A 576,716-nucleotide genomic window follows, 5' to 3' on the forward strand; every position below is an offset into this window, starting at 1 on the left:
TGTAAATTCTAATGTGATACAACAACTTAGCCACAACTTCTAATTTCACAAAGATATAAATTTGAATGACACTGTAAAAGATGTATTCATTTAACAGTGTGTTTATTATTGAGACTATAGTTGGCAGTGGTTATATTAAAATGTGGTTTAATAACTGGCATCAACAGGTTACCAACCAGAGACATTTGGTCGTCTAAGCAGAAGAGCACAGGTGTGACTAATTTCTCTGGATCTGGGCTCAGTTCCATTCAGCTTCCCTTCCAGTAACGCATCATTCATTATTACTGTTATTCATTTTCAGCTGCATATTTTGATTCACATTTCCACATTTATTCAAACATCAAAATAGTCAGTTCAATTTGCTCTCTCATTTATAACTTTGAGAGCTGAAAATTACTATTTTACATTTAGGTTCATTTTCACAATATTGTGAAATTTGATCTCCACATACTACTATTGTGTTCTACTCAACCATGACTCAGCACTTTTAGACAGCTGCCTAAATATATACATCAGTTTCTGGTCATTTCTGATTTTTGGGACCTCTGTCTCCACATACTACTTTTGTGTTTTATCACCACTTCTACTCAACCATGATTTGGCACTTTGCCAATTACTTCAGTTTTATCTTACTCTTTAAGCCACCATTGCAGTGTAGCGCCAGCTCTTAAGCCACCATTGCAGTCAAATCAAATGTAATTTTTGCCTTTCCTTTTCTCTCAATCAACTCCTAAGAGAAATATCTTAAGCTGCTAAATGCACCACTAGTTCACCATCTAGTTGCTAACGTGGCTTATCGTCTATTTGTTTCTGGGTGGAGAGGATTTTTTGCTGAAAACAGCCAGTGCTGGAAAAGGTACTGGTATTGTTTGTACTGTTTTGCAGTTAATAAAAAAGCTGAGAGCTGGAACATCAAAATATGAGCTAAAAGCACCACAGAGCTGAGGAGATATGACATATGTTATTATAAAATATAGCTTAGTGCAGCTTTAAAGAGAAGGTTCATAGCCAAAGAGGGTTTTTATTAAGTCATATTATTTAGGTGTTCATGTGGGTAATCAAAATCAACGTGAGAATCAAAAATGAGAGCTTGAGGTCTTGTGGCTCTGTGTATGGCTGAGTTCTGGAGCCTTCTTGTTTGCTCATATGTGCATTAAAAAGGGCTCTTTATTGGAGAGGAAATTCTGGTTTTGGTAGCTCCGTACATCATAAAATAGAATTTTCTTACCACCCCCAAACTATTATTGGTCCATGGACAGTGCAGGAACAGTGATAACAGTTTCCTTCTTATCTTTGTGGGAATTCTAAGAATTTCCATTGGGATGTGTTTTGAAAGTTAATCCCTCATCCCTGCTGGCTTTGCAACACATTTCTGAGCCACATGGACATTAAAAAATAGCATTCAAAGGCTAATGACAGCCAGTGGGATTCATCAACCAATCTTGGTCCAATATTAGAAGCAAACAGATGACAGATAATGACAGCATCCTAATGTCCTCCCCCACAGTCTACTTCCTCTCTACCTCCTCTCACTCTATACACACAAGATCCAGCATACTGTACTGTGAGCACTGCTAAGTGGTTGATACGTAGTCAGGTGTCTTACTCTGAAATTACACTTAATTTCACCCCATTATGTGTATTTAAGGTATCACCACTCAGTGCTGCTTGTACAGTACGTACAATACACTGTGTTGTATCAAAACAAGTTAAAAGAATGTGCCAAGATTTTAAAAGTCTATCTGCTCAATGTCCTTTTCTAGAAGGAGAAGTCTGACGTAATTATCTGTCAAAACTTTGACAAGCTTTGTTCCTGCTGAAGACATAAATCTTTCAAAATGGCTCACAAACATGGAGGGAATCAATCAAACAAAGTGTTCTGGTACACTGTACTTAAGAGTTGTTTATTCTATCTCTGCCAGCTCCTGGATACAAGTACAAAGGAGAAGGAGAAACACATGCAGTGCTTCACCAAACAAAACCTTCCCTGATGCTTTAAGGACCAGACCAGTGGTAAGTAGAAGGTTTCAAATGTCTTCAAATCAAGTCTAATGAAATATGAAGACGTCACTCGCTGTCCAAAAACTACAGCTCTGCAGGTATTTTGTCTGAAATTACTGGACAAGTTTTGGCCCTAACAATGGCACAAGATTAAAAGTTAAGGGGTATTCAAAGTTATTAATATTCTTCATAAAGGGGGCATGTGTATAAAAAAACATAGCAATTCATTTGTTGATAAGGCATTTCACTCAAAAACTAAAATGTGAACATCTTGGTTGTGCTACATGAAAAGTCAGGGATTGAAAAATGTCTTAATAATAAATTATTAATTATTAATAATTAATCATTTATAATGGTCTGGGCACCATGAATGTTTTTACAGAATTTCATGCCAATCTATCCGGCAGATGTTGAGGTATTTCACTGGATATGTGAAAGCTATGGAAACATCGACAAAGTTTAGGATTAGGGTTCATCCTCTGAAGACCATGACAACAGTTGTTGAGATATTTCAGTGGTCGACAAACAAATGCATAGCTAACATGGCTGAAAATTAATAATATAGTTTCTGTAATGGAGAAAAAGTAATTGTTAGACTGATTTGAAGACTGCTACAGAGCAACATATTCTGTTTCACTTTGAATATTCTTGGAGCTACACCTTCATCCTGTTGCAGAGTCACTCATTCAGGGGCTGCCACTGGGACAGATGGGTTTTGGGTCTCAAGGGCTATTTTGACCTTTGTTGATCAAGGTCTGCAGTGGTCAGGCCTGCTTGGTAATTCTGCCCTGCTGCCATCCGCCCTTTGAATCTCAATGTTAATGCATCTCAATGATAAACAGTCCAATGTGTGAAAAACTTCCATCATTTCTTCCAACCACAACCAACCAACACATCCTATGTGACTTAGCTTGAGGACCAATGAGCTTCATAAGAGTTTCAGTTTTTAAATTCAGCAATTTAAAATTCATAAATGTCAGAATCAAACTATGGGTTGGCTCTGGGATATTCTTTGTTTCTTTATCTTCAACAAATCTCATGAAAAGACCAAAATCCACAATGTAATGCCTGTTCAGCCAAACCACGACATAATGTTTCTCTATGCAAACACTCCCAGAATTCTTATGGTTTCTTAAAATAAATAAACACTGCAAAACTATATGGCTCTACTCCAAATACATTTTAGTCAAGAATTCTTAAAAGTTTCTTGAATATTTTTTCCCTCGAATGGATTAATATTTGTACTGATGATCACTTAAGAAGCTCTACTGACAATTTACAACATGTATTCATGTGAAATTAGTTTTTGTTCAATATTTCATGGCAATCAAATTATAACAATATATATTTACCTGAATGAATAATCTTTCATTTTCAAAAATGTATTAATGAATGAACTGGGAGATCCTAGATGAGTAAATACTCTAAATCTCTTTGTGCCACAGAACTCCTTTATTGTCCAAACACTATTATAAACACATCAATGAGGCACATTGTTGCACGAGCCGACATGTTCCTATATTATGATCTCCACAAGAAGAATTGTAATTCTAATTTGTTTTGAATCAAACCACATACACACACCTATTAATTAAACTGCAGTACCAAACGACTTTAGGAAGTCATTCAGCAATTCTTAAAAAATGAAGTTATAGATCTGTGAGCTGTTTTTAGATTTAAATCAGTGAGGTTGCTGAGAGCCACAAACAGGCTGGAATAACACATTGTTGGTTTTGGTCTTTGTGCCAACAACAAATATAAAATATAACCAGTCTGATTCTGTAACACCTACATAGACAGCTCTACTTCCAGCATTTAATATTACCATGGCATTTCACTTTCAGTACCAGCAAATTAGTTCAATTAATTTCCACTGGCAGACCATTAATCTCCCTGTGGAAACGGTGACGGGCGGCGGAGAGAAGGAGGGCCAGAGACAAAGTGATGTTGAACTTTAGAGACAGTTTATTTAAACTTGAATTAATTTACAGCAGTTCCACTGGAGAGGAAAAGGGTTTGAATGACATTCTAGCCACATTAAACCTATGGTCCTATCTACTGTATGTACAGGGAGGAGGATGCAGCTCGATAGTGCAGAAGGCACAGAGTTGGCTTAATACTTGCCTATAAGCGCTGCAAACATGACAGAAAGGATAACAAGGTGAAATGGCAGCCTTATAGTGGACACTTGTGTGTTTTGCTTAAAGTCAAGCTGAGGACACTGTGAGATGATGCAACTAAGGAGAATATGGCTCCTGTTTTTACTCCGATCCTTAGAGATATAGTGGAGTAGTTAAAAAACTACAACAGCAAGCATCTGCTCCTTTTTAAAATCCATTTATCTAAATGGACACTTAACAAGCACAGTAATGTGAGCCTCGTGTAGCTCAGAAGTGATAAAATCAGCATTGTGTTCGGATTTATTTTTGTAAAGCTGGTGTGGTTTACAATATGCGATATGTGTGACAAAGAAAACTTAAATGAAGCTGTACAATGTTAAGGCATTTTGCAATTATAGAGATGCAATTCTAACCAAATATGAAAACAGTAAATGACACAAGGAGGGATAAGAAGCAGGTAAATGCAGGTCACCGACGTTAATTGCGATGGTTTGGCAATAATATGGCATGCTTCATTCACATCTTCCACTTCCCTTCACTGACGTACACCGTGCCAAACCCCACCTTTCCTGTCCAATACTCACAATTTTCAACCATCCAATAAGAGCTGCAAGATCTTCCCAAAAAGAAAGCACGAGTCCCACCGTGAAAGCACAGGAGATGATGATGGTAGTAAAAGCAGCAGATTCATGCTCAAATATGATACACATCAGAATTAGGAAGACTTGTCCTAGCATCATTCAATATGGAAAAAAAAGGTATCATCATAACCCAACACCTTCCACTCATTCACCAACATACACTCAAAAAATAATCAAACAATAAATGTACAAAGTGATACAATAATGTGACAGGAGATTCATTTCCGCCACTAACGGATAAACCTTATAATATATGAATACCACTCGAACAAAAACACATTCAAGTAAAGCCTTTGAAACTGGAAAAAAAAAAAAAAAAAAAATCAAACTACATCAGTTTAAAATCACTTGGAATTGTTGCATCTCAGATTTAGATTATGCTGCTTATAAAAAATACATTCAACAGGTACATCAATTATGGAACAAAATTATAACAGAGGTAAGTAAAATGTATCAGTAATTGCTATTGAAAAAAGTTGTACATAACAAATATTAAAGGCGGACTTAGACTGTTATTTATTCTCTAGTTTTCCCTTAAGAAAGTAGGAAGAGGGGCGAGCCCTGGTTCGAATCCGGCTCTGGGCCCTTTCCCGCATGTCTTCCCCGTTGTCTCCCCCCTTCACCCTGTCTCTCACTATCAATAATGCCTTGAATATGGCCCAAAAAATATCTAAAAAAAAAAGAAAGAAGGAAGAAAGACGTTCAAATTTTGATAACATATTTTACATCTGTGCCAAGACAGCACAGTGGAGAGTGGTGGGTGCTCAAGATTTTATCGTTAACAACAGTCTTAGTCTTAATAATTTGTTTTTTATCTTTCCTTTGTTGCCAATCTTTTATGCATTCAGTACATTTAGAATAAATGATTGTCAGTCAGCTGTGCTCTCAAAAATGAATAATATAACCATTGGAAGAGCATGAAGTTCATCCTTAAAGCTACAGTTAGTTTGAGCACAACACTATGAGTCACAACATTTCACATGAAAATGTACTATATCAGGGGAAGTGCGCTTTCTTAAAAAATTTCAAGTTAGACTTGTGCACTAAAGAATTTCTTTTACACCAAAGGTATCTTTTCAATATGAGACACTTTCAGAGAACCAGTCTAAAGCCGCCTTTGTTTATCTAAACATTTCCCAAACTCACTGACACACATGCGCACACCAAGTGAGTTTTTGCACATTTTTTGTTGTACTACAAAATAATAAAAATTAAATGATTTAATCATAAATATATATACCAATATATAATTATATTTATTTTTATAAGAAGTCCAAATTGATAACATGTAACCTTGGACAAAAAACAAAAATAATAAATAAAAAAAATTCAAACCCCCGCCCAAAAAACAAATAACAGAAAATGTGCAAAAAATCTGAAGGTGCACTAACTATGAAAACACTTGAACACGTGCAACTGACAATGATTTGCTTAAAACAAAAGTACAAGTAATTTGAAAGCATCCTAAAATATAATAACTCAATTGCCATTTGACATTTACAATAATAGGACAAAGATCACAAGTTCGATTTCAAACCACAGGCTCGTCATACTGGAAGAAACAAAAAGAGATGGATGGCTGTGGAAGAAGGGACTGGCAAGTTAATGTCGGAAAGAGAGATGATCTCCCCCATCTGTTTTCAAGCAAGCAAGTCTGCCGCAGGTAAGGCAAGATAATGTTTTGCTTCATCCAGGTGCAACAAAGAAGACTGCATTGAAAATTAAGTCTCGAAGAGTGACAGGCAGTAAATAAAAGACAAGAGGCAGGTGAGCGATGAAGCCACAGAGGAAGGAAAACAAAAGGCAGAAAATCATAATCAAGAATGTCTGACATCTACTTGTCTCAAAGTAAAAAACAAAAATATTTTTCAACACAGACCACAGGAAGTTCTGCAGCTTATTTTAACTGCCATTAAAATAGACTTACTGATAATCCTACTCGGATATACAAAGGGGCTCATTAACTTTACTGTTGGCGTTGTATTCTGGTCATATATTAATGTGCACAGTGCAGTAATCTAAATATTTCACTCCTTGTTTACTGACATTGCAGGCACAAAGGGAAACATAATTATTAACCAGGTGAACACCTAATATAATTGAGAGTTCAATTATAAACTAAGAGCTACTTTTTAATAGACCTTATGCAATGTCCAAAATCTTTTTAATTCTTTTGATGACATTGTTGGGTCTGGTGCAGAGAAAAGTGCTATATTATTTCTCTCTTCCCTATTGAAGCCACAATGACAAGTTTATACTAAAGATTGAATCATCAATGTGTCACAAGCATCTCATTCTAAAGCAATTATCCCAACCTGAGTATTTAAGCATATTTAGTTCACTTAAACATATTTCAAGTGACTAAACATCATGCTTTCTCATCATGGGAGATAAAAATACTTTGTTTCCAGATGGTTTTGAGATATCCAAACATTTACAGCGAAAACTCATAACTGTGATAAAAGCCAATGTTTCCTTTAACCTTCACTTTTAAAAAAAAATCTTGCTTGGTAAATGAGACCGAATGACTGGCTGTGTAGTTATAAGGTCTGGCCTTCTGCTTTGTTTATGTACTGCATGTTCGGACATGGCACAAGGGGACTCAGGCAAAATAATAATAATAAACAAAAAGAAAAAGGTTTTGCACAGAATATCAGAGTTCCTACAAATATTTACACGACAGATACAGGCACTTGTATATCTTTGGTTGGAAAAACCCAACATTGCAAGAGTAATGCATTCACAGAGCTTTTGTGCCCCTTATTGTATTTCCAAGGTTCACTAGGCAACTGGTATGTTTATTTATATTTCTTCTGTTTCTTTGAGTTTGTCCATGTTACAGGTAAGTTCTGACATGGCTCTCTGTCTTTTTAACCCTCTGACAACGCCACCTGCAACAAAAGAAATAGGTTTCAGTGCAGCTTAGAAAGTCATGACAGGCATGCAGAAAAACAACCTTACAATCCTTTAGAGGAACAACACAAATCATGTAACACATACAGTCATGGAAAAAAATATTAGACAACCCTTTTTCTTCAATTTCTTGCTCATTTAGTGCCTGGTACAACTAAAGGTACATTTGTTTGGACAAATATAATGATAACAACAAAAATAGCTCATGTTTTTTTCCCATGGTTTTCTTGATAATAACCAAAATCATTAAATGAACAATAAATTGAAGAAAAGAAAAGTGGTCTAATATTTTTTCCATGACTGTATCTCCACAGAAACTGGTTATATCGACAGGAGCAGTGAAATTACAAGAAGAGAAATTGACAGAAAAGATTGATTCAGTTTGATCAGATTTCCTAGGGTAATTTTGACCAAAGTTATTACTGTGTATATAGCAGCATGTATTCCTGCTATTCTTGATATTACTATTGGAAAAAAATTAAATCCTATAAATTGTGGTTTTAAGAATGATGCACATAAGAAGATCAGATCTGTTGAGTAAGCAGTCAAGAAGCCACAGCTGTATCAAAATGACTATAATGACTGATACGATATCCAATTTAGCCTTGGAATTGTTCCTTCAGGTCAAGAAGAACCTGCTATGTTTTCCAGTACCTGATCGAATTGGATCTGAATCTGCTTAATCTGGTAGTTCGAGAAAGGAGAGCTTAATTTGTTGAGATATTCTTTATTACAAACAGATCTAAACAACAAGAAACTGGCACATTATGCATTATGTGGGCAGCGGATATCGGGGAAGAAATAGCCTGAGAAAGCCCAGACGACCAAAGTGAGCTCTTAGAGGAAGAACTGCAGAATTTAGCTTGGCCCAATCCACCTGTACTGATAACGTTATAATTTGCTCTGTTTTTCCGGCAGTACGGCACTCAAAACTACCTGTTTGGCCTGACTCAGACAATGAGTCACAGCTTTCTATCATATCTTAAAATTGTTACTTTCTTGACTGGTGTGAGCTGTTTCCTCATACGTAGGCTGTGATAAAAGATTTGTACAAAAGGTACAAAGAGGACAATCTTCCATCAACTCTGGGAGTAAGCTGCGAATATGCATGCCACAGCTGGGTACCAAATAACAATGCACTGCCAGATTGAATGGCTTTTGTGTGGAGATACCAACAACACATCTCCTCCTATATTCATAATTAGCAATATGCTTATGCTAACACAGCAGTCTTAATATGAGCAACATTTCTAAAGCAATAGGGAATTCATGTGTCAAAAACAAAAATTAAATATAGATGATATATATTATATTGCATCCATGTATTTCGGACAATTATCAGAGAATCAGCAGTGTGATTGGATCATGTATTAACCAATCACTGTTCAATTGATGCTTTGCTGGAGCTACCTGTTTTCGTCATATAGCACTGCTGGTGTCTGATGTACCTTCTCAGGGCAGAAGTCGGGGTTGGTTTGTCGTACTTTGCCAGGTCGCCCCTTGATGACTGCATAGCAGAACATAGTGATGACCATGACAAACAGGAAGTAGCTTGTGTGCATCAAGTGCAGGTTGATGAGGGAACGGTCATCCTGGTATGAAAGAGGAAAAATGACTTAAATACCACAGAGTAACTGCAGGTTTTATTATAATCAAAAGGGCAATATGCAGGATTTTTACTGGCTCTCTACACAAAATGCCCATATTATTGAACATTCTTCAAAATCACAAACCTGTTCCGTCATCGTTTGATCTAGCCTTTGTATTTTTTCATGTAAATGCTTATTACTGCTGTTTAATATCATCTGGCATAAAGCTCTATAAAGACTTGTAAAAGGTGTTTTTAATGCCAAATTACAGGAAACACACATTTTAGTGTTGGTGCAATTCATTTTAAGTGCAGTATGTGCAATAAAAAAAGTAAAGAAATCTGTAAACCTAGATAAAATGAAAGCTTAGATTCCCTAAATGTAGGAATGCAACAGGAACACCAAGTGTCAATTCATGTCTCTGTTATTTTGTTGACAGTGGTGGAAAAGGCTTTCTCAAGCACCATTTTGTGATCCTCTGTGTGTTCAAGCGGGCTTAGATCAGGTAACTGTGCAGGCACAGCATATATTTTCAAATTGTTTTCAGGCTCACTGGACCATTCAGAGCCCAGTTGAGGCCTGTCAATGGGATCATTGTAATCCTGGAACAATCTACCTCCATCAGTATAGAACTACGCCTAAATGGCTTTCAGACTGTGTTCAGTCACATTTAGCTTGTCTTATAAGAGGGTGAGTGAGGGATCCTATACCCTGCCACCATCTGAAGAGTTCCAGTATACAATCATGCTGTCATGTTTGGCTTTTCCTGTATTTTTATGCCTCAAAGCCAGCAATGTCTGTGGCTGTATTTTCAGGCTGTCTATCCATCCACCCCATTCTCATAAACTGTGATATCGCAGGAACGCCTTGAGAGAATTTCTTTAAATTTGGCACAAACCATCCATTTGGACACCAGATTGAACTGATTAGATTTTAGTGGTCAAAGGTCAATGTCACCATAAAGATGTTCTGTGTTGCTGGGTTAAAGATATCTGTGAAGCGTCCTCATTTTAGAATGTGTAGCTTCTTAGCAGCAACATTCACATTTATAGTTTTGTCTTCTGTCATTGCTACATATGAGACGCTTTTTAGTGAACTGCAACTTGACTTGTTTACCGAGGCACACCACCGCAAGATGGGAACTGTAGTTTTTTTTATTGTGTTGTGCTGCAGGGAATAAAATATTCTATAAAAGAAAATGTATGTGACATATCATATGAACATTATCAAAAATGTCAGCACACAATCATCCTATCCGTTTAGAGCATCACAGCATTACAGACACTTCAGGAATCTGAAGTCTGTAATTAAGTAACTTAAGAAAATGTGCAAAAAAATAAAAATGACAACTTGAGATTGATTTAAGTTGAAGAATACAAGACGAAAGAGTGACCGATTTATCATTAAAAACTTGACATGTCCACTTCCACACTGTTTTAATACAGTGCCTGAAAACTGTATTCACATCTGCCCCAAATCTCATTAATTGGTTTACTGTAGAGGCATTTACAGTGCATAGAAAATATAACATTAAACAGAAAAAAGGAGGTGGCGACTCACATCAGGAACGATGACAGTAAGCTTTGGGTTGAGTGCGTGGTACACCTTGCCGATGGCTCCTTTGTAACACCAGAAGGGGTTGTAGTCCTGACTGTACTTGGTATCTGAGTCGCGGACTGTGGTGAACACCTTGTACCAAGATGTGGCATTGGTGTACGTTTCTGGCACGCAGTGTGGTGGCTGCCTGCAAACCAAAACAAAAATGAATGTTTGACTGGTGTCGTGAAACAGATTACACTACATTGGTTTATGGCAGTGACAGCAGAAAATATTTTTTTGGATTCTTTGTTTTTTATCCTCTTTATTTACTCCTAATTTATCCATTCATTCAATGATTATTTCTTAATAACGTCTTATTTAATTCGGGCCATTTTGCAGTTCCATTTAGAACATTACCTATCCATTGAAAGAACAAAAAATGTGTTGATATATCAAGAAAACAAACTGGAATCAATTTTTTATACTTTTATGATCTGTATTTTCACATTGTGCAGTTTATCTTTAGGCTCCATGGGGAATCCCAAGTAGTATCTATCCCATACCCCATAATGATTGCCATTTAAGTGGGATTCAGTGTGAGATATAGTGTGAGACTCAAAGTGGTTCACTCTGCAACCAAAGACAAACGGCCAGTAACTAAGTCACGTCTGATGTGATGAAGCTAAATATATCTGATGGACTCTAAATGACACTGCTGAAAGCTCTCAGTCTCTACTTTGGCTTCATGGCTAACGTTATAGCTTCACAGACTGACAGGACATGCTACTGCTCATCCATTAAGGCTCTAGTCACCCATTTCACAAAATTTGATGAGTTCACAGTTTGCTAGCTGCAGGTGAATGCAAGGAACCCCAACTAGGACCTTTGCTTGCAATCCCACTCTTCGTTCCAATATAAGACGGTCCCAAATGCAGCTACCTAGCTAGCTGCTAACAAAGCTAGAGACCCAGATATAGTTATAGAAACCAGCTAGCAGAGCAAGCTTAACATTACCAGACACCAACAGAAAGTTCAATTCTGTGAATTGGTCAACTGATAAAATTAACATTTATTATATACAACTGTACAGTATCTGCTGGGAATCTTTGTCATTCCAGCTGAATGTTGCCAGCTTAAAAAAGGAAGCCCGGAAATGCAACCATCTTTGGTTTTATCACACTCAACAACAAGCACCAAGAAATATAACACTGCAATTCATCATGCTATGAAAGAAAGCTGATCAATTCATTAATGTATGTGCCAACAAATATAGCAATGAGACTGCGTAGTGCTGAAATAGGAAGTCCAATCAGGGGTTCTCAGTCTAAACCATTAACAAATAAAATATAAAATAAAATAAAATATAAAATACACACAAAAGCAGTTATACCCAAACTATTGTCAGAAAGTACATGAGGCTATTGACGCAAAGAACCCTTGGACAGCATAATTTATTTTTTCAGTGTCGCCCAGCTCTAGGCAGAGATATAAAGTGTGTCCCTATGAGTCAGGGAGGCAGTCCAACTCACACTGTGACTGGGAAGATATTGCTGGCCGCTGTGATGGTCATGCAAGTGCTGAACACCACCTGCTCGCAGTGGCCGTGCAGCACACACTCATCTGAGTTCCAGGATACAGGCAGGGTGAAAGTGATGTTTATTTCTTCATGGGCTTCCCGGCCTACAAACAGAAAAGTGACAATACAATGAAAACATTTCAGATTAACACGATAATCAGCTTTAATTTCACTTTCCATCAACACTGTGTTGTTTTAAGGCAGCTGTCTATTTCAGTAAAACACACCAATGGACCATCATTCGTAGGCCTCTTACTGGCATATCCACATTCCCTTCATTGTTATGCTGACATGGAAACTCCTTGCTTCCAGACATGAGTCAGGTTAAAACAAGCAACAGGCCAAGAGTGAGGCGCCTCTTAGCTCTGAGGCAATTAATAAAAGCTAAGAACAGGCTAAACAGCATGCACACAACTCCCACCGCAGGAAACCAGGGAGAGCCACAGGAGCAGTATTTGATGTGAAACCAAGCAAATCCCCTGATAACGAATGACAGGCTGATTTTGTAGGCTTATGCAATATTTATCAAACTGCAAAGGGGATTAGAAGATTATCAGTCAAAGGGAGTGGACTCCTGGGTGTGAGTAAGGGTAGATGTGGTTGTGTCAACATAAATGTGTATCCAAAGGGGAACAACCATGGACAAATAGGTCTCCAATTTCTCATAAGCAAAGTCAAACAACTTAAAAGGACGTGAAATATTTTGTCATTGTGTACCTGATGTAAATTATTTTCTCACCAAACATGCTGTAAAATAAGAATTATTTCAAAAATAGAAATGTTAACAAAATGCAAAGTGAGTGACCAGAAGAAAAATCTAAATAAAATCAATATTTGGTGTGATCACCCTTTGCCTTCTAACCAGCATTAACTGCCTAACCCTTTTCCACAGTATTCTGTATAATTCAATTTTTTTGCAATAGGCACTATGATTGAAAGAGAACTGCAAGGCTCCTTTAAATGTGGAAGTCAACATTTCCAAGGTATACTCTACTCATCTCTTGTACAGTGTAAGCCCTGCTCAGACAGGACTATTTGCTTAGAGTAATAAAACATTTGCACAGCATGTTATTGACTTTGCCTATCAAGTCTAGTAGCTTTAAATGTAGACGATCATTAGCAAACAGCTAAGTCTGTAACAACAATAGCACCATAAAGTGATAGACAAACTGGAGCCTGAAACATGACAAAGATTATTTTGCAAATTCAGTACATAAAGTATAAAGTAAATGCATCAAGATATCAATTTGCAAAGGGGTGAGATTATCAGCGCACACCAGAGTTAATCTAAATAGAGCAGGCGTTTGGGGCTAGTATGCCCTCAAAGGAAGGAGGCTACAACCACAGATCAAGCCAATCTCTGAGGGATTAATATCAGAGTGTAATGTAAAAAGTTAAATCATCTGACTTTACCTGAATAATCTAATCCTGTCTGGATAGAGATGCTGCATTTTCATTTCGTTCTGTTGCTAAGTAGTGCACCTATTTTATTTATCCTCTTAACAATATTTGTATTAGAAAACCCTCATGCCCACTTAAACAGAGCAGAAAGCACAGTCTAAAGTTTAGTCTACTTGGTTTATCCAATGCTAAATGTTTGACAACTTTAATTTCCTCCAAAGATAACATCTCATTTGAGTATGAAATTAAATTTCAACTGCTTAAATTAGATGAAGAACTTTGACATTTGGTTAATTTAAGCCTGAAAGACATAAATCTGAGAAGGTTTAATGTTGCAGTAATTTCTTTTATCGTTCATTATTCTTTCTGTGGAGCTTTCAGAGCTGACATTCAGTGGAGGTGAGGGAGCACGAAGAACACACATGGTTAAATTGGACAAAAGTAAAACTCCACAGACGCATCCATAAACATGCAGACACGATGTATTTAAAAGTTCAAAGGAAAAAAATGGTATTCAATTTTAACTTTGCTCCAGTGCATGAAACCTTTAAGTCTGAAACCTATAGGAGGACTTAATGGGTAAGCTTTATGTTACACAACGCTGCCACTGTTTGCTCACCATGTCGTGGTAAAGTCACCACACAAAGAGGTAAGTTAAAACCCATTAAAAGGACAAACTCCCACCCTCAAAGGGAGTGAATTACCTCCGTACAGTAACCACATAAAAACAGTCCAGGTCTGTAACATACAGACACTATAGACTGCAAATAATTCTCATGTGGCAATAACAATGTTTTTGTGACAATAATGAATTATAATCAACAGCTAAATAGAAGTTTACTGCAGAATTACAACTTCAAGCCAATCTGAGAAATTGGTATAAGTGCTGAGCAATGCTTACACTAAGTGATCACCATTTAAAATATTAAACAAAATATTTTTTTTATCCTTTCTTTATTTTAGCCTACTCTACTCTGTCTGTGTCAGCTGTTAGGTAAGGGTGGTATATTCACTATCTGTGGCAGCAAGGCATGGCTTTTGAAAAGTTATGAGGGCTTTAAACATTTTATGATACAATGGCATGTTTTACAACACCCATTCCAAAAAAATTTGGGACAGTGTGTAGAATCTAAATAAAAACAGATTATACAGAGGTTATATATTTACAAGAGTATCAGTTTGAATATTAAATATTTAGTCTTTATACTGTATTGAACTGAATCTAGGTTGATTAATGTGGATTGGAAAATCATTGCATTCTCTTTGTATTGCAATTTTCACAGTGCCACAACTTTTCTTGGACAGTTTGATTGAGATTTCTGGCTATGTGGCACATGGTGGAGTGGTGACATTTTCTTTCAAGTGGAAATCCTTCCAGGAAGTGAAATGGTGAAATTATACTGGAGAGAGGGTGAATCACAAACAGGTGTGTACACAAACATGGATACACATGGCAAAGAAGCATGTTAATTACTGGATTTTTTCCACCCAAACAAATTTCACATTCATTAATATCTTCAAATAGGACTTGATTTGGCTGTAGCTTTGACTCTTGAATTGATTTTCCAATATTTTTTGATAATCTTAATAACCATTAGCTGGTTTCCTGTAAACTGTTTTTATCTAAGCACTGCCAAGGGGTTAAATTTAAACTAATAGTGATGGCAAAGAGAACCTACCAGATAGGCCGACTTGTTGTCCCAGCACGGTGGCATACAGGTGTGTGATATTGCGAGAGTACCCTCCAAACGGGCGCTGGGGGTCCAGCGTGAGGGTGATGGGGACTGAGATGTTGATGGGACCAGAGTCCTCCAGCAGGAGGGGAACCTGGGTGCTGGAACGAGCTTGGCCGCTGGTCACAACCATGCTCTCTGGCGTGGTAGACTCGTTCAGACCATGCTTTATCGTTTCATTCTCTGACACACAAAAGTCCAGCTCATTGAAGCGCAGCAGAAAGGTGTTCCAATCCTGAAAGAGAAAATGTGTTGTGATTAACCAAGCATCTATTACCTGATTTACACATCAGTTTACCAAGTGTCAGTGAAATCATATTTAAGTGTCATGCAAATAACTCAGTGTGGTAGTTAGGTGTTGGCTGTCAATATAGCTACTTACTTATTCCATATCCTCTGGTATCTTTAAAGCCCATTCAAGTATAGTACTCCCTGCAACCTTTTTATTTGCATATGCTTCCTTTATGCTTCCTATTCACGTCCACATGCAAAGGTTTATTTCCACGTATTGTGAACTGGAAGCACTCGGACTGGTTTTGATTTGACTTTCTGTGTCCTACACTATTTACAGTCATGTGTATATTGGAAGAGTGCAAATGAGGTAAAATTAACTTTTTCGTATATAAAGAATGAATTTCCTAATTATTGTAGTATATTCATCTTTTTTCAGTGTTATGGACTCAACTGGGTGTGAGTATAAAAGGCTAAATAGGTCATAGGTCAAAATTTGGGGCTAATGTATCCTTGTGGTATAAAGCAGACCGAAAGGTCATGAACTGACCTTTAGCATCATCATTGACCATATTTTACTGATATCTGAGATTCTTAATGGAGCAGATCATATATTTTTTTATCTTTTAAAAAAGCATTTGGGTATGACTCACCTCTGTCAACTCTGGAGACTTTATCTCCTTGATCTTGAAGAAGTAACCGATGGTCAGGAAGGCGATGGCCACTGCACTGACACTGATCATAAAAATGACCAGCGGTGGACGGTTGTTGATGTAGCTTCTCAGGTTCTCTATAGGATTTAACAGGTACACCTGCATATGGACAAATAAAAAAATGTGCCAAGCCAACATTTAAGCATTAATCTCATGTATCACAGGGGTTCATAACAGCAGTGGTAAACAATAAGCCTTGACACCGACACTTTTCAGACAATTATTTTAAATGATCTGTATTTGTATGTTCATTAGAAATTAGATTACTCTGTATTGGGTGAAATTAAAATATTTAAAGTGATGCATTCATAAATGGGGCTGGAATTGCCATAAGAGGTGTGTAGCACTCCAGCAAATAGAAGATTTATTTTAGATTTAGAAATAAAATTAAAGCAAATAGTGTATTATTGACCATGCCTGATTAAGGTTGCTTAAATGTAATGTAATATGAATATTATACTTCTCAGGGTTGATGAAGTACTGAAGATTGTAAATCAATCTGGACATATTTATTATAATTAAAAATCCCAGTCAATCAATTACAAATGGACCCCACCTCAAAAGTTTAATTTAGAACGGCAAAAAGATTACCCCTTAGGACAAAATTATTTATCTATCATGAAAAAAATTCAACATATTATAAGCAGGTAAGCCATACTTGATCGAGCTTGCTCCCAGAACAGAACTCCAATATGCAAAATATCGTTCATTATAATAATCCACTGCACACTAAATATAGAGTACTTCTGGTGGGCGCCATATGTTATATAAAGGAAAGGTGGGATTGTCAATCTCACTTCAACTGTTTTACAAACCACTTTTAAGTTTGTTAAAACTCTCTGTCCCCCGTTTTAGACAGTTTGGCATGTGTTTTTACAATGACATAGAAGTAATACAACTGTTTAAAAACCTGTGGAGTCTTGAAAGACGTATTGTAGTCATACTTCACTCAGCCCTTTGGCCACAATCTCAAAGTTAACATACTGTAAACCAGAAGGCAAGGCTGGTTTCCCAAGTTCTAATATATGAAGACTGGCTGCAGCGCTCTGTTAGGGTTAAAAAGTTGACATTTTATTTGGTTAAAACAAATGTATTATTATTATTATTATTATTATTGTTGTTGTTGTTGTTGTATTTCGGGCTCCGTAATTATTCCATAGAGGTTGTAATTCACACCCTACAAAGTAAGGATATTTTGTAATAAACAAGATAACTAGACATTGAAACTGTATGCAATGAAGCGCTTTGTTTGGCTCTCTCTATCCACCGCAGCCAGGTGACAGGAGCTGTCAACCTTGTAGCAAGACGAGCTGGCTACCTGGCCCTCTGACACACTGTTCCAAGAGGTGACACATGTGACATATTAAGGATCAAATTATGACATTGCTGAAATAGTCGGCTAAATCTGAGGAAACAACACATTCGCAGTGCTCACCATTTTTTCTTTCTGTGCATGCGACGGATGCTAGCTGGGAGGTTTCGTTGCGGGCCACAATAAAGCAGCAGTTTTGCTAGCAAGCTAGCTTCGCTGCGAAGCTAGCCTGTACTGCTTGCGTGCTAGCTTGCTTGCTGTCCCGAAGCTAGTCCCTCCTGAAAATACAGCTGAAAAGCAAAAGTCGGTGTTCAGTGGAGACAGCCAGACTTTCAGCGTAAGAAGCACCACGTATACTCCTTCCCATTCTTTGCTCTATAGTTCACTGCAGCTCTGATGAGAAATATCTCTTGCGTACAGCCTAGAATAACGTCAATACTCTATCTGGGTCCTCCCCGCCGACATCTCCTCCGCGTACCCGCACTGCGTAGTAAAGGCGTCGCAGCGCCGCCTTCTCGTTATTCCCGTAGAATTTGCGCCCGAAATCGGTCGTCCATAGTTTGGATGATGTTTACGATTACGTTATTTACGTAGACGACAGGAGAGCGTAGCGCGTGTTTACGAATGTTGAGTGCTTTTGCTACATTAAGGTACCGTCGGAAATATAAGTAGCAAAGGGGATTTGCGCAACTGACGTTTAGATTTGCTTTGTTTATAATTTGGTGTTTTTATTTCCCTCTATGGCATCACTTACATAGTTTTTGTTTTGCAATTTACTGTTCATTTCTCAAAGCATATACTCTCCTTGGAAACAAGATGAAGATGACAATGCAAGAATGAGCAACTAAAACTAGCAAGAACATGGTGTTTTCCGACCAAGAGTGTGTGTGTGATGTTAGTGATGTTGATTGAAGTCTATTTGATCTTTCCGGGAGTCATGAAATGCCGCAGTATTAGTACCAACTTCTACATTGTTGATCTATTCATCTGACTTACCAACTAACTACAACTATGTGTATTTAGCAAAGAAAAGTTATAGCCAGTGTTTGGTAGTATGCTGGATAAATGTATTTATATTTACATTTTTATAAAATTATAATATTTTGTTATTGGTAGTATTGAAAGAAATTGTAGTATTACCATCACTAATTTAGTGATCTGTGTTTTGGTATTTAAACAATCGTAAAAATATTTTTTTGTCTGCGTCTGAATACCCGTCTCATCGTCTACGTGATTGCGTCACATACTGTATATACAGACTGTGCCCAGTCAGTACTTTGCCCAGGCTTGTTCGATGGACAGGGAACAAGCGTAAGGTGGGTGAAACTTATATTTTTTCGTCAAGTATAGCAAAAAGGCAAACAGTTTGTAGCGTTGATCGACTTTTTGATAGACTGTAGAGCCTTTTTCCATTTTACTTTTTTTGTTAAATGTTCATTTAGATCTGTTCTTTTGATCGGTCATTTTACAGATGACTGTAACTCTTTAACTAAATGAAATTAATAAAGGCGTTATACATAATTCTATTGAATCAATCTAAGCAGGATTCTTGCTTATTTCCCTGACAATATATATATATATATATATATATATATATATATTTCTTCAAATATTTGCAGTTATGCAGATGGTTATACTAAAGAATGTATCCATTGTGTGGTAATCTTTATTTTGGCATTATCTTAATTAGTTGGCTGTAAATACTGTTCAGCAGATGGCAGTATAGCACCTGCTACTCGTTTAAAGGTCTCTATGAACCCCAACCAGCATTGTGAGGCTACTACAACACATGCGGTACCCCTTTGGCTTTAGCTATGGCTAGTTGCGTCAAGGTAAAACAAATTACCAGAGAGATACCGGAAGTGTGATGTGTATCCTTCGAAATAAAGCAAAATGTCAGCCTTAAAAACGAATAGTTTGTCTCGCATTGTACACGATGTGGAGCAAAAGTGTGCCATGTATATTTTCGTTTTGCTATGCTAGTCGAATATACCCATAAATCGCCACACTGTTAAAATAATCGCCTAAGTCATTTTTGGTCAAAATTGTTTTGTTATTTTGCCTAGATTTTACCCATTTAAGATCATCACTTCTTTGACAATTTGCCACATTCATGGGCATCAGATAAGAACCCAGCAAAGAAGAGCTAGAGGGAGATTGTTTAGTTATCAGTTTAGTTTATGAGTGTTTTATTGTTGACACTAATATTGGTAACACTTTACTCTAAGGTCTACATAAGAGTGACATGAGCGTGTCATAAACATGACATGGGATGTGTCCTGAACATTAATGACACTTTGAAGTAATATTAATGCTCATGATACTTGTCATGTCATGTTTCTGACAGGCTTGTGTGACTCTTATATAGACACCTTCAAAATAAAGTGTCACCATATCTTGCTGAAGTCACAAAGGCATGTTCAATAAATTGCCTAAGTCATTTATCTCTCTTAAGTTACATAATTTACACACAGTGTTATTACTATATATTACTACCAATAGCCATCCTTTGCTACATCCTTATTGAGGGAAATGATCAATAAATGTCATATGTTACACTTTTGGTGAAGTTGTGTTTCCTGCAAAACTTGAAGAAATGAGTTAGGCGATTATTTTAACAGGGTGACGAAATGTAATGAATATAACTTTCAAGGTAATATAACTTTTGTTTTCTAGACCTAACCCGGAAGTGTATCGTATCTTTATGATGTAGTTGACGTTAACTTGACACTGGTGAGCTGTTGGCTAACAACAATGAATGCTAGCAATTTAAACTGTGCTTTCATATTTTGCTAAGCTTCTACAAGGTACAGTAACGTTAGCTAAATACGTGCAGAAATATCATCGATAAGATATTTTGATAGTTGGTTTGCGATATATTTACTTCCAGCTGTCTTATGTGTTACGTTAAGTGACGTTAGAACACAGAGTATGGCTAATGCTAATCATGTAGTTAGCCAAACAAATGCCAGCGTGTCGTCTATGGTAAACTTGTAACGTTAACCTTTGCAGTGATATAAAACCTTACAACGATGGATAGAGACACAGTCTTTTAACGTGCAGAAAAAATTCCAGAAAGTCTTGTACAACTTAACTATTGAAATGTTGAAGAGGCACATTTAGCGCTTTGTTTCTTACGTTACGCAAAACCGAAGTTTACAACATTTTGTTCTTAACGTAAACAAAAATAAGTTGCATGTAAAGTTAACTGAGTACAGTTTAACTCGGGACGCAAGCATAATTGTATGGCAAGCAATGCATCATGGTTAGTTAAAGCTGGATTATCAGAAATTGTATATAGCAAGTAATTACACTATCCTCTTCTTTATCACACACAACTACAGTGCTTTCCCCACTGTGGTTGAGCCTTCAAAACCTAGACGTTCACAAAAATTGGATCGCTAATTAGATTTGCACAATTTAAGTTACTACGAACCACCATCTAAATACTCTTTAAACTATACTATGTTAATTTAGCTTGCAGTTCGTATGTAGATGACTACTGTCGTATATAGAGAGTGCATATGAACGATGAGTCAAGGGATCTTTGTCCTCTTACATTTGGGTTGATAACACATTTACTGGGTCATGGTGGCCTGGACTATTTCTGTGTTGATCAGTAAATCACCTGGGACTCAGCTAATAGGGTTTACTTCGACTGTTTAATGTGTATTGGAAACCAGTGCAGTGTAAATTAGCTGAAATGTGCTGATATTTTGCAATGCAGTTGATTGCCATCAATGCAACTATGGGAATAAGGCCAAGCTGAGTGATTTACCTTGGTTTAAAAACCTTTCCTCAATTTGATGGTTCTGGCAATGTTTGATTTGTCAAAGCAGCCTTTATATAGGGCACAAATGAATTACACTGTCAACCAATTTCTCCCTTTGCTTTCATAGGTTGTAACCTGCCTCACAACTGGATGCAGAGATCGCTTTTTTTTTTAGCTCGCAAGACTGTATGTGTTGGCATACTGCCTCCTGGAAGACCTTTCAGGTGTCATCAACTCTGGAACGTTTTTAGAGCCGTTTCTGTCTCTTCATGCTGTAAACATCTATCTCCAACTGTTCATGTGTTAAATTTTTCCCGGCAAACCCATCATCTTTCCTGGCTTTCCTTACATCAGTGTTTCTCCAACCAGCCAGATATGGCAGAACAGAGGTTTATCGTTGAATATGCCAAACGTGGTACAGCAGGATGTAAGAAATGCAAGGACAAAATCCAAAAGGGCATTGTACGCATAGGGAAAGTTGTGCCAAACCCCTTCAGCGAGTCTGCAGGGGAGATGAAAGAGTGGTATCATGTGAAGTGCATATTTGAGAAGTTGGAAAGGGCAAGAGCCACCACAAAGAAGATTGAGGACATCACAGATCTGGAGGGCTGGGAGGAGCTGCAGGATGAAGACAAGGAGCTCATTAATAAACATGTTTCCGGTACAACAATCACACACTCACTCAAATTACTTTTTCTTCAAAAGACATACAGTTGTTGCTCTTGTTGTCTTCTGTGCATGCATAGCATTTTATTGTGGATTCTAGGCAGGTTTAACACTGCTGTGTCATGGCACTGATATTTGATCTTCAAGGCAACACACATTAATATTGATGTCTCTGAAACAAGTCATCCTGCTATTATTTGTATTTGTACACTTAATATCCTGAGATTTGGCATCTCTGGGTTAACTCCAAATTAATGTACTTTACTCAACACAATGCTAGGCGTGTCTCACATTATTGCACTTAATGTTAGCTAACCTGTTTGACCAGTATAACTAATTAGATGCCTTAATCCTGGATTAAGGCATCATAAATGGGAACAGGTTCACAGGGTGTGCTCAGTATGCTGGTACTGTACCGTGTTGTATGGCCGTACCTGGGCTGGTGTTGAAGCTAACTCGTAGCTTCTCATATCAGGTAAGTCAGGTTGAAATAAACAATTTAATTAAGAAATCAGATTCAGGATTTAAACAACAGATCAGGTAAAATGAGTAGTTCCATGTATGTGTCCACTCAAAACTAATTTAAAGTTCACATGTTTGTTTCTGATTTAGCCACTGTTTCACTTTTGCCATTTGCCTTCTCTTGTAGACCTGATGGCCAAAGTCAATGCAAGCCCAAAGAAGAAGGTGCAGTCAAAGATGAACACTAGTGGCCAGCTCATGGCTCCTCCTGCTGACCCATCTGTCAACGCTCCACGCAAGTTTTCAGGCTTCACTGGTAAGATATTAAATCTCAGGTTAAGTGGTTTGTTATTTGCCCTGGTGCTTTTCAAAAAAGCTAAAACGATACAGGCAGACTGGTCAGTATTGCAACAAAAAGTAATTAAATTTAAGAACTATCTATAAAAAATTAGATCAGAAAGTGTCCAAAAAAATACTCCACTCCTGTCTGATTATTCTCCACCCAACTAATCATTGACTTGACTTTTTGTTCCACTGGGAATGTAGCAGAAGTACTCGCTTTGTCAAATTGGTCTCATTGCATGCACTGTTTCACTTTACTGTCCTGTCAGCTGCGAAAGCTGGCAGCTCCAGCAGCCCGGGACCGTCCTCTTCCCCTGCAAGTGTCAGCCAAGGCAGTGCCCTGTCTACCCAGCTTTGTGACCGCCAGCACAAGGACTGCCTCTTCAGAGAGTTTCGCAAGCTCTGTGCCATGGTGGCAGAACACAACAGCTACAACACCAAGACACAGATTATTGAAAAGTTCCTCAAGAAGGGCTCAGGGGGAGGTTGGTGTGTTCATCCACATTTTTTATTGTCTTTTTGGGCTTTAGCAGATTTCAGCATGGGACAGAACCCTTGGCCAGCATTTCTACAGCTAAATCTTTGATGTGATCTCCCCCCCCCCCCCCCCCATACTAGATAAGTTCCATGGAGATCTTTACCTGACAGTGAAACTGCTCCTGCCAGGCGTTGTAAAAAGTGTCTACAACCTTAACGACAAGCAGATTGTAAAACTCTTCAGCCGCATATTCAGATGCAACCAGGATGATATGGTGCGCGATCTGGAGCAGGTCAGTGATCCATATGCTCGCACGCATGAACTCTTATGCTTTGCAAATGGTTAAATATGAACCACATAAGCTGAATGTTTTATTTTAGAACAAAAAAAAATGCCAGCAATTCTTCAAAGATGTTTCATTGATATTCTGGGATTGAAAATACATTTCTCAGGGGATTCATTTTGAGGCAATTATATTCTCTTGACATTGTGTTTTGAAAATGATCACAGAGGAACTCAATGTCAAAAATGACGCTTAAAAAAAAAGAAGAAAAATACAGTGGGTGTTTTCTTTTTTCTGTAGGGTGATGTGTCTGAGACAGTAAGGATGTTCTTCGATGAGAGTAAATCATTTCCCGCGGCTTCCAAGAGCCTCCTGACCATCCAGGAAGTGGATGCCTCACTGACCCGCCTTGCCCAACTGACCAAGGAGGATGAGCAGCAGACTGAGCTGGAGGAGATTGCCAAAAAGTAATGCACCTGCCAACTTTCTAAAAACAGGAACAATCATGTGGCACGGTTCAGTCTAGATTTGTTAAGTGACTTGTCTGTTTGTTTTTTGTTGTTGTTTTTGTTAAACTACAAAAATGTGTAAATGTCAAAGAGACAGATTATGAGAATTTCTTTTTTTAGAGTATTTGTAAATGTGGCTTTTGTCTGTTTCCACTTGTTTTGTGTGCACAGTTTTTAAAAAATATATTTTTGATTTTGTTTTTTGTTCAGATTTCCCTTTCTTTTTGTTTGTCTTCCTAAGGGCATGTCTAATACACACATACTTGACATCCATATTTGACATTTTACCCTCCACAGTAGCAGATGCCAGAGTGGGACTATGTTTATTTGTCATAAATAACATCTTGCCAGCTGTAAACAGACAGAAGCAATATTTTGTGCTGTACAGAATAAAATGTCTACATGTGTTATTGACATTGCAGGGAAAGTCACATGAATTGAAGCTGTGTTCATATCTCACATTTGTGCCAGATAACAGACAAGCTTTTTTGTTTCTGAATTGCAATGTTTCTGTTAATACAAAGTTGTTTTATGTGTTTTTAGAACATTTTTGCTAATACCCAGCTAGACTTCATGAAATGCTGTAGAACCTCTCCTTCACAAATTTACCCCAATGATAATCTGCATTCTCTTTTCATCATAGATGCACCAGTAATGACCTGAAATGCATCATTCGGCTAATTAAACACGACTTGAAGATGAACTCTGGAGCAAAACATGTGTAAGTGTCTTCGTCCTCTGCCTACAAGATAAAATACAGTATGTTCCTTCACCACTTCTAATAAAAAAAAAAATCTATTTTTAAACCAATCTGTAACTCTTTCATTATTTTCCGTTTTGCAGCTTGGATGCCTTGGATCCAAATGCTTATGACGCCTTCAAGGCCTCGCGTAATCTGGGTGATGTGGTTGAACGGGTGTTGAGGAATCAGCAGGAGGCATCTAACGGCTCAGGACCCAGGAAACTCCTCACTATTGAGGCCTCGCTCATGACCCCTGTTCAGCCCATGTTGGTGAGTACCACCACTAAAATGTAACAAATGTATATGCTTACTTTTTTTCAGCAGTTCTCCCTGATTTAACTATTTGTCTTTATGTCTTAAATGCAAGGCTGACTTGTATAAACCACCGTGATTTCAGGAAGTCACATTACCAAACAGTGTGAGGGAATTTCACTTGGATAAGGAAAGGGGATGTTTTCATACACATAAAGTCAAAAATGCATTTTTAAAATTACTTCTAGACAAAACGCATAGCTACAAACATTTCATTTTGACAACTACTATTTATACTACAAATTTGAATACAAATGACATCTGTCCTTAGCATGAGTTTCTTGAGGCATACAAAATAATTCTAATGAACATGATGTGTCCTCATGTCCTCTTTGATTTGCTGATTAATTCCACATTATATCCTCAGCAGTAGGCCAATACTAAAATGATATATATTTTTTGCTTCAGGGCAAGGTATGTAGGTTAACTGTGAAAATATAAATGGACTTAATTAGAAATAGATTTGCAATAAAAGACAGTAATCTTTGCTTTCATACCTTTTGGTTTGCAAAAGAAAAAAGGTTAGAAGTAAGACATGACCTTCTGAATTGTTGAACAAATTTAATTGGATGTCTTTGTCCGCATACCAAAGTCCCTGTTGGACCTCATTATGAATGTAAGCTGTGAGGCTTCAGGTTGATTTTACACTAATTAATGTAAAAAAAAAAAAAAAAAAAAAAAATTTAGATAAAACAAATTTACATCTTTTTAGTCACTTTACAAAAACAAAAATACACTTTTGTTCAGTTAAGATTAAGATTGCCACACATTTAATCAAAACATAACAAACATGCCTCCACACACACTTAATAAGAGAGGAGAGACTAACTAATCATTCAGACTGTTACCAGCCTGCCAGAAGATTGAACGGTCCCCAGACTTCTTCACATTAGGGGAAAACTCCACAAGATGAAGAGAACATGATGTTCACACTGTTACCAGCTGATGGCTCATCACTAGACAGCCAAACAGCAGCAGCTGGACCTTACAGATAGCTCCCTACTCTAAACACAACTGTCCCAAATCCCATGTTAGAAATGCAACTATTAATGATTATTAGGGCCCGAGCAGGCAACGACCTGCAAGGTCCCTATTGTATTTCAAATTATTATTTTTATTTTTTATTTTTATTACTCTCGTGCGCGCATAAAAGATGCGCGGGTCCCAGCGACCCACGCATCTTTTATGTGAAATCTCGACCTGAAAAGTAAAAAAAAAAAAAGTAAAGAAGTAAAAAGGACAGTGGTGGAAGAAGTATTCAGATCCTTTACTTCAGTAAAAGTACTAATACCACACTGTGAAATGACTCCACTCCGGTCATTTTAACTACCTAATAAACTTTTAAGTGGTTTAATTTATAAAAATGGGTAATCATTTTAAATGTATCATGTTTTTCATTTTAAATCTTGACCTGAAAAGTAATTAAAGCTGTCAGCTAAATGTAGCTGACAGCGAGTAAAAAGTACAATATTTGCCTCAAAATGTAGTGGAGTAGAAGTATAAAGTTACATAAAATGTACATAAAAGTACCTCAAAATTGTACTTTAAGTCCAGTACTTGAGTAAATGTACATAGTTACTTTCCACCATTGCTACCTGCCTCTTCTAACTTATACATATCAGTTAAGAGTCCTCCTTCAGACACTGTATGAGGATTAAAGGGATAGTTTGTGCATTATTATACAAAACTTGGTACAATTATTGTCAATGCCCTCCTGAGGATAACCCTTTAAGGTTTTATTGATCGGCCCTAAGTGGCACTGTGGTGGCAGTCTAGTTTCATATTTGATACCATGGCCACACTATAACACTATAAGGCAATGAAATTCATAGGGGTGGTATAGACTGGCCCCTGTAACGCACACACCCCGACGGCAGCATGCCCCGACACGCGTGTACTGTGGGGGCCGGTCAGTACTGCTTGCAGTCCTAGTTTAGGCTTGAAATGCAGTTGGTGCACTAAGAGCAGCAGGTGAATGCTTAGTCACATTTCCAGCTTAATCATATCAATTAGTGTAACAGTGAAATACTTTCAGAATAAACAGGTATTTAGAAGAGAAAATTAATGTTTTTGGTTATTATTGAGACAAATACATTTCCTCCCAAAAATTGAGTTCATGATGCAGTACAGTGCAGTGTTTTTTTTTCAACCGGAAACTGCTTCTCCCCTGCTGCCTATAATATTATTGCTCTCTCCTTTATTTAAAAACAACAACTCGATGCTTATTTTTTAGTTTCTATTGGTTATTATAACACTGTACTTAAAGCAATTGCTGGGATATGGGTATGGCTGAACAATACACTGATTTTTAATGTAATTTTGATGTCAATTTAAAGTTGTCAGAGTTGAGTCAGTGAAAAGAGAGTGAGTTGAAAACTTCACTTAAAATGTAACCACTATTCTCTCTTTTTTTTACTGGTACCTTCTGTGATTTCTTCAGGATTTAATAAAAAATGTTGGAAATAACAACAACAACTTTGTGAATACAGTGTTCTTAGAACTGGTGGGAATAATGGCCATAAGTACAAAAATAAAATGCAAATGATAAACTAAACAGAAATATGTCTTAAAGCTATGTAAAAGTTGAATGTCATTTTGCAAAGTCTGAAAGACTGGCTCACTTTTGCCACTGGAGCAACTCAGGGAAACTTTTAATGAAAAGTCTTTATAAGCTATTTTGGTTCCGTGCTGAGAGCTTGTTGTTTGCTTTATGATTTCAGGCTGAAGCATGTAAATCCATCGAGTACGCCATGAAGAAATGCCCCAACGGGATGTACTCCGAGATCAAGTATGATGGAGAACGTGTGCAAGTCCATAAGAACGGAGACAACTTCAGCTACTTCAGCCGCAGCCTAAAGCCAGTGTTGCCGCACAAAGTCAGTCCTATAATACACACACACGCACAGTACAAATGCACACATGCAGAGCCTGTGAGGCTGTGTCTCAATTAGTATGATGATGCATGTCAGAATAGAATATCCTCAGGTTTGCCCCTGCAGGATTAGGAACTTAAAGGTATTTTCTCAGCATGAAATACAGATTTCCCACAGTGATTTTCCAGCATTTGCTCTCTCAGCGTGAGGCCAAGAGCTTTAAACATGAAGGGATAAATAGCTCCACATCATGTAATGAACCACTAGAGGAGGCTGGTGTGCACACTCTACACATCCTATAAATGTGAGGATAAGAAATGTGCCTATTTTGTGGAGGCTTCTCTGCTTCTTTTGTCTTGGTTTACTCCTCATTCTATAGGATTTTAAGGCTAAAAGTCTCCTTTGCCAAGCTTTTACTTGAGCTCCATGTATTAGTATTGATGATGATATATGAAGCAACAACCTTCAGATACACTGTGCTGCTTCTTAAATAGCTGATGCAGAAGCTAGGCCTACTATCTCTCTCTCTCTCTCCTGGGACTTGTTTCTCTTATAGTATGAGCCAGTTTTAGCATTTTGTCCTGGTTGGCTGCAGACACATTGCCCTGTGTGTGTGACTGCCCTGCCCATGCAACCCATTAGCCAAATGGGTGATTATAGACCCACAGCCATTGTAATTAGGCAATTTATGTTAATGTTAGGTTAACATTCTGTGGGGGTGGGAATGACGTCTAATTACAATTGTCCAAGTTCCCTAATGTTGTTTTATTCTGATAAATGATAACATTGTGGGACAGTTCAGATCATAAAACCTTGGTAATAGGTACAAGCCCAAATGATACACCTTTTGTGTAATTTCTACTCGTTAAAAAGTTTTTTTTGAATCTAAAACAGGTTAATGCATCTTATTATTAGGCTGTTTGTTGTTACTTTGTCCAGCCTATTAAAAATATGGGGTGGTGCCAATATTTTAAGTCGTGTTGTAATAGTTGTTTAACATGCGTCTTGTTTCCACTCAGTAAGCCCTGTATGTCCATGTCGATGTTTCAGGTGGCCCATTTCAAGGAATACATCCCACAGGCTTTCCCTGGAGGCCACAGTATGATATTGGATGCTGAAGTCCTTCTAATTGATACAAACACCAGTAAACCCCTGCCCTTTGGGACTTTGGGTGTACACAAGGTGAGAACACCATAGCAATTTGCTTCTTTCCTCTTTCCTCTCTTTTTTTTTTTTTTTTTTCAGGAATTACACCAGTCATTATTGCCTAACTCTATACTTTCCTCCCCTTCAGAAAGCAGCCTTTCAAGATGCCAAAGTGTGCCTTTTTGTTTTTGACTGTATCTACTTCAATGGCGTGAGTCTCATGGAGAGGTAATGTGTTGTCATTCCATTCATGCTCTTAAAACGTCTTTGCATTCCACACACTTTCACAAACACTTGTCGCATTTGCTCTGCCTTTGGGTCGTGCCCCTTCAGTGTTATTTATTATGTTTGGATTATGGTTTTATGTGAAGATCCCATTTTTATTTCAATTTCAGTTTATTGAAAGTCAGTTTTCCCTACTGAAAGTTTGTTTTTTCTCATGGGTTTGGTAGTTTTACTTCACATTTTCTGTGCTTTCAGCACTAGTCCTAGTATGTGTGGTAGGAGAAGCATCTTTGAAGGATTAATGAAAGAAATTGAGGACAAGTCTTCAGCTTTGTTGTATATAAAATACATACAACTTTTAAATTCATTGGCAGTTTAGCAACAACAGTAACTTGATTATTTAGCCATTTATGTAAATACAATAAGACAATACATTTTTTATTTTATATTTTAATTGTATCACAGAATCAGTTACATTAATAACTGTGGACATTATAAACAATTACAAGCTGTCTTACCACTTACCATTTATCCACTGTCCTCATATTCTCCAGGCCTCTTAGTGAACGCAGGAAGTTCCTGCATGACAACATGGTTGAAGTCACCAACAGGATCCTGTTCTCAGAGATGAAGCATGTCACTGTAAGTAAAAATTTAGCTTCCTGTTGTATGTATACATCTATAGGAGCTCATGATATCATATGTGTGTTTGTGCTTGACAGAGGGCAGGAGATCTGGCTGAAATGATAACTCGTGTCATCAGAGAGGGACTTGAAGGACTGGTGCTGAAAGACGTAAAGGTTAGTTGCTTTTTACCTCCAAAATCAGAAGAAACAGATGGACATAATTAGTATTGTACATAAGAGTGGAAACCCGATAAGCAAGTCTACTTTGGTTTTAGCTTTATGATTATCAAACTCTGTATATCTTTATGTCTCAGGGCACCTATGAACCTGGGAAGCGCCACTGGCTGAAGGTGAAGAAAGACTATTTGAACGAAGGGGCGATGGCAGACACAGCTGACCTGGTGGTGCTGGGGGCCTTCTATGGAAAAGGCTCAAACGGTCTGTAAAGCCCTAACCACTTTACTAATTTAACCCACTTTATTAATTTATTTATGCATTGCAGCGGCTACAGTCCTTTCCACTTCTTGATGTTCTCATTTGTTCTGATAGTTTAATGCATGGCAACTTCCTGTAAAATAAGCAATGGTACTCTAGGGATACCAAAATTAGCCAGCTAAGACAGTTTTACTATTACTCTTAATTTTTTATAATGCTGTGAAAGCTCTTTTAATGATCAGGTGGACCATTTTGCAAACTCTTTGCGTTTTAGCAGTGCATATTCTGTGTCTTGGTAATTACATGAAGAGAAAGCTTTTTTATTTACTCTTAGAGAGGAGCAACAGAGGATCTGCAGGGGGAGATAGCAGGTCAGCAGTAGAAGCCACATATAAGTAGTATACATTGTCGGAAAGCTGGGAATCTGAAGATTAATTTGAGATGCGGCTCAGCACAAAGTCAAGTTTTTTTTTTTCTAGTAATACACCTGTAATACTAAGATTTATAAGATAAGCCTATTCAATGTACAATAGTGTTCAAAATAATAGCAGTCCAATGTGACTAACCAGATTAATCCAGATTTTTAGTATATTTTTTATTGCTACATGGCAAACAAGGTACCAGTAGGTGCAGTAGATTCTCAGAAAACCAACAAGACTCAGCATTCATGATATGCACGCTCTTAAGGCTGTGCAATTGGGCAATTAGTTGAAAGGGGTGTGTTAAAAAAAATAGCAGCAAACACACTAGTAAAGGAGCAAAATCTTGGTTCCAAACCAACAACATTGATGTTATGGAGTGGCCAGCCCAATCCCTGGACCTTAATCCAGTTGAGAACTTGTGGGGTGACATCAGAAATGCTGTTTCTGAAGCAAAACCAAGAAATGTAAATGAATTGTGGAATGTTGTTAAAGAATCTTGGAGTGGAATAACAGCTGAAAGGTGCCACAAGTTGGTTGACTCCATGACACACACAGATGTGAAGCAGTTATAAAAGACTGTGGCCATACAACTAAATATTAGTTTAGTGATTCACAGGATTGCTAAATCCTAGAAACAAAAAGGTTTGTACAAAATAGTTTTCAGTTTGTAAAGTCAATAGCAGACACTGCTATTTTTTTTAACACACCCCTTTCCACTAATTGCCCAGTTGCACAGCCTTAAGAGCGTGCATATCATGAATGCTGGGTCTTGTTGGTTTTCTGAGAATCTACTGCACCTACTGGTACCTTGTTTGCCATGTAGCAATCCAAAAAACATAAAAACCTGGATAAATCTGGTTAGTCACATTCGACAGCTATTATTTTGAACACTACTGTATAAGGGGTTACAACATTGTGGTTTGGGTGTATGAAGTATGAAGATTCCCATACTCAATTATGACTCACATCGTGTTTGCGTTGATACCATTTGTTACACAGATTTTGTACTAAGTTTAAAAAAAAATACTGATAATCGTGGTCCAAAATATTACTTTGAGACTGTTCCGGAAACCTCTGAGAAATCTCATTTTTTATGTCAACAGATCTAGGAAAGCCATCCTGTGAATGCTCTAGGTCTCTAGTTCATGGTTTTAAAGTTTCATGAGGCTGTGATTATGAAATGACTACTATGGGGGTTAACATCACACATTAATAAAATAAAGCTCAAATACACCATTTTTAGAATAGGCAAAATTTGTTGCAATATATCTCACCAAACTGCATGGGATAAACATAAAGTGGGCTGTGAAGGGGAGACTTGTGGGTACCCATAGAACCCATTTTCAATCAGACATCTTGAGGTCAGCGTTCCCACTGAAAGTGGGAAAATGGGTAAAGCATACAAGAAGACAAGCTATGGGAGCCATTCAGGAGGCTGGATAATGAGCATATAATACAATGGAAGCATAACAAATGCAAAACCAAAGGTACAAATCTCAAAAGCATGGCTAATGAAGACAGCTCATGCAGTGTAGAGACAATCTAATAGGGCAAAAACAACAAATCAGATGAAAACACTTGTCATATAATGTGAGAGAGGAGCAGGAAGTAGAAAACAACTGAATGTATACGCCTACATGGTATACTTTCCCTGAACCTCAAATCCACTTGTCTTTTTCTCAAAGTCTGTGGAGGGACTAAAAAATAGGTTTGCAGAGTCTCCACCAGCAGCACTTCACTTAATTTCCTTCCTAAGGCCATGTGTGTTCTTGTACTCACTAGGGGGCATTATGTCCAGTTTTCTGATGGGCTGTTATGACCCACACTCCAAGAAATGGTGCACAGTCACCAAGTGCTCCGGAGGCTACGATGACGCCACCTTGGCCAGGCTCCAGAAAGAGCTGGATGTGATCAAAATCAGCAAGGTCAGAGAAGATCCACTTGGAGGCCTGCCTGGAATATTGAGCTGATGTAATAAAATAGAAGATTATTAATTGTGTGTGTGTGTGTGTGTGTGTCTGTGTGTAGGACCCAAGCAAAATCCCAGGCTGGATGAAAATCATTAAGAACTATTATCCAGATTTCATTATACGTGATCCTCAGGTGAGATTTCTCTATTCAGCACATTTTTATTTCTCAGTGGATGTGTTCATACACAGCCAGCTGTATGTCTGGTTACTTCAGACCTTTTAAATGAAGTGATGAGTAAAAACCATCTTTTGCATATGTCTTCTGCAGGAATATCTCCAAATAAATTACTCTCAGTCGTATTGAGATAATGACCACCCACACTGCAGAGCTGGGAGATGTTTTCAACCTAAAAGTAGTTTCCATGAAAACACTTTCACTTCAGAGATTGAAAACATTTGATTGAAATGACCCTTTCTGGCTTTCAAGTCTGAAAATAGAACTCTGTAATGAAATCCACAAACTTTTTTCCTTGAACAGTAATAGTCATGGCTTTCTCCCTGAATTTGAACAGAAGGTAGAATTGCTTACCCCCCCCTTTTTTTTTTATGGAAAAGCCGTCATTGCCTTGTCATTTATGTTTCACCTGCTGTTGTGTTTTCTCCCCTGCAGCAAGCTCCTGTCTGGGAGATCACAGGTGCAGAGTTTTCCAAATCAGAAATGCACACCGCTGATGGCATCTCTATCCGCTTTCCCCGCATGACGCGGATCCGTGATGACAAGGACTGGAAGACTGCTACCAACTTGCCCCAGCTTAAAGTACGTTGTCACCATAATGATTTAAGTACACAAACCACAGTCTGATGCATTACAGTTAATAATTTAGAGTCCTCAGTGCAGTGTGATGAAAAGCAATTTTAACACAATTTTTTTTTTTTTTTTTTTACAAATTTCACTGTGAACGATTTTTTACTTTAATTAATTTACTGTTTACCAACAATGATGACATATTTTGTGGCCAGAGCCTAACTGGTGGCAGAAACTAACAGTTGGTCCAGTCCGTCTGTTTAATGGCTTGCAACCATAAACGTCCGGTTTAGCTTCAAAGGACGTCTTTTACGAAAATAATCGATATGAATGAACACCAATTCTTTTTTACTTTTTCTTTTCTGACATCCAACAGCACAGCAAGACCTGTGTTGATGTTTTCCTCTGTTCCTCCTTATTGTTTTTATAGAACGCAACTGTTTTCCTCCGGGTTTTTTTGCCACCCGTCTGCCCACGCCACTGCCAGTGACATAGAGTCCAAATTGGTCTATGGTATGCCTTTTGAGAGGGTCATTTTGGACATCCCATACCATTGTGTTTTTTTCTATATTTTTGGACAAAGTATAATACCACATGTATCAACAGACTATAATTGAAGAATTTTAAGCATTTTTAGGCATTTTGAAATTTGACCATTTTTGACAAAAATCGACATGGTATGCCTTTTTTGTGAGATGGTCATTTTTGGACATCCCATGATGTGTTTTTCTGTCATTTCTTGCCATGTTAGGTTCTAATACAGTAGTGTTCAAAATAATAGCAGTTCAATGTGACTAACCAGATTAATCCAGGTTTTTAGTATATTTTTTATTGCTACATGGCAATCAAGGTACCAGTAGGTGCAGTAGATTCTCAGAAAACCAACAAGACCCAGCATTCGTGATATGCACACTCTTAAGGCTGTGCAATTGGGCAATTAATTGAAAGAGGTGTGTTCAAAAAAAAATAGCAGTATGGCATTCAATCAGTGAGGTCATCAATTTTGTGAAAAAACAGGAGTGAATCTGGTGGCCTCTATTTAAGGATGAAGCCAGCACTTGTTGAATATGCATTTCTCTTTGAAAGCCTGAGGAAAATGGGTTGTTCAAGACATTGTTCAGAAGAACAGCGTGCTTTGATTAAAAACAACAGACTATAATTGACTCATTTTTAGGCATTTTAAAAATGTTTTGCTTTTTTTACAAAAATCAACATACTTTTTTTTAAGGGGGTCATTTTTGGGCATCCCATAATATGGTGTTTTTTCACTCTTTGTGGACAAACTATACGACAAGGTTGGTTAACAGGTCTTTGTTCAGCTTTTGGACATCACATAATATGGTGTCTTTTTTGTTATTTCTGGAGAAGCCACCTTACTATGTGTCAACAGACTATAATAAGACCATTTGGGCCTTTTAATAATTTAATGACTTTCACAAAAAAATTTCAACATGCTATAGTATGACTTTTTTTTTTCCATTTTTGGACATCTCAAAATATGGTGTTTTTATGTATTTTTGAAAAGATTATACCATAACATGTATCAACAGCCTCTAATTAGGCAATTTTGTGAACTTAAAATTTTATGACCCTTTTTTTCTGAATTTTTTTTAGCCATACGACAGTATGGTGTCTTTGTTTTTCCCCCAATTTTTGGACATCCTGTAGTGGTTTACTGTAATTTTTACATTACACTATAACATCTATCAATAGCAATACTTTTTTTTCCCCTTTTTGGACATGCTATATGATGGTGCTTTTCAAATATTTTGGGGAAAAGTCTACTATGACCATGATCAATGTGATCTACAGCGTTTTATGGCATTTTTGGACCTTAACTTTCCCCCTCCTTTGTTAGCTACAGCCTCAGCAATTAGAAGGACTTTTAGTGGTGTGATTATTGAAAATGTTTTCTTAAATGTAATTAATTGAAGGCACCATGGAAAATATTTAACTACTGACATCTAATGATTAGGTCTCCATTAGATGGCAAACACAGAATTCCCAAAGTGCATGTCTCGGGATTGTTTGTTATTGGGCAGGGTAAGACATTTCACTCCTCCCATCAAAAACAATGCACCCATTGAACTGCATAAGTAAAGTTTGATTTCAATGTCAAGGACCAAATTCGCAGTGAGACTTCCTGCAAACATTGACAAATGAGCTTAAATATTGGCTAAGGCAGTTAAACGCCTGAGTTTAATTATTTGGATGCAACAAGAAGTCTTCAATCACTTGTGACACAAAACATTACATCTCTTGGCTCAAGCCCATGTGGTTATTTCATCACGCTGTTTAGGAGCTCTACCGCATATCAAAGGAGAATTGTGACTTTAAAGTGACAGCTGGACCATCGTCATCCAACGACGACAAGGGATCCTCAGGAGGGGACAGCGGAGGAAGCTCCCCATCACCTTCGTCCCATGGAAGAGCTCCACCCAAGAAGACCAGTAAGTAGACAAAGTACCAACACTAACTGTGTAGCACCAATTTCACTGTTTTCATACCATTTTTTTTTATTGTAAAAAAAAAAAAAAAAGACATTTGTAAAAATACATGATTTTTATAATGAGGTATCTTACCTCATTACAGAAATATTTTGCTGTTTAATGGTAAGGTCAAATATAATATATATAAATACTCACAAGTGAGAGACCAGTAAACATTTACCATTTTTGCTTGAAAATAAACAATTATCAAAAATGTTGCTGTGAAAGCTTTGATCAATTAATATCAGCTCTAATAAAGATTGAAAAAGCAAAAAAAATGTATCTCGATATTTAACACATTTGACCTTTTTTGCAGTTCATGTTTATTTGCTCCAGTACAACGTTCTTGTTGCTACTTTAATTTGACCAGTTAAGCAAAGAGACAATCAGTTGATTCACCTTTGAGAAGGCAAAATGTCATTGCTTTAGATAGTACTTTATTTGATACAGCATTAATAATGTGCGCACTCTTCACAGACCTTAGCAGCACACCCAAACCAAAGGTGGTGAAATCCCAGCCTCGCACCCCTGACTCAGAAGCACCCAGCGCTAAGAAGGTATTTACTGCAAGCACAATATACTCACCTGACAGATTCATCATTACAGTCATCCTGTCAGTCATTTCAAACTACATTGTACCTGTCTGACTTATCAGGTGAAGAAGAGTGAAAGTGTTAACGGCAACGGTCAAACCAAACCAACCTCTCAACTACTAGAGCCAAGAAATGACAAGGTTGGTAAACAGGTCTTTCTCTTTATTTAACTATAAACAAAGACAAGTGCTGAGCCACTGACCACACATTCAAACTATGGTTCTTTATATTACTGAGGAGTAATATAACCAGTGCAATGTTCTCAAAACAGATGGTCAGTGATACAGAAATAAAAAATAAAAAAAAACTGTTTCAGTCATGTTAAATATATTTTTTATTTAATTTATTTATTGCAGGACTTTTTGTTCTAGCAATACAAGGTGACTATTTTAAGTTGTGTAATGTTGTAGTGAATTATGAACTGAATGCTATACAGCTTTACCACCACTTAAAAATGAAAGCTTTTTGGAAAAGTTCCTCAGCTGACTATATGTTTCATGTAGACACTGCTGGATATCTTCAGCGGAGTGAAGCTTTTCCTGCCAGTCTCTGTGCAAGACTTTGACAAACTGAGACGGTACTTTGTGGCATACGACGGAGACCTCGTACCGGACTATGATGCTGCCTCAGCCACACATACACTGGCAGAACCCGAAGAGGACAGCAAGGCCCAGAAAGTCTCCCCCAGCTGGATCTGGGAATGTATCCGCAAGAGGCGTGTTGTACCCCCCTGTTAACAATAAAAAAAAAAAACACTTTTTATACACTGTGCTAAACTTTCTACAAACTACTGCACGTCAGTGTCATTTTCAATCCATGTTAATCCAGATGGACATGGTAATCTCTATGGTTTGAGGAGATTGCTTTGACACTAGACACTGTGTCCATGGGTTCAATTACAGACTGCTCTCAGGTCACTTATTTATTCCATGCCCTTTTGACTTTGTACCATCTGAGGGCACAGACTACAGATTGGTAGTTTTGATGTTTTAGTTTTCACCATTTTCATGTAATTGGAGGATTTTTTAATAATGTTGATAGACACAGCAAATTCACTGGGGACATTTTGTCCTGAAATGGTGTTTGAGCAAATAGAAATTTACTGTAGATGTAGAAGACACGTGAAGTGCATTTTAGAAACGTATCATGTAACAGATCAAAGTATAAATGACATGAATATACAGCATCTTGGATTATTTTTACTGCCTGACGAGAACATTTTGCAGGGTGTTAAAAACTAGTGCATGACTTGAACAACCAAATGTGTCTGCCATAGGAATTAACAAAATCCTGATGATAATAAAATGTCTCTAACATATTCTACTGCTGTTTATTTTCTATGAATTGCTCCTTGAATTTCTGAAGCACCATTACAGTATTTATCAACATCATATGCAGATAATGTATGGGAGGCCAGGAGTTAAAATTTTGTAGAATAACACATTGGTCATAAACTCCTCCAAAAAAGTTTGGAAACGTTATTTTGGTCAATTATTTCTTCCCTTTAATAATACCGATTGGTGTTGTATTATATATTGTTGAATAGCCTGATTAGTCACTTTTACAACAAAACGAGATACAACTTGTAAGGACCGTGCTTCTATGAATGAGCAACAGAGCTAACAATGGGTAGTGCCCAAAAAAAGTGTGCCAAAATCCCCTTGTTTAAAAATTTCAGACCAAGGTCATATTAGATATGAGAGCATAATATGGACAGAAAAACACCATATTAGGCGATGTCCACAAACTAAAATTTTAAAATGCTAGAAATTGTCCAATTATACTCTATTGATACATGTGGTACAGTTTGTATAGTCTGTCCAAAAATAGCCAAAAAACAACATGGGATGTCACCACACGACAACTCTACTCCTTAAAGAATTGTCACTAGCACTAATTAATTAAAGCTGCACTATAAGGCGCACCTAAAAGCCTTTAATTTTTTTTTTAAACCGACAGTGCGCCTTATAATCCGATGCGCCTTATAATCCGATGCGCCTTATAGTGCGGAAAATACAGTAAATGTCCAAAAATGACCCTCTCGAGAAAAAAGTCATACTATAGTATGTTGATTTTTGTCAAAAATGGACAAATTTTAAAATGCCTAAAAAGGTTTCAGTCAATTATTCAGTCAAGGAGTCAATTATAGTCTGTTGAAAATATATTAGACAATATGGCCAGAAATTACAGGAAAAACACCATATTAGGCGATGTCCACAAACTGAAAAAAAAAGTCATACTATGTCGATTTTTGTCAAAAATTGTCAAATTTTAAAATGCCCAATTATATTCTTTTGATACATGTGGTAGTATAGATTGTTTGAAAAAAGTGTGGGGGGGGGAAACCCCGTCATATTAGGGGATGTCCAAAAATGACCCCCTCAAATCATACTATGTCGATTCTTGTCAAAAATGCCTAAAATGCTTAAAATTGGTCAATTCTAGTTTGTACTAAGTAGGCTTTAAAGTCTCAGTACTGAATGGCCTCAAAAATCACAAAATTATGTCAGTATAGTAAGCCATAAAGATATCACGAAAAATGTTTCATAGTATGTCAAAAAATCCTAAAAATATCTTGTTATAATATGATATAAACATATAAAAATATCTTAGTATAGTATGACATAAACACATATCATAAAAGTCATAGCCTCAAAATAATGCTTGTATAGTAAGTCATAAAGATATCATGAAAAATGTTTTAGTATTACATTAAAATATATTTTAAAAAGTCAAAGTAAGGTTTGACAAAAAAAAAGTCACAGTGTAGTATGCATAATAAAATCTTAAGTCATAGCATGATATTCCATAAAAGTTTCAAAATGTCATGAGATAGTATGTTTTACAAAACAAAAAGTTTTTTGTTTAAATGGAATAAGGTTCATATATGATTAAAATATTTTCATCCTGCTGTGTAGTATCAGGGCGAAAGAAGGAAACTTTCTTGCATATTTGTTCCACAAACACTGACGTACCTTTGGTCAGAGAATAGTTGGATCTCATCAGGAATCAGTCTCAGCCAGCTTTCTCTTTCCTGATGATCCTTCTTCAGAGCGACTCCACCACTGCAAGTCAAACTCTTCTTTGATGTGACAAGGCTAAGAAGTAGAGCAGATAACAGTGTTGATTTAGTAATAATAAAACACACACAGATATGCACACAACTGAGCTGCAATATAAAACATTTATTGTGGATATGCTCATTCTGAATGTGCTTTGTCAAATCGCGTCTTTGTATCATCTGACGGACCTCTTTTATAACTCCAGAACAGAAAATATATAATTAATGCCTTTGTGGACAGTTATTTATGAGAGAAGGAAAAAGAAACAAAAAGATTGTAGAATGGTTTTCAGCAAAAATAGCAATTTTGTCCCGTTTTCATTAATACGCACAAAAAGTCCACTATTGAATGAATCTATCTATCTATACATCTATTCATCCATCCATCTGCAGAAAATTCTACTGTGTGTTCTACTTCAGGTTGCCTTTCCTTTCAGAAGATGACTGTTTGGAAATATAAACTTCAGTAACAAGAAATTCTGTTAGTGATTCTAAAGTTTTATAGAGGTCAAGCTCAGTCCTGGTTTTGCATTTTGTTACATCTTGTAGATGGACATGTGTCCATACTAAAATTGCTTTTGTTTAAACAGCAGAGTGTCACGGATCTAAATCAACAGAATGAGGTTGTCACATTCTGTCTTTGTGAATTAGAATGATAAGACTGGTTCACTTTCTTGCAACAATCTCTCTGGAAGCTGCTTTTAAATGGAATTAAAGAGTTTCTTTATTAAACCAGACCAGATTTACAAGAGCAGACACAACTTTAAAGTGTCCATTTTAACAAGACTTTTTGGCATTTGCCTCTGAGTGAAACCCCTTTGAAAGAATCAATACTGAGCTAGATGATGTGCACTTCAATGCTTCTTGTAGTACCTGTCGAGAAGACTTGATCAGTGTTGCAGAGCGCACACTTGAGTGGCTGACGGTTGAAGCCCTCTCTAGTCGTTCCAGCAGGATCCTGGTTCTTGGGATGTGACTCCACGACACACCGAGACCTGGCTGCAGCTCCCCGCTGCCACTTCCTGTGACATGGTTTGTAACCTGCAGGCCCAGACACCACCATGTTTAGTCTTTTGTTTTTTGTCTCCTGTCAGGAGATTACTACATTGTTTCTTCATTCTAATTTATGGTTTAGCAAAAGTGCCGAGAGATGGTACAAGATTTAGAAGAAGAAAAAAAGTCAGACTGTCCCGCTTTTAATCAAAGGGAACCATCAAACAGCCTATCCAATTAACTTTATCTCACTTCAAATAACACATTTTCTTTGGTTCATCCTTTTGTAATGTGATTAGTTCATATTTTACATAATTAGAACCACCTGAACTAACAATCAATGATAAAAAACAAAGGTTAAAATTCTATTTTATTTCTCTCTCCCCATCAAAGGTGGGAAAAAAAATCATTTCAGGTTTGAAAGCAATAACAAGAGGAAGTGTGAAAGGGTCGGAGAAGAAATTGATTGACACTTGCAATGCACCTTGCATTCAGAGTAGCACACGTCAAGGGCTGTGTCATCCTTACCAAAGCAGCAACATTGAAGTCCTTCGCCATTGTCTTCAGAACTCCGGCCACTTGTATCATCAAGGACATGCCTGGAGGCGCAGGAAGTTGTAGATGTGTGTTCGTGTAGAGAATATGCAATGTCTTTCCATGGTCCATTCTAAGCAATTCCATAGAAGTAACTAAGGCTAAGCTACAGATATATTTGTTGTGACATTTACAGTCTTTAATATTCTTATGCTTGAGTCATTTTGTGGCAGTTGAGCTCTAGGGATGGCAATGTGGATAAGTCCACGACACTGGTCCAGGGCTTAACAATAACTTTTAAAAGTGGTTGCCGGGGTGGTTGACCAAACTAAAAACAAGGTGAGTTTTTAGTCACCATATACTTTAAGTAATTAAACAAAGATATTTAAGATCATTTAAAACTGTCTGGTGGACATAGCTATACCAAATCAAACAAAACAGCCTGCTGAAGTACAAGAAATCTTACACTGTTTATTTAGTACTTTTTTTCAGGCCAACTTGTGTTGCGTGTCAGGTTCATCTGGTTCTTTGCCAGTTGACTCAATTTGCATATTTGTTTGATGAGGGGTTAGTCGAACTTTCCACTCCACAGTCAAACAACTAAATTTGCTTTGCCACCGTCTCTAAAACAAATGCTTTCATTCATGAAAGTAAACTCTTAGGCACATGTGCAGCGTTGTCTGGTAACAGCAATATTTAAATATAACTAGTGCAAATATATGAAAAGGGGGTGCTCGTTTTGCTGTTCGTATTATTTTTACATTAAAAGTGGTTGCCAATGGCACTGTGACCACTCATACTGTCAATCTCTGGAAAATATATGAGAGATTGCCATGAAATTTGGTGCTTTGGTGATACCTTAAAGGCTTTAAACTACTTACCTATTTTCCTAATAGGCTTTTTACTATGAGTGATGGGGTCCTGGTTTCACACGATTTCTGCTCAAGTTTGAATAGGTTTTTGTTATTTCACATCAACATTCACCAGCCATTAGTTAATTCTCTTTCTCTTTGATAACGTCCAGTGGGAGAAAAACAGTCTGTAGTGCTATTGTTACAATATTATATTGGCTTGTTTTTGTGGGTTTTCTATTTGGCCAGACCTGCTCAGATGTGGAGAATAAGAAACTGCTTCAAAGAAATTTACTACGTCTTTCTTATAACAAATCTCCCAATGCTCCAGCTTAAGTTTGTCAGGTTGTAATTTATTCTTGAATGAATTGGTGTACAAAAAACAGTTGTGTTCATTTAAAGTCTCTATAGATTTTAACAAAATACTTAATGAAAAAGTTATTTTTGTATTTAAAAAAAAAAAAGTTGGCTTTAAAACTTAAAGGTTATTACTCTATATTTATAACTGATATTGGAAATTTGAGCTTCTTCTCTAAATGTTCTTGTTTGTACATGTCAGGTTTTACAATATTTATTGTACAGACATTTAGAATGTACAGGCTCTGGTGTGAACATAGCCCCAGGTATAATGCACTATGAGTGACTCGCAGAAAGAGATATCACCTTCATTTTGTTTGCCTCCCAGTAGAGGAGAGATAACTGCTGACACAGAGTCGACGATCACTGCCTTGACAGAGCCACCGCCAACTGATGCCTAATACAAAATGTGACAATATTAGATTGCTGAAAGTTTGATCTGTCTTTCTGAAAGAGTTTCCCAGGTACAGATGAATACTTGGTGTATATTTTAAGAAAAAAGGGAAAAAATTAACTGCAAACAAACCTGTTGAAGCCCACCACTGCGAAGACTGTACAGACAGTCAAGTAAAGAGTAAACGTTAAACACACGGAATACGTGGATCCTCTGAAGAGCCTCCATCTGTAAAATGACAGTTTGTTTCAAAATGTCTTATAATACACATCATGTAATATTAGTTTCAATCCCTGTTAACTCACCTGCTCTTCTGTGTTACTTGTTTCAGCTTGTAGCATTTGAAGCAACCGGCTGGCAGTGAGCCCTCCTGTTGTATCAATAAATATTACACTCTGTTTCAGCTGGTAAGTAATTTGCACTGCGACGCCGAAACACACCTAGAAGACATGACAAGCACGCAGAGAATAGTTAAAGATAGCATGGATAATTTGTGTTGGCTAAACGATTACTCTGAAATGTATTATTTCAGCCATAGTACAATTTCTTATTCTATAGGAGGATGGGGAATTCTGAAAAGAGGGAATTTATGAGGCTGAAATTATCAGTGATGGAGGGGGTAGGTAGGAAATGTTCACCTGAGATTTGCCACTTCCCGGGCCTCCTGACAGCTCTGTTATCTCTCCAGTATACAAGCCTGAATCCAGCAGTTTATCTAGGCTGCAAGAAACAAGGTGCAATTCATTACTCACAACTGCCATCAAATATAATAAACCATTAAATCCACGTACATCCGTAGAGCCAATAAAAACTGCAGTTGTGTGAACATATAATACAAACAGAGCTTGCATTAGGTTCCAAACTATTCTTAAGATGTTTGGCCAATTCCTAATTTCAGTTGCTGTTTCATTGCTTCTTATCAAGCTAAGCCACTGGCTGCGTCTTTCAAATTGAATCTATCAAAAACAGTTGGCCAACCATTAATCTTTGTGTGTGTGTGTGTGTGTGTGTGTGTGTGTGCTTGTATATCTATCTTTGTGAGAACCAATTAGAGTTTTCAGCCCTTGAGAGTGAGGACATTTTTAAAAGTTACGACATTACGGCCGTTCCATGCTTTCAGACAGCCTTTCAAAGGCCTGTTTGAGCGTTCAGACTTTGTTTAAAGGTTCACGTTAGAATTAGGTTAAAGTTAGGGTAAGACATTTAGTTGTGATGTTGTGTTACGTAAATACATTTACTTACAAGTATAGAAAAGGTGTGTTTTTTTTTTAGTTACAATTCTAATATAGATGTAACCACTTAAGATATATAGTGCCATTTCCAATAATAGAATGATACCGATTCCAAAACAGTTGGGATGCTGTGTAAAACATAAAAAAAAAAACTGAATGCAAATTCACTATGCAAAAACGAAACAAAAGTTTATCAGTTTGAACATTAAATATATTTTGATTCATACTGATACTTATAGGTCAAATAGATTGATTATATGAGAGGATTTACAAACACTTGTATTCTAAACTTCCTTATCTTTTTATGGGTTTTTTGTCGCAGCATAGGTAAATCTTCTGTTCACTCCACATTTATACACTCCACATCGTATATATGTGACCTCTTCCACCTCAGTGTATCTGATCTTTTTATGTGTTCTCACTGCAAGACACTTCAACAATAAATCAGCAGAGGTCCATTAATTTCCTATTGAGCTGAGCAAACAACCAACAGCATTCCAAATGCCACCTTAACCATTCTTTACTGATCTGATTCAATTTCGTGTAAGAACCATAGTTGTGCTAAGCAAGTACAAAATGGGTGTCAAGATTGTTTACAGCCTGCCCAGTGTTCCCAGCTGTCAACAACTTTAGCCTGAAATACGACAGGATAAATGCTTAAGCATCTAAGCTTGGAGAGCTGCTGTACCCATCTTTTAAGTCAATGAAATACCGTAGAAGCAAAAACGACATAATGCCTGTTCAAACCATCGCAGCTGTGGATTATTACATAGTTTAGAGTTTTTTTTACACTGTCTGATGTTAAAGCATGGTAAGATTTTCCTCACAATGAGATACGTCTTCTCTCCAAATGTCTCCTTTTCAGCTGCTGGATGTGTTTTTGGGCCGATTCTTGGTTGGGTTTGCTTGTTTCTCTTCCACAACAGTTTAAGAGGTGAAAGGGGTAATTTATGATGTCCACGGTTCCAGAAGAAACAGTCCTGTCATTTTCTGCATAGACAATGCAATGTGACTGGCAGTTGGGGGGGGGGGGGGGCACTTTAAAAGCTTGGATGGGCATGAAACTCAAACCTACAAAAGATGAGCAGTTGCATCATCTTGTTATTTGATAAGAAATCTAAGGTATAAACTTATCCTTATAACTTATACTTGTTATCCTGATTTAAGTGAAAATTCAATTAGTTTAATTCTGCATTTTATTTCAGAATGGTGCATTAGAAAGTTTTACATTTATTTGACCAAACTGCAGGTATATCCACTGGCACTAGATCTAAATTAATGAGTGTCTATTGCACTTAGAATTTGACTATAAACAGGTGAGTGTTTGTTGCCATAATGCTTCAACCATCTGTTCTTTTAGCACTTGAATGTTTTTATGTGTCTATGTTGACGCTCAGTGATCTGTGTAGTTTGTGGAACCTCATAATCTTCGCCTGCATGTGTGATGATGAATGTGACAGCAACGCAGTTACAGTAAATCTACATAGTCAAGGTCCTTCAGCCTGAAGGTTAAGCATCACTGGAAGCCTGCGGTTGGTTAATAGTGGTTCTTATCTCCCACAGCATGATTGTGAAGAGGAGAATTGGTGGGGACGGACATATTTGCATTATTCCAGCCGTCTCTGACAATGGAGTGAAGAGGGCTGCACTGTTGATGAAACACCAGGTTGTGTTCTTCTAAGGCCCCAGAAGGATCAAAGTGATTGTCCTTGACAAGCCGGATTCAGAATTTCAAGTGGGCTGCACTCATCAGCGAGATCAGAATACTGTGCAGTCATTGGACCAAAAAGGTCTTTTACCTGGTGTTAGACTGGAGTGAAAGCACTTAAGAGGCTGAGATTTTATTGCTAAGTCTAGTTCTGTTTCGATGGAAAGCTCTTTTTAAAGAGTTTTTGGACACATATTTCCTTCCTGTGGCAATACCCAGCACCTTGATAGTAGGGTTGCCACGATACTAAAAGTTTCAGCTCGATACCGATACTCAAGAAAATATTCGATACTCGATACCATTTTCAATACCACAAGGATAAAAACAAAGACCCCAAAATTTAATATTTTTATTAACAAGAAAAACGCAACATGTAAAAATTAACAGAACCACAGGTTAAATATTTATTAGAAAAATCTGGTTGTGCAAAAAGAAACTGCAACTATGATAACAAGCTTCAGGTGTAAGGTAGTGCAAAAAATAAATAAATACAATAAACAATAACAATAACAATAAGAACAATATTTTGATGTTGTATGGTTTAGCTGCTTAATAAGTTGTTGGATCGATACTTTTGAAAATGAGTATCGTATCCGGATACAACGTTTTAGTATCGATACTTTTTTGAGTATCGATACTTCTGACAACCCTACTTAATAGTAATTCAAACAAATACTGGGAATTAAAAGCATCATACTTGTGTTTTTGCAGCTTCATTGTGAGTCTGGCTTTGCGCTGTTGAGTATCACAAACGCTGAACACCAAAGAAAAGGCTTTGATGGAAGAGAATCTTTGCCATTATCAATGAGGTTTTTAGTGACTGAGGCGAAATCTTATCACTCGATCACACCCAAACATTTCTACAGTAGCCTATACTTGGCATTATAATATTGTATGAAGCTTTGACAATACATTATGAAAGCTACATGATTCAGAAGCTGATGAAAGCTATAAACCCCTATCAGCTGTTATCATTCATCCTGTTAGTATGACAAATCACCACAGCAGCCGGAAAATCTGATAAGGTTTGTTTAGTTCCTGCTTTCTTTCTATTTGTCTTTGTACATTCTCTCTGTGGTTAAAAATAAATGAGTTCCATTTATTATTTATCATTAATGATTGTACTACTTTTGTTTATAAGAATTTGAGCTGTGATGGAGGTGGATGAAGTTACATTAGTGTGTTTTGGGTGTTTTTGTGCTGCCAAAGACAAATGCTTTTTGACAATATGAGCTAAATAATGAAAGTATGGTTAAACTACAGTTAAGAACATTACAACCTGAGAGTCCATGAAAGGCTACCAATGTCACAGTGGAGTTTCAAAGGTATTATTGCCAAAACCAGATAGAGAACTGAGTATTAAGTTTCAACAACACATTTGGTTATTTTATTATGTTATAGTAGGACATATCTCTTTGGGCTCTTTTTATTTCTGACATTTCTACTAGTTGGTTTTAAATTAGACCGAAAACTGAAAAAGTCTGTCCATCACATTCTTTTTTTTTATCCCTCACTGGCCTCAAGACTCTCATTCCCTGTGCATATATCAAACACCTGGAAGAAGAAAAGGAAACGCACATCAAAATATATGCCAAAAGGTGTCCAGGAGCAGACATGATTGAAAGCTGAAGAGTCCCAACAGTGCTTACAGCCTTCAGGTAGGTAGTCTGAGTATGGCTGTCTTCACTGAGAATGATGAAGAACATTTTAATACTGAAATATTTGCATCATTTTATTTAGGTATGTTCTCCCACACAAAGCTGTAAAATAGTGTTGGAAAAAACATCACATTATGTGCTGTTATAACGAGGATCTTCTCTTCTGTCTATGCAGCCAATCAGATGGAAAAAATGTTTCTCACTCAGCATTAGCTAGTAAGCAAAGCAGGAAATATGATTCTGCACATCGACAGATTTCAGTTTCTCAGATACTCTACAAAATCCTTTGCCTATTATACACTCAGTTGTCAGTTTATTTGGTGCACATAGCTAAAACTAATGCAGTCTCATAAAAAAGCCAATAAATGTTTCCTTCCTGACAGTTCTAATGTTCAGATTTGTTGAAACTGTTAATTCTACTTCCAGGTGATGTCGGAGGCTACATTTTATGGTGCGGTTTAACTATATTGCATTATTCTGAGAGGCGTTTTTAATAGTTAGTATCCTCATTGATATAAATAGGGTGGACAAAATAATAGAAAAACCTTGCAGTTGGAGTGTACCGGTACACAAAAAGTCCTGCTTCACTTATCTCATTACTCTGCAGTGTCTCTGCACAAACCACAGATCATACTGATTGTCCAAAAACAACAAGGAGCATCATTCATCAGTTCATCTTGTAACCAGTAGAGTGCAGTCAAGACACACAAATCACACTGCCTTCACTCACAAGGCTGATTCAGTTTCATATCACTAATCCTAAGCACTAACTAATTTATGAAAACCACTTAAAAGGAGCCACGAAGAGAGAAAAAAAACACCTGTGGTCATTAATTATGCTGAAACAGTGAGTTTAACTGTAGAAAAAGGTACCATCCTATAAATTATGCCAAGCTGGCCCATTTCACAGATTTGTCCAGGGCAGTCTGTGTCCTGGCTGAAGAATATTTCCCTTCTAAAAGTGGAGAATTTATGTGCTATGCTTTGTGCTGTGACTGCATACAGATAGCTGAATCTTGTGATGCCAGCACTCATCTCTGTGCTGACTTTCATGGAATAATGTCTCACTTTTGCAAATGAATTCTACCTTGTGCTGTAATACAATGCCATGGTGGTCGCAGTGGGAATTTTTGGTTTCTTTCAAGTCATTACATTTTTATTTTCTGATGTACCAAGAAATGTTTAAAAGGACTTGTCAAGTTTTTTTTTTTTTTTTGAAAGTAGTCAAGCTACTGGCCACGTTAATGCAGCCGATATATCAGGAGCCACTTTAGGCTGCATTCACGAGCCAAATGGAACGGCAAGCGAAGAAGTCAGCTCCAGCTGCTGAGATGTAGCACAACAGGCCATTTCTAAAATGCTCTATTGCTCTGCTGTATTTTTAACTGAAGCTACCGTACGCCAAATGCATATTCTACCAGCACAGTTCGATGCAAATTCGATTTGGACAACATTGAAAACATTTTAGTCTGATAAAATGGATCAATGTAGAGGAATCGGGGTTATGAAACATCTTGTAACGCACAATACTATTGATTTTACATGTTATCCTGTGATTGTGGACAGCCTGTGCTGGTCTGCAAAGCTCACAACAAAAAATGCAAACATAATTAAACCGTCAAAAAAATACTTTTATATGCATGGTATGGCCACTTAAGTACAAATTAGTTAGATGAAGCGTGTAAAATGTTTTGCCAGAATCAACCATCTTGTCATTTGACTTTCAAAACACTCAAAAAACAGCTATGACTAGCACTAAACAAATCACAGACTTTAAGCTGAAATATCATTTGGCATTGATGAAGAAGCAACTACATGCCAAAACATGCATCACCTGAAAATCACTTGCCTCTAAAACTGAAGACTGGAAATGCCTTTTAATGCAATATGTGGGGAACTGTTCTTAGGAATGCTTATTTGATTTTGAAGCGAACCTTCCTTTAAGCTCTTGTGGCTGTGAGCCTTCCATTAAATCCCCCAGTCCTCAGAAGACAAAGCAGTGTGCTCTGCTGTGTGTGCAGAATTGTCTTTACCTGGGATTTCCAGTGGAAAGGATGGCTGTTGAGCTCAATAGTTCTTCATACAGATCAGCGCCTGACACGGGGAATGCTGTGTGTTGGGCCAACAGCACTCGGCGGATGGCAAACAGAGCCTGAAATACAAAAAAAATTACAGCATATGAGGCTCACACAACTGCTGCAAGGACGAGCCACAACACAACACGTACTGATCTACCTCAGCCAGCGCTGCCAGATTGGGTTGTTGTCTGCCCAATTGGGCCATTGTGATTATAATCCAAAGCACAAGGTAAAATGTTGGCTTGTTTTGCTGTAATTAGGAGGATTTTTGAAATAATGTTACCATGTCCCTATGCCTACTCATATCATAATTTGTTTGATATGTGATTATTGAAGCTATAGTTGGTAACATTTAAAGCAGGTCATTTACAAATATGTAAACACTAAAAACTGAGGTTCAGTCTCATACTTAACCATACACATCTTTGAGTTCTGCCCCAGTCTTTACATATTAGGTAACCCTAAACCCATGGCCCATATTGTAAAACCCTTAACCAATTGGATTCAGACAAGTATAATGATTGGTAAACAGCTGATAATGAGAAAGTGGAAAGATGCAGAGGGCCCAGTATTTCAAGACTGGCTTACAGAGTTAGGCAAAGTAGCTGCTTTTGAAAGGATATCCTATAGTATAACAAATTATATTGATAAATATGAGAAATGGGGAATGTTTTAAGACTATATTCTTTACAGGGTAGCTAAAATGTATCTGCATACACTGATCATTATGAGCTGTTCTTGGGGGACTGGCATGGAAATGAAGGTGGAGTCAGACTGGGTTCATTACAGGGAAATGTTTACCGAGACTACCTGTAGACCGTGAATTTCACATGGGACAATGAATAGACATGCAATAGTGTGGTGGCTGTCTCCTGTAAAGACAGTTCAACAAATTGAGCATGGATTCATTTTACCTGTCTTGGACTTCTTATGTACTTACAGTAGTGTTCAAAATAATAGCAGTCCAATGTGACTAACCAGATTAATCCAGGTTTTAAGTATATTTTTTATTGCTACATGGCACACAAGGTACCAGTAGGTGCAGTAGATTCTCAGAAAACCAACAAGACTCAGCATTCATGATATGCACGCTCTTAAGGCTGTGCAATTGGGCAATTAGTTGAAAGGGGTGTGTTAAAAAAATAGCAGTGTCTGTCATTGACTTTACAAACTCAAAACTATTTTGTACAAACTTTTTTGTTTCTAGGATTTATCAATCCTGTGATCACTAAACTAATATTTAGTTGTATGGCCACAGTTTTTTTATAACTGCTTCTCATCTGTGTGTCATGGAGTCAACCAACTTGTGGCACCTTTCAGCTGTTATTCCACTCCAAGATTCTTTAACAACATTCCACAATTAATTTACATTTCTTGGTTTTGCTTTAGAAACAGCATTTTTGATGTCACCCCACAAGTTCTCAACTGGATTAAGGTCCGGGGATTGGGCTGGCCACTCCATAACATCAATGTTGTAGGTTTGGAACCAATATTTTGCTCGTTTCCTAGTGTGTTTGGAGTCATTGTCTTGTTGAAACACCCATTTCAAGGGCATGTCCTCTTCAGCATAAGGCAACATGACCTCTTCAAGTATTTTGACATATGCAAACTGATCCATGATCCCTGGTATGAGATAAATAGGCCCAACACCATAGTAGGAGAAACATGCCCATATCATGATGCTTCACTGTCTTCACTGTGTACTGTGGCTTGAATTCAGAGTTTGGGGGTCGTCTAATAAACTGTCTGCGGCCCTTGGACCCAAAGAGAACAATTTTACTCTCATCAGTCCATCAGTTTTTTCACAAAAATTGATGATCTCACTGATTGAATGCCACACTGCTATTTTTTTTAACACACCCCTTTCAACTAATTGCCCAATTGCACAGCCTTAAGAGTGTGCATATCACGAATGCTGGGTCTTGTTGGTTTTCAGAGAATCTACTGCACCTACTGGTACCTTGTTTGCCATGTAACAAAAAAAAATATACTAAAAACCTGGATTAATCTGGTTAGCCACATTGGACTGCTATTATTTTGAACACTACTGTATACCCCTTTTTTCTTTTTTTTCTTCCTAATTGGTTGTTAGTTTGGTCTTGTAAAAAATGTAAAAACTCAATAAAAGTTGAATCTTAAAAACAAAACAAAAAAAAACATACATATCAAGAGCCTAGGAGAAATGGTGGTCCATTGGTGTGGTTTGTTCACAGTTTATGACAACATCAATGTTGTGTTTTCTGTATCACTGTTGTTCCAATAATATAATAGAAATAAAAATTGAAAAACAACAGACCCATCAAGTTCACAGAAGACAAGATGGTATCTTTAAATATTCCAGGCACCAGTCAAAAAACAAAATGTTCTCAGTTATACAATACAAAAAAGGGGGAAAAAGCAACAGATCCTCACATTTCCACAAGCTGGAACAAGCGCATGTTTTGGCACTTTTACTTGATAACTTAAAAGCTTGCTTTGATTTCGGTAGGCACTTTGAAAACATAAGGAGAGAAACAGTCAAATATGTGAGTCTGAAGTGTTGGTATTTTATTGAGATGGGGCCAGCTGCCAAACAAAGGCTTTCTCCAGTATCAGAATACTTTGATTTGATATCCCCCAAATATGCATATTGCTTATCTTGGTATTTTAATTGCAAAATAAGTAAACTCACCACTCTACGATAGCATTTTAACTGTTGCATTTGTTGCCCAGAACAACAAACACTTTCTTTACTTAAATTTCAGTAAAATATTCACACCAATGTATATATGAACAGGCACATACACATCATTCAGTTAGTTAATGGAGTCAATATAATGTTGCATCAGTACTCATTGAGTTTACATTGATCTTGACAGGGATTAAATCACATCCCATCCGAGACTATAAAGGAGAAAGCAATGATATTTCTACAACAGGACTGAACTCATCAATTTCTTCTGAAAATTTTGGCCCCTTGTGAAGCACTGAATTATAGAGAAATTAACATTCATTCCACACAGCTGGCTGGAAAATCTCATTGCTTTAACAAAAGCATCCTCTCACCGTTGCTACCTAGAACTGCATGAGCACTACTCTCCAGCAAATGAATACAGAAGTTTTGAACCAAATCACATACTTCCTGCATTTTTATTCATAACAGAGATAAATCCAAAATATCTCAGCCCACCATAAGCACTAGATCCCAAAAGGTGATGGCACAGAAGAACAGTAGTCATTACAAAATTGGATTTTCACTGGTCAGCTGGCATACTGATGATGATACAAGAGCCTGTGAAGCAGAATTTTTTAACTTAAAAATTGAGTGAAATAAGAAAAACATTTTTTCTGTTTAAAGTCTGTGTTCCTTTGTTAATTATTTTGCAATCTTTTGGTATCTTACCAATCATTTCTGAGTATCTAAGTGTAAAAATCCCACTCTTTTTTTTCCTCCTGTAGAATGTTAATATGTATTTTGATGATTCATATTACACTCGAGGGCACATACATAAATTTATCAAATGAAATGTAATATGGGGCATCCAGCCAACCCCTCACATCATATAAAACTGCGCTTGACTGTTAGTTTGTGGGTTACAGAGGCTATTGGAGCGATATTATGGGTCAAAAATTGTGCCCTTTGCCTCTAAATCCAATAGTGGGTGGGTGGCATTGCACTTCGAGTTGCTTTGGTTCTCCATACACAGCACACGTCGAGGTTGCCAGAAACCACCACCACCTCCTGCACTCGGCCGTCTGTGGGCAGATTAATCAGGCTGTCAATTCAAGAGTCTATTGTCGCTAAATCACGCCCACTTATGAGCGATATAATCCCAACACAATTTGATCATATCCCTCTGATAATTATACCATGCCCACAAACTCACTTTAAATGGGAAACACTTCACATTACAAAATGAATATGCTCTACTTGCCATTTTCACTTGGAATTGGTTACTGAATTCTTGAGGAAAATGTTTTGCTTCCACAGTGAACGGAGAATTTTAAAAAATGGACTAGTAAATGCTCAATGAATTGGAGTAAATGAAAGCCAGGTTTAACAACAGGCAAACTAAATAACATCTGTTTCAAAATCACACATGGATTTTTGGTGAAATCTTACTATTCAAGCCCTTAGCATTCTTCCTTGATGTCTTTTTTCTCCACAGGCTGTAGTGGGCTGTGTTTAAAGCTACTGGTAAGATACTGGTATCATATGAAACTAGAAGATACAAGGATTACTTTGGTTCCAACCATCATGTCATAATATCTTGTGGAGAACTACCGCTTTAAAGTTAGGAAAAAGTTTAGCGAGAGGAAAACTGACATGACCATTTTCCAAAGGGGTTCTTTGACCTCTGACCTCAAATGATCTGAATACAAATCTTTCTATGGGTACCAACAAGACATGTCAACTTAATACTAATCCCATGCAGTTTTCCTCATGCAGTACAAGTAATTTATTTTTAACTATTGCCATTGAATAGAGGGATTTCTGAACATTTTAGGAAAAAATGCACCAAACCTTTATAACAAATAGTATCAACCCAAAAAATTATGTAACAACTTACAAGACATAATTGTTCTCAACCCTTGTACCATCATCTATTTTATTTAATTGATTTTTTTTTTTTTTTAAATCTTGGAACAGATTATATGATTTTGTTGTTGCTAAACATGGCCTCTATTTACTTCAGTTCATTGGGGATTTGTTACATTTTCAGATTTCTCATGGAGTAAAATGGAGTGATTAATTGATTAACTGGTAATTTTAAGAATAAAGTATTCTTTTAAGGGTGCATTAAGGTAGTCATAATGGTTTAAAAATATAGGGACAATTCTCTGCATTTCAAATCTGTATAGGAAGTAGAGAATTGAGCATGACCACAGGGAGCATGACCGCATGAGAGACTTTACATCCCCCGCTCTACTAACATGATGCCCTAGATGGGTTGTTACACAGAACCATCTGAAAAGCCCTCATTGGAGACTGTTTGGAAAAGGGCAGGCACTTTGGGAAATACTTGGCAGGTGATTGGATGAGCCATCTGTCTATCACTGCCATGGCAAAGCGAAATTATCTTTTCCATGGAGAAAATCCTTCAGTGCTGCACTTTGCTATTCTTTCATTGAAGAAATACTCACCAGTTTTGATATAAGGGATGTATACACATAATGTTGGGTAAATATTTTATATAGTCCCTGGGCCTGTATGGTTGTTTCTGTTGTTCTACATTTTAACTTTGTTCACTATGGTTATTATTTACTCTGCTGTAAGGCTGAGAAGTATCGAGAAAATCAAACAAATATATTCTGGACAAAATAACTCAATATTGATTGACTGTGACTGAGAGGGTAAAGGCAAATGACAGAAGAGCTAGAGTACTCTAGTAAGTTCAGGAAATCACATTTGGAACCAGGAACCAGGAAAAGACAATACTTATGCCATATTAAGATAAAAAATCTGATATCACAATATATTTATAATAACACTATATTGCCAAGCCCTATCCCTGCTGTACCACATATGCCTCTTTGGATACATTAAAGTTCTCCAAGTCTAAGTTATGTGTTAAATGAAAGACCAGTTAGGTCATGACTATTGCCCATCAGATGATTGGATTTCAGGTTTTAAGAAATTAAGGAAATGGAACTATGGAATTAATTTGCTGAAGTGCAATGTGCATCTTATTTGATGCACCACACTACAGTAGAACAAGATCCCACAGGATCCTACAACAAGACATGAGTTTACTGCATGAAAACAAGTTGTTCAATAAACGTGGTTGTGATGCTTCTTATGAAAACAGATCAGAAGGAAAAAACATAACATTTTCAGTCCGGCTTTCTGTAGAAAGAGCACTTACTGCTGTTTAGCAGGCTTACATTCTCATAAGTCTCTTTTTCTGGGCAGAGGATTTTCTGCCAGGGCTCATGTCTAACAGCAGAAATGTATTTAGGGAAAATAACACAAATCTGTTGGGTCTCAATTAGTGGGAATGTTGGCGCCTCAATTTGGGATTTGGGCTCATAAGATGGGTATGTTTTTACATAGAAACCCTGCCTTGAGCAGCCTTAATTGCTGCTTTAGTCATATGAACGTGCTGATGAAGATGACCGAGCATTGACCTCATTGCTGTTGTAATGTGTGTGCACAACAATGGTTCAAGTCAACAGCAGGAGTCTGTTGGACCAGAGGGATGCTGGTTATCAGCTCAGGGGATGCCTGCAGGCTGAACAAGCTGGTCAGGAAGTCTAGCTCGGCCACTTGGATGAACCTGAACCTGCTGCAGGCAGTGATGGAAAAAAGAATATTCCAAAAATGTAATGTGTCATGGAGGGGAAAAATCTTCCATTCATTCTGTGATGACATAATTTAACACTTTCACCTCAAATCACCTCAATCAAGTTGGTACTTAAGTCCAACAACTCCAGTATGTAAATCAAGGGCCGTTCTACAATCACATATACTTTAAATTACATGTAAACATGAGACAATGCAGTATTTTTCACACTTTTCTCTTGTGTAACAAAATTATTGTTCTATACATGGTCAGACTGCATATGCAGACAGTCTGAGAGGTTACAGACTGATGACTCTCTCTCATCTTTTCACTAAGAAAGCTTGGGTCGACTTCTGTGCCCTTTCCCCACAAACAATTATTCAAGGATACACTTTTATCTAGAAGGCCCGTCTGGGTTTCTTGCCTTATTATTTGCACTCTTATATCTCTGAAAAAGTTCTGCAAAAACCACTGATCTTAAAAAAATAGTTTCCTGTTATCTGCACATAAGGTCTGAACTGAGTTAGGCAGAAATTCTTTCATGATCTCTGCTCTGTCTTCATGTTCTCACTGCAAAATGATTTAAGACTGAAAAAGTTGGCCTCTCTTCTTGGGTTCAAACTGATAATGAAGGAGTTTGGGGCAGACCCAATGAGGATTTTTTGGTTTTGCTTTCCAGATGGCTAAAACATTTTGTTGTTTTTTGCTTAGAATACAGACACAACTCCATTAAAAATACTACTTCTATTTCTTGTTGACAATGCCACATATACAGGAAACACTGTAGTCTAGTTGTAATTGTGAGTGGGAAAAATGCAAATAAGCACACAGAAAAGAATAGGAAGCAAATGTGATCTTCAACCTTGATTTGAACCCGTGCTGTGAAACAATTTTGCCTGGCTTGTTAACCAGAGGATCTGCCTTGCCATGGGTGTACACAACAAGCCAAGTGGGAGTTCTGCTTACATTAAGGATAACTTTTGTTTAATTGTAGCTAACCTAATATAACCGACTTACGCAATAAGAAACTCATGCATGCATGTGGGTGAAAGTGTGAAGGATCAACATGATATTGGTCATCTCCCACGCTACAGTGTTTATGCCAACATATAACGTGTGGGTGTCTTTTGTTTTTATTTCAATTCTATCTAGCACTGACTTTGATTCATAATAGGAAGACAATGCAATGTTAAGTTTGTCTTCAGTGATGAGCTGTTATACAAGGGCATCACTTTGTGCTGAACAGGGCTCAGATGAAAAAACATTTTTTTAAGAACTCTACCACATACTGTGTTATTTAAGGCGATATAATGGGAGGGACTGTAGATAATATTAGTAGATAATCGTGGGTTGGGAAAAAAATATGCAGACCGGTGCATCGAAGGTCAGAGTCAACAATATGAAAAAAAGGCAGACTCTGTATAAAACAGACAATAATATTGATCGCAAAAGTAACAGTCATCCCTACAAGGGCACAGTTTTCATTTCAACATTGGTGGGGGAATTCAAGGGGGTCTATATACCAATTTGTGCCTTTTTGGCATCAATTCATGGTGGAAATGTTTTTATTTATGTAAAAGGAAAATACAAAATATAGGTGCAAGGTGAAATGAAAACATAAATATATAATGAAATATAATGCATTAAGGCTCCCAGGTATTTTCTTTTATTTCTTTCAAGTATTTATTATCCTGTAGATTAACATTACTCATTTAATGTTAAATCTGCTCTGCTGAGGAGGCACACAGGTAAGAGACAGGATTTACTCTTCGGTCCTGTTTCTGTTTCGTGTCTTTTGTTTGTGTGGGTAACCACCTAAATGTGCAGGTGGCCCTTAATCAAAGAAACCTTCACTCACTTTAATTAATTTAAGGATCTCTGGGCTTTGACAGCTCAGATGTGCTTTAGCAAGATTTCTCCTCATGTTCAAAACTTTCTGCACATTCAAAACATATCCTGCATATCATGTGATAGGGGCTTCAGTGCATGATTCTTGTACACCTCCTGGATTTGGTGGGTGTAATACGTGATTTAAAAAGGACTTAACTGGAAACAGACAATTGAATCTGGCAAGGCTAATTCCCAGGGTGTTTAATCACTTACATACATAGCTTTACCTCTGCGACCTCAGTGAAAGAGCCACATATATAATTAATGTATGGTATAAATACCTTATATGACACAGAGCACTTCTGAGCAAGTTCCTCAACGTCAGACGAGACCAAGTCTTCCACTGCGAAAAAGAAACAATGCTTGTTATTGCTAGTCTGTTTTTTTTTTTTAATGGAGATGAATAGAATAGAATAAAACAGAATAGAATAGAATGCCTTTATTGTCCCTATATGCATGTACACTGACATTAAAAGCTGACTCCAAAAAGCAGTGTAACAGTAAAATAAATATGTAGAAAATAAAAAAAAATATACAATATAAACATAGGCAGGTAAATGTAAAAAAAATACAATGTAATACAAACATGGGCAAGGACGGGATGTGAGGTGCACAGTCTTCATTTGCCAAAGCAGATATAATGCTATATACAGTATTACCCATATAATGCACATTATAGGGACAAATATTGCATGTTGCCAAGTGTTTCAGTGGTGTATCAGTAGTGTATGGGGAGAGTCCATGTGTCCATGTGTGAAATCAGTGCATATCGTCACACTGTTAATATAATCGCCTAAGTCTTTTTTTGACTCATGACGCCGGCCACCTATGGTAAAATCGCCCACATCCTCAGTAGATCAGATCATGTGATTTTACCCCTTTAAGATAATGGCCTATGTCAAGTGTGTGACTTAAGTGGATTTATTATGCCTAAGTCAAAATAAAATGTGACTTAGGCAATTTTTTGAACATGCCTTTGTGAATTAAGATATGGTAACAATTTATTTTGAAGGTGTCTACATAAGAGTGGCACAAGCGTGTCATAAACACGACATGGGATGTGTCATGAACATTAATGACACTTTGAAGTAACATTAATGCTCATGATACTTGTCGTGTCATGTTTCTGACAGGCTTGTGAACTCTTATGTAGACACCTTCAAAATAAAGTGTCACCATATCTTGCGTAAGTCACAAAGGCATGTTCAAAAAATTGCCTAAGTCATTTACTTCTCTTATGTTACATAATTTACACACAGTGTTATTAATATGCCAATAGCCATTCTTTGTTACATCATTTTTGAGTGAAATGATCAATAAATGTCATATGTTACACTTTTGGTGAAGTTTTTTGTGTTTCCTGCAAAACTTGGAAAAATGAATTAGGCGATTATTTTCTCAGGATGACGTTATAAGAAGCATCTTCAAAACACACTCACCTGTTTTAATATCGACAGCTCGCAGGTCACGCACTAAATCTTCATCCAGTCCAGGACACATTCCTTCTCTCAAGACTACCATGGTCTTGCATTGTTAACTGCTAGCTCGTGTGTAACTCTGATGTTAAGAGAAAACACACAGCTTCAATTTGTGCTTAAAAGTAAAAACTAAGTTAGCTAACTAGCTTCACAGATGCCGCTAGCTACCGTTGTTTTTAGCGTTGAGGCTAAATTAACTACTTTGCAAGCCTTTCTGACGGAGTCGTCGTTGAAGACAGTATGAATGACTGTCACCAAAGTTTCAAGGCGGTAAAATAGACCCTGACACTATTTGTGACAACCTAACGCTTTTACAAACTTTTTCGACAGCAGCATGGTATCCTACGTCAAAATCAATACGCGAAGGCTTCAACTTCCTCTTCCTGCTTTCCGTAGTAAAACGCACTCGCATTGTTTTTAGGGTAATGTAGTATACTGCTCCAAAGTTGTTGGTTGGTTGTGTGTATCTTTATTTCCATTTCTGTTTTTTTTTTCATTAACAAAAACTTTAAAAAGTGTTAAAACTATAACAGAAGAACATCACAAATTACTTTTAGTCAGATTTACAATTGTTACATTGTCTATGTTCAGGCCATCCTACTCAGAGGGGTTTCTAGATGGATGTGCATAATAATTTCCACATCGAATCAAGTCATTCAGTATGTTCTTTGTTTCATACTCAGAAATCTGTGATTGCGTTTTCATATTCATAGACTCCCTGGAATAGATTTTGGTCCCTTGATGCATTATTGGCATTCTCATAAAATCAGCCATAAAAAGGATTTTTGGTCCACCTCATCCCCTCTGCAAAAATCAGTGCTATAGCAAGTGTGGAAGTGGTCTGGCACTTTGGATCTCTACTTATATCAATCTACTTTTATTGTTTTAATATAACTAATAGTTTTTATAATCTCCTATTCACAGATGGCTGTATTGCTCCTGCTGTTAAAGATATTTTATACAATTTCTGCTTTATAAATAGCACTGGATTTATCAGATATCCAGTATCTTTGATTAGATGACCCGTGGAAGGGATACAAGATAAAATATGATTTTCTCAGGGATCAATAAAGAGTCATGTGATAACCATTAATAAGCTAATATAATTCAATCCAAATTAATCATATTAGAGTTATGGATAAAGAGCTGACTAATGTTAATTATTTCACTATATCTGCATGTATGAGGAACTGTACTTTGGGATAATGGGGTTTTTAACAAAATACTGCTGTTTGGTACCTTCCATAATTGAAGGCTTATTTTAAGAATATATCAAGATATAAATATAAAGTATTTCTACACACTATATAATGTAAAAATACCGAAAATGATGTGCATGTAAAAATTGATTATTGAAACAGATCTCAATTTTTTTGACAGCAGGATTGGGGCAGGGGCTGTTGGGCTCCTTTATTGACTTATACTTACATAGTATCATAATTTGTGCTGTGATGCAAACCAAAAAGGAAAAAAAATGCAGCGATTCAACGTTTTGAACATAATTTTGGGCCAGTTTCCCTCCCCCTTAGTTTTGTGTTTCCTGTTATGTCCCCTTCCTCCGTTTGGTGTAGCAGAGAAATTGGGTTAGGCTTAGGGTCAGGTTGGTGTCAAGATGAGCATTTCACAAGACAACTGGATGGGTTATTGATAAGTTTGGGAACAGGTTAATGTAAAGGGAAATAGACTTTTAAAGAACAGCAACCCAAACAGTGCTCACTTATCTAATGCCCACATAAACATGAATGATAGCGAATAAGTACATCAGCAAAATATTGCTCTCTTTCCAATAACTGCTTACTTACCTGCATATTTACCCATAATAGCCTTCCTAAAAATATGTATCTGTAACATTTCTCTGTAAAATGCAACGGAAACACAGCGAAAAAACCCAGGTTACAGATTTTTGTTAAACTTACTTTTGTTACATTTAGAAAGACATTCTTAGACATTAAGTGGTTATGGTCAGATGGAAGTTTGTGGGAAATGTGGCAACAGTTTCTTTCACCTAAAAAATGCACTTCTTCAGCAGGTGAAGTGGTTAAAAATGGACATAGATCACAGGGAGTGATCTTCATGGCAGTGGAGAAAACAAGGCTCAGGTGAGTCATCCCTTTCAGCCTGTTTTCAACAAGCTAATTAAGGAAACATGAACACGCCATAGCAGGTCAAATCAGGTCTGTTGACATGGCTACTGGCAGAATGAAAGTTCTTTGTGCAGGCTGTTTTGTGAAATCTATTTTCGTGGTATTGCTGTGTTGCTGTTACTAACTTTGGGGGAACTGTCAGTCACACAAAGTGTTACTGAGTGCTGGAAGTGCAAATTACATGGCAAAGAGTTCCTGCTTTGATTAAAGTAAAACTTTCTTAGTCACATCTTCTGTTTGATAAGACAGCAATGGAAACACTGTCAAAGCTTAAATTTTAGGGGAAGCCAGAAAGAAAGAGTTCTGAAGATGCATGGCATGCACGAAAATGATTGACCTCAACTAGAGCGCTCACAAATGCCTGGCCACAAAAAGGCTTCAGGTCAATAACATATTGAGAAAAGTGAAGAGGCAGCACTATCTCTGCTCTACCTTCACCATCTCGAGTGGGTAGAGATTAATAATGCATACTGCAGAAAAAACTTCAAATGGCCTCATAATTTGATGTGGAAACACTGCTCAAAAAAGATCCATGATTCGTCAACACATGAACCCTGTAGAGAAAACAACGTCTCAGTCCCATTTTTACCAAATGGAAGTATTGTTGCCAAAGCCAGCCTTACTCACACAGAGCTTGTCTTTCACAAACATACACCACAGCCTTTCCAGTCATCGCATTTCAACCCAATTTCACACATATGGCTGAGCCCAGATTGGTGTATGAGACAGTGTCAGCTACCATCAGCGGAAAACCTCTAAATGAGGGAATTTTGGGGGAGGGAACGGTGTCAAATCTCTCTAGTAGAACACCAGACAGTTATCTATGCCAAGACTCTGCCAAGCCAAGTTGCCAAATTTATTTTTTAATTTTTTTTATTTTGGCAAGTTGCACTCCTAGAAATTGGAAGTCTTTATAAAACTTTTTAAACTTGTCTTTTTAAGAAAAACACTTTTGGCCTGATTAAAATTTGACTGAAGTTACACTTTGAACCCTCTCTGGGAGATTCCCCTATATATACTGCTTAATAAATCAAATTGTAAGTATAATAGTATAATAACTTGTTACCTTTGAGCTCAAAGACAGTGTTCAAGGAAGACTCCTTATGTACATTATATACAGTTTCAATAAGTATAATTATGTCTTGGGGACCATTTCATGGAGGGGCACAATATGCCTGTTGTATTCTTAAAGTATTCAAGATAGGTGCCTATGAGGAGCAATATTTCTTGTTTTCAAAATGATATAGCAAATGCCAATAACATAGGGGCATAAGGGGGTGTAGTGGTTAGCACTCTTGCTTCACAGCAAGAGGGTTGCTGGTTTGACTTCGGCCTGCAGCTCTTCTGTGTGGAGTTTGCATGTTCTCCCCGTGTCAGTGTGGGTTCTCACCAGGTGCTCCAATGTCCTCCCACAGTCCAAAAACATGCACTTAGGTTTAACTGGTGAATCTAAATTGCCCATAGGTGTGAATGAGAGCATGAATGGTTGTCTGTCTCTATGTGTCAGCACTGCAATAATCTGGTGACCTGTCCAGGGCGTATCCCGCCTCTCGCCCAATGTCAACTGAGATCGGCTCCGACCACCCCACAACCCGAGTAATCGAGTAAGGATAATGGATGGATAGATGGATGAGGAAAAAATAAATAAATAAATAAATAAATATGTATGTATGTATGTATGTATGTATGTATGTATATATATATATATATATATATATATATATATATATATATATATATATATATATACACTACTATATATACATATATCAGGAAATATAAAACAAAAATGCCACCAAAAACAGTAACTTTAGTAAACTGCCATGCTTTGAGCCCTTTGAGCTTGTAATGGTTATTGTTAAGAAAACCAAACTGTCAGAAAGACAAACCAAACGACTATTAGTATGGCACTAGATGAAGATTCAGGATCTCCAGAACTCGCTAGTTAAATGCTGCATAAATTTGGGCAACTGGGGAAAAGTTTGTATTCAATTATAGGTTTGTTTTGCATGTAATGCAAATCATACCAATCACAGTGTCATTGCACCTGCTTTGCATTGGGTGTAAGATAGGGCTCCATGAATGTCTGCACCAAATGACATCACAATCTATTCAACAGTTGTCAAGAAAACATTTCACTGGGAACTACAAATGTCAACGGGTAGTCGGTGCTAGAGGTAACAAAGTCATAATCAATAATACCATCTTTACCATAATTTATTTAGGTCCATCTATATTTCATTGGATAAGTGGAAACATTGACCTGCTGGTCAGATGTGAGTGGCCTCTTTGATCCTCTAGCCACCCACTGGCTTCAGGTCCATGATTTTGACCTTTTCCCAGTAAATGCTGTGACTTGTTGATGTGGTGTTCACAGAGAGCAGTCTGCTTCTAGTGTTGATTCAGTCTGAAGCCAGTTCTTGAAAAAGACACAGGGGTTGCCATCCCCTCCCCATATACAACCACCTGCTATAACATGACGAAGACAGAGAGATAAACTGAAAGCGTTGAAAACCTTGTAAGTTTGAGCTTGGATCATTTTTGACACCTATGCTTAAAAGAGATGCTGTGGCAGGAAGTTCCAAGCTTCTATGAAAGCGAGCCCTTTAGCAGATTGCGGACCTCAACGGATGTGCTAATTTGCCGCTCTGCCTGCTAGCTTTGTAGATGAGGTTGGAGAGGTTAAAATCCAGATGTTTTCGGAAGCTTTCTGCATGATACAGTGTTGAGACTGTTCTTGTTAGAGTGTGTGCGATTTTATAGAGACAGATGTTTTTATTATGACCAATGACAAAGAATGCGGAGAGATTTCTTAAATATAAAAAAACAACATTAAAACAGCAGTCTATCTGCTTTTCAGGTTTGGTACATCAGTTTCTCCTCACTTGGTGACTTTATAAAGCCTCCTGTAGTAGTAAAGACTGAGAGAAAACTAAGGTTAGTGGCTACACAGGGGACTAAAGAAAGGGAAATAGCTTAACATGCAGTACTGTAATAGTTGTTGGGTTTTTTTGCTGCATCACTATAACATAATAAATGTAAACAGCATGCCCTCCATCTACTATAAAAAGTATATTGGTCCTGGTAGGATAAATGAGTAATTGTGACAATAAAATCAATGACTAATCTGTTTATGTCTGGCCGGTGGGGAATCTCACATCAGGTTATGTTGCACATTCAGTGAAGCTGAAATGACTTGAAACTTACGGTAATTAACAAAATTAAATTCCAACACTTTTTGAGAGCTAACTTTTTTCCACATTTCACATTGATCGATACCTCTGTTTTTAGCAGGGTACATCGCCATGGTAACTAAACTGCACATCGGTCCCAGAAGGCTGTATTCAGGCTATTAAGCCTTAATGTGTAAAAAAGAAAAAAAGCCTCAGCACTGGCCCCTGTGGTCATTCTAAAATAACCACCTTTATTGCAACAATTTCATCTCCAAAACCCGATTACCTGTCTCATTGCAAACAAATGAAAGAAGTAATAAAAAGACCTGCTCTGTGGGCTAGTAATGAATTAACAGATATGAAGAACTGTTCTCAGGGCAGTTCTATTCACAGAGCAGCGTAGCCACTTCCCCTTCTGTGATGATTTATTACATCAAACATATAATGAATGTTTGTAGCATTTCCAGGCCATTTGCCCACTAAAGATGGTCTCTTTAACTAGCAGGTAGCTTGCACCATTTGATGATAGTTATCAATAATGAATTAAATTTACTACTGCATATTAAGAGTGCTGAAATTATTCATTGGATTCCCCAGAGTGATTGATGTAGTACAATGCACCAGTAGTCCATCACCCCAGCATGAGCCTGACACTTTTAGTGTGGGGACACAGTGTTGTCTCAGTGAAAAGAAGGCCTACATGGTGATCAATTTAGATTTGATATCTGCCGCAGCAGGAGAAACAATGTTAATTTTCTAATGTTTATGTCCTGCTCATTGAGTTAGCTTGTTGTTTTAAGAAAGGAACATGTGTTAGTTATGTAATCTACTTCCCTAATCTAGCTACTCCCATCTAGCTACTGTATGTGGAGTAATTATAAATTGCTGGTTTAAAAACCCCCATCCATTTACAAGTTGATGATTTACACATTTTTTTGTATAAAACTCAAGATTACATGCTGTGGCTTAAGAGGATTCTTTTTTCCTGTCACTCTGAAAAACATTTTTTTTTTTCAAACGCAGCTAGATTCACTCAAAAATGGATAATCAACAAGCTTATTTTTTAGTTTCTGAAAAGCAGACATTTGCAGGGTTTTCTTATGACTGCACTTCCATAATTATTTCACATTTGTTTCTTTCCTTTTGGTATTGAGAATATTGTGTTACATTCAACATTATGATCATATGACCTTTTTTTTTTTTAACATTGCAACAACCTCATTTCCCTCACAGTAATCAATACTTTAGTCATAGCCAGTAAACATCTCATCTAGATTTGCCCATGTTGCATGAAATTGGCTCTTTGCTACAAACAGTGCATGTTATCTCTGAACCTGATTACATCCTGATAATATCCCTGTTTGTGTTTGTCCCATCAATTATTTGACAGAAATGTATAAAACATCCTATGGACATATAGTGGGGATGTTCTAAAACACATCAAAACTAGTGTGCTGGGAGACAGTTTTCAATTCAGTTTGATCCTGACATGTCCTTCTATAGTTACAGATAAATCATGTATGAAGTATAAATTATAAAATATCTTTGATAGTCATGTAACATGATGGGTTCACTCAGTATGTACAGCAGCTCGTGGTGCTCTGACCTACATGCCCTTGTTTCTTTAACCCCTCTCCCTGGAATGTAATATTATAAATCACATTTTTCCTCATTTTATTAATAATTTATCTTCTTGTACACATTCATGGATTCCTACAGAACAAGTTCTCCCTTAAGCAGTTCTTTAAATGCAAAGGTTGTGAATTTTTTCAGAGAGAAAAACTTTGATTAACAATAGTGCATAACCTATAGATGTATGCTCTTGTCCTACTTTATGTTGCTTTTCAGAGACAGGCCCATAGTGTATCAATTACATATGATTATCTATACTGTACCTCATTAGCCTTTGTGTGGTTGAACAAAAAAAATAATTTCCTCAGGATAAAAAAAAAGTCTTAATCATATAGTTCTAAAACATTCATAGAGCACAGTTTTGCTGTAAACCTTCTTTGAGGTCTCTTAATGAAATAAATGGATGTCCAACTGTTCTGATAATTCAAAATAGCTCCATTGCACCACCAAGCTGCTAATCATTTTCAAAAACAACTATGTAGTAAATAGAAGTGAGTTGTATGTACAATAAAATGCAAAGAAAGAAGATTAAAAGAATCTCTTTTTATCACATAAAGGCATCCTCCAATATTCACCATTTTGCTTTGTCACATCAGACTTGTCGTGTTAACTATACAAATATACGGTTTGTTTGTTGTGGATGAGAGTATATTTGCTTTCTTTGCATTCCCTCTTCTAGGTCAGACTCTTACTGATGATTAAGTTGGACATGTTGGCTGAGAAAAAGGCTTGGGGTTATCACCCTCTTGCAGAGGGTTTGCTGCCGATGGACCCTGACAAGATGTTGACTCCCACAGAGGCTGTAAACCCTCCCTTTCTTAGCCATTTAAGGGAGGCTGCCAACACTTCCTATTAAGTCTGTCAGTGTGTGTGTGTGCTTGCTTCTACCATCTGTGTAAAGCATTTCTCTCATGGAAATGTGGGAGATGTCCATAATGAAGGGTGTCCAAATCAGGCTGAAAACAATTTGAATTATAACATTATCAATTTGTGTTCTGTTTTCCCAAAGATGTTGCTATGATTGATGCAGAGCTGACATAATATCACAGAAAGCATTTACCTGAGTGCAACTTCAGTTCACTAACATTTTATATTCATGACTTCAAAGTCAACCTACAGCAGACACTGCTTTACATAAATAAAATTAATTACATACAGATGATCAAAACAGATGACTTTTAGCATCATGTATGCCCAACTGGTGGATTCAGTGCCACATTTGCTGCTTGTGATAACACTTCCACAATTCATGACACTTAAGTGGGAGACGCTGTAGCCTACGCAAACTTCCAACATGACATGAACGCATCATGAGCCCAGCTCCAACATCAAAGCGGGCTGAGCTTCCCAGGCCTGCTGTGAAGGTGGCAATGGACTAAAAACACATTTCCACCGTCTGAGAGACACATTTGCATGTCATTACACGGAGATCGCTGCGTGGGCCAATCAGAAATTAGTTTTAAAAGCTGGGTTTTTCCAGCACCCTACGTGAAGTGAAGTATGGCCAGCCACTAGCAGCAAGAGCACCAGTGACAGCGAGACACAGCAGCCCTGCATGGGGTTGAAAAACAGTCACCTGTTTCTGGTGTTTCCAGTGAAATCACACAGGAGATCTGACAGGAAAACAAAGAGACTTCATACAGCAAAGTTTGCTGTTGCTGGGTCACCTCCTCTCAGAGGGCCCACATACATACAGGTGAGTTGTGGTCTAGAAACACACAACCTCACACTCATCACACCAGGTGTCAGTCTGTGGCCAAAAGCTATATTCTTAAGCTCTGACTTTTGTTTCCTGAGCACCGTGGCAGGAGCCAAGCAGACTCCCACACACACACTCATGCAATCGCTCGCTGGGATCGCTCTGAAACACCCTCTGACTGAACGACTCTGGATGGATGTCAGGATGTGATGACATGAGTTGTCAGCACTGTTGTTGCTGTGCATACACTAAACACAAATAAATAATAACTGCACCATGTCCTCCAAGTTATTATTTCAGGCCTTATAGGACAGGACAAGATGACAATTTTGTGTTTGGGAGAGAAAAGTTGAATTTTTCATGGGCACTTGTGTTCATAAAACATGTATGATTATTTGGTGTGTTGTATAGTTGCTGTCTGCAAGTCCACACCGTACTTTCAACACATAGAGACCATCAAAAACAGTAAAAGTTGTTAACACAAGGGCTTGAAAAACATATCTATGATTCCTTTTGTGTCTGTCTTCTATGATTTTTTAATCTTTGTGGGCATATACAGCTTCACACACTAGACAACCTTGAAACTATAATTATCAAGAAACAACCCTTCGAAAGGCTAGCTTGCCTTCCATTCAATTTTCTAGGCTTTCATTGGCCAAGGTTGAAGGAAGACATGCTTACAAAGGCACACCTTGAGCCCCCATAAAACTTTAAACTGCTGTCTTGCCCACCATGATGAATAATGGCTTTGTTGTCCTTGGTTGCAAAAACCATCTTGCCTTAGAAAACAGAAAACCATCCGGATAGATTTTTTTTTTAAAGCCACCAGGACTCAGTCTGCACAGCCAGTCACTCTGATAAAACAGGAAATACATGCTAGAATTATGTAAGTTGAGCGGTGGGAGGACACATTGCCTTGGTGAGCACTCGCCAAATGCTCTATAGCAGCTACTGATTACACAGCATTTAAAGCGGTGAATAATAAGGACTGGATAGAAAAGCCGCTGGCACTGCACATCGACCCTGGCTACAAGATGTCAACATGTGTCAGTGAATGCAGCTTGTTTAGATGCTGCCCCTTTATTGGCAACCTGTCTCTGGGTTTGAGCATTACCCCAACAAACAACACTGCTGTGTCAAAGCTGCAGAAAAGATATAATTGTACTATACACAGGATTCCTATACCACACAATCAATACAAGTTTTAAGTAAGTATGATAGTCTCTTGTTATGAGCTAAAAGCTGACTTTATGTAGTTAGGGTTATACTTTATCTAAGACCATCAAAAAATCCTCTAAAGCTCTCTAAATAATGTCTGGTTCATAGACTTTATGATTAGTTTAGTTTGAGTTCTCTGCATGACTGGTCTTTTGGTAAAATGCTAATGTTATTAAATCTACATAGATTTTTTCATTTTTTAGCCTTTTAATAATCTTAAATGAGGGAACTCACAAACACTGCTGTGTGTTGTGTTGGACATGCAGGTGAGGACAAAAAATTCACATTAGCATGAGCAAAAAGGTCAAGTGAACTGACCCTTTAATGTTAACAGTACTTTGTCAGAATTAAAATAGGATCTAGATACACAAATAGTTTGGGTTCAGTGTTATTTGCCTGAGACCACAGCAGACATTTAAACGTGTCATAGCAGGGAAACCACAAGACTGATGAATAACATTAACGAAGACTTTACTCTACAGTGAGCCAGCATACATGATTACCAGGACCCTGACTTACCTAAATGGGATGCAGCCATTACTTAAACCTGTGCTTTTCCTACTATGACTAAAGTGACTGCCCAGGTTTTAAGATATATGTATCTGAGATTTCTGCCCCTACCTCAGGAGAATGGGATTTTGTTTTTGGTGCTCACCATTGAAAAACACTGAAGAAATACAACATCATCATCCCTTTCCAGAAAATAATATCCGGGGACCTGGTCAATCCACAAAACTCACAGTAAACTACTTTTTTATTGGGACTAGTTTATTCTGGAGAAATGGCTTCTATGAAAACTGCTTACCCAGAATAATGGGGACTTGGAAGACATGATAATACTAAACAGTCTGGTGATAGTTTTTACATTTCTCTAAATGTCAACAAATCAAATGAAAAGACCAAAACCAACAATAAACAGATCCATCTAACAGGTAATTGTCTATGTTTCTTCATTTCCATGAACATGGCAACAAATGTGTATTAATCCACAGCTGAAGTAGTCCCTCACAAATTTACCTTTTACTTAACTAAAAAGTGTCTAGCTGTTTATAGGTGCAATGAACAAATGATTAAAAACAAATTATGAACATTATGGAATGTAAAAAAGTGGCAGTGTTGACATTATGTCAAATAAGTTACAGATATCTACTAGCCCACACCTGTCCTGTATGGAGATACCACTCGTGCGTTAACCCTCCTGTTATGTTGCGGGTCAAATTGACCTGTATGTTTTTGTATGTTTTGTATGTCTTGTATTTTTTTGGGATGAAACTTCTTCTGCTTGGCTTAATGAGTGTAATCAACATATACAATAAAAATGGTTAATTTCTCATATTTGCATGTTTATAATACATAGATACTGTTCAATGGTCAATCTGACCCTGAACAGTACAGGTGACCTGTGTAAATGTTTCAACTCACTCAATAAAAGAAACATTTTTAAAATGTAAAATAAAATTTTCAATAACTCGATGTCATGTGAAACTATTATATATTATATGTAGGTATTTTCAATGTACATAAAAAAAAGTGGAGACCATCGAAACGGCAAATAGCCACCTTCTCCAGACCTTTGACGTGACTGGTGGCTCGTGAATGATGGTTTGGTTCACCAAAAGTCCATACAAAGTAGAGCATATTAAGATCATAATTCATATACAATAACTTCTACTTCAACTTCTTAATGTATTGAATTGCCCATTTAAGACCATTATTAGGACTTTTTTTTTTTAAAGAAGCAATCTCCTGAGGGGCTGAGAGCCACAGGGTAAGGAAGTTGGACGACTAACAGACTGTTAGTTTGGGTCAATTCATTGGATTTGCTGACAAGAACAGCAATGTTCAATATTGCCTTCCATACTTCCATATTTCCATTTTTACCATGCTGTGACCACACACAAAAATCCATTCAAGTCCATTGTATTGGGGGCAGAAACCTTTTAGAGATTTTGTATGTCACATCACCATTGATCATCAGTATTGATCATGAATGTAACTTTGATCGTCATGACTCAAGAAGTTCTGAAGTGTACTTTTTGTCATATCAACTTTCCCTCAACTTCTATTTCTGGTAGCGACTTCTTACCTTATCTCTCCAGAGAAGAACTTACAGGGATATATAAGGACAAATAAATATACACAACACAGCAAGAGAGCTTTACCAGTCTCGTGAAGAGTTGTAGCCCTCACCTGAAGAGCAACATGTCTTGTCTCAGCATTGCATTCTGGTCTATGGAGGCAGCTGTCAGTGTGCAGCTGTTATCTCTGCCTCTCCTATGATAGATTTCTCCCCGTATGATTGCTGAATGCCTGAAAAAAGTCTAGAAAGGAAGCCTGTCTCTTTGATTCGGAGAGGCTGACACCGAAACCTGACATTTATGGTTGATGTTTTATATAGTTTAAGATATTTCTGCTGTCTGGCTTCATTGCAGCTGCTCTGGAAATATCTTGACATGAGATCACAGTCTCCATGACTGCCCTGTTATCCACAGGAATAAAAAAAAATCTTGCAAAACATAAAAATGGGACAAGAAATGTAAGCTATATCACCACCAGCTGCGTTGAGTGTATTTTCCTCTTTTGGTTTAAGCATTTCATGGATAAAATGTATAAAAATGTCATTTTATTCAGCCAAGAAATTCAGGAACTGAATCTGGGCACATTGTCTTGACACATACAGGTTTTCTCAAGCAGTGGGGCTCCTACTCAGCAGCGGCTTTATGTGAATACTGGTTTAGAGGAGCCCCACTGCAAAAATGAACCTTTATTACGGGTTAGATAAGGCATAAATGGCTGGTATGCTCACAGAGGGCCTGCACATTGATTCACTTGGAGTCACCTCTGCACTCCGTATTGAAGCAAATTACCACTGAGCTGAATCCATTCCAGTGCTGAAATGCCACTGACATAGTGCATCAGAAAAATAATATGTTTAACCAGAAAAAAATCCTGCTATTACCAGAGCTGCTCTCATACTGTTTGTCTGAAGATCAGATGTGTAATTAAGCGGATCAGGTGAGATGAATGGCCACAAAATGACACGAAGGAATACTCAAAGTACTGTACATTATTCCATAAGAGGGAAACACAGTCACAGCCGATGGTGTGGCTCCAGTTGAGTGCTGCATTAAGACTCTAAATGAAGGACCAGAAGCACAGTGAAAGGTGTTTATTGCCTTAAAGTTAATGTAATTATACTAAAAAAAAGCTATAACAGCTTGTGTAATGAAGCAAACTTGCCACTCATGTGCAATGCATCCTGGTACAGCAGAAAAACTCGGCTTTCTCTGTCTATATATCATGCATTGAGGAATCTATTGCTATAGTGGATTACAATTACTATCAACACTGATAACACATCCACACCCTGTGATGCGTTGAACCATTTTGGTTTGGACCCAAATAAGTTTTTCTTTTTTTTTTGTTTATTTCAAACACGTTATTACCTAGACTATGATGTTGTTTTAACCACACATATACCAGTTTGGATGTAATTGTCCTAAATCTGGCCACAGAAGAAGCAGCAGGTTTGTGATTTCTGTCATTAGATAAATATTGTTTTTCCAGAAATAACTATGGGTTTGATGATCTTTCCAAAATGTAGTGTTACACCACTGTGTGCTACTGGCGATCAGATGTAAGATTCTCTCTCGTCAGTCCCATAAACCCACCCTCTCTCTACTAATGACCTGTGTGCCTTACCTGAGTTCAAAAGACTTTGATCTCTGCTGCCCAAATCAAGTGAACTTAAGGAGTAAACACTCCAGACTTCAAGTAAACAGCTCCAAGTATGGATTCTGTGGACGAGAGATGCTGTATGAGGAGATGAGCTGTACAGTAGGTTGTTGCACCCATCTCTCAGCTGGATCTGTATCCAGCCTGGGCTCAGCAAGGGGTGAACGGCAGTGATCCATGGACTTCAAACACTCTAGGAGTCATGCCAGGATCTGATCCAACGTAGCGACACATGCATAAGCAAAGGTGTCAGATGTCAGCTACATACTGTATAGTGCAATAAAAAATAAAAACAAAAACCTCATGTAATTAACCTCCTTTCTTGTCTTGACTTCTGTGTTGCTAAATTTGTTTAATTTAAAAAAAAAAACTTTTGTTGTTTATATATCTGAAAAGTCACCATTAATTACATTTTAAATGTTAAATTTTTTTTTAATTTCATATACTCTATAAATCAGACATGTTTGTGTGTGTGTTTTTTAAAACCAATCTTAAAGCGCATAATAAGCCATACTCTTTCAACGATGGATATATGGAGCGACTTCGTCTGAATTATTAAAAAAAAATCCTTGCTGACATACAGACATTAAATGAAACACAAAATAATGGCTGAAAAAAACTCATAAAACTCTTTTTTAGACTTCAACACTGGCAGGTGAAGTAAAAATGACACAATGTCATTTGTGTATTGCATTTTCTTTAGTACTTTACATATGACGGGAAAATACAACGGTTTATTTTCAAGAGAATACAGGAAATTTAACAGTGCTCTGTACATTAACATATAATTGTGAGTGTCGTGGTTACTTGGCACAGCTGACTGAGCCGTGCACATCGTGCACACTTTGCCATGGGGAGGGGGGGCAGAAAGGTACAGTTCAAGATGTTCAATTACATGTCGTAAAAAGACTAAGTTTCTATTAGCAGCTTGAAGAAAATACAAAATGAGCAACATGTGCACCGTCACCAAAGCAGCATTACAAAAAAAAAACTTAAAATGCACAAAGGAAGGGGAAGTAGGATGTAAAAATTCTGTTAAAAATAAAATGTATTTGAGACTTATCATGTAATGGGCAACATATTTACATACTGTGTGAGTAAATCAACAGGGAAGTCCCTATGGGAAGTGCGTAAAGCTGCTATTAGATACTTAATCTGTTATAGTAATGTCATCAGATTGGGCTGACCACATTAACACTAAACAGCCAGGTTTAGTTAATACTCCTACATTCATCCTGAGAAACCATCATTTAAGGTTAAGACTGAAACACTGCCAGCTGGCTAGTGCTTCTCTTAATTTCATGGCAAATCATGTTGATGCTGTGGCTGAAGGACGGGCTTGGACTGTCAGAAATAATGTCTCAGCTTCTCTTTAGATGTTAACACAGATTGAATATTATCAAACAGTAGAATCAGGTCATTATTCATTTCAACCACATGGAACATAGAGGGCATGCAGTAAACCAAATCCTTAAAGTCCCAATCCAGGATCAAATGCGGATCTATATACATGTAGAGTATTAAATGTAGGTATGGTTTACTGATGGAAAATAATCTCATTGCAACTTTCGGTAATCGAAAAATTAAAGCCTGTTTTGCTCCAGTATTTACAATGTTGCTCTAAGCAAACAATTACCATCTTCAGATCACATTTAACACTTGTGTTTAGCCGTCACAACATATGGCCACTTAATGAACAAGGAGCTCAGGAAAGAAATCTTCAAAATAAATATAAAATATGTCTTTAATTCAATGTTTTTGTGCTGTTTTTTTGTATAACAGCGCTGCCTCGAGGAGAGCAATTCTGGATTGGGTCTTTAACAAGGGTGTGTGGGCTGAAAAGCAGTTAGAATGGCAATAAAAAATGTTGCACATTTTGAGTGACAGTTTTGAGTGACATGTAGAGCTTAGGCTCATTATCACCACAGAGGGAGTCAGTTAACATAAAAGAAAAAAAAAATCCAAGCCCTTAGATGCAGTACGGAATTAAAGGAAAGTGACACGGAAACACATTTTCATCACATGGTTGCTTCATTAGTCCTGAAAATAACTTGTTTTATGTGAGATCAGAGCTGAATAACATCAACCTTCAAAAGTCATCTCCAATCATCCACTCTACCACTAAAAAGCATACGCTACGCTAACAGGGAAACTGCAATTAAAAATACTATTAGCTCTGCTGTCATCATGCTCTTAGTTATTTTGTGGCTGCCTCGCAATATTTTGGTTGAAATCTCACTTGAGATATTTCATGCTCTTTGTAAACTTGTCAGATCTTTTCCTTTTCTGCTGTAGCGTAGTTTTAAAACACACGTCAGTAAACCTTTAAACGCTCAACACAGCAATTAACACTTGGTGCACAACAAAACCTGCAGATGACACCCACTGGCTGTGCTGTTTTAATCACTTTGATTTGTCAATGAAGCCAATCAGCATCCTGAGATACTTTTACCCGCCCACGGCATCCACACAGCTTATCCGCCAGGAGCAACACAACTGTTTTCTTTGCTACTGTTCTCTCGCCACATCCATTTAGTTCAAACAAAGCAAATTTGTGACATCCAGATGTGAGTTCACAGGAATAGATGAAACAAAACAGGGACTACATACACAGTAGAGTGTGTTTTTAAAAAACAGCATGACAACATGAGATGGCCATGATTTAAATGATGGAGCAAAATCAATAATTTATTATCTCATAATTCATCAATCTTTTTCTCGGGTGAATGGCGTTTCCTGGACAGATCCTAGAGGATCTTGTGTTCAGTGTTTCCAACTAGTACATTAAAATATTTTTATTTTCCTAAAGGCTAGAGGGCAGCCGAACTTGAGGAGGACAAATAAATCATCAAAAGATTAGATCTGTTACAATTCTGATGCATAGCAAATCCCCATGTTCAACAGTCAAAATGTGATACCACTTTGTTAAAAAGCTACAGTTCTGCCATGACGTCATCGAGGGGAACCTTCTACTCACCACAAGACTATAAAATTTTTCAAGACTTCAACTGGCCTCACACTCATCTAGCTCTGAGTAAGTAATTTGTTGAATGTTCGTGTGGGAGGCGACTCTCGCTCCATACGGTATATATACATATACTAGAGAGGAATGTCTGCATGTATGTAGGCCTGACATGGCATGCGTGTAATGCATGATAACATATTTACTTTAGTAATGTGTATGAATGATTATATAATTACAATACAAACATTTACAAATTTGGAAAAAGTAGCTGATTGTGCCTCAAGATCCCCCTTCCATGCAAAGAACATTAGAGATCCTCACATTACACAATCTCTTTTCTTATTTAACCTTATGCTCGAGATCAGTAGTACTTTACATCCTACTACACTGTCTCTAGCCGTAGTGTGAAAACAGGGTGTCCGCGCTGATATAAGAAGTGAACTGTGACCATTTTTGTAAGGCATTAGATTTGTTCAGGACCAGGAGGACTAGTTTTAGGGCACTGCTTTTGACTACCTATGAAATGTAGAAAAATGTAAGGAATGAATATGAGTACAAATCATGAGTGTGCTGCACCAAGAACAACAATGAAGAAAGTTTCGCCATTAAAAGAATATTTTTCCTACTTTGGCAAAAACAAAATGAATTCCTTAACATAGCTTTCATGAGAGTCTTTGACAGTTTTTTGTTCATCAAAGGCATCTTTGTTTGGAGTAGGTACAGTACTGCAGAGTCCCACTGAGCCAGCAAAAACACAGCCAATACCAAACGTCTTCTACATTCCTGTCCACATCAGGCTTTCGCTAGAATCAAATCCTGAAAATAAGAAAGCTGGAGCAGCTCTCACTTCTGGCCATGGCTCAGCTTCCCAGTGAAACATGTTTCCTAGAGCCAAGATTTACAGATTCCTCTAGTGATTGAGATCCTCTGGTCAAGTCTTTGGCTTCCTTGCGTTCTCTTCTGTGTGAGCGTGTATGAGATTACAGCACTGTGCAAACTAAATGGAACACACCCTAACCAAAACAACAGTTGGCCTTTTAGTCTGTGAAAAATGATCTTTCACTTAGGTGAAAAAGAGAAAAATAGAAAGGAACGTTTCTTTAGAAAGCTGAGAGCTGTGCTTCACACCGCACCTCTTATCTCAGGCTATTTCTTTTATTCTGCGCATGTAATCATGCAGTTCCTCTGGGTCTTGAAAGCCCATATCCTGGCAGACCCACTGAATGTCCTCTTCATCAGCTATGGGGATGGAGTTGTAGGGCAGCTCCTCTGTGGGAAGGGTGGTAAAGGTGGTAAACTTGACTCTCTTGCGCTTGGAAGTCGGTGAACTGGCCTCCTCGCCATTCTCCTTCGTAGAGCCCCCAGAGCTGCCGTCACCCCGCCCATGTACCTGGCTTTGAACGCTAGTCTGGGAACTGCCACTGCTGTGGTGGTCCCCATGGCAGCAAGTCTGTACGCCCTCCAAAGGGTTACTTGGACTTTCTACCTGCTGCGGTGACAAATCACACTGGGCCCTCAGTGGCTGGCCGTTTCCCAGGAACACCCAGTGGTGGGAGTGGTCCATGTTGGCTTGACCCTCCGGCGGGATCCGCTTATGGCGGTATTTAAGCACGAAGACGATGCAGTTGATGAGAAAAACTAAGATAGCCAGACAGAAGACTCCCAGAAGCGCATACATGCCAATCTCAAGGTCAGTCATGTTACGAGGAGAATGCACAAAGTCATCTTCCTCCTCTTCATCACTCTCAGTCGGTCGCTCCTGGTTGCTAATGGTAGGGAAATTGGTGTAATCAATGGGAACACTGGCAGGCTGCTCATTAGATGTCTCATAAATTCTTCCGCTGATGTTCGGATCAATAATTGGACGCCTGGTGACGGGCGTCAGCTCTATCTCGCCTTCGGTTGTTGCCTCTTCCTCAGAATCTTCCTCTGGGCCGAAGCGGACCTTGACATAAACTGCAGCAGATGCGATGACGCTTTTGCGTTTGGTCTTCTGGCAGGCTTCGCAGATGGTCATCTCTAACCGCACCATCTCACCAGATCCTTCCCCTTCTGCCACCACCACAGGCCAGCGTTGCTGAGGCTCCTGAGATACCGACACAACTCTGTCATCCAGTGTGGTGGCATTGAGGTTGTAGTCTTTAGGATCAAAGTAAGTCAGACTGGCGGCTGTGTTGTCGCTGAAAAGCATCCACATCGACAAACTGGCCTCCTGTCAGACAAAAGAGAGAGAAAAAACAGTTCAGATTGGTTATTTCTGAAAGAACTTTCGTTTACTTCAAAAGAAAAAGATAACAAAATGAAAAAATAAAGTGTTGCAGGTATTGTGAATGTTTGTTGTAATCTTGTTGTAAAATTGTTTTGTTGGTCACTGATTATTAGGCTGAAAACAGAATAATGTAAGATATCACTGATGTAGGAGGCTTTGTGATTGCCACAACAGAAAAGTCATTATTTCAGGTCTCAATTTATTGAAAAGTAACGATGAATATCTTTAAATAGGATGATGAAAAATTATCTTTGACCTTTCTAAACAACTTTCAGTGGGTTGATTACTTTATTCATAGATTTAAATGATGAACGTCTATGATTTTGTAGAGCCTAAATTGCTTCTCTAGATTTGAAAATAACAGAAAATCCAATTAATGTGTGCGCTAAATTTTGTGTGCCAAATTTATGCATGCTCACAGTCAGGACATACAAGTTCAACATGTCTTCAAACTTAATTGTAGAGCTTCAGAGGTATAACGGTAATGATACAGCTCTGGTGTACTCTAAACAGGCTTATAACAGTGTTTAACTTACAAATGTTGAGTGAAATGAGTGAAGGAAAGGTATCGGAGGTGGAAACATTTCAATTCCTCCCACAAACAGAAAGTAAACAACATGCTGTGCTAATATCAAAGCCATACAAAAGAGTCAAAAAGCTTTGTCTCCACCTTGTGTTTATATCTCTCCAAAGAATATTTCAGCGGTTCAGATCCCATTCTTTCATGGCATTGACCGTGATTTGAATATCTGTTCCCAACTGAGCCTTTGAAGTTCTGGACTTGCTCCAATCCCTAAATCTCCAGAGCGTTTGTGAACATCCGCAGTACCCTGTGCTCAGTACAAGCCTTGACACGCACACAGACGGCCTGCCTCTGATGTGCACACCAGCAAACCACTTTCAAGCACAGAGGAGGAAGGGGTGGCAGGAGTGACTGCGTTGTCCTGAAGGCTACAACACAGCTCCGCTCTGCAGCACGGACAGATAAGGCGCACACAGGAGCAGCATGTGCTTCGAATGATGAACTCTCGTCCAATCTCTTTGTGTTTGTTGCGTGTGATCTTCGTATTTTGTATTTTCTATCACTTTTCACTGTCTATACCCCCCTATGGAGAAACCAGATAAAAGAATTCCCGCATGGTGGTTACCTGACAACATTCATCTGCCGCAGTATAAACCGCAACACTGGTGTCCGTGTAATCAAGGCTGCATTTTACAGTCCCCTTTGTTCACAGCTTGCTTGAACATCAGCATCCAACCATTAGGAGAGCTGACAGAAAAGGGAATTTTTCTTTCTAAAACAGAGTCTGACAGTCATGTTGCACAGGGCGGATACACACCCAGCCTTTTTCAGGAAAAAGAATCCCTCCGGTCCAGTTTGGGAGAAGACTACGATGTTGTGACGATATCCCACCGAGAGCCAAAACTCTATCATCTCAGCATGGCGGCATGGAGACAGCCTTTGATATGGATGATTTCAATAATACATTGAATATGGCATAACTGTTTTTATGAGCTGACTCCACTACGAAAGAGCTGATATAGGGCAAAAAAGGCAACGTGTGGGTGTTTTGACACTGACAGAACAATTGGCACATGTTTTTTTATGCTGATACAATGCAGAAAAGTTATGCATGTAGAGGAGATGATTTTATTTAGTCTGAGGCAAAGAATTCCAATAAAAAAAAGCTTTTTCATCTGAAAAAAAGACGACCGGGGCATCAAAGACCCGATGAGACCCAGAGGGATTTCTGCACTGTGCAGATATTATTTTATGCATCTGGCTTACCAAACAATCAGCACACAATTTCCACAATTAATGTAATCTATGCATTTCCAAAAAGTACTGTGTATTAGGATGAAGTCTCCATTCTTTGATTTCCCTATTTTCTCTGATTTGTGCTTTATGGCATCCAGGAATATACATGTGGATGTAAAATGAACATAAACAGCTTGGATTATAAAATATGCAAAAGCAGGAAAACACTCCCCTGGTCTGGAAATACTACTCTACATCAATATGAGACATAATATTACCATCCAGATTCATAAATACCTTATTAGAAGCTGATTTAAAAAGTAACAGTGAGTAAGTCATAGCAACAGCAAATGGTCCATGTTGAGCCATCAAGTACTGAAGCCTTTCACTTCTAAAGACTTGAACTCTGTCAAGTGGAAAAGAGAATAATGCAAAGAGACCTTGATTGTCCAACTCTTCCCATCCATAGTTTATGTGTTTCATTCATTTCTAGAGTAATAGAGGACATTTAGAAAGTTTTCCTGTGAAACAGAATCAAATGGCTTGAAATAGCTCCAGTACTCCTCTGAGAGCTTTGCCGGCAGAGGAATTGGCTGCCTTTTATGGCCCGGCCTTGGAGAGCACTTAGGACAATACATTACAATAATTAAATTTCAAGGTGGCCAAGAAGCGGAAAGCAAGAAAAATTGGAATTTAATGCTCGCTTCTCTCTCGCTGATGCTTGATGTCGTTGTCGTTGCATTTTTAGCAACTTGCAGGCCAATGAAAGGGCAAAGCAGGACTCAGACACACACACACACACACACACACACACACACACACACACACACACACACACACACACACACACACACACACACACACACACACACACACACACACACACACACACACACACTCCTCCCTAGGTGAAGCAGGGTTGCCAATTAATTCCTTGCAGAGAATTGCAGAGATCCTTACTCCTGTGTGAAGAGACAGTGGCAAAGAAAAAGCACACTTTCTGCTTTTTTCCCCCTGTCTCACCCAGACGTCGTCTCGCTTCTCACTTGAGCAATAAAATCAATTTTGGGAAATGCATTTGGACGTATCAGAAGTATTTTTGCCAGGCTAGGCTAATATGAAGGTTGTAATAAAACAGCACCAAGGATACTTATTAGTTCACTGCTGCTGCCTTTATCTGGCGTCCTTGCTAACAATGCTGGCTGGAGCTTAAAAGATTTAGCTCAGAAATAATTTTATTACTTAGAAGTGAAACTAGTGCCTGCTTGTTGATATAGAGCCAATGAGGGGATTTGCAAATAAAGTTCATCTTACCTCTCTGGAGACAGAAATGAAGGAACGCACTGGGTACTAAGAGTAAGCAAGGCATAAGGAAACACAATACTAGATGAAAATGCTACTGTATTTGATAACTGGTTCATTGCCATATTTAAAGTGAAAACAGACAACATTTCGATCTTGACACAAAACAATATAGATACATTTTGTAACACATTGTGATTCGACAGAGGTTTAATATACTTGCAATTTCTTATTTATCCAGCTGACATTCAAAAAGTTTGAAGAATAGATCCAGAACACTATGTATACTGCCAGAACAACAGTAGTAAACATGGGCAGTGACACACTGGCTAACTGTTAAACTGGTCCCCAATTAGGATGAATTTTAAGTGAAATGGGGGAGAAGCGTCTTTCTAAATTTGTGCTTTGGAAGTAGCACAACGATTGTTATTTACCCCAGACAGACTGCTGGTAACTTTACCATTAGAGCACGAGCAGCCTTCATAAATATTTAGCAAGGCTTGTGTTTCCACCTGCATATATTTTTATGATACTGTTGTGTGTTTTGTAGACTGAAATGCACTGTAAATATTTCAGGCAGTTTTAGATATGGTAGAGTGTGACATTTCTTTTTAGTGTGGGAATTTGCAGAAGAATGGCACGCATGAAAGCTTTTGTTGTTTAGGAGGACATTGCAATGACACACAGACACAGACAGGCACACACGCACACACACACACAGGGAGCACTTGACAAAAAATTCACTCAGACATGTGGTTGTGTACAAATTTAGCTGGACTTGCATCAGTTCATCTCTACAGCAGTAATATGAGATGTGATAAGTGTGATAAGTTACCTGCTTGGGAGCAGTAAGCGTCTGGATGCCGGTTGCCTTGGCCACCATGGTGTGGCTGTTGCCGGGGCTGGGCTGCAGTGATAGGGTCAGGCCTGAGATAGCGTGGACACGCATCTCCATGATGGAAACCTTGTCGTCTGTGACTGAGAACGCAGACTCTCCTAATACTGCATCCACTGCCAGCGGAGACTCCACCTGCAGAGAAAAGATGCTCTTTTATTGTTTCTCCACATGACGGAGGGACATCGTTTAAGTCCAGAATAGACAACAGCTTTATTGTTTTTCTGAAGCTCATAAAGCCCATGACAAGCCAATTTTGGATTAAAGTGCTTTGTGCTGTTGTTTGTTCCAGTACGTCTTGGATCCCTGCGTCAATGCCTCTCTGTCTATCATAGTGAGAAAACAAACAAAAAACCCCACTCGAGATGGAATCCATCAGCAACCAGACAACAGGGTACAAAAGCAGCCACCACACGCTTTCAAAGTGACGGTTAGAAGAAACACTTGTGCCCATCTAAGTGTCACCACATGAAATACCAAAACGATTTAAAGCCGGTCTCGTCTCTTCGGGTAATCCCAGTCTTTTGACAGGCCTCTGCACCCGGTACTTTGAGCACTTTTAAAAGATCATCATTTCACTTTGCAATTGCAACCAAAGGTCATGAGGGACTTGAACAAAGTAAAGAGCCATTCAGTGAAGCAGTGGCCTTGTTCTAAGAGTCAGAGGGGGAAATCTTTTCCACCTTCAGCTCAAGCATTTTCCAACTCTTGCAGGTGTCATATGAAGCATGCAATGCTAGGGCAGTGAAGGGTTTGGTGCTCTGACAAGCTCCTCCAATCACCGTCAGCTGAAACCTTAAAACAGCGAGTCGACTACGTCAACTACACACAAGTTCTGCTGCCAAACGACATTACTTAGGAACCTTGAAGTTCCCCTCCACACATGTTTTAAATGTAAAACTACTCTGCTATGATTCATATTTTGTTTAACATAGATTTCAGGTAGAAAAAGATTACTCTAAACTTTGTTTTTACGGCTTTTGATTGACGTAAATAATCTAGCTTGCCCAGTATACATATCTTTGAACATCAGATTGTAGAGAAGTGCAAAAACATCTCCCTCTTCAGTAGACAAATCTGAAACCCCCTCTCTAGTGCCACATTTTGCACAAGTACAAGTCAGGATATAGACAGTTTAGACATTCTAGGGGACATAACCAGAAAAAAAAAACATTTCCGAATGGAGGGGTACTATATATTTCATGTGACATGATGTTCATGTTTTGACGATCTGAATTCAAACAGGCAGGAAGGATATAAATAAAATTGTAAATAAAATGACATGGCTCTTTACTCGAAGCCTTTCATGTCTTTATACAGTATATGGAGCCCCGCTGTGACAGAAACCCAGCAGCTATGACTGCTTCTCACATTGCATGACTTCTACATTAGATGTCATCCAGTGTTTTTTTCTTCTTCGTTTGGCTCAGGTCTAAGTGTCACATAATTTAGTGCAAATTTTTTTTTGTGTTATTTGCTGCAATGTAATTTGTTATGTAAAGCCAAAGTATCTGCTGGAACAGATGCATCTGCAGGTGCCTGGTTTTATTAATTTGGTTTCAATACCTAATGACTTTTAATTCCTACACACACACAAACAATCCACACACACAGTGCAGCGGCCTGCCAATCTCTAATATTACAGCCCCTGTGGCTGGAACTCATGCTCTATGCTGTTTACATGACAGGGAGATAAACTACTTTTGGTAACAGAAGAAATTAAATTAAATTGACCTGCAACAGACCTCTGTGGAGCATATAATGTGTGGTTATTGTTGTGTATTTTTGTGCAGCTCTGAGGTATTTCTGTAAGCTCTTGTTGTTAAGCAGATATTTTACTAAATTTGACAAAATAATATAATTTTCTTTTTTCCCCCCAGAGCCTTCAATAGCATCTCACCATCCTTATCGGCAATAGAGTTCGCTCCTCCGAACTTTTTTGCCAAACACTAAAATATTAAATATTAAATAATAAAATATTCTAAACTCAAGGCTCACTTACTAGCTTTTTCTGGAGCTTTTGACCACATCTTGTCCTGGGAGCTCTATAAAAACTGTCCTCACCTTCAGTGACACCTTAATTTGTGTTATGTCATTTGTTACAACATGATGGCTCATACTAATTAGATTGCTTGATGACTGTTGTCAACCTTTGTGTTGCACAGCTACAAGAATGGTATAATGCTCCTTGCTAATGTCCTCTTAGCCTTCAGAGGTTAATGGTTGGAAACAATTAAGTAGTGCATGTCGGCTGTGTGAAAGCCTCTCTGCAGCCACGTGTGAATGTGTTTCCCCTGCAGCACCTCCACTTCCCTGCCCTTGATATTTTACTTTAAATATCTCTGCAGCACACACTGTGTGCGTGTGTATCGCCGTGTCTACGTGCTGCATTAAAATCAGAGCTAAGTGTTATGAAGTTACAAAAGTATTGATGAAAATTTTATAAAGGATTAGAAAGTAATCCTCCGTACTGGTAAACGCTTAAGGGCTAAAAATAGGGGAACAAACTTTTGCGCAGCAACAAAATTCTGCAGTCAGGTTCCACTTTTATATGCATATTGTTTGGATGTGATGGATTAATGTGCCAGAAAGGAGAGTTATGGTTCACTGGGCGCCACACAAACATGTCCACATGCAACCACACACACTTCCTGTACAAGTTTGCAAGCAAAAGCCTAAGGCATGATAGTAAATGGATGCATAAATAAACTTTTTAAGTTTTCATGAGGACAACTCCATGTTGCATGATGATGGATCACTCTTAAAGTACAGCGGGAGACTTTTCTGCTACGACTTTTGCATTTGCTCGATTGTGGAACTTCTTGTTTCTAGGGATAGATTCAGCTTAAGAGGAGAGATAATCGAGGTGAAGCCTTTTTTTATGAACAGTGACAAAGAGGTGGAAGATGGGTCCTGAACAATAATAGGTCAGTTTCAGTTTAAGAACATGTCGAAACATAAATCCTACTGAGGTCTGACCGAGTGCAACTCCACCAGTGAAAACAGTTTGCTTACAATTGATTTTCTGCTACGTTATTATCCATTCCTATGTGGCCCATATTTTCACAGGCCAATTAAAGTGACTAAAAAGAAAAACTAATAGGATTAAAATCAATATTGGGGACTATGTACAAATGTCAAAACATGATTCAAAAATACACCATATTGTCCACATTGATTGTCTAAAATAAAACAATGTAATCACAGAAACTAATCTTGTTTAGGGTCATGATCCTTGATGGAAATGTATACTGTGTAGGCATTTATTCCTGAGCTGTCATGTATCCAATTTCAAGAATATTTAAGAAAAATCTCTTTGTTGCCATAGACTGGGTGCTGCAGTCAAAAGTTTGATATCAGTGTTTGAACCTCCCCCAGTCTCTGCTATTTTTGTTGCTATGCGTTGGCACACAGACCCTCAAACATCACATAAATCTGTTTCATGCATGCTATAGTTGTCTAAAGTTTCTTTAACCCAAAACTACTACTTTCATTTTTTGAATAAAACAGACAACAATTGAGAAACATTCTAGAAACATATATAAATAATTAAAAACACATACTCTATTTTAAAATGAGCAGTGAAGCACATATTTTGGGACAAAAGCGTTACCCAGTGATATTTATAGATATAATGGCTTGTAGCAGTTGCCACCCACAGTAACCAAAATACAAAAAGAGGCTTGAATGTGGAGGAAAAACAGAGAAATATCATGAAGCATTCCTCCAGATTCTGTGTAAGTTATAGAATGCACATTCAAACTGAAACCACCAAGAATTCTTGTTTTATTAATGAACATATTTGCAAAACTATGTACAACTGTATTATATTTTTAACTCTGCACACACTGGACAAGAATAGAAGTTTTCTGTTAGGTGCAGCTAGTCCGTAATACGGAAAGGGATCGTGAAGCGGTTCCAGTACAGTACTGGTTTCAAATTGTCAGAAATATGTGAAGCCAACTCGTAAATCAAACCATACCTCATATGCCATTTGTTTCTACTCTCGGTGGCAGGATAAAACACATCTTCCTACCTAAACCTAATGGTTGCCCTTCCTCCCTGTGAAACGGCCACAGTTTTGTAGGATTCAAAACTACTTCCCTAAGATTAGGGCAAAAAAGTACATGGTAAACCAACATCACTTCCGCCTCAGCATCCTTCATAATTACTACGGCCACTAGAGGGTGCCATTGAACACACTTAAATAGGGGTCAATAGAGAGCAAATTAAATGATTTATTTTTGAGGTCCAACCCGGAAGTTAGCAAAGCCATGGGGTCTATTGAGAATTAGCCTATGGATTGTTGCATTGGATGTTAGATCCTTGCAGAAAATAAGCATGTTTCTGATGCTTATGTGTTTTGTTCAGTAGGATCATCTTCAAAAATGAATACCACTCTTATGATGTTAGAAGCGTTAATGCAACCGATGGAAGTAAAAAGCTAACGTTATGCTTTAGTGAGCTACTCCATGGTTGCATGACTTGAACATCGCTACCGTTAGCTTCAGACGGTCTCTGACAAGCTAACCAGCTTATTTGAGAAGCAAGTGAAAATGTAGCCTAACAAATTGTTTATTAACTTAATCTACAATCTACAAGAGTTTGCAAGAGCACTGAAAAACATGACTAGAGGCTGTAAGGCAGACTAGTGAGAGAGATACCGTCCGTAGAGGTATTTACCAACGTATTTTATGTTGTACAACAAAATGCAAAATCTCTTTAGCTTGAGTTGACCACAGAACTTATTTCAGGCATCTAACCAGCAACACATTCAAAATCCCTAGGTGAGTTTGAAAAGTTAGAACCCAGGGCGCTAAAATGCTAACTTACTTCCTGGTTTCAGAACTAATTCCTGTGGCACCATAAGGTGCTGTTCAAATGGCACATGAGATCATATTTTAGAGGACAGTCTTTCCAAGCCTATGCCTCAGAACTTATCAATTGTTTTACTTCAATATATGCATGTTTTTCTTCATTTCACAAAGAAAGTTGATGAAGCTGAAACATCTTTCTATGCAATATGGGCTTAAATGTTCGGAATGCTACTTGACACTTTACATAGGAGAGCCATTGCTGTCCAACAGAGCAGCACTTCCATTGCCCAGGGCAAATATCCTCTTATAATAACTTTATCACCAAGGCAGGCTTTTCTTTGACAAAGAAAACCTAAATGAAAATGAATGCTGAACAAATATCCTCTCATTTCATCTACAACGTGTCAGACTCAGAGATAATAAAGCCATTTCGTTGGTGTAGGCCTCCTTTCTTTCAGACCGATAAGCAAAATCAATAACAGCATTGGTATCAGTAACATTTTATCATTTCCCATCACGAGTCTGGAGTCTTCTCAAAATTCTAACTTTTGTTGAGGGCGAGTTAAGCCAACGTGAGGAGAGAGTTACAGAATTCAGTTACAAATACTTTTTTTTTCCTGATGATTATACTGAAAATTTGGCTTTTTATTTAGCTTTAAACTTTTAATAATGGGCACAAATATGAGTTGCAATCACTTCAGTCCGGCGCACAGAAAGATTGGTCAGTGACAGAGTCTACAATATCTTTTTAACAAGTACTGGTCACAGATGATCATTTATTCTATTGGCACTGATGCAGTCTTCTGTTTAAAAAAAAATACTGTGGGGAGAGAACTGCTGGCGCTTGCAGAAAGAAATTAAGCTTCAAACCAGCTTTTGTCACATTAAAAATAAAAACCCAGGAGGAAAGATTTTCTCCAGGACTGTTATCAATTTGTGATGTTTGTGATGTATTCCAGGATGCATTTGCTGATGAAGTGCTGCAATTTGTTTTTTCGTTTTCCCTCAAATTGCCTCATTTTCTTTTACCACAGTTACTGATTTCCTAATTTTCCCCTCAATGTCTGTAGAAAGCCCCCACAGAACATGTTGCAGCCAGTGTGTGTAGGTGGAGATGGTATTCTTGACTGTGAGAACACCAGCAGTCACTGGACAAAAAGCAGGCGATCAGAAGTCTGTCCCAAGTCACAGTTTGGACATTCTTGATTCCTGTCCTCGCCTACTCTTCTCGTAAGGAAGAGACAAGGACAGATGAGCCGAGACAACGGGCATTTAACAAATCATACATCCTGTCCTTGGAGCTGTCATTTTAAAGCTACATCAATTGAATATGACATGGGTCCGTTGTAACGCCTCTTTTATACCGTTTGCTCTTAAAAATTTAACTTCACAAATCCACATTCTTATGCAAAAAGCAAAACTTTTGTCCATATAAAGCAATAACTTTCCTATAAAAGTGTCCAACAAAAACAGTGTAAACCCGTAACCACTGTCTTTTTACAACAAATGTATCCAACTCTTTTATTACAACTTTTCCCTGGCGTGTTTATAATTGTAGATTAAAGTTGTATACGTTCTTAAAATCAGATTAATAACTGTCCCAATACATTAAAATGTACAGTAGAAACATTATATTATTATTTGTTTTATTGAGTTATATTTCCAATTTACCACATGCATCACACACTGCAAACTTTAGGAGATGATAGTGCAGAGAGATGATCCCTCACCAGCTTCCTTCTCATCTTTTAATTACCTGAAAAACTCACTGATGCGTTTTTATAAATATTTTACATTTTCCTGCTTTACTGTGCTTTCCGTTCAACAAAATGATTTCATTAACAATTTGAATCTTGTGACAGGGTTTATTTAAAATCCTAATTGGGACAGGGACAAAGCTGGTGAGAGAATAATATATTCTTGAACTCAGTTTGTCCCTTTTACTCTGCCTCTGATGGTGCGAGATAATTAACATATGAAAAGCCGGCACCTCCCGGCTGAAAGTAAACAGAGCTATTTTGACAAAAAAATGTAACAATGTGGGATGAATATTGATTCGCAGCTACACCCAGTGATGAATGATGAATGTGTTCCATGTCTGCATTTGTGTCTGCCAGCAAGGAGAGGTCAGCTGTAGCTGTGTAGCTCCTTCCAGCCCAGCTCCCAGCTGAGTTTGTCATCGCTGCTTCAGGCAGGGGAGGTGAAGTGAAGCAAGAAGTAGTTACACTTTACATGTTCTTCAACTAGGAGCTCCTCTATCAGTCACTGTTGAGTGCCCGGCTGTGTGTAGCTGTGTGTGGTGTCGTGTAGGTGGCCTTCACAGGAAGCTGCGGTGCTACTTCACTGATGCTTAAGGCAAACAGAAGATCAATGATGAGTCCGAGCAGCACACTGACACTGACCAGCAGAGCTCCTTCACTAAACATGGCTAAGCGATCGCTCATGCTACTGCATATTACTTGCATCACACTACATTATCGTCTCCCTACTGCACTCTACACCTCTCTTCCCAAACCTTGCATTCAATAAATCATATTTTTGCTGTGCAGCGCAACAGAATGTGAGTGTAAGATTTATTCATGCAAGCTGTAGATTTTTTGCACTGTTTGCTTTAGCAGAAACACACCTGAGGAGTCACCTTCTCACACGTGTACAGAAAAAAATGATTTCTTTGAATTAAACAGTTCTGTGAAGGGATCATTAACACTTATTATTTTACTTAAAGAAACTCTGGTTAAAAGTTAACTGTATGTATTTAAATGACAAAGTTGAGCAGCGTAAGTCATTCCCACTAATTGGGAGACTGCTGGGAGATGTTATCAAACAGTTTGTGATGTTATACGCTATGAACCCAGCATATTGAAAGCACTTCACATTTTTTTCTTGCTGCCACTTGGGACAGCCAAAGTGCAAAGGCACAGAGTTTTATCTTTGTTTTTAAGAAATATACACACAGCTTCATCCAGCTGGAATTCTCTTGGTGTGCAAATAAGAAAATAGAAAAAAAATAACACACTGCTAGTATTTTTTGTTGCACGTAGTAAAGTCAAATGTGTTCCTTGTGCATTCTGAAAAAATACATATTTTTCTATATTTATTGTTCTACAAATAAAGGCCTACGGTATATTTGGAGCAGAATCATATAATACTATATAATTTATTTAAAGCAGCTACAAGGGACATGTTTGGCGTTGTACTAAAGTGAGAGTTTCCATGAGTACCAGACTGCCATGATAAAACTTCTAATTTTACTTCAGCAGGGGCTGAATGTCTGCTCCACTCAGTCCTGATTTTAGTTATTCTGTGCCTCCCTTCACTCTAGTGGGCCAAGCAAAACAGTGTGGACCTCCAGCAGCGTGGTGTTGGTGCTGGCTCCCAGGAATAAGGTGGAGCAGTGGGTGAAGCTCTGTTCCTGGCTGGGGGAGAAGCCACTGCTGAGCAGGAGAGCTCCCTACCTCCCACCAGAGCTCCGACACCTCCAACACGGACAGATCTGGGTCTGAGGCCCCACTGGAGTCTGAGCTAAAGGAGGCTCTGGAAGATCTGCTAACTTTATCTGATTTTGTCAGAATTGGACCCGATGGTACCTGGAATAACTATAAAGAAATAGGCAATATTCTCACTGATGGTCTTGTGTGCTTATGTAGGTCACATAGAGGCATCAGTATTAAATGAGAGTTTAAAAAAACATAAAACTAGTCATAATTCCTTGTTGTTGCTTCAATATACTATATCAAATTCAAACATGTAAAAACAGTTCACCTTGACGGCTTTGCCCCTGGTTATTGTATAACCTTTTGTTGTTTGCTTTGTATTTAATATTGAGCAGACATAATGGATGTAACAGGCAGCCTTGGTTAACAACATCAGACTTTCTGTGGAAAACGACAATAAAGAAAATGACCAACAAATTAAAATGTCCTATTCAGAACAAGTGCTTTAGCATACTAAAACGTCCAATTTTGTGGACTTAAGTGAAAGATCCGCTTAGCCTGTTTACACTTTGACTTCTACAAGCTCGAGCCTTCATCTTGTAGGAAATGATGACCATTTCTCATTAAACCTTCCATCAGTGTAATTAACATTGATGAGCACCGAGATGTTTCGTGCCTCTTTATGCTTGTTTGCACAAAACACAAAGTGCTTCCCTTCCAAGAGGATGAACTGATGAAATACAAATGTAATACCACTCGAAACGTAGTGAAAAATGAAAACATGACCCCTGCTTTCAACTTTTACCATCCTGTAAACTTTCAGGCAATTACACAGCTTACCACATTGCAAAGTAAGTGGGTGCAACAGCTGCAAAATAAACCCCTGCACCCCCCCCACAAGGCAAGGGTTCCCTCGGCAGCTACAGAGCCTCGCAACAGAACAGCCTGCCCAGCAGTCACTCTGATAAAACAAGGACTTTCTTAGGGGACATATTCAACTTTATTAGGTAGTTCAAAGTATGGCAAGACAAAGAGAGGGGGAATGACACGAGACAAATGTCCTGGATCATAAGACATGCTCTAGTGCATGAGACATCTTGAGATAGAAGCTGTGGCGTAGGAGTTTGTTTGGACATTTCATTGCATTTCTTATCTATTCACCTATTGGGCTTCATACTTCTATTTAAAAAAGCTGAAGAGTCTGACCATGATATATAATTAAGATAGGCCAAACTTGTGGGTGGAAGTCCATATCCACTCAATAAATCTCCAGCTCACGTTTATTTTTATGTATAAGTGACAGCATTTCTGAAGTGAAGTTAACATTGAAAATGGAATCACATTGTTGAGATCCATACTATACTGTATATACAACAAAGTAAATATTGAACTATAATTTTATGGTGGGATTAAAGATTCTGAAGATTAGACTCAAAGCTATTTCTGTTCCGCTGTGTGCCTGTGGACGAGTGGTTGGTGTTTGCAGATATTAATTAAATAATCTCTGATCAGAGGACGAACAGTGAATTCTGTCCAAGTCTGGCTTTTCACTTTGAGAAGCAGCTATTGTTCAGTAATCTTTTGGATTAAACCCACAGCTCCCAGCAGGTTTGGTGGATTCTTAGCAAGTCATCCTTCTGTGATGTAATCAGAGGACATGCCCTTTACAGGAAAACTAAGATTTACCTCGAAAACTCCCATAGTTTCTCTTTTGTGCCCTCAGTTAAACAGACCTGCCAGATCTAACATACAAATCCTCAATCATCCTTCCAAAAAGAGAGAAACCAAATGAGAATATTGCACTAAGTGAACAAAAGCTGCTGGTTCTCTCTATTTGTTCATATTCATGAGCGGGTGGACAATTTGAATCAGACTCCTGAAACTCAAAGACTAATTCAAATCCTCTGAAAGACAGCATGTTTCCGTAAGAGGACCATTGTCGGGATCTATATACTGTTCATTTTCAGAAAATCTGCAGACTTATTTCACTGTTCTTTGAAAAAAGGGCTCTGCAAACTGGAGATCTTTTACTATGACTTCTTTGTAATTTGGGTTTTTTATAAGCCACCATGCCTTCATTCAACAGAGCTCCAATTTCGGTTTCCTTTATAGTGTTTTAACATGATTGCGCAGTTCATTCATTCATATACTCACACAGACAGACACTGGAAACTTTTGATTATGATAAAGTAAGAAAAAAATAAATAAATAATAATAATAATAATAATAACAATAATGATAAATATTTTTTATTTACTAATCCAGCAACTATTGAATGGATGATATGAAATTTTGTACTTACACTCATGATGAATTGTACTGGTTTTTTTTTGGTTGATTTTACTTCGAGCACCATCAGCAGGTTGACATCTTTGGCTTTTTATCTGATGTTTTGACTAATATTTGCTAGATTGCCATGTTATCTTATACAGATTTTCATGGTGCCCAGAAAGTTAATCACGATAATGTTAATTATCTGTTGACTTTTCATCTAGTGCAACCAGGAGGTCAAAGTTTTCACCTATCCAGTAAAATATCTTAACCTCTGCCAGACAGATTAGCACAATATTTTGTACTTTTTATGGTTCAATGATGATGAATCCCATGAATCTCCTGACCTTTCCATGAGGTTCACAATGTGAATACATCTGTGAAATATCTCAACAGCTATTGGACTGATTGCCATGAAATTGGGACAAACATTCATGTCCGCCTCAGGATGAATTGTAAATATTTTGGTGATCCCTTAACAGACCCATTCAGCCTGTTCTCCTGTCAAAAACGTTAATATAGGTTGTGTGTACAGGCAGCGAACAATAAGCTATATTTACGAATTTCACCATCCGCTGTAATGTGTCCGCTACCATCTTGCTTACGTAATAGTGATTGACAGCCAAGCGAAGTTTAAAACGGTTGGTTGGAAATTGGGGTGTTGGATGGGTCAAACATGCGGTGGACTTTCATCTGGGAGAGCGGGGTTCATGTCCTGTGTCAAAATAAAAAGTAAACAATTTTTTACTCAAGTTACATTCTTTACGTAAGTTACGTAACTTGCGGCAGTCACGTGACCCTTGTAACTACTTCATTTCCAGCATTTATTTACTGTTGAAACTGTCTTTTATAACGCCTTAGCAGAAGTTTTTTGCCCTAAACGGTGTGTGCTATTTTTAGAGCGTGACAATGTTCCGCGAGCCAGCGAGCCGCACTACAATACATTAATATGTGCCCTGAAGCGCTAGCCCGATACATGCCTACGTTCCGTAATTTGTAGTACTGACACACGTCCTCTTCTGCCATTTATGTTGGACAACTTGTTGACCCATCACAATAGTCTGGCTGAAAATTGCAAATAAATTTCAGCCCATCCTAAAAATTTGGTTTATGAGCATTTAAACCTCGCATACCTTGTACATACCACAGATTACTACCATATGAATTAATTTGTGTAATTTGTTAGTTTGAAATAATCTAATCCAGACTAGCATTCGCATGTTTTTCTGGATCAATACATAATATTCAAAGTTGTTTCAGGTATGAAACAATTTTGGAACACCTTATCTATGTAGTCACTTATTTATTTACAATCACTATGAGTCACTGTGGCAAATTACGTCTGGTGGTAAATTGATGTCTAATTATTCATACCCTTCAACAGATTACAAATGATACATTGCACATTCAGAATGATGGATTGGTGACTTATATCTTTCCTCTCTATTTCGCCATCATCGGACGCATCCATCAGACAACCATTCTTTCTCCTGACAGGCTGAAACTGTGATCTTTCATGGTGATCAAAACTCTCACCAACCGTTACTTCTCTCTGTCCCCCATAAATGACCAGTGAAGCATCAGTAAATCACTGCCCCGGAGTCATAACTTGTGTCGCTTCCTTTTTTAAGGACTTCTGAACCTGTCTGGGCTGATGCATTTATATGCACTTTACGTCAGGGAGCTCTTTTACTTGAAGTGGACATCAACAGCAGCATACACTTACAGAGACAGAGAGGTTTTTGTTTTATAACAGACACAGGCAAAGGTGAAAAAGGAAAGTGAAAGGGATAAAAGTACTGTATAAACTTTGAGGGAAAATGTCTTTCATTACAACTTTAGTTTTATGTCCATAATTAAGGCTATTAATCCAAATGATAATTAAAACATTGTACTCTTCAAGTTAATTTTTAAGACATGGAAACATCGAAACCAAAAATGTATACAGTAATAAGTACAAAAAAAATACTTTGGTGAGTATTATGTCATCATAACTAATCAAAATAGTGACCAAAACTACAATAAAAAGACACCGCCTGGTTTGGACGTTATCATGTTAGTGAATGGCGTTATGATGAAAAATGGACATGCTCCACCTAGTAGGTTTAGAAGGCCATTAGTAGCCCATTAAATGGGTATCTATACTAATCTTTATCAGCCTGTGAGAGATAAGTGTGAGAGTAAAATTATGAATTATCAGTACAGCTGCTGTAAACTCAGAAAGACTAACAAGCTCTGATTCTAAAATCTCTTTAACTCAGCCTTCATTTTGTGTGTGGTAACTGTGGTGGATGCATTCAAGGAACACTACACACCACTTTCACGCTTCTCACTCAGACGCGTCATTTGTCATTACAAGACGCTTAATTTTTCACTGCTTATTAATGTGATTTCTCAGCACTGAGGCGTTAAAGGCAGATTGTTTACCTTCAGCACAGTGGATCCCAGCTCCAGACCCACCAACACCGTCCTGTCCACCAGCTCAGCTATCCTGGGGTCGGCCACCTTCAGGGAGTCCTGGACCAGGTCCGTGACGTCCACCTGCCAGTCGGGCCCCAGCATGGTGATGACCTGGTCGGTGCCCTCTGTAGAGGTGGTGTGGAACTGGGTCAGCACCTTGACCACGGCCCGCTGGTACTGCAGGGTGCATCCTCGACTCACGCGGCGCTCGTCGTCTTCATCGTCTGCATCGCTGTCTCTGGTGCTCCTTGGATGGAAAAAAAGGGGGGAAATAATTGATATAGGGAATGAAAATGCACTAAAGCTTCCTCTTTCCTCTACATAATGTCGAGAATGAACCAAATAAAGCAGTGCTATCCTAAACCACCCATGAACATTGTGCCAATTTTAGGCAGCTGTGATCAAAAGTGATGAAAAGACAACTGAAGCTCAGTGCCTAAAAATCGGTCAAATATGTCCAGAATTGTTCACCAAAAAGATTGAGAACCCTTCATAAAACATTAAAAACTTAAAACCATCATCAATCATTACTAGTCACCTTTTTAAACGGAGCAGCTGCTGCTAAATTATGCTCAGCGCTTTGGTACGATGCTACGTCTCATGTGTGCCTTCTGTTCTTAAGGGTCTCTACTCTCTTTATAATTTGACATCATAACAGTGATGAGAAACTCGGCACCACTCCACACAAATCCATCACATTATCTGTTCTGATGTAAGGGCGATGAGGAAAACAATCCTCCCAGCCAGCAGGGAGGGAATGATAGGCACCAAAAAGCAGAGTTTTGGACTGATGCCCTTCTTATTTCACAGGGGCCCTGGGCAGCGGGGTTAAACATGCCAGGTGCATCCCCCACCGAGCACAATCTGCTCTACAACAAGATGTATGAGTTAGCCAACTTCGCTCAGCAGGCCTGACAGTCTGCCAGTTTCTCCTTAAAAAGCATCCTTCTGCTTAATCTTAGCTTTGACTTAAGTATCTGAACGACTTGAGATTCAGGAGAGGCAGCGGGGCTGTCAGCCACTGACAAAGTATATATCCCACCCATTGATTCAAGGAGCAGGTCCGATTATTAGGCTAAACACTTCTGTCCCGGGGTCTCATAAACACTTAGAATACACTCCCTGCACAGCAAAATGTATTGTTGCGTGCCTCTCTTCACCTGTCCCACCTACTGGCTTTGATTATTAATTCATCCTAGCATGCTAGCGCTCTACACTTCATCATTTCCCCCAATACTTCAGCACTCTGCTCTGCTTATAACTTTGCACTGGCAGGCTATATGATGTATAACAGGAATAAAAAAGTCCTCCCCATAAGGCTTTAATGGATTACTGAAGGTACCTGCATGTTCATTTAAGCAACTTTAACTTCACCTCATGAACCTCTTTTGCTCCGATTAAGCTTGGGTCGTAGACTTATCACTTCTGTGTCTATGGTTGGCTGAATGTGTTACTTTGAAGTTAATAAAATATGCAAAGCTCTTTCACAGTCACTGTGTGATTTTGTAGCAATGTGGCAAAGTCACTATGAATTCAATACTATGGAAATTATTGCTCTGACAGGTAAAAAGCTACAGACGTTACATTAGTCAGTGCAATGATGCGTGACTTTCGTACAAACTGCATCTATGCTGTCAGAAGAACAATAACAATACAAACAGCATAATAAAAATAACATACAGCTGCAACAACATGGTTTTACTGTAGCAAGTTAAGCATTTGGGGGTTAAATAATCTTGCAGTGTCTTCTGTCTTAAATAGTGAATGTGTACAAGCCTATAAAAGTTGCACACCTATAGCTTGCATGGACATTAATGAGATTTTATTATTATTTTCAAATCAGATGGTGGTTTAAAGGTGGAGTCAGTGATTCTAGGTAAAGACTGAGATTTAAACTCAACACCCAAACAAGTACATCCCTCCCACTCAGCCCGAGCCACTTTCTTTGTTTCCCATTTACAGAGCTAGGGCTGATCATGATAACCAGATTTTTTTTTCAGTGCAGGGAGATTTGGAATAGAATTGCGGACTCCAACTTTAAGAAAAACTTAAGAAGAATTGTCAACACAGTTTAGCATGCATCTTTCTGGTTGAGACTGGGCCATTTTTTAATGGAAAGCCAATTTAAAGTATAAAAAAGAAAAAAAAGAAAGAACATTCTATCACAAAATCTGTGGGTCAAATTAAATTTTTTTTACCTACAATGTTGAAATGTGATGGTGAAAATATTAATTAATATAATGAACAGCAGCACATCAAAACAGTAAGGCTGGGCATTTTGTGGATTGTTGCACGTTTCCTTTGTTGGAGGTTTTTTTTTTATGTCAAAAGACATAAATAGCAGAAAGAATTGGTCTGTCACCACAAATTGGGGATCAGAGAAAAGAAGAACAGCTGGACACATACAGTAGCAGGGACTTAAATCAGAATATCCAGTCATCTGCTACATAATTAATGTGTCCACCTAAAGCATATCTAAATTGTGAGAGCCCAAATAACCCAATAGGAGCAAACCTCATCAAAGCACTTGCCTGATGTTATTAATCACCTTAAACAGTAATGTACTACAAGAAGACAATGAACAGGGAAACTGGGACCTAAAAGTGATCTTAGGTGCATTTGTCTCTCTGGCCTGGATGTCATCCGGACTTCTTCCTGTGGCCCTCTGTGTGTTGGAGACTGACAGTGTAGCTCCAGGTCATGTAGCTGTTGTTGTACTAAGGTAAGTGAGTTAACTCCACAGCAGACGCTGAGACTGCACACTCAGTTACTCATTCAGTTAAAGGTAGAGAAAAACCCAATGAGACAGTAAGACTCTCTCTGTCTCTGTCAAGGAGTTTCACAACTCTTGGCTCAGGTCAGTGAAAGTTTACCTTCCTGAGTCTGTACCTGAAAATAAGGTTGATATTTTTCCTCCCCTAGAAGAATATTGTCTGTTCTTATTAGAGTCTCTGATACAACCGTACAAGCTGAAGCTTCAGTGCACACAGGCTGCCCGCCCGATTACACTTTCTTTCCTTTTTTAGAGCATGTTGCTGGATAATGCAGCCAGTGAGCAATTCTGCAGCACTGTAGCAAAGGCCCACTGCAGGCCAAGAGACCTTGCTGCGCATGAAGGTTCAGAATGTGTCACGTTGCAGAAGTGAGGGGATGTAGGATGGAAAGACTGCAACGAAAAGGAAAATAAAAGAGCTAAGGAGGCGAGGGAATGAGTGTGGGAGGTTAGAGGTTGTGTAAAGGAGTCAGAGCGTTTGTGAGAGGAGGAAAATAGGCAAGCAGGACTCAGCGATGGGAGGATTGAGAGGAGTTAATGAAAATACAATAATTCAGTCGCAAAATGAAGCAGCTTTAGCAAAGTCTGCTGCAGATAAACATCATGATTACGTTGAACTGGAGTGTGTTTGAGATGACTAACGAGCTACATTATATCATATCAGAGTTTCTACTTTGAGGCATTATTTACAGTGCTTTGTGAGGCCTGTGCAAACATCATCTAATTCATTATCACAGCACTCCTTAATGACTGTAAACAAACAACACCAAGGTCAAGACTGATCCTGCTGTCTCATGCCAGTGTGACTGTAAGTGCAGAATTAAGATGATTCCTCGTAAATCCTCTTGCTGTCTGTCCTTTCTCTGCCTGCCTGCCACCTCGCTACAGTAGAGCGTGCCAGTCTTGGTGCCAGTTGTTGGCAGGAGTCTTGTTTTGTTAATGGCACACGTTCAGGTTGTTGTTCTGCAAGACACATAGAAGTCTCAAGCCTTGACTCTATGGCTGCTCCATTATGGCAAAAAACATCTTGTTCTGATTGATTTGGTTGGTTAAAACTAGGTTTAACATATTCCAGCCAAAGCTCACCGCTGCACAAGACTGGTCTCACTTCAAAAACGACCCCATAGGTCGTAGTAGTAATTGTGAATGATGGCAGTGTGTGGTATAAATGATGGAAGTTGCACTCAGGGAGGGAGTTGTGTTGGATGGGTTGAACAAATATCGGCCCTTCACCCAGCAGAACAAGGTTTGTGTCCCATGTGAAAACAAAAGTAAATTATTTTAAACATCACCTTTTTAAGTAACTCTGTCACTTCTGGAAGTCACGTCACCCTCGTAACTACTTCACTTCTGGTGCACACATATAATTATTTACTTTTAAGCTGTCTTTTATAACACTTTACCAAGAAGTTTGATTTGAAGTCTGATTTGACATATCATGTCAAAGTATTCAGTATTCATTCTTTAAAATGCTTCATAAAAGCCAAAATACGTCACTAAAGTTTATTTGATGTACTTTACTAGGAAAAATAGAACCATCAGAACAGTTTTGTTTGTTTTTTGTCATGTAAACAATTGTGATGTTAGTTAGATTGCTCAATTCAGCACTATGGAATATTAAATCTTAGCCTTATTCTTTAGGTGTGCAAAAAATACAGATTATGAACTTGTTTTTAAGATACAAAAATCACTTTTTCTATCAGTATCGACACAAGGAGCAGGTAATTATAAAAAAAAAAAAAAAGAAAAATCCATATCATGCACCCCTGCATGTGGATGCCAGCCTATTGTGATGCTGCTACAGCTACGGATCAAGCAACAGAACAACATGTATTCTATATCACATGCATCAAAAGATATGTCCAAAACCACCAGCAGAAATATCAGTGAAAACACAAAGAGTCCTGTGGGGAGGCCGGTGCAGTCAGTATCAGCAGCTTCAGTAGTCTGCATGTGGCACCATTGAGAATGATGGGAGACGTCTTTGTCTGCAGTTGCCTGATGCCACAAAGAACTACAGGGAAAAGTAAAGAACATTACATCCCCTCAGTAAATTCAAATGACAGCATGCAGGAGAGAAATGCTTCACCTGCAGTGAAATGAATTCTCTGGCCTGGCTGTGTGACAATCACAGCAACCTAAAATAGCTCACAAGGGGTCTTTGATTATTGTTTTCATGAAGGCATCAAGGGAAGTTATATGCATAGAAAATGGGTTGGACGAATTGTAGAGATACAAACTTTAGGAAAGACACACTTTAAAACGCACCAATTTGCTTTAAACAACCAGTACAGCTATTGATATTCAGGGAACGTTGAATAACAAAGAAAATATCGTAATACAAAACTTATACCAAGTGAAACTGCAGGCAAACCCTGGGGCCTGGTAAACCCTGGACAAACGGCAAACACCATTCAAAATAACGGCGTCTGAATCTCACAACTCTGATAAAAGGACATATATGGTTCCTTATCTGCAGCTGCATTATGCTTTAATAGGCTGGGCCTTCTGCAGAAAATGAGTGAATGGTGCTGAAGTGGGGATTTAAGACACATTTTACATGTCAAAATAACATAGCAACTATTGCACATTATAGTCCACTGGAGATCATTGAAGAATAAGGCTATGCAAGATGTTTTCCAAGCACTAGAGGACATTTGAAATAACTTAATTCTTCAAACAACTCCTTAAACACGCCATTTGTATTCAGGTTGGGTTGGAATGGATTTGGTCTATGAGATGTACTCCAGCAACGACGGCAGCAGCCACCCGCATGAGTGTTAATGCTCCCATTAAACATCCCCTAAATGAAGGGTTGTGGGCCTGTTTGTTACTGCTCCATGCATGACAAGAATGCAGGGATATTTTAATGAGCCCAGGTTCCTTAACCTGAGACCACATTCTTCATCAGGGTCCTGGCTCGAACAACCTTAATCTCCCACCGGTGCCGTCTTTTTCCACATCTAAAGGTGTTATATTTCTAACAGCTCATTCATTTTTTATTGCCTGCTGGATTCCTTCTATCGACAAAATCTTCCACTGTATAATACTGACATGAAAGCCAAGATGTCTGGTTCCTTACAATAAACAGAACACAACAATAGTTGCCAAGTATGCATCATAAAGATGTATATTCACCATAAACCATAAAACCAAGAGACATTTAGTCTATATGCTTAACCTACAGTGTCCTAATAAAGCAAGACACAGGATAAAAGTATTCTTAAACTGTATTTGAATGGGATACAGGAAATGTGTTACTTCTAATTAATAGAAAAAGGAAACAACTACATTTTCATATAATATTTAAAAGTCTGCACATGTGCTTTTAAATGTACCTTTAGTGTATATTTGATGGACTGAAACTATTTAAGACAAAAAAAACCCCAATCATTATCTTAAATGGCCAAAAAACTGTTCCTCTAAAAAATATTATGTAACTTTTGTAACTGAGTTTCCCCATGTATTGTTGTCCATTTATTCATGTTTTATATAGTATGTATCTTTTTTGTTTTATTTATATTGACATGCACACACCAAAGGCACACACACACACACACACACACACACACACACACACACACACACACACACACACACACACACACACACACACACACACACACACACACACACACACACACACACACACACACACACACACACACACACACACACACACACCTAACACTTAAATTTTCTGTTCCTGTAGTTTTTTTTTTTTAATTTGTCATTTTAAATTGTACAAAATAAAAAACTAGAACTAAACAATGGCAACAGAAATAAAAAAATACTACCAATGAATTGCATTAAAATGTTTTTTTTTTTTTCCAAATGGGCAGATATTCTATCAAATGTTTATGTCCTATGCTTCATGTTTGAATTAAATGTTCAAAATGTTTTTATTGGTTTCTTCAGGTTTTGAAACTATAGCATTTTAACAATATGCCAACACCTTGATGCGGCTGGTTGGCACAAATGTACAGCATGACTTTAATCACAAATCACATAAACTGATACCTTAATCTTTCATTTGCTGCTGGTTAGAATATTCCAACAAAATTATACCAGAGGAATAAGGCAGAGAGTGAAAAGTTGGCCAGCATTACCTCTGCATGACCGTATTACTACATCAACAGTGTGGCAGCTTCGTGGAAGCGCAGCTACAACAACTCTGACCATCATTTTGAATCCACAGTAACACCCTAAATTACCTGCTTGTTAGTCCAAAAACATCATTATCTATCCAAAAGTACAACCAATATTCACTCTAAGAAAGCTTTCTGTGTACAAAGTCAAATTAAGTCTGTGTTTTGGACTTGTAGTATAAAATGGGTTCAGATGGTTATGACACAAAACATGACAACCTCGTAGATCAATTTGCACTTATGAGCGTCATTTTGCAGGCAAAATTTCTGTACTGCTTGCCAAACCTGGGAATCTAATTGGAGCAAAACAAGCAAGTATACATGTAATCATGGATAACAGAGAGAAGGCTGTGCTGCTTTTTAGCTTCTAATGTTTAAGACCGCAGGTCCATGCTCTTTGGATAATGAGCCCTCTGGTAATCATGTACAAAAATAACAAGGAAAGAAAATCTACTGCACATAATGCATTCTGGCTCAGTTGGCTTTTAGTATAGCATATATTTAAGAAAAAGTAAGCTTCCTTGAAATACACTTTTTATTTCAATACTGCTTGCTTGTTTTTTTGTAGTTCATATGTCAGGTTAATTGTCCTGTTGAGTGACAGGGCAATGTGTGCACAATTATAGTTATTATAGTCCACAGCCTGCACTTTTAGTTCCCCGGCTACATTAAAAGCATCCTAACTGTATCTCCGTTTGGATGTGAGCCTCACCTTCGGTCGGGCAGAATGGGAACCCTCCAGCCTTTGATGAAGCTGAGATTGTTGTCAGAAAGTTCCACTTGCAGGGGAAGTTTGGGCACCCAGACGGTCAGCTCCAGCGGCGCGCTCAGGTGCTCGTAGCTGAAGATCACCCTGGCGTTCATGGATCCCCGTGTCTCCTTCCCATTGACGAACACATAGTCGCAATTCATGGACACCTAGGACAGATCAGGGTCAGAAGTCAGAGACCATCTATATGGTAATGGTCACGTCAGTGGCAGAGGATCTAAGTGATATGTGATGATATACAGCACAGTATGGATGCAGCTGTCAGCGCCACAATTCATCACAGAGCATTTCAAGGTTGACACTTTGAGCAGAGCAAATATACAGCAAGGATCTTTCTGGTGTTTTTAATGTGATGTGAAAGTTCAGGGATCATAAACCACCTCTGCCAACACTTTCGTTTTGTCTTGAAGCTCTGTTTCACCCAATTCAAATGATAAACAAAATAAGATTTCTGTCTCTGATATGGGTAAAACTGAACAGCAAGCTGGCTTTCCAGAAACAATATCGCAATTACTCAGGATCAGTGGAGGAAGACGTATTCAGATCCCCTACTTTAGTAAAATTACAAACACCACACCGCAGAATGATTCCACTACAAGTAATGGTAAAGTCCTGCTTCAAAACTTACTTTTTTTTTTTTTTTTTTTTTTTTTTGGGGCATTTTTGTAGCTTTATTTACAGGACAGATATTGAGAGTGAAAGGGGGAGACAGAGGGGGAAGACATGCAGGAAAGGGCTCCGAGCCGGATTCGAACCCGGGCCGCCCGCTTACGAGGACTGGGCCTCTGTGGTATGCGATCTACCAGGTGTGCCACCGGGAACGCCCCCTCAAAACTTACTTAAGTAAAAGTACAAAAGTATCAGCATCATAATGTACTTAAAGTATTAAAGGTAAAAGTACTCATTATGTAGAAGGGACCTGCTCAAATAGTTTTATATATACAAAATATATTATTGGATTATTATTATTGATGCAATCATGTAAGCACTGATGTCAAGGTAGGGCTAAATTAACCACTAAATATACTTTTACATGGTTCAATTCATAACCATAACCATTGTTTTAAATGAATTACGTTTTTTATGATAAATCTTGAACCGGAAAAGTAAAAGTTGACAGCTTAATGTAGTGGAGTAAATAGTACAATATTTACCCTTAAAATGTAGTGAAGTAGAAGTATAAAGTATAAAAGTATAAAAGAACCTCAAAATTGTGCAATACTTGTGTACTGCTCAGGATAATCCAGAAATTACTTTCTTGTCAATAAATAGTCACAATTTCTCTCATAACATACGCACATAAAACCAAAACTATCTGCATGACTACATACCACTGGACATTATTTTTGCAATCTGGGTGAAACAACATTAAAAATTAGTCTATATGTTAATAATTAGCACACTGTGGAGCGGTGCTTCCCAGCCATGTGTCACTGACTCTGCAGTTTTTCATTTCAAACAAACACTACAGCAGCTGATTTTGGCAGCCTCGACCACAGACATGGAACGAATCAGTGAAAATCAGCTGCTGCTGTGTTTGGTCAGAATAAAAAACCCAAAGAGCTTTAACGGCACAACGCTGATAAAGACTGCTGTAAACAATACTTACTGGCTGTGGGCTGTTCTCTAATCTAATTTGCATCTTTTATGCAGTCAAATGAATGCTTCTTAGTGACCCAGTGTTTGATAAGCATGTACAGTGAAAATTAGGCATGCGAACCACGTCCTAACCCCACCACCTCTCCTGCCCATTCTCAGAATAATGATCTATGAACAATTACACAGACATGTATGCCAACAAAAGCTTTTAGGCAAACACATAATTCATATAATATGAAGGCTGACAGCAGTGTGACATTTCACATGAACTTCAGATCATAACACCTACATGGCACATTAATAAACATATTCATACATTTCACCTTTCACAAGACATTTGTGTAATGTGATATCATTTGTGACACAGAAATGACACAGAGTATTAATTCAATATATGGACATTTCTATATTTAAGTCCTCGCAAGTGCCATTTTTAACTTAAAACCATTCTTTAGCTTTCCCATCTAGTCAAAAATCTCCAGCTCCATTTGAATTATCATAAATACTTGTCCCCCTCTAACACTAAATTATTAACTGCAATGGATCTGGAGGGCTTTGCTTTTGGGCTCCCATCGAAGATTTATCTAGTGGTGGGAGGTAGCTGGCATTGTAATCAGAGGATCTAATCTCCCGCAAATGGAGGTCGGGCTGGCCAGTCTTCTCAGGGCTGGGGATTCATCATAACTGGGAGGGGGTCTGGGTAATATAATTCCCCCTCCATGCAGACAGGCCGGAGAGGGGGAAGAGGGTGGGTGGATGGACTTCTTAAGATGACAGTCTTTCCCTCTAGTTCAGTTAATGCAATTTTGCAAGGTTTGACCTTATGGTCGACCACAGTATCCAGGTTTTGTGTGTTATTGTTCTGTCTGCTCGTGTGCAGTCTTATCTGTGCGAAGTGAGTTACAAAAGGCCGAAGAAGAAGAAGTAACTCAACACAACGAACCCAGCCACCTTGATTAATCACAGCATGGCTGGCTGTATGCAGAGTCGAGAACATCTGCCTGACATGCACTCCCTTCTACCCTAAAGTCACACACACACTCACACTCACACACACACACACACACACACACACACACACACACACACACACACTGAAAAGGTGCCCTAGCTGCAGTGCCGCTTCAGCTCCTGCGGCTATTGCTGCTGATAAACTTGGCCGGCTAATTGCAAGTCAAAAGCTGTTAGTAACTCTGGGTATCAGTGGCCCTGTGGGGGCTTGCTGAGGAGGGCTTTCACACACTGAGCCGCCACATGCCGTCACACTGCTGCTAATGCGCTGTGGCATCTTCCCTGGTGCCAGCAGATTGCCTGGGTGGAGACAGATCGTCAGGACAAGTGCAAGTGCTTCCCGCATCCGTTGGCGTACTGGTCACATGCACAGAGTGAAGGACTGGCTCGGTTAATAAAGGTGAAGACACCTAAGAAGCTGTCACACATTTATTCCATAACATTAAGTGAATTAAGTCCCAGACGGCTCCAGCGAAGGCAGCAGCTTCTGTCCTTTAAACAAGTAATGCTTTAATGGCATTTTATTATAATGTGACCATCCGCTGCTCATTCACATTCTGCAGTGATGGCAGTTAAACACATTTGTTCGCATAATCCAGTGTGGAACTTGAGCCATTATTTTTTTCCATCTTGAGCAGTCAGGCTGCTTAAACAGATTTACTGCCATTACATCATCGGCTCATTATTTACACTTGACCCCGAGGAGGGGCACTTCAGAATAAAGTTCCAAAAGTTAGGGGCCAAGATGGAATCAAAAAAGAAAAACACTTGATCCTACACTTTCTGTAATACAACTCCATGACATATTTCATTACACCCTCTCTGCCTAATGACCAGTGGTGGGTAAAGTATTCAGCTCCCTTACTTAAGTAAAAATACAAATACCAGAATTTGAAATGACTCCACTACAAGTAAAAGTCCTGCATTCAAAAAGTAAAAGTACAAAAGTATCAGCATCAAAATGTACTTAAAGTATGAAAAATAAAATAAAAAAACTTATTCAGAATGGACCCACTCTGATCTGATCTGATCTGACTCTGGACCCACTTATGTAAGCAGTGTTTTAGTTATATAAAGATAGGGTTCATTTTAACTACATAATATACTGTTATGAGGTTTAATAATTTAAAAAAGTCTCATCACTTTAAATTGATCATGTTTTGTATGTAAAATCTTGACCTGAAAGTAACTAAATGAAGCTAAATGAAGTGGATAAAAAAGTTATATTAAGCTATAAAATTACATAAAATGGAAATACTCAAATAAAGTACCTCAAGATTGTAGTTAAGTACAGTACTTGAGTGAATGTACTTCATTACATTCCACTGCTAATGACCACCCACACTTTTTCAGCTACATCACAGCCCCAGTTTGTAGCAAAGACTTTGTGTAATCTTATGACTTCTTTACTATTATTTTTATCAGATTTGTCAAAGCTCCTCCAAAGCACCTGGAGAGCTAAAGTACTCTTCAATTGTTCCCTTTGACAGCAAACCCATTAATGAGTGAAAGAGCCTCGAGTAACTAGAGTGAACAGAAAGTGAGGACTGACCGGTACGGACATAACCACACTGACCTAAACTGACATAAAGTATGAAGTCTACAATTCATAATTCACAATCGTATTAATAAACCTCAATTTAAAAAAAAGGTGGGGGAAAAAAATTATGTGAGAAACAGTGTGTAAATTACAATGACAGTCAAAACAATCTCTAGTTTTAGTAGTGGGACGAAGGTGGGTGGATATTCTGACAGCAAAGTATATTTTTCTAAACTTAGAGGCTATGTCAGAGGTTTATCATTTATTAGACAGCATGAAAGGTCATGATGACACGCTTCATATTGGACTGGAACCCCAGTTGCAAGGGTTACATGGTATATGTGTCGCAGATTTAGAAGCAGCTTGGTCACCGCAAAACATAATATGGTCTTTTATAATAAAATGGAAAAAGAAAGAAATACACAAAGCCAGATGCAGACAAAATATTCCAAATATTTTCTATGTTAGAGTTGCAATTATCCCTGAGGCGGTGAGAAATGATCACTCAGCTGGGCTGCTTGAAAGCTAAAATACACCGGGTGATTTCACAAACAAGGCTTTTGTTCCAGGGTCGCTCCTACACTTTGATTTCCTTTAAGTGTATCAAACAAAGTATGGAAGACAAGTGGTTTTCTCACCCACGTTTCAATGTCAAAGACGCCACATAACAAAGAATAAATCTGTGCAGCAGAAAAAAAGGGAGGCATCTTGATGGCATTCATATATTCATACTGGCTGGCATGTGTCTCCAAACAGAAACCGCAATCATTCTGGGTTTTATTTTCAAATTTAAATATCCACTAAATTAATTGCCACAATACTCTGCCAAATGGGTTTTCTATTTAGGGATAACATATGTATTAAATGAACACTGAATGGAAGCTGACATATGGCTAGCATTACTGGGATTGTGTCTTGGATGAAGCTTTTCTTTATGTGATGGATGTGTGCTGGCTTCAAGAGCAGTGCAACCATTGAGTTCATTTAGCTCTGTTAGCTAAATGAGCCAGCCCCCATTAGCCTGTTGTTGGTAGTATTAATGATCTTCAGGCTGAGAATGATGTGTTGTTCTGGAAAGCTGGTTCTTTGGAGCCTTTTGGAAACAGTTTGGATGCAAATATTTCATTTATTTCATATTGCAAAGCAGTGATCTGAATACTTTAAAGGGTTGTTCATCCAAATGATGTATTAAAAAATGTACCTCTGCTGGTATCGACACATTCAGGTACTTACAATCACCTTCATTGTAGAACGAAGGTGCAAAGTGCCCTGTCAACTGTCAATGCTTTTTTTCAGACTGATGCAGTTGAATTTTTTTAAATCCAGCACCCACGTTGTGTAAGTTGTGAAAGCGCCCATCTGTGCACCCATGGGTGTGATGGTTGTCATCCAAGTTTTTGGCACATTACTGTCCAGGCAGCAGAAAGTACCTGGGCCCCTACTCATCATTATTCCCCCATGTAACTGTATCTAGTTTAAAAACAGTGGGCGTTAATATGCTGCTATCAAAGCCTCTGATCTTGTGAAAAAGCTTTCTGCAATAAAAAGAATGTGGATCACATATAATCGCAATATAATGTATATACAGTACTGCTCATTTTAAAATTAAAATAACAGACATACAGTCTAGACATTGTTAATGTGTTAAATGAGTATTAAAGATTGAAACGGCTGATTTTTCTTATGAACTATCTATTAAATATTGTCAGCAACCATCACTCATGTGTTCCAGTGGTACATTGTGTTAATCCATATTTATAGTGTTGAAAGGCTGGTTGATCATTAAAACACCTGTGCATTATTTTAGCACAGCTGAAAACTGTTTTGTGCTGCTTTGAGAAGCAATAAAACGATCCTTCCTCAGGCTAGTTGAGTATTTTGAGGTAAAGTTGGAGATTTGTATTATTATTTCTGCCCATATCAATGTCTTTACTATATTTTCAATTCATTTTGTAACTTATTTCATGAATTAAACAGTTTGTTCGGTGACCCCAAACTTTTGAGCGCTAGTGTATATATTATACTGTATATATTTTGTTATTTGGATTAATTCATCCTTTACATTTAGGGTTTTGAATTCACTACAAGAAATTCAAGAATGACATCAATTTCTAGATGTCATGAGTGACATCAGACTGGACTCCCCACAAAAACGTCAATGTAAGGCGTTTGTAGATGCAGCAAAATACAACTCATATCTTACAACAAGTTTTTGACTGTCCTTCGTCCCGATGTTACAGACGTAGTAGCAATGATTGATTGAGTTTAAAAGGTAGAAGGAGCGGAGGTGGAAGGGTCGAACAAACGGCAAACTTTCACCCAGGAGAATGGGGTACGTGTCTCGTGTGAAAACAAAAGTAAATTGGTCTTTCCATGGCTCACGTCACCCTTGCAACTACTTCACTTCTGGCAATTACGTACATTTATGTACAAGTTTTTTGCCCTAAGCCTAGGTCAATGGTTTTGTGGCCTGTATTCACAGAAACTGCAGCCTTTTTAACAACCTGGAACAGCATGTGTATGTATAATGATGTGTGTGCTATTTTTAGAACGATACGAATAACGGTCTGTTCTATCGTTGAGGTTGTCATCTTTCGGTGACATACATGCATCTTCTCCTGCACGATTATTGCTGCAAATTCTTTTGAAGCGCTAGGGCCGAGCTGATATGGAATTTGTGGTATGCTGGCGAAGTAGTCCTACACCTTACTGCCTGTTTGCTGTCACTCCTTTAGCCAGGTGATAAGAGGAGAGCTCTGCTGAATAAACTATGAGCTGATGACATCACTTCTATATCACTGTACACATTATTTTCTGCACGTCAAAAAAAGGTTTCAGATCGGTGCATGTTGGAAAACAATATTGATAGATACTGATATATTTATGATATAATTTTATGATACAATATTGGCTGATAACATCAGCTGATGTGTTAGTCTTGCTTTATTAAGCACAATGCAAATCAAAAGCTGTCCCGAACATTATCAGCTCATTTCTTGTCTTTTAGATGCTTAATTTCGAGTTGCACTGAAGGTAAATGTGTTTAATATGCAAGTGTGGCCTTCACTGAGGTACAGTATGTGAGCAGGATGACCACAGGCGTGAGATGTAATGTGCAGACACAAGGCCTTTACCTTCAGATGGGTTCTATGAGTCACAATGCCAGGGGGAGAGGAAGATGAGTGGGGGTTGGTCTCTGTTGCTTATGATGGCTGGCAAGTCCCCCCACCCTCTGACACACTCACAGCCTTTTTTTTTTCTTGATCCTTTCCTAGCTTGTACAACTAATAAAGTCTCCTGCACACACACACACACACACACACACACACACACACACACACACACACACACACACACACACACACACACACACACACACACACACACACACACACACACACACACACACACACACACACACACACACACACACACACACACACACACACACACACACACACACACACACACACACACACAACTGTGCAAATGCAGAATTGGCTTATCTGTTAAAGGCTCTTGATGCACGCTGCAGCTTATTTTTTTCCAAAGACGAAAGAACTAAATAAATAAATTAAAGTTACAGTAAAGAAAAAATGACAGCCTCTCACCTATTTTTACTCTCAAAGTTGGAAATAAATATATAACAGCCTGTGGGTTGGCAAATATCCAAATGAGAAAAACACTGGGATGAAAAGAAAGTCTTGAATATAAGTTTTGTTTAAATGCATTTAGCACTGCAGTCTTCAGTCATGAGGCTAGAAGGAAATATGACAAGGTACTGGAAAGCTTTGTGGTTTATGTATTTTGCAACACAAACACTCAGAAAACCCCCCAGCATGCTGGAAGTGAAACAAGACAATCTGATTAGAATAGATTCAAGTGACTTTTGGCATGACAGTAATGTGAGTGCTATAAAAAACAAAGTAATGGAGAGTTCCACCTTTTGTCTGTCTCACTGTGAATCTTTTATTTCTGCGTTACGGGTGGTGTTTTATTGAACTGTCATGACTCGTGTATTTCCTGGGCCTGAAGGGCTCATTTTAAATTAGCCCCGAATGTTCAATGGCAGGGCCACTGAAGCAAGCCCACTCAATATCACATGGTCCAGCGCCTTGTCTTTAATGGATAATGAAAAATGATAAACGACGTGCTGAGGCCAATGTAACACCTGTTCTTTTCTATTGACAACACAACACACACACACACAACACACAACACACACAACACACACACACACACACACACACACACACACACACACACTCTAAATAAACATGTCTTTACAGGAAACTCATTGATCTGAGCTCTGCTTTGAGTTTCATTTATACTTTCATTTGTTCTCCCTCATGTATCAGAATCTATTTATTCAGACCAATTTGTTTAGAAGATAACATTGGCAGTGTGAGGCAGCGGACATTAAGGTTAGCCCAGTATATCACAGTGAGGATATATTGGACAGATACTAGTCTTTTAATAAGAACAGATACTGGTCAGACACAACCAATGTGACTTGAGTCAGTGTCTGATTCAGCTTTATGGCTTCATGCCTCACTCTGTAAAATCTACAATCAAACCTGCCTCACCTGACCTTGAGGAGCTGCTAAGCCACCAAAATGGATTTAATTAGCCTGACATATAACATAATAGTTTTACTATTCAGCGAATACAAAGCTTTTTTGACAAAGACTGGTTTGGTATTCTTCAAGTATTAGAAATACATTTGTTGAATTTTAAGATTTCTGTTATTGGGAGCCTGACAAGTTAAAGTTGATCGGTCCTCAGAGACCTGAGTGTACTTTAACCTGCAGCTGTTACTGTATTCAGAGTTTTTCAATAGCCCTGCAACATTTAGAGGAGAAAGAGATGAGAGAAATGTGATGAAGTATAAACTGGTTAAAGAAAAATACTTCTATCATTTGCCACAATACATGGTTAAACCCATTTTTTTTGGACAGAGAGGTCAGTTAAAACCTGTTAGTGTTCCAACTGACCTTTTGCCATTTGTTTCCCTAAATTTCAAGAATATACTACAGTTCCTGGTATCATATAAAACTAAAAGATCTAAGGATTCCATTGGTACCAAGCGTGTCTAGAAGTTGATGAAATAAGGCTGCAAAGTTAGGCAATTTCTTTATTTAGCATGGTGGTCATGTAACCTCTGATGTCATGATATCTGAATGAAAATGGGCTTTATGGATTCCTACAAGTCTTCTCTTTACAGACATGTCTTTATGCTGATAAAATGCAGTTTAAGGCAAAAACCATAGTTTTTCTCATACATTAAAATGTGCTGTTGTTGACCTGCTATCTCCCCCTAAAAACCCACCGCCCACAACCCCCAATTCGGTTGATGGCTATGAGGTTAATGCTCCAGCAGGCGTTCTGATGATGAGATGGCTCACACTTTGCTACTGGCAGAATGTATTTGTTCACAAACTACACTCTTGGACAGTTAGCATCAACCTCCTAGTAATTACAAAGTGGGTGTAAGACAGCAGAGACAATGCATAATCAACGTCCTCTTTCATCATGCTGCCATTGTCACCCTGTGTGCAACAAACACGGGTGCTCAACACTCATTGAAAGTTATAGAAATTGAAATAATGAAAACTTGTTTGGAAGTATGTAAGACACCTTTTGTTGTCCTTCTCACGAAACCAAAAAACAAAAAGAAATTACTCAAAGCAAAACTTACTGTACCCTCTTTTGTAACTTCAAAAATACATATCTCCACTTACCTGTAGCACTGTTAATCAATTTATATTGTTTGGTGTGAGCTGCTGAGATGTCTGCCTTCTCTTTAATGTTATGTAAAACTAGATGGCACTTTACTAGGGATGCTCAAAGAAAAAACACCAAAAAAGAATTTGTCTGTCTCTTTTCAGAAATCCCGATCTGTTTAGTCAAGATACTCCACAGAAGTTATTATGAGCAGTTTCACATTTGTTTCTAGTATATATCAAATATATATAGTTTCCCGTTCCATTATATTCGAGAGGCGGCAGACATCTCTATGGCCGACAATCTCCAACAATTTCAGTTTTTGTTAATTACATTTCCTCCCATGATCATGAAAACCTACATTCTGCAAAGCGTTCATTATACCTCTCTTTTTATGTGATCCCCTTCTTGTAACCCGTTTTTATAAAGTCTGCTTTTGGAAATTGCTTTACAGTGAAAGGCTATTGTATTAGTTTTATTATAGGTTGCATGAGAGAAAAAGGCCATCTGTACTGTGTTGTATGACATACACTGTTTATGTCATCTACAGTCATGGAACAAATTATTAGACCACCTTTTTTCTTCAATTTCTTGTTCAATATAAATGCACCATTGCAGCCATTTTCCATGGTTTTCTTGATAATAACCAAAATCATTATCAAGAAAACCACTGAAAATGGCTTCATATCATCTCTTAAATTAAACTCTTATGAGCTATTTTTGTTGTTATCATTATATTTGTCCGAACAAATGTACCTTTAGTTGTAACAGACATTAAAATGAACAATACATTGAAGAAAACAAGGGTGGTCTTATAATTTTTTCCATGACTGTTAAATCACATCTCCCTTTACCGAATCAATTTGAATATGATCAACAGTGCCAAACGACACCACAACACTTCACTGTACTGCCTATATAATTATGCAGCTGCCTATAGTGTAATCTATTATGATTGTAATTGACCGGAGAAAATAATAACGGCGTAATCACAGCCTCTAATGTGCTCTGCAAGTTGTTGTGATCCCACTTTAATTTATTTAATCAACCACCGAGACTTGATATTGTTCTCTCAGCTTGGATTCCCTGTGAGTGTGAGCGCTGATTGTTCCCAGGAACCTGGGATACCGGTGTTATCGCCGGCTGCATCGCACGTAAATGAGCAACGTGAGATGCTGGGCTTTGCATTACGGCACATCAGGAGAGCAGAACTCTGTGGACTAGGTGTCTCTTTGAAAAGCAGTAGGTGTGGGGCTTCAAAACGCATAAAATGGAGCTTTTACTTCTCCCGTGTAGCCATATTGATTTATATGTAGACTTTTATGAAGATCCATTGATTTTATCTGAGGCATAGGGGAATAATCAAATCATGAGTACATATGGAGCAGTTTTATGCTTTCCTGATGTTGTGTGACTGTGATGCTGGGCCACTCTGCAGTATTAGTGGAAGTAAAGGGATTATATTTTCTAAATTGACATCTTCTCCCAGATACAGAAGATGAAATCAGGGTTACCGTACCTTAACAATGTCTTCATTGGAGGACTTGCACTGCACAAAGGCTGAGACGTCAGTGACTGCTCCATTCATCTCTATGGAGACCATTTTGACAGGAATGGCCACGGTGCGTCCGGTCAGAATGGCTGTGTTGATAATTTCGGTGTCCTACAGCAAGAAAAAAACAGACATGAAATTCATGAAACAGTGAGAGGTAGACAGCGATTTTCCGTGCTATTTCATCACTTTTACTGATGTCCACATTTTAAACCATTACCATAAGGACTGTTGTGCCTCACAGGTGAAACTCTTAGACCAGAACTCATTTTACTGAGACATCTTTCAGTGGATTTCATCAACTGACATTTTCATTTCAAGAGAGCATCTGGAAGTTACTGAAAAAGGGGATGAAAAGGACATAATTTGAAGAAAAGTAATAAACTTTACCTTGATCATTCTCAGAAAAACATTTTTAACATGGTCCTATACTACATAAATCAGCACAGCATCAACCTTCAAGTTCAGGCTACATAAAAGACATGGCATTTACTGTACCACTTTGAGGTAACTATCCATTGTGCTACTTTAAGTTGAGCACATAAGTGGGTATTTGCCTTGGATGTTAGCAGAGATGGATTTTTGTCACAACAGGAAATCTTACTAGGGATGGATGCCTCTTGTGAAAAATGGAGCAATAAAATGGCAAATGGAGCATGATGTGTAAGAGCAAAGTCTTTAATAAGAGGAAGTATGAGTTATACAAATGTTAGAATTTACTCATAATTTCAGCTATTTCTGTTTCCACCATCTATGCTTAGCACACCTTATGCACATTTTTGCTTTGCACTCTACTCAGGAAACTGTATTATAATTTTAGTTTAAACCATTTTCCCATGTGTTGAGAAGAATAATTTTGGTTTTAATTGGGTCATTTAAGCACAGAAATTAATTGGAAAATGTTTCTATTTTTCTAACAGTTTGGGGATTGGTAATCCATTTGTTCATATATAACCAATATTTGAAGATTATCTTGAATGGGGGAAAACTATGCATGACAGAGAAGCCTCTAGTTTCTCCCTTTTTTAAATTATGTCTCTGCAAGCTTACACTTCCATATGGTATATATTCAGAATATTAAGAGGGATCAAATGGTGATGAATCGAGCTACTTGTACGCACTGATAAATGTAACCCTTGAATTCTAATAAACAAGACCAACACTGTCAACCCATCTGCATTTTTTTTTTGCACCAAAATGCAAACAGCCAATTAAAATACACACCAGGCCTTCAGTTGAAGTATGAATCAATTCATTATTTTTTTCTTGCACATCATGTAAGCTGCAAGAGGGTAACACGTTTTCTCATTTGTGGTGCACGAGTAGCCCAGGAGAGAGACCATGTAAATTTCCTGAAATCAAAAATAGAATATTTAAATTTCTGCCTGACACTTAGGTCTTAATAAGGGTGTAGAGCGTGAAATATGGGACTATCTTTTCCCACTAGTTTGTCATGGGTTCCCACTCAACTGCAAGGCATAGGATTGTTTATTCATAGAGGGGATATTATACACAGACTCAGCATTAAGTTTTGTCGTGGCAGCAAATAACAAAAGTAGTCAGAGCTGAAGCGTCCTTAGGCATGACACTTTACCTCGAACAGTGACAAGCTGTGGAGAGCATCTAAAGATACAATCTGAAATATTTTCTTTTAATTTATTTGACCAGCTATGCTTAAAGTCAATCTCCTCTTTAACATTGGAGGGGAAAAAAAAAAGAATGAGCAGGAAAGCGTAGAGCAAATACATATACCAACTGAACCCCTATGTGAAGCAAAATCTATACCAATATAACTGGTAATAACTGAGGCAATTACCAGTAGAGTCATTTACCATGGACTTCACAATAGTTCTTAATTGCATTCTTTTTCTACAAGCTTTTTGAAATGGTTGGAGCTGAAAGCATTAAAGATTTCTGTCCCATCTGAGCAGAACAACTTCCAATATCAGATAGTGGCTGAAAATAACTCTTTATGATATCCATTCTACCATTCTACAATATCATTCAGCAGACCCTTTTATCCAAAGCGACAAACAATTGCAATTACAATCCATAAAGTTGAGCTGAACCAGTGTTCAAGTGACATGTTTTGTCTGTCTGGATGTCGATGTCCTCCGCTCGAGTTCAGCAGTATGGACAGCGTCCACACCCAAAACAACACTACTTTCAATTCAGAAAAGACAGCTTAGGGATAATTGCATGTATTTTAGACAATCATTTTGTTGCTTTTGCTATCTGTCGCAGCTAGGCAAGAATCCTTGGCTTTTTTTAAACTTTTTATTCTGTTATTTCCTTTTTAACTCTTACTCTGTTTTTAAATTGAGTTTTTATTACTATTTGTTTTTTATTGTTTTCATTGTTTTTATTTATTATTATATTTGTGTATGATTTTTACTGCATTTGTACTGTTCAGCTCAGCACGTTGGTCAACTGAGGTTGTTTTTAAATGTGCTCTATAAATAAACCCTGACTTGATCTGTCTATTATATATGTATATATATATATATATATATATATATATATATATATATTATAAATAATGAGCAAGACTTGACCAGTCAAATTTGATGATGTAAATTATTGAATAAATTTTACTTAATTTTTGATTGGGTGGGGTCGGGGGAAATTACCAATGTTTAACTCAGCATTCATGTTTTTGTTGTTCAATAAAATAATTCAAACTTGAGAAAAAAAAATAAAGCTGTTGAAATCCCTTTTTTTTAAAATTTTGAATATTTCCAAAATTCCCCAGTTAACTTCCCAAGGAAAGTTTCTAAAAATTCACTGGAAATTTTCCACCCATTTGCAACCCTATTCCTGAATTGGTCCATGTTAAAAATATATTCTGTGAAAAAGTGAAATGTGCAGCTGCTTTCAGATATAAAGAATCCAAATTGCCAGTTGGTTAAAATAATTCAACAGAACGGAATCTGTCTTTAAACATGCCCACCATACTGCATGTTTTGGAATACAAAAATAATAATGAAGCTTTCTTAACCTCTATCATAACTTAAACAGAGCTTCTTTTAGTTTTAAGTCCAATTGGAGTATCACACGGCCCCATTTAGTGTTTCTGATAATAATCTATACTTTGTAATCCTTTGAAAATGGTATGAAACATCAGTGTGTTTGATGCTGATCACATCACCCTGAATTGTTTTTCTTGTCAAAGTAGCAAATTAATTTATTCTGACTGAACCCCGTGATCAAACCTATCTTTTATTTGTAATCATAAAGAAAAATCTGTTGAACAAATTCCAGCACTCCAGTTAAATTAGTCTTTGTTACTAAAGATAGGCAGAGCAGAGCTTTGTTTTTTTTTCATTATTTGTTTTTTTGGGGGGGTGTTTATGAAATGTGGCCAATTTATGGGAAGCATAGCACAGCAGACCTCTGTGGATAATTGACTGGACTCTGGGGCGAAATCCTAATTGAAAGACATCATCCCTGAGCTCTACTTGCTGTTTTGGCATCTGGTAAGCATAACACCACACAAGACACTTTACAATTACAATTGTGCTACTTTGGGAGCACTAATTATGCTTACCTGAATTCAGATTGGAACAAAAATTAGCCAACGCTGCACAGAGCTATCATTTCACTTAATTACTATGTTCTCCACGAAGCAAAACAGTTATTAGATTACCTTTTTTAATGGTTATACAAAAATGTTGTCATTCACGCTACACTAAATTAGTTTACTTTGGCTGCACTGGGTATATTTTTCCACTAGTGTATAAAATAAAGCACTTGTTAATTATCTCTAAGCAGTAGCTCCAATAAGGAGAGCGCCTAATTTAGAGAATGGGACAAATTTCCACCATAAGATTTAAACTGATGTTTTGAGTGAATATTTTAACACTTTTAATGTAGGTATATAATTGTTTTTATTTTCTCTGTTAGACCCTTTCAGTGTTTGACAAAAGATTCTTCTCATTTGTCAAGACATGAAATTCAACCATCATTTTTAAAATTCCTGTATTTGCAGATTTTTCTGCTCCTACCGTATTTGTTTGTTTGTGTGTGTGTGTGTGTGTGTGTGTGTGTGTGTGTGTGTGTGTGTGTCTCAGTGGTGGAATGTAACTAAGTACATTTACTCATGTACTGTATTTAAGTATAATTTTGAGGTACTTGCATTTACTGTATTTCCATTTTATGTGCCTTTATACATCTATTCCACTACATTTTAGAGGCAAATATTGTATTTTTTACTCCCCTACATTTAGATGCAGCTTTAGTTACTTTTCAGGTCAAGACTTATAACATAAAAAACATGATCAATTTAAAGTGATTAGACATTTACACCTCAAAACAGTATATTAAGTGGTTAAATTTAGCCCTATCTTGAGAAAATTCCAACACTGCTTACATAAATGCATCAAAATTAATAAACCAATAATATACATGGTTGCTCATAAAGTTGGAATAAAATATTTTTTTTACCACTTTCCATGAAATGATTGTGACCATGTGATTTATTCTTGACAGATGTAGTGTATATCTTCTCAAAACTTTATCAATCAATCTCTTCCAAACATATCACAATGAAAATTAAACCAAAAGGATTGTGTCTGAAAACAAAATAATTCCAACTTTATGGGCGACCGTGTATTTGGAATACGGTATAAAACAATCTGAGTGGGTCCATTCTGCATAACTTTTAATTTAGATACTTTTGTACTTTTACTTAAGTAAGTTTTGAATGCAGGACTTCTATTTGTAGTGGAATAATTTCACAGTATGGTATTTACTTTTACTTGAGTAAGGGACCTGAATACTTTTTCCACCACTGGTGTGTGTGTGTGTGTGTGTGTGTGTGTTTGTGTGTAATCTCAGTTAATCTGTCTTCACAGGGTTTATTAGACAAAAAATTCAAAACTGCGGTCACCGTTTACAGATAGTAATATGCATGTGGCCATTGTCTTCCCACTAATGTAATACATTACTGTGATGCCTGGTTGGAATCACGGTCTTGGTTCAATAAGCACTGAGGCGAGGTTACTTAGCGTGTGTGATTTAAATGCTCAGTTGAACTTCAAGCATTTCCACTTGCTTTCTGAATAATGTAAACAATACATTTTGCCAGATGTGTATATTTATGAATGCGCAAAAGATACACATGTACAAATGTGATGCGTGACTTCAAGCTGTGGGGCTTGTGCAACACAAAACATCATTTTTTATTTAACATCTGCTACTGTGGCACGGAGCAGCTAATGGAGTTGGGGAAATCTGGCATTACCGCTACCCCATGACCTGCATCATCCTTCCTGTTTTCTTGCTTCTCCGGCTCTGAAAGTAAGAAGAATGTCCGAGGAAAGAGCAGCTTTGTGTTACAAGTGACCTCAACTGTGTGACAAGCCTCAGAGATGATTTAACCTTCCCATCCTGGAATTGTTTCTGCTGTCACGTTGTGAATTCACAATTTACTGGTACTTTTAGCCCCCTGGTACACTGTCTGTGGTCTGCAAACTATAAAAAAAAATATTTTATCTTTGCACCAGTTTTTTTTTCTCAACAAGATCTCATAATCTCCATAACGACCCATATTGTCAAAATGAGCCTTATGAGTGATTCATGACTCAAAATAGTGCACACGCCATTATACATACATGTACGGTTCGGTTGTAAAAAAGAAGGTGAATTTAGGTTACAAAACCACTGATCTAGGTTTAGGGCAAAAAACTTCCTGGCAAGACGTTAACAAGTATCAGTTTAAACAGTAAATTAATGTACATAAGCCGGAAGTAAAGTAGTTACAAGGGTGACGTGACGGAAGTGACATACACTGTAAAAAATGTTTGTAGAAATTACAGTAAAACACTGTGAAATCACATCAGAAATAGGGCGTGAAATTAAAAATTGTATATAACCGTAGTAGACTTTTACTAGACTTTTAGACTTTTAATTACCGTAAATCAAATAATAGCACAAAACTTTAACTTTCACTGTCATAAACTGTAGGAAACACACAGTTATAATTATAATTAAATAATGGGAATATTCAGTCTAAATTACAGTTTTTGCTGATATTTTCATTTAAATTTACAGTAGAAAACCCACTCACTGTATTTTTTTACACTGAAGTTTTGCTGCCGGTATTTTACCGTGAGACAGATTATTTTTTAACAGTGTAGTTACGGAAAAATGTGATTCGCAAAGCATGAGCTATGGAAGTTCTGTGATGTTTAAATCACATAATTTACTTTTGTTGTCCTATGGAACACAAATCCAGTTTTCCTGAGTGAAAGTCCAGGGTTTTTCGACCCATCCACCACCCAGAGTGTGAATTCCACCATTTAAACTCTGCATCGCTGTCAATCATTACTACTACGCCTGATGGAGGGTGGCGGAGGACAGTCTAAAACCTAAATATGAGTCGTATTTTGCTGCCTATTATATTGTTGTTATTTTCCTTTCCTGTTGTCTAACCTTCTTTGCACCTTCCTGAGTCAAAAGTTACTCCAGCAGTCCACCCTAGACCTTCATCTCTACAATAAATGCATCCTGTTTATATTTTGGAGACAGAACCACCTCCCACCTCTTGATATCAGCAGTTTGTGAAAGTGCTGATCTGTTCTACAAGCTCTCAGTGGGTGTCGGCACCATCTGAAAAGTGGCTGGATGGTTTGCATCCACTGCTAACCTTAAAATAACAGCTACTCCACAGCAAGAGAAGTCGAAGGATCAGCAACTTGAGAGGCGGTCTTTTGTTCCACTGTTCTTTTCCCTCGGCTTCCTTTCCTTTTACCCAATTCATTCCTGATTTATCCATCTGACCTCAGCAGCTCTGACATGCTCATAAAAAGCCCTTGAGACAGATTGGTTGATTTGTGAAAACACAGTGGCCATGTTCTCCTTATTAATTACAATACGTTCTTATTTTAAACATGAAAACTTCAGTTATGAACTTCAGAGCTGTATTGTATTCTTATTAAAGGAACAGAGATAAGTGCCTGCTACGGGGTCGAATCCACACTGGCAACTCAGCTTTCATTGCCGCAACGGCAGTTATTACCGTTCTTCCATTTAACTTTCAATCATAGTCACTAGATTATTCACATCACACTGAAATAGCCTCGAGGGCTGTTCAAAGCACAATATGCAGGAGAGGTTAAACAGACCTGCAACAACTGTATCTCAGGAAAGCACAAAAGCAACACTGTCAGCATTCATTCTTCCCCTCAGTTTGTTTATCACACACTGTTAAATCACAAGTCCCCAAACAGCCCATGGCATCACCCTGTCACTCAGAAGATGACCACTCCCCCACTGTGTCTCTTTTAGCCAGGTGACTCATACTGTTTAAATATAAGGAAAAGCCTTTATTCAATATTTAACATTGGTGAAAAATTTGTGAATCTACAAGAAGCTGTGTTTAGAAATGTTATGCTATATGGCAGGTATACTCAATCTGCATTGCCCTAAGGCCATTTCTGCAAAAATAACAGGAGGCCCTGGGCCAGTGAATGAACAAACATGAATAATCAGTGCTGCACATAAAATTATTTGATTTTTTTGGGCTGATATTGCATATCAGCTCTTTTTAAAAAAAAAAATAAACAAGCTCTATTTAGATATATTTATGCAGTCTGGCAACTTAAAGAACAAAAGATCATTCCTATTTTATTTTGCCATAACTTGGAAAAAATGTATGTTTAATCATTTTTAATCATTTTTATTTTGTAATTCTATTTTTTATAATTTATTTTATTTTATTTGTGTATCATGATTTTTGTCACACTAAGTTAATTTCTATGTATGTATAAATTAATATGTCATTTTGTGAATATGTATTGATTAAACTGCAATGTTACAATTGGGGAGCAGAAACATGATGTGGGATATACAGTCATGGAAAAAATTATTATACCACCTTTTTTTTTCTTCTTCAATTTCTTGTTCACTTTAATTCCTGGTACAACTAAAGGTACATTTGTTTGGACAAACATAATGATAACAACAAAAATATCTCATGAGAGTTTAATTTAAGAGCTGATATCTAGCCATTTTCCATGGTTTTCTTGATAATGGTTAAACCCTATGAGCTATTTTTGTTGTTATCATTATATTTGACCATACAAATGTACCTTTAGTTGTACCAGAAATTAAAATGAAAAAGAAATTGAAGAAAACAATGGTATGATTTTTTTTCCATGTCTGTATGTTAGCTCTATCCGTACATGTAACTGTGATTTATTGCTTTTAATATGGCTTTAAAAATCAAGAAAATACAAGAAAAAAGAAAGAAATTAATTCATGTATTTTTCTCAACATGATCCCGACTTAAATCACTGTGATATTGCTCAGTATGATTATACGTTACTATGATTCAAAGTGATCTTAGGAGGTGAGTGGTGTCATTTCTTAACTTTCTGATTGTACATCACACCACCTCGCCACTACACACCATCCCATTAAGCTTCTCAACAACCTGCCATAATGATAAAGTTGGTCTGTTCCGTTTGCTCTGATAAGGCCAACTCTTTTCACTTCATCAATCATGTATAATGGCCTGTTACCATTGTTTAACTGTGTTGCTTCTCATGGAATGTCCACTTCTTGTTTTGAAATAATTTACAATCCAATTAGTCTCCACAGCTGAAATGATGGATTAGACCATATCTTTCCTGGTGACTACTGGTGACCGACATGCAGGACTCCCACCAATTTAAATCACTAAACGCTGCCTGATGAGTAGCTTTAAGTGTCCGACTTGGAATCCCTCTCTGTTTTGCCTTTCACTGCGCCTTCTGACAATTTAGAGAGAGTAATGAGCAGGCTGAGCTGATCTGAGATGAGCTCAAATTTGGTTTTGAAGTGAATTGTTGCTATTTATATCATTGAACAATGTCAGTGGCCCATGATAGAATAATTGGAAGCACTCAGAGGATTCCCATGGTGTGAAAACTTTAAGAATTGATCAAGCCTGACGGGGCTTAGCCTTTTCCTTTCTTTCTGTTTCAAAACAAATGCAGCCAGTTCTTCTTTTCACTGCGACAAGGAAGATGTCCTTGAAAATCCCTATTAACTAAAAATATTGGAGACTGTGACAATAGCAGATCCCTTTTAATGTCCTGTCTAGTATTAACATAACTCCTGTGCTCGGGGACTGCAGCTAAAAAGAATTTAAATCATACAGCTACATAACCCTTTAACCATAGATTTGGCTACCATGTAATATAGAGTGCAGAGGTGGCAGGCAGTTACAGGAAAAGCCCCAACAGTTCCTGCCATCTTGCTTCAGAATGTAAATTTTACAAGGCAAAGTCACACAGGCAGAAATCTAATTTTGCAACGCAGCTAAACACATCTGGGTCCAGGATGCATGCTAATCCAAAATTTCAAGGGGACCAGAGAAATGAAGTGAACCTTATGTTCCAACAGATGTGCAGTGAACACAAAGTCATAACTGCTGCTTGACTATATTTAATTAACTTTAGTAATCGTGCAGCTGACCAAACGCCTCGCGGTTCCTGAAGAGTCCTGTCCTCGCTCTCATTCATGCAACTGCTGGACATCTACTCCTACACGCCACCTGCATCCAGTCTTTTATATTATTTAATATGCACAGTAAAATTAAAACTTTTTGCACTGACTTTCGCTCTAACAGGTGAAGCAAGATCACAAGAGAAGAAGAAGTCAGGGGAGGCATATAGCCGGAGGTACTCAGCATCTCTTGCTTGATTAATTCCCCTTTGTTCCCATAATCTGTTTACTACACTCTCTAATTGCACCTTTCACACGGCAAGGAGAAGAGACCCAATTAAAAGAGTAATAGATACCTAAGTGCTCCAGGATTGGTTGACTTTCTAAACAATCAACATGCCATTGTAGGCAGTGTAGATGTTGATTAAATTGACTTGTAGAGACAATCTGTCTTCATTGCGTCTGATGTTCTCTACATATTATTTACTTATATACAAATAAATAAAGATATTAAAGCTGTAGTTTTAGTTCGGATGAAGTGGCCCTGATAGGATTCCTCTTGATTCAACACATAGAAGCATCATTACTGTGACCGAATAACAGAAAGCTGTAACAGATCTCTGATTTTGAGAGATACAGTTTGCAACACAGAAACAGTTGGCTAAAAAAATCCTGCACAAACTGACTGCTTTTTGGGTCTGTTTGGATGTTCTGAGCTAATTCAAAGGATCAGGATACAGCCTGATAAATGCAGGCTTTCAAGGAGCCAGTAACAGATGTATATTGTTTGCTGTGCAACACGCTCCAGTCTTTATTTTACAGTGCGTCAAACTTTTTGTTGCTCCCACTGTGTTATGTTTGACTGTGATTTTAAATTTTAAATGTGGGACTATGCTTTAAAATTGTTTTAAAGCATCTTCCAGTACTCTGAAAAGCGCCCTATAAGTATAAAGTGTTGTTATTATTATTATTATAATTATTATTATTATTACTATTAATAAAGTTACTTTAGGAATGTACACTGTGCAGCTGTGGAAGAGAACATTATGTTTGTAGGAAAAACTCTTGTATAAGTAATAATGTGTTAACCAACAGACTAACATTTCACAAGACGTTCTCCCAAAAACGACACCATAGGTCCATTCGTATAATTATGACCCGCAACCTAAATATCTCATTTAAAATGTTGCTTAACAACTGCAGGCTATTTACACAGAGCGGAGAGGAAAGGACAAAAAAGGTTGTAAGTAGAATTGTTTTTTTCTTTTTTCCTTGATAATTTTTGGCGTTATATTTGTGTTATATGGCACAAGCTATGATTGTGCTGTTCCAAAAAACTGTGAGTAAGATGTGGCAAGGGAAAAAAAACGGCATGAAACCTCCTGTGGTTCAGAGGGTTCAGCTTTAAAAGCACGCATCGGTCTGCTTGGGTAGTTTAGTATTTCACAAGGATCAAGGCTTATACAAGATCAGACTCACTGATGGCCTATGCCATTATACATTCAGCTCATTCATCATCTATCTTGCATTTTTCATCGAGTTTGAGGCAAAAATGTAAATGGAAAAATTGTCTTTAAAACAAGTCAGTTCTGGTTTATTTAACAAAGCTCAGTGTGATTAAGGACCTGAGTTAGTCAGATAACTTTAAATGATGATAATGAATCATTCCGACTTTAATAATAATCATATCCATATGAATGTGGCTATACACTCACCATGGCCAGAGGGATGATGGCCTGAATGTCTCGCTGCACCACCGTCAACTCCGTCACAACTTTCTCTGAATCTGGAGGCGGGTTCTGCCCCTTGTAGTCGATGTTCCAGTTGATCCTCCTGGTCACCGAGAGGCTGGTGAAGTTCTCCATCTCAAAATCCAACTGCATCACCTCCACATTGCCTAATACATCCCTGCCAGATCACAGAAACACAGAATTAACATAAATCCCCAAAGTCACGTAAAGCAACATATTCATCGAAAACGTAGAGTAACAAAAAGCATTCGTTTTCTGGTAATGGAATCTTTCACTGGATAGTTTTTAATTATTAAACATACCATTTAGTCAGCTGTCGACACAATGCTCTGCAGTTATTTTTATACTTTTCCTTAAGTTACTTAGTAGAAAAAAGACAATGTATTCATTAAGGTTTCAACATGTGAAACACAGTATCCGAAAGCTCTAGAGCCAGGTAGATACTAGTCGGATGATGTATTATCTGCATATCTGGAGCCATTTTTTATTGTGGAAATGACATACAAACACAAAGGCATATATACTGTTTGAGAAAATAACATAATAGCTTTACTTGCACTGAAATGAAAAGCCGAGTGCACTTTTCACATAGTTTTAAAATCGATCACAGCATTCTGCTTTAATCGATGGATCAAAAGTCTAAGACTGTCCAGACAAGATTTCAGAATAAAAGCCAGTAGCTGGGTCTTGACTTCTAATGGAACAATGTTCTGCATTTACTAAAGCTTCCATAAGATGTCAGCCACATTCATTGATTAAATGAACATCAAAATATTTCATTCAGTCCAAACAGCACCCTCAGTTTGATCAGTAGATCTCAGACTGACAGATACAAGGCAGTTAACATTGCAAGAGGATCTAAAAAGGTCAAAGTGTGCAGTTAATAACTTCAAACTTCACAACTGGATGACCGACTTCCCTTTTGAAATGTTAACATTCTTTAGTAACATACATTTTATGACTCAATGAGAAAAATAAGCAGCAAAAGCAACTGTTTGATGTTCAGGTTTTGATCTAAACACACATACTTTAAAGAGACAACCCACCTTTTGGTGGTTTGGTTAATATCATTTTGTTGCCCAGCCATTATGATAAGTGGTTTTATGTTCACACCATTCTTGATTAAATGAAGTCAAGGTGAAGAAGCTGAAACTCTGCGAAAGCATATTACAATATGAATCATTCTGTCATGCTGCAATTTAATCCTTTAGTGCCATAATCTCTTTATAAACTGTTTTTCTTGTCTGGTCACAAACCCTGAATACAAAACATTCCTTCTGTAAAACTAACAGGGTTTTTAGACACCTGGACTTAGCCTGAATCTAATAATGTATGCATCACGATAATATATCCCATCATCTTATTTTGCACAGCTGAGAACAAAGTTACATCCATATCGGGCTCTCAGGCTCAGGAACCTTCATCTGTAAGCACTGAACACGAATAATTAAAACCTCAAATGGAGCAAAAATAACCCACCTATGGTCAACTGATTTCCTCAAACCCTTAAAAATATGTTCACGTGCAAAGAAATAACAAATGTGTATTGTTGAAAATGAAATTCCAACCAGCAGAAATAAGTTAATTCTTTGTACTGAACATGTAAACAAATTCAATCTTACATTCTAGCAAACAACTAAAAGTAAGATGATTTTGTAATTGGGTTTATCATACCATTTTCTTTCACTGTGCGTCAAGTGTTAAATGTTGATACTGGAGCTTTCACTTTCAATTTATTTGTAATTTGTTGTCTTACAACAAATTTTCCCAGCATTTCAAGTATGATTAAGGATTTTCTGGTTCCGTTTACCATTACACACACCCAAATGTGTGTGTGTGTGTGTGTGTGTGTGTGTGTGTGTGTGTGTTCGCTAATTTCAGAGAAATATACTAAACATTTAAAAAGTCAAGATTTATAAAACATTTAACCAACATTTCCCAAGTGTTTTACAACATGTTGGAAGCAGTATGTGGTTTAAAAGTCCTGTACTTTGCATGCTGGACCATCCATCGATCACATTTCAGTAAAAAAAAAAATTTTGGCAAAGCTAATTAGTCATTTCCAAATGTATTTGTAGGAAACTGTGTTGGATTGTTTTAATGATGCAACAGATAAAGCCACATGTCATCCATCTTCCATTATTATTTATTTATTTGTGCATTATTGAGAAATCAAATCTGACGTTGGTCTTATTTATTTTTCTAACTGTGTTTCCACTTATACATGGGGCTGTTGTTAAGTGAGAGGCTAAACCTCATGAGAAGTGACAGTTTTCTAATGGCACTCCTGCTTACATAGATGCACTGATCATATGTGATGAATTAATCAGCGATCGTCTCTGAATGAAAGCAGCGTGAAGCTCTTGTCAATAAACAATCACTGCTCCCTAATCTGGATAGCTAGTTTTCTTCTTCAATCTTGAAGCCAGAGTGAAGAGCTTCAGCGAGGGGATTACTAATTTGGTTCTGCTTCTTTCTTTCATTCAAACGTAATGGCAGTGGCTGCAGATCTAATCTGACCAATCAATAGCTTTTGGTAGGTAACCTGATTTCTCTGATGGCAAAAAAATATTTGTGTACTCTCTCTTTTTTGCTCCTCTCTGCAGTGTAAAGATACCACAGACTTCGGCTCCGTTTTACTATAGCAAACATGCCAGTGATGTAGACGTGATAACAGCCCTCCTGTTATGAAAATCCAGCTTCTTGGGTTTGTAATCCTCAAGTTCAACAAGTCGAACATGAAAGTGTCTCACTGGTGGCGAAGGGGCAAATTAAATCTCCCTTCACCCGTGACGGGAAGCATCCCGCCCAAAGCTCACCTTTAGCCAAGAGTAAAGCGCTCTTTGCTTGTCCTTCACAAAAGCAGAGACCCATCCCACCATTCAGTCTGAGAGCCTTTTAATGAAAGCTGGATCAAACTATCTGTACGAGCCTCCGCCCACAAAAGGTTCCTCTCAGGAACATCGTGATGAGATCTCAGCCTATTTGTCTCGACATCGCTCACTGAAAACAAACACCCCCGTCTGTCTGTGACACACTAAAGCTGTCATCAATATGGCTCACTGGAGTGAGTACATGTACAGCCGCTCAATATAGTGTCGACTGGCTCCACACCGGAGGGAAGGAAAATGATGTTCACAATGCACTGATGTGGCTGAGAGGGAGTGGAGAGTAAATTGTAAAAGTGTAAGTAAAAACTCATAAAAAAGTGGCATTTCTCCTTCACATTTCAGAGAATGAGACACAGTTACTCTTGACATTTTGACATGTTTTTTAAGATCTGTCTTAGAAGAAGAGATTTTTAGGAAATATCACATCACTGTCTGTCTGCAGGAGCCCTGATGAGAACTGATTTCTTTTTCAGGGTTTCTATCTCTTTACAATGCCTAACAACAGTGCCAAAGATAGTTAACACTCATCCTACCAATATACAAGGACGAGAATAAACTAAAAGCAACCATCAAAACAAATGTTAACTTATTTCTTCTCAAATATTCTTCTTTTGTGAATAAATGAAATACAGACTATTCTTATTCTAGGAAAGTTACAGTTCATTTGCATATTCTGTGAAACGAAAATAGACAGAGCACACGAGGAAATCCATGTCCCTGCTTCTGTTTCTGTCTCCTTCAAGAGTGCCCCTGCCCCCGACAACAAGATCTCTGACCTAAATGTCATTTATCAATACCACCCATAATGACAGATATGAGTTTGTTAAAGCATTTGGTACAGAGCGGAGCAGATCATTCTAAAAATAGTGCACATGTCATTATACATACTTATGGCTACAAAACCGCTGCTCTAGGTTTAAGGCAAAATATTAAAATAGGGACCTATGGGGTCATTTTTGAGATGAGACTAGTCTGCCCCTGAAAGTGTGTGATCTATTCTATGGCAGTCTGTGGCTCAGTTGGTAGAGCGGTCGCCCACTGATCAGAAGGTTGGTGGTTCAATCTGACCTGACCATGGCAGCCTACGATGCTGTGTTCATTGGTGTGGGAACAAATTCCTGATGGTGGCAGATGGCACCGTTTAGGCCACCAGTGTCAATGGATGAATGAGTGCCATCTGTATCGGTTTGAGTCGTTTCTAAGACTAGAAAAGAACTAAGTGCAGTCCATTTAGCATTAATCTTTTAACACTGCATAGGTGGAAATGGGTGGTTTGGCTTGGATCCCAATATATCAGCATTTTTAAATTCAACAGAAACAGAAAACATATTAAAAATGAATAATATGATTGACATGCTCAAGAAAAAAATAGCTCCTGTTGGATATAAAAAAAAGTATTCATATGGAGTTTATAGGTACTCCAGTTTGAATGTTATCTCCCAATTGACTGGGAGTTATCAGAACCTACCAGTCGCTCCAGAAAGCTGTTATGCCATTAAATGTCCTGCTGTACTGACCTTTATCGTTTGGTGTCGACCTCTAGTGGCTTTAGTAATTATGACATAGCTATCCTGGAAAATAAATGCACTGAGTTTCATAGGTTCAAGTGCATCTCAATAAATTAGAATATCATAGAAAAGTTTATTTATATCAGTAATTCAATTCAAAAAGTGGAAATGACATTATATAGATTATAGATATTATTTAATTTCTTAAAATTAGAATGATTATGGCTTAAATTTAATGAAGACCTAATATTCAGTGTCCCAAAAAATTTGAATATTACAAAAGACCAATTTTTAATATCATCATTCAATATGAAAATGTTGGCCTTTTGAAACGTATGTCAATCTATAAGCACTCAATACTTGGTTGGGACTATTTGACTTGAACTACCTGAAATGGACTTTTCCGTGATATTTATAATTATGATAATTTATTGAGATGCACCTGTATTCCACAAAATTTGGTCAGTTTATGTCGGATACAGACCCACATGCATTAAGGTAAAGCAACAAAACCACTTGTTTAAGGTTGGAACAAAGTAACAGGGTGTAGCTTCATATCACTGAAATAACGGGTGCTGTACATCAGTGACTGACAACAAGAGTAAAGAGTAAAGGTTTTCAAAAGGACCCTAACACAGGCCTCCTGGGTTGAAGCCCTGAGTTTGTGTGTCCGCCCCTCCTTCCACCGCCCTTAAGAGTAGTTCTGCACAACATTGCCAACATGTTTGAAGCAGCAGCCGTTATTTTGTAGGGTAACATACAAACCACTTTGCAAAGGTTTTTGTAAAAAATCATACAAACCGATTTTAAGAGACTGAAGTGCTAAGGAACTTTGTAAGTCATTCACCATGACACCATAAACCTTACCACATAGTTTTGGCAATTTTTGGCAAAACTGCAACAGGGCATTTAACGGGCTGATAACTGCTCATACTAGAACATGTTGCAGGACCCTTCTCACCCACATGTATGAGGCCGATAACATCATCAGCACCATTCTTAAAATGGTCTGAACACTCAAATCAGGCGCCCAGTTGGTGGGATGAAGGTTAAAGTTGTAAGCGTTTTCCTCTCCACTGCTCTAGTAGCTGCTGTGTTACAGTATGTCTTATTACATTTCTTAAGGGTGAGTAAATGGGATTATAGAGTGACCTTTTCATCAAAACACTAAATTATGTATGTGTTAGCTAATTAATGTCACTTGAGTCCAGTTCCTGAGGTTTCAGAGGAAAGAAGGAATTATTGCTCAAAAGGATATGCTTTGGTTTGCTTTCCTGTTCTCTGTTCTCCATTATTAAAATGAACAAATTAAATATTTCATGTCCACATTTAAGATTTGATAGCAACTAATGTATTTTTTTGAAAGATGTTGATAAAGCTCATTATAAAGGTACATTTAAGAAGTAGTGGGCAGTTAAAACTTAAAGAGTGTTTTCATATGTGAGGAGGAGAGGAAGGAAGTAAACATGAATTGAGAAAGTCCAGTCTTGTTTCTATTAAGTTAATGATGTACTGTCTGCATTGCACAAAGTATATATTTTAAAAGCTGTAGCTTGGGGCTTTTTTTTGGAGCTCAGAGGGATTTCATTCTTTGATCAGAGGTCTGTTTGAACTGATTAACAGGGAGAGTTCATTGGATCAAAGCACTGCAAGGCAGAGTTACAACAGCAGAAGAACAGAGATGGTGAACAGAGGGCTCAGAACGGCCCCTGTAACATAAAACTGGAGCATTTGAGTCCGTAACACTGATTTTTAAAAGCATTAAAGCAAAGCAAATAATGGAGACATTTTATTCTTCTAAATTAGGAATTTAAATGAATCAGTTCAATAGTTTTGGGAATATTTTGTTTCTTCCTGAGAGTTGGATCAATATCAGTTCTTTGTCGAAAGCATCAAGCTTAAGCTAATTAGCTTAGCTTAGCATAAAGACTGGAGACAAAGGGGAAGCAGCTACTCTGACTCAGTCTAACGTAAAAAAAAAAAAAAAAAACCCATCTCTGAATATGCATCTGTGTTCAATTGTCATCATTTTTTAAAGAGAGGACGTCTACGAGCAGAATGATTCGTAAGTAGCCAGTTTACCTAAGGTGCCTATAGGCTGAAGCTAAATCCTTGTCAGACAATAGCTGATTGATTCCAAGATTACATCGGCCAATATGTTCCACCTCTTTTGCTCTTCACACGGACTGTTCACCTGCATGCAACCAAAACCTGCTCAAACGTGTTTGGTCAGAAAAGCTTAAAGGTGCTTTACACAACACTCAGAGCATATCTATGGCTCAGAGCCTGAGCAGTAATTGCCTACACACGGCTCTCATCCCCAACTCCTCAAGTATGGAGGTTTACGGATGCCTAGCTCTTAGCATAATTTTTTTTTGTATATAGTTAAATATTTTTCCTAGAGTGCGGAAGCAATTGATGTAAAGAGTCCCGAGAGAATCTATCTATTGCTCAAACAAGAAAAAAAGAAGAAAACATTTTCTTTTTAATGCAGCTTCAAAACGGGCAAACATCAGTGATGAAGGCGCAGCCTGAAAACAAGATGACAGAACTGAAAAAGTACTTGCCAGTCTATGTCTGTCCTGCAGAGATTTTTCTTAGGAGTCAATATTGTCACTTAAGAATGTGCTCTGAATGTTTTGTCTTGTTTCCTCCCTTGTTTAACAATGGATTACTCAGAGCAGACTCATTTTATAAATGATCAGTTATTTATTTTGGCCTGAGTGCGACAGTGGTAATGCTGCAGCTTTTTCAAGAACATTATTCATTTGAAAGCCATTGACCGCGATCAATAATGCATCGGTTCATGTGGTGTTATCAGTGAGCCGCTGTTAGAATGGGTCTGTTCCAGATGGAGGGTTACAGAAGAATAAATACGCTGAATAATTCCAGCGCTGACTAAAGAGTGATCGGCTGATGAGAAAAAAAAGATAAGACAGGAATAATAAAGAGAGGAGAGTGATAAAGAGATCAACAATACGCGCCAGAGGGAAAACACTGTCACCTCATTTCCTCAGTTTCAGGTAATTTTGAGTAAACAAAACCAGATGTTCAAACAAAATTGGTACTCAGATGTATTCACCAATGAGATGCAAAATGATGCTGGTGTGTGTATATTTGTCTTTTTTGGGGGAGAAGGGAGCGTATGAGTGTGAGGAGGGTTAGCTTTAAATAGTAAGCAGTTACTTGTTTGCTGATTAAATCGTGCACAAAAAGACACATGAATGAGAACAATTATTGAACTTAGAAAACATATTAGGATTCTGCTTAGTACCGCGATGAATTGGATAATTAGGAGAAGAATTGTCTTGAGAATTCATGTATTTTTAGGCTCATTACTGTTTGAATGTCGGAGTCTTAGGCTGCTGCAAATTTTAGCCCTGCAGTATAAGCTAATCCACTCAAATAATAAATTAAGAAAAAGAGTTAGATGTAAAAGAAAGTAGGTGCTGAGAGTGACATAAACAACAGGAACTCCCTAAATTCATTAGAAACCATGAAAGTACATATAACATGACTTGCAAGTTAATATCTGTCAGTTCATATGTGACAAATTAAAGAAACAATGCAAATGATTCACCTTTTTGTGATTCCTTTAAATCATGCAATGCATTCTTATACAACGGTTGATATAATATCTTATGAGATATGAGCGTTCTGTTTAACGTTGTGTTAACAGTTGCACGATCGCTGTTTTAAACATGTTGTTAACATGGTGAAACAGAACTACTTGGTTAAGTTGACAATAAAGATCATTGTTTGTGTAAAAATAACTTCTTCCGTACCTAACTACTGGACGTAGTTACATAGGAAATGTTGAACATGAAGTATCTACGTACGGAAGTTTTCTTTATCTTTAAATAATGTTGACTTTTGGTTTCTCCTGGGAAATGAACATCTGTCTCCTGGGTTACAGCCCTGATTTTGTTTGCCCACTTGTTGCAAACGCTCTTTATCACTCTTTCTACTACGTTATCTTACTTCCTCCTTTTCTCTCATCGTCAATTACTAAAGCAACTAGAGAGGTTAGAACAAAGTCAATATAGGACTGAATAAGCTATGCTTACCAGCTCTGGGGCGTATGGATTATTTACAAATTACAGTGCATTAGTTTTCCAAGGTGTAAGTACAAACAATGCAATAAAATTGTAAGGAAATCCATTTAGCTGGGATATTCAAGACTGAGATATCTATAGTCTCAAAGTTAGGTGGAAATTTAGGAAAGACTGCCCACAGGCAACAAGTGTTCGTACCTAAACAACAAAATAAGTAACATGTAATTGACGTCCAAAATGATTGTAATAATCTGGTTAAAGCCAAATTGTGTAGGATTAGAACATTTGGTGCCTAACAGTGGTAGTATCAGAAGAAACCCATTGGCAGAATGCAATACAATGCATGAATACATAAAAAGGAACATCTTGACTGCCCAGATTTTCACAAGTACTGACTTATTCCTCTATAAATACCAAGTCATAATTTTGATGATGCAATAATAGCATAGCTTCATGATTGTTATAATACAGTCAGTTCCCTCAACATGAAAATCATTCCAATGTTTTGCCAATGACAAAAAAACACACCACAAATAAAGGATTATGGCATGACATTTTTGGGAATTTGTCACATACAAACAACCTTGAAATTCTGCTCCACTTTGATACGGATAAAGACCCCATGCAGACCCTCAAACAACCTAAAATATGAGTAATGGAAACCAATTTCCACAAGAAAATCTCCAGTGGCATGAGTGCTTTTTTTATCTAAAAAGATTTTGCACTCATGTCCAATCTATTTGATGTGAATGAACCATCAACGAATGAATTCTTCCGTGACTCAACTCTTTATACCTCTGGTTGTCCATTGTTTGGCTTTAGGTGGTCACAGAATTGACTCAGTTTTTGACAAAATTCAGCATGACACGCTGTTTCTCTATCCATGCTTGACCCCCTACTGGACATTTCACACATGGTGACAGGGTGGCAAAGATTACATGACATGGGTCACTAAATATAGCAAGAAAGGCTGCCACAAAGGTGATAAGAAGTAAACAAGAGAGGAATGGTGGATTTCTTTTTCAGGCAAGGCTACTCTGTCGTCTTGCTCACGTTTATCTTTCTTCCCAGCCATGAGGGAGTCCACAGTGATGCCAATACTGAGTCCAGCAGTTGCTAATGTGTCCAAGGCTTGGTGATAACTATCCTAACTCCCAGTGCATCAGTTCTTAATGAATCGAACGCATCACATATTGAGATTTATGGTTGTAAAGTTTTAGCTGCTTTATTTTCAGTGGAAGTTGCTCAAAGGCAGGCCCAACTGCACCCATAAAAAAAAATCATGAACAAAATGTAATTGATGTTCACTGTGTTAATGTGCAAGCAGCTGTTTAAAGGCTCAGGCCTAGCAAAAACAAAAACAGAAAGCTACCCATAGTGCTACCCATGCGGACTGTTTTGTTATTATTTGCAGACTGAGATTTCTGCCACCACTTCAATATAACTGAGGTGAATGGTTCAGTTCTAGAAACTTTGCTTTGAAGATAGTTTTTATTGGAATGCTTTCTACCAAATAATAACAAACTATGGAAGGAGACTCAGGAAATGTTGCTGTTGTGCTTAATCTTTCACTACTGTGGACAACAAAAGTTTACATCCTACTTTCAACTGTATTGGAGTGGAGACATATATGATTAAACAGTATATCAAGGTATGATTATTGTTAAAAAAAAAATCAATCTGATTTCTATTTTATACAATAGCTGTCATGTGAATGACAGCATTCAGTTGCATAAATGCCACCACAACATTATTTTTATCACACGCCACAGGTGCGTAGTATAGTTTCAATCATTGTGGTGAAATCTCAGCATGCTGAACTGCCAACTCCGTCATTATACCACACTTTACATTTTTTTTTTACACATTTCACCCCACCATAGAAGGTATGGGTTGTATAAAACAACAAGTCACATTGAATTGAAGAACACTTGGAGTGATTGTCTGTGAGGAGACCCAAACAAATAGCCTTTAGTTCTAGTGAAAAAAAGTTACCAAATGCAGATATCACTTTACTAGAGTTGCTTTACTTGGTGCAATGTCATTTTGGTAATACCCAGCCCTAGTATAAATGAAACCAAGATATCACCCTGACTTTTGTCATGATTCTGTTATGTAATTCAGTATAAATTTACCCTCTTAACTGCCTGTATTTACTGGTCAGATCATTAGGCTGTTTTCCTAAAAGCAGACTAACAAATGCATTAATAGGCTGTACACCATTTAGACTACATTAAGCTTGCAAATTACTTAGCAACTCTTTTTACTATTACCATAAAGTTGCATTTCCCGTAGAATCTGTCCAGACGAAGTCCATTACAGTCCCGTCAGACACTACAGGACTGTGATTAGGTGTTTTTACTCCTTTGAGGAACTTGGTATAATTACTGCTCTTAGACAAGATCTCATCACAAAGGTATTTTAATGCCCGCAGTCAAAATCGTCTACCTCATCACTCCACGTAGACTGAATTAACAGCAGATGTAGTGAGACTAAGCAGATAACATCTCCATTCATTTAACTTTGTGCTATAAAGCGGAGGGTGCTTTAGTCACTGCTGTGGGCCAGAGCTGTATTTTGTCTTCTGTGGCATTTACACAGAATGGTGTATGGTTTTAAAAGCTGCCTTTAATCAGAGAGTGAACTATGAATGGTACACACTAGGAAACCTTTTTGGAGACCTTTTGTCCATTGTTAAGAAAGACAAATATCGTTGTCTGCGTGTGGCAGCAGCGAGGGCAGGAATCAACCGCTGCAGTTTCTGCAGTTGGTTAGAGAGACGTGGTGTGTTTAGGCCTGGGGCTGTTGACTTACCCCTGTTTGACTGCTTTGTTCTTGTTCACATCGATGGTGGTGATGGAGTGCTTGGCGCCAGACTGCACCTCCCAGTCCACCTTCCACTGGGCGTTCTTGGACTTGGTCTCAAGCAGGTTCACCCCTTTCTTGGCTTTGACCCTGCAGGAAATGGGCAAGGGAGAAAGAAAGGGACCAGTCAATTTTATTAGAGGTGATGATTTATGTGCGAGGTCAGAGGTGAGCGCCCTCTGTGTGCAGCAGTCCTCCTCCTTGTATTGCGTCATGGCAAAAGCAATTCCACAGATTAATCAATAACAGAGATGAATGAAGATGACAGTGCAATGATACATGAGACTAGAAGGCTGGGACTACTTCAGGTCACAGTGTCCACTAACACTTTCTGTAAAATCAAATCTAGCATGCTTTACTCTGCACCCACTGGGCATTTATACACTGTTATTAACCACTGACATCTGAGAGCTTCCACATCCAGTCCACATGCTTTGTGAAAACAAGTAGATACACAACTAATGAGGCATTTGATTTCATAGAAATAACATTAAATGATCTTAGATTTCCTAAAGGCACAATATCAGAACGCCTTATTGATTCTGATGTGAAATCCTCCTCCAGCCCTCCTCAGGGAGGGCATAGTGCACAAGCAGGTCAGAGCAAACTACAGAACAGGAGCCCTGAAGCTGGTAGGGGTTTAAATGTTTTGCCCAAGGACACTTCGGCAGTGAGGATGTGTGAACCTTGGAACCAAGCATACTCCCTGCAGCCTCTTAATATTTTAGAATTTTACAATAAGTAGCTAACAAACGGAATACACTGGTTGGAAAATGATGAGAGCTGCGACGTCTTGTTGCTGCGTGTATGTCTTAAAAATGTATTCATTACATCAAAATAATAATAATATTTACATTATTTTATCAATTTCCCCATTTATAAATATGCATGATTCACATGTAGTTGCACAACCCATTACTTGATATATACTGCAGATATGAATATTCATTCATTCATAATCCTTAACCGCTTATCTGCCCTCGGTTCGTGGTGGGCTGGAGCCGATCCCAGCTGACATTGGCGAAGGCGGGGTACACCCTGGACAAGTCTATCACAGAGCAGACACATAGAGACAGACAATCACGCTCTCATTCACACCAACGGGCAATTTGGAGTCACCAATTAAACCTAGGCTGCATGTTTTTGTACTGTGGGAGGAAGCTGGAGTACCCAGAGAACCCACGCTGCCATGGGGAGAACATGCAAACTCCACACAGAAGAGCCGCAGGCCGGAGTCACACCTACGACCATCTTGCTGTGAGGCAAGAATGCTAACCACTACACCACCGTGCAGCCCAGATATGAATACATCCTACATTAAATACAAATCAAGCCTTCTCTAATAGCCTATCTAGGGAGTACATAGCAACAGTGAGTCTAATACATATGTGTAATGTTCCAAACACGTACATTCTCGCTCACCAACTTGAATACATACCTAAAAAGTCTACAAATGCACACATTCATATGTATATCCATAACTTTGCAGTGCCTGCAGAGATTTTGCATATTGCATACTGAACATGCATGTGTGTTTACGGTGCAAACAAAAACAAATGGATACATACATTTTTCAATATCTGCACGTATGTGTTCCAAACACACACACACAAATAAATGTGTCCATGTTCCCAAACCCTGAGAGAAGAGAAACACTGAAGCTAAATAGAGAAAAAAACATGAATAAATAGGTTTGATAGAAGAAGAATATTAAAGAGGACAAAATGATGAAGTCCTGAGTATAATGCCGTTGGGACTTTCTGCTATGCTATAGATTGGCTGCTTCTATATGCAGCAAGTGCTTCGCCATTTCTTAAATAATGGTCAGGTCTTGATTTATAATGTTCCTATATAAGATATTAAGCTGAACCTGAAACATCACGATGTTAATATTAATAAGATGTTAAAACCGAAGAGGGTTTTCTGGTGAGAAATGGATACCTCCGGTTCATAAATGTTAAAACCATTTGTGAGGAAACCTTTGGGTCTGTATGATGTGCTTTGATGACAGTGCTGGTTTCCACCTTTAACCAAGAGGCTGTTCAAGTCAGTGAGGGATAATTTGGTAATTTCTGTCAGCTGGGTAACAAACGAGTTCTGGCAGCTGTCCTTTGTGACTTTACCTAGACGTGCTATTAAGCTGTCCACTGACAGAATACGAAACAGCAGAGAAGAAAACACAAAAACAAAAGCACTCTCTTCCCAGTTATTATTGTGATTCTGGTTATTTGACCACAGAGCCACGCCCGACTCCTGCACTGATGCACAATGGAGACGAGCGACCCACACACAGACATGCAGGGCCAATGGAGATTATTGATCTGATGGATTCATTTTCATGAAATACAAGACGGAGATGAATTATTAACATATTTTGCTTTTGTTTGTCTGCCTTGTGTCTTCAAGACAATTCATTATAAACCAGACGAGTTGGAAGTTAGGCCATACACTGTGGTCATAGGCTGAATGAAAAGGTTTTCAATCCTGTATTACAAACTAAATGATAGTGATATGGGCGGTACCAGACACTGCTCCAAAAGGTTGTCACATTGGTCTTAGAAATGAGTGCCAATTTGTGCTTTCCTGCAGGGAAAACTCTGGGGATCTTAATGATTTTTCCTTGTTTACAAGAAAACAGTGTCGTTTTTCTCTTCCCGCCATGAGATCACTGCATTTCCACTCCGACAAACAACAGCTTCCTTGGACAAACTCACTGAAAGCATTACCTAAATCATATTCTTCTCTCAAGTGTCTCATTTACATTCGACTGAAAGTTTGAGGCCCCTGCGACATCTTCCAGATCGTTCCATTTATTTCTTTGACAGATAAAAAATTCTGAAGTCCCGCTGAGGTGTTTCCATTTGCTACGCTAACCTGCGCCCAGTGCATCGACCACTCATCCATGATTTGTGAAAGCAATTGACTTTCAGCTGAAGCTGTCTCTCCTTCTTCAGCCAGAATATCACACAGCTCAAACACAATCTGTATTTTAATGTAATCACCAGCCTTCTCAGTTTGCTGATGCTGTATAGATAATAATAGAAACTATGCAAGATAACCATTAGCATGCCATTAGCCACTGAGCTAAAAGCTTTTAACATCATAAATACTCTGACGCTATGGGTCTCTCAGTCAAAACAATTAAACATTGAAACAAAATATATTGTTCGGAAAGCTTTTATCAAGAGCTGTATCCACAGAGGTACTCAAAAAACACTCAATAAAGCAGTTTGACCTCAAAAATCTGACACTGTGTGGCACTAAGGCAGGGGGAGTGAGCTGCTGCTAACGTTTCCTCAGCTTGTTTCTCTGACAACTAAAGACCATGAACTTTAGGAGGTTTTTACTGGGAGCCAAATTATCTGCAGAGGTCTCCTCCTCTTTGAATCAAATAGACCCACAGAATAAAACCAGTAAACAAACAGAAAGAAGCCGTTTCATGTTAAAAATCAGTGTTTCTTCTATGTTGTTCAGCAACAACGAAAGGGGACCTGACGCCATTGACAGGCAATGGATATGTATCTTTTCCTTGATTCAATTTACAGATTTCTCTGGTAGATTTCTCTCCTTAATGTGCCATGTCTGTTAACAAATCCTCACATCAAAAAACATGTATTTCACTTTTCCGATTTGTTTGACATAAACAGAGGAAGCTGTTCTCGCAGGTTGCAGCTTCTAAAGCATTGTTTCCTGTTATTGCAGCTCTTGTTGTCTTCTTTCATCAAATCCCAGACATTAGAGAAAATACAGTAATTATCTGATACAGCGCCGTCAAGGGGAGATGAAACAGAAATATGTAATGTTTAAGAAATCACCCTGATCAAGCGTGTTGCCTTTGATGTGAGTTGAAAAGGGGAAACATAATACCCTCAGACTCTCACTAAATGAGGTGACCCAGTTGCTACTTGATCACTGTATCTTGTAAAAAAAAAAAAAATACTGATCGTAGGAGATGATAATTATACATTATTGCAGGGCACAACCATTCCCAGTGCAGTAAGGATGCAACCCTGGTGAGTAATACTTGCATACATTCATTACCTGCACTCACCAGAAGCTTATAAAAGCCACTACATATTCATCATAATCTCTTTTGGAGAGCCTGCATATTGCACAGAAATAAACCAATGTTTTTAATCAGATGGTCCTTTCACAGACTCTGGTTCATTTTTTCTACACAAATGAGAGAGGATGAAGCATTACCCATGGGAGCACCACATGAATCGGGCTTCCATTGAACAGTGTTAATGCTGATTAATGAAAGAGCATTGCAAATGGAAAAGCTGTACAGCAGTAACCAGCAATAATACACGCCCAAATTCTCAGAATCTCTGTGAGCCCTGCTGCTGCTGCACAGGAAAAGTGGAGAGGCAGTGTGAGCCACTTCAGCTAAGACAGAGCTATTACTTACTCATTCCACACAGATGCCTTCTGCCATGGCAACACCTATTAGACTCTGAGTTGGCTGACGGACTGCTAAACAGGGGAGCTTTTGGTCAACACATTTCAGGCCAGATTTGTGAGCTGCCTGTTTCTGAGCTCCCCGGGGTTATCAAATTTAGTCTTGCATTTCGTGCTTAAATAAGCACTGTCCGACAGCATGAAATGACCAAAACAAAGTGAGATCAATCGGTGATCAATACCGAATTTACTTCAACAGCTGCTGGGATTTTGTAGTTTAATATCATTAATTCAGCCAGTGCAAAGTTTTGGAAGAAAAATACTTAGAATGCTGGAGATGTGAGATCATTTTAAACATCTATCTGTTCAATAAAATGCATTTTTAACTGCATAGCACGCGTTAAGGACATCATATATACTATTGTATTCAACAAAATGTTATTAAACTTATCTTTATCATTTTATATGCTCCAATTACAGCTTCCTTGTCTCTTCTTTGCAGAACATCTCTCTATGGCGTGCTTGTACTCGAGAGTTTAAATTGTTCTCCACTGGGCACAGAGGCCCATGTCCTCATGTCCTCATGCCCCATGTATGACATTTGCTGGCAGAAATCATGTCAACTGCCACGCCACACACTGTAATTTAACCTTAATGTCGGCTGTTCATAAATAAAATATGCAAAACCAGGAATAAATTAAATCATAGCTCCAAAGTCTTTAATTTTTTCCTTAATGGCCCTTTAAAGAGTATTTATTGAACACATTTGAACAGAATGTCCCCACAGGCAGAGCAGTCACAAAACTGGAATTTCTCCACAACCTATTAACACTGACTATAAAAATGCGTTTTTAGGCTTTATTCACTTTAAATCTTGACAGTGAAATAAAATGTTAATTGTCTAGGCTAGATTTGAAGGGTTCTTCAAAAAAAAAAAAAAACAGATCAGAATTATTATTTTTCTAATATATTTTTAATGCAGTGTAGGGAATTCAATTTATTTTAACAATATGATATGATAAATTATATATATATATATATATATATATATATATTTTCAAAGTAAGTTGGCTAGTTTTTATTGTGCACTCCGGGGGAAATCTATCACACTGGTGTTGGTGTTTATTCATTCCAAAAGTTTTATCTGCTTTTACAAATTATCTCTCCATATGCGTATACCTTGTAGGATTAATCTGAATGTTTATTAAAAAAGGGTCATGTGACAAGCCGGCGGTAGACGTCAGGGTACAGTAGCTGAGATGTACCAATTCGGGAGCAAACATGATAAAAGATGCCGCTTTTCGGAGTTGCATGGATGCTGGGATATAGGACGGTGCCTTATCCTGACACATAATGATGCACATTGATGGATGACGTGTTTCAAGACTGTCTGCAAGCTTTCCTGTTTTGATGTGCTTTTACACCACCAGGGTGACATATGCCTTAATAATGTCACAGAACTGACTTGAAGTCTCTGGAGAAATGCCAACTGTTGAGGGCTTCAACAACCCCCTTGTGCCCAGCAATATGTTGGGTATCATTCACTTCCTTTTAAAGAAAAGCGCATTGACCCAAATACATTTTTAGATTAGGATGTTTAGTGAGGGTCTGAGGCAATGTTAGAAAATCATGCTGGATGTGAAATCATTGAAAGCAACAAATTCAGTGTTTGCTTTCCTTGTTTACCAGTGATCTTTTGATCTTTATTGCTCTGCATTAGCAACGATTAGTGTCACTTTTGTATTCTCCAAATTGATAATTGGCCAATCTGAAACAAAAAGGGAACCTGGATGTTATGAATGAACTGAATCGGCCTATAGGAGAACTGGACCTGGACGTTCCTCAGTAAGTTTATCTTCTAAGATTATCTGCTATAGGGCCTTTCATCTACCTTGTTCTTCCTAAAAAAAACACGTCACTAACCACTTACAAATGTCCCTGGCACTGTAATGGTTTCCCAGCAATAGTCGACATCTCTTGAGTGACAAACATGGCCTCACCCTAAGATCACAAGCAGCAATCTTATCAATCGTCTCCAGCACTTTGATATCTATGGTGTTTATCTTCACAAGTAATCAGCTTTGAGGTTTTCTCGACAGCAGCAGGAGAAGTACAGCTGGAAAGCCAGACGGGAGGGTGAACCTGCCAGGGACAGACTTTTTAATGGGAGGCTCTGAAAATTAGAATATGAGAAGCTGGGGAAATATCACAGAACAGATTACAAATCTGAAACTGCAGCTGCTGGTTTGCACATGCTGAAATGATTTATATCTTGCCGGTGAGAATGAGCAATGCAGTCCAGTGATAAATATGTCTTGTACGAAGCATGGCATGGTTAACAACAGCACATTCCTAGATATTAACACCGGAAATTTCTTTACAAAACAACTAGACTAAGTGCCAACTATAGCTGTGTGGTTTTAAAGTCACATCAGCAGCACTTTGTTCCAGCTTACAGTGCTCTGTAATTAATACGAACAATAAAGTCACATTTCAACAGAAGCGATGAGTAAGCCAGATAATTATAGCAGCGATCCACCAAAAACATCTAATGCTGAGGTAAGATATTACCATGCTAAACACTGTAATTATAAAACTTCTTCTTTTTCTGTAGACTGATGCTTTTTACCCTGAAAGTTGGAAGTGTTTATGATGGCAGTGGCTCCTGGGTAGCTCTGTCTTCTTCTTTTTTAATGTGAAAATGTTTGTGGGTGACGGTTTTGCTTGAAGGGAATGAGGAGGCCTAAACTTTTAAAATTCTGCTCATTGTCTTTGTTCCAGAACAAGAAAATGAAACCGTTTTAAAGGGTAAGGCTGAAGATGCGCCACATTTTCCACATTGGTTCTTATTAAAGATGTAAATCTTAAAAAATAGCCCGCAAATATACATGTTTCATTTTCTCAGTAATGTCTTGAAACAGCTATACACTGTAGTTTTTATCAAACATTACTCAATCAGGACAAAAAATAGAGGATTTGTCAGGTACTATTTTCAGCTGTGGATTAATAGACATTTGGTGCTCTATTGAGTTAGATTTTCAGCAGCAGGGTGATATGTGTGTGGGACTGACTCAGAATGAACTCCAGTGCCCATGTTCATAGACATGAAGGAACATGTCATCCCCTTTTACCAGTGTGGTGCATGCTGAAAAGTGAAGCCAATGTGGAATTGCCAAAAACTGCAATACCTCAACTGGCCACTTGAGGCTGGTTCCAAAAGGGAGTCAATCCCCATAGACTCCCATGTTAAAATTCCAGGCTTTAAAGCAAAAAAAAAAAAAAAAACAACAAAAAACAAACACGTTTACAGCCTGGTACAAAAAAAAAAATATATATATATATTTATATATATATATATATATATATATTTTTTTTTTTATAAAACAAACTTTTGAATTATATTAAGACTTACAGTTAAGCATAATTAAAGGTGTGGATGGAGTTGCTGAATTTAGCTTGCCTCTCATCAAAACTGCTCCACAGCTGAAGTCACCCACACCCTTATTTTAGGCTCTTTGTAAAACCTATGACGGAGACTATATCCATATTTTACACTGTCTATGTTTATTATAATATTGTAAGAGTGTAGTTCTATGGCACAGAAGGAAAAGCTACTGGCTCTGACTACAAAAGCAAGATGTGTTTATTGGATCGATTCAGTGATATAAAAATATATAATATCACCAGGGTTATATTTTCATCTGATGAAGTCATCCTTGAATCACTGGTATTGATCAATTAACCCATAAAAGCCACCAGATGCTATATAGAAGATATAGAGAAGCATTCAACAGCTGATTCTATGGCTCTTATGGTTTGCTGAGAGTGAATATCTTCATAGGGCCTGAGGGAGCACAAGCAGAAAATTAAATATATTGTGATGTTACATGCCTGAACACGGGCATTATCTTTCCGTTTCTTCATCACATTCAAAGGCTGCCCAAACACGTGTGACAGAAATGCACTGGGGGAGGACTTTTTTTCCACTGGATTAACCACCGGCTGGTTCTCAGACATTTCCTTTGAACTACAGAGATGCGCCCACCGCTGTCACCTTATAAAGCTCAGGCCTTCATACTCTAAGGACCTAAACATGATGAATTGCTGCAGTGCCTAAACTAGGTCTTATCAACACTTATCTCCTCTCCACTTTTCTATGAACAAAAAACACACAAATAAAAACAGGTCATTAGTGTGATATTGTCATTTCTCAGAATAGCGATTCCGAGTATATTTCCTCAAAAAAAAGAAGGAATTTTTATAGCAAGCTCAAAAGACTCAAAAGACTTGTTCACTCTTGCATTAGCTTTGTGAATAACTTAACCATGTTCAAGTGTTTGCTGAATAACAAAGATAAAAGCAGTGCTTTTTAACCCCCGTCTGTAATGCTTTTATCCTACCAAATTAAAAACCATTACTGAAAATGATTGCGAGATCTTTTCAAAAATGTCATGCCTGATTATGACATATTATGCCTAATGGATAGGGCTTTTTTTGATTTCTTATGTTGCTGATATTTTGTACAAACTGTAACTGAAAGTTAAAGTGAACTCTTCACCATGTGATGTTGTGGTGCTCCGTTAAAGGACACCTTTGGTTTATCACAACCTGGGTCTTATTTTTGCAGTTTGGGCCATCATTCCTATATGTAATGATAAATGGTTATGGCTGAATGAAGGATTACCACATTTTGGGTGTAAATTTAGTTTAAAGTCATGTTTCTTGCCAGGTCTGACTTTATTATAACAATGTCTCAAATCCCAGCACTCATTTTGTTGAGTACTTAAATATTATGGCCAAAACTACAAAAAATAATACTCGAAATGTAATAAACAGTTCTGTCATAAATTCTCACCACTGCTGGCAAACAGTATAATATAACTTAAAAAATTAAAGTGTTTTTTGTCATTGTTGCCAATTCATTTTGAACATTTTTAGAAGTTTATACAACAGACCAAATGCCAGAATCATTAAAAGTCCTTCCCTTTGGAGTGAATATCAGTTACTAATTGTAACCCTTTTCCTCCAGGTACCATGAACGGTCAAACTAAATCTAGGACTTTGTCAGCACCACTAACACAAGTGAATTTGATGAGAACTTGATTTTTTTTTGCCTGACCACTCCTTCATTGCCTTTCTCCTCTGTGAGCTTCACCGAACACAACTCCCCTCTCTGGTTTATACATTTCATCAGGGCCCGACTACAATCCCCTTGTGAAATTATCAAATGAAACGACCAAGACCTTCCTCTCCGTCTGCCAGCCACAGACAGATTGGTCTCCGGTATTTGGCATTCACAAGTGGCATGTTATGCTGCCGAGTGGGACGTCGTAAACAAACATTTGATCGCGGATGGCGGTGACAACAGCCCACAGAACACTTGTAGTGCCACCATTGGTGAGCGAAGCCCTGATAGATGGAGTCGAGCTTCACGGTTGTCCCTTTAGCAATGCACAGATGAAGGCAGGAAAGTAAATAAACAACTAAAATGTCAGCACTTGAATGTCTCAGATGCATTAGCTGCACTCCCTTTTGCATTACAGCAGAAACGGGGCCTCACCCCAACAGCTAAATTTGTCCAGCAATGCCTTTTTTCCCCACTCATCTGAAGGCAGAAGCTCCATTAGTTCCTCTGAGGGGGCACTTTACAGACAACTTTGCCACTTGAGCTATTGCAAACACAACAAATCCCATTCCATGAAGATATGTATAATTCAAAATAAGTGCACATTTTTATTTGTCCTTGGCCAGTTGTGGACACGGGGCTTTTATGTGTCCAATGACATGTGATTCAATTACTAGGGCCACTTTAAAAACTGTTTGCTGTTTGACGGTTTTCAGAACCTCACTGAACCATTCAATCGACCTTCAAAACAAATACATGTTTTTCAACCTCCATCATCCAATCATCAATGTAGTTTAATCACCCCAAATGTATAACCGCAATTCAGTTTCACAGTAAGTGTTACTTGTGTTACAACATCTTCTCTTTAATTTATTCATTTTTTTGCTATTATTTATTATTCTATTTCTATATGTAGATATATTTTATAATGCTTTACTTTTTAATTAGTATTTTTTATTATTATTATTTTCATCTTTTTTATCTAGCTTCATTACTTATTATTATTATTATTATTATTTACTTTTGTTTTTATTTTATTTTATCTTACCTTACTTTATTTTTATCTAATTCATTTCTAACCTGCCTCCAGTGTTTCCTCACTGCTCGACGTTGAGATGGCGCTTCCTCAGTTTGTGTTTTGTTTATAATGGGTTGGGTTGGGTCAATGGTGAAGAATTGGGGTTGGTCTGTGGGTGTTGGGGTGGAGGGTTGGGGTTGGGCGGAGCATGTATACTTGTTTTTATGTTTTATTATTATTTTTTTAATTTTATTTTATTTTATGTGAAGCACTTTGTGTTACATTTCTTACGTATGAAATGTGCTATTCAAATAAAGTTTGATTGATTGATTGATTATTTCTTATTGACCATTTCTGGTTTTACTGAATAATTGTAAAGATTCAATAACAGATGTACTAAACCTGTAACACAGTAGTATCTGACTCATCTCAATGACTTTGGTGCTGCCTCATCAGCCAATCAGAGAATGGCGCTGAACTTGTAATCGGTATTGTGTTTCCTGTTCTGCCAGTCAAACATTTCTGTGATGTGTGTGTGTGTGTGTGGCTTTGGGGGTAGTAGTAGTAGTAGTTAGCATGAAAATAGTATTATGGCTCAGCATACCCCAAAGTGCTGTATGGAAGCAAAAGTTCAATTGAAAATGCAAAAAAAAAAAAGGAAAAAAAAGGATGTCACAGTAATTGCCACAGTGTTGTGACATTTTGACAAGTTTGACAGATGACAGGGAAATGCAGTGCAGACACACTGCTGTAATGAGCGCTTAGCACAAATAACAGACAAAAGTTGATGCTGAACACAAAAAAAGTTTTGTTTTTGTTTTACTGTAAACCTCCGCAATGCCATCTCCACTGTGTGTGTATGATGACAATCCCAGCACCTCGTGGGTCCTTAAGATCCCATAAGCCTCAGTAATGCTTGGCATCAGCACGAAAGAAAAAAAAAAATCATGCAATGTGCTCATCATTATGGCCCTGAGACAAGAGAGGTGTCAATGTCAATACGTGGGCTGCACAACATTGTCAGTCATGAAGAACTGGAGCAGCTATCACCACAGATGTTCACTTGGCAGAATGATGCAAAAAGACCCAATTCTCATTATGAGAGTCAGACGAAAGAACGCCCATCTGACAGTAAACAGAGCGGCCAGGCCATGCGAGAGGGCTTGGGCAAACGGGGACATTATCAGGAGACCCAGTAATTCAGTCATTTCTGACTGAAATAAAAACGGCAACAATGTGCACCACAGTATGGCCCAGCAGTCAGGATTTGGCCTAATCTGACAATTCAGTGGAGGAGAAAAAAGGAGTGGAAAGCAGGAAAATAATTTAGTTGTTTTGATGAGAGGCTTTTCTGAGCTGCATGGATAGATACTTATAACCACTGATCTAATAAAGCAACATTCAGAATTTTTTATTTATGCAGTGATAGCAACACAGTCAGGAAAAGCCAATGTTTGAGAATAAAAAAAAAGGAAAATCTGAATCCTTTTTTTAAGGCGAAACAAATATTTGCAGCCATGGGAATGATCTCTCAGTACTGAGTCCAGTGATGTCTGTTGCTATGGAAAAGATTCAGACAATATAATTACAGTGTACAGGAAAGGGTTTAAAGAGGCTCAGCGTTTTCTTCTTAAGTTTAGGTATCTTAGAAGTCTAAATGTCAGTTGTGTTCCTACTTGCATTGACTGGATTCTGGCTTCTTACGGCAAAACTCAATTACAGGCCTTAAAAAAGAGGCTGTTTGTCTCTGCAGCAGATGAAAAGGGTCTTGTGGGTGTTGTGGTGGGGTTTAGGTTAAAAGGGTTCAGGGGTTTACTAAGTCTCCCTCGGGCCATTCCAAGCTGCTGTGTGCAATCTGTGCATATGTACTATAGACTGTGTCGGCAATCATTTGCAACATTTGTCACCACAGATTTTGAACATCTGATGTGGTAAGAAATGTGGATTCTTTTTCCTCAAATAGGTAAAGGGAATGAGAAAGGCACACAAAAGCACTACAAGCTGCTGCGCATCCAAGGCCACAGAATCAGCAAGACACCTCAGCTATAAAATATTTTTCATTAAAAAAAAGACATTAAATACAGAGAACATCTTTTTCTGCCCCAGAGACAGAAAGATGTTTGTTTGGACTGGTCACAACCTGTCAGATTCAGGATTTTTTCTTCTCTATTCAAGAGACATTGACTTTTCTACTATTGAACATGTGGGTTTTCATGCGAAGTAGCAGAACAGATGGAAATGCACGACCTGCTGTATGTGACCTGATATCACAACATGGCTAAACTGTTACAATGCAGCCACATCTTCCTGCAATTGGCCAACATGTTGCTTCGAGCACTGTGATAACACTGATGTTCATGTTGTGATTAGAGGTGACCTTGGCAAACATCCTGTCTATGGTGCTCAGACTGTCTTGGAGAAAAACACATTAGGCTTTAACCATGTTTAATTTAACTCTGGGGGGATGTGTCTAAAGGGAAAATGCTGTTGGAAAAAAGCCTTAGAACTGCATAATGCAATTTAGCTAATAACCGGCTTCTATTGCATTGTAAAGACCTTTGATATTTGCTTCTAGTTATATCACAACGGAGATAGACTACATACAGTATGTCAGAGCAGCGACTAAGGATTATTTTCTTTATTGCTGGATGTGTTGGACTATTTTTTGACATAATTTGCTCCATAAAACGTCAGAATATTTATGAAAATTGTCCACAAAGTTTAAGATGATGTCTTAATATTGCTTGTAATATCTAACCATCAGTTCAAAACCTAAAGTGCAATTAAATAAATCAGAGCAAAGAAACAAATTGTCACATTATGTGAATTAATAACCTGCATACATTGCAGGCTTTCTGTTAAAAGAGTCAGCTGTGCTTTGAGCGAAAAGCTAAGGTTGGCAGGCTAACATGCTGCAGGCATGTTTACCATGTTAGCATTTTTGTTAATTAGCAGTTAACGCAAAGTAGATTTAGGGCCGATGGGATTATCTTTAGTTTTGCAGGCATTTGGTCCTACGATAAAGTGTTGGACAAAAAAAAGACATTGACCTGATGATGGTGTAAGAGGAAAAGTCAAAGGATCTACAAAGTTATGACAATTAATCAGCAGGAGGACATAAAATCCAATAACATCACAACTCATGAAGTAGTTGTGGAGGTTTTTCACTTTCTGTACAAAATGGCTGGACCATCCAACCAGTAGTTGTAGAGAAAATTCAGACCGGATTCAGAACGTGTTTCACCCTTCTTGCAGTCAGCGCAGTGTAGGCAAAAATATTGCACAATTGCGGTTTGTGCCACCGTGTGCAATAGATCTGATCACAAGCTGTGTACCGGCAAGAGGTAACAACATATGCACAGATTGCATTGCAGTGATTGGCTGGATCCAGAAGTAAGACTACAAATGGAGAGCTCTGTTCATGGAGCCGCTCTGACCACAATCAGTATGAACAACCAGACCTTCGTGGAGACCGTGTGTGCCATTTGCACCTTGCTGACTGTACTGATCACATGAAGCATGAAACAGGAAGGAGTCGTCCACTGAGCCATGCTGAGATAATCCAGTTGACAATACTAGGATTATGAAAGCTCCTGCCAGAGCCACAGAAGACATTATGGGACTACTTTGTCAGTCTAGGTGACGCTCCCCTCAATGAATAATCTGATCTTTATGTCTAAATGAGTACACTTTGCGGTGTGGGGCAGTACAGTAGATAACAGCAAAGCAGATCTTCAGATTTACTTGCATCATTGGAGCAGTTATGTTTAAAATATAAAGTCATAAACACTCTGATGGCTAATGAACTGATCACCAGATACCGATTTACTGCAGATAACATCAATGGATTGTTGTCAAAAGGCATCTTTTTATACATGTTGCATGAACTTCTCCACAGTCCCTTCATTTACAACTTCTAATGTATTTATCAAAGTGAAGACAATTACATTTAGTTACTGCTATCAAGGCAAAAAGGTGTTTTGCATGCTGCACGACAAATAAATCTAACATGGCCTTTCAGTGTTCCAATAACAAGGCAGTGCCAGGAGTTAACACGTTGAAGACAAATCCTGACACATAACCTGAGAAGTAGCATGCCCTCCCTTTGTGTGCTTTTCCCTCTCACACACACGGGATGCACATGCAGCAGCATGGAGGCGACAGCATTGGCCGGGAAGGCGTCCTTTCGGAGGACAATTATTCTAAGTAGTTTTCCCATCAGCCAAAGCCATGAGCAGAAGACCCTCGGGTGAGCCAGAACCTTTCTGAGGAGGCAATCGGGGAAATAGCCACTGTCCAATTTATTTGATAAGGCGAGTAGAGCTCAGACCTGCCAACAGATGCAGAGGGGAAGGAAATTGGGGCCGTGCTGTAACCTAGTTGCTGACATTTTCAGAGTTCAAATCACTATGCATACATAGTGATTATAATAATATTTCAGCTAGTGTTCGGGGTAAATAGTCAAAGTTCAGGGAGCAATGCATGACTGTTAGCTGTTAGTATACTGCACCGACTAAGGGATCAAGCAAAAGTATGGGTTACTACTAGTTATCGGAGCACGGGATAAGGAGGCTGCCGCTTGTGAGCAGCAGTGATTACAACATAGTGAAAGTGGACAACTGAGCCTCCCTTCAAGGTACCGACAATAGCAGATTAAATTCAAAGATCTTTTCAAGCAGGGGGTGGTGTCAGCGCTCCTGATGTTCTCAACTTTTCCCCCGAGGAAATTCTATTTCAAATTGGACAGCTTCGAGTAAAACTAGCTCTCTCTGGGGATCCTCACCCACACAGAAGCTAGTGTAAAAGAAATGCTATCCTTCTCTGGGGAAACACACACACACCAACACACACACACACACACACACACACACACACCAACACACACCCCAACACACACCCCAACACACACACACACACACACACACACACACACACACACACACACACACACACATAAACCAATCACTAGAGAGCATAAAATACTCCCTTATAAAGATTTGAAATGATCTTACTGTACATGGACTTTTAAATAAATACAAATGCATGTGTTACGGGTTGTCACATTAAGCCATGAAAAGATTATTAATGCATTATCAGAGAAAAATGCTTCAATTTTAGCAATCAATTGACTCTGTGCTAAGTCCCGCCCACGAACGCAGACTGGCCAATCATATCGTATCATTGGTCTCTAATCAAAAAGAGTTTATTAGTGGCAAAAGAAAGCACTTTGAGTGGACATAGTTGACTAAATAGTTATTAAAGTTGCCCTAAACACTGTGACATTCAATTACATAAATTCTAAAACTTCCTGCAGATACACACCTTAAAAAATGGACATGGGGACATGTCAGTTTGATACAAAACAGAAAAAGGATGCTAATCTTTAAAGTCACTTGAAGAGATTTGGCATTTCTGACTTTGGTGCCAATTGGAGCTGGAAATAAATAAACAACCCTGTAACATACTGCATTAGAGGCTACAACCCTGCTAAATGTGTCATTCTTAACAAATATGATGTTATGCAGCTGCAAAAAAATGAGAAATTAAAGATATATATATATATATATATATATATATATATATATATATATATATAATATGATATATCATTAAAAATCTACACAAAAAGCCATGAATCGATAATACCTTGGTTAAGAGAGAGAGCCAAGAGACCCGCTCATCTCTCATTTGTATGTACAGAAGATCAAACAGTCTCTTAAAAATGACATGAGGCATCTCAAGGGGTGTATTTTGTAATGAAAGTTGTTAAAATTGTCATGCTTCCTTTTGCCTTTTTAAAATTTTATTATTCAGGCAAACTGTGCAAAGAATACACATTAAAAGTTTGCAATTCTTGACAGTTATGGATGTTAAAGTCACACTGAAGGACATCCAGAAACAAAAGTTAACTACCTGTGATTTGGGGCCAACTTAGGCCATACAAAAATATAAAATATCTCTTGAACTGAAGACATTAGGATTGTATTTGGACATGATGAAAAATGGACTACATTCTCAATGAGTATAATATCTGAGAGGTGTTCTGGACTCTAGCGGTCATGCATTATCAGTCGTTGAAAGAGATTTCTCTTCCTGAAAACTACTCAAAACAGTCCAGGCCATCTCTAAAGTATCAGTTGATACTATGTACAGTAAATGTACAACACACATATTTTCAAAGGAGCCCGGGAAGAAAAGCTCCTCAGAAGCTGAGGATTCAAATAAACCAAGAAACAAACTTAGATGATGTGGCTGTTGTGGCTCACAGGGTGCTGTAAACCAACTGTTGAGTGTTTCTTTAAAGTTTCTTCACACTCTATGGCACTCTTTCAAGTGATGAATCTCAGAGAAAGCTAACTCTGTTAGATGATCAATGTCCCAGACAGGTCATGTTGCAGACAGGATAAAAAGCAGACAGAGCAAAAAGAACCCCCGCAGATTCTGAGTGGACTTCCAGCTCAACCTACAGCCAAGAAGAAAAAAACATCCATCTCTGATTCACACAGCAACATGCAGCCAGCTTTCTTGTGCCTCTACTACAATCGATTTTCAAAACATCTTCGGTAATCCGAGGCAAACAGAACTCCTCCGACACAGCGCTGGCAGCAGCCTTCTGAATGATGTCAATTATCCTGCAACAAATGACAGCAATACACCTGAGAACAGCTCCGAGCTATCTGACATACCCTTACCTTGCACATCTTGCTCTTTCAAATGCAAATACGCCTTTATTTCCCCTAGGCACAGGAATTCCTCCCTGTAAATCTACTGTATATCAAATTGGTAGAGAGAGAGAGAAATCATTCAAGAAAGAAGCATGGGTATACATTGTAAAGTAGCCAATAATCTGCCCAAGGTGGAAAAAATCTCCACCTGAACGTCATTGAGATGCCTATGAGCTTATGCGGAGCTGCCTGCATTCTGCACAGAACTGAAGATGGGATGCTGTAGGAGAGGAGTGAAACCTTCTAGGAGTCCCTCAACGTGGAGTTTAAAATGAAAATGGGAGACACCTGGAAGAGCTATTTGAAGAAAGATGACATTACAAAGAAATCACATGGCCATAAAGCTGTCATTATCTGCCAAAAGTATATGCTGGCCTGCGTCCCGGTAGACAGCTAGTCTGTGGAAGTAGTTTCTTGGCAGAGAAAACAACTGCGTCTGTTGATTTCTTTTAAAGCCTTGTAAATTTCTCATCTCTTCCATAACATCCCACTGACTGCATAAAGGTCTTGCACCTTTTCAACTCTGCCTGTCCTCTTTGCTCTTGACAACTCCACCAAGGGTTTATCCAGTCCCAAGCACTGACTTTCTTCTAGCCCCTTACTGAATGAACATCTCTCGATTTCTTATTACTTTAGTATTGCCATGGGGCTGAGATGTCATTCAGTTTGCCCACTGCACTAACAGGACTACATTCCTAATCCTGGATATAACTCCTTATTCTATCTTAAAGAAACAAAATAAAAGATAGATAGAACATATTTGTATGGTTTTCTACTTCTGTAGCCAACCAAATGAACAAAGAGTTTTAAGGTAAAAAAGTTTCATAAAAGTTCACTTACAGTTACTTACAGTTAATATAAGCCTTTTTGATTTTTTAAAAATATATATTATTGAGCCATGTGAAGAGAATCCAGGACATGTTTGTAATTTCACTGTCTGACCTTCACAGAAAATCCACAGGTTTTTGGTATATTTTCATTCTCTCGTCAAAGCTACCAGTCATTGGCACAAAAAATTTACTTCTGATCAGGCAGTTTAATCAGGCCTGCCATTTATTCAGATGCCTAAAATACCACAAAGCTTTGGGAAACTGATTGAGGTAAATGTAAGGTGAGGTGGAATGGATGAGAACTACCCTGCGGCATTTTAGAGAGATGATTCAGAATACCTAAAAAATCAAAAGAGAGAAAAAAATGAAGCAAACAACTGACAACAGTGTGTAACAACGTTTCATCCCACACTGCCTTCTTGACATGCAGTTCCACTACATCATTAGTAAACAGCCAGCATGTACTCTTTACAGACTGCTGTCTGAACTATCTTCACTCTTTATCATCAGGAAATGTGCAAACTTTAAACAGAAAAAAAAAATGCTTCAAAAGATTGTATCCAAACATTCCACACCTTCAATAAATACACTGTTAGCTGACACTAGACTGTAGAGGGCAGTGTCCTGTGGATCACAAGATAAATAAAAGAGAAATAACAGAACTGGAACAGACAGGGCTGACATGGACTGCAGCAATTAATTGAAAAACTTGAAAACATACAACCTCATCACCCAACTATCCATCCAACCCAAAAACTGAATCCCTGTTTGCTACGATAAGGCGGCGAAAGGCTGTGTGACAGTTGTAATTGCCTCTCACACGGCCACTAGGAAATAGCTGTTAAACCAAGAAGACACCCTCCATATTTCATTCATGCGTGCAAGCAATCGGCCTGGCACAGCCGAGTGAAACACTGTAATTCTGATGCTTTATTGACGTTGCCTGTGTCTAGACCTCTGAATCCATCGACTTCACAGAGTTGACTGATTCGTCTGGCATCATGATATGAATCAGCGGCTTTCTCAGTCAAAAAAGTTAATGCAACCAACATCAGTGTCAACCTGTGCATTCACATAAACGCTATCAGTATTGCTCGACATCGTAGTTTGTTTTCACTTTGCTTGAGCGGTGAACTGGCCTTCTGGCATACAGATCATAGGCTCCACTGTAGCCCTGCTGTTGTGGCTGTGAAAAGGATAGATTATTTTAAACATCACAATGCCCATTAAAATACTTATTTAACGATCCGAATTGAATAATTCGGCCAAATAACATTGGGAAAGAACTGCAGGATTTAATTTTATCCAAATTCAAGTTAGAGCTAAACTGGAAGTGGAGGTCTCTGTTGAGTGGTTATTAAAAATGGTATCCCCTCCTCCCCACAGATATTGATTTAAATTTGTGAAAAGTCAGACAGATGATGGTAACGAAGTGCAATCATTCACAAATTCTGTCTAATATTGGACAATTATTGATACCCGGGACGCTAAGCCACCATGCTCGAATGAATCATCCATTGTTTCATACAACCATGGTGGTACCATGTACTGTTCAATGAATACATGGTAATTGAATCGGCACTGGTGCTAGTGACATTAAAGGTCTGTGAGATGAAGCAATGTAACCTAATAATGTCCAATAATAAGACTGTCCTAGTGTTCAGTTCACACATTAACACAACATTAGGCATTATACCCATTTAATAGCCTAAGACCAGCCCATTCATCCCTCCTGTTGTGCCTTTATAAGCCACCAACTCTGTTTGCTCTACCTCTAATGACTCAGTAAAATTAGCTAATATTTAAACTGTGTTGTATTTAAATGCACCTAAACTGTTTGCTAATCAGCTGGATGAAAATTACCTTTCTTAATTATGGTGTATTCAAAATGTTGACTTCATGAACTTACTTACTTATAAATACTGATACAGACTTCTACAAATTGGATAATAAAGTTGGAGGAACAGATTGTACACTTACTAAATATCCTTAGTAAATTTAAAAGTGCTACAGCCACAATTGAGCACTTGGATGAAGCGTGGCAGTTCAAAACCAGCTCTACATCTGCTGCCGGGACATCACTTTCTTGTGTTGTTGGAAGGTTAGCAGTGAAACATAACTTCTAACTTCTAAAGTCAATTTGGGACAAAGCAGTCCACAGATACAGTACACAGGCCACTTCGGATGACTCCCTATGGGCATCTCATTAAAATGCAAATAGTGTGATTGTGTACTGCTATCTCTAAAAACCTTTCCATCCCTTTCCTCTCCTCTCCCTATGCATTTCGTTATCAGGAAACATGCATAATGATAAAATTATCTAGATTCTAGCCAGATCCCTGCCATAAAGATACGCGGAAGATTTATGCTGAAAAGGCCTTTAGGTCTTTAACAGACACACCTTGAAACTAATCTATTTCTGGCTGTTTTATGGTAAATTAAGTCAGATCACACTTCCTGTACATTCACACGAGCAGTGGCTCGGTACAAATAGCCCTCCACTGCTCGCCGCGAGCATCTTCACAGTATAACCATAGTTGAGTCTTTATCCTTTGCTCAAGGGCAACTCAGCTCATTCATTTGGACACTGCTACAAGATCTACACTAATGTTGTTCAGACAAAAAAATATACTATATTTATCTTGAATTACTTTTTTGTGCCTAAGAAGCTTGATAATAAAGAAAATGTATACATACATTATATTAAGGATGCCACAAGCTACAACTTGATATGGATTTTTTAAAAAGCATGCTAGTACTGCTTTATAAATGAATAAAAAATATATAAAATATTATTTTACAATGTTAATATGAAAAAAAGCTGTTCCTTAATATTCCATCTCCATTTTCATAAAACTCTGCTCCTTCCCTTCAGAGACACTCACTCTCCCTCTTTGCCTTTATTGCCCTGAAGCTTTCTCTTTGTCTTTACTGAAGATGCTAAATGTTGGAAGTGGTTTCTCCATTGGCCTTTTGCTCTTCAGACCTCCTGGTGTTGTGAAAAACGGATAAATTTAGCTCAGTTCGCAGTGAAAGAACAGCATCACTTTCCTCAGTGCCTTGAATCAATCTCTTTCTCTCTCTCACACACACACACTTTAAAAGCAATCCAGCAGACAAATGTCTCAACCTAAATATTGCTATTGATTTATTGATGTTAAAATCCTATATGTAGCATAAGTACCAGCATTTCTTCCTAAAGGGATCAGTGCATCAATTTTCTACGATATGGACAGCTTTCTGAGCTTCCACTAAATCTGGATGTTCCATCTCGCTATCTCATATACCTATCTTAACTGAGTGAAATAATTCTCTAGCTGCTGTTGACAGCCAAGGACATGAGGGGGTTGCTTCCCTGTGGCAGTTAGCGCTGATGAAAATTGTATTATTTTTGTGCAGTTTATATAACTTCTCCATCCATCTTTGTGTGCACTCTCATTCCTCTGCCCTTTCACCAAAGAGCAGAAACAATGATGCCGGATTTATTTCAAGAAGATATTAATGTCAGGTTGAGCACTTTTGAAAATCAATGAAATATCAGATTCTGTCCTCTGCATACTGAATATGGCAAGTATGAAAAATAGCAAAAGAGTGACAACAAGAAAACCAGTGAAAGAAACAATCTTTGTCACATTTTTGACCGCATCTGTAAGAAGTTTAATGTATTCTTGCTGGCATTCATCTTGGTATTTGCACACAAAAATACATATTCAATGGAGCATATAATGGAGTTATAAAAGACTATTCTGTTTTAGTCAAAGCACAGACTCACTTTTACTCTCCATTTACCTTTTCGCTTCAGTACACATTCCATCCCAACATGCAACAGTGTTAAATTTGCACCTTTACCTGATACAGCTGAAGGCTTCTCCATGTAATCAACACATGGTTGGAATAGTTAGTACAACCACCAGGCTGCTAAAACATGGCCTTTGGAGTAAATGTCGCATGAAATGGCAATGCTATTTGGCCACAGCTTGTACAGACTGGCTCCTACAATATTAATGTTTCATACAAACTGCATGGAAATTAAGGTCATCTTTCTAAAAGGGGCACTTTCATTTCATCTTTATCTTTTTTATTTATTTAGTTCGACTTGTGTTCGTTAGCATATGGTACCGTTACTGTAATGTAGGACTTAAGAACCATTCACACCAAGAACAATAATGATAACAACAACAATGTGAGTGTCCTCAATAAGAATAATGTTCTGTAAACAGCGAAACCAGACCACCACCAATTAGCTTCCATAAAAGGGTAGTTAGAACGGTCAGATACTCTTCCACTTAATTTAGAATGATTTTTAAAGCAGTGTATACCTGTATGTACAGACCATTAAGTCAGGGTAAGAGTCCAAGGTCTAAGAACAAAACACAGTGAACATACTGTAGCTTTTTCAAGGCAACAGGCATGCAAGGGGTGTAAGTGGTGAAATGGTGTATTTCTAATCTTTCTTTTAACATTTTCTTTTTTGTTTACAGTGTGTTTTTTTCTTTTTTGGAATGAGAGACAAAACGCACAAAATACGATTGGTGGAAAGATTGTCTGTAACCTTAAATACAAAACAAAGCAACAACAGAAAGAACCAGGAATGACTTATGAGCCACTGGACTGTGTTGATATCAAGATTTCATTTGTATTGTCAATACCAGTATATCACCACACCCCTACTCAGGAGGTATCGTCAAGATGGCAATACACTTGATTACCAAACATCAGACCAAAAAAAATTAGGACCTTCAATTTGGTGGCGACTTGATCTGGTGTTCCAATTCCTGCTAGGAATGGAAATAAAGTGCCAGTTCTGAAATGGTTCCAAATTGTCAAATCCATGGGTCTCATTATGTCTCCAACCTTCTCAGTTCCTTTTATAAATGCTGCCATGTTTGACAGTTGTGCATTGCAAAACAATGAAGTCAAACTTGTGCATGTACGCTACGAGGAAGAAACGTTCCAAAGTGTGGCTTCCTTGAGTATTTTGTAGCAGACTGTCTGACCAGTATGACTGATAAGAATGAAAAAAAAAAAGACCTTGGCAATGGTACATACAGGCTAAGAGCAGTGTGATGGTTTTTGAAAGGACATAGCTTAACCAGAAGTGGACACACTGCCAATATAATGGCAACACAACAGACACAGAAATTCATTTCCAAAGTGTTCCTGGTATAAAAGCACAGGAGGAATTATTATCAAAGGAACAAGTCACCTACTGTCACAGCAAGGTCAGCCAGTGGGGCATCTCCCAAAGAGAGGCTATTGAAAATATCGTGGAAGAGGAAATATATGCATGGTTTATTATTTTACCACCAAAGCACAACCTTTATCATTGTAAAGTCTCTCTTACTTGATCATTATCAGTAATATTTCAACTTTCTTTGGCAACATATGCCAAATGGCCTCCTAATAAACCCCATTAAAGTGAAGCAAACACAAAAGGCCAGGAGTGAAGTGAATCATCTCACGTCACACTGAGCATGTAATCATTACAGCCCTAGTACTTTCACCTCTTCACGCCTGGCTCTAATACTCGCCGACCTGTCCTCATGTCAACCCCACCTTAATGTACTTCCCCAGGCTCCATTTAAATCACTCCGCTCCAGTTCCCTCCATCCTCCAGACTCTTCCCCCCACTCCGCTTTGTCTTCTTCTTGTTCTCTCACTCTTCCTTTTCTGTCTCCTCACCCGGCCACTCTAATTGCCTTGCTTTGCCAAATGAGCCAACCAATTGTGCCTCCAGTTAAAAGCTGATGAGGAGTCTGCCCTATCCAACCCTCCAACTCGTTGGGCTTGGGAAGCTAAATAAAGAGAGAGAGGGGGGAGTGAATGAAAGTCGCTGGTGAATGCAGATGCCATCTCATCTGTCTGTGATGACAGCCATTGCCTGCGACAGGCAGCATGCAATCGTATTCCAACATCCCACGAGAGTCAGATTTCTGGCACCCACATCTTTGCAGTTTGGAACCTCATGTCAGTGTTGTTTTCATGGATCAACTGATGTGCATACTGGGTTACTGATACCTAGGGGGAAAAAGAAGCTCTTTCTTTTTCTGCCTTTTACACAAGTCAAAGATTTACAATAAATGCAACTGTCTCAAACGGTATTGAAAACTTTGCTGAAGGGTAAACAGTGAAAAAGGATTTGAAAAGCAGAGAAAACAGTTTGACAATGTTTAAGGCGCCTAATTGAAATGCATGAATAACCTATGTGATAAACAACCCTGTGCCCCTATCATCTCTCAGGGTCAAAAGCTGCCTAACTCTGAAAGTAGAAAAGTTCTTGAGATGACATTTCACACATTCAGTTATATCTGGCAGGAAGTTATAATAAAAAACTGTTGAATGCAGACCATTAATTTACAGCTGCTTTATCATCAGAGAGCTGCTTGTTTTCGCTGCAGCAGAATGAAAAGGTAAAATTTTCCTCTTGTTATCTTACAAATGGAAAGTCATCCTTACTTTTACCAGTTGGCTGACTTGGTCTCTGCTGTCGCCCATTTGCTGTGCTGCCTAAGTGTCACTTAGTCTCCATCCCAGAAAAAATAACATCAGTTCATGTGCACTTAAAAATGTGGAAAGAGGTGCTAATTAACTCAATTTGACATTCTTTCTGTGTCATGGCTACTGTTGTTGCAAACATAAGAAGAAATGAGCTAATGATACTTTCATCACCCAACATTATGTCAGCAAAGGGATATTTATACAGACAGGGAGCGGTGGGTGAACTTTGATTTCCAGTCAATTGTCATTATGTGACTAACAATCATCTTCAGGAAAGCGTTCATTTATGAAGTGATGCAGAACAAAAAGCACTGCCTGATAAACCAATGTCATCTTCGTAAAGGTTTCTTAAAGGGACAGTTTAGAAATTTGCTTCCACAAAGTTGGTGGATTTGAAAACCACAAATGTATAATAAAAATTGAAGCAGAAGAGGCTGAGATAGGCTGAGACTGTTAGTCTCCAAAAGCCATAACCAATTACCCTTAATGCAATTTGATAGCCTCTTCTTTGGACCCTCTCTTGTAAATCTGCTACACTGAAAAAGGCTCAGTAGTGCTCAGTTAACTGACTTTGACATGTAAAATTGGTGGAGTTTCTTGTTAACTGCAATGACAAGAAATCTATGTTGTCATATCATATTAAAAGTATCTCTTTGGTAATCTTACAGACACAAACAAAACAAATTTTTGCCATTCAAGACAATACATCAATCTGTAATTTACTGTCACTGACTTCAGGATTGATGAGTATACATCCTGCAATTACCAAGCTGGGATATATATATATATATATATATAATTTTCATGGTCTAGTTTGTGTGCACACGAGCTGCAGCAGTAGCTGTGCTGTACACCCACCTGACCCTGCAGAGGCGACCTCCTTTATGGAGTCATGCTGGTGGCAGCCCAAAAGCTCCTGAGTAGCTACTGCGCAGGTGTCTACTCAACACAGATTTTTAAGATGACTCTATTAAAGAGAAAAGGAGGAAACCTCAACAGTATGTTTTGATCAACTTACACAAAGACAAAGCTTCACCCAGTATTTCTCAAGGCTTTTTGTTGAGACTGATCCCACTCTCAAATGAAAGTTTAGAGATCCTCCTACATAGATACGTTAACATTGCATTAATATAAGGGATGTTTCATGGATACCTGATATAAACTGTACACCAACCCCTTTCTCTGCATTAACTGATGGCAAAGATTCAACATACTGTTGCCTCTGAAACCACAAAAAATACAATAATGGATCAAAAAACAAAGATACATGGCATGACTTCCATCATATACAGCTGCATCTCAATACATTAGAATATCATGGATATGTCAATTTCCAGTAGTTCAAGTCAAACAGCCCCAACCAAGTATTGAGTGCATATAGATGGACATACTTTCCAGAGACCAACATTTCCATATTAAACATACTTTTTAAAATTGGTCTTTTGTAATATTAAATTTTTTTGAGACACTGATTTTTAGGTCTTCATTCAATGTAAGCCATAATTATTATAATTAGAAGAAATGAAATACATTAAGACATGAAATGTTTCATTCTATGTGTAATGGATGTATATAATGTGTTATTTCCACTTTTTGAATTGAATTAGTAACATAAATAAACTTTTTTATGATATTCTAATGTATTGAGATGCACCTGTACATGTATTCAGGGTTGGGGAGTAATATAATACAAGTAATGGGAGAATTCAAAATGCAAAATATTGGTATCTATATATTGGTAAATGGTAAATAGACTACTTGTATAGTGCTTTTCTAGTCAGTGTGACCACTTAAAGCTCTTTTTACACTAGAGATCAACATTCACCTGTTCGTGCACACATTCATACACTGGAGGCCGAGGCTACAAGGTGCCACCTGCACATCAGCAACTAACCACACTCACTCATTCATTCACTGATGATGCAGCATTGAGAGCAATTTGGAGCAATTTTAGTATCGTACTCAAGGACACTTAGACTGAACGTAACCAACCACCAACCTTCCAATCACCATCTGAGCCAGCTGTTGTTACAATTTAATTAATTAATTAAATTAATTAAATTAATTCAGTATTCTGACTACAGTTAAATATAGATTACTTTATAACCTCCCCTTCAGCTATCCAAACTATCTATTTTGCAGGGGCCCTCCCTACATCCGGGCCTTACACATTTGCAAGACAACTGTGATTGGTTTAAAGAAACAACCAAACTTTTCCCCCCCTAATCTGGAATGATAAAGAAATCGGGTTGGCTGAGTCAGTGATCTCTTTTAAGTCTCTTCTTAAAATACACTTTTGTTGGAGAGCCTTTCCTGATTTTATTTGAACTTTTAATTGCACAGAATGTTGTCATTTTCTTATTGGACAGCCTAAGTATTACTACACTAACATTACTTTTATCTGTTGTATAATGTCAGTTTAACATGTCTTTGAAAAGCACTTTGTAACATGTGTTTTGCAAAGTGCTCCATAAATAAAGATATTTATCATTATTATCATAAAAGGTGCAGTCAGACCTATCTCTCCAGCACTGGGAGATAGGTCTGACTATATAGGATATTGTATTCTATATACAGAGTATTTAGAATACAATACTTAATTTGAGTAATGGAATACGTAGCACAATGAGAGATGCTCTTAAACAGGCTGTGTGCTGGCAGTGAAAATGGCTGTGAAACCACCTGGGGGAGGTGAGCACAACAGGAAGCCTTTAAAAGAGGAAACCAATTGAATGTACTGTCTTACTCCTCTTGTGGTTTAAAAAAAGAGCAAGTCTCCTGTCTCTTGCAACTCCATCACACAGAGTTGAAATTGATATTGATCTTTACGTCTTACTCAACAACGAAATAAATGTTGGATTGTTCCTTTAAAAGTAGCTGTTGCTTCTACTATGCTTCTACTATAAGTCTTGGTTACAGGTATATCAGTGATGTACTTCAAAAATGTGCTATAATATCTGAGGATGTAAATGTGTTTAAACTTCATTCAGTTGTACAAGAGTAGTGCCATTATAGCTGAACTTGGGTCCTATGCTGGACTTTATTTATGGATGCGCTGTTTTTTTTAACTTTTATTTATTCATTTATTTTTTTTATGGATGTGCTGTGTTACAGAGGTCTATCAAGGCCACCCTGGGTAATGTGTGCATCCTCATGCTGTGTGTGTGAGAGTGTGTTTATGTATGCGGTTGTGTGCATGAGGCTCGTGGAGTAAATTATACAAAGTAAAGTGTTTCTACAACCCCGAGCTTGGCTTTCGCAGCAGGGAAACAGGGCCAGCCAGGGCTAACTCATTATTCATGTCCCCCGGTGTCTGCCCAAACCAAATTAACATGAATGTGTTGGAATGCTGCTGCTAAAGGAAATGATTTGTCAGTCCGGCTCTGGTGTCAAAATAACTGTAGTGTGTTTTCTGCCATGTGGAGAGGAGAGGAGGCGATTACTGGATAGATTACAGAAGAGGAGAAGAGATAGCAGAGATAATAGAGGTGAAGACGAGTGAAAAACAGATACGGCGAAGGTGAGACAGGTAAGGAGTGATGAGCAGGAAGATAATACATCAAAAAACCTTTTTAGTTTTGGACAGTCCTTTCTACTGGAAGAGTTTAAGCAATTTGGGCTGATAAATGTGTGTGTGTGTGTGTGTGTGTGTGTGTGTGTGTGTGTGTGTGTGTCTGTGTCTGTGTCTGTGTCTGTGTTTGTGTTTGTGTTTGTGTTTGTGTGTGTGTGTGTGTGTGTGTGTGTGTGTGTGTGTGTGGATTAAAGAGAGTGACAGAGACAGAGGTAGCGTGGTAGCCACAAGCTTACCAGAAGAATACTTTCCAGAATGTTCCTTAAAAAATATATTCAATTACACTCAACAGCACGTTCAAGATGAATTTGTTCGTTTACTGAAATCCACCTACACTGGCTGCTTTTCCCCAATTTGGTGCTGACTTTAGGCTAAGTAGGAAACTGTTAATTATCCACATACAGCCATGGCCACTGAAGGCTCAAACATGAAAATGGAGTCATTAAATAGAGAGAGAACCATGTATTCCAGGGCTGGTAACTGATTAAAATACTTAATCAGGATTAAATGCATGATTGTCCATAGTACATGTTTTTATCTGTTCAAAATGTACCTCAAAGGGAGATTTCTCAAATATAGTATAATACACAGGAGTGGAAATACATGCTTTCTTCATGCAAATGTATGTAGATCTATTATTGGAATCCAATTAACGACACAGTAGTTAGAGGGCTATGAGCATAATCATAGAACTAGAGTTACACCCACTGCTAGTCAGAGTGATTTGCTGTCAACCGATGATCACTTTTCTGTTTACTTGTTAAATAAAGATAAATATTTAACCAAAGGGAATTGCATTATCATTAGAACATGAACATGAACTACAGATGTACTATTCTAATTATATGGAAACTAGGATAACTGTGATTGCTGCGTGAAGTCCAATAGTCTCCAGTGAGTTCAACCAAGTGCAAGTAGCTTTGGTCTTGTCAACAGACCCATCTCGCAGGGCTTTGTAGCTGAACTGGCCTTTTCAAAACACCTTTTTCTCTATCCGTCGATGCTAATTGCCATCCAACTTTGGACAAAGGGTTATCATAACACAACCTGCATTGATGCGGTAAAATAATTAGTGCCGTTACAATAAATTTGAGAGGACATTTAATTACTTTGACAGGCCTAGTGTTGACATAAATGCACTGTTTAATTCATGGATGTTGGTGATTTGGGACCTTTTGATATTCCACAGCTGATGCTGCTGTTTAGTTCAAACTGTAAATATCATCCAGTCTCCAGTCTGAGTGCTTCCTTTACAATTTCAAAGCCAAAACTAGAGAGCTAATAAACAAGCACAGCAGTTGGGTGAAATGTCCAGGGGGCTCAAATATCTGGATTTTAATCTTTTTTTTAAATAATTTCTAATCTATAGTCATAGCACATTTAGTGCACTCTGGAATTCTAAACCAAAAAGGATCCCAGAGGCAGCAAACTAAGTTGCATTTGCTTGAGCAGAGGCAAAGTGGATGTAATTGTAACTGACCCTGATGATGGGAGCGATTGCTGGTCATTAAACCGTAAAATACCAGCCAGGGTAGGAGATAATAAATCTCAGACAGGAACGTGAAACTCAGCAAAATCAGCCAAGGCCAGGACTGTAACGGCTGGGGGTGTTAGTGAAGAGTTGGGTCTGAATCTCGATTGTATCTCTCCCAAAACCTTTAATAGATACACATGTACACTCTCGAAATCGCTTGAGTATGAACACACAAGCACGCACGCACTCATATACAGCAGACATGTTCCTTGTTGAATTATGTGTTCATAAAGCATGTCGATATTAGCAGTGACAGTGACATTAACAGCCAGCCTCCTCACCCCCTTCAAAAGCATGAAAACACGAGAGCAGTGAGCTGAAAGAACATCTAAAAAACATCACCCATCATCGCAGTCACTGCCAGGACAATTTGAGGTCTATGTACCATCAGGCACTCACCAACCAGCTTATGAGGCTCTGCAGCTAGTGGCCCGACATTTACTTCTCACACAACAAGCTGTATTTTTGGCATTCAGAGGTAGGGTGCAAAAATAGAACATCATATTCTTTTGTGTACCAAGACCTCTATCAAAGTCAAGTTCACATCTCCTTTTCCTCTCACGCCTACAAGCACAGCTGAGGTGAAGGCAGCTAAAGATAAAATTGGATGTGTAGTTTCCTGGCTGGGAGCCACGCTCTGCATATGGCACAAATATGGATGCATTCATTGTTCACCTGGACACTTATGTCTGAGGTGTTCTGCACTGTGAATGATGGTACAGTAATGCAACACACTGCTACAGGCATTTTAGCGCATGAAAGGGCTGTGACGGTATGCTGCTTTCCCCGGCTGCGTGATAAGGTGGTGTAGCACTAAAAAGCACTAAAAAGGTAAGACTTAACAGAGCAAACACACACATTAGATGTGCAGGTTTCCCAGCCATCCATTTAGCTTTATGAATTACAATGAGCCGAATGTCTGTTCAGTTAGTTTGATTTGGTGGCCGCTGAGAATTGAACTTTTCTGCGGAACTACTGTGTGAAGCAGTGCATCAATGTTAAATAAATGTTGATTAACTGAACGGGAGACACATTTGGGAATGCTCAGTGCTGTGCATCAGGAGGAGCAGTTTGTGTCACTTTAATGTGCTGTGCAGTTATTATAATAACCTAAAAATAAAGCTTTACATTTGTGCATTTGCAGCGTGCTATAAAACCTCCCCAGCAATGACAGAAATCAAGAATACGACTTTAAAGATTAACTACACTCAGGCACAACCCTGTCTCCTAAAAATTACATTCCTATACATCAAAACTGCACTCTCAATTACATTTTGAAGGGAACATATTTTCTCCTGGATTACCATCAAATTTTAAACACATGGTTGATGTTGTGATTTGAAAAAAAACTACGGGTTGAAATTGGGAATAGTATAATAAAACTGTCACAGTTTGATTTAGGCAACACAACTACTTGGTTATGTTTAGTTAAAGATCATAGTTTGGCTTAAAAGTGGTATCTTTATTATGTTAATAACTCAAAATTGATATTTGGTTTCACACAAGAGGCAAACAGTAGTACCCTGGTCTTTGTTTCGAAAAGTTATTGCCAATGCAGTTTAATCGGATGGGAAACTCATTTTTAGGACACCTGCCAGGCAACTTTCAAATGACTGAATGGGCATTCTCAGTGGTTATCATTTTCATAACGTGTGGTAAGGCGTTATAAAAGACTGTTTAAACAATAAATAAATGTATGTTAATGCTGGAAATTAGGTAGTTAGAAGGGTCAGGTGATGGCCGCAGCTTATGTTTGCCACTGATACCAAAACACAACAACTTTTTTATGAAACTCTAAGAAACATAAACATTACATTTTTAACTGAACAAAAACAAAAAAAGTTGTTAAATGATAAATGTTGTGTAAACACAAGCAGCCATACAAGAAGCAAAGCAATTATGCCAGAGTTTACATGCAACGGTTTGTGACTAATTCGGCTTGCTTCTAAACACACAAGTGTTTATGTTAGAGCGCCAAATCAGATGTGTTTTCACCAAGTCAATGATAGTTGCTGTTAGTATAGCAGGCGAGCTAACAAGCTGGATTTAATTAGACACAAAATCAATGTGATGGATCAGTGTTAAAGCGATCAATACTAAGTCAAATAATAAAACGGTACATTTAGAGGAATTTGTAGGGAATAAATGTTTGTCTTTCTTCTGTCCCACTCACTGAGGGGTGTATATTTGCATTAAAATGTTGCCCAGTGAAGCTCTCACATTGTAAAACATGATAGGTGGCATACACACTGGGCCCAGGTGTTTGAGCTCTGTAAACACAAACTATTCCCCTCGCCTTCCTCCACACTAGATAACGCCGGCCCCCCCGAGGGAGGCCACACACAACAGCCGCGACACCAAGAGGTGGGCAGAAAAGGTGTTGGGGACCTGTTGTCAGTTCCAATTGGCTTGCTCTCCCACACTGAACTCTCTGAAGTCCACTAGCATAGCCCAGTCGAGCGCCTGCTTGGGTGAGGACAGATAGGAAGGGAAACTGAAAGTGAGAGACAGGGAAAAAAATAACAAAAAAACAGACTGTTTGAGGGCTGAGCAGCTTCCACATCCTCAGCCACCTCGGTCTGCTGGTTTCATTAGGCTTCAATTAACTGCAGCACATGATAAGAGGGGCATTGATGCTGCTTAACAAGTTAATGCACATGCTGTGTACTTAAGAGGCCTCAGTTAGAGTTACAGATGATGCTGCGTTTTCACTTTGTCTCTCCACGGATGCAGCACTAAGTTGTTATTCCGCCTACAGTATTTTAAATCACAGGACACTTCTGTGTTACAGATCATGTTTTTCAATACTCAGTTGTGACAGTAGATGAGCACCAAAATGGCATTTTGCTGCACAAAGGGACCCTGTGATGTTCTGGGCAGTGAGAGCTGAATTACTACACGAGCCATTCACTGCGGCTGTGAGAGAACATGAGCTGAAGCCAAACAATCCTCTGCCACTCACTATGAATTCAATTTCAATGCCTGTGTCTATCTCAGGATTCAGCAGGAGAGAATAATTAACCCCCTTTCTGGTGACATGTAGCAATTTCCTTAAGTAAATGAAGTGCTAATATTCTGAGCAAATGCATTCAGGCACCTTGCTCGGCTTAGGCTTGTTGCCTGGTAACAGTGTTTTATAAAAGAATAGTAAATCCTGATTTGATCCGAAGGCGATATGTTTTTGAATTATAATCCCCTATCATCTGATATGAGGAAAGCAAAAATTGCCCCACTCTTTGTGCAATCCTATGTTAAATGTAATTATTAGACTTGTTTAATGGTATTTTATACATATGATGGGAACATGTAAAAAAATACTACATTCTGATTATTGGTTGTTAACATAGGTACTATAGGCCTATAATTACTGTACAATGAGGAGCAGCAATTAAAGTATTCCCAACTACCAATTGTGTGTTCATTATTTTGATTAACATTTTTACCTTTAGCTCTTCCTAAAAAAGGAAATGAAAATAAAGAATAACACTAAATGCACATACGGATCAGAGCTGAATAACATAACACACAGCAGAGAATACAGTTAAAACATTAATGTGTACAACTGTGTACAATCAATAAAGTGTTGTTGCTTAATCCGCACGTGATTCCTGCAGTTGTTGTATTCAAACACTCCACCTTTGCACGTTTGCATGCACGTTACTACATACCTCTATATGTTTCTAAAGTTAAAAACTGCTGATGCGTTTCTGCTGTGCGCTGTAACACTCAGCTGTTTCACTCTCTCGATCAAACTGTCTGACTAACACAGCCGACCTCGCTAAAAATACTTTTACTGAAGTAGGAGTATCAGTCGCTCTTTTGCCAAATGGATGATTTTCTTGTCAAAATGATTTTGCACCGCAATAAATACGACTCTGTCTGTCTTCAAGCCTGGATCTCTCGGGATTAAAGGGGTTGATTCAAATGGGGTTAGGCTATCAGCTTTCCACGGCGGTGGCAGGTATTGTGTAAGTGAATGACAAATCACATGTCAGGTTGGCGTGTGAGGGGGTTGGAGTAGAGGCAGGAGCGGTGGCAGGGGATCATGACAAAGGGGTGTTTCCCTGGAGGGATTTACGCTATATCACATATCATACTGCCATTACACAGATTTTTATAGCAATTATTTAATGTTAAAGATTAATACTGGGAGTCAAAGGACAGGTGCTCTACATGTAATTAGCACATGTCGGCAGGATAAAAGCTCCGCTCACAGGAAACAGTGAAAGAGAGAATGGCTTATGAAGTCCTTCAATACTCAATATAATATATTGATACGCTACTGAGAATTCTGGATTCTTATTGGCTGACACGTTTCCAATAATTTCGTGTAGCCAGACGCTGATAATGCAGGTGTTTCTCTGTTATATTGACGCACTTAATGAACTTTAATGAAAGCAACAGTTTATGAACCAGCGGTTTAGCTAAAGAGCCTGGAGTTTGTGTTGTTTAGTTTGTGGGACCATTAAAAATGAGATAAGTAGCTTAATGCGAACCACATTAAATTGATCTCAAAGGGGGAAAAAATGCTAATGGGGAGAACAGACAAGACTTAAAAGACAAAACATCAGCTTTGCTGAAGCTTCTTGCCTGTAAATTTGAGAAACAGCTGCAAGGAAAATTCAAGTGCATACGTGGTGAAAACTGCATCGAAAATGAAGAGACAAAACTCACTTTTGTTGGGTTTTATCTATTAGGTTAAAGTAACGCATGATAAGGAATTCAGATATACAAAAATTATGGACAAGGAAAATGTACTTATTCTGCTGAGTCCTGTATTACACTAATAGCACCAACAAAGTAATAAGGAGACTTCTTACATTACCATTATCTCTTTATGTTTGTGTAGTCGGTTTAACTCTTAATTTTCCATTAAGAGTTAACTGGTAATGAAGCATGAAACCACAACTGTCAGTTTTTTAATATGTATCAGATTGAGTAATGTTTAAACGGTTGACTGATCAAATATACAATATAATTAATGTGTCCCCAGACATGACTTGACAACAGGCAGCCAATCACAAGCAGGTATTTCCCTTTGCCATTGGATAACAGTGTAACCTGATGCACCAGATGGATTGTTCCACAAAACTGTTTGGAAAAGGAAAAGCACTCCCAAAAAATACTTTGCAGGTGATTGGATGAACCATCCATCTATCACAGACCAATCAGCATCCTTCCCATTTTTATCACTACCAGTGAAGCCGGTTGGTAAATTAAATGCTTGCTGAAGCGAGACGAGAGAAAATCAACATCCTTTCCTATTGCGGCATCTACGCTGACCTGTTTAGGAGCCGTTGTTGTTTTGAATGGAAATTGGCTTCTCAGTGTCAACGCACACGTCTAAACCACACCTGTATCTGCGCGTAGCTCCTGGGTTCAGATACAAATGTATTACTTGATGTCTGACAAGATGGATTTTTGTGCTATCTGACAATTCATGCGTGAAGACATGAATCCAGCTGCTGTGTAAAGTAAATAATAATGATCTTGGAATATAGCTACTCAGAATATAGGACAAAAAATCTATACAACAAGTAATCACACATACAAAAGCACCTGGCCCACTCTATCTGACTGTATCATGCAGGATATTAATGATACCAAGCAGAAAGGGAGTATTTAAGCACTCTGATAATTATACCCTTATTTATTTCAGAACAGTCATATTCAGATGAAATACTACTGCGTAGATTGCTTTAAATATGCAAAAACAGTCAAAGTCATAAATCTTTGGAAGGTGTCAAATTCATTTCAAATAACCTCCAGTCTGTGGGCAGCACTACTCAGTGATTATTGTAGTCCTTAAGTGTTGCTTTGTGGGTGGGTGGAGAGCTAATGGAGGCTATCTTGATGGACAAGTAATTAACTGCAGTCAATACAAATACTAAGTAGTTAAAACCTTCTCCAGCAACTTTCTTACATAGCACTCATTGCTAATGAGGGAAGAAAATAATGATGTAAATGGTCTGTAGGGTGAAAGATCTCAATTAAAAGGAACATTCAGTTTTTTTTCCAACCTGTGTTCTATTTCTTGTTTTTCCATTATTTTTTAAATATTTTTAGCAGTTAATTGCTCATATGGGGAACAGCACTACACACAGACTCGACAAGCAACACACCTCTACTTGGAGGAGAAACAAAAACACAAATGTCAGATATATCCACATAGAAAAACTCAATGTGCTACTGTAATAATTTAAATCTCGACCAAAAGGTCAGTTCGCAAAATAATTTTCCTGACCACATCCTCATACCTAAACGACATAACAGGATATTTGCCAGTGACTCCTAAAAAGACATGTATGACTGTTCTATTTGACAGTTTAACAATAGTTTTAAACATGTGGTTTATGTTGTGAAGATCAACTTGATAATAATTAGGAAAAGGCCATGTTAAGGGTTAAAAAAACAACTAATCTTTAAGAAGAAAACTCAATGTTAACCTTTGGTTTCACACAAGGCTTAAGCAGTAGTCTCCTGGGTCAAAGACCAGTCTTCTTTCCCATGTGGACTTTGTTGCTCATTATACTATGTCACCTTGATTCCTAATTTCCCTCCCGTCGTAATTACCACAGCCACTAGAGGTCGTCACCTATCAATAAACGTAAACTGTTGTAATAAGTGCTTACACAGATGACCGCATGGCCTTTATTTGGTGAGGATGGTCTAATTCTCTGTCCAGATCTAATCAATGTTTTGTGAAACAAAAACAAATTTTTTCCGTTAAGGGCAAAAAATAAAATTAGAGAGGATCCTTCAAGCCTGAGCCTGAAATAACAAGTGTTCTCTGTCTCTTCTGGTCCCTCTGCTGCAGGATGCTTTCTGGTGCGACAACAAGAAGAATTGCTTTCTTAAACAAAACACTTCCCACAGAGGAGTAAACAAAGCCAACCACAAAAACCTAACCACCAAGGAGAACTGTGTTTCTTGGATAGGGTTACCAATTCTCTTCATGCAGATTACTTGAAAATGAATGTATGTCCATTTTAACTGGGAGGTTCAATGCGGCCAACGCTATCAAATGCTTTGAGGACGCACCAACCACTCTCCTTTAAATGTAAAAAAAAAAAAAAAAAGAAAAACACGTGTGAGAGTTCATGACTCGGTGCATAGCTGAATGACGCTGGAGTGCTAAACAGCCATTAAAGAGCATGGGGAGGGCATAGCAAATGGCTATAACAAATCTGTCCTAGTTTGCTGGGAGGCGTCAATTTTGAGGAGTGTGCTCAAAATTATTATAATTTAAATCAGCCTAACATAACATCCTTCGAGCAGCAGAAACCTCCACTCTGGAGCCCACTCCTCCCCCGAGAAGAACAAAGAAATAAGATGAAAGAAAAAAGCTTTCACACGTGTGTTATAAGTAGCTGGTCTTCACTGTGCAGGGGGGAGGAAGCAGGTAGGTGGGTGGCGGAGCTGCATTCAGTCTGCGAAGCTATCAAACTGCTGTTGCAGATAATACTGACCACATATCAGTGCAGTTTGCAGCTGTTAGACATCATCCTATGCTGTTAAAGAGACACAGAAGCAATAGCCGGTGGCCAAGAACACCTCACTATGGAACTGTCTTTGAACTCCCTTTCACTCCCACTATGGCATACATGTTTACAAAAGCAATGGCCCCCACAGGAAAAAAGCCCACATTGCACTGCTAACCTTGTGATTGCACGGTATGTAAATGCGGTCAGAAAGCATTTGTAAAGCCTGGTATATTAATATATGCCTCAATTCAAGAATATGTTTGAAAATGAAAAACCTCTCTGAAAATTATTCTTTTGAAAAATATATATTCAAGTCAACCTCTCTAATGCAGAAGCATTTACACTTAAACATGAGTTTCAGTATTGTTATTAGCTTCTATTGATTATTTTTGCTTGAAAAATGTTAATTTAAAAAAGTAGCAGTAGTGTTATTTCAATTGAGGTTCCACAATTGTTTAACCTTAACAACCAATCATTTGATATCTAAAGTAATGAGCAAACAGTATAAACATGAACTCATGTTGGCAAATTGTTTAGTTCCATCTCGTTCTCTATGCATCTTTCAGTATTGATCTGTGTTCAAGTCATAATATCAATCAGTAAACGAGAAAAAGCTAGACTAAACATGCATGGAAGGAAGTATGATAATATAACTGGAGCCAAGCAGCCTGCAGCTCCTGCAGCCCAGCAGAGGAGTGATATTTACTGATGGCTGGCATTCTCGGAAACAGCAACCTGGCCTATCTCATAGCTGCGGGTTAGTCCACCTGGGAAATATTGTAAAGTGATGGTTGGAGTCCAGATTTGTCTTGGCCAGACAAAGGTTGTCTTACTGTGGACCTTCATTTTAAATTCCCCCTTAAAAAGACCCAGTGTGGATCAAAGTTACAGTCTACATGCCAACTGGACTTGGAGGTTTCTGGGCTGAAACACAATTTGACGTCAAATTCCACCAGGCAAAAAAAGCAAATGTGACTGTTTCAATTTTGTGACACAAAAGTGAAAACAAGCTATTCAGTGTGTCCTTCAGTGTGATGGAAAATTGAATGAAAACTTTCAGGCGATAGGAGCGTCTATGTGATTGTTTGGCAAAACACTTGAACAATATGCTACATTGCCAGGCAGGACGTGTCGTGCATCGAGTTTGAAGCTCTCTGCCGCTGGAGTACATCACTGCAGAAGCTAGAATTAATGTTGCTGTGTTTCAAATGAAAACGTGATGAGAGTTAAAATGTGACGGGGGCATATCATGCGGATTGTGCAACCAGAGGGAAGTGGAAAAACCAATTCATGCGTTTACAGTCATTAGATTAGCAGTCCTGGATGGCTGCCATTTTTTATGAATATGCATTAACTCAATCATGTCTTTATCATTTCTGCCATTGAGATTGGCTACTTTCCCATGTGCTCGCAATGCATTATCTTAACCATTTTTCATTTACCATTACTCCCATTATGCTGCGTAAAAGGCGAAGAAATGCTGCCAAAGTGCATTAAACTGGTGTGGAATGGCACGGCTCTGCTTTCAATAGTTTATCATGAACAGAGCCTCATGACTGAGTCCTGTTTCACTCCTCCCTCTCAGCTCTGTTGTGACTTCAAGCATCCGTGTTTACAGTGTATACAAGTCTGTGACTACATGTGGAATTTCAAACGCTCCATCTGAAACATAAAAGCCGCTTTTGTTCCTTCCAGATCAATACACTGTAAAAGCTGAAAGTCGTTTCTTCTTGTCAAATAAGCCACAATTACCCAAGAGGTCCCAAGAATTGAATGCAACTGTATACGACCTAAAGATCCCCTCTCTCAGGACAGAAGTCAAGACTGCATCTCTTGATCTTTGTGTACCAGATTTGAAGTTCATTTTGCAAATAACAGCTGTGAAGAACACTCACTCTCAAGCAGAGAGTACATCATTAAAATCAAAAGTTAGTTGTGGTGGGGAAGATGCAACTTCTCCACACCACTGCTTCCTTTGAAACTGTAGCCTACTGGGCAGTACAATCCTTCACGCTGGGTAGAGCCGTGTCTATTACTACAGATTGGTTCGGCAAATCTGTTGGCAGGCATCATAAAAAAGCAGAAAGAAGGAGGGAGGGAGGGAGAGATAGTAATAAAACCTAGCCAATTTCTGTGTGACAACATGAAAGAGGGTGGGACAGGTAAATGGAGGCTGACTGCAGTGGAAAATATGGCTTATCTTAGTCTTGTCCCCTAAACCCCTAAAGGTTTTGAAGATAACCACATAAGGCTGTGTGTGTTGGAGGAGAGCTGCTTTGTGCAGGTAGAAAATGATCTATTGGAGGAGGAAGGGGGACAGAAATGTGATGCTGACGGAGAAATATGATAACCTCACAGGGTAGATGCCTCACTACCTGCCTATCAACCTACACATATTCCCTTGGTCTGATTTTCCACATTATTGCATCTCCCTCACTGAATGTCATCCAATCATGAACGGAAATCTGCTATGTGATAAAAAAGCACCAGAGAGTGAACAAATTCTGTCACTCATTTATTTATTGAGCAAAAGTTATGCAACACTCATTCAGCGGTGTTAAAAAAGCAACACTTCCTTAAACTCAATCACTGATTAGAGCACATTTAGCAGCAGTGTCTGCAGCCAAACGCTTGCTGATGAATTAATCAGTCTCGCCCAGACGCGAAGGGTAATTTGATTCACTGTTAATGCACAACTGCTGTTAATCAGGGTTTTTGAGAATTAACAGCTCATTTTGGTTTTTAAAAAGTTAATTGTCCGTCTTATCTGTCCATAGAGAGTCAATCCAGATGTGCTTTATGGTACCGTTGACATGAGGACACAATTTACTTCACAATTAGAAAATAACATTACGATCATCCTGGAATTTCGATCCACTCAGGTCAGGTTAAATTAACCTTCTGATAACATGAAGATATTCAAAAACCATTTTAACTTTTTATGACCAGTAGTAAGTAGCTATCAAAAAAACTTAACACTTTTTATGTTTTCTATTTCTTTGGCCATTATCAACCCAACAAAGATGCAAACTTTATTTTGAAATCACAAATTAGAATTAAGAGGATAAGGAGACTAATTTGTCTAATTTTATTATTATGCAAACATATCTTACAGACAAAGATGTCAAAGACTACACAGACCAAATTATGAACATAAATATAATTTGTTGGGAGACTGCAGAAAAGAGGCGGCAAATTAAATCGTCTCTGCATTCCTGCAGAGACGAAGCGGCAGCACGACACATTTTCTGGGAGGCTAAGACTGAGTATAAAGCTGTCCGCATGAAAACTAAGAAATGTGTTTGGATAGAGAACAAACACATTTGGTGATGGAAAGATTTGCAGTTTCATTTGGAGCGCAGGAAAATGAATTTACAAAGATAAAACAGTTAACGTAAGCCTGTGCAGTCAAATGAAAAACACATTTTTTCCTTTATATACCTGAGGAACTGCTTGTTTGATTACCTTGGAAATGAGGAGCTCTGAGCTTTTGTCAATTTGTCTCTCAGGCTCCTTCTATAAACCACCACAGTCTGCAGGAGGATTTGGCAATATTCAAATATGCTTTGGAAAAAGCGGAAAAGTACAGAAAATCCCCAGGTCTGTCTGTGTTTATCCATCTGTCAGACAAACAGACATTTGATCAACCATCTTTCCCAAGCATAAGACCGATATGAGCATGCGACTTGAATGTTTAAGCAAAGAAGTTAATGTAATGAAACAGAATATGAAAGGAAGATTTGCACGTGTCACCAATCACTACCACAAACATTCAGCTGCTCAAAAATTACATTTCTGCAGAGGCAGAGCTTTCACTGCCAATCTGTAGATTAACTTTTGATGGAAGTGTTCAAAAGCCAAACCAATGTGACAGAACTGAGCAGAAAGCTTCAATGAACGGCACTTGGAAGTATTTTACATTATATTAATTAAAAAAAGATTAATGAAAGCCATTTAGACTACAAAAAGGCTTGCACACTGATACTTAGCAATGGGAATAGATGATTGGGATGAAACTGTCCAATTTCCTCACCGAACATACGGTTTGAAATTGTGAAAAATGTGTGCGAGATGATTTTCCCACAAAGCCTGAGCACATCACAAAAGTCCAGCACAATTAGCGATGTCGGAAAGGAGTTCATTCAAGTTTGATTAAGTGGTTAATGGGGAAAATGGATGCTGATTATACCTTCTTCTGCAGTAGTTGGATCATTCCAGATGTCATTCTTGCACATTTTTATGCCATTTTATTTGGCTGCTTTGGAAACTGAGAACGTTACAGTCTGTGTCTCTGAACAATGTTTGTCTCCACAACATGTTTAATGAGCTCACCGGCAGGTCCAGTAAGGTTGAAGAGGTTAATGAATAAGAGCTGAAGCCACTGGTCATGGTAATAGTGCACAAATCTGTGGTCTCCGATGAAAATGGGATCCATCTGCTGATTAAACTGAGGCTGGCTATGTTGTGAATATGAACAGGCTGCAGGGAAAAAATAGGAATATACTGATATTGTATGTGTAAAAAACCTAATGAGTTTACAGTGGCATACTTAACACGGGTGAACTTTGTGGGTTTGAGTTGAGTCAGATAGAACGTCTGATTTAATTGGTTGTGCTCTGGTTTGTTTGTCTCAAAACCAGAGCAACATTCAGCGACATGCTGAGCATACTAAAAGAGCCCTCAATAGATATGGGTCTAAAATAAGAATCTCTCAAGCGTATAAACTAGAATTACCTGAACAAAGTTACTCAGCTCGTCCATTCAAGGTTAGAAAAGGGCTGAATTACTTTAGTGGTAGCCAAGCAGTGGAATAAACCTGCATAAATATCTGCATTTCGCCTGGTGGAGAAAGCTGACACACGCAACTTTCTTTAAGCATTAAAAAACTAACTCGAGCTCAAAACAGCCCATTTCATTAAAATCTTGGCACATACACTTTATCCCCCTTTTGTGACTTGTGCCAACAGCCTTTAAGAGGGGATCCACACACATTAAAGTTCACAATGGTAAATACTTTCCCCCCTGCTGCTCGACCTCAAATAACTTGTTAGGAATGAAGGACAGGGAGAAATGAAGGAAAGAAGAAAGGAAAGTTTAGGGGAAGTAGCCTTGGTGGTGCAGATCAATATGGCCTAATAGAGTGGCTTCATTTCATTTCTTCTTGTTGAAAGTGGAAGCACTTTGAGGCGAGCGAGACTCTCCTGACCCCCCGTTCTTTTATCAGAGATGAGTGCTGATAAACATCGGTTCTCCATGTCACCCGATGTGTCGTGACAACATGGCCCACGGCAGCGGCATCACTTCCAGAGTCATATGATCTGAATGTGCGCACGCTCAACGGTGAGAGGTGCTGACATCTCCCATCAAGGCATTGGGAAAAAGATGAGCCGACACTGACATCGGCGATGAGACGTGGGACGCCGAGCGGAGCGGAGACCGCAGAGCTGGCAGGAAGCAGAGGCTGAGGTCAGGAAGTTGCTGTGTTCCCTATGAGGCGCAAGCAAACCATCTAGCTGCCGGGGATGAAGCCACTACTGCTGAATGTGGGTCACTCTCCCTGGCTTCCACTGCGCTTTCTCTCCTCCAGCCTTTATTTGGAGCCAGGGCATTTGAATACTGCATGTTGTACCCAGGGCTCTGGAGTACTGCACTGTTTCCAGGAGCCATGAACCGTGCACATACATGAAGAATAATATGAATATGGTTCATGTGTGTGTATAGCAACAAGGCTGTTTACTTCAGTCAAAATGTCAGTGAGTCACCAGAAAACCAAATTGACAGCTCATCATTGACTGCTTTTACATGCATGCAGTGACCCAGCTGCTGTTTAAAGTCAGATTCAGGTTAAGCTACTTCCATGACCCTTTGATATCCTGCAACCAAGTCTCCATATGAATAGACCAATAATCACATTATGCCTGGCTGTCTAACAGCTGCAGCTCTTTGGCAAAGTAAGGTTGTTTTTCGTACAGTGATCTTTTTATTATCAATAGCAACAGTTAATGCTTGCCTTTGTGCTTGTGCTGAATTATAAATGTAGCTATGAGTGTTCACAGATGGCAAACAGATACAAGCTCATGTTGTGACACATGGAATGATGACATATATGCTTCAAATGTTTCAATGATCCGTCAGATTGTAAAGCAGACACACAGGAGTGTTGACTTGACAATTACCCTGAATTTTTTTTTTTTGGGCAGGCAATTTTCAAAGTGGTCATGTGATCTCTGGTGTCATGATATCTGGATGAAAATGGAATCTACATGTATTTTTCTGTGTTGTTCCAAAGATCTTGGTGTATTGATGTGATATTCTTGAAGGGTTTTTGACCATTTTTTATCCATTCTTGATATTAAAGAAATTACCTTATTCAGCACCAAATGTGTGTAACAATCCATTTCCATGCCCTATCAACCCAACTTATGGGCATGCAAATTGACTTCAGAAAGAAAAATATGAATCTTTTGAACCCTTTTACACCTTAATAGGTTTATTAATTAATTGATTGATTATATAAGTAATTTTTTATGAGATATTTTTGACCAGACAGCTTTCGGATGATGTCCACCACTTATGTGTGACATTTATTGTTGACCTGCTATCTCCCCCTTCAATAGCCAACAACGCCAATTCTCAATAAAATGTGGACGAATAATGATGGGTTAAAAAAAATGACCTACTGTGTCAATTGTGCCACTACAATTTCAATTTTACCAATGCATAGGGAGAACTGATAAAATACTATAAAGACATCACAAGGCATTAGAATGATTCATTGGCCAAAGCTTTGTATTTAGTGGGGAAATTGCTTATGTGTCCTTGAAGCTGTGACAGATAGTCCCATGAGCCAAGAGTGACAGCAGAGTAAGAAGCCACGCTTATGTTTTAAATATTCACTGAGTTTTTTTATGTCAAAAACATCTGTCTGCTGCAGGTGGAAATAAAGAGCTGCATTTGTGGGTGGGAAAAGCCAAATGAGATAAAGGGGGCTAATTGGTAATTCTCTGTGGGTCCATCACTATAAGAGACACATTTTATATTATACTGAATTATTATTAATATAAAAAAAACTGATTGGCGGGGCTTTACAAAACCACTAGTAAACTGCTATCTAAAGCTGCTTTTAATGATAGTATTCCCTGAGTAACTCTAACCCCTGACCGTGATTTTAATCATATGATATTTATTATATACATACATCATCTGGCTTCTGTGCTGTTAATACAATTCTGTCAATAGAGCTCATAAGCCAGACGAGTGAGTGAAATAAAATAAACACAGCAAAGACTTTAAGCCATTTGCCACCAAAGCTTACAGCTCAGTTTAAGTGGCACCCTGTGAGATCGTTGATATTTTACCAGCTTTTTGCTGTTAGCCTTGGTGCTAAAAAGTGTCTGCTTCTGTCTGCTGCACTTCTCTGATATCACTTCTCATTAAACGAGTGTATTCACTGGTGTGGCATTGAAATCCTCTGCCCAATTCGGAATTCTCTATTAACTCCAAACAAACGAAAATTGCACTATAAAAAATATAACTTTCTGTATAATATAATAACAATTTTCGGTAAAAGACATGCATAATAATGAGTGAAGCACCTTTCATGAGCTGTGTATTGATGCAGACACTGTTGTGGTAATCTGTGATGGTGGGTAGAAAATACAGCAATATTAAAAATATCATTTTTTAAAATGACATTTACAATGCAAATAGAAGCCCATCCGTAAAAGCAATATCATTCTGCACCATGACGAGCACAGCATGCTGGATAACATTAAATCTAGCAATGCATATTATTATTGCACATTGCCATAGTAACCAAATTTGACCGCACAGCTACTCCCCATCTGACTATATGACATGTACTCATGCAGGCACACACAATGCACACTTTTGACAGCTGCTGTGGCTGTGGGGAAATTAGAGTAGATTCCACAAGTGGCCAGGCCTTGCCCTCTGTCTGCCTGACACGCCATCATCTGCAATAACAAGTCAAAGATCTTCAAAGCTGGATGACTGAAAAGGAGGGAAATTGATAGAGGCAAAGGGAGAGTCAGAGGATGAGGAGGAGGCCTTCTAATTCATCTTTTAAGACGCTTCTTATTGCATCTTTAATCGTCTTCCTCGATGCGCAGGGACGACTCGACGGTCGGCTTCCAGAACTATTGAATTCACACCCTATTGAGTCGAGTCACTCAGGAGGCTTGAACCAGGCTTTCTTCTCCCTGCCCCATCTCTTTTTAACTCCAATGTTTTATCACTCCTCATTTCCATCCCTGCGAGGGGCTCAGAGCAGCAGCCCGCCTAAGAACTGCAGTGGTGTACGGATGCTAACATGGTCAGCTAAATGTTTCAAGAGGCAGGGGATATGACAAAGCCTTCAGCTTGTACTACAAAGCCTCACTGTAACTTTGTCACACCACGTCTGACTGACAGATTCCCACAGCAACTCTTTTCGCTCATTTAATGTAATATTTTGTAATCTAGATCTCACATGAAGGCCTACATGAGTGAAAGTGAAGAACAGTGTCAGACAGAGGCTGTTATGCAGCGTTGTTAGAACAGAATATTATGACTGACACTGGATCATACATTTTACAGAGGGGGAGTCTTAAGGAGTGTAAATGTTGCTCTGACGGTGTGAAGACAAATGCTTGGGATTCCTGGGGGTGGGGACTTGAGACAATGAATGGGGAGCACTCTAGTCTGACTACAAGAAGAAGGACAGTGAAAATCTTTAAAGGTGCTGTACACGGCATTCAGAACATTAACTAAACAATGATTTGCTATGTAAAGATATAGTGGAGTAATGGCGTCCTGAGTAGAAAATGAAGTTTCATTCTATTCTTTGTCAACCCTGTTGGCCTTGTACTTTTCTGCAAACCACAGATAACATTGAATCTTCACATTTCTGATCCAAAACTATGTTAAATATGAATGTTTCTGAACCTGATCTCGATGTGAAACGTGACTACCGGTTTCTATAACATGCTGCAAACACGTGACAACTACGACATGTTGTTAACAAGTGATGGTCACTGCTTTAAACACTGAAAAAGACAAAAACACTTTGATTAAGGTTTGGACATAACTTCCATCAATGGGGCATACACACTGGTCTCCACTTTAAAGGTCCTAGGTTTGTTGGACCCTATGCATCTCTAATCCTGCCCAATGGTGGACCTACATGGGTTTTAATATCATATTGCTTGGTCACCTGACAAAAATAAAAAGAGTTGGTGATAAACTGGTACGTACAAAGCCTACATTTTTTTTGTAGGCAAAGACCCTGCAGATCAGCGTTTCTGTAATTTGCAGAAATGTACAATGCCAACACTTCTGGCTGTTTGTCTTTTTGTGGTAGCTGATCCAGACACATGCATGCGAGTACCTAGTGTGTAAAAAAAACGACCAAGGGGTCATGACCAAATGTCCATAGGTGCTGAGTTAGGAATAAGAAGTAGAGCGATTAGGAGCCAATCATGGTTCAGCCTTTGAACCATAGATCAAATCAAGAGCCAGTGGAACTGTCCATCATTTGAAGTATAATGTATTCTGAGTTTTTTTTATTTTATTTGCAAATAATAAATGTAATCACTTCAGTTGAGGAGTCTGCTTCATTTTGTTGATTATTCATGAAATTACACAGAAGTGCCTTCTATCAAAAGAGTCTGCAAGTTAAAAAAAAACCTAATCAATGTTTTGCCTGTTCACAACAGCGTTTGTTGGAAAAAACACTGCAGGCTTCTCACCAGACAAAAGCAATGAAATCGCAAAAAGGAAAAGTGAAAAATTGCACTTATTGCTTCTAGATTAAACATGTTGGCATTGATCTTTGAGAGCTCCTGTACCTCCAAAAGGATGAAAATAATAAATATTTCAGGTAAAAAGGAAGCTAATACACAAACTGTTTCGCCGCTCAGATTGGAGGTTTAGGTTTATTAATAGTGATTCCTCTAACTCAAAAGTGAAGAATCACTATAAATAAACCATTTCTACTGGTTTTCCCTTGGAGCTTATTGATTTATTGATGCTTAATTAATACCCCTCTAATTTCTGAATTTCAGTCTGTAAGAGGTTCAGTTACAACAATCATATTTACAGTGTGTTTCATCATCATTGCTGAGTTAGTCGGTAATATTGGGTTCCTTGTGTTTCTCTTCTTCTGGCTGCCTTCACGCCTATAAGCACAGAAAAACTTATTTCCTCAAGCTTTGTCAAGTGCAAATAATCATTTATTCTCTAACCCTGAATGCCGTGTTGGCAAACGAGCAGAGGAAAGAATTGCAGGGACGGAGAGATGAGCTGAGCCTCAGGCTCCCTGAGCACCAGAGGGTCAAACTCAGAAGTTTAACATCGGCAGATATTATTTACTGTAACAGCCATTATAGTCCTTCTGAAACACAATAATGGCAGAAAATAGAAAAAAATGAATATTGACGCTCTGTGGGAAATATTTTAAAGCTGAGATGACTAAGCTGAAGAAGGAGTGAGAGAGAAAACAGAAAATACATCAGCAAGCAAACTGAAAGCCAATATTGGTCTTTTTTTTAAACCCATATATTACATTGTGCATTTTCTAACTATCACCCAACTTTACAGTGAATTTAAGCTCATTAATTATCAGTCCAGTTCACAACTATGTTTTTGGTCCACTATTACAGCTCTCATAGTATCGTTTACAGCCACAGCAGGCAGCTGTTTACAGCAAAAATACATTTTGAAAAATGGTACACCACTGTAGACTACCTACTCAGCACCAAATCAACACAGTTAGAGACCAACTGGTGGAGCATTTAGCAGCTAAACAGCTAAATATTCCCCTCAGGTATTAGCAGGGACCAAAAACAGAGCTAAAAGAGAGAGTTCACCATATCAACTTAAAATGTGATGATAGTGGTAAGGGGTGAGATTGGGGTTAATGGGGGGTCAAACAGGGCCCACGGCTCATTTTTGCCCTCGAGGTGCCCTAGCAGGTTCATCCAACCCTGATGAATCTCCAGCATACAGATCTACAGTATGCATCCAACTTACAATATATTAATTCAACATGAATGTAAGCTTGCGATTTTTGCTGGATGTGCAGTATGTCCCTGGAACAGTTGGGTTCTATCTAAAGTTATATTATTTTAGTTTGATTGACTTTTGCTATTTATATGCTAATAAAATGAAGACATTTTGAATAGATTTTCAATATGAAAACAAATTGCATACATTTAAATTAAATTATTCCAGCACCCTAGAAGTCAACTGCATTAAATGCTCATTTAGTAGTATTTCATAGTTAATCATAGCTAATGGTAGAAGTTATTAAATCATTTAATGTTGAGATAGAGTTTATTGCTTTCACTACTGCTGACATTCGCATTACTTATATTTAAACATGGAAAATATTCACCTGGCTTGTTAAATATTTGGCTAACAAACTGTGTGAATGTTTTTCTTGAGAGTTATTGTTGTGAAGAGGAAACATGCAGTTAGTGTTGTTAGATTAACACAGCACATGTAGAATATATGTTTAAAAATTCAATGATAATATTGGTGCCCATATTGTGGATTTAATGTGTTCTCTGCTAGAAGACTCCATGACAGAGCATGGAGTACCACAGGGCACTGTAGCAAAGCATTTCAATATGTGATCCACAGCCATTACCTGGTCAAACAGTGCATGCTTTGGGCTTTTAACCACAAACTGCTTTGAGTAGCAGTTGACTGCAAATTATTCATTCGATCCTGTGAGAAAAAAACTAAATCTCTCGATGTTAAGCCACCACTTCAAAAGGTGAACTGTACAGTGCTGCTACACTTTAACCCTGTCTCCTGCTTTTTTTTATCTTACCTGACTTTAATTACTGCTGGCACATTGCTGGGCTCAGTGAAGGAGAAATTAATGAGAAGGATGAAATATGTGATTACATGCTCATTTGGCTCTTTAGACCTAAAATGAACATAAATGGCATCGCAACCCATGTGCTGGAAAGCTCGAGACTGAGAATATTGCATGAATTGGTATTACATAATGTTGGCAACAGGATGATCATATGCTATAGTAAAATGCCGCAATTAATTTTGAGGTTATTTGAAAACCTTTATCTAATTATGCTCCTTTGAATGAGGCTGATAATCAAGACTGTAATGAAGACATCCCGTGCTGTGATAATTGTTCCATTAATGGAGGGCTATTTGGACATGTAAATCCTTTTTTTCTAATAAGCCTGTCCACTGGGGACCTCACAAGATGCTGCTTTTACACTGCATAGCTTTGTTTACACGCAGTCCTACAGCCTTAAGGCTAAGCCTTGAACAAATTGCAGACGATTATGTGTTAGCGCAATTATAAAGGGAGATATAAGACGGTAGTTCATGACAGGAGGAAAATTATTAATGTTAGATGAGGTCTACCAGGAACCAGGCAAATAATTTATTCATCAATAACTCCTGTGTACATGATTGCATGGAAACAGGAAATTTCTCATCATGACCTTCTGCTTGATCACACTTTTTTTTTTCCAAAGGGTGAATGTGTGAATATAAACACATTAAATGTGACATTCAGGATGCAACTGAATGAACCTGGAAGCAGCCAGAGCACACACTGTACGTCATCAGCACACATTATAGCAGACTTACTTGAGGGTGAACTGCTCTACAGTGGAGTTGGGCATCAAGTAGAGGAAGATTTTGAGGGTTTCTCCAGGCTTCAGGGGCTTCTCAGGCAGCCTGAGGAACATGTTCTTGTCTAACTGCTTGTCCACCAGCAGCTGCTCCTGACTGGCCTGGTACAGGCTGATGCTCCCAATGCGCAGCAGGGGGTGCTGTGACAGAGGTTCTCCCCTGGAAATACCACCACCCCTGTGACCAGAGCCCTCACTGCACTCCCCATCCAGATTGGGCCCGTGGAGCGTGTAGTAGAGCTCAGCCTGAAGGGTCTCACTGGTGAGCCCATCCAACAGCCCGTCACTGGAGCCTTTCCTCCGACCCAGCGGTGCTACATTGGTGTTAAACCAGGACGGGGGCAGCTCCAGTTGGGCCAAGCACTGTGCCAGGTTGCCTTTCATGCGACAGGAGGTTTTAATTTCACGGACATCCCGGAAGGCGTGCAGACGGACGCAGGGCAGCTTATCCTGAGCCTTGAAGTCGTCCCAGTCGCGGCCAGCAATGTAGAAAAACACCTGGACTGTGGGGTTGTTTGAGAAGACCCGTGCCTGGACAATGAAGGCCCGCACCTTCCAGTTGACTGTCAGCTGGCCCGGAATATCCAGTGGACTGGCTGGCTGGAGCAGCTCCTTGGACAGGGCCTGGTCCCGGGCGAAAGGCCCAAAGCTTATGTTGATGGCAGGGAGGTCTTTTGTCTGGAAAACCACAAAACTCTCAGAGCGCTGCAGCGGGTGTCCAGTGCTGGGGCTACTGCTGCTCCTGCTGCTGCCGCCAACTGTTTGTCCTGTGATCTGAGCCTCCCGTAAGAAGAAAGCCAGTTGTGCATTGGACATCTTGAAGTTGGCGGGAAGGTAGATATTGGGTGGCGAAGGGCTGGCTGTCATTGCTGAGGAGCTGAGGAGGGCATCTGAGCTGGTTGGAGATATTTTACCTGCAAGAGCTGTAAAGAGAGGAAGGAGAAGAGAGAGGTTAAACATTTAAATACAACCTGTTTTAAACAGTAAAGTAAAGTAAAGAACATGAGAGGAGGGAAAAAAAGAGAAACAAGGAGGAGGAGTCAATGAATCAGAATGATGAATGAGGTAGAAGCAGGAAGTCACAGAGGTCTACTCAGTCAGCCGTGCAAAGGAAAAAGGGAGAAGGTCAACACACACTAATCAGATGATAACTGGTCAATACATGTAAAACAGCCATGGCACAGGCTTTATGGTGAAACATGTCGCTCACATTGTCAAGGTGCATGACACGTGATGTTTAGCACATTCAATCAGTGTTTGGCTATCCAACCATTTGAACAGGAAGGCACACAAAACTCTTTTAAATCTTAAAACAATGACAAAGATACAAACTCTCAAGGGACATGGATGTAAACTTAAGCGACAGAATAAAACAAGAAACTCGTGTTTGAATAGTGCACACACTGTTATCCATCATATTGCATTGCACTTGTTGAGAAAAAAAAGTCAACATAGCTTAACACCTAAGTTACAGCAGTGAAATCAAAGTAGGGCAAAATCACGGTAGAACAAACAGAATAAATGTGACATACTTATCAGAATTACCCAGAGCTGAGCACACAAACATAGTTGCCTGTCCCCATGGTCCAAATCATAGATTAAAAGTCCCATATTCCAAATGGTTGTATCATTGAAATCGCATCCTTTAAATGTGAAAAAAAATCAAGAGGATCTTTTTAAATTCCCCAAAAGGAAAGCCTCTTCAAAAGGTTTGTTACTCAGCGGGCACTCCACAGAAGTTTGCCTTCTTTTTTGCTCTCTCTTCAGAAAATCTTTGTCATGAGTTGCAAAAGAAGAATAAATGAGGGTGGAAAAAAAAGAAAAACAGCAATGCTCTGGCAGATCTTCACTTGCTTATGTTCTTCTATCTGGCTACAAAGGTTCCATCGAGCTTCTTGAACTTGTGCTTGTCTAATTCCCCGTGGCGTCGGTCTTGGTTTAAGAGTGGTTCAGCCCCACGCAGCAGCTCTTTCAATCCCAGACTGTGCATGGCTCCGGGACAGACTGTGATAGACAGGCAGAGCCTCCTCCCGGTTGGTGGGCTGTACGGGAACTATAGACAAAGCCTTTGACGCCGCCCCATCTTGCCACACCTAGTCTCTAGTCTATAATCACCATTTTAGCTCCCGGTCAGAGCTGAGGCACACAGCCCTCAGAGGACTCGACCTACACCACACACACACACACAGACACACACACACACACATATGGAGGCGAAAGAAATAACACTCTCCAGCTCGATTCATCCTCTCCCTCTGGACGTGTTCAGGCAGACTCTTATGTGTGTGCATGCAATAGTGTGTCTAAGGGCTGTGTGTGTGTGTGTGTGTGTGTGTGTGTGTGTGTGTGTGTGTGTGTGTGTGTGTGTTGGGGCGGGGGATGGATGTATTGCTTGAATGCCTCCAGGCAGAGAGAGAGAGAGTAAGTGAGTGAGAAGGAGAAGGAGAAGGGGAGAGGGAGGGATTAGGTAAAGATTATTGATGAATTAGCCTAGCTCTCCTTCCCTTCTCCTCCTCCTTCTCCTTCTTTCCCTCCTCCTTTGCCTCCCCCTCTCTTTTCGTCTGCTTTAGCCCCATGAGAAATCCATGAGAATGAGGGGATACCGGCCGGAGGGGGGGAGGGGTATTTGGGCTGCCTCCCTGCTTCACTCACATGTGCCTGGAATTCCCATAATAAAAGAGAGAGGGATCCATGGATGTGTGTGCACTTGTGTGTGTGTGTGTGTGTGTGTTTGTGTGTGTGGGCCCCATAAACTGAATAGCAAACAGTGGGGGCAACAAAAGATGAAGCCACAGCCGGGGAAACATCCCGCACTTACAAATGAGCAATCGTAGCCATAGAGAAGGCTGGAGGAACTATAATGATGAGAGAAGCTACTTAGAGGCTGTCTAGTCTTTATCGACCAAAAGCTCTCTACCTCGCAAGAATGTGTGTGTGTGTGTGTGTGTGTGTTTGGAAAGCAGAGCTGCTCTTGCCTTGATCAACATTAAAAGCGACAAATATGCACAGCACTCCACAAACTTCCTTAAGGGCTGCTCTACCAGAGCGCCATCTGCTTCGTTCTCCCGAGTCCAAACTCAGAATCTCCCACCGTTACTGTATATTTAACCAGTCACATGACAACATAACAAAACTGCCAGGCTCTACTACCAATCCCCGCCTCAGGAAAAGATAGAATATGGGCCTCACGCAGAAGGATATACACCTCGATTGCCCACCAATGTTAATGTCGAAGCTCTTTATGATTTTATCGCTGCATTTAAAAAGTAAGACGAAATCGGAGCAGCATTACAGACCACTTTGCTCCATCTCTCTCACTATGTCTTGAGGCAGCTGTAGCCTAGAGCGCAGAGAAACCTTGAATCTCCTGCAGGGACTTTATAAAGCGAACGTGTAACGTTTTCCCCGGCTTCCGAAACTACTGTCGAAGTGTCCTTGAGCAAGGCTCTTAAAGAAATGTGTCTCCATGTGTTCCACAAGCACCTGCTGCTGGCCAAACAGCCCAAAACAAAATGGTTTCCAGCTTGCTGCTGTTTTTTTTTTTAAATGGTAATTTAGTTTTTAAAGCAATTTGCCTCTGACTCGGTACTGCTTCTCTCTCCTGCATCTGCTCATTTAAACACAGTGAGGCTGTAGGGCCACATCAAGGAACTTAAGGTAAAACTGTGACTCTGAAACAGCTTGCTCACATTATTTGAGTGTGTGCAAGACAATAACAACACAATATGTGGCTGTTTGCATCATCAGTGATGTGCAATATAATCTAGCCGTTGGATCAACTCTAACAGGGTGCAGCAGGAGCGGAAAGTAAGTGAAGTGTGAGACGCATTTTGGCAATGTGAAGCAATTACCCTAGGAAATTGGAAAAATACACAAAAATGATTCAAATTTAAAGGGACAAGATCTGTTTCCATAGAAGACTGAGTGAATAGTCTTTCTGTACACTTATTCTGGCCTGATGCAACATATTATAGTATTTATTGAAATAAGATGAAAATCTTTGTTTGTCTCACATTTGGACAAAGTCCCTGAAGACGAAAAGTCTTTTTTTCCCTTTATGTCCCCAACTTCTACCATGATAACTGTGTATTAAACAGCATGTAGCTGTTGTCCATAAATTTGCTCTATTTATTCTGTTTCTATACAAATGATTATGACCTTAAACTGTATTCTGTCAAAAAACGATGATTTGTCACTTATCGTCCCAGCCATACTTATGATGATATGGACAAAATCTTGGTAATGATATATACATCGGTATGATATAAGTTAAGATATATGTTTTCTGGTAATTCAACAAATAAACAGTCTATATCTCCAGTTCTACTCATGTGCAAGGATCATCACATACATATTATTTTTTTTAAATGAAGATATTTGTCTAATGCCATACTGCCACCATTTTTTTCACATTGCGAATAAAAAACAAAATATAATGCCTATATATGTATTGTACCAGGCATTAAAATGAACAAGAAATTGAAGAAAACAAGGGTAGTCTAATAATTTTTTCCATGACTGAATATATATATATATATACATATATATAGGCATAGCTATATATACTATACGTTTTATATACCGTTTTGCAATTATATATATTGTCAAATCATCATAATGGATGTGGATGTAGATGGAAACAAGCAGAAGTATATTGAGTGCATTGTTCTTAAAAGCACAATGGTCTGTAGCCTGCCTCAACATCCTGGGGACTGTGAACCAACAGTGACACAGATACTTTCATGTTACGCCTGAAGGTCAGCTGACTAAGGCCCAGGAGTCTCCTAATCCCGTTTAAAGGCAATGAAACTGTACAGTGACAATACATGCAGTGAATGCCATCAAACAAAACAAACCTTTGCCCCTTTCCTCTGAACCCCGAGGCCTTATGGTGTCATTTGAGAAGGTGATTACAGCCTACGATGCATCAGGGTGCTCTTGTCTCATTTCAGACTAACAACATCACTGGGTAGGTGGGTTTGAAGGGGAGCATGGACACAGATGGGCTTCCAGTGTGAAACCCTATCGCCTTCCTCTTCCACTTGATGTCCTATTAGACCTCGGGCCAAATTGAATTGAATTCTCTTCCTGTTGTGCTCCCATTACGTGAAACATCTGCTGTGTGTGTGTATGTGTGTGGCAGGGGAACGAGTGGGCGTCTAGTCTAAGGGCACTTTGTATTCATCAGATTACTTTGTCTGATGTCAATTAATGAAAGTATCGGGCCACTTTGAGGCTGAGGCCAATTCTACTGTGATGCCAATAACAATCTGTAAAGACAGACGCTTTAGATAAGGAAAAAAAAACAAATGTTTCCAACCACAATACTGTGGAATTTATTTCAGTGGAGAATTTAATCATTAATCCACTTATTGGAGTTTTTTTGTGTTTTAGAACTAGATTAACTTTGATACACGTCCACAACAAGCTCTCTTTTATCCGAAGCTAATGCAGTAAAGCTTTTGTGAGACACATTTGCTTTCAGTCCCACAAAAAGCAGGAGGTTAACACTTGAGGTTAACTTGTTTTGAAACTAAATTCAGTGGGTCTAAACACAGATATAAGCCCAACAACCAGTTTATTTGCAAAAACAGATACAAGCAATTTATAAGAAATAATAGCCCATTATCAATTTAAATTATATTCCTTTGAGTGCAAAACAAATACACTAATAAAACATGAATTATAATTATTTTTAAAGATAACACAATAATCTAACATCAGTTCAACTTGTATTTCCTGGCTTCGGCCAAAATTAAATCAATAAAAATAAATCAATAAAACAAACAAAGGTATCTGCTTTTGCAAATTTATATATTCCTCGAATAATATACAGTCATGGAAAAAAATTGTTAGACCACTCTTATTATCTTCAATTTCTTGTTCATTTTAATGCCTGGTACAACTAAAGCTACATTTGTTTGGACAAATATAAAAATAATGATGATTTTGGTGATTATCAAGGAAAACATGGAAAATGACTAGATATCAGCTCTTAAATTAAACTCTTATGAGCTATTTTTTGTTGTTATCATTATATTTGTCCAAACAAATGTACCTTTAGTTGTACCAGGCATTAAAATGAACAAGAAATTGAAGAAAAGGGGTGGTCTAATATTTTTTTCCATGACTATATATCCACCTAAACACAAACATTTTCTTCAGTTCAACCAGGTATAATGCAACGCACAAATTCTTCACATTCAAATTTAGAAGCATCTGAAGTATCTGTTGTGTTGTTGTTTAATCTCTTCGAAAGTATAAGCAGACTGAGGCTAAAAGCCTTGTTCCATACTAAAATGAAATACTTCACTGTACGTCTTGCTGCCCATACAAAGGCTGTCAAACATAAAAGCCGGCTGCCAAGTCAAGGGGAAATATATAGAGAGGATATTATGAGGAGGGCAGACATTTGATCTTGAGGAAGAGAAGTGCATAAATGTCTCTTCAAGTAAAAGGTCAGGAAAAATTGTTGAGAGGCTTTAGAGAGAGACGGAGCATCCTTACAGCATTACTAATGTTGCAGTGCCAAGGGTTTCCCTATCGATCTCTATTCTACTCTTGATTCCCTCCCTTCTTTTACTCTCCTTTGAGCATCACTACATTGCCATTACATTTGAAATAATACCTTTCAATTCACTCGACAAAATACGATCTTCTCACACTATATCACATGTACAGCTGATAAACAAAGTCAAAGCCATTTTTCTTGTCAGCTTTTAATTTCAGTTTTCTTTATTCAGATTCCTCTCACGCTGATACGTATGCAAAGACCCATAATCTAAATTGGTTCACATTACCATTCAATTAGCTATGAATGCAACACAAAGTGCAGATGAAAAGACATGTTAGCCTGGGGATGAAGGCTGTATTAGCACTTGAAACACTGGTGGAGTTAGTCCTTTTTTTGCCCCTGTGAGGAATATCTATTTCCATATCAGTCAGACCTGGATTACTTTTACAAATGGACTTCAGCTGGATTATCTCAAACTGTGTGTGGCTTTATATTTCATCTATATGAAGAAAGAAATTACATTCAAGGTTCAATCACACTGGGGTGGCTTTGTCCAGTCCATGTATTTGCATGAAATCAGATCACTTTGGCGATTTAAGTAGAATAAATCAGTCATTCCACAGGCCTCTTGTCATATATTTCGCCTTGTTATACGTCCCCTGAGGCGAACACACATCTAACACATTCCCATCAGATTAAACAGATCTTACATGTGAATCTGCACGTCAGTAATCACATCATGTGCAACTGACATCTCAATGAAGCAGAAACTCAGTTTCAAAAGCTTGTTAAGGCGGTCGTCCACAGCTGCAGCATGTGTCGTGTCTGGCTCTGTGGCGGTCATTTCATGAAATGTCCACCAGCAGCGTTAACAATGTAGACACAACATAGAGAAGCACAGCCTGAAGTTTATTTTTCTCATTTATCACATTTATGGGGAGCAATGCATCAACTCGGACATGTATTAGTTTGTATATAACTAAACTGGTCTCCAATTGGTCTTTTCAGTTTATGTATAGCCGGAGATTTGACAAGACCAATAAACAACAGAGCTGCCAAACCTACAAAATAAAAGCCAGATGCAGCTTTCATTCATTCATTCACTGATTTCAGCCAGAGAATGCATTAAAAAGTTGTATCTCTTGGACATTGACCTGTAAACAGCACAAAGAAACATTGCAGGTCGCTGACTTCACCGTTGTTCCCAACACATCATCAACATTGATACCTCCTTAAAAGACACAGCCAAATAAAAAAAATACTAATAATCAGGCTTGGGCGGTATAGTGTTACGATATATCAGGGTACTTAAATCCCAAAAACACTGTTTTTAATTTCAATAGTGTCAAAACTACAGATGCTACTCTTTTAGTCCACATATTAAACTGACAGAGTTGTAACTTATATTGTTTTTATAATTTGTAGTGCATTGGGAGTATTTTGGTCCTGATGAGAAAGGTGAGTCAGTCAACACGGACCAAGCTGTTTTGCTTCAATTTTTGCAAATTTAATGGACTACCTACGAAGAAGGACAGCAAGCCGCTGTGGCATCGTACAGCAGATCAGCTGGCAACCGGATCATGGGAGAGAGAGCCAGCGGGAGAAGAACAGCAGGACTAACTTCTGTTAAATAAAGTGCATTAAGCTAGTCTCAGTTCAGTGAAAGACGCAAACTTTAAAAAGGTGTACAGTTAGTAGTTAGTTAGTCAGTATGTTTTTGTTTAGTGAGAAAAAGTACAAGAGACTTTGCAGAGACTATTCTGTATGTTCAAATTTATGTTTTCACCTGTCGCCCGCCCCCATCTCGCTGACGTAGAAGTGGTGATGGACGGTGATGCAGAGTTTCACCCAACAGAAAGGGTTTGTGTCTTGTGTGAAAACAAAACTTTTTACTAAGTTACGTTTTTAACGTTACTTCTATGGTCACCCTCGTAACTACTTCACTTCTGACATTTATGTTCATTACGTTAATTAACGTTAATTAACATTCATTTAAGTAAAACTTAGGTCAGTGGTTTTGTAGCTAAATTCACTGAAACTACAGCCTTTTTTTCTTACAACAGCAGCCTATTTTAACAAATGCAATTATATTTAACGACACGCACTATTTTTGCAACTGCACTGCGACCCGGGCAATTTTGACAAAGCTCATATGTTTCGTTATGAGTGATACTGTTCTACTCTGTCATTTAGGTTGGAGATCTGGTTGCCTTTGCAATGTGTGAAACTCAGTTGGAGCACATTTCTGATCTGGAACAACGGCAGAGGCGTTGGTGGTGGTGGGTTGGTAGCAATTTGTGTCCCATGCAAATTGGGGCAGTGCTTGGTCAGTTTGGGCACAAACTTTCTTAAATTACTGCTAAGCAACACACCAAAATGTGTTTCTGAAAACATCTGAAGTCAGAAAGAGGCAACACATTAACAGAATCTTGATTCATATTTTATCAGCATTTGACAGTTTGATCTGAGTTTTGTGAGTTGCACTGAACGCCATTTGCACAAAACCCACCAAATATTAGTTGAACAGTTGTGATTGGCCGGTCATAATAAAACATGAGCTGGGCAGATTCATCTGGTTTCTAGGTGAACCACATTCCCTTTCCTTCTACATAACAGAAAGTAGTTTATCTTGGAATTACTAAGGTTGATTTGCAATCAGTACAAAGCCTCTGATTGCCATTTATTTTTTAAAGATGTGTCTGTCACTGAGCGTTACCTACATTTATCATTAATACATGCTTTGGAAATATCAGTATTAAGCAAAAGCCTTGTTAAAATGTGTTTTCCATTCATGTCTCTCCCCGATAAATAACCTGTCTCCATAGACTTCACAAACTTCTATCTGTTGTTCACCTAATAATCCTCTTAGTCACCTTGGTTTTACAAACAAATCCCTTCTGGAAATCTCTTATTAATATTCTGCCCCCATCTATCCATAAACACTGCTTGACCTTTACAACTAATTGGCATTCAATGTTTCCTTCCTCATGTAGAATACAGTAAGTACATGTGATTATATGCATGTTTATGTAGATTCTGTTGCAAAATAACAGCTGGTCTCTTGCTCTCATGGGAAAAGGGTTTTTGGAATAAAATCGTGAAATTAACGACTACCTGGAAGAGAAACTTTAACTGATCTGAAGGTCTTCATAGAAACAAGCTTGGCTGCTCTGTGATGATGATAAAATAGGATAACAAAGGAAAGGGAAGGGTTAATGGTCTCAGACTGGTTAGTCCAACTTCCTCTGAAGAAGCATTCCCTCTGAGGGGTTTAGGAGACAGGTTGAAATTCGACCTCGATTTTCGATCAATCACTTCCTGTGGACAAGAAATGTCTGACACAGGGATGTAATTTGGAGAATCTACGGGGTCTCAATTAGTGGAGATGGAATGTTTCCTCTGTTAAAGTCTCACTTTGAAAATTAAGCTGATAAGAGTGGTGTATTTCACATTAAATTCATAGTGCAGCTTTAATGAGGCATAATTTGCAGATTAAAGAGGAAGAATATATAACCAGTGTGACACCATCAGTGGGAAATGGAACATTTCATCATTGATCCTTTATATGCACCCATAAAATCATCCATAATTTATATTATCAGACGCCCTTATCTGGTCCAGCAGAGGCCGTTTGAACAAAGCAACAACTGAGGCAAGATGTAATGTGATGGTACTGTGATTAAAGACCTGCTAAGAATCTATCATTTAGTTATGTCGCTCTTCCCGATGCACAGATAAGATACCAACACAACTGTTTGACATCAAATATTTACCAACCAATTAGTCAAAAGCTGAGCTTTGAAAGGAAGCATCGCAGTGAGAAGATGATGCATGTTTCAAGAACTCTTTGAAGAGCTACAAAACACCATCACCCACACTTTTTCTTTCTTTCTTCCTTCTTCCTTGTTTTGATCATGAGAGCTACTGTGCGTTGTACGAGGCCAATGTCAATGTCTGTCGATGAAACAATAATGTGCAAACACTGAACCTTCTGACTAATGATTTGAGGCTTGACAGCAGTATTTCTCAAAAAGGTTTTCCAGAGAACGTATACTTTAAAAGTAATGCACGACACTTTGATACAAACAAATGTCCATCTCCCTACTCCCAATCATCAATGATTTTTCTTTAATCTCCTCATGAAAGCTTCAATATTCAATCAATTTCATATTTAAATCATATTATATGGTTGTGATCTGACTTAAGTTTAATCCCAAAAGACCAGTGTGGTTAAATATTTCAGCTCCTTTTCTACAAATGAAATGCATGCTCTACAGTTGGACATATTTTTTCCTGCTTTTCCAGGTAGCCATCCTAATCAGTTATTGACACAGTATGGTTGTGCGATAATGCAGTTTTAAGTACAGACCGATTTAAAACATCTGCACTGTATGACCTCATAACAATAATTTAATACTGGCTAACATAATAATGCAGACATTAATTCTATAATTCACATTTAAAGCACCTTTAAATAGTTGTTAATAGATTTTCATATTGTACAAAAATGAATAAGTGGGAGAACAAGCACACATACAAATCCTTTAGTTTTTATTGTTACATAAAAGGCCCCAACCTCAGCATGGACTTTTATTCATTTTATGATTTTTGCATTTGATGTTATTTCAATCTCATAATGCCAAAAGGACAGCAATGTGCAGGTTAAAATAACATAGTCTGATGTCTTGTTTTCTCTTTACTTGTTTTGTTTCTGTGTTTGCTTTCTGTTTTTCTTCATCACTGCTGGAAGACTCACATGAAGGCCTTATGTCGTAACATCGTTTTCTGAATACATTTGCAAGCTGTGAGGAGGTCAACAAAGGAGCTTTTTGATTCAAATTCAGTTAGCATGGGATTCAGCAGCAACCTCAACAAGTAGCAGCGAGCTGAACCTCTACGTGTGAAGTTGAGAGGAACACAGAGTCTGGGAGAGAAGGGGTGCCCTGCAACTATAATCACGCACTGGGGCTGACCTATGAAGTTGCGGATGCTTAGTATGTCTAGTTAGTGTGCGCCTCAGCTTCCAACATGGCCCCTGCCTTCTGTTTCTTTGCTACCAAATGGAGGCTTGTAGGCACAGCCACTGCATGCATGAGTAGTGTATTGATGAAAGGATGCAAATGCCTCGAGGCAGCATGATCTGTGTCTCAATACGATCTGAGGCTGACGCAATCTATAGGGCTCTAGACAACAGGACTTCCCATAGGGGATACTCTGTGTGAGGTAAACTTAGCCTCACAATACTAGAAAGCCGCTGTAACAAAGGATTTCCTATACAAAAGGATTGTACAAAAGGATTTACTGTATTATTCGATGCATTAAACTCTAAATTCCCTTCTTGTTTTTATGTTTTTATTCATTCGTTAATCTGCATGGTGTCTGTGTGTTTTACTATGTCTGGAGGTTCTTTGTATCATATCGATATGTCAAATTTGTCACAAGTGTGCTATCCGTGTAATTAAACCATTTATAGTCCTGTTTTCATTAGCTTTACTGTTTTGCTGTTTGTTTTAGATTCAATTTTCAATCCTTTAACTCAACTTCCCTGCTAAACCCCATTACTTTTACAGATGCGAAGACCTAATTTCCCCATGGCGATCAATAAAGCCACACATCCATGAACCAAAGATAGGGGAAAAGGACCCTAAATGATTTGAATGAAAGAAAATATATCAAGTTACACCCATAAAAATGAGAGACCGTCTTGCATTACAGTCAATTTACCTCCATTTTATACCATCATTTAGACCGATCCGTCAATGGCTTTACCCTGAGGAGTGCAAGGACAACGCTGATGCATGCAATTCTCGGAGACAAGATAGCTCTCACATTATTTGGCATATCATTCACAGACTGAAGTTAACTGCATGTGGAAGGATCGTCATTTCAAAAAGTCTCAGCTTTGTCGCTCTAGTGTGGCTTTACTCCCTGGCAAAGTCTGCTTTCCCGACTTTTATTGTAATCACTGTGAGTCTAAGTAATGCTAAATTATGCTGATTTGTAGGTTATACATTGGCAGTCTCTCATTGTATTTGACCAGATTCAGCAGCACAGCTCTAATTGCAGCCCTTTGGGGATAATAAAGCTCTGCCGAACACTGTAACAGGATACAACACTGGACAAAGCTTCTTTTTATTACCATATATGTTTTCAGCCCTCTGGTGTTAGCCATTAATATGTCTCGGAAAGATTAAAAGCAAGCTTTGTTATTGGAAAAATGGCAGGCAAGACAATGCGGGGAAAAGTACAATCAGATATGAAGAGGTTTTTTTGACCCGAGAGAAAGACTGAAGTACAGGGAAGTTAACTACAAGCTCATTGTTAAAACCTCTTAACAAGCTGACAGCCCACCGGCAGGCCGAACACAGATTCTACTTTCAGAGTTGTATCTTGTCAGCATGGGGGCTGAATAGCGCTAGAATACATTTTGGTGAGGGAAAAACTTACATGACCTCAAGATATTTGAATGAAAACGATTCCATGTTTACCCAGGAATCTCCTCTTAACAGACATGCTTACGTGCATGTCCCCCAACCGAAAGGTTGGTGGTTCGATCCCTGACCGTCGCAGCCTACATGCCGAAGTATCCTTGAGCAAGATACTCCCGATGCTGCGTTCATCGGTGTGTGAATGAATTCCCAATGGTGGCACGTGGCTGTATGAATGTGTGTGAGTGGTCGCAATGCGACTAGAAAAGCACTATATAAGTGCATCTACCAATTTACCATTTACATTATGCAGTTTGGAGCAAAACAATACGTGATGATGTTAGTCTCGATAGCAGCCATTTCATCGTAGTGAGCCTGTTTTTTCCAAACTTGACCTTAATGAATAGAATGACCTCTACAATAATCACAGCCTCATGAAACTTTACAACGACAATCTAGAGACCTAGGGCATTCAGAGGGTGTATGGATTCTCTTGGTATAATAATAAAAAGGGTTTTTTGAGCAGTTTCTAGAACAGAAGTGCTCGTATATTTCTATTATGTTCCTCAAGGTCTCTGTGTCTTAGAATGTTTTTTTTTAGAACCCCGATTTACAATCCCAATTCTGTAAAAGTTGGGACATTGTATCAACTGAAATATAACATATAACAACCACTCAAATTATTTTTTCTGGTCAGGAATGCAAGTAAATAACTATAATTTGACATCTTCATCAAGAAATAATAATGTGCTTTACAATTTTTTTTTCATTTATTTTGTAAAACATTAAATTTGAAAAATCATGGAAAACAATAATAATTATATTTTAGCATTATAAATATAATTTTGGTTAAAGAGCTTATGCATACTGGTATATTAACCATTACAGAAACATTTTGGTATTACTAATACTGTTCATTTAGAACCGCTGTGACAACCTAATAAGTTTGTTAAGCACTGTATGTTGTAAAAAAATTTTAAAAGTTTTATGTAGACATCCACACTTTTTAAGAGGGGCTGAATGGTGAAGGGTTAAAGGAGAATTTTAGAAGCTTCTTTACAGTCAGATGGTGTATGTTGGAATGGCTAGAAATAAACTACAGTGCTTTTGCTTATCATAATAAATACACTGGAGTATCTGCCATACAAATATCACATCCTGAGAGAAAAAAAATCAAATTCTTTTAACTTTATTCCAGGGTAATTCTACAGACTCCTCAGGAAGGTTAAACATCTAAATTCTTACAACAGGTTTTACTATGCAGAGAGCATCTTGTTTGTAACACTGGCTGACACCATGGTAACAATATCAGTGATCTGCTGGAATTATTATCCAGGTTGTTAAACTAATTTACTATGAAGGACAACTCAGTGGCCCCTTCCTCCGTCTCACACACACCCAACAGGTTTCTCTCGAAACACAAAAGACTCTTTCAAGGCTGTTTAATCATCAGCGGGAAAAATAAAAAGTGCTGACCACATCCCTGAGACTGACGGCTCCATGTAGCTCTATATGAGGAAATTAAGCTTTTAATCTTTTTTATTAGTTGAAGCAGAAATAATAGTCATGCAGTGTTCATTAAAAATATAATGAAAAGTAAAACAAACAAACAAACAATGTTATTAGATGAACAAACAAACCAGTTGGACCCTGGAGGAGGCATTTGATAACTAGATATCAGACACATTTTAGATTTCAACATGATGGAGAAATTAGTGCTTTCAAATAGCATTTCTTCTTCAGATCCTGGAACTAATGATCAGCTATATCTCCATACGACTTCAATAACACTTTATGCCGGACTGAGTTTCAGCCAGAACATTGGCGTGACAATAAAATGATTCTTTGTACTACAAGTGTTACAGGGCTTTTGACCTCCTACACCTTGGAAGTAGATAAAGTTGTTACAGAAATCCCTTCTCCACGACTATGAATATTATCTCTTTTTTTTCATATGGCAAAGTGAAAATGAGACCTCATTTTGGCTCCTGGGGAAAAACTGGGATGAGGAAATAAGATTGGTCTGTAGACACACATGTTATTTGCCCAGGGGCTGGAGGCGGCAGGGGTGGATATTTCCTCTCTGCTTTTGATTTTCCTCCCTCTGATCATTAAATTTCATTGCCCGTGGGGATACTCTTCATCCCCTCGCTGGTATGCATTTCATTTAGTCATGGTATTAACATTTTTGTAACCTTTGTTTGTTCAAGAAAACTATTAGTGGGCCTGAATGCTTTGAGCCACATGCTGCTTTACACCTGAGAGCCACCCGGTGTGACCACAATCATCTTCTTCTTGTTGACCACTGAGCAGTGGGGGCATCGGTTCTTTGCTCGAGGCACCAGTGGTTACTTTGAGAGGGAGTGTAAGAGTCCACACACAGGGGATATATATAGGGAGCTTCCAGCTTGATTCTCTGTGTTAAATTGTACAGTGTTGTTTTTGGAAAAGACTTGTAAGGGTATGTATCCCTGTGGATTGGAGCAACAAGCAATTAACAAATGGTTTCAGACCAAAAGGACTGTCTGACGAAGACCTTGATGGTAAAGGATTATGTTAGATTACAGATCGAATATAGCCTGGCATCACCAGACCAATTTGTGCATGTGTATTAGTCAGTTAATTACTGATTTCCAAAGATTCCTTTCCAACCAATCAGAGCAACGGAATCCCCAACAAATCAGCAATGAAGTGTTATACTGACACATAAAAGACAACTTATTTCATTTGGTTTACTAAAATACCCGCTTGTAGCAGCTAAACTGCGAATAAACCTTTTAATGATTATGTTTAAGCATTTACATCAGTAAAATGAGTTAAGATCATGATCCTGGTTAAATGCTGAAAAGATCAAAAGTGACATAAACCCTTTTTCATGCATTTAAGAGAAACCACTGTCTTTCACTAATGTTAACCAGACTGCTTCACTCTCAAGGATCCCTAAATTGATCCACCTTACATACCCCCGTTGGGAAAGATTTCACTTCAGGGACCTCCATCTGAAAAGATTTTAGTTGTTGGCCATCATTTAGACCAGGATTCTATAGAAGTCAACTACTGTTGAGGAGATAACAGTGAAGGACGGGAAACCTATAATCACAATTGTCACTTTTATTGCCCACATTTGGCTCACTTCTACAGGGAATTAAATACTGGAATAAACTTTTTTCCATTTACTGTGGACTGCTACCAGAGGGTCCCTGGATCCTGGTTCAGAATCACTGACCGAGACCTAACCCCACACACGACTCAGGATGCAAACCCCTCCAGTATCATAGCTTCATGCTTATACGCTAGAAAGTGGTTTTCCACAGCAAAACATGATGGAGGAAAGTGTCACTAGTGAAGTACATTTCATATCATTGGGCTGCTGGTTCCTTTGAGGCTCTCACCACACACAAACTGCTCCAGTTTCTTTGAAGCTCCTTTTCAGGTACTCATGGCAGTCTGAATGACAGTGTTCACACCATGCATGCTGGGTGCGACCACAGCATTATCTCCCTGGTAGACATTTTTCATTTTATTTCAGATGCCACTGCCTCTTTGTTCTCTAATGATAAAAATGTTATCTATCAGAAAAGAAAAGTAAGGATTAGCCCTGTTGGACTATGCAAATGTGGGGAGACAGTGGCATTGTGATGGCTGATCGGATATTAAATCAGCAATACACAAAGGATCAGTGAAGACCACAATCCCATGTTATCATGCCATTGCTCTGTGCCATAATAAGTCCCTCTGCTCCTGCTAATGAGACACACTCTCTTGTAGCAAGATGACCACTGACTTCTGTAAAAAGAAGACACGTTGATCTTTTCTAACCACCCCAGCAACAAAAATCCCTAAATCTGAAATTTTCTTATGTGGGTGATCCACCTATGCACACCATAAACTAGATATACAGAATTTACTCAGTCTATATCTTTGTCCAGCAAAGGTTAGACAGACACTTCACTATCCACTCTTGTAACACTAGGGTAAAATACTTTCGCATGACATCATACACCCTTGATTTTCGGGTCAAGAGGCTCTGGCTAAACCAACATTCCTATTTTCCTCTCGTGGGACCCACGTGACATTTTGGTTTCACAGCTTATCCACTGCTTGTGATGCTTTTTCAAGTAAAAACAGCAACAGCAGCCTTTGGTCCATTGTGGTGGAGGTCTATTGTACGCCAACCCTTCATAGTGTCATGGCCACCGCACAGTGTGGAGCTCTCTGAGTGGAATGCCTCAGTGCTCTCAGGAAAGAGAAAAGGATATCTTTGTTTCAGATTTTCTTCATATCACTGTCACACAAACACACAGCTTTAAGTTGTTTTGTTCCCATGGTGACGGGTTACACAACTCGCTGCCAAATCACCATAACAACAAGCAAAAAGGGGGTGTCAGGAAAAGCACTTGCTTTCGGACAAGTAGAGGTTTAGAGTGCAAGATCTTGATTCAAGCACAGTAACACAGTGTCTTTTCTCCAGTGGCAGATTAAAGAGACATAGAATCAAATATCGTGTCATTGAGCAGAGAGACTAGAAGCAACAAAGACTGAATGAACTCAAGTCATTGCTCCAACCTCAATAAGACACTGGCAAACAGTGGGAACGTGAGGAGTCTTTAACATGTAAAATGATAGTCGTAAACAGGCAGTAAGAACGAGAGGCCTCTCGGACTTTAGTCAGTAAGACAAAACTGTCTTAAGCTAAACTATTTTTGTAACTGCACTTGCAGACCTTGAACAGACATATATGTAGTTTAATGTACAATATTAGTTTTTTACATGGCTTTAAGGAGGAACTAGAAGGGCACAGACCTCCACCAAGTCAAATGCTAGAGCCCTATGCAAGACTCTTATTGATCCCACTCCCACCCACAGCTGCAAACACTCTGACCATGCATACACGCCCGGCCCTGCACAATATAGTTCATCATGGGAATATGACTTTAATTTCTCTCACGTTGGTTTTCGTGAAATTTGTGTTTTGGTGAAACAGCGACCCGCCTCTGGCAGAGAGTGGCGGTGCAACACTGGAAACAATTCCAAATAAAACCGACCAAAATGTTATTAAATTCAGAGTTCTCTGAGAGGTTAATGAAGAAAAGCTGCTGAAATCACTCTCGTCAGACACAAATACACATGATGTTTGGTGGAATATATGTTTGCTGAGTTACACAAGACGGTAAACAGATTCAGAAAAGATGGTGAATCTAATTGGTGCAGTTGGTCCTCAGTTGGATCAAATGTTACTTCCCTATTTCTGCTGATACAGACTCCAGCTCAGAGTGGGACTGTGCAGCCAGTGACCTGTTTTAATATTTTCAAGTGTTGACTCTATCCTTCTAGTTATAATCTACCACTACCTACATTCTGGGACCCGCAGGATAGCTTTTGACCATCTGCTCCCACTCACATGTTAAGAGAAGTAAAAAATAGTTCTGTACCCACCCCATAATTCTGATCCACTTCAATATTGAATAGGTTCTTCCTTGGCCTGTGGTACACTCTCCCACCAAGTTTCAATAAAATCAGGCCTGTAGTTTTTCAATAATCCTGCTCACAGACAGACAAATCAATTTGAATACATAACTTTTAATGTAGATAATAATAATTACCAGCAAACCAGTCTTCATTGAGCATCACCATTATACAGTATCTGTATCTGCACTTGTCCCCTGCATGGCCTAACTCTCCAAACATCCATATTGCTCTGGGAATCACTGTAACTGTCATATTCCTTCAACTGAACTGGTCCAAAATTGCTGTCAGAAAAGTGAACATTATTGGCCATCATAATGTCTAAACCATGGAATCACTGCCTGGGGATGTTTCTTCTACAAAGTGTTTCTCCATAATACTGTATAAACCAGTAATGCTCCATTATAATATTGCTAACCCTTCTGCAAATTGACATTTGCACATAACAGCTCACTAATATTGCTCCGCGAGATTAATTCCCATAAAAGTCTTATTTCCCAGAATAAACTGCCTTCTTGGTGAACACAGTTGATTCTGGGAGTTTCTGCTTTTTCGCTCTTGATGGGTTCTTTTCAAAAATATTTTCTTTGTCCAGGAAGAAGACATCTGATCATGCCACTATGAGGTGTCCACAGGATACAGGACAGAGGTAGTCAATGGGTAAAATAAATTTTACTTTTAATTTGGACTATTTTCTCTGTAGAAAGTAATTACTGTGAAAAGAGGTTATAGTGAGGACTGGTGGAAATTCCCAGAATATCCAAAATATACCAAAACCTGAACAAATAAACCCTACATTATTTGCATGGTCAGATATGTAGAAGTTTTTCCTACCAATATATGTTTCAGAATAGAGTCTCTCCTTCACAAGTATGTAAAAGAGTATTGCACTTCACTTCAGCAGGCACTCAATCAACTATTACACATGAGGCGGCTTAAGATCAGGGCATTGAGTTTTCTTAGGTAGGGCATTTGTGCAGCACACAATAGTAATTCTAAGGATTTTATTTGAGCAAGACACATTCAAGAAAGACGATATTATTATTTTACAACACTTTGACTTTATCTAAACGTAGCTTTATACTGCAATTTCTCATTTCGTTTTAAAAGGCTTAAAGGGGCATTCACTGAAGACAAAGCTGATTTATTATGTGCATAATATCACACACACTCCAAATCTGTAAACTGTTTTGAATTCATTTGTTGTGGCACTCTGAATGAGCCCAGCAAAGATGTAATCTGGAGGCCGTTTATTCCGTGTTGTGTTAAATATACCTCAGTAATAATGACGGAAACAACTAACAGCATAGCCTGAAGCTCCACAGAAGGGAAACAGTGGGTCAGTTTTTTTTTACTTGGATCAAAAAAAAGGTTGTATCCACAAAATGGGTGTTGATAGACAATATAAACATTGTGCAGTTTGCATTTTAAGGCCTTTTCATTCCCACATTGGTATCTGTTTCAGGCATTTTTAACAAAATTACAGTGTAACTGGATAACTTCATGGGATCAGTCAGACAAATCATGACCAAACAAAGAGAGGCCACATGCTGATTTATGCAGACTGAATATTTAATATAATAATGTGCACAAATATAAAGACAACAATATTCATTTAGGACAAATGACAAACTCAAATTCAGTGGCTTAATTAACAGTGAATGGCATATTCTTTGACTTAATCTGTTTTCCATTAGTCAGAGTGAAAACAAAGGGGGGTCATAACAATGTGCAGGTGGTGGAATGTGCAAGGTTTAAATGCAGTTAATTACTGAGAATTAAGTTCCCATCAATAAGGTCCAGACAAGGCACAGCCCACAGGAGTGTGAGGGTGGTGGACAGTAAGAGTTCTAATGTGCCCAAAGGGTCAATGTCAGGCTTTATTATAGGGCTGATGTGATGCCAAGGGAATGTCAACACAAAGAGAAACCATGAAGGAAATCTTTAGTGCAGTAAACAGATCTTATTACAGACTCTGAGGGTATATGTGCTATACAGTGTACAATATCATAAATACTGTTTTTAGTGGAATTATTGATGCATTTGCACTTCAGAAAACAAACTGAAGACTTTTGCACAGTTAGGTGTAAAAGAAAAAACATTTTTATAGAGTGTAATGTAAGTCTGATTTCTGAAAAGACACCGACCTTGCTAAGCCAACACTAATTCAATATTTGCAATTTTATGAGTTCTGCTGGAAACCTAAGTAATATTATAATGGATGACTGTAAATATTGGAGGGGAAGCCAGCTTTAGAACACATGGAAATCTATGTACCTAATGCACCTTGTCTGCAATAGTTCATATTGCGTAGAAACAGTTTATTTTTCCTCACCTTAGATTAAAATTGAAGAAAAAAACTTGCTGGTGGCTGAACTGAGGTTAGATAATACATTTCTGCTGCCTGCATTTCTTCATTTTATCTCTGCTCTTTAGTCCCTTTATACGTTTAGAGAATGGGAGAACGTAGGCTGACAATTGGCATAAAGGTGGGGATTTCTGCACAATGACATTCAAACTGTCAGCAGGACTGATGCATTTGCTAAACAGAACAATAAATGTACAAAAATGCACTTTGTATTGTACCTTTGGAAGAGAATATTTTCACTCCTATTCAAATAACAAAGGCAATTTAATCTGATATCAATCCACCCACATATCATCTACAACTAATGTTGTATCTGGGAAAAGGAAACACATTTTACTTGCTCCTTGAAAAGTCTAAATCAAAAGCTTTTGCTCTCCTTACTTTTACTTGTTCTTTGTGTTTGTTTTATCTTCACTGTTGTTAAAGCCAACAGCATGTTTCTTTGGAAACCTTCACATGAAAGTTGTTGTAAAATTGTACAAACTTTCCCAGTGACACTAAATTGGACAGGGGGCATAACTGAAATACAGTCATGGAAAAAATTAGTAGACCACCCTTGTTTTCTTCAATTTCTTGTTCCTTTTAATGCCTGGTACAACTAAAGCTACATTTGTTTGGACTAATATAATGATAACAACAAAAATAGCTCATAAGAGTTTAATTTAAGAGCTGATATCTAGCCATTTTCCATGGTTTTCTTGATAATGATTTTGGTTACTAACAACAAAATCATAGAAAATGACTAGATATCAGCTCTTAAATTAAACTCTTATGAGCTATTTTTGTTGTTATCATTATATTTGTCCAAACAAATGTACCTTTAGTTGTACCAGGCATTAAATGAACAAGAAATTGAAGAAAAAGGGTGGTCTAATAATTGTTTCCCTGACAGTATATTAATATCTCATAAACACAATTATCTACCAATGAGATGTGAACCATGGCATACAGTAGGAATGTGATCACATGACGTCACTGATGGAAACCTCAGACGGGGCGGTATGTGAGAATGGATGCAACAGACATGAAAGAACAACACCTTCAACAGGGGTTTTCCAATCCCTTTGTGGTTCTAACTTTACTGTTTTCTTGCTTCAAATGGGGCGTATAAAAGGAAACAATTCAAAGGCAGTGACGAGGAAGGATTTCATGATCTTTCTTTAGTGATTTGGCAGATGAAAGGAAACAAGAGGTGAGATTAAATATTCACGAAACCCCGACATGTGGAGGCATATGTTTTATTGATTGAGAGCAGAGAACAATAAAGTCTCAGTTTTTATTTTTACTTTAAAAGGACTTGGAGAGTAAATCGAACTTTTTACGCACTGAAGAACCAGGAAAAGTGACGGAGTCCTCCCTCCAGAGCCATTTTGCCGCTACGCTACAAAGGCTAAGGTTAACACTCTACTCGAGAGGCTAATGGAATGCATTGGAGCTCTCCACTTAGAAGCATATACGGGGTAGCGCTCACCGTCTGGGGAGATATTATGGCTTTGGGTTTGAAAAATGAATAGGAGGGCAAGGAGACTGTTTGTTTAGGAATCAAACAGCCAAGACACAAGAATAGGCGGATGACAAAGAGCCTTGCCAGCATGGACGCTGGTTAAGTGGATGTCGTGAATGTCAGATTGAGCATTGTTCTCTAATGGACCTTGCGAGGGAAGAAGTCTAGGCTTTCGTTTTCAGACCATTAAACGGAACATAGGCCTACCTGAGCGGTTTCACAAGAGACTGCAAAGATACTAATGGTTACTTTTCAGGGGGAAAATCCACAAGGGGAATTTCTCAGCATGGGGAATTTCAACCGTTTTGCGATAAGCTTTTTGATCTCCACTGTGTTCTAATCCAGGAAAAAAACACCTGTAATAAAATAATGAAATTTTTCTCTTGGGTTTCAACTAGAGCTAGGCATCAACTAAAATATAAGAGTGTACTGAGTAACAAATATGGCATTGAAACATATTTACGGAGATATTTCCCGAAGCCAAACATAAAACACACTTGATTTAGGCACAGTAGGGAAAAAATGACATCATAGTCGTTATCTGAACCTCAGTATGGGACAATGGATCAAGACGTTTCAAGTCAAGTTGACAGCACTCTGCCAAACACCAATACATCATTGTACAAGTCAGGGCTGGAAAAAAAAAGTCAAGGCTGCTGTTCACAGAAATGTGTCCAGGTTGCCAGTGTGTGCTTCCTATTCGAGATATGAAGCCTCTCCTCTGTGCTGCAGTCAAAGGCGTTGAATAAACAGTGCTTGCAATTTTGTCAAAAGGATTACTCAGCCTGGGGAGTGCTCTATCACAACTCCCTCTCTGTCATGGTGATAAAACATGGGAATGGGAGATTAGCGGTGGCAGTGTTACTTGTCCTCGGCCTTCTAAAAGAGCTGGGCGAAAGAAATGGAGAGGAACAGAATGGCCAGACACAGTAAACACATCAAAGAGTTTGTGAATTGTTAAAGTGAGAAGCATGGAGGTCAGAGCTCCCCCTCTGTTCATTTAACAGTGGCCTCAGACCTCTGTCCATTTTACAGCTTGCACTGAAATGCCAAAATGCAAATGTAGCCTAACTATAGCAACATAGGGAGGCGAGTGCCATAACTATGGGTGGCAATGCCAGTGTGCCTGACTTTCCGCCACTTCAGTCCAGAGTAAAAATCTAAACAACTCTTAGATAAATTGGTGGAAAAACCGAGAGCTTTTGTCTGACTTTGGACGGTGGATATGACTATTTCCTGGACGCAGTACACACCAATGCCAACCTGACAAGTAATAATCAGTAGAAATTGCTCTACATATTTTGGCAAGCAGTACGATGTATGAGAAGTTTCTCTTTTTCCCCACTGTCACCTGATCTGTTTGAGTTTCTTGTCAACTTAACTAAAACTAACTTATATCTAGTCAACAGTCAGTCAATATTTTGTACATTTTTTTATTAAATGTAACATAGCAATGTGTCATTTCTCAGTATTTTTAGTGGCAAAGTAAAATGGTTGCATAAACATGAGACATGCAAAACAGGGCTATTATATTTGTTGTTTCCTGCACCCACATAAGATTTGTCATAAAATATGCAGGACTGATTTATGACACAAATAATTCAATCCAAACTGGAAGTAGACATGTTCAGTTTTGTTCATAGTGCATAGAAAAATTCCAGATCTCACACAGACTAAAGCCTGAAGCAACAACTGCTGCAGTAGATGACACAGCCCTGGTATAATTAGGAGTGCCACCAGGTCAATTATCATTCATTGTGTTGCCAAAAAGAACACATTCAATTAATTGTATTCCTGCTGCCATAACACACAATATTGTCTTATTTGGCAAAGTCTTTTGTCCACATTGAAAAAAAATTAATAGATTAAATCCCAAAGTAATTTTCTCACACAGATCAATTAGCTGCTCTAGCTGCATACTCACACACTATATCTGAGACTGTACCAGAGGGCGAGTGAGTAATACCCAGCACAAGGTCAGAGTGCTGTTGCCTTAGCACTTTGCAAACAATAATTCTACTCCTGTTATGCAAAAAAGTGCTTTGCAAGCTTAATCTACTTGGTCATGGAAAGATTAGCCTCTGCTGTTTCCTCTGCCCATGATAATGAAAACGGTAACACCAGGCAAGCGAGCAGCATTGAATATAAGATGAGACAGCACTGTGTGTCTGTCGGACCCAAAATGTGTCCCTGCATGACCTAGTCTGGTGCACAGTAAACAGTGAGGACCTTTACTGTACATCAACACTAATACCCCTGTTGTTTTGCTGTTTTAAATGTAGTCATATCATTGGTGCAAACCTGATTATTCACAAACTCTGTGTTTACATGATGCTAACAGTACCTAGTATTCTGATGGTGGGTGTTAGTGAAGGTGCACATACAGCATTGCTGTACTGATTAAGTTACTATAATTTGCGGATCAACCCATGTGTTTTTGGTAGCCATTTTTCTGTATTTAGCTTCTTCAGCGACGGCAGACAATTTAATCGGTGACCCCCACTGCGAGACATCATTCCTGTATGTATCATCATCATTTATCACAATTATCTCAATAGCTTGAGTTGAAATTTGGTACACCTGCAGGGCAAATCGTGATCAGAAACCTGGACGAGGTGATTGTGTTTGGATTCAGTCCAAATTGCATATTCACCTTTCTCGACCCCACAATAAGAGCTTCTCCAGCCACAGAAATGTTAAAGTAAGTGATTAATAGTACAATAGTACATTTTTTAAATGGTTTTATCACTGTATTATTTTTTTCTTTTATTTGGGAAAATCACCTTCTGAGTTTAAGAACTATAGTTCCCATATTAGTTTGGGCAATACAAGTAGGTAGAATATTTTGTAATATTTTATTAGCTACAAGCAGCTCCTGTAATGGATATAACTTCTTTTGATATAATTACATCAGAAAACGTCCAATTTTGATGATTTCCAAGCAGACTGGGCATTAAGGGGCATAATGAAAGTCATGCTAATTTTAATGGGATTTAATGGTAAATGGTAAATGGACCAGCACTTTTATAGTGCTTTTCTAGTTGCTTTGCAACCACTCAAAGTGCTTTACATTACAATCTGCACTCATTCACCGAACACGAGCAAACATCGGTCAAATCTCTGGTTAAAATTAAACAAAAGTCCAAAAATAATTCAATTTATTATAGTGTAAGGTGAAGAAAAGCAGTGAATTCTCCCATTTGAGAACATGGAGCTCACTGATAGGTATAATCGGTTCACAAAAAAAGTCAAAAACAACATTTTTGACTCACTGAATCATTGCTGCAGCTCTACATTTAACAGTGTTTATGAAGTCTTTGTGTTCAGAACTTGAGTTATGACTCTTTTAAAAGAAGGGGTGCAATTTTTGGCATTAATTGTGTCAGACAGGTTCAAAGGGTTACAATTCCAAACACATAAACAGGAAATCCTTAAAACCCTGATTATATCTGGGATACTAGTGTGTGTGTGTGTGTGTGTGTAAACACACTGAGTGTCGAAGGACTCATTAAGGTTTTAATTTGTATAGTATAAAGACAGAACCAGACGTTCCCATCTCACTGGATGATGGCGCCAGCTGTGGCTGCTACATGATCCACTATAATGTCTCTATTGCCATTAATTCTAGAGGAAATGTACATAAGCCTCTATTGTCTCATCCATTGTAGAACTAATTGCCTTTTTCCTGGTACTCACCTCCATTTAATCGTCGAAATTTACCTCCTTCTATAAAGCCATATGCAATTGACACAACAATTACAGCCCTCCACCTTTCACAGTTAAACAGCTGTTGGATTGTCTCAGGAGAAAAAAATCTTCAATTTGTCCCTGTCTTTCAGAACTTTATCTCCATATTGATTCTTTTGTGGGACAGAAAACTAGTCGCAGCAGCGACTAATAGAGGAAGGCAGTATAAAGCCATCAGCTGCCTGACATTAATACTACCGTGAGGAAACAGTATCGATGGTGCTCCAGGTGGGACAGGTACAGACGGTACAGCTGGAGGTGTCTGCTCCAGTCTGTCCTCACCTCAACATGACTGAGGCCCACGCCGCCGAGCCTTTACACAGAGCAGATGGGAACAAAAGAGGTAGCTGTTTGTTGGAATTACAGGGGAGCACTCATTGATAATCTCCTAGGATGAAGAAGTTGGAGGCAGGGCTGAAGGAGGCCGGGTGCATCAATAATTTATGAAAACAGCATCAAACGGGCACAGAAGCGAATGCATTTTTGGAGTGTCTGTGAGCATTTGCAGACGGCGTTTGGCTGTGACTTTAGATCTAAAAGCGTCATCAAAATTCTAAATTTAATCAGAGCGATAATATATTTTAAAAAGCATACAATCATGCTACAGTTGTACTCTCATAGACAATTACCAGGAGGTAAGTCATGATCAGTCGACATCTTGCTGCTGGCTCAGCTAGATGCAAATCACTGCTGCTCTGATCACTTTTTACAAAGAAGTCTGTTGCTCAATTATGGAGCACAAGCAAGGATATCAGGCTTGAGCACAGTCTCACCTCTTGTCAGTCTTGTTTTCAACACAGTAGATGCTAATCGCCTTAAAACTATGGTAAAATAATTGTACCAGCCACATCACTTTTTCTTTCAAACTAGGTGCGAGCACAAGTACAGGCTTAAGTCATAAGCCCTCGTGGGTACGGCCAATTAATTTTTGTGACTGGAGCCACAAGCATAACCCTGACACAGCATAGAATAATATGGAAAAGTGGCTGGAGCAGGATGAATACACATGAGTAGAAGGAATACAATATCACCAGGTGGACTCAGGGCAAGCTTTCAAATGGACAATCACATGAGCTGTTCTCATCCCATTTAAAAGCAGCAGACAGTTGCCAAACAAGCCGGCAAAAGACCACAGGCTACTTCTCAAAAAAAGCTGGTCATCAAGAGGTGTAGAGTCCCAGAGAGCAATTATAAATGCAGCATCCTCAATACCATTAGGAACTCCAATTTACAGCATAGCAAATATGTATTAAGAAAGGGCCAATAGTGCCACCATGTCCGTCCTGATTAAAAAAGACAGAATTGGTTGTAATAAAATGAAGTTTCCCCGACAAGAGAAAATAGTGACTGAACTCTCTGATTAGCAAAAGCAGAGTATGTGAGTGTCACGACTTCAAAACAAACCAGTTTTTGTTCTGTCTCCCACCGATACACAGCCTCAGATTCTTTTAACAATCACTATGAATTTTCACAATTTTCCTTGTACAGTATGCAACAATGTGAATATTTTAATTTTCCTAGACAATGATAATAATTGGATTTTGAGTACTACTTTTTAAAGTTTTTAAATAAACTTTGACAGTGATTGATAATCTAAGCTGCAAACTGCAAATACAGCAGTAAAATGAAATGTGTTTCCATTATTGTTTTCTGTTGCCTTTGGCTTCTGTTATTTAAAATGAAAAGAAAAAATGAACTGACTTAGTACTATTGTAGTACATTTTCATTTGCACAGTGAAGTTATGTATTTATGGCCTATTTACACCAACATAAACTGACAGTTCCCAACAAAACTCAAATTGTGTATTATTTTTATCATCCAGTAAAAAAATTGGCATTTGGCAAAAGTTACCAGATCTTTAATTAACAGCATAAAAGAGCCTGTTTTCTAAAATGGAAGCTGAAACCTCACTGCAGCACCTGATCTGCATAATTAATACCTCAGCTACACAGCGATGCCCATTTGGCCTGAAGTGGGTTTGTTTGATGCCACAAAACTGGCCAACTTCGCAGCCACATGAAAAAAGCTTGAAGTAGTGCAACACATTCATTTTTTCCAACTCATTGAGAGGAATAACTGGAAAGTTTTGGTTCATGCATTTTATCAACATGCTACCATTGCATGAAGCCAGCTCTGGACACTTAAACAAAAGTCTTGGTCATTTGGTTTGGCTATGCATGTTGAGTTTCCCCCTAAAATGCCATTTTTTAAGACTCCAATATTTTCAAAAGCACCAACTGCCTCCTCAGTGCTCTTCTGTGGAGCAGAAGAGGACATCCAAGGACCAGATCAAAACCTTCCTGCAAAGATCTGCCACTCCATCTGTCAGTGTGGAAGACAGAGTCACAGATTATTCTGCCTGGCAGCATGTTTGTCAGTCCAACACTTGAGTAAAGACAGAAGCAGGAAGTGAGCAACGCCAACAAACCATTTCAAAATTTATGGACTTCTTCCTGATAGCTTTCACTTCATCCCTTCATTGTTCGCTTCATCAGTGAATCACAAATTCACTTTGCAGTGTACTTTCAATATGTAACATTTGGAAAGTGGAAATGATCTTCAGATATGAGGGACTTCAATCAGTAAGATATGGGTGAGTGTGACGGAGGAAGATGGTTCATAGCTGCTTCATGTCAGTCTATAACTGTGAAGAGGCTAGAGAATATGAGCAATCTGCTGCATTAATTTAAGTCCATATGCACATGATCTGTTTAGCCTCTCTGCAAGTTCTGGACTATCGTTACAATATGGTTATTAATATATCTTTTATTCATACATTCAGTGTGAAAGTAATGTGCTCCAGATGTGGGATTAGCAGAAGAGCACACTATAGCAGGAATTAACGGATCAGAAATGTATTTGAGAATATGTATCTCCTTCTATTTGATGCTCAATATGCATGCATATATTAACACATACTCCCACTGACACATTCTTCTGAGGAAGTGACACAGATGCATCCGATGGCCACCCACTGCTCCACTGATCATTCACATGGCTGTGTCTCATTAAAATTACTGACAGATGCAAATATGTGCATACATCCCTCTCCTGCTCACTGTTTGTGTGCTATAATGCCAACATATTGAGATCCCTGTTAATTAACTGTAGGACTGTTGCCACTTCTCACTGATTTTTACATGTTTCCAAACAGCTTGCTGGTGTGAGTGCTGATTATGGACAGTATGGCGGCCTTGTGTAACTGCATGTATACCAGTGAAAAAAGTAATTAGTCTTCAGGCACACGGCTCTGCATTTACTGATATACTTGGGTTTAAGGAATGTATGAATTTAAAGGCTAAGTGGAATTAATGTTAATACTTGTAGAGGCATCAGTAATTCAAGTATTACTGACTCTAATCTTTATTCAGGCTATGCCATTTCAATGCTGTCACTGTGGATTTACAAATTATTAAGGTGTTCATATTAATGTCCATATTAATCGGAATAAAATTTATTTAAATTAAATGGATGTGGTTTTTACACAGAATATTACTATTCAAACTGCTGTTAGGATTTGGCTGTGTTTGCATCATGAAAGACACATTTTAATCAGGAGTTTGGCAGCTTGCAGGTCTAGACACTCAAGCTTAAAATTATTTGTCCAAAAGGGCAAGTGCTCCTGCTTTAAACTGAGAATAATGCCCATTTTTAAATCAAGCTGTTTTAGGACCATATGCACATCTTTCTGGATTGTTTAATTTTCAAATGGATGGTGAGCCATCAGGTTAAGTGAAAATCTTTCTGTAAAAATGCTTGGCTGTAAAAAGGAAACATGCAGTACTTAATATATATATATATATATATATATATATATATTTTTTTTTTTTTTTTTTTTTTTTTTTTTTAAGTATTGCATGTTTCCTTTTTATACAAAGATATTTTGTCACCATGGCCTGTACTCCTTATGTCTGTGAAAACAGTTGCATACTTTCCTCTGTGGCCTATTTCCTCCATTGTAGTTTGATTAAAAAAATCTTAAGTGAAGGTCCACACTGGGAGCTGAAATCAATGACAACTGGGCCATCACCGTGACAACTTAATCTTCATCTGCTGATGAAGATAGAGAGATGTGATTTAAAGCCCCAGAAGAAAGTTAGTATAATTGGATCTTGAGTTAAGGATTTATTCCTAAATCCTTATGATGTCACAAGACTACTAATTTTTAAAAGAAAGCCACATCAAAAAGTGGGGGCGTAGGCGTTCACCAGGCTGGAAAGTGTCTTACAAAGGAAACTGTTGAGTTGCATTATGATAAAAGTAGGATACAGTGTTTTTGGAGCTTGGCTAATATGAGTACTAAAAGTTCAACGCATCACTTCTGCTTCAACTTTGACCGATCTGTAAATTTGCAACTAAAACTTTAAGAAAGTGCAGTGATACATTGCTGGGGTACTCTTTGAACATATAACCAGAAACAAGCTTTATATTGTGTTAAGAATGTATTTCACAAGGAACCTGATCAGATGATGTGGTGAGCATTCTGCTCTTTGGATGTTTTTTGGTAGAAAACAGATGGCATGTTTACTTAACAACACACAGTTTCCCCCTGCTTCACAACCTGCTAATTTTCAACTTGACACTAACTTGCTTGTCCAACATCTATTATTATTTTTCAAGGGCTGTTAGTGGCTCTCATGCTTCCAGCTCTCCAAAACAAATGTGATCCCATGGAGGGTACAAGAGATACTTTTGCAGCTGCAGCAAGGGTTTATGGGAAATATGATCCCAATTTTTAGAGAAAAACAAAATTCTTCAGGGACGGCTGTGGCTCTGTTAGTGGAGCAATCAACTACTGATGGTAAGGTCGGTGGGTTGATCCCTGACCATGGCAGCCTACATGTCAAAGTATGCTTGGGCAAGATACTGAACCCCAAATGGCTCCCGATGCTGCGTTCATCGGTGTGTGAATGAACTCCCAATGGTGGCATGTGGCACCACTGTGCCCTGGTAGCCTCGGCCACCAGTATGAATGTGTGTGTGAACGGGTGAATGAGCGCAGTCTGTAGTGTAAATCGCTTTGGATAAAAGCGATTTATAATTGCAATCCATTTACCATTCTTGCATCTGTCATTTTCAGAATACACCGCTGGATGTTGTTCACAGCTGACATAATGCTTGTGAAATTGCTGGAATTCAAACTGTTTAATATGTTGATGATGACTCATAAAGTTGAGTGTGAAGGAAGGAATAGATGGAGAAAAAAGAAAACACACTATGTGTTTTACAAAATTGTTGTTCTTTACCAGGTAATGTAAGACTTAAGGCGGCAAAGACCTTTACTGTTGCAAAGTTGTTGTTTTTAACGTAAAATGATTTTCATTATGCAATATTTTTTCCTTTCGTAATGGTTGATCAAATCAACTGCCAAGTGCAATAACATATTTATTAGTTCTATATGCACAGTCAACAACAGTAATGTGTTTATATGTTAATGTGTATATAGATCCTGGTGAAGGTGCGAGAGCCGCATTATCCACAGTCACAGTAAAGAATGCCCTGTTGGATATTAATGCTAAAATATGAAAATTGAGTGTGCTGCCCTCTGGACAACCAATATGCACCTAAAAAATTGAAACATGACTGAGTTTGGCTTTCACACTTAAAAGGTTTTGCATACATATGCAACACTCTTTGTAACTACCTTGCGGCGTTCCACCACTTCAATTTGGGATTCTGGAGAGCTCAGCTGGAGAAAGACAACACTTAAGAGGAGCTGGAAATTAACTTCTATATTAATTAAGATCTTACATTATTACTTAGCTTTATAGATCTGATTGTCAGGGTTCCCCCAAAAAAGATAAGCCAAAAGAAGGACAACAAATACTAAGAGGTCTTGAGCTTTGTTATGTGAATGTTTTCTTTTCTAAAATAAAAAACAACATTTTTGAATCATTCTTGCAACAGTTTATAGACAGCTTTGAATTGGCAATAAAAGACTTTGTTCTCAAATGAGCCCGAGACAATTTTCTTTCCACTACAGTGCTCATACTATAAAAGTATAATACCTGATGGCAATCTACAGTATAACCATGCTATGGATTGTGAATATGATTATAGCAGTGATTCGGATGATAAAACAGTGCCACAGCAGCACAATAGTCATGTTAAACAAGGATCTTACACCTTTTATACAACACCCACCAGTGCTAGGAAGGTCGCGCTGTTGTAAATACACATTGTTTGTGTTTAAAATACTGTGTTCATGAAAATAGTACAGAATAAGTCGGATCAGTAAACCTGGATTGTGATGAAAGAATGCCAGAAGGTACTGTGACTAAACTTAATGATCTTAAAAAAGAACAATTATCTTTCTATGATAAGAAATACCTCTTAACATTCAAAGTAGACACATTCTGACCCAAAGATGCTTTTAAATGTCAGCGTTTGGTGAATTAGTTCATCATACGGGTCTGGCAATCCACGTGCATCCTGTTCACATGTTCGAATGCACCATATTGCAGAAAGCAGCGAAGAAGCCAATACTTTCCTTCCACAGACAAGGTGGACTCAGATGTGTTGCTCTTGTGTTGCCAAGGACAACAACAACCTGGGAAAAACTGTCAGGAAAGTGCCAGAAAATCACGGGCAGCCACCAAACATAATGTATCTGTGCTGTGCACTGATGATGGAGGAAAACAAGGCAGATCATGGAGGATAGGATCCGTCCTCTCCACGGAAAAGTCTGTATATACAGCGGAAGGGGAGCTGCCGGCTCACTCAGACAACTTGTATGAAGGAACTCCCAGCAGCCACGAGACTGTATGACAGGTTGAACTCACACACTTTACCTCTGCTGGAGGAGTTTTACAGAACAAACTTTGTGTCTTTGTATGTAATTCTGAAATATGTATTGAGCTCCCATCTGGCAAATGATAAAAAATAACTGGCTACACTGTAAAACATTTCAGTGTAGATTTACATTAATAACTGGCAGCAGCTACATCTGCAAAGTACTTTTTTAATTTTAATTTTAAAGTTTCTTACTGTATCTTAGAAATACAGTGTATTACTAAATAGATTTGTAGTATATTACTATATTCTTGTAAATTACTGTACTCAAATACTGTTCAGTTTTGTCTGTAAAAATTACAGTATGTTGCTGTAAATAAGTGTTGCAATTACATTTGTTTTTTTATCCCTGATTGCATTGTAATATACAGCATGAGACTGTATAACATTGATACAGTTGAATACTGTTCAGATGTTCAGTGTAAATTTACATCTAAGGTTTACAGTCTCATTACCATTTGAGGAAAAATAAAATTAAAAGCTAAACCTTGCACAGTGTAACAATGATTGAAGCACTGAAAAGCTTCTCAAGTGTCTTTTCATCACATCCTATTATAAGAAGCTTTTGAATGGAAAATACATACCTATCAGACCCTTACCAGAAGTGGGGGTAAAATAAGGTTTTTCCATAAAAATGTGATATTTGATATGCACAGGTGGACACTTTGGCCTGAGATTGATGCTAGAGAAAATGCTCAGGGGGTCAACACTAACTTTTCCATTTTCTGGGTAAGTTGTTATCCTTAGGCCCAACCTCTAGCACCACAGAAAACACAAAAACAGCTTCTCCTGACAAGAAGCTCTTGTGGTGAAGAGAGTAATGATTGTTGGAGGTGGATGTAGAATGATGCTTCTCTAGCAGCACAATATGTCTGAAGGAGGCAAAGAGTCTCACTTTGACACTGAACACTGTTGTGTTCATCCTGTTTCCAACAGTCAACAATGGTTTCTTTAAACCACCAACAGGAAGTCGTTTTAGTAAGTTAAACCGAACCAAACCTGACAGCACATTAAAACATGGGATAGCTCACGCTGGAGAGCATGCTGTTTTTCCAATGGAAGCTAGTTCTATGCAGCAATTTCAAGACCCTATCAGGAGACAAAACATTATCTTTCACCCTGTCACCCTTTGTGTTTCAACCCCACAGCAAAAAGTACCAAGTAGATCCTGCGAAGTGTCTCTTGTGCGAATGCATAAAGACCACTGAGCTTTTCCATGCCCTTGTAGAGAAAAAATATGTTGGTGCAGCAAATCCAGCTCCCATCTGAGCTGACAGCTGAACACCTGACAGACTGTCTCGAGGAGCAGCGAAGGAAATCTCTTTGGGAACAATGAGAGGTACTAGACACTAGGGTCTATCGCTACATCTTACAATAACTCTGGCCATGTCACACCAGTCTGTTTCTAATGAGTGTGGAAAGGAAAAACAGAAAAGATACCCCAAGTTTTCTTTTTTCTCTAGAGGGTCATGATGTAATCATCTCCCAGCCTTTTGCCATGCCAGACAGACCATAAAACTGCAAGGAGTCAATCCGAAAAGTGTGATCACATGATTGCTTTTGGTTTTCTTTAACAGCAAATTCCAGTTTTTTACATGTTGGATCTTTTTGAGACTGTTCTCACCTCAAAAAATCCCTCATAGGTCATTTGTACAGGCAGCAAAATACGACCCACATTTGACTGTTCTCCGGCTCGTTCTAGTGGTCATAATAATAATGAATGACGGTGATTCAGGTCGGACTTTCCCCCAGAAGAACAGGGTTCGTGTCATGGAACTTCAGTGCCTCTACTTTGTGCATAGCGTTTTTACGTAACTATGTCATTTCTGGTAATCATGTCGCCTTCATAATATAATCCGGCATGTACGTGCGTTTATTTAATTTTTAAACTGTCTTATAACACCTTGACCGAAACTTTGTGACTCCAAACCTACATCAGTGGTTTTATAGACTAAATTCAACCAAACTGCAGCCTTTTTTTTTTTACAAACACAAAGCGTAGGTGTATGTATAATGACGTGTGCAATCTTTTTAGAATGATCCGCTTTTTACCGCAAAACCCTCATATAGGTGGTTATCGGTGGTACTGAAACAACATATTCAGTTGTTGAGGTTGGAGATGTTGTTAGTCTTTTTTCTTGTAATTATGGTCATTGGTCAATTTCTAACAGTTCTGCTCAAAGAAATTGCTGAAATCTGGGAAAATGATGGCAAGAAATACAAGATCTACAAGCATAAAGTCCAGATGATCCAATCCACTGTATTTGGAGGCAAAACTGACTTTAATTCACCTGAAACATGGTTAATAATTACTGTGTTCCCAGAGCATATCAATCAACCTGAGACCAATTGTGTTTTCATTGGTGGAAAACTACAAAATGTCAGTAAGACTCAAGTTGTAAAAAGAACTGTATTGTTCTGAAAGACTGTGCGCTAGAGAGCACCTCGGATCAGCCTGGCTGACGAGGCCACCGGCGCCTGATAAGGAAGCATCAGGAAGACCAGATTGTTCCCAGAGTGCCGCAGGGGTCCCTTGAGCCTGTCTCTCTTGACACCCTCGGTGCAGCTCAGTGTCAGGGCTCTTTGGCTCCAAAAAAGCAGTTTTGGACAGATGCTCTGGCAGCCATGGCCCATTAGGCCACTTTCGCCTGCTTCACCTGCGATGGGACAGTGCATTTCATCGAGGCGAAGGTCAGAGAACATGTCATGGTGTTGGAGCTGAAATGCTCCCGCAAAAGTTTACGTCACAGTAGAGGATATGTATGTGAGCCTCAAAATACACAGAAAAGTCCTGAAAATCAAAGATGACACTTAGACGCAGGATTAGAAAAAAAGAAAGATTAATGCTCTATTCTGGGTTTCTCACTGCCAATTCTTGAATGCTAGACTGCAGAAAAGTTGCAAAAACATTAATGAATCAATTTCGGGAAAGTAAACTTTGACTAAGAAGCTGTCTAATGAACCCATCTGCTCCATGTATACTCACTCTAAAAACAAAACTATATATCTATCAAAACTATCTTCTGCTTCTTTGTTCTGTCATCATGACTTTCCTTTTTACTTTATGATTGTCATTTTGGTTTTCATAAGACCACTTTCCTTGTTGGGTTTGGTTCCTTTTTTTTTGTCTTTTTCTGTCATTCTGATTGATTTTTATTTTATTTATTCCTTTTGAGGTTTGAATCATTAAGAAATACGGGCCTTGTCTTATTTCTCTACTACACATCCAATTTGTCTCTGTTTTACCTGCTTTAATCTTTGTTGTTCCGTACATATAAATTAATAGATATTATGCACTAAACTAGTAAAAACATTTTCCAATTTTAATGTGTTTGCTCTTTAGCTGGTTACAGACATAAATCCCGCCCAGAATCCTACTAGTCCTGCCAGTTCACTTTGCATTTTAAGCATAAGAAGCTTCCTCTAAATGCTGCAGACTCTCTTTGCATTTTTGATAGAAATATGTACTTTGGATGTCTTAGATGTGGGAGTTAGCAGCCCTGCTCTGGGCTCGGGTAATATGTTGTCTCCTTACTCTCCCCTTGTGCCAGCTGCCAAACTGCACTGTTGCATCTTTTAAGAGAGCAAAGTGTTTGGAGAACAGCCAAATCTGAGACTGACGTCGCTATTTAAACTGAGAAAAATGATGGTAAAGAAACTCCAAAGGCAACTTAAGCCTTAAGAAAGTCTCATCAGACCCATATATATCAAACATCTGAGAGTCACTGCTTGGATTTGCATTGAATGTTTGACGGAAATTGGGAAGTTCTCTTCTGAAAATGAATGGCACCACAGCTTCATAAAATGAATGATAACTTTATGCACTCACATTGATTTTACTGCTATATATGCAAAGTTTCTTAAAAATATTTATTTGTTTTGTTTGTTAATTTCAATCTTAATCTTCCTGTTATGTTTTGGGGTCAAATTGACCCATTTCAAAGTATAAAAATATTTTTTCACAAAAAAAATAAAAATAAATAAAAAGGTAAAATAAAATTAAAAACATGCATTTGTTTTTAATGAAAAACGAGTGAATTGTCCTCATTGAACCATTATCTGAGAGAGGTAAAAAAAAAAAAAAAAAACACCATTGCACTAAATATTGACTCTTTAGAGTCAGCAATTAAACTTTAGCTGCATGTTTTTGGGCTGTGGGAGGAAGCCGGAAGACCCGCAGAGAAACCCTACACCACTCATCAACAGAGATTTAAAAAGAAATCAAATTAATTTATAAACCAAAAGTATGTGTCAAATTAATAATTATTTAAGTAAGTAGCCATGTAGAAAGTGTCGTGGCATTGCTTAATATGCCAGTGAGACAATGACAGTTGTGAAGACCCTAATCAACACTATAGCTCTGTTTGTTTGTATACTCATTAAACATTCGTCGCATGTCACAGTCTTGTAAGAAGGAGAGGTTTCATTCCAAACAACAATGTTTAATTATGTTAATCTTAGCATGAGTAAGTTGTTTTTTTAAAGCAAAAAAAATCTCCATTTTATATTTACACACCTGTGTGTGATTAGTCACCACCTGCAGGGATCACTAAACAGGCTCTGACAGCTCTAAAGCTCTAATAATTCTTCAAAGTGACAGCAGATTAAGATGGTTGATAAACTACTTTCCCTCCCAAGTCTTAAAATGAAACCTAATATGTGTCACACACTTACAGTAGGAGTTCCTAAACTGATTATTGAGCTATGGCTGGATTTGATAAAGTTTACATACAGTTATCAGATCTTGACATTTTGATTTAAATACACATCTTTCTTTGTGCACACATGCATGGCAACTGATATTGATATAAAACTATTTAACTTTCATTTTTCTACAGCATGGAATTCCTCTTTAAAGAACACTTTGATGGAAATGAATTGGTCTTCAGGCCATCTCACTGGGTCACAGAAGCTGTCCAGAGAGAACGCCCATATTATACTGTTAGTTCATTAGGCCGTTAGATATTTAAAGGTATGGCTCCCTGTACTTTCTTTTTGCAAGATAGAGGGGACATGATTGGATTAACCTGCTCGGGGCCTCGGGGCAGCACAGCTCGACTCATTCCTCCCCCTCTCTCTGCATTCTGTACAGTATTCCTCTGCTGGAATATTACAAGGCCCCAGGTTTGCCGCTCGGTAATATAATTAAACACAATTAATTTAGGAATGCCCCTTGAATATAAGCACAATATAAGCTGACATAATGAAGATCTTGGAGCAAGATTTGGAAATGAAGCCCTTCTTCAAGACGACGCCTCAAGATGAGGTAATAAACTAGAAACCACCTTTAGGCCCTTATCACATCAGCTGATATTGTGCTCTAGTGGTGCATATTCCCATATTCCCAAGCCAAACAGCAGTTAATCATATTAGCATAAACTAATTGCCACACAGTGAACCTAGGGCATCTGGGGGCCCATGGGGGTCTGGGGCCACAAGGCAATTGTCTGCTTGACATAGTTGGTGGTCCAGCATTGGGAGTGGGCCAGTATGAAGATAGATGTGATATTGTCACAGTTTATATATATAAGACACACACACACACACACACACACACACATACACATACACACATATATATATATATATATACACACACACACACATACAGTGTTCCACTTCAATGATATACATATACAATGAAATACAATTGTGCATGCAACATGAGACTTCATTTTAATATTGTTCGTAACACCATCTGGAATACTGATGAAGTAGCATTCTCTAAATAGGTCATCTTAAAAGTCACAATAACGTACAATACACTTTTGTCAGCAAAACCATACAGCATCTCCACGTTAGCCCTGAAAACATGTTTTAAAATAGAACTGATGAGGCTAAGCTTTGTGTGAATCCCATGGCTTTACAACCTCCGGCTGCAGCGCACAGTGTCTAAGAAGTCACCTACTGAGACTTCACATCGGGGATATTTTTGTCTTTTTGATACGGACACTTTTGTATCACAAACATCACTACGGTACAGTAATAACAGCATTATTTGTTATTAGTAAAACATTTGTAAAGGGGGTATATTTTTTATTGTAGTCTTTTAGTTTGATGTTAATAATGAATGATTATTTTCAAATCTTCACCCTTTTTTCTTGTTTGGATCAATATTTCCTTCAAATTGGTGCTTCAGTAAAGTATTACCTAACTGAGATTCCCATTGAACAGTAATTGTCTTCTCATACCTGAAGAGGTTTTTTGATTATATTGTGCAGGTGGAATAAGGACACGTTGGGTTATATAGGCGATCTCAAACCTTGTTGCTTAGATAACCATAGCTATTGTCAACTCTTCTCAGCTTGACTCCAGCATGCCTCTTGCAATTCTGAATTTAGTCAGTGAACTATGTCAGATGATAATGGCTCCCTTGCTGCTGTAGCTACTTGCTCTTGCCAGACTCAAGAACAAAAGTGGGGGAAAATTGTACTGACTGCTGTCAAACTGCATAAAAAAGCTTGACAGAAAGTCTTTAACAACTCTTATTTTTCTCCTTTTTTTAACAACTGTTAAAGGCCCAGCTGCCCAGCACACACCACAACACAAAAAATTACTTGGAATTGGAGGAGTGATGGAACAAGCCTGTGCAAAAAACCCACACCAAACAACCAAAAACCTGTGGATTTAATATCAAAATGAATTATCGAAATGGTCGAAGAAGAAAAACAAATCTTGTGCAACATGGATGAAAACAAGTGACTGTACATGGTACATTTGAATGCAATGTCAATATGAGTGGACACAAACAACAATCTTCACTGGGCATTGCAAATTAAGACACATTCAGGTGAGATGAAAATTCAACCAAAAATGTGTATTTTGAGATAAAGAAGATTGAGATGAGATTTGAGGGGAAATAACTCTGTAGTTCCTGGTTAATTTTGATATTGACAAATCTGATCCGTAGATTACATGAGGAAACAATGACTATGGCTTAACATGCAGTCCACTTGCCTCAACAACAAACATGTCACTGTCCAACACAGAAATTATTCAAATGCACATTTTTTCGATCTACCATCTCTATTAGGGCAAATAAAACCTCTAGGCTCAGGTGAGGAAAAGATGGTAGTTGTGGCTAAAAGAAACTAATGTGGACTGCTGTAAAAGACAGGATCAAAACGGCGGTCTTTAGTGTCAAATCCAGACACTTTGTCGGCCCAACCATCCACCTCAACCTCCTCCCTAAAAGGCTTTTGCGGCACAACAAACACGTCATATTACATCTGCCTTTGCTACCGGGAGACAACGGCCATTCTTTTCCCATCGCCTGTCAGGAAAACGTAAAAATAGGCTTGTTTAAGCGAATGAACAAACTACTGATGCTGTTGTTTTTCTGTGGAGGACAGTCTCCCTGAAGGGCTGATGGAGCCACATGAATGCACCCGAAGAGAATGCCACGGCCTGTGACAGGCAGACACGGGACGACACACTCTGTTGCAGCAAGCCCCTTCAAATGTATAATGTAACAGAACATATGGTTGGACTTTAAATGGTGGTGTTTAAACAATGCACTGGACTGTGCCTCGTGGAAAGCAGATGGAAAAGGGGAATGTGAATTTTTCAAAGCAGATGATTTTGTTCATTTTTTCCAGAGCAGCATGGCATCACCTTGCCTGTCCCCCAAAAATGAGACTTGGTATTACATATTACATCACTGACATTCAGCATATTTTCATATAAATTAGATTTCTACCCATTCATGATGTAACAGGACTAAAAGTCACAAGCCCTGGTCGCAGCCCTGCAGGGCTGGACTGGCAGACACACTATCAACACCATTCATAAGCCCTGCTGCCCGGATTGAACTCTACCACACAACATAAAGACACTAATTGGATTCATCTATTTATATTATTTGTCTGTGAGTCCGCATGGCAACATTTTCATAATTATGTCCAATAAGTGGCATAAAAATGTTGGCATGTTTGCATGTAACATTATTATGCATTCCACCAACAACAATCAAACCCAATAATGTACATTTCTCACTACATTTCTGATAAAGAATAAATGCAACAGAGTGACCTTTGAGGTTGAGAAAACAGAAACCACTGTCTATGAGTAAATAGATACATCTCAATACATTAGAATATCATGGAGAAGTCAATTTTCAGTAGTTCAAGTCAAATAGTCCCAACCAAGTATTGAGTGCATATAGATGGACATACTTTTCAGAGGCCAACATTTCCATATTAAACATACTTTTTCAAATTTGTCTTTTGTAATATTATTATATTATACTTTTTTGAGACACTGAATTTTAGGTCTTAATTAATGTAAGCCATAATCATTATAATTTGAAGAAATTAAATAAATTAAGACATGAAATGTTTCATTCTGTGTGTAATGGATCTATATAATGTGTTATCTCCACTTTTTGAATTGAATTACTGACATAAATAAACTTTTCTATGATATTCTAATAAATTGAGATGTATCTGTATACATGGCAAAATACTGTGAAGAAGCTGCTTTTAAACTTACACAGACAACTGCTTGAAGTTGTCACAAAGTCACGAGCAGATTCTTTCTGAATATGAAAATACTGTTTTTCACAAAAAAGGCAAATTAAACAATATTCAGTTAATGTATCAAGTGATTTCCAGCATCAAACATGTCTGTGTCATCTTAGGCTCAACTTTGCACTCCTTTGTAATTCAACCTTAAAAAGTCTTAAGTTGATTTGAAAACACTAGACTCTCGATGCTGCTAAGGTCGTGGATAATAAATCATCATCACTGAAATAAACTTCCCAGATATGGTCTCCTTCGCTGGGAGAGTTCTATGAAATATCACAAGAATGTTTGTTTTGTAATATTTGCCTGCTTTTTGTCCTACTTTGCATGATGCTGTCTTAGTCCTCTAAGCTTTTTATCCTGTTCAGCTGTTAATGTTTTGCTTTCTGTGGTTCTGATTTTACATGCTGTTTGTTTTAATATAACATCACACCAATAGAAAACAGCTAAAATGAACCTTTTGGCTAACACTGGCACATTTACAGTGATGTTGACCAATTTGCATTGTCTGTGAGAATAAATTAATGAATAAATTGATTAATAAATGAATAAATGGATGCATGAAGGAAGGAAGAAAGGTGGTGGGAGTACAAACCAACAGATCCAGATGCTCTTTTTTTTATTGAGGGCTGGACATTTAGTTCAGAGGTCTGTGCCTTTTTTACCATCACATTTCATTCACAATGATATGCTATAATTCCTAAGTAATATTATGTGACATTTTAAAAATGTCTTTAAATAAAGCTTGTAAATAGACTTCTTAGTAGCTGTTGCCCAGTGACATGTGCCAATATCTTTTACTTTAAATGCCATCTGATTCTGATTCGTCCAACATCTGCCAAAGCCTTTTCTCCCACGCGGGTGACATTATTGATCATGTCTTGATATGCTCACTGCATCCCATTAGCCTCCATATATATACATTTGCCTTCCTGCCTTGTGGTTAATACTGTATGTTAAAAGTAAACTTGGGATCATTTCACAAGAAAAATCGCAGCAATTTCATTTATGGTTATTTGTAACAAGAGAAGATAACCAAGGGAATAGGTGTATCATCTATTGGGTGACTATAGAGCATTATAGTGACACATGATGTGTTTTGTACCCAAACTGCTATCAAAAAAGTTGTCCTAAACGTGACACACTTGCAATTTTAAAAGCCCATAGGCCATCAGCTATTAGTCTTCAGGCTACTGCAGAGAAGAGACATTCAGGGCTCCTGATGGAAAACTGACAAAATGTTTGTTTCTTATTTTAAATTAGATCTTCCAAGTGCGATCAATGAGTTTTGAAAGGGCCACAAGGGTGTAAACTCGAGCCTGTCCTTAAGAAATTATAAATACACTTGTAAAATGTATGAACATATCAAACCGTCAGAAAAAAAAAACATTTTGTTCTGGAGTCTCTGGACATTTGTTAGTGAAATGATAAGTAATTCAGACACGTTCCTTTCCTCAACTCAATTTTAATGAGATGAACCATTCAATCATAAGAACAGACCGAGACAATATTATTTTACTGACTAGTATTATTGTCCTATGTCCTGGTCTCCAATTACAGTAGCCACTTCGCACCCTTTGCGATTTTAATTGCCATCTTAACCTAGAAATAAACAACATGTAGGAGCACTTACAGGTGCATCTCAATACATTAGAATATCATGGAAAAGTCCATTTCAAGTAGTTCAAGTCAAATAGCCCCAACCAACTATTGTGTGCATATAGATGTAGATACTTTTCAGAGGCCAACATTTCCATATTAGACACACTTTTTAAAATTGGTCTTTTGTAATATATTTTTTTCTTTTTTTGAGACACTGAATTTTAGGTCTTCATTAAATGCAAGCCATAATCATTATAATTAGAAGAAATTAAATAAATTAAGACATGGAATGTTTCATTCTGTGTGTAATGGATCTAAATAATGTGTTATTTTCACTTTTTGAATTGAATTACTGACATAAATAAACTTTTCTGTGATATTCTAATTTATTGAGATGCACCTGTACATGAAAAAAAAATGTTTGTAGCATTGTCAAGACGGGGCCTCAATATCAGGTAATACATCATTATAACAGTTGATATTGTGCTTTACTGTTGCATATTTCAAAACAAATCTATTAAATTATATATCTGTATTTCACATCCAACTTGTTCTTTGTTAATTGTTTGTTTATCACAAACTAAGACTATGACAAAGACTAAGATTATCTGATCTATCGGCAACACTTCACCTCCATGCAAATAAGAGAAAAGAGTTTGAGGAGTATACTCTGTCCATTCTTTTTTTACAGCCCCATTTTCATTAGCCATCCATTTTTATCAAGGTTAAAGGTGTTGGTTAGACTGCACGGGAGGCCTCATTAATCAGTCAAATAGATAATGTCAAATCCCTTGCCATTTGTCGTCGTTACTGTATGACTAAGCATATTACATGGTCGACTCGATAGATAGAAGCTGTCGCACGCGTTGAGACTTGTATGGAAGCTAAGGCAAGAAAATTTTCATTCAAAGAATTTCATTTAAATAAAACATGATGGTCTGTTTCTCCACTGTGCCTGTAAACCTGTATTTCCCCTCCAATGAACCCGGCTAAAAAAATCTGGACATTTAGAAATGCCCCCGTGGGAAATGTAGGCATAATAACATTAACAATGGCTGCATTGCATTTAGGTGAGCCTGTATCCAGAGCCCAGATATTGTACATGCTGACTCACTGGCATACCTCACAGAGGCGTTGAAAGCAATAGAGCCATTAGTAATGTTATTAGTTACACCTGTGCTTTTCCTGCTTATATGACAAGTCAAAAGGTTTGCCACTGCTGATGCACCTCTTGTGCATGTCCCATGGATATGTTTACCACAACTCAAATGTGGTGACTTAAAAGGAAAAAAAGGGGCAAAAAAAAATTTGAAAACAACACGCCTGCCTCCTCGCCGCAGTCCTTCTGTCTCCTTGTGCCTCATCCTCCACTTTCATCCTCCCCCTGCTGTCAGGATGAGTGTCGGGCTCTTTGCTCTCCCAGATGTTAGCTTGCAGGAAGAGGCTGCATGTCTGTCATCAGTCAGGACAAGTGACAGCCACGTCGGCGGCCTGTCACAGCTGCCGCTCCTCAGGTCACTGGAGGTGTCGCCTTCGAGCCTCCACGCCCGGGCGGACGTCACAATCCCGCGGACTGAACGGGGCTAGAGGAGCTTATTATGAAATGTTTGCAGTGAAGCGGAAAGGACGATGAGGTTGCAAATATGTCTTATTTAAAGAGCTATGTTGCAAAGAAAACAAATGAAACAATGTATTTGCCATATTTGGAATTATTACGAGTTGTTGTCAAATTCTGAATAATTGTACTCACATTATCTGCTCAGAGTTGTCGCAGCATGTTAAAGCCACGGGATGTGCAGTTCCTCTGAAGCACACACAATGCACAACAGATTAAATGTAATCCTCGAATGCCACGCAAAACCAAAGGATGAGGCCCTTTCCATGTTTATGTAAAGACTACTCAGACATGATAAGCGTCTATTTCTAGGTCTCCAGCTACACACCTATGTAAATTCACGCCCACACACTGACCTGTATAAATGTACTATACAGTGAGCCACCAAATGTGAAAGTCTGATCCTGCAGGGAATTGGTTTAACCATTATTCCAAATGGGGCTAATACATCAGTGGTAAAATGTTGTGACCCATTTTGACTGCAAACAAATCATGAACAATGAAAGTATGATGAAAAAAATATTTGAATACCTTGTACTTCTCAAACTGTTCCCAACCCATTTCAGATGACCGACCCAGACTTTGGGCCAAACTGACTTTCTGATTACGGGCAGAGAATACCTCGGGGCTGGGTCACTGTAAACGTCATTATTTTCTGTTATGTGCAGCACTAAAATAAAACTGATGAAATGGGAACAACTTGACAAACTGCACCACATCGACTCAATTCTCCTGTCTGAGTCTTTCAATTGACTGAAATTCCACCAACTGCAATCAGTTTGAACACAACTTCAATATTAAGCTACAGTAGCACGGATTTGGCAGCGTATAGTGTCACAAAGAGTGTGTTAAAAGATAACACCGTCCAATGTAATTGCTACCACCTTGTAACCGAGTACAAAACCAATTTTTACTGTGTGATTTATTTCAGGAAACATCAGTTAGCACTGGGACATGACCAGATATGCAGCAGACCATTCCACATGATGACATGTCTCACAGAGTCTCCTGAAACTTCAAGCAACAATTGCATAACCTTTAAAATGCATTCTTGCATAGCCAGACTTATCTTCACAGCACTGGAGAAAGGTTGTATTTCTTTAAACCAATCACAATCGCCTTGGGCGGCGCTAAACCCAGGATACAGCAACGGGGCTCCTTTAAAATAATAATGGAGATAGCAGAAGGGGAGGAAAATGCAAAATAAAATAGGCAGCAAATGACAGGCTTATCCCAACAGGGTGCCTCAGTGGAGTCAGACTTTTCAAAGTGTGACTTGGGGATAGTTAAGCTTTAAAAAAATAAGGAAAGTCCTGCACACTTGTTCTCACTTTATTAACACAATTTCAGTCCCAAGAGCGCAAAAAGTATCAGTGATCAAAAGTGCACTCGCCTTTTGGATTTTCCTTTTTTTTTTTTTTTACAGGCAAGAGTCTTTGATCCTACTGTCAATAAGACTCTATATGCAAGAATGTTGTTGTAATTGTTACCTGGGGAGGTAGTTCAGCAGAAATGTGATGTTTCCAGAAAAACTATGGCCATGAAAACAAGGAGAGCTCGGTCTGGCAAGGTTTCCACCTTGCTTTAAATTACTGAGGATGCAGGTAAAAAATACATTGGCTCTTGTTACTGTGTGGCTGTTCTTCTCTATGGCCTAGAAAATAAAATGTCTGAAAGTATGTCTGTATTCCCTAAAGACGATGAAAGGCGCCATACATGGATCAATGCACTGACTCAGAGGTCAGAAGTCAAAGGCAGATGAACAACAAAGTCAGCTTTGACTTTCATTGACTCCTCACTGCTACTTTAATATCCCACCTATTGGAAGACAAAGACTATTACTGCACTTTGTATTCTTTTTATTTCCTACAATACCAGTTAGATAATATGAAAAACATACAAAAACAAAGTGTACCGAAAATAGTATGACGAGATTTTTACTTGTGTAATACCTGGTAGTTATATAATACACGACCCATGAAAAATACTTGATAGAACTTGCACATGCTGGAGCACACACCTCCACACTGTGAACGTGATTAAAGCCAAGAAAAACAAAATCAAAGTGCAGACTCTCCACAACTTCACGTCTTATTTTCTTACCAAATACTAATAACTCTGTGTTGAGCTAAACTGAAGTAGAAATGCAACAATTACATTGCTGATTTTGCTATAACTGTATGGTATCCAAGGCAGAAAAGTCACCCAGAGAGTTAGCATAAAAGAAGACCTCAAAAAAATGACCAAAAAGTAAACTTTGTGAACAAATGAAAAACTATTGTCAGGGTTTTCCATTTTCAATACTACGCTTTTATGACATTCTACAATGGTTTTCATTGGTGGTAAAAGGTTGCCTGCTCATGAAACTTTGTAAGCACACAATAAACCATGAACCTTTCAATCAGAGAAAAAAAAAAATCTGAAATTGGCACTGAAATGTTTTCCCAAGACAGCAGGAAAAAGCAAATGGGAGATCTGAAAGCGAAGCCAGCGGTGTCAACACTAAAAACCGTCCATACTAATTACTTCCCACAGGGAGTTTCCACTTTATTCCCTCTCTGTTGTCAGCATAGTCACAGATTCAACTGCAGGAGAGCGCTCTCACTTCCACTCCTTGGGAATGCTCAGCATCCCATTTCCATTTTGATTTGCAGTCAAAGTATAATACCGCCTTTGTCTTCTATTTAAATGCAAAACATGACACTATTCAAAGTGTGTACTGTATGTATAGAGCTGCTACACAGATGCGGTCCATGGACGCTAATCAGAAGCACTGTGATGGTAGGTCGACATCCTGCCTAAAACAATCCGATTATACTGATGTATTTATTTATTGAATGTGCTCAGGGTTATCATAACTCATCTGTGTCATGCCCACACCTCCAGCATGCTTTATCTGCACTCCCATTTTCTCCCCTTTTGCTTTTAACCCCACCTTCTGCCTTTTCCTCCCCTTTTTTCAGCAGTTTTCCCCCCTCTCTGTTCATTCCAGCCTTCATCAGTCATGCACTCGTTGCTGTTCTCTTTGTCTTTCCTATCTCTTCTCACCCTCCTCCTTCCCTCTCTTCGCCTCCCCTCCTTTCCATTCAGATCACTCTCCTTCATTTCACCACCCCTCCTCCCTCTGGATCCCTTCACGTCTTCTCTTCCTCCCTCTATCCTTTCCTCCCTGTCCTTCCATCCTTCCATCCCTCCCTCCTAAAAAAGCGATGGACCAAGGACGTGATGGGCTGATAGCGGTGCAATGTGCATTTGCCGGGCTTCGTGCCACCCAACTCTCTTCTGTCAGACTTGTAATAAACGGCCTCTGCTTCTACTGATACATGGCTAATACCTCTAAAAAGTCAAATACATCACATTAACTATCACGGTGCAGTAAGAAGGGTAGCAGTGTGTGGTGGGACTACTGATGCTAGCTACTGGCTGCTGTCTCAGCAGATTGACATCTGGGTAATGAAGTCCTGATGATCTTTCAGGACGATGATCTTTTGTGTGGTTTTGCTTCATACAGACGCATGCTGCCGTAACTTTACACGGTTCTTCCAGTGAAGGACTCACTCATGATGGCTGCTCATTTACCTGCAGGCTTGTTAGTACTGTTCCTGTCACTTTCAGGTTAAAGGCGCATCTGTTACAGATACAGTATGGATGCAACACTAAGGGGGCCCACGGGGACACTTTAACCCACTTTCAAACTGGTATCGACATACCACATAGATGATCACATCGTCATAGCCAGGAGGCACTGAAGATTTGCGCCCTGTACTATAATGCATGTTTAACATACCCAGGTTCTACTTTCATTGTCTGAATTAACTGAACAAATCAGACTCAAAAACAACTCCAGGTCGTTTGGACAGGCAGCAAAATACGAAGTCAGAAGTTGCAGGGTCTGCGGGAGGGGTGATGGATGAGTAGGACTTTCACCCAGGAGAAGGTGGTTTGTGCCCTATGTGGAAACAAAAGTAAATGATGTGATTTAAATATCACTGAACTTCTGTGCCTCACATTTTGTGCATCACATTTTTACATAACTATGTCACTTCTGGTAGTCACGTCACCCTTGTTACTACTTCACTTAATTTCCGCCATTTAATTACATTAGTTTTTAACTTGGTAACCCATAGTTCACAAAACATCTACATGAAAGTGCATGACAGATGATAACATCAAAGTGTGTGGTAATTAAATTAAATATAGCATTATCTAGTGTCTGCACTATTTTTTCCATCATATAATATCTCTGCTCCATAGGGCCCTGTCATATCTGACTGTGATTACATTTGTGTATTCCATTAAATTACTCTGTTGCCTAGATGAATTATTATTGTCTGTATGACAACTTTATTCAGCTGAAACACCAGCGGGGTGAAACGGACTTGAGAGCAAATAAAAAGAATAAATCTAAAAACATAATTCAATGTGGTAATGAGGCTTTCTTTCATATCTATTAAGTACAGCAAGTACACGGCTTTAGTGCTTCAATCAGTCTCTGCTGTAGGAGGGTATGGGTATAAGAACAAAATGACATTCACTCTGCAGAAGCATAAGTGCATGTGTCCGAGGCGTTGCCATGGAAGCTCAAGATAACATAGCATTGAATGGTCAGTAGGGGTTTTGCTTTTGTCTGTGTTGAGCTCTTATATGGAACATAACCTCCTCCAGAGCTAATTAGATTTAAATATAAGTTAACTTGTATAATATAGAACCACCTCAGTAGGACAGAAAATCAAAAGTTAACCCTGAAGTTACCTTACTAACCACAAATCCTGCTTCATAGTCCAGGGCACATTTACATTTACAGCAAGGAGGATTTCAGCTGTCAACCCAAACAAAGTGAAAACTTTAAAACACTGTTATACTTGGTTTAGGTTAGGCAACAAAAACATTTAATTCAAGGTTAAAAATAGCAGGGTTAGCCTTAAAAAACACGACTTCTGGACATAACTTCTAACAACTGGACAGGAAAACCATTCCTCCGGTTTAAAGTCTTGAGTTGGTCAAAATGAGAGTTTCACAGCTCACTATACCGCGGAGCGTTCTATAAAAAAGCACACACTTCATTTTACATACATGTACGGTTCATGTTTGTAATAAAAGCTACAGTTTCAGTGAATTTAGGCTACAAAACCACTGATCCAGGTTGAGGGCAAAAAACTTCCTGGTAAGGTGTGAGGGTGACTTGAAGTTACATAAAAACATGAATTACATAAAAAAAACGTAAGTTAAAAAAACAACAACGTAATTTACAAACTATGAGCCACGGAATTTAGGTTAAAAAAATGTACATTACATACAAGTGGTTTACTTTTGTTTTCACACGGAACACGAACCCATACACCTCCCCTCCCTCCATGCGCTCCCTGAGTGTGATATCCGACATTCAAACTCTGCATTATTGTCAATCATCACAACTACAACCGTGAGATGGCGGCGGAGGAAAAGTTAAAAACGTAAATGTGAGGCGTATTTTGCTGCTTGTACAAACGCCTTCTTGTTTTTGAAGGGAGACCAGTCTAAAAGTAACCTATTAAGCCCATGCATTTAGACTGATCCTGCTTTAATGTGGTCTGTTGCACCAGTAACTACACCTGACTGTGAGAAGAGGAACTAGTCACAGACTACATGTAGCCAGAAGCAAGTTTATTTGCCTGTGTGGATTAGAGTTTTCTTACAATGGTTCTCTTCTCTTTTGTTTTTTCAATGAAAAACACAGGTACACATTATAAAAGAATAACTGGTTCAGCTGTGGTAATAATGCTAAATAAAGTGGCAATGACAGAATAACATTAACACATGAGGATTGTGCTCCTGACCCACAGAGTACTGTATTCATTGGGGTATAGGTACATGATTACCTTCTGCAACACTGATCAGATGTGCAGTTTATCAGCTGTGTCAGATCAGAGCCATGTTTTCAACCACAGATGCAGTAAATGAGATAAGACTGAAAAGGCTCTTTTGTTTTTGTGAATGTAATAAACAGTGTTCATATGTTTTGCCAGCACAGGCTGAGTCGCTGCACTCATATTCCTCATATTCAGATACACGGTGTCCATCAGACCTTGTACGGCTCCACCTGCTCTGTTGCTTCCTGTCTCCCCTCACCCTCTCTGTGGATATGAATGATGCGTGTCCCCTTGAACCAGCTGACTTGTTTTCCCACTGCTGATGTATACAGTACATCATATAGCAGCTGGAGCATAATTTGACTTGTCCAAGCTCTCTAAATGGTTCTTTATTGTTTGAGTTGGTCTGCCTCAGTGTGTATCAGCGTGTGAGGCTATTCTGGGTCTTATTTTTTTTACTTTTCTTCCTCCACACTCAATTTCACTTGTTTCGCCATTTCTGATGGAGTAAATCAATGTGACAAGAGCACTCTCTCTCTTTCCTAGGTGGAACATTTTACATTGCCAGAGCAGAATTTTTTGTTCTCCTCCCAAATAAAGGAAAAGTGGTTGCCAATGGGGGCAAAGCGGCCACATGAAATGTTGACAATCGAACCTCCCCTGTGGAGACCTCGCTCATCCTATTTGTGCCTCCTCTGCCTGTCTGTGCTTGAAACACATCAGCGAAGTTTATGTGTTTTCCCTGAGCCATGCGAGACAGCGGTCCATCTGGCGACCTCAAGCTTAAAGGTGATTTGGGGGCAACTGCATGGCATGAAATTGCCGCTCACTACTTTTACATTCTCCTGTCCCCTCTACTTTCCAGTCTTTGGACTCTACTCAGGACTGTGGTAAATGCTGTCAGTCAGCATCACAAAACTACTTCCAAGAATTTTATTATCCAACTCTGACTTGACATGGCAGAGCAGGAAAACAACTGCACAATAGCTCACTTATTTCTGAAACGTCTAATACAATATTGAACATCAAAATCACAAACTAAAATGGTGACGTACAGATAAAAAAAAAAGATCCAGACAAAAGTAGACTTACTAAGCTTTATAGAATGTCCTCAAGCAACCCCACTTGTGGATCAAACCATTGTGCTGACCACAATGACAGACATGAAGAAAAATAGTTGCAATTTTGAATAACATTAAAATCAGGAGGCTCTGAGTTTTTCCCTCTAGCCTGAAATTTGTCTTGTGCTTTTGTCTTAGAAAGTTAATAACATCTTGTAAGTCTTTTGCAGTAGCTCTACTTTGTTCCAAGAACTTGAGTGGTGATAATTGGAAAGTTTTGAGGGAGGAACTTTACGGTTTAAAATGTTTTACCATGACTACTTCCATTTTCACTCTAAACCAAGGTAGTGGGATTGCAACGATGTTCCCCACAGGATGGGAAGGCAGCCGAGCCTTTAAAAGCACTGATTGTTGAATGGAGTGCTGCAGGGCATCGGTTATATATGACGTCTAGACGACCATTACTCACAATTCAATCAAACCGCACTTGATGCTTCTCCAGCCTCACTCCAATCAATCAATTTTCCATAAGCGTGTTATGCTCCAGTAGGCCCAGAGGATCCTACAAATCATGGCACTGTCATTAGAAGATACCTGAGCTGAGGTTCACATATGTCCAGACATATACACGTGGGTGCATGTGCTAAGAGTTCATAACCAGAAGCAATGGGGACTCCATTCAGAGTGATGAGAAGTTATCATAGTGGCAATATGTAATCATGAAATTTATCAGATAACTGTTCATACTAAGAATACAGAAAAGCTTAAATTAGGCTAATAAAATAGAGCTTCTCGGCCAGGTGTAAACTCATCAGTCAGTTACAAAAAGGTGAAAAAAACAATTTGAACTTAAAGCACAGCAGGTAGCAATGTAGCACTGCAGTTAGGGTAGGCATCATAACCCTGCACACGAAAATAACAACTTAAATCAGTGCAAAGTGATTCTGCTGTTGATGATGAGTAGACATCCTCAGGGTGTCAGTGGTGGTTATGGAGTCGTGCCGCTTTTTTTCATAATGAGATACAGCCATTTGTTACAGAAGTGGAAGAAATAGCATCTCCAACAGAATCACAAGGCAGCTATACCTGTTTTCAAACCCATTTCAATGTGTGAGCCAACACAACAGTTGCTAATGTTCTCTCACTGTGGCCGGCAGCTCACTTTACCTCCACCATCTGGTGACACACTTCAACGTCAATGAGTTTCTTGTTTTCAAAGGTAGGCACCACAGCCAGCAAAGCTTTCCAAGCTCGAATGGTCCACTATTAAACACCAGTAGCACAGTCTGTACGGAAACATTGGCTCTGTGACACACGATAAAGTTTCGGTGGCCTCTGCAGGCCATTATAGGACAGACTGGATGTTTACAAAGTACGCTTCTAAATTTTCATTTAAAACCCAATTATTCCACGATGTGATGTTCTAATGTGTTCTTCTGAATGAGTGCGAGTAAATACTGTGAAGTTTGGAGGATACTCACTGCCTTTATATTGTAATGAAGTGGCCAACTAATTGCTGTAAATCGGGAAGGTCATTCACCATCTGGAAGCCATTTTTTCCGTACTGCTTTATTTGCCAGCTTTTTATTTGTTGCAAAAACAGCAATCATCATCATCCAACACAACTTTACACACTGGCTCTGAATAACCAACACAACACCGCTGGATAATGAGTTAACGGAGGAGTCGTGTCTTACAGTGGGATTAACACGTTGCCTACAGCTCATGAAGCTACAAAATGCTACATGTAGCATTTACCTTTGCTGCCTTATACTTTTTATATATATGAGAACACTGAGTGTAATTATAATTATTAATATTGTTCTTTTAGTTACTATTGTGTATGTCATACACAATATTTCTTCTGGAGACATTTGCAAATTGTGTTTTGTTGGGGACAATAAATTGCACTCCCCAAATATTGCGCATTTAATCTTTTTCCTGAATTTACATTTACATGGATAGAATATATGGACCGCATGAATAATTCATAGCGTTGCTTAAAAGTCCCGGTGCCATTTACAGCCGCATTACAAATGTGGGCTCAGGTGCCAGGCACCATCTTCAATATTAGCCGATGCACTAGTTGACATTCATGTGGGCCACTGCTAAACCGAGGGCATGCAGCTTTTAAATCACTGTCAGAGCTTGACAAGGACCTGCACACCTAACTTCTAACTCGACTTGGGATGATCCAGGCTCGAGTTAGACAAATAACTCCCCGTCACTCCTTCATGACCCCCAATAAGCTTCGGGCTGCTTTTGTCAATATCCGGTTCTTCTGTTCCCAGTACTCAGTACGTCCCTCCATCCTGCTCAGCGCTTATCTCTCTTTGTCCTTCACTGCACCCCTCAGCTGATTGCTGTTGGTGGGATTGAGGAGTGTCGCTGTGACTGATGTGCTATCGACAAGCTATCAGTCTCAGTAGAGTGTGCAGTGTACTGCGTTGCTTTTGATCAAAATCCAATTCTTTTTATTGTGTCATTTGGGGCAAAGAGAGGGATCATGCTCCCTTTTTACCTGAGTGGCCTAGCCTCTGGCACTGCTTTGAGAAAACCCACTTGACTGTATATAATCAACAAAAGCAGTGGCGTTGGAAATGATCTCGACAAAGAGCTGACCTACCCACCAAATTGACCACTGCTGTCTATCAGCTGCTTCCACCCCGTATCAGGCCGACACACACACACAGAAACACACAGCCACTGAAGCACTTACATGTCAGCATAATGAAATTAGACAGCGTAGTTTGTGATGCTGCATTGTCCTTGTTCATTTGTGGCACCATTCCCACCCCACGCGGCCTCTTCACCCTTTCCAGAGCTGAGCGACCAGGATATTGCTAATCGCTCACAATAGACGGATTAGCAGGCGAGGACAATGGGGGTCTAAATGTCAGAGCCCAGCACCTGCCTAAAGCCCCCTCTGTCGGACAACAGTCAATGGGCAGCAGGCGGCTGGCAAACTGCAAAACTCTGTTGTTGATAACTGCACGGAGGGGGGCAGGCCAAGCTGGAAGGCCTCCAGAGAGTACTAATACATAAATAATCAATCATTAAGTCCATCCAAGCACAGTCTACTTTTTAATTAGGACATGGAACTGAAGCTTATCATCCTACAGCAATGAAAAGTTGCTACTTTCTTTTGTCATGGTTTGTAAAAGTTTAGGCATTAGAGGCAACACTGAAGTAAGGAATGTATATGCATTATTCAACAGCACAGTAAAAGAGAATCCTCATACACATTTGAGATTAACCAAGCCATAAGTGTAAAGCCTTCCTAGTGACCCTGAGAGGCAGTCGTCTTCATGAGACACAAGAAACAGTTCCAGAAAAGACTCAAATAAAACAACCAGCAGCACAATGCTATAGCAGTTAACTAGCAGATATTTAATTATTCTGCACTTTACAGTTCATAATTCTTGTTTCATCTCAACATGCTTTTCTGATCTAATGACTGGATAATGCCTCACAAAATCAAGTAAGACTAATGCTGGGCTTACACCAAAAGATTTCAACAGTCCCAGATTAAAACTGAAAGTCTTTAGTAAATCTAGGAGTTTTACTGGAGTAACAGCACACTCTCGTCATCTCGATTGCTAAGTTTAAGGTAGTAATCTTCACTGTTTCATATCAGTCTTTTCCTAGTCTTGGGTTTGCGATCATATGAAATGTGTTTGATATTATCGCAAGTCGCAGTGATGTAACACAACCAACAAACAATAGATGAGTGGGGGAAAGGTCCCCGGTTCCAAACCGGGCAGTAAAACCACTTCCACAGGAAAAAGTAACATCACAATAAAGCCAGTAAGCTCAGTCCTAGATAAAAATATAGTGATGTCATATATTTAGGGCCACAAGCGGGATTTTTGGGGGGGCTGTTTCTTAGTAAAGAGAAGAGTAAGATTAAATTTAAAAATAAGTGTATACATAAGTTATAAATAATTGATGATTAATGTAAGATTAACTAAATGAAAGTTGATAGAGCTGATAAATATAACTATTCAATTAGCACGTTATAATTAAATAGGACACACATGTATATCATGAATTCATTTCTAAACTTTCCTTTCCTTTATTCTTTCTTATATCTATTTTTACTGTAAAATAGTCAACTTTTCATGTCAGAAAAACAGCCCTTTATCAGCTTTGTGAGGGGGCATTTTGTGGCATCTTCTCCTCTTCTTTTCTTTCAAACCACTGCACACACTAGAGCAGCTGTAGCCAAAAGCTGCTTCTCCTCCATAGTTACCAAGCAAGACTGTCTAAAATCTCAGTCTGAGACTAGGCTGGGACTAAAAACAGGTGTGAGCCTATAGTTTTGCGGGAGTCTTTTCCAAATCTTTTCAAAGTCTTCTGATGTATAGGTAACATAAGACTAAATATAATTTGGATCCAGCCACAATTCAGATTACATGCCTCATCAACCAGAACCAACTGAAGATTATGAAGACCTTTATTAAAAGGGACAAAATCACATTTATTCTGAAGGCTGTACTAAAATCTCAGGATGAAGAGACTTTCTCTGGAGTGTCTAGACTTCTGTTTCATATTGTACCGGTTTATAGTGAGGTGTTTTTGTCTTCTCATGGTCTTAGTTTTGCTTTCTTCAGTAGCTGCTGCTCCATTAATTTGTAGCCTAGCCTCCAGCCAAACAAAACGCCTTATTACAGGTCCAATTTAACCGGGAAGGTGCAAGACTTGAGAGCAAATCTTACTTGGTGTCACTGGTATAAAAATCATTGTCTCATAATAGCTGACTCTCAGGAGAAAGCTGCATTCTTCAGCGAAGGGCAAAACTGTTCCAATAAATATTGAATTTAGTTTTTTTCATGCTTTACAAACCTGCAGCAAAGGATGAGGACTTCACTTTGAAGAAGTCACACTTCTGTTTCTCTCTTCTCATTTTCCTGCATAAATTGTTGAAAGGCGACCAAAATTGGCCCTGGCACATGATGGTAATTTTCTTACCAGTGCCATTCACGGCACTCCAAATTCATCCTACTTGCTGCTTCACTCATGGTGCAAGTGGCTCTTCCCGCTCTGCAATGCTTGTCCTAATCTTATCAGTGCATACTGCTCTCAGCCAGCCAGGAAACCTCAATGCCTGCTCTCACCTTATGATCAATGGAGCTCACTTCATGAGGAAAAATAGAAAAATCCACCAAAGTCTTATCAAGAGAAGGTGATACAAAGAAGGGTTGAGAGGTAGAGTTTCTTTAACATTCTTGACAAATGGGACTGTTTGCCTTTAGAAGGCCAGTCATATGGAGGAATTGGCAAAAATCTGAAATGTAATCCAAAAAAGGTCATCTGTGTGAATCGTCAAGATCTGATTAGTTTTGAGAGTGGAAGATGAGTTTAATATTAGCAGCAGTAGCATTGCGTTATAAAAACATTAGCTAATGTACTTGTTATTTCAAATTCCACTGGTTCAGCTGCATTGTGGGACTGCTTGTATATAGTTACTAATGTAACCATTTTGCCGAACTATTTGGTTTCCATTGTATTCCATTTGATTTGTCACTTGTTGTGATTCTATTTTTTTAAGTGCCTCGAACAATTCTAAGGTGAGTTTCTCCCTATATCCTAATCCTAAAATCAAATATAAATCCACCTTTTAAAGATATTTTCAAAAAATGTCTTCCCGGGGGAGCATGCCCCTGGACCACCCAATGGCATTTGCTTCTTAGTCATTTTTTTCACCCCTCATGAGCTTGTATTCCTGTTGATTTTATTTCTAACAATCCACGCACAAAATTTGAGCAGAAATTCCATGATTTGACACGAGAGTTTTTATTGATCAAAAGTTATGTTAAAGGTAAAAGCAAACCTACTGACTGCTTCAGGTGGTGATCATTACACCACATATTATAAAAGTTTTATATGAAAGAAGCATCTCACAGACTCTTTAACAGAATGACATCAGATTTTGTTGCAGCAAGCACATATTGTGCCATGGCACTATGTAAAATGCCAATCTGCAGACATATTTTGACATTTCTTGCAACCAATAGAGTTGACTGCTAATGTGGAATGGCTGATGGCAACGAGAGGCTAAGACATTGTCATACATCTTCTGAAACATCTAAAAATAATTGCATGGAATTCTGCAGACTGTATTATATTTTTGTCATGGATCAAAGTGTTTAAAGGGAAAGTGTTCACACAATGCTGAGACGATCATGAATATCTATTAATTTTCTTGCCATTCTGCCCTGCTGTCAAGATCTCTTTCTCAGGACCTGCTTTTGTCTAGGCAAACATATCAGACATGTTTCTATAAATAAATTACCCAGGCATGAGCTTAAATCATATACAATATATTTGTGGATTGTAAGGCTGAAAAGGTACCCAAATCAATGTTCTGTGGAATGTTTTAATTCACCTGTAAGCCGAAGACCTTTCCTCAAAACACGCACAGGCCTTGTAGTCCAAAAAAAGATGACTGAAGGGATCGACTTGTTGCCCTCACATTTTTGCCCCTCTGCTCATGTCTACCAGAAGAAAATTACCTCATGAATTTCATGAATTCATATAAATGAATTCATTAAGTGATGAGGGGAGCGTATTAGGAGGCACACCGCTGATGACCCCAGGACAACTTGAACTATTTTATCCTGCATCACAGTGATGATAATTTGGGAATGTCACAGCCAACACTTTATTTATTTATTTATTTATTTATTTATTATCTTGACAAATAAAAAGGAGTTTCTTGTTAAAGACCTTGCAGCCTCAAAGTCTCCTTGTTTTATTTTCTTCAACTACAAGCACCTTTTTCTTGAAAAGCAATGTTCAGTGCCGTAATACAAAAATAAATTAAATGTCAGACTACCACAAACATAGCAGCCTCAGGCTTGTAAAACCCATTGTAGATGTGCAGGAAAAATGTCTTATACAGTAGCATTAAGACTAGATGAGGCCAGGCAAACATCTGACCCATTTTAGACTATGTAGCAGAGCCTGTAAATAACCCTCATTGACTATTTTTGGCACAAAAAGATAGAAGTTTGATTTAAAATGTCATTTTTCAGAGTAGGGCGGTGTCATTGACACTCATCACTTTTTAATTACCCGGAGAGGTAAGTGAAGTTGACACCTTCATAATAAGCCCATGTGTCTTGGGAGCTCATTTGACACAGTGATAATGTGTCTGGATAATATGATTAGCTGTCTAAACAGTCACCTGTCTGTCAATCACACTGATTTGCATCCAAGTATCCTCCCGGGATTGTTTGAAAGAAGAACTAATGCTTATATGCAAATTATGATTGTAACATCTATTACTAGAGTTAACGGAGAGCAATCATCTTCAGTTTGCATCTGCAAAAAAGACTTGGGGTTAAAAACAGGTGACTAACCTTCAAGAGCCAACCACTGCGGAGGAAGACAAGAAACCTCAGAAGACTCAATTTAAATATTCACATAAGAAAGCGAGCGGAGGATCAAGTTGTATCTACACATCAAAAATAACACAAAACAGATGGAGCAAAGGATTATGGGAGGTTTTTGGGGAAATAAAGTCAACAAAACAAAACAAACCGCAAAACAAGAACATCCCTCTTCTATTCTGAGATAAAACAACTACACTGTTGATCACCCACTTTCTGTGTAAAGGAGGCAACCTATCAAGGGCCCTAAAGCATTTGTCTGAAAAAAAAAACCTGACGTGGCTGACAGAGAGAAAGAGAGGGACGGGGGAGAGAAGGAAAGGCTGACTGATGGGTTATGTGTGCCCCCCCACTGGCTCCCTGCATGTACTTAGGAGCTGCCAAACCTTGTGTGATATTAATGTCATCTGCCTTTTGTAATTTGACTTGGGAGTTCAAATCTTGTCTCAGCTTTGCCTCTCTCATGTCTGCAGGGTCTTACATATCCCGCACAGAAAAAAAGGAGGAGGGAGATGTGTTGGGCTTCAGTTTCAAGCAGATGTCAGATGCACCTCACTTCCTGCTATAAACTGGGATGAGTCTGCTTCTTGCAGGAGGAGAAAAAAAAAAAAAAGGTCATTTGGCAGAGCTCTCGGCATTTCACGGCAATATTTCTTGCGTATGAAGTGGTAAATGGGAGCCTTAACTCACAGATGGCACGCACTTTGGTGAGAGTCATAAACCGACTGCTCCCTCTGAGGGATTTGTTTGTGTCAAGCACCTGATACACGTCCAGGATGTCTTTGATAAATACTGACAGCGGCCAGCAAACACAAAGTGCTCATGCATGATAGTAAGTTAGATGTGTGTGCAAACATGCCAACCAGCTCATGGTCATTTATCTCAGATAAGAACAACACATAATACATCAGTATTGACAGTGCATTTATTAGCTGTTAGGAAAGAAAAATGTATCCTATTATCTGCATTGTACTATCAGAGAATTACACAATGCAGGCTTTGACTTTGTAAATGTCTTTGCATTACTTTACGTCTGTTTTCTGCCCACCAGGAGGGCTGTATCACAGTATTACAGTAGTGAATAAGTCATTGTAGAGAATAAAACAAATGCTCTAACAAGTTTAACTGTAATGCATTTTCTTGCTTTGGTTACAATTCCTATACACCTGAAAATATGTTATTTATTTAAAGGCAACAGGCAATAACTATTTGTTATCTATCTATCTATCTATCTATCTATCTATCTATCTATCTATCTATCTATCTATCTATCTATCTGATACGATATATTAAATACAATCAGCACTGGTAGCAGAGGTTCTACTTGTTGTGCTAGTGGAACTACACAGAAGCATGATTAGCATTAAGGACATTTGAGAAAGCAGATTTTTTTAAGTTTACAGTGTGAATGTAGCATAGGGTCAAATTCAGTTATTCTCATTAAGTAACAGTTGGAGGTACTTGCACTTTACCTGAGTATTTCCATTTTATGTAACTGTATACTTCTACTCCACAACATTTTGAGGCAAATATTGTTATTTTTACTCCTCTTTACTCCCCTACAGTTAGCTGGCAGCTTTAGTTAGTTTTCAGAAGAAGGAAAAACATGATCAATTTAAAGTGATTACACAAATTAAACCTCATAACAGTATATTAAGTAGTAAAAGTGAGCCCTATCTCTACAAAATTAAACGCTGCTTACATAAATACATCAATAAAAATAATCTAATAATATATATATATATATATATATACACAATCTGAGTGCGTCCATTCTGCATAACGAGTACTTTTCTTTTTGTTACTTTAAATGCACTTTGATGCTGATACTTTTGTACATTTACTTGCGTAAGTTTTGAATGTAGAATTTTTCATTGCAGTGGAGTCATTTCAGGTTGTAGTATTACGAGGTTTACTTAAGTATGAGATCTGAATATGTTTTCCACCACTTGTCAAAAGGATTGCAACTACATGCTGAATGCACATCGAAAAACCTTGAGCAACAAAACACCAGAAATGGCTATGTCAATACAGGCTAACTGGAAACTGATATTTTTTTGACTGCACCTTGACTTGTTGCAACCTGCTTTTACTGTTGCTTTGGCAACTGAGAAGCAGAAGCTTACATTACTGCTACTACCTATACCATTACTATGATGACTGCTAGCAGCAGCTCTGGCCTGTTGCTCAAAGAAGCGATCAATCACCAGGATAAGTCAGGTTCTTGCCCTCCCTGCCGGTTCCACTGAGGCTGACCCTGACCTCTGACATCACTGTGGAGGACGGCGTCTGTTGCAAAACCACGCCACATCATTAATGGATCACATTTCATACCTTATATTTGCTCCAGCTTCACCGTTTTCTCTTCCCCTTTTTTCTTTTTCGAAATCAGCCAGCCCTACCTCAACAATTAAACCTGTTCAGGTTTAAGGTCCAAGAGCCTGCACTTCACGCTTGATTTCTATATTCTGATTCATGTTTTGGCAGTCCTCAAATGAGATAGCGTGCCCACACAAAGGCTTAGGAACATCAAAAGAGCCCAGCTTCCGCTTTCAGATAAATATCTTAGGCCATGAGGTAGGGGGGTGAGGAACACCAGAGCAAATAACACAAAAGAAGATGAGCCAGAAGCCACAGGGTGAAATCCTGAATTTATGCAGGCTGCCGGTGTGGAGGTGAGCTCCTGTTCAGACCAGAGAAATGCAAAATAAAGAAGAGGAGCCTCAGTTAATGGCTGGAGCCAGTGGATTGAATTTCAGAGAATAGTGGCACCAGCTATCAATTTTGGCCCAAATAATCAATACGAAATATGACCTCCATGCTGCTACTCTGAGTGGGGTTTCCTGCGCTGTGTAATGTCAGACAGGCACAACACTACATCAACACTGCTTTAATATGGCCACACTTACAAATAAGCCTTAAAAAACACCGACTGTGAAAGGCTTTTTCTCCCAGCAATCTGAGCGCCTCTCTTGCAGTACTCAGGGGTTAAACACAAGGGCATCACTGCAGGATGTTAAGGAAAGTAGAGGAATACTTATTTTATACATAAATGAAACGTCAGTATGTAATTTAATACTTGCAATATATAGAAAATCCTGATTAAATGAATTATCTTTTTATTATGACAGGTCTTAGACTCTTTTATACCGACCAGGGCAACACATTATCAAAGTCCCATGACCTTGGCTTTGATAGTAAGAATAATGTTTAATTTTCTTGGAGGAGATAGAAAATATTTCTAGGTCAGTTTTTTGCTGAATGCAAGCCAATCAAGTAATTTCATTTTTATCTGTACGACCTTAAGTCTTAAGGTGACTACCATAAAATGATTTAGATCTAATATCTCGACCTTTTGAAAGGCTTTCATAAAAAGGTCAGATTTTACTGGGCAAATATTCTCATTAATGAAAAGGTTGTCTTATTAGAGCAGGTAGAATTGACCTAGAGTTTTCAGATTCCTTTAAATAAAAGGGCAAATCATTTCAACCGTGTTATCTGTGTATTTAAAGGAGATGCTGAATCTTAATTACAAATGTATGCTCCTATTCCTGACTAGAGTCCATGCAGCACATGTCTGACGAGTAACTTTTCAGGCAACTCTGAATGAACTGATTCTCAGAAGATGAGACAAGTAGGCTAAGTAAACGGTGTTTGTGTCTCCGTGCAGCTGGTGCCTTTATTTACAATTTTACAGCTGAATGGCCATGTGTTCCAGCTTGTGGGACAGGAACACAAAGAGAAAAGTAATTCTGCAGGTTCTTAACAAGGAAGTCTACCTGTGATTTGGATATTTTGAGGTACGAGTTTAACATACCAGTATTTTTAAGGGGGCAGAAATGTCCCTATCGATATTTGCAATATATTTCGAGCAAAAAGTCTCCAAGCATCTTGCATTTGATTGGCTGAAAAGGGTTGGCCACATGCAAATATTGCACTTTGGGCCCAAACATCAGACTCCCCACGTTATATGGGATGGGTGACACATACAGTCAAAAAATATTAGACCACCCTTTTTCTTCAATTTCTTGTTCATTTTAATGCCTGTTACAACTAAATGTACACTCGTTTGGACAAATATAATGGTAACAAAAATAAACTCATAAGAGTTTAATTTAGGAGCTGATATCTAGCCATTTTCCATGGTTTTCTTGATAAAAACCAAAATCATTATCAAGAAAGCCATGGAAAATGTCTAGATATCTCTTAAATTAAACTCTCATGAGCTATTTTTGTTGTTATCAATATATTGTCCAAACAAATGTACCTTTAGTTGTACCAGACATTAAAATGAACAATAAAGTGAAGAAAAAAATGGTCGTCTAATATTACTTTCCATGACTGTATAAGATAGTGCTTGTAGTCATTGAATGACATGCTATAGTTTCAGCTTCATGCACTGTGTTATAGAACATCCATGCCATGCATAAATTGTGAAATGGCAGTTCTCTCTTGTTGGAAAGTGGAGAGATATATCAAAAAAAGTGACTGTTGGAAAACAGATTTTCTTCCATCATAATGATACTTGAGAACATCAGTTGGTGCTTGATGATGTTTTTGCTCACATCTGTCAAATTCACGTCATAAATATGCAATTCACATGCAATTCTCTGCAACAGATTAAAGTTGTTTAATTAATTAATTAAGCAGCCATTTGTTTTCCTGTGTAATAACGTGTCAACAGCAGCCAGAGAAAAAAGGGATTTTATCTTTTTTGCAATATGTCACATAATCCTACCAGCAAACTGCAAAAGTGTGTTTGTGTTTCTAGTGTTTTTCTAGCTCACGGAGCAACAAGTGATACTGGATTTTTTTTTTCTGAGGCCAATGACAGTTTAGCTGGGTTTTTTTAATTTATTTTTTTACCTAAAACCAAACAAACATTTCTTTGAAGAATCCCTTAAAGTTGGTTTTTAACCAAGATGTGTACTTAGCTAGACATTTAACTGTTGAAATATAAAAAATAAGAGTGCATTTAAAACTTAAATCCAAAAAAGTATATAAACAACTTCAACTGTAACAACTGTTGAAAAACAAAACAAATACATAAAGCAGGGATAAGGACATCGCTCTGTTTTGAAAAACCTTGTGACAGAACAGTTTCTTCTGTCCAACACAGTCCATCAGTGAGTTTTATTTTTAGACGCCTTAAATGGAGTGAAAAAGATTGAAAAGTAGCACTAAAGGTGAAGGGGGACCGTGCAAGAGGGACTGTGCAAGCATCAGTCCCTAATGGCTCTTATGTGGTATTTGAAAGAAGGGAGAGCAGGAGGCCGAAGCCTCCGGGGGGACTGGCTGCAGGGTAAACACTCTGCAGGTAATGGCACTGCAACAACTCAATGCCTTCAATATCATCGCTGCTCTCTGCTGATGCATTGGCATACAGGATAATGGCAGTGACAGCTGCTGTAAAGCTGTCATGTTAATGATGAGGTCGTTGGTCGCTGAGGAACAGAATCCCCAACTCAACATCTAAATTAAATTCTCAGAGTATTCCTGAGCTGCTTTTTATTACAGTAATGCTATCTCGTTTTTCATTTTTTTGTGTCCGTTACTGTTCAGAGGACAAGAAAAGCACAGTTTTCTTCAAGAATTCTTTCAAATGAACATTTTCTCTCTCTCTAGTAGTTTGTGGTGTAAGTGGCATCTGTATTGTGCACTGTGTCCTGCCATGGTATGGAGGGGCCGATACGTTCTATGCTTTTCTAGAAAATGGAAATAAATAAGTCAACAGAACAAATGTTGTTTTGATGAAGTGACTTACATACAGTCTCGTCTTCGCCTGAGCTCTTATTTCGCATGACAAGACTTTGCTGACTTTCTCAAGAAACAGTGACATTTTAAAAGCTTTGACCCCATGTTGGTTGAAGTACTGTTCCTTGTGCATAAAAAAAAGACAAGGACCCTTCTCTCTCAGTATGGATACAATGGTTCACATTGCATCAAGCAATTTAGCTCCTTTTCTACAGATGTGAGAAGGTTCAAAGCTTCGAAAAAAAAACTAGATTTCAGCCGTTCTAACTGCCAATTCTGTGCAGGAAAAACTGTTTTTTTAGTCCGTTATGATCCAGATATGACTGGCAAATGTTTAAGAGATTGGTAAGAACATATTAGATTTCATTATGGCAGGGTTTATTTATGGTCCACAAACAGCTATTGCTAAAATAACTTTAGTTTCACAGCTTTGGAATAACTGGCACCTTGTTATCATTCCTACCTAACAGAAAATCAAATTAAAAAAAAAAAAGATTAAATATAGCTATGAGCAGCCATTAGCAGTGTTTAAGCCCACGGGGCAAATTATTTGACAGTGAGAGGATGTGCTACATTCACAAGTTTGAGAAAGTTCTATATCTCAAAGTTACAACATTTAAGGAAAAGCCCTGCAACTGCAAGTAACCTGGAACTGGAGGTAGTGCCATATATATATATTTTTTTTAATTTTTTATTGCCAATTTGACCTAATAGTGGATTCAGAGTGATCAAATGGGTTCTGACACCTTGTGGTACGATGCAAACTGGGGCTGGAAGATGGTGGCATGTAATTTAAAAGCTATGCATATTTGTATGTATGCCTGTTTAACCTTGTGAAAGTGGAAAACATCTTTCAGTCCTGAGACAATATGTGCAAAACATGTGCTACATAATGCAACCCGATCTCGGAATAAACTTCACAACGGTAATATTCTCCACAAGGCCGATACATTATTCTGCAGAGGCATGCACTACATTGATTATAAGAATTATCTTTGCAGCATATTGTTGCATATTAGAAGTATTTGACACAGAAGACCTGCTAGTACTTGCATAAATGTGTCCATAAGAAGATGCCTGCTCAGTGTGGCTCAGAGTTCAGCTATTTCTTTTACTTTGTAGCAGTCAGCAGAGAGCATTTAGTCACAAGGGCAACAGCCTTTTTGCTTCTCTTCTGGATATGAAAAATCAAGACACTACCTTCTTTCACTTTAAACACTTTAATAAAAAATGTGTTTAATAAAAAATCTCTCTCTATATCTCTCTAAAGCAGGATACGTGGAGAGTTTATATCTCTCCTTAAGATGGCTAAGTCAATGTTTTTCTCATCCAAGGATTTACAAACCATTCATTTAGATTATATACAAGTATTTTCAATTTAACTGCTTATATAACATCAAATTAAACACAATGTAAAGACCAATTAAATCATGAGGATTCTGCTGGAGTATTTGCAGCTGAAGGTGTTCAACACTCCTGTTAAGACACAATATCAGCATTTTATAGAATGTCTCCAAAAAAACAGCTTGTTTGTGTGATAATTATAGAATACTGCAAAAACCCGCCGTCTACAAATTATCATTTATTTGCAGAAAGAGCATTAGTGTCTCACAGTACTCTTTTTGTATTGACCATTTATTGTATTGTTGACAATACAGTCAGGCAGTACCGCTGGCAGACTTTGTTAATTGTGAGGAATAAATGCAGCTTATTGTTATGGCTGCAATAGTACGGTCTTCCTTTTTCATATTAAAAATAATAAAAATAGCATATTCTACATCATCACTCCCAGAGTGTCCTCCTCCTAGCATGGAATTGTCTTTTTAATAACTACGGGGAATATTTTGGAGAGTGAAAGCTTTTTCTGTGGGTGAGACCAGGTGATGCTTCCGGCCTGAAGTTTCTGCAACAAAGATGGAGGAAAGCAATAAAAATGAAACAAAGCTCCACATTCAGCACTCAAGATCTGGTCATTAACATGGGAAGCATCGATGTTTATCTTTGAGTTTATTTTTTTATTGCAGATTAGCTGTGGTTTTAGTCTCCTTCAGCTACTGTGATAGCTTTATGGATTGTGCAGAGCTCAGCCCCCGGCTATGCACAGTTTCAAGGTAGACAGCTAATCAAGATGAGTGTCGGGGCAGGACCGGGATGAACTGAGTGGGAGGTGGCGCAGACAATACACTTCCTGTCTGAGGGAAAGAAGGATGCGTGTTTTCTTTGTTAAGGGCCAGTTCATAGAAAGAAACCTGGCTTTTTCAGCCAAGCAGTGTCACAATGTAATGGATCTCTGATCTAAGTGAACGGTTTCAATGTTAAGCTTAGTCTCCGGTCCTGTATATGTTTGATTTTTTTTTTTTTTTTATATGCCATGTATGTGCTTCACAAATGTTCCAGAAACAGTGAGTCTGGATATGATCAGCTGGTCTGAAGAGAATAGACTCTCTGAATGCTCAGTGGCAGAGCCATTATCCCTGTGACCAAGGTATCTCTCCTCTCCACTGAGCTTAACAAGGCCACATATTACAGCCAGGGCAAGCAGCCAGATGCCACATTTCAGCAGAGTGAACGTAGTCCAAGCATTAAACTGCATCTTTTTTATTGAAAGAAAAAAAAAATACATTTGAAAAATTTAAAGCGTCACCAAACAGAGAAATAAAGTAGCTCTGGTGAAACATTATTAATGCTGAATGTTGTTAGAGCAGCTAATCAGGAGCGAGTCAAGTAGTGATTTGTACTTTTTAAGACTTTGACGTCTGATTACAAAGTACCTTTATTAAGAAAAGAAAAAAACTTAAAAGAGACAGTTCACCCAAAAATAAACATTTTCCCCTCTAACCTAAAGTGCTATTTATCAATCTAGATTGTTTTGGTGTAAGTTGCTGAGTGTGTGAGATATGAGCCATAGATATGTCTGCCTTCTCTCAAATATAATTGATCTATATGGCATTTGCTTGTGAAAGAGCCCAAAAATACCTATGCTACCATACTGTTGGGTACGTGATGAAATTATTTACTATATCCCAATACCTACAGTCATGGAAAAAATGATTAGACCAACCTTGTTTTCTCTAATTTCTTGTTCATTTTAATGCCTGGTACAACTAAAGGCACATTTGTTTGGACAAATATAATGATAACAACAAAAATGGCTCATACGAGTGTAATGGAAGAGCTGATATCCAGCCATTTTCCATGGTATTCTTGATAATGATTTTTAGTTATTATCAAGAAAACCATGGAAAATGACTAGATATAAACTCTTAAATTAAACTCTCAGGCATTAACATGAACAAAAAATTGAAGAAAAAGGGTGGTCTCATATTTTTTTCCATGACTGTATGTATATAGAATACTCATGTAAAAGGCAGAATGCAAAAAATACAAGGATGTATTTAATCTGGTTGCATTATGCATTATGCATTATGCAAGCCACTATGCTTCTCTGGCTATTTTGACCCAAATTCCTCTGCAGGATATACGTCACATTGTCTGAGCAGCTGAGAGAGCACAGACACATGACAGTTCATTAACAGAAGTTGCAACGGATATATGAGCAAACAGGTCAAGGTTCAAGGTGTAATGTTCTGCGCTATGTTCATGCATACTGCATGCAACAGTAAGTACTTTTTAAGGGCAGCTGTTGTTTAAGTAGCAGCAACTGTTTCTAAATTACTTCAAATATAGTTTTTTATTGCTCTCTTTATCTTTGAAGGGGCTTTTCAAGCATTAGGTTTCTCTTTAACACCAATGGCACAATGTCAATTTCTTATTAAATGCACTTGCACCTGCTCTTTATGCAACAATTCAAGTTCATCCTCATCTGAAATAAAAGGACACCTGCAATATCGTTAAGTTGTTGGTAATGTTTTTAGCGTCTGGTTTTGATTTCAGGGCCCAGATCTGAATCAAATCTCCGAGGTTTAAAAATCATCACTTTCTCTCCAAAAGATAAGTGCCAAAACAAGCTGTACTTTCTTTAAGCAACGTGCTGTATTCTGTGCTCGAGTGTTCCTGCTTACGCTCTAATGTCTTATTATTATCATGCACTATGAGAGATCCAACATCCCTTTGTGTGAGAGAGGCAGAGCTTGAATGAATGTATAAAGGGTATATTGCTAAATTGAGTCTAAAGATGCTTGTGCTTTTCTATTTTCATATATTCATAGATTTTTGTCAGATATACTCCAAGATTTGAATTTATTCTTTCATAGACTCAAAAGCTCCGACTATAAACTGATCAGAAATTCATTTTCCAACAAGTAAAAACTATTTTTTTGAGAAGCTGTGTGTGGGAAGAATATTGGATAGTTTTTTGAGTGCTTGCATCATCCTCTATTTCACCCACCTGAACTGAAAACATGCTCCCCTGCTGATGTGATTCTGTCTCATAAACTCATCTTTCACTGTGTCAGCGACTTCTTTACAGGCTGGGGAGTAAAAATGCACAGACTATCCAGGGGGACTTGTTTTGTGGCATAAACAGAACAATGACTGAAACACTTCCATGTTTTGTTTACGGGGCACATTTACAGTCTTGTTTTTCTTTGAAAAACACACCAAGGTTTTAGCTTTGATGGAATATTTCGCCATCTGCATTAAAATCTGTTCACTGCGAACTACAGTAGGCTGCTATACAGCACACAGGTTGAGGGTTTTACAGCCAAGTTATTGTAAAAAAATAATGAGAGGGCGTTATCACAGTCATTACTTAACAATAATTTATGAAAAGAGCTTTTGAACAATTTTTGTTTTGCTCAGTTTGTAATTTTAATCAATATGCTCAAATAGCAAAGAGAAACTTGATAGCGCTGATTAATTATTCAAGTGAAAATTTTCATCATCAATTGCAAAAACCTCAAAGACTTTAAAGTAAGCAATAAAGACAAAAACAATTTTTTTTTCCCAGTCATGATCTCCAAAGTACCAGCAACACTTCTTTTTTTACACAACAATTTTTTTAACCTTTTCATATATTTTAAGACTGCTACACGCCTTTTAACTGGCACAAGAAAGTACGAGCACATTTGTCCTATTTTAGCTTAACTGCACTGGATGCTAGTCCATTTTAGGATTCATTTTTTAAATTATTTTATTTGCTTTTAAAGCCTTGAATGGCCGTGCCCCACCTTACCTCTCTGAGCTGCTACACCCCTAGATTCCTAACTGGTCTCTCAGGTCAGCTGACCAGCTGCTCCTGACAAGAGCTAGGCTTAAGCTCAGAGGGGATCGAGCGTTTGCCATTGCAGCTCCAAAACTTTGGAACAAATTGCCGCCACACATTAGACAGGCCTCCTCACTGTCTCATTTTAAATCTCTTCTTAAAACCCACCTCTTTTCTTTGGCTTTTGACACCACGTAGAGTGTTTATGATTTTATGATTTTATCTGTATACATGCATATTTCATTTTGTGCGGGCAGTGCATTTAATTTATTTTATTATATTTTTATTTTATTTTATCATATCTTATTGTATTTTATCGTTCTATCTTATCTTATTTATTGTGCTTATATTGTGTTATATATTTATTGTATTTATCTTTTTGTGCAGCACTTTGAAAACCTTGTGTTTGCTAAAAATTGTGCTATATAAATAAAGTGGATTGGATTTGATTGAAGACATTTAAGTTTCATGAAGTGATGTTTGCAATACTCTAATGTAAAAAAGCTGCCCAGCACAGCTCAATGCAACTTTCAGCTCGTTGTGTTAATTGGCTGTTCAGTAGATTTCTATATTGCCTATATTTGCCTATATTTATATTATTATATAGCATACATGTGCTATGTTTCAGTAAGGAAAAGTATGAGCAAAACAGTGATTAGTACACAATTAAGTTAAAAATGAAAATAGATTTCTCATTAAAATAAATAAATCATTGTAAAGTCAACACTGTGAAAATTCACAAACCCATCTCCCTCATCTATTAATATTCCAAAATCTTCTCTAAATCACTTCGTTTAGCCCTTTGTCCCTGCAACTAAAGTATGCATTCAAACATTTTTTTTTATTTTAGTTGCATTAAAGAAAATGTGAATTAGTGACGTTTCTATCAACTGGGAGCGAATAAACAAAGCTGCATAAACGTGCTTTCGTCAGAAGATGGCAGTGTAATGTATTGCTGTAGGCCAATCAGTCAGTAAACAGTAGAAGAAGAAGATAGAGAAAGTCTTTAGGAATCAATTTAATTTGGGCACCTTATAATTGTTCTTTCATGTCAGCTCGTCTTGACCAGCAGAGTGGAAACTGCTGATCAGTCATGTGAGTTAAATGTTTGCTACATCAGAATTTATCCGTAAAAAGCGTTTTTTCATCTCCTGTTTAGCGCATTTACTATTTTTCGAAAAAAGGCAAAAACTGCCTCAAGCGAGCGTAAAAACTTTTATGCACATTTTTCCGAAGTTTTATCAAATTTTGGTGTTTCCAACAAACTTTTCAAATGTGTATCTTTAAAGTGTGCATTGAAATGTGTTGATGGAAACACAAGTAATGTCAAGACTGTTACAGTCGCAAGGAGAGAGGAAAGACTAAAGCTCATTCCTCATTGACTATCAGTACCTTGCATTTCCAACACCAACGTCTCTGAAGAAACCGAATGGATCAACACTCGTAAATGGATTATGAACTGCAACATCAGAGGACTTCACGAGGACCAGTGGTGGTTGACGGTGTATTGATGTGAACAAGGCTTGGTGCGCTGCTAAAATCACTAGAAGTCACTTTGGTGCTTCACTTCTTATGATCTATCCGAGCTCTTTACCTGCTGCTTACTTGGTGAACATCATTATACCAATTCATACGAGTTTAATCTTCCAAATAAAACTTTGCGTCATGAGTTTAGAAGAAGAAGAAGAAGAAGATTACTTGATTAATCCCACAATGTGGAAATGCAACCTCTGCATTTAACCCATCCTTTTTAACACACAAGTGAACACACCATGCAAGGAGCAGTGGGCAGCACATTACTGCACCCGGGGAGCTGTGCAGGGGGGTTAGGTGCCTTGCTCAAGGGCACTTGAGCCGGCAACTCTCCAGTTGCAAGCCCGATTCCTAACCTCTAGGCCACAGACTGCCCTTTAGTCCCACTTTAGCAAGTGGACTAGAACAACCCTACTAATTGAACCACTCTGACTAAATCTAATAAGGCTAAACATTTCTGAAAGTCTTTTAGCCTTTAGTTAGGCCCGCTCCACCTCACCAGCCTCTTGGTAGTTTATCATGATGAACACTGTACTGTTCCCTAAATGGTCTTTCTGGAAGATCACCAGGTAAATGACAGGAATAAGAACAGAAAACAGCCCTCCATACCCTGTACGCAATCAAATAACACCAATGACTGACCGGTTTTCATATTGCTATTTTTGTTTTTATTCCATTATGAAGAGAGAGAAAGTACCTTCAGGTTATTACGAGTGCACTTCAGTTGCCATTATTGTGCAGGTTTTCTCTATCTGAAGGTTCGCTTGCTGGGTATCGTGTTGCATGAGCGGTCTTCATTATCAGATAACAATTGCTGGTAAATGGTAACAAATAGAGAGCCCGGTGAGTGGAGATGAGGTTAGATAAGATATAATAAAGTTATACAGGTCTTGTGCATTCACGACTGATTCAATTACAGTCTAATGTTCTAGATTACCCAGTCTGTGATCAAATAAAAAGAAGAACCACTTTCCAATGACAGTACACCTAGTCCTGTCTGTAATTGCAATGCATTCACTGTGTCACTGTAATTAAGCCTACATAGTTAAATGAACTGGTGTACAATGAGCATCCTATATCCTCAACAGCAGTGTAATGACAGTTCCACAGTGTAAGGCATTCTTTTGTTCGATCAATGTATGAGAGCAGAAATGAGATCTTGCCAATTTCCTAGACATTGTTCATGCAGCACGTGTCGAGCATCGCCTCACGCAGCCTTCAGTTCTGTAAATTCCATGAGATTGATGTGTGTGTGTGTGTCTGTGTGTGTGTGTGTGTGTGTGTGTGTGTGTGTGCAGATGACAATGTGAGTGAATTGTCGAGTGTGCGAGGGAGTGCATCAAACCGTAGCGTCGTCTACAGAGTACAGAATCCATAGATGGCTGCCGACGCTGATACAGGATTATCCTCTGGTGGATTTCCACATTATACATCTCATCTCCTCCTGCAGAAGCCATATTGCACAATAGCAAGCTCAAGCTAAACAAACTGATTGCTCGAGCAGGGATCCCATAGGCTGGATAACCATCTCTTTATCTTGGATAAAACCAGCAGAGATGTATTGGCTTTGAGCCATTCTGACATTCTCAGCTATTGTGTCTTTCGTCATTAATTTGGCATCCTTAAAAAAAGTATTTCAATTATAGCCACAGATGGTAAAGGAGTATTCCAATCCTTTACTTAAGTAGCAGGAAGCCAATCCATAAAAAGTACAAGTAAATTTGCCACAGTACGGAGCTGTGCAATTACTGCATGCATCATGTTGTGTTGGTGATGCAGAACATCTGAACAAGAATAGTGGTTATACAGATTGTAAGGTTGTTCTTGCTCTTAGTGAGCTACTGAATAGGTTTGCATTGTTCTCTTGACATTTACTCATGCTGGCTCTAAAAGAAGCCTTTTACAGAACCGCAGGCAGCATGTATTAATAGTTCACTATATTATTAATGTGATAATGTCTACATACAATACAAAAAATTCATTGTTAGGAATAAAACTGAGATTTTGTATCTCTATAACTATATAATATAGATCTAAACTTTACCTAAGTACAATTAAGTAAGGTATACATTTGCACAGAGTATAATAAAGTAAAAGCTGCTTGTTGTTCAAGTAGAAAATAATGGATTGTTTCCCAACAGCAATGTTAAATAAAATCCCACTTAATTTAGACATAGTGTACAAACTTATTCTCATTTTATTATCTTGATTGCTATAGTTGTGACAGGAACGATGAACCGCTACTAACAAAATCAACTCTAAAGCTTTAATAATTGAATAGTTAAGCGCTACAGTGCCGCGCTTCATTAGATGGTGCAGTAACTTCACACCGTGTCGCCATGCAGCGCTGTGGGATCTCTGCGATTGCTGGCTTATAAACACGCTTTCTACTTGAAGGGACTTTTCCTCTTGGAAAATCTGACTCACAGCTTTCAATTTCCACATGCCTTGACTTTTCTGACACCTTTGATTAAGCAGGCTGGAAGTCAAGTTTACTGAGCATTTGCTTCTAGGACACAGTCACACATGAATCCTTTCCCCAGAAGGCACTGGGAAGAGTGCAAGATACAGACAGGTAGGCAGTCCGACAGAGGGCTATTATAAACACATTGACGGGTGCAGACAATTTAGAATTAGCTAATGCTTACTCATAATCATCTCTGGCAGTGAATTAATATTTATGAACGCCATTTCAAGAAACACCACCATGTACACAGCTGATCCTGAACATGCTGGCTATATATATATATATATATATATATATATATATATATATATAGTACTGTATCTGTTAAAAAAATCACCAAAACTATTTTTCCACCATTTTTTCCACACATGCCTTAAACTTTTTCACAGTACTGTAATTTTTTCAAATAAAATGTATTTATTGAATACACTATTTTTCTCAAAAGTGCAATATCTTAAAAATACAAAATGCTCTTTAGTGAAAAACAAACAAACAAACAAAAAAACAAAAAAAAATCCATATGCAATATAATAAATGCAAAATAGGAGCAATGAAAGTATTTATGTATTTAAGGTGTATATCATTTATGTATATTATGTTTGTATAATTCTTATTTTGGGCTATACTGTGGTGTAGTGGTTAGCACTGATTTGACTCTGTGTCTCTTCTTTATGGAGTTTGCATGTTCTCCCCGTGTCAGCGTGGGTTCTCTCCTGGTACTCCAGCTTCCTCCCACAATCCAAATACATGCACTTAGGTTTAATTGGTGACTCTAAATTGCCCATAGGTGTGAATGAGAGTGTGATTGTCTGTCTCTATGTGTCAGTCCTGTGATAGTCTGGCGACCTGTCCAGGGTGTACCCCGCCTCTCTCCCAATGTCAGCTGGGATCAGCTCCAGCCCACCACGACCCAAGTTCAGATGAGCGGTTAATGATAATGAATGAATGAACCTCTTATTTTTTATATCTTTATAAACTCCAGTCTGTATCTTGAGCTGCCGTGATGACAACATTTCCCCACTGCAGGATAAATAGAATCTCATCTTATCTTATCACTATATGTTTTGTACACAACTGAGCCAGAATCAAATCAAATTACTACAAAACAAATTTTTTGAGAATTTTTTGCATACTTTTTAAATTTCTATTGGAAAACTTAAATCATTATAACTGGCACTATTACTGAAATCTTGTATCAGCATATCCTAAACATAATCTCCAGATCACCAGACTTTCACAAGCATACCTTAAGAACATGCAAACTCCCCACAGAAAGAGGCGGGAATCAAACCTTAATCTCAAACTAAATATTATGTTCATACGCAGCCACATAATGCAGCTACATACAGACTATATATGTCATATAGGGGCACTATATCTCTGCCACTGTGCATGCTATGACGTGATGGGAATCATGAGACTGCTGGAATGCAACACTAATTTGTGTCTTTCAAAATAAATGTCTTTGCAAAGACACCTGCTTAGATGCTGCTATTTGATAAAACGTGTCTTTGGGAAGAAATAAGCATATTGTGTTTTGTTGGGAGACCATAAATTATTCTCCTGGGAAAAGGCTAAAAGTATTCATCACTTTTTATTAGTTAGAGATAGAGATGTGAAATAAGTAAATGAATGACTTGGGACATAACTCAAGGTGCATTAGCAGGAATTGTAAACTTTACAAAGTGAATTCACTAAGTGTGAAATATAGCAGGATGCTCAAATAATGCACCACTTTATCCAAACCCATACCTAACTATGTGCATTAACTGTAACTGCAAAAGCAGAAAGACTCCAGAATGGAGAGAAAATGCACAGCAGCTAGCAAATTAGCACTGGCCATAAAAAGCCTACATTATATCCATAACAGCATGCAGCAAATCTGTCAAATCTGACAGACAGAATATCAGCTGCTGGAAGAGGGGAATAATGATGGTGCATGGTGTTATGCCTCAACTGCTTTCCCTGTTAGCCGGTGCCTATTCTCTGAATGCCTCGTTGGCTGTTTGCAATGATGGCAAACACTGGAAGATGGGAGACAGTAGATAACTTCAATCTGTCCATGTGAATGCATTTTTGGGATCAATATTTCAAAAGAATTCCATTAAATACATGAATAAAAATAGTCACCAGGTCGAGGGACGCAGGTTATTTACAGTTACTCTAGATGTGAATTGAGTTAACTAGTAACTAGTCTCAGATCTTTATCTCTTTTACATGTAGTTGACGAGAACCACAGAAAATAAACATGCATTTCGGAAACTAAATCTAATGAATTATACAGAGATACTGCTTAAAGCTAATTTTAATCTCCAGTCCTCGGGAGGGGATCAATAATACAAAAAGAACATAGATTATGCACTCACTGGCCACTTATTAGATACACTTTATTAGATACACTTAGATACAAATATCTAATCAGCCAATCACATGGAAGCAACTCAGTTGAGGCATGTAGACATGATGAAGACTCCCTGCTGAAGTTGAAAGTGAGCATGAGAATGGGGAAGAAAGATGAGTGAAGTGACTTGAACGTGGCATGGATGTTGGTGCCAGACGGGCTGGTCTGAGTATTTCACAAACTGCTGATTTACTGGGATTTTCACACAAACATCTCTAGGGTTTACAGAGAATGGTCAGAAAAAGAGAAAACATCCAGTGAGCCATAATGCCTTGTTGATGCCAGAGGTCAGAGAAAGATTGCCAGACTGATGATAGAAAGGCAACAGCAACTCAAATAACCACTCGATACAACCAAGGTATGCAGAAGACCATCTCTGAACACATAACACGTACAACCTTGAAGCAGATGGGCTACAGCAGCAGAAGACCACACTCTGTGCCACTTTATTAGGTACACACTTCACCTAATAAAATGGCTGATGAGTGTATACAACAAGCATTCTAAAAATACTACTCATGATGTTCATTTCGGGTGTGACGATATGCTTTTCTCCAGACTGGATACTATCGGGATATTTGGGTGATATTCGATTTGTATTGTGATTTTACAAACAAAATATTGTGATTCGATATTGCAATTTATTGCAATTTTACCAGTGAAAAAAATCATAAATGTCAACTGAGGCATAAACAATTCTCATCACATCAGTCAGTCCTTTTGACCTTTACGTCAGCAGCATCATACACAAACTACTTAAATGCATAACAGAATGAATAAAATTAAATGTTCCAACTGAACACTAACAGAGAATATTTAATAGTTTTCTTTTGTTTTTTATCACTTCACGGAGGGCAGTCAACTTTAAGACAAAGATTGTAATGACTCTAGGCAATTCAATGGACTGCAGTGTAGAATAACAGAAAGACGGAGAAAAGAAAGAGGATCTCAGAGCTTACAAGGTAGCTTTTAGCCTTCTCTTTTTTCTTCAAGTTTGTGTCTATGATACTCTACGGCCCTGTCAACTTTGCCAGAAGAAAAATAAAAACAATGAAAACACGAAAAGGTCAGTGGGCTCCCATTCTGTTTGAAACATGTAATACAATAATAAATAACAGAGATTTCCATCGTTAACTTGGGAAAAAGCATCATATTACATCTTTACTTCAATTCGGTTTGAGGTCAAAGAGCACCACCTCATTATCCTTTTAGATTTATGAGTAGAGTAAAATAAAGAAAGCACTCATTGAGTGGAGCTGGAAGAGGAGATGAAGAAGGCATGTTCACACTGCCCACACCCACGTTGTATCATCAATATTTTGTACCTGCCCACAAAGCTCAGCGCCTGTCGGTAAACAAGGCTGCCTCCTCATCCTCTCCGGAGGCTCATTAAAATTTGAGTACCGGCTCCTCTTGTCAAACAGTGAGTGCTTTGCTTTTGGGGCCTAACAATCCAATAAATATGATGAACCTCGGCTTGAGGGACCTGTGCAATGTAGCAAATGACTTCATGAAAAGTGAAATAGGGGGAGAGGGAAAATTAGACGACTGGCATGTCTTTGTGGGCCATCTTTCAACTTTAAAGCCTGCTCTTTATTAAAGAGAAAGTTCATCGCCCATCACATCCTTTCACCCTTCATTAAGCAAAAAGTAAAAGGAGATATTGTATAATTGAATTAATTTCGATGCCTTGCACATTCTCTTTTTGATGCATTGCTATCTATTCTATAATCTACGACAACATACGAATAATGATTTGCTTCATATGGCTCAAATTTAAGTGGATTATTATTAGGCCTAATCGCAGACTGGGCTCCCCTCAAAATACAACCCATTTATGATTGAGACTGTCCTCCCCTGCCCTCTAGTGGCCGCAATATTATTGAATGGAGGCGACACAGAGCTTTAACGGCGGAAGTCACGCTTGAGTCGGGTGGGAGTTGTGATAAAGGCGTCGAACAAACCTCGGACTTTCATCCAGGAGAACAAGGTCTGTGTCCCATATGAAAACAAACGTAAAGGATGTGATTTAATCATAACGGAAGTTCCATGCCTCACATTATTACATAACCATGTCACCCTCGTAACTTCCAGCATTTAAGTACATTTATATACTTTTTAAGCTGTCTTTTATAATGCCTTACCAGGAAGTGATCAGTAGTTCTGTGGCCTAAATTCAATGAAACTGCAGCATTTTTTTTGCAACAGCAAACTACGTGTATGTATAATGACGTGTGCACTATTTTTAGAACGCTCCACTCTGTACACCGAACAGCAAAAACGCTCATATGGGTTGTTATGACAAATGAACTATTCTGTCATTTAGGTTGGAGATCTTATCGCCTAATTGCAAAAAATGGTATAAGATCTGAGTGTAAGTCACTTAATTTCTCAGGCGTCTACCATGAATGATGACACAGACAGATGATGACATACATAGACCACATTTTTCCAACACTGAATGGATTGTGAAGAATTATCTCTCCTCCTGTCTCTCCAGATTCTGATGATGAATATGAAACGTGACCTGTGGTTCGCGAAGACGCAATATGAGAGCTGTGACCTGACCCCCTGTGCGTTTCTGAGCTTTCCTTAGTCATAGCCCTGCCATTAAACACACCGCCACTGATTAAACATGTTCCAGCAAAACAACCCTTTCACTGCCTCCACTGATTGCATGGGCATGGCTCTATGTAATTCATCTCAGCTTTTCTACAACCTACATCCTTCAGGTCATTCTCCGTCAAGGTTATACCACACTGTGTGTGTGTGTGTGTGCGCGTAAATATATATATATATATATATATAAACCTCACTATAGAGGTCATCCATTCCATTATGGATCTCATGAAGACATTTCAAACATGTGAGCAGTAGTCTGAAAATGATTGCATTATATGACTTACCTATATGCAGAGGGCGCCATTAATAACATCAGGTCGACAGCATATGGAGAAGGGAAGGAAAAGAAAAAAGTTAGTAATGTCTATAAAAAACAAAAGCCTCACAAACAGGGAACAGAATCGCACTCCTAAGGAGCAAAATATTGTCATCTTGAGAGTGGCAATGATCACACTCTCCTCCTCCATCATCCACTCTGTGACTCACTGGAAAAGAAACCTCTCAACCTCCCAAACACAGCCGGTCTACTTGGAGTGCACCTCTCCCTAACCATTCATTTGTGACCAAAGACATTTCCAGCTTTAATCACCCACAGTAGCTCCGTGTGAGCAATTATTTTAGCAGTTGTTATAATTATGAAAGGCCTTTCAGTTCTTTGTTTTCTCTCTGCTTCGACAAATAACACGTTTATTTTGAGCTCCAATTTTCTTAAGCCATATTTAATATTTGAAATCATGATATATTGAAATTTAAAATGTCATGTGATGATACTTATTATTATAAGCCACCAGATACAGGATTTTCAAGGCATAATTTTATTCTAAAGAAATTGTGATACATTGGTAAATAGCACTTTTCTTTAAAAAAAACTTATATTTTTTCTTAAGCTGTGAACATCAGCCCTTCAGATCGCTCTGATGGCCACAATCTTCACCTTAAGAGGCTGTGTGTGTGTGTGTGTGTGTGTGTGTGTGTGTGTGTGTGTGTGTGTGTGTGTGCGTGTGCGTGTGTGTGTGTGTGTTTGAGAAAGTGTGTTTATGTTAATGCCAATTGGCTAAAAGAGGGTGTGGCAATGGGAGTCGCATATGGCAAAAAGGTGTATAATTTCTAAATGTATTTACAGACTTGCACATGATTTTGTGGAAAGGTCGTTCTAAGTCAAAGGAGAGCTTATTAGCTGTTCATGCAAACTGGCAGAAAGGGGGTGTGGCAATGGGAGTGGCCTATAAAAAATGGCGCATGACTTCTAAACCGATAAACGTACCATGGTCACTCATGAACCTTTCGTCGTAGCCTTTTGTGCACTCAGCCCCACACCCACACACTTTAGCCACGCCCCTTCTGTAGCACATTGTCATACACAGCCTTGTTCGAGGTGTCCCTGGACCCAGTATAGATTAATCTGCGATCGGTTAGTTGGTCAGTTGGATGGTCAACAAATATTTTGCCATCCTTTGACTGCTTCTGTTTTTCCCTAGGGTGTTAAACATCAAGTGTTTGTGAGGTTGTTTGTATGTAAATTAATAAATACAAGGAATGGAATACATGGATGCATGGAGGATGTGGTCATAGGTTTTAAAATGTTCTGTACTTGAATTTCTTTTAATTTATCATCCGCACACATCTTATATAACCATATATTTTGGCTCCCAAGTTGTTGCTTTTCTACCAAGAACCAGTTTTAATAAATTATTCTTCTTGACAAGGATAAATAAGCATCAGAAATATTAAACAAATTGGCTGCAGGAGTTTGCAAAGAATAAATGACTGTATAGGATTTTGTGCATAAAACATTAAAGATTATTATTTTTGGACTGGACTTTTGTAGTGCTGTATGTACTTCATACACAATACCTCTTATACATTGACACTAAGTTATAAATGTGTATTAGGCTGCAATTTAACCCTCCCACTTTAATTCCATTTTCTTCAATGAACCTCAAGCACACCAGGGTAATAGTGAAAAAATGAAAACAAAAATGTCATTATCAAACAACGCTATGAAGTTTGCCATGGCCAGAATTATTCAGACCTACAGGGCAGATTGGACTTGAAACGGATACAACTGAGACAGGGACAATAAAGTTGGCAACCATTTTGGAGGCAGCACAAGAACACTGCTTCAAAAGTGGTCCACAGGTGCTCCCTGCCAAAAGGTTAATGTGGCTTGGTGCCCTGTATGTGCGAGTAATTACAAAAGGGAAGACATCACATTAATGTTTGGAGAGCTGAGTGTACCAGTTTCTTCAGCACTCCAGCCAAACACAATCAAAAGAGACCAAGGGAACTTATTTGGTTGAAAATAAGAATATATTATTTTCATCTACAGTTAAGACTTAGTTGTGCTTGTCCATGTAACTATGATCCAGTGAACAGAGGAAAAGTGTGTTTTAAAGGCAAACATGCAAAGCTTCACCGTTACCAGAGGCTATCCCGCGCAATATCTGCAGCAGCCTTACACGCTCACACTGTACCACCACATATAACTACCCATCCATCCATACACTGCAATAAGCTCACAGGATGTGCGAGTGTGTGAGTCAGGCAGTCTTAACGTGTGAACCATTGCATGAGAGCAGTACAAGCTAAATCGAGCACAGTGGAAGGTCCTGATAAAGCAGAGAATGGGGAGTAAAAAGGCACTGCAGGGGCACCAAGTCTCCGTACAAACAGGCAGCGGCCCCACTGATTCTGACTGAATGGACAAAAATGTGACAGACACTTCTGTCCGTCTCGTTTCCGTTGATGCAGCTCATGTGTCGCCCATTCACAATGCAGAAACATGGATGGAAATAAAAAAGGAACTTTAACATAGCGCTGGATTCTGAATGGATGATGACAACCCTGAGGAATAAACGGAACTGGACGGACAGCACAGTTCTAAACAAACCAGAACAAAATGTACTTCTAATTTCTAAAGGGTTGCTGAACTGAAATGACAAATTTTTCATTCTCATTTCACAGCCACCGTGTCTATTATTTAACTGCACATGACGAGCCACTGGTTTCAAAATGAATTACGATGCTTGGCAGTGTATGTTCATGCATCTAAAAAGGTACCAGCTATCATTACAGGTGATTTTGATTTATTTATCCACCAACGACTAATTTTAGCAACATTTGGTGCTTGGCAGATGGTAATTTTCCTCCTTGGCAGATGTCTGAAATCACATCATAACCACAGGTCAACTCACCATAAGGTGAGTTCGGCAACTGCTGAAAAGCCTTGTGTCTCAGGGGGGCCATGAATTATTATGATTATAAGAAATTGTCTATATTTTTCTTTTAAATCCAGGAGGTAGTACTGAACAACATATTTGAAATGCTTTTCTTCAAGTATTCACACATAAACACAAAAGTTGACCATGCTCAGGCTCTGCATGACTGGCTTTCACGTTGCATTTCACTTTATCTATCTTTACTTTTATTCATTGAATTTTTCAACATGGTAATCAAACCCAATAACCTTGTGCTTGAGATGAATAGTGTTCTCAAAGTGAGCTGAATACAAGAAAACATAGCAGAACAACTTGTTAAAAACAAAACAAAACTCAGTGCTTTCACAAAGACTGTGCTGACCTGTTTTGAGTATTTATCCATCCACTCATATTCTGTTTTTAAATCCTCCATACTCCCCCGCATGTCATCACTGAAGTCTGATCAAATAGAAACAGCTTACAGTAATGTGTCTACAGTATGTATCTGTTTGTGCTTGTAATAAATGTAAGTGATTGTTTTTAGCACCTTCAACTTGTTCGAACAAAACTAAACAACACTAACTAATCAATAGGTCACAGGCTAATACAACTTTTTAAGGTCATGGCTTCTTATTCAATGTGTATCTTTAGCAACAACAAAGCTACAAACACACAAACTGTGTATAAAATATGTCAAATATCTCTATGAGGGCTGTGTGTACAACTCCCCACAGGGATTTCAGTCTCTTAACCTGACTCGAGTCCAACGGTCCAAGGAGCAAAGGTGGGAAACATAAGTCTGTGCTACATAAACAACTAATGAATTGCATACTGAGAAATGATGGCGATGGGGAGATTGTGAAGAATTTTATTGGCTAAACTATCCTGAGAGCCTCTAAACATTTTGTACACAGTGATTGGCTTTAAGTCAAACTGTGCCAAATTGAAACTTTTACATCAAATTCCAGCGCTGAGACAGTCTTGGACAAGAGGCCCGTCTGCAGCATTACAAGTGGCAGCCAGTGGCCCATGTAGGATCTTTAATTCATGATCTACCACAGAATTGGCTGCAGATTATGTCTGTCATGTTTTGGAGGGGAAGGAGCAAGCAGAAAATATGTATATTTAGTTTTCACACCGGGATTGTGCAAATGAGTCCCTATACAGACACAAACGCGCTTAATGCCTTTGTAAAAAGTGAGCATGCAGAAAGTCAGACAAACAGCATCCCAATCTAATCAGCGATTCATTGCTCATCCTGCAGACAGTAATACACAACACGGCTAAATTGATCATTCCCATGATTCCCCAGTAGTGTAAAGATGGACTTGTGCCTACAGCTAAATGAGAGGGAAATGGGGAATCTGGTGATGTGATAATAAATAGACTTTCCTGCACAATGCAATTTATGGTTTCCTCAACGGATCCAGCAGTGCCTTTGATTTGCGAGATTACATTTGCAGTTTGGTAGCATCCTAAAACCTAAGGAGGGGGAGGCAGAGAAAAACACTGGAAACACGGGAGGATTTCAATTATGCTACTTGAGCATGAGTTACTACTTGCTGCTGTGGCTGTCAAGTCTGAACGCCCACCCAAACTAATATTGGAGAATCCATTTATTCTACATTTCTTCTGGAGGAACATAAACCAAGGTTGACCATGCAGCAACAAACCTGCAGAGGTGTTGTGACAAACCCTACAAGCCCCCCTTCCTTCCCATCATGGTGGCTTTAGCCTGTTCTGTCGTCCAAAAAAAGGAATACACAGATTCTGCATGGGCAAACACGTCACTGCACATGCTCAAGGACATGCTTGATGCCCTATTAGAACATTTTTAGAACATTTTCATTCAGCCCACTCCAGTGCTCTACTGCAGCCATTGACCCCAAGAATTTGCTCGCTGCTAAAAAACACGAGTACAGCTTTGTGGCAATGTGACAGGCAATTAGGGGCGAATCATTTCTGGACAGAGTCCATGGCTTGAGGGGGGGTGGATGAAGGGAAGAAACTTGAGAGAAGCAGGCCTACAAGACCTGGCATCCACGATTGCTTGCTTTGTACACTCCAGATGTTGTCCTACTTTGCCATTTAGAGAGGGCTGCCTTTTGTCACGCATGGCTGGAACATCATTGTGTTTGTTTAACAAAATCTCAAGCTGCTTCCTCAATTGTCAGCTAATGTTTGTGATTGTGTCAACTTTGGACCAAAAATCAACAGACTACGAAGATAAAACCACAGATCAACTTCTTAAGCACAATTTTTCACAAATTTGCAAGATTTTTCAGACATCCCTTTTGTGAAGTCCGACGGAATAGATATGGTTCAGATTGGGTATCGTTTGGATTTTAACGATTACAGTTCAGGTTCTGACTCTGCTAATTCTGAAACATGCAGAAATGAGACAGTGTCCAATGTACGTCGGCCTGAAAATAATTTACTAGACATTTTTCCACAAGCGATGTTTCCACATGTCCATGGACTTTATTTACCATCAATTTAAGGCAGGGTTTTCAGTTTAAGAGCAGGATTAGGCTACTAAATTTTGCGTTCTGATTGTTTAACAGCTCTCTCTCTCTCTCTCAAACCTCTTCTCTTGCACTCAAAATTACATTTTCTCTACATTTTGAGTGCAATAGAGGAGGTTTGAGAGAATGCAAAATCGAAAAATCCTGCTCTTAAACTGAAAAAGGCTCTTGATTAAAACTAGTAAATACATACCCATACATCAGCTGTACTCTTGTCCATGTCTCACACTGTTTGTGGCTGGTTTACTTCATCGATAAAATGGCGGTCAATGTAAACAACATATGAGTTGAAATGCAAAAATTATGTGTTGGAGAAAACAACCAACTGAGTTGAAAAGAGAGAGCGGAAAAGAAACAGTGGCTATACTCAGCCAGACATGCATGCTTGCAACTCTTATGAATCTTCCCATGGTGCCTGGATTTAATTATTTTCTAAATCACTTTGCATAGTCAAGTACGAGTGCCAATGTGTATGTTGTTTACGAACCCAAGTACGTCCATGATTCTTGGCATTTAAAAAAAAAAAAAACAGTTGTGATATGTAATTGCGTTTCACTCCCAACCCTAGTGTTCAAGTATATTTTCTTCTGCATATAATTACATTGATTCTGTACTGGGCTGTGATTTCTTTGGCTGAACAGATCCAGAATAGACACTGGCAGAGGACTGAAGCTGCTGATGTGCTGCTAAGTTGCTCCTTTAGTTGCATGGCTGGTAAAAAAAAAAAAAAAACAACTGTACAACAACTCAGCCAATTTGCCATCTTACACCTGTCTGCAACTGGAAAAGACTATTCTCCTGTGTTAATGATCACAGCCCACACTCAAAGAACAGCAGGTTGTTTTTCAAATTAAATCGAACTTCCATGCTGATCTGTAGTCTTCTGTGTGTATGCACAGAGGTCAACAGCTGAATGTATACCATGTGCCATTGAAGCAAGTTGTGTCAAGCTGATCTATATAGGTTAAATCACAAGATTGCCTCAGTGCCTTTACAGCCTGTACAACACACACAACAAGCTTCTCCGGATTACAACCAACAGAGAATCCTCTTCAAGGACAGGCGACAGACCGCTGTATATGGAGGGTGAAATAGAAGTAGAATTACAATGAAGGCAAACAGATTTTTTTCCAACTCAAAATTCAACAGCTTAACCTCCCCATCAGGTGAATTATGAGTAAATTCAGTTGGCTAAAGATTTAGTTGGACTGAAATCTTGTGAACTCCTGGGTGGCACGAGGTGGAGAATGTAATGGTATGAAGCCTAAAGCCAGATAGACAGATCACCACCACTTTCCCCATGTCTCTTCTCTGAGACATGAGCTCTCACAGGTGCCTGTTAGGATGTTCTCACCATCAGGTGCAGCTTAGCCACTGCACAGATACAGAGAAAAAGCATTACTATCTGTGACTTACTGGGCTGTCAATGCAAGACCTCGATATACTTTTTTTGTGGACTGTCTTCTGTGACTTTTCCTCTTGAGTTCATGTCAGAAGAACCTTCACAAGGACCTAATTTATCTGGCACAGATCAGCTAGGCCTTTATTCTCCTGACAGTCATCCTGATGAAATCCACATAAAGTGAGTCCCACTGCTTCCTCGCCCTCTCCTCTTCCATCTCCAGGACACCACTTTAATCTGTACTTTCTTAAACGTCTCCTCATCCCTCACTTATCACGGTCTTAATTTTGCGGTTTGAAGGTGCATGGACAGGGTGACCTTGATAGTCTGCTGCAGCTCTTTGTGTGTCTCAGATCCATGCAGTGCAGTTTGGGAGGCCCAGTGGACAGTAAATTAAAACGATGTAGCTACACAGTTTCTTTCCCTAAAATCTGTGTCATGGTAACACCACAATGTTTGTGTGCTCTGATTAGTTGAACAGTACACGAAAAAGCCTCCTGCAATTCTGCAAAACCTCAGTGGGACTGAAACAATCCAATTATGGATAACAGCTTCAACGTGACAATGCAGTGCATGAGTGTCCTGGCTTCAGGATGGGTTGAATGTTGCGTGCTGAATGGGTTGGGCACATTTTTGCCATTCCCACTCAGTTCATTGTACAGTTGGTAGGGACATTACCAAGACTGTGCATATACTGAACAGATTTGGGGCAGAGCAGCAGTTTGACGAGTAAATTCTGAATAACAGCAAAGTTTATGCTGTGCGATATAACTTTTTATATTTGTAATTGTTATGTGGGAGGATGGATAAACATTACAGAATAGACAAACAAAAATAATTATGCACCAATTATCTCAGAAGAAATCAACAGGGTGAAATAAACAAGCAATCATGCAAAAAAAAAAGTCTGAAAGAGAAAAAGAGCATTTTTTGGACAGTTTTTTTTTTTAAAAGTGATCTGTGGAGTTTTTGACCTCTAGCGGTGCCCCTTGTCTGTTTTGTTAAATTTGTTTAGCAATATATGAGGAAGAGAACGCTCTTGTTATACCTCAAGGATATTAACAATGAATTCAGTGAATCTTACTTTTATTTGTTTAAAAAAAAGTAAAAAAAAGCTCCACAGTACACTTTGAAGTCACAGTAAAATGTCAGTCAGGCTTTTTGTTTCAGCTGATAGTATAAAGTAAGTAAAATAAATAAAAATAACTGAGCAGCTAATCCTGCAGTGCTGACACTCATCGTACCATCAGTTGATATGATGCATGCTAAATTAAAGCAACAGAGCCAGTAGTCTACTACAGAGATATACCTCTAGACCGTAATTAACATGATAATTCATAATCTATAATTAAACATGTCAAAATAGACTATAAGACGTACACACAAATCAAAATTCTAAAGTTAATATGTGCACTTATAAGAAGACTTTTTATATATTCATACACTGGGCCTGTAAGAGCATTTAAAAATGCTCTATATTTATACTATTTATAATGTATATACAGTACCTGTCAACATTTTGGACTTTTATTATATTTTCTACATTGTAGATTAATATTAAAGACATCAAAACTATGATGGAACACAATGTTGTAAACAGAAAACTGTTATACAAACCAGAATATCTTTTATAATTAGATTCTTCAAAGTAGATTATTAACACCTGTTAACTGAAAACCATTCCAGGTGAACACGTGAAGTGTGTAAAGCTATGATAAAAACAAAAGGTGGCTACTTGGAAAAAATTAAAATATTAAACCTATTCTTTGTTTAACACTTTTTTTTACTAAATAATTCCATGTGCTCTTTCATAGTTTTGATGTCTTCAGTATTAATCTACAATGTTGGAAATAATAATAAAGACAAAACAGTGAATAAGGTGTTTTCAAATATTTGACTGGTACTGGATAACCATTTGATGCACTGTCAAGATGTTCCAGGCCATTCTGAAATATCCGGATCATCTGCTACACAAAACCTTTATGGACAAAAAAAAACAGCAGTGGACGGCTCCTCTCTCTCCGTTGCAGGACGAAGAGATACAAAAGATCCTTCGCTCCTACAGCCATCAGACTCTCGTTTTTCGAGAGATTCTACCAGACTAACTGAATTTCCCCTCGGGGATAAATAAAGTAATTTTGATTGTTTGATTTGATTTGATTTGATTTGTAATTATCTATTAATAATTGCATGTATTTGGCAAAGTGCTCCATGATCAGACATGCATGTGCTTTATCAGAAACACAGATATGACTGTCATCTCCTGCATCCCACAGAAGACAGTAGAAGCACGTAAAAAGCACGACAGGTGTTAATTCAAATTGTTTTCAGTGAAACAGATGGGATGCAGATTTTACTACGAACTCAGTGGACATGAAATACAAACAGACTTCTTTTTTCGCATTGCGAAAACACATCTGTTCATTATATTTAATATAGTTTTGATGTCTATAATTCCATCAGGGCCTGCAGATATTTGCCGTAAAGTGTGCAAATTGATAAGCACTCGTCCCGTTTTAACTGTTAACTCAAGAGACAATGCACATCACGAACATTATCACATTTGCTCGGGCCTGATTAGTGACCAGCCACAGGCACTGGGACACATTTTCACACGCTCACACTACAAATGAACCTGTCAACAGTGTCCTGCGTTCCCTGTCTCACCATTATTTTAAATGATGCTTTTGCTGCACAGACATCCACTGGCATATGTAACACAACATGACATCTCACAGAGCCTGCTGCCACACACACAGGCCTACACAGGCTACAGCACATTTCTCTGTTAAAAACAAAGCCGGGGATAACACATCACACTCCAACCAAGTGGGACATCTCGTCTTCGGCTTAGCCGTGATCAAATAAGTTTTGTGATCTTGCTTTGACATGTCGGAGCAGCCCTCTAGTTTACTCACTGGGGTTGAGTTGCTGCATTCCCATGAGGTAGAAGGCGCCTGTCCGGCCCTTCGCTCCCTCCTGCAATCCCTTACCCGAGCCTTCGCCTTTTTATAGCCCCAGTTCTTTGACTTTTTTGTTCTCTCATCCATAGAGCCTATTTCTTCACATTTACATCAGTCTCTTCTCTGAAGTTCACTGCTCACTCATCCTCCGTCTCAGACTGCTGCCCTGGGGCCTCCAGGGTGGACCATTAACACAGGACTGGGGATTAAGGGACAGGCTTTCCCAGCTGATGATCCCGGACAACCTGGACAACTCAGAGCACGGTTGCTGCACAACGCACTGCCAGCATTAGACTGACCTCGGAGCATGCAGGGCAAAAATAGACATGTAGATATGCAGGCAAGGTGCGCACATAAGCATATTAGAATTAGCCAAACACAGCAGCCAGCCCCTTTTCGGACTCATTATTCACTTCCTTGTTTAGATATGATCTATTTTTAATAAACTTATACTCCTTTTAAGGGTAAAACTTGTATACCATTAAATAAATGTGGTGGTTCATCCTGACATAAGGAGCTACTAACCATAAAATATGTGATTAGTCTGGGTGTCAGAGGAGTTTTGCTGCACAATCTGTTAAAGCCAGGGATGTAAAAAGAGCCAAATCCTGAATATTTCTAAGTATTAACATGCCCCACTTCATGCAGACGCACTGGTATCAGCTTTTAAACCAAATTATATGTGCCAAACTCATAAAAGTGCACACGCAAACACATGCTGCTCTGCGTTCAGACGCCCTTGGATGTTTCACCTTTAGGGTAACTCAGAGAGTGTAGTGTGGGAAGCGGAAGGTAGTCAGAGTCACAGCGCGCCCGCAGGCAAACACACTCCCTGTCCCAATTTTTGTTTGTTTGTTTTATTCATTCTATCCACATTCTGAAATGTTCTCTTTTTTCCACCCTACATACTATCTATCTGTCCAACAGAGTATCTATCAAACAGTCTGATCCGGAGAGAAATTGTGTCATTCGGAGTTCAAGAGTGAGCTGTACTGTGGCAAGGGAAGGAAACCTTAACAATGCATTTTTAGGCACTTGAAAGAGCAAAGTGTGTGCACATTCACAGTGCCTGTGGCACTTTTCAGGATGTGATCAACCTGAGTGCAATTTCCATCTGGGTGGAAGACATAAGAGGCATGAGTATACAGTAAATGACTTGCAAGCCAATTTCCCTAAAGGCAAGATTAATCCATATGTTCATTATACATGGATGTGGCTATTACAGTACGACATAACAACAAAAAGCGACCTTTAAAACATTTTTTTTTTATTATTTTTTTTTTAAATGCAGGCTTTCTGATGTGCCTGTACACTATTTCTATCCTCCAGTCTCTCTGTGGCACAATACAGATTGTCATTTACTGTAACTGTAAGAATGCCAACCTGCTGTCAGGCTACAATTTGAACTGAGAACAGAACAAAGCACCACCGTTATTTTCAAGACTAACGGCAGGTTGTGCTTTTTCAGTATTGCACATAAAAATTGTGTTTTTGTAGTTATATCACAGTTGATTTCATGACCTCCTTGGTCCCCATACTGTGCTTCCAGTTTAGGCTTTAAAAAGGCAGAATGTGTAGAACAATGAGAAGAACCCAGAGAAATCTATCTTTTAAATCTACTTTTGTGCATCCAGTCATAAATTGACTTTTTCTTCAGTTTTAAGCCACATTTTTATACTTTTTAGATTTTTAGACTTTTAGTACGTTTCTAACTCTTAATTTTAACTGGATAAAGCATTTTAGTCATATGGCATCTGGATCTTAAGCTATCAGAGAAACAAGCTGAGCAAACTTTAATGACAGCCTGGTTTAAAACCCCTTGTGGACATCCTGTGTCAGCACCAGAAAAACACTAATTTTTAACTGCTTTATTTGGTGTTTTTACAGGTTTTAATCAGTGGGTCCATTTGTTTTAGAGAGGGGGAGACCTCTGTGGATAATTCAGTTCCTGGTAAAAAATTATCCTGAACACTGAAGAAATCCTAACTGGTAGAAGCTCACTACAATGGCGGTAATGGTGATGAAGACAGCAACTCCTATGATCCCACGTGACACCAAGAAGACTGAGAGATCCCTAGAGGCAGAGATTAGATAGAGGCTCATATTTTCAAGTAAAGTAAACATATGCAATGTCCATATGTTGCTGTAACAAATGTATTAGTGAACATTTTTATAATGTGGGTTGATATTTTCTTTGCCTCATAATCCCTTTCTCGAAATCACATTACAGTTAGCAGGGGATGGGTGGTAATTAATGCATTCAACGGTGAAATCTCCCTCTCATTTGAGGACATAGAAACAAGAGGCACACATAGTGGCACGACTGTGTATGAAATACTGTGGTGGGCAACATCTTCGGGGCAGTTGGGTGGCTCCAAATCTGCCACTTGTGATTCCATAAAGCCATGTTGTTTTCTGGTGCAGGAGGGGAAAAGGAACAGCTACTGTAACAAAAAAAAGAAATCCTGACAAAACCTTTTGCTGTACTGTTTAATGCGGATGCATCCAAAGAGCCTGGTGAGGTAAAAAAAAAAAAAAAAAAAAGTCTTAATGGATTATTTAACAGGACACATCCGCTCTGCATGGCTGCTCACCGGCTGTTACACAGCCTGCTTTTCTCCGGTGATACTGCCAAGTGTCTCGGTGTGACAGCTGGCACACCTGATCTATCTGATTGGATTAGTGCAATCAGTGGGCAATGTGCTTAAAGCTAACCAGGGTGATGGTGGTAAGAGTGGTGGTGATATTGTTAGTCAGGTATGAAAATAACTGGAAAAACTCCATGACGGCATGGCTCTTCTGGCGGTGTCGCACACTAAATTAAGTGCTCAAGCCTCTCCTTTAAAATCCAAGAGACTCATCATGAGCATACGGTTTGTAAACCTTTTAAGGAATACTTGCTTTAATGGCTGGTCTGAGTGGGTGAATGATTGAGATATCAGTCTGGGTTATGGCATCACAGGTTGATAGATTAGCTCTTAAGTGACCATCCACAGTGCACTCATGCCCTGTGCTTTTTGAAATACAACAATGAACAGTCTTAAAGCTGATAAATCTGGTGCTCAACACAAATGCACAATCACAGTGGTAGGAAACCAACCCAATATTGCTATTGATGAGTGCAATCAACCATCCAACTGTAGTAATACAATACAGGCAAACACTTTTTTTAGTCTGAAGAGGAAAGTTGTGCAGATAATCTGTACTGGGAGGAAGATTACACCTCAGGATGTTGAAAGCAATTAGAACAGTTTTTTATGTTGCTGCTGATGGCGATGGCAGGTTGGCAAAATCCAAGCAGGCTCTGAGGTACGAGGAGGTCACTGCAAAACTGCCTTTTATATGACAGTTTTTAGACAAAAATTGAGCAATCAAGCTTGCATGTATAAATATACTACAATCGTTTTGTAATGTGTGATTAATGTTATTTTCTTCAGTGATCTTTTTCAGTGAGAACTATGGAACGTGCTATGTAAATATGATGTATTGTTATTGGTATATGTATTGGATTTTATTAATTTTGCAGATTCTCACTTGTGACCAAAGCAACTTACAATACCTGCATTAACTTTAAAAATGAAAAGGTGCCAGATGTTATTAAGAATACTGAGTGAAACATGTCTGTTAACAGCTAAAAGTCTGTTTAAAAAAAAACTTGTTTTAGCTTTTGTGTAGTTACTGATAACAGTTGTGTTGGTCAGTCATGGCAATAACAACAAACCAAAAATAGTTTTTGATTCCAATGGACGGTATCTAATGCCACCATAAGAGCTAATATCAATGTTAAATTTACTACTGACAGTTATTATAGCAGTTTCAAAATTAATTAATTTATTTAATTATAACAACTTTATTGTAATGGATTTGTTAATCACTTTTATTAATAATGGTTGTAATTAAAGTTGTGGCTCTTGTTATATGAAAAGAGCACTTTTTAAATTGAGATTTAAATACAAAAATAATACTTACTGAGCGCTAACTGTACTGCTGCTACAGGTGTCCCACTGCTACACTGCTCTGCTCTGTTGAGGGTCTTTGGCTAATTTCCTCTCCTCTTACAATCATACTGGACTTTTATGACACTACATTAGTGGCATATGTTACCAATAATATTTTTTTTTAAATAACAAGTGATACAAAAGAGCTTGTCTACTTTTGATAACAATGTCAAACGGCTCATATGTGGCTCAAAGTTTCATCTCACTGTGTTCAATCTATGACACTGTTGACAGCTCTCAGTCTCTACTTGGGTTGCTGAGGTAGCGTTAGTTTCACAGACTGACAGGCTGGAACTCATCCCTAAATCCTGGAGGTGCCAATGCAGAGCTTTTAAGGTAATAAGCTTAAAATATTAATGTGATATTTAAAGTTTAACAGGAAAAGTCAGACTACTGCTCTACCTCCGTTAGCATTTATTGTCTATCAGTGTGCTTGAATGCTATCCTGTATTCCTCACAGCAAATATTAGGGCTGGTCTAAAGGACTGCAGTGGCTAGAACGAACATCAGAGTAAACACACGATAATGCACTGGCAGCTGCGCACACTGATTTACCCAAAATGAATTGTAAATGTATCCAAACCTCCAGTTTATTGCTCAGTACCAACAGAGTGTAATGAGATGGAATGACCTACTTTATCCAACACCTACAGCATGGGTGGCCTCTCTGAAATGAGAGTAAAGCCAGACACTGTATGGCACAGAGAGTGACAGTGGCTTAATATAGATGTCTACTGCTTCATTTGGGGAGTCACATTGCACCGAGGCCAGGTGTAACTGCAAGCTCCTCCGCATCCTTATGCATGTGACATTTTACTGATGATTAAAATCAGTCGTCTGAACATGTGGGGCTGACCTTTGACCTCGAGGAATGAGTGCATCTAATGATTCAATCTGTAAAGACGCAGAATAAAACCAGCGGTGTTCTCTGGTCTTTTACGTGGCAGATTCACACACAGAATGATTTCAGTCCGTAAACACTATTCTTTTCAAGCTGCAGTCTATTTAGTTTGAAACATGGTTGTTCCACAACAGTTGCTTTAATCATGTGCCAGTGGTTTAGTATGCAGGCAGTGCTCCTGTGCTGGCACCTGGTTTGTTTTTCTCCATTCATACAATCTTACTTTAAAGCTACTAAGGCACATAGCTTATGTGCATTCAGTTGTGATTCAATAAAATGTCAGAGGGTGATTTAGGATGGCTGCTCAGAGGTAATATTACTCTTTACAAAGAACCAGGCATAAGGTGCTTTGCTAAATGATATGCTGATATTTGCTCATACAGTCTAACACACCAACTACACCACACAGCACATGCGGTAGGAGGATCCTGCCGATGGCACTTTAACGGGCATCGTGATTTGTGATACATTATATGCATGAGCACACCTCCCTGGCTGGAGAGAAAACAAAGGGACTCCCATAGACAACAAACAGCAGAATTCTGCGTGTTTATGCCAGAAAAACAACAAAGAAATACACTGATCTGTGAGTCCCGCAAGGCACCTGATGCCCATTCAGACCTATAAAAAAACAGCAGACATGGAGGATACAATGCAAAATAAGTCAGATTTTTTTTGTAGCCCACACCACAAAATGAGCATTCTTTATCTGCAGGGGGTGATAGAATCTGATCAATTGCTTTGCCTGGTGCTGGAATGTGTGGCCTTCAAAAGTCAACATGGCCTGTGTGATTATTTCTGGAAGAACAGATCCTCATCATATCTATGAACTCTCTCCAAATCCAAGTCAAAGCTAGAAGGACAAGGATGGGGCACTTCTGCTTTGAAAAAGTAAAAAGCAAAAGTGATAAATTCATTACAATATTATGTGAGAAATTTCTGTCAAATATCTGCACCCAGATGTCAGCATATGATTTAATTAGTTGCGTCAATCACAAGCTACTGTAAACCAGCCAGGGACTTGTTGACTCCAGGCATGTTGACAGATTATAAAAAATAAAACAAAACAGCTAATTGGTTCTTTTATGGTTATTTCTTAATGCCTGACTAATCAGTTGCACATATTAAACATGTGGCCACACCCGCCATTGTCTCCAACTTGGTCTCTAGGTGCAGCAGAAGCTTTTGGCTGCTTTAAATAATACAGGAGGGTTGAAATTTGCTCTGAAATTTTAATTGTGGTCTGGTCTGAGGATGTGCATTAGGGAGCAGGGATCGAGCAGTGGGCGGGGATGGACATAAGTGCTTTCCAACTGCCTTAGGCTTCATTATTGGGTTGAGGTGGGGCGGGGAGGTGAAAGTTAAAAGGCAGTGGAGAAACAAAGAAAGTCTGGAAGGGTCTATACTTACTGCCTCCCCCAGAGAGATGTGGCCCAAGAGCTGCACCGGCTCTGCGTAAACCATCAATGTATACCATTGTATTGATCTGAGGACACATGCACTACCCACTAACAAAAAGTTCTGCAGTCAAGCGCAATTATGCCACATTTATGACCACATGACTGGTCTCTGGTGCTGCAGAGATGCTCATCTGCACTCATAATTCATATGTAATGAGACAGCTAAATAGATGTGCCTGACCAAGAGGAAATGATCTTTGTTCCTGAATGATTTTTACCACTGAACCGGTCTTGACGTTGCATTGTGGGTGGGATTTTATAGAAAGTTTACAATGTTCAATTAAAAATATTACTACCCACAGGTTACAATTAAATGCAGGTTCATAAAGTGGCACGTTGGCCTGAGATAATCCCCAGCCCCTAAAGAGCATTTGCTTAACTGGCATGAGATGAAGACTGTTGGAATAAAAAAAAAATATATAAATTAATAATAAAGCATTTCTTATATAACTGCATTTTCAGCACAGTACTGTATGATAATTGCTTCTGCCATTCCGCAAATCTAACGTTTAAGGAAAAATTGGCCGATGACAAATTGTGACAATGAGGGCCTAATGCTTCATTAACATTTGCATGAATGCAAGCACATGTCTATAAACTACATCATTGTTTGCCTACATGCAGTCCCTGTTATGTTATTAAAGCGGTTAACCCCATAAGGACCCCCCTTCACCTATAAACCACAATCATCTCAGCTGGCTCGAGTGTAGCAAACTGAACAGTTAATGCTACTGTACACGGCATCTCAAATATGACCTACATGTTCATTAAATTGTGTCCTTGGAGGCCCTCTCATCTGCAATGCAAACAAAACCCATTGTTGTACTGTAAGCAGCTTATCAAATGTGTGTAGGGGGGGTGCTAATACACTCACACGCAACAGAGTCCTTCTAAGTGCGCACTCATATTTCCATATGGAGCCAGAAAAGGATGTTTTTTTCTACTTCATTATAATGCACAATGTTGTTTAAGTTTGGCACCATTTTATAATCTGATTACACAGCTAAAAATGCTGTTGCTGCTCATTATTCTAATATAGAAAATACATATTTTATATTACTTTAAATTAAAAAGCGAGGCTTTCACTGAAAATAATGGCCCAGTTAATACTGTATCTTATATATTGGTTCAGTTTTTATAGAAGTTATCTGCATAATGCTCAATAAATATTGCTTCAGTGCAAGATAAATCTGCAGGGTTGTTTATGTCAGTTCATCTGGACAATGCATTGGAATTTTTAACCAATATGAGAGGTGATTTTGATAATTAATAAGCTTTTTTCTGTGGCTCTAATTTTAAAAGTCAAAAGTAAATTGTCCTAGTGAATCACCCCAATTATTTCATGCAAATGCTCTGAAATGTGCAAAAGCTGATTATCTGTTTTGAGTCAAAGTTGGAAACAGCAGTTGGTGCTACAGTCCTACAGTGTTTTGGGAAACAAAGTGGAAAGGCTAGTAATTAAATGGATAATGAACACTGTTTTTTATGATCAAAAAAATAATTTTTACACTGACCTCTATGGGTTTCAAGCTTCAAGCTTGGTCAAGGGGGCTGAACCTGAAAATCTTTTAAGAAAACTCGATTTAGAAATTCTGGAAAACAACCAATAGAGTGGATGTGGGAATGCCGCATCATTTTTGTGGAATGATTTCAGTTATTTATGGATTCTTTTTTTTAAGCTGGAAAAACAAGTTGGATTTCATCACACACTTCAAATAGTGTGAGGACACAACCCATGAACCATGAAAAGTCCAGTGTTTGAATCTGGTCTGAGCAACCTGAAGAAACAGGATTATTTATCATTCCTTTGTGTTAAGGTCATTTTGTAGACGATGTGTTTCGACACATGCAAAGGCCGTACAAAGGCTGTGAAAATGTTATTTTCTTTTACATGGATTTCCATCTGCTGTTGCTCTTGAGACAACATCAAATGACAAAGAAGCTCCCCAAACACAAAGAAATAAGATCAAAGAGTTGATATTGTTGGGATTATGGCTGGAAGACCCTTCTTTGTTGTCAAAGAGATGAGGCACATCATTGCCTTCCTTGGTAAGTGTCCTGAAGCAAGATACTGTCCCAACATGCGTGAGGAGATTATTATTAAGATTCCGTTATTGGTCCCATAAGGAGGAAACTCACCCTCTGCATTAAACCCATCCCTTGACACAGGAGCAGTGGGGGTTCTGTGCCTTGTTCAAGGGCAGCCCAGTGACCAGTGGTTCTATTGGGCATCAAGTTATCAGTAGCACTGCAGTCATTGTCCCCATTTACACTTTAAAATGCATCTCGGGCGATCACATCACAAGTGGTCAGTGCAAAATACAAGTGTAAAAATGGTCCAAGATGCATTAGGATCAGATCTTGCAAACCACTTGCTGAGGTGGTCTAGATGTCATCAATGAAGGTCATGTCGTGGTCGTTTTGATGACAGAGCAACAATGGTCTTTGAAATGGAGAGGAGAACTGATGCATGTGGTTTAGCCAAAGTGAAACCAGGTGCCTAATCTCGATTTGAGCAGAAGATTCAGTCCAAAGAAAACTTGATGACTATCGAATATTGTTACCAGGCCTTTTACTGAAATTGCATGGTACACAAAGGTGTAAACGGCAAAGTGTCTCAACTGTCCACTTGTGATCCGACAGGGTCAAAGAGTGTTTTAGGACATATAAAGTGTTCTAACCATGTTTTAGGTAGAGGCTTAGAAAACAAGTATTTATAGATGTTAAATACAGCAAATCAGCACAGTTGCTGTGATATATAGCAGTAACCCAGCTTCAACTGCATAGGGGAAATGCATCCATGTGTAATAGCAGTATATCATTCACTTCATACATGATTGATAAAGGTATTTAGGGCGGATAATATGGAGGATTCCATTCCCAAATGCTGGGAGCAATCAATGGCAGAGAAGATGAGGAGCAATAATGACTTGCCTGCATGATGAGGTTAACCCTGCTGCCCTGTCTCAGGCCATAAAATAAAAATAAGGGGCCTGAGCACATACCTCCCAATGCCATTAGGCTTGATCATTCAAGTTCACATCCTGATAACTCCAGCAATCCTCATCAAATGATTGGGGCACAATTACCCGAGAACCCAGTGGTGAGCCCAGAGCCACAGGACCACTTTTTCCTCCAGAAAGCTGCACTTAAATGCATGCAAGTATGTCACTTTATGTCCCTATGCCTGGCACCTTACACTACACAGGCTTCCAATGGCTACACATTTGATTTGCCTTCACAAACAAGATTGTCAAGAGAGATGTAACCAGCTGTATCTAGTGGCCCTGTTGTAGCGGAGGAGTTCTGACCTCAGAATACGGCGTGACTGACTAACCCAGTTAATCAATGGAGCAACAGTAAACAGACGCTATGAATAAAGAAAGGGAGTCATTCTAAAAAAAAAAAATAAAAAAAAGCTGCAATGGTCCTTTAGAGTGTGTAGATTATTATCACACAGAGGTGTTTTAATCTTAGCATGGAGGGACTAATGGCAGAATGGACTACCTAAATGTATTTAACAGCTTAGATGCAAAGGACAGGGAAAAAAAGGAAAAAAATAAAAAAAATCATATTTAAATCCAATGCAAAATATGTGATATGAGGTAAACAATATAACAAAACAGTAAAACATATAGCTCCTCTGCCCATTCAGCTGAAGAGAAAATCTGTGGTACATTGTCAGTTCTTATGAATCTTAACTTTCATATTACTTTTCCCATTTAAAATATACTTTTACATTGAAAGTCTTTCCATGCGACAGGGTGAGAGGGAAGAGTAATGACTGATCATGTTAAATAGTTTAACTCCCTTTAAACACCCACTGATGATAACAGTATCAGTTAACGCATCAGCTTTTCAATATATTACATACATTACAACCATCACATGTCCACTTTATCGCTCTCTTTGATGACCTCACACTGACAAGAGGTATGGCAAATGACTGTGTTCGATTTGCAGGCTGGACTAATCTGCTTGCGAGTGATTTAAGCTCGATGAAGAATATTATATATTATATATTATGTCTGGACAGAAATAAAAAATTATGTTCCCTAACTTTGTGATCCATGCTGGAAATCAGATGCTCAAAATGAAAGAAAAAGTTTGTGTTTGGAGTAAATAATGTTTTTAAAAAGTATTTGCATATAAATTAGATTCAACTTTTTTTCTTCCACCATTATAGAAGCATTTAAATTGTTTTGCCCCATTTTTGGTGCAACTGATGACAACCTTACAGTGGAGCCCTGAGACTGAATAAACAGAAATATTCAAGACATAGTTTCTTGGGCTGGTCCTCAAAATGAAAATGGGTAAGCAGTATTCAAGGCCTGCTTCAGGGCAGCCAAAATAAAAAGCACTGAAGAGGGAAAAGCATTGCTTTGAATTCAGATCTGGACTGAGACGATAGTAAGAGAGCCTCATTTGTAAAGAAATGTAAAAAAAAAAAAAGAATGAATTGCCTAATTATTGATAATCAATACAAACTTCAACCCTTGCAGACTCCTGGTATCCAGCTCCAAACTGCAGCTAATAAGATGCTCAATGGACCTTAACCAGCATGGTGCAGAATGAACAACCACAAAACAAAGTGGGAATGGATGTCAGGGCAGACATGGTTTCCTACTGTGAGTCAGCATAATAGAAAGAGTCTCCTGTTATCTCTTTTAGGCCTTACATTAACTCATCAACAGACTCTAGCTGTGTTTACTAATCATAAACTGCATAATGCACTATGGCCTGCAGAGCTGTATCACATTCACCTCACATCAAACTGTTGAACAAGCATTGAGGGAAGTCATTACTTAACTGCTGTATTCATTTCGATTCAATTTAGCAATGCACTTCCGTCAGTTTGACAGAAAGATTTTTTAAGCAGAAATGGTGAAAATGATACAGAGTCTGAAATATCTTGGTAGTCCCCAATCTGGGTCGTACTCCAGAGACACCAGCTCCTACACTTCCCATAGTGCATCTTGATTTAATTATTCAAGTAATGTCACTTGGATACATTTCTCAGACTTGACAAAGGTCCCCCAGACGAACACAAGTCTGTATAAGTTACAGACTACATCACTAGTGAATTGACGTTGACATGTAAAATGGATGGACTGCCCCTTTAAGTATAAAGATTCTTAACAATGTGAAATGACATGTTGTTGTTGGGTCAAATAAAATCTGTTCTTGCAGTGAAATTAAATGGATATTCTGTTAAAGCTATAATGTGCAACATTTATGCAGTAAAATGTCTAAAAACAAGTTTATCTAATTATCCGGAATGTTTCCAACAATGATCAAATCCTCAAAAATCTCTTCTATTATTCAAGATAATGGTCCATTTCATATGGTTGCCCGTCAATGGTGTCCTATAACCTTTAACCCCTGTTGTTGCTTTAACCTCCCGGGAAATACAGGAAACGCCAGATGATACATTAAATTAAAATCATACAATGTTACAGAATTATACTCAGTGCCAATAATACAGCATTTACTCTGCCACACAACATTTTTTTTATTAATTGCAACCATCTTGAAACACAGAGAACTAATTTATTGGTATGATAATTCAATATCGATCCAGCTTGCTATGATGTGCTTCTTGCCAGATTCCAAGTTAACGAGTTGATTTACATAAACATAACTATGAACTTTTATGGTTTAATCATGCCATGTGGATTACAATGGCTTGTTGTAAGCCTGCGTGTGTGCAAGTAATGTTTTATGTTTGAGCTGTCATAAATATGTTCAGCAGCTTGTAACCAACTCTCTCATCACACTCAAACAACACAAACTATGTAAATGTATGGGTGGTGTCAGTTCATGCTGGAGTAAAGCCAGACATGTACTTGGTCAACTGACCCAGATTGTGACCCCAGTTGCCAAGTTGGTGTACTGCAGTTGGATCGCCCCCACTTACACCAACAGCAGTATGTGTACATTAGCGAGAAAGACGTATCAGTTTACTCAACTCTCGACTCCACCACAGAAAGCAATCCTGTTAGTGGTCCCTGAAGCTCGGAGCACTCGCAGAGTAAGGATTTCACAGCTCTTTGATTACTCTGGAAAATATCTCTGAAAAATCGATTGCGTGAATGCCTGGCTGGTGGCTGGACCCCTGTATCTATTACCATAACATCAGTCTTCAGGTAAAATCGGATACCTTCTGTGGGCGCTGATAAAGTCTGCCAGCATGGTTCAGTTTCCTGTCTTTTCATCAAAGTCTGCAGGATGATATTTACTGCACTTTTCCTCAAGCCTAACAACCTGCACACACTCAAACAAGCCTGAAGAACTGCAATGACAAACATTTTAATTGTGTTTACCTTGTGCACAGTAATGGATACATTTCTGAGCTATGTACCAGAAATAATTCAAAGGGAGAGATATTGCACTGAATTTTTGGGGGGTAGAAGCCCAAATGATTCACAGAAAATGTTTTAAAATCCAAAACTTCTCTAGTTGACACTCAGTGTCAGAAAGATGGATAAGAATACGCTTCGGTAATAGACTGGCATCCTGCCTCCGGGGAAGGACCGGTAAACCTTAGCTGCCTCACACCGCAGAAACAGGAGATGAGCTGCTGGTTTCTGAGCCAATGGCTCCAACAAGGCTTACACAACCCTGCCATCATTAAGATATCAAATTCAAAGGCTGCGGTTCTCATTGTAGTTTGGTGAGTTGTTGACTTGAGACGTATATTTAGAATGTTATACTTTGCCTCCATGCGACAGGTATTGTGTTTTTTGACAGGGTAAGATCAAGTGATTTTATCAAAAGCCATTAGTGCAGTACATTTATCAGATTATAACACCTTTCAAATTATTCTAATGACAGTATATTCTGTTTATAGAAAAATAAGAAAACTCCAGAAAGAATTAGTGCTTTATATCCATTTTATCTCAGGCTCCCTATATATGTTGGGCCTGCTTCCAGTGTCATTTTTACTACTACCACAAAATCAGAAAAATGTAAATCCTGCAATATAGGGGCGTCTGATTAGGAGTATATATGGCACATTCAAGCATGACAACCAGGGCAGCCTCTGGTGGCCAAGCAGAAACATACCAAACAACTATAAATGCATCCCTGGTTTGAGTCTAGCCAATGACCTTTGCAGCATGTCATTTCTATTGTCTCACAGCATGTTCCCTGTCACTTTATTCTGTCAGGCCGTCTAATAAAGGCACTCAATCATTGGATGAGTGACTACTGTAATGAGTGAAGGCCGGAGGTGACGGCTCACTGCATCATGCAGTCTACATCGCATCAACAACAACCCCTCCCCACAACTTTTCTGGGTGGCAGAGAGGACAAATGGGACCACTCACATGTACACACAAAAGAGATGACCTGTATGTGTTTCTCACAGCACCAGATGTATTCACCAGGAGCCAAATGCAGGTCAGTCAGTCAGACGGACAGCTCTTCCTCACCTTGTATTGAGTGATCTTTAAAGTCTAGCTTTGCAACTATGCATGATAGCGTCACATATCGGCTGCCATAAGTCCTCATAAGTTGTTTATCAGTTCACAATGAACATGGGCCTATAGAAAAAATCTATCTCATATGAGATATCAGACCTGACATCTCTAATGTTTATATTGACAACAAAAATGTTAAGGAAAAGCTTTCAATCAATGAAAGAGGATGGTAACTCCACTCACTAGGTTTAAATTCACACTTTGAATTTTCAAGTATCCATTCAAACCTCCTTCCAAAGAACTTCAGACATGGTGTGATAGCTATATCTCATATATCTCAGATATTTCAACATTTTATTTGGTTTTCGTGAAAGAAGATTGTTCTAACAGTGAAAAAGAGATACTCTCATGGAAAATGCAGCAATATATACCAAGTGTTCTGTCCTTGTTCTGGTGAGTAGTGTAATCATCAACACAAACTACAGTAACAGTAGGTTTTTCACACCAGACTAAGGGCTGCAGAGCAATATCTATAGGTTGCACAGTTCCACGAACTGTACACACAAGAAATAATTTCTACAGAAAGTAGGTTTTGCAGTCAGAATTAAATTGAAAATGCACATTTTCTATACTTGGGGGCTTCAAGATCAAAATAGCTGATATTATGAAAGTGTTTGATAAGAGCGTACACTGACACAAACTAGAAATGTCTTCCACCCACCAATAAACCTACATAATTTCTTCATCTTTGCACTTGTGTGAAACCATGCAAGTCATGTTTCTTATGGATGTATGCATTGATTGATACCGCTGCTTTCTGCAACTTTGCTTTTATTCATATGCAAAGGAGAACGATTTCTTATCTCAACTTTCAACTGACGGAGAGATAATTCACTGCCGAGGATATATTCAGTTGCATAGCAACCTGCAATTATGCATGCTGTCTGGTGAGAAGATATTCACTCACTGTGTCCTTCTCCATTTCCTCCCTTTAAACTACACCAGAGTAGTTTCCTTTTTCACAAGGAGTGGACATGATGAAGACATTAATTAGCCATGTCAGGAACAGATCTACTGCAGCCTGTCTTAGGAACAAATTTATACACTAAATTCATCAAAATCCAAGCTTGTATAGAAAGTACTCAAAGGTTTGACACTTGACAAGAGCTGAAAGTGGCAGCATCAAGAGCAGTAGGGGTGGAGTGGGAGAAAATGGATGCAGCAGAGCCTACAAAGGACGTAAATTAAGTATTCTGCGGGGTGGTGTGTAGTATCCTGGGATTGGCATGAAAATAGCAAACTGAGCTGGACAGCACCACCCCAGGGTCACCAAATCTGTACTTTTTGGGATAGTTTATTATACCCGCTGCTAATAAATCTTCAACAATAGGGACCACATGGAAAACCCTGGTACTGACTCAGGACTTGAGTATCATTGACCACAGTTTATAGTCACCTGAAGTGGGCAGAATATGAGCCAATGCCTTCAGGCTGTTATTCAGGAAACCACAGGCTAAATCAGATACATTGAACTTTTCATTTCTACCCCACACCACGTTCCAGCTGCACTGTCACAGACAGCAATTCCGCCTCTGCTAGCCTCCTTTTCTTTGCCAGTTTGAATGTTGCTTATATTGTTGATGTCTTCATATTTTGGATAGTTTGGAAGTCTGAATGTGCAGATGATTTCCTTACAGAACACTGGCCCTTAATGCTGCATGTTAAATGTCCCAGTTTGGCCATGTGGGTCACTTTGGATCATTGGGCACTGTAGTGATAACCAAAAGGTGAAACAAGTCAAGTCAAAGTTTATTTATAGAGCACATTTAAAAAAACCCTCAGTTGACCAAAGTGCTGTACAGTTATTAAAATAGAATAAATCATACACAACTGGGTATAAATAAAAACAATAAAAATAATAAAATACTAAAAACAGTAAAACAATAAAATAAAATAGAATAAAATAGTAATAAAAACTCAATCCAAAACAGAGTTAGAGATAAAAAAGACAATAAAAGGGTAAAAAAGTAAAAAGAAAGCCAAGGATTCTTGCCTAGCTGGGACTGAACGCCAAGGAGAATAAATAGGTTTTTAATAATGTTTTAAAGTGCTCAACAGACTGTGCAGCTCTGACCTGGAGAGGTAGGCTGCATAGTCTGTTGGTAGGCAACAAATGGGCTGTTTAACAAAATCCAAGAGTGATGCAGAGGATCCATTTTTCCTTCCCTAGTTAATTCAAATAACTTTTTACACCAGTCAGCTGAATAATCAGAAAACATGAGTCAGGCCAGAGAGACAAATGGTAATATCTCTGTTAGAACATGCAGTGAAAAGTATTCTATCCTACACGGGTGCTATTTACTGAAATACTATTTCTGTTTTTCTCAAAAACATGAAATTCATGAATAACTTTGAATATTTTGTCAAAATATGAAACAAAAACAAGGCACACACGCAACTTTTAACGCTGCAGATCTAGTATTGTTGCCAGAGGGTCAAGTATCTGCACTGGGGGAAAATCTGTAGTTTTCTCTCTGTTTCTCTTTTCTTGAGAGTGTAAGGTGACCAATTCATATAATTCAAACCCAGAGCAACACACTGCTTTTTGTGAGACACAGAGGCCTGGTAAAAAAAGCATGAATCATAAAACATTAGGTACCCCTACGGTACCTGTTACGATCATCTATTTTTCTGACTATGAATGCGCAAGAAAGTAATGCAACGAGCAATAGAACAGGAATATATTTATAATATCTTTGTATGCTTTTCCTTCATAACGTTTAAATATTAAACATGGCTGAAATAGATGAACAACCATCCTTTATTGAGCCAATGCAGTTCTGCTCACGTTGCTTTCTGATGGACACTGACATATCAGTAATTAAAACTGCTGACTGCTGTTTATTTTTTACCATGCTGCTCTGCAGTTCAGTTTTTCACGGCGCTGCATGTTGAGAAACCATTTTGGTGTTTTAACTGAGTGTAATGAGGCATATTTGATAGCTGCTATACACAGAGCAAACAAACAAAAGATCACTAATGGATCAGGCTTTCTATAGCTGATGCAGATCTCTCAAAAATGCCTGGATTGCTGCAATACTGATTGGAGCTTGGAACATTCCAACACATTAGTGCTTCGGGTTTCTTTTTCATGCTGTTCAGAAATGACAAACCCTTGTTTGCTCAGTTGTGTGCTTGGTTGTTTATTAATTCCCTCTGAATTATACAGAGTAGAATCAATCTTTAAAAAGGAAAAAACAGCCATTCAGAAGTTCTTGCTGGAGTTTTATAGCTTAAAAAAAGTATATGTTTCACTTGTACTTATTAATGAGTAAAAACATACTAAATGATTATTCAACTAACTGATTCACTGACTTTATAACCAGAAAATGTAGAGTTTGTGCAGGCATATTAATTAGGCTATTTGCGGTTGCATTATTTAACTACAATCAGCACTAGTAAAACCTAGGATTGGTGCATTAGCATCTGATTTAAGAGTGCAAGTAAAATGAAATATTAATAATAAATGGGTAATGGTTAAGTCCTAATGAACTACCATTAGTGCTGAACTGCTTAAATTCATAAAAAAAATATTCAACAGGGTACTTTAATTTGCTCATACTGTGCAACAGTTGAATCATAGCCTAATGCTCATTTATAATTCCATACATTTCACTCACTTAATATCTTATGGTGGATTTATCCAATGAACAGCTGGATACTCCCACTCTACAGCTGCAATTTCCCACACTAAACCTTGTCACTTTCAAGATGTGCTCCCCCAAAGCAGGCTGCAGGGATCCATCATGATCCTTGAGAGAATTCTAGGGAATCCTTAGAAAAATGAGGAATAGTTTAATAGTTTAACTATACAACTACTCCCCATAAGTTAATGTAATGAGAGTTTTTATGATGATTTTTGCTCATTAGTCTCTATTTGCATAGGGACTGATGGCACGCTGGATTCCTCCCTCAGCTTTCCTGCCGCACATCCCTTCCATTTAGCGTTAATGAGGCTCACATGGGAGTTGTTCCCTGCTCCCAGTCAGGCTCTCAGGGCAAGGGTTGTCATTTCCACTTACTGAGGGCATCGTGAAGCTCAGAAAATGTGGTAAAGATTCCATGCTTTACAAATTGACAAGAGGATTAGACTGTACGCAATGGTGGTATCACCTCAAAAGCAGCACAGGGAGTTATGCTCTCTGTCTAAAATCTAAGCTCCTGTACGTGACACTGATTAGGGTGAGTGGATGGGCTGGTGAGTGATTGGGTGGGTGGTTGGCTCTGTGTTCTATAACTCATATGTGACTATTATAAATGCAGAAAAGAACTTCGCACCATCTGCCCAAACTACCGCACGCAAACAAACGAAACCTGATGGGAAGAAATAAAGATTTACTCCATTTTCAGTTCTCACTGTTTGCTCTCGCATCGTCAATAAGGCTATAGAGATGTGCAGATGGTTGTTTTTCCTGCATTAGTCACCATCTCCTGTATAACACTCACAGGCTGGTAGCGTTTGCCTGACTGTGGGTTGGCCTGTGTTTATAGATGCTATATAATGCTTTCTTAAGTAATGGTATCAATAGAAAAATGTTGCCAACCTCTCCACCTTGCTCAAATGCCACTCAACACCCACCAGTCGTTTTATTCCAGCAATGATGCAACTAACTACCACTCAAACAAAAGTGTTATGAAGAGGATTAATATGATCCACTGGTCCCACCTCTTCATTTAACTTTCAGCTCGCTGTATGAACTCGCCCGGTTGTTTCACATAAACCCTGTGAGAACATTAGGTTTTGGTTGCCTGGATGCTGCCACGTGCATCTCTTTATAACCGTTTGCTTAGTAATGATGCCAACTATCTTGAAATGTGTAATTCGTGCAGCTGGATGAGGTTTAATTGTGCAGATACTCTCTTTTGATGAGCCAGTGTGAGCTTCATTCCAAAATCTATGTTTAATCCAAGCAAAGCAGTTGATATAACCCCAACATTAACCCATTCATTAGGAGTTGGATGTGAGTCATTTTTCTTCACTGCCAAAATGATGGAGGTTTTTCCCTGGGGACTAAAACAACCTGTAAACTAACAATGGGATAGTACACACTGCTTAGGATACTGGATACTGTAGGATATCAAACCTGGTCAGGGAGAAGATTTACTAGCTACAGACATTTAAACTCAAAAGTTGTTATTTCACTTCCATTGAGTCGTGGGAATCGCAGGAGACATTAAAAATCAAAGTAAAAATTAAGAATTAAAGGTTAAAATACCCTGACTTTTAGTCAGTGGCATAGGAATAAAATTGCAGTATCCTACATTTCCCATAATGCAACCAATTGAATCTTTTCATTGCAGTCTGTCTGGTAAAGGAAAGCACCTTTCAAACTACACACCTTCACATGTTCACTCTCCAAACTCAAGCTGACTTTACCCTGATGACATCATCAGGGGTTATGTTCTGAAAGTTAACAAAAAGACACCAAAAACTATTTCCACAAGTTCCACAAATATCAAACTGCTGTCTTTTTCAAATCTTAAATCTTGCTGAAACCAACTGGAAATATTTTCTGGTTCAGGTAATAATCAAATTCATGATACATTCCCCCGTCAACATTAGCACAACTAGACTCATGAATCATGAGCTTCAAAATACCCCGCATGCCTAATGACTGATTGAGGAGGATTCATTCAGGCGAAACAGTTGCTCTTAATGAACAAAAATTCAGCAGTGTCCTTGTAGACATCAGCTGAGGCGTCATTTTTTTTCACCAATGCACTCAACAAAACAATGCTGCTGAGTGCTGGAGTGGGACTTCACAGTGCAGTGTATTTATGCAGCTTTAACAAAGCCAACAAAATCCACATACAAAATAGAGCGGCCGTTATTTCTGAAGGGGAAAGGCTTTGTGGCAGCTATAGGCCTATCTGCTGGTGTAACCCTGTTGACTGGAGCCACATCTGCATGCATTACATTCTGCTGTTCAGGATCAATAGTGGAGAGGCTTCAAAGTGGACGGCAATGTGCCAGAGGGCTCTGTAGAGAAGACGTGCTCAGCTAAAAACCATCAGGGTGCGTGGCTGCCGACTTCTATTGTGCTGTGTGTTTTACATTTGCCCCCTCGCAGGGAGCAAGCAAACACTTTTATCAACACCTCAGCTTTGGACATAAATAGAAAAGAGAGAGAAGAGCAAAGGCACGGAGCAAGACATGGTGCTTGAGTACAGAACAAAAGAGTGTCACTAAAATTAGAAGAATTATGTATGAAGCAGTGCATTATAAAGCTCTGCTCAGTTACACTATATGGACATGCATGTAGGCACTCAACCACTGCACCTATATGCAATCATTAAACATCTTATTGTAAAGCCATGGGCATTAATCTGCTCTATCAGCCTTACGCCTCCGGTTTCAGGCTTTTCCACAAGACTTTGCTGCAGGGATTTTCTTCCATTCAGCCGCAAGAGCATTAGTGAAGTCCAACAGTGATGTTGGGTGATAAGGTCTGGCTCGCAGTTGCCGTTCCAGTTCCTCCCAAAGGCATTGAACATAGTTGAGGTCAGGGCCCCGTGCAGGCCTGGGCAAACCACTTCTTTTTATAGAACTAGTTTCGTCCACTGGGGCATTGTTAGGTTGAAACAGAGACAAACACAAACTTGCCAACAAGTTGGACGCAAGAGAACAAAAGTATACAAAATAATGTGGACAAAAGTGTCCGCAAACCTTTGTCCTTATAGCGTACATAAAAGATTATATTGACAACAAGGGGACTGATGTTTATTGATTGTTACTTTATGACAACACGTCTACCGGCTGCAATAACAGCATCAGTACAACTTAAGGTGGACAGGTACACTCGTTACACAACAGATTGGTCCTTATTATCACAAATTGCCATCATTTGGTGCTAAATATGAGGCATCTGGCCTCTTTATTAGCTACAGCGCTAACAATTCCAGTAAAACAGCAAAGAAAAAAGGCCTTATTTCAGGAAAGCTTGTGCTCTGAATATGGAAATATCTCTGATTAAGAGTATGACAAGGATAACTGTAAAAAAAAAAAAAAGAGAGAGAGAGAGAGAGAGAGAGGAATATCTATTGGAGCGTGTCTGTCTCCCGCAGAGATATAATTAAATGTGCTGGCTCTTGTTTCAAATTAGACGATATGAGTACAGTAATAGTCATAAATGGGAGAGAATAGAGATGATGGTGGTGAAAGATGGGAAAGAAAATGGGAAGAGGAAACATGAGAGTGCAGGCAAATTAGTTTCTCACCTATGTTGGGCTGCAGATCTGAAAGGGCTAAAAAAAAAAGCGTGTGCATACTTCAGAATTAATTGCAGTGCCAGCTGCCAAATGTGGACATATTTGCTTTGTAGAATGTGAAGCGAAAAGACTCCATGATTACAATGCAGTCACACACTGATTGGAAATCCTCAATGGCACGACAAACCAGGCAGTCATTTTGGCTTAGCTTTGGCCTGTTTGCGACTACAGAAGAGAATTTAAAAAAAAATATTGCCACATTTGGCACAAATCATGCAGCTCTCCTTTGTTGAGTACTTTTTATTAACTGATATTTTGCAGTCTACACCTGAGAGATTAAACAGAAGTGAGGGGAGGATACACGCCACACAATTATAAATTAGTCCCTAAAGTGATCTATGCTCTGATGACTTGCGAGTGGTTCATGCGTATTAGTTACATGAGGATCAGATTGTTGGTTGAAAACCCATTAATATGCCCCATGTGTATGAGGTATAAATGGTCATTAGTAACTTTTCATATTAGAACATAACACCCTTAAGAAAATAACAAATAATATATCTCGATGACCAGAGAAAATGCTGGAACTGAGCTATGAGGTGATTTTGGTGTCTACAGTGCTTAGGCTGGAGGCGTTTTTTCTAGTTATGCAGTAATGAGGCTGGTGTTAGATTGACCTTGGTTAAATGGCACTGCTAATAATGCTGCGAGGACCACAATCAGGGCTATTTGATCACTGGGTTTATTGCTCTGAATATCCCAGATTGTGAAGCTTGCCCTGTTAGCTGCTTTTGTACCTTAAAACAAAGACCTGAACAGGTTAAATTGACTTCAGCAGCTTTCAAACCTTTGCTTGTCATTTTTTTTAGTATCAAATTTACTTTTTGCACTTTGTTAGACACTCTGCTGAAAGCTAAGCTCTGCAAAAGCTTAATCAGTAATGCATAATGCTCCTAATCCTACTGAAATCCTTGACAAGTCAGACTGCCAAACAACATGATTTGCGACAGATTTTTGCCATATCACACTACTTACATGACCTAGCACCACCCGCCAGGCCCCAGGCGAAAGGTTACATCCAGTACACTGTCACCTCCTCAGCTCCTGCAAACTTACATTCACACTGTGCCTCACTGTCCCAATTTCTGTCTGGCGTGTGACTATAACTAATGACCACACTTCCCAGGGTTCCATTGCATTACTTGGGTTCTTTGTGATCACAAGCGAATACGTTTTGTCATTTGTACTCCAAGAGTCTGCAAAATAGTCCTAATTCTTGCTATTATCAGGCAGGAATTACATTCTGAAAAGCCTTATTTCCCTGAGACAATGCAGGCAAGTGTGGAGAGAACTGAGGAGTCGGTGGTGGGTGATGGAGGCTGTAATTGGTGCTATGCCTCACTAACCACATAGCAAAGGTGTAACGATGGGTGATGGAGTGACATATGGTGGCGGTGAGCAGTAGGGGCCAACCTTTAACACGTGTGAAGCTCTGAGAACACCATGACAAAAGTTGAATCCTGTCTATGGACTAATAAGACGCTCAAGATGTTCTTCATTTTATTTTGTGTACATCTTACATTAATGTTTTTTTTGGATGACAATCTGAAATATCTCAACTATTTTATGGATTGTCATTTAGTGACTGTAAATTGATCACAAGCCTGTTCATCAAGTCTCACAATCAGGTGGTTTATAACCAAATATCTTCAAAACTAATATAACCCCATAAACTTCAACTGTACTTTTTGTTTAGTGCTAATTAACATGCTGAATTAAGATGGTGAAACATGGGAGACATTATTATATATTGACAACATCAACATGCTAGCATTCTCATTGGGTGAATCCAATTTGTTTATTTTGAGCCTCCTTGTCTCCGGCTTGAGCCCCAGAAGCCAATCTCAGCACCCAATCATACAGGATTTCCCAATTCGACAATCAAGTAGCAAGGAGGCTTGCCAGAGGAGCTATAAGCAACAATACACAAATGTATGCTTTAATGAAGTATTTTTGGTAACTTAGATGCATAAAAAAATGTTTTAAACTGAATATACAAAACCACAAACTACCTATCTATCGATCAATCAATACATTGATGGACTAAGGACTAATATCCTAACACTTGGTTTTAAAATGCATCTTGGGTGGTCGGATCACAAGTGGACGGAGAAGACACATCCCCGTTTACACCTGTGTTGTGATGTATTTGCAAGGGTGTCCAGCTGACCACTTGTGTTCAGATTATGTTAATACCCGTCACGCACGCTAGAAGGTGAAATTGCCCTGTGCACATTTATTACGTCAGATTACAACAACAAATCCAGTTGCTAGTTGCAATCTGGTTAACAATACCTTTATTAAACGGCCCGATAACAATATGAATCGTCAAGTTTTCTTTAGACTGAATCTTCTGCTCAAAACTTGATTAGACATCTCATTTCACTTGCACCCCAACCATATACATCAGTGCTCCTATCCATTTTTTTTTCTCAAAACGACCACCACACGGCCTGCTTTGATGACACATTTTAAAACAAATTGTAAATGAGGTCTAAGATGAGAGGAGAGGAGGCCAGGAAAGGAATCAGGGATGTAAAAAAAGGCCTATTGTAGGCCTGTTATCAGCCATATGTAAGAATTGAACTCAAACCATTGTTGTGTCTTAGTGCAGCCTCTGGGAGCAGAATGGCTGTAGACTTGTTCCCTCTACAGTGATGTAACATATTCTTTATATTACTATCACCAAGTATGTTTAACCGTGTCATCTGACTGCTCTTTTTTCGCAGTTGCTGTGTTCTTAGGTCCCAGAAAACCCTACCCAAAACCCAAGTAGTAATATACTTGAATTATCATCCAAGTATGCTCTGTTCATGCCAATCTCACATCTGCAGCTGTATAAAACCTCACTAAAACTGCATGCAGCTGACCAGTGAACAGCATGACAGCGGTCAGAGTCAAAATCTTTTTGACATAAAATGGAACATTAAATCTGTCTCTGTCTCATACATACACACACTAGCCAGAGTATGAGATTGCTCCTGACAGCCAGTCATGTTCACTGTTCCACCTGGCCTTTGTCAAAGGTGAGCGCACTACATCTGATGTGTAAAGGCACGTTACATCAACAAAGTCTAAAATGCACATGAAAAGCAACTATCCAGGAAGGTACCCGTAAGCCGAAGCAAGAGACTGAAGTTACATCAGAAAAACACAACTTTAGTAAATACCATCTGTCAATCAGTCTTCAAACTGGAGGAATCCTGACACATTTTCAGCTCCGATTAAAGCCTTGTCAAACATGTTCAGCAGTTACGCCATTGTGCCGGGAGACTTTCCAAATAAGATTTACATTTTTTTCCTCATCATTTAATCAACCTGAAAACTGGGGTTGTGCTTTCAATTTGTCACATTCTGACTAAATTAACACCCTGTACCGCCTGCATGATACCTCCAGATTACACTGAGAAATTACAGCCTGCCTCCTGATGGAAAGGACACACATTTAACTTCACTGCAGAGAAATTCAGTTTCAATGCTGTATTGATCATCTTCTTGATTTTTTTTGTCCTCAGGCCTATATATATATATATATATATAAAACTCACAATAAAGCAAAGTGTAGCCTCAGATTTAATTGCTACACTTCAACTTTATAAATAACAGTCATTATCTAACAGGTATTTGAGTCAGAAAACACAAAGAGAAAGCTGTTCTGTGAAGAGTACAGAAGTAGCAATACCTTTTACTATGCTATTTTATGGTGCTCCCTATAGGATATACAGTAGTAAAGAGAAGCAAGCTAAGATCACTTTTGCTCACTCAGACATAAAGGCCTTCAGGCAAGCTTCCTGATGAAGGATGAAATGAATCATAGAGCAACAGGGCATGCATAAGCTAAAAAGCTATATGCATAGCTGTTGGACCATGGTGCTGCGTGGGCCTCCGTGGTGGAATCATCTTCTCATATAGCTGTGTCCAGGCCAAAGGAGTCAGTATTTGGGATCAATCTAGACTAAGCCTTTTCTCATCCTTTCCTCACCCTTGGCACAACAAGGCGCCTCATACACCTGATCACAGGGGCTTTGGTAGGCTCAAGGCTTTTTCACGGTTTTTGAGAGCCTAAGATTTTTGTGCTCTAACACAAACCTCGGCCCTGTAACCTTCTGCACAATGTTGGCCATTTTGTATTCATGAAAAGCTGCAGGAGGAGATGGAAAATTTGCTGTAAATGGGCTTGATTAATCTGGCAGTGAAGTCACGCCGGGGCGACAACTTTAAGATGCAAACTCCTCTTTCATCAGCTTGTAGTCATTATCACAATTATCTATTTTCGGCAGCCCGATCTTTGCTTTAATCTGCCAGGATGGTGCAGCTATTGCTAAAGTAAGCACACATCTCAAATGAGATCCAAACTCTGACCTTGATAAGTGCATAAAACTGCCAAAGGCCGGTTCTACTCAGAGCAGTAAATATATGGCACTGGGAACACAACAGCTACAAGCTACTCTCTCTCACAGGTACTCAAATGTTTGGCAGAGAGCCACTTTGGACAGAACAAATCATAGCAGCAGCTGCACTTATCTATGGATATTTTTTCCGTCCTCTCACAAAATGAGGTGAATAAAAAGCCAACTGTGTCCTGCACTGTTCTTCATTTTATCCATCTTAATCATGCAGCAGTCAAACAACACAAACACAGTAGCCTTCTGTTGTTGACAAGTATTACATTTCCAGCCAATGGCGTTAGGCTAGCAGGCTGGAATCATAATTAGAGGGTTAATGTTTTTAATCCCTGGAACAACACATGTCTTCATCTCTGCCCAAGTGACACACTTGTATGGTAACTCAATACAATCACTGTGTATCTCAAGTGTTGCATTGATGCAGCTGGTCAAATCACTGTTTTTTCTTCACTTTTGGATGGCACGGTTGATCTTATCATATAATGTCAAGGGATTTATTTATTCAGGTGTCCTATGAAATGTCAGTGCAACAACGAAAACTCCACTCTGAAGAAGTGGCTGCAAAGTAAGATTTCAGAGCCTTAGGCTACAGCCACGTGTGCACAGGGAGGAGCATGACCTTCACCTGCTGAGGCGATACGACACCCTTGGAAATGAGGTGTGTCTACTGAAGAGCACAGAAGATTCTGGCGTTGTTGTTGGTGAGAAGACGAGCAAGTAAGACACAGCAACAATCAATGTCCCCTTTTTCTTGACTCACTAATAAAGCACAGCCCATAACAGCCAAGTGGAATCAACCACACACCCTTCTTTGTTGTTGTGACATCGCAGGTCAAAGTTAACCAAAGTTGAACTCAATGAAAATTTACTTTACCTAAGAGCTAAGGTTGTATCAGGCGGCAACCTCCAGGTCTGAGCAGGAAGGCAAACCAGGAAGTGCCTTAAGTTGCATTCTGCCGAAAATTCCAAAAGGGGGCGCTGACTAAGGTTGCAGAAGCATTTACGTCCATCCATTTCAATACAAAATGAGAAAACTTCTCAGTTGATTTATTGCCTCAGATTTTTCTTTTTTTTACTATCGTCTCAATCGCTAGCAAAAGATCTTCTTCAAGACAATTTGATGTTAATAGTTCAAATAATGGCAGCATTTAGAAGAATATAGAAGATAAAGAATCATATGCCTTGGGGCGTGGCACAGCCCAGCCCATGACTCATGAAAAAAAATGCCTCAAACGGACAGTCCACAAACCAATGGGTGACGTCACTATGGCCATTATTTATACAGTCTATGGATTATATTTGCCTCTCGATGGCAAAGAATGGAAGGGAACAGGATTTGCCAACGTTAATTTTCTGCGTGTGTGACCGTGCACAGAGTATTTAAAGAGTTACTGTTTTATAACACCTTGAGCCAATTAGTGCTATTCTTATAGCCATGAAACAGTTACTGCTGCTGAACTGAAAGCCAAATTTGTACCTACAAAAAAAAGTCTAATTGTATCCAGTGAGGTGAAGTAACTAACCTTGATTACAATGGAGCTTTTTGTTGCCATCAGAAAAAAGTCAAAACATAGCAGATTGCCACACAGCTTCTAGAAAACAACTCTTTACATTTATTACACAGGAGTCAAGGGTGCAGTCCACTGTGAGAATTAATCAAGAAGCTAAATTCAGATGTTAAAAGAACAATAAACTCAACCAGGAATAGGCGGTGTATGTTGGATGTTGTACTGCTTGACTTTTGACTGGTGATGTCAACATGGTTAATATGTCTTCCAGCAGTGTTATGCAAGCATCGTAGGATGTGTGAGACCTATGTGTTAATGAGATTACTTCCTCAGTGTGTGCCGTTCAGAAACATGATTCTGGTCAGCTCTTTGTCCAGTTTTAACAACAAAAACAATAATGTATTTTAATTCAAGTTGACGTTTGGCCAGCTGACCTCACAGTCTGCCTGCACTCCAATACATTTTGCATTTCTGTGGCCCCAGTAGACCCCCTTGCTCCAGTTAACTTCATGTGAGAGATCACTGCTTGAGAAATTTGAACTTCGGTGCCCAGAAATTACGTAATTTCTCATCAGTAAACCGCTCACAGCATGCGGCTGTTTACCAGCCTAGCTGGACTGAGATTTTTTCTTTCTTTTTTTCATTTTTTACATCAACTGAAGAGACAAGAGTGGCAAAAGATCTTATGCTGGTGAGTCACAGTGTCATTGGACAGAACACTGCTGTCCAACAGAGGACTGCTCTGGATGTTTTTCTGTAATTTCACTTCATCACTTTCTGTGAGTAGAATTTAGATTTAGGGCTGATTAGACAAGTGTGATTTTTATATGAAAACATTGTATTGTTCCACTTGGTATCACTCCCTATTATCTCCGGACAAGTAAATCAAATCCTTTTAAGCCACTATATGAACAATAAGTGTCAATTTAAAATGGTTAATCTCTAACATCCAGAGCTCTATTTGAATTGTCAGGCTTTACACAGAGTCATTTTTCCTTTCATCATCAATTGAGCTTCTGCAGGATTTCCAACTCAGACATGTGAGCCCACCAGAGGCCCAAAATGATACCGCATTCGTTTGTAGATAAATTTATGATGTCTCATAAATTTCAATTGGAATATGTACCCGTGAAAATTTGTTTGTGTTGCTGTGAGCTATGAACCCTCATGCTCCCGTCTCTGCTCTGGCATTTTTCTGATACTTGCACATCCTGCTGATATTGCTTTGCTGCTTTGTAGTTACCCTCACACACAAATTTGCATGAAATTTCAGCTATCTTCAATGTTTGGGATCATTTGCATGATGTTGTTTGCTATCTGACAGGGTGTGCACTTGACTGTGTCGGAACTTGAAAGGGCTGGTACATGGAATCGGGGATGGGGATCACTGCGACGGATAATTCTGGATGGCGGATGCCAGAACGATCGGTTCATTCTCCAAATCTGTCCATTCTGCTAATGACACAATAAAGCCTAATATATCTATTAAAGGGGCAAAAAGTAATATTTCTTCCCCATTGCACAAAATGACCATATCATTGGAGAGCTGTTAGGTAGTGCACCGGGGATTTGTGTGGAGTTAAAATATGTTCAATGTCGTAATTTCTACTAGTTGCCAAACGAGGTTGATAAAAGACAACTGCCTCAACAGCCCTGTACACAATACATGTGTATGTCTACATTACATGCAATATAAACTGCATGAACTTTACACTAGTATTCATCACCACTGGAAAGTACTGTGACAGGCTGCAGCTGTAAGTTCCAATCAAACAGTTTTGGAGCCTGCAACGTACCTCCATCCAGAACAATCTGCTCTCACAGATGGTAGACAAGGCTGTAGAAGAGGCATCAATACATGTGATCAAGTGTCGGTGTCCCATTGTAATGCACTTGGCAAATGATTTACCCCCAGCTGCTCCGCACGGCATCATAAACCTGAAAACAACAACTGGAAAAACAGCACGGGATCTCATTCATTTCCCCGCTGAAATGACACCAGACTAAAGAGAGGTCGGCTTCCATCTGCAGAGATAAAGGTGGCTGTCATTAATCTCCACATACCTTTCATCCCCATGTCTAATTGGTTACTGCTAATTTGATGTAGAGAAAAAAAAGGAAGTGTTCTGCTAAGGTTGGATTTTACAGATGTCAGTATGATGATTCATAGTGATATTTGCAAACACGAGTGGTGGAGCAGTGGAGTCATCAAGAGTAGAGTGGAACAAATTAGAGCCAAGAACTATCAAGGTGATGCGTATGATAGGTGACTTGCCTTATACTGCCACGTTTAAAGACACATGATTCAATGAAACAGACCAAAATAGTCTGAAGTTACTAGTAGCATATTTCCTTAAACGAGAGTAAATTGCATGTTATGGATTAAGATGGACATAATTTTTACAGGCCGGTGCCTTAATGAGCCATAAGGAACTACAGGCATCATTCACTGACTTGTCTTTTTGTTTTTGTCCACTGTGTACCAAGAAGAGGAAAGAAAGTGTAGAAGATTTTTCTTCTGCAGTCCACATTTTCCCTCTGCAATGTAGAGCTTGTAATATCATACAAGTAATATCATATGCAGTTATTTCTGAAGTTAGGACAAAATGTCCTGTGTCAGGTCGGAATGTTTTCTGCTTATCCGCATGGAGGAAATTACAATACAACAAAAACATTTCGAAATTTAACAACGGCTTACAGTATTTTGCCATTTTGTTGGTTAATGGGCCTACACTCAAGGACTTCTTTGTTGTGAAAATACCTCCTCTTAAAGTGCATGTCTGGACTCTAACCTGTCAAGCCTTGAAAAACATTCTGTCATTTATCTAGGAAGGCACGATGCACTTCAGGAGTTGGATTTAGTTAACAAGGTGCCTCTAGTACCTCTCAATGGAAAAAAAACACTTCAAGATTATGACACAAATTGTAATGGATACAGATAAATGTGAACAGCTAAAAAGAAGCATTGGATTATATAATGCAATGTAAATAAAATAATCAATAAAATGCCCGTCCATCTGAGGTTAGCCAGAACAAAACCGATAAGTTAAATGCGCGCATGAGCCTGTTTTCCCCTGAAACAGATTTATTGGTTTAAGCTTAAGTAAGCCTAATATCCATCTCATTGCATGATCTGTGCCCAACTGCAGCCGACATTTGCCAGATTGCATTCATGGACTGATATCTATACTGGCTTCCCTGAATGATTGCCATGAGGCACTGCTGCACTCACGCTTCATCTAAGAAATCCCCAGTGAACACTCCGTCATTCTTCAGCGTTTCCTGAGCTGGATGCAGCGTCTCGCCGTCTCCATCAGAGCCCACTCGCTGTATGATTTCCCGTTTGCTTTCCGTTTCAGCTGTACAACATCCTGATCTTACTATTCAAGTTTCAATATTCCATTAAAGATTACATCCTATCGTAAAATGACATGTTTTGTAAAGAATTCAGCATTTAAATACAGACAGAGTCAGGTGCAATAAACTTTGACAGCCTAATGCTTTGCAAGGTTGCTGTTGGATTATGTCACTTTCAGCCCATTTAGATTAAATGAATGAATGCCTATTCTGTACAACTGAAACCAGGAGTGAAGGTGAAAGACCCTTGTAAAATATAAATGACGCCTACAGCTGAGAGGTCGTCCTTGGCAAGACGGTTGCAGTTTGCAGGGCCACGCTGAGAATAAATGATTCTAATGCCTTCTTTCTTGGCGTGGAAACCTTCCTGCACACACACAGTCTAACTAAAAAATCTCTGATAGCCATGTCTTACCAGTCCATGTAATTAATGGGGTATAAATTCAATGACATCCTCTAAACCAGCGTTCTCACAACAACATGGTGCAGTGGCTCTAAAAGTCTTGTTAAATACCACTTAGCCACAGAAACCACACTGCACCACTTGTCAGTACATCTGAGTAACTCATGTCCGAAATCAAGTGAGATGCAATTAACAAATCTCTATCTATAATACAGGAGACAGGCTGTTTAAAGTGCATCAAAGGCAAATTCAACCTATTATGAGTCACTCGCAGCCCTCTGATATCAGTGCCTCAGCTCCTTTTGAAGCTTTTAGTTTTAAAAGAGGAAAAATTCAGACTTGGCTCTTAAATTCTGGAAGCATATTCGATGGTGTGGATGAATTTAAGATTGTGCTGATCAAACTAAGGCAATAAAAATTAAAAGCAGAGCATGAATAAAGCAAGCCAAGGAAAAGAAATCAATCTGTGCATAGGCAGTATGATGAACTGGTCCACAGTCCAGACTAAGGGGGGACAACACACAGCGGTCTGGTCTGATTTACAGTTATGAGAATGGGGTGCGTTTCTTCAAAAGTTGATTCTGTTTCAACTTTTCGCCGCAGGGTCGCTGCATTTTTCCCCCCTAGAATGCAGTCCCCACCATCACATCCAGAGTCCCCTGAAGTAAAAAGGACTACCTAGGTTTAAAACAAGGACGGTTAAGAAAAGGATGTTATGGAAATGTTACGATTTGAGGGTTACAGCAGACGGCGCTAGAAATAAAGGGAGGGTTTCCAGTGCTCATCAGGTGAGCTAGATCTGATGGAACCATGGTTTTGGTCATGTGTTGTACCCCAAAGATATGACACCATTTGCCCCCGTTACATCAGCTCTTTTTACCCTCCCTGTGTTCAAATTAGTGGGAGAACTTTCCATCGCAGCTCCTGATTTGTCATTAATGTAGGGCTGGGTGATATATATATATATATATATATATATTTATCATATTTAGTTATTTTGAAATGTTTGTTATTTTCTCATATTTATTTCAGAAAAACATTGGTCCATTTTATTTCATAGACTATTTTTATTTAAGATTTTTCTTTTATTTAAATGTGCACTTTATGGAGCTTTGATTTTTTTAAAAAGGCACTCCTGTTATACAGTATTTATGTTCACTTAAATAAACGGTTTCAATAAAACTACTTGTGACATGTCATATTTGGCTTTGACTTTGACTGAACATTTGCTCTCACGTTGCAAAAAAAATACTGGGATATATATCATATATCGATATTCAGCCTAAATATATCGGGATATGACATTTGGTCCATATCGCCCAGCCCTATGTGAATGCTGCCTAAAGACTGGCACTGCTAGCCCCACTACCTGCAAGGCGAGGTGAAAACACAAGCAGGTCAAACAGAGCAGAGACAATATGCCAGAAAAATAATTACTATGCCCCAGTAGATAGTGTGTCGAATAGAGTATGCCAAAATTACCAGCATGTCCTACATCTGGTCGCATTTTGCAGTATGTAAACCAGCTTTTCTGACCGACAATGCTCTGAGATTTCAGTATACAAACCAATGACAGCTTGTTGGCACAACAGATATATGAGCAACAGCATGTACTGAAAGTATAAGAAAAAAGTATGGAGAAGTGTGAAGAAATGGAGAAGAGAATCTCTGGTCTGTTTTTCTCCATATATTGGTAAAAAAAAAAAAAAAAAAAAAAGTTAACATAACCTCTCTGCCCTGTATGTGGAAGACTTGGCTGAAAACTGAAACAAAAGGTTCATTTTAATTTCATAAGCAGCTGTGATAACTAAATTGAAAAGATTGAACTGTTTTTTTTTGTTGCTGTTTTTTTTGTTTTTTTTTAAATATTATTTTTTTGGCATTTTTGCTTTTTTTATTGAAAGTGATAGATAGAAAGGGGGAGACAGAGGGGAGGACATGCGGCAAAGGGACCTCAGGCCGGATTCGAACCCGGGTCCGTCGCAGGAAGGACTCAGCCTTAATGGTACACCCTCTACCAGTGTGAGCCACCAGGACGCCCAGATTGAACTGTTTGTAATAGTATCAGTGCTTCCTTTTCCCCATTTTCTATCTTGCCAAGTTATCAGATATCATTTAAATTTGTTGTGTTTGATTTTTTTTAAAGTTTCCTTTACAACATAATGCATCTAAAGAGGAAATAGTCTCTTCTTCCCCCTGCCTTCCAGCCACTGTGTCTCTGCTAAATGCATAAGGGATGAGTCACAACAGTAATCACAATCTGAAAGACTGTTGGATCCATTCATAACATTAAGAAGTCAAACGGTGACAACATCAACTGCACGACAGCGGGTGCAGTACCTTCAGCCAAATTCTATGAGTCCGTTAAAGTAAGCTGACAGCTCAGGAGTCCCGAACAGCCAGATAAATAGATAAAAGCTCCTAGCGACAGGGAGCCTGAGAGCTGTATGACATTTGTCTGGGATTTGTCTTGTGTGAGCAAAATAAAGCGACTACAATGAAGAAGAAGAGGAGGAGGAGGAGGAGGTTGAAGCACTGCCATTATTTTGTCCACAGAAGAAAAGCAGGAGTGTTTTTCCAGATGCCTGAAAGATGGAGAAAAGACACTTAATACAAATTAATCCTCTCGAGGACAACTTTGAGACACAACTGCCAAAGACGAAATTAATGTTTGCGGATAATTGGCAACCTGCGTCTTTCATGCTAATGAAGATTAATGTTGACATAAACAAGGGAAGATCAAAGATGCCTGTCACTCCTGAATGTAATGGAGAAAACATCCGGGAACAAGGCAGGATCCATCACAACCTTCAGGCATCACTTCCTGGGGTTTTGGCAGCTGAATAAAACTCATTTTGGCCATAACATGGAGCCCATAAATATCAAAAAACTGCAGCAATACAAAAAAGCATCCATTATTTTTACATCTGGAACTAAACTGGAATGTTGGTACCTAAATTGTTTTGCAGTGTAGAACCATAACTGTGTCCACGCTTGGAAGCAGTCGATTTCATTTATACTGCAGGATGAAGAGAACTGCAGTCCACTGGGCTGGGAGTGTTTTATATACCATATAGAGCTGAAATCCATTCATGTCCCAAACAATGTGTTGAAGTGCAGCCCTCTGGTGACACCAGCACAGATGTTTAATCACATCCACAGCAGGGAGGCACCTGATTGGAACTCAGTGGGTGGCTTCAAACAAATGCAGGATAATGAGAGCTCCAATGGCGCAAATATGTTTATGTACACATGATCCTCTATTATCATTTCTTATAACATGTGTGCCATCTAAATCTTTTAAATCTTTTCTTATTTGCTCAACATTGAGGCAGCTCACAGCGAAGATATTTCACATTAAAAGTCTATAATAAAGAAATGTTTCAGCATGAAAAGGCTGAAGATGTGAAACATCTGTGCAGGAAATAATTCATAGTAATTTAACAAAGTTGTCATTATGGCATGACTATATGACTGACTATATGATGGAATTAGTGCTGTGGAAATGTACATTATCTTGAATCCATCAAGGCAACAGGCAAACATGTTGAGTATTGAATGTAAACAGGACTTTTTGACTCATAATAATAAAAATAATAATACATTTTATTTATAGAGTGCTTTACAAGGTACTCAAAGATGCTTTACAGTTAAAACACAGTGAAAATGCAATTACAAATAAAAACAAACAATTAAAATCAACAACATTGGTCATACATTAAAAGCAGTTTTGAACAGGTGGGTTTTGACAAGTTTTTTGAAGGTGAGTGCATGTGAGCAGTCTTGTGTTTTTTGGGAGAGAGTTCCAGAGGGAGGGGGCGGCTACTGAGAAGGCTCTGTCAGCCCAGGTTCGGTGCTTAGTCCTGATGGGAGGTGCAAGGAGATTTGCTTCGGAGGAATGGAGGCTGTGGGAAGGGGTGTGGTGATGGAGGAGGGGGGCTGATGATGGAGCGCTTTGTGGCTGAGGAGCAGGATTTTGAAGTGAATGCGTTGTTGGATTGGTAACCAGTGGAGGATCTGGAGCACAGGGGTGATCACGGGAGGGGGTGCGGGTGAGTAGGCGAGGAGCAGAGTTCTGGATGAACTGGAGTTTGTTGGGTAGTTTGGTGGGTATGCCATGCAGGATGCTATTACAGTAATCTAGTCTGGAGGTTTCAGCGGCAGGGAAGGAGAGTGATGGACTGAGATGGGCAATGTTTTTCAGGCGAAAAAAGGCAGTTGGGGTGATATGGGATATGTGGTGCTCAAAAGAAAGGTTGCTGTCAAAAATTACTCCAAGGTTGCGGATGTGGGGGGACAGGGACCGAGTGGAGTTGTCGATGGTGATGCTGAAGTTGTCAGTGGTTTTGGTGCGGGATTTTGGGCCAATGAGTATTATCTACTGGGATCTTAACAGCAGCTTGTGTTTCTGCCTGCTTTTGAATGGTGTTTGGGAGTAGGGTTGTTTGGTTGGTTGGTGGTGAATTTTCTACCCATCTCATCGTGTTGCTTCTGATACAGCACCTCCAAGTGCAGGGACAAGACCTCTGCCTGGTCCTGTTTGGCCTGCTGGCTCCATCTCCTTGCCCCGGGCAAATTCTCCCCACACGAAATACTACAACTATTTCTGCTCCTGCCCCAATTTCATCATTTTGCTCCTCCAAACTGAAACAAGTGTTCTTGAACAGACACTGACATTGACATCAACCATATTTAAGCTGTCATACATGACGTCATTTCTGTTTATTAGGGCTTTGCATAATTCATTCTCTTAAATTTGACAGATATTTTTTTATTTCAAAAATTAAATGTAATAGATTGTAGTGTGTGAAGCTCAAACCTGACAAATGGAGACTAACAGGGAAGTTGTCAGAGCAAGAGTTAGGCCTGTTCACACTATCAGTATTTTATGAAACAGCTTTGTGAACAGAGCTGGCAGGCACAACATTTTTATAGACAAACAAGAGTGCAATCGCTCACAGAAGACAAATTTACTGAATAACACAAGGATGAATAGGAGCGGGGTGGGCAGACAGGTAACATGAACAGATTTGATTAAGAAGAGTGGCAGCATTTACCAAAATTAGATTTGATAGAGCAGAAAGAGTGAGAGCTCAATGCACAGGTAAGTGTTCCCAAAATTAGATAAGAGAGAAGAGTAAGAGCAGGATGTGCAGGTGAGCATTTCATATATTTGATAAGACATGTGAGAATAGATCGGGCTGGTAGTGACTTTGAACAGGTTTCTGATGATATCTGCCTGATGCCATGATGATATCATGAAACAGACTAGTGTGGTTAAATTACATTTTAGTACACAGTGAACTGCTGATAGACGGAAATGCTTGAACTGATAAAGCAAGTCAACAGCGAGGCTTTTTATTAAATACAGCAGGTATCAGCCAGACAGGTTGTCAAGCTTCAAGATTACAGCCAGCCTGATGACACTTATTCTTACAATAATAAATAAAAAAAACAATCGGCAGATTCTTTTTTTCATACACAAACATTAAGCTGTCTCTGTCCAATTGTTGCTCCTGGCTTTACAAGCCTACAATGGCATACAAACCAGCACAAATAGTGGTCTTGATTTTTATGGATGGCCATTACGTTCTTATTAACACTAATCGTACGATGTGAATGTTAGCCTTGGTCAAACTAGCTACCTAGCACAGATTACCTGGTAAACAACCTTGGTGATGTTCTGGAACCAGTTTTCCTTGCAGAGAACCATTTTTTTGGCTGTCAAAATTTGAAGAACTGGTTTGAGATCCAGCACTGCCTCCGAACTGGCTGCCTTGGTCAAAGAAGTAAGTACATCTTAAAATTCACCATAGCAGTGGTTTTCTGGCAAAAGTAAACTGTCAAAGCAAATAATGTTTCTAAAACCTGAATAGTATCAGAAAACCCCACATGTAAAGGGATAAATGTTACAGTTAGAATGAGGCCTAATTCAGAATATCAAAATCGAATATGCTGTTTACTGTACAGTGTTTTGGTTCTATGGCACCACAACTTTACTGTTCTATTTTACTCTTAGCGCTCCCAATTTTCAGCAGATCTGACTGTGCAGGGAGAAACATTATCTACTATTCTTGAGGTGAAAAAAACAAGTTCAAATAAATGATAAAGTTGGTCCTTATCTGTTAGATGTACAAAACTGTAGTTACTCCTAGATAAACAAGAAGTAATTTTTAATTTTGTGGTCTGTTTAGTTTGTTTCTCTTCTGGCTGACACACCAATACCAGTTCATCCGTGATAACTTTATATCATGCAGTAATATCAACATACTAAAGTATTAATCAGGCTCTGTTCAAGTGATCACTTACATTATTAACCCTAACCCTTTCAAAATAAGCTTTATAAATATATCTAACATATTTCCCTATTACAGAACAGTTTGTTGAAGTTGCTCTGCCCTTTGAACTGCTGATTGCCCCAGGATAATCAGACTCTCATGCTAATTATGTAGCTCTGGAGTCAGACAATATAATAGTCTCAATTTCTCAAGAGATAAAAGCATTTTCTGAGGCTTTTACATGCCAAACACAATATAATTCTGGCAATTTATAGTCTATATAAATACAAAACGATGCCCGTCAGCTACTTCCATACAAAAAGCAAAACATGGCGATGCTAAAGTTTGAATTTCTCCTCTGTTTTGACAATATTCCAGCTCTTATTGTCCAACAAATACTGTAATGTCATACTTGTCTTATTTGTCTGCCAGCACACATAAAGGTGGTTGTTTGCTAGCAGCAGGAGCTTCACTCTCACAGCTCACTCATAAATAAGGACACTGTTGTATGGTTTGATGATTGGAAACACATGCAATTTAGTTTTTTTATGATATTTTCAGTTTCGGTCTCAATGACTAAAACCACAGTCTGGATTTGGAGATAATTAGCTGTTTGTGGGTTGTGTTTCTGTGCAGATGGAAACAGAAAGTTTGGGCCAACTCACATCAAACAGCTACCAATCGAATTACATTTTTCGCAATGGAAACAGGTTGACGGGCAAATGAGAACAGCGCATGTCTTCAGGAACTGAGTGTGAAAGATTGTCTGTGAATAAATTCTAGCCTGTCTGCTTAATTTGCTTGCTGAGAATAATTGACCACTTAAGCGGTTAATAGCATCCCTCCTGAATGACATGTTGAAAAATGAAAAAGAAACCTCAAAGCAAAAACTTTTGTGTATATCTCAGCATTAAAATGCCAAGGTCTGAGACTGAGACAGGATTAAGCTAAATTAAAGTGGGATTACAAGCAAGTAGGTACAGATTTTATTGCGATTGCACAATATCAATGAGCAGCTACGGTGCAACACAATCACTCTTAATCACTTACTGATGCTGCATTTAAATTCAGTCATTATAATTTTGACTTGAGCAGAAAACAACCCGTACAAAAGGATAATACAGTGTATGTATTGGATACGGTAGGCTGAGACTGTGCTGTGACTTTAAAGACGTGACAAAGAGGAAGAGAACCTGAACACATTTAATAAACCAATGGAAAAACTATCAACAAGTCCTCCAAATTAAACTCATAAGCATTTTCTGAACTAATGCCCCTGTCAGCAAGACTACATGACGGTGTCAAATTTTGTCATATTGTTCACCCATCCATCAGCCAAGCCTGGCAGCCACACACCAGTGTGTGTGATTGCTTTTGCTTCTGCTAGTTTATAAGTGAAATGAGCCAACTGCGAACACAAACCATTTGTTAGACTGTTGGGTAATCAGCCAAAGTAATGAAAAGGTACTGAGCTTCTGTGGCTTTGCAAATTTGAGAAACCAAATCACAGCGGTGTGCAAGGTACACTTTGCTTTTATAAACAGCGTGCACACCCAACAGATAGAAGAGAGGAAATTAGATTTCACACAGAGAAAAAATTATAGGAAAAAGTTGGATTCTTAAGAATTAACAGCCCAATTATTCCATTATTTTTGAGAAATGGGATTAAATTATCCATTCTGGAAATGTAATGTGTATTAGTCACCAGTTAGAAGCAGAGTCTGTATCAGTGTGTTAATTAAACATGGTGTGTAAAGGTAATCATATTAAATGTGGCGCCTTCAAAGTAAGAGAGGATGCAAAATAAGTATGATTAAGCAAGGTCAGGCATGACACAGCTCACAGTCATGGGTTTTACTGGTAAAACAATGACAATTATTCATTAAGTCAGACACCAGAAAATCACTCCCCAACTATTTTAAGAAATAAGCAAAAAAGCCAACTATTTGTGTGTTCCAGCTTCTTATATGCAAGATTTTTCCTCTGTTGTACGTCATTGTACATTTAATCTCTTTTGTTGGAATTGAAGACATGACCTTGGGGCTTTGAGAAATTATGATGTCCATTCATCACCGGTGTCTTAGATTTCATAGACTAAATGATACATTGATTTAGAACGAGAATAATACAAAAGTAGAACAAAATGAAAAAGTACATAATAGAAATAAAATACCCTGTCAGTGCTTTATTACACTGGTAATAGTCTGCTTCACAGTCAGTACTTGCAGGCATGAAGACTACTATGTCAAAGAGATTATACCGGTGGACAAATACATCTGACCTGAACATACCTGACATCACACTGCGATAATCCTGTTTTCCAAAAAGTATATTTGAAAATGATGACATTACCTCTACTTTTCATTTCATGACATCTAATTTTTTTTGTAATTTTTTTTTCTCAACATCTGTCCTCACAGCACTGTCTCCTCCCAAATACAGCAACTGTTGCTTAGTAACAGCTCGTGATTGCATGCATTTATAAATATTTATATTAAACTAATTAAAATCCTCTTAAATAGTCATAAAAGTACCAGGGAATAAATATGATTAAACTGTAACCTAAATATATGACAAGGGAGTGATATTTTAAAGGGGGCCTAGTATGCTAATGTTTAGGTTCATAATTGCATTTTTGGCTTAACATTTTTTTCAACACTCTCTTTTCAACACTTTTTTTCCTCATACTGCCCATGACTGCTGTACCTTTATTCACAATCTTCTCAAGGCACTCCATTGTAGCGCCTGTCTCTTTAAGCCCCCCCTCCTAAAAAAGCCCAGCCTGCTCTGCTTGGGCAGCATTTTCAGATCATCTGAAGCAAATTTCTTCTCCTGTTTCTGGTTAAAACCTTCCCAGATTCCTAAAATTACCCTTTTCTGCCCAAATACAGAGGCGTTAATGCCGTCTAAATGTGGCACATTTTACATGCAAGCCCTTATGGGCGGGGCTTCCTGAAACCCGGGATATCTATCTATACTCTTTGTTGGAACCTGGTCTCACAGGAATCCGTGAAATAGCCACGGATTCGCTTAACTCAAAATCCGTGGAATAGCTACAGAATAACTCAAATTTCCGTGAAACTGACACGGATTTCGCTACAATGCAAGTTAATGACAGTCATATCCCGTGGCTATTCCATGGATATTTTTTCCGATTGTTTTTTTCCAAGTCAAGGTCCCGGCGGTCAGAACAAAAACATGGCATACAGTTCTCTCATTTTTACTGAAAAAAATCTCTATTTTGACTTAGTTTCTGCATAAAAATGGATTTTGATCACATTTCTAGCTTGAAATATACGTTTTATTTTCTAAATATTCACTCAGTAAATGTACATAATCACTTTGTATGTTGGAATAGCCACGGGATATGACTGTCGTTAACTTGCATTGTAGCGATATCCGTGTCAGTTTCACGGAAATTTGAGTGATTCCGTGGCTATTTCATGGATTTTGAGTTAAGCAAATCCGTGGCTATTTCACGGATTCCTGTGAGACCATGTTGTCTTTGTTCATGATAATTATGCAATGTATATACTTTTGATGATTAATACTACAATCATAATATAATGAAAAGCTTGCTACATCCACATCTTAACTCTCATAACTGTGAGATTGTTTAATGGCAGCAAGAGCACCCAGCCGAAAGAATGACACAGTTAAGAACCACAAATCACCAATAAAAGCATTTAAACAAAAAAAAAAAACAATTGATGTTTCAGCAGCAATGTGAAACCCAAAATAAAAAACTACCCAAAATTCTACCAAGCAGGAACAGAGTCATTGTAGTTTTATAAGACCAGTAAGTCTCCATGTTTCTCAGCTTAGCTGCTTAGAGAATGACCGCTGGCGGCATTGAAAATCATACTGCAGTTTTCTAGATATCCAGGTAAACCAAAATACCACCCAAACATAATGTAAATATATTAACACAATAAGAAGACAACAAGAAGTTACCTCAACATAAAGAAAGTAATACTCAATATAGTAGATGTAGGGTGCTCTTTCTGATAAAGTTTCACAGCATACAGTCCTTTTTGCAACCACCTTCAGGTTTAATTCTACACATATTAAATTAAGCTGCACTCTGATTTAATTGTCTGAGGCTGACATTGTCCCAGATCCAGCTGGAACTGAATCTGTCATCTGTCTCTTTCGTTTGGATCACGTCACTTTTAAACTTGTGACACTCGATTCATTTACAAACAAGCACTGCAAACATTGGCAATATGATATTATCTTTCTTCTCCATCCTGTCTGAACTAACAAAAACCCTGTTCTGGCTGTAACAACCACATTCAGTGATGTGGACAAACTACTGAAAGCACTTTGTAATATGATGATCTCCTTATATACAAATTCATGTTCATAAACGCTGTCCATGTAGCACCTAGGTGCATCAGTGCTCAAAAACCTTATCCCATAGCAGTCATATTTCTGCATAAAACCCCATAAAAATATAATAAAACGCAGGCAGACAGTGTCATGTAGCAGTAAATAAGAGGCCAAGTCAGTCAGCAGTATTTCTCAACTCTCAGCCTGGCAGGGTTTAACCAATTAACATGCAAACAGGCATCGCCTGCTGTCTGACCACCAGAGGCTGAACTCTGCATCGGTCCTACTGCTGATTGCTTGAACCATATTTACAGTTGCTCAGAGCGGGCGAAGGACGTTCCAATAAAAAGTAAAGCTTGTAATCTGCAGATATATATAACCGTCCTGCGCTGACCACTCATGTTTATAATGAGGACTTTTTTGTTTTACACTTTATCAAATTAGATTGATGATTCATTTTCCAACCCACTTGTACTTACTGAGGGCAACGTGTTTAATCAGTCATGCAGACTTTTACAGCTAAAACACAGTTTTGGTGTAGGCTGGCCAAAATGATAATCTGGGATGTGAAAAAAATGGGTTTCAAAAACATTGCTGTGTGTCTTTCAAATAAAAGTCAATGAGGGTTGACACTTTGACTTGCAGCCTACAACACTTATAAATCAATAATGTCTTCACATTTGTAATTAATAGGCCGGCAAATACACACTTACTCATATTCACACTATTTTAGAGTAAAACTGAGAACTGTAGAAAATATTTTTTTTAATTTATATGTGAGTCCCTGCAACCTATTTAATGGATTTCTTGTGTGACAGCAGAATGTACATGGTTTTCTTTTTTCCAAAGTTTTGGTAGATGATAGTATAATGAGCTTTGTCTTCATTAGCTGAACTGTGTTCAGAATTTTAAGTGTATTCAATCATTAGAATGGTGTAAACTGACTAAATAAGGCCCAGGTTGCATATAAAGTCTACTCTGTAAAACGTTCACAACATATCGAGGTCCCCCCAGTCACACAGTGGCAGTGTTCATGCAAAATAGCAGCAGCAATAAAACATTTTCATTACAATCCAAGTTTGTAAAATTACTTTTATGTTGCGTCTTTAAAAAAGTTGGTTAGCTCAGCACGTTTCCCCAGGCATGTTGTTCCAAAGTTTAAGGGCTCTGCTTGATCATCTTGACTTTGAAACATATAAAAGAGCACCAAAATATATCTCTGAATACACAAGAAGTGCGTCACTGTCCTTAATTTGTTTTAATATCCGTTTTTGAAATTATAATCTTTTAAAGTATGATTCAAAATTTAAGGGCCCTCACTGCAAAAAAAAGGCTTGATCCTCTCGTCTTTGAAACACACAAAATAGACTCCTCTATCCTTCTGAAAATATTTCATAAAATGATCTTCCCTTGTGTGTTCATCCATCCTTAATTTGTTTGAAACGTCATCTGCTCTTTAAAGTATAGTCTGACTCACCAGATGTAAACTGTATTAACGGCCTTAGTTATGTTTCACTTGAAATGGGCCCTGCACTCACAAGGCCCCTGGCAGACATGAAATAATGAAATAACTCAACCACTTTTTAAAAGGTTTTGCATAGCCATCCAGTCCTATATGTCGCTTTATCAACTCTCTCTGTGTGCCTGTCATTTATGAGAGTGTGCCGTCTGTGTGTTCGGGGACTGGCCAATCACAAACAAGTTAGTATTAAAGCTGTGTTTAAGCTGGCTCCAGCATAGTTGGACAAATCATATAAAAAATATAGCAATATCCATTAAAAATTGGCTAACATTAGCCACTATAAGCTGCTGGTCATGCCACAGCAAGGCTTTAGCAACAAAGTGCCTAGTTGAGCCAAGGTGTTTTTTATTGGTCATGAATTCAACTTTATCAAAGTTAGATGGTGTCAGTTTAAAGTATTGTTTTATATAATTATAGCTTTGAATTGAAGATGAACATGGGAATAAATATGCACAATAAAGTTGAAAAGTGCAATGGTCAAGTTTGGTTTGAGATTATTAGAACAGATACGGACAGTATCAAGCTGTAGGAAATTAAATTCTGAACCCAGTCACTGTAAATTGTGCAGATTAATTTGGTTTACCATCACGCATAAGTGATTAACTGCAAAGATGTCAAGAGGATAAAATTTAGTTCAGGAACAATCTGATGAGAGGGATTTGTGTTGTTCTGATAATCTCAACCTGAAATGATGTTTTCTTCTTTTAATTAAAGAATTAGAGTATTGCATCTGTCATGGAATAGCAAAATGTGTTCGCATATCTACATACATCATCTCGTGAAAGCTTCGTCTTTCCAAATTTAGCTCCGTTGTCTGTGGCTGCAGAAACAAATGGTGTTTTTCAAAGTGGAGACGGGCTTATGAAACCTATTGAACCTTGTCAAAAATGAACTGCCATCAAACGCATGACATTTTCAAGATACAAGCCTCTCACCAGATAATTATATAAATCACATGAATAATGGCAAATTCAATGAGATGTGAATGTATGCATGGTTAATGATGTTTTGAAGTGCTCCATTATGCAAACAATTTTCATGTTTTAATAACCAGGACAGTGTTGAGAAGATGAGGAGTGATTTCATTAGGAGTGACAAACACAGACATCATTACCCTTATTCACAAGCAGCAGGACACTCAGACAGCAAGCAAGCATGTGCTCTGCACTTTCCATATTATAAATACGCAACACTTTTTAATAGGTCTTCAAGACTCATCTCTTTAACAGATGTGTGGAGCATAATGGATAACATGGAGGATGTCTGACTCCCTGTTAAGCTGCAGCGAGTCACATCAGGACTTGAGGATTCTTATTCATGCACTGTTTGTGTAAAACAAACATTGATGAATGCATTGTCCGGGATGTTGTAAATCATCACCGTGGGTGGTGCAGTAATCAGCTGTCTCAGGTAATCTGTGTAGAGTTTCATCAGTTTCCGCAGTTAGATATCATGGTACTGACATTATTTTCCGGGATTAGCGTTGATTGAGGCAGGTGACAGCAGTGATTTTCTCCCTCATGGCTGTACTGCTGGCTTCTGTTCTGTGAATTTATGCTGATTATTTCCCCACATAGCGTAACATTTCCTGACCAAACTGGATTGTTGAATGCTGAAATGATGCCCTTCATATATACATGCACGTCATTTAAGAGTGAAGAGCAGTGATGAAAATTAAACTGTGTATAAGAGGGGGATTCAAAGATTCAAATTACACCAATAAAATGTGATTTCAACAGTTCGTATAAAGCCTGATGACAGAGATATACTTGCTCTGTGGTTCCCTCCCCCAGGCATACATTATGTTATATTGTAATAAGTGCTGAGATGCTTTAACCCGGTGAATTACTCCGAGTCCGTTAGTAAATGACGAGGGGAAAATCACTTAGCATACAAATCAATTACCCATAATGCATGGAACTCGTGATGAATTGAGAAATGGATATCAACATATTCATTTTATTTAAGCTGGAGTCACATGAGGGGCACCGTGGTAGAATATGAAGAAAACTGTATAAGTATAAGTATAATACAGTGAGTGCTTTACCGACAATGTGAAGTTCACAATTATTCTGTGAAGTTTAATTCGTTTAAAAGGGGTTTTTTTAAATGGAAGGTTGTAAATCATGGTTTTCTATTCACTTTTTCTCAACATGACTCTTTGAAAGCTAAAAAGCCGGATGTGGTGAATACATTTCAAATCTCAAAACGTTTCTGTGTGCCTGTTAAATATATTTGAAGTATTTAAAATTTTGCAAACCAAACTTTGGTTTAATTAAAAAACATCATGACCTCCATTTTACTTTTACAATAAAAATATTTTAATCCAACGTCTTTGAAGCTACAATAAAAACCACCTTGACATTCCTGACAAAGATGAAACCAACTTGATGATTGCATTCATCATTAAGTAAGAAAATGTCCAATGTAGTGCAAAAGGTCTGGTAAGGTCAATGTAACATCTAAATTAAATTGCATATTTTCTAAAGAAATGCAATTCACAATAAAATAACTACAGTGAATCCTTGTGTTTGACAAGAAGGAACCAGCACATACTTCTCAAAAATGCACATGATTGTAAACCTATGAATTCATCAATGACTCTCCTAACCATACAACACAGTTAAATGTGTACAGGGCCAGACTCTTTGGTGCAATTTTTCACAGGAAGCTGCAGATGGCTCTGAGAGGTAAGTAGCTGTGGTACTTGCTCTCAGCAGCCAAAAACATGACGTCAGTGAACTGCACACAGAACATTTATTTTAATCACCCAGGCGGGCCTGTGATGTGGTGAAAGGGCTGAGAGAGGCCAAAGCTCTACTGTTGCAGTTGAATATGCCCTGTTGGGGTGGAAAGGCCTCCGCACACCAGCTACCCACTCAAATGAATTAATCATACCGACTGACCTGACACCTACACTTCATTTGGTCAAATCTACAGCCCTATAATTGACGAGAACCGGGGTGCTCCTCTCTATTTCTTGACCACATGGCTTGGCTGACACCTGAGTGTATTTGTACTAAAATGTGTGCCTAGAGCAGCTGTCATATCATACGGCCTAGTCAGGCTGTAAAACTTATTGAGCATGTTAAGGGATCGAGCTCCCCTGCACTGTTAATATGGTGCACTCATTTACCTCATAGCAAAACAGATTTTGTCTCAGTCATGTGCTATATTACCAGTCTAGTGAGCCTGACGGGCAAGTTGGAAATGCGAGTACCAAACACCCCAGGGCGACTTGTCATGTCAGCTACTTGGATATGCTGACTTTGCATAAAGTATCCACAAATGCTGTATGTGTGGGGTTCATGTGCTGCAAGTATTCTTTCAGTGGAATGACTGACCTAAACAGGACTTATAGTATAATTTATCTCTTACTATTTCATATTTTTATACAAAAGATGCATCAAATGACTGAGTGTTTCAGTGTAAATTGTCACTAGTGATGACAACCTATGGGAAAATGATCACCCAATTCTGAAGTTCCCAGCAGGCCTACAGACGGTTTCAGGATCTTTCAGCTGTACATCCTCTATGCTGTCATCCTCAGCAGGCAGCTCAGATTAACCCACTCTAAAGGCACCGAAACAATACGATTTATCATAGCAAGAAACAGAAATCCTTGGCTTGACAAATTTCCAAATCAAAATCACTTTATTCTACATGACTTGTTTAAAATTTTGTTTTAAAATTTCTGTTTTGTTTTCATTTGCGCTAACCAGATTCTGAGAAAAACATTCAATTCTGAGCTCCTCTAGGAAAACCTGGGAAAACCATGGGGAAAAAATGGGAAACCATGAAAGAGTCAGCTGACACCAACAGTCATGTGACAAAATTTCAGTGAATCTTCAACTGAAGTGAAGGCTGTTTACACAGAGCAGAGGGGAGTGGACAAGAGAGGTTGGAAGTAGAGGTTGTAAAAATGTAAAAAATAAAAATAAAAAGTTCAATATGTATAGCATGTGAAGCACCTATTTTCCCAACACACAAAAAAATGCTGTATATACAGATGTGTTATACTGCATCAAAGACATTTCCCCTTCTTCTACCCATGACTGCCATTTCATTTGACAGGAGCACAATCAGAGGTGTGGTTCAGAGGGTTAACAGGTGATTAAATGTGAGCGTTATACTTGCAGCTTGTTTCTGCTGCTCCCGAGTGGCCAAAAAAATATATTTTCCCTCTTAGTATGCAATGTATTGCTGTGCTTCTGATGCAATATCCCTGTTGTGTCTCTCTCATTTATAAGCATGAATGACCATCTCCTGGTGTATAATGAGCATTATCACCGCATGCTAGTGTTAACAGTGACTCAGGTATTGTGCTGTGATATCTCCAGTAGCTTGGAATCTGATGATAAACTGCTTAACATGGCATTTATCTCATTTGTATCAAGACAATCAGATTGGGGTTTTCTGTGGATGCAGTTATGTCACATTTCATGTGGCCAGCAGCACACTGTGTATACTGCATATGACTCACTGCTCTAATTGGTTTGAGTGTTTGAATCATGCAGGGCAGCAGTGTTTTCATCTCTTGGGAGGCCAGATGTTTTTCACAGTCAGACCTCTCACAAGACTTGTGGCATGTGAATCTAACAAGTAGGCAGGAAATATACAGTCTTTTTAATCTGGTCAAATTCAATCACGCGAATGTTTCTGTTTTCATAAGCAGACAGACGGTGGAATAATTGGTACATCTTTAATTGTCACTGTTCACATTAATGCAACATCCATGTTTATTTTCAGTCCTAACAGTGCTTCCATAATGGCACTCGACAGAAAGGCCCTCGGCTGTAGTGGTTAATTAAAACCAGCAAAATCAGTTTTTATGTTTTCAATTGAATGTCTTTCACTTTGTACATTATTGGATGGAAACATGATGAGTGCACTCAACTCCAAAAAGCTGAAAGGTAAGTCAGCTTTAACACAAAACTGAACCTCATAGAAAAAACTAATTTCTGAGAGTATTTATGGGATGCATTTATAGTATATGCATATAGTGGTTCTCATTGTGGCAGCTGGGGTCCACCTTTGCTATGTAGGATTAAATTTACATATCCACACATAAGGGAATCGCAATAAACAATATTTAATATGTATATATTCAAACATGCTGTCATTTTATCTCATTAATGAAAGCTGTATTCTGATGGTTTTATTTTTTGTAAGCTAGGGTATCTCAAGAAGAGAAAGGAAGAGTGGGCTGTTAAGATGAAGACTTGCAGGGGATGAGCTCTTTCTGCTGTTTGTGCAAACTAGCACACCTCCAACACATCATCATGGTGAACAACAACTTTTACCAGGCTGTCCTGTTGCCAATCCCGCAGTGTCTGCAGCATGACATATCTGATCACTTACAGTAGGATAGAAAAGATAATTATTTACTTGTTTTTTTCTTTCATTAACAAGGTGTGTTTGCTACCCCCAGTTGATAGACTCTTCTCACTCTCTTCTTATGAAAAACTAATAACTGAAAACAGATAAAAATAGAAGAATTATATATTTAAAGCCAGATTTAAGATCTATTATGTGGCACTGTGTAGCTGACTGCAAATAACCATGGGAATTATACTATCTATTGTACAACACAGGCTGCCCACTGGGTTTTAATTCTGTATGACACACCTGAAAACAGTGTGCCCTTTCAGCAGGCCCTGAGGTGCTTCACCCCGGAGCTGCGGACAGCTAAGTTACATCGAACAGGGCCAGCAGCAAAATATGGACAGACACTGTTTTTCGTCATTTGCTCAAACTGAAGAAAATGAAGATTTGCAGCAGTAGGGTTTCAGTATAAAATTTAAAACTCAGTATTTTCCTAATTTTACTTATTACACTGTGACTTGCATAAGTCTGACGTGCGACTAGTTGCCACTGGCATAGACGGCTCCTTGAATTTGCACATGAAAGACAGCGGGCATCTGTGTGGAGGCCAACTGAATCATTTTCAGTGGGATGGGCTTTCCACTCAGGCTGAATTAGTAGCAGCCTGAGATGTGAATGTAAATTTGCTTGACACCTATTTCCCATGGGACACCCGTCTGCAGTGCCTAATTAATATCCCATAATTCACATGTTTTCTCTTTGGTTTTAGTTCAAGGGGTGGAACTGTCTGGGTGTGTCACCCTGCTGTCACCAGCCCTGCTGAGTATTACTCCTCCAGTGGCTGCACAGATGACAAGCAGCTAAAGTGAAAGATTACACTACTGGCTAGCAGTAAGTGAGAACCATTAATGTGATTTTGGGATAATGCCCATTGATTAATATGGCCCTGGGGGCTTTGACATTGAAGGAGTGTACTTGTCATCTCAGCTAAAAGCAAGGGAGCCTCAGATATCTGCCATCAGTACACAACGGCAGAGAAAAAAAAAAGTCACTGCCAACATTTTAATTTATTTTTTCCCCAAAGGTGAGGTGATATGAGATCTAAGCGGAGTCTGAAAAGAGATAGGCAATATTGCTCGCTGTGGGCCTGATTAAAGCCAGTATATTGAGAGTCAGACTATCAGTTCATAGAAAATGCTTTTTTTAGTGTCAGTCACGTAGGATCATTACGCGTCAGCCGCAGGGAGGACGGATATCAAGTTATCTTCAGTTTCATTCTTCAAGGGTTTAAGAGCATCGGCAATCTTTCTTCATCAGCCCTCGCCAACCCAGCCGATGCTGGTGGAGACCGCAGCCGCCATCGTAATGCCTTATCACTGCACTGGGGTGTATTAACGCTGTCTCTTCTCTCTCTCTGTGGTCTGCTGCCAGATCACATGGGGAAGTACTGTCTGGAAATATGTGGCTGGCCAATTAAAGTCAAGTAGTGTTGAAACAATATCAGGCATTTACTTTCTTTCTTTTGTTTACTTCGAGTTGCAGCAGGGTAACTTTGCACATTGGCAGCTCCGAAGGATAGGCTGAGTGTATTCAGAGGACCTTAATTCCCTGATGTCATGTAAGATGGTAGCAGCAAACTGCAAACGGCTTAATAACAAAAGGACAATTGAAGCAAGAGATAGGAGATATCTGAATGTGTAGGAGGTTCATGGGGAATTTTCACACTTAAAAACTCTTAACTTTGTCACTTTCTGTGGGAAAAAGGAATCTCCTGCCAGTGACCACACCAACGCCAGAGCTGTAACATTTTTCTTTAAAAAAAAAGACGCACAAAGACTATGATTTGCATAATAATGTGCATTTGAAAGCTATACCTTTTGTGAAGAAAATTACAAATGGAAGCCTTACACTGAACCAATTCATACACATAAAATCCCACAAAAGTCCAAATATGGCAGAGTTCACAGGCCTGTAACTGAGCAGGTTAAAAGCCTGTGAACTGTAAACGGTGTGTGAGTGTGTATGCCTGCCTTTGTGAGGACTAAATTAAGCCCAAGACCTTGTGAGTGAGACAATTTAAGCAGGTCCTCGCTTTTCAAAAGATTTGGTAGGGTTGGAGGTTGACAGGCCTACTTAGGACAGATTCTATCCGAAATCTTTTTTCTTCTCTGTTAATGCAGCTTTAAAATCAGACAAACTGAACAAGATAAACACAGAGAAGGAAAGGAAAGGAAGGAAAATAAGGGCAGGGAGAGGAGAGGAGAGGAGAGGAGAGGAGAGGAGAGGAGAGGAGAGAATGGCAGGGAAAGGAAAGGAAAGAAAAGGAAAGGAAAGGAAATAAGGGCAGAGAAAGAAGAGGAAAGGAAAGGAACAAAAAAGGAAGGGAAAGGAAAGGAAAGCATAGGAAAGGAAAGGAAACAGAAAAAGCAAAGGAAGACGAACCCTCAGCTGTCCTGGTAATTCCTTTGAAGGCGGTTTGAACTGATGCCTTCCGGGTGATTCAGAAAAGAGAGCAAGAGACTAATTTTTTCCCCCCAGTAGGGATCCTTAATTTGCACAGGAAATTACAGCCTCTGATGTTGATGTACAACAATGTATCTTGCACTGCTAGTGTATCATTTGGATGACTCATCTGGTAGGCACCATTTTTTATAGAATTTAAATAAAAAAAACTTGTTGTGTTGTTATAAGCCCTCTCTGCAAAACAAATTTTCCTTGCAGGAAAATAAAGATGTGACTAAATACAATTCACGAGGATAAGATTATGATAATGGAGTTATATTACATAATCAGATGTGGCATTGTACATTGTTGTATTAAAAACACTTACAATGTCAAATGAAAACAGCTGATCTCAAAATGAAGTGTTTTAATTAAATTTTCTGTAAATTGTCATCATACAATGTTCAAGATGTTCTCTCAGCGCTGACCTTCAGAGGTCCTCAATAACACACACGTCAGTGCTGGAACATTCAGATGTACTGAGCTGGAGAAGTGGCGCCAGAACTTAAATGTCAACAGTGTTTTGCAGCCAAGAATATCCTTCATTCAGATTTAAAGGGCTGCTGTGGCTACGGCTCATTCATCCATAGATCAGGTGAAGAGCATTTCGGGTGAAATGTGTCATTTTCAAGAGTAAAGCGCAGACATCCTCTTTTGGATGACACACTTGCACATTTGATTAAAAACACAATCCTTTTATAAATCCCAGATGTGGTTGCAGATACTAAAAGGTGTATATCGTAAATGCAGTAGAAGGTACAGATGTAAAAATGCAGAGCAGGACTTGGATAACGGGCCTATTTCCTGTTGTTTTTCGCAGCAAATGAAGTAGACATACAAATACACATCTCATTCCTGTTTGAAAGGTTTTACATATGTTAAAATCATATGAAAGTCATACTGATTTAATGTCCTGGTTTGATGCGTTTTGTGGACTTTTGCTTTGGTTGCATCAGTCGCTTTGATGTGACTTTCAACACGAACGACAGGCCTCGGTGTGCACAAATTAAATTTTCTCTGCCTTGGCTTAAGATCTGCAAACAGCATGGTCTAAAATATGTGTATGTAACATCTATAGGATCAATGCCAATCCAAAGTTAATTTCCACAAAATACCAACATGGGACTTTTCCTGTGCTACATCTTATTTTCCATTGTTTATTGATTCAAAGGTTTACTGCGCATAAATATCCTTTGTCTTCCTCACTTGGAATAGGATGCTTGAGATTTTGAAAGATTCTGCCATATGGAACGGTTTGTACTGTAATAGCCTTTGCTTTGTTTAACACTGCAACACAGCATTCACACAACTCTAATTAGAATAATGAAGTGACAATCGCCATGCACAAAATTTCAGATCTCAGAGCCATCTTTGTGATTAAACTATTCAGAACTGATGGAGAGCCACAATTTGACCCAGAAAAAAAAGATGTATTATTATGATTACATGTGGCTATAAATTCCTGTTTTTGACTTTCAGGTGGTTTGAGAGATCATGAATATAATTAACAAATCCAGACAACATAAATTGATGTGATTTGTTGCTGTAACTGAGGTCACAGAAGTAGCAGGAAGTGATGTGAGACCCTGTTTAAATATGGTTTTAAAATGCACCTCAGATCACAAGTGGTCAGCACTAAAAAAAAGTGTCAACACAGTCCAAGACGCACTGTAATCTGATCACTCAAACCACTTGCCGAGGCGGTCTAGAATGCATTAGAGCACATACGTTGATGTGTCCCAGACAAGAATATAGCAGGAAAATTTGTCTTCAATGCAGGCCGTTTGGTGGTCGTTTTAATGACAGAGCACCGACGGTTGTTAAATGGAGAGGAGCACTGATATACGTGGTTGGGTTGCAAGTCAAACCAGATTTCTAATCTTAATTTGAGCAGAAGATTCAGTCCAAAGAAAACTTGACGACTCATATCATTACCTGGCCGTTTATGAGGCTATTGCTCGCACAATAGCAACTCAAGTTGTTGTTGTCATCTGATTTAATAAATGTGCACGAATAATTTCACATTAGGCGTATTTCCACTGAGTACTTTTTGGAAAGTGGCTGAGTTTTTGGCTACGCCCACTAGTTAGTTCCCCTCGGCTTCTGTTCCCATACACTTTTGTAGCAGCTAACCAACGGAGTTTGAATGTGACAACAGACCGACGTGGCAAGCAGTGTTACCAACTTAGCGACTTTGTTGCTATATTTAGCGACTATTCAGACCCCTCTCGTGACCCATTTTCAAAAAAGGGACTAGGGAAAAATCTAGCGACTTTTCTGGTGTTATGGAGACCTTTAGAGACTTGTCCCTACTCTTCTTAACGAGTAGCAGGTGCCGTCCCAAAGCACTCACAAGCGGCCCAGTCTCTCTCAGCTGCAGACAGAGCAAGAGATGTTAACTCCTCAGCATCCAGTTTGCAACAGTCTGCAAATGAATCACATATGCGCAAAATCGCCACTCAGTAGCGGCTCAGAGAGTACCCACCCGAAGCAGGTATTTTCTGAGCCGCTAACTGAGCCGCTAACCGGTGAAGTTGGGTGGATCTTGGGCGGATCCTCTCTCCCAAGCCACACTCATAGCGGCTCACTAGAGGGAAAAGTACCCTAATGGAAATGCAGCTATTCTAGCAGAAGTGACCTATGTAGTAATGAAATCTGAATACAAGTGGTCAGCTGGAGACCCTTGGAGACGCATGATACAAACAGCGATGTGTCTCATCTGTCCACTTCTGATCTGATCGCCAAGGAAGCCTTTTAAAACCAAGTCCAAACAGGCACAATGTGACGAAGCTTTTGTGCTCTAGAGCCAACACACTCTTTGTCATGACCCAACACACCATGCAGGCAACCTTTGGGCTTGCTGGGTTCTTTTGAGCTATACGGTTAATAAAACAGCTTCTACCTACATGTGCTCTGTTTGAGAAACACTGGCTGAAAGCACCAACCGAGGCTTACAGGCTGATCCTGAAGCAGGTGTGACTCCTCACGCTCCCAAACACATCAGTTTGTTTGACTTTCAAAAGAGACGCTGCTGATGGGAAGAGCAGTCACTTTGACAAAAACATAGAGAGCAATCCCTGTCAATCGAGGCCCGTTTGATTGTCCTGACAGTAAGGCTCATTGGATTACATGATCTCTACATCTCCGTTATTCTCTCCCAGGCTTGCCTGTGCTCAGTCTCTAAGTGTGACCTACTGTACAGCATTAAGGGCAAAGCAATAATTCCCCCTGCGCTGTCTAGAGCCTGAAGCGACAGGATAGGCCTTCCCCTTAACACCGGCATGCAGGACAACAGACACAGCGGAGCAGGACGGGCTGGGGAGGGTGGGGGGTGAGTCTGGAGGGTAAGGATAAGGGATACAGAGGTGAGAAAGGGAACCCAGGGATAAGTTTATTTTGTGAAAAAGCTTTTATAAATCCAACATGAGGCACTAGCCATATTGATTGCCCTGGAGGTAACTTTAATTGTAGGGAGTAAATAAACAGAACAAACATTCTGGACTGTTGAGTGGCTTTCAGACTGGAAAACAAGGTTTTGGAGGATCAAACAAACAGCAGCCTGTGCCAATGTTGAGCATCTGAAATATTGTAAATGTAGTCTCTGTGGAATTGAAATGTAAGTTCAGATGTCTGCAGATGCTGCTGGTGTCTGTCCTTGAGATCAAGACTTTAATATCTCTCTTATATCATTTCAAAACACTTCTCCAGTTTTTATCATGCTGGTAACTCTGCATGCTCGTTTCAAGCTGAACTCACACATCACCAGGGCTGCAACCAAAAATTATTTTCATTTTTTTTTTTTAAATTAACGTGCCGATTCATTTTCTTGATGATCTACTAATCATTTGACTTATTTAGTGTCTGAAAATGAAAATCAGAAGGAACATCTTCAAATTGTCTTAAGCTCCTAAATTCACTTGACTGTCAAGTAAGACTATGAAAAGCAGAGACTGTAGATTGAAAAGCTTAGACAAATAAATATCTGGTAATTTTTCTTGAAAAAGGCTAAATCAATTTTCTGAAATTCTAGTGAGTGGTCTTCTTCTTCCCTGCGTCTTGCTGATGCAAAGCTATATTTCTTAGCAAATCAAAGTCATCAGCTGCTGATAACTGGAAAGCCTGTAATCACGCCAATATTTGAGGTAAATGCCAGTGTTTACCATTGTGATTATTTTTATCTTTCTATTTTCTTGAAGTCAGGAATCCTTGTTCTTCCTCAGACTTAGACTTTACCTTTTCCAGTTGACAAAGTTCCCTTCTACTCATTCTTTCACATGTTCAATTACAGATTATTTGCATTTTAGGGAATGTACTGCATCACCACATGCTGGTAGATCATGTGCTACAGCTAAAACAGGGCTCATGTTCATCTATTGCTCCATAGTGTCATTAGTGGTCAAATATTCAATATATAATTAATATATTCAAATATAATATTGTCTCCAGTCATAAAAATACACAACTATTCCTTTAGCCTCAGTGAGTTCTGAAAAGTATACATTTCAGCAACTAATAAAGTAAAGATACAGTACAGCCTAATTTGTGACCTTTGGCCAGTCTGAGTCATTGCCACTTAAAAGCTATAAGCTCTGGATGTTCTTGGGAGTCTGAAATTAATCTTTTTTTTTTTCTCAAGACACTATGCATCATTAGTAATTAGGCCTACAATTAACCTACTTCTTTTAATATGTGCTGTGGCATGATTACGTATGAGTCATGCTGCTAAAATTATAACCCGTACCTTTATCAAAGAAAAAGGAAATGTCATTTCTTCAATTTAGATTACACTAACACAGAATATGCTCAGTGCCTCTGGCTGCAGAAAAGAAAATCTAAATAAAAATCACAGAAGAAAATGAAAAAGTGCTGTGAATCAAATCCAGGTCAGATTTCCATCAACTTGAATATCTTAACTGAATGTGAGTGCACAGCGACTACACTGTGGATGTGAGAGATACAGTGGGCCTCTGCAGTGACATAGAGCTTCTCTTCTTTTCTGGATATCATTAGTTGGTTGTGGGTGAGGACGAGTTGGCCCTCCAGGTATCTTCAAGGCAAACTTTTTGTAAGAATCATCACAAGAAGCCCCACTTACTGTGGAGAATAATAACTTCAGTCCTCTTTTGCATGCAGTTATTCAACAACATTTAGAAGGTGAATACATTTGTTTCTGGTTAATCTTCCACTATTTTCGGGACAAATTTGCAGCATGAATTAATTCTCGTCTCCACCTTGGTGGATTTTCCTTAGGATTATGATCAATTTGGGAGTTCTCAGCGAAGAATGTGACGGTACAGTGGCATTAATTCACATCAGCATGCAGGGATGGTAAGCTTACTATGCTGAGTGATCTGACAAATTAGTAAGTCTTTGGGTTTCAGATGCATGTTAGGAACTTCAGTGCAACTCTAAAAGGCGATACCAATCCTATTGCAGTGCCGTGCATCACTCTGCAGCAAAATGTGGATTGTGCTGTACTTTCTGCCTGGCCTCACACACGCAGACGCACACCACCTTATGTCAGCTGCCAAACCCACACTGATGCCTCATTCAATATAGTAAATGGGGCAGAGAAAAGCTACAGCTAAACACATAGTGACTCTTAAATTAATTTGCTCAACCTTGAAGCCTTGAATCTCTCAACCGGAAAAAAGCCAATGAGAGTGTCATGTTATATTTGGAATCATATCGAAAATACTGTAACATACTGTTCCACCTCTGTCATGGATGTATGGACACAGAGGCTCTTTGCAGACTAGTTTCTGTTATGTCCACTGTTTATTGTTTGTGTTACCTATCATTTTATACATTATCACTGTATTTCCCTCTACTTTCCCCTAGTGTGCACTGTGCATCTGATCGCATGACTATGCCTGACCTGTTTCGTTGGGAGAGAAACCTTTTCCTAAAGTGCTAATGAGATTATAATGTTCCAGACAAGGCAGACTGCATTATGTGGATTAATGGTATATTTAAACAACTTGGCTCTAGAGAGAATGCATGCTTTAAAGGCTGATGCCTCTATTGGTTTTGCCTGTTGTCTGTCCTTTTTGCCTTTGTGATTGATGCCGCAGCACAGTTTAAATGAGGTGGGGCAGAAAAATGGTGTTCTATGAAGGCATTTTTAAAAGCTTTGTTTGCCAGTCCAATTACACACGAAGCATATTTGTGCAATTTGTCATAACAGTCAGGGGGGATATTTGACAAGAGCTCAAATCACAGGTTCAAGAGGGAATTTAGAGGTTCAAAGTCCATTTTTTTCACTGTTTGAATGATGTTACACACAACCTGTTGAGTTTGTTAACACATTGCTGCAATTAGCAGGGTGGGAAACTGCACAGTAAGTCAGGGAATCTATTTTTCTGGCAACTGCGGTTGTAATATAACAGGATAGTGGGTCGTAGAAGTGTAACAATAAACAGCGGCTCAATATCTTCAGATCCAAAAGCATGATGATATGTATCCAAGAGCTGAGAATTGGATCCCTATGTGGATGGAGCACTTTGTCTGGAATGGATCAATATCAAGAAAATCTTATCAATTGGGTCCAAAACAGGATATCAGAGCTGTGTGGAGTCAGCGCACAGCTCAATGGAGCTATTTTTTTTCAAAGTCAGACTATCTACGTTCTCAGCTACTCCAAGATAAAGCTACATCCCACTGAACAAGGTTTGAGATAAATTGTGTACAATGTAAGTGCATTTTCAACTGGTTTTGACTGCTGAAGTTAATTTCCAGTCTGGGTCTTTTAGCTGAAATAATAACAGTAGGGATGTTTGCTGTGACATGAAGCAGTGGCACAGACAAAGTTCAGACAGACTGATTTTGAACAAGACCATGTCAAAACCTAGTATATGGTAGAGGTGGGGGGAAAAATCGATGCAGCATAGTATCGTCATATTTTGTGTGGTGATATTATATCGATTTATGGCTGCCAAGTATCGATATTTAACATTCTGACGGCAGGCAGGCCGGCAGTATTTTTTACTGATTTATATATATAATACATTTCTTGATTGAATTTCATTTTGTGGACACAAAATGCAGTTAAATAGTTAAATCCCGATATATTGTATCACAATACTCATCATATCGCAAAATGCTTGAAATCACAATAACATCGTTTTGTGACTCAAGTATCGGGATAAAATTGTAATGTGGGGCCTCTGCTGATTCACACCTCTAGTATATGGCTAACTGCATTTAGTCAATTCGACTTTGTGGGCAATGCATTAGAGGAATAGTTAATGGTAGTGTTTATGATGTGAATTTTGGATATTGGTAGTTAGTGTTCTTTTGTCCCAGTAATACAAACAAGTAATAACACACTTAATGATGTAATAAACCTGAGAGGAGCAATAGCGCTTTTGCACAATGTGTTGCTTGGGCCCTTATAATTACCTTGAAATGAAATCAATGAAGTAAAATCAATATCCTTATGATGCAAAAGACAACATGTTTGAAAACAGGCGCACTGTGAACATAGAAGAGGACAGCAGACGAGCAGCCCCAGCCCCTGAACAAAGTGGGATCACTTACTCACTCAGTCACATACATACCTGTGTGTAGGGCAGCTAAACATAGTACGAGTGGTTATATCTTCTTCTTCTTTTCCTTTCTTTCTCATTTTGTGTCTTTTCTCTTTTGCTCCAGTTGAAATATTTTAAAATAAATACTGTTTTTGCACGTTTTGTGTCCAAGGAAGAATGAACAAGGACTTTTTTGTTATTTCTGTAATGTGATGAGCCACAATGGCTAAACAGAGTGAGGATGCCACCCACACACACTAAAACTTCATCAACTTGCTGAGGCTCAGATAAATCCTGCCAATTTCCCTTCACCTGTTTCCTGACCTCTAAATGAAGTGGAGACAGGGTTTGGATGTTCTTGTTTATTGACTAACATAGATGTCTCTGAAACACAAAAGGGCAGAAAAGATAACCACAATGCATAATTCTTAAGTTTAAATTCTGCTTTTGAAACATTATTTTTCCAATGTTTCATGATAGTCTGGAGTATATGCTTATGTGAAAAGAGACTAAAAAGGGAATGATGAAGGACAAAGAGCAGAAAACACTAGAGAGAAACAGAGAGCAACAAGGAATATGTGAAAAATAAATCCATTGTAAGTAACCCTGTTGATTGTACTGCATATTGAGTTGGCCATAACATATTCTGAGCAGGAACTGCAACATCAATAGATATTGTCTCTCATCTCTCTTATCCACTTACAATGGGCTGCAATGAATCGACACAAACACTTAAATAATGTTTTAGGATAGAGAGGAAATTTCAGCAATGATGATTTAAAACCTAAATAGAAATATGGATTTTTTTCAGTAACTGTCATGTTTTTTTGTTGTTGTTCTTGTTAGCTTATACCAAAAGTATTTTTCTTGGAAGTTATTGGCTCACAGTTTTAAAAGAGAGAATATGAGTGAGCGGGATTTGCTGGCATGAGGCAGTGTTTACTGGGCCAGAATGTGTTTTGAAAAATTGTCCAAGTCATTACTGAATAATTGATCAATGACTTTATCAACCCCAAAAGAGGTAATGTGATTTGCTATATATGTGCATGAATGTATATGTTAGAAAGCTGAGAACTGCTTAAATCGCAGATTATTTATGATGGCTTTAAAGCCTGTCTTGGGGTATGGTTTTTCTTAAATACCTCAAAAGATTGAGAAGATATAAAAAAATATATATTTGAAAGAGTATTTTGTGTTGCTTTAAGGACCCAAGATGGACTTCATGTTATGGAAGAACATGTATAATGAATAGGGCTGTGAATCAAATAAAATAGTTAACTGCAATTAATCACGTTTCTGCAAGTTGCCATCCGACTTTGGGCAAAGGGCAACAAGTTCTACAACCCATAACTTAGCAGTTTGCAATAGAGTGGAGCAGAGCATTCTAAAAATACCTACACTTATGGTTATACATACACTTATGGCTCGCGGTTGTAAAACAAAAAGAGTGCAATTTTGTTTCATTAGGGCTAAAAATATTCCTGTTTACGCTTCCTGGGTGAAGGTCCGGGGTCTGTTTGACCCATCAACCACCCCTCCCACCCGCCCTGAGTGCAACTTCCGTGTTTTATACTCATTCATAGTTATTGGTCACTAAAGGGCGGGGGAGGACAGTCTAAAACATATGTCGATATTGCTCATGTACACACAACATATGGGGTCATTTTTGAGGGGAGACCAGTTCCGCGAACGGTTATCCTAACGCAATCTGCATTTAAACAATAGGTGGCAATAAAACAAATTACTTTTGACAATAACTTTGACAGCCCTAATGTTTGGATTTTTTAAAAATTCATTATTTTAACTGTCTCGATGGAAATATGCATTTTTTTTTACGGAAACTCCAAGCGAAAGAGTTATATGTTACATTTACATCATACTGTATACGGTTCTACAAATCTTTCCATGAACTACTTTTTTAAAAACTTCTAAGAGTGGATATTTAAGAATTTCAAGGATGTTTGAGGCCCACTGTGGCCACTATATAAATGAACATGAAATATGGCAAGATGGGAATATAGGAATATGAAAAAGTTAAGGCCAGTGTGCACTGTAGCGAGTAGAAATCAAAAAGGCACAGACGTGCATTTCTTCCTTTGAAAACATTGCGGTTGGAGCTCACACCGAAACCAACATGACCTTCACTTCACTTCACTTGAAATGATTAGTCTCCAGCCCACAGGACACACATCTTTTATCATCCCTAAATCCCAAGTAAACGCATGGTCCAGAGTAATTTAATAAGCGCTGTGTTGCAGCCGTGCTCTTCCATAATAATTAATGTCTTGTCTGTATGCACCACTTACAGACCAATGTTCCAACAATGACCCACGGTTCAAAACTCTCCATGACGGGGATTGATACTTCAACACTCAAGAATTTGACCAATTCACAGTAACACCTGATACTGGCTGTAATGCCGGAAAATATAATATATGAGAGCAATTATTAGCCTTGAATAATTCTTTGTAAAGTATGGTGTCCTCATGTGTTTTAATATTATTAATGAGATTAATATGCTTCCATCTAAGCTAAAATATTATTTGATACAGTTCACAACTTATATTATGCAGTAACTTGTTAACTTTAACGAAAGAAGAATGTAAGAGGGCTTGATAAAAACATGGTTTTGACCACTCACAAACCATGCACTGCAGCATTTAGTTGATTTGTTGGAGAGTTGGTCTGTCTACAAGTGCATCCCTCACTCCAGATGCCATTAAAGGAATAGTTTTTGACATCTACAGACATTTTTTATGTAAAATATGAGGGATTAAGTGAAGGCAAAAGTTATTGGCCCATAAAGTTCAATAAAAACAGTAAAATTATGTTTAGACACTATGATTTTTGTGCATCATGCATTAAGATATGATGTGTTATTAGTGAGATTTAAAGGGGCTGGTAGGCAGACTTTGTTACCTTTGGACTGAGCCAGGCTAGCGCTTTCCCTTTGTTTTTAGTCTTTATGATAAATTAAGCTAAGCTAACAGTCTGCTGGCAGTCCGTACAGATATGAGAGTATCTAATTCTCTGCAAGAAAGCAAATAAGCATCCTTAAATACAACTTCTCCTTGAGATGACTGATATTCACAGTAGCAGTGATCTTTCACTCTCTAATGTATAGGAATTTTCTGAATTCTATTGTCGTAGAATTTTTCAGAAAGAAAGAAATCCGCTGTGGATAGTTGTCCTTCTTACATGATTTTGGAAAATTTGCCAGATCGTGGTGCAAGGGAACATGTCACAGGAAATTAACAGACTGGTCTCCCCTCAAAAAAAGTCAATAAAAGTCGTTTGTGCATGCAGCAAAAACATGCTAGACTGTTCTCCGCCAGCTCTTGCAGGCTTAGTAGTAATGACCGATGGTCATGCAGAATTTAAATAGCAAATGTTACTCTCTGGGTGAGAGGGAGGTGATGGGTCAAACAAATGACTTTCATACAGGGGAACTGGGTTCATGTCCCGTGTGAAAACAAAAGTAAATTGTGTTTTTTTACGAAACTCACATGGCTCACCTCACCCTTGTAACTACTTCACTTCTAGTAAGACGTTATTGAAGACAGTAAATAAATGTACGTAAATGCCAGGAGGTTTTTTGCCCTTAAACTTAGATTAGTGGTTTTGTAGCCTTAATTCACCAAAACTGCCCGTACACGTATGTATAATGCCGTGTGTGCTGTTTTTAGAACGATCCGCGTTACAGTTAGCTGCGAAACGCTCATTTTGACAAACACTCATATGTGCCGTTATGGGTGGTATTGACAAACTGTCTACTCTGTTGTGTAGGTGGGAAATCGTGCTGGAAATTAATCAATTGTATAAAAGACACATCATTATCGACTGAGCTGAGTACATGCCTGCCCCCCAGAGAATGAACAATGGCCATACAGGACCTTTAATAAGCCCCACTACTAATATAGTGATTACATGGAGACCTATAAGCCCAGTAGCTGCATTATTGTGTCATCATTGAGTCATCTGTACATGCAAATGTGGGCCTTTATGATTGCATATTCAGCCATCTAACTTGTACAAAGTCAGACAATTTTCAAACTTTTCATTATACAGAAGAATGATAAGTTATCAACACCTGGTACATTAATTTCCCTTGTGTGCCCTTTATAACCTTGGACTTCCATCTGAACTCCCAAGCTTCTCTCACTTCACATACAGTTTGCACATATAATTGCATACATCTTCATAATTACACAGAGGAGCTGAGCTCAAACCCAATTAGATTCGTTTTAGATATGGGTGTAATTGACTGAAAGTAATGCCTTTATTAGTTATTAACACATCATTTCCAGGCGCCATGAAGACATTCAGTATGTATTTTAATGTGATAAAGCTTCAGGATTTGAATAGGTGGTTAGAAATCTAATATTACTTTCGCTCAACAGTGTGCTCCTTGGCTGCTGCGTGAGGGTTTGCTCAGCAACTCGCTGTCAAGCTTCGACTCATCAAATCCTGTTAATACAGATATCTGTTCAGTGCCCATGCCAACAATTCAATTGATTTCCTTCCTCTTCACTATTACATCACTGTTTTAACCTTAAGACAGATATAGCATTACATTTAGTGCAGCTTTAAACATCAATTTCAGTTTTCTCAGGATGTCTATAAGTTAAGTCTGAACCAATAGAGCTTCAAGAGAGACAGCAACGTCTGCACAGTTGGCTGGAGGACTTTTCCGCCACATAAGGTTTGGATGGAACAACAAGCAACTGCATTCTTGTCTTAACAACGCCGCTCCATCACAACAATAGCATAAAGTGATGACACATCCCAGTGGGAGATCCATGTTTGACCATTTACTGTTTCTTCCCTTTCAATATAACACCAAAATGTCATATTAATAGCACTGTTTTCTTCTCTGAGAGGCTTTTCCAGACATTGATAGGACCTGGATCTGAGGGTTGTTTCATCATGTTTTAAAGCAGCCTGTTGACAGCACTGCAAGATAAGAAACGGTGATAGATGATGCTTGTCAGTTGTGCGTTTTAAACTCCAAAGTCCACTGCAGAGAAGAGCAGAAACTTGTCCTTTTATCCATCAAATACTCGTCTTTTAAATGCTGAGCGAGATGGAAAGGGAAGGAGTCTTGGTTTGTGTGAGTTAATGTAACAACACAGCCATTTTTGTGATCATGACAAACATGTTGAAGCCTTTCTTCGAAGATCCGTCAACAAAAATAGGTGCATCCATGCATCAGCTGGCCCTGATCAAATCTAAAAAAAAAATCAAACAAATGCGAAGAGACTTTTGCTTCGACAGACACAACACAATATTTCTATCTTTTATTCTCATTTCAGAGTCCTTTGAAATGGCATTGCCTCTATATCCTCCATATTTCCAGCATTTCCCCCCTTGATGCTATTGTGTCCCATCACATCTGTTGCCACGGATGGGGCAGGAGAATTGGATAAGACAGGTCTTTTGAAGATGAGAGAAGAGCGAGAAAAATTTAAGTTGGAGGAAGCCTTAATGGGGCCCAGTGGCCATGTTCCGATGCCCTCAGTGGCTTTGATCCCTCCTCTCCAAATCCAGCAGACTCCAGTCAGGGTGCTGACAAGTGTAATTTCCTGGTTGGGGTGGAGGAGGAGGTGATAGTGCTGACAGGCCAAAAAACCCACTGGGACCGGTGCTTTAAAAAGTTACGGTCCATCAGCGATCACACAGGGTGATTATTTGGGCTCAAACTCAAAAAGCTTCGGATGTGTTCGACTATCTAGCTGGATGGAAACCCAAATGTCAGTCGAGCTGGAACTAACTATTATTTCCATTATCAATGATTGATACAATTATCTGCTCAATTGACTGTTTAACTGATAAGTAAAAAGAACAATGGTTGATGTTTTCAAATTGCTCATTTTGTCAAACCAGCCATCCAGCACCAAATATATTTAATTAATAACAGCATAAAACTAGAGAATAGCAACCAATTAATGCCGGGTTCAGCTTGCTTTAACAACTCTTGAAACAATTTATTTTCTGTTCTGACATCTTAATCTTTTTAAAAGGTAGAGTGAAGTCAGAATTCTGAATCTGTAGCTCAATGTCAGTTACGTGTGTATGCTATGTTGTCCTTCCATTGACATTTAGCAATGTCACCAGTTGCGGTTTTAAGCTTGTTTTTGCTGCATTCTATCCCAAGAAAAATAAGCCTCAACAATCTTTGGTAATGTTTAGTCATTTGATATTTTTAGTAACATTAAATATTTGCCCACTAAGTCACATATTCCTACATGCACATATATATAGACATATGGGAGGAATGTGATTCTAATTAAAAATGTCTTGTAACGTTAATCATATCTTCTCTAAATGTTGCCTTCCTTTGGTGATAATCTTTGTTGTCAAACCCCAAATATTTAAAACCCTGATGAAATGTAAAAAAGGGAAAATGATTTCTATTTGCCTAATCTGTTCTGAGCAAAATCTTAACATCTTAATTAATAAAGAAAAGTGAATGCATTAAGAACTGGAAATGCCATTAGTGTGAAAATAAAATGTTTATTAAATATATGAGATGCTCATACACATAGAAATAAATAACTGTGGAGGTAATGTGCAACAAATATGTTCAATAACATCTTTAAGATTTTAAGATTTCCCTCAGGTAATTGCAGTGTCAGTGTGATCACATGAAAACACAGCATTCCTCGAATTTAACTGCATGTTTTGCCAGCAAATGCTTAAGTGTCTTGCTGAGGCGTAGTTGTTTACAGAACCCAAAAGTTCTTAATTAAAATAAGTGCATGCCTATGGATGATGTAACCACAAGTCATTCTGTGATGTTGTACCATCAAAAGAAACCTCTAACCCAACATACAGTAGAGGAGGACAGTAAGTTGTGCCCCGTCTGATAATATTCCAGGTGGATATCACTGTACTGAATACCAAAGAGAGCCGACTCAGCATGTGTTCTTTGATAGACGTGCATGTTGCTAAGAGGAACTCCAAAGCACTGCAGTTTACTTCTTTTTCTCCCCCTCAGCTCCTGTGAAGATCCCAACAGGATATATGTATCCCCAAAAGCTGCTTACTGAATGTTCACTGATGGAAAAGAGACAAATAAGTACAAAGCTAATGAGGATTGAATGCAAGTTATTGTGTATATTGTGTTTGTTGCATAATAAGCCAGCCGTCACTCAACACTTTGTAAATGTATGTTTTCTTTCATTATTAGATCTGTAAAAATATTCACATACAGAAATGCACAGTCTAATTTTCATGACAAATGGATGTACGAGCATGTATAACTGCAGCTCGGTGTGGATCACATGCTTGTATTTTACAAAAACAGGGTTTTTTTATTGGATCAGAGTTGGCGCCAGTAATACACAAAAATGCTCTCAATTGCTTTTTCTTTTCTTTTTTTAAAAATGAAAAGCCAAGTATTGGTGGTAGAAGAGGGCAAGTAATATAATTGTCTTATGTCCCCACACAATGTCTGAATACAGACTACTACAGCAAGCCATAATGGAGATTTGACTTCATCATAGATGAAGATCATGTGATTTTATCAAGAGCAGAACAGCTTTTCTCAACTGCTGTCTCAAAGGTCAAAGGACAATTTTCCTACTTCAAAAAGGAGAAGTTTGGTATTATTTGCTTCCTTGTCAAGTATAATATGAGGAGATTTAGCCACTCATTCATGCCTAAAGTCATCAGTCTCAGATTGTGCGATACAAAATGGACATTGTGGAGAGATTCCTCTCTCAATCAAAAGGAGATTCTGCTGCGTCATGTTCCCCGTGAGACCAGAACTGAACAAATCAAGGCAGATTAAAGACAGGATGGCTCAGCTATAAATGCTGCGTTCAGTTTAATGGAACCTGAAATTTATCACCTTTAATCACTGTAATGCTGCTTTATATTGTTCAGGATTTCTTTAAAGATTCACAACTCCACCAGGAGCCGTGACACAGACTTGTTCCCCCTCCTGCTGAATTTCCAATAATCCATATGTCCTGTGTGACACAGTGCAATGTATTTGTGCATTTGTTCCTGCAACACTGCCAGATTAGGCTACTTCTATTGAGTTTGAGCTGTTCTGTGCAAAACAGAGCCGGCTCTTCAGAACTACAGGCACCACTAATTCATTCAAGTCAAGCTTTATTTGCAAAGCAAGCTTTATACAAGGTCCTTTACAGTCAGTGTAAGGGTGGTGCCCTATTTAGTCCCATTAATGAATTCTCATATTAATCAATCTATAGGTAAATTGAGCGTGGAAATAAAGACTGATGAGCATTTAAAGGACTTAATTACTTTGCAGGGCTCCACATTTAATCTCTGCAAAAGCCAACGGAGTTCATTCATAAGAAAGTACGCTCAGCATGCACAATACATAAGCATAATACACAAGCATTTACTCATATTGAGTTCCCCTGTGAATGATCCATGTAAAATTGCTGTAAAATCCATTTTTGTCATGTTTTCTCAGACTTATTTAAATATAAGTGGGGTTAGTGTGTGAAAGCCTGAGGAAAAAGAGCAGGTAGTCCTAGATTCCCTGCATAACAGCCAGGACTGGGAGCTGATAGAGTTTGACAAAGGTCATTGACTGCTTAATGCTCCTTTAACTGATGTGCACTTTCATACTGCATGCCTTGGATTAGACCACTATGACAACAAAAAAGTGCAGTTATGTAGTTAGACACCCTGGTTGATGTACTGTGCAAGAGAGGCTTGGCTGTTCCAGCTGGGCTAAACCTTTTCCTGATGACATGCACAGATGCCTCAGCAATGAAAAACAGCCCAAAAGAATCACTTTATATAAAACCAAATGTGTGCAAATAGACAGTGAGACTAGAAGATATTAGTGGACAAACTGACAACACAAAAAGATATTTAGGAGAAGAACATGTAAGCTTTTTTTCTCTGCCCAGAAAAAAGGCCAACTCTCACTGCTGGATTACAGCTTTAGATTGAATTGAAGGATTATAGTCAGCAGGATATTTGATGGAAGTTTAGTTCTTATAAAACTGTATGCATTTAAAAACAGTGTGTAGTGGCTCACAAAGGATGTTGCATAAATGTGCATAAATAAGTGAAGTCAATTCATCAGTGTTAAAAGTTCATTTATTTATATAGTCTTATTTGAAGTCTCAAAGGACTTGCGTGTTGTAATATTCATGATGAACTTTGAATATTCAGTAGATGCAAATCTTCTGACATGCAACGCTATGGATATATATAGTTCTTTTCTGCGGTTAAATTAAAAATATAGCCGTCTTTCAAATACCACGAGCTGAATGCTGATGACTTTACTGTTGAAGCAGTTTTCAAAGGTTATATGCTATCTGCTTTACCAACTAAACCAGAAAAAAAGAAAATGTTTATCTGTTATTGATCAAGAATACTTATTCAAGCATTAAATTACACAGACACGTTTCAATAACTGATTTACTCATTTATCAACCCAATAGAGTAAACACCTGTTAATACCAGTTTATCAACTGTCCTAATTTGCTTCCTTATAGGTTTCATATCAGATGTAAACTACTAATCAGAAGAGAGCCTATTCAATGCTGAAAAATAATATTAAGGTTCAGAAAGACTTTCCTACCATTTTTAACAATTCCGTTGCATTAAAGTGTTGTGAACTGTGTAGAAAGAAACCAAAGATGGATGGTGGAAGATATCCTGCTGTCTCTGAGACCTCTGCTGGTCCCCTTCAAACACACAATATTTCTATTGGAGTGCAAGAAAAAGTTGGAAAAAGTGTAGAAAATACAATTCTTTAAAAATGAATTTGATCACTGATTCCAAGTGCAATAATCTCTCTATTCTTAGAGTTTGTCTATAAATAAGAACACCTCCTTATTACACAAGTTTGATCAAAGTCATTGTAATACAAATGATTTTTTTTTGTGTTTCCAGACCAACTGTTACAGTATTATGAGGTATTAGTGTGCAAGATTACACAGCATTGCATGAATGTGATACAATCATGTTTAACCACGATACAAAGACTGTTTTTTAACAAACAATGACCTCAGCAATCCAATCAAACAATGAGGATTGGGTCGCTGCGATGGCAGTGAGGTTTAATTTCAGGAACAAAATATTACTTATTTTCACTCAAGAGTGAATGTTAATGCCTTTGAGTCATCAATTGAAGTTTGTTTTTTTTTAAGTGCTGCATATTTAGCAGGGATGAATTAACATGCAGGTATGATACTGTGTGGCAATTTGTCCCTGAGGCTTTTGAAAAAAAATTCTTGGCACCTTTTTGTGGCTCAAAAGAATCGAATGGCTTTCTTCTACATTTGATAACTCAAGTTTCCTTCTGTCTCTCTGTGAATGTTGACACCTCTGGGATATTATGCCTCATCTTAAGCTATTTAGACATTTTCACTCTCCCATGGAGCTTGCTGCGGGGTGACTGGTGAGGATTCAAGGGGCCATGCACTACTTTTCAATCGTGTTGGGTGCAAAGACTGGATTTGAAACTGGCTTCACATAGCAGTCAGAAAAGTCACGCAGGATGAGGGCCTCCCAGGTCGCCCGCCGAAGGCTCCCAACACTGGGGATGACTCACTATGCTGCACAGATACAGTTCAACTTCAGCAGCTTATCATGTGAAACGAGAACATTACAATCCTTTTCTTCTCATTGACTGAAGGCGAAAACTTTCTCCAAGTACAATTCTGCTTTCAACAGACCACAGGGTTGCACCCATTGGAAAAGGCGTGAGGGGGGGGGGGGGGGACTTTTGAGATCTAAATACTAAATTATCTTGACAGGCCTTAAAAAGGAATTAAAAGAGCCATTATATTGCTGAACAAAAGAGGGTGGAGGTTAAAAACCTTCATTATGTTCAGTTCTTTCTTCTCGTTATCAGGGCACATGTACATCAATGACTGAATGGAAGAAAACATTTCATTTCAGACCATATTTCAGAAAGATTATGACAATACTCTTGGGCTGTCCTTGAAGGATTTTCTTTCTCAGGCCATGCCATTGGACAGATTAAAGTAAACAAGGTCAGTACCACTGGGACTGTTCATGTTTGAGGATAAAGCAGTGAAATTTATTGTAGATCTAGTAACTGTGGGATATAGAAGACAAGCTGGTTGCTATTTAAAGGTCATAACTTTTGTTTTTCTGCAGGTTGATGGCTGCTTTGGATTCTTTTTTCTTTAGCTTTGCCTTGTCGGAGATGTATGGGTCATCTCACTGGCCTGGTCCACTGGGTAATAACACAGTAGCACACCAGTGCAGTCTAATTAATGTCACTGTAAATCTTAATAGCAGAGAATAACCACTTTGCATGAGAGAGATCTTCCAGATGTGGAAAGTTATCTGAAATACGAGCAAAGCTTGTGGCTGGAATGATCATTTTGAAGACTCCAGTGATTTGCAGGAATCTGTGAATTCAAGTCACAGCACAGCAGCATCTCGCAGACTCACTGTGGTTGTCCTTGTTAGCATGTATAATTCAGATGGCCGCTCACCTCGCTGCCAAAATAGAGAAATTCTCTCAACTTTCCACTTAGATTTGTTTGGAATGGGTGGCCACCCCACAGCTCAACCTCGGCTCAGAGTGAAGAACTGCCAAACTAGAAACCTTTTGCTGTTATGTGGCCAATTTCCTCTCCCTAGAGAAAAATGAGCTGAAGAATGCATTGAAGGTCAAAGTAGTATCAGCAAAAGAAAGACTAAAATAACGATTGCATTAACATGCAGCTGGGGAGCTGTGTGCTCTTTAAAGAGTTCCAGGGAGGAAGTAATACAATGGTCTCTCATTGTGTATTCTGCCATCACGCTCGAAGGGGAGCAACACACACAAAACAAATATGAAAGTAAATTCACGCTCTCTGAGGCACACGTGCTTGCAGCTATGCTCACTAATGTGTGGCAGCAGATGAAGCAACATGCATGTAGGTTAACTGGTTGTGTCAGTTTTATTTTTGATTTATTGTCATTTATTTTCACATTTTTAATGGTTTATTTCTGCTTGGCTGCACTTCCATTTTCCTGCATTTCAATTTGTTTTTTTATTTGCCTCTGTGACATTTTCATCTAAATAAATCTGTTTTGCTGTTCTCCATCACAGACTGTCATAACCACAGTGATTCGACCTGAAAGGAGTCTATGAAAGCTTCAATATTGTTGCTCTAAACACTTGGTGTCTTCTAGGGAAACTAAAAAAGATAAATCAGTGCATCCTTCAACACATGCCATGCAGTTACATGCAGATATTAACAAAGTCCAGAAGTTTAATAAAATTCAAACCTGCTGGTGGCTCCAGGGGAAAAGTCAGAAGGATGCAGAACCATGAGGGTATCTACAAAACTTCATGGCGATTCTTGTAATAATTGTTGAGATATTTCATATTGGAATAAAGTGGACTGACCATCCGGTGGCTAAAAAGGGAAAGAACTACAGAAATGTATTTATAATCCACAGAAAGTCTTTGGGAAATAATCAGAGAACTGATTGAACTGATAGTAACCATTGGGGAAGTGCACTGCAGGAGCACCACAGATCTGACCACTGATCTTAAATAAAAAAAGACTCTAGCAATTAGTCAAGGAAGAAAATAATTTCCAGAGAGTGGGAAATAGGAGAGTTAAATAAATGCTAAATATATTTCATTTTTATCATACATCACGGATGGATATGTTTTATTTAACTTTTACTTACTTTTTCCTGCTGTTTTTCGAAAGAAAAAACAAGAAAGGATTCTTGTGTTTTCTTTTATCACTGTTAATGTAAAGCTAATGTTCCTTTCTTTTTAAAATATTTTTATTGTTGTTCACCTTGTGGTCATCTCCAAAAAATGTTATCGTCAACCTGTTTGGTGTATCCCTGCTGCATCAGTCAATTTTGGCCATTAGGCAATACGGAAAAAATCAAATATCACAATATTTTTTGACCAGGAAACGAGAGAGGAAACGAAATGACGTACTGTTAGCATTGCCATGGGCTCTATGAAAAATTGGCCAATGGGATTTTGTATCATTGTAGAAAATAAGCTCTGTGGCAAACACACATTTCGTTCAGCAGGATTATCTTCACAAATGAACACAACTTTTAAGATGTTTGAAGTGTTGATGCAGCCGACAGAAGTAAAAAGCTAAAGTTATGCTATAGCCAACTACATCACAGTCGCATGACTTCAACGTCACTACTGTTAGCTTCAGACAATCTCCGACAAGCTAACCAGCAGTTTTGACAAGCTAAAAAAGTCTAACAAATAATTTATTAACCCAATCTACAAGAGTTTGCAAGAGCACTGAAAACCACGACTAGAGTCTGTAAGGCCTACTAATGAGAGAGTTCCTGTCCGTGTCTGGCGGGATGACGTTTAATGTCCCCGACACCCACCGTAGTCTCATTTAGCCACTTGTTAGCAACCGACTTTTCAAGGATGCGTAAAATCTTCAAAATTCACAAGTAGGGGTATATACTAATGTATTTTATGTCATACAACAAAATGCCAGCATTTCTTCAGCTTGTGTTAATCACAGAACTTATTTCAGACAACTAACCACAAACCCATTCAAAATCCTCATTGAGTTTGAGAGGATAGACGCATGGGCGCTAAAATGCTAACTTAAGAATGCATTCTCATGTCGCCCTATTGTACTGTGAACTGTAAAAACATTTATTTTTGATAAATAGTCATCAGTAATGTGGATCTAATGACTAAATTGGTAAATAGAACAGTTATATGTTAGCTTCACTTTACTGTAAAACAGCTTTTAAACACTTATATATTATAATATATATTATATTATAATATCCAAAACAATACCTAATCTCATATTGAATATGGATATTGATGCATTGCACAGTCCTATAGAGTAGACATGGAGCAACACTTATATGGAGTCATGTTTGTGTCTGCTCTACTATATTAGTGTGAAGTCCAAAAGTCTCTCTCCTTTTACTTTTCATTCATATTCTCACTCATACTCAGTCAGAGCTCACTGTAAACAAACAGTTACTTGCTGCTTTGTAGTATTTTGATCGACTCCTCCAGAGCATCATAAAACTCCACTGGCTCCAACAGATCATATATGGCTGTTGGATTTTCTGTGACCTTCAAGCTATATGCAATAGCCAGTCTCACCATAGCAACCAGAGAAACTCACAAGAATACATTTTGTGAAATTTTCAAGTCACGTGCAATACTTGTAGGCAGTATTTCACTTGGGTATGGAAAAAATTCATCTGCAAGTTCATGGCGTCTGGAAGAAAATTAAGTTGGATGTAAAAGAAATACCCTCGGCTTCTATCATATATCCTGGTTTCTAACATTCAAAGAGACTGTCCCCAGTGCCTTACAGGTAAAACACCATATTTCTACATCAGACCTGGTGAAGAAGGAAAGGATTTGAGTCCAATGTAAAAATGAAATGAGCATGTCATTTTAGATTAAGAGCAGAATGTGCCACACTAGTTGCCTATACTTGTTGATGGACATTTTAGAGTTTCCTTCTGCCCGCACCTTGTTGGCCAGTAATTGAGAAAAGACAACGCTACTTGTTGTGTTTGCAAGTTGCAGACAGAAGAACAGCGAATCTGTGAGTGGATTCTGGGTTTCAGCTGTGACGGAAATAGCCTCGAGTTTGTGAGATGCAAGACTTCGGTTGCAGTGGAGGTAAGACTTTAGGTCATGTTTGTCACAAATGTCAAGCCAAATCACTGCTGCAGAGAGAAAATTCATCTGGGTATGCATTTTGCACCTTAGGTCAGTTTTGACAAAGTAGACTCAAGAGCTGATTCACTCCTTAAAGAAACATGCAAAAAACAACTAGTGTAAGATATTTAATCCCTAATAATGATGAACTTTAGCAGAACACTGCATTAAAAACTATGCCTAAATATATAGTGCCATCGTTTATTACATTGCTTACCAACTAAATACATTTAAACCAGGTTAATATAGACACTACATTGCTTGAATAAATGAATATTTCATGCTTCACTGTGATGCATTAGCATAAAGCTGTTTGGTTTGGCTGAAGCTATCTCCACGATGAATACAAGGTGGTTTGGCAAAAGAGAGGCACCTCTAAAATCAAACAATGGAGAAGGTTGTATTGAAATGAGGACAGAGGAGAAGAGCTCTTCTCCCTACAAGCAGCATTTGACACATTCTGTGGGCTTCAAGGAGAGAAAATATTACTTTGGTGATACAGCTTTAACCAGAAACTGGATGACCCAAAAAAGCAAGGACCTATCAATCCATTTTTGGGGAAAAATTGCAAATGCAAAACTTTTTTGTTTGCAGCCCCTGGCGACCCTGCTAAGATGAGGCGGAAAATGTATTGAACGGATTGAATTAAATTCTAACTTAATGCTGCATTAATTGATTAGTCTGGCCACTTGGGGAAGCAGAATAAGTTGGAAAAACACTTTATAGTGATTATGGTGAATGTGTTAAAAAACAATAGCCGTTTTTTCCTCTTGAGGGATTAATTAAGTATAACAATTTCATACACATTGTGCTCGTTTCCAACTGATAAATTTGTGTCTTGTAGTAACTGTTTTGGTTCTAATCAAACTCTGAGGGAAACGTCTGGCTTTTTTGTTCACTATATGCCAAGCGACCTTGTCTCTGCTTTTTCCAAGTACAGCAGGTTATTTGAAGCTCAGCTGTTGTGTGTGTGTTTAAAAAGAATTGTGTATATGCACTCAGTGCCACAGAGCTCCATGGTTTCAACCCAAATGACCCCAAAAAGGTTCTGCACCTCTGCGGGGCAGGTGAAACGGGTAAACACAGTGTGTCCTGTGTTGCGTTAAACTAGTTTTGTGATGCATCTGCACACAAATACAAAGCCAAGAATTGATAAGAGATAGAAAGAGTGTTTGTGGCAGCAATCACATTAAAAAATTCACAGATAATAGTTCCTATTAGTTACTTTTGTAACACAGTAAAACAGTGTTAATGGTTAAGTTAAAATTAAGTTAAATTAAGTAAAAACTAACTTCACATGAAGCAAATTAGTTAAGTATTTCAAATGTAGTTTCAGTTTCATACATTAAGCATACTTGTCTTACTTACATACTTGAAGCCGTACTCATACAAATGTATTCTATAAATTTATCAAATAACCTTGTTCTGTGAGTACTTCGTAGTTACCTCTCATTGAGAATTATTATCCAACTCTAATGTGGCATTTTTTTTATATACGTTTGTATAAAAGCTCAAAACCATAACATACATTTATTTAGTAAAGCTTTATCTTTTGTTTGATTATGGATGCAATGCATGTGGAGGTCAAGCAGTTATATATTTTTTTCCTGTTCATTTAGCCAAGCGCACTTCAGTCATCCTCTATATCCTCAATATTTGTTAGCCTTCTCAGGGCTTTCTTTACTGGTTATTGGGGAAGTAGAGAACATTTCAGAGCTATTACCATCACTCAAACAAACAACAGAGCCAATTATAGTCCTATTTTCTGCTTTCACATTAAAACCTCCATTCTATATTCTTTGGTGGATTTCTGAGGTAATTCAAGAATGCAGAAAGAAAACCAAACCACCAAATGACCATCAAATATCTCATTAGGAAAAAAGGCTCTGCTATTGGTCGTAGCGATTAATCTTTTAAAAAGGCATAAACCCGAATCTTAAAGATGATTAATGCATGTATGATTTAGAGAAGCTACAAACACTGTGGACAACAAATCATTATAATCTATGAATATGTATAAGGCCAAAGGTTTGGCGTTGAAATGAACCACTTATGATGCATTGTTAATGATTTAAATGTCTGTGTGCACTATAGGAAGTACATTATGTGCAGCATTACTTGTTTCCAACCTCTCTAACTTCACGCTGTAGACTTGCGTGTTTCAAAATCCAAGCCTTTTTGTGCACTTTGAGTATTTGAAACGAATAACTAATGAATTAATTTATTATTTTTTTTTTATTTAAGTAATTTGTCAGAGATAAAAGAGATTTTTAGAGAAGTGTATAGGTGGGAAGAACAGAGCTCAGAATTATGGTTAGTCAACTCAAACTGGAGGAAGAGAGAAGAAAGTTTTACTGGGGCTCTTGAGAAAAGCAACACCATTTAAAATGTGTTGATGAGAAGAATATGTTGAGGCTAGAACTGCAGTCGTAATCCCCACAACATTTTATCCTCCCTCGAGGTAGCAAACACAACTTAACCTGTGTAAATGTAGCCCAATGGCAAGACACAGAGCTGATCAAACTTAAAGCAGCAGATAACGGAATAATACTCCAGGATACATGTTTGAGGGATACATGACCCACATTTCAAGCAACTGCTTTAGTTGAATGTTAGCCACAATAATGACCAATAACTGCTCCTATAAAATTCAAAATGTGTTATTTTTATTAAAGCCTACATTTATGAAAAACTGGCCTTGGCTTTTTCACAAAACACTTGTGTATTGACATATTTTAAATCGTATTTGAATTGTAATTACACAAAATAATACCGTCAGTCAGAAGTGGCAGTCCTGCAATCACTTCATGTGTTGTCAATTGCTCAAATGGAAAATCAAAATGAAAAGGTTAATCATAGTCATTCAGAGCATATCACAGGCATTTTTGAGGGCTATTAATTAAGTGAGACAAACTCACATGGCACTAAAACAAAATCTAACCAATTCCCAATAACCCATGTAAAACAGTGATGAAAAATAAAATGGGCCTGCAAAAACATCTGACAACTGGCTGCAATTATGATACATCCAATGATAATTGTTTTAATGAATTGATGAATGGTTTCGCTTTTGGAATGGCAGAAAATAATTTAAATTACATATTGCAATTTCCCAGAGCTGAATGTTACATATCAGGCCATGTTTGCTCAGGCCAACAACAGGTCAAAACCCCAAACCCAACGAGACAGTATCTTCACTGTATCACTACACAAACAAGCAGCAGATTCACCCAGTAGAGCGGGTTTTGCGTTCCGTGTGAGAACAAAAGTAAACGATTTTCAATTTAAGTTATGTTCTTTACGTAAGTTACAATCACGTTTTTTAACGTAACTTACTAACTTTTTACGTAAATTTCGGTAGTCACTTGACCCTTGTAACTACTTCATTTCCGGCATGTACATACATTTATTTACTGTTTAGACTGTCTTTTATAACGCCTTACCAGAAGTTTTATGCCCTACACCTAAGTTCAGTGGTTTTACAACATAAATCCACAGAAACTGCAGCCTTTTTTAACAACCGCGCACCGCACATGTGTGCTATTTTTAGAATGAGCCGTTGTAGCGCCGTGATACCTTAATATGTGCCGATATGTGCCAGCGTGCTGTACTTTGTGGTACTGACACACGATCTCTTCTGACATTTATGTCGGAGAACTTGTTGTAAATTTAAGTTCAGGTCAACTTTCTTTCTGGTAAAAAGACCACAGGAGCAACAATCCCCACCCAAGGAGTCTGAGTTAACCCATCACAGCTTCACAAACCCATTTGCCCTTACAGCACAGCTCTGCCTCCGCAAGGTTCTTGGCATTTAACCAAGCCTGTGCTCCTACCTGTGGCATTTGCTTTATTTCACTTGTTTATGAAACCCAAATAACACAGAAACAAATACTGTTCCTTCCAATTATGTGCACCTAGACAGTATTTTGCATACAGTATGTAAATCAACAGAAAGGCCAGCTTCTGCATCTGCTGTGTTGTGTATCAACCAGTGGGGGTTTTAATTGGCAAACCCCCTTAAGAATTGAGCCATTAACAAAAACCACAACTGTTTGTAGATTGCTATAATAACATGGATAAACCAGTGAACCAAATGAAAGAAGTATGCACGCTCAGCAAAAACCTACCTGACTAAACAATAATACCATGCTCAAGCTTTATCAGTTTGCTGGCAGTGAGAAAGGGATTCTACAGCAGCACAAGGCAGCTTTTGTGTCCACCATCAGCAAAAAACATTTTATTTCCAATAAACAATAAAAAAAAACAGACAAGTATTTATTTGTTAATGCTTTGCTGCATTAAAAATACTCTAATGGTTCATTGTACCCCAGCTCTATTGAGACAAAGTTTAATTCATTTTCCCTTTCTCTATGAGGAGCTGACAAATTAGCTCCTTACCTTTAGTAACCTCCTTACTTTGTCAAACCTGTCATAGCTGCAAAGGGTTTTTAAATCCTCCAAGTCCCAATCAAGTATTTCTGTCCCTGATCCCGATCCAAGTCATTTAATATATAGTATCTGCCTTTACGGAGTCCTGATCTAATACTTCAGTTTCAATAGATAATACAGCTTCAGTTCACGCTCCAAGTACATTAAAGTTATTAGATTAATTCAATGTATACACTTGACAATTGAATCGCTCTGCATTGCATTAAGATAAAGTATAAAAGAAGAAACTCTTCTGTATTCTTTTTGGTGTTGCCACTGTCTCGAAGGAAATTTTCTCTGCTTTAGAAGTGTCAGTGTCGGCTTTTATAAATGCAGCCTTTGCCAGAGAATCCTGAATTAACTGGATTTTGTTGGGTGTTATCTTCATCATCTTTGCATGGATGAAATAAAATTAGAAAACTGTTATTGACTTTTTGCTCAGTGAGCTTTAATTGCACCTTCAGTGGTCGTCGGTTGGTTATCCGATCCAAAACACAGTGCATTATGAAAGGTGGCAAAACTTAACAGACTCTTATATTAAGTTGAAATTAAACAAGTGCACATAATGAAGTTAAATCAAATAAATGAGCAGTGTGTTTTTTTTGTCACGTCGCTTGGCTGAGTGGAGGGGAGACAGACAGCAGAGAGTTGGAGAGATGGCGGTGGCTGCAGTCATTGCCTTGCTGTGCATGCAAGCTTTGCAAGGAAAACCTCCAAAAACAAAGGATTGGATGAAAAAAATGCCTTGATCGGCCCTGATACCAGGTCTTTGAGACTGTATCATGACATCCCCATATCTAATACAAAAGTCTTTTCAAAACTGAATAAAAACTAAGCCAGCCTTTTCCCTTCCCATGTATGGGTCTAAATGCACAGTGCTGGGCATGTTTCCAAGGAAAAATATTTGGTGGAAGAATAGTAAATGATGCATTACATGTTTCTGTTGAAAGCCACCAAGGCTGCACAGAAAAAGAAAAGGGTTCTGCACCCACAGAAACATAACATCAAGATAAAATCAAAAGAAAAAGAAGTTAAAGAATGAAGAGAATGGAAATGGGAACTGTAATTATGAAGCCGTGATTCCCTCACTGTTCATCTTAAATTTAACAACTGACTGATATGGACTGAAGCTGAGTTGGGAATAAACCCTATTTGAGAAAGCTTTTAATTGAGCTATAACAACTACAGTTCTCTACACCTGACTGTCCCATGACACTAATGAGCTCACAGTTAGGCCCGTTTCCTTAGAAAAGGAGCCAATCAAGGGAACCGAGCAACTGAGCTCGGCAGGAGCTTTCCTGCTCGGGTCTGAAAAACTAGTTTGATGAATAAAGACTATTGTAAAAGCTATAGACACGGAACACTGACAACTGCAAAACAGCATGTTGTGTGCATTTCCCCTATCCCTGCTTTGTTCCAAAATGATCACTGGCCAACAGAGCATTGGGCTTTTTAGAAAAGCCTTTGGGGAACTTGATTTACCAAAGTCATGCTGATCTGCTTCCCAGACAACCTTTCAAGTTAATTACAGAAAAAAATACCCCCATTAGTTTTACGAATTTCCCAAAAGACTGTAAATCATTGATATTACAAACCCTGCAGGTCAGACACATTATTAACTTTGGTAAAGTCATAGATTACATCTGTTTAAAAAGAACTTGTGTTAATGTCATATCAAATGATAAAAACATAATAGGTTTCTTTCGTCTTTAACCCCATTTGAAAAGTTTCAACTGAAGATCATTTAAAAAGGAAAACCAATCAATCAGTCCAAAGGTAATTAGAGGATGACAAGTTCTAAGCAACATATTATCAGTGCCATGCCACACATGCTAAATACCCACAGGTCTGGATCTCCCACAGAGAAGTGGGGAAAGTAGCTTGAAAAGCTGCTGCTATCAACACTCGGCCGGTTGTGTGCAGGCGATATGGGACTGTAATCAACTTTCCTTTCAGTGAAGTCAGAGGCACAGAGCAGCTGCATCTAGCCACATCTAGCAATATGTAAAATTACTCCTGGGCTTTGTGCTCTCATCTGTACATTTAAGCCCAAGTGCTGCAATGGCAGCTTAATCTTGATTCAGTCAATCTCTCTGACCTCTTTCTTTCAGCCCTCCTCCTGCTGAGGGGACCTGAGGCCAGACACTTTCATGGAGATGTGTCCGACAAGGATAGAGAGACAGCTGGTATACATTTCTCAGGGATGTGGAAATCACATTGTCAGACGACCCTGCACGCTGCTCCCTGACTTCAGAAGGCAAAAGTTACTGTCAGAGTCAATGATGCCCTGTGGATGATGCCTACACTGTTCAGCAGCAACACTGAATACTCTTGTGTAAGAATGGAGATGAATGAGTGTCTAAAATTAACAGCTTTTTAGTCTTCTGTTCTGGATTTTTTTTGTTTTGTTTGAACTGTAATGTAACTGTGACTTAGACGAGATAATAATGAGACTTCACCAAGGTAATTAAACTCTAACTGTGACTGTATCAACATGCAACAATATTGATGAAAAAAGTATTACATGTAGATTAAAATTTAAAACTAAAGACTAAAAGTCACTTTGTGTCTGTTTTCTGACGGCCTCTTGCTCGATCCCTCTCTACTTTTCTCGACATCCTCCATTAATTACATCTTCAGAATCTTCGCATCTAACTTAATGTGAGTAAAGGCTGCTGAACCCAGTTTCCTCTGCCTGCCCCCCTTGCTCAGACATCTGTGACACTCCTCGCAAGCATTCCCAACCACGCCCCAGGCCTGAAAACCTCATTCGCCAACCAGTCCAAAGCAACTGTGCGAGCAGTGTAAACACCAACATTCCCCCCAAGCAGTCCTGGCAGCACAGCTAACTGAGCTAATTAGCTAATTGAGGCAATAAGTGGTTAGTATTACTTCAGCAACAAGCTTTCTGTCCATTAGGGAACTCCGTAAAGCAGAGCAGCCAGAGAACATAAGAGGGAAAACCAGACAAATAGAAATTATAATCCAGTTTCACCAATTTTAGGTTGTAATGCGTTTACTTGACAGTAACTAATAGTATGACTTTGTAACTGCTAGAGAAATGGATTGAAATTTGCAATTTTCATGGTTCAAGACTTTCTGTGTAAATGCATTGCCTTCGTAGTATTGTATGTATTTAAAAAACAAACTATACAAGACACACTATATCTAATCAAAATTATATGTAAATGTGAGCTTCTTTTTACTCTTATGCTGAAAACACACCTGAAGAACACATTGACCTCAAGTTTCTGAACTTAGAACTTCAAACAGAGTTCCTGGTTAAACAACCAGCTGCATTATGGTACACCATTACTCCTGTTGGGTTGTACATCAAAATATTTCTCATCTACCCCCCAAGATTCAAACAGTGGAAATAATTCATGTATTTGTTTTTGCCAAGAAATCTGTTCTGAGCTTCAGTTGGACAAGATATTGCTGCCAACAGGAAAACATTACTTTGCAACAGCTGGCCCGCCATCTATCAAAAGGCTTTCAACTCCCGCCAGTTGTGACTTTTAGGTGTGCCTGTTATTGGTACCCACCTCATCTCTATGGTGACCAAGATGGTGCTGACATTCCAGTGTGTCCCCCATGATCACCATGACAACAGCAGTACTGACGACAACTAAGCTACTGCTGATGCTTGATGCAGATGTTTCATTCAAGGTAATGAGAGTTTTTTGTGGATGCACACATGTGAAGGGTGTGAGCCTAAATGCTGATCAGGCAAAGACTCTTCTGCATTACAACATACCTTATCCATATGTTAACAGGTTTCCTGACACCTGGACGTCATTATCCCTCATTTTGATGAAATATCCACATTTCATCGTGCCCTTTTCTCAACACCGACATTGTCTCAGAAATTTTTCAAAGTCAGGTTTGCCTTTGGTCTTTTATGTTATTATAGTGGATGTTTTTTAAAGTCTTTCAGGACTCTGTTACTAAACACAATTGATATAATGCATTTTGTGGTTTGATAGAGGAAGAGCACAAGTGGAGAAGTGTTTGTTTCACGCGCATTTATTCCATCTGACGTCAGATTCATCTCTGCCATGCTTACCGAAGAATAATGAATTGTGGCACAGACTGGACACTTATATATGGTTGTCATGGCACGGTGCCAGCCATTTTGGACATTGCAGGTTGCTGAACATTGTACATATATAGTCAACGTGTCACACAGATGAAACATATACAGTCATAGAAAAAAATATTACCATCGTTTTCTTAAATTTCTTGTCCATTTTAATGCCTGGTACAACTAAAGGTACATTTGTTTGGACAAATATAATGATAGCTCACAAAGGTTTAATTTAAGTGGTGATATCTAGCCATTTTCCATGGTTTTCTTGGTAATGACCAGAATCATTATCAAGAAAACCATTGAAAATGGCTTTTTAAAGTCACATCATAGACCTCTGTTATTCCCATGTCACTAACAAACACTAAATAAAATGAATGTACTCACCTAATCCATAGGTAAGGCAAGAGGGATATCAGCATGAGACAAGAAAGAAAGAAGAAAAGGAAAACATCATTAGAAATGTGTTTATACGGTGCAACAAAAATCCTTTGATTAATCGTGCTTAACATCAATGTTAATAGAAAATGAATGTAAAGGTTAACAAATTTAACTGCTTGGGCCTGCTTAATTAAAAACAACAGAATTTTTAAAGCATCAACAATTAAGGAGTCATTGGTTAGTAAACAACACATCAGATTTGACATTTACTCTAAGTACGACACATCTCAGCTGCGTGTGTGTGGTTTGGGTTTTGGGTGACTAGATTCTGATTCTCATTAATCCCTTAAGGAAAAAAAACTGCAAAAACATTGTGGAGAACATTGTGCTGCAAGTGATGATGCAAAATCTTGGAAACAAGATTCTTTTTTGGGTGAAATTCATGACAAACATGGTCATTCCCTAATAGTATTCTTGGAAAATGCTTTGACAAGTGATTAGCCTAACGTACATTTAATTTGGTGACAGCGGCTAAAAATGTCAGTTGATAAAATAGGAAACATGAGATAATGAGATAACTGATTAAACTCATAAAATACTTTATTTAGTCATTATTTCATGATCAATACCGATGTGGATATGTTGGATTTAGTTGTCCGTTGCTGATTCCACTCAAACTATTCTGCACAAAAAGAAGTAAAAGACCATTTCTGTTAAACGGACATTGATTTTTGGTCATAACAAAACCTCACTGGTTCTCAGTTCATCTTAAGACTTCATCTGACACCTGTATCTAAATCATAGCCAAAATGAAATCCAGCAGCTATTGTAAACCAGCAGGGCTTCAAGGTCAAACAGATCAGGTCAACCACTGGTTCAGAATTTCTTATCTAATATCTTCTATTTAGTTTAAACACAATGTGCTCACAGAAGCAACACGATGAAAGAAGATTTTAGCCACCTCCAAATCAAAAACACATTTCTCCTCTGACCTGTAGTGCCAATTTAGACTGTTGGTGTGAGTTGCAGAAGTAAGACCTAATATTTTCTCAAAAAAAGCTAGACAGTGAGGTTTCTTTTGTGGACGTATTCTGCCTAGTTGCAGGATAAAGTTATGTTGCTGAGCACCAGACACTATGGAAATTAAATATTCTCTAGGCAACACTTGTTGGAAAAAAATCCCCCTTTAATCAAGTGAGCAAGCTCAGGTTGTACGGATGTCAGACATCTGTTGGCATACATTATCTCAATTCCTGTGTCGACAACTAGTTGGTATCTGTCTCAAAAGGTCAGCGGTGGGAAAAGGAGATGTCAGCGTTGTAGTGGTGATGGAGTGGGCCTGCACAAAGTTCAGGTTCACCTGGACTGGGAATCTTTATGCCCTTATTGACAAAAGGTCAAGGTAACTAACGATCTGTGGGAAAAGGTTACAGCTGTCCAACGAGTGCACCTCATGCCATTTACATACCCTGCCATCATGCATAACAACTGGCTGTTAAAGAACTGGATGTACCATACTCGCAAATGCCATAAAGTGTATGCTCTGTGCTTGCATTGAGATATCATGAATCTACAAGATTGATAATGGCACGTTTAGAGCATACACAGCTCTCACTTAGCTACAATTTATACAAAGCACTCTTTGCATTTTATTTAGTAAACAGTAGCTGTAACATGTTCTCTACTTAAATATTAACTATGCAAGATATCTGATGTTTTTGGTGCAGAATGCATTAATATTTGTTGCCTGTGGTCAGATTTAACTTTAAAAATTAATGCCTCAGCAAGGCTTTGAAATCAGTGTCTACATTGAAGCAGGGGGCCGAGGCCGGGGCGGGTGAGAGCTGAATACCCACTGAAGGAAAGAGATAAAGCTTCAGAAGCAGAGGCCACGCTATGTTGATGGTATAAACCACAGCGTCCATCCCTTTAGAGAGCATGGACAGGAGTGAACCCCAGGCCTCTTCAGTGCTTTCAGGTGCAGGCTCTGAATATTCTCAATCGGCATGACTTGAGAATATTCAGCGAAGCTCACGACTGAATGCCGCTATTCAGAAGTCGTCTTTTCTACGGAAAGTGAGGATCATGCCTGTGTTATACAAGCTTTTCATCTCCCACATAAATAGACCTAGAGGTATTCAGCTGGAAACCTTCTCCCTCTGGATTTGTCACTGAATGTTTCCCCACATTTTTCCTCTGGCTAAATGAAGAGGAGACATTTCATTTGTTTGGCTCGTGAAGTATAATAGTTTTATTTTCTATAAATACAAAGAGCTCTGTGGCAATAAATCAAATTATGCATTCAAAGACCGAACATTCACACGGCAATGCAATCCATTGTGAAAGATTAATTTTTGGCATTGTTTTTAAGTTGAGCAGTAGGAGGGATAGTTAATTACAAAGATATATCTTGTGACTTATTTGCTAGATTATAGAATAACCTCACACAAACATCATTCTTTTTGTCTCAAGCTATTTAGTCACAAAATGATCCACAGGTACAGCAGCGGTGTTGTCTGCTGAAGTGTTTTGTGATGTTACCATGTCACATTATAGAGCTTTATGAACATGACAAACTGTCCAAATCGAGTCTTAAATGACTTCATCAGTGACTTGAACCATACAAGTGACTAAAAGACAGTACATCTTGGTCTCTGGTGCAATTCCAACACCACAGCGTGATGTGGTTTAATGTGAATCTTTAGTCCTTAATTTGTCACCGATATTGATATCACAGATGTGTTGTTTTTTCCAGAGAATGTGCCTTATGCAGCTTTAATACTGATCGATTGTTGCATTGCCTGTAGCTAGAGGTCCCTAATGATCCACATTCAAACACAAATTCACGGAAAGGTCTAGGAAACATATTTATACAATAAGGCAGACACAAAACACGTTTAATAAAGACAAACGTGCTATTTAGAGTAAAACATTCCTCGGGTGTCTCGGGGCAGTAAACAATGCGTTTGCCCGTTTCAGCCCTCTATCATGTGCCAGAAACAAACAACACAGGGTCACTTCTATTACTGAAGAAAGAAAGCCCCATTCTCAGACAAAGTAAAATTTGTTGCCTTGTCTGAAAAGGACAATCACTCAATGCAAGTGCAGTTTGGAAGCAAACAAAGGGGCCACATGGACATGCATGCAGCCTATAAAACAGGCAAAGCAACGGCGAGGAGACAGTGTGAGTTTAGAATGAGTCAATCTGCAAATAGATGTGGTTTTTCTGACCATTACTGAAGAGAAACGTGTGTATCTAAAACTTTAATAAGCCATCAGCTAGATTTAATACTTTGCCACCGATACTGTGGGCTCTCCAGATAAACCCTGCAACTGTTATCTCAGTGAAGAGCCGGGATGCATGTAGAGCTTACTGTATGTTCGGGAACCGGTCCAGTTTTTAATGAGGGTAAAAGGACACAGCTCTCATCTTTATTTCATGGCTGTGTGTGCATCTGTGGAGTCCTCCAAAAAAAAAAATTCTTGGTGATAAACAAGGCCTATCTGGAGGAGGCCTTAGAGCAGTGAGTAGGCCTATATCAGGCACTGTTGCATGGCAGATAATATGAGCTGGTGGCACTGGGGAGGTGGGGGTGTTTGCTTCAGATTGAAGGTAGAATGGGCTCCCTGGGAAAGGGACACTGCTGCTGCCATCGATGTCCAGTGAGGTCCCTTCATTAGCCTCTGTGTCCTCTGTTTTCTCTTCATGCCTCTCTCAGTGTCCTGTTCACCCTCCACAGAGTGATGGGGAGGGCTCTCTGAATAGCAATAACCCAGCCCAGCGTCAATCCATCTTCTACTTCATTAAGGGGGCTGCAGCGTTATTGCTGGGCTGTAATGATCCCACAGATCTCCCTCCCATAGGCTGAGTTTCTTCGGCTTTTAGAGATGTCATAAAAGAGAACACATGAGTTGTGCCGGAAATGTATGTGAATTATTAATTTCTTCACTCCCTGGAGGAAGTTTGTATATATACGTGTGTGTGTGTGTGTGTGTGTGTGTGTGTGTGTGCGTGTGTCCGTGCACACACACTCCTGGCTACTGCTTTCTACTTCTTACAGGTTGATTCAAAATTTATGTTGCCAGCTCCTTTGGCGCTGGAGAGTTATTGCAGAAAAAGTCAAATGAAAGGCTGCAGTAATAGTAATGCAGTTCAGATATATGGCCGCTGCTTCTCATTCAAATCTCGGGATGGTAATGCAAAAGAGATGATGCTTTATGCAGACTAATCCAGCAGAAACACATCAGCAGAAACCGGAGAAATGAAAGAACAAGATAGGGTTCAGAGCCCTGTGTATACAGACTTCAGCTGGCTCGTACAGTCAAAACCTTTTTATGTTTGCTATAAAACAGTCCTGTAAAAAAACACAAGCCTGGAATATACCCCTCTAAGAAGCCATTAACAGGGATGGGGAGAATATTTTAGCATTGTTTTGGTCTTTACCCGGTTTTTCCTTATACACAGATATTAAAATGTGTTATGCATTTAATTTTTAAATATCTAACTATAATGGTTATGTAGGAAATATACCGGCATAATCACTGTAAACAAAGTTAGACCATTTTCGAAAGGATAAGCAGCCTGTAACGTATGACAGCTGTATTTTTTAAAAATCACATTTCATAGATATTCCAATTGTGTCACTGGGGATCTTTGTCCCTTTTTATATGCTTCGTTAAATAGATTACGATGATGATGATATGATGATTATGATTAGTCCATGCAACTGCCACAAAGTTTTAGTTCTGTACAAATATGACTATAAATGTAAGAAAGCTGCCATTTCTCCTAGAAAATATCTGCATTTTAATATTCAGTGCCTTCCTACAGTTGGACTTGTTGAAAGCATATATCACTTAAGGTACTCTCCTTTGCCTGACAAAGCAATGCAGATAACAGTAATGTCCAGAGTAATGTTACCATGACATGGCAAATGGTGCACAGTGAACGACGCTTTTTAAAATGTTGACTCTTTATGTGTTGATGAAATAACCAACAAGGTGATAAACTTTTATGGAGACAAACTTTAATGGATGGAGGGTAAGCTAAGATGCAAGTTTGTTACTTTATAATTACTCTTTTTGTTCAATGCCTAAAATAACTCTTGACAAGAACCTGTTATGACTGTATGAAGTATGACTCATCTGTCAGGAGCAAAGCCAGAAGTAGCGTCGTTATTAGAGGTTGGATAGATTGATGAGTCAACAAATCAAGAGACTGCTGTTGATTGATTTCTTTTAGCCGTAACCATGTAGTTTTTGTGCCTAAACCACATTACCAAACATTAAGGATAGTGTTGGCAGATCACACTTTCATTTGAATCATTTTTGTAATGACCGCATGTAGTAATGCAAAGATGCGCTGTAGATGAGGTTGTCCGATCATATAACTCAACTATTTCTGGGGTCTAGGGTCTCTGCTAATGCCTGCTAGCCCTGGCTGACATAAGGGTTACTGTTGGAGTGAAGATATCGGTCATGAAACAAGTCCACCTAAGGAATCTATTGGTCGAGAAAGAGGCGAGACAAAAAAGACACTTTTGGCTAGTGATGGTCACCCACACAACTGAAGCTAATAGATGTGTTTCCAATGAGTACTTTTTGAGTACTTGTTAGAAAGCAGCTGAGTGTTTTGGCTTCGCCCACTAGTTAGTTCCCCTCAGCCTCTGTTCCCATACAGGGACTTTTGTCGCAGCTAACCAGCGGGGTTTGAATGTGATAACAGACCGACACGGCAAACAGTGTTGCCAACTTAGCGACTTTGTCGCTATATTAAGCAACTATTCAGATCCCTCTAGTGACTATTTTTTTTAAAAAAGCAACTAGCGACAAATCTAGTGACAAATCTAGCGACAAATCTAGCGACAAATCTAGCGACAAATCTAGCGACTTTTTCTGGTGTTATCAGAGACTTTTGGAGACTCGTTCCTACTCTTCTTAACGAGTAGCAGGTGCCGTCCCAAAGAACTCACAAGCAGCTCAGTCCTCCCGCAGCAGTCTCTCTCAGCTGCAGTCAGCAGAGCAGGAGCTGTTAACCCCTCAGCGTCCAGCCAGCAAATGAATCATGAATGTGCAAAGTCGCGACCTCAACCGCATCCAATCAGCGTCGACAGGTCAGTAGCAGCTGAGCCGCTACCTGAGCCGATAACTGGTGAATTTGGGCGGATCCTCTCTCCCAAGAGCCACCCATAGTGGCTCACTAAAGGGAAAAGTACCAAATGGAAACGCGCCTGTAATTATAATCAATGTCCCTGTGTTCATTTAAAAATAGCTGAGAACATTAAATTATTATATATGCCTGGTTGGATTTATTCAAACAGTAATTAGCCATGAGGTTATGCACTGTTAACCATTCGGAGAAGCTGGTCTGTATCAGTCTAGTCCATAACTTTTAAGTTTCAGAGTTTGTAGTCTAAATGCCTCACAGTTGAAGAGCACAGCTCTGGCAACAAACAGTAGGAAATAGGGGCTAAGAACTGTGTAAGGGTCACACTGATGGAGTGCTTGTTTATAGGGCCACACACACACACGCCTGAATGCAGCCGTTATTCATAAGCATTGGCAATCCAATCAATTATCCAACAGGGAGAGGTGATACAAAATCCATGAACTCTTGAGTCAATGAAGTCAATGAACTCTGACCTTTTCAACAATCTCAAACCACCCACACTAATCAGACAGCTGTACCTACATCGACATAGGGAGAAGCAGCACCGGCAGGGGAGCTACACAGTCACGTAGTCCAGACGCCCAAACTATTTGAAAGCCTCCCAAAGTCCCACACAGATTAGAAAAACAAGGCTAGCAAAGAATGAAGGGCTGGGTGTGAATGAAAGTGATAAAGAGTACAGGCAGGGAGAGGGTGTGCGAACACATCACTTATCTACTACTGATGCTGTGTTCACCTCCGCCAAATAGATCTGTCAGACTGGAGCTTCTCAAGGCTCTTGAGGGGAAACTCAATAAAAAAGGCAACCCGGGCATCTCCCAGTTTCTCAGGCCAAAGTAAATAGGCACTGAGCATCACATTATTGATAGACCATAAACTAACACCGCTGTTGCTTCTCAGTGTCAGTTACTGCTGTCAGAGCAACTGTCACTTCCTGTCACTGGAGTGGAATATTTTTCCTTGTATCAGGAAGGGAAATGGAGCTTGCACAATCAACATGCAGTCAAGTATGTGTACGATTTAACATTTTATATACTAAGCTACACCACACATGCACAGTAAACTGGCTCCCAGCTCCAGAACGCCTTTATGTTTCCAACTTTGGAACAAATTAAATCAAACTGTTTTTGATGCCAGGGCAACATTTAACTTCATGCATTATACATGCCAAAGTTAGTGCATGACCTTTGTTTGAACATATTAATCATGATCAGGCATTTGCTATTGGGGCTTTGTGTGGTTAAATACAAATTACTGCTCGTGTTTGCAAATGAAGGAATATTTTTAAAATCAGCAGGTTCAGCGGTTGGATTTGTTTAAGATCACAAAGCTACTCAGAAAAGAGAGAAATATTTAGTGAGGTCGAAAAATTAACACCCTGATTCAACGCCAGTTTAAAACTTTTCCTCAGGCCACCATTCAACTTATCACTACATGGCTTGAATATGTGAATCATTTTCTATGGCCCTTCACTAGAACTCAAACAAACTGAGCAGTTGTTGAAGCACTAAGATAGCACTCTAAACTAACGTCACTTGGAAGAATGGTTTTCTCCCAACAAACAGAGAATAACACAAAAAGCATTGAAGCTGAACTGGAGACTCATGATGTTCCAACAACTTACTTTGACAATCAGTGTTGCATAAGTCATCAAACAATCATCAAAAAATATGACAAATAGCTAAGTTTATGTACAACAAAGCTTACTTTAAATGTCTTATAATCGAGTGCAGCTTCCTTTTCATTTTCTTTCACTGTAAGATTTCACCTTAATATTCGCCCTACCATAACGTTCTTTTATCACACCTGCACTAATTTGCACTTGCCTTTTGGAGATGGAATTATTCACGCTAGAAGGACCCTCACAAATTGGACCATCGTCACTCACTGCAGCTGCTTCTTTTTACCATCCCGAGCTTGCAAAATTTAACACCTGATTAAACCGAGACACAAACAGTGCCATTAAAGTCCATATCTCGATGTTTTTAATCAAACAATGAGTTAGTGTTGTTGCTATGACAACTGCTTCACTTGCTGTAGCTCCTTCACAATAAAAGCCTTTGTGAGTAAAACTTACTCTTACTTATTTTCTTGTGAAGTTTCCCCTAATAGTTACAAGCTGGCTTCTCTATGGGTAAGCAGCGCTGCTGTGTTTATGACCACGTCAGTGTCTGCTCTCAGTGGGAAACTCTGCTCCACTCAGCATCCACTCCTAATTTTGGTTGGACTGCGTGATCGATGAATGGTGAATAAATGTGTCTCTCTGCTGCGCTGACCCTATTGCTTCAGTCTATAGACACAATTAGGGAAAACTGGCCGGTAAATTAATTCACCAGTTTAGCAAAGAGGTTGGCCGAGTGTTGCAGTGGTATTGTCCCACGGTAAGAAGCTGTGAGGACAATTTACAGCCTTATGTTTACTGATATTCACCCCTGAAATTCAATCCACAGTGCAGAGCTGCTCATGGAAGCTATGAAATGAAAAATAATGAGGCTGAAAACAGGGATAACAAGCAAGAGACACTTCTTCGCTGACTAATATTAAATGTACTTTGTCCCAAATCCACCTTAGCAATCTCTTCACAAGTGACCAAGTGAAAAGCAAGCCAAGTCATTTAATGGAAACAATGAAAATGTTTGATTAGTTTGTATGGATTACTTTAATCCCTGTCAAATTTATCATGAATGTACAAACTGCAGCCACCTTGTACTTCCCGGACTCAGGTCGATCCATCCAGCGGGTCCATGGCTAGAATCAGACCCCCACAATGACGTAGTGAACAGGGGGCCAACTAATAACTAACTAATAACGCTATGTGTGGAAACGAGGTGCAATGGTTTAGCCATCCACCAGGTGGAGCAGTTATTATGGAAGTTGAAGCGGAAGTTTACCTTCCGCGCTCGAAATCTGCTTTTCTTATCAAATTTGATGTGTATGAGGGAGTGTGAATGATTGATTATAATATATTAGTTGTTAATATTATGCTTCAGCTTTTAGTAAAACATTGATACAGATTTTGACAATGAAAGATCTAAGACATGTTTTTCATCAGATCTGCATGAAAATTACAGTCTGCAATCAGTAATTATGGGACTATGCATGGTGTAAAAAAAAAAAAGTATTATTCCTTGAAAAGAAGATCATTGAGCCTGCAATATCTGCTTTAAAACCAATTTTGATAATAACACCAGTAGCTCAACACCTCGGCCCAATTTCGTTAATGACAGACTCATTGTCTATTTGCTTGTCAAAGCAATCAATTAAAATAAAATCATTCTTATCTTAGCAATCTCTTTACCATGGTCAGCACCAGCCAGCCATTATAAAATCAATTAGAATCAGATTGTCACATAACACAAAAAAAGAAAAATATGCAGTGCCTTTCTCAAAAGTATCTGTTGTTAGTTTTAATCTTGCTTCTGGCTTTGTGTCCTTGGTTTATGGCGCACTTGAGTGTCTGTCAGCATGTTTTACAGGAAGTTTTCTTTTGAGATGACTGGGGGAAAAAGTTTGGATTGTTCCGATTTGAAATCATTATCTTCAGAAAACCAAAACCAAAAGAAGCCCCAGCCTAGTAACAAGCAAAAAACAGAGTTTTCTTAAATATTGTATCGTGCAACATGTGAGCTGTGAGGTTAACTGAATGAAATGCTCCCCTGGCCATTTAGAAAGGAGGATTATCTCTGCTCATGCTTTTATTAAAATTAAACCAGCCACACATGGCAATACATTCAGGCATTGTCATCCTTTACAAAACCTTTTGTTGACCATTAAGGACCCACAGATGGCCGAGACCTCAAGAGAGGACCAGCAACCCCCTCTGTGACAAACAGAGGAAAATTGATAATTGCAGCACTGAATTGTTATTAATTTATAACTCTGTTATTATCATATGTTCATTAGTGGAGAGAAACTAGAGTGCACTCTGTCCCACTTCCACTCAATTTAGCAAGCCATTTTCCCAAACTGCCACTGTTTCCTTCCATGTGTGCACAATGCCAGTTGCTCCTCCACCTTAAACGAGACAGAAACTGCAATGTGAAATGACTATTCTCAGAAAGAAAGCTGAAACACAATGTCCTCTGCGGGAGGTAGGACATTTGATGACAGGCACAATGACAGTAGTAGCAAACATTGGATTTCATTTTGAGGGGGACAGTTTTTCTATCCTCAGATTGCTTACATGATATGACAAAACCTTCACGTATATAACTGACTGCTCATTTTTGGGTTGCCTTTTCACTCTCATACACAGAATAGATGTCTGCTGGTTTTATTTGTTTATTTTAAATGATCTTAACTCACAATGGCATGGTAACAAGGCTCAGGTAGTGCCGAATTCAACAATACTACACACAGTCTACAAAGAGATAGTCCAAAATGTAATGGTATGACAAAAATAATAAATCCATGTTGGGTCCGCTCAGTGAAACACTATGTTGGAGATAAGGTTTTCCATTATTAGGAAAGTCTCAGACAATGTTTAATTGTGATTTGAACTGCAGCAGAAGGAGGCCTTAGTTCTGCTGAATTAAATACGCTGCATGTAATGACTTCTGCCAAAATAAGCCAAAAAACAAAGGCAGCATACTTAACCTTGGCTGCTTGTTTGACCGCTATCTCCATTCTTTGCTTCACCTGGGAATTGAACTCAATCTAATGAGGAATACTGATTAATGAGAGACGTGACACACTATGTGTGAGCCTTTATCAGAGTTTGCACCGGATCCACAGGAGGATGAGAGGTCTGTAAGTGTGTGTGTGTGTGCCCTACAACATTTAGTGCTTCCTAAATCCCAACTGAAAGCCTTTTTCCGACCACAGGGAACCCTCACAGACTCAATCAGGAACTAAAAGATGCTTATTGTGTTTATGTCTTAAGGAATGGAGAAGACTAGTCAATGAGACCAATTACATATCTTTAAAGAAAAGGCAATTCATGCACAAATATGAACAAAATAACCATGTTTTTCTTTGGTGTGCGATATTTCAACGCTGCAAACACAACCAGCGGTGGAAAGGGAGACTCAAAATGTCAGAGCACCTGTCTCCGAATTACACGCTATCTGCTGAGTGTTTTGTGATCTTTTTTTCTTCTGCTTTAGGATAAAACCACATTGAGAGAAACAAGAAAAACAAAATATTGTTTGTTTCACTCGTTTGCCACACTCTCTTTATCTCAACTCTTTTAAGACAAGTTGGGAAGCTGACCACACAACTTTCTTTTAACTTCAATAAGAATTGCAAGAAATGTCCACCCCCAATATTGATTTTAGTGGCACCACTGCTTGCCTACTGTGAAGTAGCTGTAGCAGCCTGATGATTTGTGTTTGCTCAATCAGCTCCACTTACTAAAATGAAGGTGGGTCGTTTAGTAAAAGAAATGTAAAGTACTTATGTTTCTAAGAAGCTTCCTGTGTTGGTCGGAAGGGTGCTATCACCTACACATAACTACTTAATAGTGGCAATTACTCAAGACGTCTTGTGGCCATCTCAAAATATAAGCCTTACACAATTATATTTGCTGGAAAGCTTTTACTGTAATAACAGGTTGCAGACATTTGGAGTTGAATCTTTTTTTTTTCAAAACATACATCCAACAGCCTAAATTAAGATAGAAATGAACCCTGTTATGGTTCTGTGTCCACTGTAAGCTCCTGATTTTTCCTACAATCTACTCAATGCACATTACACAGTGGAATTAATCCAGATTATAGGATTACAATAAAATCTTACCTGTCAAACTAACCTGAGTTGGTTAATGATCAAATGTCAGCATTAATATAACATGGCCAATGACATCAATTAAGCCATGAACTATCATGCCAGAACCGCTTAGTACCTATTTTAGAGGGATTTACACATCTGTTAAGCTCATTTTTATCATCTCTGTAACTAATTATTTTCCCACGTGGCACATGTTCTGCTCTCCAGTTAAATTAGGCTGGGTTTCAGTTCAAGATGCAAGGTGATGTTAGATGCTGCCACTTGTCAGCTGTTTGACTTGGCTGAATATTATGCTGACTGCTGCAGTCCGCTGTCAAGACCCAGGCAGTGGGTCTGTTTATTACATGGTTGCTCTCTTTAACTTGAGGAGCTCAAATGTGAGAACCATGGAGGGCCCAGACAATCCAGTTTTTCATTCCAGTCAAGGACTACACTAGAAGATTTCACTGATTAGCAGCTCCCTACAGAGGAAGGAGGTAATCAGCGAAAACACTTGAGTGATGTTCGGCTCAGCTAAAAGTCTGCACACGTTTGAGCCATCTAAAAAACATTATTTTTGTATTACTTGTCACAGCTACAGCAACTATTTCATGATTATTGTGTTTTCCTTGTTAGAAAAATATACGGTTATTATACATTTCATTTTCTGTCACATTGCTTCAGTCTTGATTTAATTAAACTTGGGTAAGAGAAATGTACATATTTCAACTCTTGAAGATTCAGTCAAGTTGGGATTTGTCTATGAGAAAATGACCTTTCTTTTCACTTAATATATTAAATTATTAATTTATTACCTCAGTAAACATTTTCATAATGGGTTTATGGGCTCAATCACTAGTTTAAAGTCCTCTTTAATACTGCATGATGTTCATTTAGCAGATTATGGTCCCATTTAGAGTAAAATAGAAGATAAAGCAGGGTATGCCTTCAGGTGTGGCGACCTGTGATTGACAGGTCTCTGTTTTTGTCTTAGAGCTTTTACCTTTTTCAGCTACAGTGTGTTTTCAGTTTATCAAATTTACCTGTAAAATGATGCAACGTTTAAAAATATCTTGTTCAGTTGTACTAAAAGACACCCCCTGGAGTTCCTAGTTAGTTTTAGCTAATGACATAGTGTCCTTCCAGCTCCAGATCCGTTCTGCACATGTGTTGGTTGCAAAAAACCAAGATGGAGTCAGCCACAATGTCAAACTCAAGGCTTCAATTTCATTTCATACAGTCTATGGTATTATTCAATGCCTTGACAGACAGGAAGGGGGAGGGGACCATGGTAATAGAGCAGCGAGGAGCTGTCCTAGCCAGAAGCTAGGACAGTGTTGTGTAATACCTCTCACTGCCAAAGGGGGGAGACAAAAGCTCTGTACTCCAGCTTTAAATAGAAACTTGTAATGAATATTATAACAGCACAGGAAACTCGATAGTGTATCTTACAAAAGAAGATACATAAGTACATAAAATTATGTATTTATAAGAAGGTATACATTTTAAATACTTTACTGTTTGTGGGTTATATTTAAACCACTGCTGTGTTATCAATTTAGCCCCGGGGTAATTCTAACCTCTTATGTAGTTACAGTCAGACGATACAAAAAAGCCATCAGACACGCAGTCAGGCAGAAAGACAGAAAGAGAGTCAATAAAAACACAATAAACCTCTCATGCCCTCAGGACAAATTACACACATGAACCCATGGACAACAACACGCACTTTCATCACCACTATAGAATTTGATGTAGCAATAACGCCTGCAGATCATTGCTTTGGCAATCCAATCTATTAGTATCCGGTACAGCCGCACCAAATGGGTCAACACATTTTTAGTTGCATTAAATGACTCTCAAGATATTTCATTTGCATATTTATTGTCTTTCGAAATTCATTAGCATTGTCAATTCATAGCCTGGTGTGACATTATGACTTAAATGTTTTGCAATTATAGGATATTTGTATCAGCTTGGCAGGTTTACACTGTCAAAAACAGCCAAATAAAGAAAAAAATAAAGACAAACCAACTAAACACTGGCCCATTAAATGCAGTGATTAAGTGACAGACCTATGACTGCCCCATTAAAAAATAAACACTGATCGAGTAAATAAAGGCCCATTAACTACAAACAGACTGGCCCATTAAGTGCCAAGATAGAGTGACAAATTAAGACTTCCCCAATACATAATTGAGACTGTACAACTAAAGACTGGCTCATTAAATATTAAGTGCAACTGACAAAAATTGGTCCAATACACACGAATACAGACAAGGCAAATAAAACACTGGCCTATTAAATACTGAGAAAAATAAAACTATTTACAGAGCATATATTAAAAATTCCTAGAATAGGAACAATTCCCTATGGATATCTTATAAGTTTCCGTTTAGAGTAGAGCACATAACTTTTTCTTTTACAAACCAAAAATTTGTCTGCAGCACGGACCCACGCCGCACAAACATTTGTTTTTTACACTTTAGTTTCTGAAAAGATTAATCAAATGAGACAGAAGGCGTAAATTACCGGGTATCAGAGATGTGGACAGGTGAATTTTGTGAGGTTATTTAGATTTTGTATCAGTCTTCGCAACAGTTTGGGAAATAAACATACATGGAGGATTTAAATTTCCATATTGGATCCAAAACTCAGATACCATTTTGACATTACAGTGAACAACTTGAAACCTGACTCCAAGGTTAGACCTAAACCCTTTCTGTGAAAGCAGCTGTTAGTGTGTTTAATGGTTGAGTGCTTACTCAGTCCCTCAGTCTGAGACAGACCAACTGAACACTGGCACATTAAATATTCAGACCCACTGACTAAACACTAGCCCATTTAAAGGCTAAGGCAGACTGACTGACTAAACACTGACCCATCAAACACTGAGGCAGACAGACGGACCCGACAGCAAAGCATCTGCTCAGCATTTTCATTCTAGTTGAGGGGGAGGCACTCGCCACTTGACCCTGGGAGTGCCATCCCTATCACTCTAACAGCTGAAATAGCAGCATGAAGCCGACCGCATGCTGGTCGCAAGATTTCGGATGTGGTGCCTCAATATCGGGGTCCGCCTGATCGCAATGAAGTGTAGGGGACAAACCTGAATTTGCTGCAGAATGCTGGAAGGTGTGCAATTTTATCAACTGCAGGCTGCTTTTGGTAAATCTGGTAAAAATGGTGTTCAAACAATCTCCACACCCAAAAAAATAATGTAAAGAACTGTTCACCAAGACAGCATTCAGTAAACATTGTTTTTGGCGAATGAATTATGCTAAGCAATGCAAGTTATCACTTTTGATGTAGCTGTCAAGATTTGAATAATAAAGGAAGAAATGTTCAAAAGAGATGAAGAGAAAAAAAGGGGTGGAACAGAGACACACTCAGTCATAGAGGGGAAAGATAAAAGGAAGGAGAAGGAAAAACAAAGAGGGAGAGGACTAGTGAGGGATAAGTTATTTGAAAAAAGAATTGTGAGTGAGGAAGATGAAGAGAGACAGACACAGTGAAGTTTGACGTGACATCAGCCTAGTTTAGGTTTGGGAACTGAGAACCATTTCCATAACAGAACTGGTTTCAACTGTACCAGGCAGAGTTCTTGTTATTTTATGCTTAGACACTTACTACACAGGGATGGAGAACCATTTATAGGCTGTAGAGAGCGCCTGTCAAAATGTACACAATGGAGGGCCAGAAAGCTGTTGAAAGCATTGTGATTTTGTCAAGTCCACTGAGCAATGTGGGCCTTTAAGGGCAACACCAGAATGATAACGTGTGAGGGTAGAAGGTAATTTAGGTCCAGCCTGCGGGGAAGTAAATGCAAAAAGAGAGCTCATTTTAGAAACCCCAAGAGATCAGTGCAAGGGGTTTACTGCACAGGGACTGCAAAATAAGCTGTTACTCAGGATGGGCTCTGCTCTGTCCCCGAGGTGGAGTCTGTAATATAGGATCCGTCATCAACTCACACAATGGACCTGCGGTGGGCAAACACTGTGGGCTTTTGATCAACATGGTGTGTTTGGTTTGGCCATATTTACGAAGCCAGAAACTTATCTTGTGTTTATTTTGGCCTTTCCTCACATCTGAAGTGTATGAGCGTTTGAGAACAAATCATGTTAGTACACTTCAACCACAGTGCTTGTCGGATGGCTCAATACAATCTGAAACCCTGCTCCCCCCCCCGACAACTTTCCAACATCAGAAGTAGAAGGATTGTCTTAGAAGTTTTCTGTAACTTTCTAAATCCGACAATGTGGGAAGCACACCGACTTTTCACAGCCAGGAGTGTAAAGATGAGAGAGTATGCAAGTACAACATGATGTGTTTGAGAAGACACTGCTTGAAAGTGTTGATTCCCAAGTTTTTGTACCTCTTTCCCCCCAAAAAAACTTTCCAGGCTCAGCCAAACATCAAGCAAGTTCAACAACACACAACATAGCAAGTCAGCTAATATTATTCACTGGGCAAACAGCAAGAAGGCCAGCTTCGTGTCTGTCTTGCAGCTTTTCATTTCACAAAGCTCTCAAAAAGCCAGTCCAAGATTTACTATTATGGCTGGTGTCATGCCATGACATCCATGGACAAAACTAAAATTCACTAGTAAGTACATGCTGGGAATTCACAGCCAACGACAAAAATGTTATTTTGGTATTTTAGTGAAATCATTTTTCTTTTGTCCTTGACATCAATACAGTCTGTGGTTTGGATGTGAGAAAAAATCAAAAGTACAGGAACAACAAATCACAAAGACCTTTCTAAGCATGGTGTGTTAAGTAAAGATATGCACACATCACACACTCTTGTTGTGCCAGAATCACATAGCTCGTTTGACCTGCTTGCCTGTGTTGTTGGAATGAAACATTAACACTTATTTTGTATTGTCATTTTACTTGGTAGAAATTTTCAGAAAATGACTCTGCCAAAAACTCACAGCGCTTGATATCAGGCAGTCAGCTGCAGCACAAGTTGACGTTAGCCAGCAGTAACTAAACAATTTTTGGAAATGCAGCGGGGTTCCCTCCAGCACGGATTAAAAACCCACAGGTCTCTGCTGGGCACAAACACACTGACGCTGGAACAGTTTAGAAGCAATTTATAAGTAAACTAACTGCTGTTAGTGTTGACCAAGTTAGCAGATGCAATCTTGATGGATAGCTGTATGTGTGTTTTGGCAGGCAGCAGGCTGCTGTCCCTTCTCCCTGGTACTGCTAACAGGCCAATTACCAAGAGTACCAATTCACATCGGCCTACTTTAACCACTGCTTTTGAGTGCAGGAATACCAAACTTTGCATGCGTCTACCTCTGTGAGAATCTGATTGACACACATTCTTGCCAAGCCACTGAAAACCAATGTAACCATTCCTCACCTCTTAAAAAGGTCACACAGTGAGTCTACCTTTAGTAGCGCAATAGAGCAGTTTTGTTCATTATGTGGGTAAAAACAAGGGCATAATGCATGCATACCCGGTTTACGCAATACACAGTCCTACCAACGATGTTGCACCAAATCACTGATCAACAGGTGGCGGTATTATACAAAGTTATGCAGCATGACTCTAACAAAGTCAGGAAACAAAAATACTGCAAGCTAATAGACATGGAAATAAACAAACAATGCTGAATTTAAAATACTTTAGAATACTACCATGGGTTTAAGGGAGTAACATTGAGTATAAGCACAACAATGTCCATAGCCCTTTTAAATTGGCCAATTTTAGGGTTCAGGTTTGTATTAGGTTTAGTTTTGGGTAAGGGTTAAAGTTGGGAAAGTAGTGTAATGTATTGGCAGTCCTTACTGCGTGTGTGTGTGTGTGTGTGTGTGTGTGTACACTGCAACAGGATACTGTACTACAAACAAACACTCTTTTGTTTACTTGAGGCAGTTTAAGCTCCGAGGTTGGTATTACAGACTGATGTGTTTGTCATTTTATCATTCCCTCTGTGTCATTACATCTGCTTTGATTTGTCACTCTATTATCCAGCCATGCGACACGCTTTTGGCGTTCTCAGCTCTGTTTTCAGAGATACTTCATCACAAAGTACAATTGAATACAGAGATTTGTCTTGGTCGCATTTGCAGTGACATTAACGCATCATTGATGCAGGAACACGTCGCATACTGATACAAGTCATAAAGACAAAAATGGCGATAAACAATTGGTTATATTTCACTTTCACCTTCACAAATCTCAAAGAGGCGGACTTTCGTGTCTGAATTTAAGACAAAAGTATCAATTCTAAAGGTTATCCACTACATTTACATTGATAAATATCAACTGTGCCAGAGAAAAACAAGGATGTACTGTATACTCTTTCAATCCAATTCAGATCACATTCAATGGTGCATTTCAGTAAGAAAAACAATGTCAAAAATGCTTCTATTGTACAGCAAACAAAAGCCTTTTATTATTGCTATATCACATTCAACATGAATACAGCAGAAATGGACAGCCTGCAAAATCAATAAGGAAAAGGGAGACGCTGAAAACGTGTCAAATGGGCTATAACTGAACTGTTTAGAACTGTTGGGCCACAGCTGTTTAAGCATGTTACTACAGTGTGAATGTCCTTCACTGACATTTTCTCTTTTAGCTAGCTGTGTGTATGTGATTGTCAGACTTCTAACTCGAACATTATCACCAAAACAAGGGAATAAAACTGAGGTTGACCGTAAACAGATGTAGTTTCTGTAGTTAATGGATTCTGGGTGATTTGCATTGCAGTATTTTATAAATGTGGCAGGATTATGCAACTATCAGGGATTAGATAATCAGTGGTTGTGTGCAAAACAAAGATTTCTCTTTAACAAGTGCAAGTCTGGCTCTCTCTTATATTATTCACAGAATTAATGTCTCTGAGTGTATTGTTTTGGAAAATGTAGCTTTCTTCCTCACTAACTCCAACTGTGTGAGTGTTTGCAAATGCTGCAGCTTTCCCTGCCTAACGCAATGAAAGACTAATCAGAGAGGAGAGAGAAATTAAAGAGGGATTGATTAAAACGGCGACTACGTGATGCTCAACATTGTTCTCACTGTTTTCTGCAGCGCTCCTGCTTTATCTTGATGTGTAACGAAGGCCTGTGATTCGCCTTTAGAATGTAAAGCCTGTGCACAAAACTGTGCCGAAAAGGTGCAGGGAGGCCTCTGTGTCTCTTTTTAATTGAAATTATATGAAAAGTGTAATCTGTCACGTAAACATGACAAAGAGATGGAGGGGTTCTCAGGAAGTGAGCGATTTAATTTTGAAATTAAATGGTTGTTATTTCTACTTTAAGCGGTAGTGTTTTTGGTTGGTTTAGATTTGCTTCTTTATTTTACAGGCCAGCCTGTTCTCCTGTCAAAACGTCTGAACGTCGTGATTGACAGCAAGCGAAGTTTAAAAAGGTGGATTCCTGCGTTTGGTTGGAGGTTGGGGTGGTGGATGGGTCGAACAAGCTGTGGACTTTCACCCAGAAGAGCGGGGTTTGCGTCCTGTGTGAAAACAAAAGTAAATCCTTTTTAACTTAAGTTACGTGAATCACATTTTTGAACGTAACCCCCGTTTTTACGTAAATAGCGGCAGTCACGTGGCCCTTGTAACTACTTCACTTACGACATTAACATACATTTATTTACCGTTTAGTGCATTTTATAATGCCTTACCAGAAGTTTTTTTTCCCTAAACCTAAGGTCAGTGGTGTTACAACACAAATCCATAGAAACTGCAGTCTTTTTTACAACCGCGTACCATGCGTGTTCTATTTTTAAAATGCTCCGTTGTACCGCTTGCTGCAATGCATTAACATGTGGCATGCAACGCGAGCCGCGATGTGTACCTATGTGCTGTAATTTGTGGTACTGACACACGATCTCTTCTGCCGTTTATGTCAGAGTACTTGTTGTACAGGCTGCATCATTCTTTACATCAATCAACATCAACCTAACTATGGGACAAGAGTTGAAGATCAGCAATATACTCTCTGTACAGCACATCAGTTGCAAACTTTGTTTTGTAACTATGTTAAACTGTATCGTCCCTGTTTAATTCAATTATATTCTCATTCTAAATATAACCATCATTTTAAAGCTTCTGGTTCATTTCAGACCTTCGGGAACCACAGAAGTTAGGCAGCCATGTGGATTTTGGAGCTATATTACAGGAACTTAGGTACGAGTTTAGGAAAAAAAAGTCATTTCAGATTAACAGTTCCTCAGTAAATGTTCCTATCCTAATTTAAGGAAGTGCATTAGACAAGAATCCTTAATTCAAATAATCTTCAATAAACTCTTTTCCAGTATGTATGTAAGCTAAATTGTTTTAACTGTATGGCTGTTCTTCTGTTGCTTTTACGCCACCAATGGAGCATTTGTATTTTTTGCATCACTTGTCTCTTTCTTTCTCCTGCCTTATCATGGTTGGACGTTTCCCAAAAAGAGCATATTTGGATGTTACCAACACCTTGAACTCATGTGTCTTGCATTTGTGTGCCTTTCTCTGTTTTTGCTTCTATTTGTATCGTCACACTATGTTCCAGTAAGTTTAATGAGAAAAACATTGGTGGCAAAGTTGTTCATCTTGCTGAGATCAGAAAGGTAGTGTTGCTAGGAAACCTACATAAAGGTTGATTAGGGACGTTTGGTTAAGTATTTATAGGATGTTGTAGACCGAGACCCCTTATATGCACTTACTTAAAACAGGAAGTTTCTGTAATACAGCCCCTGACATCTGATCAATAATAAATTAAACTGAATTTATTTAAGATCTGTCTTATATCGCTAGTGTCCAAGTGTGTTTATGCATCTCTGCTCTGCAAAAAATATGATGAGTAAAAAATGTATCATAGTGCCATAAAACAATCTCTTCAGATTAGGGTTGGGCAATGATTGATACAATATAAACACATTATTTACACAGGTTTGCCTTCAGATATTTTGTTTTGAACTTAAAACTATGGAAACTTGTCTGTTTTTTTCCCCAATAAATGACATCAGGTGAGATACAATCAGCTAAAACCATTCCCCATCGTTATTTTATATATTAACAAATATTTATTTATTACAATACATTTCCCACAAAATGTATTTTATCTCAAAAGATACAGTGCTAAATCTGCAATATAAAATGATATACTGTGATTTAGGATTCCATCATACAATCCAACCGTACTGTAGATAGGCTTTATGACCATTTCTGGAAAAAGGAGCAAGTGACAAATGAGAAAGTGATAAGTTGCTGTGTCACAGTCCAAACAGATTAGAGCTGAAACTCAAGTAATCAAGTGTAACAAATAATTACACTGACAGAAAAAAATTAGCTCCAACCAACTGATAATTAACTGTTAAATTTGTGTGTGTTTTTTCGTCTTTTGTATAGCAAATTAATATCTTTTTTTGTACTGTTAGTTGGACAGAAGGTGCCACCTTGGGCTATTCTGTAGAAAATGATTACAGCCATGTTTCACTGTACTTCTGACATTTTGTGGGCTTGTCATGATTAATTGATAGTGAAAATAATCATAGTCTGTGCATGTGTGACAGACCAAAATATCAAAATTCAAAAATGAGCAGCGCCATCAATCATGGTGAAATTCTTGACAGCTGTTCTAACTTGGCTTTAGCTGGACTTAAACGCCTCACTGTGATTTCTGATGGGACATGGGCCTCAAATGACCAAAGGATACGGTCTTCAGGATATACGACTCGCTCCACTTGCTCTCAACAAGGGGGATGAGAGGAGACACAGACAAAAAGATAGTGACAATGTCCAATCTGGCCAGTCCATTATGGAGAAGCACGGGGGAAAGCAATAGGTCTGGGTAAGTCTTCAAATCACAAGTGCTTTCTGAGAAAAGTACTGAATGAAAAGACTTTCACTATGGCCTCAAGAGCTCAACGTATGAGCACTTTTATGAGGAACGCAAGTAGAAAATTTGAGAGAAAAGGGCATCTGATTTGTTTTCTTCTGGTGCACTTAGTAGGCACGCAAGCATATAGATTTGCCCTACGAGCACATGATGTCAACTGGATGGAAAAAGGGGCCAGTTAGTCGGTAGGGTGGGTGCAGGGGGGCGGTGATGGAATTAAATACTCTTTGAAATCCCATTTGGTGACATCTGGTGCCATTCCAGTTCTTAGAACAGTGTCCAAAGTGAAAATGAATTAATAATTCATGCTTTTCTCTGTGTGCTTTCTTTGTGCTTATTTCGTAAAAGTGGTCGTGTAATGTTCTGGCTAGATCTGTTCATTATATTTCAGACTGTGACCCAGTCGCTTCTAGAAGGAGAACAGAAAGAAAAAAGTTCAGTGCACGGAATTATTCGGGAATTATAAAAATATTTAACGATGCAGTTTGAGAAAATAAACAGCAACGTTTTTTTAATTAGTAACGTGGAATCAAATCAAATGACCTTCTGTAAACAGAACTAAAACGTGTTGTTCAAATTGGACACCGCCATAAAAATGCTCTTTGATGCTCATAAATCTGTCGCAGAAGAATACACAACTTATTTATTTTACTGCAAGCTGTTTGGCCAAGTGTCACTTAGCTGCAGTGCATTTCTATAAGGGTCCATTGTAGTTTGGCTGTCGAGTGTTTCTCCCTTTATCTTTAGGTTTGTTTGCTCAGGTAATGCAAACTTCAGGAAGACACCTGAAACTGCGGTCTCTGCATTCTTTAAAGTGGTGCGGTTAATTAGGAGCAATCAATTCCAGCTAACACTTTAAGTGCCAGGATATTCTTTCAGAGAGTGTAGATAACATCAGTACAACAGTCATGAAAAGTGCCTAAACTCAATGGAAAAAAACACCAAAGCGGAGAAATGTCTGCAAACAGCACAAACAAGGTTATCATTTTTTAAATTGTGTTTCCAGTGAAGAATGCAAATTGCTCAGCACTACTTCAAGGTCAAAATGTGCAACAAAAAAAAGAGAAAGGGGAAGACACTTAAAAAACTACTGGCTGAGGCAAACATGGGGAAAATTGAATTTGCAAAATAATTTAGGGAAAATTTTGGAATAAAATACACGATTATCTGTAATTTCGTCTGACCTGCTTGCACTGGTACATCTAGGGGGGCCATTCCAGTACAAGATCACTCTTAGGAGAGTGAACACTGAATTTGGATATTTGTTTGACCTGTACAGCACTCTCCCTGCAGGGAAGGATGATCCGCAACGATGTCAGCAACCCACCGACCTGTCTTGATACACGGAGTCTTCCTCATTTAGCATGCCTTGTGTGTGTGACTTTTATTACTACCTCATCATTATTCATATCGATACTAGCAAAATCTTTTAAAAGAGCACGTTTTTCACAGATCCAGACCCTTAATTTTGCTCTCAGATTGATGCATTCAACATATTATGGATTTATTTTAGTGTAGTTATGTACATGGATCTTTTTTTTTAGAATATGATGTATAGAGCCCAACAGAAATATCGGTTGACAGGCTGATATTGGCCTATCAAAGGCTTAAATCAGACAGCATATACAGAGACACTGAATCAGTGTATGTGCTGTCGTTATTTGCCGTGATTTAGAAATGGTGTGAGCTATTCATTTATTTTATCATTATTTTTTAAATGGTCAGCAATTGACTGAAACTGAACAGTAATGATGTTTATTTAGCTATTTATTTTATTCTCATATCTTTATTCATTATTTTTCTCAGTTATTATTTATAGAATTGGCTGGCAATGTTTGTATAATGTATAACAATGTTGAATAGTATTTAATAAAGTTTTATGTTTGAGAAAGTAGCTCTCTGGGTACATTTGCAGACTGCTGAAAAAGCCCATATCAGTCAGGCTCTAATGATGTGCAGGTGTATCTCAATAAATTACAACATCATAGTAAAGTTTATTTATGTCAGTAATTCAATTCAAAAAGTGGAAATAACACATTATATAGATCCATTACACACAGAATGAAACATTTCATGTCTTAATTTATTTAATTTCTTCTCATTATAATGATCATGGCTTACATTTAATTAATTCAAAATAATAATAATAATAATAATAATAATAATAATAATATTACAAAAGACCAATTTTAAAAGTATGTTTAACATGAAAATGTTGGCCTCTGAACAGTATGGCCATCTATAAGCACTCAAGACTTGTTTGGGACTATTTGACTTGAACTACTGGAAATGGACTTTTCCATGATATTCTATTGAGATGCACCTTTATAAGCAAAGAAAAAAAACATATAAATCTACATGCCTTAGAAATAGAAATAGAATAGAAATGCTTAATCTAGTCTGCCTATCAATTGATTTATTCAATATACACCTATTACGTAGAAATCTGTCAGGACACATGGACAGGCACCAACGTCAGCAGGTAAATTCATACCCGTTTCTATAAATAAGACAGTGGATAAGATAACAATAACATGTTCAGGGCAGAAGACTGTCTCAGAACAACACTTAAACATCACATCCTACACAAGTTCAACATACAGGCAAACATATCTGTTGCACAATGAGGATGCTTTGCCAACTTAAATGATTTACATAAGGAGAAATACAATACAAGTCTTGTTTTAGCATCTTACATATTCAGAGTTCGACAAGAGTAGGTTCAAGGAGACTGCTGATACCTGGTGCGAGATGGTGAGATTTATTATGCTTCCCACCTGTCTCTGGAATAGGAATGGGAAAGAAATGAACGCAGTGAGAACAACTAGCGCAATGAAATGGGGTCATAATTTAATTTTCCTCGACTGACAAGCTCTTAGTGGCTCTCTGAACAGCGCTGCTGCCCAACATGCATGTGATTGAAATGGAGGATGAGGACTCTGTGTCGCTGTCTATTCCGCTTTGAACTTGTACTTTCTCGGCTGAACTCAAATAAAACCAAAGTTAATTGCATCCTCATCAAAATCCAGACAGCTCCATTAAGCGCAGTCACAACAGAAGCCCATTTGTTGCTTCGTATCTGTCAAGTGAGACAAATATTTACTGAGCCAGACACTTCCAGTTATAGACCGCACTGTGCGGGATAAACAAGAAGATCAAGTCTCTACACACAGTGAGTCTAGAGATGTCACTAACTGGATTCACAGAGAAGATGAATGATAAATAGTTAAGTGGAACATGGCATGCTTTTCTTCTGAATGACAGACCAGCACAAGGGAAACCTTTGTCATTCTCCTCCACCCTGCCATCTGATGTTCTCTGTATCTTATAAATGGCAGAAAGAACCTCATCTTTACAGTTTGCTGCATCTCTGTACAACTTTATCTATGAGGTGCCAGAGTGGATGAAAACAACATCAAATCATCGGCAGGAGAGATGCAAACAAGCTGCCAGATATCATCAGAGGGAAGTGTAAAGAGCATCACAGAGGGCATGGGTGGTGGAGCTCCACTGTAAATCCATTCAGGAAAACGAAAAAAAAAACAGACATCAGTATTGAGTTTTATGTTTAGCTCTGTCGCTGCAAGCTCGAGTGATAAATCTGACCCGTATTTACTCATTTAGGCAGCAGTTTTTGTGTGAGGCAGAGTTAAATACTGTATGATCTGATATGCATCCTTATTACATACAGTAAAAGCTGGAAAACTGTATTTATACTATAAGAGTCTTGCAATGTTTAAGGCGTATGTGTTTGCAACTGGAAGATGTGCATCTTTCCCATGCATGTTAAGAATATTGACTCCAATTCAACATATATGCCCTTACTTAGAATTACATAAAAATGATTGGTTTTTTATGTTTAAATCAAAGCTCAGAGTGCACACATCAACTTCTGTCTCATCCAAAGCAAAATTAATTACAGAGCCAACAATGAACAAAGCATTGCCTTTGGCGCCATGCTACGCAGGCAAACTTTTTATTTTCTTTAAGTGTACTTGCCCTGATAAACAAAATTATCCCATGGTAGATGAGGCTATGTGTACTGTCTCGGTATATCAATGAAATAACTCCAAGCTGTTCTTCAGTTGCAGTTCAAATCAAGTTCTTCCACACCAAACTGGAAAAAACCCTTTCCTTATGGAGCTGGGTTTTTGCATAGATGCAGTGGCTAACAGCAATCAACCACTGGGCCCCAAAACTCATAGCACGCAGACAGCGTTAACTGCTTGCTTAAAAAGCAACAATTCAGATATATCAACTGCCTGCAGATTTAATTTGTGTACGGGGGGACACTAGGGTTATCACTTTTTCCCAAAATTTGAAAGAGTTTAAAAGAACAACTGATATTTGTAATCAGAATCCTCATATTTATCTATTTATTGTCTATCAGTTAAAGTGATGGTGTATTTATAAGAGTAGGACATAAGACGACCCTGCCTAATATCTACCTTTTAACTCAATATATTGAGCTGACAATAGCAAATTATTTCCTATTTACACATCCAACAGATAGCAGAGCAACACTAGACACGTTTCTTTAGAATTTGCTAATTCAATTGTAATATTTAGTTTCTTTTAGCTCTGTTTTGGTCTCCTTTCATGCCTGAGACAATATTTGGCTCTTTAGCTGCTGAGTGCTGCTGTTTAGAGCTGAACAGGTAGTGTACAGTCAGTTTTGAGATGTTTTTCTCAGAAAACACTTGCCTGCGGGAGCCAAAAACTTCACTTTGATGGTGAGAGAGAACCAAAGCAATAGAGTTTTGGTCAGGAAACCAAAACAGTAAGCTGAAAAGAGTAGAACTAGGGGGGAACTGCAGAGTCAGGCCGTTAAGTACATGCATTCATGTGATGCATCGTTAATGTAAAAATATCCTTGTATGCTGCAGCATATATGTATATATGTGTATCTTTATATCTTACAACAGAAGATTAACCATCCTCACATGATGCCAAAACTCAAGACTTCTAACACTCTCAGTAACAAGTGTCCTACAATCAGTCTCTACATAATATCTTCAAAAGATATGGTACTTCAGTGCCTGGCTCACTGCTGGGAAGTTCAGTCTGTTTGAAATGAGCACATCCGCACCTTTTCTATGCTGTAACCCAGCCAAACGCAAGAAAAAAAAAACATCTCATGCTTTATAAAGATATTCCTGTAGAAGAACAATAGCAAAGAGAGACTTTTCAATCCTTAATCCTTTTCTCAACCAAATCCAGCATGCTCCCAAATACTTCCTACCTGCAAGCCTTTTTAGTAAGGTTGAGCAAATAATTCACGAGACTGTTCTTAAACACAGAGCTGCACAGATAAGATTAGCCAATATGGCTGCGAAGGAGATATAAGTGTAAACTAATTCCTTGTGTCTTGGGGGCAGAGTTCCTGCAGAGTCCCAGCGGGATGTCCTGCAGCTGAAGCTTCCTGGAATGCTACTAGCTATGACTGACGTCAGCTGATGGCTCAGACTGGTCTGCTTTCAAAAATGACCCCATAGGTCGTTTGGACTGACAACTAATAATTACTCATATTTACATTCAAGGCTGTCCTCGAACGGGGTTCGGTTTCCGTACCTCAACGTTTTAAGCATCACGTTTTTACGTAACTATGTCACTTCTGGTAGTCACATCATTGCTACAACTTCACTTCTGGCATTTACGTACATTTATTTACTGTTTAAACTGTCTTTTATAACACCTTACCAGGAAGTTTTTTGCCCTAAACCTAGATCAGTGGTTTTGTAGCCTAAATTCAGTGAAACTTCAGCTTTTATTTTGTTTACAACCGTGAACCGTACGTGTATGTAAAATGATGTGTGAGTTCCGATCTGTACCACGAACCACAAAACGATCATATGGGTCATTATGGTTGGTATATTTAAAAAAACTTTTCTGTCGTTTAGGTTGGAGATCTTGTTCGATGGCTTCATTATACTTGAACTGAATAAGACATGTGGAGGCATTTGTCCACTGAGGGGACTTTCTGATTTTAAATCTTTGCATGACCACAGTAATTCAGCGCAGAGAAACACAAGCCTGAGATGTTTCAGTCTTAATCCTGAGGCGTGATGGTGGAGGTTTCTCCAGGCTGATCGGTATGCTACGCACACACTTGCATTGTAGAAGCAAGGTGACGGGAAATCTCACTGAAGGAGACAACATGGCTGCCTGTCTTCAAGCTGGCCAAGAGCGCAATATTGCAAATATGGGACACCTGCTGTGTGACGAGCAGCTGAAAGTCAGGAGGAAGCTTTTAATGTGATTGGAAGCAAAACCAAACAGTGGCCATCAGTGGAGCTCCAGCCCTACATCTTTCCCCCCAAAAAAACAAAAAAAAACAAGGGGAGATATATCTGTTTTACACTTAACAGACTGAAAAAGCAGCAGGATTAAAAAGCTTTCGAACCAAACGATGACAAGTGCATCGACCGACCCGTTTTATTACTCAGGCATGCTCACAAGATTGCCAAGAGATAAGACAACAGTCCTTTTTTTTCACTTTTCCCCCACTTCAAGTAAACAGAGTTCTGGAGCTGTTATCCAACATTCACTGCACAAAACTATTTACTTTGGAAGTCGGCACACTCAATTATGGTAGAGGGCAAGATAAAAGACAATGCTTCATTTCAAAACAGATATCGAGTAACATTTTTTCTTGTCAATACTTTGCAACAAAGGCTCGGAGAAATCAGTGCAGGGTAGGGTGCGATCGTTTGATGATTTGTTATTTTACCCTGACAGTTGCACATGTCACACTCTTCCACTTCCTTGACTATTTGAGGGAAATATTTCAACTAAGTGTCGAACTTGGCAAAACCGAGAAGAGACATGAGGTACACATTCACTTATGTTCTGCTACATACAGCGATGCCTCTCTCTTCTAATACCCAATAGTATGGGCGCACTGTAATTTGTCAAGGCAAGAAGAGTTCTTGTAAAACTTTCTCTGACATGGGAAATGGGAATATGAAACAGAGAGCGTTCATAAATATGCAATGGGTGTTCTTAGGGCTGACATTGCCTCTGTTTTCCCATACAGATGTGATGCAATTTCACATTTGATGTGGCAATATAAAGCATGACACCAATGACACCTTTGAGGTTACATGAAAAAAAACCTCCCGCTGTTCTCAGTATCCGACACTCATCAGCAAAAAAAAAAGAAAAAATACCCTGTTGTCCCTCGAAAAGGGCTGGAGATGATTAATTGATTTTTCAGTTAATCAGTGCTGACATCCCGCTCGAGCTTTAATCACATTAATTATATTTCCAAGCATCCCACACTGGTAGGCTACTAACAACTGATGGGATAATTTAACCACTTATTTCAATCATTTTCCTGAACTGCCAACTTTTATGCACATCAAGGTCCACTGGCATAAAATATGGCACGAAAGGGAAGAGAATGCAAAATTCAATGGATCATTGATGGAAAGCATGCAATGACAAGCCAGTGGACTCCCCCTCAAAAACGGCAATTTATAGCGTTTGTACAGGCAGCAAAATACGACTCATATTTACACTTTGGACTGTCCCCCGCCGCCATTTTGCAGACGTAGTAGTAATGATCGGCAGAGATGCAGAGTTTAAATGGTGGTGTATGGGTCAAACAGACGGTGGACTTTCACCCAGGAGAACGGGGTTCATGTCCCGTGTGACCTACTCAACTTACCTGGCTCATGGTTTGTAAATCACTTACGTACATTTATTTACTTTTAAAACTCTATTATCACGGCTTACCAGGAAGTTTGTGGGCCTTTACCTAGGTCAGTGGTTTTGAAGCCTAAATTCACCAAAACTGCAGCCTATTTTACAACTGGGAATGGTACATATATTTATAATAACATGTGTGCTATTTTTGAGAATGATCCGGAGTACCATGGGCCGTGAATACGCTCATTTTAACAAACGCTCATATGCGTCGCCATGGCTGGTATTGACGAACGGTCTATTCTGTTGTTAAGGTTAGAGATCTTCTTGAAAGTTCCATATGTGTTTTAAAACAGAAGAGATCACTAAAATTTGGATCCCACATAAACAGTAAACATACATACACCACACACACACACACAAATATAACCATTTCCATGAAAAACCAACTGTACTGGGACTCAAACAGAACCCAAACTTTCAGCAATCAATGGAAAAGATCAGAGGTCAAAGGGTCAAAGCTACTGTGCCTCAACAGTTTTCCTGCGGCTTAAGGCTGATTCTGTGAGAGGGGAGGAGGCTGGAGAGGAGTCGCGAGTAGAGGAGATGATATGGGTTAGAAGTGTGGAGAAAATGTCTTCAGGTCTTATACTTCTTGAGAAAGAGGATTTTCCACCCGCACCGAAGATTGGAAGTGGATTCTGATGTTTCGAGTGGAGTAAGAAGTTCATTTCATGATTGATGAGGCAGAAAGGAGAAGACTCGACTGTAGGTGGATTGATGACCAGAGCAGCATTGGCAGAATGAAGAACATTGAATGTAGGAAGTGGACCATGGCCTGCAGCTATAGGAGGCTTGTGGATGCCTTTGAAGTTGTGCTCCGAGGTTTTGAATTCGATATCTTTTGAGAAAGACAGCAGTGGAAGGAGCGTGGTAGGAGTGTGAGCTGGAAAGATTTAAGATAGCTGAAACCATAAAGGATGTAGATTTGACCAGGGTGTTTTTTATTTTAATTTTTTTGTCAGATGACTACAGCAAGGACAGGCTCTGTAAAGCATTTGAAATAAGCTATGAATCATGGTGACCTCTTTCTTTTACATCCATCAGACGAGAAATCTTTTATTCTCGTTTCTATATCATATTCAGCATGTGTAATGACTGAAAGGAGTTCAGAGAGATTATTCTGTTGAACTAAACCCATTCAATCCATTAAGTATAATTGTAAAATGTAATTAACCAGTCTTTAAGAGTAACACAAAATGACTGTTCGAAGTTGCAATCCCTAAATTTTCTGCTAAAATTAAAGAGGGATGATTTACATTGTGCAAAATTTACTTAAAACTCAAGAACTTGAAATAGCTTTCAAGACGGTTTTCTCCTAGAACAGCATTTTCATTCTCTTTCATGTGGAACAACCCTCCTCTGGGGTGGAAAATTGAAATTTTAACAGTTGCAAATCACTGTCTCTCACCATCCTCTTTCTTTCCCTTTTCTTTCCTTGTCTACTGCAAGACAGTCGATTGACAAAGCAGGATGTACAGACAACACGGCAAAACACAGATTTTATAATGAAGAGACGCAACAAAGCAAAGCTTTAACTGACGGTGAAATACATAACATTAAACAAATCCGGATATCAATACAGAGCCGCTGTTGAGGGCCCGTGGGGTCTATATTCCTCGACAAGTTATTTAACTTGACAAATATGAGTGTGTGATATCGACTCTGTTCCTCATACAGAAAACCCTTGTGTGAGTGAAATATGGTTGGCGTTACTGTAGTGGGATTGACACCTGGCCAGGAAACAGCATATAACTCCTGGCCTCTAATTTCACAGGAGGAGTGTGTGCGTGCGTGTGTGTGTGTACTGTAGACAAACAGCGACTGTGCGCAAGATATTACTGTCAGACAGTAGAATCAAAAATATCCGTCAGTACAGATGGGAAGGATCTGCAGTCAGGCTTAAAGGCCAGATGGTTGGAGACATGTCAAAGGTTAATAGTGCCAAAGGACAGAGGGTGTTGCATGCTGTACAGATTGTAAAGCACCTCCAGGTAAATTTGTGACTCGTCAAAAGATATATATACACACACACACACACACACACACACACACACAAACACTTTATTTAAACTCGCAAGGCACTGAGGTTTCCCTCATTTACAGTGGCGATGAGTACATTTACAAGTATAAGTATAAGAGTAATATTTGTGTTTTACTGTTAAGTAGAGTTGATTTCAGAAGATATATAAAACCCTGAGCCCAGTGGCTCCTACAGGATGTAAAACTGCGTTGATTTGAAATTGAGCTTATTATTTACAGCAGCAGGACGCTGCATGTCGGACTGACTCAAAATAAGAATATAAAATATATCCAGACTTATTCACTATAAAAAAAAAAAAACAGCTTGGACCCCCACTTTCTAGTTTTCTGCATAAATCCATAAATCAGTAGATACAGAATCGTACAGAATATTAACAGTACCAGCTGCTGAGCCCACGAGGAACAGATGTAGCCAACTTGTCATTTTGTCTGATTCCTGTGCAGAAATGAGCTCTGCTGAGGCTGTGGAATATTACAATAAATGATAACTTTATGATCTTGAGTGAGTGCAAATCATCAGCAGAATGAAAGAGAATATGTTTTAGTTTAGACCTGACATATTGATAAAAACAACAAAAATGTGGATGCTGAGACAAATCTTTCATTAAAGTCCTATAAAATCTCAAAGAAATACTAGTCTGACTGAATAAAAATATCACTATGAGGAAAAAAATTGAAAAAAGCTTTATTGTCTGAAACATATCTGTCAATGCCTTCAATGCAGCTTTCATTTATTTTTTATGTATTCAAGTGACTGCCAAACATTAGCAATGATGAATAAAGTGTACAATTAACAATCTGCCTGATCTTAAACACTCTGGGTGCATATTTCACTATGACAAGTATTATGTAGGGCTCTCATTTTATCAAGAAACCCCTTAATTAAACATCTAAAGATGTCGGTTCTTGAGTGGGAGTGTTGTCTTTGCACAAAAGGTGCTATAAGTTACTTTTAAATGCAAATGTATAACATTCAGTAAGATAACAGGTATTTATATAAGGCTTGGCATTAGATTATAATATTAGAATCTACAGGAAGTTAATAGGGCCAATGCACCTGCCTTATGGTGTTAAAACTGAAGAGCAGAAGAGTATTTAACTAAATGGGTAAATAGCAGCATGGTTATAGACACTAGATGTGGATTTCAAAGAACAACATGTTCAATCAGTGACCCTGAAGCAATGACAATTTAATTGCGACGATTATCAGACAGAGACAGTCCTCAGAAACACACAGAGGTAACTTATTTAATTACCACTAATGGGTAGGAACATGAGGGTTTTTTTCTGCTGTCCTTGGATTGTTTAGGTGGTAAAGAGCTACTCACATCCATTAAGCATTAAGCAGTTTGTTTCAAGTGTCTCGGCTTGTTTTTATTAAAGGTGTGCTGAATGATGATTCAAAAATCTCAAATAAACATAAAAAATAAAGACGGTTTCACATTCACAGTAACTTTAAAAGCATGGCTTTCAGGAACGTATTATGAGAAATGCAACAAAAATTGAGTCCCCTGTTTATTCACTAAAGTAAATCCATACTGGGAGAAAAAATCTTAGATAAATAGAAATAGAAAAAAAAGAGGACATTGGATGTCTGGGTTCGGGAAAAGTAGGGCAATCAATATTAACAAGATTCAATGAGAAACACTGACCTTTGATATTAGACACCTTTGGCAGATCGTTGCTGTTGGATGGAAACCTTGTGACTTCTCCTTTCCTGCTTTAGTTTAAAACCAATAATTACATCCTATTCATTAAATGAGATGTCATGTCATGAAAAGTCATATTGCCTGGTCAACAAGCCAACACTAGGACACACTGTGGACTATGTCTGAAAAGGTTTTTTTTTTATTATGGATAAATCGTTTTGTTATTATTAAAGTAAAAATGCCATAAGTTTGATGGTTCCAGCTTTCACATGTGAGAATTAGCTGCTTTTCTTGGTTTTACATAACAATTAATTAAATATTTGGGGATTTTGGACAAGAGATTTGATGGGCTCTGCTTGAGGATATTGTCAACGGTCTAATTATAAAACTACAATAAAATAATTGTTAGTTGCACCCCAAACATGGTAAATGAATGCAAAGCCCTATATAATAATGTAATTATTTTGTTGAATGAAAAGTCTAATCAAAGAAGACAATTTAATGTGACACAGTAGAGTTTAAAGTTACAGTTGGAAACCATTTTACAAATACATTTTTGTAATATTTGATGAGACGGCTACTATATTCTGACAGTAATTCATGAGACAGAAAACAAAATGATGTCCCTCCGCCTCCTCCTGGTGCTCCTACTTGCATTTGCAAGGATCAACCTGCAGCTTGCAGCCTGAACAAAAACAACCAATCAGAGCCCAAACGAACGCAGCTGTCAATCATGTCAGTGAGTGACTGCTCATGCACTGTGTGTGTTCACACTGTCAAACCAAGCAGCGCTGATCAAACATGAATCAACACTCTGTTACTGGTTTACCCATTCCTTGCTTCAAATTTACAGTTTGGTTATAAAATGAGAAAGTGTATGACCTGTCCACAATTTTGAAAAAGAGAGGAGGGGGATAACTACAAGAGGAGGTCTAACTACGTTAAATTCCATTTAGCTGCTTCATTTTCAAGATCCTGGTATTGTGCATGTTAACTCCCTTGAATAAAACTAGAGTCTCTGTTAATTGTAGGAGTAAAAACCAAGCTGAGAGACTAGTTGTGATTGCTGCTTCCTCTTTCACCACTTTTTAAAATCTGTCTTCTGTGTGTCCCCAAACTTTTATGTGCAAGTGCAACACTAATTTGTTGAAGTACCTCCTTCACAATAATACTGAACCATCACCCTGAGTTCCAAACTTGACATTGCAAATATGCAAGGTCTTCATCTACGTCAAATCACATTCGCATTCATCAAAACATTCATATCATACTTGACTGAGATGAAAGGGACATTAGCAAAGGTCAAGTGTCAATAGCGGCGAGAAGTATCAGAGATGAAAGCTCATAAGCAGTAGACTACACCAACAATCCAAAACACAGCTCATGTATCAGTCCAAGTATCACACTAATCACTTAAAAAAAAACAAAGAAATACAAAAGTTTGTTTTCATGTATCATGTAGTCATTAAATATTAATCTGAAACGATGACTTGTAACCTCATGTGACTGTATCACATTACATTTAGGAATAATTTACAATCACCACTGATCGAACATTTCAGGTAAATTTGTTTGGATGGAAATATATTGGTTACTATAATATTAACAATTGCAGCTATGAAACAGATAGAGGGGAACTGGTTAAAATGTACTGCAACTTCATTTAACAGCTGGAAGTGAAATGTAAATCATATTTTAGAAATGGAAAGAATAATGTATAGAATCATAAATCAACTAACCAATCAACTATGAAATAATTAAATAAATACAACACAACAATACATTATGTATATGTATATGTGGGTGCAGATGTATATATAGATATATGCAAGTATGTATATATGGGATAGCCCTGACTATGTAAGTGTATATATGTACAGCTGCATCTCAATATATTAGGCTATCATGGAAAGTCCATTTCCAGTAGTTCAGGTCAAATAGCCCCAACCATGTATTTAGTGCAAATAGATGCACATACTTTTCAGAGGCCAACATTTCCATATTAAACACACTTTTTAAAATTTGTCTTTTGTGATATGCATTTTTTCAACCACTAAATTGTAGGTCTTCATTAAATGTAAGCCATTATCATTATAATTAAAAGAAATTGAATAAATTAAGACGTGAAATGTTTCATTCTGTGTGTAATGGATCTATACAATGTGTTATTTCCACTTTTTGAATTGAATTACTGACATAAACTTTCTATGGGATTCTAACTTATTGACATGCACCTGTATGTACATTATTCTCTTTTTTCACTATTTCTCTTTTTTCCCCATATGCTTTTATCTACTTATTTACCTTTTAGTTTGTCCAAGTTTTTTTAAAATTATTAGTTACTCACTATAAATCATATACATCTACAGGAATGCTCCAAATATGAACAACATTATATGCAAACAAATGTAAAATATATATAATATTAAACACATTTTTTTTTTAAAGAAAGAACACTTAAAAAAAACTATCCCTCTACAAGCGATTTTTCAGTCTGATTGAAACTCACTTGCAGCATTATCTAAAACCAAGAGCAGCTTAGCTTTGTGCTTTAAAAGAGCAGAGCACTACTGGGTGATTTGTATAAGGGATTATAAATACAGATTTACATAAAGTTGTATTATAATAATACGGTACAGCTGTTATTCGTTGTTCTTGTATTTTGCATGGTGAACCTCTCAGCAGACCTGGAGTTTTGCCTTACAATACATATTTTCTGCACATTTTTATGACATATTTGGAAAAAAGAATAAAAGGTAATAAATAACGCTTTGAGGTATAGATTGAAGCCATGTTAAATCATATCTGTTAGCATGTGTTGCTAATGTTTCCTACCTGGCTGTAACCTTCTTTAAACACACTGATTAACAACAAGTATTTGAGCTGGCTGATGTCTCAGCATAATCAGCACCATACAGTCAACTTATTCTAATGGGGTCATTAATTAAGCAAATTATGACATTCATTATAAAATGTTTCAATGTCATACTTGTCCACACACAACACATGCACAGAATTCATAAAGTGCAGAATGAAGTGGCATTTTGAATACATACAAGACGTCATCCACTCCGCAGGAGATGTGGTGCACCTATTCCTGCCACTATGACGTTATATCATGGATTATTATTTTCAGAAGAATGTGTCTACGTGTAGATGACACCATGACAACACATGTCGTCCCGCCCGCCTCCGAACACAGCAGAGGGACATTAAACATGGATCGTGTCCTCAAAGTAGGCCACTGCAGCGACAGACACCTCCAGAAAACCTCGTCTCCGCACTCCGCCGTGCATCCGTGCTGAGTGCTGCTGCTCCGTGCTGCTTTGTTACTCCAAATGGCAATCCCAGACACTGTTTCACACTGCAACCACTTAGTCGCTTTCTTAAACTTCAGACCTGGTAAATGTGCCCTTTATTTGCTTTCTTATTGGTTGATCATCAGGAGTTAGAGCGGATCAGTGTGCGTATGCATTTATTTTTGTGTGTGGGTAGCTAACTCTTTCATCATGATAGTGAAAGTATCTGGTTCCAGGTTGGTAAAACACATGCATTCTCTAAGCTCCAGAAGACCTTTTTGAATCTCTTCACAAGCCTCGCTCTCTTTTATTAGCAAAGAACAACGTAGTAATCATTCAAGGAGCAGGCGTCTTATTTTTAGCAGACACAGACTGTCACTTTTGTAGGTGGAAATGAGAATAACGTTGGCAGTGCAGATCACAACAACTGGAGCTAATTAACATTAATTCTGTGAGGAACTTGACAAAGGCCAAAATTAAACTTTCGGTTAAGACAGAAGATATACTAATTTACAGCACACACACACAAACACAAAAAAAGAAAAACATAGGAACAATTCTTTCACAAGTATAAGTTAACATCATAAAAACTAAATTATTACACTGACAGATCTTAGCTGAATCTGTGAGCTTTTCATTCTGTCTACACAGTACGTTTTCATTCTGCATTTTTGTTTTATGTGTTTCAATCAGACTTTATGCACTTCTGTGACAGTCATAAGTCATGTTTCCATCAACAAATTTACATGCACATTTTGAATATGTGAATGAAAAAAGCTTAATGGAAAAGCCAAAATGCTACAAAATTTTTGAAAATGCGGTGGTTTAACGTGATAAATGGGAGATGGCAACAATTTTTTCGACTAAATTCTGACATAGCGAACATTTAACTCATGACTGATGAGCTGTTTTCGCTCTGACGATCAAGACAAGCTGACATCAAAGAACAATTGAAAGTTGTCAATTGTTTCCAATTCCTGAAGACTTCTCTACATTTTCTCTCCTGGGTGGCCAAAGTCGTCAGCTTAGCAGCCTCTTTTATGTTGTTGTTTTGTCTTCTCAGTCGCGCAATCTCTGCTTCTTCTACTGCTTAGTGACGGATTAGCCTACAGCCATATATTACACTGCCACCTTCTGGCGAAAGTAAGTTTATGCAGCTTTGTTATTCCAAACCAGTTAATGGAAACTTCCCTAATTCACATTTTCTTTAATGCAACTTTTTAAAATTCGCTTTGACTTTAATGGTAACACAGCTATAGTTTTATGACTCATCTGATTTTGTTCAGATTCTGCAACTTTTGATAGCTAAACTGATATATATTAAATATGCAGATTTGATACTGGAGTCAGATTTAATATAAATGCTATTTCACCAGCCATAATACTTCTTTATTGATCCCTTAATGATTATTTATTCTTTAAAACGGTGCAATAATATTTATATAAACTGCATATTTACTACTATATCACAGATCAGCAAAAGTAACAGGGAAAGAGTATTTGTATGTGTTCTGGATGTTGATTTAAAAGCAGAATAGTAGGATTTTTCTGGCTCAACAACACCAGAAGTGCCCCCTGACCGCTGTGCTCACCAAGCCAAAACCAGATCCAGTCTTGTTTTGGAGCATGCTTTGTTTGCTATATTTGTATATTTTCTGCAATCTGTCAGCCAGTTTTGTAGCTCCCTTTTGGGTTTGTGGGTATCATCTGGCGCCTTGTTGCTACACAGCCCTCACATGCTGTGGAGGCTGCAAACCCAGCACCCAAAAAGGCTGATGGCCAGAAACATCCAGAACAAGAAATGAGGGCCGAGGGCAGGGTCGCCCCGGATACAGACCCCGCCACACACTTCTAGTGGGTCATAAGGGATGATTGGAAGGGATTTTTTTTTTTCTCTCAAAAGTCTGTTAATTTAGAAAAATCGGGCCTCTTGGGTGAAAATGTTAAGTATCAAGCACCAGTGCTCCTAGTGGAAACAGCTAGACCGAGCCCTGTAGGACACAGCAGAACACTAAAAACAAGCACAGCTCAATACTCCAGTGCACCACAGGATTAAATCTGAGGGTAAAAAGTCACCACTGACAGATTACATCTGGATTTCACTTAAGTGGCACCTCATCAAACCCTGCCTTCCTGTTTACCCACGTTTTAGCCAAATGGTGGACGACAGGCTGCAAACACAAAGCTATGAAAGTGAGTGACAAGCACCTCTAAAAATACACCGACTCTGATAGAACTTAACATCACGCACACACTTTAAAAGAGCCCAACAACAGTCACATACTTTCAAACAGTCCCACTTATGGCCCAGATAATGTATTCCACTAAAGCGAGGCAGTCAGGCTCATCAGTGCAGGCGTGACTTTAATGTATAATCTCAGTTTCTTGATTTTCTTTTTTCCCCCTCACAGTTCAGACGAGAGCGGGAGTCTCTGAATCCCAACCTAGCTTCAAAGCGCTCAACAGTCTGGCCTCTTGAGATAGGTTACTGTTTCACATCGCATGCTTACTATGTCACACTCCCCCAGCAAGCCTGGAAACGTGCTTCCGTTGTGCCTGTTTAACCATGCTAAATCATATTCCACTCTTGGGTGTTTTGACATTTTGGTAATTAACCAATTCCCCCTTTTCTCTTCGGAGCGCACGGCACAATCACAATCACGTTATAATGCTTTCAGTTATGGCACACTCCACTCGACACCCATTGAGAGACCCGTGAGGGGTATTTCATACCACATACCCAGATTGAGGATTACTTAACAACTGGGGAGTCTGGTCATGTGACCAGGAAAGCTTCTGTGGAGAAACACTTCAGCATGAAGCAGTGAGTGTAAAATAACCAATGACTGGCATTTTAAATATTTGCTCAATATGTAAATTTAGCATCAGCATCTCTGACGTAATTTCCTCGAAAATTCAGGATTATCTAGAAATATGGATTTGGGGGAAATTATCCAAACAAACAGACTGTGTTTCTTGCGACAGACATTACTGAGAGCATGTTAATGTGGATTTAATTTTGCCATAGATGCCTCATGCCGTTTCAGACTACTCTGCTCTCTCATGACCCACAAAAGCACAGTGGTCATCTTGTTGACCTAAAAGGCATTACCTCAAAATGGTACAGTGCTGTACTGAAGTGTCTTATGTATGAGTTGGAAATAGCAGATAATCTATAGGATGAATTGGCATTCTGAAAATGTTTAAATAAGCATTTTAGGAGTGGATCATCAGGGAGATGTGAATGATGACAAAGCAAATGAGAGATTCTTGTTGTTTCAGCAAAATAACTTAATGATTGAATAATCTTTCAAAAGTGTCACAGGAGTATTTTTTACTTTGTAATTGAAAATGGCAGAAGCTGGAAACTATTTCAGCTTCCTGTCACTCAGTAAGTAATTGGCTGTTTTTAGGGGAGCAATATGAGGGATCCTGAGGGGGAGAAATCATTAAAACAAAGCAGCTTTGTGGCTCATCAAATGAAAACCACTATAAAAAAAGGATTATTGCAGAAGGAATCGCTTACATTTCAAATAGGGCTAAAAAAAAAAGTTTTATCTAAGGATCTATTTTGAAAAGCATTCTTCTGCTGCCTCCATCTCACTTTCAATATGAATCGCCTGTTTTGTGTCTTATTAAAGTTTTCAATCTTCATTTAGATTTTGCTTTTATTGTGAAGTGCAACTGATTCTCTATATATCTCCTATAAATTAGTTGCAAATGAATAAGGTAAACTATTTAATATAATCACCACTAATATAACACACAATAAAATGTCTCCACAACAGCTGATCCTATATTATATATGTTGTTGATTCATTACCCCAAATTTTTTCATTTTAATTGAGAAACCCACCCATGTCATTTCATATCTCCATGTAACAGTGTTGTGGTTGTCTGACAGAAGCTTTTATCAACTGATTTTGATCTAGTATTAAGCCAAATGTTAAAAATACACATTGTAGATCTTGGTGGTTTTTAAACTTTAATTGAATCAGATGAAGGATTTTAGTTGTCCAGGTGTCCTGTGTTTGCCGAACAGTGTCAGAGAAACAATCATTTTTAATTTGAAACTGCATTATAGACAGTTTTTTACCAGTTTTAATCAGCAGATCTGGGGTTTTTTTGGAGAGGAGGAGACCACTGTGGATAATTCCGCTCCTGGTAAAAACCTCCTGAATGACGAACAATAAAGGGATCCTACCCAGGAGCAGCTGACTGCAATCACGACAATGGTGGTGAAGACAGCTCCCATGAGTCTTTAATTTTTGTTTTGATTGAGAGAACTCCCACGTATTTTGTGTTTAAAGCGTATTTGTCATTTGTTTATTTGATTCTCAATATTGAATTGAATTATGAATTTAACCTATTTATTAGAAATGAAGACAATGAGGAAATCAATGCAGCCTTTGTACACTTATCTAATACTTGAAGAAAATCCCACACAGTTCCCCACTTTACAGCAAACTTAGTATTTAACAAAACAGACTACAATGCCAGCTGGGTCCAGATGACATTTTCATGGTTTACTTTAGTCACTCATTTTCCTCCCACAGCCAAAATGAAGTTGTGATTGGCAAAAAAAAAAAAAAAAAAAAAAAAAAAAAAAAACACAGAATGAATGTTTCAACCAGGAGAATCAGGGCTGAACAACAAGAAAACAAGTCCTTAAAAACAAAAAGCTCAAAACCAAAAACAATTGAATTGAAGAAAAGAATAAGCTGATTTGTCTCAAGATTATAAGCGACTTGGGAGATTTGTATCAGTCAGGATTGTCATGCTCCAAACAGCTGACCTTAATACCCCAAATCACTGAGGAGGGCAGGGCTGCAGGCAATGATGCCTCTGAGTTTCTACATTTTTTGGGGTCTGGCCAACATGATCCAGATTAATTTACAAGGAGAGCAGCAGTAACAGCTACACATCCTGCGTCGCCAGCACCGCACAAAACCAACCATAAGATTCCAGTCGAGACAGCCAAGAAACATTTTAAATTGTGACTGTCATCACTAAACACAGCTCAAAGTAAACTGTATGCTGTCATGAGGCTTACTCCTGCTGTCAGTGCCGAGTGGGAGTCGTTCTTAAAAACTGTTCTTTTACATCATTTATAGTATGAATATGTACACAAAGACTCAAATTCAAGTATTTTCACTGTAATCAGCGAGGTCTTTTTCATTTTGTTATTTGTGTAGTGTCTAATATTTTTGTTGATCATTTTTTGCAATCTTTTTTTTTTTTACCCTGATCAGCCTTGCCATCTCTGCATGTGCTGATCGTCAACTAATTAACCCTTTCATGCATGGTGTCCACCAAAGTTAACAGATATTTGTAAGCCATTTTAAACCCTAGTACCATTTCCTAACCACCATGCGGCAGACCCCCAAAATGTTTATTACAATCCCATTTGCAACTCTTTGTAGTTTTGAGATATTGCCTTATAATTATAGAAGGCAAGGGAAGAAGAGATGCGCAAGCAATTAATAGATTATTTGAGAGAACAGAGGGCACTTTCCTTCGTCATAAAGCCATTTCAAAGATGATTCTTTGAATATTTTAAATCATGTAGAGCTTACATGTTTGCTTGATGCCCGTCTATTCTACATTTCTTAGCACATTTCAGTGACTCTGTCTGCAGAGCTGATCATCCATGATCTAATGATCACAGGGTTTGCAGCTCCTCCTCCCAACATGTCAAACACACTGAACCCCAAATTGCTGCTGATGGTCGGGTCATCACCTTGCATGCATGGTCACTGGCTGCCATCGATGCGTGAGTGTGTATGTGAATGGGTGAATGAAAGACAAATTGGATAAAAGCACTATATAAACGTAGCCATCAATCAGTGGAATAGCGTGAAACTGGCAGAGGTCATGTGTGATTCATCGCCTGCATACTAACGGCACGAATGGTGGTCAAAGACTCCACAAGGTTCCAATAAAGCTGAACATATTAATAGTCTGTTTGTAATATGACATGGGTGAATCACCAAGCTACGAGAGAAGTAATCAACATCATTTACAGCAACGCCAGGCAGCAAAATGGGTCTGTTGAACTCACTGCACACTAAAGCTGGGTTGATTTCCAGGTTTGCCAGTCCAGTCCGGTCTTCGAGCTTCAACCAACTGAACTGGCATTTATCATTAGCAGTGTTTCCATCACAACAAATTGCTATCCACATTTTGCAGATTTGCAAGAGGATAGCTTGATGGAAACACCAAAATCCGATAAAACTTTTAAAATGTGCAAAAAAGGTTTTTAGGCTTGCTTGAGGTGGTTTTTGTCTTTTTTTGGAAAATATATGTGCTAAACTAAGGTGGAAACTATTTTTCTGAATAAGTTCTGATGTAGCAAACATTTAAACTTAAATTGAATCTATTCCTGAAGAATTCTCTTCATTGTCTCTCGTGGGTGGCCAAAGTTGTCCGATTAGTAGCCCTTTTTTATGGTTATTGTTTTTTCTCTCTCTTTTTCTTCTTCCGTTTTCTCTACTTCTTCTACTGTTTACTGACGGATTGGCCTACAGCAATACATTACACTGCCATCTTCTGACCAAAGTAAGTTTATGCAGCTTTGTTTATTTGCTCCAAACCAGTTGATGGAAACGTCCCTTATTCGCATTCTCTTTAATGCGGCATTTCAAAATTTCACTTCAAATTCACTTTGACTTTAATGGAAACCTGGCTACTGTGACACATTCTGGTATACTGGTTGGATGTTTGTCATCAAATCAAACCAGCTTGAAACTTTTTTTCATCGGCCCAGCCTTACTGTTCACGCCTTGCCCAGCACCAAACAGCAGATCACCAGTTACAGAATAGCTGGTGAACATAATGAAGCATCTAGCAGATCAGGAGCCAAAGATTTCCCTCAGGTGTTGGTGGATGTGTAGAAGAGGCAGGTGATAACATGTTAGAAATTATGTTTTATTATGCTTTTCCTGCCACTCCCTAGTGGCCAAAAGAATATGAACACAGCTTTAAATGTCACATGTCATCAAGAGAACAGCACCAAAACATGTATCTATAATATAATTTTTTTTTTTTTTATGTGTGAGTTGGAGAACAGGAGTTTCCACCAATTATTTCTGAGCAGATTCAGATGACAAACAAATGGATAGATTCTGGTTCAGGCATTTTGGCAGCATGTGTTTCAATGTTGTGCATTAATTAGTTGTTTTCTTCCAAAAGTATTAACAAAGGTCCAAGTTGGAGAAAAAAAGGTATCAGTTTTTCGTTAATGGAAAGCACTATCCTGGGTTATTTTACAGTATATGTGTGATATTTAAAAGGAAGCTTTGTGCTTTTGAGGAAAACAATGAGTCTGGACAGGCTTTTTGCCAAAGTTAATGATGTTTCTGTGGGGGGTAGCCACCTTGGTATTATACTGTCATGAGATTCTACTTGTTTGCTAATTGTGCTGGGATTTACAGCAGACACAGCTCCGGCAAATCATATGTGAAGAGTGTGGGAGAAAATGAGAAGTAGCTTAAGTGGGAGAGTGACTGAGCGAGCAAGTGTGTGCATTCGAGAGAGAGTGAGAGATGGAGAGAGGGGGAGCAATAAATCTAGGACAGGCACTGACTGCAGGGTGAGGGGTGGGAGGGATAGTGAGGTAGAGAGGATTTCAGAGAGAGAAAGCAAAAGCTGAAGAAGGAGGGAGGTAAAAGCAGTCGGAGAGAAAAGAAGAGTCTCAGACGCATGGCTCTTATTGTGAGGTGGGGGATTTGATTTATATTAATCATGCAAAGGGGCAGGAGAAGCTCACTCACTTTACATCACTGCTGTAGGATTACAACATATATCATTTTGCTTTGTATCCAAAAAAGGTTGGCCAAAGCAATCCAACACAGAAGGTGAATGTCATTACTAATATTACTTTTAATAATGTTAATAAAAAACCAGAGGAAATCTGTGAAATCTGTCTCACCCTGCTTTAATAAGCTGCTTCTCATCAGAACGACTTCATTACAATGAACACAGGAGAGCTGCAGTGTCCCAGGATAGTATAAATAATGTTTTCTGAAGTATTTTTACCTTTAGAAAAATGAAAGTGTAAGCTAGTCCTGACTTTGTCCGGCAGATTGGTGAGAATATGAAAAGGCTGTCAATACTGGCTGCTTTGCTACAAAAATATATTTAAAAAAAACAAAACATAATGCTCTCCAGGTTTACTGGATGTGTAAAACGGTTTGCTTAAAAGGTTGTTATCAGCTTGTTATCCTGAAGCCAAGTGGACAAAAAATCTATCAAGTTTCTGACGCATTTGACAAAAAAAAACCCACCACCAACATCTGGCTTTGTTTTTGGGTATTTATCAGCTCCAGCTCCGCACGGCAGTGAGGGTGATAGCCGGATGTTTCCACAAATTTACACTACTTTTACAGCACATATTTTGACCTTTTAAATTTAATTTAATCAATTGAAAAAAAGAGTCAATTAATCGAGGGAAAAAAAGATAGCATTTATGCAACTGGAGCCTTTTGCAGTCATGATTTTGAACATGACAGACCAGGGGGAAAAACAGAAAGGCATACTCTATTGAAGTCTATTGCCCATTTTTTTTTTTAGCAGATTTTAAAAAAACAAAACATATATGCACTAATTTTGTTAAAAAGGGTATCAATCACACCAATGGCGGCGGAGCACTGGCCATCAGGAGCAATTTATCCACTTTAAGACATGTAGAGGAGTTTTATATTCACTGATGATAACCATCAATGTGACCATCAAAAGTTTTAGATCATAAACTCAGATGCCGCCAGTGTGTCAGTTAAAAAAAATCCATTCAACATCTAAACAGGCTCACCTAAACACAGAACAAGAGTTAGTGTATTAGATTGGACTCCATGGCAAGCCATTAAAAGAGCTACCTCCGTCTGATTTTGTTGCTTTCCTCCCTCCTGTGATGAATAAAGGGAAAAACTCTTCCTCTCAAGGTGTCCAGTCCTTGGCAGTCCTGGCTAGAACACAGTTTATTTCCTTGTCTAATGTCTGTCCAGTTAATTTAAGTGTAGCAGCTGAGGCGGTGTGGAGAAGCTGCCTAATTAATGGTTCAACTGTAGTTGGAGACACTGTGGGCTGTCTGCAGGGAGAGCAGCCAGACACCACTCCCCACAGCAGCTCCATGACTCCGCTACGACTAACGCTATTGACTTTAAGCTTGGCCACAAGTGAGAGGCCATTTTCTGTTCAATGTGCTTTTAAATTGCCTTAGGGTATGCACTGCTCTTTATTCCTTTCTTTTTAATTATATTCTAAATACCTTCTTATATATAAAGCACATTGAAACTGTCTCAGGTAATGAAATGTGCTATATAACTTGTTTGTATGTGACCGAACTTGAATCAACAAAGCTCCTGTTTATGTGGGATGTTTCTATAGAGGAAGTTGTTCTGGGGCCATATAACATCAATTTTAATGCAAAGGATTCAGTAAAACTATTTCATCAAACTAAAGTTGGTAGCATCAACAATTTCATAACCAATTACTCTGTTCAGCCTCAGGCCTAACATAGTGTTTTTGTCCTACTGCCTTTTATCTGCTTCTCTTGTTAGTTCCAATTTTGTTTTTTCCCCATTTTGAATAACCAGAGCTATTTAACAATCAAGAAGTATTTGACATGACTGGTTGAATGCAAGATTTATGCAGAAATCAAGTTTGGGTAGACAAAATAATTTGCAAAATACATTTATTTGCACTGAATTAGTATAATTGCCAAAACACATAAAAGAAAAAAACAATCAAAAACAGCCCTATTTGCAGTTTTTGGATGATACAATTTCCAGCAAATTCATGCTTTTTTATTCAAACAAGGAAGGTTTTCTCAAACCAACTTTCAGTAAATCTGAAAAAATCTGTCCAAATCTGGAGCTACATGTTTTTTCTTTGAGCAAAATAACATTTGTTCCAGCCAAACCATGCCACTAATCTTTCTGAATTAGGGTCAAAATGGAGATATGAACTCTGTACAAAAGTATCATAACCAATAATCAATATTTACCACAAGACACGCCCAAATTTGATGCACAACATACAAAGATGCTGATTAGGAAAATACACTATGATTTAATATGTTTAAAGACAGTGAGATTCACCTGTAGGTCCACATATAAGTCTCTCTTGAGCCCGATAATGGGACTGATGGGGTTAATCAGTCCATGGCTGCATGCGTTCTGTCCAACTCAACCACCCAGCTTCCACTTAGCACAGTCAATAATTGCTATGACTCTCAAATATTACCAGGCTATTTTATAGGGCTATTGCAGAGTTTTCAATCATCTTTATCTTCTCAAAGCTCACATGCATATTCATGAAGCGGCAAAATGCCAACAGCAGATCATTTATTATAGGTGTTGCATGATAATGCATCATGGACGGTGAAGTTTGAACCACTGGACAGGTACATCAGGGAGCTCAGTGAATACTTTTCCAATTAAAGCACCTGATTAAATGGAGGCCGCCCAGGTGATTTTATTATGATTTCAATTTTAATTGAAATAGTGTCTTGAGGGTTGGTATAATTTAATTTACATGCTATTATTCATATTTTATCACAGGTCCCAATTATTGCTGCTAATCAGTGGATTTTTTTTCCACAAGAAATGATGGAGACTGTATACCCTTATCATTAATGAGTGTGTATTGACTCCTGTGATTCATTTGTTTCTCTTAGTAAGGCAAGAATTGAGCCTTAACGTGTAAAATCCTTCTCCTTTTAAGAAATGATAGAGCAGAGGTAGCCAACACAGTGCCCTGGGCAACCGGTCACCCTCTGGGACCATGTGAGTCGCCCGCAGGGCATGTTCCAAAAACATATTCATTTATAATGAAGGTCCGTCTAAGAATTTTATTTAATTGTGCTGCTGTCCTTTTTGAATCAATAACACTTGCATTGATGTAGATTTGAAAATGACAATATAAAATGGAATATACAATTTTCAGTGTTTATGTATTTAAGAACTCTGACCTTGTCTGGGGTCAACGTTCAATATTGTGCACAAAACAAAGCTCTGCTAAGTCCGGCTAGCAGGAGCAGCTACGATGGAGAGATAGATGCATTTTTACCCCCCCAACAAAATAAAGAAAAACATGGCAGAAAAGCGAAAGAAACTTTTACACAATGATTGGGAGGAAGAGTTCTTTTTTACAACAGTTAAATAACAGTTTGTATGTCTCACCTGTGGGGCATCTGTCGCGACGGCAAAGTGGCACAATGTGGAGAGAAACTTTTGCGTCACAAAAGCTTCCATTCAAACTACCCACTTGGCAGTGCAGTACAGGCAGTAAAAGCATTTGCAGCTTCAGGGAACTGGTAGTGTTTTTTCACAAGGCCAGTGGAAAAAGTCACAAAAAGCATCTGAGGCTTCATTTAGAGCTGCCACGTTTTTGATAAAGAGCAAGAAAGCCTTTACGGACAGGCCTTGGGAACAGCAATGATGATAATTGCAAACACTGTGTTCAAAGACAAGACGTTTTGTATCAAACAAGTAGCCCTTCGTATTACTCAGTACCCTTGAAGTAGCTCTCAGTTTCAAAAAGGCTGGCTATCCCAGTTATAGAGAATATTGAGACGAGAGAGACTGTTATACTATAATCAAGACGTTTACAGCAACCACACCTTAACAAATCTATGTAAAAGAAGAAGGTGGTGGGGTTCAAATAATAGGTACCAAGTTATAGGTCTTAAAGCATGACTTGGTTATCGAACAAAAAATATAGCAAAGAGAACAAAGTCAAATAAAGATGGTTAAGATAAAAGTATAAGAGTTTAGAGGCTATAGCAGAAACACTGTTAGGGCACTTTGAATTTGAACCATTAGCCATTAGAGCAGATTATTCAACTGTTAACTTGCTGTTAATTAGCAGATGCTCCACTGGTTACATGACAGATAAGTTTGTAAGTAAGTAGTATACATGAGTTAAGGTTCTTTCTCCCAGAAGCAGTGTCTCCAAAATTATTTTTTGAGGTCCATTGCAAACCAGTGCTATAAGAGGATTGTGGGTGGGGGGATGGGATGACTGTGAAACTGAGCCAATGTTTCTTTGAAAATAGCCAGTTAACAGGATAAGCACTGAATTAACTGCAGGGGAAGAGTTTGATTACAAGCTCATTAAATGTAAATTCAGTCAAGTATGTGTAATCATTTTGTTTGACATAGATGTTGTCAATAAAAAAATGAATCTCAAGGATCAACTGAACTCTCTGTGCCCCACAATGGAAAACACCATGAAGTCTGAAATTTGGCGCCAATTGATTTAACGGGAATCTGCATTCAATAGAACCAATGTAGTTTGATAAATGAACACAGTCCAACCAGGGCTGGACTGCATTCATTTATCAGTGTTTAGACTGCTTGCATGAACGTGTCAAATGTGTGCACCAATATATTTGTAAAAAGAAATTAAATTGCCAAAATAGTGCAGCCATGAGATAAGTCATTAACTTTGTCCTCCTAATGTTAAATTCAATGGTTTTCCAATAAAAACGAAAGGTCTGTTGAGCTTCAGTTTAATCAAAAGTGAAATCCAAGCAAGTTTTTTGAAACAATGATCATACAACAATGTGGTGAACATCCTGTAGAGTCTAATAACACTTTAAAACATCCTGTGTTCTTTAATAGCCACATCAAGTGTCAGAACAGCAAATGTTGAGCTAAAAAAATCCCTTTGTGGTTTAACATTTTAAGAATGAGCGTGAGCACATGATCTAAAAATCAAAACTAAAAAAAGTAATCTAAAGGATAGAACAGCTTGCTGAATAGTGCTTAGTATGTGCTGAATAATCTCTCCTCAGAGATTGGAAAAAAACGACTGTTGCTCGCTCTCAGTGGAGTTTTGTGGTGGCCATGCATTTTGAACAGCAAAAGTCTTAAGAACAATATTTGGCTTCCCGACGAGTAAAATATTAATGATTACGTAAGATAACAAAAAGTGATCTGCTCAGCAGTGAAGTTTTAGTTTGTGGATTTTAATCCAAGTGTATTGACTCAACTACTGAAAGACTCATGCTTGTGTCAGCTATACTGAGTTTCACATGAATCCTACTCCCCAAAAGGTTTTATGTACTTCTGCTGTTTGCATAATTATAAAAGTTACAAAAAGTTCATCCCCACCCACAGATCCTCTGCAACATGTCTACATGCTGTAAATTAAGGTAGTCATAAATTCAATTTTGTATTTCTGTTCAAATATTCTGACTGACTGATGCAGGCTTCTCGGCTAACACTCTTTCATTGGCTGACTTGAAAAAAGAAATGTGTTCAGAGAGAAAGTGGAGCCAAAGTTGGACTTTTTCAGTGTACCAAACATGTTATTGTAACTTCAGGGTAAAACACTTTTTTAGTCTCCATGAAGTGGAATACTCATACTTGTTTGTAATACCCATAACTGGGCTGAAAGGACAGTTGTGTATAAACTGAGTACTGTAATACCTACTTATAATGGATTAACAACCAGATGGTGCACAGTGCAGTCAGAGCGACAGTATGTGGATCACATGGCATTGCTCCCCTTCCAAACAATCGTGGGAGAAATGTGCTCCTGTATTTTGGTCTGCACTAATCATCAACACAGAATGGGATCACGTGGGTGGTTAACTGATTAAATCTGAATAACAGCACATAACAGCTTTTAAGTTGTGGGTTTCACTGCCATTGCTTTCTGAGAAGACCCGCAATAGGAAATGAGAAACAAATAGACAAGGGGAAGGAAGGGACGTGGTTTTGGGAAATGTCGATGCTGGTGTAGCCTGCGGGACTGATGGACAGCCGAGATCGGTTCAAAGTTTGCAGCCAGAACTGGAGAGACTAATTTGTCTTCCAAGACAAACCATAACCATATGGACAAGAAAGAGTTGTGGGTGGGGGGAAAGTTGTACCAGAGAGGCTGAGAAATGTGTCTGTGTGTATGAGTGTGTGTGTGTGGGAGAGAAATGCTGAAGTTGGTGCAAAAATCCCTCTGGCAAGATAGCATCCTGTGGGATGTTGTCATCCAAATTCCTGCTGCCATTAGACCATTAAACAGAAGAAGAGGGTGCAATGAGATGATGCAATTCAAAAAGTGCCAACAATGTGGAAAACGTGGCAGAAAGAAGAAATTTGTTGTTTTTTTATCTTTTAATTTGAAAAATGTTACGGTCTTCTTGACCCACACAAAATTTACATTCCAAGTCCGTTTTCCATCACATAGTCCTATTTTGTTTTTATCAATACACCAACTTTTAAAACTCAGCCATGCTAAGAAATTATTATTCTGTCTTTTGTCTCATTACCAGCTCTTCAACTGTTTTTCAACTGTTAAAAACTGGTGAATTACACCACATTGTTATGCACCTCTGTTTTCTGATTTTGTACTGTGAGTGTATTTGGAGTTTGAGAGTCTTTATATTCAAGAACTTGTATTTCCAAATTGGTTTTGTGAAAAGGTATTTTAAGTGCTGCCTGGATTATGTTTTGGTGGAAGGTATTTCAAAGAAAGGATGGTGGTCGTTATCAATATGTTTTTTTGTTTGTTTTATATGGTTAAACTTATAGAAATGACGTGTGTTTTGGACAATTGGTTAGATGTTCATAAGGATGGTTGGCTCAACAAGTGTGGGACAGCCAATGTAGGGTCATGTCTTTTAACTTTGGCCAAGTACTGAGTAACGTAAAGTGTTTCTCAAACCTTAAGTGTTGTTTTTTTTCCAACAAAACCCTTGATTATTCCATCAAAGTTCTGTGCCTGAACCACAATTAACCATAACTGCAGTTGTGGCGGATCACATACACAATTCAATAGAGCTGCCAGATCAGTATAATTTTACAATGCAGTAACAGAATGACACAGGTCTATTCCATCCTTTAGTGTGGAGGACTTGAGTGTTTTTGTTGTCAGTTGCTACGCCTGTTTTAAATAAATGAATAAATGCAGCAGAGTAATTAGGAGTTAATGACAATGAGACTTATTTTGTAATGTTAGTGCTACAGGAATAAAGACCTTTTATCATTTACTTTAAATCATGGACTTTATGTAAGTGCAACTTTCTTTCAATCTGAATCATACTTTATCAAACAGACTTAAATTAGTGGAAAAAAATACAATAATGACTTGATGTTAAAAAGGGATGTTGGCTTCATTAAAAACACCCAGGATCACTTTACTCCAGCTCTCCAGGCAGATGTTTACTTGAGCCGAGAAACAAGTTTTCAAAAAAAAAAATCAATGCGGTATACACAATCTCCAGGGACGAACAACCTCCTGCCTTTTATATCCACTGTGTATCTCACTGTGTTGATCCTATGACTCAGACTTACTACTGATTATCTTCTCCTGCATCTTTTTCACTCAACGACATTATTTTTCACTCCTTGAGGAGAATAGTTCATCAGATAACGTTGAATTGGAGAAATTAACATTGCTTTAACAATTCAGAGTTTTGTAGACAATTTCAGCAAGAAGGCTAAATCGTTTAAGTCTGAGAAAATCTTTGCCAGGTACAACAACACAGTTGACTCATATATGCTTGCTGGAGGATTCATACACACCAAAGAAGGAGACTGTATAGAACTACCAGATTTGCAGGATGTAAATAACAAACATGGCACTCCAGAAGGTTACGGAAAAAGTCACAGCAGGGCCATTGTAGAGGATATGTAACGGCCTTAAATCAAGCATGTCATGACCATGGTGAGCACTACTCCAACACTGTCCCTATCCTTCATGCATATCGTTAATTTCTGCTGACGTGTACAACCAATGCTCAGATGAAGGACACATGGCGCAGCCACATCCACGTAACCGCATATTTAACAGCATACAGTACAAAGGTTTGAACATAGCTTCTCATTCAATGGTTTTTCGATATATCTTATTTGATTTTCTACATTGTAGATTAATATTAAAGACGTCAAAATGATGATGGAAGACATATTCAATTATGTAGTAAGCAGAAAAGTTACAATGTTTTCATTTTAGATCCTTCAGAGTAGCCACCTTTTGCTTTGATGGTCTCAAACACATTGAGGAGGCAAGAAATTCCGCAAATAAACTCTTTACAAGGCACACCTGTTAACTGAAAATCATTCCAGGTGAACACCTTATGAAGCTGACTGAGAGACTGCCAGAAATTTGCAAAGCAGTCATCAAAGCATAAGGTGGATACTTGGAAGAATCTAAAATATAAAAAACATATTCTGGTTTGTTTAACACCTTGTTTTACTACATAATTCCATATGTGTGTCTTCCTAGTTTTTATGTCTTTAGTATTAATCTACAATGTTGAAAATAAAGAAAAAACATTAATGAGAAGGTGTGTCCAAACTTTGACTAGTAGTGTACGGCTTTTGAATGCATCACAGCATCTTCTTCCCGGCAGGCTTGTAAATCACTCTGGGCTTTCACTCACAGAATCGCTGCTTGTTCTCACAGCAAAAATCAATCGGAGAATCTTTTAATCCATTAACCACTTGTGGCCTAAAGACAAAAGCAACTTGTACCAAAAATGTTCCTTAAATCCATATAGTGAGCCAAAATTCCACTTTAAATTGAATGAGATGAGTGTTTAATATGGTAGAAAAACAACCTATAACTGCAGTTATTTAGTAAGCAGAAAAAATAAATTCATGAAATTTTATTGAGGCACATTGATGCCTGTACCCTCAATTTTCAATGCAGCTATGCTACATTTAAGTTAAACGTGTGATACTGGTTTGAAGATCCTCTGAATTATCATGTGCAACAAATGCACACGGTAATTGTTCGTTTCCACAGACTTTACTGTGTTGAATCTGCCAACAAGATCAGCAGAACGCCTTCTAAGAGATAATGTTGAGGGGAAAGCCTTAACCTCATTATATTCCTTAGATAGATTTGAGTTGGGATATAAAACCATCATGAAAAGGCCTTAAAGCTGGCACTTGATGAATCCCATCATGCATTTCACAGAGAATTAGGAGACCTGTGGGAGGTAATTAAAGCTGGCAGCCAAAAATCCAGGTGCACCAATTAGCAGTTGATAAACATGATAAGATCATTTATTTCTAAGTGTGTGCATAAAGGAGGTCCCTCAAATTATATGTTGTCATTACTGATCTACTGCATTTTCTTTGATTCCAGTTCAAGTTTAAATTCAATAAATACCCATTTATTTCAAATTAGCACCCTAAAACTGCTTAATTGTAATTACATGGCTCAAATAAATACATCTCATTTGAGAGAGCAGCTTATGTAATCACAGGAAGATGTAGTTTCAATAAACAATTTATTAGTCCGAGGTATAGACAATATATGCTGATTGCAGATGATGCACATTGATGATATATGACAACCTGCCATCACTCATCCTGCAGGAACTGTGCGTCTCTGCTGGTGACACCCGCCATCCAGCCCAGAGGAAAAAGGTTCACAGCAAAGTCACATCACAACACACTGCTCCTGGCATGTGGCCCCATCTGGAAACACCACACCCCAAAACGCATACACTTGAATACACAAACACACTTGTGCAGAGACCTTGCCAAACAGCAGTTGAAGCTGGAGACAGGAGACAACTTTCATCCCAAGCTTTATTATTCTTGCGCTGGCCAAATGAGCCAACAGATAAGTGGGCAGCTGCGAAAATGGGATTTTGATTTTCAGACCACATATTGGTTATTATCCTGACATGCCATCCAAATACACGGGTTGCATCCGACCAAATTCAGCAAACGGACAACTCAGCAGAAAAGCTGGTGACGACCGTGCTCATTTAAATAATCTCTATAGCTATGGGATGGTAATGGTATGTAGAGGTAAAACACCACAGCGGAGACTACAGTTCTTTCCAGGAGTGATGAGGGTGGGAAGCCAGTGAGGGAGTGTTCTCGGATCCCCAGGAGAAGACACATGGTCGAATATGGATCCAAATGCCAATAGGGACAGCGGCAATCAAAACTCTGGTACGTGATGACTATTCAGCAGGGAAGCTCTGCCTTACGTTTTGCTGCAGCAGTACTGTTTGGCTTCCATGTCAGTGCTCCTGCCTGCTTCTCCAAACTGGGGGCCAAACATCATCTACTGTAGATAATTCCCTAACTATGAATAAGTACCTCCTACATCCCCACTTCAGTAAATCCAAACTATCCTGTTAAGCCGGGTGTTTGACCAGCAGTGCTGCTGTTGCTTTTCTGCTTGTGTGGTGAGTTTTTCCTCACATATTCGAATCACATCATGACTGATTTAACTTTGACTGAGTCGCTTTTGGCAACTTGTAAAACCTCAGAAAGTTTACTTTTTTTTCCCCCCTGAACATTACGACATTTCCGTGAGGCAAATATAAAGCGTGGTCAATCAATCACTCTGGGGGCTGTCATTTCAGGCAAAAACACCTCCACCATGATATGGTCTGGGTAGTTGTGGCATTGGCAAAATAGGGAAAAATACAAGGATATCTAAAATGTCTGAAGTCCCTTTACCCCAAATTTCTACAGCGTATAATGTGACAACAAGAAGATTAGAGAAAGACATATAAGAAGACCCTGAACACAGCATGTCCCAACTGGACATGATGAAAGAACAACATAAGAGCAGTAAATGCTTCTCTCTCAAATCATCTACAGTGGATTTAAAATCTGGAGCTTATCTACAGGGAATAAGTTGGGACAGATGGTTAGCCTAATAGTGAGAACTCCCAAAGAGATTTCCTGGAGACACATCCACTTTCAAATAATTTATCTAATAGTGTTTTATTTAATTCATGAAACAAATTCACTCCAATATTGATAGAGTGATGACACCGTTGGCTTCAAAACATTCATTCTCTGTGGCTCTGTGGCAAAGGCCAAGGAATAAATGTTGGTTGCACTATCATCAAACATTCGAGCAGCATTTGGGAATTCATAAATGGAGCAGCACTCCCCTTCAATCCTCATTAAGAGCGTGGCAGTCATGATGAGTTCACTTGGCCAGAACACACAATTTGTTCAGAAAACAGGCTCACCTTTGGCATGTTTCAGCAAAGGAACCTGAGTACCACCATGAAAAATGACTTCTTCAACAGCGGAGAATGTCACTCTGTTATTGTGAGGCGGATGAACCTTGCACTCCCAGTTTGCTCCCGGTTTGATTTCCCAGGGGGGTCGGAGTGCTTGGATAAGGGAGTCGGACCTCCCATCATTCATCAAGGATAATGCTCGTCTCCGCTTGTAGCAGAGGGCTGTCAGATTCCAACACATCTTAAGTCAACAATAATGTCACCTGCTTGGTTGGATTTCAGAGCAGAACGTTTTTTACAATCTTCTTGCACAAGCGTACAGCGCCATCATTCTATGTAGGAGGAAGTTGATTGTGCCAAACCAATCTGTTAACGTCTTCCGCATCACCACTTCCTACCATAGATCTATTTTTGTCTCTTTTAGTGGGAGGCAGTGGGTCATTAAGGGGAGATACCAGGTTAAAAGTAGAAGCCACGTTGAGTGCCATGGGTCATCTGAAAGCTGGGAACCAGAACATTAATCTGAGATGCATGCAGGTTTTGACCCAAATGCCCATAGGACCCATTTTAATTTAACAGATATCTGGAGCCCGAAGGTCAAGGGACCCTGTGGGGACCACTGTGAAAAGTATTAATGCAACTTAGTCCCCTACAGCCTCTGAAAGACAGAAAGTTGGCCAAGGATCCCGCCGTGACTTGCACAGACTTGAAGAAGTTAAAGAGAAAGGAGATTTCAGTGTGATAACTTGATGTATAAAAATACAATTTAATAAAGTTTTAAGCCCCATAGCAAACATTAGGTCAACATACTTATCTTTATTCATATGCCAGAGATTTGTTTTAGCCTGATGGTTCTGAACTGAACAGCCTTGAAACTTTTGTCTTTCAGGTTTGCTGCAACTGGAAATCAGCAGCTTTATCCATTCAATTCAACTATGGAAGAAAATAAAATGAGAAATCTGCTCCCACTTTGCAACCTCTCCAACAGTGAGAGGTCAGTGGGGAACAGACGGCTGACTTTCACACTTTGGCAGTAATTAATCATTAAGCCCCAGAAAGCGCAGTGGGATATTAGCCTTTTATAGGCGACTGATGGTGTGAATACAACATTATACCAGTCAACATTATACCAACAGTGGGTGTCATCCATGATATTATACTCCTCTTCACTGCCAAGTCACAAAAGCTGAAAACCTTGTATCGATGTCTGATATGGGCTCTTGTTGCACGTTGTATTGTGCCACACCAAAAGCTACATTACCATCGCAAATAATCACCAACGGTTCAAGCCTCCAATCCAGATACAGCTACACGCCTCCAAGCTATAATTATTCCAGCAAAAACCTAGTTTTAACATCCCACTGGCAGAAGGATAAAACCACACAAGGACTACACCAAAGTATAAATCAATACTTGCAGCACATGTAACCTTTAAAAACCCTTCAAAATACACGAGGCAGGAACTTATGAGACAAAAACACACAAAAAAATACAGCAAGGTCTCCAAATAAGCAAAATGTATTCGAAAGGATAAATAGAAAATGTGTTCCTAAATATGAGATAATGGCAGAAAAAGGAGAAAAAGGAGGACAAATTTAACAATTCTGCAAGTAGCAAGTGCAATTTATCAGAGACGTCATTTCCTTAAAGTGCAATCAGTGTCATCAAAGATGCATGACATACAAACATATGCTGTGGCACCCCCCTTAGGCCAATCAGAACAATTTGGAAATGCAACTGCGTGTAACAGACGGACAGCCAGATGAATGAATGGAGAAATGACAGTAGGACAGATCGGGGTCAGTTCATTCCCAACCCCATTTTCACTGTGGGAACAAAAACACCATCAAGTTATCAGTTGGTTATAAGGCTGTGCATATTTGATCCATATTCATCACAAAGGGGAAACTTTAAGTGTAACTTGGCAAAATTACATTAGTATGTGTGTGTACAAGACATTTTAACACAACAAAACACTAAATAACAAAACACTTTTTTTCACACTGCTCTGCCACTCAATTGAAAATCAAGTAAGGAAACCTTCTCATTTCCTAGATAATTTAAAAGCCCAAGTGGAACCTTGACAAATAGAAATTGAGCTATTTAAAACACGAAAAGAGAACAGCCGGTCACTGTTCTCCACAACCTTGTTTATCGCCCTATCAAGGATTTCCAAGGATGCCTGCACCCCCTGCTCCTTTATTAGATGCAATGCGATGGTTATAAAACACCAGCTCGTGGTAAAATCTAAAGTGGAGAAAGTATTCATTAGAAATGTGACATAAACAAGGCACTTGGATCCTACCTCCTGCTCCAGTCCTCTTTTGAATGTTCCTCGTATTCATTATCTTTTTCTTGCATTAGCTTTTGTCTCTATCAGATCATGCGGAATAATGCTTCTGCTCACCATTTAGATGCCAGGTCAAAGTAGCAAGATAGCACACTACAGGGAGACTGCTCAGTGCTATCAGCTGGGTAGAGCTAGTTTCATCACCACAATGAAAATACAGGTCTTAGTTGGGCTGCATTATTTGGAAAAAATAGCTAAATTAAATTACTTTGACTGGCATTGCAACTACAATATGACTCGTGATAGGGGAGGGAATGAAACAAACAATCATTTTTTTTCCTTCAGTCTGTAGAACACTGTTTGTAGGCCATCTCTGCATCACAACTCACAGTATTTTAACATCATTACCTGCAATTTTGGTATGACACCAGTCCATCCAATTTTGATCAAATCTATATTATGCGCTGCCCTAGCTCTTCTACCTTCTGGGACATAAACATTGTTGGTACTGTCTACCTTGCAAAAGACTAATCTGAGAGCATAGTATGACTGACCCGAGGTATAGGGCACCTGAGGACAGTGTAACAGTTTTCTGCCCTGCGTGCATCAGACTAATTAATCAGAAGAGTTTGGACATCTGGCATTAACACCTAATTACAGGAATGATCCTCATAATCGGTCAGCAACGTAAACCCACAGTTTGGCAAGCTTCATACTGATCCTGGAGGTGGTTGGATTTGGCATCTGGAGGCAGCTGCATGAACAGATGATTGGGTTACTAAAGAGCGTGCTGATCTGTGGCTGGCTCCTATATGGGTAAGGGGGAAGGAGTACTATTTGGCTTACTTCAGGTTGTGCATTAACTTATTGTACAATCCACAGAGAAAGTGAACACTGAGTGTGGGATTTTTTACTGCAATACAAACTAAAAGCATTCTGCTGTGTTGGATTTATTCATTACCTCATTGATAAACCGCAACCAAGACAAACTTTTAATTAAAAGACTTTTCAGTTCCAGCCAACCATTTATATATTGAGCCAATATACTCTTTGTCCATAGGCAGGAGGCCAGTGTTGGCCTAACATGATAATGGTTGGCCATAAGCAAAACAGCAAAGAAGTCTCATTACGCCAGTACTGGCCCAATGTTGGGTTTCTATTCGGCTAATGCAGTCTGTCTTTGTACCACCTGCCCGGAAACTGCAGATGAACTTCAACTTCCTTTCTAATTATGAGGCAGTTACTAATTGTCTGTTTTCCTTGTTAAATGAATAAATAAATACAAAGACAAAAACACACAAATAAAAAAAATTAAAAAGCCTTCATGTGTTCAGTGATTCTCTTTTCACTTGTGAATTCAGTCTGATGCAAAGCAAACCTCCAACATCCAGTAAAATGGATTTCAAGTATTTCAGAATTAGAGTAATGAAGTCTATGCAGAACTTTTAATTGTATGAACTTTTATCTGCGACTGATAGACTTGTGCATTTAGGCCAAACTCTCCTCCCTCGCGTCCTCGGAGATCTCTATGACTAATTCATTATTCTAAGCCTCTTTAAGGTTGGCACTCAAAAGCTGTGTGATCACTGAGAGCAGATACAAAGAATGTGGAACTTTATTATTCTCAGTCAATTTACTCTGGATTTAACAATCTGTTTTACCCCCATTGTGTGAAAATTACGTATGCCTCGCTGAATAATGTCATATGAAAAACAAACGCTGGCATTGTTAAATATATATGATAAGTGTGGCACTAAAATGCATCCCGAACACTTTCAGCCTCCACCTAATCCAAGGCTGAGCACACTTGCAGTTGAGACTCAAAGTCACCCCTCCTCATATCTAAAAATGTGAATATTTCTTCTTACGTCGCTTATACACTGTAGGCTTCATTATACAAGTTTATTATTTTTCTCTCTCTCTCTCTCTACTAAATTACTGTACCACCACTCAAAAAAGAAGTAATATCTCCCTGCCCTTTGGCACAAAACAACTATTAATCCATCTGTGGGAGGTGTAAGGGGTTTTAATCAATACCAATGACTCAATGATTACTTGGCTAGCAGCTGAGATTTCTGACTTGCAAAACTATTGTTCCCATTTGCGCCCTCTGTTTCGGAACAAATATTCCTCACCCACTGGAGTTTACCTGCTGAATTTTAATCGCTCATTGGGACGAATACATACTGCACAGGCTGAATTCAAAGCCGTAGGCAGGATTTCAGAAATACTGGGTCAGGGGTCCCCAAAAAGCACACCTACCTCTATAAAACATCTCTAACCAGTTACGAAAAATGTCATCTCACATTTATTCTGTTGGATTATTTCCAAACATAGTTGGAGTTTTTTAGTGGTTTATTTTTTGTTGTGACATTTTGATTTAGTCAAAAAATACTGGAATCAGTTTATAAAATACCTGCAGTATGTAAGTTGTTCCCATAATGCTGCTGGACTCGCACTGGACAGTTGTGCCTTGTTTTTTTCAAAAAGACCAAAATAAATAATCCTTTATTCCATACAAGCTTCATCCCTGTTCCCCTTGAGATTGGAACATGTAAACAACTCCCCCACCCACCCACCATATGCTAAACACCCACAAATTCCCAGAAAACAATTGGGCCAAGGTTGTAGCTACCATTGAGGACAATGGTAGCTACAACCTTGGCCCAATCCTTGTGTGTGTGTGGCTAATTTAATTCACCAAATAAGTGCCTTAATATGTCTGCCTCATGTGGATTTGAGGTTAAACAAAAACCCCATTAACCATTTAACCTCTTAAAGCACATATTGTATCATCGGTAGTTTTTATGCAATTTAATACAAGCCTTTACAAGCAGATTTTACTGCAAAATATAAAAACCGGGAGAAGAGCTAGTCATGGTTTCAAACCAACTTTTTTCAAATGTAACAAAATAATATTCACATTTTTATCCAGTATTGCAAGTCCTTGGGAGCAGAAATTACATTAATTATTGGATTCAGTACCTGCATGTTTGTGTTTTGCAAAATGACTACCCAACATGAAAGAAATCACCTGCACTCTTCTGGTAAAAAGGCACACTACATGCAGTGTAGCATGTGGAGCTTGCATGGTCTCCCGCCATTACAATATAAATTAGAACAATATTTTTCATTTTCTCTAATTGGAATATTTTCTACTGAATTAAATGACAAATTAGATTAATCAATTTCTCATTTTTGCTTGGGGCCCCATGGGATCTTTCCAATACCCCGCTCTGAGAACCAAAAGATTATAGTCGCGCTAATTGATCACGTTCATAAAGCACATCCAAGTGTCATGAAGAGACAGGATAAAGGTATGAGACCTGGCAGCTTATGTTGATGAAGTGCTCCTGTTTCACATTTCTCCATCAGGGAGGTCCAGCAGGGGATCACATGTATTTTGCATAGCTAGTGTCAACTGCTTTGATGTCAGGTTAAGAGCCAAGTGGACCTTTAAGATTTAAATTCACCAAAGTCATTCCTCAAGCAGAATTTGTAAGCATGGTAGATGTAAAAATTGAGCGGCAGGGGAAGAGGGATATCACTAATTTAACATAACTGCTTAAGGACAGGTTTAAGAGCTACAACTTATTTTTAATTCATCAAAAGACATCGAGTGAGAAATGTTTACTGGAATATATGATTAAAATTCTAGCCTATGTTAAAATGTTAGCCTCATAGTAGCCCAGCCCAAAGCAAAAATGTGGCGGAGCTTGCAGCTTTCTTTTGCTTTGTGTGGGTTAAATCCTGTTTCATAGACTTATGGTCGAATTATTATAATGTCTTTTAAACCTAATATAGCATAGCAGAGACTATTATAACAGCTAGGGATTCCTTTTCTCTCAAAGCCTATGTAACCTAATAAAAGAATTGATTACACTGGGCATTGCTCAATCTGCCAGCACGCTCCGGGGTAGGAAAAAAAAAAAAGATGTTTTCATAGACCACAGAACACACAGTAAAAAATATTGACCTAAGTCAAGTCAGGGCACAACCTTTAATTCTATTAAAGCAAAATAAGTGAACCAATATTATTTTGCCAACTCGCCCATGGGCAGTTTGCGATGCCTAATTCTGAGCTGGTCCAAACTGCAATGGTAAAGCAAAATGCTGTTACCGTGCAGACCTTAGTTCAGCTTGATATGTACAAGCACAGATGGGTTTCAGTCTGTTTTCATTATGTTGGCTATCAGTATTTTTTCCAAACTGAGTGCAGTTTTCTTACCCTGACTGGAGTTTATTCTGAAATGGTTCTGACTGAATGAGTGGTTCCTTCTCCATGTGTTCTGCCAAATCTAGATAGAGCTGAATGGGATTTTATGTTTTTACTCCAGGGCAGAAGAAAATAAAAAACTGTGAAAGTGTACTGATGTGCATGACGTAACCTTTAAAAAAAAAAAAAAAAAGAAAGGGTTAATGTTCCTGCATTTGATAGCAAATTTAATTAGTAATGATTTCGGTCAAAGATGAAGTTCCGTTTGACACAGTTTGGATTATTTCCTGAATCAATTTCTTGGTGGTGGGAGGTGGGAGTAGAAAAACTAATGAACAATAAAGCCCAGATTGCATTTCTATATTTTGTTTTCTTGCAGGAACTGAATGCTGAGCCAGTCCTCCATTGTAACCCACAATAAGTGTGTTTGAATGACAAAATAACAGAGTCTGATGTTTTGAACACAACATGATCAGTGCAGTCAATGTTATGGTGGCCTGATTTGTAAAGCATTTGTTCCCCACCATTAAAATCAATATGACTAAGATTCAAACTGTATGTTCAATAGATATGCACACACTATTCTCAACAAGTCCCAGACAGTATAATTGATTGATTTCAGAGTTATTTTGGAGACAAATACGCAAACAAACAATACGAGACAAATAAGAGCCACGTGCTGCTCATAAATCAGTTCATTTCTCACAAATTTCTGGAAAATGACAGGGAATTTGGTACAACATCATACTGTTATTCACAAATACAGTCACAATATTATAAATTAAAGCCTTTTAGAAGCAAGATAAAACTGAGCTTCTGTACAATCATACGGTATAATATAGTACATTTCAACCTGAAGGCAGGTTAGAAATTAATTAGATAAAATAAATGATAAAAGTAAATAATAATAATACATTAAAAAAGAAATAAAGCTAGATAAAAGATGAAAAAATAAATTAAAAAGTAAAGCATGATAAGATATATATAAAATGATAATAAATAGTAGCAAATATTAATAAATAGTAATAAATAAATAAAAGAGAAGATGTTGCAACACTAAGATGCATGAAGCGGAAAATATTTGGTTTAAAAATAAATGGTTCAAGTCAAAGCCAAATTAAAAAGATAAGCCTCAAGTTTACTCTTCAAAATATAAAAAAACAGCCCTTGATGCCCTCAGGTCTTCAGGGAGGCTGTTCCACAAACGTGGACCACAGTGAGAAAACGACGCCTCACCGTGGGTTTTCGTTCTAACTTTTGGTATTATTAAAAGGCCACTCCCAAAAGACCTGAGGGTCCTCGAGGGTTCATAGGATAAAAAGGAAATCAGATAAATAGGCTAGACTAAGACCATTAAAACATTTATAAACCAGTAAAATAATCTTAAAATCAATTACCTTACTTGCACACCTAATATCATACATGCTGTTCTCCCTGTTATTCCAGTATTTGGCACTTCAGGTGGTTGGTATCAGCCCCGAGAGGAGGACAAAGGCCAGCCAGGGGAAAGTGGTGCTCAAGTAGACGGGGAGTTGGTCCAGAAAAAGGCACCAACTGTGAATCCCCATGAGGTATGGTAACAAGTCTTGGCACTGTGTTCTATTGAGTCCAGTTGTCTAAACGGTGCAGCTCCAGGTTTGTTCTTTCTATTGCACACGATCATTACACATGAAAGGTGGATACTGAAGGCAGAATGCATTTTGTCTGGCGTCCAAGTTGTATAAAGGCTGTTGAGAACCTGTTTGACATTCTTGCAGATTTTATTTTTTCAATTTAATTATCTGAATTTACGGAATGTGTTTGATGCAGAGGCTTTAATAAATGTATTATTCCAGTTCATCTCTTTCGAGTTTCAAGATTAAAAAGGGACAAAGAATTCAGGGTCAACGGACCTGCAAATTGAGAACCTGTTCAGCATGAGGATTGTAGTTTACAAGCATTTCAGTCATTTAAATGTCAGTTACTGAAGGAGTTTGATACTGAATTGCCTTTAACAAAAGTATCATGTTGTAAGGCCATCTCCTGTTTCAGTCATTTCCATGATAGCAACTTTGAGGAGTTTTCATTTTGAAATATTTTTTACGATCACATTTTACATTGCAGCACAGAGCTTTAATATTTCCACAGTAATAAACTGGTGTTGTATTGTGTAACAGTAGGTACACTGTGGAATAACAATCCATGTTAGAAGTTGACAGAAATTGAACCTTGTTACAATGTGTGTATTCACCAAAGATGCAAACTTCAAGGACACAGAATTCTAATCAGTAAAATCAGTTGGACCCTATTAATCATATTAAAAACTTTTGAAGCAATTCACATATTTCTAAGAATACCACAATGCTCCATTCAGAGTATCAGATTTCTGCTCTTAACAGCCCATGAAAAAGGAAACCTTAGAAATTCTACAAATACTAATAATTAAAATTTGCATGGAATAAAAAAGCAGGATTTAATCAAAAAGTGTCTAATTTAAATGATATCTGTTGTGTTCAGGAAACAACAGTTGTGTAAACAAAGGCTAAATACTGAAGCTTTCAGGAATGGCAGCGCTCCAGTTGAATCAGAAGTCAGGGCAAGACTACAGAACAAACTGCACGGTTTATTTACATCGACTTCAAAAGCCTGAGTGCTCGCTTCACACAAACAAAGTGCTCTATACAAAGTGGAAAAGCTGTCACTCAGACGGAGCAGACAGGAAAATGCCGACATCTTGTAATGTTCAGGGGATTAACAAAAGGAGCCGACAGCTACATCTAACATCCTGAGGCAGGTATACACGTAGAATCATTCATCACAAGTCACAATAGAGATGTCCATTTTAATTTGTTATTACCTTCTTGTCCGTGAACATTTTTAACTATGCCTTGGACATGATATGTAACAGAGTTACACAGAGTCATAATCCACATTTTTCCTGCTGACAAAACTACAAGACTCTGCTACAGCTATTGTTTTTATAATTAAATTAGGGTCCTGTGATTTCTAAGATGTCATGAAACTGTACAGAATTGCAGGATTTTATCATAAAAAATGTAATCAACTTTTCACTTTTCGTTTCATGCAATTTACAAAGATCAGCGGTTTCCCAAACATTATAAGCTTTTTCACCACGTCCAAACTGAATGAACAGAAAAGAAACCATGGTGAAATATTTCACAGGTACACTGCTTCTGCCTTCGGCTCTGTTGCCTGCCATGTTTCACCGAGGGTGGGGCTCAGCTAATCCACCCACACCAAGGCCCGTAAAACTGCTAAGTGCTCGAAAAAGTGAAAAATTAATATTTCATTTAAATCTTAAAAATACATTTTCCATACACTGCTTTGTGAGTGGCTCGCTTGACCAGAGTCCCTTTTAGTGAAATTAAAAAGTTCCACTGAACTATAACGGGAATCAACTATCCAAAAAAATATTTCTCTTAAGCTAGAGAAAGATGAAGCTCAGTTGGGAAGCCCTTCTTTCTTTTACAAAAGGATCGAATGTTTTGTATAGAAAAGTAAAAAAAAAAAAAACTCAAAACTTAATTTGGCCCTAAATAAATGTGCAGATTATTTTCCTAATTCATTGATTTATCGTTTAGGCAATAAAATGTTGAAAAATAGTGAATAATGGTCACACCGTAAATCCCTAAAGCCTGAGGTGCTGTTGTAAATTTGCTTGGTTTGTACAACAAACAGTCCAAAGCCAGAAGCCTGTTTACAAGCACATACAGCAGAAGGTGAACTCACTTCTTTCTACTTTTTCATTCTCATGGTTGTAGTTTTCAGCCCCCACTGACATGAGTCAATTTATCAGATTCTGTCCCTCTGGAGCCACAACAGGCTTTTTAATTATGTTTTTACTACTCCCAAACACCTGTAAACATACTCTGAAGTGAAAGAGATGTGCAGTTTCCTTTAAAAACAAAGTTGGAATGTCCACATTCAAAGTTATTTTTAGTAGTTAAATAAATCCTGTGCTAAAAATGCAATCCAGCAAGTATTTACTTTTACAGAATATACAGTCAGTGGATTCATTGCCGTGCTTGCAGACTGTGTTGACACTTCTACAACTTGTGATTCTGAAGTGGGAGAAACATGTCTTTGTATTTACCACTACAAGACCAGAGCTGCAGCTTGTCTTAACAGAAAGTCTTACATGACATGATCTGACACAGCATTAGAAAATGTCACGAAATACCAACACCGAGGACTAATCTACAGAAACATGTAACTTGTTCAAATGCACTTCCACATCTGCCACGCTGACAATGAGAAACAGTCATGAACTGAGAGCCCGAGCCAGACACAGTGAGCTGTGGCAGGAAAAGCAATCCAACAGCTGAAAACAATATTGTGCCGAGAAAGATTTAAGTGTTGGCTGATTGTGGAGGAGGAAGCTGGGGATGCCAGACTGAAACATGCATGTCTGAGTCCTTCGTCTGATTTGTAGCACCAGGAAATCAGTGCGGGGAGGAGAGGATGCTGCAAAGATATGTTGAATGCTCAGATTCTGGATTGTATTTCTTCAGTTTCCATTGCACTGATTGCAGACAAATCCTTCACATGGTTAACAGTCCACTGGAAAGACTGCTGATATACAGAGAGAAATGACATGTACTGTATGGATAATCTTAAACACCCAAAGATAATTATCCCTCATGTCCAATACTATAAAATGATGGCTTTTTATATTTAACCTAGCCTTCTATATTGTGAAAACTCAGAGTCACGTTTAGTTATGACCTAGCTACTGTATGTAGCACAGCAGATTAAAAAAAAATCATGCCTATATAGGTAGGAATAAACTTGTGTTTTATTGGCCATGTTGGACACTATTTAGGACAGTCATCAATTGCACAATACAGAAGAATCATAACAATATTTGACAAATATTGAATGAATGCCTCATGAATCTTCATAGTTCCGGGCACAACTACAACAAGTAGATCAAAGTTCAACTAGGGTGTCAGTTTATAAAGTCAAGTAAATTGCTATTCATATAGACCAAAATCATAACAGAAGTTATATCAAAACGTTTTCCAGGTCAACAAGTCTAGACCCAAGCACTAGTGTGAAGGTGGAATGAAAAAAATCCTTGTTACCTGAACAACACCTCAAGCAGAACCTGAATGACGATATTGATAAGGAGTCATGGACATTAAAAATGGTCAGTTTTGCTGATCATTTTATTTTGCCTTTTTATAGCTCAAACAGAGAAACCTACAACTAACCCCATTTCCCCAAAAACTGGACCCTGTGTAAAAGGGTTGTAAAAACAGAATGGATTTTTTTTTAATTGTGGTTTTACAATACGTGTTCCAAGTTGTAACAAACCGAAATGATCATATAAAGAAATTGTTTTTCAGGAAATATGCCTATTTCCTCTCTTGCTGAGGGTTAAGTGAGAAACTAGATACCACTCTCATATGTCTCGTTATAAAGACTGCAGCCAACAGTCAGCTAGCTTAAATTGGCACAAAGACTGGTGACAGTGCATACAGCTTGCCTGTTCTCTCAAATGGTACCAAAATCCTCCTTAAAGCATCTCTAAAGCGGTTTATAAGCGGCAAGTGAGCCAGACTAGCTTTTTTAAGCAAAATTTCGAACTGATCCTTTAATATACACTGTCCTGGGAATCCTACAGCAAGTATTCAAGTTCAGTGTGCACTGTTCAATATCTGCTCAATGAGCAGTAAAAGCTATGGTCCAGCATAAGACAAAGGTTATACAAAAAGTGATCATTTCCAAGCACAGGGAAGGTGCCACAGCTTTATTAGCACTTCTATCACTATTAGACCTTCTGTGAGGTTATACAATCCTTGCTGCAAAGCCCCGAGCCCTTTGTACTACAGGGGGTCTCGCCCCCCTCGTGGACATGTCATCCCCCATATGTGGACAAAATGTCACATAGCATTTCCTTTGTTCAAATTTGTATTCCACTTAGAGGAATTAAAGGGGCCACCTTCAGTGTAACCTTTTCTTCATTCAGATATCTCAATCTGCTCTAGTGTCAGCAGAGACAGCGTATTAAGCAGGAGATACATTGCCATTTCATGAAAAGCCCGCTAGAATATGAGAAAAAGGATTATACCCTTGTAAAACCACAGAAAGGAAGAAGTGTGCCACAGCAGGTGCCGTCACATCTGGGTGATAACATTTGATAAAGGTGTTAAGTAAAGCCCAACTGACGACACAGCTAATGTCCTTCCCAGAAGGTGTCCGAGAGGTGGCCATTCCTCTTCAGCAATGATGCACTGTTGTGTTCTGTTGAGTTCATTTTACAGGTGTGTTTTTTTTTCTACAATGCAAATGTGGAATAAAGCTGGTAAAAAATTCCCCAAGTCTGACTCACAATACCAGAGGCAGTGGAGGAAGCTATTTCAAATCAAAGGCCCTGTAGAGTGTGTGCGCGAGGTGCTGCGCATGAGAACTGATTTCATACCAAACATATGTGATCGCCTAATGTAGAAGACAGATTGCTTCCCTGCTGAGAATAGTTACTGAACTTTTTAGATGTGGGAGAGAGCTGGAAGTTGTCCATGCAACTAGCAAAAGTGCCTGTATCCCTCCTCCAGCATATTATTTGCTGTAATGAGTAAATTTCTCTGAAATATCAAGTGTAGTGAAAAAAAAATACCATAAACAAAGTTTTTTTTTTCTTCTAAAAGCTTAGAAATATTGGAAAATATAAAGTTACACAACAAAAAAGTACTTGATCGGTGACGACATATTTACTGAACATGCATCATACAGTGACATTGTCACCTGCCACTTCAAATGTTGCACACGCTGTCTAATTATTCTGTACAATGTCACCACACTCGAAAGCTACACACCATGCCAAGCAGGTGGTAGACTATATTCAGACAAAAATTACTTGCTATAATTTCTAGATGCACAGAATGAGGCTCAGAAGATGACATTCTTCAAGTGCAAGAAGCAGATGGGCTGCATGTATGTACTCGGAAACTGTTTAAATATAAGCCATGGCTGAAGGGTTTTCTGACACACACAGCTTAACAATTCATGATCAAATGTTTTGGGAGTGGTGCTAAGAGCCTTGAATAAATCAGAGAAGGTTTTGTCTCTCAAGGTCTTCACAGACGTGAAATAAATGGTAAGCCATCATTTGCCACTCAGGATTCAAGCCAATCCATTAACTCCAGAACCCATAATGCATGTTTTATTTACTGTACTTAATCTTCTCTTTTAAGAAATGGGTCTTTTTAGTGAACGTGGTAAAGTGATTTCTATTGAGGCGTACACCTCTGGCACGAAGAAGAAAACATGCGTGCTTCATGATTCCAGTATTTGAAGAATCTGACACTAAAGTCTGCCATGAAAAGGGCTAATGCGTTGTATACAAGTAGTGCACTCCTTTTAGCAAAAAACTACCAATCAGCCTGAAGCTCCTTGGTAGAGGTCCTGCACATCACGCTACATCTGAGGGAACTGGTGCTTCACAAAAGGTTCCTTTCACTGCTGATGAAGGACAACATCCTTAGAATTCACTCCACAACGGCCAAGCATCAGCAAAATTACAGCTCTGAGCATCGAAGGGATTCAAGCATAGCTGAGCTTCAAAGAGATTTCAAAGACTGTTTGTACAATTAAAGAAAACCAGCTTTGGCCTTTTCCAACAATTACATGGAGAAAATCAATTAAAACAGATCGACGGGCCCACCTGGAAGATCTGCGAGTGTAATTACAGAATAAGGCTACGAGTAAAACAAGGACCTGCCTTTCCAGCAACGGCTTATTTTTCTTATTGTTTCCAGTAGGTGGCTGCCCTGCTGTTCAGAGAACACAGACTGGTTTTAGCCCTGTGCCCATCTGTCACTGAGAATTAAAAAAAAAATGCTGCACAGAGGTTTTAGCATTTTCTGATGCCGAAAGCAAATGCCACAAAAAGCTCTTCCCTTCAGCATCAGCCGAGAGCTGCTAGCTAAATATAAAAACCATATGCTTCATGGACGCAAAGACAAACAAAAGTGGCAGGTGTACCAACAACAATGCGACATCCTGACATCACCGGGTACGGAACAAAAACAGAATAACTAAATAGCAACACTGGCTCATTTGCATTCACAAGGTGTTGATGCACATGCCGCCAATGAGGTTTCCATTGCATATAGAGCAGAGTTTTCAATCAAAATGGATGAAAAGAAAAGGAAAGCTCTTCAAACACAGCGACAAAGCAAAGGCTCCATTTCACCACATGTAAATCAATTAGGTCAGAACATGAGAGGTGGTGTGTCACACTGCTGCTTTGTCTGCTCTCTGTCCGGTATCTACTCTCAGAGATAGGCTGCAGCTGGGAAGGCTGCCAACTACATACAAACCATGACTGGGCAAACACTGCTCCACAGGCCGTGTTACGCAGCTGACTGCAGACGCAGTGCCCACCAATCAGTGGGAGGGTGGAAGAAAACATCGATACACATTATTACGTTTTGTGATACGGTATCGATTCTGAAAAACACTATCGATTTTTAATTAATAGTTTCCATGCAAAGATTTGTAGCAGACGGACTGCACAAAGGGTAGTGCTATGATGTTGGATGTAACAGGGACTGTGATGCATTCAAATGCAGATCTCACAGTTCTGACTGCATAAAAACTAACTTTTTTTAAATCTGATTCTATACATATGGTAGTTTGCCTAAAATTACATTTTTTTTTTTTTTTTTTTTTTTTTTAATTGCACCATATAGCCTTGCTTACAGTATTGATATATTGAACTGTAACCCCTGTATATTATAATTAACTGAATTTCCCCTTGAGGATGAATAAAGTAATTTTGATTTGATTGATTTTTGATTTGATTATACGTATCGTATTCCCAATACACAGCAGTTATCAGTGGCATACATCTGACACACCTCGTTCCATGTAACTGTAAGTCATAATCTGTTTAACCCATTTATCCAGGTTAACCACAATGTGTTCTTTCAACAAGTCAGTTCCAAAAGGAACTAGGAAATTATTCAGCCAACCCAGGCCATATAAACAAATAACACAGACAATAACATGTTAAGGATATACATTTACTGTGCAAAATACTTCCTCTGCTCAGTTTCCTTGAAGGTCATTTTATTTTAGGGCAGCAACAGTTACTCTACATTCCATTGAGAGAACGTGGACATATTTTAATAATCAGTTTCTGTCATAGTGAAAGTAATTTTTCAAGCTTTCAAGATTGCATTCCTAATATTGTTCATGTGTTTTTAATTCAAGATTTAAATAAAAAATTGTGGCCATTTTTTTTCCTATTAGAAAGAAGTCCTTGTACAGCTGTTTTTTTAGTGCGAAAATGTAAGAAATGATCTGCGCTCGTGACCAAATCTCATTATTATGTCAGCACTACTTTGAAACACATTAAAATTCTTACTTTTTTACTGTGAGAAAACATGGACTTCTTATTATCACAATCAGAAAACTCTTTTAACAGTCTTATCAACAAGCATACCTATGTGAAGTGTCCTTGAGCAAAAACCGTAATCCCTATCAGCTCCAGGAATGCTGCTCTGCACCTGACCTCTGACCTTTTACATGGAGAATGGTGGAGGAAAAAAAAGTGCCATTCAAAGAAGCTTCCGGTTTAAGCTGCGGTAGCTGATATGCAGAGTGACCGATCACAATGCTATCTTGATAATAAATCCCTGTGAGGCTTTGATATAATCAACCCTGCAGTAAAATGAAATCTTACTATGTTTACAATGTTACGCAGGAGGCAAAATGTATGAAAATATAAATTTGAGGTGAGAAAAATGAAGAATAATTGATTCATTACAGTACAGTATTTTCCCCAGAGCAGTCTTAAAGTCCATGATATTGCTTTTTCACACCTGGGGATTTGTCTGCTTAGCCGTTCATCCAGCAAGTCTTTTGCATTTCTCTTGAGGTATTTTTTTTACAACTTGTTTACTTAGCATACGAGTGTGACAAGGAAAGAGGGGTTTAAACTGCGAGGGCGAGAGCACCAAGGCCTCTGTGTGTGTGTGTGTGTGTGTGTGTGTGTGTGTGTGTGTGTGTGTGTGTGTGTGTGTGTGTGTGTGTGCTTGCGTGGGACTCGAGGTCTCTGAGGCCAAGAGCCTCTGAAACCATCCTTGGAGGCAGCCGGCCATGCGCCAAATCTGTAACTGCAATTACTTTTGACAGCAGCGCCTTCATTGTCCAGGAAGGTGGGTATCCCTGCGCGAAGCACCGCTGACCACAGGCTTTAGCGGGATTTGTGTAGGCAGAGTATTGCAGCACACTTGCTTCGCAGCCTTGGTGAAGCCATCAAGGGGAGTATATTCTTTAGTGCACACGTAGGCGTTTCTTTTGTGTGGTAATGAAATTGAGGCAAGACTTAGTGAAAACGAGTAGGAGAGGGGATATATTGTGCAAATGCCTGAAAGGATGGTTATGCAGTAAATATGGAAAAGAATTGCACTCTGCCACAGTGCAGCTTCCCCACTCACGTCTCTTGCAATGTCATACTCCGCTTACTGCTGGAAACACTGCTGCTACTGCTGCTGCATCAATAAAAAGGAGTTTGATATTTAAGGAGGATTAGTGTTTGGGAGTTCAACTAGATCAGTAGGGCATGTCAGGAAATCATCTCTGGGATGTTTGATTCTGATTTCGCACACTTTGCTGCTGTGCAAACGTCAGCCTATGTAGGACAGACTATGTAAGAGCCCTCCCACGTTGAAAAAAGACGACTTTGCACACACAGAAGAAGAAATCAAAAAGGAGATGGTAGACAGTTGTGTAATATGTTGTGAGTCTGTGGTTCTCACAAGTGAGCAACTGTAACATGTACTATGAATGCTGCAGCTCTTTTTTAAACTAGCACTGCAAAATTCCCATTTTATGTGTATTTTGGCTTCTTGTGTGACCCGGGTGCTCCACAGTGCGATTGTTACTGGGATTATAGTCGACTGATGCTGGTAGTAATGTCTGCTATGGCTAAAATGGGAATCCAGTGTATTGTTGGGTGCTGTATTATTTGTGGAGTAACTTATACTGTGCCAGGAATTGTCAATATTGAACTTACAGTAACCTTACAGGGGGAAAAAACTAACACACAACACTCCTGCAGGGGTTTGCACTTTTTCTGGGACATGAGTGGAGGCTTCACTAAAATGTGAAACAGGATTAGGTCTGTGTGTGTCTGTGTGTGTGTGTGTGTGTGTGTGTGTGTGTGTGTGTGTGTGTCCATATTCCAAAATGACCAATCAAAACAGCAGCTACCTCTGCAGTTGCATGTTGCAGAAAATTTGGCACCATCACTTTTCCATGCAACACAATTATGATCCTGAAAGCCTCCTGGAGGGGGGACAGGGGAGGGGGAGTCACTCACCATATGAAAGCGCCGCCACACAGACGAGGAAAGTCCATCTGCAATCCCGTACACCTGACATGGTAGAAATCCCAGCAGGCGGATGTTAAATCCCAGTTGATCCAGTAGCCGATGGTGGATAAATAAACCTCTCTGCAGGTGTTAGCCTCCACACGATGCTGTTGCAGTTCTTCCGACGGGGTTTAAGTTGGATAACTCGCAGCTGATATGTATCTACACGAGTATTCAAGCGTGCATGTGTGACAGTGTGTGTGATGCCTTGTGTCGAGATCTTCAAAAATGTGATTGTCCAGCTACAGTGTCTTTGAAAGCAGCAAACCGAAAACGGCACGACCAAACCGCGTCTTCTTCAGCCAAAAGAGAGCGTTTTTTTTTCACATGGGAGAAGAAAGTTACAAGTATCCTGCTCCAAATTGGACACCTGGGGTGAAGAGAGAAACCTAGTGTTCCTGAAAAGGATCCAAGTCCTTGCGCGGAACCGGATAAATGTCCCAAAAAATCATAAATCAATGGACATCAGTTGAGAGATGACGCGCGCTCTGGCTTAAAACACAGGAATACTGCGTGCTTACCCTCCAAAAAAAGGCTAGACTAGTGTAAATAACAAGCAGAAGAGGGATTGGGAGCGGTAGAATTCGTCTGTGTGATTAGTCATTTTCCAATTAAGAATTCAAAAAATGAAATTCCTTGCGCAAATTGTGGGAATAGTGATGGAGAGAAGGGCGAAAAGGCATCCGACGGATCCGCACCGCTCTGCTTCAGCTGTCACTGACTTCATAGAAAATCCACAACCGAGAGGACAAGGTGGAAATACATTCTGAGCTGTAAAGGGTGAAATTGCACCCTTAAACAAGCCACAGAGGTCCGGGTTAGCTGCAACAACAGAAAAACACCCCGCTTTTCACTGAGGTTTCCAGTAGTTCACCTACCGCAGCGTGTTGCGACAGTCACTCAGCCGGGAGTCACCACGCGAGCATAACAAGAAGAACAAATATCCAGAGGAAAAAGTCCTGCTACTTTTCTTGTTCCGTTTTGACTTTGTGGTGTTTAAGCCAGACAGCCGGAGCGGAGCATCGTCGGTTCTGCTTACCGGAGTCTGAAACACAGCCAAGTCCGACGAACTCTCCGATTTTGGTGTTTTTAATCCCAGTTATCCGACGTGACTGCAGCTGTGTGCGGTGTTCCCGCAGGAGACGGAACGCATTCACACGCTGTCCTCACCGCAGCTGTGCTGGTCCGGTTTTTAACTCCGCTCCAAACTAAACGTGTTCACCTTAAAATGTACAGAGCTGCAGCTCGCGCTCATTAAGCCAGCTGCAATACAAAAACCCATATCCGGCGATTATTTTCAAAGTAAAATAAAATAAAACAGCAATTTGCGTACTGATTTTAAATCAGTAAAAATCAAAATTATTATTAGCTACATGAACATATAATGTAGCCTATATTTACACAATACAGGTAATTATATCTTATTACATTACGGATATGATGTGGTAGGGGAGTTTAGGCTATTATTATAAACACTGGCTTTCAAAATTAAAGCTGTTTAACAATAACGTTATAAACTGTTTTCCATAAATTCTGAACAAATAGCTTTATATTATATAGGATTACAAGCAAATATATAGCTAGCAAATAAATTATTAAGCAGCATGATTTTAAAAGTAATTTTAAGAGTAAACAGTAACATTAAGTTCAAGATGGATACCTGATTATGGTCACTACAGCATCCACGTTATTAATCTCACTCACTGAACCTATTTCAAAATGACTTGGAAGTAATACATGTTTATTTTAGGCTTCAACTGAAACTCCTCAAACTGGCTTTACACGAATTTACTGCCTGCAGACCTATGGGATTACTTAGTCCAATTATTAGGCTTCTATCTTACTTTTAAATTATTAAGTGTGTATGCTTTTATTTTTAAGGCTAGGCGGTTAACGTCCGGTCCGGTCCATATTAGGTGTGGTGAACTTGATGTAGCTCAAACCGGGCATCACAGACAAAAATTAATCACGTGAGTGCCTTACCCGCCTCCTCTTCATCAGAGAGGAAAAAATCCAACCAAAGAAAGAGCCCTCACTCCTGCATAGTCATGCTTCACTTTTGTGTTTGTTGGGAAGCACATCACACTCATCTTTCTTTTATTTACAGTTTCAGTGCAATAATAACATATGTTGACCTGACCAACATGGCTGAAACTTCTAACATTAACTATGCTGTATTCCAGTTAGGTGATCCAATTGATCCGAGCTATCGTAAATGTAATTGGTTTAATCTATGATTTTTCTATGCAGATTTGACTTAAAATACAAAATAGGACAAGGAGAGACTGGGTATGGTTGTAACAGCAATGCTTTAACCAAGAAATGTCCTGGAAGCCCTGCAATACCTTACATTTCGTTTCCACTTTCTTCTTGAAAATGTATGTTAAATGTCATAGCAATTCTGCAGCTAAAACACACATTTCCAGGTAAAAATAAGTAATTTTTTAGCTATCTGAAAGCTATATTTTGATTAGTATGGATTATGTTGAAGTTAGACTTACTTAGCCTTTTTGATTAGAGAGTAGTGTCTTGGATTGTGAATCTGAGGGATTTGTTGTATGCTCATTTGAAACCACAGTGCGGTTTCATACCCAAACATTGGCTGACATTGGTGGGAATGGTTGTAATACCTTTTTTTAAAGTATCAAACTGAACCAAATCTCAACTTAATATACATTCATTATCTGTTGCTTTGTTTCTCAGCATGTCAAGACATTTGGTGAGAAAGACTGATAGGGATGTGATCACACACGCACTAAAGTCTGCATCAGATGAGGTGAGACAGGGAAAGACAGTAAGGTCTTTCCCAAGAGAATACTCCATCTGCCATGTGACATTGAGCAGAGAGATATTAGAAAAACCGAGAGGAAGAGGATCAACACAGCTGCCCGTGTGGGTGATCACAGCAGTCAAAATATCTCCAATATGCAGAAAGAGGACTGATTAGTTGACTGAGGCAGCAGACTCACTCCATGTGAAGTACAAAGCATTTGACAGGTACAGGGCAGCTATTTTGACCTTTGTAGGAATTGGTTATTAATGCATGTGTTTTATCTGTATTTGTTGAAATTGTGGATTTTTTTATTCCTCATGATTCATTGTTACAATTTAGATTGTATCAAAGGAACTCCTTGTTTTTGACATCAGTTAATACATTCATAGCTGGAGAAGATGGAAACATTGCTATTTGTAGTAAACAATAAAAGTACTTTGTGTCAAAATTTCAGAGCTCTAACAAAAATGAATTGATGCTGAGACAAGAGGTGCATCTGTTACACTTAGAGTTTATTACAGTGGAATTCTGAATAGTCTTAAAAATACATAAAGTAAATTTAAGTATTTATTTAATTTACTTATATTTTAGATTACTTTATTACCAAGGTTATGTTTGTCAGCACGATTACAGTAATTCTTTTTTTTTTTAGACAATTTTCAGAAAATGTGTTTTTTCGCATGTAAATATAAGACCCAGACAAATAAGCCCAGCATCATGATTTTAAAGTATTTAAAAGCAATCCAAAGTATTTAGAATATGTTTAATTTGAGTAATCTGAATAAAAATGTCACAAATTACATTTTAGTGCATGTATTCAATAATCTGTTTGTTTTAAAAGTAATTATACCAACACTGAATGTATGCCTTCAGAAGGTTGTATTATATGATTAAATAAGAAGCATAGTGAGTTAATTATATATATATAAAATTACTATTAAGCCCTCAACATTGAATAGCCTGGGTTATGTTGCTGGGTTAAAATACAGGTGTCCATTATGTCAATGTTCCAAAATGGCTTTTTTTTTCATATTTATAACAGAAAATACTGATACTGATATCAAGGAAGAAGTGTGTTCTTGAAGTTGATGCCAAATTACACACAAGCATACATACATACATTGCACAATGTTTTTGATTGTTTTAGTTTTATTCTCTTCTAAGAAGACTTTTTGACATGAGATGAATGTCAACAAATGTTTTAGGTCCAGTAAAGGTCTCAGCCGTACCGCTGTAGAAGCAGGAGAAGCTGTATGTGTATATCTCTCCTCTGTAAATACCTTGTTTATTTGATTGCAGGTATGTTTTGAAAGAAAAGCGGAGAAGGTGATTGCATGGGGGAGGAGACCAACGAGTCACTTATCTAGAGGGCAAGGCAAGTTTATTTGTATTGCACCTTTCAACAACAAGGTAATTCAAAGTGCTTTACACAAAACATTAAAAGCATTGGAAAGAGACATTTATGAAATTACATTCAAATATACATTGAAAATGAGCAGATAAAATATTAAAGAAAAAAATATAAAATATCAAAGCAATAGAAGTTGCAGTGGCAAACAGAAAAGTCTTTGATCTTAAGTCTTTACATTACATTACATTACATGTCATTTAGCAGACGCTTTTGTCCAAAGCGACTTACAATAAGTGCATTCAACCTGATGGTACTAGACATAGACCACAGGAATCAAGTAAGTACATAAGTTTAAGAGCTAACTGTCATTGCTACAGGAGTGCTATATGTTAAAGAAGAAGAGAAGAGAAAAGAATAAGAATTATATATATATATATATATATTTTTTTTTTTTTTTTTTTTTTAATTAAAATATCTGTTAGGTGACCATGACTTAACCGAGGTATTGTTGGAAGAGATAGGTCTTCAGCCTGCGGCGGAAGATGTACAGGCTGTCTGAGGTCCTGATGTCGGTGGGGAGCTCGTTCCACCATTTGGGAGCCAAGACAGAGAAGAGTCTGGAAGTGGTTTTGAGGCGAGTTGACCCACGCAGGGTGGGAGTCGCCAGCTGTTTGGCTGATGCAGAGCGGAGAGGACGGGCAGGAGTGTAGAGTTTGACAAGGTCTTGGATGTAAGTAGGACCTGAACCATTAGCAGCAGAGTACGCCAGAGCTAGAGTCTTGAAGCGTATCCGCGCAGCCACTGGTAGACAGTGGAGGGAGCGGAGGAGGGGTGTTGTGTGTGAAAATTTGGGAAGATTGAAGACCAATCGAGCAGCTGCATTCTGGATGAGTTGTAGAGGTCGGATGGCTTTGGCAGGCAGACCTGCCATGAGGGAGTTGCAGTAGTCCAGGCGTGAGATGACCAGTGCCTGGACCAGGACCTGAGCTGCCTTCTGGGTGAGAAACGGGCGGATTCTCCTGATGTTATGCAGCAAGAATCTGCAAGATCTGGTAGTGGTGGTGGTAGTCTTGATTTAAAAGAGTTGAGAGTTGCAGCAGACCTGCAATTTTCCAGATGTTGTTCCAGATATGTTGTACATAAAAACTGAACGCTGCCTCTCCATGTTTAGTTGTGACTCTTGGGACACAGAGCAGACCCGTCCCAGATGATCTGAGAGTTCTGGATGCTTCATAGCTAAGCAGATGATCAGAAATGTATTTTGGCCCTAAACCATTCAGTGCTTTGTAGATCAACAATATTATTTTGAAATAAATTCTTTGACAGATAGGAAGCCAGTAAATGTAGACCTTTTCGATAGCAGACCTGTGTGACCTGTCAAAGCAAAGAAAGCACAGGTGTAATTCAAAAAGACTAGCTCAAAACCTAGTATATGGCTGACTCTGTTTGGTCAATGCGATTTTATGATTTTGTGGGCAATGTGTTACAGGAATAGTTAATAATGATGTCTATGATATGAATATTTTGGATATTAGTAGTTTGTATGTGTTTTTCCCTTTAAAACAAACAAGTAATAATACACTTAATGATAAAAACAAAACCTTAGAGGAGCAATAACACTTTTGCACTACTTGGTGCTTGGGTCATAATAATAATGATTAAAATAAAATTAGTAGAGTAAAAGCCATATCCTTATGAGGCCAATGACAATGTGTTGCGCACGCTGTGAACATAGAAGGTGACAGCAGACGAGCAGCATCGGGCATCCCTTCCCCCGAACAAAGTGTGATCACTCAGTCACATACACACCCATGTGTAGGACTGACTTTGGCCATCAACCAGAAAGTTAAAGATGGCTCTGTGTATACCAGTAGGCTAGGACAGGGAACTAGCATACACAGTTGCAGGGTCCTAAAACTAGTGAAGCTACACTGAATGCAGCCAGATTTATATTGTTAACTGCACCTGTGGTTTTCTTGCTGTGTCATGTCAAAATGTCTGCTGTGAAAAAGATCTGTGGTGCACAGTCAGCATACCCATGAACTGCAATGTTTCAAATTCCAAGAGATGGGTCTCCGCATTAACTGCAATACTTGAGTGGTAGAACTCTTGTTGCAGTCCGATCTCACTCTCAGCTCGTCAGATACCAACACTTTGTTATGTGGCCGATCCACAAGACACCCATTAGGAAAATATACTGCTTGCAGCAGGTAAAATGGCCCTTACAAGGAAATGGCTATTGCATTTACACACCAATGATGAGATGGTAAAGAAAGATCACTCCCCATTTATTATACTTCACTACTCATCACTCTATTGTCAGTTTGTCATACATTTTAAAATGTGGCATTTTAGACATACATAAAGGCTTATGTCTGTATAAAGCTTTTGAAATTAATATTAGATAGTGACCTGTGTTTAATGCCGACAAAAAGTATATATATATATATATATATATATATATATATATATATATACAAAAAAAACATGCATTAGCATGTGTGTGAAGTGCACAAGGCTCTCCATTGATTGTAATGTAAATATGTATGCTGCAACAATATATGCTTTGAGTAACTGACGTAATATAATTAGGGATGGATGGAAACACCTAACTTTGTACCAGGAGACCAATGATTATGTCCCTCATGATAACAAGAGTCAATGTAGTTATTTGAAGTCAACCTGCGCAACATGGTCCAGTAGTTCAGTGCAGCAGTTGATTTTAAGTTTAACTATTTCCTGTGAACAAGGAAGATTATTTTGAAAAGCCACCATGCATGTAATTAAACTAAACTAACTAAAAATCTAAAATTAGTTCCCATGTCAAGACGCTCCCATGTCAAGTAGTTAGAGATATTTAATTCCCTCCTTGTAGCGTGTCTGTGATGCAGAAAGATGCAGAGCTCATTGTTAATTGTTAATAACTTCTTATGGGAAGACGCTAACAGGCACACTAAGTCCCATTGTACCCAAGAACTTAACAAGAGCAGCTTTCTCTTCTTTAGCAGCTAATCCATCAGGACCACTTATGCAAATCAAGTCACTTGCAATTTTCCAGTTAGAACACCTGAGCCGCAGCGGAGCAGCAGGCAGCCAGGTGAGAGAGCACACTGTGGTTCCCCGCTGTATCAGCCAGCAGCAGAGAGGAGACGGCTGCCACAGGCTTCACTGTTGCAGCTCTGACATGACTGTTAATGCTTTGTTAATGCATTTGACTTTGTAATTTATCTTTTTATCCTCTGACATTTACAAAAGAGTTATTGTCAAATGGAGAACTTATTTCTTCAAACTCTTGTGCCTCTGAAGATATAAGAGTCTCTCATGGTGATAAATTAGGATGTGCCTTGTCTCAGAATTTTATTACCAACTCCAACGTGAAAATTGGCTTGTTTTATACTAAAACAATGGAGGCTTTTCATTTAAATCAAACTACCCCCTGTTGTTACACCTTTCCATTGTCACTTCTCAAATTTAATGCATTAATTTAACCAAATGTGTGAAGAAATTCTCCTGCCAAGTGTCCACCACATTTCCATGGGAGAAATGCTTTCGCGCACAGTTTTGTCATTTCATGCTGATGCTAGTGTGTTAGCCATCGCGTTGTCATTTTGGTAACACTTCCTCTGCTCATGCAGCTGTTTGACACATCTTTGTCTTTCTCTTGTTATAACATGGTTTCTGTTTGATATTCTGAATCTTGACCAAGAACTTTTTCCTGCAGAGGTGTCCACGTATCCTACTTTGTCTGTATATTTTTCTTCCAGAATATGTGGATTTTTGGGATCGGAACATGAATATTATCTCTAATTATGTACCCTCAATGTATTGTAATTTTACAGACAAATGTTTTTTCTCGACACATAATCCTCTAACTTTGCAACCCTGTCTCTTTATAAATGACATTCCCATATAACAAAACTGTGTTCTCAATTATGTTGTGAGGGAAACGCATTTTCTTCTGGATTATGGTCGCAGTCTTAAATGCACGTTTACCATTGTGAATTAACACAAAACTACTTACAGGTTTAGGAAAAGATTATGGTTTTTGGATTAAAGTAAAAGCATTTGTGGGGCGCGCTCACTGGGTAATGTGTGTAACATTAAGGTTGAGTCCTTACTGTAGGGGCTTGGGTTCAAGTCCAGTTCAGGGCTGTTTGCTCGAGTTCTCTCTTCTTCTCCCCCATCTTTCCTGTACGTCTAATTTCTCTGAACAACACAAAAGAGGCATGACCAGAGGTCACATGTTTGTTTGACTCATCCATCCACCTCGACCTCCTTCCTGTGTGGAGTTTCAGACTTTTATTAGAAGCGTATTTGTAAAGCATCAAAAGTAAACCTAACCTGGGAGACAATGCAGTTTTGTTTTATAACATAATTTTTAGGAGACCAGGCTAAACTTTCTCGCAAAGCTTTCCAACTTTCTTTGTGATCAATCAAAAGCATGCTGTCATACGCTTTTAAAAAATGCTGAAAACCTATGTTCCACAAAGCTGCACGTACGCACACGCACACACACACACACACACACAAACACGAGTACAGACATACATCCTCACATCACAAACACCAATTATGTTGTTCTTACACACCCAAGACACATGGTCAGCCTTTTTCTTACTGATATGGAGGATAATGGGATGCTAAGATGGTGTGAGTCACTCACTAGTATGCCACATTCATGAGAGGTCATTTGCTCATCATCCAGTGAGTTCTTCTTACTATAGAGAATTCCCAGCAAGCGGGTGAGATGCTGTCTGACAGGAGTGTAAATTGATGCAACTATACTAGTCAGTGGCTTGTGCAATACTGTGACAAAATGTCATTTTTCCCACCATCACAAACACAAAGTGATAAATTCATATACTGAACAAAGTGACTACATAAAAAGGCTGGATAAACCGGCACACAGCATGTATCGTCAGGAAAATGAAACTCATATCTCATATTGGCGGTTTGGTTTACAACTTTGGACCCCTCCCTCTCTTCTGGTTGTCATTGATTGTTTTTCTGCAGGCTCATTGCAGGTAGATAGGTGGAGCTGCTGAACCTAATGACATGCACCTGGGCAGCCTGGGCCCATTATTTATCTGGCTCTTCATTCACACACACAGGGTACATCCCATGTCTCTCATTTCGCATCCCTGCTTCCCTCACTTGTGTCGTTTCCTTGCGTCTTAGTCCAGCCCACCGGGGATGCATGGAGAGATGCAAGGAAACGAAGCGAGGAGAAAGGAAACATTTTAAGGGACATGAGACGTCCTTTCCTCCAAAGCGTCACGTGAAGCAACGTCCGTTTCTAATGATGGCGACAGCTGATCACAGCTGGATCAGTTGTCTGTCACTTCAACAGCTGTAGACATGCACTAATAATAATAAGTGTTTTCTCTGTTTAAAAAACACCTGCACATGAATACCAACCTGCATTGCGTATTGATACTGTGAACTGTATCCAGCTAAGGGGCACGGGAATGCCTTTATATTATCTATTTATTATTATTTTCTTCTGTATATATTAGGACGGTGTATTAGGGCCAAGTATGAAAAAAAAAAAATACGGACCCAGTGGAGTGGGGTAATACTGGTCCATGATTCACTGGATCCGTCCAGTACCACAAATGCAAGCACACACACACACACACACACACACACACTTCAAAGATGAATAAAGATTCCATGAACCAGTCACCATGGCACGCTTAAAGACGCATCACATGAGAATGCCCATGAGGAATGAAGGCTGGGAAAAATAAACCTGTTGCTGTGAAAAAAGTTTAGACTAACGTTACACGGAGGAGAAGAGGAGGGTCTGAAAGACAGCACTCTGTGTGCCGACAGGCTGGAGGGAAGTGTCAGTAGGATCACTCATAAACAATCACTCTGATAAAACACCCAAAACTGAGTGAGTCATGGGGAAGAAGAGACATCCCGCGGGTAGAAAGGAATGAAATGTGATGTAGCATAATCACCTCATGTTATGCGTTTTTACGCGTGCCATGGTGGCTGGGCCCCTCTCCCCTGGGTCCCCATTTATTTATTTTTTCATACATGGCCCTAATACACCGTCGTAGTAGACGATCCTGGTGATAAATTAATTATTTATTATCCCAGAACATGATTGTGTCCGCTGAACACCGGCCAATGTTTTATTAGGTTAGATGATTAAGGTAAAATGTAAATGATGTCACTCAGATCAATCCTACACTAAGGAATGATCAGCCTCACGTGGGACTGAAGAAAATGACAAACAATGTATGTATGTTTGTGGTGTTTTTGTTGTTCAGAGCTAGCCTGGCTATACCTATACTGCCTTGCGCGCTCAAATTTCATTTCGAACCTCCAGGCAGTCTGGAAACCAGAGAGGTTTCTTAGCCCTGTTTTAGGGATCCAATCACAGAGCAGGGAGGGACGGCAAGACGATGACGCGTAATACTCGGCAGACGGAAGATTGTAGTTTTGTATGTAATACTCTGATACATATTTCATTATTTTCATGGTGAAGTTAAAATTTCCATAAATAACTGTTTCATATAAATAAGGTATTAAAATGTATAAATACTTTTTGTTTAAAATTAATAACTTTAAAAATATCATCTAATGGGGTGTGAATGTTTAAAAAGAAGTTAAAAGTTATTCTTAACGTTACATTATGTACGTGAGTTCATGCGTAAGTTCATGACCTGAATGTTTACACTTCCGGGGGAGGACCCGAGGGAAAAAAGAAGAAGGAGCAACGTGTTAATGGCGAACCGCAGATACTCAGGGACTGTGTGCGTTGTCAATGTGGATTTTATCCGTGAGTGACAGAGACTTTGAACTGTAGTTGAGCGACGTGCTCATAGTTTGTGAGTCGGACTCTCCACCGCCGCTTGTGTGTTGGTGAACGAGTCTAGGTCCATTAGCTAGCAGGAGCTAGGCTAATACCACCGTCCTCGCTGAGGGGAACCGCCGTCTGCACGGACGGGCGGAGCGTTGTTGAGTCGTCTCGGGAGAGAGTCGCCGACAGAAGTCGCTTCGCTGTTGCTGAGGGGGACGGAGGTCGCTTCGCCATTGCCGAGGGAAAACGGAGGGCTGCCGCTGCGAGCTGCTGCGGGCAGAGACGGTCGTTACCGCAACGAGCGAGTGATTCATCAGCTACAGCTACACTAACACACGGGAGTACAGGTATCAAAGGTTTCCTTCATGAGCGCCAACTAAAGCGCGCCAACGAAAGTAGAAAAAGAGTGCACTCAAAATAAAATAAGACAGATTAACATAAGACAAACACTTTATACCCCGGGGTTCTATTTTCTTATTTTCTATATCTCTCTTTCAATGCAAAATGTTTGGATGTGTGTTCTCCTAAACTTTAATACATTTCCTGAAACTGCGATCATTGTGTGGGTTTATTGATTTGTGTTTATTATTTAAGTATTAAGGTATATACAAGCAAGCATTCCCTACAGTCTCCATCATTTATAAGTGAGAATTATACACGACCCTAGACTGAAATTTATTATTCGAGATGTGCCTTTTGCCATAAATCATTTGCATAAGAGTTAAAGCTTCATCTTTATAATATAAAGTGGGTTTTACTACACGAGCCGGTGGTAAAAGGGGTTACATGTAGTTTTCTTACGGATCAAACATGGCTGCAGCAGATGCAAAACTCTCTTTAGCTGTAGATGGTGTTTTAAATAGTTTAGAGCGAAAGTTGATTTTAAAAGAACAACAACGTTTGACTTTACACTCCGCTAATAGCCCCGCTACCGTAACGCCGGTGATCTCGATACGAGCCGGGGGACAGCGGAGCCGCCGAGAGACCCGCAGCAGCTTGTTTATTGCCCATAAAATCAGTGGATGTGTGTGGCTGAATGACACGAAAATAAATAATCTTGCAGAAAGCGAGAACTGGAGAAGCAAAGCAGCAAGCAACACTCTCTCTCAGACACACACACAACAAACATCAATTTCTGTCCCTCTACATACGTCATCTGGTATAATTGATACGATTGGCTAAGAGCTACCTACAGACGTTTTGATAGACATTCTAAGCGCCCAATAAACGGCTCCGGAGGATCGTAAACCACACCTCCTCTACGGAGAAATGAACGGCTGGTTTCCAGACTAATCTCATTTGTGATTAGTCTGGTGTTAGCCAGGCTAGTTCAGAGCCATAATAAAACAGATTTTAACTACATGGTGAATCATATAAATAAAATATAAAACTTGTGGTGACACACTTGAGTTTAATCTGTGATCTGTCTTCACTCCGGTTTGAAACTAAAGCGATGTTGCGATGTATAACATCAGTCCGATCAGCTGCTGCGTCTATTCAATAAGTTAGGGGGCGGGGCCACCGCTAAAAGACTTCCGCATAGGTTGCTCTCATGTATCCTCGCTTGTGCCTCCTCTGATATGCCTCCTCTCTCCTCTATCCTCTGAGCACAAATAAGGGCTTTGGGACGGTCGTAAAGATGGCGCCCGCGAAAGAACTTCCGGTTCAAGAAAATTGCTGAATTTGAATACAATTCCAATTCCGTAGAGAAAAGTAATAGAACACCCATCCTGATCAAACCGCACGTTTTGATATATAATTTGTCTTGCAACTCTTCAAGTTGTAGGACTAGTAGCGGGACGAAATTGCGTCCGAAAGAGGAAGAAGAAAAAATCCACAGTATAACAATAGTGCTCCGGGCAATTGCCTCGTGGTCCTAATTAATAAAGGTTTGAGAAGATATACACTTTATCTGTCAAGATTAAATCACAATCAATTCATGGAAAGAGGTAAAAAAGAGGTAAAAAATATTTGATTCCAACATGGGCTACCATGTATTTCAATGCATCAAATAGGAACAATATATTGAAATATCTGAACTATTCACACAATCACAGTTGTAGAATGCATTGCCATAAAAGTTTGCATATAAATTTAATGGTGCCAAGAAAATCAACCATAATGACTTTGGTGAACCCCTCACATTTCATCCATTGCCACCAGCAGGTTATATTTATCTCAAAATCTAATAATAAATAATAATTGCAAAACTAATGACAATCTTATTAAAAAATGAAAGTAAGCTAAAATGCAAAAGTAATACGGTTAACATGCAAGCTACTTTTTTAATGCATGAGCCTGCTGGTGGTGGCATTTAGCTCAACTATGCCTAAGTACAGCCTCATAGGGGGGCAGAACAACTGTCAAAGTACTCAAAAATGTTATACAAATGTGTACTTTTAACAAACACACCAACTTAAATGATCATATGGTCATTTGATACGGCTGTGAGCTGCGGTCATGGCAGCAATATGTTGAGTTGAGGTTTGTATATGAAACACAACTTAATTTATGTGCAGTCTAGGCAATGAATACATGCTTTAAGGCACATAAAAGCAGTGTTTAGTTTTAAATACTGCAGATTCTCCAGCAACATAATTGCCTGCAACCATGCTTTAACTGTATAATCAGAAACTTAATGATGTGAGCGCTAAATACTTTTCTGAATGTATTACTTCTCAGTAGGAAAGCTCGACTTTTATTTTAAGTGATTTTTTATGTGATTGCCATCTTCCCCAATATGCAAGTGATGGTGCATCTATTCCTTTTTAATATTTTAGAGCTGATGCAGAAATGTGAAAAATAAAATAAGCACTCCCCATTATCCCAACCTGCACCCTGTCTCAGTATAGTTGAAAGTGAGGTCCACCCTCACTTTAAACAAAGCACACACACACACACGCTCAATGTCCATACTGAGCAATTAAAATTATCTAGTCACCTGCTCCATTAATTTCCTATACAGCTGAGTTGCCATAGTCAATGTGTGGACTCTCATTAGGCATGATGTCAAGAGAGAGTCAGGCACCACCACTCTTTTTTTTTTCTTTTGGAAGATTTCTTTGCTTTCCTGACAATGTGATTTAGTTTTGTCAATATGTGTTCAGCCTGGTGAGTGTGGAATGGATGAGAAATAGATTACTGCCATCAAACATTCCCATGTCTCTGTAACTTTAATCTCTCAGAATTCCCACAAGTTTACATGATGACAGTCAGCTACGGTGATTTAAACACTAAGAAATCCCAGAGGAAAAGTCTGCCTCTTGTCAGTGATAATTGGATAAGCCTCATATATGTTGGTGTATTTATGCTGAAATTTCTTTCACTGAAAGCACAGAAAGCATCTAAATGGTAAATGGACTGCACTTAAATAGTGCTTTTATCCAACGCACTTTACACCACCTCTCTCGGTCAGGTTATCCGCTCACATGGCTTTTCCTATCACTGCTATGCAGATGACACTGTGACAGATAGACACAGTTCTATCTGTCATTTCCTCCTGATGACCCATCGGTCTCTGCACGGGTCTCTGACTGCCTCTCTGACTTAGCCACTTGGATGAAGGCACATCACCTCCAGCTGAACCTCTCAAAAACTGAACTGCTGGTCCTCCCTGCTAAACCTACAATACACCACAACATCAACATCAAAATTGACTCCCTGTGTCTTGCCCCCACCAAGGTGGTGCGAAACTTAGGGGTGATGATTGATGACCAACTCACCTTTTCCAGTCATGTCGCCTCAGTTACCCGGTCATGCCGCTTTGCACTTTACAACATCAGAAAAATCAGACCTTACCTAACTCAACATGCCACTCAACTCTTGACACAAGCTGTCGTCATCTCAAAACTTGACTACTGTAATGCCCTCCTGACGGGCCTGCCAGCCTGCACAGTCAAACTGCTTCAGATGATCCAGAACGCGGCGGCGCGTCTGGTCTACAACCAGCCATAAAGGTCACATGTCACACCGCTGCTCATTGAGCTCCACTGGCTACTTGTTGCAGCCCGCATCAAATTAAAATCTCTAATGCTGGCTTACAAAGTTGTCTCCGGTACTGCTCCTACCTACCTGAACGCCCTGATTCAGACATATGCTACCTCACGACCGTTGCGCTCTTCCAATGAACGGCGCCTGGCTCTGCCCCCCGTTGGTCCAAGGCAATCCAGACTCTTTGCATTTCTTGTTCCCTGCTGGTGAAACACACTACCAGTTCCAACCAGAGCAGGGGCGTCCTTCTCTACCTTTAAAAAAAACTCCTGAAGACCCAGCTCTTCAGAGAGCATCTTCTTTCCTAGCACCACATGATAATTCTACTCCTTAAAGAATTGTCACTAGCACTTATTGCTGCACTAATAGCTCTTATTGCACTATACCTAGATTGTTTGTTTTTATTCTTCCTGTAAGTCGCTTTGGATAAAAGCGTCTGCTAAATGACTAAATGTCTAAATGTCTACACTACAGACTGCGCTCATTCACCCATTCACACACACATTCATACTGGTGGCTTGAGGCTACCAGGGCACACTGGTGCCACCTGCCACCAATGGGAGTTCATTCACACACCGATGAACGCAGCATCAGGAGCCATTTGGGGTTCATTATCTTGCCCAAGGATACTTCGACATGTAGGCTGCCATGGTCAGGGATCAAACCACCAACCTTCCGATCAATTTGCGACCAATCTACCACGTGAGCCACATCCGCCCCACACACACACATCCTCAATTGAAAGTAATGGCTTTGTTTGTACAACGGGGCAGTGAAAGACAGGTAAGGGGTCTTTTTTTGTTATACTGAAACAGTGATTATCTTCAATCTTGTATAATACATACTTTTAGAAAAGGGGGAAATGACTGTGTGGTGTGAAAGGGTTCGCTCATAGGAACAAAACTGCAGATAATTATCTCCATAGTTAGGTGTTTTGGCTTTACAGCTGTTTTGATTCACTCGCCTGCATAATCTCAGCAGTAGCAGGCAGCTGTTTTCTTGGAAATGCTGAAAAAAACACTATACAACCTGCTTTGCAGCAAACAGCAGGCAGGCAGTCTGATATTAGCTGGTGAACATTGTGGAGCATTTCACAGGTAAAGACCCAGAGTAAAATAGAGCAAAAAGAACGCTTTATATTGGACTTTATCAGGTGGCCAACAACATGTGCCTATTCGAGGACCTATTTGCGATATTAATTTAATACAGTGATAATATTTTGTGTTTTCTGAATAACTGCACTGTCCCCATGTGGGCAAAAATTTATATTAAGAATAAAACATAATCTTGCTCTACAATAAGCAGCATTGCGTATAACCGAGTTCCTTGTATTTGTGCCATGGATGTATTGCCTTGCTGCCTTGCTGCTTGAACAAACTGCTGTCCATAGGGACATGCCTATATGCAGTCCAAATACCCATAGGATATCCTTTTATTATTCTAAAAGGGCAGAATTATTTGATGATGTGCACTGCTTCCTCTGACATGCCTCATATACTTATATATGCAGGTTCCTCCTTACATATTACACAGACATCTCTAGCCTCGTAAGAGACCTACCGGCGAGGAGGAATGAGCAGACATGTGTAAGTGCACAGCAGGAATCTTTCCAGACAATTAAAGCAGAAACTGGAGCCCCCCAGAGATCAGTGCTGGGCTATAGTGGGAAAACTGAGGTTTCAGCAAATTCACTTTCCTGTGGGCAAAGAGCTGTTCTTATGAAGCTACAGGAAGAAAGCCAGTAGAAACCTGTTGCACACATATTAGGAAGCTTGTCTGAGACACAACAAAGATGTGCACAGATTGGACAAACATGAGGAGCTGCCAAATCAGCTTATGGCACAGCACATTTGTTCTCAAAGTTTTTCTGCCATGACCTCCTTTGAAAGAAGGAAAGAGAAACCAAAAGTGAACAAACTTAGTTATCTCTACCATAGATATTACTCCTCTATTGCATGCATTATCACCTGAATATGTAAAAAAAAATGCAATGTGTTTTTATTACCTACAAGTGCTTAAATAGTGCAAATATTTTAAGTTAAAAATGATTTCATTTCATTTAACAATATTAATTCAAGATAATTGATTTTATCCAGTGTTCATCAAGGCTACATGGTTTCTGGTTCAACTACAGCCTGCGGCTCTTCTGTGTGAGGTTTGCATGTTTTTCCAGTGCAGCTTAGGTATAATTGGTGTCTCCTAAATTGCCCGTAGGAGTGAATGAAATCGTGAATGGTAATGTCTCTATATGTCAGCCCTGTGCTAGTCTGGCGACCTGTCCAGGGTGTACCCCACCTCTCGCCCAATGTCAGCTGATTTCCAGTGTTGGAATCTTATAATTTAGGTAATAATGTACAGTTGTAAAATGTCTGAAATAACAAAATACTAAAAAAAATATCAAAAGTTGTAAACTATGGATCCACACACTGGTTCCTTCCTGGCTCCCCACACATCCAGCTCACTTTCATATTCACATACAATTGCCTTATGACAACAAATTAATTTCTTCTTAATTTTACGAAAAAATTGCCTTTTGCCTTATTTTGGAACAATTAATCAACTTTGGGACCCCTCTTATCATGATCATCTCAGTGTCACATGTTCATGGAAAAAGGAAGTGCAAACAGGATTTCCTGATTATGTATGAGATCAATTATTTGTCATATAAAAGAAGCTGTCCCCCTTTTACAACTGGATTTTAACTGCCTTTAAGAAAAATTAGGATGAAATAATTGTTGCACTACAATAGAGGGTCTAGGGAAATCATTAAAAGCTATAGCCAAATGCAATGTGACTTTATTCAGATGTTCCTATCAGGAACATGAACTACATGTTTGTTTTATTCTTTACATCAGCTTCAGGCTAAACTTGCCCAATTCAATATTTATTCTCTTGTCAAAACATCGCTGCCAGTCTGTCTGCTGTTTGAAAAATCCAAAGCTAAAAGGAAATGTAAATACACATTTGTTTATGAGATAAATTGTAATCACTTGAGAACCCAACAATCACAGGGAAAAAGCAGTCACTTTGCAAGTCAGATGAAAGTGCAATCACTCGGTAAAAACATCAGTACAGTCCATCATCACCAAGCCGGTTTTGCACTGCACAGATTTTCAAACAGCTTGATGCTGCTTGCCACTCTCAGTCATGTTCAATGTTTACCTTACATCTTTGTTTTCACTGCGGCAACAGGAGAAAACCCCATCTTATAGATACAAGCCTTTCCTACCGGATGAGGATAATGCTTGTCTCTGCTCTGCTGTTGCTGCTTTTACTCCTAAACTGTAAAAATGGTTTAATCAGAAATGTATGAGGCCTGCCTCTTCCAAACAACACAGCTGAGTCAACATCTGTCATCGTTACACAAAGTACAGAGGACAGTCACAATTCCAGAGGTCTTGTTTAATTAAACTAACAGGAAACAAGACTTTACAGTCCAGTTAGCCTCTGTGAGTCTGTACTTACCGGCACTAAATGCCAACATCAGCATGCTAACATACACACAATCACAGTGCTAACATGCTTAGGCTTAGCAGGTGTAATCTTTCCACGTTCGTGATCACTATCTTAGCTTGTCGTCCGAGCATGCTAAAATTAGCTAATTAGATGTTAACACTAAGCACAACTGAGGCTGATGGGATTGTCATTAGTTTGGCAAATAGACCATTAAAGTCATGACGCCTCATTCAAAGGCGTCATCACATATCTTGCCATCCGATCACTCCAGCCATAGTGGCAAATCAGTGTGGATAGTGTAATGAACATGTGAGAGAAGTCAGTTTGGCCAAATATGGACCTGTGCCGACTTATTTAATATGACTAACTGCTTTACAGGGTCATCTTTTAACCTAAGTTACTATTGACGTTCTACATTCTGATATTCTACATGTCATGCAGCAGACGATTTTATCCAAAGCGATGTGCATTTGAGAGTTCAGCACAAGCAAAGATGAAGTCAAAGGACAACACACGAGTAAATGCCATGGGTTAAGTTTGAGTCCATTTAGACGCAAGTGCTATCAGGCAGTGTATAAGGACAATGCAAGTAGTTGTGTGTTCAGTAAAGAGCTGGGTCTTGAGTCTCTTCTTAAAGATTGAGAGGGACTCAGCAGATCGGATGGAGTTTGGTAGTTTGTCCCACCACCGGAAAACTACACAGTTCCCTGTCTCTGAAATACCATCATAATCAGTAAATGTAGAAGTCGCTAAGTGGATTCTGAGAAGCTGGTGAGTTTGGCCCCTTCCCCACTTCCTACCTACAGCACTATGGCAAATATATAAAATCTGTCAAGATGTACAAACCTGGCAAAGTCAAGACTGCGAGACACACACACACACACACGCACACGCACAATGAGCAATCAATCTTTACTCTCATCAATGGTCTCATCAACTTCTAAGGTGAATCATTTGCCTTTTAGTTTGTCATTAAGTTGTTTCCCAAGTCATTTGAAGTGTTCAATAAATGTCCTGATTGTATCATTGGGCAACCAACCATAACTGAAGGCTGGTGTATGTACTGGATAATAATAGAAAGAAAAACGGTTGTATGAATACATGTCCAGATGTATAAAATGTCCTGTACAACTATATTATTTGTTATCAATGTTGCTGGGGTGAGAAGTCTCTATGTGTGTAAATCTCTTTAAACTGGCCCTTCTCTGTTTATTGTTCCCACATTAAGCAGATAAATTCCACATCAGTACTGCTTCACATTTCGTCCACTGGTCATCCACACGCCCACACTGGGTTTGTGGCACAGTTTGAGAAACACTGCCATACCATCCTTGCTCTATAGGAGGTCTCATGAAAGGAAGGAGATTTGTAATTCTGGGAAGTTAAAAGACAAAGCTGCTAGAGACTGTACACAGAGGACGCGCAAGTGTTTCAAAGTGAAGAGCGCGAGCACAGCATGCAGTCTGCTGTAGGATTGAGTGCCAGCATTTGATGGACTTGTAGCACAGTGTGAAATTTGTGTGAAACAGGCTGTTTCTCACCCAGAGCTGCTTGTGTCATTACAACAACCTATGAGATCCCGGCAGGTGTAGAGTCTGACATGTTTATTTCATAAGGCACATGTGGATTCATTTGCTCATTACTTCAAGATGGGAGACGCCTTACACACATACACAAAGAATGTTTTTGGAATGGTCAAAATTTTTATCTACTTCTTGTTTTATTCCAGAGGTGCTTGACACAAATAATGACACTCTTCTCCGTTCCCTCTTCATTTTCATGATCATGTAATGAGCAGCCCTCCTACCCTGTCATGCAATAAACTTCTGGGGTTGCTGGTAATTTAGGTTTAAATTGGCTATCTTTTACTATTTAACATATTTTTTCTTTGCAATGATAGATGATATTACGATTCTTTAATCCAACTAAAAACATAATGTCAACAGCTGTCTGTGGTTCAATGAGCATATTTGTGCTATTAAAGGAGACTGTGGTAAGGCACAACATAAATGAAAGAGTCATAAACTTGTTTTTCATTTGCGCATGAAGAAATTACTGACAATTTAATGTTGCACTTCAGGCGGCCAGAGAAAATATGTTAGTAATCTTATTGCTGAGAGTAGCAATAACTGCAGAACTTTATTAAAGGCCACTTATCAAGTGGTGAATCTGATGTTTGGTCACTCTCAGGGATAAAATGAAACGTTGTTGATTTTCTCCACAGAGACAAAAGCCAAGATATGGATGCACACAATGCCAATGTACCATACATCACGAATAGTAGGTCAATATCCCTTAAAAAAACATCTCATATGTAACATATCCTTTTTTCTAAATTTGTAAACTGAAAGCCTTCAGATAAACACTGGGAATGGGCTGCATGAGGCTTCTATCTCAACAGGATCAGGCATCTAGCTAATAAAGTAATAAAGGCTGTGACATGTACTTTAGAAGTGATAAGAGCCCCACTAGAAGGCCTAGTTTCCTGAATGCCTTACTTAAGTCCACTTTGTGCAGTAATCTGGGTCAGACCATTTTGGCACAAATACATGAGTAATGTATCCCAATGCAACATATTATTACCTTATTTTCCAGTTATTACTATATAGGTGTGACATATGGAAGACAACAGCTGCACTACCACAACTACATGTGTAATATCAAGCCTTTTAGGCTGTTTTACCTGTGGAAAAAGAAGAAAAGTAATTGACTCCAATTGCATTTAATGCATCTATACATCACAAATAACCCATGTAATTTGTTAGCCAGAAGGTGCAGCTTGTTACGACCCATGCTGACATGTGACCTGTAGTGGCAATTGTAAACTGGAAGAAAATAGGAAGTGAGGCGGCAAAGTATAAAGACAGAAAAAGGCCGTTTAGGTAGGGCAGGAGGGGTGGCGGATGGGTTGGATAGGACTTTGACCCAGAAGATCAGTGTTTGTGTCCTATTTGAAAGTAAAACTCAAGGTTGTTATATGTAAATAAACTTCTGTGCTTAGGAGACTGTCCTCACTCAAAAAACTACCCCATAAGTTGTTTGTACAGCTGCTTATTATGACCCATTATTGAAGCGTCCTCAGGTTGCTGTGGTAGTTTTGACGGAAGCCAGGGTAGAAGTGAGTTTAAACAACAATAAGGTTCACTAAGAGTGGGTTGGGAGGGGTGGTGGATGGGTCCAATAAATGTACTTTCACCCAGGATACTGATGTTCATGTCCCACATGAAACCAAAATCAGCATTGTTGTTTTAAGTTACCCATGTAATTCTTACTTCTGTGTGTAGTTAAAGCACGTTCAACGTCATGTTTACATCACCTTCATAGCTAGTGTAACAACCTCAGCTCTGGCAGTAGTTGTTTTATGCCAAACTGTCTTTTCCTAAACCAAGTATTACCAAGTATTTTTGTTGCCTAAACTTAACCAAGAAGTATAATTTCACAATGTTAACCATGCATTTTAAACAGCAATTGTTTCACAATGCTAAATCTTGAATGGCCGTTTTTTTTTTTGTCAGCTTTGGTACAAACGTGTTCTAGACTAATTTCAGCTTTTACAGGTCCTAACTACAGAATAACAAAGACGCCCACCCTTATTTCCACTATGACCTCTGCGACTTCAGCACTGGCAGTGTTTCCGCCACATACACAAACCTCAGGGAAAAAGTCACAAGGTACCCTTTACGCTTTATCCACCAGCAAGATGCATCTTCAAAGATATTCTCATGATCACACAGATGTCTACCATCTGCCTGGAATGATAAAATGTTTGCCTAGAGCGAAACCAGCATTTTAATTCTGTATTTCCACAGACTGTGCCGCTCCATTCTGCTCTCTTCTTCACTGGGGGTGGGGCAGGTTTGTATTAGAGGCTGAAACAGGAGTGGATTTTCACTCCTGTTCCATCCCACTCCCATAAAAACTCTGGTTCCATACCAACTGGATAATAATTGGATCAAATTCTGCTAATACAAAGTAATTTCAGTGTTTTTGTAATAAACTGATCAATCAGTAAGCCCTGCCCCTTTATTGTCAGGCCTTCTCTATAAGTGCTCAGCTTTCTCTGTGGGCCCTGAAGCATCCAAGGGATTGGTGCCAGTGGCCTGCAGTGTCACCAATTGCACTCAAAAATATTATCAGATTTTTGGGAAAGGAATTCAGGGAGAAGCAGATGGATCTCAAACTGACTCAGTGGTGAAAGCAGGTTAAAACAATAAAGACAGGAGCTAAAGCTACAGATCAAAGTGTAAAAGTGAACCATTGCATCATGTACGTAGTAATCGAGACAGAACGCAGGGAAAAAAGGGAACACGAGCATTTTTAAACCTGGACTCTATTTTTATATATTTTGCTGTGTTTTGTATTTACTAATAGGAACAAAAAGTTTTGTAATTGGTCGAGGAAATTGCCTCAGCCTTTAGCTGTGACTCAGGTAGCAATGTAGGCAAATTTTTGGGTTATCTTTAACCGTCTAGTATGTCCTCTGAAAAGTGCTGTTTTGTGCCTTAGATTTTTTATTATAAGACAGACGCAATGTTTAAATATGAATTTAAATTTTTTATATACGAATTGCAGTAAACCAATCTGAAAATGAAAATTGTACACTATTACATCAGGAGGTTGTTGATGCCGGCAGGACCACCATGGAGCTTGTGGCGAATGCAAGACCGCTCTGAAGGAGGGTCTAAAGGGACTGGACCCCTCAGAAAGATGAATGCAGTGATGGAAAACTGGAGTATGTACATTGGCGCAGAAGACAGGACACCCCTAGAGCATTGAGGCAGTAATGGGATCTTTCCTGGAAGACCACCATGGAGATGAGACCCACGTGGAGAACAGCAATGGAGATCGGACCCCATTCGAGGTCAGCCAAGGGATCTCAGGTTAGGAATGACAGCCAATAATTAATTACCTAGCTGTAAGTTGGTCCCATGAAGAGCTGAGCAGGAGACTGGTGACAGGAGGGATAACGAGCCGGCGACAGGATAGCTGACCTAGAGTCCGATGGAACAAAGGAACCAGGACAGTGTTAAAGCTCAGCTTCTGGGGAGTACAGCAGGTAAGGAACTGGTGACAGATGCAGGTCAGGGCCTGATGACAGATTCAGCTTAGGGGCCGGTGGCAGCTGCAGCTCAGGGACCAGTGCCAGCTGCTGCGGCTCAAGGGCCGGTGCCAACTGCAGCTCTGGAACAACTTGAGAGTGGTGCCCCCAACCCGTTGCAGGAACTGGCTTGGCATCAGTTTGGACCCTGGCACAGGAAATGGCTTGGCGTTGGCTGGGGCAGTGTTGTAGAAAGTGGCTTGTCATTGGCTGGAACTGATGAGATGACGACTGGGAAGTCCAACTTTGGGACCAGTTCGTCATCCAGCTGGGCATTGATCATTGACCTAGCCTGCAGAGACTCTGGGACACTGGACAGCTGAGTCTCTGTGGTGCTGGATAGCTTGGGGGATCCAGTACCCATGCTTCCTTCTAGGGGTTCCAACAAGTTCCTCAAAAGAGGACAGATTAAAGTTTACAGGATCAGGATCAGACATGAAGCTAGCCAACTTGGGTGCTGGCTGAAGGCCAGCAGATTGGATGCGAACTGACTGGATGCTAGCAGACTGGCTGTTGACTGGCAGCATGCTTGCTGCAGACTAAGTGACTGAGATTCAGACTGGAAGTTAGCAGGTAACAGGGAACAACAATTACACCACACTCCCAAATGTCATATCAGAATCAATCAGACAAAGCAACAATTAGAGACAGTCTTATAACTTAGCATCTAAATTTGTCAGACTAGATACAGTTAAGTCATTGATTTCTCCAACATTAAGTATACTGCTGAATTAATGTTCCTAATATTTCCATTTGAAAAACCCCTCAGCCTTCAAAGTGTAAAGCTGCATCACATATCAGATCAATCCTGCATACCTTAGCACAGAACATTTTCACTTCAAGATTTATAATTGGATAAATTCAACATATTGACAAAATGTTTAGGAAACAATACTGTGATAATCACATGTGGGTATTCAGGCTGGTAGTACCCAAAGGTCCATTTGTGATGATAAAACTGGCCTGTTCTTATTAATAAATATCTGTACTGTATAAGATGGAAATTGAATAATGTCAACAATGAATAGTTTCACAGAGCATGAAGATGAACACTAGTACTTTGGCTCCACTGGTAGCACTGACCTTTTTTTAAACAACTAATCCTGTAATCATGCCCCAAGTTAAACTCTAAATCTGTTCTCTGTTTGCATGATATCAACTTTCTAAGCCTTGCATTGCCACCAGTATCACTGAAATTGCCTCTTTGACAATGTAGAGCTTGTCTACATACTCCATATTTTTTATAATTTCGTCTCAGCACACTTTACATTATAATTTTGAAATGTAGCCTTTTTATATAAAATAGTTGCTTTTTGTATTTCTTATAGTTGTTTACATCCATTATCAATCTTGCTTTATTCACTGCTGATGTGCCTTAATCTGATATGGTGTTAAAAATACCCAAAGCCTTATCTTTACCATGGGATTGCACAGCAGGACCGTCTGGACACTGAATCACAGAGGCTATCTCTCTCCACTCTAAATAGAATTAACATTAAGGACAGGTTATGGGTGCAATAAGCTTTAGGTTAAACACAGCTGAGGCACACAATCATGCTGGACAAACACCTTACTATCACACCATCATCTTTACATTGGAGCACTGACATTATTCATTTCATCACACGAAAAAAAAAAAAAAAAACCTCAAACATCAAGCCCTCATTTTCCTTGAACAGAGATTCATTTAAGATTAATTTCAATCATGCTTTCACACTGTAATGGTTATAGCATGGTTTAAGTGACAGTAATCATGTGTCACATTGAGAATGGATTACAGCGGTTCAAACATTCATAGTCAACATATTTTTGATACAAAAATGTTATATTTAGCATTGTCTGTGGTTTGAAGAAATATTTAATGGTAACCTTTATATTCCACAAACTTGTTCATCTTGCAAAATGCCTGGTTGTTTAGTACCTGTACTTCCCCTCATCAACAATTTAGTAATTATATGGCAAGAGACACAGTTGTAAAGAAGGGCTGGATTAGAAAGAATAAATCATTTGTATTAATATGATAATACTTAATACTTAGAACTGCACCCTTTGTTCCCTTTGAAATGGCACAGTGTTTGGGAACTGATAAGTCACAAGGCATGAATATACAGCACTCAACGTTTGGTTTTTATTCATTTTTTTGTCCCTATATATTTATGTCTGAGTTTCATTTTGGAATGACAAGTTGTTGCTAACCATGCTGTAAAACAACGAAAAGTGTGTCATTCAAGAGTGCATTTACATGCACTCAATAATGTCACAGTTCATAACTCTAAAAATATAGTCAGAAGCTGTTTAAGCTGCAAACAAACAAAAACAACACAGTATTCCTGTTTATAAGACTGGAGGAATTATTTTGACAATCCAGAGTTCTTCACTATGCTCAATTTGAACTCTGCCTCAAAATTTCTGCTTGCCTTTGAGCCAGCTCGACCTGCCAAAAGTACATCTGTATGCTTATGTAATTGTGGTACTCACAGACAGCATGTTCTAATCTGCTAAACAGAGCATCCTCTGTTACATGTTTTTTCTTTAATAGATCATTTCTCAGATATGTTTTCAATAGTAACTGCCAGGCCTGCTAGCCTTCTCCTTTGGTTCCATCTTCCATTTGTTGGTGACATTCACGGTTTTATTTATTCATCAAACCAGAAGACTCTTTCTTTCAGATCCATTCCAGTGATGAATATCCCCAAATCTTCTCCAGTTATAAAAGTAAGTCTGAAAATGCTCTTTTGTCCCCCAGCCTAGCTTTATTTTACTTTATAGCTCCAGTGAATCATTTAGAGTTTTATGTCACTGGCAGCTTTATTAATTTACTTCCCTTTGTAAGACTTTTGCCACAGTGAAACTCCTTGGTACACATTGGGAGCAGAACTATTCAATTTAATCTACAAAAATGTGGTGGGACCCTTGTAGTATGTATGTATGTATGGAAAACACATTTTTACTTTAGACTTGAATTCTAAAACACATGCACAGCAGAGATATCAGCTTTAAATTCCTTTAACTAAGTATTACTGTCAGGCAATTGAGTCAATGTACAATAAGCATCAAGTCACTGAGAAACTGCACAGCCATAACTAAACTTCTTTACATATTGCATGTGCAGCCCATGTCATCTCTCTGTGACGGGCGAAACTGTGACAGACTGAACTGTAAACAAGGTGTTGGCCATAATGTTGTGTCATATTGTTTGTTAGCAAAGCATCTCTTTCATTGCTTTAGCAAGAATACACTCTGCATATCATAGTTTAACTTAACAATTCCATTAAGCTGTCAGCATTTCTTTTTCCATGCCTGGCTGATGAGACATTACGTCGGAACGTTTTCTTCAAAGCCAAATGTTCCCGTTCCGAAATTTGTTTTGGTGTCTCACTAAAAGGTGTGTCCTCTCAGAGTTATCCTCAGAAGCCTCTAAGTTATTATGCCAGCCAGGGCCTGAAGCTGGGACCATACTGCGTGTCGGCTTTTGTCCATGTGAGTCAGTACGTACGGTTATCTTCTGTTGTACACACAGAGGCATAGGTGTTTGACTAAAAACTTAACTGAGCTACAAAGTGAACAGCACATCCTTGCTGAAATCTACTCAGAATGCCACAGAGCACAAGAAGTAGGAATCTGTGACTCTGAATCAGTGTGTTTCAGCAGTGTTTTGCATTGCAGCTTCCCTGATTGGTGTCTGAAATTACCAGTCAACTTAGCAATATAACCTATAACATAGAAGGAGCATCTTCGTGTTCAACACATATCATTTGCCCTTACTGCTGCACACAGTACTAACTACAATGAATAACATATTGATTTTTTCAAAGACTTCATTATGCTTTGTTACATGATCTTTATCTATAATGTGCATTTTCATAAAGATTCAGCTTCCACATGGGATGTACAGTAGTCATACATTATCTTAGTTAAAAGCTGCATGTAAGCTTTTTTCTGTGTATCTGGGTCACTATTGGAATCCATTAGTACTGCTGTGAATCCATGCAGACTACACATGCTTGTTTCTGTGAATGAGCAAGAAACAAATATTTCAGAGCCATCTGTTAAAGCCTATTCTATAATCGTGCTACTGATTTTTTGGCGGATTAGGCCCTCACCAAGATGCTGTCATATGGTTGCACAATTTGAGGCATGGATATTCCGGGCTGTTATGAACACCATTCCTGTCATACATATAAAAGTCACACTGTAGCACAGTCTGTCAAACAGGGATCCAAGTGGGGCTCCTGTGGAGTTATGACGTCAAGTTGTCTACATCCAGCTCAAGCAGAGGAGATGAGATGCAGAGCTCAACTCTCACTTTTAAAAGTGTTTGCCAAGCTGCAACAACAGTTACCAGCTTTTGGTTGTCAGAACGGAAAATTTCTCATATTTGTCACCTTATAATTTAAATAAGTAAGATACTATACAGTTATATGTCAGCTTAATAAAGATCATGGGTTCATTTTACCCAAACATAAACAGATAAAAATTGAAATAATGAAATTCTGTTTTGTGGACCAGATACAAATTAACAGAAACATTTGCTAATGTAGAGAAGTATTAAATCCTGCTTTGCTGTGCCATTTATTTCAGCCCATTTTGACAGACATATGAAATTGACCATTTGTTTGGTCTGATGTTGTCCCTTTATGAGACCACTAATGGAACACATTCAACTGTATTTATCTTGGGGTGCACATTTTCCTGCTTGCTGTCCTTACTGTTAAAAAAAAAAAAAGTGGTTGCCACTTTTGTCAACCAAAGGCCAGGTTGGTTGCCAATTTTCTCAAAATGGTCCAATTCAGAGATGGATTCAATCTTTACTTGATTGATGATGCTTACAAAAGCTGCTGGCAAGTTGGCCTGTCAGACGCTCTGGAGGCACTCAGAATTTTCCTGCGAGGCGTCAGATCTCCTTGTGTTAAATAAAGGAGACGACGCCCTGGCAATTCATCACACCAACAGACCTGAAGACAAATTTTCACAGAACAATTTACAGCCTTGTTTCATATTCAGGCACATGCATTTCATGGCAAATATGTACAAATACACAGTCCTGACATTTAGCCTCTGCCAGATGGTGGGCACGCTTTAACCAGCTGCAGGTCAAACCGTTTCTCAGACGTGAATGTTCAGTGCCCAACATGTTTTTTTCTGAGGGACCAGGATATTCCATTAGGATTGGATGTGCACATGAGTGGCCAGTCCTATTCTGAGTAGTTACACCACTGGCCATGACTCTTTTACACTAACAAGAATGAGGGAGAGGACTTTTCATTGATACTGATAGCCCCAATGTGGGCAAGGAGCCATTGGTTAATGGAGATTGTTCTGCTCCTCTGAAGCCAGCCGTGGCCCTTTATGCTGCACTGGGACCTGGGTTTCCCAAGAGGAGATATTTCATTATTTCATCCTCAACTGGAACGCTTCACCTTATAAGCCTGGCCCATGAAAAGTTTAATTTGAATGCAGTGGGGCTCATTCATGTCATTGACACTATTCAAAAGGCAAGGGCCATGACCACATGCAGGTTTTTTGAACTGTAGTGTGGAAAATTAGAGGTTATTTCACTGTTCTGTGACAGCACTTCTCATTTCTCTAGGAAATGTTGAATAAGGAAGAATCTTTTTCAACTTTTCAGGCTCGGGTCCAACCCATGTTGGGACTCATCTACATGACCCATCTATTGACCTGCAGGTTGGATGCTGCCCACTTGTGGTGATCAGGCATCTCAACTAAAGATGACAACATGATTTAATGATCTTCAGATGGAAAAAGTTATTTATCTAACTCTTCAAGTGAGAGAGCAAGAAAAGGACATGACAGCCTGATACCAAGGAAAAGGTTTCCGGCTGTAATGTGGATTCTTGTACATTTATGTTGCACACCTTTGGTTCAGTATATACTTATACAGAGTCAGAAAAGGTTAAGGTTACTAATCCGGTGATGTCATTGGTGGTTTACTGAACTAGCCTTCCAGGCCCAAGCACCCTAGGGATTAGGCCCAGGGGCCCAATGGCTCAGGGGGACCCTAAGCTTGAGCTTCAGGGTGAAGTGGCTGTTCTAACTTTACATTTCTTGTCACACAGCCAGAGGGCTTAGTCATTCATGTCAACAACAGTGATCCAAAAGTACCACTGAAAAGCAAAAGGAATAGCCCAAAGTTAAAGGTGTTGCAAGACAGAAACCATCATGATACATTTTAAGTGAGTAGTTATTCTCTGTTCATATATTTAAGTATGTATATGCCCCTTTCAATATGTTTTAGTGGTAGGCCTTAACTGAGAAGTCAGATTCCTTACATGAACATAAAAACACCTGCGTGGGCAACCATTAGACAGGTCACAGGTGAGGTCATTATAGTCCAAGGGACCTATTGTCTCATATTCCGCCTATGCATAACCTCTGTTTTCTGATTGCCTATTAAAGGTGTATCACCTGAACAGCCTTTTGGTGTACAGCAAGGAAAAAGTGAATGATGTTGCATCAATCTCTTCAACGAAAAGCAAATGGTTCTGACATCATGAGTGATGACATCATGGCTGGAGAAAAGACAAAGAGGGTTCTTAAGATAAAGCAGAGAGTGTTCCCTTTAATAACGATAAGTTCTCATATGATCACAGTGTTCCGGGCAGCGTGCCAGCCATCCCGCTGCTTTCTCCATCCCCCGACCCCATTATTATACCGCGCTACATAAGACAGACAGACCTTTAGGCCAATACGTGCTCCTTCACACACGCTGTTTGTACAGTCTGAAAGGCTCTGAACACACAGACGGGAGGTCTGTATCACCTAATGTTTTCTGCCAGGTGTGCAGGAATAAAAGTGGGCAGAGCTCCAAACACTCCTCCTCAGGTTCTCTCCTTCACATTCCTCACATTCCTTCTTCCATCAGTGTGTTCACTGTTTAACCACATTTAATCACATCTGTGTTGACAGCCATGGAGGTGGCATGCCCTCAGTAAAGAGATGGGGGAAGTTCGACCAAAACAAAGATCAAGTTCTGAACAAGGTCCATAGGTTGACCTCCATTCAACTTTTTTGAATGTAGCTCTCACAAAGACAAACCAGCAGATGCACATGCCTGTATACATGCAGTATTTCATCCTCTGCAACCTGTTTATTGATCGCTTGTACCAAGGGCAACTGCTGCTTTATCATTCAACGTAGCTACTCAATTACATACAACTTGCCTTTTTCATTGTGGCGGGCCTCTGCATCATCAAACCTTTTGAAAGATCAGATGCCCACAGGTGTGTGTGTGTGTGTGTGTGTGTGAGAGAGTTATCGTAAATCAAATGTTCCATAAAATTCTAAAATGCAAAATGTGTCAGGTAACTAATAACGTATAATATTATAGGCCTATCTGTGGAGATTTGTGCTTCTTATTTGGTTATTATTTAATTTATTTTGGAGGGGAAGTATTTTTGTTCACCAATTAAGCTGATTTACTGTATCTGTATTACTGTATTTCTGTTTTGGCTTCCTAGCTCTCACTGCAGACTGTGGGATTTCTGAATAACACGCTGTGAGCACCACAAACAAAATGTCTTTCCTCTCTATTGTTTTGGGTTGAATGCAAAAATCTCACATGCACATCTCTATTAAATCTATTTGCATGACTATATACACCACTAGGGGTGGTTTAAGGGTTTTTTGTAATTATTGGTAAACAATACCTTCCCAAATTTCACACATAAAATGTCCCAGCTGCTTACCATCTTACATTAGATCATTTAAGTGTTTGGTAGCATTTTCCAGTGACAAATGCAATTAGAGGGCAGGGCATATCTCCTTATTGTCATTATTCAAGAACATTAAAACTAAAACACATTCTCTGATGTTTACAGGGATACTTTTTCAGACAGCAGGACTTTTAAATGTTCTAACTTGAAGAGGAAGACCTTGCAAAACTATAAATCAGAACCGTGTTCTCAAAGTTGAATTACTTGCCTCACTGGCTTGGAACACATTATTGGCTGAATGAGGCAATTTCTCATTTTTATTGTTTATTGTGTGTGAAAATATTGTGTCCACCTGGTTATATTGCAAGAAGCAGAGCCGAATAATGTTAGTTTTATATTGCAACATCATATAGGCTAGTTCTTTTAAATGGGCTCAAACTATTACATTTGTCATTTTGAGACAACTTGGCATGGGCTTAGCCATTGATTATGTGTCAGTTTATGGGTTAATGCCTTAAGCCCAAACTCCACTTGGGCTCTAATTTAAACAATGTTCAAACTGGTGTCAGAGCTGTCCACTTTTATTATCTTTTATGTGGAACTAATGAACAGCCTCAAGATAAACAAATTTCAGTATTCTCCCAGGCCATGCTTAAAAGATTAGAAACAGTTTATTTTAATCTTTAGTATTTTATTTAATCCATATTGCATGAGTTGTGCTGGGTATTCTAGACAATTCAGCCTGCTTTGTATATTAAGGTCACAGTCTAGTTTGATGAGTAAAAATGTGTGAAACGTATTGTATCTTCAGTCAGCTTAGTTGAAAAACGTGCCCAGCTTTCTACATTATGCTTTTAATAGTTGAAGATGAGTTTTAGAGATGATTTAAGCAACCAGCTTGCAGTTTAAGACAAATACATTCTGATGTTTTATGGTGTAATTTGTGTCATACCGATACATCTCCAGTTGAGGGCAGTAGTACTATTGAGAGGGACATAATCTCCTTCAAATAAAGAAGCAGAGAAAGAGTGGAGGATGGACAATGAAGAAGTCTGATGTAAAAGAAGAAGAATGCAACCTTCAGGTGCACCTTGTAAGCTACTAATTTAGACATGATAATGGTTGTGTGCTTGAAGCTTTTGTCACCAGTACAGGATAATTTTTCTTTTGTCTGTTGATTCAGTAAATCCTGTTGAATAGAGGAAAAGGTGTGCAGATGTTACATGGAGTTTCTCTCAAACTGGGAATGAAGAATTTCCATATGTTGCTGATAGAAATGATATGTAAATATGTAAATACTCTATGATAAAAGATTATAAGTTTTTGAATATCTGAACTAACACAACTTGATTGTAAATCTGTTTTGTGTAAAACAAAGCATAATGTGTAACAGTTAAATTCTCAATGCACTATCACCCCCATAGGAGCACCTGCTGTTGATCAGGTTCTTCTTGGCATATATGTTTAAAAATCCAATAAAACAATGGTTCTTTTAATCAAAGGGATACTGACTTATTCTGTTGTCATTCTACAAGAGCTTTCAGTAGTTATAGGTGGATGCAGTTTTTTTAATTAAAAGATATTCAGAACTATTCTAACTTCAGTGGTTTCTCAATACCCTTGAAGAGGAAATATGTTCCAAGAATACATTAGTATTTATATCAAGATAGGTATATAGATATATTCCACTGTTAGTTGCATATCTAAACAAGATAATACTATATAACGAATAAATAAAATGTTATAAAATTCTAAAAGCTGTATCTTTATGAATATATATCGTCACACTTTTTAAAAAATCGAGTCATTTTTTGTCAGAATTGGGTTTTTTTGCCTAATCATCTCATGACGCCGGCCAACGATGGTAAAATCTCCTACATCCTCAGTTGATCAGATCATGTGATTTTACCCCTTTAAGATCATCACTTCTTTGACAATTTGCCACATTCATAGGCATCAGATAAGAACCCAGCAAAGAAGAGCTAGAGGGAGATTGTTTAGTTATCAGTTTAGTTTATCAGTGTTTTATTGTTGACACGAATATTGGTAACACTTTACCCTACATAAGAGTGACATGAGCGTGTCATAAACATGACATGGGATGTGTCATGAACATTAATGACACTTGAAGTAACATTAATGCTCATGATACTTGTCATGTCATGTTTGCCTAAGTCATTTATTTCTCTTAAGTTACATAATTTACACACAGTGTTATTACTATGCCAATAACCATCATTTGTTACATCCCTTTTGAGTGAAATGGTCAATAAATTTTACACTTTTGGTGAAGTTTTTTTGTGTTTCCTGCAAAACTTGAAAAAAATTAGTTAGGCGATTCTTTTAACAGGGTGACGATATGTGTCTGACCCGGCTCCCCTTGTTTTTTGTTTTTTTTTCATTAATAGGCCCATTCATCTTGTAATCTTTGTATTTATCTCGCTCGCTCGGTTGTTTTCATGTAAACTTTATTCTCTTGAATATGACATTGATCTTTTTAAATTGTACAATAAATAAATAATACGTTTGAAGGCCTAAAAATGTCCCCATCTATGGTTTGTTCTCACAAACGTGCCATGAATTGCGATTTTCCCAGTGGTCCCTGAAGGCAGCCGCAGAGAAGGAAGGAACCCTGGCAACGCTGTCACAAAGCTAACCGTGTTCCTGCTAAGCCCTCTGAATGCATCAGCTTTGTCAACATGCACGTCAATGTTTATCACGGCTGTCTACCATTTGATTTTTACTTCATTCCTTCATCCAAAGCGTGTTAACACATTCACAATGGAATTTTTTAACGAGCCAAGCTAGCAGACTTTTTCTTCGTCGTAGCCACAATCAGTCGACCAGCTAACCAGAACGAGCTGTTGTTAGCTTGGTGAATATGGCGATTGTGTCTGGTTCCTGTGCCAGGGTAAATGGGTCTAGAAACGGGCCGTCTGTGTCAGCAACACCCTCTGGATCCGTTGGACAATCTCAGCCTATGATAGCGGTGTGGGAATGGCAGGATGACCTGGGTTATTGGCGGCCATATAGCGGCCAAGTGAGCGCCTACATCGAGCGGTGTTTGTCACCGCGGGGCCAGAGAGGAGGAGGACCCGGCTCAACGAGCATCTGCCTCGGACAGTCAGACCCCAGCCTGTCGCCTTATCTCATCGACATACCAAGCTTGAAACAGTTTCGGCAGGACACAGGTGAGTTATGTCACACGATATGATATATAATAGCGTCACATTAACGTATAGCTACATTCGTAAGCATTGTTTTAATGTTGTGCCTTGAAACCTTACAGTTATCAGGCCAGGCTAACAGATAACGATAGCTAGCTACTTAGCATTCGCTTACAGGGGCGCTGTTGTTTTGATGAGTGTTTACATAGCTTCAAGCTAACATTAGCCAAATATCGTCACCCTGTGAAAATAATCCCCTAACTCATTTTTTCAAGTTTTGCAGGAAACACAAAAAACTTCACCAAAAGTGTAACATATGACATTTATTGATTATTTCACTCAAAAAGGATGTAACAAAGGATGGCTATTGGCATAGTAATAACACTGTGTAAATGATGTAACTTAAGAGAAATAAATGACTTAGGCAATTTTTTGAACATCCCTTTGTGACTTAAACAAGATAGGGTAACACTTTATTTTGAAGGTGTCTACATAAGAGTCACACAAGCCTGTCAGAAACATGACATGACAAGTATCATGAGAATTAATGTTACTTCAAAGTGTCATTAATGTTCATGACACATCCCATGTCATGTTTCTGACAGGCTTGTGTGACTCTTATGTAGACACCTTCAAAATAAAGTGTTACCATATCTTGCTTAAGTCACAAAGGCATGCTAAAAAAATTGCCTAAGTAATTCATTTCTCTTAAGTTACTGAATTTACACACAGTGTTATTTCTATGCCAATAACCATCATTTGTTTGTCTTTCACATTTTATTTTGACTTAGGCATAATAAATCTGCTTAAGTCACACACTTGACATAGGCCATTATCTTAAAGGGGTAAAATCACATGATCTGATCAACTGAGGATGTAGGAGATTTTACCATAGGTGGCCGGCGTCATGAGGAGATGATTTAGGCAAAAAAAAACAACAATTTTGACAAAAATGACTTAGGCAATTATTTTAACAGTGTGACAATATCCAGGATGAACTTATGCAATTTAGACGACCCTGTTAAATTCTTTTGTTTTATCTAACATAAGCTTACTTGTCCACATAACCTTTCAATAACATTAACTAGTGCATTGTAGCTCCGCTGATTCGTGGTATCAGGTTTGAATAAACATCAACAGAACTTGCAAATTACAAATGTTATAAAATAGTTGTGAAAACAAACGTTTAGCAATGCTCTTCTCAATTGTGATAAGAAACAACCCATATAGCAGCAACGTTAGTTAAAGGGAGGTATGAGCTTGCACCATAGTTGTGATGTTTACATTATTGACATCTACTTTAAAGGGTTCTCAACTGTAAGAACTGGGCATGTTTCTTTTTTTTGACTCCACTTTTAGATAAACATTTAGATTTATTTTTTAAACACCAGGCTTGTACAATGTAGCATATTCAGTGAAAATCCTGTTTTATTTTCAGGAAAGACACGATCAGTGCGTCGGTCCCTCTTTGCCCAGTCCTCAGGACTCGGTAGTGGTGTTTACTGGGAATGGCTCAACGATGAAGGAGGATGGACTCCATATGAGACTCGAACATCTATCCTTTTGGAGCACAGCTATCAGGCCCGTCAAGGCACGGCAGACTTGGGCCCGCATGGATACAATTACATAGTGGATCTCACATCTCTGGCCCAAGTTAACAAAGCAACAGGTTTCAGACGACAGGTACGCCGGCAGTGTAACCTCCCTTACCCACTGGCCTCCAATGGTCCCCCGGCCATTCCCTCCGGCCCTGCCTGCTCCTGCCAACAGTGTTTGAGCCACAGCAGCACAGGACCCATGCCCAGCCGATCACGACATTCCTTTTCGTCAGGCAGTCTCAATCGGCCCAGCCTTCAAGCGACAGGAAGGGCCACAGCGGCTCATCCCACTTCTGTCTACTCGCCGTACCCTCGGAGACCCCTCTCTGTGGGGGGAATGTCCTGGGGCAGCCCCTGGCCCCCACCACCCTCTGGTAGTCAACTGTCTGCGCCTCTTCTGACTAGCTCTACCAGTGCCAATGGGTTAAGGTGAGTATCTGATTGTGATTTAGTTTTCAGTGTAACAGTGAAACAACAGCAGTAAGGTGTCCCCATGGCTTACTTAGCTGACCTAGGATGCATATCATGGGGCCCCTCTCCAACCCCCCCACCTTCTGCTCTGTCTTTCCTGTCGGTCTCAACTTTGACCTATCCTGTAAAACAGGAATTACAAAAAATTATCTGTAGCGCCAGCCCTGCGGTGGTATGTTTATTTTGGCTCAGTTCGTGTGACTTTGTCTGTGTCATCTCCAGCCTTCCTTCTTTTCTGTTCCTAATGGCAATGAAAAGTGCTTTGACAGAGGAATTGCTTACTAAAGTGGTTTAATGAGTATGCAGTTCACTTACAGTTTCTCTGAGCTCTAATTAAGTTTAATTTAGTGTAGTCTCAGCCACCAGAAATTTATCCTAGGCGAGGAAAATGCTGGATGTTCACCACCTACCGCACATTGTGGTCTGCTTTATGAAGTCACTTATCAATGATTATTCTAGAAGAGACATCTATTAGCAATGTATCAGTCAGTTTAATAGAGTCTTAACATTTATGTATTTGTGTATTTTTTTGTTTTGACCAAGTGGCAGGTCAGTGTGTTATTTTACACCACATGCAATATTCTATGACATACTTGATCTAAAAGCTCAAAAAGGAAAGTTGTGTTAAGTAGTGGTTACTTTTCTTACACCCTGCAGGGACTTAGAATTATGTTGTCGGGTCCTTTTGACTTGGTTAGCTAATGCCAAAGGGGCCCCATGGTATCAGTGTCACATTTTCTTCTATTGTGTTACCATGTCTTTTTATTTGGTTGATACGTTTTATGAGGTTGAAACATCCACACATGGATTTTTATGTTTTTTGAATGTTGTTTCACTGTTTTTTGTGGCATTTTTGTACTTGTATGTTGGTGGTTAGAGCATGGGTTACCCCAACTTTAAAAATGAAGATGGGTGCACACTGGTAGAGTACATACCAAATGGGGCTTAGTCCCTGTGAGCAGGCGGCCCGGATTCAAATCCGGCTTGGGGCCCTTTCCTGAATATCCCCCTTTCACTCTATATCTCTGACTGTCAAATAAAGCCCCAAAATATAAAAAAGGATTAGTGCTTAAACACTTAATCAGTTGATTTGAAAAACAATTCAGCAGTTATTTATAATTGCCTAAATATAAGTAATTTATTAGGAAAAATGGCAAATATTTGCAGTCCACACTTTCTAAATTGTGCGTTTTTCCAGTATTATATATTAGTTGTTTTTTTTGGACTCTGTCAGGCGAAACTAACTTTTCATTATTGTTTACCATTTTGTGGATTTAACTGTCGAAAAAGTAATGAATAGCAAATGATTTCATTTTAGCCCAAAACTGTGTTTGGTTTAGAGCTCAATTATACTTCAGTACTAAGAATTGCTCATTTATTTTCCATGAAGGCTGTTTTGCACACAAAGCAGATTTGTTGGGAGCATATTAATTAATACATTGGGTGTTGAGTCGCACTCCTTAGTTCCATTGTGCTCATGCAGTCAATGTGAAGTTGTTGTTAATCAATCTCAGAACCTCCTAGTTATTTACTGGCCAGAATGAATGTAGTCACTTTTTCAGCCACTTGAGTAAAAGTAAATAAACCTTTGCAGTTAATTCCCAGCAGGTTTTATTTTCCTCTCTTGTACCGTTGCCAAAGCCATACCTAATGTTACCGTACTTAAATGTTCTAATTCTGTGAAGTGGATTGGAAACTGAAATCGTTATAAGCCATTGTTTGTTCTTCCAGCTTAGTTCATTGTTGCTGTTTTTACTGACTGTCTGTCCTTGTTTCCTGTCCTGCAGTGTTCCTTCCATCTCTGTGCAACTGAATGGATCCACCAGTGTAAGCTCTGCCCTGGCAGGTAAACGGGTCACTAACCATCCATCCTGCTGTATTTCTACACAACACTTTTGATTTGGAAGCAGGGGTTTTTTTATGTGCCGTTTCCTCTGCATTTGTCTTGTGAGTGTCAGTCTGTTAAGGAACAGCATGCCACAAAAAGCTGGAAGAACTGGGTTAAAAAAATAGAAAAATAATTCTATCTTAACTTGAAAAACGGGGGATAATGGTGTCCATTTTTTATTGTTTAAACCATAAGGCAGACGCTTTTCTTTTAATGAGTGGTATTATTCTGTTTGTTACAACAGAATACATAAAAGCAGCCTCCACACATGCTTGTTTTTATTTATAGCCGACACAATTTTTCTCATGCTGTACAAAGCATTTGGCCCTGGATGCAGCGTGATTAACTTCAGTTTTCAGTCTTTATCTTGTAAGACAGCTGTTGTCCCAACTGTATCCGACTCTGGTTTTTATCTGAAGGCGAATTACATAATAGATGGGGCTTCTACTACTACTACTGACACAGACATTATACCTCCATAAATAAAATGCATGAATTCAGAATATTTGCATTTTTACTGTGAAGGCAAATGCACACTCTTCTTCTTCTTATTATTATTATTATTGAAGACAGGTGTGAGGAGGAAATGTTCATAGGATAGAGAAAAGAGAATTCCGAGACACACACTTTAACTTGAAATAAACTTAAAAGTAAAAAAAAAAAATACAATGTTCAGTCTTTATATCTTCATCAGGTAAAACCCAGTTCGGTAAAACTGGTTTACCTGATGAAACTAAGGATTGAAGTGTTGTATTTATATATAACGTTTATTGCAAGTGAAAAGATAATATGCAGATAATTTGCATTTCAAATAACTGAGTCATCATGACTTTACTTTTTGAAAGTATTCCAACTGAAAACAAGGATAATAGGAAAAACATTTTTTAAAAAGGGACAAAACCTTATAGAACACTTGCAAATTGAATTTTCATAATTCCTGTTCAATGTTCAAAAAAACAAAAATTTAGATCATAAGATACCAGACAAATCATCATCATGTATTTGGGCATTTTCCTGTCATTACATTTTTTCCATGCTCCCTTGTCTTTTTGAATCTCACACTTGTAATTTAATTTCCGTCTTTTAGTGACACATGGTCATGTATTTAATGCTCTGATTTTGCTGTAAGCAGTGTAATGCAACACACCAGCAGGCTAACATATAGCAGCAGGCAAGTTGTAATTATCATAAAATGGCTAAATTGACATGCAAAGGTAGTGCTCACTCTCTTCTCTTTTTTATTCCGCTGCACACTTCTCAAATTATAACTCTGTTTCTTGGCTGTGATAAGCCGACTGAATCAATACAATCAGTCCGGAGGAAACTAGCGGACCAGAACCTCATTAGTGAAAAGCACCGTACCATGACTTTGTTGAATCATTTAAAATGGAAGGTCAGTCATGCAGTGTCTTCCACAAATTTGCAGTTTTAATGATCATAAGTCAGAAAGAAATAATAATAATGGTAGTAGGCTCTATATTTTATACACTTTATTTGTAAAATAACACGTATATGTGTGGCAGCTATTCTGGAAACATTGTCAGGTTTCAACGAAATTAACAGAAGCTGCTTCAGTTCTCACCTCATCAATCATCTAAGGTGAGAAACAGGCCAAGTGATTAGAGCTAGACACTGATTTGAAAGGGGAAAAATTCACAGATTTCAAATATAGCAGCCGTTATAACTGGAATGAAAAAAATACCTTTTCTATGTGGATTTTGCACCAATATGTCTATGGAAGAGATAGCCATAAGGCTGCTTCCTGTAACAAATCATTTTTTAAAAGAAGCATTTCACATATTATACATGCAAACAATTGGCATTTACATTATTAACCAATTTTAGAAACAAAAACTGAGAAAATAAAGCAAAGATAAAATAAATGGCTAAATAATCAGTAGTGCTGTATCTTCAGCATTGGTCAATATATGACCATTAAAAAAAAAAGCAAATTAAATAGCTGTATGATATTTCTAGATCAACCCAAGCCTAATTTCCTGCATCATTATGTTAAATAAAAACGTTCTTGTTTGTGCAACATATGCCAATACTGATACATACCGAAATCCCTTTGATAGGGACAATATCAGCAGATAATATTGGTCGTCCGATAAATTTGTCTGGCTCTAAAAATGATCATATGTGTCTGTACTTTTAATATTCTATTTGTTTTTTAGAAGGTACTTGTTGTTGCTTTGGATGGTCATGCTAGATCGTATTTGTTCAACGCCTTGTCTGTATCACTAAGCTGTTCAGAAAGAATGTGGTTGTCATGATGTAAACCATTTCTCATACTCTGCTGATTGATTGCTCTGACTTCCAGCTTCTGGGCACCATTTATTCTCAGATATTTTCCAGACTCCAAGATAACTTGTAGTTTTCACTTAGCTCACGAGATTAATGCTAGATTTACAACAGAAGTCCTGATTGCAAAAACAGCTTTCCTCATTAATCAAAAACGAGAGAGAAGGAAGAACGCTGGTTCATAGTCGGCGAATAATCCCGCATGTTAAACTTGATCACTTTGGTTTTAATCTGACATTACTTGATGCTCTGTCTGACTCCAATGTTTTGTATGCGTATGAATGAGGGACACAGTGGAAACATCAGTTGCTGCTACATTTCTCATACCTTTGATTTGTTCCTTTCTACTCCTGCATATCTCCACTTGCTCTCAACCCTCACCTGCCCCACTCTGCCCCGCCCCATCCCGCCTCAACCCAACCCCACCCTACCCCACTCCAGGCATGGCCTCCATTTTGATGTCAGCAGTGGGACTCGGCGTGCACTTCACCACTGCCCCCCTCCCTCAGCAACAGCAGCAGCAGCAGCAGCTACAACAGCAGCAGCAGCAACCTGCTCCTTTCTCTCTTCCTCCTCCTCTCCTCCCCCCAGCCAGCAGGCCCAGCAAGCCCCACAGCAGCAGCAGCAGCAGCAGCAGTTCAGTTAGGAGAGCAAAGAGGCAGCACAGGAGAGGTAGCTACCACGCCACCGGCCCTTCCTCCACCTCTCTTTCTGCATCGTTCTCTTTTGCTCCAATTATCATCACCACAGGCTTGAGGATCATTTCATCTTGCATCAACTCACTTTCATTTGTCGTCATGTGTTCATATGTTCACACGACTCCACTTTTCTGTTAAAGAAGTGCTGCTGCAACTGCTTCTTATGCAGCTGTCAAATAATGTGCCCTGGACTAACTTTAAAAAAAAAAAATCAGAACATGTCTAATTCAGCTATAATTGCGATAATTTTCTTCTGCTACGCCCCCCCAATTGTATTCCAGTGGTCATCAATATTAGCTAGAAAATCCTTATTTTCCCCAAGTTATTTTTCAGCTCTCAAAGATATAACATTCAGCACTTTTCACAACCTTCTAGGGTCTACCGGACTGTCTTAACGGAAAATTGTGCTGGAGTCGGAAAAATGTGGAATAGTGGAAACACTACCTTAAGATGTGTAAATGTAGCATTAGAATATTTGACAAAACCTGTGTGTTAAATATGTTATTAATAATAAGCTAAAGCCTTCAGTCATCAGATCTCAAAGAGATGGCACTGCTGCAGGATGGAGCAGCAAAAATTAGGTGATTAGTCTTCAAGCAAAAATAGCAAAACTTTGACAGAGGAATGGGAGAATAATGAAAATGGTTGCATTTGTTGCAACATGACTGAAAACCACTAAGAATCCAGCCTGCCTAATCAACCTTTGGACACTGACTCAAGTAGCTGTATTGGTGACAATGGGGCCGATCCATTCTATTCAGTTCTATGGTTTACATACATTATACACTGGAATTGTAATTCCTGTTTAAGATTTGATCAATTGTGTTGCCTTTAAAGGGTTTATACTTGAACTGTTAATTTCTAATCCACAATTCATTACTTTGTAAATAAATACTTAGATAGAAATTTACTAAATTTGTTTTTATTATTAAAGTTAGGAAAGTCAAGCCTGATGTTGCCTTATATGAAAGAATGATCCCAGTGAAGCGGACAGCTTACTAATTAAAGTATCAGCCGATGCCCAAAGCCCAGGTATCAGTATTAGAATTGGGACTGAAAGTCAGTTTGGCGCATCCCTAATCAGATTTACTGTCAAACTTGGTGTTTATTAAAGGGGGCATGTAATGCAGTATGTGATGTACACCTCAGGTTATTTGAAATATTAAGCTTGGCTTCATTGCTGCCTCCTTATTTCTGCCTGATTTTTCTTTTTTCATCCCTGCATTGTCATGACCACAAATTTAACCTCCTCCACACTCATCGTCTGCCACTTTTAACTTGAGTTCCTGCTCTTATAATCAACAGGAGACACGTCAGACACAAAAAGCAGTGTGATGTCTGGAAACTTATCAGTGAATTATTTTCTTCTTATTTCTCAGCTGGCAGAAAATAGCCAACCTTCTCACCTTTTTTAAAAAAAAAATCTAGAGTTAAATGGAGCCGTCTTTGTATTCAAACTCAAAAAGACATTTGAAAGTTTAGCAAGCTGTCAGCAATGTGTTTCCTAAACAGACGTGACACTCACGTGTGTGTGTGTGTGTGTGTGTGTGTGTGTGTGTGTGTGTGTGTGTGTGTTTGTATGTATGTGAGAGAAAATGCACAAAATATCTGTTTCCATCCCTCATGCTGTCCATGATGGTTTCACACTGTGTGGTTCATTTTGTCATAATGCATTTAAAGTTGTCTCTGTGGTTTAATGTGTTCATTTGCATTTTCATTCTGTACGGTCAGATGGACATTGGCACCTTCTTGATTTTAGGATGTTCAATTAGCAGTAACCTTATTTGTAAGGAGCAGAAGGACAGAGAGGAGAAACCCATAGCTTATGTGGCTAATGTTTGGCTGCAATTCTAAAACGAGATTGTGAATTACTTGATATTAATTTCCTTTTCATCTCACCAGAGTCTCATCTTTTTGTATGGCAGTTTGTTGGAATCACCACTTTAGTGTCTGGCCTCTTACAGCTCATTCATCACTTCATGCTTTCTCTTTTATCCCTCTTGTAGCCTCAGCGCAGAGACCTGAAGATGTGATTCAGCGCTACATGGAGGTAGTTACTGGAGTACCTGATGAGGTAAATGTTTCATCACCCAGGATTTTTCTCTCAAAGACATTACAAATCTAGAAATTCATATTAGTCACAGCTTTTAAGAGGCAATTGGTCAACAACAATAGAGAAATTTCAATACAGCTTTTTGATAGATGTTCATATAGTTTTGGGCCTTAAACAATCAAGTTTATATTCAGTAATTGTGACACTAAACACACATTCCCTGGGTCTCCCTCAGGACTGTATTATCTGCATGGATCAACTGTCCAATCCATCCGGCTATGAGACATCGTCCACAGAGGAGGGAGGCCAGAGCATCCTGCCAGATACTGTGGGGAAATTCATCAAATGTGGACACACCCTGCACATGCTCTGCATGCTGGCCATGTACAACAATGGAACAAAGGTACATGGCGGTTACTGGCTGCATGGAAACTACTAAATTTAGTTAAAACAAGCTACATATTGTTGGCAAAGTTACAATGTAGCGCAATGATCTTACATATACAAATTGATCAGGGAAAAGATGCCACGTCATTCTAACATCAGGTTGGCAAAAGTTAAAGATCAATATTATTTAGTGTGGCGGAGTTATTGTCTGAAAGGAACAGTTTGACTTTTGACTTTTTTTTTGTATTCTTTTTTTCTGAGAATTGGATCAGAAGATTGGGCCCCAGTCACCCACATCTCTCAAGTTCTTTCTTAAATTTGTTCTTAAAAATGTTCCTAAGAAAAGTCTATGTCAGATTCATGACGGTGTTCTTAAACTACGGAATTTTTCCTGCTTGTGTTCTTAGGGTGAGGGTTAGAATGATGAATCCTATTTCCTCATAAATTGAAAAGTGTACCTAATTAGCATCCATGACCACCCAGCAAATTCCCATAAAAGGGAATGAGACTGCAGGGCCAGAAATTGAAAAGTTAAGAGAATTCATTCTGAAGAGGGTGCAGCAAACTCCAAACATAAATACTTCAATAGTTCTGAAGTAAAAATACTTATGCAGAATTGAATTCCAAACAAGCTGTCATATTTAAAAACAGCAGTAGTGAATTTTAAATAACACACACAAAGCATGCCAGCATTATGTTCCGTAAAGTTTTCATGTCTGTGCATATTGGACAACAAATGTAGATACAATAGATCTATGATAGGCCAGTGTTGGCTGATTAATATTGTTTTCTTTGACCGGTATCGACTTTGCTCCAATTCCTTACTGAAAGCTTAAAGTACGATGGGCGATTTGCAGTAAATAAGCTAAAACAGTGGTATTGTCCTTTAAGATGTGTGATAATAGGCTCTTTTCCTGCCCATACTGTGTGTTCTATTGCTTGTGTTTTATTGTCAAGGGAAGTACTGGTTGATATGAGACCAGAGTTATGGTGGCGTGGTGAGGGAGAGAAACACAAAACAAAAGTCTCATCATTGGATCGATGAATATCAGATCAGCACTTAACCAGGTTTCCATTGATTGTTTAAAAGGCTCTCTTTCTGGTTGTTTTCTTCTCAGGACGGCAGCATGCAGTGCCCCTCGTGTAAGACAATCTATGGAGAGAAGACAGGCACCCAGCCCAAAGGCAAGATGGAAATTTACAGCATCGCCCAGTCGCTGCCAGGCCACCCAGACTGTGGTACAATCCAGATCATCTACAGCATACCACCTGGCATACAGGTATGTCTGCACTCTGAGCTACCACTCTGCCAAGGATCTAAATTCTGCCCTTCAGTTTCATCTTTCCCCAGTTTCATATACTATAATAATTAATTTTCTAAAAGGGCTGCAAAATCTCAGCATAAAAATGGTGTTTCAGCACACCAGATATAACAATTTCTCCCAACGAACCAAAAACATGGGGTCATATTCTTGTCAAGGAGTTAATAATTACAAATTGACATAATCACATATTCCATTTGAGTTGAGTGTTACATAAGGACCTGTTTGTAGCCCTCATCAGCTCTCAGAGTATTTAGTTAGCCTAGTATAAGCTACAGGAGTTTCCAATGGATCATGGTTAGTGTTTTGCTGCCACAGAGGAAATAACTTCCAGACAAGTGGAAAGTGTCTCAAGGCGTCTTTCCTGTATGACTGGACTGGGAACCAAATAATTTATCCAGACGCCAAGAATTACCAGTGTTATTGAATGTCATGACAAGGGACTAAAAAAAAGCAGTTTGACAAACGCTAACAGCCAAAGACAGTAATTCACACTGGATTTATGAGCCTGACAGAAGAGTGTGTGAGTTTGAGACAAGCTATATAATAGTGGGATTTACATTATGCTTTAATGGAAATATTTCATGTTTCAATTTAATAAGGATGAGAACTGTCTCTTCCTTGGACTAAGAGTTGTTCATCTTTTGTGCCGTAACAATGTGTCATTATGACATTTTTTTGATGACTTGCAACTTGACCCACTGAAAATAAATGACTTGATTCTGACTTGGAGTCAGGTGTTGTCTGCAACATCAAACTTTGTCATTTGAAGAATCATCATGTGTCTGTGAGGGCCGATGCTAGCTTGTGTTAGCCAAACACAATCTGTTGCCTCTGACAACTAGGTAGCTAGCTAATGTTAGCCAGATTATGACTTATTAAACATTACAATCTCTTTAAGCTAAATCTCAATGTTGATTGGATTGTAAAATATTTGCCTTTCATTTACTGCTGAGTCAACTGGCGTTATCAATTGATTGTTTTATTTTGTGATTTGACTTGACATAACTCGACCTGCCCAAGATAAAATGACTTGCGGGCGGCTGTGGCTCAGTTGGTAGAGTGGTAGAGCGGTAGAGCATCGGTGGTTCAATCCCAGACCATGGCAGCCCACGTGTCGAAGTATCCTTGAAGTATCCTATCTTCCTTGAAGATGCTGAACCCCAAATGGCTCCCGAAGCTGAGTTCATCGGTGTGTGAATTAATTCCCAATGGTGGCAGGTGGCACCGTTCAGGGTAGCCTCTGCCACCAGTATGAATGTGTGTGTGAATGGGTGAATGAGCGCAGTCTTTAGCGTAAAGCAATTTGAGTGGTTGCAAAACGACTAGGAAATCGCTATACAAGTGCAGGTCCATTTACCATTCGGAACTTGCTGGACAATTGGACCAAATGACTTGGGTCACATGTTTGATCTCTACTTATAGTATCTCAGGGAAATGTTTCATGGCAGTACTAGTCCGAAAGTGTTTGATAACTTCCACAAGTGTTTTTCCAAAGAAAAGGGGTTGTCATCTACATCAATTGTGTGTGGGCAGGTAAGGTACTTTTGAAACACAGTTTAGTTTGAGAAGAGGAAGCAGAACGTATGAAATGACTGGGGCAGATACTGCAGTCCTGATGGAAGCCTATGCAGTGATACTTTCTAATTCAGTTTAACAGATTAATGTTTGCTCTCTGCAGTAGAGCAGCATCTTCCTCTGTCCCATTGTGCGGTTCAGTGACACCCTCCTTTGTTACAGTCTTTTGGGAAAAACCCTAATTTCTTTCCGTGTCCTGCTGTGACCGCGAGTGCAGATAAAATTGCAGCGCATGTGTCGGTGATCTCAAGTTACATAAGTTGAACCAGATTTGTATTGAGCTGTTTGTCTACAGTTATCTCCAGAACACAGTTATTAGATTACTGTATTGTTCCAACTGATCTCTGATATTAAACTTAATATCTTTCCATTCATCAGTCAAGTTTTGTCCTTCTCCACCAGGGACCGGAGCATCCCAACCCAGGACAGCCGTACACCTGTCGAGGCTTCCCTCGCTTCTGTTTTCTCCCAGACAACGACAAGGGCAGGAAGGTAAAGCTCGACACGATTTCACATTTCACAGCTGGGACGACAGACGCTTTATACAGTGTAAACAGATCGCAGACATATGCAGAGGTTATAATGGCTGCACCGGCGTCAATAAAGAACAACATACAAGGGATCATCCCGGTGTCTCACTGGTAGAGCGCATAACACTCAGGCTGAGTCCTGGTTGCAACGGACTCTGGACTTCCGTTCCCTTTGCTGCACATCTCCCCCTCTGTCTCCCCCTTCCATTCTCTCGGTCACTATCAAACAAAGCATGGAAATGCCAAAAAAGTTATTTATTTGAAAAAATATATATACAAGGTTCACACTGGAGTTGCCAAATTCCAGGAATATTCAAGGTGAAAATATTTTTGTAGGCCAACCCAAAAGTGACATCACCATGGGGTCTATTGAGAATTGGCCTATGGAATTTTTTCATTGGATTTTGGATCATTGCAGAAAATAAAGTTCTTAATGCTTACATCTTTTGTTCAGCAGGATAATCTTCACAATTCAACACTTTTATTATGTTTGAAGCGTTAATGCAGCCGACAGAAGTTAAAAACTAACGTTACGCTATAGTGAACTACACCAATGTCACATGACTGCAATGTAACTACCGTTAGCTTCAGACGCTCTCCGACAAGCTAACCAGAGGATTTGACAAGCTTGCGAAACTCTAGCCTAACAAACTGTTTATTAACCTAATATACAAGGGTTTGCAAGAGCACTGATAAACACGACTAGAGGCTATGAGACGGACTAGTGAGAGAGTTCCTATAATAACCCTATAAAGGGGTTATTATAAAAAGGTAATTTAAAAATACTAACTTACAAATTAAACAACTATGTTATGAAAGAAATGCTTCACAATATTGATTAAAACTCATCAATTAGCAACATTCAGCAATTTAACTTCCCTTATTAACTGGAAATGTTCTGACCCTTTACTAGCCTAGTTTACACCCTCACAGTACTGAGCGGTAAGCAGCATTGGACCCTACCCCAGGTACAAACAATAAGTCACATATTTCCGAGAGAACCAGAGTGGAGCCAACCTGACACAAGACGTACACAAAGCTTCATACAATTAACACAAGACTGTGCTTAATGCTCCATCAGGACTGCTGTCTTTCACTGTGATTAAATTAACGACATTTTGTGCTCATTATACGTTTGTGTTGTTTCCATGGTGAATTAGTGGCTCATTTCCTGCTCCCCGGCAACTGCGGCTGTACACTTGAGCTTCTATAAATAATCTCCGGTGTAATTCAGTAATGGTAAATTGGATTAAATTATTCCAGTTGTAGTTTGGCTCCCTGGTGTGATGTTCCCCACGGATTTGAGATTGGACACATTGCTTGTCCAGCAGTGGAGTAAACAGCAGTTGCCTTTAATGAGTTAAAGTCAAATAGTGTTGAGAAAATACTGTTCATTTACAGCAATTATCTGCGGGTTATCTGTCATGATTAACTGAAGTTATATAATCCAATTTCAGTTTAATTGTTAAGTAGACCTGTGTCTGTCTGTAATGGCAGCTGTTGCCGCTCTAAATGTCTGCAATTATCTAAATATGACGTTTTTTCTCTTTTTACTCTCTTCAAGTACAGTCATGTTCAGGGGTAGCTTCATCCAATTAAATTTTGAGTTTTATCAGACGGTCCATAAAATGTCAGGGAACAGTGAAAAATGCCTGTCAGAGTTTCCTAGAGCCCAAGATATCGTTGGATTTTTTTATCTGATCAACTTTAGAAACTCGCTCAAAAAAAAAAAAGCTTCATATACTGTAAGCAGTTCTAGTAAAAGTCACTTCAAGGAGTCCGCTGCACATTTTTTATGGCAAGTCAATTAAGTATTTTTTTCCTAGCCAAAATTAGTATCCCAATTAATATCATTAGTCTTGTTTCCATCAACAAAGATTTGCATGAGAAAAGTTTTATGGAAACGCCAAAATTCGATATAACTTTAGAAAATGCGCATTAAAGTTTTAATTCATGCTTGATGTAGTTTGTCTTTTTTTGGAAAAAAAGTTGATGTGCTAAATGGGATATGGAAATGCCGTTTCCACTGTCGACTTCTTCCGACAGACTTTTCTCCATTTTCTCTCGTGGGTGGCCAAAGTTGTCCGAATAGCAACATCTTTTTTTTGTTTTGTTTTCCTTCTAGCGCAATCTGTACTTCTTCTACTCTTTACTGACGAATTAGCCTACAGCAGTACATAACACTGCCATCTTCTGACGAAAGTATGTTTATGCAGCTTTGTTTATTTGCTGTAAACCAGTTGATGGAAATTTCCGTAATTTGCATTTTCTTTAATGCAACATTTTCTCATCAAATTCACTTAGACTTTAATGGAAATATGGCTACAGCAACTGTAAATTACGGATGCACCTTTTTATTAAGCTAGCCAGTGATATCGTCATCTGGTAACTAAGCTCCACCCACTCATCCAAATATGGTCACTTCTGCCTCCAAAAACCCGAGATACTGACAGCCAAAATGCCAACTAATGGTTTCAAAACGGTCATTGACAAACCAATGGGTGACGTCATGGTGGCTACGCCCTCTTCTTTTATACACTCTGTGGATGTGGGTTTTGAATTACAGCCTCCTAATGTTCGCCCCTTGTCTCTCCATTAAAAAGGTGCTGGAGCTGCTGAAGGTGGCTTGGATGCGACGCCTCATCTTCACCGTGGGAACGTCCAGCACCACCGGAGAACCCGACACAGTGGTGTGGAACGGCATCCACCACAAAACCGAGATGATGTCCAACTTGTCGGGCCACGGCTACCCCGACCCCAATTATTTGGACAATGTTCTGTCTGAGCTGGCATCTCAGGGCGTGACAGAGGACTGCTTCAAACCTCCGGGTGCAGGTGGTGGCGGCTGCAGCAGCAGCAACAGCAGCAGCTAGGTCACAGCTCTGAGCTTCACACACTTCCACTCATTGCTGACCACCGAGTTCAAATCCAGCTCTGTGGTGAGGTGGACCTTCTACAACCTCTGTCTTTTCTTAAGTTAATTCAGCATCTGCCCAAACCTCATTGAGTGAGCAAAGGGGGGAGAAGTGAGCTGAATAAAAGGTCTTAAAGCCTCTCTGGAAGAATGCAAAGTGGGGTGCTTGCTGAGAATGGTTAATGCTCCACTACATTCCTGCTCATCACATATTCCTGGAAACTAGACTCTGAGAGAAATGGAGCTCCTCATACTCTGAGCCTCTTTTTAGCAAAGCTCCACAAACTGGAGATTGTGTTTTTTCTTTGTTTTTCTTTGTCCCCATCAAGAGCCTCATCTGTATCCCCTTGTCCAGTTACCATGAGAATGGCAGCTCACATTGGGGATAAAAATCTCTCTCATTAAGCACTTTAGTTCTGACAGTGCATTTAGCTGACAAGGTGTGTGATTTCCTGGTAAAAAGGGCAGCGAACTTGTTTTTAAATTGGGAAGTTATGCAATTAAAGTGTTTCTGCTGAAAACCTTTGTGTTAAGACACACTGAAACTTCTAGTAGCAAAGTGAGTATATATAAGCCTATTTGATGAGAAGAGGCAATACTTAACTGATGTACATAAAATAAAAAAAACATGAATGAAATAAAAGATATTGTAAAAAAAAATTAAAAAAAATAAACAGGTTGTGTCCACAAATTCCAGTTGAGGAGAATAATGTGTATTTCTTAACATTTAACACTACCACTTGACCATCTGTTCTATTTTACTCCCTAACATCATTTGATAAGCAGATGTCTAATGCACTCACATGGTGATTTTTCATGTTTTGAATTTGCAGTTACTGTGCCCCCGGGCATTCTGCTTGTTTTTGTCACTTAGTATGGTATGGTTTGCGTGAAGGGACAAGGTTACATCGTATATAGCTTGATGACCTCAATCCTTTTGTCCGAACAGATGGGAAGGAACGCTGAGATAAAAAATGCTCTGCTTAAGAAAATTTTACAGTGTGACAATCAAGGTCATCAAACTTGTCTTGATTAAACAAGACACATGAAGCTGCGGCGAGCATGTTAATGTTCCCGCCGGCTGCAGACTCACCTCCTCTCTTCACATGTATTATTCTGCTCACAGTACTGCAGTACAGTCCCTGAACTGAGTCTTGACATGTATACAAGCAAAACTGGAAAAAAAAAAGTATCTGCAATAAAGAAATAATGCAAAATGAATCCTGGCTCGCTCTCTGACTAAATATATCTAAGTTTTCTTTTCTGATCTACTCCAACAATGCCACGGTGATGTTTCAATCCAAATAATGAAAAATGTGTGGATTAATTCCTCATGTGGGGTTTATGATCCTGGAATATGGAGTGGAATATTGTAGTTCTAAAACCCCAGGGAGCTCTTAAATGGCCTCATATTACTTTGCTGTTGTAGGATCATTCAGAGTGATCATCAGAGCTAAATGGCTCTGTGTCAGCCTCGAGCATTATAGATTTACCATCATCTCATTGAGAGGGACCTTGTTGTGTCGTGACCTCCAAGGAAGAGTAATCCAATGTTGGGACAATCACAGATATAAGAAAATCTAATGTGAGAAAATTCGAAATAATGCAGTCGATGAATCAAGGTTCTGGGATGAATTTGAATATGCTTGCTTTAGCTGAAAGCTAGTGCTTCAGTGGTCAGAGGTCATGTTCCATGTGTTACAAGTAAACAATAGAATTACATAAAATAATTAACTTAAGTATTTTTATACAATATAAATATTCATGACAAGAGTAAAAATTTGAGGGAAAATACCCCAAGTTATTGTTAATGTATTATATGTAAAATGCACAACATCCCATAACTATCAACACATTTATATTAAATATTGCTAAATCCTGATTGATGCACGAAAGTATGTTAGTAGTCTCATGGTGCCAAACACTCTATTAAATACACCTACAGTGAAGACAAGGGTGGCAAAATTCCAGGAATTTTCTAAATTGGAAACTTTCCATAGGAATTAACAGGAATTTATGGGAATAAACAGGAATCAACTGGGAATATACAAAATGAGTTGAAACATTCATGTTTTTGTTGTTTAATGAAATAATTGATTGTTCAATAAAATAATTAAAACTTGATACATTTCTACTCATAATGATATTAATAAATCTGTTGAAATATTTTTTAATTGTATTATATTGCATGGATGTTTGCTTATGACAAAACAAAATGTTTATATATGATAAAGTTTGTTTCAATTTACCCCCAAATGATAGTTAATTCCCAGTCAATTTCCATAATTCTCATGGAAAGTCCCCAATTTGGAATATTTCCAAAATTCCCCAGCTTAACTTCTTATGGAAAGTGGACCGGAAATTTACCGGACATTCTCCACCCTTTGCAACCCTAGTGAAAACAGACCCATGAGTCAACTAGCAGGATCTTTTTCAGTGCAGTGTACAAGCCCCCATGTTTGGGAATCACTGCTTTGTAAGTATGGTAAAGTCGTGTAGTCTCACCTAAATATTAAAGCTGACAATTCATACAGTCTGAGCCCTCAGCCAGTTACAAAGAGAAACACTGACATGGTGACAGTTACATGATCAGCACCACGGACAGCACCGCACAGCAAACAAGAATGAAGAGGACAGCATGCCGCTCAGAGGACATTTTGTTCTACTCTCTCACATATCTATCTGTTACTTCACATGGACAAACATGCACTGAAAAAGACCAAAATATTTTTAACCACCTAAAAGCTGGTAGACACAACAGAACAACACCTAAATAAAAATGATTGTGAACATTTTTGAAAAGATTGATAACCTAGCTTTGTACTGACCTATTGTTTTTGTGTTGTCTTAATACTCTGTTTACTGATTACGATGGTGCTCCATTTACTGTATTTTAACCTTGAATAATGCTGCCATGGCACATTGTGAAGCTAGGAAAGGGCCTCCAAAACATCCATAGCCAGGGGTCTAAGGTGATATTATGGCGTCTCTGGATCTAAGCTGTATAGCAGCTAAGCAGGCGTGTTATTTTTAGCAAGGATGAAATGATGCCAATAGTCTGACTTTCAGGGATGGAAATAACTTTAGAATATTATACAAGTGTAAAAGTACTGTTACTTTAAAGAATGTTTATTTGAGAGGGTGTTTGCCATATTTTGGGGATTTTCCAAAGCTACAGGGGTATTGGGAAAAGGTAAAAAGGTTAGACAGATCATTTGAACCATATGAGTTCATTCTTGGCAATGTACCTCTAAATGGGTTGGGGAAGAAAAAAAAAAGAATTCACAGAGTTCTTGTTTTGATAGCCCATAAGATTATTACATAAACTGGCTCAAGCATTGGATTCAAAGGCTTAGGGCCGTGAACTGCATGGAAAACATAATTGCAATGCTACAACTCTGGATGGACATTTATCAAGAAAGATGGTCTTCGGTTATAAGGTGTTCAGCACAATGATCATACCGTAAACATTTAATGTGATCTTTGGGAATGAGTTATTTGTAGAGAAGTGGGAGACTTATCGTCCAGGAACTTGTTTTAATAAATGTTTAAAAGAAAAAAAATACTTAGATAAAAGTAAAAGAATTTACTCTGTGAAATAACTCTGAAGATAAGACTCTGTTTATCATGAGAGAAAATACTGTGCAGCAGTTGCAATACAAGGTGGGAAAGAGAGGAAATATTTAGAGTGCAAATAAAAGCAATATAATCATGATGTTATATGGTAGACCCATTAAATAAATGAATAAACACCTAAAGGGCAATAACATGTCAATATACATCACACCACAGAGCCCTGATGTCCAAACCAACAATCTATTATTTTGCTAGAGATGGCACTCAGCAGCCTGTGTGTGCAACTCAATATCAATAATACAAGCACCTTCCTCAGTATAACCTCACAAGGATCAACCACACTGTAATACATTATTCTGTTGTCATTTCATTTTACTTAATATTTTTGATAAAATGTAGTAAATATAAAGGCGTCCTTGATTTTGAGGTAGTTGTTTAAGTAACTTTAATATAAAAATGTTTGAGATGGAATCTACTTATTCTGATCACATTAAATATAATCTTTATGTGTATGTAATTCTAAATCAAGAGCATTTTGAATGAATCCAACACAATAGAATCAGTCCGTTTTTAATTGACAGGCACTTCCTGTTAAGTTATTATTAACTCAACTTGTAATGTAGTTACATTTAATTAATAATATTGCGTGCAATCTGTTGCCTCAATTTTATTGAGTAGCTATTGTTTCTTTTTTTTTTTTACAGTGCAGAAAAGAAACAAACAATAGCCAAAAATAAATAACTGAACACTGCATTGGCTGCAACAAGCATATTTAGCATAACCATCCACCTTTTATATATGATGATATACATCAGCAAAACAGACAACACAAACAAACAATATAAACTTCACAGCAGCTGCAGCCACAAAAAACATAATACAGCAAAAAGAGAGCTGCACAAGGTTGTGTGCACAAACCACATCCATTAATGAGTTTGTTTTTGTACTCACCTGACTCACTTCACTCACTTCTGCTTGTTCATTCTCTGAGCAACATGTGAGCAGTCCATTCAGCCTTTCTGCTTCTGTGCTCCTCAAATATGTTGAGCTGAGTGAGTCTCTGCAGTCACAACTGTGACAGATTAACAGTCTCAAACAGAAGAAAGTCCTCACACACCTGACTGAAGGTAACAGTTTATCAGGGAAAGCAGCAGCCAGTCACTGGAGGATCCAACATGAGCATTTAGCATTCAGCATGTTAGCTATACCCAGCATGCATCTGTTCACACAACTATGGGTGTGTTTGATTGCTGCCCAGGTGGTGATTAATCAACGTATGACAACCTTTATTTTATCCTGAGGTACAAGCTGAAATTAAACTCTTATGAGCCATTTTTGCTTTTATCATTATATTTGTCCAAGCAAATGTACCTTTAGTTGTACCGGGCATTAAAATGAACAAGAAATTGAAGAAAACAACAGTGGTCTAATATTTTTTTTTTCCATGACTGTATTTCTAATTAGTGATTAACACAGCTATGTTACCTATCTCTCTTTGTTAAATAGCTTATTTTTCATATTAATAAAAGCTAATAAACAATAATCAAATCCATTCAAAATGATCTCTCCATATCAATTTTAGGTAAAATCTCTTAGTATTCAAATTGATGGCAAATACAGTGAATTTGAATTACATTACAATTTGCTAAAAAATGATTTATTTTTACAACAGTGTGTAACAGTAAGGCTGTTCTGGATATTTAACACAGTCAGTTCTCTACATACTAAAAACATTACCCAGATTTGAATGCAACTCATTATGAAACTAGAGAATGCCTGTCTGAAGAAATGGCAGTAGGAATGTTGGATGCTGAATGGTGGACACTACGCTGCCATGTTGGCGGGAATGTGTCAGAAAAAGTTGAAAGAGGAATAGTTTGATAAGCGGGATTGGATGAAGTTAAAATGAATGTTCTGAAAAGTTCAATGATACCTATAATGTATAGAAAATGTGCAATATTTTTAAGTTAACTGAAGAGCTGGCAATACACTGCCACAATAGTGGCTTAAAAGGGCGAGGTAAAATTAAACTAGAGGCAAAAGCTGAAAACAATGAGTATTTTATATGTATTTTAGTAAATTTTTTGTCATGTTTCCTATTCATCTGAATGATTATGATTGATAAAAAAAAAATATAGCACAAATGTCCTAATTGAGATGAATATTTTGATGTTCAATGAAGTTTCTACATTGTAAAAATGTGAATCAAAAAATGTGGCGGAAAAAAAAATATAAATACAAAATGATAAATAAGACTATACAGAGGTTAAAGTGATAACAGAGGGCTTTGTGTCTTTTCTTAAGCACCCTGACCCTAAACCTAAGCATCCTCTGTACGGTTTCTTCACTTCTTTAATCCTTTGTCAGAGCAGGTTTCCTGTGGAGAACTTTAAGAAACACTAAAAGAAAAAAGAAATGGACTGGCTGGGACGGAAGTCCTGCTAAACTGTATTTGAATAATTTTATCCTGTTGGACGATATTTATCATGCAAATAGGCATCGCCTTTGAAATTTACTTCAAATAAAAACAATTAAAAAGTCATACTTTTAAAAATTGTATGACCTTAAGACTTTTAAGGATCTGCGGGAACCCTCTATAACAGACACAAACCTCCTGTAGATCAGACATGCTTCAGTACAGTACATGAAAAATAAACTCAACCAAATGAAAGTGCAAGGCAACACATTTTATTTCAAAGGCCTAATTGGCGTTAAGGTACAGCATATTAAATATCATTAGTCCAGAGACGGTCATCGCAGAATAACATACCATTCTTTCCTTTACATGATACATTCAGGCTGACTTAAATGAGTTATTTTACATATTGTTAATGTGTAGCTAACATAAAAAGGCTGTTGACTGAAGGTCTTGTGTTTACTGCAGGTACTCCCTGCTGCTGTGCGACCAGAGCTTCTACCTGTCGGGCAAACGTTAAGTCCATTTTGTCCCCTTTAATTTCTGATGGCTTGTGGTCGCCACAACACCCAATTAAGACACTTCAATGCTGCTGTTTAATTTGATTTCAGCGGTTACCTGTAGTTACTGAGTGACTAGTAGCATCTGTGTTAGTGTTGTGATAGTTCCTCGAGGAGCTGTATAACAGAATAATGTATTTTACATCCCTGCACATAATGTTATATTTCAATAAATATAATAAATAAAAAGTACAAATATCTGAATATTATGGAACCAGATCGTTATCAAAGACATTTTTTTGTCAGTAATACATTGCAACCAAATGCTGGATACAACAACATGACTCAGTGGATGGACACTTCGTATTTGCAAGGGCAAATAACATGACTTTAGTAATGTCTTTAGCTTTGTAAAAAAAACAAAAAAAAAAACAATATTACTGTCATGATCAGCTTTAGAAAGAAAATAAAAAGTGACTGCTGTCCTGCCGGCACTGTGTGGAGGCAGGAGACAGAAAACAAGCCAAGCTTTTGCCCTGCAACACTCTGATCCACATACATTCTGTTGTTCCTCGACACTCAGGACATCATTCACAAAGTCAAACCTTCAGCTCTCTATATTCAGTCTGGAGAGATTGTTTAGTCTTAGCACACTGACAAAGTGTTAGCGTCGCAAGTGGAAGAGTCACGAATATCACTTTGACACACTCCTCCGTATATCCCTTTGCTGCAGTCCAGGTTTGTCCTTCAGTAATTGACTTTCCCGGGAACCTGCACATTCACTCCGCTGTAGTCCACCATGTACATGGGCCACTGCTGCAGGCACACACAGACAGACACAATGATAGAGGAAAGTCAGTCGTAATGGCGGAGAAAATGCTCTCATTAGTACAAAGAGGTTGTTGACCTTGCCTCAAAACGCAGTAGTTACAGTTAAACACACAGTGTTCATCTACAGTCTGCGAACACAGTTTCAAGCAGGATTATTCTGAACATTTAGAAGGTTGCATTAATGTACTGTTAAAGGTCAAGCCTGGAGTTATTCTATAGTTTTATTATTGTCAACTACAAAACCTACAATGTGCTAGTCCATCTCTCAATACTGTCTGACTTCAGCCCCAAGCCCATTGGGGGTATACATTTTACACATAATAGCAGTACATTGAATTCTGACACAAACAGATACATATATATAATTAATATGTAATCAATGTATGAAGTCGTAATAAGGAAAAAGAAAAGAGAAAAATATTAAAAAGAAAGAACGAAAAAATAGATAAAATAAAAGTAAAGAAATGCTGCTACAATAACAGTACCGGTACTTATCAATAGGATCAATACATTTGAGATGATCCTGCAGCCTTTCTATCATCTGGAGGATGTTCCGTTTCAGTTTCATCAATAAGTTATGTTATTTTAGACAAATTAATAAATAATTGAGATATTATTTATAAGCCATATTGCTCAGTCTTAATTTGTTAGTTTCGACATTATTGTTGACAATAATAACAATACAGAATGTCACCAGATCTTTCCTTTAACATACAAGACCGTGTCATGATTCTCAACACTGCAAGTCAAGTAAACATTAAAGTTTGGACAGGATATCTGCAGGATCAGGTTCCCTTGTAAACTACTTACCATCACTGGAATCTGATTGGTTGATATCCCCAGGTCAGAGGAGGCAGGCACTCGGTTGCTCTCCTGGACTCTCTTGCGTTTTCGTCGATTGGTGGAGGCGTCTGTTCCTACTGGAGACACAGCGATTTTTACTAACGTGGCTTTAAAGGACAGAGCTCTACTCTGACTAACAGGGGGAACTAAAACACATACCTGTATTACAAGCTTGGCTACAGATTTCTGCAAATGGTCTGTGTGAGGGAGAAAAAGCCGGGAAATTTCAGGACTTAATAAAAATAAACAGTTTTTCTTTCTTCAATAAAAAACAATTAGGTAATTCACATTAGATTACTGCTCAGACTGCACTCGTTTCATAACTAAATTTCTGCATGATACAAGTCTTTGCCTCCATTCTTTCATCATAGCTTAACTGCTTCAACGTCAAAATATTGTTCACTATTTCATATTATTTACATTTTCTGCAGAGGAAGATTTATTCTTTGACATCTCAGAGGCTGGATTTAAATCCAAAGCATAAATAAACCATAATGAGCTTAAGTACCAAGAAGCAAAACCCTAAATTCCCACTGAAATATACAACGTGGTGACAGCTAACAGGCTGCTGAATATTCAGGTGTTTCAACACTCACTGTAGCTGGCTCTTGATGTCGAATGTTATTTTATCTGCGGCTTGAAGGATTTTCTCCAGGCACACAATGTCGTAGGTGTTGGGGTTTCGGAAGGGGATATCGTCTGGAAGGCCACTAACTTCTACAGACTCTGGACTGCCACGGATTAGCTTGTACGGGACCACGACTGAGCGGTCTAAGCCCAGAGCCTCACCTGAACACACAGCACGACAATATGATCAAAAACACACAGCAAGACGAGAAATTAAGCTTTTTGATCACCTGCAAAGCGCTACTAACAGGAGGGGAAAAACGCTACGTGCTGGTTGTTTTTCTCGACAAAACATACACATTAAATACATGCAAATATTCATATAAATAAAATGAACACTCAAGTTTATCTTAGAAATTATAGGTTTGAATGTGTGTATTAAGTTCCTTTTAACTCTTACCTACTACTGTGGAAAAGAGCAAGTAGAACTGCCAGAGGGGTGAATATATTAAACTAATTAATATGATGTGGATGTGCTGCTCTGTTGCAAAAACTATGTGCATGTTGTATATGATACATTGAATTTATACTTTTTATAGTGTGAAACTGCTCACATATTTAGCCTGAACAACATTGATGTGTATTTACGTAATTTATTTAAGCTGAATGTAGCTATTAATCACATGTAAATGAGTATAGAAGGACAACAACATTCAGCATCACCCAAGACGTTTTGGGCTTTTTCATATTTTGATCATTTCGGTTGTGTTAATGCATATGACATACATTTTGGCAGGAGTGTACATTTTTTTCCACCCACATTCTGTTAGTTCAACCTCAGCTCCTATCATAAGTCTATAATAAACTGACACACACTCAGACCCTTAAGGAAAAAATGTCCCACTGAAACCCATTAAAACCAGAATTTCTATCCCACAGCCATTACGGCATATAATTATTCTGTTATATCAGGCTTTAATCTAGATCTTTGGCTTCAAAATTTTACTTTTTACTATTTTCTTCCAGGCTGAGACATCTTCTCATGTTTCACATCCTGGTCTCCACTTGGGTTATGACTGCTGTGTTGTAGAGGACTAGTGTTTGATGAAATACAGCAAAATCAATGCTAGTGCATCAAAGTAAGTCTTTGATACATCTCAGACTGTTAAATAAATGTAAAACTCCCTCTAGCATTTAGTATGCATTCATGCAATTTATTTTTTGTTTTCATAACAGCAGTATTATGTAGAAAAACTGGCATTTTAAGGTTTAAAATGGTGAACATGATGTGTCTTACAGTCTTCTACATGATAAATATCGAGGTAAAAATGGAAAACATTATTTTATGACACTTTTTTTACACAGACATTTTTGAGGGATGTAGGGTTAAGAAGGAATCTGTTTTGTAGTAGTGGTTCTTTTATAAACCTCATTGTTTTTTTTAAAAACTCTGTTAAAAGTTCAGTGTACCAAAAACTCAACTTGATGTAACACACAAAAAGGCTCTTTACCGTATTTCTTGTTAAACAGTTCCTTGACTTGTTCTCGAAGGACTACTTTCTCCCCCATGCGGTTAATATCATCATCATCTGTAAGGGGAAGAGAATGACAACTTTCAAAATAAAGCTCCTCCTGATGAAACAACAGAAAAAAACATTGGATCGAAAACATTTTCTACTCACCACTTATGGAGGCGTAGGCCTTCTTTAGTAAAGTGACGCGTCGAGGTGCTGATAAAAAACGATGAATCATAAATTACTGTTAATATTGCATGACTTTTATATTAGTGTTCTAAGCTACTTTATGAATATTTCATCAGCTTATGTTCTTACCTGGTTTTGGAATGAGTCCTTGAAAAGGCCTGCACAGAACAAAGTGATGTGAGTCAGTGAACATTTTCCAATTGTTACCAATTTTTGGGAAAAAAATGTAGCTCCACACGTTATACTTATTGAACTATTAACATTTTCACGTCTCTTGTCCTCTCCTGTCTGTTCAGTGTGAACAACCTGCAGTTCAGTCCAACTAACACTTTATTTCTGTCAACTTAGTCAGCGTTTTATTTTTTGACAATTTTTAAACAAGACATGCAGAATAAAGTGATTTTAATGAAAGATTAGCATTTTAAGCTCAGATTTAGTTATAATCTTCCTGACAGAGACGTTTGTCACAGATGACTGTTTCAAGGAGTGTAGGAAATTTTAAAATTTACAGTTTGGGGCTGATAAATGGTTAATAATTACGCAATTGTTTACCCATTGGCGGGTTGTGGGGTTCAGAGGTTTGACTGATCATGTGACGGGGGATTCCCACCTGGTGATGGTAAAATTGATTTTGTCAGCCACCGCCAGGATCCTCTCCAGGTTCTGGGAGCCGAAGGTGCAGGGCTTCCTGAAAGGGATGCCGGGGGGGAGGCCCTCGATGATGACCGAGTCCGGGTTGTTTTTGATCCTTTTATAAGGCACTTGGACGGGGTACTTAATGCCCAATGCCTCCCCATACTTCCTGTTGAACAGATCCTGGACCTGCTCTCGCAGCGTGTTGGCCAGGTCGATCCTGGACAGCTTGGACTCCAGGCACTCTGGAGACAAAAGACACAAGACACTTTGAAATGTCATCTTTTGGTGGCTGTGTTTCTTTAAAGTCTGCTGTAGTTCTTCAGCCTTTTTTTAAGTTTTAAAAGTGAGAAAGACAAACATCAAAAAAAAGCAATGATTAATGTTAAATCTATGCACAGCATCTAATCTAAGCCTCACAGTGGTGACTGAAGATGAACCTACCTGAGAAACCAGGTCTCTTAGATATAGCTGCAGTATCCTCTGTTACTGGAGTTGCATCCTTGACATCCAGCTCTTTGAAAACAAACATTTGAAGGTTAAACTTTTGTATTTGTCGCCTCTTAAGATTTACTGACAACAACAAACGTTAAGAGCTGCTCCTTGTTCCAGCAGCTGGGCTTTGTCACAAATAAAAAGGTAGCAATAGCTGCAGGAAATCCCTGCAAGGACTTTCTTTTTCCCTTAGAAGAGCGGTTTTAAAAATAGCGCATGAACTGGATTTAACCTCCTAATTTCAAGCATGCAGAGGACAGAGCATCTTAAACCTGCATTATGAGCTTGCCAGATGGTGGAATATTCTGCACACAGGGCTGGTTACTACTTTATCTTCAGAGCTTTGTATATTATAATATGTGGAGGAGTGTTGGGATCTTGGTAAAAATATACACTGCATGTAGAGTAGAATGGAAACTGACATTTATTCTGCTTGTCTGCAGAAGGTAAATGCTACATATCAAGAAGACTCATTGTTCATATACTGTAAAGGTAATCAACTCACAGCGTGTTGACCGCTAAGACCCTTGAACAGCAAAGCATCATGGTAAATGTGTTCTGACTTGCTGAATTTGACAGCTATGACAGCAGCCATCCAAAACACACAAACGTGCAGAAGATCACTCGAGTGTGGCGACTTTTGTAATAATTTGCATGATGTTAATGACACATTACTAATGTATGCAAATTAAGAAACATACAAAAATACTACATACTTATGCAGAAAGAGGATTCACAATGGCCTTCAGGTTAAGTTCCTATTTTATTACACAATACAGGGTTAGTGAATCACTTGGCTTCTTGATTTTGTTGTTGTGTTTTAATACAGTCTCCTTTGAACAAAACCACACTGTATCTAGGCCTCAAATACAACAAAACAACTTAAAAAAAAGCCTTACTATCTTGTTGAAAAGGGCAAAGGACAATTTGATTTAATGTCCCAGTTGTTCACATTTGAATACAAACACAACACAAATATGTGGACATACCTGGATCACAGATGGGCATGGAAGGCATCTCTTGTTTTACTTGCTCAGTGAGCAGCTCAGGCCTGGAGACCGAAAAAAAGATAATTACAATATTTACAAAGCAGTGGAAAACTCGCTACATCAAAGTGTCACTTCCTTTGTCCTAACAGGTAAATGATAATGAAGTGGTGTTAACAAATGTAATTTGCACCTGAAATGACAAACAGTGTACAACACTTTATATGCACATTACTGTTTGTGCTCTCACCGTTTGATGACAAACTGGATCTGACTGCTAGCAGCTAAGATCTTGCGCAGTTTGGCCGCTCCGAAACAGTTTGGCCTTCGGAGGGAGATTCCCTCTGGCATCCCGGTGACGTACAGATCTTCTGGGTACATCTGGAACTTGGAAAAGGGCACCTTGGCTGGTTCAGGCAGGCCCAGAGCGTCAGCTGAGGAAGAGGAGACAGCAGAGGCTCACTGGCTGCAGCATCACCACCATCATTTGTTAATACGAGGATAGGCTTAAAAAGCTAATTAATTGTGGGAGGTACAGTACAGTACTCAAGTACTGCACTTAAGTACACGTTTGACATATGTTTTTTATATTTTAAGTATTCTATAATGCAGAATAAAATATTGTTTTTTCAATCATTATCGCAATGTCAACTTGTGCGATACACATCATGCAACACTGCAATATTACACTCAGGGATTTTTTGAGTTCCTAAAAAGACAACATGAGTAGAAAACTTTAAAATGTAACTGTCATTTTTTTATTCATTGGTGCTTTTTGTTTTCAGTTCAATGTTTAGTCTGTTAATAATGGAATGATGGAAATAACTTGGTGAAATCAGTAGCAAGGGAGAACTGAGTTCACTTTAATATCATTATCATATTGTACCAAAATGCTATTGTATATTGGATATTTTCCTCATATTGTACAGCAGTACTTTGCGACCAGTCTACCCACTAGTATGTATAAAGAATCTAAAATGGGCTCCACATTGAAGAACTGCAACATTAAAATGCTCTCACATGTATTTGTTAGTGACGAAAACAGAATAATATCAGTTTTATAATAATAGGAGATATTCTGCATAAAGCATACTTTGGCTTTTGATACTTAAAGTACATTTTGATACTTAAAGTACATTTTGCTGATAATACTTTTACTCATAACTGTCATTTTAAATCAAGCACGATTTCTTAATTTTACTTAAGTAAAAGATCTGAGTACTTCTTCCACTACTGTTTTCTTGCACACTAATGTTGTGCACAGGTACCCCCGCTCACTGTTACAGTAGTCTGAGCAGTTTGATCCGTTGTTTCCTTCAAACAATAACTAAAACAGAAACTGCTCCATAATATAGATTTTTGCTACCCCTCATCTGACATGAAACTGTGATTTATCCTTTTCATTCCCTCTAATTTTCCCTAAACTTAAAAGCCTAATTCTGACGAGTTAAATTATGCAAAAAACTTAAACGTTACAATATTAATATTTGAATAGACTATAAAAGCTTAACGTTGCACTTTCTGTACACCGGTAAAGGGTGTTCACATGTGGAGAAGATTAAAGTCTTACTGCAAATTGAATAGGCCTGACATAACTTCCTGCCCTCGTATGAGTGAGGGTTAAGCTCCGGCGCAACAAGGTAGCTTACCGTACTTAATGCTGAAGAGGCTCTCCACTTGTCTCCTGAGCTGAAGAATCATTTCACCAATGTCCTCCACCAAACTCCCTGCTAAATGAGTCAAACATATGAGGAACATGAGCACCAAGAGCATTAAAATAGAATTATAACATGAGGGTGGCTCAGTAAGTTGGAACCTTTCTGCTTCTCCACTCTCCAACTTTACTTTGATAAATTCCACCTGCGCTACACTGACCTGGTAATGACAAACTGACTTTGTGGTGTATTAATCACCGGAGACCATGACAAATGGACATGGGGGAGAAGAATGGTTAAAGTGCAAAAACGGGGCTAAAAACACAGCAAAGTGAAAAATATTTTTTGAGATGGATGTGACTAAAAGCTACAAACTGTGAAGTGAATGCAAATTCAAAATTGCACTCCATGCAGATAATGAAAGAAATACATTGATTTAAAGATAATTAAAATATAATTTATGTTGAATATAAAGTGTGTTTTCTTATCAGTGGAATCACTTCACTGCTTCTCCAGGAAGAAAATACTTTGCACACAGGGATAAAACAGGCAAATGAACTGGATTTTTGCAAATGACAGTGAATGAGTCAGTACCTTCAGAGGATCTTCTGATGCTCTGGGAGGCCGCGCCGGGTGACAGAGCTTCAGCTGCAAGATGAAAGAGAAAGATGAGGAGGGCAAACAAACAGCTGAAGAATTCAAATGTATGAAATGTTATTCAGGTAGAAAGGTAAAAGACAAAACCCAATAGTTTATTTCTTGATGTTTTCCTGTTTCAATATCAGTGGCTTTACAGCACAAGTGGGGTTTGACTAAAACATTCCCTGCAGCAGTTATTATATTTGTACTTTTATATAGAGAGGAAAACAAAATAATAGGCTAAATATATTGCTGCAATAATTCAACATTATCATCCATCATCTTTCAGGGGAATTTATATATTTTTCATATCATATTTCAAGAAAATTGGAATAAAAAACTCACAAAATAAGGTGTTATCATTAGAAAAGGGATGAGTTTGAACAGCAGGACTTAACAACATAAACAACCTACAGAGGTCAACCAACAGGCTAAGTAAAATAACTGAATATTGTGAATAATTCCCATTATGATTTTATTTCTGTGTCATAAAGGTTATTACATTGTCAAGCTCACAGATTTGCTAAAGAATTTAGAAACCTCCTTACAGGTTATTCTGGTACATATTTATATTTTATTCCAGCATGCCTCAGAAGTAGAATAACAATTTCTATTTAAAACTTTCTCAGGTCAATTAGTAAACAAAACATCTCAGTGTTGTATGTATTCATTTTAATTTTGTGGCATCACGCTGGTGTTTAATTATGCAAAAAAAAAAAAGAGCCACTGAGTGAAAAGAATTTATTCTGTTGTTTGGAAGAGCACTGCAGAAACATGATGGAAAGATGAATACTTAAAGAGCATTTAACAGCAAATAATTCTAAATGTGACATTTGCTGTACTTACCTTCATTTTCTTTCCTTTAGTGGTCATTTGTGAAAGAAAAGAAAACTTAAACAAAGCACAATCAAATCAACAAAATAAAACAAAACGCCTCCTGAAAGCATCTTAAACTAAACCCAAGACCACATTGAGTAGACTCTTCATTCTCTGTAGCATTGTTATAGCAGCACTACATCCAAATGCAAAAAATGCCTCATTTATAAGTATATTTAATGTATTTAAATAATAATAATGATAATAATAATAATAATAATAATAATAATAACGAAAAAAAAATAAAAGTTACTTTTGACAATTGAACATTTTCATTGATGGTGCAGGATGTTTTTTGCTAAACTCACTTTTTAAGAAGTAGCAGTTTTATACACATGTCTCATATCCAACCATGTTTTTTTGCTGCCATCCTTTAGCCATTATTTAATGCACAGTACACAATACAGCTTAAATGGTCAGTTCACCAAAATCAGAGCAAACAATATATTTAATTTAGATCTATTTTTTTTTGTGGCATTTACAGCATTGACTGGAATCTCAAAAAATAGACAAACAATACCACAATGATCTGTTTGGTTAGATACTTCAAAAAATAGGTAAGAAAAAATATTTGTAATTTGGGTGAACCAACCATTTAAGGTGAAAAAATGAATAAATAAATCACTGCAAACCATGTTTATTAACACTTGATAAATGAGGCCGGTGCAGTTTAGAAAAAGAGTAGTCTACTCAGTACTATGTCTTGGACCGTACTCTAGTCACTTCTGTTTTAAACGTGAACAGTTCCGTGTTAGAAGGAGGTTAGGATTTGGGAGTATTGAAAGGATCTTTGAGGAGCAGTTTTATTTCTATAAAAAATTTAACTATGTCTAATCATTCTGGGCTGCAGTACTACAGGAAAATATAACTCAATATCTGGAAATATGCACAATGTATCAGTGTTAACTTAAATGGCAAAAAAGACCAAAGTTTGAGCTAACAAACTGCCATGATGATAAAGGTGACAGTCAAAGCGCTGCAGCTGATACATGGTGCTTTTCACAGATGAGAGCTAGTGTCTGTAAGACTGGGAGAAGAGAAGAGCTACAGTGGGCCAGAGTTGGGGAGTGGGGGATCTTAAGGTTGGGGCGACTAGTGGCTGGGGAGGTTTGGTCGTGGGGAAGTGGGAGAGTGAAAGACAAAAGTATCTGAGAAAAGTGTTTTCATACGTGTGGCAGCTTATATAGCTCTCTAAAAAACAGCCAGAGTGTGGGGTGGCAGTGGTGGGCACTGGGTGGCACCACGCTGGCTGTGAGGTCTTTGGGTGCAGCTGGCATTCCAGGGGCTGCGGTGAGAAGGAGGTAGATGAAGTGGAGGTGGGAGGCTGAGGGGGGTGAGGTTACCTGAGTGGTTTTCCACTTGGTGATGGGGAGCGGAGGGAGCGGAGGATGCAGAGGGAGCAGAGGGAGCAGAGGGAGCGGAGGGAGCGGAGGGCGAGGCGGTGGCTGTACATGCTGCAGCTGCGACCGGCTCGGCCACAGGCTCGCTGGGCTCCTCCCCGCCTGTATTAGCATCTGCAGGAACAATCACAAGCAAATCACAAGCTTTTTACTAGTGTTACTGGATTGCAATATAAACAGGAAATGTGATGTTGCTGATATTTCCTGTGCAAATTTCATATTTCCTGTATTAGTGGTTTTAGCTTGTAAACATGTAGTACTTTAATCTAGTGCGGTGACAATAACCAGAGGCCAATACACCCTTTTAAAGTCTGACTGAGAGCATCATACTTTTACATTTTGGACTAGTGACCAATGGTGGCAAATAACTAAGTACATTTACTCAAGTAGTGTATTTAAGTACAATTTTGAGGTACTTTACTTGAGTATTTCCACTTTATATAACTTTATACTTCTACTCCACTACATTTTGAGGCACATTTTGTACTTTTTACTCCTCACTACATTTTTTTGTTACTTTTCAGGTCAAGATTTAACATAAAACCATTATACATTTAAAGTGATTATGCATTTTTTAAAATGAAACCTCATAGCAGTATATTAAGAAGTTAAAATGAGCCCTACCTTAAGAAAATTAAAACGCTGCTTACATAAATGCATGAATAATATTAATCCAGTAACATACTTGATATACACGGTCACCCATAAAGTTGGAATTATTTTGTTTTCAGACACAATCCTCTTTTAATTGTGTTTTCATTTTAAACATTTTTTATTTATTATATTTGGAAGAGATTGACTAATAAAGTTTTGAGAAGATATACACTTTATATGTCAAGAATAAATGACATTGTCACAATCATTTCATGGAAAGAGGTTAAAAAATATATTTTATGGCCGTGTTGAAAACAATCTGAGTGGGGCCATTCTGCATAATGAGTACTTTTTATTTTGATAGTTTAAGAACATTTTGATGCTGATACTTTTGTCCTTCTACTTAAGTGAGTTTTAAATGCGAACTTTACTTGTAGTGGAGTAATTTCACAATGTGGTATTATAACTTTTACTTGAGTAAGGCATCTGAATACTGTTAGAGACACTATGAGAACAACCTCCCTGGATACTGTGTTTATAATCTAAGTGAACAGTTTTCAAAGCTAATAGCTGCAAAGCATGTGCACACTTACCTGGCACTGTGACTTGAATGATTTCCCCATCTGGAGGCTCTGTTTTAATCCTTTTTAAAGGAATGCAATCTCCTGAAGGACCTGCGGGGATTGAACAGTTCATTCTGCCTGAGTTCCCTTCAGTGTGTGGTTCTGTGTTTTATGGCTGCGTTAAACAGATTTAAGTAGGTGATAGAATGTGTTTTAACTGACTGGACTGCAAAACAAGACAGAAAATTTTCTTGAGAGACTACAAAAGCCGTTAACATTGCTTTTAAACTTTAATTTGATACTCAAGGCTTGAATATTTTGTTACGTCAGACAGTAAAAAGCGTTAATAAAATGTCTTGATAATGCAGAAATGCTTTTATTTGCACATACCTGCTTCACAGTCAGCCAAGGGACTCACACATGCACTTGCTGATCTGTGAGATTAAATAAAACACACTCAGGTGACTACCAAAACTACAAAACTGGTTCATTAAAAATACATGAGCAATTTTGTGTCTCAACACAAAATTGCTCATGGGCCCGACTCACTTTCTGTTGGATGATATTACTTTTATACCATTGATATAATGATAATAGACTAGCAATAATAATGCAAATACACCCTTCAAAGAGCAAATAACTTTTAGTTATTAGGAATATTCACACATTAAAATTGGAATGTAAAAAATATACTAAGACATCCTGAATAAGTAAGTAAAAACAAACAACCAAAACAATTGAGAAAATAGATTTTTTTTGCTCTGTTGCAAAAATTGCAGTTAAATTAAGATGAAGATTTTTGGTGACCTGCACTTAATGCATCCTTGTCAGTTGGTCTATATATCTTTTTATATTAGAGCCCGACAGATATATTAGTTGACAGATATTAGCGGCTGATGTTGTCCTACTGAAGGCCTATATGTATCGGTGTATATGCTGTCCGATATGTGCCATTATAAAACAATATATATTGCAGAAAATTATGCTTGCTGTCATTTAGAAATAGTGTTAGCAATACTGTTTTCATATTCTTTTATTTTTGAATAGTCAGCAATTGAATGACACTGAACAATAATGATGTTTATTTGGCTATTTATTTTATTCCTATTTATTCTTTATTCTCAGTTATCATTTATAGAATTGGCTGACAATGTAATTTATTGTTTGTATAATGTATAATAGTGGATAAAAATGTTAAATATTATTTAATACAATTTTATGAAAGCAGCTATCTGGGTACATTTGCGGAGTGGTGAAAAATCAGTGCACAATCCACATAAAAAAGGTCTATTTTCATTCCAGCTCAAAAAATGACTATATCGGCTACAGATTAATTTTTCCCCTTCTAAAATCACTATCTGCCTGGTAAACCCCATATCAGTCGAGCTCTAATTTATATATAGAACATCAAAATATGAATTAAGGACTGTTGCTAATGTAATGATAAACTCTGTATATTCATACCTTTTAAATCAGTCTGCAGTGAGTAATGCTGCTTATAAATGCAATACAACTTGGCCCATGCCACTATCTCACATTTCCACGATAAAAACAAAGTCTGCAGGGTGATGCTAAATTTCTGTGTGGGCTGTGCTCTGACCTGCTGCTGTGAGGATTGCTGACCAGCTCGGCTGTGGTGGGCGGGATGCTCAGATTGTCGAGGAAGCTGTCTTCAGGCATGGCGCCCAGGTCATGCTTGCCCTCCTCCCTTGCAATCTTGCCAGCAGCTTCAACAAACAAGACACAGAAGATAAACAAACACTGCATCCTATTAGTGGAGAACATCTGTGGGGTGTAAATATATAAATAAAGCCTTGACAGAGTGTTTTTCTGTTAGCCCGTTACTGTAATTAATTGTAAAGATTCTGACAAATACTGTACGGCTTAATGTCTGGCTCAAGCTCCACATAAAGCACACATGGAATCCTACCAAAATAATTACATTTCACCCCTTTGAAAAGATTTAGATCATTTTTCATTTTAATGAAAATGCAGCATACACTTGGGCAATGAACCAAATTAGCTCTGATTTTCTCATAAGACTGTATTACTTTCAGCTAGTTGTCCATAATAAGCTGGCAACTGAGGGATGTTGCCTGCAATACAAACACAAGTGTATGGTACTAATATGATGAATTTAGCAAGTAAAGACACAAAGGGATTAGTCTGGAAAACTAAACTATTACTAAAAAATAACTGGGGCTTTATCGAATACCGAAAGCTTCTATTGGTTTTTGAATGAAACCTCAAATGGCATATCACCGTCATCACCCTAAAAGCAATAAAAAAATCCTCGGACAAAATCCTCAATTTAAATAAAGTGATTAATTGGTTTAAGTGAGTTGGTCTTGTAGTATAATAGTTTTTTGATTGAAGTGAAAAAAAATGTTTAAAAGCCTAATCGCCAACAAATGGACTAGCAGAATAAATTGTTACATAAAAACAATGATTACATCAATCATTTGGATCATTAATTGGATTAATTTGAAACTTTTAGATCACAAGTTGAGTCAGAAACAATCCTATGTAGGAGCCAATTAAATATCATTCACGAACAGTATAATATTAACAATATTAGTGTAGCCTAACCACCTTTATAAAATGTGTAGAAATGAACGAATGGAAAAGGAAGAAAATTAATGTTGATTCAGAATTTGAATGTCAGCTTTGCACTATTTGGTAAAACCCTAAAATTATCATCTCTCCTCCCAGTTTAGTGCTACCATTTTTCAATTTTAGAAAGACTGGCACATTTTCAAGTATAATTAGAGACAGAAGTGTGAGAAGTCATAAAGGGACAACAATGTTTTATTAATGAAGCTAATTTACAGCTCATATGCATTAGAAAGTGGTATTGAAACAAAACAAAATTAATCACATTCTTACCAGTGAAGATCCTTTCATCAAACATTCTGGAATATAAAAAAGAAAATAGGCCATTAGTCACTGAGTTCAAAGAGTGTTTAAGCTCTCGGGGCAAAACTCATGATGCAAACACTGTAAATGTGGAAGAACACATCATTACCAGCTTTTTAAGCACATTAACTGCTCATTAAACAATCAGTCTCAGTCAAACAATCAAGTAAATGAGTCATTCTTCTGTTATCACTGAATCCCTCTGACTAAAAATAACTGTGTGGATATGAACCATACTTCTGGAGTGCTTCTCCCTCCTTCTGGCACATACTACTGCTCTGTCTGCCACCGAGACATTCCTCTCCTGCTGAGATCATAATCAATTTTCAGACAGCTATTTCTTTAGGTCGTGTTTATTTACAGTTTTTTGTAACTTTTTGAGACTAGGATTGAACTTCTGAAACTTCCAGCTGGTGAAGAAGAGTACAGTTTAAGGGTTCTCCTATATAATTAATTAACTACCTGACTTATTAAGGCCGGATGACCTCATTTTATATTGGGGTCATGGCTAAACAAGACCAATAGTCCACACACAGCCATTGCACAAAGCTCGTAACACTAACGAAACAAAACTGCTGCTATCAGTTATATACCACGAGTGGGATAAACAAGGTTTGTCTCATGAGGGCACTTATGAAAAGGCTCTAAGGTGGCCATGTTGGGACATGTCTAATCTCTTTGAACAGATACTGTATCTGTAAATGAGAATCTGTAGGCATCGGGACAAGATTTTTGTATCAAAATTGTTATGGTTTCTGTTTGTAGTCCCAGCAGTACTGACCTATCACGTTTGAGCAGGTCTTGGTTGAAAGCAGGTAAACAGAGCACAAAGGCGGAACGCATTGGCTCAAATGCAATCTCTGAACCCATCGGCATTCTAATATCTGCATTCACATGCAGTTTATGGAGATAAGCCAAAATGTCATTTAGACCTAAAACACCTAAAAAAAGGATAGATGAAGTTGATAACAATAACTTGTGACTGGAAGAAGAAGTCTTGGTTGGGATATGTGTTATCTGGAACAAAACATGGATTTAAAATTAAGTTGTTCTTAGAACCCTAGAAATATTAGTAATATTACCAAATACCCAATGGACACTGAGATTGGGACATATCAGGCTCAGGTTGTCAGCTCTACACTGTAACATTAAACTAAGTGTTAACATTAAAAGGACAGGGCTGGTGATATATTCTTTTGGTTGCCAACATATCCCATGAAAAGATCCTAACCAACAATGAATTGACTACTACTAAGTATTACCTGTATATCTTTATATACCTCTGTGCCAAAGGGCTCGGTGTACAGTGTTGCACTGGGTAACATGTTCTTTCTTTAGGACGAACATGGGCACTGTAGTTTATTTTGAGTTAATCCCACATACACTGCCCACCTGCTGTTAATACTCTCTAGAGCACCAAATGTGGATTAATGTGCCACTAAAAATAGTCCTAGACAAATCTACTGTTTACCCTTTTTTGAGTAAAAACCACAGTGGCCAGCTGTTTTTTAGGAAATTAGTGAACCTTTTAAAGTAGAAACTACATATTTGTGACCTGTTTTCAAAGCTTTACATATTCAGTAGGAGTGAATAGTATTGATACAGCTAGATATGAGAGTGCAGACCTCCACCTCCACATGCTGCTTTTAAGTTGTAATGTGGAAACAACATAGACGCTACAAAGACATCAGAGCATTTAAACAACACGATAGCATAGCTCATGATAGCTGTTTCCAGCATTTGGATGAGAACCTCTGGGCCTGAGGAGTAAAGCCAATGCGGAAGTCTCTCAAACCAGCATTTCTTCCAGTTGGCTACATTGTGATCGACAGGTCGCAAAGGGTAGGGTTCCTCTATAGAGAGCAAACGAAATGCCGTGTTTTTGTAGGCCAACTCGAAAGAAGCATCACCATGGGGTCTAATGAGAATTCGCCTATGGGATTTTTGCATTGGATTTTGGATCATTGCAGAAAATAAGCTCTGTGGCATTGTTTCTGATGCTTATGTGTTTTGTTCAACAGGATAATCTCCACAAATTAACACCACTTTTATGATATATGAAGCATTAATGCAGCTGATGAAGTTAAAAAGCTAACGTTATGCTATCGTGACCCACACCATGGGTGCATGACATCACTACCGTTAACTTCAGACGATCTCCGACAAGCTAACCAGCTGTTTTGACAAGCTAGCAAATCTGAAGCCTAATAAATTGTTTATTAACATAATTTTCAATATACAAGAATTTGCAAGAGAACTGAAAAACACAACTAGTATTTGCTAACATATTTTATGTTGTACAAACATAACTTAAGCTTGTATTAACCACAGACCTTTTTCAGGCATCTGTGGTGCCCTTTTGGCTATTAGGGTTGTCTTTTGATAACATAAAGTGCTGGAAAAGTGGAAATTCTGAATTTCTGAGTCGATAAAAAGTCTGAGGATCCACAAAGTCATTCGAATTCATCTTTTGGTGATCATGAATATCTGTTTCACATTAAATCCATCTATTTGCAATATTTTTCACTCTGGGCAAGCGCTGCGCCAACAGGCAAGCTCACCAACCACATCGCTTGAGCTTGAGCCACACCTCTGGTATGGTATTAAAGACACTCAATGAGATTTTAATTATCAACAAAAGCCAGCGTCTGTTAATCTATTTGGCTATAACTTTGAAATTGAACTGCTCATAACATAAATTTAAAATTAGGGTTGTTATTACATCTGATATCATCTAGGTATAACTAACAGCAAGGCTGCAGCTTTAAATTACAACAAAATTTTGGTTACAGTTCAAGCAGCCAACCATTACAATTAACGATCAGCTAGTTTAAAAATGAACATAGTCTGTCAACAAAGAAAGTGCCAAAAAAGAACATCAGTGCCTGCATCTGGAACATCTCTCAATGACAATGGGAATGTGATGTAATTCTGAATTAATCACATTTTCAATCTTTCCTAATTCTATTAACGCTAATGAGCTGCCTGCAGGATTCGTTAAAAGATGTGTTATCTCAAACAAGGCATGGTGGCTCATTTAAATTAGCTTAAACAAATGGATGGAAGAGCAGCCGTTAGCGCAATATGCTGGAAAGAGAAAGTCATTTGGGACATGAATGGAAATGGTTTACCAGTCAGTGGGACGTAGTGTGCTGAAGAAACAGACGTTTTATAGACAGATGGCATAGGCTGGCTCGCTTGGTGGCAGCTTATTAAAAATCTTTTCAAAATAAAAGTTTCAGAGACAATTTCATACTGTAGTTTTGTGGACGATAATGAAGTGCCAAGTGGGTATTCTATGATCGGCGCTCAGTGACTAAATGAGACTTAATTAGACATGGAAGCAAACGTTTCCTTGAAAATCTAGGCTGTGAATTACATCAGCATTACTCTTTGAATTCATTCCAAACATTTATGTCTGCCCAAAAAAGGTACAACATCCTAAAAATAGTACTTCTGATCTTAAAGTACTGATTACCGTTTGACAATGAAGCGTATTCCATGGCGCTCGTCCAGGATGCGTTTGAGCTTGGGAACGCCATAGGTGCACGGCCTCTTGAAGGGGATCTGGTCAGGAATGCCAATGATCTCCACGGCCCCTGGGTCGCAGGCTATTTTGCGATAGGGGACAGGCACCATGTGATCTAGACCCAGGGCCTCAGCTGGTGGTAGGAAACAAGAAGCAAGCAGGGTTTTAGAAAAAAAAAAAAGTGAAGCTACTGAAAGAACATGACTTAGATGTTTACTTTAATTGTGGTTTATTAATCTTTATGCATTTGTTACTCTACAAACATGAATTTGCACAAGGAAAAGCAGCCGCACTTTATTTAAGGTTTACAAAAGTGAAGATAATTCCAGCTAAATGAGCCATCAGACAGCTCTTTCTCACAGGGAACTGAAGCTCTTATATAATCTATGCTCTCTTCAAAGTCACCAGACTTGGCAAAAACCCCAGTAATTTTACCTCTAGAACATGGGATTTGGTGGGCTACCGCTGCCTTAATTAGATAGTAAGTGTGTGTTATTGTGTGACTTTGGTGAATCCGAACTAACCCTTTAAAAACACCAAAGTCACTCAAACGAACCAAGCAATCGAGGTAGCGGTAGACCAGCAACATGTCCTGGAGACTAAAATGAATGTCTTTAACAAAGGAGTCTGGTGGCTTTCAAGAGAGCATTGAATTGCTTCAGCTCTAAGTTGAAAATATCCTAAATGTGTCTTTAGCTGTCTGAAATAAGTTTTACTGCTGCCCCATTCACAGCAGTAGATTGTTTAGCTTCCATGCCAGTTCTCCTGTCTGCCTCTTCTCAAACTGGAGGCGTGCTAACTGCCATCTACTGCAGGTAAGGACCTCATACAACCCCACTTCAAGAAACAAAAACAAAATATATATATCTATATCCATTTAACTATCAGAAACATTCATCTTCATGCATTTATTTCTCTACAAACATGGATTTGCATGAGAAAAACCAGCCTCCAGTGGGATGCACACACCATGTAAAGGTTTACAGAAGTGAAGATAATTCCAACTAAATAAGAAAAATGAAACTTTAAGGGAATGGTAATCAGTGCTGTGGGCTTGGATTAAAAATTCTGGAAACAGATCCCATGAGCTGTAATGTTCCCTTAATTTGTAGAGACTGCTTGTAGACACAGTATCCAATGAATAAGTACACTGCAGTTGGATTACTTCCAAGCATCCTTTGAATACTCTCAAATAAGTGCCAAAACAATGCAAATATTCAAGAAGTGAATTTAATAATCAACTGTATTTTTCCTCCTCTTCTTCAGATATTTTTGGGAGGAATTGTGCACAGCACAGTGCACTGTGGCTACAAATACATGTCTTGTGTATGACTGAGGCAAAGAAGATCAAACCAAAGCATTGACCCCAATCCATCAACATCCATAGATATGCACATAATCATAACTGGGCATGAACAAATGCTTAAGGAGGCAGGAATACCTTTTTAGATTGCAGCATATATGCGATACTGAGGCCAAAACAAAATCAAAATGCAAAAAGAGGCTTTACCGTATCTGCTGTTGAACAAGATCTGAACACATTCTCTCAACGTGTTGATGTCTTCAGTTTCCCGAATAAAAGAATCCCATTTTTCTGCAAGAAAATGACTCTTGTCAATGCTTTATGTACAGTGAAATGTGAACCAGCTTCTTTAATGAGAGTTTATTGAAGGTTTAGCATTCAAATGGGCTTTATTTCATTGGAGTGCCAAAGTTCGGAAATTAATCTTCTCCATCTACTCAATGTCAACTTGGGAAATAAGTGCAATCTTCTTATAGGATTACTCTGGACGTCTTAGTAGCTTAGCCCTTAATGGTTCAGGTTTAGTAAAGTTTAGCTTTTGTTCAGTAAACAATGCTTAGCTACTGTCTGAGCCTGCAAATCCAAGCAGGGCACAGGAGAACACGGGAAGAGGTGAAACGAACTGCACAAAAACCTCCTCTGGGAGAGAAGATTTGAACTTGTAACACTACTTAGAAAATTAATTTTGTGACTTGTATTGCCTGACTAAGGCTGATGCCTTGAGGCTGATCCTGTTGCTGATATTTGTGAGTAAAACTTTTTTTTTCTGTTTTTCAATTTTTTTCTTAAATTTGGTTATTAAGAAAAAATGTGAGCTTGAAAGTTAAAAAATAAACTTTCAATGCTCCCAAACTTCACAAATCTTTCTGTGCAGCAATTTCTTGTTACTCTAACAATAAACACAGATACCAATGTGTATGATAAGCTAATATTGAATGATTATAAATACCTTAAAATATATAAATATGTTAAATATTTAACACCACATCACACTGAAACTCACATTTTGGAATATCTGGATCTAAAATCTCATTCTCAGCACATTTTTCCAAGAAATAGTTCCAGATTTTGCAAAATGTTTATTAGCTTACTGAGAAAGAGATGAGAAGATTGATGCCCCTTGTGTAATTACAAAGCTGTCTAAAGACAGACAAAATCCTTCTACCAGCTAAAGTTTTTTTGGGAATATTAGGGTTTGTGCAGTTAAAATCTTTGGAATCGTTAAATATGATGTAAATGCCGCTCTTGATGACGACTTCAAAGCAAGTACAAAATATTCTCTCAGCAAATAAATGTGACTCAGTCATGCATCCAAAAAAAAATATTGAGTAAGCTCACATTTTTGTGTCAGCCAACTGTCTAACTTGTCTCTAATGACCAAATATAGCTGTACCGTGCATTTAAAAAAAAGGCTGACTGGCTACAATATAGTATGTCTTCTTGATAATGTGTTCAACCTTACCTGATTTTTCATGCACTATTGAGAAGAGTAGCCTCTTGGAGATGTGGATGCCAGGAGGGCTTTGACTCTGATCACCAGGTAGTCGTGTTGTCTCATCTGAAAATACAACCAAAAATAAATATGTTAAGTTCAATTCACCTCAATTTCAGTCAGAGATGTTCATTCAGTCATTAGATTCCCCTGCATTCTTTGATAATTGACTTAATTATCTTATCAAGATGCAATAGTAGCAGGATAAAGACTGAGATCTTTCTGTGTGGGTCTTATTTGAAGTGTTTTTCTACATAAAAAAAAAAAAAAGGTATGACTTCTTCTCTGGCATTCCAAATATAGATAGGGGAGTCCACCTGACGTCTGGTGGCTGCAAGTTAAATGACTCATTTAGAGATATGAATTTAACAAGTATAACAAGAAAATGTGCTATAAAAGTAAAGTGCTGCTTTGAATAAAATAATGAGCGGTATTATAATCAGACTTCAAAGCACACTGCAAATTCACCACTTTTCTGGGCACACCGGAGGCATAGGATGGAGCACTTAGTCTGAAATACATTTTCTTCATGTAGAGATTTTACTTTTCATCATCATTATGATCATTATTGTGAATGTTATGTCAACCTTGAATTATACCTCTATTCGCAAAATCTTTTGAAATTCACCCAATATTATCTGAGCATTATCCAGTTTTTTGCTTGCAGTCAAGCTCTAGCTGTTTTATAATAATAACAGGTAATCACTGTAATTGCTGTGAACACCCACCTAAAAATTATATTCCACTGTTAAAACCCACCCTCCACAAAGGTACACACAATTACCATTGCTTGCACAGTCTTTGACAGATGTGCTCAGCTTGTCCGTCCCTGCTGTCCAGTTGGCCACTCTGTCCTTGCCCAGGTTGAGGAGGGACATGGGTTTGAAATCCAGCTTGCCATCTGGGTGAGGTTTGGAGGACATGGGCATGCCGTACAGGAAGTTTGACAGAACAGAGTTGCTGGAAGTGGCGGGACTTGACGATGTGACTATCTGGGCGGTAGTCTTCCCTTGGCCGTGGCTGCACTGTGTCATGGCGGCGGTGGAAGAGTTGTGATTGACATCAGTGCCGGACTTGGCTTCTCGAGGCAAATCTTCTGCTGGCCTGTAGACAGACACAAAATCAAGAAGAAAGTAATTTGGAGGGTTCGATTCATCACAGCTTGACATCGAGCTTTCTGTCTGCACACTGTATCACTCGCCAAGTGTCTCTTGGCTTCTATCAACATTTGCTGCAGCAACAACTCATTTTGAGTTGGACCAATTTATCTATTCCACTTTGACATCCCCTTAATAACTTTTGAAGCGATTAAAAGATAAATGAAATCGAATGAATTCTCTGGTATTTCAACTCTTTGCTTTTCCCCTTTCTTCTACTGTTCTCGTTCTCTCTACCTCAAGTTAAAGGGTATTCCAGGAAAAGTGGGAAAGAGACCAAACAAAAATTTGAGTCATTGTCTTAACAACACTGTGTTTCATGTATTTACATTTAATTATACAGTTGTAGGCACAGAAACCCCCAATCTGTTGTGGGCAAAGGTATGTGTTAGTTGTAAATGCAGCAAACACAGAGAAGAGAGACTTTAAACAACTGTTATGCTCCAAAATTAAAACTGATTTGTGTTTTCCATAAAGCAGACAAATGTTTAAATTAAGCTTTTATAAAATGTTTACTTTGTATCAGTTAAAACAATTGTGCTCTGTGCTGTGGCACAATCTGATGACCATGATCAGCTTGACACAAATGTAAATTTCAATCATTCCAACACTCTGCCAACGAACTACATGTAATCAGGGAATGCTGGTTGTCAACAGGCTCAAAGTCCACACCAGACTGTCCCTGCATGACATTCCAGCTCCTGTCCTCGCTTTCACCTGTTTATTATGCTCCGTTTATAAACTGATTGGTGACCTGACCTCCAAAATAAATGTTCACTTAACCTGAAGCCCTCCTACAAGTGATATTAGCCAGATACAGGCTTTGTTCAAAGAGACATAAGCACTGTTCACTTGGAAGACCAGCTTGATTAAATGTTTTTGCTGGATCCCTCTGCATTGCACCCCCACATCAACTTAAATCTTACTCCTGGAGACACTAAGCCTACACCCACACTACTACATTTGTATTGTAAGACACATGACTGTTGCTACATTTATGCCTAGCATCCACGCTACTTACTTGCAGGCGTGTTGGTGGAGGGAGATTATTCTTGAAACGGTGATGAAACGCTTATGTGGACGGAGATCATTTTTATTTTAAAATGTTGTTTCAAAGTGAAAACATATTGGTGTGGCTAGAGTCTAACATGTAACCTGAGAGAGCGTTTTTCCACAGCTGAATGAAAACCCTGTCTAGCCCTCACTAACACACCACAGCCTGTCTGCTACCAATAACTAACTACAGAAGATTCCAGGAGAGCTATGTGCTTCCAGCCACACACGTATCTCTGCAAATCATTAGAGTCTAAGATGAAATGCCAAACTTCCCTTTTCCCCCCATTCTGCAGTAATCAAATGTGAAACAGCTGGTTTCATAATCTGATACAAGCATTTCAACAGCAGTGTGTTATTCTAAGCAGCAGCGTATTTAATAATAACAAACAACAGAGGGTCACTTCACAGACTCACCTTTTTACTGTGAACTGGATGCGGTGGCTCTGCTCCAAAATCTTCATCAGTGTTTTTGTGTCGTACTCAGAGGGCTTCTTCAGGGTGACTCCCTCAGGCAAACCGTGGGCCACCACACAGCTGGGGTCCTTCTGGATCCACTCATAAGGCACAGGGACCAGGCTGCTTTTTCCAACAGCCTCACCTGCGTATTTCACAGGGCACTGTGTGTACTTTGCAACATATCTTGTACAAAATTACAAAACTGGCAGAAAAGCTAAAATTAAACACCTTCTGCTCTGCTCTTGAATAGCTACTAACAATTAGAAGAGGGTGAGAGAAATATTGCTTTCATCATTTAGTTTTTTCCATATAAACAGTGTTGAGGACAATGTAAGTCATAATAAGGTAAGAATAATCAGAGTAAATCGAGCTGTATAGCGTAAAAAGGACTATTGAGGAACACATGTTGCTCTTGATGACTCCTTACTGTAAAGTACAGTGAAGACTTCCTCCACCATCTTCCTCAGGACAAAGATGTTGGATTGAGCATCTGACGGAGCTCTTGATTTCCCATGCTCACCGTCCTTACTCAGTTTGCTGAGATCGCCTTCCTGGTCTTTGGTATGGGCGTTTGCTGTGGTGAGATTTTGCAGACATGGACCTCCTATGAGCAAAATGACAAAAGTCACATCTTGTAAATTCCAGAAAAGTTAGAAATACCATTTCAGATGCTTGTAGGTCAAAAGGCCTGCAGTAAGAGTTTGGAGAAATAAAATTCAGCTTTTCCTTGAAGGAGTCAATGCCTTGACTTTCAGGGTTCCACTGAACAAAAGTAAGATTGAGAATTTTTGTTCCAAAAAAGTAATGATTGTGTCACCTTTAACCCTTGTGTTGTCTTAGGGGTCAAAAATGACTACACCACTATGTTTAACAACATAGAAAACCCCTTTAATGATCTCTTTTCAACATTGCCTTTGTTCATGAAAGCTCTAGACCAACAGGGTACAAATCTTGTCTTAAAGCTATAAAATCATTTTCACAACACAAAAACCATGCATTTGCACGTACACACGCACGCTTGCTAAGAAATTATGTGTACACTTATGCAGTACCTTTAGCAATAACAATAATAAAAATAAACCCCTACTTTAGTAAAACAGTAAACCAATTATGACAGTTGTGTTGTAATGAAAACGAGTGGATTCCACTGATGAAATCCAGTTTTTCTGCACTGTAAACCTAGATATTCACAAAGTTTGTGATGTATGACAGGTTGTTTCTTCATGCAAAATAGTTTTGGGTTTTAAAAATCAAGCAAGCTTTTTTCTTTTTTTTTTCTTTCTTTTTTTTCTTTAAGAAGTTGATTGAAGGTGGGTTATTTTTTAGCCTTAGGACAAGTGTTGTATACAGAAATTTAAGACAACAATTCATGGGCCGAACATCTGTCGCGGCTAATATTATTTGAGATTAAGACTCAGACCAAAGTAGTTAGCATACTGCTACTGCTGATTTAGAGAGAAAGCCACTGGCTTGATAGCCTGGGTATACCCATACTGCCTTGCGCGCTCGAATTTCATTTCGTACCTCCAGGCAGTCTGGCAACCAGAGAGGTTTCTTAGCCCCGTTTTAGGCATCCAATCACAGAGCAGGGAGGGACGGAAAGACGATGATGCGTACTACTCGGCACTTGGAAGCTTGTAGTTTTCTTATGGATCCAACATGGCTGCTGCAGACGCGAAACTCTCTTTAGCTGTAGATGGTGTTTTAAATAGTTTAGAGCGCAAGTTGAAAGGCGAAAGGTCTCTCAGCGGCTCCAATGTCCCCCGGCTCGTAGCGAGATCACCAGCGTTACGGTAGCGGGGCTATTAGCCGCTAGCGGCGCTAATAGCCCCGCTACCGTAGCGGAGCCGCCGAGAGATCCGCAGCAGCTTCTTTATTGCCCATAAAATCAGTGGATGTGTGTGGCTGAATGATATGAGGGGGAATAAAGCGTGAAAATAAATAATCTTGCAGAAAGCGAGAACTGGAGAAGCAAAGCAGCAAGCAACACTCTCTCACAGACACACACACACACAACAAACATCCATTTTTGTTGCTCTACATACGTCATCTGGTATAACTGATACGATTGGCTAAGAGCTACCTACAGACGCTTTTGATAGACATTCTAAGCGCCCAATAAACGGCTCCGGAGGATCGTTAACCACACCTCCTCTACGGAGAAATGAATGGCTGGTTGCCAGACTAGATCTCATTTGAGATTAGTCTGGTGTTAGCCAGGCTACTGGCTTGACACAACTCTGACATAAGAGGGTAATCAGTGGTTTGGTACAAACAAAAGTGAAAGAAAGTGTCCCTGTGTTCAATGGCAGCAGGAACGTTGATGATGATGAATGACTTGTTTGGCCTTGACTGTGTTTGGATACATGTAAAGCATCTCCATCAACTCATGATTCAAATACCACTCATTTGTTGTAGTTGAAGGCCAACTACCTGAAACTTAAACAAATGGCTTATGTCTTCTACATTTCTTTATTAAACAAAGCTAACTGCTACTGTTCCCTGTAACTGGCAGGTAAACTAATTTCACCTCAATAATCAGCCTGATAATTAAATTGCATTATAGAAGGTCATGACCCCTTTTAATTGGTATTATTAAGAAAAAACTGTTAAGTCTGAGAACATTATTCGCTGTTCTTTATCAGCTCTGAAGGTCAACAGGTGGAGTGTAATGCCCCAGCAAGGATTTCTGCAATATGGCTCGGGTTACAAACTTGCATACTAGTTTGTTTACAGGAAATGAAGGCTTACAATTTGAGTATGTGGTACACTGAAATAGTTTCTCACAAGGCTTAGAAATATTTAGCATTTTGTCAACACTTGCTGTAGAAACACAGCCAATCATCCATTATATTCTGAATGTGTTATGAAATCATGGCCAATTGTGGAGCGCTTTGTGCATTAAGATAGAAAAGCAATAATTATGTGCAGACCATTTCCTTGATTTTCACCTATATAAGTGACAAGTATGACTTTGTGAATTACTTAAATCCATACAAGCCTTGAGTGTTCATAAAATAAAAGCTGTGAGCAGTGATGTCTGTTATTAGTAAAACATAACACATCAAATGGTTTTGCCAAATGAGATGTGACAAGACAGTTTGTTCGTATATCGTTTCATCTGATAAAGTGTGGTTAAATGTGTGAAACTGCAACTACTTAGATTTCTGTGGAAGTAATCTGACATTGAGAAAAACTGCAAGCTGCTGCAGTTATCGAAGCTTTGGGCTGAATCTACATTTGTGCGATCACAAAACTGCAAAATCCTACAAGGACAAATCCGACATGAGTGCATTTTACATAACTGCCTCACAGATGTGGCTATAATGAGTCTGATCAATGCTCAATCAAGAATGAATAATGACAAACAACATTCACAGTTACACAGGAGAGCAGAACTTACGGCAAAACTTGTAGAAGTCTGTTTGGATTTCCCTCCTGGAGTTGAGGAACACTCTGCCCTTTTCTGTGCCGACGGCAATCACGCTGTCCTCGTGTACGGTGACACATGCCACCTCGGCATTGAGCTTAGACATCGCCATACACTGCAAAACAGGGCGATTTCTTTAGATACTCACATACTGATGTGCATATTATCAATTCTGGTGTTGCATATTCACATAAGCACAAAACTGGTTCAGAAATGCGGATTTTCACTCATATGCTAACAGCAGTCAATAATCTTGATACCACAGAATGAGTTCTCCAAGGTGAAATAACAATGTGTGAGGGTTGATCTGGGACATACCACTGAGTCGAGGGCAGACACCAGGCTGGTGAGGATCTCCTGTCTGGCTGACACCAGCGGGGCCTGGGAGTCGCCCCGGGAGTTCGTCCTGATGCCATCACATGCCAGTTTCCTCATCTGCGCCATTCCTCTGCGGGGACCAGATGAACACAGTTCAGGCAGGAAGCCACAGTGCGACAGAGACAAAATCTGTCATGAGCATGCATTCAGGTACACATGCGGCAGTGACCTGCATTCAAAGCAGTTTCTGCTGACATCATTTGGTTTGACTTTAAACAAATATAAACATGCATTCAGAGCATCAATCTGATACCGGAGGCGGCAAGATAAATGGAGTAAGAAGAAGTCCTCAAATGAATCATGTGTGACAAACTGTTTCACTGTTTGTGAAGGGAACTAAATCGAAGCATAAAATAGTGATTTCATCAAGGTCACTTTATACTAAGTCTCATTCAAAATTTTGCCAAAAATAAAGCATTTGCACTACCTATATCCTGCAAAACACATTACACTTCTGCACTCCATGAGGCCATGATTTACTTGGCTGAGACCAATGGCCAAATGACAAAAATTCTGTAAAATCCGACTTAAGTGCAAGTTGTTTACACGGCACAAAGAGAAGAGGACAAGAGAGGTCAGAAGATGTTGTAAAAATATAAATTGTCCAATTTGCATCCCATGTGGAACCCCTTTTCTTTCTACTTTTAATGGTAATACTTGTGGTTTTCCCCCTTTTTTATGGCATTACACTTGGGTTATACCGGACAAAAGACTGTAACTTGTCACCAAGCAATTGAATAATAGTGAAAAGGACACAATGAATAAAATGCGACAGGAGCAAAAAAATCCCCCAAATTGCTACAGGTTCACATGGTTAATATAATGCTGTTTAGCAGTGATGTTTGAATGTGAACATTAGCCAATTATAACTAAACACAAAGAGCAGCTGAGGCAGAAGGGAAATATCATTCATTTTGCAGGTATTTGGTCATAATCTAAACTACTGGACAAATATAACCTGATGATAGCTCTCGAGGAGAAAGCAGGGATCACCAAAGGTTTACGAATGTATCCTGGGAAGCGGACACATTAATGTCTGCACCAAATGGCAGGGTAATCCATCTGGTAGCTCCCGTAACATTTAACTCAAAACCATAAATGTCAGCCTCATGGTGGCGATACAGGAAAAGTCCAGGGATCAACAAAGTCATTAGGATTCATCATATGTGAACCATAAATGTCTGTACACAACTTTGTGCAAAATCATCAAGTAGTTGCTGAGATATTTCTTTGGATAAGTGAAAACTTTAAAGTGCTGGTGAAAATTTCTGTGGCGATAATGATCCATCCAATAGTTGTCACGATTTTCAAATTTGGACCAAAGTGATCAACAGACCAACATCCCTATACCAACGCTAATAGAATGGCTAAAACACAAACTCCTCTGAATTCAGCAACTTGTGGTTTATGGTCTTATTCTTTCATTTGGGGCCATTTGGAGCACTCACATGGTGAGCCCCGTTATACCGCATTTCCTGCCTTGACAGATGGCGTAGGAAAAACAGATACTGAGTTAAGATTACCAAGATAAGTCCTTAAGTTTCCCCTAACACTGCATGTAGGGGACCAAAAATCACCCAAACTCCGAATAACATGATAGCCGATGTAAATTAAAGTAAAGAAGCAAACAGATAGGAATTGTTAAAGAAAAACTGCTCGGCTAAAGCCAGGCACTATGTTCTCATAGCAACTGAAACCCGTCTCCTTGGAAACTAATCTCGGGGCATTTGAACAATGCAGCTCTGGCCTTTAATCTCTCCAGACACTGGGAACCATTATACTAGAATCTGGCAAGCCCAAACCACTGACTCAATAGAGAGAGGACAGAGAGGTAGAGGGAGATAGACAGAGGCAGGGAGAGAAAGAGGAGGGTGGGTGTGGTGGGGTTCAGCTGCACCAGTCTGAACATGCCAAGTCTATTGGCCATCTAAATCTGCCTCCCCTGAGGCCACAGCAAACATTAGCCCCCTCCTAAATTATTATGGCCTCGAAATAGATGGCCTCTTTCCCTCACATATTTAAAAGGCAAAGGAAGTAGCGAGGAGAAGGTGGGGATAAGCATAGGCTCAGGATAATGCCATGTCAATTGCTTTGCAAGAGGAAGCACAAGCACAATGTCACAGCCCTGTTATGGTTCTCTGTGAATATTAAACAGTTCAGTGTGGAACGACAGTAATAAATAAAGCAAATCACTTTAACCACGACTCTGCTGTGAAGCAAGAAAAAAAGCCCAACATTCTTAGATGCAAATCCTGCAGTTGCTCTGTTGATAGTGAATGACGCAAACTTTGTGGACACGCCAACACTATTGACTGTGATTTCATCCAAGGCATCGCTTTGACAAACACTCACTTATTCTATGAGAACACGAAAATCAGCCAGCGACCCTTTTTAGTTGGAGCCGATGTCAGGGGCTTTGTCCTTTAGAATAATTTACTCTTTGAGAAGCTGTTCAGTATGATATAAAGACAACAAGTTTGACAAGAAAATACTTTACGAGGGTGTAGAACTGACTGAGGTACGCTTAAAGAATTGTTTGCTCAGGACATGATTAGGAGAAACCAACAAACTACAAACAGCTTCCACTTTTACATTTCTACTGATATCTTATTATAATGTATGCATCTTGCATTTTCCTGCATCTTAAAATCCTGGGCAGACAGCCGGAGTACCATTTGAAGCTTCTGAGTGAATTTAAATTTGCTCAAAACTGCATAAAGACTGTTAAAGTGAACTCAAAAAGGTCTGTAATGCGATAAAGTTGTTTACTGACTACAAATCAAAAGAAGTTCAATATCTCTACACAAGTCAGTAAAGATGACCAATTACTGTTTTCTGTTCACATAAATCAAGCCGTCAGAGCTCGATGTTAGATTTCTTTAAAACAACAAAAACAGTTAGGGGGTGTTTGGAGTTTGGAAACAAGGTGAAATATGACAACATGGTACCAAAAGGATACATTTACAACAGTAATTAACCAAGTCTTTTACAAACCTACTGTTTTTATAAGCATTTACACTTTAGTACTTTACTCTACAGTAAGGTAGGCAGCAAACCTCTTACTCTGATTCCATAGTCAAGTGACTAAAAATTGCTGCTGTCACACTTTATAGTCTGTGTTTTGGATGCACAAACATTACTGCCTTGCTTCGGCTGCAGACAAGATGTGCTGCTATTAAACATGGAACTAATGAACTTGCTAATGTGGTACCACACAATGTCACTATTGCCCGCCTTTAATTGGTTTCACAGGATGTTACAGAATTCTATGAAGTTCACTGGGACTTTTAAGAAATCTGACCATCTAATAAAACAGATGTTTTCAATTAGTCAATTAGCCAATTGGACCTCTGCTCAGGTTTTAATTTGTCAGAGCAAAACTAATATCAGAGGGGCTGTACTATGAAGCAAGTTGGACAGAGTAAGACCAGTCTGAAGCCCTGATCAAAGGTAATGGGTCCCGCAATGAATGTTATCAACTGTCTCTGTTAACCCAGACTTTCTTCATCAGATCACACAGAGTGCTCCCATAAAAGGGGGCGTTTGCTTAGTCATTTGACACTACTACCAGACAAACTGCTTGTGTTCTGTCTACTTCTATAAAGAATATGAAAAAGTTAGTTAACATGATTGTTTTACCGCCCTCAACTGTCAATCTATATCAACCATTATTGACTGTTGACTACAGACTGATGCTATTTTCAAAGAAGTTGATCAGTGAACAGTGCTTTTAGCCAATGTCAAGCTGAAACTCAGCACAAAATCTGGCCTAAATCAGGTTAGTCATGCAACATAAGTTACCATGGTTACCATAAGAATCTCACTGTGAAGACACATACACTTTAAGACCCAAACTAAATGGCAGATCTATTCTACTTAGTTTTATAAAGTTAGGAAAGCAGTGTTTAAGTTGAGCCCGATGTTGCCATATTATATATATTACTATTATATTGCTGCATAAAAAAATAATGCCAGTCACTTCCACACAGTGATGCATATAGCTTTTTGATTAAACATTAGTAGCAAAATGCAAAGCCAAAGGTATTTGTATCAGGACTGGAAAATTCGGATCAGTGCATTTGCATGTTTTACTTGGATTAGGCCATGCAAAATATGTGTTTATTTGTCTGTGTTATTCATCATGCTGTTGCTAGCACTACATGTGTTATTTTGTTTACGTTCCGCACAGCGCCACAGATTCAGGTTAACATGCCCAACTCGCCCAACTGGCTTTACCTAGCACTGACTGGTTGGGCTCTATCGCGGACTCAATCATAAAAGGGAAATTAGCAGGTGTGAGAAATCTAAAGGAGGGTTGGAGAGATGTCAGTCAAGTATAGTCTGCACATGCCCAAACAGTCCTCAGAGGAGCTCTAATAAAGTGGGATTATGTGTGGGAATTCCACAGGTTTCAAGAGTCCTCAAGACAAATGTTTTGTAGAAAAAACTTGCTCACCTCTTAGAGGTCTGAGGCTTGTTCAGTAGTAAGATGACTAAAATAACTAAGCAGCTGAATGACTCTTGAATGTCATCCCTCTAGTAGAGACATAATGACAATCAGTCTTAATGAGACATCTGGCATTTTACTAATCGAATGATGGAAACTGGTTCTTGAAGGAAGAAAAATATGACTGCAATTTTGACATCCCTACACTTACAGTACATCTGGGTGTGGTTTGACAGCTACTGTCCAACTTATCATTACAGCAAACAACAACATAATCCCTTTGTTTAAACCCTGTGCCTGAAGACGTGGCCTTTTGGGAATGTCATTACTGATGTTATGATTTTAAACTGCTGTGATGCCAGGAAAGACTCACGAGTAAACAAAAGACCAGAGAGATCAGATTCACATATTAGGAATTATATGCTCAGTCCTCCTACACATGTGTAGATCTGACAAATCAAAGCGACATATTGGTTGGCAATATTGTACACAATATTTGCAGTTGATGGGCTAAATTATGCAAAACCATAAGGTATGCTTTGAGTCTGTTATTATTTTAACAGTGTAAATAGCCATACAGTGGTACATAAACACACAGGACGAACCACCTTTACAAATTTCCTTTTTTTTCTGACAAGACTTACAATAACAAGTACTATGTTTAAAGTATAATTCTGTTATATCATACCAACAAGTCAGTGAGTTAATCATAGATTAACATAGCCATAAAACATGATCATGTCAATTAATTATTCACAGTAACACATAATCATATTGCATATTTTATATTTAGTTGGCTTAATATTGTGTTCAAACATATTTTAAATATTATTATATTTGAAGGGACACAGAAGTTTTGGTGAAAGCTTCTTGTGCTGGAAGATGCTGGCAGGGGAACTACTATTAACTTCACATCACATGAGAGAGGAGAGGAATTACTTTGAAAAGCTAGACCCAGGAGAAAAGCTTGAAACCACAGGATATGAGACATGGGTGCAATAAATAAAGTCAAGGTCTGTTCTAGCAAAGGAAATGAGCGTGTGTACAAATCTGTTTTATGTCTTTCTTGTCTTGTGAATTTAATCCGCCAGACAGTTGCTTCTGACAAAGTTTTATCCCAGTCAGCTTTTTATAAACTTTGACGCATCTTGTACCCACTACAACCAGACAGCTGGTAGCAACATAAGAAGAAAACAGCAATGACTGCCGTTTTCTGGATTCAGAATATCCCACACCAAACGCTTTAATTTAGCTTAATCTAAATTGGTGTCTGCTTTTCGATTACCTAGTGTTCTTTAGTGTGAGAAACACTCCCCCAACCGTGCTACTTTCATCACAAGATTGTAAAAGGCAATTAGTAACCCATTGTTTAAGTTTACTGCGCCTTATTACGGTCTAACAATTCTGGGATTAACTTGGCAAGGATGTTATTCAAATCTTATTTCTATTCAAACTGTCTTGCTGAAGTTAAAATGCCTTGTTTCCTTTTTCGTTTACACTTGCTACGTTAGCTAGCTGGCTTTGTTGTACTAGCTCGGTATCCTTATCAGTGATAGCAATATATGGGGGATAATTTAGCAAGCAGACAGACGCTGTATCCTCATCATAAACACAGGCTAGCACCCGCAAGGTTACAGGGAGACGTCCCTCTAGGCTGACTTAGCTGCTAACTAACAATAACCTTTCTTCGCTACTTACCGTAACGTAATGTCTAACTAATCAACGCTGGCTAATTAGCTAACGGTATCATAATAACGTCGGGTTTGCTAACTAGCTAGCTTACACTCGTTAGCCCTCTTGCTAAGCTAGCGCTAGCACTTTCCTTTCATCTCCTCCCCCAGTGCACAAATTAGGTTATAATCTGTAATTTCCAAATGTACAGTCACAAAAAGCAACACGCTCAGTGAAAGCAAGCTATATAAGTGCTCACGAATATTAAAAGCGACAGCGAAATCTTACCTTAATTAGCGATTAAATAGCCTTGTTGCTGCTGTCAATCCCGGAATAGGTTTATTCCCCCGTTTTAATCCATCAGAAACGCTCACAATTCCCATCCACAATGTAGCTGTACCGTCTGCTAAAACATCGTAATCCGCATCATCACAATGTTGACTTCGATCGCACGTTTTATAATCTATTATTTGTGTATTTTTTCTTAGTTTATTTCTCTTTTTCCCTTAACAGAGCAGGGTGTCCCTTTCCCCTTTCTTTGTTCTGTAATCCAGTAAAATTGAAACTCATTCGCCTCCTGCTAATCCCAGCCCAACTCAACAACAGCATCTATTGGCTGCAATTTACATATAGGATTAACGGAGGAACCTCTGGAAATACCCTCAGGGAACACAATTTACATGGATAGGAAATATATTATTTTTATTTTATTAGGACTGTGACTGTTTAAATCTCTGTCTGCCACTTGGCTGCAACTTCACACTGTCTGCTTTGCTTTAAGAAATCCCTCATAAACGACATGAAGGTGGTTTGATGTGATACAGTAGCTGTATACAAGGCTATCCAGATTATTTTTAGGATTTGTCCTAAGTGGATATATGGCAGCTACATAGATCTTCTGGCCATGACAGTTATGCCATAGCTGTTGTGATTGCCTAAAATAGCTTGCCAGTTTAATATAGGGTAAAGTTCATACCCTAGAGGAAGGAAAACAGGTAGCCTATTTTATAACAAATAAAATATATGTGTAATCCACTACATCACAGTAACCTTGTTAGTTTCTTTTAATTTCTGTATTAATCTACCCCTATCCCTCTATGAACTAAGTTAAGTTAAACTATGATTCAACAATAGCAAATGTTTGATTTGTGCCTGTACTTCACATATGCTGCACTTTTGGTTTCTTTTTCAAATAAGTAATTACTTATTTATTTAAATGTCACAAGCATAACCAATCTGCCCTCTAGTAAAAACTGGGACATGTGGATAAGACCTGACATTTGCCAAGGCCAACCAGTAAAAGTGATATGTGTGGAGGTTAGAAAATCCAGAGATTGTAAATAAACACGCAATGTCTGGGTGTCAGGAGCTTGGCCCCTTTTTCCACAGAAATGAATTATTGCCTCCTCTTTTCATCAAGTAATTTTAATACCAAATATTTGCCTGAGATGGGATATTTACAACGGGATTTATTGTGTGTGTGTGTGTGTGTGTGTGTGTGAGAGAGAGAGAGAAAGAGAGAGAGAGAGAGAGTAAGAGAGTAAGAGAGCAATGGATAAATAGTAGCTGGCAGATTTTCCCAAACCACCAACCTCTTAGTGGTATGAAATCTGACACCACTTTGAATCAACTCTGTAGAAATAAACCTATCTTCTGTGCTTTGCCCTCAAAAACAAACATACAGAAGTGACACAAGTATGAAAGAGTGTGAAATAAAACACCACCAGCCCTTGCCCACATTGTTAATATTTAATGACTCAATCTCCAAAACCATTGCAGCAATAATCCAAAGGGTATGAACCCTCCAGCTGAAAAGGCCATGTACAATATCCAATGGAAAATTTAGGTTTTATCTTAGCTGACCAGTGCCTGCCATGTTTTGCTCAGGAGACACTTCTCTAAATTTTCCAAACCACTCACCTCTGTGTAATGTCTCCTGTACAGCCTATGACCAGCGACAAACAGGATCTCATAGTTTAGTTATGGATAAAACAATATTTGGAAGACAGTATAAATTTTATGTGTTGAGAACATTTTTGCAAATAAAATCCAAATGTTGTCAACCTGGGGAAAGATTGGTGGAACATTTTGCTTGGATTTAAGCTCCTGTGACAGCCCTTCAGTAGTTCTACATAAATAAAGGTAAATACAGTAATCCAGGGACATTAAGACACAGCATCAAATAGGGCTGCACAGTTGGAACATATAGTTAATTAATACTAGTGTATGGTTGGAGTCTGTACTGATAGGTAGTCCACAGTAAATAAAATAGCTGATAATTACTGATAAGAGGTGTACTGGTACAGGATCGGACGGAGTTTAACAGAACGTAAAGTCTAAAATAATTCACTATATTCATTCTATAAACATACTGTAACAAAACTGAGAGATGAATTCAGGAGGCCCCTCAGGTTCATTATGTCCAAGCAGGGAGTCCACTGATGTGTAATTGCTAAAAATGACTTCTTCTTAGGAAGACTGGCCCAATGGCCACTTTAACCGATACCTGAAGAGAAGATTACTGGTTGAAATTAACTCCTGCCAGTCCTGTAATAGTTAACCCTCTGCTAGTGTACACTAGGGATGGGGGGGGAATTGATGCAGCATAAATTGCTTGGCAATATTGCATCGATACAGTCCCCCCCACGACTCCTCAGTCTTTTATTATAGAAATTACAATTATTGCAAATATAAATTCAACTTTTTGGTTCCAGAATTATAATATAATCAATTGCATTTTCAGTCCAATAGATGGTGCCAAGTTGGGATTTTTTAATTTCATTTCAGTTTAACAGTAACTGACAGTTCCTGAAGGGGCTGAAAAACTTCTTTATACACTTTGCATTGTTTAAAATACCCGTACAGTAGTGTGCATGTTTGCGTTCAGTTAAGCTGGACTATGTAGACATGTGCAACAGATATTTTTGCTTGAAAATCCCATTTTGCTACAAAACCAATTATTGAATTCAGATGGACTGTTCTATCTAAGAAGATATTTTCCTTTGGGGACAGAATATACAATTTTAAAAAAGGCAATAAACTCCAATGTGTTATTGCAATATGCAATTAAAAATAATATCATATTGTGACTTAAGTATAGTGAAAATATCTTATTGTGGTGCTTCTGGTGACTTCCAGCCCAAGTGTACAAATGTATAATTTAGTAAAAAATTATAATAAGCAGTTGGTGGTGATATCATTGGTGCAGAAATAATGATTAGTTGTGTTCTGACACAACAAACGTAGTTCAAGTCAACAGTGTAACCACTGTTTTAAACTGGTTCTCATGATAGGTTATCCTATATTCAACTGCACGTAACCACAGCAACAACACCAATGCTTTAAAGCAGGGCTCATCAACTACATTTGTTCAAGAGTTGACTTTTGAAATAAAGAATAATGATAATGTACTTATGCCCAGGAAGCAGTTATCAGTATTTGATATTTTCACTTTCTTACTAAATTCATGCTGTATTTATTTGCCTCTATCTGTGTCAACAGACTCCTAAAGAACATGAGAATCTATAATGATAACTAGATACTCAAATGCTCTCAGAAGGAGGCAGTTCACTGGGGAGTGATGGTAAAAAAAAACTGTGAAACTTCATCGTAAATATGCTAGCAGAACACATTTCTTTCCTCCTCACATTTTCTGAATTCATTAGGCTGTTATTCTGTGGGCTGGAAGCTTTGACTTGACCAATTCTTCCACATATGTTAACTATAAAGAAAATTAGATTGCCCCAGACAGTGCAGGAATCTGCTTAAAACCTTTTTTTAGTATCAAAAAGTATGTGAGGATTAAGACAGGAGCAGATTATTTTTATGTATCCTGGTGGAAAAAACTGTGTTTGGAACAGACACATTGATGGAGGCTGGAAAAGTGGATTATGTTGTGCAAAGTGGTCTAGATGTTTTTTTCGATGGTTTGAAAAAAATTTCACCCAGAAAACTGGTCACCATTGGACTCCATTATAACACAACTGGATTCAAGAAGATCAGAACCAAGAACATGAAAGGAAAAAGCTTTTTACAGCTAATTTGCAAGCCTACTTTGTTTGTGTTTTGTAATCAAAAGAAAGATTTTGGGCAGAGTGTTATTTTAAAGGTCCTTTTTAATACTTCCATTTAGGCAGTTACCAACGATTACTTATCATATTGTACACGGAAGCAGGAGTGTGAACACTGGACAGAGCTGACTGCCATGAGTTTGCTACCAATTCTCTCATCAGGTATTAAGTAAAGTGACAAATGAGCCAAACTTCCTAAAAACAATAGTCAGTCATCCTTGAAGAGTTGCTCTGCGTATCACTGGCCAAGACAGCTCACCAATAAAGGATTATAACAAAGCTGAGGAGCAAAGTAATAAATAAAACAAACAAAGCAACTGAGACCCGGTTCTTCAGTTCTTCGCATCGTCGTCCATCAGCCGTTTCGCCTTCTGGTTCAAAATTAAGAATTGTCACAGAGTTCCCGGCAACTTGGAGATTGAAATTTTCTAACTACTGTAAAGCATCAAAAGTTGCCATATTGTACGTTCTCAGGAATTGTACCGATAATATCTCTTCATGTCCATGTCCCATTTCCTGTTTATATTTTATAGTACTTTAAGCGGTCTTCTTGATTGGCTAATAGGTGCTTTTTGCAACAACACATAAATTCACTTGAGATAGAGATTCACTGTTTTGGTATTAACTGTAAACTGAAATCTTCTTGAGGAGTCGCATGATCAGGAGAAACGTCGCTTGAGCTTTTCTTTAAGATGGACCTCTGCATGTCCCAGTTCAGTCTTATCTCTTCTTCTCATATCAGTGTTGTTCCTGAAAAGCCAAAAAAAAAAAAAAACAAGACTCCTTAGCACTGAAAGGCATTAATGATATCACATCCATCTAATGGTTTTAAATAATAAGAAAATAATACCAACATCTTGAGTATTGTCTGACTCCTGATGATGAATTCCATTTGCTGAATTGGCACCATGCACCTGAAAAAAACAAAACTGATGGTCAGTGTGGAAATGATTTAGCTGTTGTGTTAAAAAATGAAAAGGACTATTTTGACACTTGTTTGCTTTCTTGCTGAGATTAGATTTGAGAGTCAGGTTAGCCATTTCCCCGTCTCCAATTTTGTGCTAAGCTAACTGGTGGTAGCTTCATATTTACATTATAGACATGTGTGAAGTATACATTTTCTCAGCTACCCCTTGGCAAGAAGGCAAATTAGCATATTTCCCAAAATGTCAAACTAGTCCTTCTAAACTGTCTTTATAAACTGACATTGAAACATCTCATCTTGATTATATCCCTTCTGCTATTCTTGATATTATTTTCTCCCAAGCTGTCTCAAATCACAATAATGTTCATGCTTTTCCTAGTTGACTCTGTCAAAGTAAGGTTTTACCGGGCTTTTCTCTGGATGCCTGCGCATGGCCAGGACCAGCTGATCGACCTGCTGGTTGTGCTCCATGGCGGTCCTCAGGGCGTCCTCAGTGCTGAGCAGCCGCTGCCGCAGGCGGTTCACCTCAGAGTCCACGACAGAAGGGTCCAGCATTGAGTACCGCCGGTGGTCTGGTGAAGACCGTTCCCGACCCTAAAACACACACAAGGCAGGAAGACATAAGCCAACTCCTGCAGTTCAATCATCACGCTACTGTATCTGTGATTAACATCTGGAAAAGGATTATTATATTCACATATAAATAGCACATTCTCATAATCAAACATATTGAATTTCCTCTCTGGGATCATCTCAGATTATGCAGTGAATATATAATCCAACAGCAATTTCTCTGCAGCCTGTATAGACACAAACTGACAAGCAGTATACTTCCTACTAAAACCGGGATAATGCCCCATTTCAGCTTTACATTTTTTCATGCTATGAAACACATGCTCTTTTGAATGGCTAAAAAATAATCCAGAAAAACAGTAACAGAAGTGATATATATTGGTGTATACAAATATACATTCCAAAGGAAAATTTGAAATGATACACTCTTTGGCTTTTAGGTTTTAAAGCAAAACTTAATTTAGGAAAACTTGTGTCATGTATTTTGGGCTTTGAAGGAGCTTCCTTAATCTCACTAAATAACCCTGGTGATGTCATCACACAGATGATGTCATCAGGGTTATTTTGGCTGAGGTTTGGAGACTGCATGTTTAATGCAGCAGTCTCTGTTTTTAAATGCTAGGTGCAGAGTTTTAAAGCTATTAGCCCTCACCAGTTGTATTATGGGAAATGTAGTTCCTAGTTGTTGTTTTTTTTTAATGTCTTTTTTAATGCCTTTATTAGATAGAACAGAGCTAGTATGAGAGAGAGAGAGGGGATGACATGCAGCCATGACTCATCACAAAGTCAGTCCTCACCAGCAGGAGCAATTTATCACGCAGGGTCTTAATGTCTTCCTGAAGTTTCTGCTCCTTGACCCTCCACTCTGCCTTGTGCAATTCTCGGTTCAGGTCTTTCTCCATGTCCCGTGAATGGCGATGTGATTCCAGGAGTAACACCCTCAGTTCATTCAGACTCCTGGAATAACAACGAAACACAGAAATAATGTAAAAAACTAAGAAACCATTGTGTTTTGTGATACTAAAAAATAAAAGCAATTTTCCACAAGTGTTGGAATGAACTTGACTGCTGGAAGAGCAATAATGATAGAGAGACAGTACAACTTTGCTGTCAAGGATTATATGAGTCCTCAGACCTTGCTCAGAGGTCATTATCATTTAAAAGCCTACTGATCCATGATGTGAATAACATATTATCCAGTGTGGTCAGTGGGGATTGTGGAGGCGGCCTCATCTCTATACATGTGGTTGGTGGTTGGATGCCCCATTCCCATAGTCAAACTGTCTGTGCATATTTGGCTCTTTGCCTGCATACTAATATCACTGAACTACATCTACACTGGGCTACTTGAACACATCTCTTCAAGCTGCTTTTAATCAATATTTTTTTCCCTTTCACAACGCACATGAAAGGGCTGTAAGATGTGTAAATGAGCAACCATTGGCAAACAAGTTTGCCATAATGAGGCCATAATATGCCAATGTTGTGTTCACAGCTTGTTTCCGCTGCCCCCAAGTGGGAAAAAAAAAATAATAATAATAATGCAGGTTTAAGGAGAGTGAAAGGTTGTTTGATTTTCCATTATTCAAGAAATGCCCTTCACCTTCCTGATAATGTATTCCTCTTATTCCTCCACTGTTTCCTTCAGGGTCTCAGGTATGCTGCCCTTCTGACCATTACCAATCTAAAACCTGTGTGCTCATTCCACGACATGACACGTAGCATTGATTTTTGCAGAGGCATGCATACTTATGTTGGACCGCATTCATGTTTGCTCCTAAAAGTCAGCACTTCTTCTGCCACGTAACTGACTGGAATTTGACAAGATAATTCGAGAGAGCCAATTACAAAAGATAGAAATGTGTAACAATTTTCAAAGTTCACTGTCTTTAGGCAATGTGCTAGTTTGTTTTCTTGAAAGGATGTCACAGACTGAAATAGCAGCAGGAACATTAAGGAAGCGGATGAAACTACCATCCAATAACACTAACTCAAGGGGCCACCCACTGAATGTTCCAATAGATGGTATATATATTTTTATAGCACACAACATAATAGCTGCAGTGATGATGCACAAGAAAATATTCTGCGGTAGCCAGGAGCACTTATTTTTAGTGCCTTGTAGCATTTAGTAAGAACATAACCATCAATAATGTAAAACTGCAAATTGTAAGATCGCCAATAATGTAATACAATCAGACCAATCTGTAGCTCTCCTGCAGCTTCATAGATAAATGCATTGTCTGGATGTGAATGAATGTGGACTTTGTAAAAAAAAAAATGGGTTAAATAAGAGCAAGCACCTCTTCAGTGATATTGCGACAACTTTCTCTTCACACTTGGGTGGTTAAATCATGAGCTCAATTACTGAATGTAGCCAGATTTGGCAGCGCAGAGCTTAAACAACAAAAATGGCCTTGGGAGGTTGGTGAAAAGTGTGCCAGAAACAACTAAATGCAGTCTGTGAGAGGTAGACGCTGGCAGGTCTTTGCGGTTTCCCTCTGCAGGCTGCTCCTTAACCTTAAGAGGAAAATACCCTGAGACTTCATGTCACAGTGGTGCAGCGTTATGTGGAAAGCTGGTAGTTAGAAGACCGCGGCAATTACCCTCAGCCTGCTGCCTATACATGGTCGCCCATAAAGTTGGAATAATTTTTTTTTCATTCACAATCCTTATTTTTGACAGATAACGTGTATATATCTTCTCAAAACTTTATTAATCAGTCTCTTCCAAACATATCACAATGAGAATAAAACCAAAATTAACACATTGCCACAATTATTTAATGCAGAGAGGTAAAAACATATTTTATTTCAACTTTAGGAGAAAACGTTTATAATGAACCTTATCAAAGTTTAACAGAACTCTATCTGTAAAAAATTCAGTTCACTACAGAGATGTATAAACCACCAGAAATTTTAACCTGCAGGAACTGGCAGAGATGATTTCTCCATCATTTTCAAAAGCAGCACTCAATCAATATTATCATATAATGGAGCAAATGAGTATGTGTAATGTGAATGGGTTCAAATTTACAGTAGTAAAATGAGAATTATCATCCGACTCTATAGTTGCCTTTAGCGCTGCTGAGCATTTTAGTGTCAGTTAAAAAAAACAACAGAAACAAAACATTAATACTGCCTTAAACTATGATGAAATATATCCTCTATAATGCACCTCTAAGTGTATAATTTAAAGCAAGCAAACAGGCCTAAATGTATACACTCTCACTGAAACGGTTTTTCTTCTATTTTATTTGGCTTGTTTTTATTGTGTTTTAGTATAAGTATAAGTATAAGTTCTTATATCTGGAAAATTCTATTATATTTATGACTCACTTTCAACTTGTTTTTGAAAAAGTTCTACTTCTTATTATTATTCTGAAGGCAGAAGGAGATGCATTACATAATTCAGCAAGATATAGAAAAAATAGTTTAAATAGTACTTTTACCCAAAGCACTTTACAGTTTGCCTCCTTTTCACCCATTCCGCACTGCATTTTCTTTTCATTAAATTTTTTATTTGACTTTATTGAACTTGAATTTATCACATCATTAAGGCTGACATTATGCACCACAGTGTACTTCAGATGTTTTTCCCCATATGATTTTAGCATCATTTTATTGGTCTGCCAATGGGGCTCCCCTACAGGTGCTATTAATAAGTAATTCCACAAATTCATAGAATATTCATAACGAGGTTTTGGCTGTTGCTGCCAGTTTACCTCTGTAAACCTTCCCCACTGCAGCCACTGAGCTCAACGTATTCTTGCTGAATATGTTTATAAAGTTAATTGCTTTTTATTGCTTTTTAGGAAACACTTTATATTATGTTTTTACTGCAAAGCCTGTATACAGAACACATTTCCCTTGAGTTTTAAAGTTTTAAATGAAAGTGAGTCTCAACTCCCTGCACCCTCATTACCCCCAGTGCTGGACAGTGAAATTGTACTTAACCTTGCTCACACTTGAATACAACAAACGCAGATAATTTTACAGCTACAAGAACAACTCACAGAAGAACAGCAAAACAAAATTGTCTTGATTGCACTGCAGTGTGTTGTTATTTACTGCATCACTGGTGGAAAATAAAAGCTCTTGTTGAGGGTGAACTCCTGCTGAGCTGACAACCAATATGGGTTTTATCCAGATGAAACATCACAAAATGAAAATGTATGATTCCGATTATATTGTTCACGCTGACAATACATGCAATAAAATCGATACATTGCCTGCGGGCTCCAAGTATCTGTCCATTATTTAATTGTTAATATGGTGTATTTTTGTACATCGTGTCTGCATGTGCTGAGATATAATTTTTCACTCAAGCATCCAGCTAAGTGCCAAGGCAGATTGTAAAATCAATAAAGCTTGTTCTCTGTACCTCTCTTTCTTCAGCAGCTCCTGGCTGATATTGACCAGCTGCCCAGAGGCATCATGGGACTTCTTGGTCATGGACTCCAGCTCTGCCTCCAAACGCAGCTTCTCCCTGGCAAGGGCTTCGGCTTTCTTTTCCCCTGAGCGAACTTTGTCCTCCATTGCTGGTGGAAGAGAAATAAGAAATATATATATAAATATATATACCTTGGATTGGTATGTAAGATTGTTTTGTTTTTTTCCTTTTCTCTCTTTCTCTTCTCCTTATTGTTGTATAGATTTGTGAGGATCTTAGACTCTAAGCTATATTTATACAGGGTTTATTTTTTATTTTATTTATTTATTTTTTCTCAGGGTAAATGTATATTGTAATTGTTTGTGTGTCTATTTTTAGATGGGGTAATTGTTTATTGGATTTTTATAGTATTGTGATTTTGTATGTAGTTGTAAAAGCCCAACTAGGGACAGGAGTAGAAAATCAGCTGAAGCTATATCTCTATGTGCAGCACATCGGATGTATGTCCTGTATCTATGTTAACTGCATTGTCCCTATCAAATAAAATAAAAATAAATAAATAAAATAAATACATTTATACTGTATCTGTATTGTATTTCTTTTGATAGCGCACTATAATGTAGTAAAACCACTTGGAGTATTTATTATGTGTTTTACATATACGTTTTCCTAATTCCTAATTAATTATTTATTTTATATATTTATTAAAGAAGTATTTGTTAAGTCATAACACTTCTTAATGTCCATGAAAACTGAGTAAAACTCCATCTGTTGATGAAGGCCATGAAATATGGTTGAAAGCTCCAGAAGAAATCTAATAAGTGGACCTTGAGTTAAAAGGTTAAAATGTTTAACCCACCAGTGGGAGTGTTCCTCTCAGCCTCTTGTGGCTGAAATGAGTATTACAACAACAAACACTTTTTTTCCCCACCTTTAACGAAAGAAAAACCTTAGAAGAATGGAAAAGCTTTTTTTCACATGTTCTTAAGTCATTAACATTGGAGACAGAACAACTAAGATCAGACTCAGAAATTTTTTTTTTTTTTTTCTCACTTGCCTATCAGGGCTTCCCTAGTATGGACTTATTCATTAAGTGTTAAAAATATGATCACAGCTTTGTTATGCTGTGTTGTCAATCAACTAGAAAGCTGTTTATACATTCATCTGCTGAAGGGAGAATGTTTCTCTGTGCTCACACAAGTAGGAGATGTGACATCACAAGTAGTTTGTAAACCTTTAAAGTTGTGTTTAACGCACACTAATACTAATACTTAAACATGCCTTAAAAACAATATTCACTTGCCTGCACAAATGTTAAAACAAGTTTCTCTTGCTTTAATCATTCCTCTGCTTCATACAGGACAAAATCCACAGCTCTCCTTTTGTGCAATATAAAATAATTAAAAAGTTTACCTGGGGCTAATATGAAGCTTCAGCAGTCTGAGTTAGTAAAGTTAAAGGCTGCATCTTCAAACCTTACAGTCTTTCTGATGTGAAATTCCCTCTTTGTCCTACTATTCCTCCAGTGCAGCACAGCAAGCAATCACTAATCAGGGAACACCAAGAGGGAACTTCATACCAAAAAGACCAACTTTTACTCCACACAATGATTGTGTGCTCCCCGCTGGAAGCCTATTAGGAGGGGATCCCCAACTTGAACCATGCAGACGAGGTTTGAGTAGAATAATGAAACCATTCTTCACTTTGTGTCTCATTCTGTGCTTTTCTAGTTGCTCTTTTTAAATTATTCACAATCCGCTCTTCAAAGTGTGTCAATTTGATTATCTGAACTACATGAAGTGTGTTTTGGGTCCTTTTGATGTGATGGAACTCCAAGTTTTCAAAAGACAGCCAGTTGACAGATTTCTCAGCGATGATCAAAGAATGTAACGGTGAAGATGAACACAATCTGCTGCACAGTGAACTCAGCGTGACTGCTGGAAAACGAAGTGAAGCCTGCAGTCACTACACATACAGGGCTCTGCACGGACGCACAGAGAGACGGAATGACACTAATGAAGGTCATTCTGTAAATATGACACAAATAACAAGTTTATATACTGAGGAATATGTCAGATATTTTTCCAAACCAAAACACAAAGTGGCTGATGAGGAAATACTTTAGCAAATAGCAAACATGGCATTTTATTGCGTGTGAAGCTCCCTACAAAGATTTAAATATTTACAGAGTTCTTGTCATGTTAAACCTTCAAGAAAAAGACATGAGAGCTTGGAAAAGGTCGTTAACTGCTCTTGGACATGCTCTGAAAAATGACATTTACCTCCCATCTGGGACTTGAGGGCTTCAATCTGGGAAGTGAGAGTCGACACCTCTTTTTCCCTTTTCAACAACTTCTCCATTGTTTCTAAGGAAAAATAAAACAACAGTAAATTCTTTGTTTGGAGAATTCAGTGATAAGGAAACCACAATTACGGCACTATGGGAGACTTTAAGGGAAATGTAGTCATTCTGTATCTATCATCTACAGCCATGGAAAAAAAATTAGAACATTGTTTTCTTTTTTTTTCTTCTTCATTTTAATGCCTGGTAGAACTAAAGCTACATTTGTTTGGACAAATATAATGATAACAACAAAAATAGCTCAAAGCTCAATAGTTTAATTTAAAAGCTGATATCTAGTCATTTTCCATGGTTTTCTTAAAAATAACCAAAATCATTATCAAGAAAATAAATCGAGTTATTGATAATAACCACGGAAAATTAAACTCTTATGAGCAATTTTTGTTGCTATCATTATATTTGTCCAAACAAATGTACCTTTAGTTGTTCCAGGCAATAAATGAACAAGAAACTGAAGAAAACAAGGGTGGTCTAAAATATTCCATTACTGTATTTATGTCATTAAGCAGGACATTATAAAATCTTATGACCACAAGATATTTGGAGGACATATTTCCATCTGAAACAAGGGGGCAATTAATGTTAATAGCCAGGAGACCATTAATATCTTCACTGCAAATGCTAAAACAGACAGTCAGGAAATGGAGATTTAGAATAGCTGCTCAGTCTTGGTAGAGATTTACCTTCTCTGAATGTTTTTATTTATTTATTCCTTTTTATTTTTAGTTGCCGTAATACTTTGGTTTCCCTTAAAGCAATATGTCAAAATTAGCACATTAATCATGTTTGTTTAATCTGGACATAGAGTAAAAACTATGATTTGCTGTTTTAAAGGGGTTATGAAGCAGACTACTTCCTGGCCAAGCACAATAACTTTCTGGAGTCCCTCGCCTGGCAAATCCTTAGAGACAGGAAATAATCAAATAATAATTAGAGGTGCCTGTACTATACTGTAGGGGGATTTTGTTACCTTAGGACAGAGCAAAGTTAGCTGTTTTCCCTTGTGTCCAGTCTTTATACTAAGCTCGGAAAACTGACTTCTGGCAGTAGCCTAATATTGAACAGACATGAGAGTGATATCGATCTTCAAAAAAATGGCAAAAGGTGAAAAAGCATATTTTCCAAAATGTTGAACTTTTGCTTCAAGGGAAAACAAAGTTACAGTGCTTTCTCAAAAAACAGTCAATATTAGAACTAGGATTATTTTTTTACTCTTTGTTTTTGTACAGATAAAATTAAAAAGACACATGTTAATCAGAAAAAAATAGAGCACTGATACTCAACTTGAGTTCACAGTGAAAATAAATGAATTCATACTGGAAATCTTTTGTACTTTCAATGTAGATAAGATGCCAAAGTGCATAAAAATTCTAGAGGTTGTTGATAAAAAAAGGACCATAAGCTAATTTTGCAAAATGTTAAACAATTCATTTAAACGCCTCCAAGTTGACAACATGAAGACAATGTAATAGTGCATTCTCTACCGTCCTCACATGCATAAACTAACATTGTGATCAGACACTTATAAACAACTATAAAATCTATAGGGAGCAATAAAAGGGGTTGATAATTATTTACCAAAAAGAGTATATTATTTAGGAAGTATAGGAAGTAAAAGCATGGAGCAGAATATATAATCATACATGGGAAATAGAGCAACCAAAGTATACAGTGGTTTGTTTTTTTAAATATAAATTAGTATTGAAATAAATGAATGCGGATACCTTCGACATTCTGCTTCAGCTTCATCTTCTCATCTGAAATTTCATTATCTTCTATCACCTGAAAAAGGAGAAAGTAAGTTAAGAGCTGAGCTTTAAACAGCATGTCAATACTTGGTCCTGGATTTCTGATTTGTTACTTATCACTTCAGCTCAGCCACTCACATTTGCATCATGGGACGTGTAGCGGTCTGCCTGGATGGCCTGGAGCTGGTTTGCTGTCACCCTCAGCTTCTCCTCCAGTTTCTGGATCTCCTCTTGGCTCTCTGCCTGGGCCTTCTGCAGAGCCTGATAGTCCGTCATCTTCTTCTCTGACAGCTCCAGTCTCTCCCTCAGCTCCTCTGTGCTTTTGTCCTGCTCCATCCGCAGCTTCTCCATCTCCGCCAGCCTGTGCTCTGCCTTCTGTAGCTTATCAGCTGCCTCCTCCAGGGCCTGCTTGTCGCTTTTGGCCTGTGTCTCGCCCCTCCGCGTCTGGTTGCCCTCTGCCAGCTGGTCTTTGGCCTCCTGAAGGCGAGCGCAGAGGTCTTCACGTTCCTTGGTCAGAATGGCGGCTTCAATCTTGTGTTTGGCCTTGAGATTCTCCATCTCCAGCTGGTGCTCCATCTTCAGGCTCTCCAGAGAGGTTCTCAGCTCCTGAGCGTCAAGCTCCTGGCCTTCTGGAGTAGGATGATCCCCACTCAACGAGGCCTTCAGTTCCTCCAAAGAGCGCTGGTGATCAACCACTAAAGTGTCAAATTTATCCTGCAGAAGGGATTAAGGTGATTAGATTATACTTGTTGTAGCATTTGGGAAACATTCATTCAAAAAGAATTCAAAGGGCATCATGTGTGTGCATGCTATGGTTATGGTGAATCGCAGTTTAAAAAAAATTAAGGGGCAAATTCACAAAGAATGGATTAGGGCCGCTGATAGCACCATGAATTGTTCATTACTTGCAACCGCTATCTGTTCTGTCATAAGGTCCGATTCACTAAGATATTGAGCTAATTATATTACAGTGCAAACACACCTATAGAGTTTTGAAACTGTGCGCAGTTTGCCTCCTTTTTACACATGATAGCAATTATCCAAGTGGCAGAGTAAAAACACGCTAGAGGTTAAAGTGTGGGTTGAGAGGGGTTGAAGCCCTGATTAACTCCAATCTGATGTGTACTTACTGGGCTGGTGCTGTTTCTTTGTTTTTTATAGATCGGACTCGACTCATTTAACGATATAAAGATAAGTGTGTCTTCAGAGGTAAGAGAGACGCAGTGCATATTCACACACAAGGCATAACCAGCTGATCGGTCAGGAAGTAACATTAATTAATGTTCTGTGTTCTTCTACACATCCAAAATATACACACACACAGTCCACTTTCACACAGTGAGCATATGTGATCACATTAGCTGTGGACACCACGAGAGTCAGATTTCTATTTGCTTATTAATCTTAAAACACATGGAGTCGACTTTACAATCTTCCTTATAAATGCGCTTCGTTTACTACCACCTCTCAAACTGTGTGTGGCAATTAGTGCTGGTGTTGTGAATTGAACTTTTTTTTAGCAATTGGGCTCACTTGCATAGGGAATGATTTTGCACTAAATGTATGCATATATCGGTACCTCATTTTAATATGTGCAGATAAAACCGGAGCACAGAGATGCAGTTTGCTTGGCAGCACAGTTCGGGGTGCAATTCACCCTTTGCAGGTGCTTTGAGAATTATTGCTTGTTTTTGCCTTATTTGCACATGTTTAGCAGCCACAAAAGCCTCGCAATCCTTTTGTGAATTCAAACTTTCTATACTTTTGCTTCTCCACTCTGCTTTGAGCAACATTTTGTAGTAACACTGAAACCTCACAGTATTTCAGCATGCAAACTGTCAAATTGGAAGAGATTAATCCAAACGTTTTGCTGTCTACATTTTAAACCTCTCACCAGCTCAGCATACAAACTTTCATGACTAAGTGATTCACAGAGCTCCACTGAAGTGACCTTTCACTTCAGCTCTTGTTAGAAGTTTTCCGAACAGTTTTTATCGAGTTAAAAAGAATAAAACAGAATACCTTCCAGGTGTCCATCATTTCCATGTTTTCCTTGGTGGCCTGTTGGACTTTCTGTTTCATCTCACTGACCTCCTGGTTCTTACTATCTACCAGCGCCTTCAGCGAGTCGACCTCCTGCTGGCTCGCCGATAATGCTGCCTGGTACTTCTCTTTAAGCTCGCCGCTTTCCTTGTTGTGCTCGCGGTCCAGCTGCGCGCAGGGGGCAAGGGTCTCCGGCTGGGTGTCGGATCCCGGGGCAGCGGCGCCGTCGTTGGCTTGCTGCAAGCTTGTGTCAGATCCTCTGAGTTTGGCCTGGAGGCTCTCCATCTCAGCTCTCCTGAGGCTGAGCTCCTCCTCCAGCTGCACGATACGGCTCTGCTCTTCGACTGTGGTTTGCTGAAGAGAAAGAAACATCAATCACTGTTACGGAAAGATTTTCTGATCATTACCATAGTAGAAAGATGTCAGCCTTTGAAAAGAAAGACAGAAGGAGACCCTGCAACTGAATGATGTCATTCCAAAGAAAACAAGACACTGATTTTAAGAACAGAAATCAGGAAAAGGGAAACCCTTGGAGATCCTTGCAAGGATTGTAGACGGTGCATATACAGTACAAATAAATGATATTAAGCATGTGGACAATGACAAATTGTAATATTTTGGCTCTGTGCTGTACTCCTTAGATACCAGGTGATACAAAAACTGATTAACGGTCATTTCAAACTAGTTCTAGTTCCAAGATTTCAGTGCATATCAGTTTTTATGCAGATCTTACTGAGGGTATGTATTTCTAATTAAACATTTACCTCGCCCAAAACTAAATATGACCATTTTTACCTTTCGGTTTTTGTACAGATTAAATTAAAGAGATAAAATATTAATTGGTGACATTTAGAGGAGCTGATAGGCATCCAGAAAACAGATTGCTTTGGACAGGGCTGCCTCTGGTGTGACAGATACAAAGAAGTTGCTGTCCTGCTGAGAGCATTGGAGCTGACAGCTGTATAATGTGCAGACTGACTAAGAGGATTTTCCGCTCTTGCAATATAAATGTAACAGAGGCTACACCCACAGGAGCTCAATAATATCTATGATCTGATTTTACTTACAGTTAATTCACCATGTCACCTTAAGACTGTGTGGCAAGGATCTTAAACTGTAAAAGATATCATAGCAAGAATAACGGGGCAAGAGATAGTCAGGATATTTTCAAGTAGGGTTGTGAGAGGACCTACCTGCCTACCTACCTCAAATTCAGAATACTAGGTACCCAGTTTGAGCATTAGATATCTTGTGTTTGTACTGTAGTCAGCTGAATGCAGGACAAAAATTAATTACAAATCACTGCATTCTGTTATTATTGTGTATTTCACAACTTTTTGGTAATTGGGATTGTAGAACAGCTTCAGTTCCCATCGTAAAGAGCTGTCGGATGGCTAGAGTCAGATGGTGAAAATAAACTTTAAAATTAAAATTTTTTTATGGGGCCATAAATACATTTTGCTGCTGCCCCCATATACAGCAGAACATAGCTTAGCTTACATGCCAGCTTCTTTCAACTGGAGGCAAGCTGACTGCCATCTACTGTAGGTGCTAGCTGACTATGGATAAGTGCCTCATACAACTCCACTTTAATAAATCCAAAATATCCTTTTAACATGTAAAAATAATTATAGGCACATAGATTTGAAAGCAGTATTAGCATGATTATTGACACGGATAGATGTACACCGTTGTCCGTAACGTTGGAATAATTTTGTTTTCAGACACAATTCTCTGTTTATTCCTATTTAAATGCATCAGTCATCACTTTAGAAGAGATGGGTTGATAAAGTTTTGAGAAGATATACACTAAATCACATTGTCACAATCATTTCATGGAAAGAGGTAAAAATATTTTATTCCAACTTTATGAGCAACAGTGTAAATTCAATATTCACTGTTTTTTGTTCTGTTTTTGGTCTCCTCCACTATGATTACCAGCTTGTTGCTAACTTTCTCTGCTTTTTGGTGCTGAGCAGGTAATTTACAGTGGTTTTACCTGAGATTTTTCTCTGAAATCTGCCTGCTTCTGCTGGAATTGCTTATTTAATATCTTGCTGTTGCAATCCAGTAACCCTTTGTCTAGCAGGTCTAGTTGCTTATCATTCTAGGGTACTGCCGCCACAAGGGGTTTGCAATTAACAAAAAGAACAAACATGATACTAACTTTCTGACAGTGCTGCCTACATATTCAAATCTGTCATTAATTGTATTATTTTCATTCAATGACATAAAACTAAGGAGCCAAGAGATCAATGTGTCACTGTCCAAACATTTGTGCAGCTCACTGTATACGCAAAGAAATAGAAGATTAAAGGAGAGCACAGCCATTCTTGATCATCTAGAAGCAGCCAAGCAAACATGATGAAGCCAACAGCAAACCTCCACACAGTGATTCTGCACACAAACAACCGCAAACATTCTCCACACACTTACACCCAATTAAAAATAATTAAAGTACTGTAGCACCCTATAATTTAATAATTTCCTGATAATGTAATAATGATTGGAATGTAATACAATTTGCACTTAACTCGATGAGAAATGTAATAAAACCCAATAATGTAATGACTTCACCAATAATGTAATAAAATATCCTGACTGATATTGTAATAACATTTTTACCGATAAATTAATACCTTATTACATTATTGGGAATTCATTACATTTTCAGGAGGGGTTTTTACTCTTATCAGAGCGGCGTCTCTAGGAACGGTGTGTTACACTTAGCAACGCTCTGTCAAACGACTGCAGGAATCAATTTTCTGTTGTTGTTGTTGCCTATTTTGATCAATAGATGGTGGTATTCAGGTAATTCTCCATATTCAACCTTTAAGTTCAGCATTAGTTTTACCATTATGATATTTTATTACATTATTGGTGAAGTTATTACATTATTTTTGATCTAGTTAAGTGCAAATTTTATTACATTTTCAAGTGTTATTACATTATCGAAAAATTATTACATAATAGGGTGCTACATGGAGTATTAGGAAAAAGGACCTGCTGCAGAGTGCAAACATGTTAATTTCAACCATCTCGGAAAACAATCTACCACACCTCAGAGTTACTAGTTGATTCGTATCAAAGAAGTTGCATCAATAACATTCACATTATGGCACGACACACAAGAGGAGAAGAGTATAAAGAGTCTATGCAAGGTCCTTGACAGCATCTGAAGTTGATGTCAGCATCTGAAGTCGATTTGAAGTCAAGAATTGAGATAGCTCAGCAGCGGATCAAAGCCAAAACAAGATCAAATCTTTTTTTTCACCTTGGTTCTCTTACCCCACCTCAAGGATACTGCATCATGAGAGCACCTTCCCTGTTGGCAGAAGCAGACCTTACTGCATATAGGAATCCAGCGTTTCAAAGTGTTTTGTTATCTTTTGATGCCTGAAAATTGAAAGCTTGTACAGTTTGGTTTGTGATACCATTGTTTATTCTTGAAGAGGCTTTCTGAAGAGTGCAGCACTGAATGTCAAAGTGGTGTAAAGGACATCGTTTGCTACACTCAACTATTGATGGTGACAGGGCTTTACCACCAGGATTTGTTTTGAAACATTCATCATAGAATCAATTATGAATCCCATAAACAATTTCTCATGTGTTAGGGATTACATAACTGCTCAAAACATTAGCATGGAGCTCAGAGGGATCCGTTCTCGACGTCCTGCAGAGCTAAAATAACAGGATGTTATAAATGTTGCGTCCTGGCATCTTAAAATGCAGCTGGCAACTGATCTGAAAGGCAACCTTTAAATTAAAAGAAGATAAATCACAGTTTAACCCTTGAGCATCACAAGGGACATTTTGGGATTTTTACATTTTTGATCATTTTGGCTGTGATAATGCATATGGCATAATTTTGTGCAAGTGCAGAAGCGCACAGGCTACAGACTCATGTTTTTTTTTACCCTTCTCTCCTCTAAGTCTTTCTGGAACACCTATGCTCTCTCTCTTTTCGAGGTGCAGGCTCTGCTCAAGCTGATGAATATGGGCATGTTCTGATTTCCTCTGAGTCTACAGAGAGACAGGAGAAAGACAGGAAAGAAAAAAAGACTGATAGAAAAGAAGAAGAAGAGAGAAGAAGAAAGGGAAAGAGACCCATAGAGATCCAAGGGGAATGATAGCTATCAAAGCAACCGTCAACATATGATCAGAGGACAGACTCGGAAATGAGCTGTTGGTGTGATGAGGAGAATCAAAGAGAAGAGACATCAGATTTTGGTTAAATTAAACTTCAGACTCTGAGGTGAAGTTCATTTCACAGTAAAGATGTGTCAGGGAGGAACATCTCTGCTCGAGACATTTCAGTCTGTCTTATTTACGTAACCAAAGCCTTCAGAGCCCTGCATTAATGAAATGCAGTGTGCACTCATATACAAGGTATTATGGTAAATGTACCGATTATACTGAACAGTCACATACAGGTGCATCTCAATAAATTAGAATATCATAGAAAAGTTTATTTATGCCAATAATTCAATTCAAAAAGTGGAAATAAAACATTATATAGATCCATTACACACAGAATAATATGGCTTACATTTAATGAATACCTACAATTTAGGGTCTCAAAATTATTATTATTAATCTATTTTAGAAAGTATGTTCAATATGGAAATGTTGGCCTCTGAAAAGTATGTTCATCTATATGACTCAATACTTGGTTGGGGATATTTGACTTGAACTACTGGAAATGGACTTTTCCATGATATTCTAATGTATTGAGATGCAGTGGTACTTTACTTTAATTCAATTGCAGCATTTAATTGTAACAATTAAAGTCTCATTAAGATAAAATATTCCTTTATGGACAACCCATGGGGGATATTTGGGTGTCGCAGTGGAGTAAAACAAATTCAAGTAACAAATACAATTTTCAAAAACTAAGACGGCAACAAACAGCAAACACACTACATCCACTAGTGGTGTGCAACACTAGTGGTACAAGCCAAATAAAAGTGGCATGTGAAGTAAAACATAGATAAGTCAGAGTTTCTTAAAGTTGATAATGTGATGATTTCTCAGTTATGTGATTGGCTGTTTATGTGACAGGGATGGTTGTGATTAAAGGATAAGGTTGGTTATATTGTATTGTTTTGTTATTGTCAAGAAATACCATTTAACGACTAAAACCAACAATAATGTGATTCTGCTTACACATAGTATTTAGGTTAATGTTATATGTGCTTTTTAAGATTGAAATGGTATATTTGTGATTCAGTTTTTAAGATTTTGGAACTAAAGATATTGGTAGGGAAGTCAGAAAGCATTTGAAGAGCATGCACAACTGTTTTTGGTCTTCTCATTTGACATGAAAAAAGCAAATTACAAATAAAATATCACCAGCCTAATCTGTTATTAGCTAAGCCTGCTGTGTTTTATCCACATCCTGGTCTAAAGATGGCTTCCACACAGTGTCGGATCTTTATGCATGATAATAAAGACAGCACCAGCAGCTGTAGGAATACAGTTAAAATCTGTATTCTGAAGTAGTAGTCTTACGCATTTTTGTCTAAAAGACGTTCTTAGAGGTAACCCTTTTTAAAAAAAAAGAATACTTCAGTCAGTATTCTGCCAACTGTGCAATCAGACTGTGTTTTTATTTGGAGGCTAAATGCAGGGACTGCCAAGAGCAGTGAATTATATTTACCTTTCAGGTCCTTTCTCAAGGGACACGCAGGAGAGAGGACAGATAGTGTACCTTATCTAATACATTTAAGACTTTTCTGCATAGCTTAAAAAATGAGGTGTAAGTCACGCATTCGTTGAGCCATTTCTCCTTAAGTTTTTGTTTGACTTTTGGCCCCAAAATATGGTGCAACTGAAAGCCACTGCTTTCTCTCGTACAGAATCTGTAATGCAAGGGTAAGCAGGCAGAGTAGTGTCTTGGGAAGCTGTCAATCAACTGTTGAGGAGTTCAAGTTCAGATCATCGTCTCATTAAACAGCGTAATGAGATTAAACAGTTAAAGTGTTTTTATTTAAGTCGACAGAAAATGTTAAGGTGCACACATTTGCTTTTGTGCATCCAAGGCATTTTCCCAAAACATTACCACCTTTTCTGTACGTAAAAATCTTTCTTCTACTTAGCATGTAGGATTTTAGCATGTGAAGGAAAATTTATTCCAATATTGATACAGTTTAGAGGTATCAATAATGCAGATAAATACCTCCAGGTCTCCTTTGGTGATGCATTCCTCCTCTACTCTGAACTGTAGGTCCTCCACTTTCCTGTTGAAAAAAAAAAAAGTTGACTGAGATGTGGCACAGAGAATAAAAACATCAAAGGATTGCAGCTGTGTAAAATTTTAATCGCTAAGAATTATCAGGCAACCTTGATTCTTTTACAGCAGCACAGGAAATATAAAACATGTGTTTCTAAAGGCCTGTGAGCACTTCCAAATATTACACAGAACAATGATTCACATTCAGGATTAGATACCAGCTCTGCTGCATGTGAGAGTGAAAGTAGCACAACTCTGTGATTACCTCTTCTCCTCTTCGAGCTGATTGGCCAGTTCCAGTTTATCTTTCTGTGTGTTGGCCAACATAGCTTTGACTTGCTGGAGGGTGCTCTCATTCTCTGTTACATACTGAGGAGAGTGAGAAGAAAGGCAGACAACAGATTCATTGTAGCATAAGCCACTCAGAGGATTGGTTTATGCTGAACAACAGTAACAAAAATGACAAAAGATTTTTGGATTGACATTGGCTTCTATATTGCTGCTTTTCTCTGACAGATCATTACTGTGTCTGTTTTTCGTACCTGCACGTGCTGCACCTTGAGGACGTTCAGCTCCTTCTCCACCTCACAGATGTGGCTGGTGGCCTTGGCCATGTCGGCTCTCTCCAGGTCCCTCTCTGCCAGCAGCTGCTCGATGTGCTGCTGCTTCTCCTTCAAGGCTTCCTGGAGGGCAGTGGTGCCCGAGATCTTACGGGCGTATCGGGAAGATGTCTCTGTCAGCTGAAAACGGAAAGACATAAAATATCAAGGAAAAAAAGAGTGCAGAGGAACAAAGAGAAAGCAGGTACAGAAGTTGGAAAATGGGTTAAAAAATGTAGGAAAATGTGGAGAGATGCAAAATCAAAAGTTGTGGAAAAGGCTGAATATTCCTGTGAAATCAACGTTTATTTTACTGACATCATACAATAAATTATGAAATGATCACAGGAACAGCTATTCTGTGATCTTGTCATAGCAGGCTTTGCTTTCTTGTGATATTTTGTGATAATGAGAAAATGTACAGTCAAAACCAGTTTATTGAACCTGACATAATCTTTCATTTAATCAAATTAATTTTTTCCACAATCATAAAAAGGCAAAGCTTCTAAGAAAACACGCCTGCTACACTGAAATAAACAAGTTATTTCATGGTCATGAGATTAAAAACAATACAAATACCCAGCCTTCTGTAAACATAGTTTTCTCATCCTGACAAAAGTAAAACCTTGTGTAAAAACTGAATCAAACTTTGGCTGCATGAAGCTTTGATCAATTCATATTTTTCAGCCTTTAAAAACCGAAAGTCATCCACTCAAGGTATATACACGACTACTTCACCCAATTAAACATCACAAGTTTTATTTTAGTCCTCAGAGATGCGATGCTTCCTTTGACCACTAGAGTGCACTATTTGAAAGGATTCCTGTCTGACCTACCTATGAGTTCTGCTCAATTAAATCGCCTTTTTTCAATTTTTTTAATAGAATCATACTCATAATGGTGTTTCCTTTAACAGTGACCTGCTGGTTGACAGGTAAAGTGGTTGCAAGTGATAACATACATAAGAAAATTTAAAAAAGTTTTTAAAAGTTTTTTTGTTGTCTGCAGCATTGCATACAGTACAGAAACTTGAAGAAATAGCTGAAATGCTCAGAAGCGGAATCAGCTTCGACATAATATCAAATACATTGTGACTGGATGCAGTGTGGGTGCCTCTATTTATGCAGGAAAGTTATTTGTGCTATAGATGTTATTAATATTTAACTGCCATTAATGTTTTTCTTTTAATGTAAAAAAGTGGCATGTCATGTTTTTATTATTTTACATAAATATATATATACATATATATTTATTCATTTATATATATTTATATATATATATATATATATATATATATATATACACTGCCTTCCTACTTAAGTATCGAAATAGCACAGAGAAGTGCTGGTCCTACTCTTTCCGTTCACAAGATCATTTGTTGCTTTCTGGTCCATATGCTCGTACTGAATTGCGTAAAATGGTTTTTGTCCACTCTGCACCTTTTGCATGGAATATGTTGCAGAATGACTGGAAACTAACAGTTAACTGAGTGCTTTTTAAATCCAAATTGAGAGTACTTGAGGCCGACTCCACAACATGTATGTGTTTTTCATAATCTGATTGTAAGTTTAATTGTTTTTTTCTTTTTTAATTGTCTGTCTTTTGTATGTGTTTTAACTGTGTAATTTTGTAATTGTGTTTTGTATTTGCTGCTCCCAGGTCTCCCTTGAAAAAGAGGTTCCTTCCTAATTAAACAAAGGTTAAAAAACAAAACAAAACACTGGCTGAGGTTTTAGCACTGGTGAAATATAACTCAAGTGAGGTTTAGAATGCAGGACTTTTACTTATAGTGGGGTTTTTACGGTGTTGTATTAGTGCTTTTACTTCAGTAAAGGATCTAAATTCTTTTTCCATCACTGGTTAAATGCGTGGTATAAGATTCTAATCTAAACCTCAGTTTCTGTACCTACAAATTAGGAACAGAGCCTACTTTCCTAAATTTACCAACATGAACTGTGGTACACCAAAGATCTTGAGGAATGACAGTGAGTCAGAATATTTTTTGCAGCGTGATCAGCTTGATAATTCAGATGGGCTGCTCGCAGCGCTGTCTGACACTGCTGCCAACAATTAAGGAAAGTAAAGGGGAGGGTTCTCTGGCTTACAACCAGTGGCTAAAATCAATGTGAGATACCGTGACGTCCAGCCATCCCTGTGGCTATTAGTCTTAAAGACACAGTGTTCTGAAACAAGCTACCTGAGCTCTCTTTCAGCTGCTGCAGCAAAGTGCAAAGTCAGAGAATTAGCCTCGCACGACACAGCAGCAACATGCAACTGCAGAAATAACTGCTCAGCACTCATGATGATCCTGCTGTTTGAATTTGTAGACAAAATACTGTACGACAAATACTTAATTTTAAACATTTAACTATAGTCAGACACTGAGATAAATATTATATAGATTACAAAAATACAGATTTAATCACTAATAATAATCTAAAAAGAAATGAGTAAGCATCCTTGTTAATCAAAAGTTTGGAAATTCAAAGGGTTTTACATTTTCTTTTGCTTTTTTAATGATAAAACAGGAAAATCAAAAAAATAAAAAGGTGCATGTTAAAATGATGTTTAAAAAATGTATTTAAAAACATATGTCAAAGGTTAGAAGGACCAGATGTATATTTCATATATAAAGCCAATTTTATATCTTATTTAATTTTAAATTATTGTTGTATTTGATGACATTGAACCTCGGAACTGGATATGGGTAACACTTCAGAAATAATAAATCACTTTTTTTTTAAAGGAATAATTTTGGGAAATAACAGTGTGCTTATCTGCTTTCTTGCCAAGTGTTAGATAAGAAGATCGATACCATTCCCTTTGGAAACCCTCTTCTGATGCGACACTCTCTTCAAGAAAGCTTTTAAGTGTATTTCCCAAACTAGCGAATTATTCCTTTAATCGCTCTGTATGAACAGCCCCTCGGCTCTCAGTTACTGCCGTTATCTTACCAGTCCAGTTCGGCTCGGTCGTCCGCCCACGGAGGAGGCCACCGAGCTGACTGAACTGATGGAGGAGCTGCTGGGGCTGTGGGCCAGAGAGGAAACACCCATGGCCATCCGCTTGCTCTTCTTAGCCTTGGCCGGGCTGGTGGACGGGAAGCCGATGCGGATCACCTTGTGGATCGGAGCAAACAGGCCAAACTTGTGAGGACACTGAAAGTATCTGCAATGAGAGAGGCAGAAATGTCAGCATTTTGTATAGCGCAAAACTGCTTTACAATTATGTAGAAATGTGTTTCTTTATGTTTAGCTTGGGGCCTCAAATACATTTGTCAGGTACTTGTTTCAATTCTAAACATTAGAAGAAAAAATTCTCTTTTGTCATCTGGAAATATTTCAGTTTCAAACCAGGTGCAAATTTGGCTTTCAGCTCCAGCTACACAACTAATTAAAACGTGAAACAGAAAAATCCTTGTAAAACTAAATCTAGCTTCGCAAGTGCAAGAAGGCAGAAGTCAGCTGCAGCATTACAAAGCAAGAAAACAGCATAAAATAGCATTTATGCTGGTGGTAACTGCACAATGTTCTCTATGAAGAAACAAAAGAAATGACAATGAATAGTAAAAGATACTGTAATAGTTAGCCACTGAAGCATCTTATATTTAGTTCTGATTAGGTTACCTCTGTCATTTTTCTTCCGGAATATCTTAGTGTATTAAAATAATAAAATAGTACTATACTAAAATAATAATTTAGTTTTTTGCCTTGAAACAGCTGTGGTTCAGGTTTAAGCAAAAAAACAAACCTTTGGTTACAGTTGGGGAAAGATAATAGCTTGGGTTAAAATGATCACTTGTCTGTCCAAATATACTAATATATATAGGGCAAAAGACACTACAGGGAGACGAGCCTGCGAAGCAATATGTTTTTATTTCCGGGAGAATGGCCAGAAGAACAAATGGGATTTCAGTCCATTGGGGAATGTTTCATCTATTGGGCCACCCAACCAGTGGGATGGCACGGAAGAGTCATTTCATTATTTAATTTGATCAATGGCTCTGTTGTGCTTTATCTGACGTAACATTTGCATGATGTAAATAGTTTAAAAGTCACTGTTATTGACCATGTTTTAATTTTCAACTTTAACTACAATTTTGTTTTGTTTTTAACAGAACATGAGTGACATTTTACTTCTATTTTCCATCTTTCATAATTTGTTTTGCCATTTTCTTTCTCTTTTTTTCCCTCATCTTTTAGAGTAGTGTGAACATAGTTAAGGGGCCATGAATAAGCCCCTCTGGGCTTGTTGCCACTCTGCACACTGTGCTTGTTTATGTGCATTTTTTGTACAAACTTGATCAAATACACTTTGAATCCTAAACTATTTGGCCAAAATATTGAAGGACCAAATCAACAAGCCTCATTTTTTGAATTAACAAATTAATGTATGTTTCTGGATCTGAATAATGTGTCAGTTACTAGGCTACTCAGAGAACTTTTTCCATTTTTCCCTCTTTTGGCTCATGGCTTCAAAGTTCAAGCAATACTCCAAAAATTCTATTCTATTCTATTCTATTCTACAGTATGTCTGTGGATTCTGTCATAAATATTATAAATGTAAGATATATGAAGCAGGAAAACACACCCAACCAACAAAGCAGAGCAGCTCTGGGCGAATGGGTCAGTCAGTGAAATTTCATGGACAAGCAGATGAAAGAACAAAGAACAAATAACTGAACAGATGGAGCCACAGTCTTCCCCTCAATTTCCCATTTGGGAGGAAAAGGCAAAATAATTTGGGGAGCTTGAAGCATACATAATGTGTGTGTGTGTGTGTGTGTGTGTGTATGATTGTGTGTATACCTTGTACCAGCCACTGCACCATCGTTCTTCCCCAGGGGCTCATCCAACTCGACCCCACACCATTCACCCTTGGCAAAGTCCGTCTCTCCCATGTAGCGTATGACTCCCATCTTAGAGCCTCCCACCTGACAATAGAGAAGGAAGATCATTTTCTTGTTCACTTATTAATTTCTCACAGTAGAATGCACACTCAGTATTGCTGAAGCTGAAGTAATATGTTAACTTTTTAGATTTCATGAATTGTGAACCATCACTCAAAGGGAAAATCATCTGTGCTTGGTGACATATCTAGGGTGCCACATAGCCACGTCTCACAGCTCTGTGCTTCCCGGTAAGAAGCACTGGTTTCCTGTGAGGAAGACAGTCTAAACTCCCCACACACTGCCACTGGGGTCAGCCAACATACCAAACTGCTGCTGAATGTCTTTCACACATGGTGGCCACATGTATGAGACACAAACAGTCATCACCATGTGCAAACATCTCACTGGTCACAATGTCTATAAATGTCTCGGAGAAACACCTCGAATAACCAAGATAAAATACCAAACCATCAACAACAATACAGTCACAACACAGGAATTCAAAGAACATCGTGTCCTTTTTGTGTTGTGTTTCATCGTGCTAAGGTCCAAAACCAAAAAATATAAGAATAAGAAAAGCGAAATTCACAAGTGTCAACCTGGGGTACGTTTTTTTCTATTTTCTTCAAAATATTTGCCAAATTATAACTAAATCTTCTAATCTATTACTGTAATCCCATTCCCAGGCAGTTCTCATGAGCATACAGAATGTACACAATGTGGGAAGTGCAGATGTCTCAGCGCCACATCTGCTGTTTTTTTATGAAAACATTTAATGATTTTTAAATATCCATTTAACTTTTAGGAACCATGACCTCCTACTCACTACCGGATTTAGTAGCTGATAAGACAAAACGTGCACTGCGGTGTCACAAGATATTAAACTGAGGTTTGCTGTCAGCATGACAGTGTGATGTCTTAGTGACTCAGTGTCAAAGCGCCAGCAGTGCTAAGACAGCCAGTCAGCACAAGCCCCATCTTGGCTCCTGTTATTGCCAGTCTCATATAAAAGCTGTACTCTAAAGGTGGTCAAGACAAGAGCTAAATCCCCACCATCTTTGGCTGCAAATATCTCTAGTTTAAAAAATCCTACACTGAATATAAACTCCTAAGATGTAAACCTTCATCCTTTGTGAATACTTAATATTCTGGTGGGGGGTTTGTAGCCATGCTAGCTGCATGGCGCTAGGGTTGTCTGTCTGTGGGTCAGTCGGTGCAACACTTTGGTCTCGACTGAAATATCTATTGGATGGATTGCTGTGAAATTTTGGACAGACATTCATGGTCCAGTGAAATATCTCAAAACCAACTTGATGGATTGCAATACATTTGGTACAAACATTCATTGTCTCAGAAAAAAATACTCCAATGACATTGGTCTTCTGATTTTTTCCTCTAGCATCACCGTGAGGTTCACATATGTTGCTTTGAGTGAAACCTCTCAGCAGCTATTGGATGGATTGCGGTGAAATTTGGTACAGACATTTATGTCTCCCTTGAGGTGGATTGTGAACTTGTTAAGGTGATCCCTCAACTTTTCACAAAGAAACATCTCATTCTTCTCACCCAATATCAGCTAGGATTGGCTGGAGCCCCCTGTGACACAAGTTTGGATAAATGGTTAAGGATAATTAATGAAAGGATGAATAAACGTCTCATTCTATTTCTAGGGTTTTTCCTATCCCACTACCATCAGGTCCAAATATAAATTCTACCTCCATCTAGGCAGAGTACCTGCTACATGAGAATGTGGATTAACATCCACTGCTAGCTGATAGCTGCATTATGGTGATGTCAAAGACCAGGCTGCACAAAAACATAACCTATTTAGCTTAGCCTTGAAGCTAGCAGTCCTAATGGTCTATCACACTGACCCCACACCCAATTCTGGACCGCATCCGTCTGTGCCTCCTCTCTGCCAGCTGTTGGTCTCTTTGCGCTCTGCTGAGCAAGTAATCTCTGTCGGCATGGAGCTAGACTCTCTGGGGACCTGTCAGATCATCACAACAGTGTCATAAAAGCAAAACCTAAATTGGTAATCCATGAATGTGAGCATACTGACATGCTATAGTATGAACATTATACCTGCTTAACATAAGCATGTTAGCATGAAACTCAAAGCACCTGTGTTTCTCAGTAAAAACTCATAGAGCTGCTAGCATAGCTGTCCATATTAGGGCTTGTTACTTTTTAATGAAGCATGTCAAGAGGATTAATGCTGAAAATGACATGACTTGTTTTCAGTGAAGTTATTTTAAGTTAATGAGCACAGTAATGACACAATACCAGTAAAATCTGGGTTGGTTGTTACAAGGCTCATATCACTTAAAATTAAATTGCAAAGGAAACTTTTATTCTATTATTTTGTATTACAAAGTCATTCAAAAACCATGTTATATTTGTGTTAAGGAAGAATTTGAGTCAGCCATTTGAGCTGCTATCAACCAGTTCTAATAAACACCACACCTCACATCACATGACGTCCAAAAGAAAGAGAACACCCATTTCACATTTACCAAACTCTCCAGCAGTTCTTAGCCTCCTGTGGGGGCTCAGACATCAAAGGTGCAAAGGCAAATCAAGACACTCATCATGTGTTTAGCCTCTGAGGCGGTCTTTCTGTTTGAGAACATTTCTGCGGTTCACTTTTTAAAAATGTTTGTGTAGCATCTGCTTTAGGCAATCTCTAGATGGTTGCTATTTAGTCACCAACACACAAAGATTGTCAATGTTTGACCTTCAGTTAAGATTACTCCTCTGCAACAGAGCAGGCCCGGGCACTGCTAAACTCCTGCAATGCCTCCAGTTCAACTGCATGTGTGTAAAAACATTGTGTCCTACGCCTGCTACTATCATATAATTCAAAACCAAATGGAAGAAAATAGTCTTCACTTTATGTCTACAGTGCGTAATCTGAGTTTCACACTTTGTGCACAAAATTTTGAGGCAGTGTTTCATTTCCAACAGCAGAGGAGGGGCGTGACACAACTGAATGTAAGATAGATTACATGGGAGAGGCTTAGGAAATAGATGGATTCACTGATCAATGTGTCAGCAGTGGTCTCTCCTTTCTTAAGTGCTGAAAGTAATCCGGAGTGATTTACAATATTGACCAGGAGGAAGGCTTCTCCTGCTCCCCATTTCAAACAGCAGAGGATCTGATGTAACTATCCCCTGTGCCCATCAGTAAATGGAAAGCAATGTGACCCAGTGCCAATAATTCCACACAGTGAACATCATATACACTGGCTGGGTCAATGAAAACATTAGCAAAGAGGCGATAAAAATGTTGTTTGACAAATTATATAATTGCCACAGACATTTTGAATATCTTTTTTTGGGCAAGGGTAGACAACAGGATAAAGGTAGAATGAATGAAGGTTGGGTTTTAGTGACAGGCAGAATAAGTAAAAACAGAATTTTCCTGTGGGGATCAACCAAGTATCACATTACACTACACCAATCCATTTTTACTGAGGGCTTCATAAAACTGTAATTAGCTATCCACTGGGACTCTCATCTAATTACTTTCAGTGCCTATGGATTCTGTTAGTCTGAGACATTTACAGAAAACCAAGTTAAACATTTTGAATTGTAGTTGTCAGACAGATTGGCAGGGATAGTGAAATTATTTATATGCAATCATCTGTTTTTTGGCGGAGACTCTGAGAAGATCAATACCATTCTTGTGTATGTTGTGGGAAATTAACATTTTCAATCTAGTAATGTCTGTATCTATGTTGTGAGGCTGTCACATGAGACTTCAAAAGCATTTGAATCAAGTCAATGACGTGATTAACATCTAAATGACTGACTGATGAATGACTGACTGGTTGAATCCATCTTGTCATGAGTTAATTAACTATTGTTCCTTTGTTACTTGATTGTTTACTTGCAAGAAAGAAATTCAGAGAACAACCTTGCTGTGATCTTCTCTCCACGATGCATAACTTAATTCATCACATTGAGTTTGTACCTCTTCAGAGAACTAGCAACTCTTAACACTGTAGAAGATTTTTTCTAAAATTGTCTGTTTGGTAAAAGGCTATAGCCAGCAGGCGGTTAGCTTAGCTTAGCATAAAGATAAACAGTCTGTCTCCCTGCAAACCTGCACAGGTCTGGGTATTGTTCAGAAATGTTCAATACCAGTACTGATTACCTTTTCTTCGATACCAGTTCAAAAATTATACTTTTTTTTAAACCAACTGACCAGTGATAAGATTTACTTGTTAGGTAGTTCAATAAGGTATTTAATGACAAGGCACTTTCCCATACTCTATACACTGTTGCTTAAAATAAGTACCCAGGCCTACTCAACGTTCCCACGATGGCACATACATATATTTCTATTACAGCTGACGTTTGTGGGAAAGTAACAAAAAAGGAATGTGGGCTTTCTTCCTGGAATGCTAACATGTAAACAGTCTGGTTTCTATTACAAATATTATTGGAAAACACATTCTGCTATATACCTTAAAATGATACATTTCTACAATAACTTGATTTTCCTTCGCGCTGCCATAGATGCTTGAAACTTCCCAGAATTTTCTGTCTGGAATCAAAATTCAGTGTTATCCCATCACTCAAAGGTTCTATAAACCAGCCATTCTCGACCTTGGGGTCCTGACCCCAATTGGGGTCGCAAGATGATTTCTTGGGGTCGCTAAATCATTTTGGAAGTCAACTCTGTCTCCACTGTGTTAAAGTGTTCATGTTTTTTAGCCTTTTTGGTCATTTAATGTATTTTTTTTGTCATTTTGTGTTTGTTTTTTTGTCATTTTGTGGTTTTTTTTTGTCCTTTTGTGTCTTTTTTTGTAATTTTGTGTCTTTTTTGTCATTTTATTTCCTTTTTTTGGTAATTTTGTCTCTTTTTTTAGTCAGTTTGTGTCTTTTTGGTCATTTTGTTTATTTTTTTGGGCCATTTTGTTCATTCTTTTGGTCATTTTGTGTCTTTTCTGACAAATCCCAAAGTAGCAAGTAGCAATTACTTTACAAAAAATATATATAAATGCACAGACAGAGATGTTTTAGTTGTTGTCTGCTTCATTATTTGTCCAAAATTCGTCGAATCAACTGAGTTTGTATGATCTGAACTGTGCGCGTGAGATTGTGTTCAGTGAGGGGGGGTCGCCGACAACATGCATGTTAAATTGGGGGTCGCGACACAAAAAGGTTGAGAACCACTGCTATAAACCATAAGTCATCCAACACAAAATGACTCACCAGCACTCGATCTCCAACTCGAAGATCCTTATCCCCACTTTTCTTCACAGATCCGCTGTCAGATATGTTGGAGCCTGACTCGTTGCCCGTTTTAACTGCGCTGTTGAGCAGGCCCTCTCTCAGTGGCACTACCACTCGCTGGCCAGAGAGGGCGCCATTGCCGCCCTGCTGAGTCTGATTCTGGGCAGAGTCAGTGGAGTGGCTGTCACTTCCCTCTCCGACCGGCTGTCGGGTGAGCTTCGAGGGTCGCGTGAAGATGCCTTGGAGGGGCTGGCACTCAAAGTAGCGCACGCCGCCCACTGACCCGTCATTTTTGCCAACTAGGTCATTCAGTATCACGCCTGCCCACTGTCCCGGGGCAAACTGGGTCTCCCCTAGGTAGGCAATAACTCCGAGTTTGACACCATTGACCCAGACCTGTTCACCCACTGTGTAATCCCCCAAAACATCGTCGCCCTCTTCTGAGATCTTAGTTGGTGTGGTGGGCTTGAGTGGAGCATCTGGAGAAAAAGAATAACAATACATTACGGTATATTACTTGCCAAGCTCTATAGTGTATAAAGTGTTCATATAAGAGAAAGAAAAGTACATAAAAGTAGCAAGAAACATGGACATGACTGAAGTAAAACGTGCATGGGAATTACATCAGTACTTCGTATTGTAATCACATTCTCTGAGCTAAGACCCTTCTCATTGGAGGGTCAAGCTGTAAACACTGCATACATTGTGAGATCATCCTCATTCGCAGTCCAGCAGAACTGCCTTCACACTATTCATCCTGTTTGACCATGTCATGCCGGCTAAAATAAAAACAAGACAGAAAAAAACTGCTTGTGTGGCAGCATCCGGCACAACAGTGCAGTTTGTGCAAGATTAGGCGTTACTCTAATTCCTCCTGAAAAGTGGGTCAGAGAGACGGTATCTGTGATGTGCCGGTGATTAACCCTGCCATGCAGCCCTGTGATATCGCCTGTTTGACACATAGATGAGCAGCTTCTCTGTTTTTTTCCACAGCAGTCTGTAAACTGAGCAGGGCACCATTAGCACGCGGTCTGCTGCACCACACTGCCAGTAAAAGTCTGTGTTTATCTGTGTGTGTGTGTGTGTGTGTGTGTGTGTGTGCGCATGGTGAATGGTTGGTGCCAGGGCTGTCTCCCCGACACCCTGAGAGAGGGCCTGGGGCTTCGTAGGCCCCATTGCTTGTGCTTTATGCCTCAATTGCTCCCATATGTTGAGATGTGAGACACATTCTGCACAAATGCAAATGGGTACAACTTCAAAGGGGCTTTAACTTGATGATACAGTTTTAAAGTTTTTAGGAATGTGCTGCTTCCACTAGATGTTTATTTTGGAGGAAACTGTTCACGTGGTCACAATTTCAATATGCTGCAGGCTTTTAGGAGGATCATTTGAAACATTTTAAAAATTTGCCATTTGCTTTCATCTGAATTACGTAAACAACAAATATATTAGCTGACCAAAATATACTGATGATCAGAAAATGGAAGTGCTCATGTCCTTCATTGATCCGTAATGTGTCAAAATGGATGTCGCCTAGAGCAAACTGGCATACAGCATCAACATCAGCCATAATATCACCCTGTGTTTGACCCATATCTGCAGCTGGAAGCACAGCTGCACTTTGAACTGCATCTAAAGCACGAGAGGTGGTGCTGACATTTACCTGAGAAACCTTCCTGCTAAAAGGGTCCTGGCACAAATGTTTAGTCAAGATTCAGTTTCATTTTGATTTTAATAAAGTCACTTATGACCTGTGTAAACACCTTTAAATAGCAAGCGTTAAGAATATATTGGAATACTGTAAAACACAGTGTTGCGAATGCACGAAAGACCTGTCAGTCCTCCTGCATCCAGCTGATGTCCAGATTTAAGCAAATATTAAACATTTTGAATAAACATTATTATTGAACATTCTGAATTTTATATCGGTTGCTGCTTAAAGATGGGGTATGAAATTTTCTGTGTCAAGCAAAAAAAGAAAAGCAATTTGAAAATCCATCCCCCTCCTGCAGCTCTTCAAAATAATACATCTCTTTTATGATTGTTAATTTGTCACTTATAAAAATGTATAATAAAATTTAGATTTTAAATGATTACACACAATAAAACTGTCTGGCACTTGTAAATGGTCTGCACTTACAGTCATGGCAAAATATTGGACCATTGTTTTCTTCAATTTCTTGTTCATTTTAATGCCTGAAAATATAATGATAACAACAAAAATAGCTCATAAGAGTTTAATTTAAGAGCTGATATCTAGCCATTTTCCATGGTTTTCTTGATCATGATTTTGGTTATGTTAAAATAATTGATTATTTTCTATATTTGTAAATGATTTTATGCTTTATTTCTGCTTCTCTGTTGTTTGACTTCCTGGTGTCTGTCCCTGTGTCTGTCTCTGTTGTCTGACTCTGTGTCTGTCTCTGTGAGTGACGCAGGTCACTATCAAAGGTCAAACCTTGAGTGTAATAAATATCTCTATGCATTTATATTAAGTCAGACAATATGATTTTGATACAATGATTATGTTTGTGTGTTAATTTTGGTTTAGAAACTTTGACTACATATATTTCATTGTCTGTTTCATATTTTTTTTAGACTTTTAGAATCTATGTGAGACAGTAAAAATCCTTTGGCCCTGTAACACACACTATCTTTGTAAGACAAAACAAGGCAGTAGGTTTTTTGTTGAATGTTCTGGAGAAGAGGCCACGTCAGGATGGCCTTGCCCAGGGCAGCAAGCAACCAGGTGGCATTGACGTGCCGTTGTATTAATTAAAACTGGCGAATCAGCGGATCAAGAGGGCGGAACTTCCTGGAAGAAATCGACCAGCATGTTTTGTAAACAAATGTTAGTATTTTAATGGGTTCAGGGAGAGAGTCGTGGTTCAGACTTCAGGAACTGAAACACGTCTGTTTGTATTCAGGGACATGAGTTTTTGAACCCGGAGATCTCTGTAAAGTGCACATTTTTTGACGTATTGTAATAAAACTATGTTAAACTGAGAAACTTGGACGTCTCCAGCTCTTCATTTCCCCATCAACGAACTGCGCAGAAAAATGGTGAGGTTTTTTCTGTTGGTGACAGATTATCAATTTTCAAGGTTTCCTCATGCAATTTTTCTAACAGTTATCAAAAAAAACATGGAAAATGGCTAGATATCAGCTCTTAAATTAAACTCTTATGAGCTATTTTTGTTGTTATCATTATATTTGCCCAAACAAATGTACCTTTAGTTGTACCAGGCATTAAAATGAACAAGAAATTGAAGAAAATAAGGGTGGTCTAATAATTTTTTCCATTACCGTATAGCACTTTTCTTGTCTTTGCGACCGCTCAAAACGCATACACACTACAGACATCGCTCATTCACACATTCATACTGGTGGCTACTGCTCAGTTGAATTACTGTTGGACTAACTGTTCTGTATTTACTCTTTTTACCTTCACTTTTGGGAACTATATATGAATATTATGCAGATTGAAGCCTAGGAGTTACGTTTTAATGTTGATCTTTCACTGGGATTACTCTTATGGCTCTCTGAATCTAGTTGTCTTGTTACTGTTCTACATTAGAATACCTTTGGTCTAATACTTGTTGTTACAATCTCAATGTTTTCATGTTTTTATTCAGTATCTTCTCTGATTTTTGTATTTCTGTATTCACAGTTTGGTTTACAATTGCTTTCAGTAAAAAGCTCAAAGGAAATCAACCCTCCTCCCCATTTGTTTGAAGTGTGTTGCAGCAGCAGTGATGGCAGAAGACATACAGTTATTTTTTGTAGGGAAACTCAAGAACAAGCAGTACAACATGTGATCCTGGCCAGCAGACCCAAAGTGTTGCAAACCTGAGCTAACCCATGATTTTGGGTTGCTGGGGCAACAGGAGAGTGAGGGCATAAAGATCCTCGGCAGAAGGAAGACTGGAAACACAGCCCTTACTTTCACTATTGTGCTTGGCCACCTCCCACCACCATCTGAATCCCACTATTCATCAGCTCTGCACAATGAAACCTCCACAGCTTCCTCTCGTCCCTCCTCCTCCCCCCAATTATCCCCCCATCTCTCCCTACTTTGGTTACACACACTCACCTCTTTCTCTGGCCTCTTTAACTCTGCCCGTTTATGATCATTCCCCACAATGGCTGTCGTCTTGTTCTTTTTGTTTTAAATTGGGCTTATCAAGGCTGATACTGTGCTGTTGTCTTCAGCAGTGGTTGTGGCAGCTGTGTAAGGCTCAGCAGCACAGACACTAACAGATGGAGGAGGCCGAGCTTGAATATTTTCCACTTTTGATCCATTCATTACATTCAAATGTACTGTGTTTCAAGGTACAATCATTCTCCACATAAAGGAACGTCTCATGTCCTACATTTGATGGAAATTATCCACACATTTAACATATTTTCCGTAGCCACAGACATGCTTTTAGGGGTGTTATTATCCCTTCGAATTACCAATCAGTTTTTTTAGGTCTAACTTTCTGTATGACTGAATTTTTATTATGTTTTTTCCAGTATTGGATAATTTGTCTCATGGTGCCAAGTTGCAGAAAGAGCTCCATGTGGACTCACATGGTTTGAAAGTTCATCATTATATGGTCTAATGTTCAAAAAACACTATTTTTCTGGGTCTTCTGCATCTTCAGTCTCACTGTCTCTGTACCGATCCGTCTGCTACCACAACCAGAGCAGACAACTGGAGAAATATAATGTATATAACACATCACAGTACTTCTGGTGTGAAAAATCTCTAATAACGGCTTTTAAATCCAAAACTATACAATCCAACATGTTCCAGCAGGAATGTGATCTTAATTTTGGGGATAAATTAATAACATCTGCAACCAAGATTAAAGGTTACCTGACGTTAGCATGTAGCTACATGTAGCAGTCTACATACAGTAATGTAAACACTTCAATACAAGCCTGGAAGAGACGACCATATATAGACACCTTAAAAAACTGACCTCAGTTCGAACTGACAGCATAAAAAACAGTTTGAAACAGAGCATTCAGGATAGTGGGAAACCTCAGGTTTCTGCTCACAGGAATTACTTCTAGACACACTTACCACATGGATCACACATTAGCCTAATTTAATATGAACATAAAACCCACCTGCCCCGCCAGCGTGTAAGAGCAGAGATAGGGTTAGACCAAAAAATGTCTTATTTTTACTGATCTAGTTTCGATTGTGTTATAGCCACATACTAAACAAGCATGTTTGCAGAAATTAGAAGATTTTACTGTTCAAATAAAGTCTGACACATGCATTTTGGCCTTACAATTCTTTTGTTTGAAGCGTTGACTCAACATTTTTTCGCTCTAATCCTAATCCTTCGTCTATCCCTAAACCCCCTGGGGCAGGTGGGTTCTCAAAGGTTAATATTCCAACTGAAAACTTTTGTGTTGCTAAGTATAAACTCTAAATTCTGAGTTTTACACACCGCCCAACTTCTTTGGAAGCAGGATTGTAATAGCTCCCCTTTGGCAATGATGGTTGCAGTTGAGAGATAGAGCGAGTCAGAGGGAACAAAACAAAACTGATGTCACTTCATAGGCACGAGCTTTGTGCCGTTATTTACCTTCCCTGACATTCAGTGAAGAGGTTAGTCACTCTTTACCCATTTAACCTTGCTTTTTGGGTACACAATTGCAGTTTTTAACAAAACATTCCTTTGCTGTCTTCAAAGGGTGCAGAGTCATGTAAATAGCTCCACTATTCTGTGAGTGAATCTGCCTTTAGTAACATTACTTAGAAGGACTGTAGTGAAAGGTAGACAATCTTCAGTCTTAGCAGGCAACACACCATTTACCAACCAATGTAAACAACTATAATGGGACACACCCAAAGGACTGAAAACATCAGAGGATCTGATTGTGGACGTGGCTAGTAGAACTCTTTAATATAACTGGGTGTGTCAGGCCATTGTAGGCAAAGCTACGAATAAAGGAGCAGGACCGATTACTGTATGTCAATATTGGATTTACAGGACTGCTGCATCAATGTAATGAAGCTCTCTGATTAGCCAGGTTTTTAATTAGCTGGTTTAGCCTAAAGCAGACATCTCCTTCGGGCTACCCAAGTCCCACACATCACACAAATATAAAATTTCATATACCATGATAGGTTTTTATCCTTGGTTATCTGCAGGACATCTACATCTCTGATCTTTCCAGCTGCTCTAATCAATACATATAACCCCCTAATTAAGAAAATACTGCAAGCATATTGATCTTTTAAAAAAAAAAATCTTGTTATGGTTATTTTTAAAGCTGCCGTAATCAAAATTCTTGGACAGAGAAATACAGTCAGGGAAAAAATATTAGATGATTGTTTTCTTCAATTTAATAACCAATAATAATCAAAATCATTATCAAGAAAATCATGGAAAATGTCTAGAGATCAGCTCTTAAATTAAACTCTTATGAGCTATTTTTGTTGTTATCATTATATTTGTCCAAACAAATGTACATTTAGTTGTACCAGGCATTAAAATGAACAAGAAAGCAGGAGAAAACAAGGGCGGTCTAAAAAATTTTCCCTGACTGTAGAAACACTGTACAGTTCTTCTCAGCACTACAGAGAGTTTCAACATCTTTCAGTTTGGTTTTACGGCTGCAACTTTACTATCTTGGTTTGCTCTCACCGCACTCCTTGTTTCCAGATGTAAAAAGGACCTGCTTTCACTGAAAAATCTCTGATAAACCCACTATGCACTACCATAGTTGACGATTTATCTACTCAAGAGCCATATGTTTTTTCTCAGGATTTAGTGTAGAACAAAGCAGAGCTGAAAAGAGAGTGAATTTTGGACCTAGATCCATCAGGTGATCAGAAACACGACCCTGAATAAATGGTAATATTGCTTCATGTCTGCTGGATGAGTAGACAGGCAAGTCTTTGCTAACATTACATCTATATGAATAAAAAATAATAAATTAATGCAGGTTGTATGAAGACTGTGAACTTCAGAGTCAAACAAATGGCTAAAGCTGTAAGTCTCCAAAAAGGCAACAGCCTTCGACTGCGACTGAGATATTTCTGTTGAGAAACTCGCTTCCAAGGTCACAGGAGACATGGCGTCACGAGCGGTGGCACAGCTCTGTTATTTTCACATCAAAGGCTGCCAGAAGGAAGCCTCAGACCATAGAAGTAGAATGGAAATAGGAAATAGAAATAGAAATATTCTATTATTAATAGAGACTTTCCTTTTTCTATGGCTCAGATGCTTTTACTGCATTCTCTCATTTAAAAACAGCTTCTTCTGGAGGGTCAAACAGTTCTTTAAATTCAGCAAAGTATACTCTGCCAACTTCCGACACAGTGGCCTCTTCTCACAATCGTCCCAGCTAAAGCCAACAAACAGAGGGTGGAGATTTGGAGTTTGAGGCCAGGTCAGTGTTAAAACTATCTGGGGCAGGAAAATAATCCCTCAGTGTGCTCAGCAAAGCATCAGTATTGTCCCACAGATATCTTATTAGTGCCAACTGGAGATAACAAGAGGATATAATAATAATAAAATAATGCATGAATAAGAATAATAGGGCGACAAGACATCCTCCTATACAGAGGTCTCCAGATGAAATGTGATCTAGGTAATCCTGGAGGATTTGACAGACCTGTTTTCAGTTAACATACATGATTCTCAAGTGCAGATTGACCCATTGCCTAAAACTTTAAGTTTTTTTTTCAATATTTTAAGTTATTAAGTGAAGCCAATATAAAAATGCTAAGGTAATGCCTACCTATGTTCTATAAATCTACATATACATTTTGTTTCTGAAATGTAGAGCTCATTAATCTCATACAGTAAATGATAAAAAAAAAAGTGTGATGATGTGTGTCACTATAGATATATTGCAGAAAGCACAACATTGTGGAAATGAAAGCAATCTGTCATGCATCATGACTGTGTGTTTTCCTTTGTGGATAAACAGGATGTGAGCAAACTAATGAGTTCATGTGTGGTAGAAACAAACAGGCAGGACTTTAGATGTCACATTAGGGCAGCTACCTAACAGCTGACGAGCTGTGGTGCAACATTAAGGGATTATCTTTTAATGGCCGAGTTCAGGATGATTTCACATACAATTTGAGCTGTTCTGCTTTCCACACAGAGAAAAAAGAAAATGACTTCCGGGCCACACACAAAGCTGGCTGGATAAATGAAAGCAATGTTTGTTTTCTCTTTTTCAAAATTCTAATAAATGATTTCAAACAAACCAAGATAAATAATGTTCTTATTTTGCTTGCTATGCTAAATAAATGCCTGTTAGGCCACTATTTATTGTTGGCATAACAAAAATGCGCAAAAAAGTTTTTACGCTCGCTTGAGGTGGTTTTTGTTTTTTTCTAAAAATAGTTAATGTGGTAAACGGGAGATTAAGAATAAGAACGAGAGAATAAGTTCTGATGAATGAACATGTAATGAGCTGACATGAAAGAACAATTATAAGTTGAATCTAATTCCTGAAGACTTATTATCTCTCATGGATGGCCAAATTAGAAACCTCTTTTTTATTATTTTGTTTCTTGCTCAATCTCTTCTTCCTCTACTGTGGTCTTTTCTTGCACACTCTCTTATACTTCTGTTTTTTTGGTAATTTCCAGGCTGAAGAAACAATTTTTAAAAAGGCTTTAAATTTGTTCTTATATAAGAACTTCCTTTAATTTAACATTCACAGTACATTCACATGCAAACTATTTTTTTTTGTTTTACACAGTGCCCAGCACTGCATTAAAGTAATTATAAACAGTGTAGGTTTGAACAGGAAAAACTTCCTGTGTTGGAACAACTTAAATAGCCAAAGCTCTGTTTTTTCTTCCCTCGCTCTCATGAAATTCCACAGTAAACATGAACCATGACACACTAGTATCTGCCTCTGATAAAAGGCCTCCCATGCACACTGATGCTAATGAGAAACAAGCTTACTATCAGCCAAAGAAGGCTGGCTATTCTTCTGTTGTGTTCACTAAGAGCTGCGAGTGAAGCTGTAATTTAGCAGAAACAGAACTAACATGTGTGGTTGAAGCTGGTGGGATGGGGCTGTCATGTGAGCTAAAACCAGAGAGGATAAACAGTGTGGCGGCATTTAAGAGTGTGAACAGCTGTGATTACTTTTTTCAGGCTGGGGTTGTAATTTTGATTGGGTGTTTTTTTTTTTAGAAGATTTATTTTGGTTAGTCTGTTTTTCAGTAACTGTAGGGTCAAACTTATGCATATAGGATGAAGAGACCAAAAGCAATATTGCCTTAGTTTGTCTCTCAATACTTTATAGCTCTACTAATGAAGGGACATGCTAGTAAGTGCAACAATGTGGCTCATTGAAGTATCTTTTATAGATTTTGGACAACAATGGAGCTTTATGACAGGAGGGAATAAGATAATCCGGCCTTAGAAAAACATAAAACTAAGTGCTGTGTTTTGGTGCTGTGGGTCATTAAATTTATTTCCCTAAAAGGCAGTTTATGAAAATCATCATACCTTTTATTAACATCCTCTTCCCTTTCAGGCTAAAGGTCCCATCTGAATATAATTAATCTGCTTTTTAACAAATGCATTAAAAAATACAGCATTACAGCAGCAACAAATTGGAGAAAAGATGCTGATCATCTCATGAAGATAATATACAAAAACGTGTTAGCAAACAGTGGCTATTTACACATCCAGCAGACACAGAGCAACATTAGCAATCATTTAGAGTCGAGTTTCTCTCCACCTCCATCATCTCATGCAAGGTGCGTAAGAAGATGAGAACTATGGGTGTCGAATGGCATCATACTATTGGGGTACGACACATAAAAAAGGACTAATTTTCACTCAGGTGCCCTTTGGGTGGGGTTGGCCTGACAGAACCAAGGTGTTCTATGGTCGTGTGCCTCCTATTGAGCCTTTCAGCCAATGAAGACCACAGGTTACTGTGCATGTGTTGTACCCCGATGAAATGACACCATTTGACCCTGTGACTTCTCCTCTTTTTACCCTACTTGAACTCCTGAGGGAAACATCTCTTTAGCAACTAAGTGCTCCAAGATGTCCTCCAGCTAGTCAATACATTTGTCTGCCTTCTGTTTAGTGCTGGACATATAACATACAGGTTTGAAATTAGATTTGGTTCAGTGAAAACAGCCATAAAACCAAACTGATAAGCTGGCTACTGCAGAGTCAGCTGACTATGACCTGTTACATTTCTGATTTATTGCTGATGCATTTTTGATATTTAAAAAATGATAAGGGAAGCATATATATATATATATATATATATATATATATATATATATGCATTTTTAAATGGAGATAGTGTGGCCTAAGTTGCATTAATCGCACTGCAGATCTTGCACTGGAAGATTAAGTGAAAGAAAACTCTTCCCAGCTTCCGTATGTGTGGAATCTATTGCAGCTGTGCTCCACTGAGTCATTAATACAAATAAATGGTCTAAACCACGTCCGGTGATGAGAAGAAATAGCTGGAAGAAAGAAATTCCTTACATGTACCACGGGGTCAGAAGGAGGAAGTAACTTACTGTCTTTAGGGACAACAGGGCTGGAGGTTCCACCCGCAGAGGTCCTTCCCACTGGGCTGGAATGCTTGGGCCCCCGGCCAGGGATTTTCAGTCCACTGGACTTGAGCATATTCATTCTACAGAAGCAGGGAGACGGCCGGGACCTGAGAGCTCCTCCCTGGTGATGAAGGCTTGTGGATCAGGCACTAGATGTGGGAGTGGTGGCTGTCGCTCTCCATGTTTAGCTGCTGGGATAAGGCAGTCATAAGTATAGGAAGAGTTTAAAGAAATAACAGGTAAAGAAGCAGAATTATGTGTCACCCAGCCTACAAACCTGACCTGTAGGAATGGACCAGACTTATAAAGTAGAACTGATAACCTGTTTTTTACAGGAACGAGAGTATATGAGGCTGCACACAGTGTGTTTGTACAGCAGAGTAACGCAAATGTATTTTTCCAAAGCTTTTCAAACATTTGTGCATTTTTTAATCTCATCTTGACTTGACGATTTAGTGCATACTTAAGATATGTGCAGGGATTCATGGTTCAGTGCAGCTGCCCTTACTAACAGTTTAGGGCAACAACTTGGGGATCAGGATACACAAGAGACCAACTAGATACATCTGCCATAGTGGATAAGAAAGACAGAAAAACTGCATCTATTCTGACCTGGATTCTCATTTTTTCTATTTTTTTTCTCGCAAAATCCTTGCTATGTCTTCTTTTTTTGGTTTCTGAAATCCTTCAGAAGGAAATAATCTGAGAAGGAAAGATACTGTTTTGGTTAACTGATCCTAACTCATGTCCACACAAGGCCATAAATCATGACAAGTAAAAAAAATGTTAGGAGCAAATAAACCCTGGACTTTTGCAGTATGCGTCTTTCCTTTATATTTCTGGGAATTATTCCTTCTTTATTCTCAAATATAATGATATAAAAAGCAAATAATCATGTTGGAATTTGTTTGTATTAAGGAGTCTGAAATACTCCATCATATCATGCTCAATTGGCCCCAAAAATGTTGGAAAAATACACTTTCAGCTTATGTCTGTCTATATGTTCACATTTGTGCATCATTACCTAAAGCTATTTATCAATAAAATAATAATAATGAAGTAATAACAGTGCTACACTTCCACTGTAGTGTCTATGAGCAAGGTAAGAAGTCCTCAGCTAGAGCATCTCAATGAACAGCCAAACTCCTGCAGATCAAAGTTGACATGTTTTAAATTCAGATGTGTCTTTTTCCAGTTATATTTACCTCTTATGTATACATTTTCTATAAGTTTTATCCATGTTAACACCTGGCAGCCCAACTGTCACATTTATAAGTATGTCATTACAATAACCCTGTTATTGTTGTGATTACATTTGTCACAGTAAATTCATCTTTGTTAATAACACCCCATTGCTTCATACAATTTTTCATGGTCAACTTATCAATTTAATAATTTGCCTGAGAGTCAATGTAGGCCGGTGCCCAAGTGGAGCATGGCCTACAAATCATGGCTCAAAGGCCATTAAGAAGATATATTGTTGTCATAGCCTACAATAAACAACACACATCTGGTTAAGGCTTGAAACTTCAAATTGTGTATTAGAAAAGAAAGCAAGAAGATTTCATTAATAATTTTCAATAATATTTACCCCCTCCAGATAATGAAAGAAGGGGCTATTTCATTTTGGAGCAATCAATCCTATTAAACCTGTCGAGAGTGATGGTTTTGCTATAACTGAAGTGAAAAATAAGGCCCCTGAGTGTCGACTGCTGTGGTTTTCATATAGCCTGAGCTATTCTTCATATAGGCCTGAATTCATTTTCCTATCCACACCTGATTTGCGTGAAAACAGGATGAAAGCGGTGGGATGATAATGCGCACCTCAACACAATGTAACACAACGCCAGTTTGATCCATTGTTGTAGCTACTGCGGCAACGTGGTCCAGACTGCCCTTCACTAACAGCCCGAGTCCCTCCCAGCAAAAATGACATAAATGCACATTAATACAGATATAAACCCACCTTTCTATGTGAAATTAGAGCGTCCGAGGGGTGTCCCGACCACCGGCCAACTTTCAATTTTCTTGCCAGGAAAGGGGGATTAGTGGTTGCCACTCCCTGGGATGCAAATATGGATGCTGAGCAGAAACTGAAAGGGAGAGTCAGCGTGGATCAGTGGATGATGGCAACAACTGCACGGTGTCAGCAACAGACCGGTGATGGTTTAGCAGTCAGCCTGCCGGTTCATTTTTCAGGAGGATAGCTAAAGCAGCTACCAGAGAGCCAAGATGATCGACATGTATCGCTGGTTTAGTAGCCCAACACTGGCACACAGGTCCTGACGATTCCCGATACGAAACGCAGCATCAGCAACACTCAAAGGCAACTTTTCTGCTGTCTGGCTCTGATAAAAGACGCTAATGGGTTCAGTCTGGACTCCCGGATAACCTTCGGTGTTTTTTCGGCCTCTTCTCACTCTTGTCGGTGTTCCCACAGTGGTGTGGATTTGTTGGGTTAGCACAGCCTCCCTGTGACTCAACCCACCGGCTAGACTGAACAAAGGGGCTGGGAAGCAGAGCCTCCTGGGGGAAAGATGAGAGTAAACTAGTCTAGCTCATCTCCGTGACGTTCTCCGTTGAGAAGGAGGGGGATTTATACTCACCCGTGATTATCGGTCAAAATACATGACTCACAAGGCATGACTCAATACAACTTCCGATGAATGGCACTATTTCATTTATTCGGCATCATTAAAATCGACAAAATAACCTTTTTCGCAATAACATGCCACATTTATGACACGGCTCCCTGTGTTCTTATTCTGCTTTCGACAGTGCATTTTAAAATGGAAATCATCTGTCCTGCCAGTCACAAAAGTTAAGTTTTTACACTAAAGTAGTGCTGTTTAGAACATTATACGTATGCCGAATTATAAACAAACGTATCCTATTTCATATTAAGATCTTGATTCGCAAACAGTACTATTGCACCTGCCTAAATAAGTAAGGAAACAAAGTAACAAAAATTCTGATTGCGGTTTGGTGCATTCTCTCTAAGATCTAACACAGACACGCTGTACAAAGCTTTCGGGCAGATTTGAGATATCTAAAGCATAATGAATGTGTGTAAGGTTGACAGGGCCAATTCAGTGGTTACACTCTACGGCCATGGTCAACACGTGAACCCATTTAAACGCGTGGGCGATTCCTTCTAATATATTTCTGATACTGTGGGTGGGGTCAAACCCGTTTATAGGGATCACTTCGCCTTTTCCGGCACAATTTAAAACGCTCGGATTGGCCAGTAGCCCCAAAAAGTCCACACTGGGATTGGTCAACTTGTCTGCTGCTGGGCGTGCCCCAGTTTGACAGCCGTGCCGCCAAACAGAGACCTCTGCTGCTGCACTGCACACACTGTTCCCATTCACTATTGGATGTAAAAACGTTTTATTTGTTTCAAAATAAACTCACTCCACCTTTACCGTGTACTTTTCTTTGCACATGTTTCCCCCTAACTATGTAGTGTATGTTTAATAAGGCAAATAATTATCACCAAATTCTGCAATGTTTCAACTCTGGCTGAAAATCAACACATAAAAAAAAAAATACTTTCAAGTACCCCCCCCCCTTTTGTAACCCTGGGCCCCCCCTAGGGGTCACGCCCCCCAGTTTGGGAACCACTGGGCTATGTGAAAACCAAGTAGTGACCTCTTGCATCCATACTTTATTAGGGCCGAGCACTAACAGTGCAAGGACCCTATTGAAATTGAAGGAATTAATATTCTGACGACGATTCTAACGTGTTTTTGAGGGCTTTATAATATTCTGAAACTCAGCAAACTTGGAACATACGTCAATACTGGTGAAAAATTACGTACTTCATTGTTCTCAGAAATGGGCGTGGCAAAATGACCGCCCACTAGAAAGTTTAAACGGAGAGGCACCCTATGTGGAACATTCACGTAAAATTTGGTACACTTATGTATCATGTGTATACGCACCAGAAGCCTCATGGGCCATTAACCAAAAACTCAACAGGAAGCCGGCCATTTTGGATCCAATATCGCAGTTTTCATCATTGTTCGCCATTTCCACGTTGCATAATTTAACAAACTCCTCATACAGATTTCATCAAATCAACTTCACACTTGGTCAGTACCATCATAAGGCCTTTGGGATAAAAAGTTATTAAAAGCTTTGCAGGCCGTCACACTATGGGCGTATAAAACATGAGACTGCATAACTTCACCATACATTCTCCAATCTGCCTCACACATGCATGATGATAGTCCATCACTGAACAGTTCTACATAACAATATTTCATAACATCCCGCCCTTTTTTATTAGCCACGCCGCCTTTCCCTAACTAATGAACCATTTGTCATAGAGACTTGTATGAGGTGTAAGTGCACTCAGCAAAAAGTCCCTGATTACCTCGCCCCTTCGACGATCGGTGGACCTGATCTTCCCCGACAGCTCCACTCTGCTCGGGCCCGTTCATCGCTGCTTGCAGCTTTAATTTTCTTTTGTTCATGCAGTTTGTCTTGAGTCGTTTAATGTAATTTCTTGCACACATTTTACATGAATGTGTTCTGTATAAAACATTTACTTAAGTACAAAGAATTTACAGGACATATGGGTTTTGTTTAATATGCATATTATTTTACAGTGACAAGACAGATTCCACACTACGGAATGGTACCTTGCCGTATGCTTGGCAAAAGGGGACACTGGAGCAACTTTTATAGGCTAGGGGGCCAAATTGGACTCTACCACTTTTTGCCATGTCAAGGGGGAGCTTCTTTCATTGTTAAGATATGTTTATTGTTTCTTAATTTACATTATATTAAGTATTTTCATTCATTTTTAATGTTTAAATAAGATAAACATTTGTTGGAGTAAGGATTTTGTTCTGATTGTGATTTATAGTTTAATTGGTAATGTTTGGTTGTTATGTTTTCCCTGTGTATCAAATCTTGGTTGATCAGCCAGTCTAAGTCCCCTTTGGTTGTTCTTTGTTAGGTCAGTTGTAGGTTGTTTTTATTGTTTTAAGTTCTGTTTAGTTGGCCTCTTTTACGGACCCAGAACTTTATTTTCTTTGGTAAAATGTTTAATTTGCTTATTTTTTGGTTAAATAAAACCATCTATTTTTATAAACATACCCGTGCCTAAATGCTTGGTCCCTCACAGGCTATAAATTAGGACCCGTGCTTTTTGAAACATTGCTCAATCAATATATCAGACCAATCAAAAAGTATAGCTGATATAGAACCCAAGATGTGAAACCTATTCTCTTTTACCTGATGTCCTGAAATGACCTAACTTTACAGCATTCATGCATCTTTCAACTGATTTGGATTTCCGCATCTTGGATCCCTCTTACTGCTCTCATTAACCCCATTTCCTGCCACAGGAGGTTGCTGTTTTCAGTGAAAAAGCTCTGATGAGCCCATTGTATGCTACTTGTCCAATATCAAACAGGAGGTGGACAAAGTCAGCAACTATAGCTGCTGTACATTCAGAGACACAATGATGTAAATACCAATGTCTCTGCATGTCTGCTATATGTGCTAATGCATTCGATAATGCATGTGATTGGTTAACATAATCAATCAAGCATTCATGTGGCAGAGTATTCAGTCTAGCTTACTTTCCAGTGCAGAGTTAACTGCATTTACACATATGGAGGTGCATGGCTTTCACTGGACAGGAAGAATATGCAAACGTATAAGCAGTAACTGAAACGGTCACATAAATGGAGTAAAAATTACAGTACTTTCCTTTGACATGTAGTGGGGAAGAAGTATAAAATAGCATAAAATGGGGAAATACTCAAGTATAGTGGAAGTACCTTGGATTTTTCTTATGTACAGTACTTTATTAAACATACAAAATTACATTCCACCACTGATGACAACAGTTGCACACTTGGTACAACACACTTCTAGACAAATAATAGGGCGGCTGTATAGTAGGGTCAATGAGAATGAATGAGTTTATTAATCAAATGTTTGGTATGCAGGTTGTCTATATGTTCATTCTAAAGCAGCTTTTAAATGTTGAAATTCTATTGACCACTAGAGGTCTCTACAGTCCTGTAAATTGGTCAACAACTGTATGTTATTTATCTAAGACTCACTGTATATCCATCTGTCACAAAGGAGGAAACACAACAGGTCAGTAAAATGCATTTCTGTGTATGCAGTGGCAGGACTTGGATTATATCAGAATGTGTACCTTGGTACACCTTAATGTGAGTAATCAGATTAATTGGTTGTAGTTTGGGGCTTGCAGTGCCTAATGTGAGTGATGAAACATTGCAGCTGGGTTAAAAATATGTGATGTTCCTACCACTGGCTTTTCAAACGATATAACTATATATAACGTCAAAATCAATATCACATTAAGATGGAACATATCGCAAATAAATGAAATTTAAACTTACTTGTTTGCAGATTCTTTCTAGGGCTGTCCAAATCATCATGTGGGAAACTGAAACCCTGCTGTCTTTTAAATTTCATAGTGGAGATTTACACAGAAATATGAAATGAAAATTATGTGAATTAAAAAAATATCTGTAACAATAAAACACAATTCTGTTGATTTTTTGTATCACATCAAGGTTAAACCTTAAGACATTTAACTCTGAGTGTGCCTGAACCTGAAGCCAGGACCCGGCACTCTCTCTCCTCAACTGGTGGTTCAAAGCAGGTTCATATCAAACAGGACAAAACTTTCTAACTGGCTCATTATTGCCATCTAGTGACATGAGCCACAAACCTCATTCTCCTCCTCAGCAAGCATCAGAGCTGTTCAATCCCAGTCCACATATTTCGAATTCACTGACATACACGTCATACACAAGACATACACTTTATCAGTCAATAATAAACCACATTGTCACAATCATTTCATGGAAAGAAGTAAAAAAATAATAATTTAATTCCAACTTTACGGGCAACCGTGTAGTTAAAGGCACTTTATGTTATTTTGCAATGACACCAGAAGTGCTCACACCATGACTGAAAGCAAACCTCATATTCCCTCTTGTTTGGAACATATTCAATTCGATTAAGCAAAATGAAAAGAAAAGACAAAATAGATGGATTTCTAGCATAGATTGTGTAAAGGATGGACAACACGTTTCGACTTCGTCCCACTGTACAAAAAGCCAAAATATCCCGAATTTGGCTGCTACCATGTTGTGATAGTGATGTTATTTGGAGCCAGAGTTTGTGCAGTTCTGATGTGTGTTAAGTTCAAGTGAATTGAGTTCCTGCCTAAACAGACACTTGGAGCACAAGGTGAGCTGTTAATCATAATGTACAGCCCTGTTTTATAGTACCAAGTAGTTATTTTAACCTAAATCCTGATCTTTTTCCTAACCTTTACCAAGTAGTTTTGTTGCCTAAACATAACCAAGTGGTTCCATTTCACAACATTACCCACAAGTTAAACAGCGACCACCATGTTATTAAACAGCAACTGTGCAACCCTTTCACAATGTCAATTAGAACGATCATATTCTTAAGATATCATACAAACCGTTGGACATACATTTTTGGAAGATATCATGAGAATATGTTTAATCTTAAATAAAAGTGCCTCAGTAAAAATAAGGTTGCTGCACATAAAAACAGAACAAAACCAATACTTAGGAAGGTACATATTGACAGTCAGGGTTAAATTATTCAAGCACATGAAAATAGATTTTCAGTCTGGATTTAAAGGTCTGAATGGTGTTTGCCGCTTTGATCAAATGTGGAAAATGATTCCACAGTAGTGGAGCTCAGAGTGAATAACGTTCTGCTGCCAGCGGAGTGCTTGTTAATCTTTAAGATGAAAACAGTTGCACTGTAGGTAGGACGGCGCTATAGTCTGTGAAGAGTTTAGTTGGTAGTCCAGACTGAATAAAATCCAGCTGGTGAAGTGAGGACAGAATCCGCACAGTGGTGGAGATGGAAGAAAGTTATCTTTGTGATATCGCTGATGTATTTTTCAAATGAAAGTGATGATTCAAATCTTCAAGGCAGTGATGTAATTATGTTTTAGAAGTTTTAACTCAGTTTGGGGAAGGCCCTTTGTAAGAATTCGACTGGCCTGCACAGAGCCCAACCACATCCAACACCTTTGTGAAGAACTGGCACGCTGACTGCAAACCAGACCTTATCACCCAACATCAGTGCATGACTTCACTAATGCTCTTGTGGCTGAAAGGGAACAAATCCCTGCAGCCAGTTTACAAAATCTTATAGTAAGCCTTCCCAGAAGAGTAGAGGCTGTTACAGAAACAGATCAATGCCAAAGTTTTTGGAATGATGTTCGACAATTAGGGGTGTGCACATATTTTTGCCCCTATAGTGTATGCATTAGAGGGCTTTACACTGTCTCATTTCAATGGTTATGATGTTAATAAGCATTATGCACCATAATATTCTTTATCGCTCTCATTTATTCATAGTTACTGTCCAGCGGTCAGTCACAGCAGCATAACAAAGAGTCACAAGCCGACCTGAGTTGCCTCATTAATATGCAGTGTGTCCAGATAATGCCCCTCTGTGATTTATAATAATGGCTCAGTGTTTCTGAGTGTGTGGACGTTGCCCTCTCATTCTGCTTCGAAGGGGAAGTGACTGGATTACATGCTAATCCCATTATGAGGCTGCTGCAATGTGAGGGCCGGTTGGAGGGATTAGAAACCAAAGGCTCAAGCTTCAGGAGGGGATCAGCAGAAAAACGGGTGACTGTAACGACTGACACTGATACAGACACTAATGGAACATGTAAACAGTTTAGATGACACTGCCACTGATCGGCAATGGAGGGCAGACCTGGAGATACACCGACATGGTATGTATTATTTGTTGTTATGATTTCTCAGCATCAGCAGTCTTTAAAGGGACAAACTAGCAAACAGTTGATGAATGATGACGTACAGCAGGCGGGCCAAGTTTGGTGTCAGCTTAAATAGGCAGTAAATTCACAAGAAGTAATGGCAGGTTTTTGTATGGAGTCTGGAATGTACCCTAAAAATAATTGTAGACATTTACAGTGCTTTATTTTAATAGAAAAAAATAATAATTAAAAAGCTGGAATGTATGTAAATAAATTAATTAAAAAAAAACATAGTTTAAAAAGTAATTCAATTTGACATTTCCTATACCTTATTTCATTTTTAAATCAGAATTAATAATCATATTTTAAAATGGAAAAATTTTTTTTAAAGCTTTTAGAAGTGACTTTTTGTCATCTTATTTACATGTGTTAACCACTTTTAATATCTCTTGTTGTTAATATAAAGATTATATTTTATGATTTATATATTCTGAATAATTTATACATGTATAAATGCTAATTTTGTGTCAGCACAGATCATCAAATCATTTTTTATATTGTGATCTTGTTGTCTTGTGTTCAATAACTAAATAAACAAATTAATTAACAAAAAAATATCTTCCAGAAATCTTGAGATTTCTGGGGAAAACTGTAAAATAAATAAAAAAATAAAAGCCAAAAATGTGTTGTTGAGTAATTGGAACTGGACTAATAAACAGCTATACTCTATCATTTTAAATGGAACAATAATCAATGAATGACAAACAATAATCAGTGAATGACAAAATTATTATGGACTAAATCATTTTTAAAAAATAAATTAAAAGACTGATCAAATAAAGGAATACAAGACAAGGAAGCAATATAGGAAGCCAGGAGGAAGAATTAAAGGGAACAGCAATTGAAAGTAAGGCCCAGAACAACAGCTTGTTTATAAGCATGCTCTGTTCTCACCATCCCGTGTCACAGAGGGGTAACATCTTTTTTGAGAAACCCAAAATAAAAGTTGTACAATAAAAAAAAAAAAAAAAAAACCTAGACTAAATTAAATTAAGATTAAAAACAAAGTATTTCAAAAGCATTATTCCTCATTTTTCTAGCCTCAGGCTGATTTATTCCATTGCTGATTTTAATTAAAAATACAAGGAAAAAATGCTAAGAAGCACTTTTTGGGATTTTTGCAGACAGAACAGAGAAACTTTCCCCGTAACATGAAAGGATAACTGTTTTCTGAGCTCTTTTCATTAAAGCAAAATGACACTGAAATCTTTTGCTGAATTAAACATTTTTCACTCAACTATATGAGAACTAATATCCTGAAATATTCATGCTCTTACAGGGGTCTGCTGAAGGCTTAGTTTTTGGATCGAGCTGCTTCCAATAGTGTGCCACCTGTTTTGGACAGATGACCGATGAGACAATGATTAACCTGGCTGGCAATAATGATGTATGTGTTTGTGTGTCACTGTCAGTGTGTGTGCACATGACAGGAGGTGAAGGTCTGGATGAGGGACAGATATCACACACTTCAGACGAGAATAAGTGACAGAGAGACAATGTGCAGGAGGACAAACTGTAACAGTGTTAATTGTCCTACACTATTGTTCCTTTAAGTGGAGAGTATTTTTCAACAGGCAGCATATCGAACTCTGAGGATTGTTTTCCTTCTTAAAAAGCCCAAAAGTGTTTTTTTTTGGCTCCCTTGGTCCTATGCAGCCAGCAGAGTAAGTGCTCATTAAAAGTACAGCAGCGGCACAACAGCTGCGACTATGTCAGGGTCTGAGGAAGCAGTCAGAGTCTGAAACAGCAAGCAAGGAAAACAGACATTTTTTTTTCTACTGGAGGAGCAGGAGCAGGTTCAACAGAAATACCAGTGGTGATTTCAATCTGTACAGGCTGTGTCTTCATCCTCTACCTCCTCATCCTCTGCTCCAGCTGCAACTTCAGCTCCTGCAGCAAACCAACATAATCAAATCCTCAACTACTCCAGCGTCTGGCTGTTCAATAATCTGCGGCAGTCTCAGGTAATGCATGGAAGCGGGCTGTGTATGTGTGTGTGTGGTACATATAACTGTATTTTCAGGTGACAAATTGTTTAAGTCTGTCAGGTACAAGGAGTGGATAAAATATTGTTATCACCGAAGAGGACTTTAATTTTGATTCCAGACAGATGGATGCATTGGAATTTAAATGATGACTGGACTTGAGAACCAAATCATTGTCTGCAGATAGAAACGAAACAAAATTAAAACAAACTTAAGCTAACCAACAAGTGATATTGAAAACATTTAAAATACATGTACAGTACAAATAAATACTGTTACTGTAACTGATATGTAACCCTTGCCATAGTTAATTAGTTATCAAAAATTACTTTGTCATTAACTGTTATATTAAGTTGTCCACCAAATGATTTTTTAAGTAACTCCCTCAAAAATTTGATGATACATCTCAAGAGACTATCCTTCTATACATTCAATTCAATTCAATTCAATTCAATCTGGTTTGATCTTAACCATATTGTAGTAGTGTCTGTTTGTGTTGTTTTAGCTTTATGTAAAGTCAGTATACCAGATAGCTGGGCACAGTTCTCCAGACACAGGTAATGCCACCTTAACGTCATATCTTACAGGCTGTAATTATGAGCAGACAAGTAAAACCCTCTAAAATCAGCCTCTGAGATGTAAATAGTAATTTTGAGCCAGAGATAACAGGAATTCCTGACAGGTGCAATTTCTCTCTCCTAGTGAAAATGATTACAAAAATATCAACAAACCAGTTGCAAAATGGTTGAGAGAGAGCCACCTTTGCTGGCAGCTACAACTAAATAAATTTTCATTTTAATACTAATGGAGTTGATTTGGCATATTTAAAGCAGCTACAGTATATTTTATACAATACAATACAAAGCTCTAGTTATAAATGTACCAAAGCAATATTACAGTGTGTTTGTTTTAACACGATAAAGATCTTTAAGGTGTTTATCTGGTGCGACCAAAAAGCAACAAGTCAGACTATCGGACTGCAGACAGTCTGTGAACGCAGCATAAAATAAAATCCGTATTGTAGGGGCATATCATCAAAATGAAATTAATTAAAAGGGTAAAACAAATGAAATGTTTGTTAGCAAGCTAACTTTTATCTTGTAAACACATATTTAACATAGCATATTCAGTTGAAGTTAACCTCTCTGGGTCCATGTTATTTATAGCAGCAAATAAATTAACTTGACTTCGTTGACCTAAAGCTACAACTTCCGTAATTAAAGTAACTTAAATTCAGAGAGAAATGCAAACGTATCAGACCATGATGGAGTGATGACCCCAAACCAACTTATAAAATGCACTGATTGCCCCAATACTGAATCTCCAAATTAAATTTCCGTTTTGAACCAAGTTTTGAAGTTACAACCCAGACAATCAATTTGCCAGTGGTCGGATGATAGAACCAGTCAAGACAACTGAAAACCTCTAATGTACTTTATAGAATTTAGTGGCAGTGAGGTTGCAGATTGCAACCAACTGGATCCTCATCAGC

General features: G+C 38.5%; 8 protein-coding genes across 16 annotated transcripts in view; 3 read left to right on the plus strand and 5 right to left on the minus strand.

The window, feature by feature from the left end:
• Nucleotides 1-3,943: 3,943 nt before the first annotated feature.
• Nucleotides 3,944-18,247, minus strand: tmem248 (transmembrane protein 248). 2 transcript variants are annotated; one of them, XM_059351363.1, is made up of 7 exons: nt 17,893-18,247; nt 16,398-16,556; nt 15,460-15,748; nt 12,333-12,483; nt 10,825-11,008; nt 9,086-9,267; nt 3,944-7,653 (listed from the first exon to the last, which is right to left on the minus strand). In XM_059351363.1, exons 1-7 carry the CDS (start codon nt 17,893-17,895, stop codon nt 7,599-7,601), a joined length of 1,023 nt encoding a protein of 340 aa, XP_059207346.1. In that variant the 5' UTR covers nt 17,896-18,247; the 3' UTR covers nt 3,944-7,598. The 2 variants fall into 2 exon arrangements, with proteins under 2 accessions (XP_059207346.1, XP_059207348.1); XM_059351365.1 differs by having other exon boundaries at nt 9,124-9,267; nt 17,893-18,246.
• lig3 (ligase III, DNA, ATP-dependent) lies at nt 6,338-38,177 on the plus strand. Of its 3 annotated transcripts, none has more exons than XM_059351352.1 (21): nt 6,338-6,425; nt 21,669-22,202; nt 22,857-22,985; nt 23,281-23,496; nt 23,630-23,781; nt 24,073-24,239; nt 24,925-25,002; nt 25,125-25,293; nt 28,056-28,211; nt 29,259-29,390; nt 29,503-29,582; nt 30,134-30,221; nt 30,302-30,379; nt 30,520-30,643; nt 32,845-32,987; nt 33,091-33,165; nt 33,643-33,789; nt 36,077-36,227; nt 36,744-36,823; nt 36,922-36,999; nt 37,363-38,177. In XM_059351352.1, the coding sequence occupies exons 1-21, from the start codon at nt 6,338-6,340 to the stop codon at nt 37,594-37,596; spliced, it is 3,099 nt and encodes a 1,032-aa protein (XP_059207335.1). In that variant the 3' UTR covers nt 37,597-38,177. The 3 variants fall into 3 exon arrangements, with proteins under 3 accessions (XP_059207335.1, XP_059207334.1, XP_059207333.1); XM_059351351.1 differs by lacking the exon at nt 6,338-6,425 and adding an exon at nt 18,928-19,085; XM_059351350.1 differs by lacking the exon at nt 6,338-6,425 and adding an exon at nt 20,458-20,576.
• rad51d (RAD51 paralog D) lies at nt 37,001-59,678 on the minus strand. Its single transcript, XM_059351366.1, has 11 exons — nt 59,318-59,678; nt 58,160-58,221; nt 49,681-49,799; nt 43,688-43,769; nt 43,355-43,489; nt 43,182-43,277; nt 42,962-43,052; nt 41,442-41,512; nt 40,794-40,961; nt 39,835-39,957; nt 37,001-37,589 (listed from the first exon to the last, which is right to left on the minus strand). The coding sequence occupies exons 1-10, from the start codon at nt 59,397-59,399 to the stop codon at nt 39,862-39,864; spliced, it is 1,002 nt and encodes a 333-aa protein (XP_059207349.1). The 5' UTR covers nt 59,400-59,678; the 3' UTR covers nt 37,001-37,589; nt 39,835-39,861.
• Nucleotides 59,679-73,671: 13,993 nt separating this feature from the next.
• On the minus strand, nt 73,672-431,825 carry tmem132e (transmembrane protein 132E). Of its 3 annotated transcripts, none has more exons than XM_059351344.1 (9): nt 430,527-431,825; nt 186,558-187,524; nt 136,694-136,834; nt 125,390-125,582; nt 114,213-114,356; nt 102,763-102,968; nt 95,097-95,376; nt 82,088-82,282; nt 73,672-78,134 (listed from the first exon to the last, which is right to left on the minus strand). In XM_059351344.1, the coding sequence occupies exons 1-9, from the start codon at nt 430,585-430,587 to the stop codon at nt 77,064-77,066; spliced, it is 3,258 nt and encodes a 1,085-aa protein (XP_059207327.1). In that variant the 5' UTR covers nt 430,588-431,825; the 3' UTR covers nt 73,672-77,063. The 3 variants fall into 3 exon arrangements, with proteins under 3 accessions (XP_059207327.1, XP_059207328.1, XP_059207325.1); XM_059351345.1 differs by lacking the exon at nt 430,527-431,825 and adding an exon at nt 308,616-308,723; XM_059351342.1 differs by lacking the exon at nt 430,527-431,825 and adding an exon at nt 188,134-188,740.
• Nucleotides 431,826-464,359: 32,534 nt separating this feature from the next.
• Nucleotides 464,360-481,800, plus strand: dtx2 (deltex 2, E3 ubiquitin ligase). Of its 2 annotated transcripts, XM_059351357.1 has the most exons (9): nt 464,360-464,923; nt 466,338-466,926; nt 468,756-468,814; nt 471,602-471,832; nt 473,865-473,932; nt 474,147-474,314; nt 475,417-475,578; nt 477,601-477,690; nt 480,332-481,800. In XM_059351357.1, exons 1-9 carry the CDS (start codon nt 464,614-464,616, stop codon nt 480,599-480,601), a joined length of 1,947 nt encoding a protein of 648 aa, XP_059207340.1. In that variant the 5' UTR covers nt 464,360-464,613; the 3' UTR covers nt 480,602-481,800. The 2 variants fall into 2 exon arrangements, with proteins under 2 accessions (XP_059207340.1, XP_059207341.1); XM_059351358.1 differs by lacking the exon at nt 471,602-471,832.
• Nucleotides 481,801-486,884: 5,084 nt separating this feature from the next.
• Nucleotides 486,885-521,277, minus strand: gtf2ird1 (GTF2I repeat domain containing 1). Of its 3 annotated transcripts, none has more exons than XM_059351348.1 (27): nt 521,043-521,277; nt 514,577-514,706; nt 514,232-514,373; nt 511,256-511,432; nt 510,787-510,970; nt 508,944-509,263; nt 508,130-508,225; nt 506,875-506,958; nt 505,314-505,497; nt 501,806-501,831; nt 500,520-500,646; nt 499,310-499,353; nt 498,950-499,030; nt 497,706-497,876; nt 495,442-495,495; nt 494,842-494,922; nt 493,443-493,626; nt 493,196-493,257; nt 492,156-492,227; nt 491,689-491,956; nt 491,208-491,236; nt 491,058-491,105; nt 490,887-490,964; nt 489,405-489,597; nt 488,968-489,005; nt 488,776-488,882; nt 486,885-487,950 (listed from the first exon to the last, which is right to left on the minus strand). In XM_059351348.1, exons 2-27 carry the CDS (start codon nt 514,700-514,702, stop codon nt 487,882-487,884), a joined length of 3,045 nt encoding a protein of 1,014 aa, XP_059207331.1. In that variant the 5' UTR covers nt 514,703-514,706; nt 521,043-521,277; the 3' UTR covers nt 486,885-487,881. The 3 variants fall into 3 exon arrangements, with proteins under 3 accessions (XP_059207331.1, XP_059207329.1, XP_059207330.1); XM_059351346.1 differs by having other exon boundaries at nt 488,776-488,885; XM_059351347.1 differs by lacking the exon at nt 521,043-521,277 and adding an exon at nt 520,782-520,860 and having other exon boundaries at nt 488,776-488,885.
• Nucleotides 521,278-524,851: 3,574 nt separating this feature from the next.
• clip2 (CAP-GLY domain containing linker protein 2) lies at nt 524,852-567,467 on the minus strand. Its single transcript, XM_059351349.1, has 19 exons — nt 567,007-567,467; nt 566,367-566,926; nt 564,365-564,591; nt 553,813-554,312; nt 548,507-548,631; nt 546,653-546,866; nt 543,642-543,839; nt 543,365-543,468; nt 543,046-543,106; nt 540,142-540,192; nt 536,847-537,221; nt 534,963-535,538; nt 534,801-534,858; nt 532,997-533,080; nt 530,706-530,862; nt 527,120-527,279; nt 526,155-526,343; nt 525,679-525,738; nt 524,852-525,574 (listed from the first exon to the last, which is right to left on the minus strand). The coding sequence occupies exons 3-19, from the start codon at nt 564,477-564,479 to the stop codon at nt 525,563-525,565; spliced, it is 3,039 nt and encodes a 1,012-aa protein (XP_059207332.1). The 5' UTR covers nt 564,480-564,591; nt 566,367-566,926; nt 567,007-567,467; the 3' UTR covers nt 524,852-525,562.
• A 6,968-nt stretch (nt 567,468-574,435) lies between these two features.
• The window catches only part of cldn2 (claudin 2), a 5,038-nt gene continuing 2,757 nt past the window's right edge, over nt 574,436-576,716 (plus strand). Inside the window, exon 1 of the mRNA XM_059350908.1 lies at nt 574,436-575,203. The gene's annotated coding sequence lies outside the window, so the exon portion shown is untranslated. The remainder of the gene's footprint in view (nt 575,204-576,716) is intronic.

The sequence above is a fragment of the Centropristis striata genome, chromosome 15 (genome assembly GCF_030273125.1).
Source record: "Centropristis striata isolate RG_2023a ecotype Rhode Island chromosome 15, C.striata_1.0, whole genome shotgun sequence".
Lineage (NCBI taxonomy): Eukaryota > Metazoa > Chordata > Actinopteri > Perciformes > Serranidae > Centropristis > Centropristis striata.

What these genes read in the sequence shown, in the direction of transcription:
- lig3 (XM_059351352.1), top strand. Translation starts at nt 6,338, where the DNA reads ATGGCTGTGGAAGAAGGGACTGGCAAGTTAATGTCGGAAAGAGAGATG. An exon ending in AGCAAGCAAGTCTGCCGCAG is followed by an intron (nt 6,426 to 21,668) that starts GTAAGGCAAGAT and finishes TTGCTTTCATAG; the next exon opens with GTTGTAACCTGCCTCACAAC. An exon ending in TCATTATACGTGATCCTCAG is followed by an intron (nt 33,166 to 33,642) that starts GTGAGATTTCTC and finishes TCTCCCCTGCAG; the next exon opens with CAAGCTCCTGTCTGGGAGAT.
- tmem248 (XM_059351363.1), bottom strand. An exon ending in AGTCTCCAGAGTTGACAGAG is followed by an intron (nt 15,749 to 16,397) that starts GTGAGTCATACC and finishes TTTCTCTTTCAG; the next exon opens with GATTGGAACACCTTTCTGCT. An exon ending in ACAACAAGTCGGCCTATCTG is followed by an intron (nt 12,484 to 15,459) that starts GTAGGTTCTCTT and finishes TTCTGTTTGTAG; the next exon opens with GCCGGGAAGCCCATGAAGAA.
- rad51d (XM_059351366.1), bottom strand. Translation starts at nt 59,399, where the DNA reads ATGGTAGTCTTGAGAGAAGGAATGTGTCCTGGACTGGATGAAGATTTA. An exon ending in CTTTCCACTGGAAATCCCAG is followed by an intron (nt 43,770 to 49,680) that starts GTAAAGACAATT and finishes TGTTTCTTGCAG; the next exon opens with CCTAGATAAACTGCTGGATT. An exon ending in CAAGTAACACAGAAGAGCAG is followed by an intron (nt 43,278 to 43,354) that starts GTGAGTTAACAG and finishes GTCATTTTACAG; the next exon opens with ATGGAGGCTCTTCAGAGGAT.
- tmem132e (XM_059351342.1), bottom strand. Translation starts at nt 188,212, where the DNA reads ATGGGACTTTTAATCTATGATTTGGACCATGGGGACAGGCAACTATGT. An exon ending in AACAAAGCAGTCAAACAGGG is followed by an intron (nt 125,583 to 136,693) that starts GTAAGTCAACAG and finishes GTGATCTGGCAG; the next exon opens with GGATGTATTAGGCAATGTGG. An exon ending in CCATCATCCCTCTGGCCATG is followed by an intron (nt 114,357 to 125,389) that starts GTGAGTGTATAG and finishes TTCTTGCTGTAG; the next exon opens with GACACCGAAATTATCAACAC.
- dtx2 (XM_059351357.1), top strand. Translation starts at nt 464,614, where the DNA reads ATGGCGATTGTGTCTGGTTCCTGTGCCAGGGTAAATGGGTCTAGAAAC. An exon ending in ACCAGTGCCAATGGGTTAAG is followed by an intron (nt 466,927 to 468,755) that starts GTGAGTATCTGA and finishes CCTGTCCTGCAG; the next exon opens with TGTTCCTTCCATCTCTGTGC. An exon ending in AAAGAGGCAGCACAGGAGAG is followed by an intron (nt 471,833 to 473,864) that starts GTAGCTACCACG and finishes TCCCTCTTGTAG; the next exon opens with CCTCAGCGCAGAGACCTGAA.
- gtf2ird1 (XM_059351346.1), bottom strand. Translation starts at nt 514,702, where the DNA reads ATGGCGCAGATGAGGAAACTGGCATGTGATGGCATCAGGACGAACTCC. An exon ending in ATCCAGTTCACAGTAAAAAG is followed by an intron (nt 509,264 to 510,786) that starts GTGAGTCTGTGA and finishes GTCTGTCTACAG; the next exon opens with GCCAGCAGAAGATTTGCCTC. An exon ending in ATCCAGTTTGTCATCAAACG is followed by an intron (nt 493,258 to 493,442) that starts GTGAGAGCACAA and finishes TTCGGTCTCCAG; the next exon opens with GCCTGAGCTGCTCACTGAGC.
- clip2 (XM_059351349.1), bottom strand. Translation starts at nt 564,479, where the DNA reads ATGAATATGCTCAAGTCCAGTGGACTGAAAATCCCTGGCCGGGGGCCC. An exon ending in CAGCTCGAAGAGGAGAAGAG is followed by an intron (nt 543,107 to 543,364) that starts GTAATCACAGAG and finishes TTTTTTCAACAG; the next exon opens with GAAAGTGGAGGACCTACAGT. An exon ending in ACACGTCCCATGATGCAAAT is followed by an intron (nt 534,859 to 534,962) that starts GTGAGTGGCTGA and finishes CTCCTTTTTCAG; the next exon opens with GTGATAGAAGATAATGAAAT.